The sequence below is a fragment of the Chelonia mydas genome, chromosome 9 (assembly GCF_015237465.2).
Source record: "Chelonia mydas isolate rCheMyd1 chromosome 9, rCheMyd1.pri.v2, whole genome shotgun sequence".
NCBI lineage: Eukaryota > Metazoa > Chordata > Testudines > Cheloniidae > Chelonia > Chelonia mydas.
The window spans coordinates 45,903,284-46,426,136 of NC_057855.1; the positions used below are offsets into that span (position 1 = coordinate 45,903,284).

General features: G+C 43.7%; 4 protein-coding genes and 2 long non-coding RNA genes across 29 annotated transcripts; 3 read left to right on the forward strand and 3 right to left on the reverse strand.

Annotated features, from left to right (window-relative positions):
* Positions 1-28,179: 28,179 nt before the first annotated feature.
* On the forward strand, positions 28,180-300,320 carry HS6ST1 (heparan sulfate 6-O-sulfotransferase 1). Of its 2 annotated transcripts, XM_027818393.3 has the most exons (3): positions 28,180-29,099; positions 70,616-70,693; positions 293,256-300,320. In XM_027818393.3, exons 1-3 carry the CDS (start codon positions 28,582-28,584, stop codon positions 293,962-293,964), a joined length of 1,305 nt encoding a protein of 434 aa, XP_027674194.2. In that variant the 5' UTR covers positions 28,180-28,581; the 3' UTR covers positions 293,965-300,320. The 2 variants fall into 2 exon arrangements, with proteins under 2 accessions (XP_027674194.2, XP_007052643.2); XM_007052581.4 differs by lacking the exon at positions 70,616-70,693 and having other exon boundaries at positions 28,184-29,099.
* LOC119567010 lies at positions 53,235-63,237 on the reverse strand. Of its 2 annotated transcripts, none has more exons than XR_005226644.1 (3): positions 63,189-63,237; positions 61,887-61,954; positions 53,235-55,450 (listed from the first exon to the last, which is right to left on the reverse strand). It is a non-coding gene; the product is annotated as an uncharacterized LOC119567010 (long non-coding RNA). The 2 variants fall into 2 exon arrangements; XR_006283635.1 differs by having other exon boundaries at positions 53,235-56,976; positions 63,189-63,225.
* A 57,678-nt stretch (positions 300,321-357,998) lies between the features above and the next one.
* UGGT1 (UDP-glucose glycoprotein glucosyltransferase 1) lies at positions 357,999-454,209 on the reverse strand. The gene is given in 42 exon segments (XM_027818659.3): positions 357,999-360,800; positions 361,843-362,011; positions 364,221-364,337; positions 366,988-367,102; positions 367,613-367,773; positions 368,933-369,115; positions 371,257-371,341; positions 372,252-372,356; positions 372,919-373,007; positions 374,836-374,920; positions 375,306-375,391; positions 380,226-380,384; positions 383,053-383,242; positions 384,102-384,181; positions 386,718-386,820; positions 389,747-389,842; positions 392,597-392,727; positions 393,861-393,992; positions 395,007-395,213; positions 397,061-397,155; positions 397,692-397,715; positions 401,077-401,175; positions 402,003-402,123; positions 402,363-402,527; positions 405,086-405,217; positions 406,163-406,298; positions 406,746-406,831; positions 407,697-407,816; positions 411,607-411,757; positions 412,792-412,883; positions 416,521-416,581; positions 417,623-417,722; positions 419,501-419,601; positions 419,869-419,947; positions 427,145-427,241; positions 428,810-428,984; positions 432,428-432,540; positions 435,996-436,126; positions 436,717-436,799; positions 448,367-448,505; positions 453,989-454,140; positions 454,142-454,209. Coding segments are annotated over 42 exon segments (4,839 nt in total). The 3' UTR covers positions 357,999-360,774.
* SAP130 (Sin3A associated protein 130) lies at positions 453,992-492,644 on the forward strand. Of its 21 annotated transcripts, XM_027818936.3 has the most exons (23): positions 453,992-454,244; positions 455,020-455,093; positions 456,410-456,643; positions 457,697-457,814; positions 459,333-459,571; positions 460,564-460,722; positions 465,653-465,764; positions 474,106-474,230; positions 475,108-475,232; positions 476,045-476,195; positions 476,626-476,716; positions 476,991-477,095; positions 477,732-477,873; positions 478,145-478,266; positions 479,852-480,154; positions 481,261-481,435; positions 484,236-484,340; positions 486,029-486,390; positions 487,201-487,449; positions 487,814-487,939; positions 490,503-490,606; positions 491,425-491,538; positions 491,741-492,644. In XM_027818936.3, the coding sequence occupies exons 2-23, from the start codon at positions 455,088-455,090 to the stop codon at positions 491,897-491,899; spliced, it is 3,426 nt and encodes a 1,141-aa protein (XP_027674737.3). In that variant the 5' UTR covers positions 453,992-454,244; positions 455,020-455,087; the 3' UTR covers positions 491,900-492,644. The 21 variants fall into 21 exon arrangements, with proteins under 21 accessions (XP_027674737.3, XP_043378064.1, XP_027674645.2 ...); XM_043522129.1 differs by lacking the exons at positions 453,992-454,244; positions 455,020-455,093 and having other exon boundaries at positions 456,488-456,643; positions 481,258-481,435; positions 490,473-490,606; XM_027818844.3 differs by lacking the exons at positions 453,992-454,244; positions 455,020-455,093 and having other exon boundaries at positions 456,491-456,643; positions 481,258-481,435.
* Positions 483,175-497,958, reverse strand: LOC119567028. The gene is made up of 3 exons (XR_005226694.2): positions 497,822-497,958; positions 496,987-497,033; positions 483,175-484,380 (listed from the first exon to the last, which is right to left on the reverse strand). It is a non-coding gene; the product is annotated as an uncharacterized LOC119567028 (long non-coding RNA).
* Positions 497,959-498,021: 63 nt separating this feature from the next.
* On the forward strand, positions 498,022-516,443 carry AMMECR1L (AMMECR1 like). Of its 2 annotated transcripts, XR_005226693.2 has the most exons (9): positions 498,164-498,418; positions 499,920-500,026; positions 503,033-503,477; positions 508,412-508,522; positions 509,118-509,232; positions 510,002-510,092; positions 510,612-510,655; positions 511,106-511,202; positions 512,921-512,935. XR_005226693.2 is itself a non-coding variant. In XM_037908436.2 (8 exons), the coding sequence occupies exons 3-8, from the start codon at positions 503,071-503,073 to the stop codon at positions 513,030-513,032; spliced, it is 933 nt and encodes a 310-aa protein (XP_037764364.1). In that variant the 5' UTR covers positions 498,022-498,418; positions 499,920-500,026; positions 503,033-503,070; the 3' UTR covers positions 513,033-516,443. The 2 variants fall into 2 exon arrangements, 1 of the variants encoding a protein (XP_037764364.1); XM_037908436.2 differs by lacking the exon at positions 510,612-510,655 and having other exon boundaries at positions 498,022-498,418; positions 512,921-516,443.
* Positions 516,444-522,853: the final 6,410 nt, after the last annotated feature.

The window sequence follows — 522,853 nt, forward strand, 5'->3', positions numbered from 1 at the left end:
CCTTACGGTGACCAGGTTGCCGAATCTCATAGGTTACCAGCCCTACCTGGCGGAGGACCTCATACGGACCCTGCCAGCGGGCAAAAAGCTTTGATTCCTCTGAGGGGAGCAGAGGGGAGCCTGAATGATTGAGCCTGGGCGCCCCGGTTGTAGTGTTGCTCCTGGTCTCTTCGAGCGGTGTTTAAGTTCTCCCTCGCGAGCTCGCCCGCCCGCGCCAGCCGCCCCTGCAGTTGTAAGACATATTGCAAGAGACCCTGTGTTGCGGACGGGTTGTGTTCCCAAGTCTCCCTCAAGAGGTCCAACACCCTGCGGGGTCGCCACCCATAGAGGAGCTCGAACGGGGAGAACTTCGTGGATGCCTGTGGGACTTCTCGAATCGCCAGCAGTAAAGGAGGGAGCAGCTGGTCCCACTGGTGGAGATCTGGGTGGGGAAACGCCGCAACATCCCCTTCAGGGTCCGGTTCAACCGCTCGACCAATCTGTCAGTCTGGGGATGGTAGACCGAGGTCTGCAATTTCTTAATCCCCAATAGGGCACATACCTGGCGGAACAGCTTAGATGTGAAGTTAGGTCCTTGATCAGTGAGGATCTCCCGTGGGAGGCCCACCCTTGCGAAGATCTTCACGAGCTCCGCAGCGATAGTGCGGGCGGTGATACTTCTTAAGGGGATGGCCTCCGTGAAGCGGGTGGCGTAGTCCATCAGGACGAGGATGTATTGATGGCCCGCCTTGCTTTTTCGGAAGGGCCCGACCAGGTCCATTGCTACCCACTCAAATGGCACACCTATGACTGGTAACAGGACCAGAGGGGCCTTCCGTACCCCGGCCGGGGCTGCATGTTGGCAGTCCGGGCACAACGCACAATACTCCCTTACCTCACGGTGGACGCCAGGCCAGAAGAACCTGGCCAGGACCCTGGCCACAGTTTTTTCCTGCCCTAAATGGCCGGCAGCCGGGATGTCATGTGCAAGCTTCAGGACAGCCCGACGATGGATGCGGGGGACCACGAGTTGGGTCCAGACCTCTTGGGTCTGGGGGTCGCGGTCAAGGCGGTAGAGCCGCTCGTGGTTGAGTTCAAACCTGGGCCACTGGGCGGTGCGCTGTGCCTCCACGACCTCACCATCCACCCGGGCCAACTGCTCGTAGGCAAACCGGAGTGTAGGATACTCCCTTTGATCTCGGCTAAAGTCCACCAGGTCGGGAGGGGGACCCGCCATTTCCAGGCCCTCCTGCCCAGGGGTGGGGCCTGGTTCCGCTCCAGGGTCGGAGCTCGAGTCAGGTCCTGTCCTCTTCTCAGGCGGGCCTCCCTCGAACGCCTCTTTGGTGGGTAGGGATTGGAGCACCTCGACGAAGTCTGGCCAGTCCCGGCCCAGGATCACTGGATAGGCGAGGGATGACGCCACCGCCACATTCATTAACTGCGTTACTCCATGCACCGTCATGGGGACCCGCACCGTGGGGTACGATATTACATCTCCGTGGATGCACTGAATCCGCACTTCCCCGACGGTCCGCTGGGGGTCCGAGAAGAGCGCCTGGTGGACAAGGGTCTGCCCACAGCCCGAATCGACTAGACCCACCACGGGGACCCCGGCGACTTCCATGGGGGCTGTCAGTTTGGCCACGGAGGGCAGATGGGCCCGTTGCTCGCCAGCGCACACCAGGCCAAAGTTGCAGTCCATTGCAGGACAGCCCCGTTGCAGATGCCCATACTCGCCACATCGAAAACAAGGTCCTACCTCTGGGTGCGCCGGCCGCTTGGGGGCACCAGTGGGGCCGCAGAGAGGGCTGGGGCCTGGTGGTTGGGTTAAGCGTCCAGGGCCGGAGTGTGGTGCTGACTTGGGCCGTCGGGAAAACTCGGTCCTGCCGCCTTCTGGTCGTTGGGTACGGTGGGGTGCGTTGGTTTGGGAGGTGGGCCCCCTCCGTTCAAGTTTCTGTGCATTGGGTCCAGGGTTTGAGGGGCGGGCGGCCGGTCCTATCGGGGCCTCAGCCTCGAGAAAGTCCTCCATAAGCGTGACGGCCGAGCTCAGACTTTGGGGCCGGTGCCTTAACACCCAAGCCCTCCCCTGGGGTGGGACGATGTGCACGAATTGCTCGAGGATGACCTGTTCGGTCACCTCAGCTGCGGTTCGGCGCTCGGGTTGGAGCCATCGGGTACCCGCGTCCTTCAGTTCCTGGGCCACCGCTCGGGGTCTCGCGCCCGGTGGGTAGACCTTTTCCTGAAACCGTCGCCGAAAGGTTTCCGGGGTAATGTCGAAGGCATACAAGATAGCCGCTTTCACTCGAGCATAAACGTGGGCCTCATCATCTGGGAGCCCACGATAAGCCTTCTGGGCTAGCCCTGTCAGATACGGGGCGAGGAGTGTTGCCCATTGGTCAGGCGCCCAACCAGCCACTGAGGCCACCCGCTCAAAAGTCACTAGGTAGGCTTCTGGGTCATCCTCAGGCCCCATCTTGGCCAGACGGATCGGTGGGGCGGGAGGGGTCGGGGTGGTTGCCCGCTCCAGTTGAGCGCCACCATGGCCCGACCACAGGGTTGCAAACTGCTGGAAGCACTGGGTTTGTTGTTCCTGGTGCTGAGCCCCCAGGGTTTGGAGCAACTGCTGCTGGTGGGCACCCAACTGTTGCACGAGTTGGTGCTGCTGCTGTTGCTGGCTCTCAGCCAGGAACTTGATAAGCCTTTCCATCTCCATCTTTCCAGTAGGGGAGCTTCAGAGGCGCCCTCGCACTCACCCCTTTCGGCAGGGGTTGGGATCGCCTGCCCACATTCTCCACCACTTGTGACGGGTGTCGGTTGGTCCTCCGAGCCCCTAGGGGCGATGGAGAGCAATGGTCTTTGTAGCAGGCCTCGGCCCCACCTCCCGGGCGTTGGGGAATTAGCAGGGAGGTGTGCCGGCAAGAGTCAATAGCGCGCCCCTCAGGCGGGGGGGGGCGCCGGCAAGAGTCAATAGCGTGCCCCTCAGGCAGGGGGGGGCGCCGGGGTAGGGGAACGCAGGCCCACCCAACGCCACTGCATTCCAGCCCAGGGCCCTGACAGTGGCGGGAGGCGAAGGTCCCGCCACTGGGTCAGCGGGCAGTCCGCACCCGCTGACCAAACACACCCACCTCACGGTGTAGTTGGGCCCCTGGGCTACCTCCTACCTGGTCTCTCTCAGGCGGGTTGCTCTGGTCCCTCCATCTCCTCCGGGTATTCTGCTGCGGGCAGCTCTTGAATCTCCATCTCCTCCGGGTAATCCACTGCAGGCAGCCCCGGTTCCTCCGGATAATCCGCTGCGGGCAGCCCCGGTTACCACAGTCCTTCCCCCCAGTAAGGCTCCTCCTTGCCCAGGGGTTCACCTGGGTCAGCAGCAGGCTTGCGAGGGAGCAGCCAGCCCCTGTGTCTGTGTCCGTGTCCGTGTCCGTGTCCCTCCCTGGTACTCTCCTCACTGGGCAGAGGGCCCCGCCCTTTGTACTTCCTGTCCCACCCTTCCCCTTCCGGGGATTGGCAGAAGCTTGGCCTGACCCCGCCCACTCAGGCCCAGAGGGTGGCTCATTACCCTCTGGTTCGGAGGTGAGCCACCCTGGCTCCCTATACCACCTCTCTGAGCAGCAGCAGCTAGGTCAACAGCAGGATTCTTCCATTGACCGAGCCATGTACCCAGAATGGGTTAGGTTAGTATAGCTACAGCTCTCAGAGGCGTGTAAAATTTGTGCTATAGCTACATCAACCTAACTTTTAAGTGTAGGCCAGGCCTCAGAGACCTTGGGCTCCATTCAACGCTCTGGAGGGGAGTATTCTCTAGTGATCATAAATTCTTCTGCCCATTCCCCCTCACCAACTTTGACCCCTTCTGCCTCATCCCCTCCAACCTGTCCTGTCTCTTCCCCACCCTCGGTTCCTTATCCCAGTCTCCTGGTTCACCCTGTCCCAGTCTCCACTCCTCAGGCTTACTCCAGCACCAGCCTCCTTGCCCAGCGAGTCCCTGTTCCCCAAACACACACCCCTCGCCCCCTGAACTCCTTGTCCCCAGTCTTTGCCCAGCCAGCCTCAATTCTGCCCCCAGCTCCTCATCTAATATGTCTCTGCCCTCTTTACCCACTGGTTTCCATTCCAATCTCCCACTTCCAAGCTCCTTGTTTCCAGTCTGTTTCTCCCCTGGCACACCAGCTCATTGCCAGCTCTGTCTTTCATTCCCCACAACTGGTTCCTAGTCCCAGGCTGCTTGTCCATCCAGTCCCAGTCAACCCCTTCCTTCCAGCTCATCTGATCTCAGTGCTCCCTTCCAGCTCTTAACATACAGGACAGTTTTTCTGGAGAAGCACTATCTAAGCAGGGGCCCTGTGATGGGGTGGATCGGCCCCGCACTGGTACAGAGGGGGTTAATCCTTCCCTCCTAGCAGAGGAAGCCCCACCCCTGAGGCTCTGCTGGGCATGCTCCACCTGGAAGTCAAGTATAAAAGCCTGCAGAGCTGCTCAGTCAGGGCTGACTGCTGAGGAGGAAGGACACTGGGCAGGGGTGCCAGCACAGGAGCTGTTACAACCCTTATCTATGAGAGCTGAAGAGCCAGAAACCTGGACCAGAGGCCTGCTGCTATTGGAACCCTAGGGAGTGTCTGGTGCTGAGGAGCCTGGAGATCTGGATACCCTATGGACCATTGCTGCAGAAGAGCTGGTAGGAAGTGACTCAGGGAGGGTAAGGGAGTGGTACCTCCCACCCTTATGAAGTCAGTGTCTTTTGGTAGGATTCCTTGCTGCTGCTATGGTGGACCCTGCTGCTGCTGGCAGGGCCCTGGGTTGGGGCCTGGTAAAGTTGGGTGGGCCTGGGCCCCCTTACTGGGGGTTGCCACCCCAGCCACTAGACCCCCTGTTTTTGCCTCCAAAGGTGGCACTATTGACTCTGGCTGCTAGGTTGTGCTACCCCACTAGGAGAGGGCGAATTAGGTGGACTCTGGTCATTGGGCTGCCCTGTCCTAGGGGCACACTGAATGGACTCTGGCTGCTAGGCTGCATTACCCCACTGGGGAAGAGGCAGTAGATGGACCCTGGCCATTGGGCCACACTGTGCTGACTACTGGCTTGGGGGGTTAAAAAATGGATCTAGGCTTAGAGAGGAAGGGTTACCTCCCACCCCCCTGACTTATGTGGTTGATGAGGTACAAAGCCCACCACAGGCCCCTAGTGGCAGTGGCATTATGCCTGTATAGGGGATGTGCACACAGGGGTGTTGGGGCAAACCCATTTGGGAGAGAAAGCAATGCTATCTGTCCCACAGGTGCAGCCTGTTTTTTCACCCCAGCTGTGAAGAGAATGAAACTTTATTGGCATTTGGGCCTCACTATAAGTCATCAAGAAAATGCTACTTTTTTAAAATCAGATGTTATGTAACTTTTCTCCATCTAGATTGATATTTCAGAAGTCAAGCTGCAAGAACACAGTTCTGAAGTAGAAAGGCCACTGTCATTCTTTGCGAAAAGAATAAAAACATTTCTTTGTGCTTAAAGTAAGAAGGGGAGTGTTTGATGGGTCTCAGAGTAACAGCCGTGTTAGTCTGTATTCGCAAAAAGAAAAGGAGTACTTGTGGCATCTTAGAGACTAACCAATTTATTTGAGCATGAGCTTTCGTGAGCTACAGCTCACTTCATCGGATGCATACTGTGGAAACTGCAGCAGACATTATATACACACAGAGACCATGAAACAATACTTCCTCCCACCCCACTCTCCTGCTGGTAATAGCTTATCTAAAGTGATCATCAAGTTGGGCCATTTCCAGCATAAATCCAGGTTCTCACCCCCCCCCCCCCACAAACTCCTGCTGGCAATAGCTCATCCAAACTGACTACTCTCCTTACAATGTGTATGATAATCAAGGTGGGCCATTTCCAGCATAAATCCAAGTTCTGGTTAAACTTGGATTTATGCTGGAAATGGCCCACCTTGATTATCATACACATTGTAAGGAGAGTGGTCAGTTTGGATGAGCTATTACCAGCAGGAGAGTGAGTTTGTGTGTGTGGTTTTTTGGGGGGAGGGGGGGTGAGAACCTGGATTTGTGCTGGAAATGGCTCAACTTGATGATCACTTTAGATAAGCTATTACCAGCAGGAGAGTGGGGTGGGAGGAGGTACTGTTTCATGGTCTCTGTGTGTATATAATGTCTTCTGCAGTTTCCACAGTATGCATCCGATGAAGTGAGCTGTAGCTCACGAAAGCTCATGCTCAAATAAATTGGTTAGTCTCTAAGGTGCCACAAGTACTCCTTTTCTTTTTGATGGGTCTAGTTGTTAGCTACCTTTTTTCTGCTTCTAGATGTCACATGGGAACTGACAGAACCATAGACACCCCTGTGCTACCTAACACATCCCTTTGGGGACCTGGAGAGTGCAGGGGAAGCCATAGTGCAGACATCCTGCTTAGACAAACTAAAGAAAAGGGGTTCCAGTTCCCTCTCTAGCATACCCCTGCACAGAAATCATCATTCAGCCTTCAGTAAATAGACATATGAAAGAGTAAACAACTACATAACAGCCATTATTAAATAGTCAGACAGGATAACTCTGTGGTACCATTAAATAAGGACATTTTACCCATGTTACACAGTCAGCACCATTAATCTGTAAGTATGGGTGCACTGTTTCAGGAATGACAGTTCATCCCCACCAGAAGATCTTCCTCTGGGTAATTCACATAGTAATATAATCCATTGTACAAATAAGGAGATTAAACTAGCTCATGAGCCATACCTCCCATTGCAAACAAATACCTTCATTTAAAGGCTCTCAAGGCTAACTTCCAATTCCTAATATAACTTAAGGAAGTTCAGTATATTAAAACTTTACTAGGAAAAACACTTCCCAAAATGGTTTCACCCAGGTCATCCTTATTCAAAGAGGGCCTTAAATAAGGATGGTGAAAAGTGGTGAGGCTTCTCCTGCCACACTGGCAGCAATTTATGCTTGTAAAGTGTTGTACATTGGTCGTCTTTCTTCTTCTAGCAACCTTCCAGCTGCAGCTTTTAGACTCTCCATTATTAGTACTTGATATAACTCCAAATCCCTAGTGCTAAAATGCAGTGTTACAAACCACTGTGCTGTGAGCTGGCCCAAATTATGCAAACTCAACAGCTGTTGCTGAACAGTTAGCTTGGCATTGGAGCCCAATTAAATACTTATGCCAATGTAAAACACCTCCCAAAACTGACTTATGTACAAAAAGGCTTTCATTTAAACCAGAAATAAGCTTGGAAGGGAAGGCTGATGAGGGGAAAAAACTTGCATGCAGATGCTGGCTTGAGCCCAAGGAAACCCTTGGCTCTTAAAATTGCCACTAAATTCAGAGCACTCTCACTGATGGGGACTTCATCACTTTTCTTGCAGTAACAGTATCTAATGTTAGGGAAGTGGCAGTGTGGAAGGGTTGACTCAGGGCTGATGCACCCTCCCATGACTTGGTGTGGCCACTCTTTCCTCATTGAGTGGCCCCTGCTGAGCATCTTTCCAGCCTTACAAACTGTCTTTTTCCCATGACTTTGCCCTCTGGCCAGATAACTTTAAAGTTTCTCCCCTTCCAGGGAATCAGTGTGTACCACAGACAGCTTCCTATGCACCCTGGTCATCAATGACATCTTCCACTCCACTCCTCTCTGAGTAGCAGCCCCAGCACTTCTCCCTGAAGCCTTTAAACCAAACCCAAAGCAGAACACAAATTACAGCAAATACAATTTCTTCCCCCTCCCCTGTGGCAGAAAATTTGAAGCAATCCTGAGGGTTCCCCACCAGCTTTCTTGTCTTCTGCAAAACACTGGCTCTCATGAGTTACCTCCTTGGAGTCTTGCCTCTACTCCACCTGCTCCATTCCAGTCTACCCCAGAGGCCACCTGCCTGTAGGTTGCTCTTCTCTCACCCCTGCTGCCTTTTCCCATCAAGCCTGAGAGCAAACTACCTGCTGAAGCACCTCTTTAGAACACTTCCATCGGCTTCCTCCCTGGAAGCCCAGGTCCTGCCCTTTTGTCATGGCTTATAGCCAGAGCGTGCTCAACCCCCATCGAGTAGTTCTCCAGGTTCACTACTGAGTGAGGGGCAGCTGAATTATTTTCCTCTCACCCTACAGCCATCTTCTACTTTGCTTCCCTTTTTTATAATCACCACCCAGCTTCTACCCCAGCTGGGATTCATCTTTATTTAGGCCTGGCCCACCCTCCAAGTGCCTTAATTAAGCTCTCTAGTTAGACACTGGCATGAAAAGGGTTAAAAGCCATTTACCAACAAGAAAATAGCTGGTGCTAGAAAGTTCCCTGCAAGTTGGGCATGATAACTAGGAGAGTGTCCCTGGAGAGAGAAGACAAAAGATGGAGTGATAGCAATGGGGCTTCCTTGAATGGAGAAAAACAGTGATCAATAGCATTGAAAGTCTCTGTGCCTTGGTCCCCTATTTGTAAAATTGGAATAGCACTCACTTTGTTTTCTGAGTGTGTAAAGGGCTTTGTGGCCTGGAACAATAGAGCCCTTAAGCTGCACTAAGGCCTCAAAATGATACTGTCATCCTACTATACATCAGGAAAAGTGAATATGATGGAAATATGCAAGAGTACAAGGGAAAGTGAGTTAGAGAAGGAGTAGACCACTCGAGAGGAACTGAGAGAAACTAAATGAAAAGTGTTACATCTGGAAGCAGGGGACTAATCTGAACCATTGCATCTTACCTTTGTGTAAACTACTTCTCCAGGATGGAGGCAGGGCAAGGGAACCCAGAGAAGTGGTGGGACAGTGTAACCAAAGATTGTAGCATCATGTAAATTGTTTTAAGTGACAAAATGCAATTAAAGAAAGGACACTGGATTTTCTGATTATTGTAGCGTTTAGGAATTTTGTAGTATACCTTACATTGGTATACTCTTTCCCATGTAGACAACCCTTAATATGTAAAATGGTAAGGGCACTAGAGGACTCAAGCTGTTTAAAGGGAAAGTGTGAATTTAAACTGATACTGTTATAACCCCCATGTGGATATTCTTATTGCAGTATAAGAACACTTTTTTCAATGTAGTTTATCACTTGATTTTAAACTAAACTGGAAAAAACTAATTTTACATGGGAGTAAGTATCCAGATGGGCAGTAGCATATTAACAACAAAGCTTAGACCTGGGGCGGCAAATTTATAATAGCAGCCAGAGGCGGCTGCTTCCCTCTAGTGCCGGTTCGCAGCCTCCGCCCTGGCCCCAAATCCCCAGCCCAGCCTCCTCTCCTGAGCACACCGCATTCCCACCTCTTTCCTCCCCCCCTTTGCAAACCTGTTTCACGGACAAGCACTGGCAGGGACTAGGGAGAAGCAGGACCTGGCAGCGCGCTCAGGGGAGGAAGCAGAGTGGAGGTGGGGGGGGGCAATTATTTCAGGGCCTAGGAGTGGCAAAATCATTAATCCGCCACTGCGGATGGGAGTTTATACCAGTATGACAATATCACTTTTTAATTATACGCATGATCTGGCCAAACTTCTTTGTGTAGGCAAGCCCTCAGGAGCTGCCAGAGCAGCAGTGTAGATGTAAAAAGGAGGCCTTGCATGTTGTATGTATTTAGTAAAACACTGTTTGGAGCCCACCATGCCTGTGTAAGTTCTTTGTGCTAATATTTTTATATAAAGGGCAAGACACAACATGTGTGTTCATTTAAGGAAGGAGTTATTATTGGCCAGCTCTTAAATACAAGTTTAATATAAACTTAACTACATGGTTTTAGTGAAGTGCTGATGAAGGTTGGTCTTATGGATAAGGTGCTGGACTTAGAATCTGAAAAGCTGCATTCAATTTATCATTCTGCCAACGACTCAATGCGTTCTCTGCACCATCTGTAAGATGGGGAATGCTCCCTTTCTTTTTTCTATTTAGATAGTGAGCTCTACAGGACAGGGACTCACTCACCAGGAGTTTGTACAACTGAGCCCCAATCTCAGGGCCTCTAGGTACTTCTAGAATACAAGTAACTAAGGCTTTTGAAAGTGAGGGGAATGATCAGTTTCTTCTATGTGAATAGATGAAGACAGCCAGTTTGTAAATCCTGTAGCTGTGACCCCTTTTCACTAATGGGGATGTACCTGGTTGATGCTCACAACCCAATTCACAGCACCAGAATTTACCTATCCAGAGAAGCTAAACTGAGGGTCATGTATATTCTGAGGTAATGGCCATTAGTGCCAACCACTGAAGGTCTCAATCTTGAGAGGAGGCAGTGAAAATAGCAGATGTCTCCAAATGCATACTGACCAGAGCAATGCATGCTGAGGAATGTCTAGTGAGAAGGGGGCCTCTCTACAGTATTTGAACGGTGTGAATGTTGAGGGAGAGGACTGGATTGGCTTTTTTCTCCAAAAAGGTTTTAACTAGGAATAACAGGATGTCATTCAGGGAAGAATTTGAGTATTTCAAACACTATACTTGGGCCACTGCCAATTGGCATCTTATTGCCATGTTAGCCAATATCCCAAACTGCTACCTCCTAAATTATCTCCACTGTGGAATTCAAGTCACATGCCACTGGCAACCTGGCCAATCCACCACTGAAACATAAGCTTAAAATTAGAGCTGGTCAGAAAAGTTCCAAAGAAACAAAGTTTCATCAGAACTTGCTGATTCAGTGAAATCAATGTTTTTTGGAGACTGTCCAATGTTCACTGAAATGCCAATGGAACCTAGGCAGGGTTTGGAACCCTGGCTGGTATTCTGCCAGCTCACCTGCTTGACTCCTCAGAAGCCCTTCTGGTCAGCTGCGGGGGGTCCCCAGGGCTTCTAGGGTCCATGGCAGCCAGGCTGCCCCAGGGCCAGGGTCCCCAGGGTTTCTAGGATCTGCCTAACCCACTAGGCAGGCTACCTTGGAGCTCTGTTTGATTTCACAGATAATTTCAGAACTTTTTGTTTTCATTCCTAATGTGAAAAGGCATTTTCCCCATCCAGCTCTCATGAAAATAATGAAGTTCTCCCTTGTGTGACAATTCCACAATAGTGCTAGTTCACTTTTTGTGGTGATCAACCTCAATTTTCTCTTGCTTAATTCCATCCTGTACACCTAGTTTAACCTTGGGTTACCCTGATACATTCATCACTCTGTTCACACCCTTCAGATACTTGTTAGATAGCTAACATATCCACCCAGCTCAGCAATTACATAGCTCTACGAACTTGACATTAAACTCTCTACCATCCATAGCAAAGAGCAGTGCAGAGGCAAACTACCCCAGCAGGCAATCCTTTCTCTAATTCCAGCAGGATTTGGTGCCATATGTAATAGTAGTTTTCTCAGTATATGAATGTGTATTATCATTTTTGACAGTCATGGGCTTTGTCAGGCCTTTTGAAAATGTTAATCAAAATATACTGGCATCTTGTTTATGCTAAAACGCTACTGAGTTGACAGGTGATATCTATTTTGGGAATGGTGATCTGACTTTCTCGACTCATTTCTCATGTAGCTCCTAACATCCTCAAAGTCTCTAGAAGAGAAACAAGCTCAAGAGAAAGCAAGAGTGACACCCACAAGCAACCAGGTTGTAACTAAACTTATTCATCTCACACCTAGGTTAACTAAACCTAGGGCTTGTCTACACTTAAAATGCTGCAGCAGCACAGTGGTGGTGCTTCAGTGAAGATGCTACCTATGCTGATACCTACTGAGAATTCTTCTGTCAACCTAGTGCTGTCTACACTGGGGATTAGGTCAACATAGCTACATCTTGCAGGGGTGTGGATTTATCTTCTCTCCCCCCCCCCCCTTAAGACCTAGCTATCCTCATGTAGAAGTCTAGTATAGACCACACCACCGCTAAATACAAGGCGGAACAGACTGTTTAGCATAAGTGAACACACATTCCAAGGGACCATTCATGGGGAAGTGGCCAGTTAACACCTCTCCACTATAACCCCCTCACAGTTCCCCTCCCCAAACCCTGATACTTGTGAGTAGAGACTACTGGCTGGGGTTGCAGGATCAGGCTGTAAGTGGCATAAATTCTTTGACTTAGTGGGGTGTGTGTACTAGAAACATTTTTTTTTTTTTCCCCCTTTCATTTCAGTGGCTGAAGGGCAGTCCCATAATGAACTCATTTGAGGCCCAGTTACTATCTTTCCCTATATATTAGTTAAATGGTCTGAATATCTAATTACAAAAAATGCTCCTTTTTAAAAAAGGGTTTCCTGATCATCTGGGTGGGTGGGGAAGAGGAGCCACATCTTCTGGTATAGTAATGCCCATCACAGGCTAGATTTTCAGCATTACATTGAACAGTATGTAATGGAAAGGAAGAGACACTTCTGTAGAATATTATTCAGCCAAATCACAAACTAGGAGCGTATTCCATTGAGAAACTAAGGGTCAAATGATGTCAATCTACCTATTCATTATTTTTTAAATAGCTGTTTCCACCCGTTGAGAATTTAGCTTTAAATCTTTATGTGGGAATGAAAACACTTTCACACATTCACTTCCAATATGAGAGTTTCATTCCTTACTGAGAATTTGTAGTAGTAAAAGTTTAACTTCAGATAAAACATGCATTTTAAAAAAAATGCATTCAAGGAGAAGTTGATCATAGGACCAGTGACTTTTGAGGTATCCTCAGACTCATCAGCCAAGTTGATAAAGACATTAGATGGAAAATTAACTGACTGTCATGAGCTGAATTTAATCTACAAACAGTATGTATCTTCAAAAGTGAATTATGATAAAAATCAAGATAACAAGAGAATCCTTTTTTATAAGGGGATACTGTTGAAAGATAAAACAGAACAATTTCAAAACATGAGATCTTAAACAGAATTTTTATACTTTAAAAGAGGTATAATACAAAATAAACTTGCTACCAATCCACTGGACAGAACTCCACTGGCCATCACATACAGTCCTCAGCTAAAACCTCTACAACCCATCCTGGACAACAATCCCTCACTTTCACAGGCCTTGGGAGGCAGGCCAGTCCTCACCCACAGACAACCTGAAGCGCATTCTCACCAGCAACTACACACAGCGCCATAGTAATTCTAACTCAGGAACCAATCCATGCAACAAACCTCAATGCCAACTCTGCCCACATATCTACACCAGCAACACCATCATGGGACCTAACCAGATCAGCCACACCATCCCCGATTCATTCACCTGCACAGCCACCAATGTAATGTACACCAGCATGAGCCAGCAATGCCCCGCTGCTATGTACATTAGCCAAACTGGACAGTCCCTATATAAAAGGATACATGGACACATCCTATATTAGGAATGGCAATATATAACCTGTAGGAGAACACTTCAACCTCCCTGGACACACAATAGCAGATTTAAAGGTAGCCATCCTGCAGCAAAAAAACATCAGGACCAGACTTCAACAAGAAACTTCTGAGCTTCAGTTCATTTGCAAATTTGACACCATCAGCTCAGGATTGAACACAGACTGTGAATGGCTAGCCAACTACAAAAGCAGTTTCTCCTTCCGTGGTGTTCACACCTCAACTGCTAGAAGAGGGCCTTCATCCTCCCTGATTGAACTAACCTCGTTATCCCTAGCCTGCTTGCATATTTATACCTGCCTCTGGGAATTTCCACTACATGCACCTGACGAAGTGGGTATTCCCCTACGAAAGCTTATGCTCCAATACATCTGCTAGTCTATAAGGTGCCACAGGACACTCTGCCGCTTTTACCAATCCATGTTACAGAAACACCCAAAAAATGTAACAGTCAAGCAATCTAGTACTGAAATGCATATTCTTTCCTTATTTCAGTGGCCATAATCACTAAAGATCTCTTAATCATAATTGCCATGGATCCCTTTTTGGAAAGGGGAAAACAATGATTAATGAGGCTTTACCAAAACACAATTGCCTCAGACCATTTCTGTTATATTACAAGAATTAAACAGAGGATACTAGAATGAATATCAGTTAGCCTGTTTACCAGGAGCTTCCCACAGTCAGTTATTTGGGCCCTAAATTTATTAATAGAGGGAAATACTGACCTTTGTAAACAGGCAGATGGAAGGAGCACATCTAGTGACAACCGACAAGTTAGTAGAGTTGTACCATCTTCAGGGGTAATGAAGCCTATAGGATGAGTGTAAAGATAACAATTTACCTTTATTTCTTAAAGTAACAATTCCCCCCCCTACCCCTCTCCTCCAAAATTTAAGGCTTAATCCATTTCAATTCCTCCATGCCACAAAGTTCAAAGCCCAGATTTGGTTTCAAACATGCAAGGTCTGGAGCTGTTTGGCTCCAAGGCTTTGGTTCAGCACACTACACATTAAAAACCATTTACAAAACTCTCATCTGGCCTGAGCATCCCAAATTTCAGGAATGTTTGGATCAAATTTGGCTCAGGCTCATCTCTAATTTTAATGGAGTTAAGAACTGTGGCCACATTTTTCTCCACAAATGCCCCTATGTATCATTTTCAAGTTAGCTGGCAAGTATGGACTGTCACCTTCAGGATATTTCAGTAGATTCTACACTGAAGTTAGGTTTCAGAGTAGCAGCCGTGTTAGTCTGTATCCGCAAAAAGAACAGGAGTAGTTGTGGCACCTTAGAAACTAACAAGCTTATTAGAGCATAAGCTTTCATGGGCTACAGCCCACTTCATCGGATGCATAGAATGGAACATATAGTAAGAAGATTTTACACACACACACACACACACACACACACACAAAAAGGTGGAAGTTGCCATACAAATTGTAAGGGGCTAATTAAGATTAGCTATTATCAGCAGAAGAAACTTTTGTAGTGATGATCAGGATGGCCCATTTAGACACTTGACAAGAAAGTGTGAAGATACTTAACTTAGGGAAATAGATTCGATATGTGTAATAACCCAGCCACTCCCAGTCTCTATTCAAACCCAAGTTAATGGTATCTAGTTAAATTAAGCCAACATACAGCCCCTGCAGTAATTAATTCAATTTTTAACGTTCACACTATGCTCCTTCTGTCAACAGTGTGCATCTACAACAGGAGTGCTTGCACTAATTTAACTGACAGTGTGGGGCACTGTGGGGGCTGACAGCCAGAGCCCCAATGCCTGGGTTTGGGCTCTCAATCCCTCACCATGAAGCATCCCGGGCTCTTTTCTCCCCCGCCAAATCTCTCACTCGGCAGGGCTCCAGTTGTCAGCCCCAGGCGGCGTCAGGTGATGTAGCAATGCAGTGTCTACACCAACACGGTGTCGACTTACTTAAGCACTACCCTTCTCACAGGGGGAAGGGGTGGAGTGGGGGTGGGCCCTGGGCAGAAGCAGTGGGGGCTGTCCCGGGCCCTACATCCTCCTAGGGATGGCCCTGCTGGGTGATAAGCACTTCTAGAATGCTTTGTTGAATTTTTCCTAAACAAATTGAGAATCATTATCTAAAACAATTTTTTGCTAATCCTTGATCATTTTGTCTGCAGAAGTTTGTGTGCTACTTTGGGCCACAAAGAATAAGCATCAACCACAACTTGCTCACTCTCTTCTGAAAAATCAATATGTAGTCTTTGCCAAGATTTAGTGGCTCATTTCCATCGATGATGTGGAGCATTTTATAGCATGTTTTGATGGCTGCATGGACATAGTTCACCTTTTCTAACTTCACTTTCTATATCATGGGCTGTCTGGCCCCTAAACCCAATTTGTCCAAAAATAACTTTCACTATGGCTTGGAATTCAACTAGCACCTTTGCATGTAAGTTTTAGTATTACTCCTCTTCTACACCATAGTAAGTAAGCCTGTACTGCTGGAAATTCCATTTTCAGTCCTTAGAGAACTAAGGACAAAGAGTTAGATCCTCTGCTGGTGTAAACTGGCACAGCTCCAGATCTGGCCCCACCTCTTTAATGTTTTAAAAAAAACTTTTACTCTCACAGTAACCAGTTTTCATGACACTTATTTAGCCCTGATGCCTCTGTCTCTACTTGAGAGGAACTTTTCATAATGATCTGCAAGAAATCAGTATGTTTTCACTTATCAGTCTTTACATACATGATAAATGATGACTCTTACCTCTAGCAATGAGGCATTACAAATCAACAGCAGGGGAAGAGAAAGCTATGGATTAAACTGTACCACCAACACACAGATTTCCAAGCTTTGCTTTTGCTTCCACAAAAGCCCTAATTTTGCCTGGTTTGACAAACATTGAAATTCAATCAGCTAAATGCTAGCATTATTAATCTGTTGGCATTTAACTTCTGTAATAGTTTGACATTAGCAAAAAGCCCTAACTTGGACACATGCTTGAAAACAAGCACTATCAAGGATGTGGTTCTCTCCCAAAAGTGGCTCCCCCTCTACATCTCTGCTATTCCCCAGATAAACTAAGGGCTTGTCTACACAGGGAAATTGACCTGAATAGCAAGAGGTATTTCTGAATAGTGCCCTGTATGGATATTCTGTCTGGGAATTAGCCTTGCATAGCTGTTTTCAGAATAAAACTGATTTTATTCCAGAATAACTACTCTGCTTTGGAAGTGCACTAATTATTCTGGAATAGCATCCATCTGGGGCTATTCTGACACAACCATTATGGATTAAGGGATTCCACAATAGCTATTCCACCATACCTAATTCTGCAATGGCTATTCCAATCAATACCCCATTTAAATGAGCCCTAATTCCACCTGGAAGGAAGAATGCTTCTGTTTAAAACCATATCCCATATTTCTGCAGCTTTTGTAGCCCTGAACACAAGTAGCTTCTGGGGTCACTTCAGCTATAAGAACAGCACTAACCAGTCTCTCAATTCAGGGATTCTTGTCCTAGACATCTCCAAAGTCTTCTTGAAACCAGTTACCAAAATAACAGATAACTGGAAAGTATTAGTCATCTGGGTAGAAAAATACCTCTGTTTCTATCTCCTCTCAGTTCCTTAGTGTACCTTTCAACTAAGTTTGTGTTTGGCGCATAATAGAATCTTAAGCACCTCTCACAAGTCCTAGCTTTCCCACTTGACTAGTTCCTATGGAAAACACAGGTCTGCAAATATCCATTTCAAGCAGGTAGGAAAACTGATCTCTTACCACTGGCTTCAATCGTATTTGTATGAAAATTCTGATCAAGTCTATGAACCTATGTTGAAATTTATCATATTTTCCATTCAAATGGGCACATGCCATAAGTGGCTATTTAACCTTTTCTCTTATTTTAAGCAGGAAATTTCTTTACTGCCTTTTCCACTTTTGTGTTTGTAAAAACATCCGTGTCACCAGAACTCCTGTAACACTTTCCCATATACAAGGGCAACCACATCCTTTTAGTTGAAAGCTGTTTAATTTTAGATGAAGGAAAACAACAAAACAGAATTATATCTGTGGTAGAGAGCACTGCATGTGCATCAGCTCCCCCTCACAAACTATTATGTCTCCACAGATGACAAATTTAAAAGTCTAGCGTACAGACCAGAACTACATACTCCATAACGGGAATGAGGAAAGATCCTGGAGCAGAGACTCAGTAAGCAATGGCACTACTAGCCCTTGTTTGTTCTGTTATTCAGTAATAGATCTGACTGATATGAAAATGAATGATGATTAATATCTTGTATTGCAGCAGGATCTAGAATGTCCCTTCTCCCCCAGTCATTGATCAGGACCCCACTGTGCTGGATACTGACCAAAGCAAGAACAAAGAGGCTGTCCTTTCCCTAAAGAGTTTACAAGCTAAGTAAGAAGAAAAGGAGGACTTGTGGCACCTTAGAGACTAACAAATTTATTTGAGCACAAGTTTTCGTGTGCTACAGCTCACTTCATTGGATGCATTCAGTGGAAAAACTGAAAGGGGATAGTGGAAACTGGATTACCTCAGTCGCAAAGTGAAAACTCTAGAGCTAGTTTATTTTTCCCTCACTGTCCATGTTAGAGGAAATAAACCTGGGCCCTTTTACTTCAGGGTACTATTCTTTTCCTTTTAAAAACAGGAGAAGTCAGCGCTATTTGCTGGTGATTTGTTGGGCTCCATTTTGCACCACACGACAGGCTGGGTTTTTGGACATTTGGGGGCTACTGTTTACATTTTTATGCAGCACCATCTAGTGCTAGGAATACAGTTATTCAGGAACAGTTGCACAGCAGTTTCCCAATGGGGAAGGAGTGGGAAATGACTCCATATTATGTGATCTATAATAGTAGCTTCTTAGTTTAATGTGCTAGCAGAGTAAGATGGGAAAGTGTCTTACTATAACAAACATCAAAGAAGGGGAAAAGTGAATGCAGTTGGCTGGATGAAGCCAAAAGGAGGGTGGAACCAAAGGGCTAAAGTGTGTCCCAGCCCATAGGAACTCAGTCCAGGTCAGGATTCAGTGCAGCTTTGACAGCGGCTTCGGTTTTCTAGGCAGATGCTTTCATGCATGTCAAACTAAGGCTTACAAGGGAGTGATTTTTCACTTGTTAGTGGAAGTTCATAGGTCAAATGAATGTATTTTATGGTGTTTTAAAGTAAAGCCCACTATTTCTCATGTTTACAGTGCACTCAAGACTTCTTTCTGACTCTCTCCTTTCCTCACTGTTCTCATGAGTCTTCAACCTCTGTCTCAGGCTATTTAGATAGTAGCTGCCTAACCAGATCAGTCCAATGGCCTATGTTGCAAAGTTAAAAAGCAAGACTGAAATAATAGCAAGGTTCAAACAACCCACAAAAGCAAACAAATTTGGAGTGCACTGTGAAAAGCAATCTAATGGTACAAACTTAACTCACTTCACCGGACTATCTCTTCCCCCATTCCCTTTTGAATTCCAATCAAAGTTAGCTAGTCAGCCTGCATTTCCTGCCTTCCCTCTTAATTTCTGTGCTCATGTGGCCTTAAACTAAACTCTTAATGCTCCTTTATGGTAGATTTCTTGGGTTAATTATAAATTATCAGGATTTTAATTTTGATCTTGCAATCCTCTTAAAATTCCTTTTCCCTTGTGTCACTTTCGTAATTCTCACACTTTGATTTTACATCTTTTATAAAGAACGTTGTGATAAGATGCTGACAATCACCATGAGAAAACAAAGTGTGGAAAATCCCATAATTTCGTAATGTCAACTGGGTTGTAAACGTATCTATGTTACTATTGACAGTGCTGCCCCCACACTCCCTAAACTAACATTACACGCGTTTTGAAGTTTGAGGAAGCCTCTGAGATTGATCTTCTGTTTCTCAGACAAGCAGTTTTTATTACAAAGAGGAAGCTGGCAAGCAGATTTTTTTCAGTCTTTTTCCATGAGGTACTTTTAGGGGTCATACTAAAAATACAAAACGCAGATTTTATTTGAGGCATCTATCATTTATAGGAACATCTATATTTTAAATCCAAGTTAGCAGGGTATATTCTTGAAATAACTCAAGTTTCTAAACTGCTCTTAAATATCAAGGCTGCAGCCTCTCTACTAAAATGCTTATAGAATGAGCATTGTTGAAAGGTTTCAGAGTAACAGCCGTGTTAGTCTGTATTCACAAAAAGAAAAGGAGTACTTGATCAGAACACAAAGGCAGAGATGTTACAGCAGGCTGCTGGTTTCCTAAATTGGGATGCACTAGCCAATTGTTACTGCAGCTAAACTCGATATTAGCACAGTTCAGGTGACTTACTGCATTTTCATGACTTATTGCATCTGAGCTGTACTGATATCCAGTTTAGCTGCACACCTAGTAATGTGCAATTGTTTATATAGTCAAAGCTTATTCTGCTTTCAGGTTAATTTCATTACATATTTTCCTATCTTTTGGTAAATAGAGAGACTACCTCCTGAGTAGCTCTTTAACCTGTGACTCCAGTGGTCCTCTGCTCACTCAGTTCACTTTTTTCAGCTTACTATTAAAAGCCACAAACAAGGGTGAGTGCTTTTCTAGTTACCTTTTATTTCAGAGAGTCAGATGTACAAGTCAAAATCCTGTGAATGCATCTACCTTAGTATGCAAGCCCTGAGCCAGTTCTTCTGTCAGGACCAAGGAGTTGATTGGGTAAAACACTAAGACCTACTGTACACAGCAATTAGCACCCCTGGTCCCAAATAGCCATTATAGCCTCACCACCTGCATGGGTCACCAGAATTTTGTAAACACAGCTGAAAGGGAAGGTAGTAGACTGGAGTCACCAGTGGAAAAAGACCCTTTCTGAATCTGACCAGCTGGCAAAAGGACTCTGTATGAACCTATGCTTCAGAAGTAAAGAGGACAATAATCCTTCTAAAAGATTATGGCATCTTCCAAACACAATTAAAGGAACTTCCTCAGTTGCAAGTCACCTACAAAACTTGGAATGATTCCTCTCTGCCACAGACGGCACTTGATATCAGCAACTTTGACTACCGCCCACCTCTAACCTCGCTTCCCAGGCAAGGTTACCAAGCAGTATGTAGTGAATTGTCACCGGCAACATTTCTTGACATTCTAGAACCTACTAAATGGCTGCAGACCAGATCGAGCCACGGAAATGATGCTAGCTGCAGTGATTCCCTCCAGAGGCTGGACAGAAGTGAAATTACTATACTGATGTTTTTAGAGTCTTCACCCACCTATGATCCCTCCTTTATGTCCTAACTAGATGTTCCAGAACTGAGGCAATGATAACACTCGTTCCTTTCTAATGGCTCTGTCATATTAGGCAGCTGCTTCTCTGTGCCTATGAAGACTTGGGGAGGAGTTCTGCACAGCACAATTCTCACTGCTCTTACTTAATCTCCATGTACAAATGGGTGATAATGCCAGCAATATGCTGATGACACACAGATCTGTCCTTTTTCATCAAGCCCAGACAGCATGGACTCACAGCTGTTGCAATGCATGAGCTTGGATGAAGAACAGCTGGCCCCCTGCCCTCTTTGTGGACTAACAAACCCCTCCTCTAGAAGGGGTACTGCCTCAGGATTGCCACATGTTTCAACCACAATCCCAAACCATGTTAAAACCTGTAGTCTTTTGCATGCTTCAAGAGCTCAGTTATCATACTACAAAATAAATCAGTGTTATAACTGGTTTGGGAGATAACCAAGTCAGGGAACAGATAAAATATGGGTATAACTGTAGTGTAGACTGGCCCTTATGGTAAGTAAGGACTGAGTCCTTTATTTCCCAGTTTTATAATCTTGGTTTTCCTGCTTTGCAGCCTGATGTCATTACACAGGAGTCCATAAATGCTGCTTTGGTGAGCTGAACTTTGTGCAAGTGTATAGATTTATGTGTATCTGCAGGATGCCCCAGGGGATTAACTAAGGTGGCTTTCCTCTGTTTGAATCCTGCCTAGACTTGCAGTGCTTAAAAGATACCAAGGACACACCCAGCACTTCCTAGTTGCCCTGTGAAACTTCTTCGGGGCAAGAACCTAAAAATATAGCTGCATCCTAACCATGGGGCTGGCCTAACCTTGTAGGCTTTAGCATGGTTCCAGGCATGGCTCAAGTGTTGTCTACACTAATGGAACCATGCTGTAACAAGGTCAGGGAACAACAGGGTTAATTGTGTCAACTGGGCCTTAGACATGGGCCATTCCAAAGCTAGCTGCTGAATGCCAGGCCTTGTGCCTCAGTACCGCTCCCTTGCCAGGTGTTAATACAGTTACATAGATAGTAGCAGCAATTAAAGGAGCCATAAGCCCATCCTCCTTGACTAGGTGAAGGGACTGAAACAAAATTCCAAATATGAATAAGCAGAAAGTCTCCTGCCAGCCTAGGTAGAAAATTCTGCTCTGAAGAACAGGTAAACAAACAGCTCCTTCCCAAAATGGGGGGCAGAAGAACTTTTAAAAAAGTGCTTTTCCTGATCCTGATATTTTAGGACTTGTCAAAATACAAAGTTGCATCAGTTTAACTAAAATTATTTAAAATCAATATTATTAACTGGTGCAAAAGGCTGTGGATGCTCTTAAACGGCTCTGGCTAAAGTCTGTTAGGAACAGAAACAAGCCAGTCTTAAACCAAAATATATGGTCACAGATGACTTTGCGCTGGCTCAGCTAAATAGTTAACTGATTTTGGTGCAACTTGTGTGGCAGACAAATCTTTAGAATACCCTGCTTAATAAAGCTAATATTTAAATGATCCCAATTAAGCTCTGAAATTAAGTCCTCACTGAGGAGTGTGCGTTTCAGGGGTGATGTGGTAGAGTTCACACATTTCCTGCTGCTATCTGACTGCTGTTTTCTCAAGGACAGATTAGTAGGATTGCAATGATGTACATTGTATTCTGCTAGGTTTCAGAGTAACAGCTGTGTTAGTCTGTATTCTCAAAAAGAAAAGGAGTATTTGTGGCACCTTAGAGACTAACCAATTTATCTGAGCATAAGCTTTCGTGAGCTACAGCTGGCACCTTTTGGCTTTTTCTTCACTGCAGAGTTCACTTGAGCTTCCATCACAAAAACCTCTCACTTGAGTATGGTGGGGCTTTACACCCAAGCTAGCTGGCCTGTCCTGGGCCATAGGCTAAAGTTTGAGTGCTATTTGCAGTCAGGCCAGTAACCCACCCATTTTGCAGTGAGGATGCAGGCTAACAGTCCTCCAATGCCTTCCCACAATACCCTCTGTGTACTCCGAAGGACTAAACTTTCCCACAATTCACTGGGAAAGAATCAGAGTGGCTCATCTTACTGCAGTGCTAAGAACCATGGGATATGGCCCCAGAAGTCCTAGCACTTCAGATGGATGAGTGTGCTACCAATCTGGCAGCACTTGAGTGTAACTCTGTAGTGTGGCCGCTCACACCCACGCTAGTCCAACCTGGATACTTGAGGTCACGGGCCGATCATCTGCGTTAACTCTGCAGCAAAGCCTTACCCTCTCTGGTGGGAAAAGCAAAACGTGCAATTGCTTTTTTAAAAATAACTAAGAATTTGCAGACAGCAGCAAGAAATGATGAAGTGCTTTCCTACTGCATTTGAGAACATTTTATTACTCCTTGCTGTCAGCTGCAAAAAGATCTCTCCTCTTCCTTGTTTGACCCTACTACTGTCTTTTATCCTGAATAACTCATGAGGCTTACCCTCCTTGGTGTATCCTGAGGAATTAAAATGGTTGAGTTTAAGTCAAAATTAGGTAACACTTGATCTAAACTCAACCATTCTTCCTCGTCAAGAGAAACCCCCGATCTCCTTACTGATGAAAACCAACAGCATATCACACTTAAGGGGAACTATCAATTTTAAGACCCTACATCTGTCTGAAAATCTTGCCCACTTTAGGATCACTGACCTCTTACTTATGTCGAATTTGATGGTATAATATAGCTCGTCATAAGAAGTAACACCTAAAATCTCAAACAAAGACACTGGAAGAAAACATTTTTCTCTTGCAGTTCACTTTGTGCATATGAAAGCACTTTGATTTTACAGTAAAACTACATGTCCAGTCAGCCACTTTTCCCCCAGTTTGCGTGTCTCGTTTGCAGCAATAGAGAGGAAACTTTTTTTAAATGGGAAAAATTTTACAAAACCACTAAACCCAGAAAAATGGGCAAAAAATGCATTTTGTAAAATTGACTAGATGTTCATATTGCCAACCTGCAGCATTCAAAAATCATGAAATTTGCATAAATACACCAAATGTAGCAAGATTCAGGATACAATATCCAATTTTGAGTTTTTCCTGTATTTGTCAGTTATTTTTATTTTTATTTTGATCACTTATGATTAAACAAGGAATAAATACATCTTGCCAGAAGAGTTTATCAGCATTTTCTTTGGCAGCAACATATACTAATAATACTTCTAGATTGCTGTCCCACATGCTCCGTTAAAGGCTCTGAAAAGGTCACCTCTGTGTCTCAGTTTCCCTTCTGTGAAATGGAATACCACTTGGATGTTGTGAGGCTTAATTTTGGTGAGGTGATGTGCCCAGGGGACAGAGCTGGAAATAACACTCAATAAAATTCTTAGTCCTTACTCATTCAAAGCACTGTGCAAGCTCCCCATGCATGTGATCCAGATCACCTAATTTCAGTCCTGTGCTTTATCAGCTTAGACCATGCTCTCTCGTGCTGTGCGCCTTGAGACCATGAAGTTTTGGTACCTGTTACAATTTGATTTATACTCCGTCACATACGTGCTGCTGGTTTAAATGTGTTTGTGGCAAATGATAACATTGTTTTGGTAATTGTAATTACAGATTAAGTACATCAGTTATCACAAATATGGGTTTATATGAGGAAAGCTACAAAAAAGGATAGACTTTCAACTGTGATTCAGGAACTCAATTCTCATTGAAAAATCAATGGAATTTTTGTTCCTAAATCAACTGGGTTCTTCTGAAAATCCCAGCCACAATCTCTGTGCTTGCATGGATTGGGCCAAATTCTTCTGTTACACTGGCATAAATCAGGAGTGACAAATTAAATATTCCAGATTTGCACTAACTGATAACAGTTTGCCCCACTGCTTAGCCTGTTCATGCTGTCCTAGTTATGAGGTTTTTGTATATTTTTTGTTTAAAAAAAAATACATTGGTCCCCTGTGCAAGATCTAACCTCCCAGAATCCAAGGATGTGGTGGGTTTTATGTGTTTTTCCCCTCCAGCCAATATATAATGCTGGCCAAATGTGCTGCAGATTTAACCCAGTATATGATCCTTGCTTGGGGAAACTCCCATTGATGTTGGGGGTTTTGGCCCAGGCCCTCAAAGATAATTAAGTGCCTAACTCACATTGATTTCAATGAAGTGTAGTTGAGTGTGGGTCCCAGGATATTAGAGGGACGAGGTGGGTGAGATAATATCTTTTAGACCAACTTCTGTTGGTGAGAGAGACAAGCTTTCGAGCCATGCAGAGCTGCTCTTCAGGTATTCTTCTTGCCAACAGAAGTTGGTCCAGTAAAAGATTTTTACCTCACCTACCTTGTCCCATTGATGGAAAACATAATCCCAATTATACATACAAAATGATGGGGTCTAAATTAGCTGTTACCTCTCAAGAAAGAGATCTTGAAGTCAGCGTGAATAGTTCTCTGAAAACATCCACTCAATGTGCAGCGGCACTGCGGCAGTCAAAAAAACGAACAGAATGTTAGGAACTATTAGGAAAGGAATAGATAATAAGACAGAAAATAGCATAATGCCACTATATAAATTCATGGTACACCCACACCTTGAATACTGCATGCAGTTCTGGTTGCCCTGTCTCAAAAAAGAGGTATTAGAATTGGAAAAAGTACAGAGAAGGGCAACAAAAATTATTAGGGGAATGGAACAGCTTCCATATGAGGAGAGATTTTAAAAAGTGTGAATGTTCAGCTTAGAAAAGAGACAACTCAGGGGGTTATGATAGAGGTCTATAAAATCATGAATGGAGTGGAGAAAGTGAATAAGGATGTGTTATTTATTGCTACACATAACACAAGCACCAGAGGTCACCCAATGAATAATAGGCAGCAGGTTTAGAACAAACATAAGGAAGTACTTCTTTATACAACATACAGTCAACCTCTGGAACTTGTTCATGAGGATGTTGTGAAGGCCAAAAGTATGATTGGGTTCAAACAAGAATCAGATAAGTTCATGGAAGATAGACCCATCAATGGCTTTTAGCCAAGATGGTCAGGGGCACAACCTCATGCTCTGGGAGTCCTTAAACCTCTGACTGCCAGAAGCTGGGACTGGATGACAGGAGTAAATCACTTGTTAATTGCCTTGTTCTATTCATTCCCTCTGAAGCATCTGGCCCAGACCACTGTCAGAAGGCAGGACACTGGGCTAGATAGACCATTGGTCTGACCCATCATGGCTAGTCTTATGTTCTGATGCATTTCAGAAGTGTACAATAATTCCTTATACTTCCAGTATGTTAACCATTCTGCAATCCTTCTGGACGAAAGGTGCTATAGTACAGAAAACACAAGATTTTCAACTATATCTCTGAATTTTCTTCTGTGGCTGGGTTTATGTTCTGTAAATTATATTTTAGTGTATTCTATCACAAAATAACATATGGTATGCTCACCACAAATAAAAACCAGTAATAGAATCTAATGGAACATCGCCACCTTTACAACTTTTCATGAATCTATCATAGCTAAACAAAAATTTTAAAATATTCTCTATCTTGGAGTTACCATCAAGTCATTAACAATAAATAACCATGTAACTGGAATTAACACAATGGGCTATTTCTACTGGTTATAGTCTTTTACAACCAGAGACAAACATCAATACCAAGAACTACTTTGTAGTTTTTATGATACAGCATATATTCCAACCACTTACATAAACCATCACATAAATGCCCATATTTCCAAATCAAAATATAAATTTCAGACCTTAAACTGAGTTTATGCTACATTTGCAGATGCTGCTAAGCACTGCATATAACAATGACATCATTGTTTCTGGAGTTTCTAACATACATGAAAAGGGAAAAATCAGAAGCAGACTTTTAAAAGGAATTTATCAAACAAAATAAATGGCATAAACACAATATATGAAGCATTGGGGTGCTATAAAGATTTTATTGTTACTTGTTTGGGAAGAGCTACATAACTCACTGTAGCTCTGCAACTAGTGAGTAATGCAGTCATCTCAAAATCCAGCAGATTTATTGGTAATACTGTTCAGGCTAAGCTCTTGTCTCTCATTTTCTCCTTACTCCTTATAAATAGGACCCAGCTCTTTGCAAGATGTGACCTACATTTTATTTATTTACACTTTATATAAACTTGGTGGCTATTTTTGGTGGAGGAAAAGAACTAGTGACTCTTTGAAATTTAGTCATAACATAGCTAAATTAAATGATCAGTGGAAATGCATGAAAACATAGAGCATAGAAATAATTACAGAAAATAAAATATAATGAGGCATTTTCTGGTATCCGGGACTCTGCATCGAGAATAACCTATTCCTAGGTTGGGTACTTACATGATTCCCATCACATTAGTATCTAAGTGTCTTACAATCTTCAATGTATTTATCCACACAACACCCCTGTGAGGTAAGGAAATGCTTTCATCCTCATTTTACAGATGGGAAACTGAGGCACAGATACTAACTGACCTGCCTGAGGTCATCCAGGAAGTCTGTGGCACAGGAGGTAATTAAACCTGGGTCTCCCAAGCGAACACCCTAACCACTAGACCCTCCTTCTTCTGGTATGGGAAGGAACTCCTCAAAGTTTTCAAGCAGTGTTTATTTTATTCACTTAGACCCTGTTTACGGTGTCTAAGCATTTGCCTAGCTATAAACACAATCCTACTTTAGTCACTGAAGATTATTTGCTTATTGAGGAGTTTCCTGCATCTTCCTCTTGAGCATGCAGTGCTGATCACTGTCATATACAGAATAATGCACTAGGTGGGCTGTGATTGATCCAGCATAGCAATTCCTATGTTCCCTGACCATCTTTTAACCATGCAGGGAACTATTATGTTGTAACTGGATTCCCTGCCAGGGTTAATTTTGAGCAGGAGTCTTTGCTGATAACTTTGCAAAAGCATTGTAATTATAAATGCTTTTCTGTCGATACCACATCCACTGACTTTGCTTTTAGGCCAACCACCTCTTCCCTTTTTTAAAAAATTACAGGGCTCACAAATGAAAACATCTCCCCTCCCCCCCGCAATAAAGTTTATCACACATGCTTGCTCTTTCTTTCCCACCCACAGACATCATAAGCCTCACTGAGACATCAGAATAAAGTCTGCGGCACCCAGTTGTGTGACATCAGAACAAGAGGCGTACAGCGTCCCCTGGGGAAGGAGCAGATCTATTCGGAGAGCACTACTCTGTTTTCATGCAAATGCCCTTCGGTGCTAATAATTTTGCAGAGGTGCTGGGAGCCATTGAATCGAACTGTAATCCCTGTATATGATGGATCCACTTTAAGCCAGGGCACCCCCGTTCCAGCAGCACCTGTGTAATTTTGTTTCAAAAAGGGAGGAGAAATATAGAAACTCAGCTGTGCCAAACCTCTCTCGTTGCAGGTGATATTCAAGGCTGCATGCAAAGGCTCTCCTTGGAGGGATGGTTGCATTGCAGAGTGTTTCCACGAGACCTTTACGGCCTCCCCCAAATTTCCCCTCCTGCCTTTGAAATCTCCCTTATTTCAATGGCCACAGCTTAGCAGCGCTACACCTTGGCAACCCGGTGGGGCGGGGGCAAAGGGGTCCGTCCTGCTGCTCCCTGAGGAGAACTGTAAAAGTCTGGGCGCCTTGAGAGCTCCACAAGCGGAGCCAGCGGCTGTGTGTGGGAAGTGGAAAGGGGGAGGGGGGAAAAAAGGCTGCGGGCGGGTGCTTGCAACCTGAGAGCTGAAAGGGCTGCGGGGCTTTGCTCTCGCTCTCTCTCTCTCTCTCTGCCTCGCGCTGCTGCTGTCGGCTCGAGCCTGCCGCGGAGAGCGGAGCGGAGCGAGCGGCGCCGGCGCTGTGCATGCTGGGCTCCGATCATGGTGGGCTCGCGCTAGAGGCAGGAAGGGCTCGAGCCAGTCCCCCCGTCCCCGGCAGCCGCGCGCCTCCCGGCCCGCGAGTCCTGGGGAGAGAACACACCGACCGGGGAGGGGGCTGCTACCCGCCGGGCGCTCGCTCTGCCCCGCACCGCAGCGCCCCGGACCGCTCGCCGGAGGAGGAGGAAGGGGGGGCTTGCCCCAGGTGCCAGCCGCTGTGGGGGGACGGGACCGGACCGTGCCCACCCCCGGGAGATGGTGACACATGAGGCGCGCTGGCAGGAGCATGGTTGAAAGGACCAGCAAGTTCTTGCTGATCGTGGCCGGCTCGGTGTGCTTCATGCTCATCCTGTACCAGTACGTGGGGCCGGGGCTGAGCCTGGGGGCGCCCAGCGGCCGCGCCCCGGCCGAGGAGCTGGACCTCTTCCCCACGCCGGACCCGCACTATGTCAAGAAGTACTACTTCCCCGTGCGGGCGCTGGAGCGGGCGCTCGCCTTCGACATGAAGGGCGAGGACGTGATCGTCTTCCTGCACATCCAGAAGACGGGCGGCACCACCTTCGGCCGCCACCTGGTGCAGAACGTGCGGCTCGAGGTGCCCTGCGACTGCCGGCCCGGGCAGAAGAAGTGCACCTGCTACCGGCCCAACCGCCGGGAGACCTGGCTCTTCTCGCGCTTCTCCACCGGCTGGAGCTGCGGGCTGCACGCCGACTGGACCGAGCTCACCAGTTGCGTGCCCGGCGTGCTGGACAAGAGGGAGAGCGCCGCGCTTAAAGCCCCCAGGTGAGCGGCACCCCTAGCCCAGCCCGAGGGCATGCTTTGCATCCCGACCACGGGAAACCGCCCCCCCCCCCACGGTGAGCACTGCACCCCCAGCCCGGGAACTCTCCTCTGCACACTCACGGTGAACACTGTACTCCCCTCTGCACTCCCAGCCCAGCCTGTGGGCATGCTTTGCACCCCCACCACGGGAACCCCTGCACCCTCATGGTGTGCACTGCACTCACCTGCACCCCCAGCCTGGGAACTCTCCTCTGCACACTCACGGTGAACACTGTACTCCCCTCTGCACTCCCAGCCCAGCCTGTGGGCATGCCTTGCACCCCCACCACGGGAACCCCTGCACCCTCATGGTGTGCACTGCACTCACCTGCACCCCCAGCCCGGACACTCTCCTCTACACACTCACGGTGAACACTGTACTCCCTTCTGCACTCCCAGCCCAGCCTGTGGGCATGCCTTGCACCCCCACCACGGGAACCCCTGCACCCTCATGGTGTGCACTGCACTCACCTGCACCCCCAGCCCGGGAACTCTCCTCTGCACACTCACGGTGAACACTGTACTCCCCTCTGCACTCCCAGCCCAGCCTGTGGGCATGCCTTGCACCCCCGCCACGGGAACCCCTGCACCCTCATGGTGTGCACTGCACTCACCTGCACCCCCAGCCCGGGAACTCTCCTCTGCACACTCACGGTGAACACTGTACTCCCTTCTGCACTCCCAGCCCAGCCTGTGGGCATGCCTTACATCCCCACCATGGGAACCCCTCGCTGTACTCTCTGCACCCCAGTCCTGCCTGTGGACATGCACTACACTCGCCTAGACCCCCAGCCCGGGAACTCCCCTCTGCACCTTCACAGCGTGCAGCTTATTTCCATCTGAATCCCTCGCTGCATGCTCAGCCTGCAGCATGCACTGCACCCCCAGCATGGGAATGCCCCCCCCCCCACACTCATGGCATGCACTGCATCCCCCTTGGTATCTCCCTCTACACCCCCAGCCTGGGAACCCCCTCAGCACACCCTTGGCTTGCACTGTACTCCTCTCTGCATCCCAGCCCACAGCATGCACTGCACTCCTTTGCACCCCCAGCACCCCCTCTTCACCTCCACAGCATGCACTGCACCCCCTTGGCACCTCTCTCTTCATTTCCACTGCACTTCTCTGCACCCTGAGCCTGGGCATCTTCTCTGCACCCCCACAGTATGCACTGCACCTCCTGCCCAGGTATTCACATGCATGCGCTGGACTCCTCTCTACCCCCAACCTGGGCACCCCTCACTGCACCCCCCTCTGCGTGCTTACTCAGGGGCACTGAACTCTGCACCACCAGCTACCTCCTTTGAACCTCCACAGTGTGCGTTTCACCCCCAGCCCAGGCTCCCCTTCTTCATGTGCCGCACCCCTCTCTCTACCCCCAGACCAGGCACCGTCTTTTGTACCCCCAGAGCATACACTTCATTTTTCTAGGCACCCCCAGCCCAGCCCATGGCATTCACTGCACTTTCCTATGCATATCTCCAGCCTACCCCACGGCATACGCTACTCTTGTCTGCATCCTCTGCTCACCCTACTGCGTACATGCCCCTGTCCTCTGCACCCCAGCCTGGCCACCCACCTCTGCACCCCACAGCATGCATGCACTCTCCTCTGTACCCTCAACCCAGACACCCCCTCTGCCACATCCATGGCATGCACTGCATCATCTCTCTGCACCCCCAGCTCAGACCACCTGCCCTCTGTACCCCCACAGCATGCATCCATCTGCACCCATAGCCCTCACCATGACACAAACTGCACCTGCCCTCTGCACCCCTAGCCCAGGCACCCCCTCTGCCCACATTATTACAGGTACTGCACCTCTTCTTTGCACTCTAGCTCACCCCATTGCATTCATTGAACCTCCTCTCTGCACCCCCACATCCCATCTTGTGCACCCTCCACTCCTCAGCCCAGCCTTATCCTTCCCTTGTAGCCTATATAGCTACCTTACTCTGTGCATCCCAAATCCTCCTATACCCCAGCTAAACCCGTACACCCTCCATCGCAGGCAAGAGAGACGCAAGACCACCAATCCCCTGCACACTTAACCCCCCTTCCTACACGTATGCGCACAATCACCCCCATATTCCAGTTTGCATACCCCTATACAGCCCTACACCCACTCTATATCCCCCCTTCAGTTCCTATCCTTTTCATTGCACAGTGAGTGGTGCTTCAAAAGCCTTAGCTGAAAACAGTACATTTCTCCTGCAAACCTCAACCTACATCCCCTTTATCTCTCTGTCTTCCACTTGGACAAGAGAGAGAGCATCACCCCAAAATCCCAGGCAAGACAACTCGCTCAAAATTTCATCCTTACACACGCCCGATCCGACCCCCAGCCCCTCTCACACGGACACCAAAGCCTATTGCATTCCTGTCTTCTTGTATCCTTCATTCCACTGCCCCAGTCTTAACTTGCTCTCAAGATAATAATTTATAATAATCTATGTAAATTTAAATTGGCTTGTTTAAAGGCATCTCCAATTGTTCTTATTCCTGCTTCCCTAATTTAACGTATTTTTATGTCTTTGAGTCTAAGAGGTCTGGTAGTTTTTTTAGCTGATCCCTATCATTGGAAATACCGTGCACAATCTCTTTAGTGAATGTAAATCACTGTTGTTGTTATTACTATCGCTTGTATAATTTGTTCCGTAAGTTTAATTCTCAGAGCTATGCAACATTTTATGCAATCATTTGTTAATGCCATGTGCTGTATATATGTCTTTAATAGCATACGTAATAATCCCTTTACTGAACGGCAGCCTTAGAGCAAGTCTATGTTTTAGCATCGCTGTTCTTCTTTCTTCTGCATTTTAAACCATTTTAGTCGGTCTTGTCCTCGGAGGAGTATGCAGTTATTAGTGTATTCTTTATTGCCTCTGTTATGATTACTGCTCCTTTCAACGGATCTCAGTCAGTTTCAGTGTTAGTCATCCTAATACTATACTTGAGTCACTGTCATGCTGGCTGACCTGGGAATGGCAAATCAGGGCATGTAGGCAGAGGGATCGAGTCCTCTCAGGTTTTCCTTGTGATCTTTTATTTTTAAGGCACTTGTAAACATTTATAAACAAAATACCCTTCACCTGTCCTGTTGCTGATGTGGTTTAGTGAAGTGCTGAAATGAAAACTGCTCAAAGTTCAAATCTGGTAAAAACCTGGTCTGTGAACCCTGGCACCCAGTTAGCAAACTGGTAACCTGCCATAAAGACAGATTTATGGATCTATCCAGACACCCATCTGCTCAGGAGCCTCTGTTGTACTTAAACCTACTCTACCTTCAGTATTTAATCCTACTCTCCTTGCTTTTTCATACAGTTAATACAGAACAGAATAATGCTGTTGTAATGAAGCTCCAGATTGTGAACATTATAGTAAGGGTCCTATTACATGGTTGCTCAGTTACCTTTAACCTTAAAGGCTTAATAATTAGTTCTTACTGAAGATGTTCCACTTTGGAGAATGGATTCTGTGGAAGAATCCTCAGTGTATTTTGTAGGCACTTCAGAAGCAGCTACTAAGTATTGCACCTTTTCAGTAGTTTTTGAATGAGGTTGTTTTCTCTCTAGTATTTGTTTTTTAAGATTTAGGGCATTTGACGCTTTTTAAACTATCCTTATTCAAAATATATCGAGAAAATGATCTCATCCCCCAGTGTATCCAGGAGTGGATTTATCATGAAACAAACCGTGTAGTGGCATGGGACCCCCAATGACAAGGGGCCTGCCAAAATGCAGGACAAATCTCACCTGACAACCTGCCCCTGAGTCCCCGGCCTGCGACAAAGCAGAGCTCAGGCAGGCAGGCTGCCTGCATGCTGTGGCTGGTGGCCCCATGCCGCTCCTGGAAGTGGCCGGGTGCTGGCATGTTTCTGTGCACCCCTGGCGGGGTGAGGGGAGGCGACTCTGTGCACTGCTCCTGCCCCGGGCAGTGCATGGAGACCTGATGTCCCTCTCCCCCCCAGGGGTGCACAGAGATGTGTCAGCAGCAGGGCTAAGGCGGCTCCTTGCCTGCTATGCCTCCCACCCTCCTTCCCTCCCTCCCTCCACGCCGTTCCGGCATGTCCCTGCGGCCCCTGGGGAGGGGGTGTTTCTCCATGAGCTGCCCTCGCCATGAGTGCCGACTACACAGCTCCCATTGGCTGGGAACTGTGGACAATGGGAGCTCTGGGGGCAGTGCCTGCAGTCAGCGGTGCATGGAGACCCCTTGCGCCCCCTGCGTAGGAGCCGCTGCCAGAGGGGGGGATGTGCTGTTCGCTTTGGGAGCCACGCCACCCAAGGTAAATGCTGCTTCCTTCTCACACACAGCCCCCTGCTCCAGCCCAGAGCCCCTACCCAGCACCCAAACTCCCTCTCAGAGCCCCGACCCCTGCACCCACTCCCACACCCCAACCCGCTGCCCCAATCAAGGTACCTTACTTTATTTTCATTTACTTCCCATTACTTATAGGAGGAGGATGAAGGAAAAAAAGAATGTTCTTTTTCTTGGCTGGGTCCTGAGGTCCTCCCCCCCCGAAAATGAAGCTGCGCACAGGGCCCCACTAACTCTAAATCCACCACTGAGTGTATCCTAATACTAGTTTTGCTCAGTGCTGTTGTCTCTTTGTTTCTGTTACCCCACAGATTAGGTTGGATTAGGACTTGATTTTCAGAAATGTTGGGGCTATGATGTGGAGGTTTAGGTAATCTGATTATAGTAATCTTGGTTTGTTTACACACACTGTGCTTGGTCTTTCATTAATTTTGAACCGGGGATGATTTTGGTACAATAAACAGCTACCAGTTGACTTTGTAATATTGTCCTAGCACAGTGCTCTATTGTAATGAAGTACAGTTCATTGTGTTCGTAAGGCATCTTCACAAAAAGATAACATTTCTCTGGCTTGTAATGAAATCAGGATTCATAAATGAGAGATGTTTGTTTAAAATCAGTGATGTAGTGAATTTCATTTGTTCAGATGAAATAGTATACCTTCTTGCATTATTTCCAGTACACTAGCAATCATATCACTTCATTTCTCTGCTCTGAATAATGTATCTTGGCCATCAAAACAGTAGCTTGTTTTTTATGCGACCTGTGCTTTCGAGAGAGGCTAGTGTTGAAATAGGATTTGACTACGAAATTTTCACTTGAACAAGCTCAAGACAGAACCATCTGGGTCTGCTTGAACGCAGTAAGACTTCAGAATTCTAAAGTTACTTTTATAGCTCTTCTGCAGTGCAGACATGAAATTCACCTTTCAGAACATTCAGTTCCTTCCTTTATATTCAGTATGTACAGTGACAGGGCTGGATTAATGTAGGGGCTTTAGGGGCTGCAGCCCAGGGCCTCAAGCTAAGAGGGGGCCCTGCAGGCTGGATGCGGCCCACTGCTTCTTTCCATCCGGCCCGCGGCAAATCTCCACACTGCGGGCCAGACACCGGTCCCCGAGCATCCCAACCCCCTGTCCCATCCCTGTCTCCACCCCAGAGCCCACCCCTCCAGCTGGAGCTGCACCCTCTCCTACACCCCAGTCCTAAGCCCACTCGAAACCCCCTGGGGACCCACAAAATCTAGGAGCCCCCAGGCCCACTGGAGAGTTAATCTGGGCCTGTACAGTGAAGTTTGACAACGTTGCTCTTTCCAGCTATTGCATCAGTGTTAGAAGACTGCAAAAGCGACGTTTGTTGCCCAAAACACAACAGCTATCATCTGATTAAAAATCTGTCTAACATTGTGCCTTCCAGTAGTCTTGGAAAGCTTGAAGGTCATTCAGAAATGCCCACATGTACAAATCATGAGCTAAAAGCTGTTAACTTTGAAAGGAATGCAGCTTTATCACTGCGTAGTGCCCTATTGCACTACATTCCATAACCTAGGCATGGTACATAAATTTACAATGCACTTGGCTCTTTTTATTGTTCTGCTGCTCTGAGCTGGCCTTAACGATGGGGAGTGCTAGAATGTCCAAAGACTGCAAATTCCTGGGTTTTTGTTTTGTTTCGTTTGGTTTTTTTTTTTTTTTTTTTTTGCATTGATATGGTAAATAAGAGACAGACATTTTTAGCTCCAGTGGGTCAGCGCACTTAAAGTTTATGCTGTTTTGTTGTCTTTGAGTGATTGTTTGCCATGCTTTGTATATAAAAGACACTTGTAAATGATTTTTGGGCAAGCATTTCTTGAAGTAAATGTTGTTTTGTTCACATGCAATAAAAGGAATAGATTGACGACTTCTGTGCTTGTAACATTTGGAACTAAAGTGAGCTCCATTGTGAACCAAAAGTGTACATTATCTACAATCTTCCATTTGTCTCAAGTTAAGCATCTAAAATTGAGATGCCCAAAACCTTGAGTTGCTTTTTAAAATCTTCACACCATTATATTTTGCATCAACTCAGTTCTTTAGCCTAATTGTCACTATTAATAGAATGTGCAAAGTAAGCCGGTCTTACTTTGGCTTTCTTCACTCAGGACTTGATCTAAATCAGTAGTTTTCAACCTGTGGTCTGTGGACTGCTGGGGGTCTACAGACTATGTGGAAGATTTCCAAAGAGGTTCGCACCTCCATTTGAAATTATTTTAGGGTCTGCAAATGGAAAAAAAAGGTTGAATACCACTGATCTAAAGCCCTTGAAATGAATGGAAAGATTCCTGGATGAGCCCCTAATGCAGTGGTGCCCAAACTTTTTCTGTCACACCCCCCTTACCAGTAATGGAATCTGTCTGTATCTTCCCCTCCCCCCCTCCATTACTGCACAGTTGGCTCAGCAGAGGAGCTGGCGGGCAAAGCTGGGTTATGGGGCAAAGGCGGAGCTGGCCTGGGGGTGGAGAGGGAATGATGGCAGAGCTGGGCTAGGGACAGAGCAAGGGGTGGAGCTGTGTTGGGGCAGAGTGGAGCTGGGTGACATTCTGTCCCCACTCCTTTTGGGGGCTGACCTGCCCCCATGTGCCCCACCAGATGTTCCTCTGTGCCCCCCTTGGGAGGCGTGTCCCACAGTTTTGGGGACCACTGCCCTAATGGCACTGTGGTGTTTCACTCTGCCTGCTGCACCTATCACTCTCTGTGCCAAGGACTGTGAAGAGTTAGAAGTTCTCAAGACCTTCTTGTAGGGCACTTCACATATGAGCCTGTTGCCTCCCCTTTTTAATTGTGTTCTGTGGGAACAATAAGGACATAAATAAATTTAAGCTAAGGGAGATCCATTCCCTTATTCTCCCCACATCTCCTCACGGAAAACAATCTTTATAGCTATCCCTACTGGTTCATTCTTCTTTGTTTCAAAACAAGAGCATGTAAACTGGTTATTTTCCTGAAGATTCATTGTTCACATGGAGATGGTTTATAAGGCATGTAACAGCTTTAAATATCCGTTCGGCTCAAGCTTCTAGTTGCTTTAGGATAGGCTGCATATTTGGCAGAACACTGGAATTGTGATGCTCTCCACTGCCATTTAATTTCTGTTTCAAGCACTGTGTAGATTGCTTCTTTTATTTTCTTTTTTTTAATGAGCCTCCTCAAGAGGCTAACTTAATCTTGGCTTTGTGTATGCGTTTATATGCGAGTCTGTCACAGAAGTTCACCTGCTGAGCTTTTAATCTACATTTCACACTATGCTCAAGAAATTGACAGGCACTTTTTTTTGTGATCACAAATACAAAAAAAGAAAACCCCTCCCCATCCTCATCTGGATTTGAATTCTTTACAAACAATAAAATACCATATATGAACATTAAAATGCAAAATCCCAGATGTCTGTTGTAGGTTTTCGGTAACACCCATAGTTAAGCAAATCCGTTTGCCTGGATTCTGGAGTCTCTCGGGCAAGCTGTTTACAGTGTTTGTTTTGTGCAGGTTTTTATTTTATTTTATTAAAAGAAACAATTCACAGAGCCCAGCCATATGGAGGGTTTTTGCCAGTTTGATTTTTCTGAAGTGTGAACTTTCGCAGTTTCATATTGGATGTGTGTGTGCAGAGAGCTAGGGGCATTGTTCACAAGTCAGCTACACCAGTGTGGCTCTGGAATAATTCTGCTGAAAGCAGTTGAATGGTAACAGGGCAAAACTATTGAAAGTGAGAGGAGAGAAAGGCCTTTGGAATGTGGGAAACTGAATTCCTTTGCCGCCCAGGTGTGTTACAGCCAGTTGGCCAGATATGGAACCCCCTACATGTTGCATCCAGTTGCCCTGATTTCTACAGCCAAGAGTAGGGTGACCACATGTCATGTTTTGGCAGGGACAGTCCCCTTTTTAAGCCCTGTCCCAGCCATCCTGACTTTTTGGCAAATGTCGGCATTTGTCCCGTTTGCTCTTGCCGACTTGATCAGTTGGCAAGAGCAAATGGGACAAATGCCCACTTTTGTCAGAAAAGTGGGGTGTGGAGGAATGTGCAGGGGGGGTGAGCGGAGATGGTAGCCCTGCACAGGGGGGGAAATAGGGTTGGTGGGGGAGGCAGCGTTCCAGCATGTGGGGGATGGCACAGGGTTCCAGCAACCGGGCAACAGTCTTGCGTGTGGTGGTAGGGCTTGGGCAAGTGACTGGGGATGTCCCATTTTCCCTTTGGGAAATATGGTCACCCTAGCCAAGACAGATGGATCTTAAATGGTCCGTTCTCCACAGCTGAGACTGTTTTAGCTTGGTGGATTGTAAATCATTGAATTAGGTTAGTCATTGAGGTCAAGGTTTTGGCTAATTAAAAAAACAAAAACAAAACTGCTGTCCGAGAATTAAGGTGTTCTGTTCACCTGAGTCACCTAGGGCCCTTCTAATGTCATATATCAGGTTTAATTACTATTGGAATGTCTGTCCTTTGCTGGCAAAGTGGGAAGGATGACTCCTTAGGTTTGTCCCTGCTTTAGTGTCCACTTGGGTTCATCTGATTTTGAAACACTACATTGCTTTAGTCATTTTAATTATACTTGTGTAAGAAAAATGATTTTTTCCCCCCCATTCCATGTCCACAGGTCGTCTTTGTTAGTTTATCCTCGCTTTGATTCTGCCCCTCACCCTTTCAGAGCCAGCAAGGGGTACAATCTGTAGACATGTGATATTAGAAATAAGACGCCAGGCAATCACAAATCTTTTAACATGAAAAAGAGGACATTTCAGAGCTAAAGGCTTTTGCTAAAAGATTTTAAAATTTGAATCTTGTTGACTGCTCAGTGGTGTGTATTACATGTTGAAAAGTAAAGCAAATGTAAAGAGACAGACTCCTTTAAAAATGTAATTGTTCCTGTATAGTGGACCCTATGTTACTTATAATTGTCACACCACAAGTGAATGCAAAATTTCCAAAACTAATCACTTTCATTCCACAGAGAGCCCTAGGTAGGACATCCTGGTCTACAGAGTGTAATGTCATGTTGGAATGTCCCTGACTGGGAGTGGGTAGACCTAAGGAAAGTGGAGTGACAAATCCTGCAATATATATTACCACTGAAAATGATGCACGCATACCTATTGCAAGCTAGCGCGGCCCTGATCAATACTAGCTTCGGATCTGTCTATGCACGCTTGTGGGGGGATCTGTGACTAAGAAGCTTTGCAGTGGCTTTATGTTAACCTTTAGTAAACAAAGTGCATGCGCCCAAAGTGACTAAGACCTGATAAAGCAGCTGCGCACTTACCTGGCATGACCGAGCAGGGCATGTTTGCTGTGTATCCCGAGGAGTCTCTCCCTGAAGGGGAGGAATGAAGGATTTTTGTTTCATTGGTAATTACCTTCGTTCTTCTCTTTAGGAAAGCACTGCGGGAGGAATCTCCCCTTGTAATCTAGAGGTTCCTGTGACTCTCTTTTTGAGCAATCCAATCACCCCCACCCCAAACTAAGGAGAGACTGGACACCTTTTCGTGTGAAACTTCCACTGACTTGCAGGAGTGGGCTCTTAATGAACTTGCAGGCTCTGTATAAGTGCACTGGAGACAGCTTAAAGCCTTTGCTGGCACACATACATCGTAATGCAGGATTTCTGCGATTCGCTCTGGAAGGATGTTTGTAGCCGAACAAAGCTGAGTGGAGACCCAGTCTTCTAAAAGAACATAGTTTTGTGTTGTGTCTGCGAGTGTGACTTATCGCTTTGATCACTTCGCTTTCTGTGATATCCCCATCTGCTGACCACTTGCCCTATCTGAACCTTGTTTATGGCTGCTGCTGCACATGGTCATGGATGATTGCTTGTTAATCTGTTTCTAATACATTTGTTCACAACTGTGACTAGGCTTGTGATATTAGAGAGACAAGGTGGGGGAGGTAATGTCTTTTATTGGACCAACTTCTGTTGGTGAGAGAGACAACCTTTTGAGCTTACACAGAGGTTTGAGATAGATGTTGGTCAATAGTTGTGTGGTTGTGGTATGACAGCTGTTTTGGCCTGGAAGCAGTTTGACTGTACAGCTGTGGTTTGATGAATAAACAAGAAATAGCTGGTTCAAGTTCGGGTAGGCTTATATGATTGGTTTAGTGCAGTGGTTTTCAAACTTTTTTTCTGGCGACCCAGTTGAAGAAAATTGTTGATGCCCATGACCCAACGGGAGCTGGGGATGAGGGGTTTGGTGTGTGGGAGGGGCTCAGGGCTGGGACAGAGGGTTGGGGTGGGGCCGGTGATGAGGGATTCGGGGTGCAGGAGGGGGCTCTGGGTTGGGGAGGGCTCAGTGCTGGGGCAGCGGGTCGGGTTGTGGGAGGCGGTCAGGGCTCTGGACTGGGGGTGCAGGCTCTGGGGTGGAGCTGGGGATGGGGTTCAGGAGCGGGTTTCTGGCCAGTGGGAGTGCGGAGCCGGTGCTCGGGGCGGGGGCAGTGTGCGGAGCCCCCTGGCTCCACGCCGAGGAGCTGGACCTGCTGCTGGCTGCTTCCAGGGCACAATGCCATGTCAGAGCAGGTAGGGACTAGTCTGCCTTAGCCAGGCATCACCGCCCAAAGGACTTTTAACAGCCCGGCTGGCAGTGCTGACCATAGCTGCCACGACCCAGTGCCTTACATTCTGCGACCTGGTACTGGGTTGCAACCTGCAGTTTGCAAACCACTGGTTTGCTGTGTCCTATCCATTGTGTTTGGTGTGTTTGCCTGCCTGCTACCCATTTTGCTATTGGATTACCTTTAATGGGGACTATGGTGCTTGTGGAGTGGCATCATAACGCCGTTGGCTTCAGTCACTTGCAGAATCAGGGCTGTTGTTTGTCTCTTCTTCTATTTTCCCATGGGCGGTTACTTGTTTCAGAGTACTAATAATATTATCATATGCATGGCAAAAATTGTAGTTGAATGTTCTAGGAGTAAACAGAACCTCTATAGGGTGTGTGTGGTTACTTCAAAAAGCCAAATGGCATATTCCTCTTGCCCCAAACTTTGCGTTTCCATAAAGTTGAGCCCTGGTTGCATTTAAGTTCCTTAGAAATATTAGGATTGGGGGAGGGGGACTTTCCTTGGTTAATTTAGAATTGTTCTTCATGGAGCAAGGCTACTTGTCATGTTCTCCACTGTTAATAGTTGCAGTGGGTATAGCTGTTGAGTCAGGATTCTTTAGTGGAATTTTGCTTGGGGTTGGGATGGAAGGAAATGATACTGATGTTTCTGATTCCATAGAAAAGTGGGGGAAGGGGGATACAGAAGTGAAGATCCTGTTGGCTCTGAGACCATGGCTGTCTGTATCGACTTTTTTGTTTTGTTTTCCTTCATTCCTAATGGACTTAGAACTATTGATTGATCAGTGGACTTTCTGATTAGTGCAGTTCTAGGGTGACACAGACCCTGTAATTGCATTTTCTTTGCTTTTTGTACATTTCTACCCTCCTGCTATCCCCTCAGTACAGAAATTGGATTCTATACAGAGTGCTCTCTATCCCTGTGCATAATCCTTAGGGAATTATTGCCATCAAGAGACCAGGACCTTAATCAGTCTATTCTGCAGCACTTCAGGTTTCAGGTGTGAATTGATGCTGCACTTGGTCTGGTTATGATATCGCCAAAGGAGGGAGCACTCAGCAGCTCCTAGTCCTTGTCGTTTGTCTCCTAACAATCTAGTCTCTGCTGAAAAATAAACAACCTATGTTAAGAAATGGTGGTGCACACTAAACATGGATTTTAAAAAATCCACCCTTAATGGGGTTTGGTTGTGATTATTTGTATTATATGCTGCACATAAGGGCATAATTTAAGGGGTAGGGCCTGAGGTTGTGTTCTGTATGCTGTCCTGCTGCTGGGAACTTCTGATTAGAGGTGTGAGACAGGCAGCCTTTCTAGCCCTTACCCTAAAAAGAGGTTAGAGGGCTTCTGTCTCACACCTCTAGCCCTAAGGTGAAGTCATTGATCATAGCAATTGTGTAGTGCTTTCACTATACACAAGGCACCACAAATGTTGGTGAGCATTATCCTACAGAGGGGTCAGACAGCTGCTGGTGTTAATCTGAAATAAGTCTTGAGTGGGAACTGTCTGGCACCTCTAACCTAAATCTCAAGATTATATTTTTCATATATATTCCCTACCTGCACACCCATTCTGTTGCCTCCAGAATCAGCTGATGTGCCTTAAGATGATTTCTTAAATGCATCTGAACATATTTTTCCTGCTGCTTTGTCCTCTACCCTTGGTTAATGATAAACCTGTCATAATACTCGTCTGCCTTTTTATAGAGGAAATGTTTGGCAATTTCCTGCCATTTTAAACAAGAACTTGGTGATTTGCAATTAACTTTTTTGTGGTCTGATGCTACATTTTGTTGCATAACTCTTCTCCAGCTTATTAACTGGAAAGTCTTTGATTACACTTCATCGCAGAGTACAGCATTAGCATTTCTTTTGCTGCACTGTGACTTATTAAAAAACCCTGTCATATTTTGGGTTAGATTTTACTAGAACTTTTTGGGCCTTGTTTGTGGTTTTGTTTTTATAGTCTTTTCAGGAAAATTAGTAATGCTAATCTTGAAGTATTAACTAAAACTTCTAAACTCTTCTGCCAATAAAATACAGTATGGTCTCCGTTTTCAAAAGTGACTAGTGATCTTTGGATGCCTAACTGGAGACCCCTTTTGAGGGCCTGACTTTCAGAAAGTGCTGAATACCCTCCCTTTTGGAAATTGACTTTATCTCAAGTTAGGCACTCAAAATCATTAATTACTCTTGTTAATTTAAGGCTTATAGCTCTAACATTATTAGGAGTAAACAGGTATAAGACAGGTGACTCCAGTAAAATCCTCAAAAAGATTTGTTGCAAGTTTCCTTGTAAAACCTGCAAGATTCTTTTTTTAAGTCTGTGTTCCATTGTGTCTGTTCTCGTTTTCTCTCTCTCTCTCATTCGTTCTCTCTCTCTCAAGAGTCATTTTTGTGTTTTTCTCCTCAGGCCTCTTGGGAGGTGGGGGTAGGTGGACCCAAACAAATACTATAAAAGTTGAATTGACTTTTTTTTATGTTTAAACTAGAAGCTCTTGCTGTGTGACCCTCTCACCTTCAGTAAAGATTTCAGTTAGGGTAACAACAACCCTGTACTGCAAGTATTCGAAAAAAAATCAATGCTCCCTAGGACAGACGACAGCAGTAGCTTGCTGACTCATCAGTTCACTGAGATCCTTTGCTTTACTTGTGGAGACGCTGGAAGAATTAGGAGCACAAGGATCATAAACTGTAATCATAACGGGTAAACCATCTCTCCTGTTAACATGCTTTAAACTGGAAAAGACGGGATTACTCTTGTGCTACTTTTTTTTCATCTCCCTTAACTAGGTCTCTCCAAAGCAAAGAGACAGATGTAATTCATGTTGTTGCACAAGAGGCAAAAATGAATAGATTTATGCTGTCTACTTTGGCTTAATCAAGTACAGTAGAGTCTACTTAAATGAAAATCTATGTAAAGGAAAATACTCCACACTCAAGGCCCCATACCAAAGCACATACACAAATGCAGAGAAGCCCTTTCAGAGCAGATGGCCTTTGTGTAGGTCTTTGAAACCTCTCCTTTCTCACTCCATCCAAACAGTAATGACTCTGCTACACTGAGCGCACATCACTGGGCATGTGGTTGACTTTAGGATATTCAGGGTGGTGTCAGCTAGTTCTTTGCAGTATCCCCAAAATGAGCTACCTCAGGCTTGTCTACACTGAAGATTTGCCCCAATTTCATCGGAGTTTGTACCGATTTCAGCCAGTTACGACCAGCTACTAGTATAGGTTTAAAAATATACTTTTTTTCCTGCTGTAGGCATGGCCTAAGGCAGTTTCTGCACTAAGCTTTTTTGCCACAAAATCCAAACTCTTGCTACCACCAGTTCAACCCCACCAGTGGCAGCAATGGTGGAGCACTAGTACAAGTGGTGTTGGCAACAGAGGTGGGGCGAGGAGCTGCTGGAGGTGAAACAGTCATGTTGTCTGACTGGCTCAGAGTTGATGTATCTGGTGGGGCAATTACAATGCCAGCAGCACCGTGGCTATAACAGGGCTCTTGCCGAACTAGTGTTGCTGAATCACTGGTAGGGATGGTAATACCCTCTCTGATCCAGATTTCACCCCTGGCACTCTGTGGAGACCGTTCTCACCAAAGCATCTAAAGATTCATTCCTGGCCATACCTCTGAATCAGTCCTCCATCCTCATCATCCTCCAAGCTGTCAGCTGCATTTGATACTGGGGACCATGCTTTCCTTCTTCTTACCTTGTCCATCCTTGGCTTTTGTGACTCAGCCCTCTTCTGGTTTTCTTCCTGCCTTTCCAACTGCTCCTTCAGCATGTTCACCCCCCCCCCATCTTTCTGGGGGGGTGGGGTTCCCCTCAGGGCTCTCTGTGGTTCCCTTTTCTTCTCCCTCTGCACTTTGTCTCTGGGTAATCATCTCTGTAAATACAAATTCAACAACCATACCTGTGCTGGCAAATCACAGATCTACCTCTCTTCTTCAGATCTGTCTCCTTCAGTCCAAACTAAAATCATAGCCTATCACTCTGACGTCTCCTCATGGTTGTCCAGTCATCAGTTGTAGCTCAACATGGCCAAAACAGAGCTCCTAATGTTTCCCCTCAGACCTCTTCCCCACCTCCTTCTCAATCACTGTGGACAACACCAGCATCCTGCCTGTCACTTGGGTCCATAACCTGGACATTACCTTCCTTCAATGGTGAGTTCTTTCTAGGGTCTTACATCCAGGCTGTGTCTAAGTCTTGCCAGTTCTTTCTGCATAACATCTCTATGAGCTTCCTGCAACCTTGTCTTTCCTTTCCATCCACAGAGCTAAAACTCTTGTCCAGGCTTTCGTTCTCTTGTGTCTCAGTTACTGCAATATCCTCTTCTGTGGCCCTGACAAATGCAGTCTTGCTCTCCTCATGTCCGTGCAGAATGCTGCTGCAAAGATAGTTTTTCTTAGCTTATTGTTTTGACCACATCACCTTCTCTTTGCATTCTTCCACTGGCTCCCATTCTCTGTTGCATTAAACAATAAGCAACTAGTCTTCAATTTCAAGGTCCTTCATGACCAAACCTAACCCTGCCTATCTCTCATAAATTATTAAGGTATCGACTTCCACCTCTGGTCTGCCAACAAGGCCAACTTCCATCACCCACTGATTTGAAAATTTAACAAGCACCAACATACTTTGTCCCAGGCTTCTACTTATGTATGGGAGAAGCTTCCCTTAAACATCTGCAAAGCTACTTCGTTGTCCTTCATCTCCCTCCTTAAAACTTGTCTTTGCTGTGATGCCTAAAAAACTATCTGACGACGGTTAGGCTGCTGGTGCACTGAGATCTCTGCCTATCATGTTGACCAGTAGTGTCTCGTTGTTTCCTTATCCTCTCACATCTGTATCCATCTGGGTCTCTTGTCCTGTACTTAGCTTGTAAGTGCCTTAGGGCAGGGATCCTCTTTTTATCCTGCTCCATGATTAGGGCTCTTATGTAATAAAAATGATTGATAGTAATGGTGGAAATGTATGGCAAAAAAGCTTAATATAGGTAAAATAAGTAACTTGACTCAGCCTTCAGAAAGAGTCAGTGTCAGAGCTGGGATTGGAATACAGAAATCCTACTCTCTGCCCAATGCTTAGTCCACTAGAGTAGGCTACCTCTTCTGTTTGCTGACCTGCCTGCCTCCAACTCCTCATTGCAATGGTCTGGGCCAGATTCAAACTAGTCACCTAGAGGTGAAAATTTCTACAGCTCATTACGGGTACTAAGCACCTGAACTGTTCAGCCCCCCTCTAGGGGCTTGTGCAACAAATGCGTGTTTGAGAGAGTTCTTGGGAAATATTGTACCACAAGATTCTGCAATGAGCCGTGTTGGACTGTAAATCCTTTATCCCTTCTCAAGGAAGTCAGGTGCCTTGTTAATTTGAGTTAATCTGGGCAACAAACAGCCAGAAGCAATTTGTGATTTGTCCTCTTAGCCAAGTGAGAGGCGAACCAGGTGATTACCTCTCTCTCTCCACCTCTTTTGTCCATTCAGCTTTCATGTGAATCGTTTCTAAAAACTGCCAGACAAGCAGCTGGGGGGGGTGGGGGAGGGGTTCTGACGTGCTATAGGTAACTAAACAAGGGGTATAATGGGAAGACACAGTGCCAACTTTCCCCACCCTGACTCCGTGTTGGGTTGGTCTTGGAAGGGGTCACCTTATCCCAGTATTGTCAACCCAAAGTGATCAAAAGTCATGAGGTCAGAACCCGTGGCAGTTAAAAAATAAAAACAACCCCAGATCTATTTAGTTGGCATCTGTGTTTTAAGCTTTTGGGGTGCCTGTTTTCAAGATTTGCTCCGTTATCCTGAGGGCTAGAATCTTTTTTCCCCTTTTAAATGAAAGCTGATTTTTCTCATGTAATCACCCAACCCAGGAGCTGGGGTTTTAAGAAGCCCACCAAACATGGTGAGACTCGTGATTTTAAAAAAAATAAAACCATGTGTTGTAATCCACTTGGTGCTGGCTGTGGGGATGGAGTTTTGTGTGTGGTAGGTAGCTCTTCACCTGAGACAGTCAAACTAATAACTGTTGGGCTTTTAAAAACAAAATCTACAATGGATTTCTAGTCATGGGCTAAACCTAGCTTGTGATCCTGTGTCATAACATGTGGTGTGGCCTTCATCATAAAGGGAAAGGCAGGAGGAATTTTGATATGAAGCCGGGACAGAGCTTAACTGCTGATTGTTATAAGTGGAGCTTTTGAAAATGGGGACAGGAAAGGAGTGATTTGATCCGTGTGTCGTTTGGAGGACAGCGCATATGTGCGCACGTACATGCATCTCGGATTGGGTTGTAAACACTATCGTTAGCTTTTTGCCAAGTTGCTGAAAGAGAATGTGAGTACCAACTTCCCAGGGAGCCTGCTTCTCTACCTATCTCCTTAACAATCACTTAAGCTAATAATGAAGGTTTGCATAAGTGTAAGTTTCTGTCATCTTCTTAGGGGAAAAAGAAGTATTTTGAATGTGTTAGCTAATACATGTTGTAATCCTGTTCATAAGGCAAGTTATGGCTTTAACACGTTAACCAGTTGAGATAAAAGTTAGCTCCCTTGACCCGTTAACCCGTGTTAAAACCATAAACTAGGCTTTTGACACCTGCTCACATGTATTTTAACATGTTAGTCTACACCTTTTTTCCTAATGTAGACATGGCCTGAGTTTCTTATCCTGAACATAGCAAGACTTGAGCTTTTCACAGTTTCCTTTCCTTGGGAGTTCTGTAGCTCAGGATTTGCCTTTGAGGCCTTGCCTATTTACTATTTAAAGGTTGGTATTACAGAAGGGGTGGGCAAACTTTTTGGGCCAAGGGCCACATCTGGGTATGGAAATTGTATGGCGGGCCATGAATGCTCACAAAATTGGGGTGGGGGTGAGGACTCTGTCTGGGGGTGTGGGCTCTGGGGTGGGGCTAGAAATTAGGAGTTCAGGGTGCAGTAGGGGGCTCCAGGCAGGGGCAGAGGGTTGGGGTGTGGGATGGCGGTGGTTTGAGGGCTCTAGCTGGAGATGCGGGCTCTGGGATTGAGGGATTTGGGGTGTAGGAGGGTGCTCCAGGCTGGGACCTAGGGGTTTGGAGGGCTGGGTCAGGGTGGTTGGGGCATGGCGGGGGGGGTGAGGGCTCTGGCTTGGGGTGCAGGCTCTGGGGTGGGGCCAATAATGAGGAGTTCAGGGTGCGGGAGCGTGCTCTGGGCTGGGATTGAGGGATTTGGAGGGTGGGAGTGGAATGAGGGCTGGGGCAGGGGGTTGGGGCTCAGGGGTGCTGGCTGCGGGCGGCGCTTACCTCAAGCAGCTCCTGGAAGCAGCAGCATGTCCCCCCTCCAGGTCCTATGTGGAGGCACGGCCTGGTGGCTCTCCGTGCTGCCCTGTCCACAGGTGCTGCCCCTACAGCTCCCATTGCCCACGGTTCCTAGCCAATGGGAGCTGTGAGGGCGGCACTTGGGGCGGGGGCAGCGTGCGGAGCCCCCTGGCTGCTCCTAAACGTAAGAGCCAGAGCGGGGACATGCTGCTGCTTCCAGGAGCTGTGTGGAGCAGCCGTCGATCCTGCTCCCCGACCGGAGCGCGGGAGGGGGCAGCAAGCCCCAGGCTCCACTCCCCAGCAGGAGCTCAAGGGCCGGATGGAGCTCACGGTCCATACTTTGCCCACCCCTGTGTTACAGAATAACACATTGGAACTAACATGTTTGAAAAGTCTTTAGTATGGACTAGGTAGTTTATTGTTTAGACTTTAACTTGACCAGCTTAACATGTGTCAAAGGCAGGGTGTCTTATCTGCATTTGACTTCTAAAATGTGTTAGCTAACATGCGAACAACATACTTCTGAATCTGAGTTTACGCAGAATGAGCCGAAGGTGTAAACCACAAATGCTTTAACGTTGCTAGTGAAGACATGCCCTATATCTACACTTGAAATGCTACAGCGGCACAGTTGCAACACTGTAATAGCGTAGACACTGCCCTTGCTGTAGTTAATATATATCCCTGAGAAGAGGTAGCTAAGTCGACTGAAGAATTCTTCTGGCAGCCTAGTGCCGTCTGCACTGGGGATGAGGTCAGTGTAGTTAAGCTGATGAAAATTTTCAGCACAGACCCGTCCTGATGATGCTGGCTTTGAGTATTGTGGCAGGGTCAGCTTCTACAGCTCCCTTCTGGACAGCTCTCTCATAGAGTGCTGACCCTCTGGACTTTGTCCATGGAAGCCCAGTTCCTACCCATGCCACTGACCTGGAGTCAGAGGGACTGTCAAACATGTGCTAAATAGCTGGATGTTAAATGGCAGCTGCTGGCAGGATAAGGGCCTCTGGGGATGAAGAGCAGCTGTCCTGCATGAGTCTCTGAGGTCTGGTGTGTAAAGCAACCCTGTCTATGCCTGGCAGGTCTCACAGCTCAGCATAAATATTCCACCTCTCTCTCTGACCAAGAGTACATGGTTCAGTGCACCTCTCCCTGTTTCTATCCCATGACCACCTATAGAGCCCAACCAGCAGGTGCGTAGAATATCTATGGATTTCTGGGGTTGCAGAAGTTCGATTGCTGCCCTCATTGGCTACATGAGAGAGGTGAACACAAAATCCTGTTAACCAGTAGTCTGTTCTGACTTGCTCATGCAGGTTCCTAGGGTGCTGTATTTGAGTGTGGTGAGGCAGGGTTCAGGTTATTTGCACAGCCAGCTCTTGTGTTCCTAAAACAATGCCAGGTAATATGTGAGTGGGTGCTTGTTTAGTGCAAATTTTATAAGCTGTCTGAACTGCCGTTCTGTGGAGTGCAGGGGCTGCTTCGGGCCTCGGGGGCACAGCACACCCCAAAGAGAGGGAGCAGGAGGAGCCTCAGTCTCCTATGTACCAGGCAGCATGGACTTTGAATGGCACAGCCCTTCTCTTTTGTGGCGGGAAGGTGTGGAGAGGAGCAGAGCTACAGCCCTGCTTCATTTCCCCCCCCCCCCTTTTCAGTGCACCAAGGGAAGGTGTCATGCACCCCAAGAGTGCAGGCAGTACAGATGTGACAGGCCTGTGCATCAGCTGTGCAAAGCCTCTTGTGTGCATCCCACCTGAGGGCTTCTTGCATTCTAACCTTAAATAATATGAGTAGAATTCTCTTTGATTGCATCATCTGTAAGATGTATTGTCTCAGAGCTCCTGCAGATGTGTTGCCTGCACAGTCGGGACAAAACTTTTCTGACTCTATTGACAGTGTGTGAGCCACAGATTTCAAAGCAGATACTCAGTGCACATGTGTGTGCGCTGTATGTCACGTGTGTATACAGTCTGCCATATATTTTTCATATAATAATCCTCATGCCACTGTGATGTAGGATAGGTTTCAGAGTAGCAGCCATGTTAGTCTGTATTCACAAACAGAAAAGGAGTACTTGTGGTACCTTAGAGACTAACCAATTTATTTGAGCATAAGCTTTTGTGAGCTACAGCTCCCAGTCCAGTGCTCCATCTGCTAGATTATGCTTTATCCCCAAACTAATTTGGGTGGTAAGGGGAGGGCAGGACTGTACCTTAGGGAGCAACAAGCTGTCCAGTATTGCCTCTGGCTCTGTCATGTGGGTGAGCGTTGAATGGGCCCCATAGTGAGGGGACTGGGAGAAGAATCAATCTGATACTATAAATACTTTTCCCAAATCAGTTTTCCAAGTATCCTCAAACAAATGTGGAATTAAATCCCTTGCTGCAAGCTGCTGTCCACTGTGACACCATTTCGTTTGGGAAATGATCTCCCCACACTCCCCCTGCCCCGGCTTTCCAGTGTGAGTGTTTCCTGATAGGAGTCATTCTCCCATGAAGTGACCTGTAGCTCACGAAAGCTTATGCTCAGATAAATTTGTTAGTCTCTAAGGAGTCACAGGTACTCCTGTTCTGTTGATGTAGGATAGTGAGTATTCTTTTTATAGATAAGGAAACCAAGGCAGAGGTTCAACAATTTGCATGAGGTCACAGAGGGGGCGATGTGTGATTAGAAATCAGGTTTGCTTGGCTCCTAGTCCAGTGCCCCATCTGCTAGATTATGCTTCATCCCCAAACTAATTTGGGTGGTAAGGGGGAGGGCAGGGCAGTACCTGAGGGAGCAACAAGGTGTCCTGTATTGCCTCTGGCTCTGTCATGTCGGTGAGCGTTGAATGGGCCCCATAGTGAGGGGACTGGGAGAAGAATCAATCTGATACTATAAATACTTTTCCCAAATCAGTTTTCCAAGTATTCTCTAACAAATGTGGAAGTAAATCCCTTGCTGCAAGCTGCTGTCCACTGTGACACCATTTCTATTTGGAAATGATCTCCCCACACTCCCCCCACCCTGGCTTTCCAGTATGAGTGTTTCCTGATAGGAGTCATTCTCCTTATTGTCCTCTTGCTGCTGGTACAGGAGGGGTTGACACTTGAGGTGTAGTTGGGCAGTAATGACATCATAAATCACAATAGAAAAGAATACAGCTGTAATTTATAAAACTCTAGCACCTTTCTGAATGATGAATAGTTCCTCCCTTCTACTGCAGAATGCTGTGTTTTGGATAGTAGTTGGCTGTGAAGAAAGAGTGTCTGTTGTCAGTGTAACGCTTCAATAGAAACCTTTATAGACTTTGAAGGATGGAATCCTTAAACATTACGGAGTTGTAAGTGAGACGCTTGCTCCTCCAAACATTTCAGGCAGCTTGGATCTCCTCACCCTCCTTGGGTGTTTCCTGGCTCTGTAGACTATTAGGGATTGTCGTGAGAGGTCTCTCTTTTGGCTGAGTGTCTGGGTAGTCCTAAATCTGCAAGTGAGTGCTGATGGAAGCAGGGAGAAAAGGGGCTACTGGGCTGTGCGTATTGATTTTGGGATTTGGTGGACTATTGCCTACCCAGTGCTGACAGTAACAGGACCAGAGAGAGCCTCTTTTCTGTGGAAATCAGTGGAGCTACTCAGGTACTGAGCTATTCAAGTATCTGAGGACATTTGACCTTTTCGCTGTATTTAAAATGTTGCTCACTGGGCTAGCCTCATAAGCATTGCCTCATTTTCATGAGGGTCCTGTAGGTGTTTTGTGCTAATATTTAAACTGTTTAAGGACACTGTTTGATGCATTACATCCAAACAGATTTCCATACCATTGTTAGTAATAGCACCTGGATTATTTTGAAATTGACTTTATGTGGTCCCTTTAAAGCACAAGTACCCTCACATAAAAGTTACATGTTTCATAACAACTAAGGGATTCCAAAGATATCTTCTGTTAAATCTTCATGAGCATCAGGATCTGTTGCATAGATTCTGCAGAGAAGCGTTTGTATAAACAAACACCTCTTCAATTCCTAGAGGAAAGGGAAACTTCTCTAAGTGATATGGTCTCTGTGATGCCACTGAGCAGGTGATATGGGTGGGAGGGGGAAGGACAGAGCATTAATCTCCCATGCGTTGGAGCGCAAACAACCCTACTTTGAAACAAACCCAGCTGCTGGGTTTCAGCAGTGTCTCCAAGTTCAAATCCCGGTGGATTTCTGCAGATAAAGATACAGACTTGCTGCTCAAGGAGATGCTCTGCATTTCAGCAAGTGTTTAAAAGAAGTCAGTTCAGAACAGGAGCTGGTTACGCTAGTTAACTCTGGTTATTGGCCTTCCCCCACCCCTTCCCATTTATAACCGTCTTAAATGTGTGACTAACAGCAAAAGCTGAAACTACAGTGCAAGGAAGTACAGTATTTTACACCCTGGCGGATGATGCAAGTCAAAACAAAGGCTTAGTTGTTTTGGCTCCACTTGAATGCCATAAAAGCTCACTTGCTTCGAAGCCATCCTTTTAAATCACACCTCTGAGCCTGGAGGGGTGTGTGTGGAAGTTATGGGCAAGTTTTGAAAAGTTTGTTCTCTAATTCTTCTCAGCATGGGGCTGGTGAGACTCAATGGAGCGGGGTGGGAACAAAGGAGTGGTAGTTGAACATGAGTGCTACACATAGGTAGGCGGTGGAGAAGCTAGGGTAGCTGAAGATGAGTGCTACACAAATCCAGGACTGGTGCCTCAGTGGATATGGAGCCTTTTACCCCCAGGTTACTGGATCAATGCAGACCAAGTTAGTAGTGACTGAAAGCTGTTAACCATCTGGTGGGTAATATCAGTCCCGTTCTCGGAGGACGGATGTCCACTCCACAAGTGTAACCATCCAATATGGCACTTCTGGCATCCCTATTTTTTTTTCTTTTTTTTTTTTCTTTTTAAATTCTCAGCAGAGTGCCCAAAGGTTGAATAGACCTGGAGAATGAGCCACCTGATGGCGTGCTGCTTTGTGATGTAATACAGATCCCTTGACTGAGTTCTGATTTGTTCAGCCAGCCACGGTATCTGTGTCCAACATACTCTCTTGCCTTTTATGGGTAAAGCAGTGGAGGTGGTGGGAGGACATGTACAGGATGCATAATCTCCATTGTGATGCTTCCTGTTTTAGATAGCAGTGTGGGAAAATAATGATCTGCAATTCTGGCTTCCACTAATCAAATCCCTCTGGCTCTATAACAGAAGAGATGTAAAATGCTGCTGTTCAGCTTCTTGTCACTTATAATTGGTGTCTCAGTCAGACAGAGTGGCAGTAGTGTGACCTGACTTTCAAAGTGAAAATTCAGGACACAGTTAGTAGGGGGACAGCTGTGTGTTACCTGGCCTTCCTGTCCGCTCCCAGAAGCAGCATAGCAGGGCTAGTAGCATCTCTGAAGAGAGTTTACAAAGACAGTTGTTTTTGTAAACCAGTCCAGGCAGCTAAAGCAGCCCTTGAAACCTGTGAAATTCTTGTATTTCTGGGTCATCTGGCTACCATCTTCCTATTCCTAGTGGGGAAGAGTTCAGAGGCTCTGGGAATCTTTCAAGTTAAAACCAGAACTCTACATCCGTGGCAGGAGATGTGCTGTCAGAGCAACAGAGTAAGAGCAGGTGCAAACTTTGTATGGAGCCTAAACCAATATTCATCAACTTGGTTTCCTTTCTCCTAGGGCAGAGAACTTTTCCCTTTTCCCCTCCCCAGTTCTTCATACCAATAATAATAAGAAGAATTGCTAACATAGATGCAATCTTGTAAACTTTGCCTGACTCTCAACCTGAGAGAGAGAGAATTGGTTTACTTGGCTTAAAGCCACGGACGCTAAGTGAACCTATCATAGGATTCTCAGCCACATAGGAGGAAGGTTTGGTTTAGTTTCAGTGTTTTATTGATGTAATCCAAGCATGGATAACAGTTGCAGCATGTGCTCTCAGGAGAGGCCAACTATAGGATTTCATTTTCTAGTCCTACCACTTCAAGAGCTGTGAAGAGAGAACTGCTCAGAGCCAAGGAAGTTCACTGTCTCTCTCTCAGCCAGCTGTTCAAGAGATCAGATGTCAAACTGAACATGGCTATTGTAACATTGATCTGATTCCGGGTGGCTAGAAGCACTCCCATCTCCGCAATGGAAAAGAGGGTTGGGTTGTTCATGGCAACCCACAATATGGAACAGCTGGCTCCATTGGTAAAGGATGGATGTTCCTGTGCAATATTTGTCTGACCTTGTGTGAGTATGTCAGGTTTATGTCATGCATCAGGTTGCATCCTAATAATAAAGAACCACTGAGAGGGCACCAGCCGTGCGGCACGTAGCTCAGTGCCTTGGTTGAGAGTCTCCATTGTCCTTGGACTTGCTGTGGATTAGTGTTGCATGTTTCCAATAAGGTTGCAGTGTTTTTCAATTACATTTTTGTGATGCAACCTCAGACATGTTGTTTCCTGGATTTTGCTGGTCTGTGTCCAACTTTCACGCTATTTATTTAAACAAAGAGGTGCCAGAAGTTTGGTATTTGTGAAACTCTGATGGATGCTGTTCACGTGCCAAAAGTTTGGGGAAAATAAAAATCTGAATTGTGAACATCATTTTGAGCAAAACCCTCTTGGTTGCAGCAGAGCTAGAATCTTTCTGTTCTGAGAGGCAGCTGGGAAAGACCTTACAAGGGACTGAGCTCCCATCACTTAGTATGGAGAGGGGCGGCTCAACGTCATGCAGAATCTAGCCCCCAAGGCCCTTGTGGTAGACAATTAACTATGTAATTGCTAGCAAGAAGCAGCAAAGGTACTCTCCAGGGTTTTAAGGGTCAGCGTCACTTTTGAATAGCAAATGAGGCAGGTACATGACAAGCAGGTAGTGATGACACTTTCATAAATAAGAGATTTTTGTTTTCTTTTTATGGAAATTGGGGAGGAGCAAAAGTTTGTGGGGTTTTTGCTTCAAAACATGTAAGCTGGAGTCATGTTTGTGATTCAAATAGCTAGATGCTTGATTTAAGCAATAGAATTATGCAAAAAAGGGCTGTATCCCATTTAAAAAAGTGTATTAATAATTACCGGAGAATGCTGACTTGAATTTCTAAACTTTTGTGGCAGATGAGGCATGAAATGTATTGTTATAAATGTGTTGTCCAAAGTATCTGTAATGGCAGCATTTAATTATGCTGGTAGAATGCTCCAAAAGGTTTCTGAAGGTTCGGTCAAACACAGACAGCAGATCTGTTGGATTGTCAAATGTGAACATAGTTGCTCTCCTGTGCAAACTGACATTTTGGGAAAATAGAGTGTGTGTGAGATGGGGGCGAGTGGGTGGAAATGAAATGAACAGCAGTTTATAGACACCATCAGAGTCTATTTCAGGATGTAGCATGCCACCTTTTCCATAGGGATTTGCTTATGGCATAATGTGAGAGGGTATCTCATAATTGACCGAAACTAAGCGGATACAGCAGTATTGTTAAAAAGTGTGTGTGCGTGCGCGTGTGTAATGACTGAGATGGGTTTAAATGTGGTCTGTGTTCTGCTGCCTACGAACAATTCAAATGGGCAATTGTCTACATAGAGCAGCTGTCCACGCAGGGTTAGAGGACACATTCTTCTGTTTAGTGACTCCTTGTATCATCTGCTCTTTTGAAAGCTTGATGGGATAAACTGCTTCAAAGAAACCTCAGCTGAGATTGGCATGGGCCTGGTAGATTCGGGGGCTCAGTGCTGACTGCTACCAGAATATAAAGACTTTTTTATTTCTATTGGTGTTAGATTTTAGTAAACCCAAATTTGGCGCCTAATTTCAACCAGCAGCCCTCTTTCTACACTGCATACAAGCCCTACGTATGAAGCCTACTGTGCCAGGATGTCCCCTGGGATAAGCAAAGGTCCGATGTATATTCCCCACACAGGTGTCACTCCACTTGTGCATGAATGCACCACATTCTCCTTTCTGTGGGGAGCTCATCCGTCTGGAATCTGGGCCTCTGCTCCCTGTTGCCTTGTTAAAGGTTTCTCCCCTCCTTGCCTGGTTTCTAGGATTTTGTCAGTCAGCATTGCCCTTCTGCCTGCAGTCATTTCTCTCGCTCTTGTTGTTTGTTACCTCATACTGTGACAGAAGCTCTGTTGAAGCACACCTGTGGTGACAGCAAAGGAAGTGGGGTTAGAGAGGAGCATATGTCACAAAAGATCAGGCCTGATTCATTCTGTGACTGTCCCCTCCTGCTTAGCTAATCCCATGGGACCTGAGAGGGAGAGGGGTCCCTCAAAGCAAACCCTTAGACACCTACACTGAAGGCAGGTAAGGAGATCAAGTATCCCTGCTTTTCTCCAAGCTATAGTGCCCTTGGTGGACCTTCTCAAATGCATGTTTAAGGAGTCTAGATGGGAGGTGACCCATGCTCTAGTTCACCAGTTGGCTTCACCACATCTGGCTAGGGCCCAGGTAGATAGACTGGCCAACATGGGAAGCATCCATCCAGGCCAAAACCTGAAGCAAGGCACTGTTGGGGGTAAAGGTCTGAAAGCCCCCTGTTTTGCTATGGCTTTAGCATTCCCTCATTACTCTTTGAAAGGGAGAGTGCCTCTTCCATCTCATGAATGAGCTAGAGAGTTCTAGAAAACGGAGGGAAAGTACTACCTTTAGCCAGAGAAGACACAAAAGAGGCATACGGGTCTGAGGTCTGAGATCATGCTTACTCTTACAGTCCAGCACTCCCTCCTCTGCAAGTCTATGGTGGTTGGGAGCTCGTTTGGTCTCCTAGGCTGATTCCCTGGTGGACTTGCACATCCAAGTGTGCAAGCGGTGGAAGGTGTCATGGTCCTCAAGCAGTGTTGGGTCATTCAGGCAATACAGTGGTGTCATAAACACACAAACAGGATGATGCCAGGAGCAAGAAGCTAGCATGAGAAGCCATGATGATGATGGACTGGCCAGAAGACTACTTACTATCCCTCGGGACTCCCCTGGCTGGCATGCTCAATCCTCAAACAGACAGCCTGAGTCAAAAGGCGCTCCCACAGGAGTGGGAGGTGAATGGAGAAGTTACATCAGGTCTACAAACCTTGGGGTAAGTTGTCAATGGGTCTGTTTGCGACAGCCAAGAATGCTAAGTTCTCTGGCTTTCTAGTCCATTGCAAAGAGGACCTGATGACCACTATGTTCCTTGTTCCTCTATTATGGTAGCTTGTAGAGCCTTCAGCTGAGATCAGGTTCCCATTGTACTGGGCACTTTACAAGCGCAGGGCAAGTCCCTGACAGACAAGAATGTATACCTGGGACCCAGAGAAGTTCAAGGCAAAGCTGATGTGCTAGGACACTCCAGAACTGGAACAAACCGTTAATGTTACCTCCTGCCTTTCTGTAGACTTGTAATGTCTGTTTGCAAACAATCGCCAGTACTTCGTATTCAAAAATAATTGTCCTCAGTCAGCACTGGCACATTTATACTCAATGTGCAAACTCTCTTGTCAGTGCTGTAATGACATACTGCATGGCACATCTGTGTAGATCAGGTGGCATTTGGCTTCAATCTGGTGCCTGGTTTGATTTCCTCAGGCCATCCTGGTTTTACTTGATGATAGGTTGATGGGTCTGATTCTCATCTAGCGTACAGCAGCACAAATGAGGCATGGGTCTATTGAAGCGAATGGAGTAACATCTCTGTAAGTGAGGAAAATCAAGCCCAGTGTAAGTGGAGTTCATCTTTCTCAGACATTTAATCATGCTAACCTTCTTTGCCCTATTTAAATTTCATGGCATTTAGTCCTGTTTCATTCCCTTTCTGCGCATGTAGTTTAAAAGGCAATAAGGAGCTTGACTGCCCATCTCGAAACAGAGTCAAACAGCTGCCACTCGTTTATTTATCATTTTTGGTCACTGTGTCCAGCAAAGTTATTTGATATTCAGTTATCAGTGCAAGTACATAGTAAAAGTGCACTAAATTTGTTTTTATTTCTGAGTGTACATTACAGGTGTTTTTTATATATATATAACACATATAAACACAGATGATATACCTATTTTTCTTTTTATGACTCCTGCTGTATGTCTTGTATTTAAATGGAACAGCAGCTGCTCCTTCCTTCCCCTCCTCCCCAGCATTATTTTATGATCAGTTTGCTCCTTGCTGGCAGAAAGATGACAGTCCTGTAATGGAAGGGGGTGGGAGGACACAGTCCAAGCTAACAGAAGCAGCAGCAGCTTTTGGTGCCTGCAGCCATGTCTTCTTCTTTTAAATTAAATCCATTTGTTGGAGCTGGAACAAAATTATTGTATCACCCTTGGTTCATATTCAAAAGGTTAGAATTTTCGTTCAGTATCCAAATGAGTGGAGATATGCAAACTATGTAATGGGTGGAAAAACATACTCTATCATGAGATATTGGAAACTAGAGACCTGATCCAAAGCCCATTAAAAAAACAGTGGTAATCTTTGGTTTGTTTTTGTTTGTTGTTAACAGAACTGTTGTTGATAATAGGGCCTATCTTGTTCCATTGAAGTCACTGGGAGTTGATGGCACCTCTCTGCTTAGTAACCGAAAAAGCTGCATACATTGGTGAACTTTTTTCTTCTTTGCTTTCATTTTCTTTTCTTCCCCATGAGAACTTGCAGTGTGAGGTTGTTGCTATTTCTGATTTCTTCGCCTCTTTCACTTATCAATTTCCCATCCAAAATAGGAGAGAAACTGACCCCCAGAGGCAGAAGAATCAGGAGCAGTAGGGTTAGCTGACAAATAACCTTCCTACCCCAAACAAAACTCTCTGTAGCTGGCATTGAATGCTCTACTGGATGCCTGCTAGGCTGAATGTATTAGTCAATGGTGTAATGTTGCACTCCATATGTTTTATGGAAATATGCTTATAAGTGTGAATATGATGTGACTGGAATATGCTTTATGCAAAAGGTCTTTTGTAAGGTATCATTTACAAAGCTTATAATCTACTGAATATATTCCTCCTATTTGTATGTATATATCATTCTTGTATCTGATGCTAGAAATATGAAGTATAACTCTGAGGTCCTATTGTAATTATGCAAATTGTGGGCCATTAATGGTGGTTTGGAAGCTTGATGGCTCCCATTCACTAGGATGTAAATGGCTCTGTTTACTTGCAAACCTTCCTGGGTGCATGTGGGCCAGCCCTGGAAGAATGGAGCCCGGGGACTCGCAGGATATGTGACCATGTCACCTGATACTGGAATCCATCTTAAACCTGGTCCTTTTCCATTTAGAAGGAGGGGTGAGGACTCGGAGACACAAAAGATTCCCGCCTTGTGCCAAAGCTATAAAAGGGGGTGGAACAGAACAAAGGGGGCTGCCAGTCATGAGAGAACCCCTAGTTACCACCTGAGCTGAAACTAACAAGGACTGTACCAGGGGAAAGGATTGGGCCCCGACTAGGAAGAAGTCTAGTCTGTGAAAAGAACAAGGAGTACTTGTGGCACCTTAGAGACTAACACATTTATTTGAGCATAAGCTTTCGTGGGCTACAGCCTACTTCATTGGATGCATAGAATGGAACATATAGTAAGAAGATATATAGATATATGTATACAGAGAACATGAAAAAGTGGAGTAACAGGCTAATTAATTAAGATGAGCTATTATCAGCAGGAGGGAAAAAAAAACTTTTGTAGTTGGCTCATTTAGACAGTTGACAAGAAGGTGTGAGGATACTTAACACGGGGAAATAGATTCAATATGTGTAATGACCCAGCCACTCCCAGTCTCTATTCAAACCCAAGTTAATGGTATCTAGTTTGCATATTAATTCAAGCTCAGCAGTTTCTCATTGGAGTCTGTTTTTGAAGCTTTTCTATTGCAAAATTGCCACCGTTAAATCTGTTACTGAGTGGCCAGAGAGGTTGAAGTGTTCTCCTACCGGTTTTTGAATGTTATGATTCCTGATGTCAGATTTGTGTCCATTTCTTCTTTTGCATAGAGACTGTCCAGTTTGGCCAATGTACATGGCAGAGGGGCATTGCTGGCACATGGTGGCATATATCACATTGGTAGATGTGCAGGTGAACGAGCCCCTGATGACGTGGCTGATGTGATTAGGTCCTATGATGGTGTCACTTGAATAAATATGTGGACAGAGTTGGCATCGGGCTTTGTTTCAAAGATAGGTTCCTGGGTTAGTGTTTTTGTTATGTGGTGTGTGGTTGCTGGCATGTATTTTGGAGCATCTCTGAGGGTGAGCTATTACCTGTATCAGTTTCTTAATGTATTTGGCTTAGACTTGCTTGTTTTTGCTTTGTTTTGCTTGGTGACTTACTTTGTTCTGTCTTTTATTACTTGAAACCACTTAAATCCTATTTTTTATAGTTATAGTTAATTAATAAACAAAAGTGATTTTATTAACCCAGAGTAAGTGATTAATATCTGGGGGAGCAAACAGCTGTGCATATCTCTCTATCAGTGTTATAGATGGTGGACAATATAAAGCTTACACAGGGTAAACTCATAAACAGAGTAAAATGGATTTATTTGGGGTCTGGATCCCATTGGGAGCTAGGTGTCTGGGTGCTGGAGATAGGTGACCTGCTGAGCAGTTTTTGGTTAAAGTCTGCAGCTTTGGGGGCGTGGACCAGACCTGGGTCTGTGTTACAGCAGGCTAGCGTGTCTGGCTCAACAAGGCAGGGTTCTGGAGTCCCAAGCTGGCAGGGAAAACGGGCTCAGAGGTAATTCAAGCACATCAGGTGAAAGTCCCAAGGGGTTCTTTGTGACTGAACCCATCACAAATGGTTAATACAAAAGGTTATTAAGGTGAAGGAGCAGTGCTAGAAACCTAGTACCATGCTCCCTGCTCTGACAGGCAGCTCATGCCTGATCCCTACTTGAGCACGATATCCTACCTATAGGCCTCTGTGTTAGTAGGAATCTGCTCACATTTATCCCTCAGTCTCTTGAAGAGGGAGTCTTTCTAGCCATACCTTTTACTTCTGCACCCCCTGGCTTCTGTGGTGGAGGTGGGGACAATCTTGTGCTCTTTCCCAAGCCTCTGTTTTTTGGTTTATCTTTTTTGTGCCCAAGTGCAATGCTTACCTGTGCTCCTACTCATAGTTTCCTCAAAGCAGCTGCATGAATCAGTAGTTCTTAGGCATTGTCTACATGATTAGGGGTGAGGAGAGGTTGATTGGCATAGCTATTCCAGTAATAATTTAGCTATTCTGTAATAACTCCATCACGTGGACACTCTATTCTGGAATAACAGTGATTTTATTCTGGAATAACTAGTCTGCTTTGTGAGTGGAGTAATTATTCTGTAATAAAGTCACTCTTCTTGGAATAGTATCAATAAGGGGAGCTATTCTAGAATAGCTATCATGGAATAGTTTTGTGTAGGATTGGGCATTTCACCAGTTCAAAAATAATTAGTCAATTGACCGGTTAAATATTGTCAAAAGTGGTCCAATAGTTCAAAGCAGTAACTTATTAGAAAAGTAAAGAGAAACAAAGAGTAAGTCTTTATGATTTCAGTAGGTTTAGTCTGAGATACTTATGCCTAATTAAAAAAAATAAGTTAATTAACTTGTGATTTTTGCATTTTTCTTACGTTCTAAAAAATGAAAGAATAGCACCATGATGCAATCAAAATGGTAGGCTGCTGCTTACATTAGGACATTCTTGCTGGAATATTTCACGTTTGACCATGGTCAAATAATAGGCTGTCATTTGAGTGGTCAGTTGACATTATTTGATTTGTCAATTGATTAGCTTACCAAGTCTAGCTTAGGCTTTGTCTACACTGGAATTTCGTCAGCAACGCTTTTGTCATTCAGGGGTGTTAAACTCTTCCCCCCGCCCCTCCCGAACGACACAGTTTTACTGACGAAAAGCACTGGTGTGAACAGCACTTTGTCGGCAGACACGCTCTCCTGCCGACAAACAGCAGCCTATACTGCGCACCTTTTAGCAGCATGGCTATAGCAGCACAGCCGTGTCACTAAAAGCTGCGTAGTATAGACAAAGCCTTAGTCTGCAGTAGTTATGCTGGTCAATTTCCTCATGTAGAGAAGCTCCTAGTAACTTGGCTCTGAACAGTAGGGATTAAAACTGGCCAGAATCTTGTTAATTTCATTCTGTATCTTTTTAGGAAATCTGCAAGCAGCGGCAAGGTCATTGGAGGAGCTGCAGACTCAGAAAGGCAACACTGCATTGATTTGCATTGGGTTCACATTTAGACAGTTACTCTGGGAATTATAAGGGCTAGAAACTGAAACTTTGTTTGTAAATTAAAGTTTCACTTCTGCAGAAACTCATGGCTTGAGTTCTTACGCTCACTGAAGAAAGCTTTCTACTTGCTCCTGGTAAATGTAGTATTCAAGCCCTGCTTTGAGGAAAGATGCTGAGAAATTGCCTCTGGTTATTTATGGGAGTCGTGTATAGAATGTTAATATTTCTGAATGTGTCCTTTTAAAATAAGATTAGAGTTGCAGTAAGGGAGTTTTGCCAGTGGGGTGGCAAGGGGTGGGAGGAGGGAAATGCATGGAGTTGAAAAGTAAAGCAAGAGGAGGGGGAGAAAGGACTGAATCATTAAATATGGGTGTCTGATATCTCACATACCAAATGTTCTCAGACCTTCATCCCGCATGGCAGCAACCTGTGTGTCTGTTACCAGGGAAGTCTGCATACTGAAAAGAAGTTCCAAGAACTTTTAATCACAACATTTTAAAGCAATGGATAAAGTTCATGTAAACACCATCAAAACACTGCATCTGTTGTAGTTATGTGCGAAAAAAGGAAGCACATTAGAGCAATTCTGTTGCAACTGACCTATAAAATATACATAAGTATGGATATACAGTTACACTACAAAAATAAATCCATGGTAATTCACGTTTGTTCTAATTAAAGACTTATAAGAGCAGTACGTTTATTACCAAATACATAATTACGTGATTCAGAATTCTGTACTAAATCCTTTACAGTTGTTGTGGATTCCACAGGCCAGACTGGTGAAGCTGCTTTCTAAACTGTGCCCACAAAATGTGTGTACGCATTGGCTTTGTGGACATGAGGACAGGCCCGGCTATGCTGGTGTCAGATTATATATTCCAAAATAGGGGCATGGGCCCATTTCACAGGCATTTTTTATGTTGCTTTGAAAATTTGATCTCTAAGCCCCTATTTTGAGTTAAAAGTTGCTTACTCTATGGGCCAGACTCTCAGCTGTGTCTGGTGTTAGCTGGGTGCAGCTGAGAAGGGAAAATACAAAGACACCGCTTGTGATTCCCTGATTCTGGGGGCAGTTCTCCTCCACTAGACTAGAGGCTAGTACACCAGCAGAGCACAAATGGAGTGCAGTAGTGCTCTGTCCACATCTCACTTTTCCTCAACACAACCCCTGTGCAGGGGTAATATGGGGAAAGTGCAACAGCTATGTTTGCATTTCCTAACTTTTACATGTTTCACTTTAACCTCATTGTTCTCATGATGTTGTAGTTTGCATATAGAATGTAACGTGCCATATAATCATCATTATTTATTTGTTTTGGTCTGTCTAGAACGTTTTCTAGCGTTAATCACAACTCCAGTGCTATGCCTGCGTGTATAAACGTGCATGCACTGGATTGCTCAAAGTATTTCTTAATATTTTAAAATATGTTTTAAGGAGACTTAAAATTGTTCCTTAAGTTCAGCTGCAACTATGAAGTCAAAACCATTGGTTGAATGGTCTTCGTTGGAGATTGGCACAAAGTTAGGGAAAGTAACATTCATTGGCGCTCAAGGTAGTTAATATATCTGCTCCGCACGCACAAAGCAGCTGGTTAGGGAATTGCAAAGGGATAGCATCAGACCCACATTCACTAAATTGGAGGAGGCGATTATTACAACAAAATAACCACAAGTATATAGCAAGTTTACCGTGTGCTTGCAACCTCTCAGGAAGTGTGGTTTATCTTCTATAACCGCATGACTGCGAATGATTAAAAAAATATAAACAAGAAAGGAAACACCCCTTTGGCTTAGTAGTTTTTTCTGCACGGTACATATTTTCAAAGTGTAACGAAAACTTTGAAAAGGTTCTGATGCACTGTAATCTGCACTATCCCATCTGCTCTTTTGCTCCAGTGCCGTGTGTCTCTCTGTTAGAGCAGCATGAAACAAGCTTCTCCATATTTTCCCAGTGTTTTCCAAAAAACAGTTTCATTAACAAGATGATGCTTTGTTTTCCAGCTTCTCTTATGGAATGCTTGATTTTTGGAGAGAGGAGAAGCAGGTTTGCTTGGTGAAAACTGGCTTTCACTTACGGTGCATGCATGCAAAACTACTGGCAAAAAATCATAGGGCCAAATTCTTGGCAGGTGTAAATTGGCATAGCTCCAAGTCAGCTGTGCTGACTTACACCAGGTGAGGATCTGGCACTGTGTGTGGGCTGTGAATGTTACTTAACACATATATATACACACACACAAGCTACGATTTGCAGAACTATGCATCAAATAGCATGGTAGAATCTATAGATTTGTTGGTAGCTGAGGCTTTGTTTACAGTGTGGTGAAAATTATATGTTTTCCAGCTAGGTGCCCTTTCCAGCCAAAAATACCCACAGCCTGCTAAGCTGTCCTACCCCCAAAAGGAACAGACGTTGACTAAGAAGTGTGCTAATCTATCTAGAGGAAAGGTCAGGGCACTGCACAGGGCCAAAAAAAGGTGAGGGGGAGGAATATTTACAGCAGAGAATTGAAGAGCGGAGCTCATGAAAACTAGCTTCCAGCTTCCCATGCTTTGCAACGCAACTAATCACAATATGCAGTATAGTTGTGGGGAGATGCATAGATCCTGGATCTAACTTCCATAAATCCATATTGATCACTTCTGGGGATGGGGATTCCCACTCTTCTCTGTGAGGGGAGCAGGTGGGGTGCCCCCTTTCCCAAATATAATGGGACCCCATTTCTGTGAGACTTCATTCTTTCCTCCTCCATCACTGTTGGTGTGCTGGTGAATCACTGGCCAGTGGGCTACTTCGCTTCTCTTGAGTTGAGCTCCAGGCTGGGAGTTCTTTGCCAACATGACTTTGCTCTTTGGAGTTCTACAGCCTCTTTAAAACTTGGTGGCTGTTTGTCTCTTAGACAAGGAGAACTCACTCCTGCTTTTAGCCATTGGGGTCACATTGAACAGGACTAAAGACAATGAAATTTCCTGATTTTAATTAACTTGTGTCCCTAGAGACGTGCGATTTATAAATTCAGGTAGCAAGGAAACTGAGAGTGGCTAAGGTGAAGCAATTGTTTGTGCTGTGACTCTTGTCCGCCAATTAAAATCTCTGGCTCTCGCCACTTTTGTTTGCAGTGCTGTGTGACTGCACTGCACTCCTGTTGTGAAATCTAAGAGTAGAAGAACAGGCGACCTCTCGTTGTAAGGCAGCTTCCTGTTTACAGCACACCACATTTTGATGAAATGATTAGTGGACACTTAAGCAGCCTCTTCATCTGTTGAGTTTATTTTCTGCCTTTCCTCCAACTTTATTCTAATCAACCTAAGTCTAAATGAAAACAAACCTTTATTTCTTTAATCACGGTGGCAGTGCAGGAGCCATAAATCAGGGAGATAGGTTACAGAGCGGCTATAGGAAACACAGATGAGTGGAAAAGGTTAGATTTTTCTTTAATGATATTTTAGCTGCTCAGTGACCCTGAATGTGCTAAACTTTCACACAGGAGGGATAAAAATTGAAAAGATTACCCAAGAAGGAAATCACTATCTTATAAAACCACACACACTGATTCTTCTAACTGTGTGCAGGACACTCCGTCTCAGCTGCTTCCTTCTTCTCCATGCGTGCCCTCCCCTTGCTACCTCTCAGGAATTGAAAACAGACTGTCTGAAGTGTTAATGGAGCAGAGTTCTTGTTCCATAGGAGATGTCAGTGGAGTTTGGAGAGAGACAGAGACAAGTGGCTTTTATGTTCATAGTAGATAGAGTGTAGGTACCTTTTCATTTCTTTCTTGGGCAAGCAGGAAGAAAGAAAAAAACAGAAACCTCATTGTTGCATTCCCAGATACTTTTCTTTAGACACAGATTTAAGCTCAGCAGCCGCATCCAAGAGATAACTGGTGGAAGAGGACTGAACCACAAAAATGTTTTTAAATGTAGGAAGGACAATCTCAATATTTTTTTATCACTTTTTTTTTTATTGTTAGAAGAGAGAGGAATGTGATCTGGGATTATTACAGTAGGCAGCTGGGAGTTGATGATTCCTAGGTTCTATTCTCTGCTCCGTCACATCTGTCTGTGCGTGATCTTGTATTTTCAAGAGTGTCCTCATTTTGGGCATGTCCATTTTTGACTGCTCTGCTTGGGACACCTAGGGCCTTGTTTGCAGAGATGTTAAGTACTCGGAGTTCTCCAAGATCACTGGGAGCAGTGTCTGCTCAGCGCTTTCAGACCCGAGGTGCGTCTCCTTTGAGCATCCGGAAAGGGAACATCCTAAATGTTGGCCTTAATTTCTGTCTGCCTCAGTTCCCCAGTCTGTAGAATGTGGACAATAATACTGTTGTTCCAGATTTCCAGAGTTAGATTCATAGATTTATAGATATTAAGGTCAGAAGAGACCATTATGATCATCTAGTCTGACCTCCTGTACAACGCAGGCCACAGAATCTCACCCACCCACTCCTGCGAAAAACCTCTCACCTATGTCTGAGCTATTGAAGTCCTCAAATCTTGGTTTAAAGATTTCAAGAAGCAGAGAATCCTCCAGCAAGTGACCCGTGCCCCATGCTACAGAGGAAGGCGAAAAACCTCCAGGGTCTCTTCCAATCTGCCCTGGAGGAAAATTCCTTCCCAACCCCAAATATGGCGATCAGCTAACCCTTGAGCATATGGGCAAGATTCACCAGCCAGATACCCAGGAAAGAATTCTCTGTAGTAACTCAGATCCCACCCCATCTAACATCCCATCACAGGCCATTGGGCCTATTTACCATGAGTATTTAAAGATTAATTAATTGCCAAAATCATGTTATCCCATCATACCATCTCCTCCATAAACTTATCGAGTTTAATCTTAAAGCCAGATAGGTCTTTTGCCCCCACTGCTTCCCTTGGAAGGCTATTCCAAAACTTCACTCCTCTGATGGTTAGAAACCTTCATCTAATTTCAAGTCTAAACTTCCCAATGGCCAGTTTATATCCATTTGTTCTTGTGTCCACATTGGTACTGAGTTGTTGATGAGAGACTTGTAACCTCTTTGGAGGGTAAGTGCTATAAAGGGGCAACGTATTAATTAATTTTTAAAAATTCAAATCTCTCGTTACCAAGTGGGTTGATTACCGGGCCCCCACTTCCCCCAAGCTTGACCATTACATGCATATAATTGTGGGTGAGCTGTGGGTGCTGGGCTGCTGTGTGTGTGTTTTGGCCCTTTCTTTTTGGAAAAGTGTTGAAGCATCAAGGGTGATGTGACAAGGCCTTAGAGAACGTGCTCTCTGTAAGTACGTTTACAATGCAGACAGACACCTGCGGCTGGCCCTTGCTAGCAGACTTGGCCTTGTGGGGATTGGGTGAAGGGGGCTGTTTAATTGCGGTGTAGACGTTCGGTATCAGGCTGGAGCCCAAGGTCTTGGACCCTTCCACTTCACAGGGTCTCTCAGCCCAAGCTCCAGCCCGAGACCAAACCTCTACACTGCAATTTTATAGTCCCACAGCCCTGCCCCGTGAGCCTGAGTTAGCTGACACGGGCCAGCTTCATGAGTTTTATTGCAGTGTAGACGTACCCTTAAGCTTTTATGAAATCTAGCTGTGGATCTCAGCAGATCTGATAATCCTTTTGGCTCTCATCTTCAAATCTCCTGAGTTCTATTGCTTCCCCAGGAGTAGGGAGGAATGCATTTTAGAGGTGCTCTGACCCCAAAGAAGTCCTGGAACGTGTGAAATTCTGAATAGAGCAGCAGGCCATCCTGGTAGGAGTGTGCCAAATCTAGGCAGTGCCTTCCTATTCCAGTGAAATCTCATCCTGTGCTGGGAGTGGGGAAGGAAATAGTCCAGTGTGTGCACGCGCATGTGCGTGGGAAAATTTCAATAAGTTCAAATAAACACTAAGGATCTGAACTTCCACAGAGACACAGGCATGAAATCAGTGTAACTTCACTGAAATCCATGGGAATTAGTTATACCAGGTGAAACTGATAGAGCAGAAATTCAGGCTTCAACCCTGCCAACACTTATGCATTTACTTATTTTTAAGCATACGAGTAGCCCCATTAAAGCCGATGCACTGGTTTTCAGAATTGGGGTCTAACTTTTGGGGGAGCCCAGAGTCCAGAACCAACCCTTTGTCCATCAGTAGCTCCAGCAAGAGGTTTGGAATCTGGTGAGTACGGGGTTGCAATCATGAGGTTTCTCCAGTCTTTTCTTCTCAGTACATTTCCTCTGTAAACATTATATAAGTTCTGCTTGAGTGAAGGTTGTATTTTTTCCTTTAAAGCCATTTGATTTCCTGTCTTCTGTTCAGAGATTCTGCCTTAATGCTGGCAGGTGACCTGACAATATTCTGAAAACTGGATTTAAAAAAAAAAAAAGGATTGATGCTTTCAACATTTTTAAAAAATTCCTTCACATTAGTCCATTTTAACAGCCAAGGCAATTTTCCACATGGTGGCTTTATGGAAATGGGCTGCAGCTCTTGCCAGCCATGACCAGAACATTATAGGAAATGTATTTTCATGGAAGATTTGCTGCAATTGCCAAATGGGAAAAGGGGGAGGGGGTTTGTTCTGTTAATGGACAACTGCGTGTCATGATGCGAATCCCTTCTATTAAATTAAATTGGCTGCATTTCCCATCATTGCCAACTCCTTGCTGAAGCAAATAGTCACTGACACACTGTTCCCCACTATAAAGGCCCTGTGGATTGACATGGCAAGACATCCTATGCTGGCATGGAGTGAGCAGCAAACACGTTTAGCTTGCTGGCTGAGATAAACTTATCAGGTACAAACAATTGGAATATTTCTGTGGGGTGCCTTGTTCAAACATGGAGCTAATGGAAATCAGCTTTTCAGATTGAAAACTCGTGAGCAGTGATATTTTATATAATACATAAATAAAGATACAAATTAAGGCCCCGATTCTGTAAACATATTTGCATGTGCCTAGCTTTAAGCCACGACTTAAAGTGAAGAATATGCTTAAGTCATGGCAGGTTCAGGTGCCTTTGATGCCTGAAGGGCTTACATCCTCCACTGCAGTATTACTACAAATCAAGGTCTAATATTCCTTTGCTATGAATAGCAGTGTTCAGTGCCTCACCTGTGAAAATGTGATCCATGTTGAGACTTGGTCTCCCTCCCAGAAAAATACCACTGCATGACTATTATTCTACACTGGCAGAATACCTCCTTGCCAATAGATAGATACACCAGATATGATATTTGGTGTTCAAATTCCACTGTTTAGCGGCGATGCGAATAGGGTAGTGAGCAGCATGAGGGTGCCAAGGTGAGAGAAGCAAACAAATTTTCCCACTTCCCCCTCAACAGACCCCAGACTCCTATCCTGCAAAAAAGATCGCTCAACATAGATTCTTAATTCCCATGAAGAAAAGGAGTACTTGTGGCACCTTAGAGACTAACCAATTTATTTGAGCATAAGCTTTCGTGAGCTACAGCTCACTGTAGCTCACGAAAGCTTATGCTCAAATAAATTGGTTAGTCTCTAAGGTGCCACAAGTACTCCTTTTCTTTTTGCGAATACAGACTAACACGGCTGGTGCTCTGAAACCTGTCTTAATTCCCATGCAGAGTCCCACTGACTTCAATGGACCTACAGCTGCTATAATTTAGTTTTCATGCAACTCGACTGCAAACCTCTGTCTTCAGGAATTTAAAGCTGGACCATACAGATTTATGTTGGCCTGACACTGGCCATGCGCAATTTTATTTTATTTATTTTTTTACTGTGTCAGCAAATTTGACTGAACTATTTAGGGGAAAAATTTAGCAGGTGGAATCTTCAGAAGCACTTAGCTTGGCCTGGCCCTGCTCTCATTGAAGTTGCTGAGTTTTGGTAATCCCACCCCAAATGTATAAATCGTTATTTATTATGTTTTTTAAATGATTTTTGGAGTTTAGCTTAGATAAGTGATAACTAAGGGGGGAAATGATAGCGGTCTGTAAAATGCTGAAAACGGTCACCCAATGACATTAGTAAGTAGAAAGTTTAATACAAACAAATGAAATTATTTTTTCTTACAACACACAAGTTACCTGTGGAACTCTTTTTGTCAGAGGATGTTGTGATGGCCAAAAGTATAACTGGGTTTAAAAAAAGAACAGGGTAAGTTAATGGAGGGTAGGTCCTGAATGGCTATTCGCCGAAATGGTCGGGTGTAATCCTATGCCCCAGAGTGACCCTAAACCTCTGACTTTCAGATGTCAGGAGGGGAAGATGGGTGGATCACACTGGAATTGCCCTGTTCTGTACACTTCCCCCTGAAGTGCTGGTATGGGCCACTGTTAGAGACAGGATGTTGGGCAAGGTGAACCAGTATGGCAGCTTTTGTGTTCTTATAGAGTTCTGTTTTTTGGTTTAATTTCATTCTAATAACCAGCCTGCTAGTTTTTAATGGGACCTAGGTAATGCTGATAACTAGCTGAGTATAGGAGAGAGGGGAACAGGAATGGCTAAGTAATACTAATTTAATATAATTAGCTCTGAGTGTACCATAGATGCAACACTTGACAAGTTGCCAAACTATTTCTCTCAGAAAAGTCTCTCATTATGAGTCCCTTAATTCCTCACGCTGTACAGGAAAAGATTGCTCTAGCCCTGTTTGCTTACCAAGCAGAAAAACTGAGATGATCAATTAAAGTTGCACACTTTTGAACAGATGGCTGCATCATTTTTGATTAAGTGTGTATATTGGACTAATAGAGTTGGTATCTCTGATCGGGTATTATGTTGTGTCTAAAATCTGTTTGCTTTTTAATCTTGCTCTTAGCATCATTCTGACAATCTCGCAATCTGGTACTGCGTGTTCTCCTAGCCATCTCCTATTTTAATGTGAGGGTCATCATGTTGGATAAATATTTACAATAAAATGGGAAAGTTAACGTGAAGGGCTCTCTGCCTCAGGGGATAGGGCACCTGACTGGCACTCAGAAGAGCAGGGTTCTATTTTGGGTGGCTTTGGGCAAATTGTTTCCCTCCTGTAACTCAGTTTTTAAAATGGTGGGGATGACGATGATGATACCTATTTCCTTTGTAAAGTAGTTGGTGATTTGAACTTGAGAAGTGCTATATGTGCAGGTGACATCATTATTTTATGTGGCACTCTTTTCAACAGCTGGCCTTCACCTGGGAATTTGGAGACTTGTGGTGAAATCCTGACCCTGTTGAAGACAGTGGCAAAATTTCAATTGAGGTCAGTGGAGCCACGATTTAGAAACCCCGGAACAACTTTCTGTCATGGCCTTTTATTGATCATTATCTTCTGTAGGGGTGTGGTGAGACTGTCTATTTGCAGTGGCATAGAAACAAGCAAACAGATAAACAAAAAACCCATGTGCCCTTTAAGGGTTGTGTATTTAGTAAATATTTGCAATGAATGACACCACCAAATATATGCTATGTGATTTCCCACCAGTGCTTTTGTTTTTTTTCTTATTGATGGGTAGCCACTCTCCTCAGTATAGATGTTTAGAGTCCAAACATCTTGCTTTAAAACCAGGAGCTCGATAAAGCAGTCATTTAAGACAGAGTGAAATTAAATTTTGCAGTCATTTTACAAATCACCTTTCCTATTGATGAGTGTGTCCATCTGACCGAAGAGACCAGTTTGCTAGATGACGGACCAGCTTGTAACCCAAAGACAGCCAGCTTGTAACCCAAACTTAGCACACCTGCTTTTTGTCCTGAGTTTTTAAGATGTTATTACCAGAGTCACTAGATATTGACTAGGACAGGAAAAAATACAGACATTTGTTAAAAGTTCTGCCTTCCTGTGCAGGGTGGCTATTAAACACCTGTTAAATGTCACCACCTTAAAATTATGATTCAGCACAATCACATCATAATGCTTATTGTGCACTGTCAAGCAACTACAGATCTCTCCTTTCTAAATCCTGTTCTGTTGGGGACTAGAGCTGCCAGTGAAAAAGAGAGACTATTCCATCCAACAAGATTAAAATGATGTATTCCTTTGTCCTGTGATAGACAGATAAGGCAATTTTCCTCTAAGCATCTTAATCACATGGTCAATGCCCTGCCTTAAGTAACTCTGTCAGAGGTAAGTGAGCAACATGCACCTGGTGTTTGAGACTGTGATCAAAATGACAGGACGGAAATCCTCCCAGCCAGCAGCTCATTCAGCTGATGACTGACTGTGTTTATACATGTCTTCATACTTTTTGTGAGCGACAGTCTTGCAACCCATGTTCTGGGAATACATACATTTTGAAACTTAAATCTCACACAATATAATAGAAATGACATCAAAAGCTTGATGTAAACTCACAAAAGCAGGAAATTCAGAGTTAAAGGTGGAGTCTCAGCTTATCCCTTTGCCTCAGATAGTACAGTATCTAAACTATATATAATATTCGCACTTTGTGAGAGAAAGAGATGCATACACATAACAAAAGCCATGAAAATCGCAGCTACGGAGTAAATCTCCATACTTGACTTGTGTGGATATTGCAGGTCTTCAAAGAGTGGGATACACTGATATTTTGCATGTGTGGACACACTCTAAGATTACCCCCACTGTAAAGAGACCAATGATACATGGTCAAAAGGGATGATCAGGAATGGAGCTATACCATGTATCCTGAAATGCCCTGGCTCTTATGGCTTATACTAGATATTTACTGTATAGTATTGTTGCCTTGTCTTAACTTCTAGTTTATTCACTCCATCTGCCATGTAGATGGGGCATCTAACCATAAAACAATGACCGAACATGCTTTATTGATGGGCTTGCTAATAGGACTTTACAATGAGGCTTTTTTCAGTGGGTTGGGATTTGTTACGTTTGGACCCACCCTCGAGGGAGGGGGGGCACATGGGTAAACAATAGTAAGCTGTAATAGAAAAGTTACTGAGTTGGGCTTCCTGTTTATTGGCATGTCACAAAGAATTTAAGGTATAAAAGAAACCTGCATTGATTCAAAAAAATCCCTGTTTGCCCCTTGCCTCTTAAATTAAATTATAAGAAATAATTCAACAAGTGCATTCTTTAGATATAAAGTAGCCAGCCCATGTGTTGGGTGATTATCTGGTGTGAACGGACCTCAAACACCCTTAAAGTGGCTCGCGAAGGATCAGTAATGGTTCTGACTTGTGCACAGTCAGTCTGTGATGAGTTATTAGTGGACAGGGCTGTATTTTATCCTGTGTGTCTGGTTGATTTTGTGTTTTGTGATTAACTCTGTTGATAAGGTATCTTGCTAAGGCCACTGAGAAGAGGCTGTCGTGTAGAGGAAATCTTTCATGCTGGTGGTCTTTGAAATCTTGACAGCTGTAAAATCCCATTGTTTATAGTGTTCCTGTTCAGTCTTTCTGCAAGCAATGGAGAAATCTGGAGATGAGTGTTTGCTGTTTATAAATTCTCATAAAATAAAACAAAACAAAAATCTCCAGTCAGAGGGACGGTGGCACTTTTAGCTGATGATGGGAAAATCCATGGAATGATCATGTGGTATTGGGAAGATACGCTTTCAGACCTGTCAGATACTAAATTGAATTGAGTGCACAGAAAAGCTGATTTCCTTTAGCCACATTTGGTCTGTTGCATGGTCACAGATGGTCTTGAGTCAGCTGTTGTGTCAGAGGGGAGAAGCATCACACTTCTCTGAAGTGGCTGAATGTCATTGGAAGCTAAGTTGAAGTAGGGCTATTTCAAAGGTCTATTGGTTTGCTCTTTGCTCATAGTCACCATGCTTTTTGAGCTGGGTACGTGTGATGGCAGCTGAATAGGAGCTGGTTCTGTTGCTTTGACTTCATAGGAAATCCAATGTGCAGCATCTCAGAGGGGAACGATGTTTGGCACAAGAGCTGGATACAATCTACTGAAACATAAAATTTAGCCTTCCTCTGCATGTGTCAGTAGAAGAGGTTTAAACTGATCAGCTGCAGATTAGTATTGTTGCTGAACAACCTGATCATCGGTAAAGGCAGGTAGAAGGATGCATGTGTTTTGCTTTGGCTGCTTCAGAGAGAAAGGGCTAGTTCCTCGTCCATTGTCAGTTGGAGAAGTTCCATTGCCATCAACAGCTATGCCAGTTTACACCTGCTCAGGATCAAGCCCGTACATTTTATAATCAAATTAGGTGCTACTCTTGGCAAGAGACAATGTTCCAAAAGCAACCCTCAGTACTGCAAAGGTTGACCATTCAGTGGCTACTTTGGGCGGCATATTGCATGAATGCAGACTAGCATGGGTCATTTGTATGGATGTGGTTATTAGCATGAGAGTAGTCCAGTAATTTTTGCTTTAGCACAAATTTATTGTTGCAACTCAAATAGGAATAGAAAGTGGCAGGTTCATATTAGAAGTACAGGGGGTTACAGTCTGTCCCCTGTAAATAATGCTTTCAACACTACTTAGCGGGATGCAATGCAGCCTTGACTTATTCTGCCTACTTATTCTAATGTAAATAAAATTGTGGGAAATAGCACTTGCGTGTCTTGCAATTTCAGTATCTGCTGCTGTTTTAAGGAAATGTCAATTATGGTTCAGTGAAGCTGCTTTGGTGCTAAGGTTGTAGTGACTTGAAGCTAAAGTCAGATTTCACAAAATCCCCACCTTCTTCTTCTGTTTCAATTACGGTGACCAGACAGCAAATGTGAAAAATCGGGACGGGGGTGGGGGGTAATAGGAGCTTATATAAGAAAGACCCCAAAATCAGGACTGTCCCTATAAAATCGGGACATCTAGTCACCCTAGTTTCAATAACTGTTACCCTTCAACAGCTGCAAAGGTATCAAACTAGTGTAAGCAACAGTTGCAGGGGATAATGATAAAGAGACAGGCTTGGTCAGGTTTATCATACTGAGCAATATCCTTTCTCTTTGAAACTGCTTACAGGCATTTGGTTGCTGACCAAGATACCTATTCTACCCAGAACCCTACTGGAGCAGTTGGAACCAAAATTCTCAGCGCGATGTCTGTATTTCATGGTTCTGAATCCACATGCCAAGTTGGGCAGGCTTCAGAGAAACAGGACTCTACCATTATTGCAGTGACCCCTCCGAATTGGGCACCTTCCCTTGGTAGGGCAGAGAAACATGGATAGACCAACTGCCACTGCTCATGGGAGAACCTTTTTATCTCTTCTCCAAATAATAAATGCAATAAAAAGCATCATTGGTTGCTTTTCTTCCTCTGGGCAGCAGTTGAACGGCAATTACTTTTACTTTTTTCATTGGGGGGAAGCATATCCCCCCATTTCGATGTTACTGATTTCATGCATGTAAATAAAGATGTTTGTTTACTTTTGTTATAAGGTCCTGTGCCTCATCCTGTTCCTGCTGAAGTCAGTGACAAAGCTCTCACTGTTTTCAGTGGGAACAGGGCTGTTAGCTAGTAGTGAACAGAAGCTCCTGTAATCAGACTGGTCTGTAACAGTGAAAAGAATGCACACAGCCAAGGAAGTAAAAACAACCCACAGAAGTATGGAAAAGCAGATTACAAAAGCACCCTAATATTAGAGCAGTGCTATCTGGAAGTAATTTTAGGGGGAAGTAACAATAGTAGTTGACTTTCAAAACATGTAGAAATCAGTGAAAAATACCAAAGGCCATGAAAATATCCCTCACTGTGGAAGGAACAGCTTCCTTTAAAATAATAACAACCCCGCTCCCCCACCCCCAAATTGGGCGAGCATTTTGAAACCTTCTAGTGTGATCTGAGAAATTATACAAGCACAGGTTCTGGCTTTCTCATTTCCCCGGGGGTGCTTAACCCCCGCTCCGCCCCCTCCCTGAGCACACCCTGCCCTTGCACCGCCCGCTCTGCTCCCTCCTTCCAGCGCCGGGTGGGAGGCGCTGGGAAGGAGGGGGAGGAGCTGATCAGTGGGGCTGCCAGTGTGCAGGAGGCGCTGGAGGGGAGAGGGAGGAGCTGATTGGCGGGGCCCGCCGGTGGGTGCTGAGCACCCATTGTTCGTTTTTGTTTTTTAACATAAGTGCTCCAGCCCTGGAGCACCCGCAGAGTCAGTGCCTATGGATACAAGTGCTGCAACATCAACATGATGTAAATGGGAGGAGGTGTGGTCTCTAGATCAGTTGCATTTTCCTGGAGGAGAACTTTCTTTTCCCTTCCCTTCCGCTCATTTGTGTGTCAAGCTCAGTAGCTGACCAGTTGGGAAAAGCTGGCTGTCTTTTGGTGGCTGCAGTCCTGCAGTGAGACCAATGTGGGTCTCTGAAGCCAAGGCAGCTCCGGGCAGGCACAGGAGGCCACGTGTGTGGCCCAGATTCTGCAAACACACACATGTACATGCTTAACTTTACTCCTGCAAATAGTCTTATTAATGTCAGTGGTACTGCTCACCTGAGTAAAGGTAAGATGTGTCCAAGTGTCTGCAGGATTTGGGCCTAAGTCCCTCCACACCCCTTCTCCCAAAATACCCCTGATACCAGGGAAGAGAGCAATTGGCATTCTTCCCAGTGGTGGAGACAAAGAACATCATTTCTGCACTGCACATAGTCATGTCCTTTCTCTTTCTTTCCTCCCCATCTCATGCGATAGTAGGACTCCCACACGTCACTCCGTTGACATGGGAGCACCATGGGTACATAGAACTTAGACCTCAAATTGCCAGTTAAATTTCTTTAGCGAAAAACACACCCATTGCAGTTGACAACCTAGATAGCTTTATCTTCACCTGACCATTCACAGTATCATGTTGAGGAGTGTCTCTGACTGCCCACCCAGCCTCTGGTCTTGTTCCACAAACCAGGTTCAGTTATGATCTGATCAGGGTCTGGTTGAAGGAATTCAGAAAGCAAAGTGGATTGCTTGGCAGGTTGTTTCCCTGAAATCTTTTTCTGCCTTACAGCTCTTTTGTCTTTCTGATGGTTGAAAGTGCTGGTGGAGGAGGGGAATAACCTGGAAGCTTTGTGCTTGGCTTGGACAAGTGAGGAATGGCACCAAATATTTGCCTTATTTTAATTTGCCTTTTACAGGAACATTTCTAAAAACAGAACGGATCTTCAGCTCTTAGATTTGTGCTTCTGCAATGTTCAAATGAAATCATCCAGCCCTGACATCTGTAATTGAATTTAGAGGGTGAGGGAATTTCTGACCCCCATGCCTTTCCCCTCTTCCCCCTTATTATAGTTGTAATTTTTAAAAGATGTGTATTGTCCAGTTATTGCATTAAACCTGTAACAACTAACCTGATCAGTGCTGAAATCTTTCCTTTACTTCCTTTCGGTCTAATTACATGTTGTTATACCCTTGGAGTGAGGGTGAGTTAATATCTGGGTGAGTTAGTACTTAGGACACCAAGGATAAGCCATTATGCATTGTGTGGAAGACAAGACAGTAAGGATCAGGGAGTTTTGCAAGCTCCAATCAATCCTCTTCTCCCCCCGTCCCCCCCCCCCCCGCCATCACCCAAATGATTTTTACTTAACAATGAGCTGGATGCTGTAAGCCTAGGATTAGAAATCATATGCACAGAGTGTGAGGGTTTTTTTGTCTTGGGGAGTTTTGATATATTTTTTTTTCTTTAAGGAGGAAATCCAGTCCTCCATTGAGGGGCCCCTCTGCTGTGCAACTGGTGTGCTTCCACACTGGGAGAGCATGTTGGGGTTGCATAAGCCATATGAAGGCTCTGTGCAGCTGGGGTTGGGAGCAGATTCAGAGAAGGGATGGGAGCAGGGCTGCTAGTAGCCTATTGGCTGTTTCCCTTTGCAGATGTAGGGGTGCGTGTTGTATGGGAGCTATTGCTGACTCGAGGCACCCATAGTAATTATAGTATCGGGGGTAGCCGTGTTAGTCTGTATCCACAAAAAAAACAAGGAGTCTGGTGACACCTTAAAGGCTGGTTTCAGAGTAACAGCCGTGTTAATCTGTATTCGCAAAAAGAAAAGGAGTACTTGTGGCACCTTAGAGACTAACCGATTTATTTGGGCATAAGCTTTCCTTGTTGGTTTTTATAGTACTTTATAGAGTGACACCTGAGCTACTCTGTTGGCTCGATGGGAAGGATTCCTCACTTCTGGTACCCTTTGGAGATCATGAGGGTCTAGCCCACTACTTGGATGATGGGTATTGATTCTCAGGGTTCAAGTCTGATCACCAGTGCTACACTGATAGCTCTGAAGATTTAAAGTCTCTTTTTTTTATCCAGAGCCAGGGCATCCGCAAAACAAGCTTCCTCAGCAATATTTTGGAGGAACCTCTTGTATAGGTGAGAGGATTTCCTTTTATGTGCCCATTCAGTCCCTGGAGCCTCTAGTCATTGGGGTGCTGTTGTAGACAAAGAACTAGACTGAGCCCACAAACTGAGTAATTGTTAAAGACTACTACAGTGCGGTAGAGTTGTATGCTATAGAAAAGTACAGTTCTGCAAGGCTGCACCTTACCGTGTCCCAGAAAAACTGAATTTGCACTGTGTGCTCTTGGATTTGCACTTTCCTGTTCTCAGTCCTCACTAGAAAATGGCAGAACCAGATCTGTGAGTTCAGTGATGCCTGGCAAGCTGTTGGTGCCCTAGATGGGTATTTTGTCTACCTTTCCAACCTCCGTATAATCTGCGTTTGAAATGGCAGGTAGTACCGTGATGGTGGCTGTCATTCCTGGAAATACTGCTTTTTCTTTTATCTGTCTCCCCGTGCAAAATGAAATTGATTCACACTGGCCAATGTGTTGTCCTCTCTCCCTCCCCCCGCCTGCAGTGTGTATCCATAACCTCCCAGGGTAGATCTGTCATTGCACACAATGTGATCATAGATACTAAGGTCAGAAGGGACCATTATGATCATCTAGTCTGACCTCCTGCACAACGCAGGCCACAGAATTTCACCCACCCACTCCTGCGAAAAACCTCTCACCTATGTCTGAGCTATTGAAGTCCTCAAATCGTGGTTTAAAGACTTCAAGGAGCAGAGAATCCTCCAGCAAGTGACCCGTGCCCCATGCTACAGAGGAAGGCGAATCTGAATCCTTCCAATCTGCCCTGGAGGAAAATTCCTTCCCAACCCCAAATATGGCGATCAGCTAAACCCTGAGCATAGAAACCATTAGCACAGCAGGTGAAATTAGATAGTGATTTTTCACAGTGTGGTAACCTAAAGGGGCTGATGAACAACATCCCAAAGTTGCCAGTGCACCAGAAGGAACATTGACTTCCAGAATTGTGTTAAATCTGCATGTTGTTATGTAGATGGCATATCTGCCTACCACAGTCAGGCTGTTCAAAGCAAAAAATGAGTAGGTTGGTTTCTATAGAGTCCTTTCTTTAGAAGGAGCTCCCGTGTAGCATTGCATGTATTCTTTCTTCCTTTGGAAGCAGAAAGAGTCATGAATATGAAGCACTGAAGTATGGAAGATCACTGTATTTCATGGCTTTGTATTCTGTAAATGAAAGATGTAAAATATTGGCTGAAGTCCTTTTCGAAACCGGATATTTTTCTTATTGACCCTGTAAATGCTTTCTAACCTTCCCTTGAGTAACCCTGAGATGTCCTGGCATTTGAGAGCTATTTATTTCAAATTTAATGTGTTAGGTTTTATCCATTTTGGCATGTTTTTAAAAAGTGCCTTTTCATCTTCAGTGTCCGTCTCTGTTGAGACTACCTTCAATGGTGTACGCGCTGCCCATTCCAGTGTTAAAGGAGACCTGGAATGATCGATGGTGCTGTAAAAGAATAATTAGTCATCTTTTCCCTGTTATCTTAAATTGAATTTTCATTCTGTGTAGTATTGACTTTTAACAGTTTATTGAGAGAGAGATTTGAGAGAGTCTGACTCTCGTCAGACAGGCTAATCAGTCAATCGCTAATAGACCTGTGTTGCTCCGCAGCCACTAGCTGATAGATTTTTCTATTGTTGTTTCATTGCGGTTGATCAGATAAGATCTTTCAGTGGCTGAGCTAAGGCATGGACAGAGGGGGGCTCACAGCTCATCAAGATCCTACTGTCTTCTCACAGGATGTGTTCACTTCATTCCTGTGTCCAACATACCTGCTGCCCACCTGCCTTAAAACTAGTGCTTAGGGAGCATAGTGATCATGGAAGGTGCTGATCTGGCTGCAGACTGAACTCCTCTCTTATTACCCATAAAACAGTTAGAGGTTGGGAAACAGTAGGGCATGTTTCCTCATCCCATCACACCAGTGTGCCTCAACCCTGACCTGAGAGGAACATTATGGGGCTGAGAGTCCACTTCTCTGCCAACCTCCACCCTAGATATGGCCGCATTTTCAGTGGCGGCTGAAAGGATTCATGCCTATTCCTTTCTCTTTAGGACCCAAAGATACAAAAAGATTTGCTCTTGTGGATGCTTGTTCCTGTTCAGGGTGCTGTTGACTTCAATAGGACTCTGAACAGGAGTAAGGGTCCATGTACGCAGATCTTTTTTGCAGTATTGGGCCTATAGTTTGTAAAGCATTTTGAGATCCTGTAATGTGGCAGGTACCATCTGACCATAACAACGGTGTGTCATCGATGGATGCCATTAACAAATAACATTAACAAATACTCCTCATTCTTATTGCTGATGCAGATTAACACGGCTACCACTCTGATACCATTAACAAATGAGTTACTGTTAGTAGGGCATGAAAGCAAAGCAAAAAGGGAGTGGTTGGTAATGCCTCCCAATAAATAGGCCTCTGAAAATAAGTGTGTGTGTTTAAGAAGGTAATAGTTTTAAGTATTTTTGGGGGGTTCTTTCTCCTAAAATATTGAGAGAAAAATTACTTTTCTTTCTTTCTTCTGAGTTACACACAATTTTCTATCAAAACCCACAATTTTCTCTTTGGGGAATGAAAGTTTTTAAAGCAGTTATTGAATGCTACATTCCCTTTCATCTTTTGGTGCTATTCACAAGTGTCTGTGAAAGCAGGTTTTGCATAGTAACTAACTGGTGCTTGCTTCACATACTCCTGAAATGTGGCAAAATGTGACTTTTTTTTAACCTTCATTTCCAGTGCATATATTATAAGAGAGAAAATATGCCACTTTTCCAAACAATGTTTTCAGTTACCTACATAAGGGGTATTTTTCATAATGTTCATAATTATAAAAATTTAAATAAATAATAATAAAGGACATTAAAAGAATGTGAAGATTGTCAAGTGAAGCATTAATGGCAGGAAATGGCAGTTAAGGTTACCTGCCCACTCTTAATTCTGCCCGCTGTGTGTATGAATTATGATACAGTCTTTAATTGCTAAACATGATCACATATAATACTCTTCCTCATCTGCTCTTTGGTAGATTTCTGCCACAATAACCCCCCTGTTTTCACCCAGCCTGAGGCTGACTACTCCAAACCTAACTGCTTATTCTATATGGACATGATCCAGCTCCCAATGAAGGCCACGGTTTTAACCATTGATTTATGGTGTGGGATCAGGGATATTGAGAAGGGTCATGGGCCCCTAAGGTGATTGTTCTCTTAGCTGACATGAGAGAGTTGGAGAAACACTGCTCTAGGTTAGGAACCTTCCCCTGCTGGAGTCTAGTCTCATTACAGTGAGGACTGCAGAGACAAAATGGGGACCAAACCCTCCTTAAGAAGATAGATATAACCTAGGTGCTCCCAATATATGAAGGGGAGGGAGGCAGCTTATATACCATATCAAGGTCTTTTTCAAACTGATATTACCCCACAACTTTGCACAGCGGTACTGTTGGGAATTGAGATTGTTCAAGTTTGGAGCATTCCTAACCCTGGAACATGGAAGGCTTTTATTACCATGTCACTCTCCTGAAGAATGAAGTTTGCAGGTAGTCTTTGTTAAGAAGCTAGCTCTTTGGAAAGTGGCATCTCCCACTAGCCCTGCAGCTGGGCTTTCTCTTTCTATTGTTATTTGAGTTAATGACTTGAAATGGATACATAAGAACATAATTCTCCCTCAATAAAGTATTTGGGGGTGAGGGTAAGGGGGAGGCGGGGACTTCTTCCAAAGGGCTGTTACTTTCAAAAGCAGGAAAATCACTGAAATCTGATGGAGACATTTGTGTGCAATGTTCAGTGCACATGATTGATCTTGTTAATTTGGGGATTGTGATATTGTCTAAACTTCTGTTCCGGGATTCTGTGGTGTTAATAGAAATCCATTATTCTTCTGTAGTTAAAAAGCGGAGGATTCCCATGCGCTCTTGTAGCACTGCTGATGGAATGCATTACCTGAGGGGGACATACCAAAAAAGACACTGGGAAAGGAACCTGATCTAAAGGAAAGGTGCTATGGTGCAGTGAGGGGAGTGCAGATAGTCACTCAGGATTAGAAACCTCTTAATGCTAAAATGAAGTTACTCCTAATCCTCTTCTTTGCTCACTTCCCTTTCATATTTTAAAATGTTCTTTTCTTAAAGGCATTCAGACTGTTTAGTTTTGCATATTAGAGGGCATGTGATATGGGGTCATCATGTGATATGGACTCTATGGACCCTTCATTAACCACATTTTATGAAGCCTTGTGTTAACCAAATGTTGAGGAAGACTAAACCTTTTGTAGCCAACTATCATCTTTCCTACTTATTTGGAATCCATTTTGTGTGTTTAAAGTCTTGTTGATACCTCATGAGAAAACGTTGAAAAACATTCCAGTCAGACATAATTGTGTGTTACTTTTATCATGTTTCTCTCCTCTCTCTGTGTGTCTGCACCTCCCCTTTAAGTTACTGGATAGCTTTTTTTTTTCTTTTTTAAAGTTGTCCTCTGTTGCTGACATCACAGCTGTGTATTGGTGATTATGATTATTGTCAAAAAGAGTATGATCTTACGTAGGGAGGAAAAAAATCTGCAAGGAGCAACCTTTTTTTGTGTGGAAATGTTCTTGATAACGAAAAAAGGGAGCTGGCAAAGGTGAAAACCAGAGAGATGTCAAAAGAGCAGTCTTTAAATAGGATGTTTTTCCAAGTGTTCTTTAAGATATCAACAGCCTTGTGAGGCCATAGGCATACAATGTACAGACTGTTCTGACCAGTTTGACCCTTGAAGAATCATCACAGCACACCTCAAGTGAGTGAAGAGAGGAGAATTTTAGTGTGAAACTGTGCGTATGCAATTCATGCTTCCTAATGCAATCTGCCCAAACATTTTTAATGTTTGAGTGTTGTTTTGAGTATTTGTACATGTTTCTACTTAAGAAGACTAGGATAGTTTTGTGCTTCACGCACAGGGCTGGTTGTGTAGATATCAGGATTCTGTTCCCAGCAGTGCCCACACTTAGCCCCAGATTTCCAAAACATGGATGCTTAAAAGATTTTGAAAACTTCTGAGCACTAGTATGTCTCGTTCTTGTCTGTGGTACTCAGCACCTTTGAAACTCCAGCCACTTATTTAGTTGCCTAAACATTGTTTTAGGTGCCTTTATTAGAAATAAAAAGGAAAAACAAAAAAAGCTCTGTTCCTCAGTTTAATCCATATTGTTCTAATCGGGAGTGTGAGGATTCCTTCATTCATGGTTTTAAATCACTTTGAGATCTCCAGGTGGAAAGCACTATGTTTAAGTGCAAAGTATTTTTTTATCTATCACTAAGCCAGGCTAAATTGTTGTAAACTATACTGATGGACTGTACCAAGCAAAATCCAGGTTGCACATCTGGGCCTCAGTCTTTTCCCTGTTTAGCTCAATGCAGGGGTGGGCAAACATTTTGGCCTGAGGGCCACAACTGGATATGGAAATTGTATGGTGGGCCATGAATGCTCCCAAAACTGGGGGTTGGCGTGAGGGAGGGGGTGAGGACTCCAGCTTGGGGCGTGGGCTCTGGGGTGGGGCTGGGGATGAGGGGTTGGGGTACAGGAGGGTGCTCCGGGCTGGGACTGAGGGGTTCAGAGGATTGGAGGGGAATCAGGGCTGGGGCAAGGAGTTGGGGTGTAGGAGCGGGTCAGGGTGGCAGGCTCCAGGTAGCGCTTACCTCAAGCAGCTCCCAGAAACAGTGTCATGTTTCCCTCTCCAGCTCCTACGCGGAGGTGCGGCCAGGCGGCTCTGCACGCTGCCCTGTCTGCAGGTGCTGCCCTATGCAGCTCCCATTGGCTATGGTTCCCAGCCAGTGGGAGCTGCAAGGGGGATGGATGGAGCAGGGACAGCTTGCGGAGCCCTGTGGCTGCCCCTATGCATAGGAGCTGGAGTGGGGACGTGCTGCTGCTTCTGGGAACCATGCAGAGTGGGGCAAGACATCAATCCCGCTCCCCAGCTGGAGTGTCTGAGCAGGGCAAGCCCCGGACCCCGCTTCCCAGCGGGAGCTCGAGGGCCAGATTAAAATGTCTGGGGGGCCAGATGTGTTCCCCGGGCCATAGTTTGCCCATCCCTGGTTCAATGGGACTACTGGTGTGTGTACATTTATCTAGGTATGTGAGTATTTGCTGGGTGTGCCCAAAGTCTGGGAACTCCGCTGTATTTAAACAAATCTCTTTGTTGTGGCATCATAGAGATGGGAGCTCAGAAGAATTTACATGTTCACTTCTGACCTGAGAGATAGCTGTTGTTCCAGAAACGTGCATTTGCAAACGCCCCCGCATGTGTGATTGGTGCTACCGGCTCCTGACATAGGCTCTTACTGTTGGCTGTGTAGATGCGGTAGTCTGAACTCTAAGGGCCTAATCCGAAGCCTGTTGAAGTCCAAAGAGAATCATTCCATTGACTTCAGTGGACTTTGGATCAGGTGCAAAGGGTATGGCTACACCACAATTGGAGGTGTGATTTCACTATCTGTAGACATAGCCAAGTTAGATTAAATCTAGTTAGTGCAAGTACCAATAGCAATGTAGCCACAGCAGCATGGGTTTAAGTGTGGGTTGTACACAAGCTCATATGAGCTGGGTTGTTGGGCAGCTAGCCCACAGTTGAAATCTGGGCTGCTACTGCTCTTGGTACATGCAGTAGCTAGATTAAAGCTAGCTCAGGTTTGTCTACACGTGCTAAAATCATACCTTCAGTTTCAGTGCAGACATACCCTAAGTGTGTGTGGGGAGGGTCTTTTCCTTTTCTTTCTTCCAACACATTACTTTTTTTTTTTAACTGCTTTTCTTTTCTCCTGTTTAACCCAGTGATAACGTGGCACTTTTAATACATGAAGAAGAAAGAAACATTGTGTTGATTAGTTAATACCCAGTCTCTCAATTGCCTGCAAATCAAATGTGATCGCTCATTTTCACTGCTCGTAGGCATTTGTTTGGTCATTTTTGTAGTGTAGTTTTGAAAAGAAAAGTTTATTTCAAGCTTAGCTTTATTGAAAAGAGAAAACACTTCAGAGACAAGTAGTCCCACAGCACCTGATGATAAATCAGCTTCAACCACAAGATGTTGACATAAGTTAGATAAAACCCACTCCATGGTCAGAGCCTGGAGTCAAAAGGAAGAGAAAATAAACGGATCCCAATAGGCCTGCTCGCAGAAGGATGACTGATAAGGGGAAAATAAGAAGCAGAAGCTTCTAGGGATCTTGGAGAGAAACAGTTTTATGGCTAAGAGATGTCTCAGAGAGGCTCTAAAAGTTCAGGAAGGAAAAATAGCTGTGTCCCTGGCTGTATATTCTCTGGATATGTTATAAGGCAAAGATCTGTAACAAGTAAACCAAGATGTTAGGTGGCAGTGCAGATATAGGAATAGAAAACAAGGGTCAAAAAGAGCCAAAGGATTGGCTCTGATTTTTTTTTTTTTTTTTTTTTTTTTTTTAATCATTTGTTTTCATGGGTCAGACTTGCAGAACAGCTTGGCACTTACCACCTCCCATTGTGACACTTTTATGAAAATCTAGCCACTTAACTTGGCACCACAATGCCACAGTGGGAGCTGAGTTCTCTTGAAAATCTGGCCGTATGTGCTCTGGATAGAAAATAAAGCCCTTTGACTTCTTCAGTTAGACTGCTCCGTGTTTAAGGTTAAGCACCAGCAAAAATAGTTTTGTGGGACTTAGTTGTTTCTTAGCTAAGTATTATTGCTTTCCTATCTGAGAATAAGGATTTAACCACTTCAATGAGTGGCTAGAAAAGTGATCCAGTTTCACTGTATCTTCTCACGTTTCTTCTGTACAGTGTGCTTCAGGGATCCTTATGGCTCTTACAGCCAGAGTAGGAGGTCAGTGCCTGCCCTGCTCAAGTGTTGAAAGTGAACTATGGATCCAAGTGGTGGGACAAAGCCTGGGTAGGTGCAGATGGAGTTCTGTGCTGAGCTGTGGGACTCTTTGGGGGCTCAGGAGTCTGTCTGTGTAGATCCAATTGCAGGATTGGAGCCCAAGTGACTAAGAGGCAGGAATACACAGAGGGAAAACCTGCATTGCCCCTTCAGGCTCAGTAGTAAGCTAGCTTGCTTTCTCAGCTTTTTCTTCAACCCCCTGAGGGAATGTCTGAGCTACAAACCTAATTTATGATTGGGCAAATGAAAAATATTAAGAAAATGGTTGATGTGTGTGGGGGAAACCAGTTAAAATATGTTACAAAATATACCTGCACCCAGGAAACAGCCAGTTGCATTTTATATGTCAGCCATAACCTTTTCCTGAAAGCTTTTTTTGAAGTCTGAGAATTTCCTTTGTAAACTTCACTTTTTGGTCCCAGTTGAACTCCTATTGAAATGAATGGAAAGGCTCCAGTAGCACAGAGATGGCTTTTGTATAAGAACTTAAATAGAGGGGAGTGGGATCGGGCCCTTTATATTATGACTGTTGTCACTAGGGGCAAGAACAGAAAAGGAAATACAAATATACAGATATAACATAACTAAGGCAGGTTTTGTGCCAAACAGACAAATGTGGCCAGATTAATGAAAGAGGAAGGGGCTCCCAGCCTAGGGCACAAAGCAGTTCATGAGGGCTCCAGCAACAGCTAATATTCAGATTGGTGCTGTCCCATCAAACACTGAATGTGGTCTTGAGGGCATCTAAACTTTTATGGCCCCAGCCTTCTTGCTCTGGCTTTGTATACAGCAGTTGGTTGGAGTGAGGGGTGGGAAGTGAAAACAGAGAGCTTATTGTTAAAATTCTGATCAGAGGATTCTTAGCCATGGTAGGAAAGATAAGAAAGTTAGCAGCATGGGAAAATCATTGAAACAGTGTTTTCAAGGTTACTGGCTTGCAAGGAAATGACTAATTTGAACCAAAGTATACATACACATATTTTTATTCTGAAAAGAGCATCTGGAGAAAGAATAGTATTGATCTGTGTACAGGTTTATTGTCTACCTCCAGATAATGTCAGCGTCATGAGCTGCACATTGGTAAATTACATTGGAATGTCCTTAAAGCTAAATTTTTAGAGATTTTGTTGCAGGGTATTTTTATGTATTTATTTATTTGCATGAGAAGCACAGAAATATTTTTAATAGTAGCTGATCTATGATGATATGTATCAGTTCTCGTAGGGTGTGTAGTTGTGTAGCATGTATATGTTTGCTTATGTAGTAATAATAGGCCAGATTTTCATAAGAATGGCCATACTGGGTCAGAAAAAGTGGTCCATCTACCCCAGTAGCTTGTCTTCTGACAGTGAATGGTGCCAGATGCTTCAGAGGGAATGAACAGAACAGGGTATTATTGAGTGATCCATCCCCTGTTGTCCATTCCCAGTTTATGGCAGAGGTTTAAGGACAGCTAGAGCATGGGTTTGCATCCCTGACCATCTTAGCTAATAGCCACTGATGACCTATCTTCCATAAATTTACCTAATTCTTTTTTGAATCCAGGTATACTTTTGGCCTTCACATCATCCCCTGGCAATGAGTTCCACAGGTTGACTGTGCATTGTGAGAAGAAATATTTCCTTATGTTTGTTTTAAACCTGCTGCATATTAATTTCATTGGGTGACCCTCTTGTTACAAGAAAGGGTTAAATAATACTTCCTTACTCCCTTTGTGCACGCCGTTCATGATTTGATTGACCGCTAGCGTATCCTCCCTTAGCCATCTCCTTTCCTAAGTTGAACATTCCCAGTCTTTTTAATCTGTCCTCATATGGAAACTGTTCCATACCCTTAATCATTTTTGTTGCCCTGCGTCATACCTTTTCTAATTTTATTACTTTTTTAGAGATGAGGTGACCAGAACTGCTCACAGTATTCAAGGTGTGGGCATACCATGGATTTAGATAGTGACATTATATTTTTTTGTTTTATTATCTATCCCTTTCCTAATGGTTCCTAATGTTCTGTTAGCTTTTTTTGACTGTCACTACACATTGAGAAGATGTTTTCAGAGACCTATCCACAATGACCCAAGATATAGTTGGGATTATTTTTCCAATGTGTATTACTTGTGTATTACTCCAATGTGTATTACAAAGCCCTGGCTGGGATGATTTAACTGGGACTTGGTCCTGCTTTGAGCAGGGGGTTGGACTAGATGACCTTCTGGGGTCCCTTCCAACCCTGATATTCTATGATTCTATGATTCTATACTTTGTATTTATCAACATTGAATTTCATCTGTCATTTTGTGACCCTGTCCCCCAGTTTTGTGAGACCCTTTGTAATTTTTCACAGTCAGCTTTGGTCTTAACTATTGTGAGTAATTTTGTATCGTCTGCAAACTTTACCCTCTTTTCCAGATCATTTATGAATATGTTGACTAGTGCTGGTCCCAGTACAGATCCTTGGGGGACCCTGCTGGATGTCACTTTCCTTTGTGAAAACTGACCATTTGTTCCTACCCTTTGCTTTCTATCTTTTAACCAGTTACTGATCCATGAGAGGACCTTCCCTCTTATCGTATGACTGCTTACTTTGCTTAAGAGCTTTTGGTGTGGGACATTATGAAAGGCTTTCTGAAAGTCCAGGTACACTGTATCAACTGAATTACCCTTATCTCCATGGTTGTTGACACTATCAAAGAATTCTAATAGATTGGTGAGGCGTGATTTCCCTTTACAAAAGCTGTGTTTACTCTTTCCCAACATATTGTGTTTGTGTGTCTGATACTTCTGTTCTGTTCTGTAGTTTCAACCAGTTTGCCTGGTACTACAGGTAGGGCTTATTGGCCTGTAATTGCCAGGATCACCTCTGGATTCTTTTTTAAAAATCAGCATTACGTTAGCTGTCCTCCAGTCATCTGGTACAGAGGCTGATTTAAGCAATAGGTTACATACCACAATTAATAGTTCTGTTTCATATTCGATTTCCTTCAGAACTCTTGGGTAAATACTATCTGGTCGTGATGAGGTATTACTGTTTGATTTATCCATTTGTTCCAAAATCTTCTCTATTGACACGGCCATCTGGTACAGCTCCTCAGATTTGTCACCTAAAAAGAATGGCCAAGGTGTGGGAATCTAACTCCTATCCTCCGCAGTGTTAAGACCAATGCAAAGAATTCATTTAACTTCTCCGCAACAGCCTTGTTCCATGAGTGCTCCTTTAGCACCTCAGTCGTCCAGTGGCATCACTGGTTGTTTGGCAGGCTTACTGCTTCTGATGTACTTAAATAAAAATATGCTGTTAGTTTTTGTGTGTGTTGCTACTTGCTTTTCAAATTCATTTTTTGGCCTGACTTTTTATACTTTTACACTTGACTTGCCATAGTTTATTCTGCTTTCTATTTTCTTCAGTAGGATTTGATTTCCAATTTTTAAAGGATGCCTTTTTGCTTTTAACTGCCTTTTTACTCTGCGGTTTAGCTGTGGTGGCCTTTTTTTTGGTCCTCTTACTGTTTTGTGTGTGTATACATTTAGTTTGAGACGATTACTCACAACGTGGGCTTAAGTGTCACAACGAAAGCTGTTGGGTACTGAGCCCTTTTTAAATATCTGGTCCATAATGTATAGAAGTGAGGTCTGCATCTATATTTGTAGATATAGTTCTGATCTTAGGAGAGGTAATGCAACAAAGAGATGTGAAAAATTCAAGGTAAAAAAAAGATAATTTTAAGTACAAATAGGGAGTGGTTTGTGTGAAGGGGGAATGGGGTGGGAAGTATACTTTGTCCACTAAGAGGCTTTAGGACACAGTACCTACCCCTTAAACAGAAATGCCACCCTCTTTCCATCATGTCTGGCCCAATTCAAAAGCATTAGTGATGGGAGCTAGTGTCCCTGCAGCACTGTTCATCTCCTCCCCGCCCACTCCACAACTTCTATAAATAATTTAGAATCCACAGGAAGGCGTCAGGACTGAACATCTCATTTCCTTTCTATCTTGGAAAAACTTCCCCCTCCACAATATCTGGAAATGCTGGCTTTATTTAAAAAAAAAAAAAAAAAAAGTGTTCTGGGTAGGTCTGGGTTTTGGCAATGTGAAAATGTGACGTTTAAGCCGGGGAATTCTTGTTTGTGTGAGTGCAGAATGCATGCTTGCTTTTGGGAAGATGAGCTGGAGTCTTAAAATTCATTAAGGAATAAGAAAAGTGAGGCTAAATAGACTCATAGTAGGCAAAATTTAGTGCAGGTTTTTTAAAATAAGAAAACACCAGAATTATTGCTACTTTCTTCTTCACAGCACGTTTGTATTAAATAATTATGCAACGGTGGCCTCAAACCCATTGATCTGAAATTTCACATGCCACGTTTTATCCCAGGGTACAGCTGTCTTAAGGTTTGGCCTAATCAGAGAAGGCATTTTGAAGATAAAGGTGTTCATCCGATGAAGTGAGCTGTAGCTCACAAAAGCTTATGCTCAAATAAATTTGTTAGTCTCTAAGGTGCCACAAGTACTCCTTTTTGAGGATACAGACTAACACGGCTGCTACTCTGAAACTTGTCATTTCTGAACTGTTTCCCTAGGGTTTTTTTGGTTCACTGTGGGCCTAATCCAAATCTTGTTAAGGTCAATGGAAAGGTTCCTGCTGACTTCAGTGAGCACCGGATCAGGCCCATTTCTCCAAAATTGCTTCAGTGACTCTCTTCAAAATGCACCACTCTTAAGTAGGGGCCTTTAAAAATGGAAGAGGAAAGAATTTCAGAAAGATGACAGAGTGGGAATAGAGCATCTACCTGGTTCCCTGTAATCCAACTGAAGAGATGATGACAAAACAGGGGGGAGCCAGGGCTCACTGGACACAGGGTTAGTTGTCTGAGTCGCAGGGCCTACCAGGACCCCTCCTTAGATACAGACAGGCATCCAGACTTCATGATGCTTCCTTGAAACAATAATAAACTCAGACCCAAGTTGGGAGATTTGACTGCTTCGCTTTGTTTTTTTGCAATGCTGCATTGTGATGACACCCCACCATGCATTGTTACAATGGTATGATGCAGAGATTACAGGTGTTTGTAGGGATTTGGTCTGGTAGGAGAGCAGACTTCTAAGAATAAACTGAAAACTTTCTGTTTTGAGATCCTGATTGTCATAAAAATATAAGCGGAAGCTCAGCAGATACACACAATCCTTCAGCAGCTTGTCTGTGATCATTACCCTCTTTAGACATCGGCGGAGTTGTCAGATGTTCATATGGAATGACGAGGGAGTACTTTCTGTGTGTCTGTGTTTGAGATCAACCACTTGCTTTATCCCAGTGCAAAGAGATGATGCGGTGTGGTGTAGTGGATGGAGTTCTGGACTAGGACCCAGTACGAATAAATTTGGCTAACTCTGGGTAAGTCACTTCCTGTCTCTGAACGTGACTTCCCTCCCACCATTTTGTGTCTCTGTCTCATTTATTTTAACTGTAAGCTCTTCAGGGGCTCTCTTTTACTGCATCTCTAGTTCAGTGGGGTCCTGATCTTGACTGAGGCCCCTATGTATTACTGTAATAAAAATTATTAATAATATTTAAGGTGTGATTTGGAGAAGGTGAGAAATGTTTAGCTCTGAATGCAAGTAGGAATCATTTTAGCATTCTGTAGCTATATAAAAATCTATTCCTCTCTGTTAGAACATAAAAGTAGTTTTTTATTAACTTTTTGTTAGTAACTTTGTTTTTTAAAACTGATCAGACAAGATATTTCACTGATGTTGGACTTTGAAAAATGAGTTGTAATTGTCTTTTGTAGAAGTCCAATGCTCTTGAAAGGTGTATCTCAAAAAGTTTGTCATAGAAACTTGAAACTTGTTTTATTACATTATCTAATGGATAGGGCTGTTTTTCAAAGGGGAAGTTGAAGACAATCGTATAGTTATGCCGACGGACTTTTGAATCTCAAAATGATCTGTTATGTCCTGGTTGGCTTTGTAAATTTCTGCAGATGTGGCATTCATAAGTAAGTTCCATCAGCCAAACCCTTAGAGTTGTAGAAGATACAAATTCTGCTGTGAGACTATTTGATTTTAATATTCCTGTGTCTTTTTTGTTCAATTAAACAGCATATATCTTTACTCCCCATAATTATAACAAAAATAGTACTATTGAAAAGACATTCATGAAACTTTGCCATAAGATGTAATGCACATGTGTTTCTAAATTGTTTCTAACAAAACGAAGAAAATTCCTCCTAAAAAACTCAAAACGTTAAGATACATTTCAACAGGTAGACTTAATTATTTATTTCCTTATTATATACTCTTCCATAATCAGTCTTGGTTTTTGATCCCTTTTTAATGCCCATCCACTAACAATCCCTTCTCTAGTGATCGCTATACTGCCAAATTCCTATCCCTCATCTGTAGTTCCAATGGAAGTCCCGAAGTGCTAAACTACCTTACTCTAATTACAATGAAGATGCAAAGAAACAGGGGGGAGGGCACTTTCAAAGGCACAATTGGGATTTAGATGCCCAATTCTTTAATTTCCCCCCCACCCCCCACAATTGGGGCCATAATTCAGGCAGTCTACACTAGCATTTTTGTCGGTATAACTTATGTTGCTCAGGGGTGTGAAAAACATCCCTTTGAGCGGCATAAGTTACACCGACTTAAGTGCCTATCAGAGCTACCGCTGCTTGTTTAGGTGACTTTATTATGTCGATGAGAGAGCTCTCTCCCGTCGGCATAGAGCAGCTCTATGAGCGATCTTACAGCAGCGCAGCTGCATCGATACAGTTGTGCTGTTGTAAGCTCACTAGTGTAAACACAGTCTCAGACGTATCCCCATCATGCTAGCGGACAGTAGGCTGTTGTAAAGACGGAATGCTGATGCTTTCTGAGGAACCTCAGCTGTGAACTTCCTGACTTTGAGTTTTCATGTTTTCAGATATTTAAAAGTTTAGGGTTAAATTTGAAAAAACACTTTTAAAGAAGACAATATCTTAGAAGGATTCAATTTTGTCCATAAGGCTCAGCCTGGCATGGGAGTATTGCACGTCTGTTCTGCCCTGGGGAAGCATTAGAGAGGCATTCTGCCTCGGTATGGAGAGTGCCTCCTGGAGCTCCCAGAGGTATGGGATAAGTGCACCTGGTGCAATACCCCTTTCAGAGATGTATCTTCTTTACCCCTCCCTCTGAGAGGCCAGCTAGCTCTGTTGCCCAATGCTGGGGCGAGCCATTACCCCACCTCCTCCATGTCCCTATGGAGGAACTGGGCATCCTCAAAATATAGAGAAGGAAACAGGAACTGAAATTGTGTCTGGATCTTAGGAGGTTGCAAGGAGCCTTTTCTCCCTGGCCTTGTGCAGTCCACATAAGGATCAGACACAATCAGTCTCATTATGTTTTAATAGACCTGATACCTGTTTCCAACTTTAACTGCAACTTAATGACATTATTTTTCTGGCATGAGAATAAAACAGTGCTGAAACCCAGTAAATAAATGCATAGGAAGCCCATGCATTGCAAGGCCTTGTTTGCAGCAGAGAGAAATGTTTATTTAAAGAAACTCTTTTGTGATATTTTTGTGGTGTTCACTGATCAGCCTAGCCCCTTAAGCTTAAAAATTTTTTTTTTTTCTTTACAGTTCCCTCCCTCCCCTTCTTTGCACATACATTGGTTTGTTACTGTAGGGTTGCTGATCTATCAATCTAAATCTAATCTATGGAGGCACTCATACCACACTCAGCACCATGGTATCTGAATGCCATTGAATACTGGAATGCGTTAGTTCTTATTTCATTTTGAAAAATTGAATTAAAGCCTTTGGTGTGTTTTTTTGTTTTGGTTTTGGTTTTGTTTGGTTTTTTGGGGTTTTTTTGCGTGAACAAAAGAACTATATGGACTCTGCAGGGAGATTAAAGCTAAAGTAGATCAACATTTGACTCCTCAAACCTTGGACAGTGCCCCTTTTTATTAACTATGAGTATTCAAACCACATAAGAGACACTTAGCCCTGGTTTACACTACGAGTTTAGGTCGAATTTAACAGCGTTAGATTGATTTAACTCTGCACCCATCCACATGACACAGCCATTTTTGTCGACTTAAAGGGCTCTTAAAATCGATTGCTGTACTCCTCCCTGACAAGGGGATTAGCACTGAAATCGACATTGCCGGGTCAAATTTGGGGTAGTGTGGATGCAATTTGACGGTATTGGCCTCAGGGAGCTATCCCAGAGTGCTCAGTTGTGACTGCTCTGGACAGCACTTTCAACTCAGATGCACTGGCCAGGTAGACAGGAGAAGCACCAGGAACTTTTGAATTTCATTTCCTGTTTGAACAGCGTGGCGAGGTCATCAGCACAGGTGACCATGCAGCCCCAAAATCGCAAAACAGCTCCAGGATGGACCGAACGGGAGGTACGGATCTGATCTCTGTATGGGGAGATGAATCCGTGCTATCAGAACTCCATTCCAAAAGATGAAATGCCAAAATATTTGAAAAAATCTCCAAGGGCATGAAGGACAGAGGCTATAACAGGGACCCGCAACAGTGCTGCGTGAAACTTAAGGAGCTCAGGCAAGCCTACCAAAAATCCAAAGAGGCAAATGGCTGCTCCTGTTCAGAGCCCCAGACATGATGAGCTGCATGCAATTCTAGGTGGTGTCCCTACCACTACCCCACCCCTGTACGTGGACTCCTGCAAGGGGGGAGTCCTCACGCAACAGGAATTAGGATTTTGGGGACGAGGAAGATGATGAGGAGGATGAAACCATTCTCCCTGACAGCCAGGAACTGTTTATCACCCCGGAGCCAATACCCTCCCAAGGCAGGCTCCCGGACCTTGAAGGCAGAGAAGGCACCTCTGGTGAGTGTACCTTTTGTAAATGGTTTAATATCAAGTGTGTTTAATGATTAATTTGCCCTGAAGACTTAGGATGCATTCACGGCCAGTACAGCTACTGGAAAAAGTCTGTTAACGGGTCTGGGGATGGAGCGGAAATCCTCCAGGGACATTTCCGTGAAGCTCTCCTGGAGGTACTCCCAAAGCCTTTGCAAAAGGTTTCTGGGGAGGGCAGCCTTACTCCGTCCTCCATGGTAAGACACTTTACATGCCAGGCCAGTAGCACGTAGTCTGGAATCATTGCATAACAAAGCATTGCAGTGTATGGTCCCGGTGTTTGCTGGCATTCAAGCAACATCCATTCTTTATCTTCCTGTGTTATCCTCAGGAGAGTGATATCATTCATGGTCACCTGGTTGAAACAGGGGAATTTTATTAAAGGGACATTCAGAGGTGCCCATTCCTGCTGGGCTGTTTGCCTGTGGCTGAAAAGAAATCATCCCTGTTGTTAGCCACGCGGTGTGGGGAGGGGTGAAGCGATCATCCCAGAGAATTGGGAGTGGGTGGGGGCGACCTTGTACCGAAAGCACATGTGCTATGTAATGTTAACAGCTTGGTTCACCGTGAAAGAGTCTACCCATTGTTCTAGAAAATGTCTTTTTAAATACTACTCTCCCTTTCTTTCCTCCTGCAGCTGCAAATGTTTCAACACTCCCCCTATCATCTCCATCCCAGAGGCTAGCGCAGATAGGAAGGCAAAAAAAATGCAGTTGCAATGAAATTTTCTCTGAGCTCAGGCAGTCCTCCCACACTGTAAGAGCTCAGCGGAATGCTTGGAGGCAAGCAATGTCAGACTCCAGGAAAGCACAAAATGAACACGAGTACAGGAGGGATGCACCAGAGGGGAGGTGGTGGAATCAAGATGATAGGTAGCGGCAGCGTGATGAGAGGAGGCTACTGGAGGATCAAACTGATATGCTCCAGCATACGGTTGAGCTGTAGGAAAGGCAGCAGGAACACAGACCACCGCTACAGCCCCTGTGTAACCAACCGCCCTCCTCCCCAAGTTCCATAGTCACCTCACCCAGAAGCCCAAGAACGCGGGGCAGGGGGGCGCTCCGGGCACCCAACCACTCCACCCCAGAGGACTGCCCAAGCAACAGAAGGCTGGCATTCAATAAGTTTTGAAGTGCAGTGTAGCCTTGTCCTCCCCTCCTCCCCTACCCCTCCCAGGCTGCCTTGGCAGTTATCCCCCTATTTGTATGACGAATAAATAAAGAATGCATGAATTTGAAACAACAATGATTTTTTGTGTCTGCAAGCATTGATCGAAGCGGGAAGGTCGGTTAGCTTACAGGGAAGTAGAGTGAACCAAGGGGCTGGGTTTTCATCAAGGAGAAACAAACAGAACTGTCACACTGTAGTCTGGCCAATCATGAAACTGGTTTTCAAAGCTTCTCTGATGCACACTGCGCCCTCCTGTACTCTTCTAACCGCCTGGGTGTCTGGTTGCGCGTAATCAGCGGCCAGGCGATTTGCCTCAACCTCCCACCCCGCCATAAACGTCTCCCCTTTACTCTCACAGATATTGTGGAGCGCACAGCAAGCAGTAATGACAATGGGAATATTGGTTTCGCTGAGGTCTAAGCGAGTCAGTAAACTGCACCAGCGCGCTTTTAAACATCCAAATGCACATTCTACCACCATTCTGCACTTGCTCAGCCTATAGTTGAATAGCTCCTGACTACTGTCCAGGCTGCCTGTGTATGGCTTCATGAGCCATGGCATTAAGGGGTTGGCTGGGTCCCCAAGCATAACTATAGGCATTTCAACATTCCCAATGGTTATTTTCTGGTCTGGAAAGTAAGTCCCTTCCTGCAGCTGTTCAAACAGACCAGAGTTCCTGAAGATGCAAGCATCATGTACCTTTCCCGGCCATCCCATGTTGATGTTGGTGAAACGTCCCTTGTGATTCACCAGTGCTTGCAGCACCATTGAAAAGTACCCCTTTCTTTTTATGTACTGCCTGCCAAGGTGGTCCGGTCCCAAGATAGGGATATGCTTTCCGTCTATCGCCCCACCACAGTTAGGGAATTCCATTGCAGCAAAGCCATTCATTATGCTTGATAGCAGCAGCTCAGTGATTGCGTTGGCTACTTGGATCACAGCAGCCCCCACCGTAGCTTTGCCCACTCCAAATTGATTCCCGACTAACCAGTAGCTGTCTGGCGTTGCAAGCTTCCACAGGGCTATCACCACTCGCTTCTCAACTGGGAGGGCTGCTCTCATCTTGGTATTCTTGTGCTTCAGGGCAGGGGAAAGCAAGTCACAAAGTTCCATGAAAGTGCCCTTACGCATGCGAAAGTTTTGCAGCCACTGGGAATCATCCCAGACCCGCAACACTATGCGGTCCCACCACTCTGTGCTTGTTTCCTGACCCCAGAATCGGCGTTCCATGGTATGAGCTTGCCCCATTGCCACCAGGATGTTCAAATTTCCGGGGCCCATACTTTGAGAGGAGTCTGTGTCCATGTCCTCATCACTCTCGTCACCGTGCTGCCGTCACCTCCTCTCCTGCTTTTGCAGGTTCTGGTTTTGAACATACTACAGGATAATGCGCAAGGTGTTTACAATGCTCCTAACTGCTGCAGTGATCTGAGCGGGCTCCATGCTTGCCATGGTATGGCGTCTGCAGGAGAGCAGAGTTGCAGCGGAAGCGGTGGCTGACGACGGATGCCACGAGAATAGATATTTATAGAGAACGACAAGAGGACTTGCGAGGTGGATTCATGAGAGCAGAGTTGCAGCGGAAGTGGGAGCCCATGACAGCCAACATGGAGAAATTCGCTATCGAGACGAGCAGGAGAGCAGAGTTGCAGCGGAAGTGGTGGTTTGATGACGACAGTTAGCAGTCCTACTGCACCATCTGCTGAAAGCAGTATGGCGTCCGCATGGAAAAAAGGCACGAAACGATTGTCTGCTGTTGCTTTCACAGAGGGAGGGGCGACTGACGATATGTACCTAAAATCACCCACGGCAATGTTTTTGCCCATCAGGTATTGAGTGCTTAACCCAGAATTCTAGTGGGTGGCGGAGACTGTGGGATAGCTATCCATAGTGCAACGCTCCGAAAGTTGGCTCTAGCCACGGTACTGTGGACACACTCCACCAACTTAATGCACTTAGTGGGGGGACGCACAATCGACTGTATAAAATCGCTTCCTAAAAAATCGACTTCTATAAATTCGACCTAATTTCATAGTGTAGACATACCCTTAGAAAGGGAACATAGTATATTTGAGCACTTATTTCATTTTAAACCGGTGGAACTGAAGAACTAGTTTTTGACAGCAGTCTTTACCCAGGTTGCATTACTCCATATCTATGCAGTCACGGTAACTGGTTTCCGCAGCTAACGTCACATGATCACATCCCAAAATGCAAAGCTGCCCATCTGCCTTTCATTTTCCCTGCCCCCTCTGTATATCATCAAACCACATCCATGAGGATGGCACCCTATGTAATAACCAAGTTGGTGATGGTAAATCTAAAATTTCTCACAGAAGACAGGCAGAATTTTAAGCCAGTTTGGAAGCTAGGCTTCAAGTTCCTTTGGTTCAGTGTTTAGAAAATGAAGATGGATTTCTAGAGAACTCTCATAGATAAATCTGTACAGGGAAAACTGCCACAGGAAATTGTTGGATAGGGTAAACTGGACACAGGGAAATGTTTTATGGCAGAAATTCCTTGGAGTTTTCCAGGTCAGCCCATTGGGGAAAAGTTAAGAAAGGTCCCTAGACCCATATGTCAGAAGCTTCTGGTGAAGTCATCGGTCTGCTAATACTTGTTTATGAGCAGGGGTCAATCAAAGAGGCTGCTGGCTGACACTCAGAATAGCACTGCTCTGAAGGCTAAGGAGTTCTTTATTTTTATCAGGGAAGGGTGGACTGCTCTCATATTCCAGTCCTCCTCCTTGTGGTAGTTGAGAAAGGTTGGCTCTTCTGGGAACCGCAGTTTTAGATTTCATCCCTTAGTCTGGGAAACAAGGAAGCTACTATTTCATTAATCATCTATCCAGATACTTCAGCACATTATATGGATGCTGTTGTTTATAAAAGGAAATTACCCATTAAATGGATAATAACAAAAAAGGGGATGGGAATCAACACTCCTGTGTCCATTAAAGTAGATTTCCTTTAATTTTAAAAAAAACAAACAAATAAAAAAAAACTTTCATTTTCCTTAATGAGTTTCTCTACAAAGAAAAATGAATACTGAGTGCTCCTGCTGTGCTTCTGTTGGGGGGTGTGTGTGTGGGGGGGGGTTGTTGGAAGGGGAGTTGTAGGCAGTGCAACTTTGAGATAGTTCATTAGTTCTTTCTCATCTGGAATGCAGGAAAAGTCTAGCATAGAAGACGTTTGTCACCTGAACCTTAGTTAATTTGGTCAGATTTGGTACAAGAGCCCCACGGAGTCCGACAATTCCCTTTATTTCTGGCCCTCTTATTCTTTAAACAAATTAGCTTCTCTAGCTTAATTATTTCTAATTGCTATGAACCCAGCTATGAGCACGCTGGCCCTTTAAAGTGCAAGATAACTAAATGTGAAAAAGCAAGACTTTCTATGTGAAGGGCCAGTCTGACTTTCTGAAAAGGCACTGTCACCACAAGACAATGTTTGTCTTTTCTTACTGTTGTAATCAGCAACACTAAATAGATACAGAAAGTAATGCTTGGATCCAGAATATGATGCATGCCTTCATATGCCGATTAATTGTTGAAAATCAGAGGGCTGTGTTTCTTAAAACAACAAGGTTTGTTTTGTCAAAGCAGGGGCTATGAGCCATTGTATTAATACAGCGGTTCTCAAACTGTGGATTGGAACCCCAAAATGGGTCACCACCCAATGTTACCTCTAATTTTTTACATCCATGTGCAGAATGAATTTTGTTATGTGCACCAATGTGGAGGTGATGTGTGGCGGGGGAGGGCCTAGGGGTTTGGAGTGTGGGAGGGAGATCAGGGCTGGGGCAGAGGGTTGGGATGTGGGGGGCAGGGGTGAGGGCTCTGGTTGGGGGTGCAGGCTGGGATGGGGATGTGGGGTGCGGGCGGGGGCTCAGAGCTAGGGCAGAGAGTTTGGGTGCGGGGGAAGAGGGGGCAGGACTCTGGCTGGGGATGTGGGCTCTGGGGCGGGGCCGGGGATGAGGGGTTTGGGATACAGGCTGCCCTGGGCCTGCGGTGGGGAGAGAGGACTCCCCCGACACAGTAGCCCAGGGCTGGGGGAGAGGCGCCTGGATGGCCCTTAATAGCCTGCTGCGCAGCTGCGTGGCCTCACAGCTTAGAGGGAATTTAGGTCATGATCCGGTTTTAATGGGGTTGCCAGGGCTGGCTTAGACTTGCTGGGGCCCAGGGCCAAAGCCCAAGGACTTCAGACCTGTGCTGCGCAGCACAGGTTGGGCTTTGACTTCGGTCCCCCCTGCCTGAAGCGGTGGGGCTCAGCCTTTGGCTCCCCCCCACCAGGGCAGCAGTGCTTGGATGGGCTCAGGCTTTGGTCCTCCCTCCTGGAGTTGTATAGTAATTTTTATTGTCAGAAGGGGGTCACAGTGCAATGATGTCTGAGAACCCCTACATTAATGGATCCCAGTGTATTTGTGGCTGGCTCTTGTACACCCTTTTGAAAAAGTAAGCCAACATGTCCAACTAACAGGGGTTCTCAAACTGGGGGTCGGTACCCCTCAGGGGGTCGTGAGGTTATTACATGGGGGGTCACGAGCTGTCAGCCTCTACCCCAAACCCCACTTTGTCTCCAGCATTTATAATGGTGTTAAATATATAAAAACATGTTTTTAATTTATAAGGGGGGTCTCACTCAGAGGCGTGCTATGTGAAAGGGGTCACCAGTACAAAAGTTTGAGAACCACTACACATCCTATTGTGGCTTGTAAGAAAAATATACCACTTGCACTGTCCAATTCTATTATGAATGTGCCTTATGGATCCCTTGAATAACTGTTATCCACATGATCCAGAATCTTTTCTAGAGAAGGAAGGGATTGAGGGATAAAGTGAGACAGAAAACAGAAAGATGGACTTGTAATCAACCAAAGTGACACAAACATATCAGACCTTGTATGCTTTTTGTACTTCTTCAGATGTATTTTCATTGCATTGCCTGACTGTAACATGCAAACCACTTTCCTCCCAAGCCGAGGTTCACAGAAGCCCTGTATTGGCAGAGAGCTGCCTTGAATTTTTGTATGGTCTCTTGAGACCAAGCCTTTTGTGGTTTCTACTTCCTGCACATTCACCTGTGGGTAATTAAGCTAGAGATCACTTAGGGGAATTTGCCTACTGAAGAAATGATGAAATGCAACCTGCTGGAAAAGTACTGTTTATGTTGGATAGTCTTAAAAACTCACCACTCGGTGGTCAGGGCCACAGCTGCATGGTGAGGAAAATCTGAGGCACCTCAGTGATTTGTGGAATATAATTTCAAGTGATTTAATTGGTTAATTTCTTATTTTAGCCCTTTTGACTCCACTGCAATTGTTAAGTATATCCTCCAATTGTAGATTACTTTAGAATCAAGTCTGTCATTTTAATTACAACCAGAAGCTCCAGTATCGACGTGGAGTTTGTTCTAAAACTTTGGAAGTAGCAAAGAAGAGAGGTTTTTTTAATAACTCCAGTTGGCTTAATTGGATTTGGACAGAAATTTAGCACTCATTGGGGTTTTTTCCCACACCAGCCCCCAACATATGTGGAGTTTTGTTATGTTCCAGCATTGGAGAATAGAAAGCATTGCTTGAAAGGAAGAGGAGGCACTTGGTCAATTAAATTTTTATAGAATTACCAAAAAGTACTGGTCCAAACTGAAGACCAAGTTTTAACAAACATTGTAAATTGACTGTATCTCCTGTTACATTCATTCTGTGTAATCTGTGCATTTATATTCCTGTATTTGGAGACCAGTAAAGTTACGTGCTGACATGATACTTTGTAATAGCCTTTTAATGAGCAAAAACAAGTGGCTACGCTTCAGAACTTCATATGTATTGCTCATTCTATGTGTACCAGCTCCAGGGTCATCTTGTTAGGATTTATCCGGTTCTGGCTAAGGACTGTTACGAAGCAAACTAAGTAAGCTCTATGAGGAAGGGAATGTCTTTTTGTTCTGTGTACTGCGCCTAGCTTCAAACTGAAGGTTTGAAATTGCATCAGGCGGTTGCTCTGTTGTACATCACATTTTATCCCAGCTTTTCTCTGATTTTTATCTCTGTCACTGACCTTGCTCTATGACCTTGGGTGAGTCTACTCCAACCCCAGGCCTCTTTTCCCCCTCCCCCACCCTTTGTCTTGTCTGTTTAGACTGTAAGATCTTTGGAGGCAGGGAAGTCTCTCACTATGTGTGTGTACGGGCCCCAGCCCAATGGGGTGCCAGTCTTGGGTTGGGGCCTCTAGGGGATACTGTAATACCAATAATAAATAATAATCCTGTAAGTGTTCCCTGGCTTTCCATGAGGTGGCTTTTGTTCTTAATGTAAAACCTTTTCTATAAATTGAAACATGTAAAACCACGATACAAATAAAAGAAATTAGCTCTCTGTAAGGAATGCTGAACATTTGAGTTACTGTAAAGAAAAAAGAGGCTAGAATTAGATTAGGCTCCCTGAAATCACTGTCTAGAAATAGAAAACATGTCAAATATGCACAAAAACCTCTCAGCCTAGGGGGTGCAGGGAGGTTGGGAATTGGAATGCATTTTTCTTTTTTCTTTTTATCAACTAGGAGAGACCATTTGCTTTCAGCCTCACCTCTAATCCTCATACAAGAGTTTATTGAACTCAGATGCTTTTCAAAGTGAATTGAAGGACATGCTCTAATTTTATTTCTCAGAGAAATTCGAAATGATGATGGTGTCTTCACAGTCTCAATTTCCTCCTTGGAGTTTCAAAAAAGCCCCCCCAAAACCAAGTGACAGAGTATTTTTATTAGCGGTGTTTGTACTTCCATACCCTCTAGTAAAGTAACAAGGAATTCCACACAAGTCTGTTATATGTCTACAGTTTCTCAAAAGCATAAGGGAAGGACATATTCTGCTCCCCGCTGGCATCTTATGCAGAAATTGGAGCCAAAGGGCCAGTGAAAGGTGTAAGTGTGAAAGGGAGTAACAGAGACTGAAAGCTCCATATTTATTTACTGGATTGAGAATAATGAAACTGATTTAAAACAAAAATACAGCTGTGTTTTAAAAGTCTAACATTTATCCTTTGTTTGTTTCTTCTTTTATAATCACAGGCTGCTAATAAGCAACAAATAACAGGACGAGGAGAAACAGTCAGAATTTTGGGACACTAAAAAAAACTCTTACATCCCATCACAGGGACAGAGTAGGGGTGTGGGCCTGCCTCGATAATGCAGTGCAGGGTAGAACCTTATCTCTTCGCTCCCACACACCCCTTTCAATGAATGCCTGCTGACTAGGTTCAGCAGTGGCCTAGAAGAACTGCATCACGCCACTGAAGATGCCATCTCTTGGCTAGTCAACTATGCACATGCTAAATAAATAAACCCCTTTCAGCACCCCATGAAAACCAAATAAGAGAGAAGGGCATTTGGGCATGGCTGTAGCTCTTAGTTTGCCGAATTTGTTTATTATCCAGCTGTGTAAGGTTAGTGGTGTGTGATTTGGGGGAGATAAATGGGGGCATTAGCACATCTTTTGCTGCTGCCTCTTCAGGCAAGAAAAGGGATACGTTCTGTCCCTCCTCTGGAATCTGCATGGAAAAGCTTTGCCATGAACATGATTTTCTTTTTTTCCTTTTAACATGCTGGGAATGCTTTTATTTATATTTGATCTCCCTTCCCATAACCATCCCCATAAAAACTCAGTGGAGGATTCAAGGAAGGATCACCATAAAAGTCAGAATTGTTGTCTTGGTCAAACCGAGGGGGTATGTTCTTTGTTGTATTAGCTTATTGTTTGAACAACACTGACGGAAATAGAATTACAAATAATCGCTGATCTTACGCCGCTGGCCCGCTCAGCCCACTGCCAGTCTGGGGTTCTGGCTGCTGGCCCCTGGCCAGCCAGGGTCCCGGCCGCAGGCCTCACTCAGCCCGCTGCCGGCCTAGGTGAACGGAACCCCAGGCGGGCGTAAGATCAGCATTTTAATTTAATTTTAAATGAAGCTTCTTAAACATTTTGAAAACCTTGTTTACTTTACAAATGACAATAGTTTAGTTATATAATATGTAGACTTATAGAGAGAGACCTTCTAAAAAACGTTAAAATGTATTACTGGCACGCGAAACCTTAAATTAAAGTGAATAAATGAAGACTTGGCACACCACTTCTGAAAGGTTGCCGACCCCTGACCTACACCAAGAGAGGGGTTCTCCTGTCTGCAAAGGCAATCCACCTCCCTGAGAGGGCGTAGCTACAGCCGCGCCGCCGTGCAGCACAGAGCACTGGGTTAGGCCGGGCTCTGCAGCTGTGCTGCCCCAGGAGCTCGCAGCCCCTCTGGCAGCACAGTGAGCTGAGGCTGCGGGGGAGGGGGAAGAGCAGGGGAGGGGCCCGGGGCTAGCCTCCTGGGCCAGGAGCTCAGGGTCCGGGCAGGAGGGTCCCACAGGCCAGATGTGGCCTGCGGGCTGTAGTTTGCCCACCTCTGAGCTAGGTTGATGGGAAAATTTTCCTGTTGACCTAGCACTGCCTACACCAGAGGGTAGGTTGGTTTAACTGCGTTGCTCAGAGGTGTGGATTTTTCACAGCCCTGAGAGACAGTTATACTGACCTAATTTCCTAGTGTAGACCAGGCCTTAGTATTAAACTTGTTCTGTGTAATGTTAAATATGGCTTTGTTCTTTTCATTGGCTGACTGAAGTAGCAAATGTAGAAATGACCTGTGTGTTGGAGGTTCTTTCTTTATTTTTTTGGGAGCATGGTGACTGGAGTATTAAATAATAGAAGCCTCATGTTTGTGTAATCTGGGTTTTGGGACCACTGATAATTTCTCACTTTATTTTAATTGATTATTTACTGAGGTAAAAAAAAATTGCCAGCAACCCTTTCCATTGTCAGACCATCTTTGTGCAATAAACTCTTCAACTGCCTTGGTAAAGACTATGGGCCTAATCCAAAACTCATTGAAATCTAATGGGAGTCTGTCCATTGACATGAGTAGGATGTGGATCAGGCCCCTGTATCATTTCAACCTCTCTGATAATATGGCATGAGCTATTGCTGGGTGGTCTTTTACTCTGAACAGTTACTGCTGGTCCATCTTTCTTTGTTCAGTGGCTAAAATTTAAGAATTGCTGCTTGCTCCTCCGTAGAGTAACTTCTGATTGTTATTTTTTGTTAGTTCCTGGAGGAGAGGATGGTGCAGTTCAAGTTTCTGCCAGTGAGAAAAGGGTAATTTAATTAATCAGCTAATAATTGGCAATAGGAAATGTCATTACCCCCACTTTAATGTACTTAGGTTACCTACCCTGACATTTGTTTCCCATCCGGTATTCGTGACTTGTGAATCATCCCTTTTCTCTTAATGGGTTTTCTGCCTCACAGTTCAGTTGGCCTGTGCAGTAAATTCCTCTTTTGCACTGCAAGTTCCCTTTTTGTATTATGCATGAATCTTCCTTCTTTTCAAGGCCTCAGGGTCTCCAGCTCCATAAATATTCCATGAATCGAAAGGCCTTGATTCTGTCCCCTTGGAATGGAAGTGATTGGGGAGGGGAGGTGGCAGAAAGAAAGAGATGGGCCAAGCACTCAACGAATGATCAATAAAATAGCAATCCGATCCTAGTATCCTTTCTAACTCCATCCTGCTTCGTTTACTGGCCAGAGCAGTTTTCAGACTAGGTTTTGGGGTGGAGTGGGAGTTATCTAGCTGCTTACGCTTCTGATTTCCTTGGAACAATTTTGGGGACAGTTGCCCTGGAATGGAACAAGGACATGGAGTGAAGTATAATCTTGTTTTTAATGTAACACTGTTGTTTGTGTAATTAGCCAATGAAAATTTGTTAATGAGATTAAAAAGGCTATGTCTACACTACGAAATTAGGTCGAACTTATAGAAGTCAGTTTTGTAGAAAGCATTTTCATACAGTCGATTATGTGTGTCCCCACACAAATGCTCTCAGTGCATTTAGTCGTCATTTAGTCGGCGGAGTGCGTCCACAGTACCGAGGCAACCATCGACTTCTGGAGCTTTGCACTGTGGGTAGCTATCCCACAGTTCCCGCAGTCTCCACTGCCCATTTGAATTCTGGGTATAAATCCCAATGCCTGATGGGGCAAAAATATTGTCGCGGGTGGTTCTGGGTACATATTGTCAGGCACCACCCCCTTCCCTCCCTCCCTCCCTCCCTCTGTGAAAGCAACGGCAGACAATTGTTTCGCGCCTTTTTTCCTGGGTTACCTGTGCAGACACCATACCACGGCAAGCATGGAACCTGCTCAGTTCACCATCACCGTATGTCTCCTGAGTGCTGGCAGACGCGGTACTGCATTGCTACACACTAGGAGCTCATTGCCTTTTGGCAGCAGACAGTGCAGTATGACTGGTAGCCATTGTCGCCGTACTTCAGGGTGCTCTTTTAGCCAACCTCGGTGAGGTCGGTCTGGACGCCTGGGCAAACGTGGGAGTGACTCAGCCAGGTCATTTCCCTTTTAAGTGTCGTCTCATGGCGATTCAGTCCTGCCAGCAGTCCTACTGCACCGTCTGCTAAGGAGCAGCCAAGAGACGATGATGGCCAGCAGTCATACTGCACCATCTTCTGCTGAGCACCCAGGGGATGACGATGGCCAGCAGTCATACTGCACCGTCTGCTGCCAGCTAGATGTATAAAGATAGATGAAGTGGATCAAGACAAGAAATAGACCAGGTTTGTTTTGTATTCATTTTCTCCTCCCATCCTCCCTCCTTCCCTCCGTGAAATCAATGGCCTGCTAAACCCAGGGTTTTGAGTTTTATCATTGAGGGGGCCATTCTGTTTCTCCTTGATGCAAAGCCATCCCCTTTGTTGATTTTAATTCCCTGTAAGCCAACCCTGCAAGCCATGGTGTCAGTCGCCCCTCCCTCCGTCAGAGCAATGGCAGACAATCGTTTTGCACCTTTTTTCAGCGCAGATGCCATAGCACTGGGAACATGGAGCCCACTCACATCACCACAGCAATTATGAGCACTATAAACACCGCACGCGTTATCCAACAGGATATGCAGAACCATAACCTGCAAGAAAAGCGAAACCAGGTGAGGAGGAGGCAATTGCAGCGCGGTGAAAAGAGTGATGAGGACGTGGAGATAGACTTCTCACAAAGTACGGGCACCTGCAATGTGCACACCATGGTGTCAGTTGGGCAGGTTCATGGCGTGGAACGCCGATTCTGGGCCCAGGAAACAAGCACAGAGTGGTGGGACCGCATAGTGTTGCAGGTCTGGGACGATTCCCAGTGGCTGCGAAACTTTCGCACGCGTAAAGGCACTTTCATGGAACTTTGTGACTTGCTTTCCCCTGCCCTGAAGCACAAGAATACCAAGATGAGAGCAGCCCTCACAGTTGAGAAGCGAGTGGTGATAGCCCTGTGGAAGCTTGCAACGCCAGACAGCTACCGGTCAGTCGGGAATCAATTTGGAGTGGGCAAAGCTACGGTGGGGGCTGCTGTGATCCAAGTAGCCAACTTTATCACTGAGCTGCTGATATCAAGAGTAGTGACTCTGGGAAATGTGCAAGTCATAGTGGATGGCTTTGCTGCAAGGGGATTCCCTAACTGTGGTGGGGCAATAGACGGAACCCATATCCCTACCTTGGCACAGGAGCACCAAGGCAGCGACTACCTAAACTGAAAGGGGTTCTTTTCAATGGTGCTGCAAGCACTGGTGAATCACAAGGGACATTTCACCAACATCAACGTGGGATGGCCGGGAAAGATACATGATGCCTGCATCTTCAGGAACTCTAGTCTGTTTGAACAGCTGCAGGAAGGGACTTACTTTCCAGACCAGAAAATAACCATTGGGAATGTTGAAATGCCTATAGTTATGCTTGGGGACCCAGCCAACCCCTTAATGCCATGGCTCATGAAGCCATACACAGGCAGCCTGGACAGTAGTCAGGAGCTATTCAGCTATAGGCTGAGCAAGTGCAGAATGGTGGTAGAATGTGCATTTGGACGTTTAAAAGCGCGCTGGTGCAGTTTACTGACTCGCTTAGACCTCAGCGAAACCAGTATTCCCATTGTCATTACTGCTTGCTGTGCGCTCCACAATATCTGTGAGAGTAAAGGGGAGACGTTTATGGCGGGGTGGGAGGTTGAGGCAAATCGCCTGGCCGCTGAGTATGCGCAGCCAGACACCGAGGCGGTTAGAAGAGTACAGGAGGGCGCAGTGCGCATCAGAGAAGCTTTGAAAACCAGTTTCAGGAATGGTCCGGCTATGGTGTGACAGTTCTGTTTGTTTCTCCTTGATGGGAGGTGCCCCCCTCGATTTCACTCTACTTTCCTGTAAGCTAAGCACCCTCCCTCCCCCCTCTATCACCGCTTGCAGAAACAGTAAAGTCATTGTTGCTCCACATTCATGCATTCTTTATTTATTCATCACACAAATAGGGGGATATCTGCCAAGGTAGCCCGGGTGGGGTGGGGGAGGAGGGAAGGACAAGGCCACACAGCACTTTAAAACTTATTGAATGCCAGCCTTCTGTTGCTTGGGCAATCCTCTGGGGTGGTGTGGCTGGGTGGCCGGAGGTCCCCCTGCCCCGCGTTCTTGGGCTTCTGGGTGAGGAGACTGTGGAACTTGGGGAGGAGGGCGGTTGGTTACACAGGGGCTGTAGCGGTGGTCTGCTGCCTTTCCTGCAGCTCAACCGTATGCTGGAGCATATGAGTTTGATCCTCTAGCAGCCTGAGCATTGACTCCTGCCTTCCTTCAGCAAGCTGACGCCACATACCAGCTTCAGCCCGCCACCTCTCCTCACGGTCACATTGTGTTTTCCTGGACTCTGAGATTGTCTACCTCCACGTATTTTGCTGTGCTCTGTCAGTGTGGGAGGACAGCATGCGGTCAGAGAACATTTCATCACGAGTGCGTTTTTTTCGCCTTCTAATCTTCGCTAGCCTCCGGGAAGGAGAAACATATGCAGCTGGTGGAGGAAAAGAAAAAAGGAAGAGTTAAAAAGACACATTTTCTAGAACAATGGGTATGCTCTTTCACGGTAAACCTTCCTATTAACATTACATAGCACATGTGCTTTCATTACAAGGTCTCATTTTGCCTCTTATTGAGGGTATGCCGGTTTGGTGTGAGAGATCACTCACGCAGGGCCGGGCAGCAGAATTCGGCTTGCAGGCAGCCATGGTAGACCACTGTCTTTTGGCTTCTTTAACATTCATAACATGTGGGATAGGTTTCAAACAGCAGCACCCTCATTTCCTATACGAAGTAGCTGTTGGGTTGGCCATTAAAAATGGGTTGGCAATTTAAAAGGAGGGGCTGTGGTTTCTGGGTTCACGTGCAGCAGAAACCCAATTAACCCCCTCCCCCCCCATACACACACAATTCTCTGGGATGATGACTTCACCCTTCCCCCCACCGTGTGGCTAACAGTGGGGAAGATTTCTGTTCGGCCACAGGCAAACAGCCCAGCAGGAATGGGCACCTCTGAATGTCCGCTTACTAAAACCACCCTATTTCAACCAGGTGGCCGTGAATGATATCACTCTCCTGAGGGTAACACAGAGGGAGAAAGAACGGATGTTGTTTGAATGCCAGCAAACACCGGGACCATACACTGCAATGCTTCGTTCTGCAATGATTCCCGACTACATGCTACTTGCCTGGCGTGGTAAAGTGTCCTACCATGGAGGACAGAATAAGGCTGCCCTCCCCAGAAACCTTTTGCAAAGGCTTTGGGAGTACATCCAGAAGAGCTTTATGGAGATGTCCCTGGAGGATTTCTGCTCCATCCCCAGATACGTTAACAGACTTTTCCGGTAGCTGTACTGGCTGCAAATGCCAGGGCAAATTAATCATTAAACATGCTTGTTTTTAAACCATGTATAATATTTACAAAGGTACACTCACCGGAGGTCCCTTCTCTGCCTTCAGGGTCCAGGAGCCTGCCTTTGGTGGGTTCGGGGGGTACTAGGTCCAGGGTGATAAACGGATCCTGCCTGTTGGGGAAACCGGTTTCTCTGCTTCCTTGCTGCGAGCTATCTACAACCTCCTCCTCATCATCATCTTCTTCGCCCCCAAAACCCGCTTCCATGTTGCCTCCCACTCCTTGGATGGAGTCAAAGCACAGGGTTGGCGTAGTGGTAGTGGTAGCTGCACCCCCCCTAGAATGGCATGCAGCTCATCATAGAAGCGGCGTGTCTGGGGCTCTGAACTGGAGCAGCCGTTTGTCTCTCTGGTTTTTTGGTAGGCTTGCCTGAGCTCCTTAATTTTCACACGGCACTGCTGCAGGTCCCTGTTATAGCCTCTGTCCTTCATGCCCTTGGAGATTTTTTTCAAATATTTTGGCATTTCGTCTTTTCGAACGGAGTTCTGATAGCACGGATTCATCTCCCCATACAGCGATCAGATCCTGTACCTGCTGTTCAGTCCATGCTGGAGCTCTTTTGCGATTCTGGGACTCCATGTCGGTCACCTCTGCTGATGAGCTCTGCATGGTCACCTCTGCTGATGAGCTCTGCACTCACCTGCAGCATGCCTCTCTGGCCAAACAGGAAATGAGATTCAAAAGTTCGCAGGCCTTTTCCTGTCTACCTGGCCAGTGCATCTGAGTTGAGAGTGCTGTCCAGAGCAGTCACAACTGAGCACTCTGGGATAGCTCCCAGAGGCCAATACCGTCAAATTGTGTACACAGTACCCCAAATTCAACCCGACAAGGCCGATTTCAGCACTAATCCCCTCGTTGGGGGTGGAGTAAAGAAATCGATTTTAAGAGCCCTTTAAGTAAAAAAAAAAAAAAAAAAAAAAAAGGGCTTCGTCGTGTGGACGGGTGCAGGGTTAAATCGAGATAACGCTGCTAAATTCGACCTAAACTTGTAGTGTAGACCAGGCCAAAGAAGGTGATCTCACAACGATAGAGTATCAACGATAGTAGGGGTGAAATGTTTATGCCGTATCCTTCCCTAATTGGTGGTTGTGGTTTAAAGTGTTCTTTTACATGTGCGCATGTTATTTGGTTGATCTGTTATTTTTAAGTGGCTCGGTTGTTTTCTCACAGCCTTTACAACTCATAATCTCTGTTCCTATCGCCAGAGCAGCACCTGCTGGCTAAAATTGATATAATTGGCTTCTTTAGCTGGCAGATGAATTCTGTATGGCTTGTTTTCTTTCAGTGAATCACTCTATCTTTTCTTTCTCTTCAGTTTAAGTTGATGTCAGTTGCCAAAGCAGATGCACATGACCATACCCTTCAGAGTGAACCTTACTTCCATATATCGGGTGTAAACCAGGCTACAGATATGGGGATACATCTTACATTGTTGTTTGCTCTGAATTACAAGTGTTCATTACTCGACCCTTAGGTTCAGATTCTGTCTTCGGTCTTAAGTGGAAAATGACTTTGGTGTCCATCCGTAGTCCTAAATGAAAACAAGCCCATGTCTCCAAACCAATGCACAGTTTGACACTGATGTTGGTGTCTGCTCAAGAGTTGCCACTGGATGGAAAAAAAGGGATGGGGCTGCTGGAAAGTTGTTCAGTGGGAAAGTGTGCAGGGAACTTGTGCAGCTGTTGGCTACGTCATTGTGCAATCAAGCTTCTAACAAGGGGCTCTCACTAAAATTTCGCTTCAGCATATTTGCTGGCAGAGAAGAGGAGTGAGGGACTTCAGACTCTATTCATTTTTCATATTTAAACAAAAAACAGGGAAGGAGGCAATACCACTTTTTCAAGCAAACTTCTATTGAGCTCCATTTGCTGGAAATATGAATACTTGACAAAAAGTGTAGAGTATATTGATAGGGCAGTGTCCAGCTGGAGTTTTAAATGGTGAGTGTGAGTGTGAACATTTGGTGGAGGGTAGGGTATAGACTCCCTACAGACACTTGAAATAAAGCAACAACAAAAAACCCCAAACCCAACCTGTCACTTGGTGCAATCCGACGCATTGCAAAAGGGACAAATGCTCTTCAGGAGTAGTTTTATAAGCCACATGGAAAAGTCTTTTATGGTAGGAATGATTTAACAGTTTCTACAGAGAGAGAATGAACTCCATTAGAGGCCAGAAATCACCCCAGCCCTCCCTTAACCTGGGCAGTGGAATTTTAACAAGAGGCTAAGATTAGCCTTCAAGGGACCCCTCCAGCACATCATTCCATTACCTCCACAGTGCCCTGTTCAACCCAGGACAATTGCTCACTAAATGGACTCAACAATTAAAGATTCATAAAACAATGATTTATGTGCTGGTACTTTAGTGAGCTTGGCACTTCAACTATTGAATCATCATTTGTACAGCCTAGAGATTGGGGCCCCATCATGCTGGGCACTATGCAGACGTAGCGAGAGACAGCCCTTACCCTGAAGGGCTTCCTGTTTAATTAGACCAGACAGGACAGGAAACTGAGGCATGCAGCAGTGTAGTGGCTTGCTCAAGGTCACACAGCAGGTCAGCAGCAGAGCTGAGACTAGAACCAGGGTCTCCTGACTGTCAGTCCAGTGTGCTATCCTGCAGACCACATTCGCTGCCTCTGTCAAATCACAAGTGGCTGCAATACAGCTGTTAAACACTGGCAGTATTTGAATGGATGGTTAATAGTTCTCAAATAAAAACTAGGTATTAGAAACAACTCTGATCACAGTCCCCATCCCAAGATTATTGTTGAGGGTGTACAGGAATCGAATCTTGTGCAGGGAGATGGGTCTTTACTTTCAGAGACTCCAAATCTTTGCCTTGCACTTCCTCTCACAAAAGTCGCCTTTGTTTTCAAGTGAGTTTAAGGTAACCACTTCCTGTTACTCCTGAGTCTAAAACATCAAATCCTCTACAACGTAGCTCTTCGCATTTTAGGGTTGTGTGCAGTGACTGAAAAGTGGCGCCCAAGATTCTAGAAATGAGTTTGTCGTTCCACATCTGGCAGATTTGTTGTTCAGCTGTTTAACAGCCTGGAATTAAAACAAACAAAGCAAAGTAATGTATTATTATTCATCGATATTGTATTTTGCGATATAGGTGCCTGTTCAAAAATGGGAAGGAAGAGTCTGACATTGGGTTTTTCCAGATCGTATCATTTTACTCTTTAATTTTAAATTATTTTGTCCATCTGCACACTGGGGACAGGGAGCTTTTTCAGAGGCGAGCTGTAGCGTGAGGGAGGGGGAGAGGAAGGAGAAAAGTATTCTTTGTTAGGAATGTGGGGTTAAAACCTCTTTCTTCCCAGCTTTGTCTGGCATGGCCCAGACCTCTGTAAATTGTAGTGGCGTTCAGGAATGTTGTGGAATTTACTCTCGTTTGAAAATTCAAATTTTGAGCTGGGAATAATTTGCTTGCGCACTCTCCATCTGCCAGCTGAGCAACATTCAGGAACTGTTTGTGACATTTAAAATAGAATTGTAAATAGAATTAAAGGGGAGATTTTAATACAGCTGTGAGCAGGCTCATTTACTTTGGAATTCGTACGTCCAGCAGCTATGTACACTTATATGGGGGCTGTTAGGACTCAAGAACAGGATACAACAGGCTGTCCTGGGTAACTAAATCATTCAATTAAGCTGTCTTAGCTGGAACGCTAGTGATAGCCATAGGTTGTGTGAATGTTTTCATTATAGCCCCCTGTTGTCAGTTCCTTGTAACTTTCTGAATGTTTTACCTGCTAGCGTGCAGTTTTCTAGAGCTGTTTCCTATCTGTAGCTAACATTTATTTGGAAAATCTGAGCAAAATACAGTTGTCCTTTTTGAGTGAGGAACGAACTTTTCCCTGTGGGGAGGGGAGAATTGCAACTTATTCTAATACCTTTTAAGCGTTCTGGTTCTAATTGGCTATGAGTTGGCTGAGTTATGAGGATTTGAAAGTTACATCCCCTGTCCACAGTATGATTTTTTTTTTTACATAATTTCTTTTCAGCCTTAACAGTGCAGGTGGGCTATTCTGTGCATGCCTATGTGGCTAATATAGCAGTACAGTCGCTCACTTTGTACAGTGAGGTACATAATTTCACATTAAAACAAAGTAAAGATTGCATGGAAATGGGGAAATACCAAAGTTTAGTTGTAATGTGCACATTCATTCTGCATACAATCCTGTTTGACGTTCTAACCTACTATTTCTCAATTGATAAGAGATATACGTTCTATGACACTGCAAAGAGCATGATGACGGAGGCAGGATGTTTTGAGATCCTCAGTGAATGAGGCAAACAAGGCCTCTGCTGAACAAAAGCTCTGTTAAAAAACAAAAAAACAAAAAACAAAAAAAACCCTATGGAGCATGCTCAGATGTAATTTTTTCCAGTATCTTTCTCTTTGCTCTTTCAAATGTGACCATAGGCATCTTCCACAAGGAGCACTTGATTTATACACCCAGTTTCAAATCTGAGTTGTTATGTATCCGGCCTTGCATAACTCAGAAAAGGCTGAACAGATTGTCCTCAAAATTTAACATGCCACCAAAAATCCTCCTTTCAGCTGAGACCAAGTATAGAAAATTTCAGCCCAAATGGAGAATTTTAAGAAATGAGAGAGAAGAAATAGGAATTTATAACTGGAACTAGTTTGCAACCTGATACATTTGCTCCTATGCAACTACAGTAATATTGTGCACAGTACAAAAATAAACAATAAAATAGTGACAACTGCTACTTTAAAAAAAAGTCTAAATGTTACTGGTCATAAATAGCACTGCTCTGAGCCAAGCACAGTGTACACATGTAGATTATAAAATCCCCTCTCCCACAGCTCTGGCAGAACACCTCCATCCTGACCTGCTGCACTCTTCCTGGTCCCTCCCTGAGCAGAGATTGTCAATTGTGCCAACTGGTGTGGTTTTGTAGGAGCTAGGAACGGGACTTGTCAAATTCTTTTATGCTTGTGACTGAAGCCAGAACTAATACTTCTAAAACACAGAAGCTGTGTCCTTGTTATGGAAAACATTGCTTTTGTAAACTTTTCTTCTTCCCTTTTTTTTTTTTTTTTTTTTTTTAAATTTCCCCATCCTAAACAGCAGCCTCTAGCTGTCCAGATACCTGCAGACTTTTTATGTTCTACAGTCTATAGTAGAAAGCAAGTTTTATTGATGCAGAAATCCAAACTTTTTTCTTTAATGGAAGGGGAAAGCCAGGTAAAAGATTTGTCAGTCTTAGGAATTTTATGCTCTCTGCCATTTCCTTTGGGGTATTAGCAAGGAGAACATTCAGCTTCTAAGGCTGCATAATTTCATTCCTGCTTTTGAGCTGTCCCCTTTAATTTTAAGCAGAGTGCGGAAAGAATTTGATTAAATTTGTGCAACATCAATCTCCATGTTTTCTTCGCGCTCTCGCTTTCCTTTCCTGGTTTTTTAGTTCTGGTTTTCCCTTGGATTCCTATTGTTTAATGTTTTCTTGCATAAAACCAATGCTGTGGCTGCAACCTGGGACCGAGCGCAATAATATATCACGCCCACTGCTGTGAACTGTGAAGAAGGCTGCTTTCAGTGAGCTTGGGGCTTATGATGCACATTAACAGTTTCAGGGTCTCTTGGGAATGCTGGAAAGAAAAGGGGGGAGGGAGGGAGAGCTGTCTCTCCATGCAGGAGCCCTCTAGATGTTTGTAACTCTCTTTTGTTAAGTCTCAGCGTGTTGATTAGGTCACACATTTGCACTTGTTCTGAATAATGTAGAAGCACCCTTGAGAAATTCCATTGCCAGAAAGGGGCAGGGGCAGCAGGGAAGGGGGGGTGGAGGAGAACTTGGGGGAAGAAGTGTTCTGGGTTTTAGGAAAGCAGAGAGCATAAAAACTATAGCTCAATGAGCATGGAAATTGAAGGTCAAAGGTCTCCTGTGACCTTGGTCTGCCTGATTGTTGACTGTGATGATTTTGCTGCCTGCTGCTGCCACCAATGGATCACTAGCATCGGAGAACATTCCAAGAGCAGTTAGGCACCTGGTCCTTTGCTACAGACATTTCATTAGACAGTTTGTAGACTGAGGCCAAACAGCATGGCTAGTGTACTAAATGGCTTCCTCCCACTTCCAGTCCTCCCCCTGATTGGTCCAGGGAGAAAGCAGTGAGGGGAAGTTGCAGACTGTCTCCTGGCTAGCCTCATCCACATACAGTGAAATAACACACTCTTCCTTCAGCCCCCTTGAAACAGGAACAAAACGCTGTTCTCTGCTTACTTTGCTGCTGGCAGCGTGGTGATCCACTGTAGGCTGTTGTTTAAAGTTTCCAGCCTCATTCTGCACACTGCTCAGCCACAGCCTCACCGTGCTGTTGCCAAGCGTGGTCCTGACCAGGGTCATACCCTGTGACCATCCAGCCTTCTAAACGTTTGTGCTTACACCTCCTACTGCCTTCTCTGATCCTTTCTGGCTCTAAGGAACAGGTTTTTTGGCGGATAATATGAAGTCAAGAAAAGGTCCCTTTTGATGAATTCACCATCTAGCTTGGTGCTGACTGTCAAAGAGCATTACTCTGTTCTACTGTCTCACGCTGTAGCAGATATAAAAGAGGGAAAGGATTGGTTCAAGGGAATGGCTGTGGCAGTCCAGGGTAGGAGAAGTGAAGGTTGACACTTATGCCGGGGACATGGCTGCCGTCATCCAGGAGACAAGGGTGCCATACTAGGTAGATTACTGCATTGATTTTTGTGGACTGGCAGTGCATAACAATCTCCTGTCTCCAAATTCCTCTAAAACCCAGTTAAATTCAAATGGGTAAATATCCCTCCGCTTTAGTGTTTTTTGTCTAGGGTTTGTATGTCTTTCACATTTTCTTACATAAGTGTTTGTGTCAGGGTGGCGGGGGGTGGGTTGGGGGGGAGAGGTCAGAAATGTAGTCTGCTTCAACCCCTTGTAAATTTCAGAATGCAATGAAAAAACAGGCTCACTTTACTTAAGAAGTTTGTACTGTCAAAAAAAAAAAAAAAAAAAAAAAAAAAAAAGTCTGTATAGGGCCAGATGACCATCATAGTATCTTATGATTCAGGTTTTCTGGGGATTCCTCCTTCATGTATAGGGGTTTCTACAGACTCTCAGATTCTGTAAGAAGCTGGAGTACCAAATCTAGATCTCACTGTATTCCCAAAAGAGCAAGTGGGATTATCCAAATGGCAGCTGAAGAGGAGTGATGGCCCTGGAGACACAGGAGCAGAGGAGCTCCTGGCCGCCTATATCTTGTCTTTAACTGATGAAAAGCACCTCTAGTTGGATGCCTTTGACAATCTCTTCCAAACCAAAAATCAAAATGTTACCAATTTAGAGTTTTGCTGGAAGATTATCTGCTGAGTTGCATTTTACGTTTAGAGAAGCGTGGTCTTTTTGTATATATAATGGCAGAGGAGTACACTGTGCTCTGCAGCCAATGAATAAATGACCAGTCTCTGCACTGAGGAGCTGAGTTCAAGACATTTCAAACATGCTTAGTGATTTTGAGTGGCCAGTTTGAGACACCTTAAAGGGGCCTGAACTTCAAAAGGTGCTGAGCTCCAGTCCTCTGAAAATCAAGCCACTTTTAGACCTCTGAAGTTGGGTTCTAAAATCACAAGTAACTTCTGAAAATGTTGGCTTTACAGTGTAAAAACCTGACTGAAAGGCCACTGAAATGAATAGGTCTCTTTCTATTAACTTCAATGGGTTTGGGATAAGGCCCTAAAAGACCTGCTTGTCACTGATAGAAAATGCAGAGCAAAGTCTGTGCTCCTTGACTCTGTGATGTTTGATTGTATCGGTGTAGCGTGTTCAAAAAGAGTTTAAAACAAAATGAAAAGGTCCTTGGCTGGAAAACTATTTCAGCCCTGGGGAAACAGTTGTAAGAACCTATTATTCCTTTCATCCCTGATACAAAGGGCAGTATTTATATATGAGCAGCATTTTCATTTCTAGCTGTGACTGGACCATAAATCACTTTGACATAAAAATGGTATTTGGACTGTTACCAGATTTGCCCGTTACTTTGGGGTACACTCATTTATTAGGGTTACTCTTGGGGGGGAGGTCTGTAATTCTTTCACTGTACTCCTTGTGTCACTTGTGTTTCCATACGGAGCTCTGCTTCTCCCTTCTGCAAGTTCCTTCCCAGTGGAGCTATCCTGCAGGACCTGGTCAATCAGCACTCCCAAGCTGACCCCTTATATTCCCTTGTACTCAGCAGGCTGGGTCGAGCAGCACTTCCAAACTGCCACCCTCCTATGCCAGAGGTTCAGCATGTCCCTGTACCCACTTTCACGTTACAATTGTTCTGGTAGTAACCCACTTGATGAGCAAACCCCACAGGATTTTTGCGTGCTACAGGAATCTTTAGCTTAGGTAAGAAGAGTGTTGCTGCAGAGTAAATGGGGAAGCCAAAATCACGAGAGAGGGAGGGAAGCAACTAGCTTAATGATAGAAGTTATTTATTGCCAGGTAATAACCGTACAAGGAGAGCCAAACAAAACAGTTACAGTATTAAATCCATCTTAAATTTGATTACAAAAGTCAAGTTTAGAAAACTATAACTGATCACACAAGTCAGGATTAGAAAGCTGTACCTAGAGTAAGGGGGAGGGGGAAAATGAGAGAGAGAGAGAAAGAGGGAAGGAGAGTTGGGTTCTCCGTGAAGCTTGGGCCGGTCGGGGTTCCCAGGTGGTGGTGGTAGCTGAGGGTCCGGAGTGATGGAGACAGGCAGAGCCCCCAGCATAATCAGTCAGGAGAAGATGAAGTCCCAATGGAACTGATTCAGATTTTGGATCCAGTCATCAGAACACTTACTTGAGCGTGGATAGGGGTTTTTTGTATGGAAGCAACAGTGGTTCAAGGGAGAACACTAGATTTGTTTATGAGTAAACTGATGGCTCAAGGGAGTAGTTTTGTTGGCTCAAAGTTGTTTTGTTCAGGCTAGACAATAGGAACTGATCATCCCTGGCTATGGGTGGTGTTCCTTCCAGGGAGCTCTCAATGCAATTAGGCAGCTTCAGTATTTTGGATACCAATAAAGGATTTATTACTAGAATTGGTCTGATAACTACAGAGCTGGGTGTGTGCAGCCGTGAGTTCATTAACATCTGGAGTAGAGATCCCCCATCATGCAGTGCTTCCCTGCTTTTCTGATCCCAGAGTTCAGTGCAGTTCTTGCTTTGGAATCTCTATTCTCCATTCTGTATGCTAATGGAGATGCCTCCCTATCCCATCTTTGATGCAAATGAGGCTAGGGGAGTTTCCTTAATTCTGTTACCCTTGTCCTGAGGGGTTTAGGTGTGTCTCCCACTTCCTTTTCATAAGTCTTTCTTCTGATCGGTTTTGGTTCAAGTAGAGGCTGGGGGGTGAGTGGATGTGTCCTTTGTGCGTTACAGGCTGGATACTGTGCCCTGGTTCCCCAAGAACACAGAGCTGACAGGTAACAAGTCCTTTAAAAATGCATATCTTATGTAATTACTGTTCCACCACGAAATCAGGAACGTGTTTGGCAGAAAGCCTGCAAACTGCTTAGACTGTTTAGTATACACAGCGATTGCAGTATATTCTTCCCCTCCCCCGCTTTTTTCAGCTCCTGTTTTACGTATATCCACAAGTCTGTTTTGTTATGAGTCTGTTTTTATTCCCTTTCCTTTAGGCTGTTGCTGGTTCTTGTGGGCTCTCCCTTGATTCAGCTGCCACCTCCACCGAAGGGGTGTGTGCGTGTGTTCCACCTTCCTCAGGAGGACATTGGTGGTGTCCAAGTATAAGCACTAGAGCTTTCACCTCTGTCCACCCTTTCATTATCTTTGTCTCTCTTTCCCTCCATAGAGCAGATGCGCACACTAAGGTCTTGTACACACTAACGCTTACTTCTGTATAACTTATGTCGCTCAGGGGTGTGAAAAAGCTCCCCCCCCCCACCCCACGAGCAACGTAAGTTACTTCGACCTAAGTGCCAGCTTCGTCAGTGCTATGTCGCTGGGAGAAGCTCTCCCGCTGACATAGCTGCTGCCACTCTGGGCGGTGGAGTAATTATGCCGATGGGAGAGATCTCTCCCTTGGGTATAGAGCATCAGCTCTACAGCGGCACAGCTACATTGGTACAGCTGCGCTGCTGAAGCGATTCTAGTGTAGATTAGCCCTTAGTTGCATTAACGTGCTGCTGGCCCTTTAGCCAAACAGGGAAAACTATAGCCTTAAAGGAAGCTGGTCCGTATTTTAAAGCCAGCCACCAGAGGCAGTTAGATAGTAACTTTGACAGAACTAGCCTCCCTCCTTCTCTGAGTTGATTATGATTATTGCCTATCCTCAGAGCTCCTGCTGTCTTGTGGTTCAAGCAGCAGGCAGGCTTACTGTGCTACTCGTGGTTCAAGTTTCCTTTTTTCTGAAGATACCCATTTCCCCCCTGTAAATATAGTGAGCCAAACTCATAATACTACGAAGATCTTTGATCGCGTTTGAGATGCAAGAAGAAGTGAACTGCTCTTCTGCCATAGGTCACCTTTGGGGATGACTTTCTGCTCATTACCATGAGAACATTCAGGGCTTGTATCCACCAAACTCTTTCCCACTGCATGATCAAATGACCAAGTCAAAAAAAATATCCTAGCAGACTAATACTGTTATATGATGACAGCGTGCATTGAACACAAGCTCCTCCTTCCCCAATAAATAGCCTTTGGAGCAGCTTACCCAGCATTGTGGTAGATTCTCCATTAACAGGGGATTTTTAAATTGAGGGTGCACATCTAAGATGGGTATTTGTTCATGGAGTCTCAATCTGATCATATCAAGTAGGTGTCGGGGTCACAACTACCTTGCTTTTCCCATATGGCTAAATAGGAATGGGTCCCAATGAGATTTGAGGAAGGGGTCCAGTGCTGAAATAATTGAGCCTCATTGCTCTAGTTCAAGTACAAGTTATGGAGCTGGGTGCAAAAATCACAGGGTGAAAGTGTGTGGTCAGGCTAGATTATTATAGCTGGTACCATCTGCCCTTAAAAACTGTCACGCTACTTTATTCTTGATATACTAGTAAATACGGGGGGGTTAGGTAATTGTTGTCTGTGTCTGACTGGCAATTAGTTGCATCACCGAAGTGTTTTCAGAAGTGAAGGCAGGAGGAGGAGAAGGAGAACCTGGGATAAAGCTTTTGAGGAAGTGTGGCAAGAGTTTGGTAACTTCATAATCCAGAGATTGAATTTGGAATTGTGTGTATGTATGTGTGTGTATGTGTATGTATATATATGTGTGTGTGTGTGTGTGTATATATATATATATAAAAATATTAGAGCTGAGGTAGCCTTTGTTAAAGGGATCTGGCAGAGTCTTCTTTCTTCATACTCTTAAAGTTAAAAATCTTTTTTTGGGGGGGGGAGAAGATGGTTAAGGTTGTTTCTGTGGGGAAATCCAGAGCGGGAATTGAGCTGCTCGGGTGAATGGGCGGTCTGTAAGAACAGTCAGAGTTATTCTGTGCTCAGCCCGTGAGTGGAGGGCTTATTTTAGTATGTGTTTTTTTTCCCCTGCCCTTGTGGTTCTAATGAATGCATCCATGTGTGTATTCTTTGTGCATTATTTTAAGAAAGATCTGTTTGATGTACAAGTTAGTGCTCCCAGGGGCTCTCTATGGCCCTTTTGTTGTGTTTTTTTGGTGGTTGCTGTTCCTTAAGGGGTTTTTATGTCTTGTTGCATGTTGGCAAGTCTGGCACCAAAGTTTGGATTCAGCACAGAGAACTGAGGGAAAGAAAAGGCAGCCTGCCAGCTTTGAACATTGACCGTGTTGACCTTGAATTTGTAACAGCAGACAGCAAGTCGCTCTAGTTGGACCACAGCAGAGAAGTTCTCCCACCGCCCCCCCCCCCCCCCGAAAGTTCACCTTCATCCTTTCTATCAACATCAATGGTCTTTTCAAGCCACAGAGGAGGATATGTAGGGCAGAAGCATTTACTTCCATTTGAAATAAGAGCTGCTATTGACAGCTTTTGTGGGGGACAGTGACTGATTCTCAGGAAAAGGCAGCTCTATGGGCATTAAGACAGTCTTACCTCATTTTAATTTTGCCAGTCCAAGGCCGTCACCTCAGTCATAGAGATTCCAGGAAGAAATATATGGTGATGATCCCATAAATTGTATTACAGTGGCATATATAGGCCCTAACCAAGATCAGGGTCCTTTTTGTGCTAAGCAGTGTACAAACATATATTGGGAGACAGTCCCTGCACTGAAAACCTTCCAATCAAGCAAAGGGCACAAGAGGACACAGAGGCATAGAGAGGTGTCTGGTGTCAAGGTGCCGACTTCCTCTCTGCCCAGGGGGTGCTTTACGCTCCCTCTCCCCCCCCCCCCACTGTCCCAGGTCCTGCCCCTACTCCACTCTTTTCCCACAAGCCCCCACCCCTGCTCGACTTCTTCCCATCCCCACTCCACTCCTTTCGCCCAGGCCCCACCCTTCTCTTCTCGCCCCACTTCTTTCCACCCGTTCCCCAGGTGTGCCCTGTCCCCACTCCTCCCCCTCCCTTCCAGTGCCTCCTTCATGCTGTGGAACAGCTGATCGCAGCAGGCAGGAGGCGCTGGGAGGGGGAGGAGTTGATCAGTGGGGCTGCTGGTGGGTGAGAAGCGCTGGGAGGAGGGGGGGAGCTTGACTGCCAGTGGGTGCTAAGCACCCACTAATTTTTTTTTCGTGGGTGCCTATGTCCGGTGTCACACAACAGGACAATGGCAGAACTGGCAACGGAACCATGGTCTCTTGATTCCCAGTCTAGTGTCCTATCCACTAAACACGTGTCACTTTGTTTTCATTCAAAACCATTGCATTGGCCACGGTTCCCATCACAGCCCTTAGTTTCAGAGACCTCATGAAATAGCTGGAATATCAGAGGGCTGAGTTTTTGGAGACCTGAGTTCTGGTGCCAGTTCTCAAGAACAAACTTTGTGTTCCACTATATAAATAAACTAACCAAAAAAAAAAACAAAACCCTAACAAAAATTCTTGAGTAGTGTAGAAGGTGCTATGCTAACTAGTTAAAGCCAAAAATATGTGCTGTGATTACAGATCAAAAAAGGGGCTTGGTAGTAGCACACCTATAGAGAATTACTCCATCCAGAAAACTCTGAACAAAGACAAAACAATATATCCTTAATTTATTGCCCTGAATATGACATTTTGGGGAAAAATCTGATTTTTTTTTGCAGCTTACTAAATATCCTAAAGTTTTGATACGTCTCAAAGCCTTACACCAAACGCCTTTTAAGTGTGTGGGAGAGAGGAAACTGTGATTTTCACAACAGCCTATAAAAAGAAAATGTGAACCTAATTAGCTTCGTACAATAAGGGAGAATGAATACTCTTTAGTGACGATTAGCATCAGTACTGTTTCATTCTGCGCAATCCTTTTTATGGGGTATACAGAAGAATGTAAGATCTACCATATGGATTAGTCTCACTGAAATGTTAGTTGCTTCTGGAAGTTGTGAAAGTCATCCATGCTTTTATAAAATGTCATTTTTAGGAACAAAAAGTAAGAATGTTACTACTTTCTTTGTTCCTATTCTGAATATAAGATGGATTGTTTGAAATAATGCTTCTGAGGTGTACTTCTGTGATCCATCGGTTTTTGGTTTCTATTCCTGGCTTTGCTTTTCGTGCTCTGCGGGGCTTTGGACAAATCACTTAATCGCATTCTGCACCAGTTTTTGCCATATATAAAATGGGAATAATACCTCTGCAAAGTGCTTTAAGTTGTGACAAAAAGCACTGCCTAAGTGCAAATTGGTGGTATTATTTCCCAAAACAATTTAAACTAAAATAATTATTCTAGTTGTCTTTCTGCATCACCAATGCCCCAAGGTGTCTAACTAAAAATATGTTGTTTAAAAGCCAAAACAGTGAACTGTCATCTTGCCACACGCAACTAATCCCTGAACACAGAAAATAGTAGGTTGCCCGTTGCTACATTCCAAAAGAACAGGTTTCAGAGTAACAGCCATGTTAGTCTGTATTCGCAAAAAGAAAAGGAGTACTTGTGGCACCTTAGAGACTAACCAATTTATTTGAGCATAAGCTTTCGTGAGCTACAGCTCACTGCATCCGATGAAGTGAGCTGTAGCTCACGAAAGCTTATGCTCAAATAAATTGGTTAGTCTCTAAGGTACCACAAGTACTCCTTTTCTTATTCCAAAAGAAGAACCTTGGACTATCACATTCATGCCTAGTGAGATGATTCACACTAATACTTAATGAATCAATCAGACTAAGAAGCTGGCCAGATGTCAAAAGACTTTTTGGAGATTCCAGGTTCAGCAAAAAGGAGTTTCCTACTCAGTTCAAATGCTATCACATCCCACATGGCCTTACATAGAACTTGAATAAGCCTTTCAGCTCTGCGGTCAAAACTGAGGTTACAGAGGAGTGGCAGGCTCCTAGCGTGGATTCAAACCTGATGGTTCTTTTTTCAGGGAAAGAGCTGGGCCAGGCCATAAAGCTTATGAAAACAGGGAAGGCTCCAGCCCAGGATTATACACGTATGAACTTCCTACTTCACCTAGGCTAAAAGGCAAAAAGTTGGGTGCTTTGGTTCCTCAATTGACTTTTGTAGGACAACTGTATCCCAAAAATCTGGTGCAGGGCAGAGATTGTGGCAATTGTGAAACCAGGAAAATACCTGGCAGATCCCAAGAGCTATCTGCCCATCTCTCTCCATTCTGTCACATACAAGCTTGCAGAGAGGCTGATTCTGATGGGTATCTACAAGGTTCTGAAGCCACAGTTCCCCTTTCTTCAGGCTGGCTTCCAATGAGGATAGTGTATCCAAGATGAAGTTAATCAATCAGGCTGAATGTGGGTAAATACTAGTGGAGCTAATGAGTGGCATAGTCTTACTTTCCTTAATTGGGGATGGAGTTAATGTCCATTGTACTAGGCTGGCGGTGGTTTCCTGAAACCCCAACATTTTTAGCAGGTGTTGAACCTATGCGGGGGTGTTAAGAGGGAGTGTTTGCTATGTACTAGAACAGTTAGCTTACAGTTGGCTCATCTGGATGTGAGGCATGGGTAGCCCTCCAGCAGAGGGAATGCAGAGTGTGGCATATAAGAGGAGGTGGTTTAGGCTAACATTTCAAGTAGTACTATTTGGGGGACTACGTTTTTGTTAATAAGCCAGGCCCTAGGAGGGATGATTTCTTTTTATTGGAGGTGTATGGTTTTCTTTGGCTCTGGGTGAGGATTCTACCCACTGACAGCCATCCAAATGAGCGACCCAACACAGGCCCCTTAGCTCCGCCAAGACACCCTAACCTTAACTAATGGTATCCCCTGCTATCCAGTGCTGAGATCCTACATAGTTTTGTCAAATGCTCCTCAATCCCAGCCATCAACAATCCCAGGCTGTTCCGTTCCTGAAACTCTTCACTGCACTGGTGCATGTTCCTGACTTAGGAAGATTGAGGTGCATCAACAGTCTTTATGGGGACCCACGTCCGGAATAGCTGCAGTGCCAGAGGTCAGTACTGAGGTATAGTAGCAAAGCTGTGTAGGGTGTCAGGACTGAAACAGCTAGGGATATTGCTGGTCAAAACTAAGGTGCCTTGGCAGAACCAAGTGAGGAGACATTTGTGAGTAACTTGCCTGCACTGCTGGGCTTTGGCCTGTGCTCAAGAGTCGCTCATTTTATCTAGTATTACATTATTTCAAAATTATGAAAAAGTAAAGAAAATAATATAGCTCTGTATGCAGCTTGAGGCAGAGATTGCTTTCCATGATCCCTCATAGCTTCCTGTCCCCCATGGTCACTTGTCCCTACATTTCCTCCTTCCCCTAATGTTCTCCTCTGCTATACCACATACCGCTGCCCCTCTCCTCAGTCTGCCTCCTGCTTCCCACCTATCCCTGTTGCAGCTCTTCAGCTACCTATAGTCCCCTGTCTTGCCCTCTAACCATGGAGTGGCAGCCATTTTCTCTGAGTGCAGCTTGACTTCAGTCACACTGAAAACAGTGAGAGTTGGGGGTCATTTTGAATAGGGAAATTTCACTGCATATTTCACTCCCACGAATAGGGAGATAATGTGATAGTATTATATATATTGTGAGACAGATGATAAAATCATGGTCTGATTTGGCATGCAGTGGAGGCATGGTGTAAACACAGCATGTCCATTTCCATTCACCACTGATTGCAATGGAAATGGTGGGATCTAAGTGATCATGGCCGGTGCTGCCAAGCACTAATTATTCACTTTAAAAGGCTTTGTTAAAGTTGCTGCTATGCAACAACATTAATGAATGGGGCTCCATTATGTTAAGAGAATCACTGCATGCTGCAGGAGCCTTGCTAGGAAGGAACCAGTGCAAAATAAACAAGGTATTTTGAAGATTTCCACTTTTTTAAAGGCCTAGGGTTTTTTTCCCCTTTGTGACTGTCTCCTCTTGAAATTTGCTTCTGCTTTAGCATATCCCAAAACCAAGGGGCCCAGCAGGGAATCAAGTTGTGAAAACTGCTCAGTTGAAATCAATGGGCATTGAGGGCACTTAGTATCTGGCATTGTCACGCCTTTAGCAGTCTCACCACAGATTTTATATTAAACTCCTCACTTTAGGCAAGCAACTCCACTGAACCCTGCAGGAATGATTATATTTTCCCCGCAGTGTGTTGATTTCTTGATGTGCCATTCTCCCTTCTTGTTGTCCCTCTCCACCTTCCTCCTCATCTATCCACCATGTTGCTAAAGGTAGAAAGCAACACCACCGACAAAGGCAGCACTGAATGGAATTGACATTAAATCCACAACACAGCTTTTAAGATCCCTGGGTCCTACATATGCCTCTCAGAACATGTAGTGTACGTCATTCAGTGTACTAAATGCTCTAATAACCACTATGTGGGTGAAACACAGACAATTACACTCTGGAATGAACTCTTACAGAAAAATAAGACAAAAAACCCCTACCATAAAACCTGTGGGTGAACACTTTTCAAAAAAAACCCATCACTCCATAGCTGACCTCTCAGTCTACATCCTCCAAGGAAACCTCAACATCTTCAACAGATGAGCCTGGGAGTATAAGTTCATAACTGCTAGATGCTAAAAATCATGGACTGAATAGAAAGATGCTAGATTTGTGGTTTATTAGAATAGTCTGTAATGAACTAATCCCCCTTCTTTGCCCCATAACTGCAGAGGTGCTGATTGGCCAACTTCACCTTGAATGGTCTCTTACAATATGTGTGTGTTGCTTATGCTAAACAATCTGTTCCCCCTTGGTTTTTAGCTGTGATGCTGAGTACCTTTCCCAGACCTGAAGAAGAGCTCTGTGTAGCTCGAAAGCTTGTCTCTCTCACCAACAGAGGTCGGTCCAGTAAAAGGTATCACCTCACCCACCTTATGTGAAACCCAGCTCATATGCATTATATAGTAAAGGTCGTGGCTGACCAGTTTGCCATACAAAAAGCAAGTAGTACAGCTATTTATCCAACAGTCCCTAAGGGAGCTTGGTTTTTTTTTTTTTTGGTTATTTTTTTTAAGCTAATTGGAATTACATACCTCTGAACTAATTTATTTCCTCTTTTCCTTTTCATGTTTTCTTGATGACTTCCCCCGAACCTGTCTTACCATTTGATGCATTTAGGTAAGCCCTCTATGCTCTGTTGTTGTCCCTATTTGTTTATCATGCAGTGTTTCCAAGATGTTTTCCCCGGTGGTTAGAAAGCAGTTGTTACAGTCTGCCACTGCAGTGGTCATGGGCTTTGATGCTGAGCCCTCTGGGTCCCTTCAGCTCCTGCTTGGAAACAGAGATGATCTCATACTCTTCTGCGACTATGTTATCAGCAGTTCTCCAGGCTCACTGGGGTTATCAGTTCCCCGCTAGGGGCTTTCTCAGTGCAACGTTCAGTATAGTTGCAAAGTGATATCCTGTGGGGCTGACAAATTTACAGTATATAAGAGAAACTCCGTTTGGGTTGTTACCAAAGTGACAGTCTTCAAGGTCCAGATTTTCTTAACTGAGCCTCAGTTTTTATTTTGCATCTATAAATCAGGGATCACAATCTATGGTGGGGTTTTCAGAAGTGCTCAGCATGGATGTCAATGGGAGCAAAATAAATGGGTGCTACATTTGTAAGAAATTACTTGTGATTTTAGTGCCACAATTTGGTGCCTAATTCAAGACATGTTAAAAAAAAAAATCCTTATTTTTGAGAGGCTGGATTCTCAGCGCTTTCTGAAAATCAGGCCCCTTTATAGTGACTCAATTTGGGCAACAAAATCCATTAATCACTTCTGAAAAGGCCTGTGTGATCTAAGCCAGTGTTTCTCAATGACCAGTCCGTGGACACCGCAGTGCCAGTCCCTGAGATCTCCCTGACTCAATTTCGGAAGGCAGCAAGCTAGTCCCTGCTATCAAGAAGGTTGAGTTACACTGATCTAAGCTGCTGGTAAAAACAATCACCCTATCTAAGAAACCGTCTATCAAACATTGTGTGTGTGTGTATATTAATCGCACTGTTAAACAATAATAGAATACCATTTATTTAAATATTTGTGGATGTTTTCTACATTTTCAAAGATATTGATTTCAGTTACAACACAGAATATGAAGTGTACAGTGCTCACTTTCTTTTTGATTACAAGTATTTACACTGTTAAAAAAAATTGTATTTTTCAGTTCACCTGATACAAGTACTCTAATGCAATCTCTTTATCTTGAAAGTTGATCTTACAAATGTAGAATTAAAAAAAAATACTGCATTCAAAAATAAAACAGTGTAAAATTTTAGAGCCTGCATGTCCACTCAGTCCTACTTCTTGTTCAGCCAATCACTCAGACAAACAAGTTTGTTTACATTTGTAGGAGATAATGCTGCCTGCTTCTTGTTTACAATGACACCTGAAAGTGAGAACAGATGTTCTCATGGCACTGTTGTAGCCAGCGTCACAAGATATTTACGTGCCAGATGTGGTAAAGAGTCACATGTCCCTTCGTGCTTCAGCCGCCATTCCAGGGGACATGCATCCATGCTGATGATGGGTTCTGATCGATAATGATCCAAAGCAATGCAGACCAACGCATGTTCATTTTTATCATCTGAGTAAGATGCCACCAGCAGAAGGTTGATTTTCTTTTTTGGTGGTTCGGGTTCTGTAGTTTCCTCATTGGAGTGTTGCTCTTTTAAGACTTCTGAAAGCATGCTCCCCACCTCGTCCTTCTCAGATTTTGGAAGGCACTTCAGATTCTTAAACCTTGGATTGAGTGCTGTAGCTATCTTTAGAAATCTCACATTGGTACCTTCTTTGCATTTTGTCAAATCTGCAGTGAAAGTGTTCTTAAAATGAACAACATGTGCTGGGTCATCATTCGAGACTGCTATAACATGAAATATATGGCAGAATGTGAGTAAAACAGAGCAGGGGACATACTATTCTCCCCCTAGGTGTTCAGTCACAAACTGAATTAACGCATTTTTTTTTTTAAACGAGAATCATCAGCATGGAAGCATGTCCTGTGGAATGGTGGCCAAAACATGAAGGGGCATACGAATACATACCTTGCAATGCCGGCTACAAAAGTGCCATGTAGATGCTTGTTCTCACTTTATAGTGAGATTATAAATAAGAAGAGGGCAGCATTATCTCCTTTAAATAATAAACAAATTTGTTTGTCTTAGCGATTGGCTGAACAAGAAGTAGGACTGAGTAGACTTGTAGGTGCTGAAGTTTTACATTGTTTTGTTTTTGAGTGCAGTTATGTAACAAACGACATTTGTAAGTTGCACTTTCAGACAGAGATTGCACTACAGTACTTGTATGAGGTGAATTGAAAAATACCATTTCTTTTATTATTTTTATAGTGGAAATATTTATAATAAAAAATAATATACACTTTGATTTCAATTACAACACAGAATACAATATATATGAAAATTAGAAAACCATCCAAAAATATTTAATTTAAATTGGTATTCTGTTGTTTAAGAGTGCAATTAATTGCGATTAATTTTTTTGTTAACTGCGATTAATTGACAGCCTGTATATATATTTGAATATTAAAACAAAATTCATTTTTTGTTTTTTTTAACCCGCTAGGATTTTTCTTTATGGATGCAAGTATATTTCTTGTTTATATATGCTTTGTGTGTAAATATGTTTGTGTATTTATGATGATTGGGGAACACTGGGCTCTTGGAAAGTATGGGGCTTGAATCCTTCAGAGACTCTAACCGTTTAGAACGTGGGAGTTTTTCACCAGCGAAATAACAGATGTGTGTTTTTTTTAACCTAGAAGAAAATAGGATATAGAAATATATCCATATAAAGGACAGCATTTTACTCCATTACACTGAGCTCCAAATTTTGCTTCAATTCCAGTGTAAATCCAAAGTAACCTCAGTGAATTCACTACTCTAGATTTTCACTAATGTATGTGAAACAGAATCTTCCTGCATATCTACATTGGAAAGATATCGCCTCACTTTATATAGCGTTTTAGAGACACTGCATGCGTATTACGGGATTTAAAGTACAATCCCACATGTTTGTCAAGAGGAATGTATAAAGTATGGTTCACTTGTTAAGTTTGCTGCTTAGGTAACAGACACAATTTGTGGATTTAAAGCTGGGACCTTCTGCAGACTCCAAAGATCAGTAATTATCCAGTTCGCTCCTGGTAGGCTGAGAGTGAAAAGCAAGTAGGAAAAGAAAGCATTCCCGTGTGGGCCAGCCCCCAGACAGTCAAATGCTTTCTTTGTGGGATAGACTAGTTTGGAATACACTCCTGAGAAATCCCAGCCTATCAACCGTTGTTAGTCTGTATTCGCAAAAAGAAAAGGAGTACTTGTGGCACCTTAGAGACTAACCAATTTATTTGAGCATAAGCTTTCGTGAGCTACAGCTACAGCTCACGAAAGTTTATGCTCAAATAAATTGGTTAGTCTCTAAGGTGCCACAAGTACTCCTTTTCTTTTTGCGAGTACAGACTAACACGGCTGTTACTCTGACAGTATGCATCCGATGAAGTGATCTGTAGCTCACGAAAGCTTATGCTCAAATAAATTGGTTAGTCTCTAAGGTGCCACAAGTACTTATTTTCTTTTAGCCTATCAACAGAGCCGCTGCTCACAAAAACAGATGGCAGAGCTGCCCCAAACCTTCAGCTCAAGGCATTTCCCACTCCAGTGCTGCAGTCTCATCAGTGCTGACCCCTGATGTGAGCATGTGGAGAAGTGTGTGTGTGTGTTCTGGCAAAGGCAACCAGCAATGCACAAAGGGTGAGGAGACGATGAACACAATCTTCCATTTAGCACCTTGGTCAGCGCCAAACCTCTGGGCTCCAGAAGAAGGATGTGTCAGTGCCAGTAACCATGCAGAAGAAAGGAAGTGGCGTAATCTGCTTCCCTGCACAGACTAAGCTAGGAAACCAAAAATGAACTAGCAGACCAGCTGCCTCTAAACAAACAGATAAATCTTTAATCAGCTGTGTGTTCATAGTATCTCAGGGAAGAACCAAGACTAATTCCAATGACATAGAACATTTTTGCACAGACTATGCCACTTAAACACTTAATTTATCTTGCATCTGTGCTCAAATTAAAACAAGGAAAGGAGAATGGCCTTGTCTTCACTAGAAAAATTTTGCATCCTAGCTCCCGTTTGGACTCTAGCATGTCTGATACATCACGCATCCATGCATAAAAGTTCCCCTAATTACACAGATGGGTCATAGCTCCTTGGGAGTTGCACTTGCTTTGAATAAGGCTAACCATTGTGACACACACCACCATGTCACACTCCACCAGTGCAGACACAGCTAGGGCTGGTATGCTAACCCTGATGATTCAGATAGTCCGCTCTCTCATTGGCTCACCAGTCACAGTGTAGATGGCCAGATTTGTCTAGATTCTGTACTCTACTGGTCCAGAAGTCCCTTGCCTGGAACCACGATATTGCGCACACAGAATATCTTGTTGCATGCTTTTCGTGCCCTCAGGCACTTTTTAGTCATCACTGCATGCTTTTTAGCAAGCCCATTTTGGGGAGTGTGTTTCTCAGAAGCCATCTTACAAGCATGCTGCCAGGTGCCCTGAGGTAGTTATGTTGAATGCTTGTGGATAACTTCTGAGGAGGAGGCAATTCAGTCACAGCTGAGCTCTGTAATTGGTGAAACTCTGGTCTACAACAGGAAGTCTGAACGCCGATCTAATTATCACCCGCCCCAGGAAGCAGCGCCAGCAGGAAATAAAAGGGCTGCAGCTCCATTACAACAGGGTTGGGAACAGAAGCCACTCTGGGGCATGGAGGAGAATCTCTTTATTGGTTAACTGGATCATATTCTTGGTACTTGGTGGTCTGTGGAGCCCAACGTACTCTTGAGCAGTACTGAGGTGCCCAGCACCCAGCTGGTGAGGGACCAGGAAGAAAACACTGCCCACACTGTCCAGTCCAAGACCCACTGTGCCAGGATCCCACATCGCCATTCGGGGATTCCAAGCTCTAGAGACAGAAGCGGGGGACTCTAGGCAGAGAATGCCTTTGGAGAAGTTTATTCTTACTATTTATTTTTGTGTGGTAACACCTAAAGAGCTCAGCCAGATTGGATCCCATTGTGCTAGGTGCCTAACAAACATATAATAAATAGCCGTGCCCGGTCCAGGGAGCTCACCGTCTAAAAGACAATATGTAACAGGTAGATGAGACAAACAAGCGTGAAGGGGTTTGATTGGGGGAGACAGAAGAACAAATACAATAAGATTCTTGGCAGTCAGTAGTAGTGATCCGCCTTCTGCCAAGTGACTGGCCCTCTACCTAAGGGATACAGCTTTTTGTTGGTGGTGCTCTGGTGGGATGGTTCTGCTTATATGTGGGAACAGCCTCTTCCCTGCACACCCTTTGCCAAATTCCACACCCGCCCCCTATCTCCAGCTCTGAAGCCACAGCAGAACCCTTCCCTGCCTGTCTAGGAAAGCCAACTCCACTGCGTTTGGCAGTCCCTGCTGAAAAGACAAGACCAATTAAGGAAGCAAAGAAACATTGTTTAACATAACGAATGTCATCTTAGGGGCAGGAGGAAGAGTTGAGCAGGACTATCTGAGAGAACATATGAAGGAGCAGACACCTAGCCCTCTTATACCATCAACAAACCCCCTGCACCTGTTCAGGGTGTACCACCTCTTCCATAGACTTCCACGGTACAGATCTATAGCTGTTCGATTGAACTTCCTCCTGGTCACCTGCTCCCTCCTGTGCATTTCCACGGCGCTCCACGCCCCCACCCCCACCCGTGAGCAGAGCCAGGGGAACTGGAACCCCAGGATGTGTATTTCACATCCCTGTAGTCTTCAAACCAAATTTGTTTCATGTTTTGCTGTTTTGCAGCTGGCCAGCATGTTTGTATGTTTAATAAAGTTGATTTGCAGCATTTATCTCTGGGTTTAAGAGCCCATTTGCCAGCTTTAATGTACTCTCAATACATCACCACTTCACTACTTCATAAACTCCTGCACCCCGCCAGACTCATATACATTGAAATAAATTATCATACAAAGAAAATCACGCCTGTTTATACCCTGCTGAAACCCAACACCAGCACGGGAAACAGCGACACTTAACAGAAGCAAATGCTAACGTTTAATACTCCCCATTTCAGACTGCGGTTTCTTCCATCCCCCAAGCACCCATGCACTGGCAGAATATGCACACTAAGTGTAGCCAGTTTTGCTCACACACCTAATGCAGGCTGCCTTCACATAGGTCTCAGCCTTAGGTGGCATTGCTTGTCATTCCAGCTCTACATTGCCTCTCTTGCTACAAGGCCCATGGTCACAGTCCAGAGTGTATTAAATACCTCACCCTTGCTTCTGTAAATGTTGCGCAGAAAACAGGCGGAGATTATGACACACACACCCCCCCCTGGCTGATAGTGGGTCATTAAGTACCTTCCCCTTGCTTTGAGCCTTCCAAATGTACACTTCGCTGCCATCCTGCACCTACCAGACCATCGCCAAGTCACCATCTGGCTGCTGTTGTGTGATCAGAGTATAGTTTTGTGACCCGGAAAAATAGTAGGTGTTCTGGTCGCTGAGAATCCTGAAGTGTGTGGAGGCCTATTGATCCCTCTGTCCACTGTGGAGTTCCCAGCTGCTCAGTAATTACCCTGAGTAATGAGCTTTTCTACAGGGTGACTCATGCTGTCTTTTTCCTGAGGGGCAGTCACCACTCTCTTTCCTAGTGTGAGCAGATTCTCATCCTGGATTGAGCAGTCGAGCAAGTGATGCTATATCTTCATAGCACAACATGGGGCTGGTTAGTCCGGGTATGGGGAGGCATTTCAATGCCTCTTGCAGACCTGAAGCATGAGCTCCAATACCTGTGTTACGCCTCAGTGCTCCTTCACGGGCACCCATGTAGCCATGTTTCTGGCTCCCAGTAGTCACCTCTCTTGGCAGAAACCTGCATCTGTCCACTCCTGACAGGGTTTTTTTTAAGGCTGCACAGCTCTCTGCCTTACACTTTGGTATCCCCAGCAAGCCAGACTACCTAAAGGCCAATGCCTGTACTTTGCTTTCTCTCCAAGGACCATGAACAGTATACTGCCAGAAGGCCCAAGTTACCACACAACTTTTTCTAAGCAAGCACATTTTTCTTAAAGGAAAAGCATTACAGAAAAAACATAATGCAAACAATAAACAGATTTAAACGTGTACTAAACACACCAGGAGTCACCACATCAGTCTTATGCGGCCCTGGTAGGCCAGCGTCTTTCCAACACTTTCACAAGGGTCGGGGTCCTCTTGGACAGATGGTCCTGTCTGTTGCATCAGAAGGAAACCACTGCATCAGTTTAAACTCAGCCTTTTTCAATCAAAAGTCCTTTGTTTGTTTGATCGTTGGAAACCCCAGTTTGAACCAGTATATGCAGGTCTCCCCCAGGGTGGTGTCTTTGTGGCAGTGTTTACTACCTGAGTGATTCACTTTAATCACCCTCCACTGTTTTTGGTTCCTGGAGGAGTTGTGGGAATACTCCCCACTGGCATTGCATTCCATTGCTGGCCCACAGTGGTACATAAACTTAATGTTATGTGGTCCCCAATGATATTGGACGGGATTACAGTATTGGCATTGGTTGTTTTCTGTCTGTGTGTACTGCCAGCATACCCTCAATCGGTTCTCCTAGGCTATCTGAGATCCTTGGTGATTACCCTTCAGAAGCTTCAGCAGAAAATGTGAGAGACCAGTGAAGGCCCTCTAGCTGCTCATCTTGGCCTCCGTTTTCAATGAAGAATGTCATACAAGTGGGTGTGTAGATACTAGGCATTTGTAGGAGTTTGACCCCTTCTTGCATGATCTCCTTGTGCTACTAGAAGGCCTTGCTAAATCTCCTTGTGCTACTAGAAGGCCTTCCACAAGGCACAGCTTCGAGGAGCAGTGCTGGGAACTGTTGGGTATATACCTAGAGGACAGTGTCGCTCTGATGGATGAGTTAAGAGCTGTATATGGAGGCAGGGCAGAACAGCATCAGAAACTGGTTGGCTAGTGAGGACAGACAGCATCATTGCTATTTACATTTCCGTTGTCCAGAGGGTGCAGTTCTTTAGTATAGACTCACCTTGAGAGAACTTACAAAGAGGTATCCACTGAAATGATGAATGTGCAAGAGCAGGTCCAAAACAGACTTTGAACCAATAATTTTTTGGAATAACTTTTCTATCTCCCGCTCTAATTTTTTGTTTTTAATACTTGTTATATTCTCCTGTCTCTCCGTGGAACAATTAAGAAAAACTTGTATTTGTAACAAGGAGGTGAAAGGGGCTGTTTATTCAGCTCATGCTGCTATAGTAATGCCGGATCTGCTCTCTCCAGCCTCCCAGATAATGTGTTCTTTCCTATTATAGTCTCTGCCGGAATGTTTGAGACAAGTACAGATACAAAACCAATAAAAGCTCATTGTGCACATGTAATCACGTTGAGATGCTGGTGGAAAAGGTCTCTGTAGTTTTATATCTAGGTACCCTCTTCAGTGATGTGATTTTGGGGCTCACACCCCAAGACACAATGAAAAGTAGCATTCTGTTAGCAGCCATGGAATTAAAATTGTTAAAAAATATATAGATGCTCCCTTTGAGTCATAATAGAATATTAATCTTACTGTTATATAGGCAGATCTGTCCTTTAAAAATCAAGCAAGCCAGGCTTTGGAAATCTCAGCATTAATGTTCCAGTTGACTGGTCATGCTGCAACCTAATGGCAATAAATGAGTGATCCCATCAAATGCACTGAATGTGTATAGTGTAAGGGGAAGACCATTTCCTCTGTCTTCTGTATCCTACCCTTTATCCTGCATATTGTCAAGTGGTTATGAGACACTGACAGTTCTTCAGGTACCCAGGACTGAGAGTCACCTTGTTACCCTCTAGCCTACCACCCTAACACCACCAGCCTGTTAGCCATTCAAGCACTTGCCTCTGGGCTATGCCATGTCTTTGCCTTTCAGGTTAACACTAGGTGTACCCCAGACCAATGTTCCCTCTAATTTTTTATATCCATGTATGGAATGAATTTTGTTACGGTGCACATAAAATTCATGTGGTGGGGGTGAGGCCGAGGAGTATGGAGTGTGGGAGGGGCTCAGGGCTGGGGCAGAGGGTTGGGGGGGTGCTCTGGGGTGGGACCCGGGATGAGGGGTTTGGGGTTCAGGCTGCCGTGGGGCTGCGGTGGGGAGAGAGGACTCCCCCCAGCCCTCTCTCGTTGCAGCAGCTCGGAGCTGGGGGAGAGGCCCCCCCTCCCCGGCTGCAGCAGCTCTCGTGGGGCTGGGCTGAGGGAAGGGTTCCTCTCCCCGTCCTCTGGCTGCAGCAAGCCTGGGGCAGGCCCATGCTGAGGCCGGCGGGGAGGGGTGCCTCTCCCCGCCGCAGCCCGGAGGCCCTGCACGGGGCTTAATAGGTGGCCACGCAGCTTAGAGGGACCTTAGCCCCAGACCCTGAATCCCTTTGATTTTTTCCCCTGTGATATCCAGCTGCTGACGCTGGCTACTCGGAGGAATCCCGGATCCTCTGACCCCAAAGGAGGGGTTTGCCTCAGTTTATTAGTTTTACCTCAAATCACCACTCCTGTAAACCACACAGCACTGGTAATAAAGCAAAAGTAGGTTTATTTAAGAAAGAACAGAAATTCTTCTAGAAATGAGAGCGATAGGAACAATTGCTTATAATACAAAAGAAAATCATAAAATGCAAACCTGAACTATGCTTATTAATAGTTGTCTTATCTTCCGTAGTAATCAAGAAGAATTGTTTGAATTGCTCATTTATGAGCGTAAATTCAATCTAGTTGGTATTACTGAAACCTGGTGGGATGATTCTCACAACTGGAATGTTAAAATCACTGTTATAACCTGTTTAGGAAGGATTGAGTGGGCAAAAGCGGAGGGGGAATGGCATGCTAATATCCGTTTCTAAGTCACTGATAACTTGGATGAAAATGAAATTGAAGGCTTGTGGATCAGTGTCCTAACAGATAAAGCACAAGATGGGGTATTAGTTGGTATCTGCTACAGACCACCAAATCACACTAGGGACCAGGATGACTGCCTCCTTATGCAGCTATCTACAGTCTGTAGGAAAAACGTTGCACGATCATGGGGGACTTTAGCTTGAGTGACATATGCTGGAGGTCTCATGCAGCCAATACTAAAACATCCTTGGAATTCCTAAACATACTACTTGACAATTTGCTAACTCAAAAGTGTTGCAGCCAACATGGGACAATTCTATATTAGGCCTTGTCCGAACAGATAAAGAGGAACTGATCACACAACTAAAATTAATGGTAGTTTAGGTACAAGTGATCTTGACTTGATCACATTTACAATGTGCAAGCAGAATAAAACCCATACCAGAATTATATATACTTGGTGCTTTTAATAGGCCTGTTTCACAAAGCTGAAAACAATTACGAGCCAGATCAGCTGGGAGGAAAAAATTAATCAAAAAAAGGGAATGATAATTAGGAATCGTTTGAAAACAACTTACTAGATGCCCCAAAAGCCACAGTCAAGAAAGAAAGCTGTGCTGGTTAAAAAATTGACCTTGTTTAGAGGGGAAGTGAAGGCAGCCATAAAAAATAAAAAAAATAAAAAAAAAACGTAAATAACTAATGGAAGAAAGGGGAATTTGACAGTGATGAATATAAATCAGAAGTTAGGAATTGTAGAAAATTGATAAGGGAGGAAGAGGGGGACAAGGAGAAATCTATGGCCAGCAGAGTTAAGGACAATAAGGAGCAGTTTTTAAAATATATTAGGGACAAACATAATCCTGACAGTGGTATTGGTCCATTGCTTGATGGTATTATGAATAATACAGAAAAGGCAGAAGTGTTTAATAAATATTTCTGTTGTGTGTGGGGGGGAAAACAGATGATATAGTTTGGATATAGGGATGGAGCAAGGCTAGACAACAGAGCATTGCATTGCATTGCATTGCTGCCTAACCTGGGGGGGTGACAACTCCTTCCTGTTTGAATGGGCCCTTACCCTGACACATTATCCCCTGGTGGTAGGAGACTGGGTTGTAGGTGGTCATGCCTAGCGGTTGGAGTCCAACTGCCAGAGTCAAGTCAAAGTCAGGAATTGGAGCCAAGCATCAGAACCCAGATTATGTGGAGTCAGGTAAGGCAGGAGATTATGTGGAGTCTGGTTCCACAACAGAAACAAGGCTGGGACAGGACTAAACGAGGCTGGGTATAGGGTAGGGTCTCGGCTGGAGCAGTGCAGAAGTAAGGCAGAAGCAGTGAGGTGAGCACAGGGAGGCAGAGAATCTGTGGCTGTGTGCGTTGAGCAGCCACTGATCCTCTGCAGCTGCTGGGCTTAAGAGCCAGCCACTGACTGCTGTAGCCAGTCAGGTGGCTCTGCTGTTGCCCAGCTGCACTCACTGGCTGCCTGTTGACATGTTATCCCTTAGAGATAAATACCCTGCAAGACTCATTTGGTGTAATGAGTTTGTCAGGTCTGAGATGAGTTGTTTGCAAAGAACAGGGGACCCTTTGCCAAGGGGCCTTTGTGTCATAGGCACAAGTCTTAAGTGATCAGGATTGAGGGCTCTGAACTCTTTTACAGGGGAACCCCCTTCCCCTTCCAGCAAAATCAAAACATTAAAAGGTGACTGAGTTTATCTGGGGACTGGGAGTCATTCTCTTTCCTTCAGTTCTTTCTGAAAAAAAGAGTAGACGATCTTGCTTTTTATTTATAAATTTTTTCCTATCTTTTACAGACATTTTAAAAGCTGAAAAAGGGGCCAGGAGTCGGCATTGTAGAATCAGTATTATATTTATTTTGCTTCTAATTTCACCCAAATGCATGTGGACTTTTTTATAGGGTCAGACTTAAACAGGGAAGATTTCCTCATTGGAAGGCTTAGTTTAGATGTTTTCCTGAAAGAAAGCCGCATACACCCATCTTTCAAACACACCCGTTGCAGGAAGCCTTTTCCGTGACCATCATTTCAGATGTCTAGTGCCCCAGACTGAGATCTGCGGGATTCTGTATTGCCCAGAAAATGGTAAATAAGGAAAGAATGCTGATTACACATCAGAAGTTGAATAACTAGGATAAGGAGGAGGAGGCGTTTTTGTGAGACCATCTGCTACTGTGAGCTGGAGTCGCAATATAAAATCGTGGCCCAAGCTCCAACGACGGTTTAACAAAAGGCTTTAAATAGGGTAACTAATGGGTCAAACGTATCCTTGCTTGTAAGGTTAAGACCCACAAGTCTTCATTTGTAAGAAGCTGGGGGGTGAATTGGTCTCTGGAAGGGAGAGACATTAAAATAAATGTGATGTAGCTGCCACATGGGACCCCTTAATAGAGCCTCAGTATTATTTTTTCTTAATGAAATGCAAGTTAATGCAGTCCCACCCCTTCCCCCAGCAAACCTTGACTGTGGCTTTTTGAAGGTCTGTCATGTCTCCACTGCCTTATAAATGATTCCCTGCATCTTCCGTTCTCTGCAGCTTTCTTGTCATTGAATGCCCATGATTTTTGACATAAACAAGGGAGCGTGTCAGTGGGAAACAGGGGCTGTCACGAGCTTCACTTCTGGTTCTCACTTCATTGCTTTTCTACGACCAAAAAATGGTGTATATGAGGTGGGGAGGGAGCCGGCAGTGCATTAATAATGGAGATGGCAGAAGTGGAAAAACCTGTGGAGTATAAAATATGAATGGGGATCTGGGCTTCTGGAGTTCACGCTCGGATGGGTAGGGTTGTACTTGGGGAACTTGATTGAGCTTTGCCCTGGGTTCATCTGCTGCTCAAGAACCACTTACTCTGAGAGAGAAGGCTGCTATTTTGAGAGCAATAAGAAGAAGTAGGTCAAATACAGGGTACCTTGGTTGCCTTACAATGCCATACTGGGGTGACTGGAACGGTTCGGAGTTTATTTAATTATGACTCTTTTGTAAGACTGAAAGCCCCAGACCATCCTAATAATCTTTGCAGGGATATATGTTTTAAGCATTGTGGAAGCAGTGAATGTCACAATTACCCATCTATGACTTCTGACAATGAAGCACTACTCACTTTCTGTGGTGTGAGTGGTTGATACCGTTCTCCTGACTGCTTAGTTTCAGACTTAGTCTCAGTTTATATTTAAACTGTCTCATTTATGTTTAATCAGACTTTTTTTAAAGCCCTCCCCACCTGATAGCTTCCCTCTCTTTCTCTCCTTCTGCTCTTTCTATCCTAGAGATCCTCCATTTCCCCCATTCTGACCTGTTGAGGGGGAAAGAGCTGTTCCCCTTCCCATCCCCTCCTGTTCATCAAAGCAAGAGATAAAAAGAAGCATAAAGAGAAGCCATGGACCAGTAAATAGCCTCTTCCCCAGATCTGCCCAACTTTAGGGAGGCATTTACATACGGCTTTTGATATTGCCAGAGCTGCTGCTCCTACTGGTTGGACAGATCCCGTGGCTATTGTCAGTTCTCTTCAGCTAGCTGACTCTATAATCTATTTATGGCCCCCCATCACTGTATTATCTAGGCCTCTAAGCCCTTCCCACCTCCACCATCATCCTCTCTTCACACAAGCCACACACGTTTTCTTTATGCTGCTGTTGGAGCTGCTTCTTGTGCAGTACTGTGAATGGTTCCGTCTCCTAGGTGGAGAAGCTTGTGCCTTAACTTTAAAAAGATTCAAGATAGAGAGAGAAAAATGAAACCCAAGAAACGGTGTGATTAACACAGCTAGTTTTTGTAGTTGGCAAAAGTGAAGCTAGGCTGGCACACCTTGTCGTAGCTGCAGCACCGAAGCAAAGTCTTACATTCCTAGAGAGAGTTTTCTTTTTTCCCCCATTACTTGTTCCGATCACCAGTCTGGCAGGCAGCATGTCAGACATAACCTCTAGTTTCTGGACTAAACAGCTTCTGCTTCTGCCTTTCTAAGTGTCATGTGTTCTCCCAATTATAATCTCAGATCCTTTTGATCTTAAAAGCGATAGCTTGCTGAATAAGATATCTGGAATCTCCCTCCCCCCTGAGGTGTTTGGGCAGATGGCCTCTCTGAGATTGTGTTTTATGAAACGTCATTATTATCTGCATTATAGTAGCAACTACAGGCACTAATCTAGATCAGGGCCCCATTGTGCTAGACGAAGTACGTGTACATAGGGAGAGCCTCAAAGGACTAAGGGCAGAAGAAAAGAAGTAGTATCATCCCCATTTTACTGGAAGGAAACTGAGGCACAGAGATTGAGTGACATGCCCAGGATCACATGTGAAGTCTGTGGCATAATAGCACCTGTTTTGAACACCATTTATTGTTTCATTTTCTTTCTCTATTTTTATTCTCTTTAATTAGACCATGTGAATGTTAGATTGTTTTGAGGCAAAGGGCCTTTAGTTTGAATGTCCCATTATAAAGAGATCTACAGTGCTATTTGTACTGCTGTCTTGCTGGACTACTTTGCTTCTCTGCTGATCACATGCACTCATTTTGCATGCACATAAAATGTTTAATTAGGTGAGCAGCTGACAGACCATAAATTGGGGAAACTATCATCATAGTAGTGGAGAGTCCTGCAGAAGATATGGAAAAGGTGTGAGACTTTAAATAGGTCTTGGATTCTTTCACATATCTCACATGCTGTGTATGTTTAAGTCTTAAGAAAACAGCTGAACGTTTCCCCCCTCTTCACTGAGACTTTAAAGTAACAAGTAGCTTCTGAGGACTAATAATTTAATTTATATGTCCATATCCAACACTGGAACTGATTTTTTTACCCTAGCTGGTACCTTAGTAGATTGAATGGAGATGAAGATCTTCTTAGCCCTTCTAGTGGTTGTGGTAGGGTTTTGCTTATATTTCCACCTGCAAGGGTACTTGGAACAGCTGCAGAACATGAATTTCCATGTTTCACCAGCAGCCTCAGCGGTGTCCTTTAAAGATCCATCTCCATAGCCCTCCTTAGGGGAAGTTGTTTTTAGGCTCCATGTGGGGTCCCACTAAATGGAGGCTCCTGTTTATGGCAGTTAATAATAAATTGATTTCTCTAGAGAGACCCCTGAGGCTGGGGACCCTCTGGTCGGTCCTATATTGGCTTAAAGGTGAAGAGGCAGTGAATTAATCCATTTAAGCATCCTCTCTCAGGAAACAGAATGTGTCATATGTGATTAAATAACAGTCCCATTCAAGGTTTCCAAGGATAACGAGCAGCAGTTAAAAGAGGAAGCTTCAATAAAGATTAATAATCCACCGTGCTTCACTCATAATGTAACATGTTACAGAAAGGCAAAAGTCCTCAAGGTTATGGTGAAGGAGTTATAACTCCCAACATCTCTTTGCTGAAAGGTGGCCGTTAGTCTAGGTGGCAGTGGTAGGTCCTGAGTGCAATAGCCGTGGAGTACAGATAGAAAACATATTGCAACCTTATACATGAACTTGTTTTAAAGCTAATCCATTTGTGCATAATCTACAAGCAGCTTAAAGGGGGATTTTCAAACTGGGGTAAACAAGAAGATAATTTATACAAAAAGTAAACTAATTTGCAACAAATTCTCTGCACTATCTGTTTGCATTAGATCTTAACTTCCTCAACCCAAAACTAATCCTTGTTGAACTTGTAGTGAAGTCATGATCCGGTGTTTGATGTCACCATCTGTTGCCATGGAAGCATCTGTGATGTTGCAAATTAGAGATTATGACTTCAGTGCTAGATAAAAACATGTATCTCTGACCACTTGCAAAGGTAGTAAGGAAAATTCCACACACAGGGCATAACAGGTTTATATTTTGTCTAAGACTAATATTAGAAATGTTTTCTTCAGAGTAAATGTGCCTCCTTCATGGATGGAAAGGAGAGTTTAGTAAAAAGAGTGGTGCTGCCTCAGCCGACTGTATGAAAGGTAAAAGAATCAAAAGGTGGATACCAAATATGAACTGAAACTAGAACAGAAGCTTAGCAGTGACGTTTTTATTTGGCAGGAACTTTTTATTAAAAGGTTAGTATGGTTATGGACAAGATTCAGGTACAATGGAAATTTAAAAGTCAACCACTGGCCAGCTATTACTATTCTATTAGCACAGATATCTCCTATTCTGAGAGTAGGAAAAGCTGTTGTAATCTCAGCAATCTGTGATAATGATTGATAATGACTGTTAATAGCAGCAGTTGTTTCAATTGCAGTAGCACTGAAGGATTGCAGTCAGGAATTAGAGACACTCATACTGGGCCTTTTGCGTAAATTTGTTCTAAAGCATGTAAGTCACTTAAGAGCCTAAGTCTAACAGATGATTGATGGAATGAAGGCTTCTAAGTGACTCAGCTGCTTTTCAGAAATCTTCCCCTTCCCAGACAGGTAGAATGCTCCCTGCCCCAGTGAGCTTGCAATCTGGATTTTGGCTCCATAACAGGAGAATAAACACACAAATGTGGGGGCGTGGGAGGGAAGGTAATGCAAAAACAGGTGCATTTGCATAAGCTAGCCGCCCTGGTCTCAGGACTTACAATAGCTTCTAATGCAATAGTGGTGACTGCAGTGGCACACCAGCAGACAGAGGTTTTATGGAACGCTAGTCAGGAAGCGGTTTATTTTCCTCTGATAGTGCAGGGCAAATAGGTAGATTTAGGTACATTAATTTCCATGTGCACCAGTGGGGAAAATAGCTGCACAGAGTCTTAAACTAGGAAAATAATTTTTTTAATTGGTCCCATTGGCCCCAATAGGTTTTCTGTCCCACTGCCAATCATTTCTTTAAGATATGCTCTTCTAGTAGTTCGTTGTTTGTTTGCTGTTTGTTCCGCCCCCCCCCCCCCCTTTAAAAATACATTGAATTTCAATGCAGTGTTCTGTCCCCTCCAACTCTGAGTGCCCTAGACCCCTCATTTCACCTTCACGGGGAACTTTTGGCTGTTGCAAGCAAATCTTTTTACCAGATCAGTCCTGAGTGACCTAGCGATGCTAAAGAGGACTCTGAAAAGTACTGATAATCTGATCCAATAAAGCCCTCCTCATAGGGAAAGTAAAGGTTCCAAGCTGAGTTTCAGATATCAAAAAATTCAAGCTTCTTGAAGCTTTTCATTCCTAAAGCCACCCTAATCTGGTTCCCTTCCTCTTTGATGTGAGGTGTCTTCTACATCTCTGTTGGAGCCTTGACAATCCTTTCCCTTCCATATTTAATAGACAGGTGCAGGCCAGAGTGACTACAGGTCCCAGCCTGCAGTGCTCCCTGAGCTGAATAGGGACTGTCGCAATGGAGAACACTGACATGTATTATGCAAGGCATCCCCCCCAACTTCAACGCAGAGTACACAACTGTGGCCTACGGGCCAAATGCATCCCTGTTGTGATGGTTGGTCCCTTAGTGTGACATATTGCAAACCCATGCAATAACTTCAGGAATCATATTGTATTAAGTTTGTGTGTCACTGTGGACCAGGCATTGTGTGCAACTTCAGTGGACATGGTTACCGCAGCTCCAGGAACCAAAACCTGTGAGAAGTGACTATCCCCAGAGAGGTAGTAACTACTCTCAGAGAGGTGCCATCTGTAGGAAGGTTTGCATACACTGATTCAGAGACCGACAGACAAAGGAAGGGCTTTTGGTATAAAGAGGCTGGGTTTAAATTGACTCAGGGCCTTCTTACTGATCCAGAAAACAGACAGGACCTTCTGTCGGGCCGGACCCCAACCCTTGTGGAAGGGTTGGAAAGGCGTTGGCCTACTAGGGCCCCAGGAGACTGATGGGTGACTCCTGGTGTGTTTAGTGTGTGTTTTGTGTTTTGTATGTTTTCTCTGTAGTGTTTTTCCCTTAAGGATAAATGTGCTTAGAAAGACCTGGGTGGTTATGACTGCTGGTACAATAGGTGCCAACTTTTTGCAGTGTTGGTGGGTGCTCAACCCCCTGCCCCCATTCAACCCCTTTCCCAAAGTCCCTGCCCCAACTCTGCCCCCTCCCTGCTCCAATTGGTCACCTTCCCCAAATCCCTGCCCTGTCCCCGCCTCTTCCCCGAGCACGCTGCGTTCCCTCTACTCTCCCCTCCCTCGCAGCGCTTGCCGTTGCGAAACAGCTGTTTCGCGGCAGGAAGCACTGGGAGCCTAGGGGGAGAAGCGGAGCCGCGGCGTGCTCAGAGGAGGAGGCGGAGGCAGAGGTGAGCTGGGGAGGGGAGCTGCCGGTGGGTGCAGAGTACCCACCAATTTTTCCCGGTGGGTGCTCCAGCCCCAGAGCACCCACGGAGTCAGCGCCTATGGCTGGCGCTACACTGTGCCTAGCCCTCGGGAAGAAAGCAAAGCACAGGCTGGCTTGCTGGGGATATCACAGTGTAAGGGCTTGTCCGTGCTGGCACTTTACAGAGATGCAACTTTCTCGCTCAGAGGTGTGGAAAAAAAAAAAAGCAACCCCTGAGAGCTGCAATTTTCAGCACTGAAAGTTTCAGCGCTGTAACATGGCAGTGTAGATAGTGCACCAGTGCTGGGAGTGCTGGTAGCTACGCCCCTCTTGGAGATGGTTGTTTTTAGAGGGCTGGGGGAGCTCTCTCCCAGCACTGTGCCGCAACTAGACAGCCACGTTAAAATGTTGCCGTGGCAGCACTTTAACATTGCCAGTGAAGATGTGCCCTAAGGCAGGGAGATGTACAGCCTTAGCCCCCATTCAGAGGGAGTGGCACAGGATCCTTACCCAGAGACAGGTGATGGATGCAGTCCTACTGGGAACTCCTGGAGCAGACCATGGAGCAGGAGGATACAGGTGCAGTTAGCCTGAAACTGTGACATGCCGTGTAGAGCAATATTCTAGAGTTAGTGTAACTGTTAGGCATACTGGTGATGGCAGCTTTCATAGCAGTGTTTGTGTTTGAATGAGTGCATGGCACCATTCTGCACCCCAGCTAGCCTGAATATGTCAGGGAAACAGGCATGGTGTGTGTGTGTGTGTGTGTGTGTGTGTACATACACACCCAAAGATTATTAGGATATCAGTGGATCATAGCTGGCTTTTCCCAAATACGTTATTTTCAAAGTTTTGTAAGCAGTATGAGCAGACATTGTGGTGTTTAGGGTGAAAACAGCAAAGTCTATTGCAGTTTTTTCAATGGAGCCATCTCAAAGAAGTCCCAGAATCATGGGAAAGAATAAACTATCTATTTCAGTGGTTCTCATCCGGGGTACATGTACCCCTGGGGTACGTAGTGGTCTTCTAGCTCATCTGGATATTTGCCTAGTTTTACAACAGGCTACATAAAAAGCACTATCAAAGTCAGTACAAACTAAAATTTCATAGACGATGACTTGTGTACACTGCTCTGTATACTATACACTGAAATGTAAATACGATGTTTATATTCCAGTCAATTTATTTTATAATTATATTATACAAATGAGAAAGTAAGCAATTTTTCAGTAATAGTGTGCTGTGAATTTTTTGTATTTTTACGTCTAATTTTGTAAGCAAGTAGTTTTGAAGTAAGGTGAAACTTAGGGGTACACAAGACAAATCAGGCTCCTGAAAGGGGTACAATAGTCTGGAAAGGTTGAGAGCCACTGATCTAGTTCACCTCACTCACACTGGGGGGAACAATCCTGCACTGGCTATTTGTCACGAAGGTATTTAGAGAACACATTTCTGGGTTATAAATGTTGTGCTCGGATAAATGAGCATATAGGCAACCGGACTTATTTTAACATAAGAATGGGGTGATCTTTTCATTAAGGCACTAATTTTGGATTCCCCTGCCACCTCCTCTCTCACCTCCACCTCTGAATATCTCTGTAGGTGCTTAAAGTCAAAAATGTCATCCCCGGCTCCCAAGTGGAATTAGATTCACTCTAAATCTGACACATGCTGTATTTCCCTGGAGCAGGTCCCTAATTTTGCAGCTTTTTCAGACTTTTATGACATGGTGATTGATTTGGTGGAGGTGGAGCTGCTTCAGTCATTATTTAAAAGGCCTGATAAAGCTGCACAAACATATTAAGCTGATATCAATCATCCGTGTCTTTCTCCCCTGGGCCCCATGTGAAAAAAGAAGGCTGCATCTCGCCTGCAGTCTGTCAGTGTTTTAGGGCCCCACTCCTCTGTCAGGGCTGCTGTCGGTACCCGAATTCTGACAGATGATTAATGGGGAGAAGCGTCCCATCTGGCTGAAACGTCCATCCTATGCTTTGACTCTCAAGTCTCAACCAAAATCACCGTAGCCCTTATGGAGGCACGGTTGGGTCAAAACGTAGCTCCTTTGCTTTTCCTTACTAGCAGCACAGTGCGTTGTCCCTTCTTACTCTCCCTTGTCTATTTTTAGTGGCTGTCTCCACAGATCCATCATGTCACACTGTTCACCTTGATGGCAGAGTTTCAGGGTGTCAGTTTCCCCTCCTCCTTCAACCTGTTCTTCTCCTTTCCCTCTGGTAGGACTTAATTGGTTTTTGGAAATCTCTTTGGTGTATGAATGGCAGTTCAAATCCCTGAGTCATTCAGTGAGTCTGCCGGAAGCAGGCACAAATGTCTCTTGCCTTGATTGCTTCAGGTTCTCCCAATATTTTTTATTTTATTAAAAAAAAAAAATTAACACAGGTCCTTTTCCAGCTTTGTAGTGCTCGCTTTCCTGCATGGCTTCCATGGGCAGTGTACTGCATACTGATCTGGTGCTCTGGGCTCATTTTTTATCCTTATCATTCACAGCTAAAGAATGGGCTCTGAAATACTCTCACTAAAAAACTGTAGACATACCAGTAGATTGGCCGTATGGTATCGAGTTCTGAAGCCTCTTTCAGCCAAACTCTGAAACCTTGGAGGGCATTCTAACACCACTGTAATTAAAGGGGTACTGCAAAGCATTTATGACTCATATCTCCATGTAGGTGATCACAAATTGGAGTTCTATATTATATCTACCCTATATACATATCACAACATAAGAAGATTGTTGCGCAACAGTCTTCTTCTTAACTGGCAGGTTCGTCATGGGGTGCTCGTGCTCCAACTTTGCGGATGTCAGCTCTTGCCACCTCGTATTCGGTGGCAGAGTACTGTGCACCAGTTTAGAGTCGATCGTCACACACCAAGCTGGTGGATACGCAGTTACAGGCTGCTATGCGTATCGTCTCCGGAACCCTGCGTCCGACTCCACTCCCATGGCTCCCAGTTCTGAGCGATATTGCTCCTCCTCGTATCAGACGAGAGGTTGCCAGTGGCAAGTTACTGGAGAAAGTACACGCCAGCTCAAGCCTGCCGCGCTGCACAATGATCTTTTTGAACAACCAGCTGCACGTTTGCTGTCACGTCACCCATTATAGTCTCATCCGCCATGCCAGGATGTTAGGGCGGAAACCCTCTGGCGAGAGGAATGGATATCTGTTATAATCCCCAAACCTGTCCCTGTTGAACAGGTTCCAGACTGGGCATGGTCTTTCTGCAGCCAACCGGTATCGCTGGGGCCTTTGTGACAGCCCTTTGTGCAGCTGCGGTGCAACACAGATGATGACGCACGTTGTCGATGAATGCATCCTGACTAGATTCAGCAGTGGCCTAGCAGAACTGCATCATGCCTCTGAAGATGCCGTCGCTTCGCTAGATGACTGTGCACATGCTAAATAAATAAATCACAACATGATTGTTCTCCAATTTGGCTGTCACTAAGCTGCTATTCACAGTACTGTGCTGATGTGTACTAGACCCATTGGTATGGGGTGGCCCTTGTCTTAATTAAGCTTTCCTGGTTTTCCGAGGTTTCAGTTTTGCCTTTTGTAGTCTATAGGCATAGGATAGTACCCCATTAAATAATCTGAGCCCTCTAGGGGTGCTCACTGTGTTCTATATTTTACAAACTATTTTACAAGCCAGTATGTATGGAGCCAGGCCTGGCATATTTGGCCCATGTGGTTTCTTCTCCTCCTCCTTTGCAAAAAATGAAAAAACCACACCTTTGCTGCCCCAAAGCAGGGGTAATTGAAGGGCATGGCGGGGTGGTTGAAAGCTCTACCTTAGCTGTGCATTTGCTGGTTTTTAGAGATTTTGGTTTCAGGCTGTCCACGTTCACATTCTGGAGGGGGATGGTGAGACGAGGCACCCACAAGCAACCAGAACTCCTGGTTGACAAAGTTTTTGGTTTGAATACTGTTCTTATGTCTGTCTTGGGGTTAGACTCTCCCCTATATCCATAGCCTATACTTGGGAAGGTGGTGAGTGACATGGGGCTGAAAGCACAAAGGGTCTAAGAATTCAGATGTGCAGGCAGAGTAAGGGTTAATTTTGTTCCTAACACAAGACCTAGATGTTAAAGGAATCTCAGTTTTCAAATAGCCTGCTGTTTAGTTTTATTCTGTTCAGGTTATTAAGGGTTCAAACAAACTGACGTGTTAGGATAAGATACCTGTGTGCATCTCCTACTCTTTTTTGTCCTGTTGGTTTTTTTGTACCCCATTCACTGTTTCACAGTCATGTACCATTTAGGTGGATTGGTGAACAGCCTATGTCAAGGTGCTGTGCTAAATTTAATTTAAAAATTCCCTTGAATTGGTTACTGTTGTTCGTTAAACTGCTACAGAACAGCAAACATTTCCAGGGATGACATTGTCAAGTTGTTTTTTTTTCCCCAAAATTTCTCAATCTATTTTATAATCTTCTTGCAGTTTGAAACTAAAATTAGAATGCTTTTTTCACAAGATTCACATGCACACTGGCTAGTTTATTGTAGGGTTGCTCAGGAGTAGGCCTGGCCCAGCTACTTGTTGCTAATAATATGAATTCTCATTGTAAATTTCACCCTTTTTAGAGTTTATCCATCAGTCATTAACTGATCCTGACTTCTGCAAACATACTCCTTATTCACAAGGTAGTTTGGACAGTTTTCATCCTATGGGTTTTATGTGAATTGTTCATTTTGATTCTTTTCTACTCAGTATTCATCATGGGTGATTGGTCTCTCAAAATCATATGGTATTGTTTAAATCATCCAGTCAGGTAGAAGGATCTTTTAAAGAGGAGAATGAGCAATAGAGAACAATGAATAACTAACCAATAATGAATAGTCCTGTTTGTGCATGTATACCCTATCAACTCTGGGAAAAGCAGCCATTCCCTAAACATTTATGCAAACAAAAAAAAACCTGTTCACTTAAAAGTTAATGAATAATAAGAGGCCGTGAACATTGTTGTATCGAAGAGCTGTTTGGTGTGAGCAACTGTTCGCAGACGCTATTCTGCAATGTTTGCCCAAGAGAAAGGAACATTGAAACACTTCTGACTGGGAATATACAATCCATTAAAAAATTACAAAGGCTTTGGGCTCAGAGATAAGGTGGGAAATGTAGGCTGTTTTTGGAGCTAAGTATTTAAACATTCGTATTTAATTGCTTATATTCTAACACACATGCACAACGTAGTGCTTTATTCAGTAGAGCACAGACCTCTTAACAATTCCTGTTTGGTGAAGTTCTTAAAACAAAAAGGGGAGGCTTCATAAAATGTCAGTGTAGTTAAAGCAATTCATGGTAGGCTAGTGAGATAATCCTTAGGACATGACTGTCAGGTGCTTGCAAAACAGGCCAAAGACTGTGTAGATGAGTGAGACAAAGTAACAGCTGGTTGAGACATTAGAAATAGTACTCACAAATGTCCCTTGGTTTAAGAAAATCTTTAGGCAGCCCACATGGGATGTGGTAACAGATGTTGGAGCAAATATTTGCAAATCTTTACATTAAGCAGCTGTGGAGCATATTACTGGATCTTTGGTGGAATTTTGATTATTGGAATTGGATGTGGTTTCTTGGGGTAACAAATGAGAGCCACCTGAAATGAGTAATGAGCAAGTGGAGTATTGGGAAAACATGGCTGAGTGAGTGTTAGAAATGCCAGTGGACGGTACTTTAAATGTTGACATTTATGTGTGTGTAACAGATCTGACCATTTCAATGACCCATTACTTATTCCTCAAAATACCTATTCCCAGGATGGCCGAAGTGTGACCCAGATGGTTCTGCAGTGATCACCCTCATCTTGAACACAGAGGTGTGAACCACAGAAACTTCAGGTCCCACCATGCAGTACTCCATCTTGACCTGAATGATTCTTCAGATCAAGGTCAAGCTTTGCATCCTGGGATCTGTAGTCTCCTCGCCTCCCTATTAAAGTTGAGGGAAGAAGCTGTCTGCTTCAGTTTATGCAAATTGCCCCTCTGTGTCCTGGCACGTTGCCAGTGCAGTGTTTGGTTTGGCAAAGTAAGACTGTCCCTGGCCTAGTGTACTAATAGTAGTGTATCTGCATATAGGTAGCTTCTCTTGGAAAGGTTAATTCAGAAGGTTCATCACTGGTCAATAACTTGGAACTCCTTCCCTATTCATTACTCTGTGCAGTTCAAGTTTGTTACCTCACCATGTAATCTGCTCATTTTGCCTTGTCGGGAGGTGCTCGCAAGGCTGTGTTTACAGCAAGGGGATTAGGTTGGCAGCTCTCCAGTGATGCTGAAAACCACCACAGTGAGACTTGTTTCAGCTGAGGTTGTCAGTGCTGATTGATTTTCATGGTCGACAGAATTCTAAATGCTTTCAGATTGCGATTTCTCATAGGGGCTGATTGGGAGGGGTGAGAGATTTTTATTATCATTGTTAATAGCAGAAGTAGTATTTTCTGGTTACTAATGCAGATCTAGATTATAGGTGCAGAGTGCTATGAGAAGTGGGCGTCAATCTCAATGCCTGGCGGGGAATAATCCCATCAGAAGTTGCTTTGCAAAATGTAACCTGTCCGTGGCCCTTCTGTAGGCTGGATGAAAATTCTGCAGAGGGGATTTTTTTGGTAGACCTTGAGTCTTTTTATTTAAATTAAAAAAGCAGCAGCAGCACTCAGAAGTAGGCACTCTTTTCACGGGGGCGGGGACGGACTGACTCACTGCCTTTTGTTTTATACCTGCCTCTGGAAATTTCCACTACATGCATCTGACGAAGTGTGTATTCACCCATGAAAGCTTATTCTCCAATACGTCTGTTAGTCTATAAGGTGCCACAGGACTCTTTGCCACTTTTACAGATCCAGACTAACACGGCTACCCCGCTGATACTTGCCTTTTGTAAATGTATTTATAAAATTGATACATCCTGGTTCTGATGGGGCAGGTGCAGTGCCATTAGGAGATGGGTGTTTTGTTGCAGTGTTTGCAGGGAGGGGTGTTGGTTTGGTGTTTGAGCTCAATAGCTTGTGTTGCCCAAGTTGGGTAGCTGGAGTCTGAGGGACAGGGTCACTCTTGGCAGGTGTAGCACCTTTGCCTGTTTTCTTCTGCAGGTGAAGGGAGTGGATGGAAAGTTCAAATGTTCTCTCTGCAGGGCAGACGCTGCTGCTTGAGTCTGTGTGTTCATTATAGGGCTTCTTTTAAAAGTGTGTATTTTTGCTGAGAGCAGTCCCCCCGGAGCACCACTGGGTGGGTTTGACCCTGCTTTATTCACTTATCTGGAGGTGAACTGTGAATCTGGATAGATGGCCTTTCTCCCACTGTTCTCTGTGCTTGAGGGTAGGATGTACTGTCATGCCTGCCAACCACCAAATGAGACAAGTATGGCAGATGCCAGGTCAGCCTTCATCTTTCCAGTACACATTCATTTAGCCCTTCATGCACAAGAGAAGCCTCCTGAGTCCAACTCCATTGACACAACTGAGGTCATGTGCATCTATTGTTGGGGTAGAGGAGGAGATGTCCTACATCTAGGACTAGATTCTGGGAGGGATTCTCTCTGACTCAGCCAACTGTCTTTCACTGAGCTCCCAAGAAGTCCACACTGCCATACTTGCCGTAAGCCTTTTGGAAAAAGTACAGCGTACTCCGTCTTGTGCCCGCAGCCAGATTGCTGATGGCAAAGTGGAATGGGCAGAAGCCATGACCCTGCCCTTAGCCTAACCCTTTACAGGCACCTAGCACCACTGGGACCACTAAGAGGGAGCAAAGACTATGCTCCCTGCTGGGTTTTTGGCCAGAGACTACAGGGAAGCAAGGAAGAATCTTGCACTTTCCCTGTCCCCTTCCACACCAGTGCAGGGACTGGCCAGAATTTAACCCATAGATAGCAGCATTCCAGCCTCCGCCTTGCCAGACCTAACTGAGTGATTGTCTTCAATAAAACACTCTGAAAGGGCCTTATTAGTACCTATATTCTTAAGTTAGACCATCTTGAGCCCCAGCAGTATGTTGATAGGTTGTTGTATGTGGCATGTCTTTCAGTTCTTTCAAAGGTGGCACTCCCAGGTGGGAGACGTTTTTGTAACAGCAAAGATAGAAGCTCTTGACTCATGTTGTCTGCAGCATTGTGTTGTATGATATCCTGCTGCCCCGCCAGATATCACAAGGGGTAAAACAGCATATTATCTGCCACTTTGAGCCTACTGCATTACTTGTCGCCTCTTTCCGAACACATAGGCAAGCTTTCTGTACACGCTGATGTACTCACTCTTGAGAACAGGCGACTCTTTTACTATCATTGTTCACTTTCACATTTGAATTTCTGAGATTTCAATTCACTTGACAGACGTTTGTCTAGCTCCCTCTTCAGTGAGTCACTAATGCATTACTCCTCAAGCATTCCTAGCTCAAAAGCATATCCAGACACGATTTATATAGAGTATGAAAAGAAGTGATGACAACTCCTCCAACTGCTGAGTGTGCTGAAGCTGCACAATGACCCAGCTTTGTTCCTGGCCACATGAAAAACCCTACTTATCCTAGTTTATTTCTTCCATAAATACTGTAACCTCAATTAAATAGAAAAAAATCCACCACACGCTCTAGTGTGATACGAAAGCATAGAGTTAAGGTTTATATTTAAAACGTGAACATCTGTTGTCTTTGTGCTATAAAAGACAGCATATACTAATGCTTTGGAATGAGCTTGGTTACTGTTAGGAATAACAATAAAAAAAAACAAAGGATGTCTGATAATAACACTGATCTCAAAAACACACTGTTGTCTGTGGGAAATAGATAACTAATGGAAGCAGGAAATCACAACTGCTAATGAGAGGAAATCTTATAGTTGAAGGTGGCTGGGCTGATCCACTTAAACAGATCACTTCCTTTATCTGTAGGAAGGTCCTTTTGAGTTCAAGGCTGAACTAGGCTACCATTCATACTACTGGGATGTTTTTCTGCTGTACAAGCAGTAAGGAAAAATAATTGCTTATGGACCTTTTAATTTAGGGCTGCAGCCTTGCAAACACACACACAAAGTATGCACTATATTCCCCTTGAGGTCAACTGGTGACGCCTGTGAATTTACTACACTCACAGATGTAGCCAGATGAGTATTAAAATCCAAGGCAAGATTTTACCTGTGATGGTCACGAGTGACTAGTGTTTGCTAACTAAGTCTGTACTAATGTCAGACAGCTTTGTCAGCCCCTTAGGGTATGTCTACACTGCATTGTAAACCAGGTCTGTGGGTCCATGCCATGATCAGGCTCTGACCCACCCCACTCACAGGGTTCTAGGACCAGGATCCTGAGCGCTTGCTGACCCGAGTCAAACTGATTTGTGTGTGGATGGAAAGAGGGCTTGGGCTGAAACCTGAGTGAGAGTCTGGGCTTAGTGTGCAGCATAGAGAGTGTGGGTACATCTGTGCTAAAAGAAAACCACCTGCAGCAGTGAGTCTTAGTCGACTGACTCGGGCTCGCACTACGGGGCTAAAAATAGCAGTGTAGATGTTCCCACTTGGGCTGGAGCCTGGTCTCTGAGATCCTGGCCCCGTGCACTGGGTTTCAGAGTGCAGCCTCCAGCCTGAGCGAGAACATCTGCACTACTATTTTAGTCCCATAACGTGTGCCCAAGTCAGCTAACCCAAGCTCGGCGACTCTTTGCTCTGTTGGTGGTGGTGGTTGTTTTTTTCCAGTGTAGACATACCCACATTGTACACAACATATGAAGCCCAGGCTCTGACTTAGGTGTGAGCCCAAGTCCCCCTTCCATCCACACACAAATCACTCTGACTCTGGTCAGCAAGTACTCCTAAGACCCTGCTAGGAGCCCAAGTCCCACTGTAACTCAAGTCCAGTCCCCGTCATTTTGCAGTATAGATGCAGATCAAGCCACAGACCTGAGTCAGAAGGTCTACAGTGCAGTATGGACACACTAGAATGGCGGTGAGACCCGAGTACAGCAATTGTAAGCCCAGATTTACAGTGCAGTGTGGCTGCTCAAGTGCAGGCTAGGAAACAGTGCCTGCAAGCAAACACCCAGGTTTAAAATGCAGTGTAGACCTACCTTTAGCCTATTTGAAATAAAAAGGAGATGATCCATGACTTGGATTTCTGTTCTGTGCCTCCATGAAACTGTCTTTGTCTAATGACCCTTGGCTATATTTTTTTTCACTTTAACATTGTTGTTGATACCATATCACGCTGGGTTTACAGAGGACTTTGTTAAAATATCCATCAGCCACTCTTTGGCTGCAAGTGGAATGCTGACCTATAGTAATAGCAGTTAATGATGGAGAGTATTTCATTGGTTATCTATAAGGCTATGTTTTTGTCATGGATATTTTTAGTAAAAGTCATGGACAGGTCAAGGGCAATAAACAAAAATTCACGGCCCGTGACTTGTCCTTGACTTGTACTATATACCCCTGACTAAATCTTAGCTGAAAGGTTGGGGAAGAGGGTGCTGCTCTAGGGGTGTGTGGGGGACCAGCAACACGGGTGGCTGCGGGCCACTGAGGCCAGCGGCACCAGCTGCCAGGGGCCACCGAGACCAGCAGCTGCTCCAGCCGCCCAAGGGCTGCCCGCCCACCCACCGCTGTCCGGGCCAAGCACCTGGCTGTGCAGCCACTGCCTGAGCGGCTGGCCCCAGGGCTAGGTACTTGGATGGCCCTGGTGTCAGCCACACCCGCTGCTGCAGAAGTCACGGAGGTCACAGAAAGTCACGGACTCCGTGACTTCTGCCACCTCAGACACGGAGCCCTAGTTATCTATTCCAGCTCCCTGAAACCGACCTAGTCATCAGACAATCCAGAAGTAGAAAAAGGTGTTTGTATGATCACTGCTTGATTATCAAGGAATAGTGGTGACTCTAATATCCCAAGGCTATACAGTCTGTACTCTTTTGACAAACAGCAATAAATGCCTTCAGTGCAGCTTCAGGCTCTTAGTTAACTTCTTGAAATGTTTCCTGCTTCCTGCCAGAACAACTTCTGTGTTCCCTGGGTTGAACTGCAGCCAACTTTTTCATACTAGTACCCATCTTTCACAGGCAATGGGTGTAGTTGCATCATCATGGTGTAGATGCAGAGATGAATGCTGTAACCATGATGGAATCAGAGATGGGGTGTTCGTTTCTTGAAATCTTCAGACTTTTGCAGGCTTTAAAGATATAGGTAGGTTGTCTTCTTCAAAGGAAATATTTATGGATTCTGGTCTGTTTGTTTTTCACCAAGCATATTTGGCAGAACTCTGAATTGTAGATCTTGGCCAAGATGGCCGTCAGACCTTCTGCTTTTGTAGTTGGTCTAAACTCTGTCAGGGAAGGCAAGTTTGTTTTTGATCTTTCCTCTAGCTTAGAATTCTTTCTCCTTGGGAGACTTGCTTGTAGTGGGCTAATGTGTTTGGCAAAGTAATCAGATCTTTGCAATGAATGGTGGTTGTCTCTGAGATTTGGATAATACAGTCTGGGTTTGTTAATCAGCTGACTATTCAGGATAGTACAACTAGTCATGACTTAGTAGAGTTCTTAATGGAGGAGCAGAGGGCTCTCTTGGCTTCCTTCACTGCTCTAGCCTATTTCTGTATTCTCTTTTGTGCTGCTGCTGTAGGGGATGAGGCCCTCACTGTTCTGCCACCTTTACAGTTCATTGGATGTAATTCAGTGAGCAAGTGTGATTGGTGCAGAAGCTGCAGGGGGTCTTGATTGCAAGTGATTGTTTTGTTCCATTAGGTCATGGGGCTCTGGTCTTTTTAGTTATATTGTCTGTGGACTTCTAAGGGAGATACAGTTCCATAAGTACTTGGGAGGTGATTGAATCTGTATCTGGGACAGGCTGCCCACAATGTGTGACCATGTCTTATTGCATCATGACTGACTGGAAACTCACAAATCAGAGGGACTGGGGAACAGAAGCCCCTTCTGTCAGGGGGACAACATTATTTTTTCTAGAAATAAATATCAAAATGTACTTTTGACAGAGCAGGGCATACGGTAAATGTTTTAACAATAAAAGGTGGTCACATCATATGTAGGAGAGCCTCTTTCATCTCTGAGGCTAGCAATTGCCTTTTATACTGGCATTAGAAAAGATTCAGAGAAGGGCAACTAAAATGATGAGGGGTTTGGAACGGGTCCCATATGAGGAGAGATTAAAGAGGCTAGGACTTTTCAGCTTGGAAAAGAGGAGACTAAGGGGGGATATGATACAGGTATATAAAGTCATGAGTGGTGTAGAGAAAGTGAATAAAGAAAAGTTATTTACTTGTTCCCATAATATAAGAACTAGGGGCCACCAAATGAAATTAATGGACAGCAGGTTTAAAACAAATAAAAGGAAGTTCTTCTTCACACAGTGCACAGTCAACCTGTGGAACTCCTTGCCTGAGGAGGTTGTGAAGGCTAGGACTATAACAGGGTTTAAAAGAGAACTGGATAAATTCATGGAGGTTAAGTCCATTAATGGCTATTAGCCAGGATGGGTAAGGAATGGTGTCCCTAGCCTCTGTCTGTCAGAGGGTGGAGCTGGATGGCAGGAGAGAGATCACTAGATCATTACCTGTTAGGTTCACTCCCTCTGGGGCACCTGGCATTGGCCACTGTCAGCAGGCAGGATACTGGGCTGGATGGACCTTTGGTCTGACCCAGTATGGCCATTCTTATTGTGAAAAAGTTCCTGCTCTACCTTGGTGGGTCTTGCGCTTATTGGCGGGTTTGCTCGCCTTGGAGCTTCACGGCAGCCCTCAGCTTGGCCGTTTTTCTGAATTCACAGTCCAGGTCGACGACTCCTGTGTCTGATAATGCTTGTACACCTCAGTCCTCCAACAGTCCGCGTTCTCACTCTCAGCTCATAGTGCCTCTTGCTTCCAGCTCTTCACATGCACACCACAAACTGAAGTGAGCTCCTTTTTAAAACCCAGGTGCCCTGATTAGCCTGCCTTAATTGATTCTAGTAGCTTCTTGATTGGCTGCAGGTGTTCTAATCAGCCTGTCTTAATTGTCTCCAGAAGGTTCCTGATTGTTCTGGAACCTTCCCTGTTACCTTACCCAGGGAAAAGGGACCTACTTAGCCTGGGGCTAATATATCTGGCTTCTGTTACTTTCCTGTAGCCATCTGGCCTGACCCTGTCACATTATGTTCTTTCATGGAGCAGTTTCTATGAATATAGGTATTGCCATGTAGGCACAGACCAGTGCTCCTTTACTCATGTATCCTATCTCAAACTGTGGAAAATGCTGAATGTTTCAGATGAAGGATTAAACCCACATTATGCACTTACTTGTGCAGTGCTTTGGAGTGGGATTTATTTATGACCCACAAGAGTCATGAGTTCATGCTCTGAACCAGAGGCGATGCGTGGGGAGGGGGGCCATGTGGGGTCACGTCCCTCCCCCCAATTTGCTTCTTGGCTTGTACTGAGCATGCGCACTAACATCTGCTGAAACCACTGCCCTCACTTTGCCCTGCCCCCGTGGGCAGGTACGGGTCATCTCTGCTCTGAACCAAGTGATTGATAGCCTCTATAATTGGATTCTTGCTAGAACAGCACCAAATATTAATTCATCTAAGAGAAGTCCCTCAATAATATCCCTATGGCAATGAGTTCCACAAGTTAATTACAAAAAGGGTAAATATTTTCTTATGCAATATATAAACTTGTTGCCTTTTAATTTAATCAGATGCCCTCTTTGTCCTTTTCTTTTGAGATGGTAAAGTGTCCAGTTAGTCTTTTCTACACCATTCATTAATTTATGTAACTATCGAGTCTCCTTTTACTCTTCTCTTCCAAATTAATTAGTCTTTTTATTAATCTCTCCTCATATGGAAGCCCCTCTCTAGTGTCCCTTGCACTAGAGAAGAGACAGGAGTCAGGGGTGGTAAACTATATTCATTCTTGAAACATGTGGCACTCTCAGACTTCATAGCTCTCCCTGGATCTCTGGCTTGCCTATTAAGAAGCACAGCCTTTTTGCACACTTGTCACCACAGGGCCTGCCTAAATCCTGGGATGGATCCAGTAACCATGGAATGGATTGTTGACTACATTTACTCACATGCCTCTAATAATTTTTTTTTTTTTTTTTTTTGCTTTTCTCCTGGACCTTTTGTGCTATGCTTTTTTAGATGAGGAGACCAAACTAGATGGCAGTATTCATGTAGCAGAAATATCGATTTACTCAATAAAAATATAATACATTCTATATTATTCTTTATCCACTTCTTAGTACAAGCGGATACTTTAATTGCATTTTGCCTGTCTCTGCACGCTGGCCAGCAAGCTGCCCATAATGATGCCTGGATCTTTTTTCTGAGAGATTACAAGAAAGAACCAATCAGATCATAAGAGAATCTCAATTCCTTCCCATTTGTATTACCTTGTACTTGTCTATGCTGAATTTCATCTACTAGCGTGTTGTCTAATGACCTATTTTTGTTAGGTTCTTCTGGAGTTCCTCAGAAGTTTGGGAGACCACCTAAATAACTTGAGCATCAGCAAACTATCTCACTATTCACTCTTCCTTTCAAATCGTTAAAGGCCTGATGCTATATCATAAATGGCAAAGCTCCCAATGACTTCTACTTCAAAGAAAGCACTACTACAATAAATATATTCAACAGTACTAGTCCTATTCAACAGTACTGATCTCTCAGACATCACATTATTAACCTCTTCTGACACTGGGAAATTAACATGTAATGCTTGGCTTCCAGTTTATTAACCATTCTTTAATCCTTGACAAAACGTTACCTCTTACTCTTGGTTCCCTTTATAGCCTTTTGTGATGGTACTTTATGAAGACACTTCTGAAAGTGCAAATAAAATTATAGTCTCTGGTGGCTCTTCATCTATTGTTGGGTATACAAAAATACTGTAGTATAAATATACACAGAGAATACTCACATATCGCATCTGAAAATACAAGCAGAGTATTACACAGAGACAGTTCATAACAAATTATTATCCAAGAACTCTCACTTGCTATTAGTGATTTATAGAGGTACCAATTTGGTGCTCTGATACCATCAGTGAATAGAGAGGAAAGCAGAGGAAGAGTTTTGTCTCTGGACACTATTGCAATTCCATCACAAGTACGGAAGTGACAAGGTCAGTAGAATAAAACCCACTTCTAACCTCCATATTAGATTAAATCTGTCAATTTTGTCCTAATGTACAAAGGGAACTTCCGCACATTGTGCAATGTCCGGTAAAGCGTATATCCACATTTCCTCACATGGGATAGATTTACGTTTCTAGTTCCTCAGGATTATTGTTTTGGCAGCAGTTGTAACCATCAAGAATCAATTATTTTTACTACTGGCTCAGAGAATATAGAGATAAGAATGGAGATAAGTTGGTGGTCTCCAGTGGCAAAGCAATTTATCTTACCTTTGCACTCCAAAAGGCTAGTCTTAAATCTTATGCAGGATTATTGCATATCTACTGTACATCTCCAATATCTATGCAGATAATGCATAAAGGTGGCATACCAATGCACCTTCAGCTTGTACTGAATTACCCTGATCAAAGCGTGATTCATGGCGCAACACTAGCTATTATGACTGTCTTTACACAAACCTCCTGGGTACTTGCATTATAAGGGAAAATTCTTGGGGTATCTTTAAACCAACATTTGGATTCTGTTGTCTTGTCGACAATTTATAAATCTGAGGCTAAATACAGAAGTTTTGAAAATCCGTGGAACATTCATTTCCCTCAAGAACACTACGTAGCAACTCTGCAGTTGCAAAACATAATGTAAAACAATATCATGATGGAGAATTTAAATGCATTAAAGGCAGGATATTTAAAGAGGTGGTTTCTATATTACCCTTACTATTACCAGGCTTCCTTGAGCATGTTGTGTGTTGTGTTGCTGCATGTGGTGTTAACTTAGTTAGATTGCACATACGTTGAAGTAGGGATAACCAAAAGAAATGTCTACTGTTTTGGAGAAAAATACCTTTTGAACTATACGGTTTTTTTTGTACAATTAAATTTCCCAATTTTCAAGAATGACTCAAAACTTTTTCAAAAAAAGAAAAGGAGTAGTTGTGGCACCTTAGAGACTAACCAATTTATTTGAGCATAAGCTTTCGTGAGCTACAGCTCACTTCATCGGATGCATACTGTGGAAAGTATAGAAGATCTTTTTATACACACAAAGCATGAAAAAATGGGTGTTTACCACTACAAAAGGTTTTCTTTCCCCCCACCCCACTCTCCTGCTGGTAATAGCTTATCTAAAGTGATCACTCTCCTTACAATGTGTATGATAATCAAGTTGGGCCATTTCCAGCACAAATCCAGGTTTTCTCCCCGCCCCCCCCACCCCGCACAGACCCACTCTCCTGTTGGTCCTATTGGGATCCAGGACACTCTCCTGTTGGTAATAGCTTATCTAAAGTGATCACTCTCCTTACAAAGTGTATGATAATCAAGGTGGGCCATTTTCAGCACAAATCCAGGGTTTAACAAGAACGTCGGGGTGGGGGGGGGTAGGAAAAAACAAGGGGAAATAGGTTACCTTGCATAATGACTTAGCCACTCCCAGTCTCTATTCAAGCCTAAGTTAATTGTATCCAATTTGCAAATGAATTCCAATTCAACAGTCTCTCGCTGGAGTCTGGATTTGAAGTTTTTTTGTTGTAATATCGCAACTTTCATGTCTGTAATCGCGTGACCAGAGAGATTGAAGTGTTCTCCGACTGGCTTATGAATGTTATAATTCTTGACATCTGATTTGTCCATTTATTCTTTTACGTAGAGACTGTCCAGTTTGACCAATGTACATGGCAGAGGGGCATTGCTGGCACATGATGGCATATATCACCCTGGTGGATGTGCAGGTGAACGAGCCTCTGATAGTGTGGCTGATGTTATTAGGCCCTGTGATGGTGTCCCCTGAATAGATATGTGGGCACAGTTGGCAACGGGCTTTGTTGCAAGGATAGGTTCCTGAGTTAGTGGTTCTGTTGTTTGGGGGGGGAGAAAACCTGGATTTGTGCTGGAAATGGCCCAGCTTGATTATCATACACATTGTAAGGAGAGTGATCACTTTAGATAAGGTATTACCAGCAGGAGAGTGGGGTGGGGGGAGAGAAAACCTTTTGTAGTGGCAAACACCCATTTTTTCATGCTTTGTGTGTATAAAAAGATCTTCTATACTTTCCACAGTATGCATCCGATGAAGTGAGCTGTAGCTCACGAAAACTTATGCTCAAATAAATTGGTTAGTCTCTAAGGTGCCACAAGTACTCCTTTTCTTTTTGCGAATACAGACTAACACGGCTGTTACTCTGAAACCTGTCAAAACTTTTTGTTTGGGTTCTGTCAAAAAATCTGAATGTCAGGAAAATTTTTGATACAAAAACTTAGTTTCTTTCTAAATTTTTCACAGACTGTTCTAGAGAGAGATTTTTGAAATGCTGCTTTCTTCCTAACATTGTCAGTGCAGTCTTGCCAGAGTGCAGCTTCAGCCAACTGCTCTTCATCCAGATTCTGATTTTGGCTAGATATTGAGAAAGCTGTGAAATGGTGCTGGATGTTGTCTGGGTACTGCTAGCACATCAGCCCATGTTGTCTCACAAGCTCTCCCAGTGGTTTCATATGGATGTTGGATAGAATCATAGAATATCAGAGTTGGAAGGGACCTCTGGAGGTCATCTAGTCCAACCCCCTGCCCAGAGCAGGACCAATCCCAACTAAATCATCCCAGCCAGGGCTTTGTCAAGCCTGACCTTAAAAACTTCTAAGGAAGGGGATTCCACCACCTCCCTAGGTAATGCATTCCAGTGTTTCACTACCCTCCTAGTGAAAAAGTTTTTCCTAATATCCAACCTAAACCTCCCCCACTGCAACTTGAGACCATTACTCCTTGTCCTGTCATCTACTATCGCTGAGAATAGTCCAGATCCATCCTCTTTGGATCCACCTTTCAGGTAGTTAAAAGCAGCTATCAAATCCCCCCTCATTCTTCTCTTCCGTAAATTAAACAATCCCAGTTCCCTCAGCCTCTCCTCATAAGTCATGTGTTCCAGACCCCTAATCATTTTTGTTGCCCTTCGCTGGACTCTCTCCAATTTGTCCACATCCTTCTTGTAGTGTGGGGCCCAAAACTGGACACAGTACTCCAGATGAGGCCTCACCAATGTCGAATAGAGGGGAATGATCACGTCCCTCAATCTGCTGGCAATGCCCCTACTTATACACCCCAAAATGCCATTGGCCTTCTTGGCAACAATGGCACACTGTTGACCCATATCCAGCTTCTCGTCCACTGTCACCCCGAGGTCCTTCTCTGCAGAACTGCTGCCTAGCCATTCGGTCCCTAGTCTGTAGCAGTTCATTGGATTCTTCTGTCCTAAGTGCAGGACTCTGCACTTGTCCTTGTTGAACCTCATCAGATTTCTTTTGGCCCAATCCTCCAATTTGTCTAGGTCCCTCTGTATCCTATCCCTACCCTCCAGCGTATCCACCACTCCTCCCAGTTTAGTGTCATCCGCAAACTTGCTGAGGGTGCAATCCACACCATCCTCCAGATCATTAATGAAGATATTGAACAAAACCGGCCCCAGGACCAACCCTTGGGGCACTCCGCTAGATACCGGCTGCCAACTAGACATGGAGCCATTTATCACTGTTGTTGAGCCCGACAATCTAGCCAACTTTCTGCCCACCTTGTAGTGCATCCATCCAGCCCATACTTCTTTAACTTGCTGGCAAGAATACTGTGGGAGATCGTGTCAAAAGCTTTGCTAAAGTCAAGGAATAACACGTCCACTGCTTTCCCTTCATCCACAGAACCAGTTATCTCGTCATAGAAGGCAATTAGATTAGTCAGGCATGACTTTCCCTTGGTGAATCCACGCTGACTGTTCCTGATCAATTTCCTCTCGTCTAAGTGCTTCAGAATTGATTCCTTGAGGACGTGCTCCATGATTTTTCCAGGGACTGAGGTGAGGCTGACTGGCCTGTAGTTCCCAGGATCCTCCTTCTTCCCTTTTTTAAAGATGGGCACTACATTAGCCTTTTTCTAGTCTTCCGGGACTTCCCCCAATCGCCATGAGTTTTCAAAGATAATGGCCAATGGCTCTGCAATCACATCCGCCAATTTCTTTAGCACTCTCGGATGCAGCGCATCCGGCCCCATGGACTTGTGCACGTCCAGTTTTTCTAAATAGTCCCGAATCACTTCTTCCTTCACAGAGGGCTGGCCACCTCCTCCCCATGCTGTGCTGCCCAGTGCAGTAGTCTGGGAGCTGACCTTGTTCGTGAAGACAGAGGCAAAAAAAGCATTGAGTACATTAGCTTTTTCCACATCCTCTGTCACTAGGTTGCCTCCCTCATTTAGTAAGGGGCCCACACTTTCCTTGGCTTTCTTCTTATTGCCAACATACCTGAAGAAACCCTTCTTGTTACTCTTAACATCCCTCGCTAGCTGAAACTGCAGTGATTTAGCCTTCCTGATTTCATTCCTACATGCCCGAGCAATATTTATATACTCCTCCCTGGTCATTTGTCCAATCTTCCACTTCTTATAAGCCTCTTTTTTGTGTTTAAGATCAGCAACAATTTCACTGTTAAGCCAAGCTGGCCGCCTGCCATATTTACTATTCTTTCTACACATCAGGATGGTTTGTCCCTGTAACCTCAATAAGGATTCTTTAAAATACAGCCAGCTCTCCTGGACTCCTTTCCCCCTCATGTTATTCTCCCAGGGGATCTTGCCCATCAGTTCCCTGAGGGAGTCAAAGTCTGCTTTTCTGAAGTCCAGGGTCCGTATTCTGCTGCTTTCCTTTCTTCCTTGTATCAGGATCCTGAACTCGACGATCTCATGGTCACTGCCTCCCAGGTTCCCATCCACTTTTGCTTCCCCTACTAATTCTTCCCGGTTTGTGAGCAGCAGGTCAAGAAGAGCTCCGCCCCTAGTTGGTTCCTCCAGCACTTGCACCAGGAAATTGTCCTCTACACTTTCCAAAAACTTCCTGGATTGTCTGTGCACCGCTGTATTGCTCTCCCAGCAGATATCAGGATGATTGAAGTCGCCCATGAGAACCAGGGCGTGTGATCTAGTAGCTTCTGCGACTTGCCGGAAGAAAGCCTCATCCACCTCATCCCCCTGGTCCGGTGGTCTATAGCAGACTCCCACCACGACATCACCCTTGTTGCTCAGGCTTCTAAACTTAATCCCGAGACTTTCAGGTTTTTATGCAGTTTCATACTTGAGCTCTGAGCAGTCATACTGCTCCCTTACATACAGTGCAACTCCCCCACCTTTTCTGGCCTCCCTGTCCTTCCTGAACAGTTTATACCCATCCATGACAGTACTCCAGTCATGCGAGTTATCCCACCAAGTCTCCGTTATTCCAATCACATCATGATTCCCTGACTTTGCCAGTTCTCCCTGCTTGTTTCCCAGGCTTTGTGCATTTGTATATAGACACTTGAGATAACCCGCTGATCACCCTTTGTTCTCAGTATGAGGCAGGAGCCCTCCCCTCTCACACGCTCCTGCTCGTGCTTCCTCCCGGTATCTCGCTTCCCCACTTACCTCAGGGCTTTGGTCTCCTTCCCCCGGTGAACCTAGTTTAAAGCCCTCCTCACTAGGTTAGCCAGCCTGCTCGCGAAGATGCTCTTCCCTCTCTTTGTTAAATGGAGCCCGTCTCTGCTTAGCACTCCTCCTTCTTGGAACACCATCCCATGGTCGAAGAATCCAAAGCCTTCTCTCCGACACCACCTGCGTAGCCATTCATTGACTTCCACGATTCGACGATCCCTACCCCGGCCTTTTCCTTCCACGGGGAGGATGGACGAGAACACCACTTGCACCTCATACTCCTTTATCCTCCTTCCCAGAGCCACATAGTCTGCAGTGATCCGCTCAAGGTCATTCTTGGCAGTGTCATTGGTGCCCACGTGGAAAAGCAGGAAGGGGTAGTGATCCGAGGGCTTGATGAGTCTCGGCAGACTCTCCGTCACATCGCGAATCTTAGCCCCTGGCAAGCAGCAGACTTCTCTGTTTTCCCGGTCAGGGCGGCAGATAGATGACTTAGTCCCCCTGAGGAGAGAGTCCCCGACCACCACCACCCGCCTCCTTCTCTTGGGAGTGGTGGTCATGGAACCCCCACCCTTAGGACAGTGCATCTCATGCCTTTCAACTGGTGGAGTCTCCTTCTGCTACCTTCCCCCAGACCGCCAATTCCTTTAGCACTCTCGGATGCAACGCATCCGGCCCCATGGACTTGTGCACTTGTGCTAATTTTCCAAACACATTTGCAGGCCATCTTTTAAGGCTGCGAGAGTCCAGTTATGGACTTAACGAATGTTATCTACTTTTCCTTCTGATTATCATGACTCGTAGCTTTCATCTTGCCAAATCAAGCATCTGTAACTTGAAGGGGTAAGATTGATGTTCACACAGATACCTCTCTAGAATTATTGCATTCCTGTGTTGCTGGATTAGCTGAGTGTGTATGTCTTAGTACTGTCCACTTTTAAAAGCAGTGTAAAATGGGGGGTGGGGGGAGTGTTATGTTTTTAATCCAAGGTGGTATTGCTATCATAAACAGAGCACACCAGCAGTCTTGCAAAATGCTGAGAGGAAACCAATATAAAGTTCACATGAGGAAACGCAGATTGACAGCTGCCTGGTCTGGCTTAGAACCTAGCAAGTTCAAACCTTGTAATCTCCCAAACTGCAGCCAGAGGCATTACTAATATACCTCAGGTGTGCATCATCCTGTTACAGCAGGGGTGGCCAACCTGTGGATGGAGCTGCATGCGGCTCTTCAGAGGTTAATATGCGGCTCCTTGCCTAAGCATTGATTCCGGGGCTGGAGCTATAGATGCTAATTTTCCAATGTGCTGGGGGGTGCTCACTGCTCAACCCACTGCTCTGCCCCACGCCCTGCCCCCACTCCATCCTTTGCCCCAAGGCCCCTGCCCCTTCCCCTGAGCCTTGCATGCCCTCACTGCTCCGCCCTCCCCATGTAGCCTCCTGCACATGTGAAATAGCTGATTGTGGGGAAAGGGGGGAGTAGGCGCTGATTGGTGGGGGCTGCCGGCAGGCGGGGGGGGGGGGGGGGGGGCTGGGGGCTGGGGAGCAGATGGGAGGCTGCTGACTTATTACTGTGGCTCTTTGGCAATGTACAGTGGTAATTTCTGGCTCCTTTTCAGGCTCAGGTTGGCCACCCCTGTGTTACAGCATAAATGTGTGACTGTAAGGGCTATGATAAGTATGAGTCCATATTTCATTATTCCCCTAGTGCACGGTTAGAGGGATACATCTGTATTATTAATTGGGCAGTATGATTTTTTTTTTACGAGTAGTTTGAGCGATATTTAAGTGTGTGAATGTATGATCCTTAAAGACATACACACCTCTGAAGGAGTAATATTTTTAAACCTGGGTCAGATTTTCAAAAGCTCTTGGTACCGAAGAGCTCCCATAGTTTTGTCTTTGTAAATTTGGTCCTCTCTAAATTAATTCATATGATGATATGTCAGATTTACTGTATTTTTTATCATGTAGGGGCACATGCATTTCTCTTTTGGATGGTAGTTGTTGTTTTTGTACTACATAGGGACATACATTAAGAGCAGATTTATAATTTCTCTGAAGTTCATTAGCCTCGGATGCTTATTTCCTACATGATGACATAATCCGTTTGACATCACAGTTGGTTGACACAGAAAAGTATTCTGATATCATGGAGAATTCTGACTGCAGCGGAGTAATAAGCAGATGAGCTTTTCAGTTATTGTGGGTTCATGCTGATGTCATTCATTGTACAACAGGAAGACAATACATTGAAGCACATTCTCTTTAGAACTTACTTCATCTATACAGTGTATAGATCATATCTTTCCATGTTTTCTGTGAGGCGTCAGGAGCTCTTAAATACCTCTGTTAGAATGTTTTTAAAGTGGCAAATGAGAGTGATGATTCATCAGTGCTCTTGCCACAAGAAAAGTTGGTGAGCATTATCCTAGACTTGTTCATTGCATCTGGGAGATGGATTTGAAAGGCTGCTCCTGTGATCACTCACCATTATGCTCATTGTTGTCTGAGTATTGGGTTCAGAACCTCTTTGGAATTTTCCGATCCTCCTGGAGCCTGGATCTGGACATCTGAATCCTGGCTGTGGACATTTGAAATTAATGGATAGACCCACCAGGAACATGGTATTTTATATATAGGCAAGCAATTGCCCTCCCCAGCCATAGATCCCCACAACGCCCTCCTATGTTTGGCCTGTCCCTTACTATCATGCAGTATGTTGCATGAGTCAGCTGCCAAATGCATTTCCCGAATGTGATGACAGGATGCATAATGTGCTCCTGGCTAGGGAATTTACTTGGCTGTATTTCTGGGTTATTACAAGGTCTCCTGCTGTGGAGTCTGTGGCAAGAGAGAGGCAAAGTCTCTCAGGGAAGAATGTTTAGCATCTGACAAACAATGGCATGACTAGTAACAACTTAGAATATACAGGTAGTGCTTTTTCCTCTCCTCAAATGTAGTTAGTCCTAAATAGAAAATTTGAGATACCTTGTTTTTTGTGGGTTTTTTCCCCTAAATAAACAGCCCAGTATCATGAGAGGATGTTTCACTGAATACAAGGGCCTTGTTTTACATTTCCACATTTGTGCAACATATAAGTATTCAATCCCAGAAGGTCCTTTAACTTGGAAATTGTGTTGACCTGTTGTCATTAAGATTAGAATGACAATAGGGAAAGTGATTTTTATTAACTTGAAGTGGGCCATTTTGAGCTCATCGAAATCCCTAAGCTTCTCACTCTTCACCTTAAAATCTTAAAGGGACACCACCAATGCAGAATTTAGTCAGTTTCAAAAACTGTGTTTTAAAAACAGGTTTCAAATACTACCTTTCTCTCTCTGCCAGTGTTTGCAGTCCATTTCCTATTTTAAACCAAGTTTTTCCTCTTACCTGTTGTTGTGTGAAAGACCTGCACAAACAAAGGAAACTGACTATGTACTGTGCAAACAATAAAACTGACCGTGCACAAAGAGCTGCCCAGGGGAGACAGGTTGAAAATCAGTCCTGTGCAGACTTTCAGCAAAAGGTCTGTGCACCCCTTAACTTCCACTTACGTTCTCGCAGTACTATGCAGTGTAGGTGTAGCCTTGTTGGTCCCAGGGTATGAGCGAGACAAGATGGGTGAGGTGATATCTTTTATTGGACCAACTTCTGCTGGTGAGAGACACAAGTTTTCAAGCCAGACAGAGCTATTTTTCAGGTCTGGGAAAGGTACTCATAGCGTCACAGCTGGATCACCATCATAGGTCCAGTAACCACCCCCCAAAACACCAAGCAGTCTGGGAAATACACCGTAACACGTTCAAAACCACCTTCACCAAACAAGGTCACTCCACCAGAGGAATAGATGGCATCATGGAGCGAGCCATCCAAATACCCAGAGAGAACTTGCTTCAGTACAGAAATAAAGCCTCCTCCGGCTGCATACCACTATTTGTCACCAACCACCCCACACTGGAGCCCATAACAGAGTATCATCAAACAACTACAACCCATACTCAATGGGGACCCTGTCCTGAAAGAAATTTCATCAGAAGTAAGTTCCCCACAGACCAGGACGCACCAACACAAAGCAGCACCAGGCCCTGCCAGAACAACAGATGCAAAACCTGCAGACATATCTCTGCTGCTACAATGATCAACCCACCCCACAATACACCTTTCAAGATCCATGTGTTCTCCACATGCCCATCACAACATGTGGTGTACCTCATCCAGTGCACTGAATGCTCCAGTAACAGCTATGTGGGTGAAACTAGACAACCATTGCACTTTCGAATGAACTCACACAGGAAAATAAGACAAAAACATCACATCACTCTGTGTCTAACCTATCAGTCCTCATCCTCAATAGAAACCTGCATAACACTTTCAAAAGACGAGCCTGGGAGCTTAAATTCATAACTTTGCTAGACAGTAAAAATCATGGTCTTAATAAAGACCCTGGATTTATGGTTTATTATGATAATCTGTAACCCATTGATCCCCCCTTTTGTCCTACGACCGCAGAATTGTTAACGGCCACTTCACCTTGAAAGTTCTGTTAAAATGTGCACTAACTACTTATACTAAACTCTCTGTTCAGTCTTGTACTTAGCTGTGACACTCTGAGGGCAGGTCTATACTTAAAGCACTGCATCTGCGCAGCTGCAGTGCTTAAGTGAAGACACTCCCATACTGACGGGAGAGCTGCTTCTGTCGGCGTAGTTAATCCACCTCCTCAAGAGATGGTAGCTCTGATGACAGGAGATGCTCTCCCGCTGACACAGTGCTGCCTACACCAGGGGTTAGGTCGGTATAACTAAGTTGTTCGGGGTGTGAGAAATCCACAGCCTGAGCAACTGTAATTATACTAATATGTCTGTAGCGTAGACCTGGGCTGAGTGCCTTTTCCAGACCTGAAGAAGAGCTCTGTGTAGCTTGAAAGCTTGTCTCTCTCACCAAGTTGGCCCAATAAAAAAAATATTACCTCACACACCTTGTTTGTCTAACCCTCTCATTAGGGTGTAAGTGGGATTTCATTAATGGATTGGCCTTGTGCTGCTGGGCCTCAGCACACTGGTGAATTTCACCCAAAATAAACAAACCAGAGAAAATACAGGAAAAAATCTTTGTTTCCCTCTGCTCTTTCACTTACAGCAATTCTAAGCAATTTGTTGAAACAGTAGGTTATAAGAAAAGAAGTTGTGGTATTTTTAGCTGATGTCCTTTTTAAATCTGCATGCAATTTGCCATGGAGTTGCTTTGTTGCTATGATATCCATTACCCCCTAGAGGATAAACCAAAAACTACCAGCACTGCTATTTCATCCTGAAAAATAAATTAACTTCTTGTATTTGCGTGATCCATGTGATCTGTGGATGGTGGGATAGAGAAAAGGGAGGGAAGGGGTCCCCTTCTCATCTCACTGGATTTTAGCCAATATGACTGGCAGGGAAAGGATTGCTCACCAACCGGAGAGCCCAAAAGGCCCAACCTCTGTGAAAAATGGTGGTTGGACAAAATTTCCAGCATTTCCCCAATCTGTGGTGCTAATGAGGGTGCAAAACAACAGCTTTCCCCTATAGTTTTCATGATTTCTCGATCTCATAAAGCAAAAGTAATGCTCTATAAGCCAATGAGAATTTGTCTGTAATCTCAGCAGATGCCTACTTAGAATGCACTGGGGTCTCTTTGGCCCTTTCCGCACTATTGCTTGTAATCATGTTTGAAACACTTTTCAAATACAGTTACTACCACGTACAGTTGTAACATGGTTTGTGTTCCACACTTAACATAATTGCAGAGTTACAGCCATGTTCTGAAACTTGTAGACATGCTAGGAGGGGAATTTAGAGTATGCTAACTTTGTTGTTTCAAAAATAATAATTTCCCTGCCCACAATAGGCAGCAGAACCAAGTTATCTTGCAGAACTGCCCTAGGAAGTTGCTTTTGAATCCAATTATAATGTGGTTCTGTTCTCATGGCTTCTGGTTCTGTCACTTTCTTGTCTCACTCTGCACAGAGAGGTGATTTTCTCTCCCTAGCTAGTTGTTGCATCCCGCCATGTACTTTTCTTTATGTACTTTAATACAGTTGAACAGGCAAAGGGCTTAGTTCTGATACTAACATTACCTTCCGAGCTTAACTGTCCCAGTTTCCCTTTATTTTCCAAAGGCTAGATCTTGATGTTAGGAATTCATCTCTCTCTAAAACGAGGGATGAATCTTGCCAGTTGTCTCACTGTTCATCTCCTCCCCACCCCTCACTCCCATTCTTGGTTTACTGTTGTCAGCTAGCTCTTTATATGACTCTTTCAGATTCACAGTTTCCATGAAAGATTATATTGAATTGGAACAACTTTTAGTTATAGGCACAGTAGAGGGATTTTCCCTTGGGCTATTTATGTTTTTCTAAATTAAATTGAATTATATCAGATTAATTAAGGACAGTCTCTCCTAAGCCTGAACTGATACAGCTGCTTAATGGAAAGGCAAGTTACTATAGTTATACCAAAAAGCGAAAAAGCAATGAGTGCAGAGGTTAATGATTTGGGTGGTGCTGGTATGAGGGGGCAGTTCAAGTCCCTCTGTAGTACAGTGTTCAGAAATGAAGTCCATAAGGTAAAAATTGTAGAGGGGAGTTGAACAGAGAGGACCAGCCAGATGGCAATGTAAGGTTGCCAACTTTCTAATCACACAAAACCGAACACCCTGCCCCACCCCTTCCCCGAGCCCCCCCCCCCATGCTCACTCCATTTCCCATCCCCCATCGCTCACTCTCCCCCACCCTCATTCACTCATTTTCACCGGGCTGGGGCAGGGGGGGTGAGGTTGCGGGCTCCAGGGTGCAGCCAGAAATGAGGGATTCAGGGTGTAGGAGGGCGCTCTGGGTTGGGGTAGGGGTTGAGGTGCCGACTCTGGGGTGGGGCCGGGGATGAAGAGTTTGGGGTGCAGGCGAGGGCTCTGGGCTGGGACCGAGGGTTTCGGAGTGTGGGAGGGGGCTCCAGGCTGAGGCAGGGGGTTGGGGTGTGGGAAGGGGTATGGGCTCTGGGCTGGGGTTGCAGGTTCTGGGGTGGGGCCAGAAATGAGGGGTTCAGTGTATGGGAGGGGGCTCCGGGCTGGGGCAGGGGGTTGGGGTATGTGAGGGGGGTGGATTCTGGGAGGGAGTTTGGGTGCAGGATGGGTCTCCAGGCTGGGGCAGGGGGTTGGAGTACGGGAGGGGGTGCAGGGAGCAGGCTTTGGGCAGCACTTACCTCGGGGGGGCTCCCTGGAAGCAGCGACATGTTCCTGGCCAGTGAGAGCTGTGGAGCTGGCACATGGGGTGGGGGCAGCACACGGAGCCCCTCTGGCCACCCCTGTGCCTAAGATCCAGAGGGACATGTCATTGCTTCCGGGAGCTGCACGGAGCCAGGTAGGGAGCCTGCCAGCCCCGCCAACCAGACTTTTAATTGCGGAGCCACCAGGGTCCCTTTTTGACCAGACATTCCAGTTGAAAACCGGACCCCTGGCAACCCTATGATAATGAGTAGTAGGCTATGGGGCCATTCTCGTCCCTGTCACAAGTTAAAGCTGACTGGAGTTGGAAATAACTGAGAGTCATCATCTGACAGCTGTTTCGTAGCATGACTGAAATTTGGTGAGTGATTTCAAGCCAGTTCATAGGAGACAGGTGTCCACATCCTAAAGTCCACCACCATATTTGGGATTAATGACCTCCTCAGGCCTCAGTTGCATTGCGAAAAATGGGGAAGTTTAAACACAGTTTTGAAATGTGATGGTGAGTGGGTTTTTTTAGGGCACTGCATTTTTACCCATGGTTCTTTAATATGGTTATAACATATTTTCTTCCTGCCCACACGTGGGCAAGGGAAAAAAAACCTGATTAGTCCGACCGTCAGTCTGTCCATATTGTAAAAACAGCCTTTGACTTCATGACTCTCAAGTCACTGTTGTCCTCTAGGAGGGCTAAAATGCAGTTACATCTCACAGTCTAGAATTGGATCCCTAACTGGGGTTTAATCATGTCTCTGAAATATGCTTCAGCTCTGGTCTGTCCAAGGCTGCAGCATGGTTCTGGGGCAGGTCTGAAGAGTGGTAATAGTTCCAATCTATACTTCATAAGACACAGCGCTGCTTTAACCATGTTGGGGAAAGGTGTGCGGTAACCAGCTCCCCCAACACAGGTTTTTTTAAGGTGTAGTTAAGTCCCCCACTTCACAAACTGTGTTTAAATGCAGTTATGGAGACTTGAAGCTCTGTGGGGCAGCAGCAGTCTTTTGTTACGTCTGTGCAGTGCTTAACAATGAGGGGCTGTCATAAATATAAAGGGAAGGGTAAACACCTTTAAATCCCTCCTGGCCAGAGGAAAAACCCTTTCACCTGTAAAGGGTTAAGAAGCTAAGATAACCTCGCTGGCACCTGACCAAAATGACCAATGAGGAGACAAGATACTTTCAAAGCTGGAGTGGGGGGGGATGGATGGACAAAGGGTTCTCTCTGTCTGTGTGATGCTTTAGCCGGGACCAGAGCAGGAATGCAGGTCAGAACTCCTGTAAAGAATTAGTAAGCAATCTAGCTAGATATGCGTTAGATTCTGTTCTGTTTAAATGGCTGATAAAATAAGCTGTGCTGGATGGAATGTATATTCCTGTTTTTGTGTCTTTTTGTAACTTAAAGTTTTGCCTAGAGGGAGTCTCTATGTTTTGAATCTGATTACCCTGTAAGGTATTTACCATCCTGATTTTACAGAGGTGATTCTTTTACTTCTTCTTTAATTAAAATTCTTCTTTTAAGAACCTGATTGCTTTTTCATTGTTCTTAAAATCCAAGGGTTTGGGTCTGTGTTCACCTATGCAAACTGGTGAGGATTTTTATCAAGCCTTCCCCAGGAAAGGGCAGGAAAGGGGGTGTAGTGCTTGGGAGGATATTTTGGGGGGGAGGGAAGACGTTTCCAAGTGGGCACTTCCCCTGTTCTTTGTGTAACACTTTGGTGGTGGCAGCGTTTAACCTAAGCTGGTAAGAATAAGCTTAGGGGGGTCTTTCATGCAGGTCCCCACATCTGTACCCTAGAGTTCAGAGTGGGGAAGGAACCTTGACAGGGGCTCTGAGGCGTTTAGGTGCTACCCCTGTAGCAGGGCTTTAATCTCTGTAAAGAGGCTAACAACTGAGCCTCAACTGAACATGGTGACTGTGGTAATCCCATTTGAATGGTGGCCCCTGGTAGATGGCATCAAAGCACTTTGAGGCATTTTGAAGACGTCTGCTGCTGCTGTAGTCTTTACTGAATCTGTCCTGTGGATGAACAGGGGACTTCAGTCTACAGAGCTATCATTCGAGTACCTTTCATAACCACCCCACTTGAATTTAAGGTTTAAAAGTGACTTCCTATAAAAATTTTAAGGTTGTTAAAAGAAAATCATAAATAAAATTATACTTTTGGTGCTGCAAGAGTAGCTTATTCTCCCATGTAAGAATTATTGCATTTATCAGACCAGTTGATCCACGTACATCAGTATGTCTCAGTATTATTGAAATCTCTTTGAAGCTTGGTGGCTTTGGAAGCTCTCCCGAGGCTGTCGGGGTGCCAGTGCTGTGGAGACAATCTGCCATGATTGTGGGAGACAGGGCGTGGTGTGACATAGAGACAGAATCCCTTTAAAATTCATTGGGCATACCAGGGATCCGCTAAGGGGCAGCGGGAGGAGTCTTTTATAAATGGTCTCCTAGCTGTGTATTAGGAAAATATTACTCAGCTAGATGTTTTACAGATGAATATGTAGACAGGATAAATATAAAGGGAAGGGTAACCACCTTTCTATATACAGTGCTATAAAATCCCTCCTGGCCAGAGGCAACATCCTTTCACCTGTAAAGGATTAAGAAGCTAAGGTAACCTCGCTGGCACCTGACCCAAAATGGCTAATGAGGGGACAAGATCCTTTCAAATCTGGAGCGGGGGGGAAGGCTTTTGTCTGTCTGTGTGATACCTTTTCCGGGAACAGATCAAGGATGCAAGCCGTCCAACTCCTGTAAAGTTAGTAAGTAATCTAGCTAGAAAATGCATTAGGTTTTCTTTGTTTTGGCTTGTAAATTTGCTGTGCTGGAGGAAATGTGTATTCCTGTTTGTGTGTCTTTTTGTAACTTAAGGTTTTGCCTAGAGGGATTCTCTATGTCTTGAATCTGACTGCGTGTAAGATTATCTTCCATTCTGATCTTACAGAGTTGTTCTCTTATCTTTTTTTGTTGTTCTAATAAAGTTCTGATTTTTAAGAGTCTGATTGGGGTTTTTGGGTCTTAAAAATCCAAGGGGTTTGTGCTCATCTTGTTTATTCTCAAGCCTCCCCAGGAAAGGGGGCGTAAGGGCTTGGGGGGGATATTTTGGGGGAAGATGTCTCCAAGTGGTCTCTTCCCTGATTCTTTGTTAAATCGCTTGGTGATGGCAGCGTACCAGGTTTTAACCTAAGCAAGAAAGAAATCTGTGCCTTGGGGAAGTTTTAACCTAAGCTGGTAAGAATAAGCTTTGGGGGTCTTTCATGCGGGTCCCCACATCTGTACCCTAGAGTTCAGAGTTGGGAGAGAACCCTGACAGCGTCCTTACTTCTGCGCTGCTGCCTTCAGAGCTGGGTGGTTGGAGAGTGGTGGGTGCACCCCCTTCTGAAGGCAGTGCCCCACCAGCAGCAGTGCAGAAGTAAGGGTGGCAATAGCATACTACCCTTACTTCTGTGCTGCTGCCTTCAGAATTGGGTCAGGAGCCCTACAGTTACCAACACCATGAAATTTCCAATTTAAATATCTGAAATCATGAAAGAGAACCCAGGGAACTACAGACTGGTCAGCCTCACTTCAGTCCCCGGCAAAATCATAGAGCAGGTCCTCAAGGAATCCATTTTGAAGCAGTTGGAGGAGAGGAAGGTGATCAGGAACAGTCAACATGGATTCACCAAGGGCAAGTCATGCCTGACCAATCTGATTGCCTTCTATGATGAGATAACTGGCTCTGTGGATATGGGGAAAGCAGTGGATGTGATATATCTTGACTTTAGCACAGCTTTTGATATGGTCTCCCACAGTATTGTTGCCAGCAAGTTAAAGAAGTATGGGCAGGATGAATGGACTATAAGGTGCATAGAAAGCTGGCTAGATTGTCAGGCTCAATGGGTAGTGATCAATGGCTCTATATCTAGTTGGCAGCCGGTATCAAGTGGAGTGCCCCCAGGGTCGGTTTCGTTCAATATCTTCATTAATGATCTGGAGGATGGCGTGGATTGCACCCTCAGCAAGTTCGCAGATGACACTAAGCTGTGGGGAGAGGTAGATATGCTGGAGGGTCCAGAGTGACCTAGACAAATTGGAGGATTGGGCCAAAATAAATCTGATGATGTTCAACAAGGAGAAGTGCAGATTCGTGCACTTAGGAAGAAAGAATCCCATGCACTGCTACAGGCTGGAGACCGACTGGCTAAGCAGCAGTTCAGCAGAAAAGGACCTGGGGATTACAGTGGACAAGAAGCTGGATATGAGTCAGCAATGTGCCTTCGTTGCCAAGAAGGCCAATGGCATATTGGGCTGTATTAGTAGGAGCATTGCCAGCAGATCGAGGGAAGTGATTATTCCCCTCTACTTGACGCTGGCGAGGCCACACCTGGAGTATTGCGTCCAGTTTTGGGCCCCCCCACTACAGAAGGGATGTGGACAAATCGGAGAGAGACCAAAAGAGGGCAATGAAAATGATTAGGGGGCTGGGGCACATGACTTACCAGGAGAGGCTGAGAGAACTGGGGTTATTTAATCTGCAGAAGAGAAGAGTGAGGGGGGATTTGATAGCAGCCTTCGACTACCTGAAGGGGGATTCCAAGGAGGATGGAGCTCAGCTGTTCTCAGTGGTGGCAGATGACAGAACAGAAGCAATGGTCTCAAGTTGCAGTGGGGGAGGTCTAGGTTGGATATTAGGAAACACTATTTACTAGCAGGGTGGTGAAGCACTGGAATGGGTTACCTAGGGAAGTGGTGGAATCTCCATCCTTAGAGGTTTTTAAGGCCCAGCTTGACAAAGCCCTGGCTGGGATGATTTAGTGGGTGTTGGTCCTTCTTTGAGCAGGGGATTGGACTAGATGACCTCCTGAGGTCTCTTCCAACCCTAATCTATGATTCCATGAAATTTACTATTTTTAAAAGCCTATGACTGTGAAATTGACCAAAATGGACTATGAATTTGGTAGGGCCCTAGTCATTCTATATAGGCAATGTTCAGATTCCATTGCAATGGGCAAGTATATGAAAACAGATTATGAAGCAAAGGGACCAGAGCGGGAAGGGGGTAGGATGCAGCCATAAGCAAGGATTTGACTAGTGGAAATTAGTACACGATGTTTCCTCCCAGCTGCCCCCTCTTATTTTTCTCGTCTTCTGTTTTTAACACTTCTTTGAAGTCAGGAATCTGTCTGTATAGGTCTCCTGGCGAGAGCAAGTGTTCTAAGTAGGGAGTGAAGGTAAGCTGTGTGAGGACTGAAAGGTAGAAGAGGAAGCATCCCTGTTGGTAAAGTAGTCAGAACGAAGGATTAAACTTCAACAAATCAAACTGTTCTCATTCCCCCTCACACCGACTGCTTGCTCAACCTAATAGAATAGGGTATTTCATGCAAGGTTGTTTTCATCTGCCAGTACCATGTAAGGGTTAGGACTGAGTGCTACTTTATGGGGCAAAATAAGTGTCAGTCTCTTGTTTTTAAGCTTCAGCAGTTAACACCTCTGCATTAAGCCTGGAAGCCATGTCGCACTTCACAGTTGCTAAACAAGGGAGGCTTTCACTTCTCAGTGGCAGTGGGATGCCTGAAGGCAAGAGGATGGGAAGCTGCTGCAAAGAGAAGAGAGCTCCTGGAAGGAATAGAGCACTCTGGGTAGCCTGCACTGAAGAATGGAGAAGACTCTTGCGTCAGTGAGCAGGGTATCATGGAGGCTTTGCAATGTAGAAGGGGCTGAGGCTGTCTGACTGGGAATGCTTGAACTAGCAGTAGGAGACAGCTGTAAAGGGGAGAGGGAATCCAAAGGCAGCAGTCTGACAAAATTCTGCTGATGGAACAGTACAACTGTGGGTGATCTACGTGTTTTGCCAGCTGACCAGGAGGCATGCATCCAACCCCCCTCTCCCCAACAATCCTTGTTAGAAGTCCCCACACATACAGCGTCCAGGGTCATCTGAAATCAGGGACCTGGGGGGACAGCACCTTGGATTCGTGGAATGAATGTAGGAAGGTCTGAAATATGATGCATGATTTTTCATTAAGAAAAGTAACTAGCAGCCCTTTCTTTTTTCCCCCTATTTCTCCCCACCCTTTCCTCTTGCATTTCAAGGCAAGATTAAAATAGAGATACCAGCCCATGCTTCTTCAAACTGTTATTTCATTCACTTTTCATCCTGCCCTAGCTCACGAAAGCTTATGCTCAAATAAATTTGTTAGTCTCTAAGGTGCCACAAGTCCTCCTTTTCTTTTTAGAGAGAGGACAGAAATTTTCTGTGGGTTCTGTCTGCATTGCAACACAGATTCTTAAAGGGCAGTTTTGTTTACCGTTCTAACAACAGCTACTGAAAGTGCTCTCTTGTCAAAGGTTTTGAAGGTGGTGATAGGATGCTCAGGAGAATGAGGAGAGGAGAAAAGAAGACACTGGCATCTGTTGTCTGGTAAGCCAATTAATTGAAAACAGAATACTGCTGGTGCCAGAATGAACAACCCTGCTCCTAATTAAACTTAGGGAAGCAATGGGCTGGTTTTAATTGAGAACAGCATCTCTCTTAATGGTGCTAGCAGCTAAAAAACGCAAATAGATTCAAAGCATGAAGTACATGCAAGACAGTGGTGACTCTTCATTATGGGGTTAGAGTCATCACGCCACATCTCAAAATCCCAACATATAGTTTTGAGGAATAATTGGATCCCCATTACGGGCAGAGTCTGTATGTCCCCGGTTTAGGGAGCTGCCTATTGAGACAGATTAACAGCCATGCCTTCCAGGAATGGTCATGGGCAGGGCGGGGGAGAAGGGGTTCCCGGTGCCTTTGGGGGCAAGAGGAAGAGCTGGAGTGCTTTGCCTATGGCAGTATGGGTCCAATTAGTCTGGCTTTCATATTTGAAATGCTTTCTGTCCAGGTTGCACAGAAGTTCAGATTTCTGGTGTGGGCAGGTTATTTCAATCCCAGTTCCATTAATTATCCATACTTCTCAAAATAATAATAATAATAAAAATCTTTGCATTGAAATGCTCAGAAAAACAAGGCTTTGGGCAAAAAAAACCCCAACAAACCCTACACCACAGGTTTTCTGCATCAAATTTTGCCTTGTTCATGCTGAAAAAAAATCATTGAATTTCCCCATACCTGTAGTCACGAGGTTTGTCATCGGCCCAGCCTTCTAGTTCTGCACCCAGTGAGAAGCCATGGCAACTGTACTCACCCTCTGTTCTCTTTTAGCCCATCCATCTTTCAGCGCAACTGCCAGCGTCACCCCCTGCGCAGTGTGTGCTGTTCATCCCATCCTGTGTCTGATCCACAGGAGATAGGAGTCTTTTACAACCCCTACCTCCGGAGCCTAGCTCTTTATCTCAAGCTGGAGACAGATTCCTGCTTTCTGCTCTGGAGGTCCCTGGTTTAATCCCTGGTGTTGGTCAGAAAAGTAGTTGTCACAGTTCCAGGTTTAACTGCACTTCTTTGCCCTCCATGGTCTGCTCAAGGATGCTTCTTTAGGTCGCAGGCCTCTAGCTGTTAATGTCCCTCTCCCTGCAGAGGCTGAATCTAGGTTTTCAGTCCCCCTGCAATTTGCAGCACAAGGCAGTGCTCACCTAGTACTGCTTTCCAGCAGTGGTGTGTAGGGGGCAGCCCTATGTACCTGAGGTGAGCCTACACTGATCTGCTACTGATAAAGAGCCAGCTGGTAACTGGGCGACCCCATACTCTGCTGACTGAATCATTCTTGTAAGTTTGTAATGCATAGCAAGGCCTTGTTTGGCATTGCATTTGATTCTGTCTGTGATATTTTTGTTGGAGTGAAGCACTCTGGGATGCTCACAGGGAAGGGAGCTGGAAAGAGTGGAAATGATTGATTAAATAATGAAATGAATTAAAATGAAATTAGCGCCTCTGGTAACATTGACTTTTAATTTTCAGCATTATCTAAATTACCTCCCTAAACACACAACTATTGACAGGCTTTAAAGGGAGGGAAAAAGTAAGCATGGGCATTGACTGATGGAGAATTTGCCCTTCTTTATGTGTATACATATTCTTTATAGTCCTACTTTATCTGTAAAATAAAGATAAATTCAGGGGAGGTGGTGTGATCTGTGGATAGGGCGAAGGACTGGCACTCAAGAGATAGGAGTCCTATTCCTTGCTCTGCCACTGACCTGCTGGGTGACCTTGGGGAAGTCACTTCACCGCTCTGTGCCTCAGTTTCCCCTCCCACCCTTTGTCTGTCTTGTCTAATTAGAATGAAAGCTCTATGGGAGAGGGACTGTCTCTTACTCTGCACAGTGGCTAGCACAGTGGGGCCCTGATTTCAGTTGGAGCTTCTAGGTTCTACTGAAATCACAATAATTGTAAAACATAATATAAAAAATTGGGCATGCTTTCAAGCCTATGATTGGCGTTGTAGCGAGCAACATTGCAAGGTGTAACCGTTCTGTATGTGAGAAGCTAGATTGCACAACATCGTCCCTTTCGTCACATTCTGTTTATTTCTAGATGACCTAGAGCAACTCTCTCTTTTAAGACAGGCCGTGATGCTGAATTGAAAATCTGCTAGCCCATAATCATTTGGTATGTTGCAACAAGAGCAGGGTAGCCCCTTCGTTGTCCGTTCTCATTTTTCTTCTCTTCCCCAGGGCAAAACCACACCTCTCTGTTCCTCGACCTTTCTCTCCTCCCTTCCCCAGCTAATACAGCTAAGCTGTTTGTTCAGACTCACTGTATGAAATGACTATAACCCCATCACCACCACTGCCAAATCCCCTAACCCTCCAGTGTGCTTTTTAATGGAGTTCTCAGAAAGTGAATTCTTTCTATTTGGGGCTCAGATGGACAATAGGCTTTCTGCACTCTCCTCAAGGGGACAAGCTTGTCAGTCGCATTGTCACAGACAATAATTACCCCCTGCTTTATTCGCTCTGTCTGTCTTCAGAGCAGTCAATTAGGGCTATTGATACAGACAAGCTATTCTTACCAAGTTAGTTTTCAACCTAATTAAAAGGACCCTGTCACTGCTTTTCCCCTACCCCTCAGGCCTCTAATGGCTTCTTTTTGTTTACAGGATGTGGGGGACTAAAACTCAGCCTCAGCCTTGGAGAGACAGTGCTCCATTAAGGAGGATGCTTTCATCATGTAGACATTTTTCCGGAGTTATGTTGAAGCGGAGTGGGGGAAGTGGGGCTTCTAGTACAGATATTCCCTACAGTGATTTTATCCAGTGTTTAAAATGAGTGCCATTTGGGGAAATGCAGCAGGTGTTACACATGGTTCTTTCCTTTGGACGATGGATGCTCTAGCGACACTGAAAGTTATTTTCATCCCAGTGCCACACAGCATTCACAACGGCTTAAGCATCCATTTTGTTCTCCCACCACTGGGGTGGTGCTCCAAAGGCAGTCTCACTGCTGGCCTTCGTTATCGCTGCTCTCGGTACCACTGTTTCTATTAGTCACAATTACTTAAAAGGTGAATTCTGTCTCCCTTTATCTTGTTTGAGTTAAAATATCTGGTTAACAAAATGCTGTAAAACCGAACAGTAGCCCGAACATTGAAAAATTCTGATTTTAACAGCTCTTTAGCCACTTAAGTGAGGAGCTGTGCAAAGGTTAAATAGACGTGTAAAATGCATTTATGTAAACTCTCGTTACATTGTGCATGTTACCGTTTTTAAAAGCGCAAAGGTTAACAAAATACAGTCAATGCATCATAGAAAGCATGTTACAGGTCCAACTATCCCAGCTATAACCCTGAAGTATTCCTGTACGCTGTGTTGGGATCCTATAATGGCAGGATTTGTATTGCTCCATGGGGGGGAGGCGCGTAGTCTCTAAAAACTACATTAAATTGGTGTTGCTGTTGAGTACATATCAGCAGCATAAAGGTACAGGGATGTTGTAACTCTCCCAGAAAAAAGCATTATACAGGCTAAGGTTAAACTTAAAAGAAATGTAGATCTGAAGATGCAGAGCTAAGGCACTTACGTAACCATAGCTCTGCCTTCTACTGATCACCTCTAATTGCTTCATTCCCCTGCTGCTTCATCCAGCCATGTGGTTCATAAAGGCTCCCTTTCTGCACATTTCCTAGCCTCTTTGCAGCAGTACTCCTGGGCTAGAGTGCAAATAAACATTCATTGGTTATATAGGTTCACTTTATGGAGTACATTTAGAATTATTTCCATGACACCAAAGGTTATCAGAATAATTTGTAATCATTGCTGCATAATTCAGAGCAGCTCTGCCCCCATCAAACTTAGAAGCCTTCTCCTCATTTAGGTTGAGTTGTGCCTCATAGAGCTATCCGAGGGCTCTTGCTGTAAGGTCACTGCTTCCCCTTTCTGTTGGTTGTCAAATGTGATATTTCTAACCTACCTCTTGCAGTACCTTTTGAAGGTCAATGAGATCTGTATCCTTTTTTCCCCAGTGTTATATGGAACAGTTAATTTTCTATCTATATCAAAGTCTTGGTGGCAACAAATTACTTATGTGACATCAAAAGTGAATCTCATTGGAATGTCCCCCGGGGGTCCTTTCCCATGCAGCAGGGGTGTTGTAAGCCCTAGTTTGGTCATACCATGCCAGTAGTTAGCAAACACATAGCCCATGTAAACAGCTGTCTTTAGCTGCTATGCCAACCATGCCATTGCTTTTTCTTATTAAAAGAAAAGACAGTAATAATTCTGAAATAACTAATTTCAGACTGACCCTATTGCCCTGACACTTTATATACCACATCCCCTCTTGTTACAAATCGTAGCATTGCAAAACATGGTTAAAGGCAGATGTTCAGTAAGTCTCAAAGGTAGCATGGAAATTCTAGTATAAGGACTTCAGAGAGAGTGGAAGAATCGGGCAAGTAAAGTCAGAAATCTATCTCACCCTCTCCTCCTCTATAGGAGTCTTATCTCACATGAAGAAAAGGCGTACTTGTGGCACCTTAGAGACTAACCAATTTATTTGAGCATCAGCTTTCGTGAGCTACAGCTCACTGAGCTGTAGCTCACGAAAGCTGATGCTCAAATAAATTGGTTAGTCTCTAAGGTGCCACAAGTACTCCTTTTCTTTTTGCGAATACAGACTAACACGGCTGTTACTCTGAAACTTATCTCACATGGGCTTTGTCTTCCCTCTGACAGGTCACAGTGGAGATTGCTGATTTACATAGCACTTCCTGAAAAGCAGATATTTTTTCTTTCAATTTAATTCTGCTTGAAAATGAAAAGGACTGTTTCAGATGGAGTCGTTTAGAGAGTTACTCTCGTACAGGCAGGGTTCACTTAATTATGAGTTTGGGAAGGCTCCCTCCGGGAAGAAGAAGAAGAGAAACTCAAATGAATTCTTTGGGTGTGGGAGAAGTGAGGTAATGTTGATGGTACCATACTTCCCCTTTCAAAAAACATGCACACATTGAAACCCGGGGAGGTAATCCTTTAGAAAGGAAAAGCTAAATTCTAGTTGACATTTTAATTCAAATTTATTATGTCAAATTCTATAATGAGATATGAACTCTTTATTGTCCAGCCTGGCCTAATATACCGCTCACAGGGCTTCCAGAATTCTGTGCGACATTTTTGGCAAACTGTGCCTTTGGGATCTTAGTATTCACCCCCTGTCATATACAATAATTGTCCTTTTTGGAATGGAAAGTCCACATTTTTAGCAAAAAATGTTCAGTTTTCCCCGTTCTGCCTCACCAAAAATCCATTTGCTTCTCCATATTTTTAAGGTGTCTCCCCTCTCTGTCTTCTCCTTCATTTGTCCCTCTTCAGTAGCTAGCACCCAATGCACATGAAGCCAAATTTAACTGAAGCAAACTTTCCTGTGCCTCTGTAAGGTAGTACCCTATGCAATAGAGGGTCTGTGGTCCTTCAGATGTGTAAAAGCCACAGATGCTGACACACACTGGGGTGGGATGGGGTGGGGAAGGTGGGTGGTAGGGAGGAATTAAGTCAGATTTAGCAAGATGAGCTGAGCAGGGCCTTTCTGAATCCTGTGGTTCTGAGTTAAATTTAGCATAAAAGACAGGGATAAAATAGATCAAAGATGTTTACTCCCTGCTTTATTTATTTAACTTTTCATTTTTCTTCTTTTGTTCTAAACAATTCTAGTCTCCCCCCTCTAGCATCTTACTTTATTGAGATTTAGAGTGCATTTGCTACAGTAATACAGGAGCACAGTATCATCTGTCTTGGTTTCAAGGCATATCAAAAGGTACTGACATCTCTTTGAAGTGAAATACTTGACTTGCCAGCTCAGATGCTAAACTATGTGTGTCTGTGTGTGTTAAGTACCTCAAAAAAATTAGTTTATAACTTTTCACATGAAAATTTATTAAGAGTTACAGTTTTCTTTATATTCCCTTGTATATGTCTGATGTTAAACCTGGTTGATGATAAACTTGAAAGATAAACTGAATATTCTGTGGGTTGTCAAGTTATTTTAGCATAACTGGTTTAAGTTTTGGGTAGATGTAACGTAGTAAGGGGAAAAAGTATGACAATTAAAGAGAAACATCAGATTCTCTTCAATTCCTGGTTTCTTTTTTTTTGCTTCCCCCCTCCCCCTCCCCTTTACTCAAAAGCTATATATAAAGTTCCGCATACAACATTCCATACTGATTTGCGGGGTGACCAGTCATGCTATCTTTACGCTTTCTAACTTATTTTTTTCACTGTGATTGGAATTACAGTTTCCGTGTTCAGTAATCAAGGCTGAGCTTTTCAAAAATGCCAAAGGGTTTTAAACACACAGTTCCCATTAAATTAATGCAAACTGAGCACCCAGACTCTTTGAGTCTTTGAAAATCTCTGCATACAACCATTTGGAATTTTAATTTTGCTTCACTAGAAACCACATGTCGCTGTATCAGAGGAGTTTACTATAAGTGGGTTCAACTATACTCTGTCTCAGTGCCTCAGGATTTGTGTCTAATTCCTTATAAGTTTGAGATGAATATATATCATTTAATAATAGGTTTTCTTCTGAGCTTAGTCCAGTGTCCTTATCTACTGATTATATATACTAAATTCAGAGTGCTGAAATGTATGTGGTGAGTGGTCTGCAGGAGAGAAATATGTTTCTAGAATGGTTACGTTCTAAGTTTCAGTGCAGCAGAATATTGCTTTGTGCACCAGCTAACTGATCTGGCATATTTTTACTTGTAGATGTCAGTCATCTCCATGTCAGAAGTAATGGGCTTCTTCCTGATGTCTTGGTTCTATATAGCATTCTTGTGACAAGCAACTGAAGGGTTCTGCTTTAGTCACTTGAATGAAAATAAAATTGCCAGTATTTGGCTCCTTATAAAACAAACTTATGTAGAAGTAAACTTTCTTCCTCTTTTTGTTTTTAAAGAAGATGAATGGGTCATAAGCCTCATGCCTGCTTAAGACTGAAAGACACGTTTGGGTCAGCGTCATCTGGGAGGTTATCTAACCATAAATAAAGGAAACCCTTTAAATTAATGGTTCCTATTATTTTCAGGCAACTTGCACCCATTGGAACAATCAGGAAATAAAAAGAGGAGGAAAAAAAAGAACAGTAAAATGATGATCTATATACAGTACTTGCTGGAAAGCTGAGGCAGGATATCTTTAGTTTCTCTGCAGCTGTTCCATGAATTCAAATGATAAAGGAATTGGAGGACTGGTGTCTATTTCTCTTTCACATTATCCCCTTCCCCGCCCCCTTCCCCATAGGGAAATCTCGGAGTCTTTCCATTGATTTCCTTGTGCTTTGGATCAGGCCCCAAATGACTGTGGGTGAGACACTTCCTCCTAGTTTAGTTTTTTTTTATCCATGGTAAATAAATTGTAGCCCTTTTTGAAATAAAATGTAACACTGGGGAAAATGTGTGAGGGATGCTGGGGCCGTAGAATGGAGAATGGCTGTTCTGCATTAGAGAGACGGGGAACTTACTCTCCCCATTTCTTACTCCTTTCTTCCAGTGCTTGCTGTGGCTACAAGCTGCAGAGATAACACACACAGGAGCAAACAGCCTCACAGTTTGTGTTGCTTGCGAAGTGGGGGGAGAGGGAGATGATTAAATCTGTTGAACAGATGCTTAAATAAACAGAATAAGCTTTCTTTATAAGCCTATTTCCCTTAGGAGCTGAGTGGCTCAATATGGCTCCAGAGACATAGGGCAAATCACCCCTCCAATTTTGCCAGCAGACAAGGTGTTTAGCTGGAGGACTTTGGTCCTTTCATCCTCATAATGTAGTAGTGGGAGGGAAGTAGGAAGTGTTGCATCCCCCCTCTGAACGTTTTGGCATATGTTTGAAATATACCGTGTAAAAACAGCATGGTGTTTTTTGCTTTGTAATTACATAACACAAATGCTTTATTAGGTCAAATGAAAATTGTGACACTGCAAAGTAGTGTCCTGCTAGTGTAGTAGTTACTGCTAGACAACTCTAGCTTCTGGTTTTTTTTTTCCTGGCTGCCCTAATTTTAAATTCAGTGCTTGTAACCCTTGCATAGAGTAGCACTTTATGTCCCTCTTGCTGGAGACCAGTGCATGCCCACACAGTAGTATAAAAGGGGAGAACCATGTGCTCTGTGTCCTGGGATATCTTTTTGCTTCTCCAAAATGAGGCTGTTCTGTTTCCACAAACCTCATTTTGGAAAGTTTTAAAACCAGAGAGAGTGCAAGCTGAGTAAAGCTGCCTAGTTATAGATCAATGATGTGGTTCTGCATTTCCTCCCCTAGCACTTCTTGGTAAAGATAATGTCATGCCAAGCCTGGAAAGTTCAACCCCTGCAGGGTTTCATACTGTCTCAGAAGGCCCAGTTTAAAAATAAAGCACTGGCCCATCAGCCAAAACCCCAGGATATCCCAGTGCTAAGGTAACTTTGTCTTTGGAAATATTTATTTTGTGAACCAAAAGTGCTGCCCACAAGCCAGGTTAAGCCTCAGTGGATGCAGGATTGGACAACACACAGCACTGTGTTTACCATGCTGTGTTATTTTTCAGTACTTAAAGACATTGCCCTGGGTAAAGAAGAAGGCAGAGGATGTAGTTCATCCTGTTTTCTTCCTCCTCATTTCTCCTCCGATCCCAGACTCAACAAAAGGAGGCTTGAGGCTCACCTTAGGTCAGAGAAATTAAATGTATCCATGGTCAAAAATACAAAATGGAAACGCTTCAGACTTCCATCAGTGAATTTGCTAGTCGTTAACGACAGATGAAAGAGCAATGGGCCGAAATGACTCTGGCTTACATTTACTTCCCAGAGAGAAACTTGCAGAACCAGAATCTCGTTTCCAATTTAAATTGGCATCGTCCCTATTCTATGTTTTTGTGGTCCTGAAGGTGGTGACTGAGATCAGGAAGCTCCTGGCGGCGAAGTGGCTAGAAGAGAAAATCCGCATCTGGTCATATTTAAACTGTTCCTGTTACTTCTGGAATTTTTTTTGCACAAATCGATGTTCCAAGCCTAAATTAGGGCAATCAAATGGGTGTATTTTCATGCAACAGATTCAGTACTTCGTTCAGCTGTTTATAGCATTTTTCTAACACGCTAATGACTGGCAAGCATCCTCTTCAGATTTAGGATTCTACAGTCTCACCAAGAGCACAAGCAAAATTATTACACACGGATGTGCAGTCTCCCAAAATTGCAAATGTTTGATCCCACGGCGCAGCCAAGTAGTGGCCAATCTTTCCTCTGTCACTTTCTCTTGCTCAAAAAACATATAACACAGAGTCTGGAGTTTCTGCCCAGACTTATTGGCAACTCAAAAAATGTCCAGAACAGGGGAGGGATAGCTCAGTGGTTTGAGCATTGGCCTGCTAAACCCAGGGTTGTGAGTTCAATCCTTGAGGGGGCCATTTAGGGATCTGGGCCAAAAATTGGGGTTTGGTCCTGCTTTGAGCAGGGGGTTGGACTAGATGACCTCCTGCGGTCCCTTCCAACCCTAATATTCTATGATTCTATGATCAATATAAACCATCCACATTAAAATCAATGGGCCTGATTCTCTGCTCATTACACCAGTTTAACTCCATTGAGTTCAACTGAGTTACACTGGTGTAAAGCTGTTGTAACGCAGTGGAGAATCACACCCGTTACTTTTAATTCGGGAAGGCTTATATTGGTCTTATATTTTATGTTTCTAGCACATGCATTCTCCCTCTGGGGATCGTGACTCCTAGGGGATTCCAAGCGGATGTCAGGAGGTCACTCACCCTACCCTTTCCATACTGCTAAATGAAAGGAGATGCCTAGCTGTTTAGGAAATGTTGAGCGCCTCTGCTCTGAGCACCAATGCATTATTACAGTTCTCACATTGATCAGATTCTAACAACATACGCTTTTTCAATGATGTGATCCTCTAGTCTCTTGTAAAGCCTGCTTTTCTCTTCCTATTGCGGCCATCATAATCAGGCAAATAAAACCAAGCCATGTTTCTGCAATTTTCATAGCCCCATATGGCAAGAAGATCGTAATTAGACCTGGTTCTCCTTGCTCCAGAGACCCAGGATCACCTCCTCTCTTCTCTCCATCCTCTTTCCTGAAGTGTTTTCTGGCTTGTCTTCTAGGGCTAATGTGAATTAATGAAAAGAGGAGTGTTATAACTTACCAACTCTGACCAGGGTCCTTAAAAGCAAACATGGCTGACACGACAGTGAGTCTTTATGGTTCTATTTAGCTGTATTCTGCAGTGGTTAGGTCTATCAGTAAAGACTGAAAGTTTGAAAATGAGTAAAACCATCCAGTGAGTTACTCTGTTGTATTTTACTGTGTGTGTTGCAGTTCCATGGAGGCTGGTAATTATAAGCTTCCCTGGGTGAAACGGGCAGGGATAAAGATAATCTGGAAGATACAGAAGTCCATTCAGTGCAGAGGGAGTTTTACTATGTGGCCTGAAATTGTTCTGGTAGCCGTTACCACCCTTCATAGACTAGTACAATTGACTGATATTAAAATAAATTGTGGGCTTTGTTGTTGTTGTTGTGTTTTAAAGGAAGGAAAACCTGATTAGCTAAAACTACAAAGACCTTTCTACATGTTTGGCAGAAGTAGAGTTTGGCAGTGTTGCCGTCAGTTCCTGTTTTGCAGCGAATTTCTATTTAATGACTTAGTTAAGACACTATTGAATCTGGGTGCAAACTGCATTGCCTGCAGCACTTATGTCTGCAATTTTTATATCCTTCTATTGAACCTTGACTTTTTTTATGATAAGGTCAAATAGTGTCTTGCATCTAATCTGTTCTGTTCTCCTCGGCAACTCCTAATTTAAGCATATTTCATAGATGATCTAACCAGGTATAAGCCAATTTCAGCACTTATTTACTAGAAGGCAATAACAGAGTCAGCTCACAGCATATTTGGCAGGGGTCTGGCTCGAGAGTTTAAATCACGCTACATTTACAATGAGTCTAAAGCCGAGCTGTATTTTGTTCAGGTCACTATTTTGGCCTTAAGAGAATAGCTGCATGCCCACTGAAAGCATGAGCATTTCCTCTTTAAAAATTACAAATCAGTGAGGACCAAATCTTATCTGACAAAAAGAGAGAGAATTATGAAACTGAATTCCTATGGCTGATTGGGTGAAAGATTCTCCACTTTGTACTGAAATTGCTTTCTGTTCTCTGAGTTGCAAAACTGTTGCACTGGTACTTTCTATAGCAAAACCAGTATAACTCCAATCAGAGTTTGCCTCACCTCTTTTCAAAATCACAAATGTTGGTTGCTCTACAGCATTACTGTGAGACTTGGGTTGTCACGATTAGGTGACAGAAGCTTACAGTCGGGTCAGTGCTTCCTTCAGGATTCCAAATCAAGTCTCTGCCCACAGTTTTAGCCAGTAAGGGCTGAGAAGTGACATGGGAAGGAATAAAGGCCTCATCTGGAGTACTGTGTCCAGTTTTGGGCCCCACACTACAAGAAGGATGTGGAGAAATTGGAGAGAGTCCAGCGAAGGGCAACAAAAATGATTAGGGGACTGGAACACATGCGTTATGAGGAGAGGCTGAGGGAACTGGGATTGTTTAGTCTACGGAAGAGAAGAATGAGGGGGGATTTGATAGCTGCTTTTAACTACCTGAAAGGTGGATCCAAAGAGGATGGATCTAGACTATTCTCAGTGATAGCAGATGACAGGACAAGGAGTAATGGTCTCAAGTTGCAGTGGGGGAGCTTTAGGTTGGATATTAGGAAAAACTTTTTCACTAGGAGGGTGGTGAAACACTGGAATGCATTACCTAGGGAGGTGGTGGAATCCCCTTCCTTAGAAGTTTTTAAGGTCAGGCTTGACAAAGCCCTGGCTGGGATGATTTAGTTGGGATCGGTCCTGCTTTGGGCAGGGGGTTGGACTAGATGGCCTCCAGAGGTCCCTTCCAACTCTGTTATTCTATGATTCTAAAGGGAATGAAAACCTGAAATAGACAAAACTTAAGTTTGGGAGGATCCCCGTTTTAAAAATCAAGTCACCGTGCATTTTTATTTCCTAAACAAACTTAATCAACTTTACAGATGAAACTTAGAAGGTAACAAATAAGAAAAAATATTTCTTCCTGAAAGTCTCTTGAATTGGTATTTAAAGAATAGCACGTTTTCTCTTTTAATTGCTAGGTGATTGGACTAAGTTGGGGGAATGGTGGAGGATAAAGGTGAAAGACACAGTTTCAACTGGCTCTTCCTATTAGATTCAACTGCCAGTGAAATAAAGTACAATTATCATGGAAATCACAATGTCTACTTGAGAGAGAGAGAGAGAGAATCTCACTCATGGGGTTTTGGGCCATTCTGTTCAGCATAGGGTAACATTTACAAGGGACACACATTTTCTGTAATTTCCTTACCGTTGTTAGAAATAGAGTCTGAGATATTGTCAGACTCTGTATTTTTTTTGCATCTGGTTCTGAAAAGCCACCAGAGAAAATGTTCTGAATGGAGCAAGGACAGAGGTCAATGATTAAAATAAACTCTGAGGAAAATCTGTTTTATTTAAAAGAACATACAGCATTTTTTCTTTCAAAAGTACTGTTTTTCCACCTGATGGGTACTGGACTTAGTATTTTGTTGGAACTACAGAACACTATATCCCTGGTGTAACTCTACTGTCATTATCCCAGTGGTGAATTGGGCTGTGCATTGTGAGAGAATTTGCCATGAAATTTTCTTTCCGGAACGCTGTGTAAGTTAGCTACATCTGGTCATTCAATACTCAGGTAGAAACTGCGGTGTTCTGACAGGCTTTGCTTGTTAGCTATTCCAATTTAGTTTTAATCAGGCATACTAAAGAAGGTTTAGGTTCCACAGGTGCTGTGGTGGAGGGAAGGAAAAGCGAACACACACATTGCTAAGAGACTATGTTAGAACTAGCAATAGACCCAAAATATGCCGTAGACCTTTTAGTTACAGGATTCATTAATGGAAGAAATTCTGTGGCATCAGCACTGTTCCCATATTCAGAATCTGAAAAGATTTTGAGGAGCATGAGAACAGCTGCTGAGTAAAGTTTTTGGTAAGACTGCAAACTGAGGGGAAAGGTGGAAGAACTTTTTTTTACCTCAGTTACTAGAGTAATTACTAACTCTTGGGATTCTAGGCAGCATATGTATGGTCATGTATGGTCAGTTGGAGCTACTTTCCTTTCCTCCAAAGTGCACTGCTGCTTTTATCCAGCAGAAAAGCCTATCCCCCTGCCAGCCTGATCACACCCCAAATCTGCTGCTTTGTACAAAGGTGCGGAATTTGTCTGCAGCAAAGAATTTCAGGTTGCACTTCAAACCAGGTATTTCATCCTGGGATTGCTTCAGGCTCAGTTTTCAAGAGAACAGCTAATCCCTGCTGGGTGAGTTCTTGTTGCTAGAAGTGGAGAGAAACTGGGTCACCCTCTGTGAGGATTTCAAATGACTTCTTAAAAACCAAATAAACTGTGTTTTTAAAACAACCAGGGGTTAGGAGATCCTAAAATGTCAAGTTTGTAGCAAGAAGAAGCAATAATCTAAGGCTGCAAGATGGTGTCCATTAATGTTACTTTTGGAATCTTCCAAATAAGCCACTGTGTTCTGCTGATGAACAAACTCCTTTTACAAGTGGGCATAGGAAGAGTTCACTGCATGGCTTAAAACTAGACCTTCACCAGCTTTGTGCTAGATACACAAAGAAGAAAGAAGACACATTTTGGGGCACACAATGGGGTTTCACTCTGTGAGAGCTGAAAGCCTGAAGGGTTGGTACATTGTGTAAATTGGAATACTGATGAGTTGGACGCCATATGGGCTAATGCTTAGAGCAGGGGTATTCAAACTTTGTTCAATCCTGCTGGTAGCTTTCCAAGAGCCTGACAGCTGTGCCGGACTTCAGTCAAATGGAGTAGAAATTGCAGCCCCACACCAATGTTTAACGTTTGGGTGTGGCCCTAAGAGACTACAAATTGGGTACTTTAACTTGTTAATTTAGGCAAGTCCCTTCATCTTGTGTAGGCAGAGGCTAGCACCAGATCTACAAATGGGTTATTTGCCCTTTCCTTTTCTCAGTGGATTTTTTTTCCTGTTTGGTGGTGGTTTTGATTATTTGTTAACACAATATGGCTTAGTTCAGATGCAGTATCTGTTTCTAAATGAGGCATGCCAACTTTTTACCCACTATTTGCCTCAGTTGATAATTTGTACTGGACTTGTAGTAACAGATAATCAGGTGATTTTCATCCAGCAGACTCTAATGCTGTTTCCTGTCTGACCTATAACAAAGGCAACCAGATAGGTACATCACAGAGAATGGAACTGTACTCTAGTGGGAGGGGAAAATTTGTATTGATCTGCCTGTAAACTGTGCACTGGAGCAAGATCAAGGTAGTAATAATGCTAACAATAGCAGACAGGAACAGCTGTTTTGAGGGCAGCAAAACATGCAGTATGGAGGGTCCCTTAACAGTATCACAGTTTTAGGTGTATTTTTACGTACGCATTTCTAAATCCTTTACAAATATTGCTTTAGGATGTTTTGTTTTAAAAAAAAATTACTTTTTACATATCTGTTTAGTAGTTACACAGTTATCTAATAGGCCACTATTTCATTTGCCGTGGATTTCTGTGTATAACAACATTAAAAACTGGTGCATGTAATTGCTTATATTATGGTAGTGCCTAGAAGTCCAAACCAATTTCCAGTGTAAATAGAGAGACGACAGATAAGTTGGAAGGGAAACAAAGAGGTGAAGTGATTTCCACAAGGTCATACAGTAAGTCAGGAGCAGAGTTGGGAATAGAGCCCAGGTCTCCTGACTCCCCGTCAGTCGTCAAACCACTAGACCATTCTGCCTGTTCTCAATGTTTCATGTGCTTATTCTCAGTGTTCAGCTAAAGTTCTTACAGCACTGAAAATGTATGTAATTGCTGGCCTATACAATTGTTTGCTTACAGTGGAATGTAATAGAAGAAAGACCATGGTATTTGAAAGTTGGCAAACATAAAACAAACGTCTATGAAACTGAAGCACTCTGCTCACAGGTAGCGAGGCTGGGTAAAACTGGAGATATGTCTGTGCTGCAGGGTTGGGGTGTGATTCTCATTTCAAGGAAACATATCTGCACTAACTTTGATCTAGCTAGCCTGCTGTAGAGAGAGCCTCTCCTGTGCTATACGCTGTGTGCCTCAAGTATGTTCCTGTAGCCTCAGACAGGTGTGTAATTGGAGCAGCTATCCCCTCCCACTGCTGAAGCTGCCTCAGCTACGCTGTTTTTAGTGTACTAGCTCAATCGGAGCTAGCAGGGGGATGTCTCCTTGAGTTGGGAATCATACCCCCAGCTCAGAGAGTGAGCACTGAGCTGCTGTCTGACCTCCATTGAATTTGCCTGTTCATTGATTACTGCTTGTGTTGCATCCTAGAGTCGGGGGTGGGAGAGAATCTGTGTTAGTGGGCTTCAGTAGACCTAGATACCCTTTAGAAAATGTTTTCACTCATGCTCTATCATGAGGCTAGATTGAGGCTCACACCCAAATTTCAAAGGCCCAGCAGCTGAAACACATTATTCAGAGTTCCTGTAATTGTATTTACAAGAGGATTGGGGTCCAAATGGAAAAGTATTAAATTTCAGCAAAGGTTTTAATTTATTCCCTGGCTTTAAAAACAATAAGGTAGTTGCTGGGGGGCGGGGGCAACGGGGGGAAGAAGACAGAAACATGACTGTAATTAGCTGTGGACAAGAGGTCTGCTGATTGGGTTCGATGCCTACCCAAATCTCTCTGATCGGCAAATTGAGCTGGTAATCTTGACAGCAGCCTTTCTTTTGTGATATCCAATGCATGTTGAGTGGTTTCCTGCCTCATTCATGGAATCTTGGTATTTCCACATCCAACAGGAAGTGCAAGGAAGTTTATATTTTGGATTTAAGTTGCTTTCATCTGCAGTTTCTCACCTGTAGAATGGTGGGGCAATAAAACATCACACAGCAGTAGAGGATTAATTAGTCAATATTTGTAAAGCATTTCAAAGATTTAAAATGCAACTCAAATGGGAAATGTTTGTTTTGTTTTTGTTTAACAAACTTAGTCAAACCTTAAAGAAAAATTCTAGCTCTGAATGTTGGGTGACAGTGTTGGGATCAGTTATTTTATCTATGCTTGTTTACTCATCCCTCTCTGTTAGCTCTTGTGCTGGTGAGTACAGTGCAGAACTGGTCACGGAAAGCCCAAGCTCTGTGTCACCCTGTCTATTAATCCTTTTTAAACCAATTAAACTCTCCCTTTTAATACACTTTCCACCTTGTTTTGTGTTGCATGATGTTAGAGCCAAAGCAGGAGTTGAGCTCAGCCGGCAAAATTTTCAAAAGTCCCTAAGTCACTTTGGAACCTAACTCACTTGGGCGCTTTTGAAAATTGAACCCATTGTAACTACTAGTGGTTGTTTTGAAATTCTACAGTCTAGTACTTTTACCTGTAGAACTGAGCAATAAGTATGTAGTGATAAGGAATCCTCATTGCTTTCCTTGAAAATACTGTAGGACGGCTCCTCACCTGATGAAAATCAGCATAGCCCCATTGACTTCAGTGGAGGTAGCTGAGGATTTGACGCTGTAGGAGTGGAATGATGAATAAGGAAATTTGGGGTGGGGGAGAGTTCCAGTTTATGTATATATGCCCCTGTATATCAAGAAGGACCCTGTTTAGAAGGTCTGTGCCTGTGGGGTTATGTCCCATTTTATGTATAGCACAGACAGCCCCAGGAGGCTTCCTTCATTCTGCACAAGTTTCTTTATATATGTAACAAATATGTATTACAAACAACACCATGGTGCACACATATATATATATACAGATGTGTGCCATGGTGCTGTTTGTAATTCAGATGCATACATGAAGATATAGCTGCATTTGAATTACAAACAGCAGAAAGTGGGGACTGACTTGCGTACTTTTCAATCACCCACAGGAATAGATGTCTCTTCTACTTTGAGAGGGAAGATGCAGACTCTAGCCTTGAAATATCCTCCTCCCATCTCAATAGCAGCACAAGATTAATTTGCCCGACTCACTCGAACCAGTTATGTAGTTTTTTCCCACTTTTTTCAGCCTCCTATGGGCACAGAATCTTAGAAGGGACTTTCGTTTAAAAATAGCATCTTTGTGCTGACATCTGTTCTGAATGCAAAGAGGGTATTCCACCTTGTCTTAGACTTTAGCATCAGGTCGACCAATATAATCAGAGCATTTCCAGCAGGACCTCTTCCGTGCATAGCAAAGGCTTTGTCACACTGTCTGCAGAAAGCTGTACTATTCCATGCCAGCGCTGAGTCCTTGTCTCTGATGTGTGTATTACATTTTTAGACTAGGTGGAGGAATATGCTCTGCTGAGGTCTCTGCAAATGTCACATCTTGCTATTGTCATGGGAAACTTGTCAAAATCATAATCTTAAGAAAGTAGAGAAATCCAGCCTGGGATTTATCTGGGATTTGTCGGAGACAATGATACTTTGCATAAATGTCAGACAGGTGCTGGGGCTGGGTGGATGACTAAGGCCTTGTCTACATTGCCACTTTACAGTGCTGCAACTTTCTCGCTCAGGGGTGTAAAAAACACCCTCCTCAGTGCTGTAAAGTGACAGTGTAGACCGTGCACCAGCGCTGGGAGCAGCTACTCCCCTCGTGGGAGTGGTTTTTTCACAGCGCTGGGAGACCTCTCTCCCAGCGCTGGTGCCGCGACTACGGCAGCGCTTTAACGTTGCTAGTGAAGACATACCCTAAGTCTCTTCCACTTGGACTAACGTATTAGCGAACATTTGAACTCAGCAGTAAAACCCAAGATGATTTTTTTTTGTCCTGGTCCCACTTTCTCCACCATTTCCCTTCCACCCCCAACCCACCTCCAGAATGGACTCTGCCACCTCCTGTGAACAGAGTCAGAAAAACTCAGCTACTGCTGTTAAAATTCTGAGTCAGATTCAGTGATGGGGGGGTCGCTGTCTTGCTTGCCTGAGCATGAAAGGGAAGGACTCATTTTATTTGAGGGAGGGAGTTAAGAAGTGGTTAGTGGTCCCCAGCTTCCAGAATAAGTACTCTGCCTTCCTTACAGTGATAAAAAGATTTTCAGAGCACCAAAGAATGTCCTTTCCTTGCACAGTCTTACGTAGTCTTACAGTGCTTGAAGAAATGAGGCACTTTCACATGCCGCTGTGCTACTGCCCTTTGAGGAGGCAATGCCTTTGGACACAAGCGCTACCATTCATACTCTATAACAAGTTCCGGTGACATTAACAGGATCGCTGTAGATAGACGCAGTGTGATCCAGGAATAGGGGTGCAAGGCTGAGACTCAGAGACCCGGCCACCCAGCTTCTGTTTGCAGCTCTGCCATTGACTTGCTTGCTGTGACCCTTGGGTAGATCATTCCACATCCCTGTGCTGATGTTTCCCCTCCCATTCTCTGTCTGTCTTAGAGACTAACCAATTTATTTGAGCATAAGCTTTCGTGAGCTACAGCTCACTTCATCGGATGCATACTGTGGAAAGTGTAGAAGATCTTTTTCTCACGAAAGCTTACGCTCAAATAAATTGGTTAGTCTCTAAGGTGCCACAAGTACTCCTTTTCTTTTTGCGAATACAGACTAACACGGCTGTTACTCTGAAATCTGTCTGTCTTGTCTCTTTAGACTGGAAGTTCTTCAGGGCAGGGACTGTCTTTTACTCTGTCTGTACGGTGCCCATAACATTGTGGCCTCGATCTTGTGTGGGACTTGGAGGTGCTGCTGTACTACAAATAAGTAATAATAATAAATGAATGCCCAGCATGAACTTAGTAGTCAGGGGCTCCGAGTTCTACCAGCCGCTCCCAGTGATTTCATTTGGAGTTGCAGCTGCTCAGGACTCCTGAAAATCAGGTCTAAGGTGTCTCCAGTTGGGCGCCAAAAAATTGGGTCCTCAAAATTAGTGGGCTCTTTATAAAAAGGGCCCTGCTTTCTTATCCTCTTCCTTCAGCACAGCTCAAGGGGAGGGCACATGGTCAAGAGAGTTGAAAACCCTAAACATGATCAAGTACATTGAGAATTGTAACAAGACAGGCTAGCGGGCATCAAGATATACCTGTCAGGCAGAATGACAGATTGAACGCACTCTGTGAAATGCAGGGGAGAGTTTTAAATATGTAAAAAAGGTTTTTTTCAACCCAGTTTTTATGCAGCAGGAGCAGAGCAAAAAGGGCCCGTTTCAGCCTGAAATGGTCATGAAAATACATGCATTCAAATGTGAAGAATTTTTAATTGTGGGGGGAGGGACTTGAACAGCTCGCCTTTCAGAAAACACCAGAGTGAAGCAGCCCAGAGAGTGAGGAGGTGTGAGAGAAAGGGAGTGAGAACACAAGTGAGGTTATGACAGCCCTTAAAGATGCATTAAACTGCAGGGATTCTAAAGTAGGCTTAAAGATGAGCCTAAGTAACTGGGACAAAGTCTGCTCAGCAGCCACAGATGGGCCATGGCTTTCACTATTATCTGCTTGGAATCACAAAGAGGGGAGTTTAAGGTGCTTTTCCGCCCCCTCCCCATTTGCAGTGGGAGAAAACTATTGTTCATTTCCACTTCCACAGGAGAGGTAAGTGGTGGGGGAAAGGGGGGAAATAAGAGAACAGCCGGGACCAGTAGCTGTGGGGATCAGCCTGTACTGCATTCTTCTATTCTGCCTTTGCCAGGCAGGCTGTTAATGTGGCGTGAAAGCCGTTTAAAGCCCCAGGCCTCTCTCTGAGCCAGCAGGGTGTCCCTTGCAGGCCAAAGTCCCCAGTGGGTGGCTGTCAGTGGAAGTTCGGTCAGTTAGGCAAAAATTTATTAGTATTATATTTTCCCCCTTTTTGTTCGAGCAACAGACAGAGTGCAAGTGACAGCTGTATTAGGAACTGAAATGACTCTGAATGGGATCAGAAGACATCAGCAGAGGGGTTTCTGACAAACCCTTTCTGATGTGCTTTAGTAGCTTCTAAAGATATCATGGGGGGGAATAAAAGAAGGGAGGCCTTACTGTTTCTGTGGGGTTTAGTCTCCTACATCTTTTTATTTGTCTGTTTGTTTATACAGCTCTCATTCTTTTCTCTCCTGCAAACAATTCAGGGAGCCCTTTTAGTTGGAGCCACAACCCAAGTGAGCGGAGTGACCCCTCTCCTCCCTTTTGTGGCTGCGCTCCCATCCCCACCCCTTTTGTCTAATTTCCAAACAGCATGGAGTGGAGGCTTGGAGGGGGAAAGAGTCTGAGTCATGTCTCAAGGCAAATCTCCCACATGGCATTACTTAGCTCTGCTGCCACCAATGCTATCAGGCCAGCCAGAGATACTTTAAGAAGCCAAAATGTCTTTGTATTTTTTAATCTCTCCCTCCTCTGACCATCCGTCCCCCAGATCCCATCGTGTTCAGCTGCATGGCTTGGGAGAAAAATAATGCAATAGCTTTTATCATTAACCTGCTCAGCTGCAAATCCTCCCCACCCCCCAGCAAATTCGCACATATATTTGCATATGCAATAGACTGTATTCTTTATTTCTATAGTACCTTTCTTATTAGCTTCCCTCAAAGGGGCTTTCCAGGAAATAAAATCAATAGAGATTAAACATGAAAGGTCTGCCTTCCATGTTAGAATATTACATTTTTGGGAGGGCTGGGGAGCCAAGTTAGCATTTTGTCTCAGTCACTAAAGCTGCTAGTTTTCACATCTGCTACCCCTTTGAGATGGGGCATTTGAACACAACTCATCGGGTTCTGTGTCCGTAGCTGCAGGCAGCCACGGTGTATTCCTGATCCTAATCCTTCATTATCTTAAAGGGTTTTACTATCTCAGACTTCGGATTTTTTCTTTCAGGCTTTGAAGTAATGTAAAGGCCGAAATATATCCATATATTTTTAATAAATGTTTCAGCGGGCTTCACCCCCCTCCCTCCAGTTCTGTTTATTTCATTTCATATAGGAACCAGCACACAGAGCCCTGCGGTACCTGACATTGTAAGAGAGATGCCTGCTGGTAGGTTACTCATCTACATATATGTTTCTTGTTGCCAAATTTGGCAGCTGTTCCATCACTTGCACAGTCAGCCTGGGATGGATGATGTGTGTATCTGTAATGTATACTACTTTGACTTAAAACACAGACTTTCTGAGAATTTGGATAAAAAAGGAAAGGTCTGGAATGAATGATAGGGCTAAAATCAGCTCCTATTTTCACCTGTCCTGTCCCAGCAGAAATTGGTCCATTTGGCTAGAAACATTTTTCATGCTCATTAGTCCCTGTGTTCCATTGTCCTGGATACACACCTTCATTTGCTGAGATTCTGTTTTCAAATCTGTGCTGATTAAATTTGGAGCTTTAAGTGAAATCTTATAACAGAAAAATTCTGAGCTATAAAGGCTTTTGTATCCGTTACAAGTGAATTTATACCAAGTTTTAGTGAAATGGAGAAGCAAGAAATACCTTTCCACAGGAGCAGAGGTAGGTGGAACCAGTTGTATCTTATATTCCGTAATCTGCATCCAGTATACTGAACATAATGTATGCCAAATGTTTACAAAGTGGGCAAGTGGAATTCAACATTGTGATTGGCCTTTAAGAAGAGTCAGTGATCTCAAAGTGCATATACAAGGAACTGGCCAGAAAGATCGCTGCTCTCAAATAATTTCTCATTTAAATTCAAAACTTCGGTGTTCAACTGCAAAATCATGATTTTTGTGCCTAATCAATACTGGGCTACAATCATGTACGATGGTAAAAGCTCACTGTGATACCAACAAGAAACTCAGCACTAATCTTTAGTCACTTTCTCTGTAAACCAAAATAAACTGTGTGCATAAACACATCCAGTGATCTGCTGAGGCAAACTCCTCAGACCCTAGAAGGCATTAGGAATTGTTTTGAATTGCCATGTGTGTATTTTGAAGATTTAAATTGCAGTAAAAATCATAAGACCTCAAAATGTTTTGGAAAGTTTATGGAATTAAGGGTTAAGAAAAGCTAAAGATGAATGAAAAGGGGTATTGTGAAGAAGTCATTTCTTTCTCTTGGGCTGTTTTTGTAACTTAGTATGTACTGTGCCTACCAGTTTATTTCTCTGTAATCTGCATCTAAGAATAAACTAATACTCATTAGTCAGTCCCAGTGAGAGTTAATACTGAATCAGTGAGAGAGTGAATACCAGGTTCTTAGTAGTGATGAGATGAAAGTTAAATAGTTCACTATTTTAAATTAGTCAATTTAAATTAAAACATGAAAAGATTAATACTTGAGAGTGTATATTTAAATAAAAACTGTTCTGCGCTATCATCAGACACAACTGAGCAAGTTACAATCTTCTGTTTACTTTGGGTCCATCTGGTCTCTTACTTATTGCAACATGTTTTATTTATTTATTTTGGTAAACGGAGGTATTTACATTTTAATTTTATGGCAAAAGTGATAAAGAAATAAGCTAAATTGATTGAAATAAAATAGCTGAAATGGGATTAGCAGAAGTCAGCAACCCCTGTAGCTACTCAGGTATCCTCTCCTTCACTGGTCATTTAGGTACCTTGACATCCCTTGCTACCTACTCTTCCAAAGGCAAAGGCCTTTTTGAATGCACTTTGTCTTGCCAGATGTATTGCTCCTGCACTGAGAGAGTTGGTTTTGGTGACTAGTCTCTGACAGCCTTTCAACACACAGGCTCTTTAATGACAGGTTTCGGAGTAGCAGCCGTGTTAGTCTGTATTCGCAAAAAGAAAAGGAGTACTTGTGGCACCTTATAGACTAACCAATTTATTTGAGCATAAGCTTTCGTGAGCTACAGCTCACTTCATTGAATGCATCAGTCTGGGATTTTTTACAAGCACTAAACTGAATTTTAAAAAAACAAGATGTGGTTTCCCCTCTCTCATGCTCTCCCTGGAGTTTGATAAGCAGCCCTATGTCTGGATCTTCTCCAGAAAGGTTAGTGAGAGAGAGAGTGAGTGTGTGTGGTTTACAAAAAAAAAAAAAAAGTCTCACTACTGAAAGTTAAGCATCATTATTTTGATAACTTTTTTTAAGCTCTTCTAAATTTTAACTTGTACACACTATGTCTTATAATTTACAGACTCAGGCTATGTCTGAAGTACAGCTTATAAATGTCACTCCGGGCTGTGAATAAACCATCCCGCTGAGCAACATAAGTTACACCGACATAAGTGCCGATGTGGGCAGCGCTGTCTTGGCAGAAGAGGTTCTCCTGCTTACATAGCTACCGCCTCGCACAGAGGTGGTTTTATTATGCCAACAGGAGAAAGTTCTCTCCCATCAGCACAGAGCGTCTTCACTAGATGCGCTGCAATGGCGCCGCTGCATGGGTACAGCTGCAGCGCTGTATGTGTAGACAAGCCCTGAAGCAGCACTGTTATGCTATCCAAGGGAGCTAATCAGATTGATTGGTCGAAAAGGGGGCGAGGTAGGGGAGTTATTATGAAAGTAGCTACAAGTAGGGCTTAGCTGTCGCAATGCTTTTAGTAGAGAGTGTTTGAGAAGAGTCCCCTAACAAAGAGGTAATAGATTTATTTTTCAAGACTGTCGGCCTTTCTCTGAAAGACGAGTTGATGCTGTGCCAGTATGTTCAGTTTAATTCTGTCATGCTTCTGCAAGTCCTTTTTGCCTAAGACTTCCTATATTCATAAATCATCCTTTGCGTTTCAATACAGAGAGTGCCGGGTATTCTCTAGCCGCGCAGGCGTTCTCAGGACAAATTTTTTGGTGGCTTCAGAGTGTGGGCACCAACTCTTGCTGGTGGCCGCTCTCACGCTTTTCCCTAAAATACTTAATTAGCTTTAGGAAAAAATAAATATGCACATATACACATCCAAATCATTGTAATTTATTTATTTCTAGCTAATAAGCCTGTTGTGAAAAGTGATATTAACAAACATAAAAGTATCACTTCACAGCAGACTTACTCAGACCCAGGCAAGCCTGGGGACAAATTAAGACCTGGATTGGGGGCAGGGGGCGGAGAAGGGCTGAAGGAGGCGGCAGGGGGCTTCAGCTTGAAGCCCCATGGACGGAGGATGGAGTCCGAAGCTCCACAGCTAGAGCCCAAAGCCCTGTGGCCAGAGCCTGCCACTCCACCACCCTAGGGCTGAAGTCCAAAGCCTGAGCCCCACCGCCCCTGGGAAGGTGGGGAATTCGCCGGCTGCCTGCTCCTCCACTGTCATGCCCCAGGTGTCTCTCGGGCGGGGGGGGCAGGGCAGGGCCGGGCCCAACCTCCTATTGGTGGCCCCAGCAACCAACACCAAGGCAGTGTATCCTGAAGCACCAGGGTGGGAAAAGGGCTGCTGCTTTGCTCCCCCTCCTTGCTCCCATAACAGCCCAGGAGGATGTGGCCATGGTGGCCGCATTTGAGAAATGCTTAGCGGAGCTCAGCAACTTGATTGGGGAAATGGTGCACCTGACTTGTGAGTCAACTTATTTCTTGATCATAAACTCTGTGTGAACCCAAAGCCTAGTCTGTATGTGTCCGTCTCCCCTGCCCCACTGCCCATCAGATGGTCTTGTGGGAATGGAGGTAAAAAGAAACGAACATGGTACAGGTTGAACGGGATAAAGTTACACAAGGAAAAGATCTTACTTCCATCATTTGAGAAATCAGGTTTGATCTAATTGTTTCTGGGTTAGCTGTTGCAAATAGTAACAAATCACTGAATTATAGAGCCTGGAATGTCATACTGTACAATCTGTCTGATCATCCTCTCTTCCCCATCTCCCTCTCTCTCTTTCTCTCCCCCAATTTCTCCGGGGCGGTCATTTGGGGTCTGATCAAGTGCTCACTCTAGTTAGTAGAAAGGCTCCCATTAACTTCAGTGGGTTTTGGATTAGGCCCTGGAAGGATAAGTAGCACACGTACAGTAACAGACATACATAAATGAGCAGAGGTAGGTCTTTTTTATTTGTTTTTTCTTGCTTCAGGTGCATTTTCACCAAAACCTAACTCTCTCTCTCTCTCTGGATTTATGAAGCCCCTTTCTCACGTTCCTTTTGTCAGAAAGGAGCCAGGGTTTGATTACTAATGCTCCTTTTTGTTTTCCCCTGCAGCAGAAGGAAGAGCCTGAAGGTCAGCATTGAACAACACTAATAGGGCAGAATCCCAAAGGTCCCACTCTAAATCTCCCATTAGCCTCACCCCTGAAGGTCAGAGTGAAGAGTACTAAAAAGGCAAAGTCTTGAAAGAGCCATTGTTAACATCCCTTCCTCCTCAGCATCCCATGCCCCGAGTACACAAACCACAACCCCAAAGACAGTTTGAGACCCTCACACATCCGTTTTTAAGAGTAAAATTACGCACAACAGTGTCAGAAATGTTACTGGCAGATGCCGCAGCTATTCGCACTCAAAGTAGATTCATGTCACAGGCTGTTTCTAACCATGAGGCATATAAAAGTGATTACATTTAAAAATTAGGATGGATGGCAGCAGTTCAAATATCCCTTGAGTAAATGTTATTGTGCAGAGCAGCCGTAAATCTCATCAACACGCTGGTCCTGAAAGGCCCTACTTACATAGAGAGAAACCAGTTGCGCTTCTTGTTTTGAATGTAAAAGACAAACAGTTCAAATATGTTTTTTGGGAGAAAACAACAATAATGCAACAGCAGGAATGTGAGGAGGCGGGGGATGGGGTTGTTGGCATTCCCTCTGTGTGAAATGCTGTTAAGGGGTGCTCAGTGGAAAGCAGAAATATGCCTGCTACTGCGAGGGTCCAGCCATATCTGACAAATGACACTGCGGGCACCAAAGCCAGGGGTGCCAGAAAATAAGAAGAGGGAGAACCCTAATGAATTACAGATATTGGAAGGTATGCTCCATTTCTTTTAACTGGTGTGAGGAGGGAGAAGAGAATTTTATTACCTTTGTTTATTTTTAGGGCTATCAAGCGATTAAAAAGATCAATCGCAATTAATTGCACTGTTAAACAATAATAGAATGCTGTTTATTTAAATATTTTTGGATGTTTTCTACATTTTCGAATATATTGATTTCAATTACAAAACAGAATACAAAGTGTACAGTGCTCACTTTATATTTATTTTTATTACAAATATTTGCACTGTAAAAAACAAAAGAAATAGTATTTTTCAGTTAACCTAATACAAGTACTGTAGTGCAATCTCTTTATCATGAAAGTTGAACTTACAAATGTAGAATTATGTACACTGAATAACTTCATTCAAAAATAAAACAATGTAAAACTTTAAAGCCTACAAGTCCACTCAGTCCTACTTCAGCCAGTTACTCAGGCAAACAAGTTTGTTTACATTTGCAGGAGATATTGCTGCCTGCTTCTTGTTTACAATGTCACCTGAAAGTAAGAATAGGTGTTCACATGGCACGGTTGTAGCCGGCGTCGCAAGATATTTACGTGCCAGATGCTCTAAAGATTCATATATCCCTTCATGCTTCAGCCACCATTCCAGAAAGCATGCGTCCATGCTGATGATGGGTTCTGCTCTATAATGATCCAAAGCAGAGCGAACCAACGCATGTTCATTTTCATTATCTGAATCAGATACCACCAGCAGAAGGTTGATTTTCTTTTTTGGTAGCGTGGGTTATGTGGTTTCCGTATCTGAGTGTTGCTCTTTTAAGACTTCTGAAAGCATGCTCCACACCTCAGCCCTCTCAGATTTTGGATGGCACTTCAGATTCTTAAACCTTGGACCAAGTGCTGTAGCTATCTTTAGAAATCTCACATTGGTACCTTATTTGTTTTTTGACAAATTTGCAGTGAAAGTGTTCTTAAATGAACATGTGCTAGGTCATCATCCAAGACTGCTGTAACATGAGATATATGGCAGAATTCGGGTAAAACAGAACAGGAGATATACTGTTCTCCCCCAAGGAGTTCAGTCACAAATTTAATTAACACATTATTTTTTTAATGCACATCATCAGCATGGAAGCATGTCCTTTAGAACGGTGGCTGAAGCATGAAGAGGCATATGAATGTTTAGCATATCTGGCATATAAATACTTTGCAATGCCGGCTACAAAAGTGCCATGTAAACTCCTGTTCTCAATTTCAGGTGACACTGTAAATAAGAAGCAGGCAACATTATCTCCTGTGAATGTAAACAAACTTGTTTGTCTTAGCGATTGGCTGAACAAGAAGTAGGTCAGAGTGGACTTGTAAGCTCTAAAGTTTTACATTGTTTTATTTTTGAGTGCAGTTATGTAACAAAAAAATCTACATTTGTAAGTTACACTTTCACGATAAAGAGATTGTACTACAGTACTTGTATGAGGTGAATTGAAAAATACTATTTCCTTTATCATTTTTACAGTGCAAATATTTGTAATAAAAAATATTATAAAGTGAGCACTGTACACTTTGTATTCTGTGTTGTAATAGAAATCAATATATTTGAAAAGGTAGAAAAACATCCAAAAATATTTAATAAATTTCAATTGGTATTCTGTTGTTTAACACTGAGATTAATCGTGATTAATTTTTTTATCACAATTACTTTTTTTGAGTTAATCACATGCGTTAACTGCAATTAATCGACAGCTCTATTTATTTTTCTTTTTAGTGTATTTCCCAACAGCAGCATCCAGGAAAGATGCAAATGCTTCTCTTTGGCTTGCTGCATTAGGCTAATTGGGAGGGGTTGACATCTGTGTATTACTCCAGTAGATATGGGGAAAAAATCAGAAGTTCATCCTAGAGCAGACACTGCCGTCAATCATAACGCATCAGTGAGCAAGATGAAACCCCCCTCCTCCTGCTGGCAAACATCGTAGTGGGGTTCATTGTTACAAAACCTGTTATCAGAACAGACATGCTGCAAAGACGTACTTAATCCACAGGAAGCTTTAACAACACTGTATGTATTGATCATACCAGCTTAATAGAGGAATAATTATGAATGAATGTGCTGGTAACAGTAAAGAGAGACTGCCTAAGAAGACCTAGAAATATTTTGTTTTATTTAGATTTCTAGAATGTTTGCCAATCCTATTTGCTGGATGCATTTACAAAATATTACAAATATAATTGAATATAGTTGACCTATCATGTAAAGAAAAGAGCTCTCCCTTCTTCCTAATATTGACTTGCCTTGACTGTCCAGTGGGTCATTTTGGGTTGTAATCTCATCACATTTTACAAGTTTAAGCAAAGTCAACCCATATCAGATCTGCCAAGAAACCAGACTGCTCCAAGAAAGTGGTGCTGATGATTCTGTAGGGGGGCAGTCTTTCTGAGTAAGTATTAAATCAATACATCAGCACAGTGCAATGTGGTACTGAGCTATTCGAGGTGTTGTTTTTTCAGATCCAGTCTTGAGATAGAATTCCTGACCACTTGTGGTCATTAATGTTTCTGTGGCACTTTTTTGCAAGAGTGTCCTGGCGAAATTCTAGGAAGATGCGATAACTGGTCTAGACCCTGCAAGCTTTGCCTGCAATGGGACTCCCACTGTTTTAACTGAATGGTGGTTATATTCATGAGAATTTTTTTAATAAACAGTTTTCCTGTCTACATGGACAGGGGATGGAGGTCCCTTAGCTCTGAGTTTATAGTCTAACTTTTTTTTAATTCAATCTCTATAATAATTGAAGCCACCAAAATTCTCTTGTACCAGTGGCATGGAGGGGCTGCAGGGGACAGCCTCACAGTTGTCATGTAAGCTGCAGCAGGTTGATTACCACAGCTATATTTCCCCCTCCCCCCTCCTTTTCTAGGAATACCATCTGTTTAGTCATTAGCCCCATCAGCTCTCATTAACTGAGTCATGTCTCATTTAGGCTGCTGTATTAGCTTCTCATTGTTCCCCAGATAGGGAGTCACAGGCTTTTTGCAGATGTCTTGCTTCCTGTTGAGCTCTGTCCAAAGTCAGGTGTCAGCTGGAGAGCACACATTGGATCCAGATCCAGATTCAGTTTCTATTTCAAATCCTCATGCCAAAATGCCAGCCTATTCCTTCAGGGCCCCAAGTGCCAACTTGTCTATGCTGGCCCAGCTTTGCAGAGTCATGTGGAATATACAATTGCCTTGACTAAAGAGAGGAAGCCTTCTGTCTCTGCTACTCCCTTCTCTTTTATTTCTTCACTTTTCATCATCTCTGTTCCAGCTAATCTTTTCTCCCCCACCCCTCCAATGGGTACATCTAAGTACCAAAACCCTGATTCAGAACTGAAATTAAGAAGAAATCACCTGGAAGGGAATGACCAGCTTACATTTCAGTTAGTGCACTTTGGTTACACACAATTTGTTCTGTGACAAAACTGTATCAAGAAAGTCTCTAGAAAAAGGGGGATGGCACATGAGGGAGAAAAGGAGCCCTCCAGTGATGTTAAATTTGAACATGGGACGGTTTAGTGTTTGTTTTAAAATCTTCTGTTTCACAGTTTCCAGACGTACAGTTACTACTGTTAATTTTGTGACACTTGCTGAGATTTTTTAAGGGTGAATGGACACATTATAGTGCAACCCTTTAATTTTTTTTAAAGCCATATTTGAGTGGGAGGATGTGTTGGAGATTAGCTGGTTCTCTGTGAGATGAATGATTGTTCAGACAACCAAATGTGGGTGTGAGTTTGCGAAAGCTGCCTTCCAGCGGTATTAGGAAGGTGCTGAAATAATGAAGGCTATTTGGAGTGTTTTATAGAGAAATGAATTAATTAGAGCAAGTGGTGAGCTCACACTTCCCCCCCGTGACCTGCTTGAGTTATGCACTTCAGGGTCTTTACATAGTATTCCATCCTTAACCATTTTTAAATCCTTCTGCCCTACAGAGTAAGGGGAGGAAGGAGAACCACAGGAGGAGGAGCTTTACACAAACTTCTGATTGCATCTGTTTATTTTACAGAAATATTTTGATGAATTACCTCTGAGCATTTTTCCCACCTAACTTAGCTCCAAATAATTAAAAACCAACAACAAATTCTGCTTCCACCCCTTAACATCTCTTCTTTCTCCCACCTTCTTTCATTTCATTTTCAGTTTGCTGCAGTGATATGCATGCAGTCCCTAGGACTTCCCCTACATCCCATCAGGGGCTCATGTCTGCCTCCAACTCCCCAGCTAAATAAATGTAAATACATGCATTAGAAAACCTTTGGGAAATTTTAGCTTCTGCCTATGTATTATTGACCTCCAGTGGTGGATAAATAGGGATTTGATTTGTTAATTCTGGAATGACTTAGGCCAGGGCTGAATTTGGCCCAAGGCTGGGAAGACCAAATGAATTTCACTGGAGACCTAAACCAGCTTTGGACCCGTTGGCTGCCACATCCCCTATTCCCTGCACCCTAGCTAAGTACAGTGTTTGCTTTGTCCTGACATCTTATGCATTCATAGCCAAATTTAGAGGAGGGTTTACTAAGCAATAGGAAGTTTTAAGCCTAGACAGTGTGACATAAGCGATATAGCCCTTCAGTTTACTTGTTACTCCTTGCTTTCTGACCCGCATGCTATAGCTGGGCTAGACAAGCTATGCCTTTTCCATCCTGGTTGCTTCTCCCTGTTTTCTGCTTCCACCTCTTTATATTGTTGCCCTAGTTAACCTGCCTACCCTAATGTGGAACAGTCACAATTTATTACAAGCTGTTCGTATTCTGTGTCTTTGTATCCCCTCCCTTCTGACATTAGGAGGAAAAACACACAGAAAGGCACTCTTCCTCAGCAATGACAAAATATGATTGACATTTTGTATAGTGGCTAAGGGTCCCATTGTGGTAAGCATTGTATACATACATAACAAGAAGATAGTCTCTGCCCCAAAGAGTTCACAGCCTAAATAAAGAAAATGAATACAAAAATGAAGTTTGTAAGCCAAGACTGAGTTGGAGAGATGAGCCACTAAAAAATGGTGGGGGTGTAGGGGAATTTAAAAGTCTTCATTGATGACATTCAACCGGTGTAATGAGGAAGCTAGCTTCAGACTTAACGGTGGAGAGGGTACTGGCTCCCGGTAATACAAGGCACCCAGAGCATAGGATGGCCAACTATGTGCAGCTTTACAAATAAAATAAAGAAATTAATAATTGACATACTGAAGTGGTGTTGGACAGCACATGTGATTCCCCAGGGAGGGAAAGGAGCTGAGGGCCAGACCCTCAAAGGTATTTAGGTTCCTAACTCCCAAGCATCAAAATACCTTTAAGGATCTAGGCCTGAGTGAGCATGTAAGGTCCTTATATGGCTGGCTCAGGGGCCCCTCATGAAGTCTGCAGGTGCCAGTGGAGCCCGAATATTGTGTGGGAGGTGCTCAGGGTTTGCTCCTTTGAGCCGTGTGTGTTAGCCCCTCTGTGTAGGCCCTGCCGTGTTTTTTTTCCCTTAGTGATGACATTTGAAAGCAGTGGGGCTGGCAGCAGTTATCCATGGAGCCAGCAAAGCTTGTGCTCCATCCGAGGTTTAAAATCAGCTTGTCAGAGTGAGCCAGATACAGGCATTTTTGCAAGTATCGTTTGAGTAGGAGAATGACTGAGGATGGGCGTTTGCTTCTGAGTATCATTTCTGGAAGCTGAGCGGATTAGTAGATTAATCTTCCTTCTGGGACTGTGGATCAAGGTGAAGTGCAGGGCAGGATGGTTATTAAGACTGAAATTCTCTGTCAGTTTGTTGGCAGAGATGGTTCATCTGCATCGAAGTGGTGGCAGTCCGAGTGTCTGTGGCAGCGCCTGGCCTCAGAGGGAGTGGGATTGACTGTGGTGGAAGCAGGTTTGCAAACGTGTGTGGTACGCTACATTCTCAAGGCATCTGTAGTGTGCCATCGTATCCAGTCTTCCCTATTATGTTTTCACTTTGTTCTTCTTCATAAGACCTCTGAGCAAATCCCTTGCCAGATACCCCTTGTAACAAGGAGTTGTGTTGGATGGATCATGTCTGACATGTTTGGAGGCCTGAATCTTTTGTTTTTGTGTTTGTTTTTCCTGAAGCCTGGGAGAGGGAGGAGAGTCCTCTGTATTCCTGTTGGGAGCCCTGAGATTCCTTCTCTATTAAGTCTCCCATATCAGAATGGTACTAGCAATCAGCTATTGAGCAATTCAAGATACCTTCCCTTCTTCCTCAGGGACATGAGCACAGCCTGACTAGCATTCTGATTCCCGGCCCCTCTTCAGCAGGGAGACCGAGGAATCAGGCCTGAGAGTTGAATGTGGGTCTCCCGCATAGCAAGTGCAGAGGATATAAAGTGGCCCAGGACTTGAATCTTTGATTTTATGTTTGCCATAGTTAGTTTTCATACCAACTGAGGCCCTGAGTCAGGGGGTCACTTGAGTATGTGCTTAAGTCCATTCCTATTTAGCAACATTTACTTAAGTGCTTTGCTGAATAAGGATGTTTTCCTTATTTATTATTTGTACTATCACAGTGTCTAGGAACCCCAGTCATGTACCAGGACCCCATTGGGCTAGGTGCTGTACAAACACAACAGAAAGATGCTCCCTGCCCTAAAGAGCTTACAGTGTAAATATAAGACAAAAGGTTGCTACCAGCAAACAGGGGAGCCCAAAGAGACAATATTGGTTATTATGATAGCCACAAATTGCATTAACTCCTGATTTGGGGCCTGAGCTGCGAACAGAATGAAATTAAAACAGACCTTCCTGCTTCTGTGGTACTCTAAAAATGCCCTTTTAGACTTGCATTGTGATTGCAATGGGCCACATTCATTTTTTTATTACTTTTATTTTTGAAACAAGTGGCCTGCTGAATTCTTGGCTGCTGTGGGATATTTTAAAAAGAATCTTTTCAAATATGAATTCACGATGGGTCAAACAGGCTGAAGGTGTGATCCTCTTGACAGGCCAGGGAGATCTGCATAGCAGCTTGTCCGTAGGTGTGTTTTGTGTCTTCAGGCAAAAAAAAATTATTTGTGTGAGAGGTTTTTTAAGTTTTAAAGATAAATATTTTTTTTAAAAATGAAGCCACAGGCATTTATTTTCAGAAATGTCTTCGCCAAGCAGGACCTGTTTCTACTTGTTTGTCTTCTTTTAATAAGGGTAAATTAAGCTTCTCGATGGTCCTGGTCTTTCTTTTCATGTTTGAAGCACATGATCAGCAGATTGCCAATGCTCCAGGGGTACATCTGTTTTGCATGCATTTTTAATGCAAGTTTTGTTTTGAGGGATTTCTTTTATTGATTAATCAGTTCTATCTGCTGCTTCTGTTCACCCTCAGCTAGGTTTTATAGAATCATAGAATACCAGGGTTGGAAAGGACCTCAGGAGGTCTTCTCCGTTGGGCATTGTGGGGAAGAGAGATGTGTGTCTGAGTGACCTTGGATGAGCCCTACTACAAAGCTTTTTCAGTCGGGGACATAATCCTTTTCATGCCTCACCTCTGTGCAATCAGGGCCAGCCTTTTTGAAGGGGGGGTACAAGTAATTATTTACAGGCAAAAAAAGGGGCCTCTGTTTAAATTGACATGTTCTGGGGTTGCCTGGGTTCCCCGCATCCATAGGCTCCTTAATATAATTTGAGCAGTCCCTTGAAATTTTTCTGGGGATGATAGTTGGGGGTGCCGCCTATGGATGGACACGACACAGAAGTCTGCAGATATTCAGTGCCAGTTTTTTAAAAAACTGTGGTTGAAAACACTGATGCTGACTGTGGCTCCAGACCATACATTTAAATGGCCATGTGGCATTGAAAATGTGAAATTGGGGACCTTTTCTGCAGTTTCCTTGTGTTCCCCATTTAAGCTGTTTGTATTTTTGATTTTCCCAATAGTTTTTTTTTTTCAATCTAGTAACCAGTTTTGAAAACGTAAGTAACTAACACACACATGCAGATTCACCTCAGAATCCTTTGTGCCAGTTCCTCTGGCACTTCAAAGAAGACACCAATCTCCTCCACCCCCCCCACCCCCAGCACTTCATAAGAGGACCCAAGGAAATGGACACAAAGGTTTATGGGGTGTTTATATCATCTAAGGAAGACTGGTTGCAAGCAGATTAGCAAATTCACTTCAGTAAGGAGGCACAGGGAATGAGAAAAGCAGGTTCGCAACCCTCCAGTCAGCTTCTCCCTTTCTACCTTAATAGATTTATCTGCCAAGTCTTTGTTTTTCCTGGTGACATGAGTCAGGTATTTTAACTCTTTCGGTGCTGAAGGAGCTAGCCAAAATAAGGGAGAATTGGCTGAAATCCAGGTTGTTATTGTTCAGAGTGCACCAAGTCTTTGGGCCGTGGAGTGCCCTGCTAGGCATTTTGGTGAGGCCTCTCTTGGGCGAAGGGTTGCTGAAGATCCCAGCACTTAGCAGTGAACTGTAACCTGGCAAACCCTGGGGCGAAAGCCCTCGCATATAAAGCAGAAAATGATTAAAATTTTAGGCTGAGGCGTGGGTCACTTCTCTAATGTTTTCAGCCACAGCCATTAAACCCTTAACATTGGGCTTTGGAATGTGGCCACAAGTCATAAAATGTCTGAACAGGCAAGAGTGTTAGTAATGTCATAAATAATAATGACACTGCTCTGAGAACATGCATGAGCAGAGAGAGAGAGAGAGAGAAATAAGGAGCAGAAGAGACACAGTGAGATTTATTAACCTTAGCAGATGTAAGACTGGAAATTTCCTGACAAAAGCAAAGCAAATACGGTAGGGTCTCCTGAAAGTGGAAAAGAAAAGGGAAGGCTCTGGTAAAGATATTTGGTGTTGCAGGTATTAAAAAGAACAACAGTGATGCAGAAAGAATTATGCTGTGTGTCAAAACAAAATATTGCGGTATGTTGTTATAGTTTAAAGTTTATATTTTTAAAGTGCAGTGTTAGGCAGAGCAGTTGCAACATTTTTGTGAAGTTCAGCTCCAAGGAGTAGATACTGCAGCAAAGGTCCATTCATTTAATTTTCTTTCTTTGTCACAAAGGTGCACTGAAACATTGTTCTATTCAGAAGAATCCCTGGGTATCATCATTAGAAGATGTTGTGTTGTATATAAAAAAAGGTCCATTCCCAACCACTATATGCTTTTGTCATAAATTAAAAATAAAGCAGCAAAAAAGTTAAGATTAGTGTCCCAAACAACAAAATCGTGATGAAATCAGACCTGAGCAATACTACAGCCAAGTTAATAATCACCAGTCCTTATGCTCCTTCCTCCACAAGTAAATAGGTATGCTGCAAGGCATATCCTGTAGGCAAAAATCTGGATTATTTCAGATGCAGGTGGGGAGTAAACTCCAAAGTTGAGGGCCATTCATGGAAGCTGACCTACTGGCAGCCCTTTTTCTGTTATGCTGAGGGAGCGTTAGCTTGAATGCCTGTGCTGGCCACTGCTGTGGAAAGTTCCAAGTCTTTGGGGGTTTTATCGAACAAAACCAGTGCCTTCAATTCCACTTGAAAACCAATAGGCAGCCAGCGCTGACTATGCTGCACTAGTGTTATGTGCTGCTAGTGAGATCTACAGTTTAGTAAGTGAGGCTCTGCAATCTGTGTCCATTTCATTATAAAAACAACAAAGGCATGGCTGGATTTAATGGTAGTGAGGATCTGCATCCAAAGAAGGAGGTCACACTCTCCAGACAAGACGAAGATGGAAAAAAAAAAGTCTTCCAGGTCACTTCTACTATTACCTATTATCCAATAGCATCTGAGGATGCCAGATTGAAAGTTCTAGTAAGCAATGATGGGCACACACCCTCAGGAAGAGGAGGAGGTGGTATTTTGGCTATATCTTCCATTTGCTTTCCCAAAACTACTACTAATACCTCAGTCCTACCCAGGATTAGGATTAAGCTTCAGCCAGCTAGTTCTCATTCATGCCCCAATTTCACCCAGCCACTGGATAAAGCATTCAACAGCACTGGCTGGATTAGATGAGAGAGAAAGCTGTGTCATCAACATATTGCAGGCCATACCTCTTCATTAACCCTCCTTATAGCACCATCCAAAACCAACCTCTGGGAAGACTCAGCAAGGAAGGAACAGAGCCACCCAGGAATGACCCTCTCATGTCCCACTACAGCCCTCCAGAAGCTTCACCAACACCTCAGGATCACTGGTAATGAAGGCAGCTGATAGATCTATCAGTATCTGTATGGACATCTGATCTTCACCTATAGCTAGGAGATTGTCCTTTAACATCACCAGGACATTCTCTGCGCTATATCTAGGTCTGTACCTGGATTAGGGTGGACCAAGGATTGCTTTTTGGATTGCTACGTCACTTTGGGATGTCCCATCTCTCCAGGCTTAGTTATTAAGACCAAGAGAGGGTTTAGTGAGATGCCTGTATCACTGTGACCGGGGTTCCAACGGGGAGCCAACTGTAGTCACTCAACTGCAAAGAATGGGGCAGACAATCCCCATAAAGCTTTGTAGTTGAAAGAGTTCCTTTAGACTTCAGTTCATAAGTCATAGTCCAATGTCCAAATCTCATATTCAGGGCATACCAGCATAACTGGGACCTCAGTCTTGTGACTCAAACTTCCCCTGATGAAGTCTAAGCAAATCTGAGATAACAGAATCAGGACCCACTGATCTTTTATACAATATCATGTCCTCTTTGACAAGTTGGGATTTCCTTGGGGAACAAAAGGTAATTAGGATGACTTTGAAGGAGGTCCATCACCGGTACTTAGCTATACAAATTAACATAAGGCCATTTGCTTGTTTCTCCACCATTCACAGTACATTTCAAAGAGAGATGAAAACCAAGATATCCTGTGTTTACAGTTCATTTAAATGATCTTTTGACCTCTGAATTATCAGAATACAGCGTAGACAGGGACTGTTGATTACATTGTCTACCCTACTCATACCTATGTAAATACACAAAAACACAAACATAATCTCCCCAGGTGTTTTTTGAGGGTTATTTATTTTGCAGGATGTTTAACCCTTTCTAGCCATGCATCACAATCACTCAGCAACATTGAACTATCTGGACACTACTGTGCTAATAAGCGATGGTCACATAAACACCACCCTATACCGGAAACCTGCTGACTGCTATACTTACCTATATACCTCCAGCTTCCATCCAGGACACACCACACGATCCATTGTCTACAACCAAACTCTAAGATACAACTGCATTTGCTTCAATCCCTCAGACAGAGACAAACACCTACAAGATCCCTATCAAGCTTTCTTACAACTACAGTACCCACTTGCTGAAGTGAAAAAACAGATTAACAGAGCCAGAAGAGTACCCAGAAGTCACTTACTACAGGACAGGCCCAACAAAGAAAATAACAGAACGCCACTAGCTGTCACCTTCAGGCCCCCACTAAAACCTCCCCAGCACATCATCAGAGATCTACAACCTATCCTGAAAAATGATCCCTCACTCTCACAGATCTTGGGAGATAGACCAGTCCTCTCTTACAGACAAGCTGAAGCAAATACTCTCCAGCAACCACACACCACACAACAAAAACACTAACTCAGGAACCTATCCTTGCAACAAAGCCCGATGCCAACTCTGTCCACATATTTATTCAAGTGACACCATCATAGGACCTAATTACATTAGCCATGCCATCAGGGGCTCGTTCACCTGCACATCTACCAAAGTGATATATGCCATCATGTGCCAGCAATGCCCCTCTGCCATGTACATTGGCCAAACCGGACAGTCTCTACACAAAAGAATAAATGGACACAAATCTGACATGAGGAATCATAACATTCAAAAGCTGGTAGGAGAACACTTCAGCCTCTCTGGCCACTGAGTAAAAGACTTAAGGGTGGCAATTTTGCAACAGAAAAGCTTCAAAAACAGACTCCAATGAGAAACTGCTGAGCTTTAATTAACATGCAAACTAGATACCATTATCTTGGGTTTGAATAGAGACTGGGAGTGGCTGGGTCATTACACATATTGAATCTATTTCCCCATGTTAAGTATCCTCACAGCTTCTTGTCAACTGTCTAAATGGGCCATCTTGATTATTACTACAAAAGTTTTTTTCTCCTGCTGATAATAGCTCATCTTAATGAATTAGCCTCTTACGGTTTGTATGGCAACTTCCACCTTCTCTGTATGTGTATATATATATATATCTTCTTACTATATGTTCCATTCTATGCATCCAATGAAGTGGGTTGTAGCCCACGAAAGCTTATGCTCTAATAAATTTGTTAGGCTCTAGGGTGCCACAAGTACTTCTGTTCTTTTTATTGAACTCTCTGAATCTTACGGTGCTCTCTGTTAAGGCTTTAACTTGTCTTTCAGGCTGAGATGACCACATACCACATTAATGGCGTGTGTGTGTGTGGTGATAGTGCACAGCAAGCTGAGGTGTACATCTACAGTGCTTCAGGGTGCTGCGCACAGCAATAGGACAAAGAGCTCTAGGGAACTTTTAGTGCACAGCAGCAGGGTCCACATGGCCAGTTAGTGTGCAGCACCTTAGACCAGAGGTGGGCAAACTACAGCCAATGGGCCACATCCTGCCCGCGGGACCATCCTGCCCGGCCCCTGAGGTCCCGGCCGGGGAGGCTAGTCCCCGGCCCCTCCCCTGCTGCCCCCTCTCCCCTGGAGCACAGCTTGCACCTGCCCACCTCTCAGGCTTTCCAGTAAGCCTGTCCTGCCGCTCTGAGCGGCATGGTAATGGGGCGGGGGGGAGGGGAGTTGGATAAGGGTCAGGAGGGCCCAGGGGGCAGTTGGATGGGGCGGAGGTTGGGGGGGTTCAGGATACACGGAGCAGAGGGCGTTGGATGGGGGTGGGTTAGGGGGCGGGGGTCCCGGGAGGGGGTGGTCAGGGAACAAGGAGCGGGGGGGGTCAATAGGGGGTGAGGTTTGGGGCGGGGGTCCCGGGAGGGGGCGGTCATGGGACAAGGAGCGGGGGGGGTTGGATGGGTTGGAGGTTCAGAGGGGGGCAGTCAGGGGGCGGGAAGTGGGAGGGGGCAGGGGCCAGGCTGTTTGAGGAGGTACAGCCTTCCCTACCCAGCCCTCCATACCGTTTCGCAACCCCGATGTGGCCCTCGGGCCAAAAAGTTTGCCCACCCCTGCCTTAGAGCATTGTAGATTTACACTACGCTTGCTGCGCGCTATCTCACCTCTAAGAAAGGTCGGACTTGCAGAATGCTGATGTTTTGTTTAACTTGTTTATGTCAAACAACATGCCAGATGTACCCATGAATCCATTGCTCCAGTCGTGCTGTCTGACATATTTGATAATGTTCTGGCTGTTCACTGGAATGAATGATCAGTGGAAAACTGAGCTGTACATGTGAGCAGGCAGCAGCAGAGAACCAGTCTCTTTGTTAATCCAAGGAGTAAGGTCCCAAGTGGGTCGCTGCGCAATACATTGCAATGCCTGTTATACCGAACATTGGGAACTGTTTTGAAAGATGCATACTTCCACAGGAGTGGGCGTGGGGGGGAATGTAGCACTGAACTTAAATTGGAGAGAGCTTGGACTTCTTTGCATTACGGTATTGATAAAAGCCAGCCACTTCCCTTCCCAGAGCTGTAGCAAACAAAGTGGAGCTTCTTGGCTCGTCTCTGGAATAGAAATGGACAGCAGAAGCAGCATGTAGAATAACCAAACCAATATACAATTGCAAACTCAGATAATCTCTTTAGCCTGGTTTCCTCCAGTAAGCGTTAGCTCTTTGAATCACTATTGAGAGATTTAGAAAGCACCCCCCGGAGCTGTGCTGCAGGAAGCTCGCTTTTTCTGACTTCCAGGCTGCCTAGGCTGCCTTTCTTTTTTTGGTTTTTATTCTTCTCTCCCCCCCACATCTCCCTCCCCTGTCTTCGCCTCTTCCACTATTTTTGTCCATGCAAACATTATAAAAGGCCTAAAAGTGGATACGTGTCGTCTTCTAGTGTAGTTAAGTGGGAATACCATGCAGAGAATCCCCCAAGACAGCTGCTTTGGTTACAGGCCAAGCCTGCATCAGTACTAGAGGGAATTAATTATAATATATTAATATATATAATTAATTATATGTATTGATTTATTCCCATTCATTGATGTTATGTTTAGTAATTATAATGCTTTGCACTTAAAACACTTTCATCTGAGGAGCTCAAAGCACTTTGGCTACCTTAGTTCATTTATATACAAAATACCCTGTGAGGAAGGGAAGCTTTATGGTGCCAATTTTTAAACACCCACTGCAATAGTACTTACTTGGGAACCTACTATACAGTGTATCCTGATCAGACTGCGAGTACAGAACATTCAGAAAGACTGTTTAGTGCTTGTAGGCTTCAGGAATTACTTCTTGGTAAGCATTTCATTCTGGCGTGCTGATGAGAAAATAGGAAAGTGAAGTGGCAGAAACTTTATCCTGTAACATCAGAATACAGGATAGAACAGATACCTTACTGGGAAAATATGGAAATGGTTTAGGAAGTCTCTTAATCCTTCACGTAATAAAAAGGAGAGGAAATTTAGACCAACCCCTTTTATTCTCTTTTTCTGTTACCTAATGATGGAAATTAATTTTAATACAACAGATCGACTAAGAGACTAACAAACAGTGTACCTTCCTCTTCAATTTAATCTACTAATTAAGGGCTTTAAACTGCTTTGGGTCTTTCCGCCTCATCCTCTTAAGTTATCTGCTCTGATAGTTTATAGAGGCAAACCCCAAAATGCAAATAGTTTACGTGAAGAAAAACTACCTCCCCCAAACCCCCGATATCACAAATTGGATTTCTCCCTCGCCGTCACCCTTTTAATAATAAACCTGGAGCAGAGAAGTAAATAGCAGCTCTTGAACTAGTGTCATTTTATTAATATATTGAGTTAAACAACATGGGGACTGCTGGCGATCCATGGGGGGATCCTGGAGGTGGTTCTCAGGTTACCCTGCAGTGCCGGAGGCAGCAGCGATTGTCCCTGCATGGGCCCCGTGGCCGGGCTGCGGCGGTGGTGAGATCAGAGGCAGGAGGCGGCACGGAGGCGGGCGGGAGCTGAGTGCAGGAGGGAGCACAGCCGGGCGGGGGCGACCCATGGGCTGGGACCTCCCAGCCACATCTTGCGGCGGTCAGTGCTGTCCTCCCGGCATCCCCGGCCCAGCCGGCTGGCAGTAGAGTCGCGGGAAGGCCCTAGCTCTGGGAGCCTGTGAGAGGCCTCTTCTGTGCTTGGCAGAGGACTGGGCTGGCGTGCCGGGCCCTGGCCCTGGCCCATGAGCTCCCCATAAGGGTGCAGAGCAGCTCGGACACTGGCCCCCAGCTAGAGGGTCCATGCACAGCTCAGTTCTGGGATGGAACTGCCTCACGGTGAGGTTTTTTTTAGTTATATGAACTTCATTATAATTATACATAAGAACTACAACATAATATAACTACATTATAATTATAAAACTGGACGCTGTCGATATTTAGCCTGCAGCTGCCCTTGAAGTTCACTGCAACCAGATTTCACCTGTATAAAAAATGTTAAGGGGGGCCCATACAGGCTTATTTGTCCAGGACCCTGCACCGCCCTGGAGACAGCCTTGCTCAGATTACTAAGTCCGAAGCCACACAGGGCTTTTAAAAATCACTACCGATGCCTTGAATTGCATTCACACGCAAATGAGACAGTGAAGGGAATCACAGGTATTGTTTTTTAAAAATCACGTAAATAATGCCCTAATGTATGTAAATACTTTATAAAATGCCCCCATCTTGCAAACACTTAGAATATCATAGAATATTAGGGTTGAAAGGGACCTCAGATGGTCATCTAGTCCAAGCCCCTGCTAAAAGCAGGTCCAATTTCCAAATAAATAATCCCAGCCAGGGCTTTGTCAAGCCTGACCTTAAAAACCTCAAAGGAAGGAGATTCCACCACCTCCCTAGGTAACGCATTTCACTGCTTCACCACTCTCCTAGTGAAAAAGTTTTTCCTAATATCCAACCTAAACCTCCCCCACTGCAACTTGAGACCTTACTCCTTGTTCCATCATCTGCTACAACTGAGAACAGTCCAGATCCATCCTCTTTGGAACCCCCTTTCAGGTAGTTGAAAGCAGCTATCAAATCCCCCCTCATTCTTCTCTTCCGCAGACTAAACAATCCCAGTTCCCTCAGCCTCTCCTCATAAGTCATGTGTTCCAGTCCCCTAATCATTTGTGTTGCCCTCCACTGGACACTTTCCAATTTTTCCACATCCTTCTTGTAGTGTGGGGCCCAAAACTGGACACAGTACTCCAGATGAGGCCTCACCAATGTCAAATAGAGGGGAACGATCACATCCCTCAATCTGCTGGCAATGCCCCTACTTATACGTCCCAAAATGCCATTGGCCTTCTTGGCAACAATGGCACACTGTTGACTCATATCCAGCTTCTCGTCCACTGTCACCCCTAGGTCCTTTTCTGCGGAACTGCTGCTTAGCCATTCGGTCCCTAGTCTGTAGCGGTGCATGGGATTCTTCCGTCCTAAGTGCAGGACTCTGCACTTGTCCTTGTTGAACCTTTTTGTCTAGGTCCCTCTGTATCCTATCCCTACCCTCCAGCGTATCTACCTCTCCTCCCAGTTTAGTGTCATCCGCAAACTTGCTGAGGGTGCAATCCACACCATCCTCCAGATCATTAATGAGATATTGAACAAACCCGGCCCCAGGGCCAACTCTTGGGGCACTCCGCTTGATACCGACTGCCAACTAGACATGGAGCCATTGATCACTACCCATTGAGCCTGACGATCTAGCCAGCTTTCTATCTACCTTATAGTCCATTCATCCAGCCCATACTTCTTTAACTTGCTGGCAAGAATACTGTGGGAGACCGTGTCAAAAGCTTTGCTAAAGTCAAGGAACAACACATCCACTGCTTTCCCCTCATCCACAGAACCAGTTATCTCGTCATAGAAGGCAATTAGATTAGTCAGGCATGACTTGCCTTTGGTGAATCCATGCTGACTGTTCCTGATCACTTTCCTGTCCTCTACATGCTTCAGAATTGATTCCTTGAGGACCTGCTCCATGATTTTTCCAGGGACTGAGGTGAGGCTGACTGGCCTGTAGTTCCCAGGATCCTCCTCCTTCCCTTTTTAAAAGATGGGCACTACATTAGCTTTTTTCCAGTCGTCCGGAACCTCCCCCGATCGCCATGAGTTTTCAAAAATAATGGCCAAATGGCTCTGCAATCACATCTGCCAACTCCTTTAGCACTCTCAGATGCAGCGCATCCAGCCCCATGGACTTGTGCTCGTCCAGCTTTTCTAAATAGTCCCGAACCACTTCTTTCTCCACAGAGGGCTGGTCACCTCCTCCCCATGCTGTGCTGCCCAGTGCAGTAGTCTGGGAGCTGACCTTGTTCGTGAAGACAGAGGTAAAAAAAGCATTGAGTACATTAGCTTTTTCCACATCCTCTGTCACTAGGTTGCCTCCCTCATTCAGTAAGGGTCCCACACTTTCCTTGACTTTCTTCTTGTTGCTAACATACCTGAAGAAATCCTTCTTGTTACTCTTAACATCTCTTGCTAGCTGCAACTCCAAGTGTGATTTGGCTTTACTGATTTCACTCCTGCGTGCCCGAGCAATATTTTTATACTCCTCCCTGGTCATTTGTCCAATCTTCCACTTCTTGTAAGCTTCTTTTTTGTGTTTAAGATGAGCAAGGATTTCACTGTTAAGCCAGGCTGGTCGCCTGCCATATTTACTATTCTTTCTGCACATCAGGATGGTTTGTCCTTGTAACCTCAATAAGGATTCTTTAAAATACAGCCAGCTCTCCTCGACTCCTTTCCCCCTCATGTTATTCTCCCAGGGGATCCTGTCCGTCAGTTCCCTGAGGGAGTCAAAGTCTGCTTTTCTGAAGTCTGTATTCTGCTGCTCTCCTTTCTTCCTTGTGTCAGGATCCTGAACTCGACGATCTCATGGTCACTGCCTCCCAGGTTCGCATCCACTTTTGCTTCCCCTACTAATTCTTCCCGGTTTGTGAGCAGCAGGTCAAGAAGAGCTCTGCCCCTAGTTGGTTCCTCCAGCACTTGCACCAGGAAATTGTCCCCTACACTTTCCAAAAACTTCCTGGATTGTCTGTGCACCTCTGTATTGCTCTCCCAGCGGATATCAGGGTGATTGAAGTCTCCCATGAGAACCAGGGCCTGCAATCTAGTAACTTCCGTTAGTTGCCGGAAGAAAGCCTCGTCCACTTCATCCCCCTGGTCCGGTGGTCTATAGCAGACTCCCACTACGACATCACCCTTGTTGCTCACACTTCGAAACTTAATCCAGAGATTCTCAGGTTTTTCTGCAGTTTCATACTGGAGCTCTGAGCAGTCATACTGCTCTCTTACATACAATGCAACTCCCCCACCTTTTCTGCCCTGCCTGTCCTTCCTGAACAGTTCATATCCATCCATGACAGTACTCCAGTCATGTGAGTTATCCCACCAAGTCTCTGTTATTCCAATCACATCATAATTCCTTGACTGTGCCAGGATTTCCAGTTCTCCCTGCTTGTTTCCCAGGCTTCTTGCATTTGTGTATAGGCACTTAAGATAACTCGCTGATCGTCCCTCTTTCTCAGTATGAGGCAGGAGCCCTCCCCTCTCGCGCTCTCCTGCTCGTGCTTCCTCCCGGTATCCCACTTCCCCATTAACTCAGGACTTTGCTCTCCTTCCCCCGGTGAACCTAGTTTAAAGCCCTCCTCACTAGGTTAGCCAGCCTGCTTGCGAAGATGCTCTTTCCTCTCTTCGTTAGGTGGAGCCCTTCTCTGCCTAGCACTCCTCCTCCTTTGAACACCATCCCATGGTCAAAAAATCCAAAGCCTTCTCTCCGACACCACCTGCGTAGCCATTCATTGACTTCCATGATTCGACAGTCTCAACCCAGCCCTTTTCCTTCCACAGGGAGGATGGATGAGAACACCACTTGCGCCTCAAATCCTTTATCCTTCTTCCCAGAGCCACGTAGTCTGCAGCGATCCACTCGAGGTCATTCTTGGCAGTATTATTGGTGCCCATGTGGAGAAGCAGAAAGGGGTAGTGATCCGAGGGCTTGATGAGTCTCGGCAGTCTCTCCGTCACATCATGAATCCTAGCTCCTGGCAGGCAGCAGAGTTCTTGGTTTTCCCGGTCAGGGCAGCAGATAGATGACTCAGTCCCGCTGAGGAGGGAGTCCCCGACCACCACCACCCGCCTCCTTCTCTTGGGAGCAGTGGTCGTGGAACCCCCATCCCTAGGACAGTGCATCTCATGCCTTCCAATCGGCGGAGTCTCCTTCTGTTCCCTTCCGTTAGATGTATCATCTAGTCCACTCTTCACATTAGTACCTGTGGAGAGAACATGAAAACGGTTGCTTACCTGTATCTGCATTGCTGGTAAATGGACACTCCCCTTTCTTCTTCTGGAGGTCACATGCTGCCAAATTTCTTCACCATCCTTCTGTCCCCACTGCACAGCCTGCTCTGAATCTTCAGAATGTTGTGTCCATAGAAGCATATCTTGACGTCTGTCCAGGAAATCTTCAGTTTCTCTTATGCAAAGCAGGGTCGATACTTGTTTCTCCAGACCTTGAACCTTCTCTTCCAATATGGAGACCAGCTTTCACTTTGAATTCAATGAGGTTAGTTGAATACATAAAGTTACTTACATGGGTAAGTGTCTGCAGGATTGGGGTCCTTTGTGCCCAAAAGCACATAGAACAGGAGTTGTGACATGCTGGGCACTGGGGGAAGATGAACAGTTGCTGTACATTACCCTCTCTGATGTCTGTTGGAAGTGACCAGTTGGGTTTGTGCCCATTTTTGTTTCTTTATGAGAAATAAAGAAAAGATTATTTTTAAAAAATTGGTTTTACTTTACCTTAAACATGTCAGGTATTTTATATTCTGGTCTTCCCAGGTTTCATTGAAGGACCTCCAAGGTGTCTCAGCAATGAGTATTGTGAGCTCCCATGCATTCATTGAAAGAGTGGGGCTGCTGAATCTTCAACAAAGACGTCCTTTCTCAAAAATGCTCATTAAGCATTGAAGTTAAAGGAAAGTACCAAAGAGTTTTAATTAGTTTGATTTACAGGTGTCTTCTCCTCTCAGTTGCTCAGCATTCATTCTCTTGGTTCTTTTGATGTCATAATTTCACTCGTTTTCCAATCACCATAGTCTTCCAGGCTAGCCAAGGGCTGGATTTCTAGTGTAAAAAAGAAGGAAAGAAAACCTTACACAAACAAACAAACAAAACCCCTCCCATACACACACCCTTTCAGGCTTTATTTATAACATTTAAAGTGTCTAAAGAGAGCACAAGCCTAATGTTTTCTCTTTACAAATCACCTGTAAAACAAAGAACACAACTTCTGACAGGGTGAGCCAGCCCACCAGCCCTGTAAATTCCTTACTGACACAAGCATAAAATAAGTAGGATTGAGTCCCTCAATTCCAATTATTTTCCAAAGTTACATTGTCATGAGGCAGAGGACAAAGCAATACTGAAGAGAGATTAAAGAAACTACTAAAACATTGTAACCAGAAAACAGGCCTAGCTAAACTTAGTCTTAGAAATTAATTATCAATAATATTTTGAAATTATTTTACATTGATTGTGTACGTGGGGTATCTCTGTGTGCTCTAGCAGTGTCTTATGGACACCTCTCATTCTTGTCTGTCAGACGGCAAAGTTACAGCAAGCAATTCTGTCCCAGAGAAATAGGGTATCAGTTAAAAGTGAAAGCATATTTAGGAATGGCTGGTTAAACACCATGAGGAACAGTGCAGAATTATAGGGTGACGAAAGTTCAGCCGATTGAGCATCTTGATCTGCCGATAGATGGTGTGGTGTAATGAACTGGGGTACTAGTAGGGTGACCAGATGTCCCGATTTTGTAGGCACAGTCCCGATTTCAGGGCTTTTTCTTATATGGGCTCCTATTATCCCCCATTCCCATCCCGATTTTTCACACTTGCTGTCTGGTCACCCTAGGTACTAGTCTCTTCCCCACTAAAAACCGGAGCTAAAATCCTTAGCTCACAAGTCAGATTGACCGGATAGATCTTGGTTCCCATTGGATAGTTATCCACCTGGCACAACCTGCCAGTCATTTTGGCATAATTAGGCATCCTCAACTCAATGAAGGCCCAGAGTTAGAATAGCAGAGGGTCTTGCAGGTTGAGACTGAGGTATGTTGGCAGGTGTTGCGTGAGGAAAGTTTGCTCAGAACCAGTTGTCTGTGTGATGTTTTCAAGCCAGTGATCTTAGTCCTTACCTCATGTAAACTCAAGGCTAGTCTACGCTAGAAGCGCTACATTGGCACAGCTACATTGGCTGTAGCCCATCTGGTGAAGAGAGCTCTACCATCAGCATAATAAATCCACCTCCGCGAGAGGTGGGAGAAGCTCTCCCGCCAACATAGCGCTGCTCACACCGGCACTTAGGTTGGTGTAACTTGCATCAATTGGGGGGGGTGGCTTATTCACACCCCTGAGTGATGTATGTTATACGGAAGTAAGTGATAGTGTAGACCTAGCCTCAGTCCAATTACGATACTTGCAGAGGAGAAGGCGCTTGCGTAGTGTTACGTAATTGCTGTTTTCCCACCAGTAACTAGATGTGGACTGTTCATGTGGCAGGACAAACACGACTGTCTATGAAATGAGACCTTCAGCATGTATGTTAGTGTAATTAAAAGGAACACCAATAAATTGGAGGGGTGCAGCTTGAGAGCAAATTTAGTAAAAGTGAAAATGGCCTGAAATCATTCTAGGGACTTGTTAGGCAATCTGTAGTCTATTTGTGCTTTCAAAAGTATATTTTTGTAAAATACAGGAGTTAAGAGAAAATGATCCTAATGACTTAAATTTGCCACTTTTCCCTTCATATTCCTTTCACGAGAAGCCATCAAACACCAATAATTCTAATCTCTTACAAGTGCCTAATGGCTCCCAGCCAAGAAGGGTTTCAAGAAATAAATAGGAGCTCTTAATACAATGAATTTCAGTTTTGCCTAATCTGTGCAAATTGATGACTTAAATCCCTTTGCATCTCAAACCCACTTTGGTGATTTGCATGGCAATTACTTCAGTTTTCATAATTCCCCCTCCCCCCCCCCCATAATTTCCTATCATTTCTGAGGAACAAAAGCCTAATCTCTCCAGCTGCTGTCCAAAGTTTGTATGTGTGATAGGTGTTGCAGTTTTAAAAACGTATGTCGTTACATATTTAGATATTTCACAGTCACAGATAATTTATGTAGATGAACACAGGAGACCAAACTTTTCAACTGGCCTTGATGAGTGTCCTCTTGTATTTGTGGATACATCCGTTTCCAGGAGCAAAAATCCACAAGCCTGATTCAACAAGCAAATGTGAGATTTGCTCCCTTGAATTTTGCAGACGTCTTAATTGAGGCTGGTTGAAAATTTAAGCCATACTGTATTTATTTTTATATATTCATATGTAAATTTCATGTTTCTAAAAATAGATTTTAGCTATAAGATACACAGGAAGTGTATATACTATTATATATTACAGGTTGAGACTGTGTGTGTGTGTGTGTGTGTAATATAGTTATGTATTAATGTGGTGCATGCTGTAATGAAACCTGAATGGAGAAACAGTGTCAGTAAGCATCTTTCTGTCTTAAACCAACTACTTCAGAGTGCGTCCAAGGCTTCCAGTACAAAACTGTTCAGTCTTTATGTTAAAGACCATCTTCTAAGAGGCAACCTTTTTTCTCCTCGGTCTCTTATGTGGCTGGGTAATTGAGGTTTTGGTGTATAGATCTCTCTCTCAAACACGCTCATGATATGGCAAGATATATGTAGTAATCATTTATTTTTGAGTTTACATGGACCACATTAGTTATGAGAGGGACCTGTGAACAGTTAAGCACTTAGAATGTACATTAATAACCTAAAATGGCCAGGAAAGAGCATACTATTTTGGAATGCTACACTGTACCACACTCTCTCGTGATGTGGTTTTGGTTTCATGAGGTGTAATCACTCATTTGTGTTGTGCATAGGAAAGATTTTGACTAGTGTAATATGCAGCACTGTCCCTGCTTTGCGATGGCTAGCAACTGTGGAGCTGCTATCATTACTGTATCTTAAGCATAATGACAGGTTTCAGAGTAACAGCCGTGTTAGTCTGTATTCGCAAAAAAAATTGTATCTTAAGCCTTAATGCAGTTTTTAAATTTTTATTTTCATCTACTTTTTCATCATAGCTTTGTACCACGCTAGTAGATAGACATATGTACTATGAGTACCTATGTACATAATATGAATAATTTGTTATTTATATAGGCTCTTTACAAATAGTTATGAATTAGGTAAATACCTTAATCACCATGCTACAGAAAGAAAAGCTGTCTGAAAGACTAAACAAATTGCTCGGGGACAAATAACAAGTCATTGTCAGAGCCAGGATTAGAACCCTCCTGTGATATGTTTACTCATAGTGTATTGTTCGGTCACTACATGTCTCTTCTGTGTATAGAATTCCATACAAGGTCCCTAGGAGCCAATAGACAAAGCGGGAACTCAAGCTCTATGGAAATCTGTTGTTTGTACCCATGTTTGTGGCTGTTTTCTTTAATAAACTTCTCCTAAGAGGAACTGTGATACCATATATTGTGACACTTCCACTTGTGTATCTTGTCTGCTTGACCAGAATGCTTCCTGGGCAGCCACTTAACATTTCTGAGCCTCAGTATATGAATCTGGAAAAGGGGCATAATACTGTGACAAGCTGGTAGCGTTTGCATGAAACATCCCACTCTCTTAGCAGATGTTTATCTTGCTGAACAAGTGTTGTTAAGAGGGGTTACTGGCTGACTTGTGCAGCTGAGTTATTGGGTCACCCAGGTATAAGAGAGGTGGGAATAGCCATTTGAAAGAGAGGGCTGGGATTTGGGACACACAGTTTCTGGGGGCAGGAACCCTAGGAGCAGCCCAGCCTAGGGAGAAGTCTTAAACTGGGCTTTCATGTGGTATTCTTTTGGAAGACCTTGTGGTTAATAAATCAGACCCCAGGAAAGATTTTTTTTTTCCACTTGCAAAATATAGTTTGGTGGAGCTAGCTGTGGATTCCACCCATTCACACACACCTACCTACTGCAGGGGATGTCTTTAAATACTGTAGGTGGGATTCTCCAGTCTTCTGAGGCCACTTGCTTCCATTTAAACAACACATAGTGGGCTTAAAGAGCCCAGTGGAGAGTTCTCCTGTGCAGAAGAATGCTCTGCTGGCAGAAAGCTGACAGAGGCAGCTCCTGTACCAACTGTCCCACGCCAGGCAGAAAAGGAAGGAGAGCGCATCTCAAGGGCATTGTGGAGTGGCCGATATGGGCAGTATGGAGAGGGGGCACAGTGGAGCAGAGCTGTGCTATGCCCAATTGGCCGCTGATAAGCCAGCGGTGTAAATCAGAATTGCCCAGCAGCTTTAATTTACGCTGGGATCAGGTGTCTGAAGTCAAACTCCCTTGCGCCCCCCCTCTGTTTCACCCATGCTCCAGAATGTGGAATTTGCCCCTGTCTATTTGGAGATTGCACGAATGTGAAATATAATTGATCCAGTTTGCCTGGTTTCCTACCTGTACAAGAGAGGGCATGTGACTTTCTTGCAAGGCATTGTATCCTAGCAGCTCAGGCATGCAGCTAGAATTCAGGAGGGCTGAGTTCTAATCCTGTCTCTGACACAGAATTGCTTAGAGCCTTTGACACTTCAGTTATCTTCTCAGTTTCTGCTGTGTAAATAAATACCAGAGCAGGTCTGTTGGGGGTGGGGGAGAAGTAAATTTCATATAGCGCTGTTGGGAGGTCCTGGATTGAGAACACTTGAGGTTAAACATCTCTGTTTAGCTAAAGAATAGGTACAGCACTGTGAGTGGAAGAGTAATGTTTATACACGCATGCGCGCACGCACACATACAATCCTGCCATTGTGCCTTTGTTCTTGAACTGTATGCACCCGAAGTGGTAGCTGAGCGAATGCCCTAAAAAGGGGCCTCTCCAGGCTAAGAGAGTAATTCAGTCACATGCCTCTTCAGTTCTTAGCCTCTCTGCTGGCTCTGCCAATTACTGTATACGGTTGTGTTTTTTTTAACGTGGGCACCTGTTAACTAGGACCTGGATTAAGGTGGCCTCATTTTATATAGGGCACTGAACAGCTGTTAGATGGAAAGATCTTTCAGGGTTTGATGTAAGGCCATGACCTTGGGGTGAAAGACGTTGTATCTCATTACCTAGACCCTGAGCTGCATAGCCTTCCCCGTGTGTGTAATGCTAGAGTTCCCGTTTTTTCCATAGAAGAGATTCCAGTCAGCCTTTGAAGTTACTTCACAAATATTTACATAGCACATGACTCAGTTCTTTTATACTGTAGACATTACATGCACTCGAAGTCATGTATAATTGTATCTCTAAATGTGTGTGTACAGTATTTTATGTTTGAGCTTGCCTTAAAATACTTTGCCATTATGCAGTTCATTACCAACATTATTTAATTACTGAAGTCGGTAAATGTCATTTTATAGTTAGACTTTTAAAACCTACATACTAGGAGCCCCTATCCACTACTCATGGTGTCCCCTCCAGAATTTAAAATAACACAATATCAACAATGACATGGAACCAGTGGAGTCCAACCATACAGTCATCATCCATTCCCAGACCATACCTTTTGTTATACCACAATTAACAAATTAACCTGTAGAGACTCATATTCTCAATGACACAAGGGAGGAGGAAATATGAATACAGACATTTTTAAACTGACTTCTCCCATTTGCCCGAATAACGTACAAGTTATTGAGTTACCTGACTGATTGGTCTTAAATTGTAACTGTAAATGGAGAATCATCCTCAAGTAGGTGTATTTACAGTTGAGCCCTGCAGGGATTGGTTCTTGGCCCTGCACTATTTAACATTTTTATCAATTACCTAGAAGAAAACAAAATCATCACTGATAAAGTTTTCAGATTACACAAAAATTGGGGGAGTGGTAAATAATGAAGGGGACAAGGACAAGTCACTGATTCAGAATGAACTGGGTCGCTTGGTAAACTGGGTGCACCTAACCTTCCCCTGGTAAATTGAAGAAATATGTTAAAGTTATCATTTTTTACACATTTTTTATTTCTCATTCTTAGACTGAGGTAAGAAGTTAAGAAAAACTGATTTCCATAGTCAGGGAAGTAAAAGTGGCATATACACATATGATATCTCCATGGTGCTATATAACTCCTTTCAGACAACATTATAAAATGGGTAGCCTAATTGTTATGCATGTTATATATTGCTAAGGCAATCCATTTAATTATAGCTTCTAAACCACATGTGTTTCTCGACAGCGCTGAAGCAGGAGAGTTTCTTTATGGAATAAATGTGTTTCACAGCTTGTAAGGAGCAAAGTCTCTCTCTCTCTCTCTCTCTCATATGATTATTATCCCAGGTTAATAATTAGTGTAGTGCAGCTTTTAACTTGACAGTGGGGAGGATTTTCTCCCAGTTGAAACACTGCTCTGTCTGTCAGTGTATCTGGTGGAAAGCTACTACTTAGTTTCATTTGAGCGATTTCCCCAGTTTATCTGCTTAAAAGCATTACTTTGCAAGGATGGAAGATTTCATAAAGCCATTTGTCTGGCATTTTTCAAGCAGCTTGCTTCCTGTTGATAGTAAATTGATGTAAAATGCTGGGGTTGTAATAAACTGTATCTGCTCGTCCACAGCAGATGGGCACAGTTGTGGCTGGTTACTGGAACTGCATACCAAGCAAGTTACTTTATATTATTTATTTATTATTGTTTTATTATTTTAAACAACAAAGGGCAAAGCTAGACAAGCGGTCAGTTTATTCCTTCCCAGAAAAAAGTGGTCTCTCACTTTTATGCTTGCCAATGTTTCGTTAAGGGGTAAACATGCGAAGGAGTCAGCATGACATGGAAGTTTATGCAACTGCCCTGCAGGCATTGTGACCCTCAAAACTGCTTGGCTAGAAATAGTTAAGCACAGATTATATATATATATATATATATATATATATCACTTATACTTGTCAACATTTAGTTAGGGGCTAAATGTATAAAGGGGTAAACTTGAACTTGCCCTAGAGGTCTACACATAACTTGCCTAACTTAAATGCTGGGAAGTACAAAAGTGATTAAGTATTTACATCAGTGTAGCTTACATCTGTGTTTGACTACTTCTTGTCAAATAGTTTTGCAGAACAGCTGCTTTAAAAGATTGCCTGGGAGGAAAGGACAGTATGGCGCTCTGTGACTCTACACTGCCTTATTGGTGATCCAAACTTCATTCCTGGAGTTGCTCCCTAAGGCCTGCAAGGGCCAAGAGAAACATTTGACTGCAAAAGAAAGTCTCTAACTCCACCTTTAGAATGGTGCAATAGTGTTCACCTTCTTGAGTGGTGCATGGAGGTGAAGGGGAGTGGAGGAAGAGATTAAAACAAAGCCCTGTCAGGCATGTACAGTAGCTCTCCCATCCTATCTGACCTAGTAGAAATGAATTGGGTACAACAGCAGCTATATATATGCAACTGCACAACTGGACACCAGTGATAACTACTTAGCAGTTTCAGGAAAGGTTTGGTTTGACTGTACTTAGGACAGGGCACATGAATTAGAGGCTACCTATAAAATGAGAAATGAAGTAAACCGCATTAGCTGCTGGGGGCTTTCAGAGACCTTGTCTATGAGTATGTCTACACTACCATGATATGAGGAGGTGAATAGTGGGAGCAAAAACCAACAAAATATTTTTTATAAACTTCAGTTTACTAAAAACCCTCTTACTGTGTACAGAACTAGTCCATCTAACCAAGTGTTTCTTATTACTGACACTCTGTCATCCTTCCTCCCTCATTCCTGCCAATTGTTTATTTACCTCAATTTATTATGACCTGTCTTGTGTTAGTTGGTAAGCTGTTTGGGCTAGGGAATGTCTTAATTATATGTTTGTACAGGGCTTAAGTGCTGCTGTAATATAAATAAAAAGAATGCACTATTGCATAGGAAGCAAAAGATTCATATGCTGAAAAAAGTATTAATACCATCATCTTCGATCCCTGTGGTAACAGTCTAATACATTGTGCTAGGAGGGGTTAATGGTGGCCATCAATCACAGACCTGGTAAAACTCAGTGGATGTACTAAGCACCTTTTATTCAGGCTAAATGAGAAAGCAGTTAAATTTCTTTTTGTTTCGTGATCGCTGAAACAATATAAGCTGTCACCCAAGGTGATTACTAGGCCTGAGTAGAAGCTAAGCCATGTGGTTTCCTTGGAGACTGATTGCAAATGTAGGAGATGAGATATTGTTTGGTTGAAGCTGTTTGTGCCTGTGTGTGAGAGAAAACAACCAGAAAGCAAGAAAGACAGCAGGAGAAGCAGTGCAATATGGCCCTGGGAGGAAGGCAAGAGACATAGCTTCTTGTGGACAGAGTACTTGCTGAAAAGACAGACTTGATTTCTGAATGAAGAAACTGCCTCCTAGTGTGTGTTTCCACTACGCTCAGGGAAACAGGACTTTGAGTACATTTTTTTGTAAATAAACAGGATTATACTGAAGAATTGCCTGATTCATATAATCAATTTCTTCTCCTAACGGAAACAATCTAGCAAGGCCCTGAATACTGGCTAACTGTTCAGGCTAAAAGAGGCAACAATATGATTCATTTTAATGAGTTTGAATTTCTCTGTATGAATAAAACTGAGGAAGCAACTTAAAAGAGCGTTAGGGTTACCCCTGAAGCTTTCAAAAGAGATAAAAAAGCAAAGAATTTAAAATATCTCATTAAAAATCATTCCAAAAGTTGTTTGAAGCTCAACCTTTTGTCCTGCAAGCTCAGCAATATTCATTAACTTCCCCCTGAAGATTGTTGAACAGCTGGATCCAATTTCTAAGGAGATCATCATGAAGAAATTAGATTAATAGTCTTCAAGTGGAACAATTGAAGATCAGTTGTGGCAAGCTCTTTTATATGTAGGAGGATGTTAGCTATTTTCCATGTGAAGATAGTTGCTGCAGTCCTGAGAGGAGTGGAGCCTGTTTCTCAGTGATACAGTTATCATTTCTCTTGGACTGTGAACACAGTAAGTCATAGATAAGCGAGATTGCTGCGGCTCCCCATCTTTCTTATCTGCCGGGTCTGAACACATCACCTCTTTGACATATACGCATATTTCCTGGGAAGAATCACTGCCATTTAGGTTTCAAATACAATGTGCTTGTGACAGGCCAGTCAGAGCAGGAAAGAATTTCGCTGGCCTAGGTGAAGATTGAGTGCCTTTGTGATGCACTTTTTAATGTAATATGGAGAAGTAAGTGTAAAGAATGACCTGTCCCCGTGGCACAATCACAAATACGAGCAGTATGGTTTTCAGAAGCACTCAGCGTTGGCCTGAATCTCTCTTTTTTCCATTGAATTCCGCGGTAAAACTTCCATTCTCTTCAGTAACAGCTGAATTACGCCGATGCTGAACGCTTCTGAAAATCCCACTCAAGGATTTCCCTCTGCCAAAGTCTCCAGTTTGGTTTACTTAGACCAGGTTCTTCCACAGTGAAGAGAGGCAGACCTTCCTTTGTCCTCTCACCTCTAGCTCTCTGTCTACAGATCCTGACTCTCGCTGTTAGTCCTCAGTTCCCCACAGCATGTCCTTGTCATGGTCTGTTGGAGGTAATTTCTCACAGCTGGTACACCCTGCTATCTTGCACATCCCTCTTCTGTGAGCAGCCCTCTATAGTCCACACTCTAGCTAGAAGGGCAGTTTAACCTCTTCCCTGGCAATCTCTGAACATAGTCTATACACCATGTTGCTTAGTAAAATGGGTTAGAATCACCACATATTTTAGCTCTGTAATGTGTGTCTAGCAAATGAATACGTTTCAGAAAGTAGATGTAAAATCTGCATGTCTGATTTCTGTGCACTGTACATGTCCTGGCAAGAGTCCCTTGTACACAGAACAGACTAACAAAATTCTAAACTTAAAGCAGAATTGAAATTACAAATGCACATTTATTGGCACAGAAGCAATCATTCTTATGTGTTCGGGGTGTGTTGGTACATCCTCGGTAGCCTGAATGCGCTCAACTTTGCTCCGTGGCTTTCTCATTGTAAGGAAACATGAGAGTCATTCTCAGACCCAGAAGTGTGTTCCTATTCATGCATACATGTGTAGAATAAGCAAGTAAACCTTTGAACTTCATTTTTTTGGGGTTATATGACCAGAAGTAGTTTGTGCCATTGTTCCCAAATCAGTTCATAGTCAGTTTACCAGCAGTCTAAAAGTAAATCCTCAGAACCACCTTCCTTCCCTCATCCTTTTCCATTCTACAGTCAACAAAATAGCAGACTGGTTCTTACTAACTTCATCTTCATTATTCCCAAGCAAGTGTCTCCTTTATACTGGACAGTACTTTCTCATTCTATCTGTAGCAGCTGTTCACCGGTGCCATGGCTTAAACCTGTGCCTAAATTTAAGCATATGCTTACATGCTGGAAAGGGATGAGCTTCAGCACATCCTTAAATGCTTTGCTGAACTGGGGTCCAGGAGAATTCCGTTAGAGTGCATCCTTCACTGATTGGAAGTCCACTCAGTTTGGGGTAAGTATTGTAGCAGAATGGAATGGGCCTAGCGCGACTTTTGACAATGATGGAGGACAACCTGATACCTGGAAGCATTGCTCTTTTTCCTTTCCAGTCCTATGGGGGTTATTTGAATATATTGACATAGAAATCTGGGCCCCTTTTTTTTTTTTCCTTTTCTTTTATGAAATAAAGTTTAAGTACATGTTTAAAAATGTGGAACGAGTGTCTGGATTTTTTAAAGGGAAACATAATTGCCTCCGGGATTGAAGGATTGACTTCCAAAGGGAGATAATGCTGTAGCCTAGGGAGCTTCTGGCACAATGTATTTGGATATGATTTCACCCAGAGACCAGCCCCACTGTATATTATCCATGTGCATGCATGTATTTATCATTAATTTTATTATAACTTTAAAAAAATCCAATTTCCACATACATAAATCCTCTTCACACATTTTCTGCAATATAATTATTAATTAACCCCTGAATCCTCCCCAAAAGAAAAAAACAACAGAGTGCCACATTCTCCCTCCATCTCTCCATGACTATCTGTTGCAGAGGGGAGAAGAATGGGGCCTAAATGTGCAGAAGTGGAGAGCTGCACCTCCTCTGTATGGAACAGCTTTTAATGCCCTAATCCTGCTAGTATATCTTCTCCTCGCTGAAAAAACAGCTCCTACCCTCTCTCTATGGGAAACAAAAGCTAAGAATCAAAAGCATTCAGATCCCAGAAGAGGACTCAGATACCACAGTGGTGGGCATGGTGCGAGAACCTAGCTAGATATTGGCTTGCTCATGCCCTCCCCCTCTTTGTTACAGTTTAGCATCCAATCAGGGAGGAGAAATAATATCATGTGACTAAGGTGACTAATCCTACATCAGCAATTACAAACATGCACAGTAAACAGTATGTGAGCAATCTATTTTGAAATTTCTTTGCATGAAGCACCTGTTGAATAATTTCAAATAATGAACAAGTTAATAAAAATCCAATTCTGTTCATGTATAATTTGCAAACAGAAAAAGAGGTGAAATTCATTAGTTAAATTGTTCACCACAGATAGCCCATTTTCAAGGGGTAGTGTTTGTATTTTGTATGTTGGAGTTTTGTACACACAGTAATTTTTATGGTGCTGGATTTCAGTAAACATTAAGCCAGAGTAGTTGAAACATAGAAAAAGCAAGAACTACAGAGTGCATTGCTTATTCTTGTAATTTGATCATGAGTGTTGCAATATTTGCTGTTTTGTTTCTTATAGCCCCAGCTGCCGGCATCATTTTATTACCTATAAATCTCAGTTTTCATGTAATAAAATAAAAGCACGTTTCTAACCGTCGTGGTTACAAAGAAAAGCTTGAAAATGTGACCCCTAGAGACGGCTCCCACAAAGGAAGGCATATAACAAGAACCCAACACTTATCATTGTTAAAACCTTGTGATTTGAGGAAGGGGTGTGACTCGTTTAGTTTTAAACACTTGTGGTTGGTAATACTGTTGGTGTGTGAGAGATAGGGGTCTAATCAGCCTAAATTCTCACTGAAGTCATTGGGAATGTATGATATAACTGAAGGCAACATTTGACCCAGTGCTTATAATGCCACCGTACCAGATCATGTACAGTGGCACAAAACCAGCCTATCGTATTTGTATCTTGTCCCCTGCTTTGTAAAATTAAGAGGTTTGGAGGGTTAAAGTGACAAAGCTCCTTAACACACAATGTATTAGTGCAGCATTATTGTTAGCACTATTATCTACTGCAAACTCAGCCTTACAGGCTTCTGAGAGGAGATCAACAGCAGTGAAAGGAACAGTGAAACAACAAACTCAGCAGGAGGTGGAATCCTAACCTACAAAACATCCACCAGTACCCTCCTGGTCTTCCTTTGGCAATGGACCACTTTCTTGTTTCTGGGGGACTTGCCACGTCTGACTGGGATTCCAGAAGCAAGTCTGTTGTATAAGTGAAGGTTGGAAGGCAACCAGAGAGAAGGCGCCAAATGTAGGCACAAGGACTTTGAACATAGTAGGATATAAACATTCTCTGTTTTTCTCCTTTCCACGTTCTCTCCCTCACCCTCCCAAGGGAGGACCAAGTCATGTGAGACATGGTTATTTTTATTTAGATAGCACCCAAGATGGGCTAAGTACTTAACAGAGCATGTGGAAGACACAGTCCCTGCCTCAGAAAGCCTGCCATCTAAAGAGAGGCATGAGCCAGGACAATGCTTCTGTCCCAGCACGCAGCATAGGGTGTCCAGGTGGGGAAGGATGTGTGGCTGGAATACTGCTGCACACTAGTGATTTCTGGCTGCCAGAAACTGCCCTTTATGGTGGGGGTTGTTAGAGGAGCCCAATTGCTCTAACATGCACCGGGGCCAAACTAGCCCTAGGATTGGAGGGTCATAAAAGTGGGTCACAGCCACTTTTGCCTCCCCACTCTAAGGTCTTGGGCTGAAGGCAGCTTGACCTGACTCCGGGATTTAGCCCATTGCTTTCTGTGTGGTTTGCCTAGGGTTGCCAACACTCCAAGATTGGCCTGGAGTCTCCCGGAATCGGCATCCATCTCTTGGTGACCATTGAAAGCAATCCAGGACATTTTAATAGGATATTTTAAGAAAATGACGTGGTCATGTTGGGGGGAAAAGAAAAATCTCCCGGAATAATTTCCATCAGACTTGACAACTCTAGTTATGCCTAACATATGATTGAGCTGAATATGTCCCTTAATCTTTATTTTTCTTTTTTTTAAATGATATCCTCTTGCCTCTAACTCCCGTCTATGTGGACAAAGCCAAATGAAATCACATAGCACTGAGTCCAGCTTCAGATTCCTGTTGGTGCCTTTTTGTTTATTCTTTTTTTTTATTTAGCTTTTCTTGGCACTCCTCAGCAAGGCAAAGGTTACTACAATGGCAGCTCTTGTCAGAGCCATCACGGTTAAAAGTCTGTCATTGTTGGGCTTTTTTTCCCCCATCATCCATCTGGGGTTGAAATCTGGTTTACAGCAAAAAGTGTCCAGTTCTTTGTTTTGTTTTAAGTTAGCAGCCACAATGAAAGGTGTGTGTGTGTGTTTGTTTAGCGGGGGTGATTTTTATATGGGCTGTTCTTTTTCTTTCCCTTTTATTTATTTATTTTTTAATTTTATGAGTGATTTTTTCCCCACTGCTTCTAAAAGTGGGGGATCTATAACCCTAGCCTGATCCAGATGTTGAACATGACAAATGATCCAAAATTCCTCCTCTCCTTCCTCTCCTCTGTCAGAACGTCTCCATTCTCATCTTTATGCCGCTTGCTGTTCCCACCTTTGGCCCCAACATGTCAGTCTCAGTGCACAATTGAGGTGCACCATTCCTGTTGTTCCAGTTCTTGGGCCCCCCATCATACCAGTGGTTGGGTCATTCTTACTTGGGGAACTCTCAATAAAGTCAACAAGAACTTCAGAATCTAAGCTTCTGTGAATTGTGTGGCAGGCAGATATCCCCACTAGATGAGACTGAAATGGCAAAAACTCGTTGTCAGCCATGACATAAATTAGGGCTTTAAGAGAAGAGACTAATGTGATATTTTGTCTCCTGCTCTCTAGCTGGAAAAGGCTTGAATGTTAAAGAGGAAAGGCTTCAGACCAGAATGGGTTCCATGCTAGAGCTGGGTACTTATAGGGGGAGGAATGCATATCAGTTGTAAAAAGTAATTCTTTTGTACAGCAAAGTCTGTATCAAGCAATTTTACTGGGTCGAGCACATTTGTTTGCATCACAGATGTGTTATCAGTGAGTCAAGCCAGTCACATTTCAGATCTACAGAAAAGTTTGGGGGATGTGCTATTGTGAGTTGTATTAAAGTAGCTCCAGAAGACCCTGATCAAGGTCCTGTTGTGCTGTGCCCCGTCCAAACGGGAAGATGTGGCCATTGTCCCCAAAATATCCCATATAGACCAGAAGTTCTCAAACTTTTCTTTTTTTTTAACTAGGCCCTCGCCCCCACCCCGATAGCAAGAAGGATACTGCCTGGCACACAGGGTAGCAAAGCTACTCAAATTTGGCTCGGCCACCCCTCCGCCATGATGGGCAGGTGTATGTAGAGAGAAGTGCCCTCGAGGCAGAAGTGTGGTGAGGTTGCAGGCAGGAAGCCTTCGGGACAGAAGTGTGGGGGCCCCTCTTGGCATGGAGGGCAGGTGTGCGTGGGGAGGCTGAGGGTGGGTATAAACTCAACTCTTGTTTTTTAACTGACTAGACATCAAGATGGCAGCAGGGTCCTTTATCCTCCAACAGGGGCTGGATATGGCGCCCCCACTACATTCCTTCAGTTCCCGGGGCGGGGTGGGGCCTGATCCCCTGTATACTAGAGCCAGCCTCAGCTCAGCGATCCCTTGAGGCTCTGTGAGGGCTGGCACTGCCAGGGTTCCCCATCTCAGCCCCATGCCCTGCAGGGGAGACAAGCCCCAGCAACCCCTGTCTCCCTGGCCTCAGTCACTGGGGCGTCCCCAAACCCGGTCCTCAGCGCAACCAGGCAGCTCATAGAATCATAGAATATCAGGGTTGGAAGGGACCCCAGAAGGTCATCTAGTCCAACCCCCTGCTCGAAGCAGGACCAATTCCCAGTTAAATCATCCCAGCCAGGGCTTTGTCAAGCCTGACCTTAAAAACCTCTAAGGAAGGAGATTCTACCACCTCCCTAGGTAACGCATTCCAGTGTTTCACCACCCTCTTAGTGAAAAAGTTTTTCCTAATATCCAATCTAAACCTCCCCCATTGCAACTTGAGACCATTACTCCTCGTTCTGTCATCTGCTACCATTGAGAACAGTCTAGAGCCATCCTCTTTGGAACCCCCTTTCAGGTAGTTGAAAGCAGCTATCAAATCCCCCCTCATTCTTCTCTTCTGCAGACTAAACAATCCCAGCTCCCTCAGCCTCTCCTCATAAGTCATGTGCTCTAGACCCCTAATCATTTTTGTTGCCCTTCGCTGGACTCTCTCCAATTTATCCACATCCTTCTTGTAGTGTGGGGCCCAAAACTGGACACAGTACTCCAGATGAGGCCTCACCAGTGTCGAATAGAGGGGAACGATCACGTCCCTCGATCTGCTCGCTATGCCCCTACTTATACATCCCAAAATGCCATTGGCCTTCTTGGCAACAAGGGCACACTGCTGACTCATATCCAGCTTCTCGTCCACTGTCACCCCTAGGTCCTTTTCCGCAGAACTGCTGCCTAGCCATTCGGTCCCTAGTCTGTAGCGGTGCATTGGATTCTTCCGTCCTAAGTGCAGGACCCTGCACTTATCCTTATTGAACCTCATCAGATTTCTTTTGGCCCAATCCTCCAATTTGTCTAGGTCCTTCTGTATCCTATCCCTCCCCTCCAGCGTATCTACCACTCCTCCCAGTTTAGTATCATCCGCAAATTTGCTGAGAGTGCAATCCACACCATCCTCCAGATCATTTATGAAGATATTGAACAAAACCGGCCCCAGGACCGACCCCTGGGGCACTCCACTTGACACCGGCTGCCAACTAGACATGGAGCCATTGATCACTACCTGTTGAGCCCGACAATCTAGCCAGCTTTCTACCCACCTTATAGTGCATTCATCTAGCCCATACTTCCTTAACTTGCTGACAAGAATACTGTGGGAGACCGTGTCAAAAGCTTTGCTAAAGTCAAGAAACAATACATCCACTGCTTTCCCTTCATCCACAGAACCAGTAATCTCATCATAAAAGGCGATTAGATTAGTCAGGCATGACCTTCCCTTGGTGAATCCATGCTGACTGTTCCTGATCACTTTCCTCTCATGTAAGTGCTTCAGGATTGATTCTTTGAGGACCTGCTCCATGATTTTTCCAGGGACTGAGGTAAGGCTGACTGGCCTGTAGTTCCCAGGATCCTCCTTCTTCCCTTTTTTAAAGATTGGCACTACATTAGCCTTTTTCCAGTCATCCGGGACTTCCCCCGTTCGCCACGAGTTTTCAAAGATAATGGCCAAGGGCTCTGCAATCACAGCCGCCAATTCCTTCAGCACTCTCGGATGCAACTCGTCCGACTCCATGGACTTGTGCACGTCCAGCTTTTCTAAATAGTCCCTAACCACCTCTATCTCCACAGAGGGCTGGCCATCTCTTCCCCATTTTGTGATGCCCAGCGCAGCAGTCTGGGAGCTGACCTTGTTAGTGAAAACAGAGGCAAAAAAAGCATTGAGTACATTAGCTTTTTCCACATCCTCTGTCACTAGGTTGCCTCCCTCATTCAGTAAGGGGCCCACACTTTCCTTGGCTTTCTTCTTGTTGCCAACATACCTGAAGAAACCCTTCTTGTTACTCTTGACATCTCTTGCTAGCTGCAGCTCCAGGTGCGATTTGGCCCTCCTGATATCTTTCCTACATGCCCGAGCAATATTTTTATACTCTTCCCTGTAGAAAGTAAAGTGCTGGGGCTATGCAGAAATCACTGTTGCTCAGCGGGCCCAGCCCGGATCACTGAGGGGAGGTGAAACTGCATCGGCGTGAAGGCGAGCACTAGCAAGGCCGAATGCAGGTAGCAGCATGGAGCCAGGGCAGTGAGTGGGACGAGACCCCAAAGGAGCCCAGACCCATCGTCCTCCTTGTCCGCCTCCACCCACTCTAGGTCATGATGGAGGGACAGCTGGGTCAAATATGAACAGTGTTGCAACCCTGCGTGCCATATGACAACGCCACTCACTCATAAGAAAATGTTAGATTTCATTATGGGCTGTTTGCAGTCTTGTGAGCACAAGTAATTGCAGTAATTTTAGCCTGTCATCATCATCTACACTACAGTTTAGGGCCCCATGCCTACAAACACTTGTGCAACTAAGTAATTTTACTCATAATCATAGTCCCACTGAATACATTTGTGTGAATAAAGTTACTCACCTGCATAACTGCAAGACCAGACTCCTTGTCATGTGTACATTTGAGTCTCTGACAGTGCCTGCAAATCTGGGATTTAGACACCTGAGTGATCTAAATTGCCCGCTCAGTTGAGTCTGTGACCACATTTTAGAAACTGAAGACCAGTGTTTGGAAAAACTGGCGCATAGTGCATAATATATGACACCTCACACTGTGGTACCCTAAGGATTGAAGGATGAGTTGCAAATGTCTTGATATCATTTTCCTGCTTTAAGTCAAAACTTCAGCACCAAATTCTGTCCCATTGGACTCAATGGAAGCAACACAGGTCTATCATAGAGCAGAATTGTCCCCTTAAAGAAGTTTGGAGATATATATTTTAATGGCATCCTTTCTCTCCTTCCTCTTAACCTGGGGACTCTGTGTGTCTCTGATGTCTCCCTGGAGCAGTGGTTCTCAACCTTTCCAGACTACTGTACACCTTTCAGGAGTCTGAAGCCCGAGCCCTGCCATCTAGGACTGAGGCATGTAACTTAGCTTCATGGGGGGCCCCCTGTGGCATGGGGCCCCAGTCAGTTGCCCTGCTTGCCACCCCCTAACACCAGCCCTGCACTTGTGACCCCCCTAAACCCAGGTTGAGAAACACTGATCTAGATGAGTTGACATATCCTCTAGAAGACCTCTGCGTAACCGCAGAAGTACGTGTACTTCTGGTTGAGAACCACTGCCCTAGAGATACCTCTAAACTTAAAGGCACATCACTGTTTTTGGCTCAGAAGGACTGAATGAAGACTCTCTTCAGAGCCACATAGCTTTCTCCTCATTGAATGCAAACAAACAAAACATCAGTGTACTAATGGTGAAGGGATGTATTGGAAGTGGGGAGGTGGAGTAATGGGCAACCTCTCTTGCTTTTCACCTCCTTCTCAGGTACAAAAATCAATGTGCCATTGTTAGGATTCCAAAAATTGCTGTGTTTAAGAAAGACAAACCCCTCACTTGTTCATCTTGCATTCTGGGGCATATCTAGGCATGTTTCCCACAGGCACATGCATCTAGCGTTCTCCTCCTCTCTGTGCCCAAGGCTGGAATCTAGAATGCTATCCTAGTGATAAAACATCCCTGACCATCCTTTCACCATCCCCCACCACCACCCCAATATGGCCTGTTGTGTGGGTCAGTCTGCCCTTTGCACACTAGCGTGAAAGACAGGGACGAATGGGAATAGCCTAATGTTGCACATGTACAACTCCTCCTGATTAGAATATGCAAAAGGAGTTGTGGACCAGAACTCTGTATTAACAGCCAGATGTAGGAATTTTAAAGCAATGCAGCCCATAGATTGATCACAGCACTGTTACCATCAGTGGTGTATTAAGTATTAACTGCAGCTGTGTTGAATTATTCATTATTACATAAACACAGTGAGGTTTCAGAGGGCAGCTGTAAGATGCATTTGAAAACTGAAATGAAAGCCCTTGCAATTAAAAATAATTAGTAAACTTCATTTATTTTACTTAGTTTCAATTTCTCCCAGTGCAATTATTATTAAAAGTTATTATTTTTATTGATTTTCCCCTCCCTCCCTCTTCTCCTGCCAGCTAATGAGAAATAAGTGGTTTTGAATTAACAAGGAATCCTGTTCTCCTTAGACAATTGGACCGTAGTCTCATCCTGACCCACTGGAAGAGGATTTGCTGGAGTAGCTCATATTAGTGCTGGCAGGAGTTCAGCACACACATATGTACACACTAAAAGGAAATAAGCTAAAAGGAAATCTGGTTTTTGATACATTTGTATCTCAGACAAACTCCTCAAATCTGCACCTGGTTTTGGAATCTGGCACATGCTCAGCAGGTTAGTCACTGGAGATATGCTTTGATACTGAAGGACAAAATCTCAGATCAAACAGGTGAAGTTTAATTCCATACAACCAACATTGTTTGTAAGCATTCCAGGTAACAGTACTCATTTTTATCCATTGTGTTGGGCTTTATTTGCCAGTTGATTGTATACAACAGCGTTAGTATTGGGTCTCAATCAGAGCATCTTGGAAACTCACATGGTACAGGTTTCCTTATTTTTGTACATGGTGTAGTGTGTGCTGACCGCCATTAACAGCAATGAGATGCATGCTTTGTAGTTCCTATCAGCCCTCAGTTTGAAATGCAACTCCAAATGTCTACTTAGGAGACAATAACATGGGAAATCTTGCAGCAGCTCTTGCAAAACCTTATGGTTTCCAATGGCCCAACCCCCTTTCCTCTGTCCCAAAGAAAATTGGTTTTCCAGGATTTGACTTCAGACAGAATTGAGGAAATTAACCCTGTGCACAAATCCCCATATCCTCTTGGGTTCTCCCACCTTACAAAGCTGTTATTTCCATTTACAACAGTTGTTGTTTTCTCTTTCAGTTTCACCCTCTTTCCCTCTCAGTGGGCAAATCATGAGTTACCCCGTACTAGTGAATCTGATATGTCAGACAAAGACAAGAGGTTAGCAGGCACCCTATTAACAGGTTCATGTGTTATCTGGGGAGAGTCATGGGGTAATTTATGGTCCTTTTTACTCTGGTGACCCTGAGAACCCAACAAAATGTGTATTTCATTACAGCCCCTTTTTCTCATATCTCACTCATCAGTTTTTCTAAATAGTTCTGCTAGAATGAGATCGTAACTGGAGTTTATTTAATGACTGTGTGCGCTCCACTCTTTTGGCTACTTTCAGAGACCAACTTTATCCAAGATTTTCTCTCCCTCCCCTGTTTCAGCACGTGCCGTAGTATTAGCAGAAAGAGTGGATGGAGGAACCTCAGTCTGAGGTTTGCGTTCACAAATGCATCACTGGAAAGGTCTAGGTCTTGTTTCTTCACTGCCTCACACCAAACAAGAAGCAAGGCATGCTTCATCTGTGATGTTGAGGGTCTGCAAACTTTTTATGTCTTAAATATGAGTATCTCAGCACTAGAGCCACACTAGATTAGGACAGGAGAAGAGTTTCACACTGTCATTCACTGTTAGGATTCTCAGCCACCTTGTAGTTGCTCCCTCCATTTGTTGTTTCCATCTGTCATCTTTTGTTTAGATTGTAAATTCTCTGGGGTAAATAGCATTTCTCTCCGTGTGTGGTGGGGTTGGGTAGTGCTAGCACAATAGGGCCTACTGGCGCTATAGCAATACAAATATGTATAAACAATAAAGAATCATATAATATTCTTGTTATGATTGCTTACTAATTTATTGCAGTGGTTCAGACAATGCCAGACAGATGAGTTAGGATTCTTGTTAAAAAGACTAGGGGAAGGGAGAGGAGATATTTTTGTGATTTTTTTTTTTTCTGTTTATCATCAACAAAAAGGGAAATTATTGTGAAACACTGGTAAAATTCACAGAACAATTTTAACTTTCTTCCAACAATAGCAAATCCCTGAAAGCTATTTGTGTGTGTGTGTATGTAAGTTTCCAGTTTATTTAGTTTTTTCTTATTTATAATAATTTCTTTAGCAGTCTTCACCACAGTATGATGACACCTGTGAAAAGAACCCTAAAGGACTCAAATTCACTGCCCAACCTTCAGTAGCAATAGAAATCTTTCAGTTCCTCTAATGGGTTCCCTGGGCAGATCTTAGAGTTTTCCGAATCAAGTCTGGCTTTCTTTTCTCTTAAGTAATCATTAAATCCTCACCCATTCATTTCAATGATGCTTTTGGTGTTAACAGATGTTTGTTTTAGTTTTAACAGGCTTTGTCTTTGGTTTGAGGGTAAGAAGTAATGGTAATGGTAAAGAATAGTTACTGAATATTAAAACGACACTTTGGATTCTGAGAAAACATGCCAACTTCATCAATGGCCTGGGCTTGCACCATTGAAGTTTTGCCAAAGGGAAATATTGTTTAAGTGTGTGTAGAGAAATATATTGATACATGGCATTCCTGTTGTGTGTATCTGCACTCATTTCTTCCCATTTCTTTCTGTTTTTCCTTTGATGACAGCAGGCAAATGTCGCAAAAGAATGTTAATGAAAAATTCCTAGAGAAATTTTTTGAAATTTTTATCTACTCACAAAAGCTCTTTACATAACTCTCTTTCATTTGTGCTATTGTTTCACTGTTTTATTTGATTGAAGAAAGCAAAATAAATCTGATTTATACTTCTTTGTTTCCTGTTTAGTTGGCATGCTCATAATGAAATATAAAACTAATTATATTTTTTTTCTTTTTCCTCCCTTCATCTGACCTGCTTTTGTCTTTCCAATGACTTTGATCTCCTTGTGTGTGCCTTTATTCTCCTCTGGATTAAAGGTAAGATCGTTATTTTCCTAGTCAATATGATACGGATGTCTCAGGTCTTTCTTGTGATGTGGAAATATCACCTGAAAGCCACGTTGAAGAAGAGGTCTGTAGGGAGGCAAAATGATTAGTGGCCAGTTGACATGTAAGCATTCAGATGAGGTAGCCAGTTTTATATTAGTTATATTCTGTGACTTCACTAACCACTGACTGTGTGAGGGGATGCACCCAAAAGAGAAGAATCTTACACCCTTTGGAAAGTGTTTTCTTTGGCAGCCCCCTTTGAATCCATTCTCAGTTTTGCCAGGTTGTGCCAAGTCTCTCTCCTGCCGCTCCACGTCGCCTGTCCATCTCTGTATACAGCAGAGTGGCAAGCAAGAATTGAGATGGGGCAATCCAGCAGCCAGTTCAGGACCAGTAAGCAAAACAAGCTCTAGAAGGTTTGAAGGTGCCCAAATAACTTGGTAACCACCCACCTCAGATTGTGGTAGGGCTCTGGGAGTACATTGTCTCTGCTTACACAGGATTCAATGAATTAAGCTGCTATAATTATTTATAGATTTAAATTACGTTAGTGCCCAGAGATTCCAGTCAAGATCAGGACCCCATTCTGCTAGGCACTGAACAAACAAAGACATTATCGCTACCCTAAAGAGCTCACCGCATTTTCACTCTAACACACAGCTACAAATAGACTGCACTTCTTTGCCTCTCTCCGGGCACTCCCAAGTCCGAGGCAGAATTGTTCCAGATGCTCTTTACCGGAGCGCATGCTTTCTAGGATCTTTTAAATGCTTTTTTGCCGCTGATTTCTTATTCAGAAGTCAAGGCGTTTTCATAGAGGAGCCAGTTCTGTCCCATCTTTCCCAGCCAGAATTCAGAAGCACTGGTGGGTGGAGATGTTCTTAGGTAGGATCTAAGCCCTCATGTATTTCAGACCATTTCCAGGGTTACTTTAGAGTCTGAAATGTACAAAGCTTTGCTGAAAATAATTATAAAAAAAAAATAAAATGGGACTTTATTAAAATAAACACCTATTATGTGAACAAATAAGGGATACATGTGGTGTAGTTCTGTCTCTTGCTGCCCTTCCCTGAGATCCTTTGGGTCCCTGCCAGAGCCCTGAAGATCCTGTTATTTTCCTGCACTTTGTCTCCCAACCTTGGGTTGCAACACTATTTATGATAGGACACGGGCCCCCTTGTCAGTCCTGTTAAAGTTTGGCTGTATTCCAGAGGGTGACTGAATGGATTGGTACTATAGCCTTGTGCTTCTGTCAACAACAGAAGGCTGTTTCATGCATTTACATAGTGACAGTGGAGTCACAGAAGACGTGATGAATATAATTAGTAGGAACGAAAAATGTGTGTACTCATTATGTAAAACATGTAAATTTAACCCTTGAAATGGAATAGTCAGGGACGCACTGACATGCAGGATGCCAGTGTTATAGGCAGAATTACAGCAACTGTAAGTGCGTTACAAGAAATTCATCCAAATATGCTACATTTATTGGGTTTTTTCACACCACATTATAGAGTAGAGCCCTGTTACAAACATTGATTTTCCCATAGAAAACTGCCCTTTTAAGCAAGATGTGTACAGTACATATAAGAAAGTTAATTCATAGAAGCCTAAGGAAACATGCAGGAGGCAGATTGGAGTTGTACCAAAGTGCATGTACAGAGTAAAAGGTTATAATAAACATTGCACAGTGTGTGGCAACCACTGGAATTTGCCACCTTCTGATGTGCTTTACAGTGCCAAAAATGGCTGTGGGGAAAGTTTACCTACCCAGTTACTGAAAATGTTAATCTACAAACCCTCAGGCAAATTACATGATGGTAGATTATCGCTGTGGGATGCCCTGGGGTCTCATTCAGCCTCATTGTGCAGAGTGTGTGACAAAGAGTCTCACAATGAGCTTTAGACTATTATTTTCAATAGGAAGGGAAGGGACTTAACCCTTCTGGACCCCATTCAGAAATGGATGTGTAGCAGTACGCACAAAGAATTTTTAAGAGTCTTTTTTAATTGTTGCCTCTGTTGAGGAGCAAGAGAAGCGTCTCTAACAGCTCTGAATATTACATCTGTGATGTGGTAAGTGAACCTGAAAGACTTGTATCCCTGTGGTCAGCATGGCACTTGAATGTAATCAGCAATAGTGCCTCCAGCTCAAGATGAATGGCATGCCAGTTCAGGGGGGCTGGGACATACCTGCACAGCGTTTCTTTCTGTTTGCATGGATAAAACTGTTGTCCATAAATATGTTCATGATAGCAGTGAAGAGGTTAACAAGGTCTGGCAGCACAGAGGACTGATAGGGAATGTCAAATGGGCTAATCAGCTGAAATAGAATTTAAAAGAGAAATGTTCCAGCAGTGAAGGAAATAGGAAGACGGGACAGGCTGCCTTGATTTAAAGGAAACACATTCCGCTGTCATTTATTTTTTCCAACTTTGTCTATGGCTTTAGTTTGTTTACTGATGGATTCCAGATTTATTATTTTTTATTATTATTCATTCAAGAGCTGCTTCTATTAAGCCAGGACTTCCTTGTGTTCTCTGGGGATTGCTTTTGCGTGTAACACAGTTAGTTCTTCTTGGTGACTCACACTTGTGCTGTGATTCTGTACTAGAACATGCCTCAACAGCCTGCTTCCAAACAGGGCAATATGGTCTGGGGCCTGCAGAAACTGTCTTTCCTCAGCCCTGTTTGAACATGACTGTGCAGGGTCCACCCACTGTGAGAAGGTGGCGTGCCCCACGAGAGCCTGAGCCATGATTGCCTGGGGTGAATCAGGTGCTCCCAGGCTAAAAAGATCAGAAAGTTGCAGTGAAGGGAGGAAAAGCCCAGGAAACTGCAGCTCGGTCTGTAGACAGTGAAGGGAGCAAGAAGGCTCCTGCAGGGCCCTGAGTCAGAGGAGGGGGAGAAGCAAGAGAGAGTGTAAGAAAGCTCTCCAGGGAGGGAGTCCTGGAAGAGCGCGCGCTCACACACGCCCCAGCATACAAGGAGGAGAGAGACTGTAAAGGCCAGCTCGGGCAAAGACTGTCTGAGTTTGTGTTTTGTGGGGTTTTTTGGGTTAAGCGGGAGAGAGCCCCTGAACTGCTTGGGGCCTAGAAGGCCAATATGTATCAGAGGAGTAAATAAATGGGATTTGTGGGGATTGTGTGAGCCATCTTTGAAAAGGCCCTGAAGAGAGGGGAAACAGAGGCAGGATGTGGCACAGTGACCTCTGGCCATGAGGGAGTGCTCGGGAGGCAGCTGCACAATATTACACCCACACATTCCCCAGAAAGTCCTCCTGGAAGAGGCAGGGCCAGAGAAAAGTCTGAAATTCCCCTGTTCGGTGGCTGACAGTTGGCTTTTCTAAGGTGACACTGTACGCTGTGAAGCTAGGGCCAGATTAGACATTAGGCGCAGTCCTAAGTATTCTTTGCTGACTGGAGTATCCAACCCTAGGTTGTTAAGAAGGTGGTGAGGGAATATGTCCTCTTTTGCTCTTTAATTTGGGGATAGAACTTGTCAAAATGTCAAGAAACATTTCTACTGCATTCCCCCAGTCTCATGAGGTAAAATTGAGCAAGGAGTCAGGAAGGCAGCGTGTACAAAGGAAACCAAGAAATGAAAGCTGTGTGACTGAAAGCCCATTTCTTAAATCTGTTACCAATGTCCCCTTCCTGTCTGTGGCTATGTCTACACTTTAAGCAGTGCACTTTAACAGTGGCACAGCTGCAGTACTTCACACCCACTACAGTGATGGGAGGGGTTCCGCCTTCCGAAGAGGCAATAGCTAGGTCAAGGGAAGAATTCTTCCATTGACCTAGCACTGTCTACACCGGGGGTTAAGTTGGCTAACGTGTATCCTCAGAGGTGTAGATTTTTTATCCCTGAGTGTGACGTAGCAGGGTTGACCTAACTTTTCAGTGTAGACAGACCCTAAATTGCCTCTTCTCTTTTGGTATCATCCAGTCTACCCCTTCCCTCAGGAACCATGAGATTGGCACAAAAATTACATGATTTTTAAATAAAAAAATCATAAATTTGAGTTTCTTTTTATTGGCCTTCTGGTTGCCAAAACTTTAGTATACATTCCGGTCGTGTTCTCATCTCTCTTCTCTGCAACCATGAGGTCTAAAAACTTGTCAAAATTGAAAGCTGAGATTTTCATGCAATGTCTTGATTCCAGCAATTAGGGGACCTGAGAAAAACACCAAGTATCGCAAGACCCATGATAAAATCACGAGAATTGGCAACACTGATTTCACTTCTCCTCCTCAGCGTTCCCTCCTATCTCCCTTCAGCTCCTGCCAAGAAAAGTACACTTTTCCATGGAAGTACACTGAAGTGCTGTGACTGAAATAAACCCTCCTCCCACTCCCACCCCCCAAAAAATGCATTTGACAGGGCATACACAATTGGGTAAATAAAAGCATTGAGAGAGAGAGTGAGTTGGCAGAGACCAACTGGCTCCTGACAATAGGAGATCAGCTTCAGTCTAAAGCAGGGGTGGGCCACATGGACCACATCTTGGTATGAAAATTGTATGGCTGGGGCAGGGGATTGGGGTGCACAGGGGGGATGAGGGCTCTGGGGATGAGGGGTTTGGGATGCAGGAGGGTGCTCTGGGATGGAGGGGTTCAGCGGATAGGAGGAGGCTCTTGGCTGGGTCAGGGGATTGGGGCGCATAGGGGGTGAGGCTCCGGCTGAGGGTGCAGACTCTGGGTTGGGGCTGGGGATGAGAGGTTTGGGGTGCAAAAGGGTGCTCCAGGCTGGAATCATAGGGTTTGGAGGGCGATCAGGGCTGGGGCAGGGGTTTGAGGCATGGGGGGAGGCTCAGGGGTGCAGGATCTGGGCAGTGCTTACCTGAAGCAGCTCCTGGAAACAGGGGCCCATCCCCGCTCCAGCCCATGCAGCGGCAGGGCCACACTGCTCTGCGCGTCCACAGGCACCGCCCCCGCAGCTCCCATTGGTCGCGGTTCCCAGCCAGTGGGAGCTGCAGAGCTGGTGCTTGGGGCAGGGGCAGCGTGTGGAGCCCCCTGCCTACCCCTGCTTCCGGGAGCTGTCCGGAGCTGCTGCATGTGCAGAGTGGAGCAAGGCAAGCCCCTGACCCCGCTCTCCACCTGGAGCACCGGAGCGGGGAAAGCTCCGAACCCCGCTCCCCTCTGGGAGCTCAAGGACCGGATTAAAAGGTCCGTCGGCCCAGATGTGACCCGCGGGCCATAGTTTGCCCACCCCTGGTCTAAAGTAAACGATAGTCTGAATGGTTTATCCATTCATTACGTCTCTCCCTACCCATCTATATGTCCCATCATCTCCATGCTGGAGAGGATTCCGACACAGAAATGTCACACGTATATGATTTTTTTTTTTTTTGGTTGGAATATTGCTTTATTTTCACAGTTTTTGTTGTCTGTGTGAAAGCTGAGGCAGTTACAGGTCAGAGATATTTAACTAGATCGAGGTCAGGATTATTCCAGTCTCAGGTCACCATGTCAAGTGCTGCTGTTCGCAACAATAGTTTGAAGGATTTAGCTTCTTAAAGTCTTCAGTTACTCAGGGAATGAGCATGGCTTGCAGCAAGACAGCCTGGCTCATTCAGAGCTGCATGGAATCATACTGCAATGTAACTTGCATTATAACTCAGGAGGAGTGAAGAATCAGTGAAAGTTAAACCAAGTAGGACTGCTCCCTGCAAGTTGTAAGTTCTGCCAGGATGGGGGCAATAGAGGGTGCATACGCTGCCTACTTATTGCCATGTGACAGCCTGCTTCTTCTTCAGTTAATTCCTGTGCCCCACCAGAATTATGCAGACTGTGGCACTTTTCTGTTCCCTGGCTTCAGTTTCCATTGCATGCATCCTGTCACAGTGCTTTCCTGTCCACAAACAAATCTCACCCACACGCTTCCTTCCTGGGGCTTTTCTGCCTGAGAATTGTCCTGACCCCACTCTCCTGGTTTACCACTGCTGCCAACAAGCAGCTGTGGAATGTGCAATCCCTTCCATCATTAATCATATGCCAGAGCTTGTAATATGGGGGAGTGACTTGCCCTTCTTCCCACAAACCAAGTACGGTATTTCTTCCAGAACACATCTGGTCTGTGGCATGTGGATTTCAAGGTCACCAAGTGTACTTCAGAGGCCAAAGATTGGGGGGAAGGGGCTGGCTGAGCCAAGATACATATTTTCGAAATGAGTCTTGAGTTTGTGAAAAGTATTAGATCTGACAGCACTAGAGACTAGGGATGAGCAAGGTCATTTTATCAAAATTTTAGCCAGCTTGGACATTGTGTGTTTGAGAGTTGTCTTGTACTTGAACGTTATTGGGCTTGTGCTCTACTTAGGAGAGGAATAAGGAGAAAAGTGGGAAAATGCCAGTGAAAAGTAGGGTGAAAACCTAGCTGGCAAACAGATACTGCAGTGGGGAGAGCAAACACACTGGGTGAAAAAACTGAATAGAGAGGGAGAGTACACACTCTCTTACACCTTATGTAGGGCAGTACCACATGCAAGCCAAGCTTTTGAGGGGATTCAGTCTCATTCCTACCTCAGACTTCCCTTTGGTTTGAAAAATGTTTTTAATTTATTAAATTATATCTCCCTTTAAAAAAAATCGCACAGAGGGATTATCCCCTCAAGAGTAGTACAGGGAGGGGACTCCACATGTCGTGTTCCCCACTCCCATGCAAAAACAAGAGTCAGCCCCTCTTCCCCCCACCCCCAACCAAAAAAAGTTGACATTTGCAAAACCCTGAATTCCAGGAGCAGGGCCATCCTTAGGATTTATGAGGCCCTACACAGTATTATTAAACTGGTGCCCCTATGCCCAACTTGCTCTTAGCAACACAAACATAAGCTTACAGTATTGGAAAACTTGCCACATGCACTTTATTAAAAACAGTTTAATTGTGCCACCTTCACCCCTAACCTCTTCACCCCTAGCCCCTGCACTTCCCTCCCACCTGTGCCCCCAGCTCCAGCCCTGCACTGCCAGCATGCCCCAACACACCGCCGCCTTATGCCCAGCAACCCCCATGCCTGGTGACCCCTCACCTAGAGATCTCCACCACAGATCCCTATGCCCAGTGATCTCCCACCCACAGGACCCCCCACCCCGTGCCCCTCTCAAACCCCCCCTCCTCCCCCAACTGCCCAGCACTGTGATGAGGGCTGGCCCCAGGCCTCTACCGGGGGGCAGGGGAGAACCGCCCCCGCAGCACTCACCAGCGGCGCAGCTGCGGCCAGGTCGCTGCACTTCCCGCTGCCGAGGAGTTCAGGCCTGGCCCTGCTGCAGTCCTCAGGGAAGTGGGGGCTGGGGTGGAGCAGGGGCTGGAGCAGCACGAAGCTGCACAGTGCAGTACGCAGCTGTGTACTTTGCGTATGGGTAGGGGCGGCCCTGACTGGGTATAACTTGGCACGTAGTTTCAACAGTGCTTCAGCAGTGGGGCTGGAGCCATAACCAGCCAAGTCTCATTTGAACAGTGACTCTTGTTTTGGATTATTTAAGGCAGTTTTTAAAGGTCTTTCCCATGTGTGAGGAAGAAGGTGCTGCGTTTTTGAAGGGACCTTTAAAATCCCACTCAACTCTGCATTGTTTAGAACTCTCCCTCGTTCAACATGCTACTAGCTTGAGAGACAGCCTTGGAGATACTTGGATCCACACAAAAAAAAATCCTGTCCCTTTTCCTTAAATAAATGTTTTCAGCTACTCCAGCCTTGTTAAGTGTGAGTCCATCTTCCTCCCCAGCTAAGAGGTCACTCCCACTCTTGCATCTGTAGAGCTGTTTGCTGCTTTTCTGCTCCAGGTACATCCCCCTCCTCCTTTTGTTTTAGTGTCAGTTTCCTCCTGTTGACACTGGAATATTGTGAATGGCCAGGAAAAGCAAAGGCCACCTTCTTTTATTTTCCTTCAACTTTCCCTCCTCCCCAGCTAGGTTGTGTGGGCGCCTCTCCCTCCTCCCAGCCGTTGTCTGCTGCTGATCCCTGCTGGGGAAGGGAGGAGAGGAAAGGTGATGGTCCAAAGGGGACCATCAGGGCTTAAATTTCAGAGAAGAGGGAGGCGGAGTGAAAAGGAGACTAGGAGAGAGATCGCAGGGAGTTGCTGGTGGGGCAGGGATTGTGGGCAGAAGAGGGGAGAGGTGCAGGCACAGTGTGAGGCTGCTTGGAACAGCTCCTCTCCCCTGGGGCCACCAGCCTGCGCCTCAGGAGGCCCTAGCTTGTTCGCTGCTCACTCACTGAGCAAGACAAAGAACCCCCCTGCTCTTTTCCCTTCCCAGCCCAGCTCCCCCAAGCCATCCCCAGCCCCGTTCCTCCTCCACGCCCCCCCCCGCCGCTCCCTGAAGTCCTGTGCCTGTCTCTACCCCCCGAGCTCAGCTCCCCCCTCTCCTCCCAGCCTCTGGGTATGCCCCCCCCCCCCCCGCTCTGTTCCCAGCCTGGCCTACCCCCCACCTCCCAGCCTAGCCCGGCTCTCCCTGCTCACTCACATGCAAATTTTTGCTCCTGGCGCCATGGGGCCCCACCCAAGCCAGAGCCCTCAGCCAGCCAGCTGAGGAGTGAGTGGGCGGAGGGGAGGGACCATGGGGGCGGGTCGGAGGGGCCGGAGAGGAGTCCATGTCACAGCCAGCAAGGGTGGTGCCCCAAATTTTCAGATGCCCTAGGCAGCTGCATGTGCCTAAGTACGGCCCTGTCCAGGGACTCACTAAGTCCAAAGGGAGTCTGAACTCTGTCCACACAGCAGATACAGCATTGGCAGTTGCCATGTAAGCTTCCCTAACCTGGACTGAGGCAATGACCTACTTCTGCAGAGCCTGCTAAACAGTCAGTAACTGCTTTCAGTCACGACTCATCCAGTACAAACTTAAACACTTGACCTAACTGTGAAAGTCGCTGTCTCTCATTGCCTGTCCTCTAAGCCATTCTGTTCCCCAGGGTTATCTGATTTTAAAGTTTTGACTTGATGTTCCAGAGCTTCTTTCAAAGATGGCCTTCTTGCTGAAGTGACAGTTTTAACGCTAATAATGTGGGGTCCCAGTGTCAGAGAGCAGAAACCAGTATCGGTGTTCCCAACTCTCATGATTTTGTCATGAGTTTGATAATTATTGTTTTCCTTAAAGCCCCAGCTCCTGGAGTCAAGTGGATATGTGATGATTTCAGCCTTTATTTGTAAAGAAAAAGTAAGTTTCTAGCCCTTATGGCTGTGGAGAAAGCTTCAAAATGTGACCTCAGTGCACCCTAAAGGCTCCAGAAGCAGATGGCAAATAAAAATAATATCAAATCTATTATTTTTACAAAATCTCATTATTTTAAAGCCAATCTCATGATTTTTGGTGAGCCGGACTCATGATTAAGGCTATGATTCAGTCACGGGTATTTTTAGTAAAAGTCATGTACAGGTCACAGGCAATAAACAAAAAGTCATGGCCCATTACCTGTCCATGACTTGTACTATATAAATACCCCTGACTAAAACTTGGGCGCTCTGGTGGACGCTGCTGCTGCTCTGGGGAGGGGGCCCTCTGGCAGACACCGCTGCTGCTCTGGGGAAAAGGGGGCGGATTGGCCCGGGGCCCCACCGTTGCTGCTCCATGGCGGTGCCTAGGACCAGCTGCCTGGGGCCGCCTGAGCAGCGGCCAGTGCGGCTGGCCCCGGGGCCACCCCAGCGGGGTGTTCCCATATGTTTCAGTTAATGCAAAACATAATTGGCTCTTGGGATAGAGACATATTTCTTATATGATTTATCCATTAATTGGGTGTGGGGGAGAGCCCATTTCACTAGAAATCATTTCCTTTCCACTTTAGCCAAGAACCCGCAATTCAGAAGCTCCTCCCTCTTAAACCTTTCTCCCAACTTTGTTCTTTCTGTAATAAGATAACCCAGCTGAACCATTTCAAACATGAGGTAAAAATAATCTGTCCTAAACTAGAAATCAGTTTGTGCACACTGGCTTGATTTGGTGAACTAATCATGCTGCCTATGAAGCTGCCAAATCAGAAACATTTTTTTTTTCCTGCCTCAGAGTCAGAATTTCTGATTTTCATTTTAGGACCTTAGAGTAACAGTGACAGACTGTGCTTGACATTAATTACGTCTTTCTGCTTTTATTAGTGTTATCCCTCAGTATTACATTGTGGGGATGTCTTTTTTCTTCACAACATACAAGATTTTTAAGCAAAAAAAGAAGTGAAAGCGACTGTCTTAAAATTTATCCCCATGAATCACCAATAAATCCTGACCATGATCCGAATATTCTTTTTCTTATTATTTAGTAAACAAACAACTTGGTGGAAAGAAAAGTCCATGGACTGTTCTGGGTATTTTCCTTTTGCTAAGCTTCCACTAATATGCTTGTTTGCTTTTGGAAAGCTACTGTTGGGAGTGCTGGTACTACAGATTAGTGAGCTGAGAGAGAGATTTCGGTAAGGAGATGCAAAAAACAGGGAAATTCGGTTTTTGTCGTGTGTGTGTGTAAAAAAGGGCAATATCCGAAAGCAAAACAGTAGAGCATGCAGTAAACATGAAGCTCAGGGATGTTAAGTGTTATCATGAGAATGATAGATATTGCATGGTATTTCAGCACCAGCTGGGCAGTGCATTCTGTTCCAACCTTCTACCTTGTTTGCACACAGACGTAGATCCTCTTGTGTGGTGCAATCACTTTGCACTGCACCAATGGCAGATTGTGGACTTAAAGCTGGAATAATTGGCCACAAGACTGTTTTCGTAGTGTAGGGGGAATCTTCTGGCATCACAGAATCTACATAGTGGCTCCTGCGCCATTCCCCTTCCTGGGTGTGGAGTGCGGTTGGGTTTCCTCATATCCCACAGATCGCTGACTGTTGTACCGACTCCTTGGGGCTACTGACAGGGAATGTAACTTTCAGCTTTCATACTGCCCAGGCAACCGGACTGGTTTAGAGCAGGCTCGGGATAGGTGGAGCTCAAGGGCCATCTTTGTCCCCACCTCAGCCCACCCTGAACTCTGCTGTGCACTCTTCGGCCATAGCAGCAGATATTATTATTGCACATTTATCTTACTATGGTTCCTAGAGGTGAATGAAGCTGGTGCCCCATTGTGCCAGGCACTGTCCAAATGTACAGTAAATAGCAGACCTGTGGGCAATTGCCTTCCTGGACTTTGTGAACCAGAAGTTTATAAATGGGTCAAGATTGGTGCCAGCTGCAAGACGTAAACCCTGTAAACTGTCTGAGAGAGGTTTAGTTGTACTTCATTAGTGCTTATATTGAGCTTTGGATGCCAGTAAGAGTCTCTATTGTCCCCATCAGACACACACACAACAGTCTATTTTTTGGAGTATGAGCTGTTCATGTGCGGGCGGTCAGTGGCATTGGTTGACATTATAAGCCATGTGATAATAGTCCATTGGTTCCGAAATGTTTTTACTTCCTAAAATAGAGGTCCCCCCGTGGACACCTCCCTTTCCAAGTACCCATTCTCAGTTCCACACTTAGGGCTTGTCTACATTACCCGCAGGATTGACGGGCAGCGATTAATCTAGTGGTGGTTGATTTATTGCGTCTAGTCTAGATGTAATAAATCGACCGCCGACTCTCCCATCGACTCCGGTACTCCACCGGAGCGAGAGGCGCCGGCGGAGTCGACGGGGGAGCGTCATCCGTCAACTCACCACAGTGAAGACACCGTGGTGAGTAGATCTAAGTACGTCGACTTCAGCTACGTTATTCATGTAGCTGAAGTTGCGTAACTTAGATCGATTTTCCCCCCTCCTCCCAGTGTAGACCAGGTCTTACATTAGAAAATAACGTTAGGTTAGTAGTAAAGTGTGGTTCTACTCAGATTACAGGTAAAACCTTTTGTGTGTCCTGCAAATACAGCCTGGGGTCTGAAAATCAAGCCAGGTTCCTTCCGGCTTGTGTATCATTGCCAGTCATAAAGATTCTGCAGGCCAAATTATGCCCCAGTTCACCTGTTCAAACCCATTGTCTTTAAATAAGGCCCTCACTTAGACCTGTGCAACCTTACTGTGGCCACACAGATGCAATTAGGGACAAAATTTGGCTCTTAATTTGGAACTTAATTAACAATTCTGTTGATGATACACAAGTCAGGGTAGAATCCAGCTCACATTCTCATAGTAGTGGTGGCTCTCCAGTGCTAAAACAGGAGTAAAAGTACTTAAATAGCTTATGTTAAAGTCAGCAGACGTGACGCTAAATGCATTCAGAGAGCAAATCTGTTGAGTAATAAATTGCTGCTTTTACAGAAAAGAACTGCAGTCTAAGGAGTCTAGATCACACTAAGCTTGTTTTAATGCTATGAGTGCTGCTGCATGGTTGTCCCCTCATTTTAAGGTCTCTGTTGTTTGTTTCCTCTCCCTAAGCCTAGAACTCTGTTTTAGTAGCAAACCTCCTTCTTTATAGGAGTCCCAATTACTTGAATCCCTCCAAGTTATTTAGTAGTTTAGTTCTATCACCCTGTGTGTTTGCAGACCCTCTGGGTCATCCAAAAATTGGTCACATCAAAGAAACAGTCAGACAGGAGAGAGACGGTGCAACTGTGCACGGAGCTGAGAGATTGGGATTCTCGGGTGGAGTAGGGGGTTGGAATTACTTCTAAAATACCTCTAGAAACCCTCCAGTAGTCCTGGACTGGGCTCCAACCAACAGGACACATGATTGCTTGGTAATGGACACACGTTTCACCACTGTGACAGAAGCAGCCTCCAGTTTGAAATGCAGTAGGCAAGTGGTTAGAAAAAGTGACTTGGAGCCAGGAGGACCCCAAGTTCTAAGGCCTGTATGCTCAGAGAGAATTGAGTGGCCTAAGATCCATTTCATGGGATGTGATTTTTTTAGCTGTGCTCATGATTTTCAAGGGGCTGACTCATGGTTTTTGAATGCTCAGGGTTGGTTTTGAATGCTACAGAGCTATTTGGCTTTCATAAACTTCAGCCACAAAGATATGAAACCAACACCAGGGTGTGTGGAATTGAGGGAAATTAAGGTCAAAAGGTAACACATATTGGAGGGCAGACTAAGAGGCTCTGGTGCCGTCATGAGAGGGAAGAGACTGAAATAAGAAAGCTCAGCTGCATACTAAGACTTTTATTTTCTACGTTTTGTTTTTTGGTAAATAACCAGCGAGAATTATTTAACTCGCTTGCCTGGCTGCTGAGTCACTGGGAGCCCCCAACTGCATTTATATACTGTTTGGGATGAGATCATCTGTCTGAGTCCCAGTTGGCAAACTGGTTACAGAAGGTTGACATAGGCACATAAGACATTACTACAGAGAGGGCACAGTATTTTGTTCCCTAACCAGATTTTGAGGGTGTTTTTTTCCGAAAAGTTGTCCTTTCAAAGGATTTGGGTCACTCAGAGAATTGGTGGCACCATAAAAGCATTTTGTCACTAGATTACTGTTCGAATCCAGCTCAGATAGGTAATTTTCAAAAGTCCCTATCATAGGCTTAGAGGGTGAGATGAAGCTGTGAGTTCTCAGCAAACACACCTGCACTTCGCAAAAAAGCACCATCACAATTGGGCTTTTCAGTGTTGGCAGAAATGCATGGCATTGAAACATCATGGAGACTAAAATACTCTTCCCCCGTAAAGATGGTCTAAATCCAGGGGAGGAGGGATAGTTCAGTGGTTTGAGCATTGGCCTGCTAAACCCAGGGTTATGAGTTCAATCCTTGAGGGGGCCATTTAGGGATCTGGGGCAAAAATTGGGGATTGGTCCTGCTTTGAGCAGGGGGTTGGACTAGATGACTTCCTGAGGTCCCTTCCAACCCTGAGATTCTATGATTCTATGGTCCCTCCGGGTTAGGGTTGAGGCACACTAGCGGGCAGGTCTGGATAATCTTGCTGACTGAGTCATACCTTTGAGCATAATCCCTGTTTAAAAATGAGTCAAACACAAGTCCCTCAACACCAGTTACGACTTGATTCCACCTAATCTGGTGTATAGATTTGGAAAGTAATTTGGATCACTCTTTGGTCTGGTCCACGCCAGCCTACGGACACTTTCTGAAAGAGAGATAGGAACAAGAGATAGTAAATTCCCGGTGTGTTGCATGGATGTACGCTTTTTCCATTTCTTATGGCAAACTGTGATCTGAGATGGCAATAGCCAACTGTGGAAAAAATGATATTGCAACGTGTGATGCATAAGCATCTTGAAAGTCTAGATGTGGCATTTGCTTTGGCTTCAGGGAAAGCAGTTGGTAGATGGGGAGACAGGGCCTGATCCAAAGCCCGTTGATGTCAGTGGGAGTCTTTTTTGTTGACTTCATTGAGCTTTGGATAATGCCCAGAAAGAGAAAAAAAATTGGCAAAACAATGTGATATAGTGGGTGTGACTTGGGAATCAGACAGGCTTATAGCAGAAAAACAGAAAGGGCTGGAAAATGCACGTGTGTCGTGTGATCAGTTCTAAGATCAGTGCAAGAGGCTGAGCAATGAAGACTGGAAAAGAGTGGGGGGGAGGTCAATATCGCTTCTAGGAAAAATATTCACGATTATTGCATTGCCACGTATGGTGTACGTTTGTGCAGTGTATTAGAGGTGATGATGACTAGTGACGTGTTCAGCCTTTAGATCAGAATAAAGTGGAGTGTTTAAAATTCAGCCATATGAATCGTGGTAATTTGAAAAGTCTTGGTTTTTCATGTCAAAAGAAGCACAGACCTTGGAGCTATAACTACCTTTTTCCCAAACTGATGTGTCTAGTCTTCAGAAAGTATGTGTGTGTTTAACTCACCAGTCCCTCCCCCAGATGGAGGAGACCAGGCTGATTACCAAGCAGGGGACATCTGCTTGGTAAAGGTACCAGTGGATAGCTAGTTTTTTGAGACTGATGGTACAGTACAGTATTTGCAGTGAGAAGAGGTTGCACTGGACCTTCTGTCCCCAGCCAGAGTGTGTGCGCATGTGTACATAGTGATGGCTGCTGCAGTAGCAATGAGGAAGGAAGATCCTGCCATCTATTTACATTCATTCTGCACCTTTGGACAGTCCTTTTGTACCAGTGCATAATGATCTCACATCACTGTGTCTTGATGCCACCACCACCACTTACTGATGCAGCACAGTGACTGGAAAATACAGTGTCATTGCAAGAGGAATGCACAATATCATCACAGTGTGACATTCCATCATGACCCATCACTTTCAGTGTTGCATTAAATATATTTGGGATAGTGTAAATCAGTCTGGAACAGACCCAGTTCAGGTCCCTGTCAAGAAAGCATCCCTATGCAGAAAAACATTTAAACATACTTAAGTCCTTTCCCATATGAGGGCAAGATTCTTCTTTGAGTGCTTGTTCACGTCCATTCCACATTAGCTGTGCACACGCCGCATGCACAAGTGTCGGAAACGTTTTCCCTTAGCAGCTCCCGAGTGGCAGCACTGTGCCGTGCATATATACCCCTGCCAGCCCGACCCACTCCACTTCCTTCTTACCGTCCGTGGTGGCGTTGGAACAACCTCTCTCTCTCGTAGAAGAGCAGTGCCTTAGCCTTTAGAGTAGCTTTTATCAGTTCGTTAACATACCTATTCTGGACACTTAAGTCATTAGGTTCTTGGAGGCTTCCAGCACCCGCCACGGAACGTGCCGCAGGCCCACGGCTTCAAGGCTTGCGCCATGTGCCGCAAACCTATGCCAGTTAGTGACCCCCACGTATCTACGTTGCCTGGGGGATGGACATCAAACTGAACGGTGTAGGATTTGCAAGGCGTTTAAGCCACGAACAAGGAAAGAAAGAGACTTATATCTAAAGCAGCTGTTGGTGGAGGCTGCATTACAGCCGCCGGGCCTGGAGTGCCCGACACCAGCTCAGGCTTCCTCAGTGTGTAGTGCCCCGGAGCTATCGAGAGACCCGTCACTGGCTAAGCACCGTAAACTGTTGGCCCCAGAGCGCCAGACTTGGCCCCGGCACTGCTCGTCCTCCCTGGTGCAGCCCCCGGTGCAGCCAAAAGGAAGGCGCGGTCGTTCCCCGCACAGGAGACCGGCACCTCCCAAGGCACCGAGTGCCAATAACAGCGGGAAGGCCGCGCTACCAGTGCTGACACTGGCGGTCCCAGCAGCACAAGCCCTATCGAGTCCAGACCTAAGTGGGCTCAGTGTGGACAATGGGCTCGAGGGCATAACGGATCAGTCCTCTATGCCTGGCACCTTTGAGGCTGCAAAGGACCTCAACGACCTGTCGGCAGCGAGCCCCCTCCCGTATGGGGAGAACCCTCCGATACCCATGCCTCAGGTGCTGTCGAGGGGTAAGCCGGCAGTGTTGTGCTGCTCGAGGACACTGTCCCGGCACCGCTCCCAGAGTTGGTCCCGGTCGAGCTCCGACTCCGCAGACTCACAGTTGCCAGCGGCCCAGAAGGAGGTTGCGGCACTGGCAGTGGGTCAGTGCAAGGAAGCACCGGAAAGGGCACGCCACTCTCCGGCACCACCCAGAGACTGGCACCGGAAGGAGTTGAGATGGCCCTCACCAGAGGGCTCCCGCAGACAGCCCCGGTCCAGGGAATGCCGGCACTGGTCCCGGTCCAGATCCCAGTCCCAGGGATACCGCTCCTGCTCAGCCAGGAGCCGCTTGTTCTTCCGCCGGGGCAGATTATTGGCACCGCCATGGCCTTCGCAATCAGCATTGCTGCAGTCCAGCACTGATTCCAGCCGCTATAGCTACCCGCACCAGGCCCCGGACAGCAGGGACCCTCAGGTGGGCTGGCAACCCCAATGGGGGGCCGCCAGGCCATTGGCCCTTCTGGACCCCCTGGGCCTATCAGGAGCACCACGGGGCCCCGTCCAGGGCAAGTTACTCGGTGCAGCGGTCCTGGTCCCCACGCTGACTTCGGACGGTGCCGGAGGCTACAGTATCCAGGCCTCCAGCATCCCCCCAAGGATAAAAGGGATGGCACTGGACTCAGTGCTGGTGTCTCCCCTGGACTCCTGCCCCGGCCTGAGCCGGAGGCCCCTCCCACGGGAGAAGGGGAGCAGGAGGACCAACTGGAGGGGGTCGAGCAGCAGCTAACCTCCTCGTCTTCCCCAGATGAGGTGGTGGTGGGTACAGAGGTGTCCGGCCCTCCACCGATAGGCCATGGAGCCCACCAGAAATTGCTGCACAGGGTCGCCCAGAACTTGGGGTTGCAGGCCAAGGAGACAGTTGAGCAGGAGGACCCCATGGTGGACATTTTGAGCCCCGAAGGTCCATCCAGAATAGCGCTCATACTCATTAAGACCATTCAGTCCACCTATAAGACTATATGGCAGACCCCCTCCTTCAGCGCTCCAATGGCCAAGGGAGTGGAGCGTAAATACTTTGCCCCTTCTAAGGGCTATGAGTTCCTGTTCTGCCACCCAAGTCCATGCTCCCTAGTAGTCTCAGCGATAAACGAAAGGGAGCGCCATGGACAGCAGGCCCCGGCCCCTGAGGCCAGGGAGGCGAAACGCCTGGACCTTTTTGGCAGAAAGGTGTACTCATCTGCGGGCCTTCAGTTGAGGATTGCGAACCAGCAGGCCATCCTCAACAGGCACAATTTCAACTCCTGGGCGGCAGTGGGGAAGTTTAAGGACAACCTTCCGCAAGGTTCCCAACAGGAGTTCATGACCCTTGTGGACGAGGGCAAGGCAGTAGCCAAGACCTCTCTCCAGGCCTCCCTGGATTCGGCAGACCTGGTGGCTAGAACAATTGCATCAGGGGTGGTCATGAGGCGCTCGGCGTGGCTCCAGGAGTCAGGCCTGCCGCCCGAAGTCCAAAATACACTCCAGGACCTCCCCTTCAAAGGGTCCGGGCTCTTCTCGGACCAGACAGACACGAGGCTGCACAGCCTCAAGGACTCGCGAGCTACGCTTAAGTCGCTGGGTATGCACACCCTGGTGACCCAGAGGAAGCCCTTTAAGCCACAGCCTCCCCCTCAGCACCAGTACCAGCCTCGCCATAGGCATGAGCCTTACCGTAGGCGAGGCAGGGATAACAGGCGACGGTGCAACAACAATACTAACAATAACGCGCCGGGCCAGAACCAAGCCCAGCATAAACCCCAGCTGGGCACTAAACCAGACTTTTGAGGACACCGTACCAGACCAGTCACTGGCTCCGTCCCTTTGTTTCCTGAACCGCCTGTCCCGTTTCTCCCGTGCGTGGTCTGCCATTACGTCAGACCGATGGGTCTTACGCACAGTGCGGAACAGGTACTCGCTGCAATTCGCCTCCCTCCCCCCCCACCTCCCTTCCCTGTCCCTCTTCAGGGACCCCTCTCACGAGCATCTCCTAGAGGAGGAAGTCCGCTCGCTGCTAGAGGCGGGGGCGGTAGGGGCGGTGCCTCACGGCCTAAGGGGAAAAGGGTTCTACTCCCGGTACTTCCTCATCCCCAAGGCCAAAGGGGGCCTTCGCCCCATCCTAGACCTGCGTGGGCTTGTCAAGGCCCGGTTCCGCATGGTCTCTCTGGGCACCATCATCTCTTCCCTGGATCCGGGGGACTGGTACGCTGCCCTCGACATGAAGGACGCATACTTTCATATCGCCATCCACCCAGCACATCGGCGGTTCCTACGCTTCACCATGGGCCAAGAACATTACCAGTTTGCGGTTCTCCCGTTGGGTCTAGCCTCAGCCCCAAGGATTTTCACAAAGTGCATGGCAGTGGTGGAGGCCTTCTTGCGGAGGCAGAGATTCCGGGTGTACCCGTACCTCGATGACTGGCTTCTGGTGGGCCAATCCGAGGCGGAAGTGCAGGGCCATGTGGAGGTGGCCCGGAGATTGTTCCGCAAGCTAGGGCTCCTGGTCAACATCCCTAAGTCCACGCTCGTACCCACGCAGAGAGTGGAATTCATAGGGGCGGTCGTGGACGCGGTGCAGGCCAGGGCAAGCCTTCCAGTATCCCAATTCCGAGCTATCCAGCAAGCGGTGGCCTCCCTGTGCCAGTTTCCAACTACAATGGCCAGGTGCTGCCTGCGGCTGCTGGGCCACATGGCAGCATGCACGCACGTGGTCAGGCATGCCAGACTGAGGCTCAGGACTCTGCAGGCGTGGCTCACTCGGGTGTACCGCCCAGGCAGGGACCCCCTGGATTTGGTAGTGACAGCCCCAAGGGATGTGCTGGACTCCCTGCTGTGGTGGCAGTCCCAGCCTGTGGTTTGCAAAGGCATCCCCTTTGCCGCCCCACAACCAGACCTGACGCTGGTGATGGACGCATCAGACCACGGATGGGGGGCTCACCTGGGGGACCTCATGACGCAGGGGTTGTGGTCTGGAGCAGAGTGGTTGCTCCATATCAAAGTGAAGGAGCTCAGGGCGGTTCGTCTCACCTGGCAGACCTTTCATGCCACTCTGAGTGGTCACAGCGTGACAGTTGACAGACAACACTACTGCCATGTTTTATATAAACAAGCAGAGCGGGGCTCGTTCCTCGCCACTCTGTCGCGAGGCTCTCCTCCTGTGGGACCTTTGCATAGCCCATGCAATTCACCTCGAGGCGTCCCATCTCCCAGGGGTATGGAATGAGTTGGCAGACTCCCTCAGCAGGTCGTACAGCATGCACGAGTGGACGCTCAGGGCGGACGTCGTTCTTTCGCTCTTCCGCAGGTGGGGGTTTCCCCAGGTAGACCTGTTTGCCATCAGGGCCAATGCCCAGTGCCCGCAGTTCTGCTCGTTCCAGGGCCGCAGCCCAGGCTCGCTCGCGGACACGTTTGTGATCCCGTGGAGAGGGGGCTTGATGTATGCCTTCCCCCGCTCCCCTTGGTGTACAAGGTCCTGCTCAAGGTGTGCAGGGACAGGGCGGTGGTGATCCTCATCGCCCCAGCCTGGGCCCGCCAGCACTGGTACACATCGCTCCTAGAGCTGTCAGTGGAGGCCCCAGTAGTCCTGCCCCTACACCAGGACCTCATTACACAGGACAGCGGGTGGCTTCTCCACCCCGACCTACAGTCACTGCACCTGACGGCTTGGAGGCTCTGTGGCTAAATGCCCTAGAGAGCCATTGCTCCCTTCCCGTGCAGCAGATTCTGCTTGGCAGTAGAATGCCCTTTACCAGGGCGGCCTATATGGCCAAGTGAAAAAGGTTCTCGTGTTGGTGTGAACCCCGACAGGTGCAGCCGTGCCAGGCCCCAATGCAGGCCATCCTGAAGTACCTCCTGCACCTCAAGCAGCAAGGGCTAGTCCCGTCCTCACTTAGAGTGCACCTGGCGGCCATCTCCGCCTTCCATCCAGGGTTCCCACCCAATGGTGGGATGGTTCCTTAAAGGGTTGGAGAGGGTGTTCCCATACTCCCGCCCCCCAGTCCCTCCATGGAACCTTAACCTGGTCCTCTCTAAACTCATGGGACCCCCTTTCAAGCCCCTCGCTACCTGTTGTCTCCTCCACCTTTCCTGGAAGGTGGCATTTCTGGTTGCCATTACCCCAGCCAAAAGGGTGTCCGAACTGAGGGCCCTTATCTCTGAGCCACCGTATACAGTATTTCACAAGGACAAGGTGCAGCTCCGGCTGCACCCCAAGTTCCTCCCTAATGTGGTCTTCCAATTCCATTTGGGCCAGGACATTTGTCTGCCAGTGTTCTTCCTGAAACCCCATACGGACCTGAGTCACCGCAGCTTGCACACCCTGGATGTGCGTCGAGCGCTGGCGTTCTATTTGGAGCACACCAAGCCCTTTCGCAAATCCGCGCAGCTGTCCGTGGCCGTAGCCAAGAGGATGAAAGGCCTCCCAGTGTGGGCGCAGCGGATTTCGTCTTGGATTACAAGCTGCATCTGGGCATGCTATGAGCTCACAGGTGTTCTGGCCCTGGCGGTCACGGCCCGCTCGACCAGGGCACAAGCAACTTCCACAGCGTTCCTGGCACAGGTCCCAATCCAGGAGATCTGCAGAGCAGCCACCTGGTCCTCGGTGCACACCTTCACGACCCACTACGCAGTCAACCAGCAGGCCAGAGAGGATGCGGCAGTTGGCAGAGCTGTCCTCCGAGCAGTTGTTCCGTGACTCCTACCCTCCTCCAGAGGGAAGCTTGTGATTCACCTAATGTGGAATGGACGTGAACAAGCACTCGAAGAAGAAAAAATGGTTACTTACTTTCTCATAACTGTTGTTCTTCAAGATGTGTTGTTCACGTCCATTCCACCACCCACCCTCCTACCCCTCTGTCGGAGTCACCAGCAAGAAGGAACTGGAGGGGGTCGGGCGGCAGGGGTATATATGCACGGCGCAGTGGCGCCACTTGGGGGGCCCCCACTGGCCCGACGGGAGGCGCTAAGGAAAAAAGTTTCCAATTCTCGTGCACACAGCGCGCGCCTAATGTGGAATGGACGTGAACACACACAGAATCACACATCTCGAAGAACAGCAGTTACGAGAAAGTAAGTAACCATTTTTTTGTCTGTCCCACAGATTTGGGGATAAGAGGGAACTTTCCCTGCTGCAGCTGCGGAACAGTGGTGTTAGTAGCTGCCAGGATGGGAAGCCGAGGTTTCCCTTTATTCTGATCACAGAGAAAACTTTTTTTAAGTCAGGTAGATGACTAGAAAATCTTTATTTTCATAGTGTGTTTGGGGTTAGGGTTTCATAACCAATGTGACCTCAAAGATTCCCCATTCTCCCCCCCCAGACTTTTCCCGTCCTAATTTCTTCCTGCCAAGTGTTGCAATCACCTTTCTAACTAAGTTTGTCAACATGTCCTTATTCGCCAGAGGGATTGCTGAGGAGTCTCATAACAGTTCTGTCCTCCAGTCTCAGCAGGAGCCATCGCCACAGTACTCCCAGCTGTGGGGACTGAGTGGGTAGGACTCAAATGTGGAGAACACTCTGAAGCAATAATTTTGATATGTGAATTGTTCTTGGCTTTTGGTTTTTTGAAAGGGAGCCAGCTGCCTTATGTTGCTTTTAACATAAAATAAAATATATTAAATCATTCCAGTATTTCAGTTACTAAGGAAAATCAGAGTTTAAAGGGTCTCCTCCACCGCAGATGGATCCAAATCTCCATTGACTTCATTTGGATGAAGGCCTGAGTACGAGACATAGGCATCAAGGGGTCTCTTCTTGATGTTTGCACAGAATCTAGTAATACAAGCAGGAGTTGCATATTTATATGGGAGGGAACGGACACGTAGGAAATAGCAGTGAAGCGGCGTTACTTTGTTTGGGGCTAGATAGTGGGAAGCTGAAGTTGCCATTTTTAGACACTTTAATGCAGAATAAATAAAACCTTTATGTCACTGCAATGCAGTGTCCGTTTGACACAGGCCAGACAGCATGCAGATCCGAAGGAATGGTTCGTTTATTATTCTAGCCAAGTTAACGTCCTGCATAATGGTGTTATAGGATACCAAATGGATGCTGGGAGATTGGGGTGGTTCCACACCTAGGGAAAAAAAATTCTGACATGTCTCTTGTAAACCTCTCAGTCTGTCTGTTCTGGAACCCGGGGGCATTTGGAACCATCACTCTACAAGGGCTGTGGTCCTTCAACTCTCCATGCTTTTGAACAGGAGAATCACAGGAGAGAAACAGGGAATGTTTAAGGAGTTTTTAGATCTACTCTTTCCCTGAAGAAAAGAGAACATTAAAGTAAGTCTTCAGAATGAGAGGCTTAATGTGCAGTCGGCTAAATTTCTGATACAGTCCCTAATGGGAGCATACCCAATGGACTTCCTGGGAAGCTTTGGAACTTGAAAGATGTCTCCATATCTGAGCAGCATTTACAACTGCAGAGATGGGTTCCCCCAGGCCATCATCAAACACACACACACAGCTACCAAAATATTTTAATGATCTACTTGAGGTAGAGGTGTCTACCTAGGGGAGGTGGGCTTTGAAAATCTGCCCTGTGAAACACAGGGGAGACCGGCAGACATAGCATATATGTCCAGAGAGAGATACATATATGCTAGGCTGACAGGCCTAGCATATATGTCCAGAGGGATCTGCGTCAGACCCAGCAAAAAAACAGTTATTCTCTATCGTTAATTAACCCTTTTCCTGCCCTGACAAAGGAAAATAGGACCCATGATCTCATGCAAAGGAAGTGAACGCAGGGAGTCCCAGCTTCTGCTGCACTGTTCCTGTGTATCCACCATGTGAGACGGTGTTGAGCCTGCTGGGAGATTCTGGGTTCTGCTGATTCACCGTTGCAGGTGCCTCGTTAACTCCACCTAGATATAAGAAAAAGAAGGAATCTGGCAAGTGAGAGGACCTGAGTGGTCCTGAGATAAAGCTAAGAGAAGCCATGCCAAGTGAAGAGTGCAGGAGGGGTGTATGTTTGGACTCTGCTCAGGAGTGGGGTGTTGGAGGGGAAGGGGGATGGGAAAGGCACCAGGTCATTGTCTAACCCTTGGTGCTCTAATTCCACAAATCAGCTACTGTACATTGCTGAAAGCCAAGTAGGCATCAGTTTCCAGAGAAGAATCATACTAATGAGCAGCAGTATGAGCTGGATTGAATCTTCCAGATGAGATGTGTATTGCAGGAGGTTATCCTAGTGAGGAAAATCCAAGATGAATCGTTTACACACAGATGGGCCTCAGCTAATTTCTGAAATGCACAGGCAAGATGTGTTTCTGTTTGAAAACAGCCATGCTTACTCCTCTGTCTTTCACATAATATGGAAATAACAAACTGTTTCCAAAGCAAAAGGCTCCACTGTTTTTTTCCACTGAGCATTTTCTCTCCCAAACAATGTTTGCTGCCCCTAGAGTCTAATTATCACCTAAAAGACGTTAACAGCCCGATCATTGAAACTTCCAAAAGGTTTTGATCAAATACGAGTAAGATATAGTTTGTATTTTGCTGCCCCATATTCCAGAAGCAGCTGGTCTCCCAAGGTAGCAAGTGTGGACCAAATTAATGAATTTAAATATGCTTCTGTTAGATCTTTTAATCATGAATGTAATTTCAACTGGTAGTCTTTTTAATTTTTAAATATAGAGTCTGTGATTGGATTTTTTTTGTAATGTGGTGATGCCGCTTCTTCCTGCAGGGAGTCCTCTAGCATGAGGACCTTGTTCTCATGAATTGTGCATTGTGAATCTCTGCTGTACTGATTCTGTTAATACTAATTTCTATATTAACTGCCCCATTTCCATCTCTCCCAATCTCTGCTTGTACTTCTCTCTTTGTTACCTCTGGGCTGAGAATATACATGCAGTGACCAGCACGCCCAGCTCCAAGCACTGATTGGGAGATATTTACCTTTGTATTCATCTCCGGCTCAGACACATGCATTTCATGCCAGCACTGGTGCTTGTCTGTAGGCTAACTGGAATAGCAGGAGGCATCCAATCCAGCTTTTCACTGACAGAAGGAAGCACTAGTAAGGGGAATTCCATCACTCCCAAATCCTGCAATTGACTAGTCAGATGGCACTTCTCTCTGCTTGAGTTAATTGCTGCAAAGGGGAAACATCATCAGACTAAATTAAGCAAACCAAGGGAATGTCGCCTACATATTCTGTGATGGTGAACATTTTCCAGGTTCCCTCCTTTAATACATATTCCTTGTTTGAGATTAAAAAATTTGAGATGTGGGGGTCTAAAAGCCTATACAAATATTCAGAGAAATGGATCTTAATGATCCTGCTATCCCTCAGCTTCCATTGGTCTAAAACTCAAAGACAAATTCCTATACAGAACAGACAATTAGGGGATTGGATGACTCGGGGAATTAGTGACATGGCGCCTGTAGAGCTGCTTATAACAAGATCATCAGCTCATAGCCAGCCCAGGCTGGTAGGGACTGAAATCCTTTACAGTCTCAGCGATTTGGTGATATCTGTGAAAGGACTGATGATCTTAGCCCACTAGGACCCAGTGGGCATGTATTCACATCACAGAAAGGGCTATGGATGTAAACCATTATATTATGACAAAAACCACCAATTCAGGGAGGAATAGTTGTTGCCTTTGTTAATGGTTTCAGCAGAGAAACTAAGAATGGAGCCCATACTCTGTCACTTCTGGAGGTGATCTTTCCAGGTCAAGGTTGAGCCAGAAGACTAAGGTACAAGACACTGTAGAAATAGAACCTAGCTCTCTGAACTCTCAGATCAGCATGTTCTAATTATTATATACTATATTTACTCCAGGACAATAGGCATTTTGCATGTCATGTGTCAGCAAGCACCGACTGTGTCCTATTAAATCGGAAATGTTAACATAATTTGAATCACAGTGGCATGTACTAGTAGTTATACTGGAAAGGAGACTCTGTGCAGAGAATCACCCTAGGAGGATGCTCTTGTCTTGATTGCAGTGCCTAGCCTTGTCAGCAAAGCGTGCTGTTGGTACCCAGCTGTGCTGTGACTCGGATGAGCCTGCATGCTGATCTCTGTCGGATGGCACTCTGGCATTGCTATCCTGCAGCTGAGACCAAGAGAGGAAACGGAGACATTCAAAATTGTTTTTTTTTCCTTGCATGCAATTAAATTAAATCCCACTTGTGACCTTAATATGTAAGACACATAGCAAATCCCATGAGAAGTGAAATAAATGTATTGTAATAAGGAGAGATTCTACTCTCTCTTGCTCTGTATTGAGTGCTACAGTGTTGTCAGCTTCAAGAATTCAAAGAAACAAAGTGCCCTCTAGTGGATGTCTGGTGAAATAATATCGTTGCTGACCAATGCTTGAATTTTAGATCTGTACTTTACATGCGCTGTTCATTGTATCTGTGTGGGAGAGCTAGGTTTTCAATTTACGCTGTAACACTGGTGTGCTTCTACCATTGTAGAAGCAGGAAAAATAGTTCCTTGTGCACTTTTTCCGGAGGAGGCAGAGCGCTGTCTGCGGTGAATCACTGAGTGGAATTGCTTTGTGGAATTGGAAAATTAACTTTTAAGCACAGGATTCAGAGGCACTTAATGGAGATCCAGGGGAGCTAGATGATCTTTCAGTCAAAGTATCAAAGCAGTTCCCATTTGAACAGCAGGTTAAACTGTAATGTGTGTTTTTGTTTTGTTAAATCTGTTTCCAGGACATTTATTGATTACAAAGTTATTTTTTTAAATCATGCAGACCCCATCAGGCATGTAGCTGCTTTCTGTGGTAATCACGGTGAAACAGTCACAGCAATACTGAATCTTGAACTCCATCAAGCTGAGTCTGACTTCCAGGACCCATGTTTGTTCTGAACCTGGAGAGAGGTGTTCGTTCACGCAGCAGGGAAATTCTATTGGAATATCTCCTCCCTGCTGTCCAACTAGCCAGTCTGCTCTCCCTGCCCAATTGCTGACCACCAGCCGGTTCTGGGCTCCTTGCTGACTGGTGCCTCTTTTCCTCTCATCAGTGGTTGTCCAGCACTTCCCCACTCTTCCCCACTCTTGCAGCCTCCTACAGTGTGTTGCCAGTTCCCATGATTTTATCACAAGTCTCAAGTTTTATGGTGTTTTTCTTAAAGCCTCAGCTCCTGGAGGCAAGTGAGAACATGAGAATCTTAGCTGTCTTTTTTTTTTTTTTAAGTGAGTTTCTAGCCCACGAGGCTGGAGAGAGAAGTTTGGGAAATGGCTCCGAAACCAGAAGGCAAAGAAAAAACACCCACCACGTATAATTTTTCAATAATCTCATGACACTTGAACACATGAGGATGGCAACGTTGCTCCTGAGCCCTGGCACTCTTGAGGCCCAAAGGAGGGAGGCTATTTGGTCCCTTCCTGAGTCTTTAGCTCCCAGTCCCAAGAATTAATACAGTACCAGAAAGCAGAATGACCTGCCCACCAAAGGGCAGTGGTAGTGGCCCTCCTCTCCTACAACAGTTCTGAGTAATCTATACAGGATCAGGGAACTCCCCAGAAATCTTAGACAGGGAGCTAAGATACCTCACAGCTTCCATGCCACCTGTATGCAAGGCATTGTGGGGCTTCACTTCCTAGCACATAGTTCATAGGGAGCCTCTAAAACATCTAGTAAGGTCGAGGCCTAATGATGTGCTGGCCTGCCCCTGCAACTCTTGCAGCAGGTAGTGGGGAGTATGCTGCCTCCTAGTTCCCACCTGTCAGGAAACTGGCATTGGGTAGGGTGCAGTGGCCCTGTTTGGCAGCTACCTAATGATTATGATAAATCAGATGAGCCACTAGCCAGCATCATTCCAATAGGACAGAGATGAGGAGGCCACTAGGACACTGGAGAAAGCGAGAGGGCTTCCTGAAGATGGTAATAGTGCATAGGTAGGTTTGTGGAAATGCTACCTGGGTGTCAGCAAGGTGAACATTGAGCATGGAGGAGAGACAGGCTACAGAGAGACAGAAGAAATCATGGTCAGTCCCAGCTGCTGAGGTCTGGAGCATGTTCCATGCAGGTGGAGTCTCTGAAGAATTTAGCTGCTAAAGTCTCTATTCAGCGTGTAAAAACGGAGATATTTCAAAGGTTTACAACTTGGCCAAATTTGGGCAGTTTGTCACAGAAACAGCAAAAAGCACATCACTGGCACCAGGGGAATACCCTGCCAAATTTCAAGTCTCTTCTCCAAAGCTTGGAGCTTCTCAATGAAACAATTGGAAGATTTTTTTTAACCGGGGCAAAGCAATGTTTCAGCCAATCTCAGAAATGGCTGAACCATTTTTGCTGAAACTTGCCCAAAAAAAATCCAGCCGTTAGACTTCGTTCAGTTAAAGTGCAAATTGCACAAAATTACTAACACAACATAGGTCCTTTACCCAGGTGGCTACGAAGGGCATTGGCAACACATATATAAAGAAATTAAAACCTTACTTAAAATTAAAAGAAACATACAGATAAATGCAATTGCACAATATATTTGTGCTGGCTAATTTACGGAGATTATCAGAAGTGAAGATAGAAAGAAAGTAAGTGGAGAGCATCTTAAGAGGGATGTGACAATACAGGCTTCTGCCTTCTTGTCACCCTAATGTCCCAACTAAAGGTGAGATAACCACATCTTTTATATACCTTTTCTTATTCCACCCACCCTTGTCTGTGACCATATCTTACTAAGTTTGAGCCCTTTGCCCATGTGTGGTATTTTGGTTTACCATAATTAGATTTCCCACCGTTGACACAAGCAAATCCTTTGCATCAATCATTTTCCTAGTAGTTTTGATATATCAATAAGGTTAGCTCCATGGTACCTTGCTGCAAAACATACCTAAAATCTGTTATTTTCAACTTACTTATGCAATTCTGCAATGTACTTATTCTTTTGTGGTTTATTTGTTTATTCCAAAGCACATATTGCTACATTTCATGAATTTAGGCCAAGCGCTTATGCCAACTTAAGCTAACAGCCAGGCCTCGCTCGGCCTTATGCTAATTCTTAAACCTTAATACCTATAGCAAAGCCTAATATACTTAGTCTTTTGTTTCTTCTACTTGTATTAGAGCTTCTATAAGCATTCTTAAGCATTTGTAGCATAGAGATGATAGGTTAGTCAGAAATGTACCCTTTGGGTGTGACACTTATACACTTATTAGAGATATGCCCCTTCCAAGATCAGGTCAGGGGTTAGAGGTTGATGAGCCTGAAGCAAAAACCCAGCATGGAAAATTGCAACCTGAAAGAGTTAAGTTTTGGCAAAGTTATACACAACTGAAAACAGGGTCTTATAATGGAAAGTGTTGGGCAACCCTGAAAATAAGCAGCACTACTCACACACGTATAATATATCCCTGCTATGGAATCCTGTAAGGTGGTTCTAAACTGCAGCAGAAAAGAGATGATCATCTATTAAATTTTATTGGGCCTGAGTTTTATTTATATTCAGGTCCCTTTGCACCACTCTGGCAGTGCAAAAGGACCTTAATATGGATTTAAATGTGACATACTCCCATTTTAACCTTTATGCTGGCAGAGTTGTGTAAAGGGGCCTTCGCCTTAACACAAGGCCTTAGAATAAATTTGAAAGGTTGTTAGACCTGATTCTGGGTGATTTTCTGTAGAACTCTATTGTGGAGTAATATTAAACAGCAGTCAGTATTTCCTGGTCTTGTACATTTCTTCATGCAGCTGAAATGGGTGAGATCTGGGCAAAGCCTATAGTCTTAATATGAAAGATTGTAAGGTTTCAGATGTGGAGCAGGAGAGTTCAGTTTGGCCAGCCTGGGAATCAAATGTAAATTCACAAAGAAGCAAACAAATTATTTTCCACCCACCCCTTCAGAAATGTGCGTTCTAGCATTTAGTGCTTCATATTGTTTTCTGGGAGACTCATATTCAGGTAAAAGATCCCGTCTCCCAGATACCTTTTGGGCATGTGTGGGGGAAGGGGAAACTGGGCTTGTGTTACTCTACAGCAATCCCTGTGACTGATTTAGGGCTGGATTGTGACTAACACTAATGTGTCTGCACAGGGGAGTCAGTTTGTCCACCACACACACACACGCAGCCTCTCCTCACATCGTGTCACAGGTGCAGGAGGAAGAGTAGTGGTGAGGAGTGGGCAGAGCCAAGGCTCCACCTCTCCAAAATGTGCTGGCCAGCGGAGCTGAGACAAAATGAGGGGGCAATAGTCTACATATGATGAAAAACCTGTAGCAAAGTATTTTCCCCTTCAACTCCAGGAGCAATGGGGAACAGGGGAAGAATTGTGACTCCTTCATTCACAGTCCATCCCTGGGTTTCCTCACAGAGCACCACAAGTACACTTCACCCCACACTCAAGGCTTTAAGCCTCAATCTAGTCCTCCTGGAGCAGTATTAACAATCTTGGAAGACAATCCCATGCAATCTTCACATGGAAAAATGGTGGCAGAAATGCAGGGTGTTCACAGATGGGCGAGTGATATAGGGATCCTGCATGGGTGCAGAGAATTCTTCAACAATGAAACAAGATCAGAATCCAACCCAGCACAGCTTCTTCAAGAAGTCCTGTGGAGGAATACAAATCCAGTGCGAATTTGATTGTTGATTGTCTCAGGTGAGATGAGGAAGAAACTTCCTAAGGGCTGGTATCCTGTAAGTGCTTACTGCAGGGTTTCTTTCACCTTCTTTTGAAGCATTGAGTTCTGGCCCCTGTCAGGTGCTGGGATAGATGGATCACTTGTCTGATTTAGGATGGTTATTCTGATCTTCCTAGAATTGTGTAGCTAATGAATTTAGCAGTCATGTTAGACAGTTTCCTCAATGTGGTGATTCACTCACTGGAATGATTGTTTTTGTTACCTAGTTAGTTACTGTGATAGTTTCTGCTGGCCTGCTTGAAATGGACTGTGGCTACCCAAGTTGGCAGACAGAAATAATGCTATTTGCTGTAAAGTAATTATACCTCGTGCTCCTTCTTCTTCTTTTTTTTTTTTAAATAATTAAAACCTTAATTTCCAGCTCAAATCATGCTTTGGTGTTTTCAGGCTAAAGCAAAAGAAGTTGAAACCACAAATTGACCTACTGTTTCCAGATCAGCAATTTGTGAAAAATAAGTAACGATGCCCATAAAGTCTCCAGTCGGGTTTTCAGAAAGCAATGGGTATTCATTTCTCTAATAGAATAATGAATAGCATGGCCACAATCAATCTGCAGTCCTTCCTGTGGGCCTAGCAATCCCATTTACAGTTTTAAGAACAAATTGTTAACCACACTTTCACCATCTCTGTAAATGTTGTGCCTCATACAGAGTACTGTCCTGATGTAGGATCAGATGTTGTACAGTACATGTCCACTGGTGGATCGTTTATGTAAGGCCTGGGGGTGGAGAAGAGGGGAGTGTTCCTTCATCCTAGGAAATAGTACCTTTTAGACAGAAGCTGTCCATTTTCTTACTCCTGCCACTGCAAGGAAAATTATTTTCTTACTATTAAAGACTTGGACAGGGGCACACTATAGCTGGTAGCATGTCTTTCAGTCTCGAAGACAGGGTATTCTTACGGCAACATAGGGATATTTTATTGTGCTGGAGACAGATTTTTTTCCCCAACTAATCCTGGTGCCTACAGCTGCTGTCTAGCTATCACTCCCTAAAAAGCAGGGAAGGAACTTCTGAACATCTGTAACAGCTACATTAAGTGGTGTGGTTTATTGTAGAATTACGGATGATGACGACTGGATTACTAAATTGTAAATCAATCAACTGCACGCTGACAATATCCTAAACCATGAGAGGTGAAACAGAAACAGACAGTGATTGGCTGAACCAACTGGTGACCTCTCTATCCCCAGTCATTTTGCTTTATTGTTATTTTGAAAAGATTTCAACCCTACATAAAAATAAATTTAAAAAAAATTGATGTAAAGATCATTTTTTGTTGCTGTGAATAGCGACACTGATGTTCTGGGGTGCAATTCAGACCAGTGAGTGGTTATGTCACTGCCTGCCTCGTAACCTAGGGTGCTTCACAAAGCTTTGGTGTTGTAGCTCACAACCTGGGCCTACCAGCATGCAGGTCACACCCTGAATGTGCTGGACAACCTTGGGTCAGCAGCTCTGACCCCAACAGCCTGCCCACAGCCCCACTCTGTCTTCCACTTGCCGGGTGCCTCCCACACACCCCCATTCCCGAATTTCCCCCAAACGGTGTGCTCTGCGCTGTCCTGCCCTCTCCTGGACAGCTCAGAGAAATAATATGGTAAGTTTGTTCCTCTGAAGACACAGAACACATCACAGCTTATTAACTTAACTGGGAATAAACAGACCTTCCCTTTAAACTTAGCACTGTGTTGGTTTGTGGTAAAAATTAAATAAATGTAGTAACAACAGGACATAGGTTAAGTGATGCTAAGGAAAAGGAACAAAGTTAAAAAGGGTTACACTCAAAAGTCTAAAACTTAATCTCGCAAGATCCAGGTTGTTCAAGATATTATCTCTCACCAGTCATTTTTCTTCCCAGCCATGGCTGACTTTCCCTCAGTCAGGACCTTTCACAAAAGCACCAGGTGCTGGCTTCCCTTGTCTTCATAGGTGAAAGGTCTTTGCGTAAACAGGTTTTTTACCTATATTCCGTTCCAGAGACTTCAGCAACCCACTCCATTGAAAGGACCACACAGTACCACCACTGATATCCAGGATTTTGCACACCTAACAAGCAATCCAGTTCAAAGGTTTTAGCTGCACAGACAGGATTTAGTTCAAGCTGTATAGTTGATTATTTTGATCTGGTGTTTAAGTGCTTTCCTGTGTAATTAATTAGAGGAACAGTATTAGACAGTGGCAGCTCAAAGTGATCTTAAAGGTAAAAGTGATTGATTAGTGGCTCTGCTTCCTTTGGGATTATCTGGTGGCTGTTTGTCGGCATCAGCTGCTCCCGAGCTGGAAAGCATTAATGAATTGAGAAGAAGGTGCTCTGATCCTCTCCCTAGGCCACACCATCATTTTGCACAAGAAAAGTGAACAACATTGCAGGCACCTCTCACTGCGCTGAGTTAGACAAGGGATCTTTGTGAGGGAAGGAAGGGCCAGGCGTCTTGCTTGTTGTTAATAAGTGCCTTTAATTTGCACCATTTGGGATGTTAGTTCAACTGTAAATTGTATTGCCGATCTGGGGTTGTTCTGTCTCACTAGCAGCCCAATGCTGCTAGCAGGTGTCGTGCAGCTGAGCTCTTTGGGTTTGGGTTCTCCTAGTAGATTGCACTGTATGTGGTCTCTGAATGGATTGCACTGCTCATTGTGATCTCTGTATTGAGAATACATTGGTTTTGTGTTACTCTGGCTGGCTGGGAGTTGGAATCCATTGAGGGCGGTGGATGCTTGGGGCTTTTCATTCTTATTTTTCAAAGCTGTGTCAGCATTTTGAGTCTGTTTCTTGAGTCTTCTCCAGCACTGTCACCTGGGAGAATGGGGTTTGGATTTAAAGCACTTTGCATTTTTCTTCCTACTTAGAGCTCTTTCTTATATGGTAGTAACTTCCTTGATTGTCCCTTTCCCTCTGAGATTAAGAGCTTGATTCAGCTTTCGCTGAAATCAGTAGTCGGTCTCCCATTTACTTTGAGGGGAATTGAAACAGTCCCCAAACAACTCTAAGAAAATGCAAAAATTTGAGGCATTGGCACTGAAGCCTCCTGATACAAAAACTGAATCCCTTCAGGTTCTGACAGGCAGACTGCTGTACGATTATCCTATCTAAGTGGTAGCTTTACATTGCCTAGTCTTCCAGCCTATCTTACTACCCCCTTTCCTTTTTCTCCCTCCCTCCCAAATATTTCATCATGGTTTATCCATAACACTTCATGCAGAAACTTTTCTTACCCATTGCACTGTTGCTCTAGAAACGTTCCTTGAGTGTCTCTGCCTGTGATCCATGAGTCACTCAGAGAGAAGGCTAACTTGCAATTCAAAGGAGAATGGAATTTCCAGTGTAGCAGCTTTGTTTGTCATTGATCTAGACAAGGTACCTTTGCATATTGCATGACTTCTGCTTCCTCTTCATTTTTGCATTATTTCAGCTTGCTGCTAATGTGCCTTCTCTGTGGCAGACTCTAGAATGTGCATCCCTCTCATAGATTCATAGGCCAGAAGGGACCATTGTGATCGTCTTTCATCTAGTCTGACCTGCTGTGTAACACAGGCCATAGAACTTGCCCAAAATAATTCCTAGAGCAGATTTTTTACATAAACATCCAATCTTTATTTTAAAATTGCCAGTGATGGAAAATCAACCACAACCCTTGGTAAATTGTTCCAATGGTTAATTACTCTCACTGTTAAAAATGTACATCTCATATCCAGTCTGAATTTATCTAGCTTCAGGTTCCAGCCATTGGATTGTATTAATCTTTCTCTGCTATAATGAATAGCCTATTATTAAATATTTGTTCCCCAAATAGATGGTTACAGACTGTGATCAATCCTCACCCTTAACGTTATTTTTGTTAAACTAAATAGACTGAGCTCCTTGAATCTGTCACTATAAGATGAGTTTTCTAACCCTTTAATCATTCTCATGGTTCTTCTCTGAACCCTCTCCAATTTTTCAAAATCCTTTTTGAATTGTGGACACCAGAATTGGATGCAGTATTCCAGAAATGGTCGCACCAGTGCCAAATACAGAGACAAAATAAACTCTCTACTCCTAATTGAGATTCCCCTGTGTCACACAGGGAGTTATGTTCAGCCAGCAGTCATCCATGACCCACAAATCTTTTTCAGTCACTCCTTCCCAGGATAGATTCCCCCATTGTATAAGTATGGCTTATGTTCCTTGTTCCTAGATGTGTGCATTTACATTTAGCCATATTAAAACACATATTGTTTGCTTGCACACCAAGCAAACTACTTTGCTTGGTATCAGTGACCTGTCCTCTTCGTTATTTGCCACTCCCCCAATTTCTGTGTAATCTGCAAACTTTATCTGTGATGATTTCGTTTTATTCCAGGTCATAAAAATAATGTTAAATAGTGTGGGGCCAAGAACAGATCCATGTGGCAGTCCACGTGAAACATATCTGTTCAGTGATGATTCCCCGTCTACAATTACATTTTGAGACCTACCATTTAGCCAGCTTTTAATCCATTTAAAGTTTCCTATGCTCATTTTATGTCTTTCTAGATTTTTAATCAAAATGTTGTGTGGTACCAAATCAAAAGCCATACAGAAGTCTTAAGTATATTAAGTCTTAAGTGATATTACTTTTATCACCCAAACTTGTAATCTCATCAAAAATATTTCAAGTTAATTCGAGGACTTTATTAATTTTATTTTCAATAAACCCATATTGATTGACACTAATTGCATTACTCTCTTTTAATTCGTTATTAAAGAGTCCTGTATCAGCTGTGCCATTTTCTTGCCAGTAATCAATGTCAAACTGATAGGCCTATAATTATCCGGGTCATCCTGTTTGCACTCTTTAAATATCAGCACATTAGCTTTCGTCAGTCTTTCGAATATCCCAGTGTTCCAAGATTTCTTGAAAATCAATATGCCCAGATCCTCAGCCAACTCTTTTAAAACTCTTAGATGTAAGTTATCTGGACCTGCTGATTTAAAGGTTTTTAACTCTAGTAGCTGCTGATTATTATCCTTCTGTGATACTAGTGGAATGGAAAGAGTGTTGTTATCCTATGATGAGACTACATCATCTGTGAGATACGCCACAATGCAGTGCTGATACTTAGGATCACCTATGGATCCCTGCCCACTGACTTCAGAAGCCTATCCAATCTTGTGTCTTGGATCCAGAAAGACAGCAGACCATCCTGTTGTCCACTTGTTCCTTGCAGAATGTTCTTTCTAGTCTTCTGAGTATTGAATCCCCAGTAAGGATCATCTGTCCTCCTTGGACAGTAGGAACACTCTTGTGGGCAAGCTTGCTTTTCTTACAAGTTTGGCCAAGCTGCCATCCATGCCTATACATCTCTCCGTTCCCTTGAAGCAGCTGGATCTTGAGAGGTATATTCCACAGTTTCCACATTGAGGACCTGGTGTCATTTGGAAACTTATAGCTGTCTAGAATTCATCCTGTTCCTCTTCTCTTTGATGGTCACAGCCTGCCCGTCCTCATGTATCTTCAGCTGTGAAGAATGCCACTGTGATGTCTTCTTTCTGGTAGTTTCAAGCTGCCAGGCCTCCATTCTGATCTCTCTCTCTCTCTCTCTGACTCCTTGGTGGCCAGCTCTTTTCTTTCTTGAGTCAGGGGTATTGGTGTTTCCTGAATCCGGCAGTCTGGGAGCTTCTCTGATTCTCAGTAATGTCTCTACTTAGCCCTCCAATCCAAGAATCTTTTCCTCCAGCACAGCCACCAACTTGCTCTTTGTGCACAGAAAATCCCACCTGGTCTCAGGCAGGAAAGGAAACATGGCACATCTTTGTAGGCACTTTTCCATCTCAGGCCATCTTAAAATCACATGTAGAGCTGAACTTGGAAGGAAAGCCTCTCACACGTCCTCCAAAACTCTCTTGTTTCTGTTCTTCTGTTTGCAGCTCTTCTTTCTGAAATGTGCCAGTATTAAATGCAAAACACTGTTTCAGCACACAGAGGGTTAATTTTATTTGTCTAATGTGTATTTATCGGTTTAAATGTATCTAGATCTGGCTTGACAGCCCAGAAAGCTGGAGCCCTAAAGTTGTTGTGCTTTAAAACTGCTATAGCATGGTTGACAGTGCAGATTTCCCTGCAGTACCCTCCCAGTGTGGCTCTGTCCTGATGGAGAGGAGGAGAGAGTAATTCAGCCTTTCTGCAGAGACTACAGCTTGTGATGGCATGTTCTGTGATGTGGACACTTGCCTCCCGAGGCGCTAGAAATGAGATCCTCAACTCATTCCATATACAGGAGGTCACTGTACAGACGGTAACTACTTTCATCCACTGCCAATCTAGTGTGAATTCAAATCACTGTCACAGAGGTTGAAAAGCTGTGGCTCATTACCAGTCATCCAAGCCATACAGTGTTCTTCGGGGGTTAATTTATTTTTTAAATAAGTCTAATATAGAAAAAATATGTATACAAAAGCCTGGTAAACCGCTGGTCACACTGGTTTAGAACTAGCAGGGCTGTAATTGGTTTGTAAAAATGTTAATACCGTCACTTTGTGTAGTGCTAAAATTAACAGAAATGAAAGCCTCTGTTATACAGCCACTTAAGTGAAGGCAGTGAAAATATTTTTACAGCAAATGTAAACATTTTTCTGCCTGAAATTTCCCATCATATGATAGGGAAGGTATAATAAAAGCTGAAAAATGCGAAGAGTGGAAAAAGAATTCCCACATTCCCACAATCTGTCCTGTGCCAAAATAGATGAGACTCTTCTGGTGGTGAAACTTTCTCTTGCAATCTGTCAGCATTCAGATGTGCTATTGATCAGCCAGTTTACGAAAGTCATTCAGAGATCACATCAAACTTCTTGAGACCTCAGAAATGTAATAAAGAGAATGCAGTTGGGTATTTGGTTTGTAACTTGCCATCATCTTTGGTACCTGGCTTGAGTAGAAGACACCATTTCCGAAGTGTGTGAGCTGTGAGGGGTTATGATAATAAAGGAGGGGTTATGATAATAAAGCACTTGCTCAGAAACATTACAGGTAACATTAGCTTTTAGTGGGTTCTGAAGCTCCGGAGGATTTTGAAATGCTCTCCCCCTCCCTCTTTTGTGTGTGTGCGTTTGCACGTGCGCACGCACTTGTATTTTGCCAATTCTGATCACATCTGTCACTTTGACAAATGAACTTGCAATTCACTCGTAAGGTTCATAACAACTCGTGTTTTTGAAATGAACTCCTTTTAGAAAGATCATGCAAACGGAACTCCTGTGCTTTCATAGCAACTGAATTCACATTTTCAAAATATCCTTGTTTTGTTTTTAACCACCTATCCATGTCCATTTGGTGTAGATAAATTAATTGAATTGTACTAACTGAGTTATAAAATAGTCATACAATGCTAGGATAGTGAGAACATCAAATACCTAGATAGATAGATAGATATAGATAATAGTATACTCTTAGCAAATCTAAACTAGAGATGTATGTAGGACAGTATATTACCTACAAGAGCTCATTAATACTCCATGGCATTGAGATCCTAGGTAAAGCTGTATCCTTACTTCATATATGGTGGAAATTACTTTTCAAGCTTCCATTCCTGATAGCTTAGGAGGAATTAATATCCAGCCATTCCTGTATTCAGGATGCCCCAACTAGAGTAACATTCTGCCAGTGTCGCCAGATGTTCTGCCTTTTGAAGGAGTCTCACTTTTGCCCCACAACCCTGAAGGGTGCAATGCCTCCTGAATGTCAAGACTGGCTAGATATTTTCTCCCTCCCCTCCAGTAGAAGCCCATGTTCCAGTCACCTGTTTCCGGGCTCACTCCAGCTCCTGCACTCCAATTCTTCAGCCCTTAAGAGTTCTGCTGAACAGGAAGGGGGAAGTGTTGTAGAATTGGGCACTCGCAGTTTAATCGGAGAGAGGAGTAGAGACTGTTGGCCTGCAGCACTGTCAGCCTCCCCATCTCTCTCTCTCTCTCTCTCTCTCTCTCTCTCTCTCTCTCTCTCTCTCTCTCTCACACACACACACACACACACACACACACACACACACACACACACACACACACACACACAATACTGCAGAGGGTGAGGTAGGGACCGGGGCGTGCGTGGGAATTTAAATTTGACTGGTTTTGGGGTGGGGGCACATTAGAGCAGCTGCCAAGGGCTGGAGCAGCCGCTGGGGCTGGGGCTGGACCACAAATACATATTTTTAGATTAATACTGGGGGGCACAGTGCCCCTGCTTGTCCCCCCTTGTGCACGCCCCTGGGTAGGGACCTATCGGGGGAGAGCATGTGAAAGACGGGAGTGAGGAGGAGGAAGAGAGAACGAAGTGGGGACAGACGCAAGAGCAAAGGCAAAATTCCAGGCTTTCTTTATTATACATGTTAGACGAGCAAAAAGAGGCACAACCCAACGTTTTTTCCTTTGCAGATCAGCTTGCAATAGGGATCACTCACTCTGAGCAGTTGTTATCATGTAACAACTGTGTATGCAGATACAAGGAATGTATCATGCACAGATGCATGTTTTTCCTACTGCCAGATTCAAAATTCAACATTTGAGTATTCCAAGTTACTGCGACCCTCTCCCTCACTTTGGTTGGAACAGAATACTTATGGCAGTTGGCCCTCTCTAGATCTGTACAAAGTCACATGGAGGTTTCTGTTGGTTTGGTTTGTGTAGAGTTCTCGCCATAGCCATTACAGTCTTCTTTGAACCAGCCTGACCTATTTTAAACTGTGGCGAGGTGCCTATGTATCCTTTCTCATGCGGACATCACAGGGGGAGTCAATTTGGAGCAATTTGTGTAGGTTCATGGGTGGCTGAGACGGATGAAAAAAATGCTTTTAAAAAAATAATTTATTCTTTCCTTTTTCCTTCTTCCCTTCCTTTTTTTTTTTTTAACACTAAATTGTGGCTGCTTTTTTGCCTCCTTCCTCGTGCTCTCAGCATCTGCTATCCTTTCTGCAATGTTTGCGAGGAGGAAGCCTTGTGTTCAACACACACACACACACACACACACACACACACACATATCTTTCTGGCATTCCAAAGTGACTTCTCATGTTACAATGAAGGCCTGTGTCAGTAAGGCCCACAATGCATTGATCAGACCTCAGATTTTGTGAAATAAACAGGAAAAAACAGCTGAAGGTGTATGCCCTTCCTTTTGTGGTTTCTGTGGTTAGCCAGAGATAAATTCTCATTCAGCCCCATGTTAGATATTTCTGGTTATTATAGTGTCATAGGTAACTGAAACATCTGTGGTATTTAGATAACAGATTTTAATTGGTTGTAAAATAGGAAATACAAACCATGGATACTCACTGTAACAAGCAACTACAGCTGTTGAGTCAGCTCTTCCATTTTTAACTCTGTTCCTTCGTTCAGTTTTTACATGTCCATAGCAATTAAAATGTGCTCTGAGTGGTGGCATCTATGCAAGGTCACAGCCCCAGCATCCAGATATATGTATACTCTGCCAACTGTACAGCCGATCCATTTTGAGGAACTACATTGCTCAGCCTGTTGCCTTCTAGATTAATACAAATCCAGACAAGGGACCTGATGCAGCTGTCTATGCTAAATCTCTTCTGTGGCTAAATAGAACCTCTGTCTCCAGGGCTGGCAGATCTGGGCCATTCACAGACTCTAAAATTCACTTTTTAAAACATTTTTTAAAAAATCAGTTTGTTTTTAAATTCTTTTTAGCCATTATACGGGGAAAAAAGTCACTGTGACAGAACCCCTATTGTCCCTCTCTGTTAGCAGGTTAATTACTGCTGACTCATTGGGGCAGGTCTGGCTCATTAGACGGCTCTGAATGGACCAGAGGTAAGAGAAGTTTTATGGAAGGAGCAGCTATGATCTGGGATTGACAGGTCCTAAGGAAAGGAGTTTTTGGAGCAGCCAAGCCAAGGTTGGAGTTTGTGATTCTTTTTGAGTCACCCCTTTTGATGGTAAAACCCAGCTCCAGAAGGAGGTGATTTTTCGACTCTTTACGAGTGGGAAGTTAGTTTGAAACTAGGGGGATGGATTCTACCTGCTTTATGTCACCATTTTGTATTTATAAAACTATGAAATGTCTCTAATTTTGAAAAGCATACCTGTAAACCTGATTTTACTCAGGTGATTATTCCATAATAGTCCAATTTCTTGTTATTTTGTCAGGAATTTTTTTTTAATTACTATATTATGAGAGCATTATTTTCCCCATTCCAGCTTCCCCAAAACTGAAATGTTCCTAAGAGCATTAGATCTGGTGCACCTATAAGCACCAAATCAATGGACCAGTGTATCTGCTGGATTAGTGTCCAGTATGTAATGGGATGCTTGCAAGCATCATTGAGTCAGTGACCTGTGAGCTCAGAAGAGTGTATGTGACGGTACTGAGTAGGTCACATCATAAAGAATTCTACCTTTTTAAAAAATAAAGGTCTCAAGAGCACAGGCCATCAGGCAAAAGAAATCCAGCTATGCAAAATAAATGCAGGTATCAAAGCATGCATTGGTTTGATATGTAGATGTGGCGGTCTACTGAAAAAATAATAAAGCTCTAAGTATGTATTTACATGAGTTGAGGACAGAGTATTGACCTTAATACTGAATTTCCTGGCTTTGGTTGATGTGTCACAATTTTTATTTAAACATAGGAGGGGTTGTTTGTTTGTTTTTCTTTTTGTCTATGACTTTAAAAGGGCTCCAGGAGGTTATTGTGTGTGAAATGCAGGAAGTTTAAATGAACACCATATGGGAGGAAATAGACTGAGGAAAATTAGACCTATTTGCTACCAAAGGAAGTGATCATTATATATGTATTAAATTACAATTTCTACCAGAGAGAGCATGTTGTTATGGAAGAGGTCTGATTGTAGAAGAAAAATAGAAATTGAACAATATGGAGCTGGAGAGAACCCTAAAATAGATGGGTAGAGATTCCATTTCTTGATATTAAATAAATTGTAAAGCACTTAGGAACTTTCATTGAATCAAGTGCTTTAATTGGCTAAACGGAGAGCGTTCTCCAGTGAAATGCTTTCCACAACAAGAGACAGTTCCGTTATGGCTCTAGGGGTAGGAGCAGAATACAGCTTAAATCATTATTTTTTAAGTTACCTCTGGTATCACTTCATAATAAATGTATAAAGCACTTAGATATTCAACTTCATTTAAAATGCTTGCTACCTCATTTACGGCTCAGGGATCACCAGGGAACCACCATTCAGTCCAGTAACCTCATTGCCTGAACTGCTCATTAGGAGCCATTCTGTTTTCAAGGGAGGCAACCTTGGCAAACGAAAAGTAATACTTACACAGTAATTCCCGTAATTGCCTCCGTGAGGTGAGAGTTTAAACGGTTGCTGTATGGAACAAGAGTTTTTCTTACTTTTTTATAAACAAACACTTACTTCTTTTTGCAGGCTAAACAGCAGTACAAACAAATTTGTTCTGTACACTCCAAGCCCAGTCTCCTTTTCGTTTGACAGATGGGAGGCAGGCTCACGTAGGCCGTTTACAGCAAGAACTGACACACATTATGGATTGAGGAACCACCATAAACGTCTTTTAACTAGAGTGAGGATACACATGGGCTTCGCTTACGTAGAAGCCTTCTCCCCCACCACATGTCCCACACTGTACTAGCATTTCGTTTAAACCAACCAGAGCATTCTCAGTCTTCTAAGCCAGCAGCCTCCCTGTTCAGTTCAGTTAGTTCATCAAGAACACAGGGGGGCTGGAGCCTGTTTTGTTTTGCTTTAAGGGAGAAATTGTAGCCCTAAGGCATGTTGGCCTGACAGATTGAGGTTATACAGCTGAAGTAGACCCCTGCAGCTTCCTTTTCCTCCCCCTTCTCTGGCAGGCAAGATGAAGCACTTATGAGTGGAAGCAGCTAGGCCTGGTGTTTATCTGGCTGAGAGCCACCAAAGGAAACAAGAAGGGCTGGCAGTAGTTTTGTGGGTTTAGCACAAGACCATTTTCCTGTGAGGACTCTTGAATGTTAAGTGAGAACCAGCAGAAAAAATAATAATGTGCCTTTTTCAGCTAGATGGGGGAAATGATTAATCTTAACAGCAAAGAGGGGATTGTACTGAAGAAGGTCAACATAAATGCTTCACTGAAATAAAATTAGAAACTTCCAGCACATTTTAATGACCAGCAGTGAGAAGCAAGAGGTCTGTATCAAAGTGGGTGGGGAATAAATGTAAATAAAATGGAGAGAACAAGTGTCATACATAGAAGCTATTGCTCAGTTGCTAAGTCATGTTGGCTGCTAGATAGCAAGAGCGAGGCAGGAAAGTGTCGTTTATAAGATGAAGGTTTTCACTTCCCATTAATGGCACAAAGGGTTTCTTGACAAGATTGGCCCAAGGAATTATTTAACTATTATTTGTGCTATAGTAGCACGTAGAGGCCCCATCCAAGATCAGGGCCCCTTTGTGCTAGGAGGCTGCACGTACCCGTGGTCAGAGACAAAACTAGCCCACAAGATAAATAGACAAGATGGACAAAGGAAGCATTGTTCCCCCTTTCCAGATGGCAAACTGAGGCACAGAGAGACTGACTTTTCTGAGGGCAGTTCGGAAGCCTGCAGCAGAGCCAAGAATTGAACTCAGGTTTTCTGAGCTCAGTACAGTGAGTTTACCACAGGACCATCCTTCCTCTGGTGTAATGATGGTTCTTTTTCTCAAATTGCAGTTATAAAACTTGATTGTTTTACCAAAACCATGAAAATTCAGATTGTTTTCATTTTTTTCAAATCTCTTTCCCAAGGAGGTGCATAGAAGAGGAGCCCCCAAGAATAGGGACTGTGGTTTTGCCTTGTCTGCCTGTGACATGGGCAAAAAAAACTCAAAGTACCTTACCAAATACGGCTTCCATTTTTTTGCTGGAGCTGTTAACTCCAAGAAGGTCAGCGAGGCCTGGCATGGCATCACCAAAATGAGATGGGTTTTTTTATGAGGCAGTGTTGAATAGGACTATCTGAGTTAGAAGACCACAGTTCTGAAGTGAGCAGTGCAGTCTTTAGGCATATTTGAATTAAGTCGCTGCATAGGGCACCCTGCTGAAAGGAAGGGGCACTCTCAGGTGCATGTATGGTATGGGTTTATTTTATCTCTGATGACAAAAGAGAAGTTCACTAATCAAGTGTTTCTTCATAAATTTCAAACTGCTGCTGACAAGTGGCAATGCCTGTGTTTTTAACCACACGGAAGAAAAATTCTAGGCTTCAGACTTTCTTATACATTGTTGCTATGGTAATAATAATACCTCTGCCAACTGTTGCTAAAAGATGGGGCGTGCTGTATGGCTAACTTTTCTTTGAAGTTAAGTGTAACTCTAAAACGTCTGTTTGGAGAATTCGAAAATCTTGGGTTAAAATGTTCATACTTGGGTGCCTAAAGTTAGGCTCCTAAATCCATCATTATTCACCTAGATCAGGGGTTCCCAAACTTGGTTCGTGGCTTGTTCAGGGTAAGCCCCTAGCGGGCCACGAGATGCTTTGTTTACCTGAGCGTTCACAAGTATAGCCGCACACAGCTCCCAGTGGCCGCGGTTCACCGTTCACGGCCAATGGGAGCTGCGGGAAGCGGTGGCCCGCTTTATAATTCTCTTTGTCTCTCTGTACCCTTTGTGTGGCTTTTTTTCGAGCTCCCTTTGGTGGCGTTGCTGCTTCTAGGACTTTTTCCTCAGCTCAGCATAGTTTCTGAATGCATCACCAAATACCTAGTCCTGCTGCTGGTATTCCAGTCCCCAAAGGCGCAGCCTCCTTCCTCACCAGCAGATCAGCTTCCATCTTTTGAGGAGAAGTGGTTGCTACTTCAATCTTCTGTTGTGCTGGAAAGTGAGCCCTCCAAATCTTCCAGTATCATCGGTCTCCTGTGCCCACCATACCCATGATGCCACCCATTGCTGGAATCTTAGCGAGAGACCACACATTGTAAAATATTTGCTAGTACTCCCCCTCCATTAAAATAGCTTTTGCGGTAACACTGGGGAGAAGGGGATATTGCTTTTTAATCCTTTCACTGCTGTGTCCGACTGCAGCTTTTGCACGGTACCAGGATGTAGCATAGTAATGCTGAAGTGCTACTTTTCTCAGTTTTAGTGGAATGTTGGCATTTCAAGGCATTATATGGGGCAGCATCTGGAATGTTAGTTTTTCTTCATATACTAGGTACATTTTATCTCTGCAGTTAAGAAGTCGACCAGTAGATGGTCTTGTGGTAAAGGCACTGCACTGTGGCTCAGGATATCCAGATTGAGTTCCTAGCTCTGCCATAGACTTCCTGTGTGACATTGCCCAAGTCACTTAATCTCTCTGGGCCTCACTTCTCCATATGTAAAATGGCCATACTAATGCTTTCTTTTTCCCCACCCTTGCTTACTTAGATTATAAGCTCTTCAGGGCAGAGACTATCTCTTCCCATGACTTTGTATGGTACCTAGCACAATGAGACCAGAACTTGATTGAAGCTTCCAAGTGCTACCGTTATCCGCATAAGATACAGTTTTATAACTACTTCATGAAAAATGCCCTTTGGATTCCATGGCAGTAAATTAAAAAAATAAATAAAAAGTCCACTATAGTTCACAAGTCAAAAAATGTGAGCTGTGTTTAGTGTCAGAGTCTGTTACTTGAACATCTGGCATCCATTGCGGCTTTCCTGGTCTTTCCACTGTCATATTTTATCCCCCTCTGTTAGAGGTTTCTTAGCACTGCTTATATAAACCAGAGCTGCATCCCAGTCAGGGGAGATGAATCACTATTATGGGTTGCAATGTAAAAGGAAGAGAAAGAAACTTAAGGGAGGTTCCTTCCCTCCCCACCCCAATTCTACAAATGTTTCTGGCACGGGGTGAGGTTGAAAACCTCCGGTGAATAGCCAACATTCTTACCAGCTGTGGTCACAAAAACAGAAAGTGAAAGAGTAATTGGGGTGTGATCCAACACCCACTGAAGTTGATAGACTCTGACTCACTGTTGTGGGCTTTAGAGAACTAATAGGAAAGTGGGAAAGAAAACATTCTTTACAATTAGATTTCCTGGGCAAGGTCTTTGATGCATTTTCTTTAAATTAACTTGCTCCATCTCATACAGCAACGTGCGTGACCACTAGGAAGCATAATACTGAAAGTGTTGGGAACGTATGAGCATGCACTAACTTTAGCCAAGACAGAATTTTTACTTTGCATTTTTATTTTCCCTAAAAACAGTGCAGTGCCCCATATAACCTGCGCTAATGTCTGTCACGTTTATATCTATCTAGCTGTCCCAGTAATGCAGCAAGCCGTAGCAGCATTCCACAGACACTTGTTTAGCAAGAAAAGAATTCTGCTCCTCTCCTCACACTACATCCTTCTGGAAGGGCAAGATACAGAGTATCCCATGTCTCCTGTTACTCCAGTGAAGCCCCTTGTGCTCCTACCTGGAGATGACATCACACAGCCAGATAAGCCTGGGGCACCTCAGTGGATCTAATACCCTGCCTTCTTTAGCAGCGAGAAGCCTTTCACACCAAGGATCTGATCGAGTGCCCACTGAATTCAGTGAAAGAACTCTAGTGGGCCTTGCAGTCAGGCTCCAGTTAGAACTGGTAATTGGCTACCCTTATTATGAGAGACGCAGAACATTTGGGTAGCCACACTCACCATGAACTGAGGCTGCAGTGACTCTTTGCACACCACAGGGTATCAGACATACAGTTTAAGGTGCCATTTGCATTTTAATACACTCCACTATACTCGGAGCTATGAAAATATATTCTATCACTATGTATGTTGTTCTTGACTGCCTTGCCTTTGTACCCATCCCGCTTGGATATCAGAATTTTTCTCCTGTTTCATTTGCATTTGTGTGGGTCAACTGAAATGGGAGCTAGCAGGTGCTGGGGGTAGACTCGCCCCCCCCCCCCCCCCCCCCCGCTTATCCTTTTCTACAAAGAGTGTGTTTTCTTCCTGATTTCCCATTTTAAAAAAATATATCCTGCTGCTGCTGCTCCGTTCCTCAGTGCAGACTTCTGAGTTCAGTGCGGCAGCGAGATAACCGAAGTGCTAGGTGGCCCATTCAATAGGCCGGTGCGGTGATCGGGATTGGGTCAGTTCATAAATAAATCAGTTATTGGCCAGTGCTACCGCGTGAGTCTTGGCTGACTCCGGAGAGGCATGTTCATGTGAAAGGCCAGTCAGACCCTAAAGCCAAAGTTGGTCTATGAGGCTGGTAGATCAGTTGAATCCTGATGATTTGTTCTGACATTGCTGTCTGTTGCTGGAAAGCGATATCCCAGAGAGAGAGTTCTGAGTTGGTGTGACTAAAATGGAAAAGATGAGTTATGAGGAGAACATAGTCCTGGTGTCACTCAGTTTGCTTAGCAGTACAGATTCTAGGAAGAAAAGAATCTGTGAGAGGTAAATTTAAATGAATATTGAGACACTGACTGTTGCTGTTCTGTGCCATAGATCCCAGCTTGCCACATTACAGTTTGTTACATGCTGAATATTTTTTTTTCTTCTTCTTGTAGAAAATTTTACTACATCACGCTGCTGAGAGACCCTGTGTCCCGTTACCTCAGTGAATGGAGGCACGTCCAACGAGGAGCTACCTGGAAAACTTCCTTACATATGTGTGATGGTCGGACACCAACCCCTGAAGAGCTGCCATCATGCTATGAAGGCACAGACTGGTCAGGATGCACGCTGCAAGAGTTCATGGATTGCCCGTATAACTTGGCAAACAACCGCCAAGTGAGGATGTTGGCTGACTTGAGCTTGGTGGGCTGCTACAACATGTCTTTTATCCCCGAGAACAAGCGAGCACAGATCCTGTTAGAGAGTGCAAAGAAGAACCTTAGAGACATGGCCTTTTTTGGCTTGACAGAGTTCCAGAGGAAGACTCAATACCTGTTTGAGAGAACTTTTAATCTGAAATTCATCAGGCCCTTCATGCAGTACAATAGTACAAGGGCAGGCGGAGTGGAGGTGGATAACAACACCATACGGAGGATTGAGGAGCTCAATGACTTGGACATGCAACTCTATGACTATGCAAAGGACCTTTTCCAACAGCGCTACCAGTACAAGCGGCAGCTGGAGAGGATGGAGCAAAGGATAAAGAATCGGGAAGAGAGGCTTCTTCACCGGTCCAACGAGGCACTTCCCAAGGAAGAGACAGAAGAGCAAGGACGCTTGCCCACTGAGGACTACATGAGCCATATTATAGAGAAGTGGTAGCCTAGGCAGACTTTTATACTGAATGGGATTCTAGGGTTTCCTATTAAAAGATCGTGGAAATAAAAATACAAAACCACCAACAACAAATCTTTTATTTAAAAGCAAGTCTGTAAAACAGAAGGTAGAATTCTTCTTTAAACAATGGGTCTTTTTACTGTTTCTTACAAGACCAATGAGATTCTTAAAAAAATAAATAAATACCTAAAAAACAAAAAAGGGTCAACATTATAACTCAGATTTAAAAATGCACAAATTCAGCCACCCACTTATGAGGCCAAATACAATGTAATGTTTCTTATCCTCCCAAATTCAGAAACAGATGGCAGAGTAGGATCTTTTATTAATCTTTTTTTCCCCGAGTATAAAGACAGATATACAAACACACACATGTATATAGATAATTTTTTAAAATCAAGGTTTCCCTTTGTTTCCCTTCTTTTTTGTGGGGGAAGGGTAATGAGGGGTTATTTTTGTTTTGCTAAAGTAAGGATAGTAGTGGCAAGGTTGATTGCATGCTCAGCTATTAGGGTATGATCTAGCCACAGGGGCAGCTGCTCAGACTCAAATGGCAACCACTGTCGAGAAAATGGAGCAGAATAAAAATAAAAGAAGAAAGACATCAGAGGATGAGAAACATTAAAGCAAATTGACTGTGGCCTAGAACATATACTTAGCACAATGGTTTTGATACATTACACTGGTGTCACACACGTACGCCACTTTACCATAGTAACAATAGTTAGTGAATTCATGCACAAACATCCTCAGCTTCTGCTTCACAAAGAAGTTCCAAAAGCCAAATAAACGCCAACCAAATTCCATGTAGAATCACTCACGTACACACAGATGGAATCTTGTCACCCCTTCCTGTGTGCAGTACATTCTTTAATCAATGTCACCTGTAAACAGCACATGAAAATCCTTTTCTGTACATGAGACAAGCCAAGCAGAGAGAGAGAATAGCATCACTCCCGCATGCATCAGGTAGAGTTCCAGTAATACCCCATGAGTACTCAGTTATCAATGAAGACGTGTTTATTTTGCTGGGGGGGGTGGGGGGTGAAATGAGATCTTAATTACAGAGAACACGTACTTACACATACCTAAATTTCCAAATGCTGTTTTTTTTAAGATAAATTATGTTCCCAATCCTGCTCCCACCAAAGTCAATAGCAAAATTTCCACTGATTCCAAATGGAGCAGTCTGGGACCTTGCTCCAGGGCAATAAGATTTCCTGCTATTGGTCTGAATTAATCTGGTGACAGTGCATGCTGTATTTTGGCAGAATGGCCCTTTCTGTAGATCATATTTTAAACAAGGTGCCCTCATAAACCTGGAAAGGGAAATCAGTGGTTATGGTTTTTAGTCTGAGGCCCTGATCAGACCAGCACCTTTCTCATTTTTAGAGAGTCTGGTAACTTTCATTCCCCAGTCTGGTGGCAGTCTAACCAGCATCTGCCTACTCACATTGATTCAGAGAACAGCAGTGGATTGTCACATTTCCCCTACACTCTGTTTAAATCAGTCTATTTTTTGTCATTGCTGTTGCTATTCTAAGCACTTCTGCGTTGGTCTGAAACATGGAGAAGAAGCAGGTTTTGTCTGCTCCATGCATCACCCATTGTTACTTGGCCCCTAGGATCTGAACTGGCTACTGTTTTGAGTGAGGTATGAATAAAATAGGAGACACCTTGATTTTCAGAGGCTGTGTTAACTGCAGATCAAATATGACAGTGAAATCACAGGAGGAGAGGCAGAGAGATGATATATTCAGTTCCAGCATGTCCTTTCTACAGAGTTGTCTTTCCCTTTACAGGGATTCACTGAAGTGTTGCTCGCTTTGTATTTTAATTCTCTCTCTGCCTTTGCACACTGCTACCAACACTGTAGAATTCAAATTGAGTTTTGCAGGGGAGGTGGGTGCCCGCTGCAGGAGCTGCCTGATTTCCATGACATAAACTCCGAGCAACACAGCTTGCTTTTGTAGGTGCTCTTCCCTAAAAGAGAGGAAAGATGACAGAGTATCTGAACAGAAAACCCGAGCAACACTTGGGGTTAAAACATAACCCTATTATGGCTCTGATCCAAAGCCCATTGAAGTCAGTGAGAGTCTTTCGTTTGATTTCAGTGGGCTTTGGATTAGGCCCTCACAGCCTGGGCCAGCACATCTTAACTTTAACCATATTGAGACATGCTAAAGTGCTATGTTAGATCAGGCTTATCAATCAACACCTGCTAGTGTTGTTCTCTTTCAGGGTCTGTCAGTATTTCCATTAAGAGCCACTCCCGGTTTTCAGAGATGTATAACGTGGCCATAAATATTTGCTCCAGGCTGAAATGTGGAAGAAAAACTTCCCCCTCAAAGCAGTTTGGTTAGGGGGCAGAGGGTGTTACAACCCATTCCTTCACCTCTAAATTCCAGGATTAGGAATAACAATGTTTGCTAGTTCCCAGCGCTCGTGTATTTTGCTGTAACTAAAGAAAACATTGATTTTTACAAATGCAATTTTACAGGCTGTTTATCCACAAAACTATACATGAGCTATAAAAAGCAACTGTTTTATGTGCACACTATCAAACTTTACCCAAAGGCTTCTCACTGCATTCAGTATTATGGATCCATAATGCACAAATGGTTACTAAACTAATCCATATTCAAAGTACGCATCCAAACAGCTCCACAAGAAAGCATACTGTGCTTGCTCATAAAGTACTATAAAAACTGGTACAGTACTGAGTTCTGAGAACAATTATTATACTGAGGGCCAAATTCTGCCTTCATTTACACAAAGGTTGACAATGAATGAAGCTGCCCGAGCAAGGTTGACAGTAGAATTTGGCCCAGTCCGTCTAGGTTATTTCTGCATTATGTGCTCTAAATAACTGGCTGAATTTTAGTGGATCTGTCTACATGGTTCAAAATTAGAAGGAACCTCTGACCTCAAGAGCGTGTCAGTAGTAGACTTTTTTTCAACATTTGCTTTGTAATATATTACAGTAACCAACAAATGAAATTAAACTACAGAGTATTGTTACCAGTTCACTTAAACCCACAAAAGGAAGAAGAGAGAGGTATGATGATTTCTAGTGGTCTAAGCTCAGTCCAGAGCGTCAGAAATTTCCATATTCAAATCCTGGCTCAGCCACGTCCCTTCAGCTCTGCTTCAGTTTCCCCATCTGCTCTTTGTTAATAATACTTACCACAAAGAGGTGTTGTGGGAGTTAACTAGTGCAAAGTGGTGCAAAGATAAATTCTAAGTGTGATTAAAGGAAACAAAGGATACCCAGCCCGCTATGCGCAGCTGTTTGGCCAAACCTTACACTAATTTACTCTTAAGGGCTGGGTGCCAGGCAGTAAGCTGTAGGATACATCACTTGTCTGACACAGAATTTTCTTGCTTTAGTGGGCTTAAAGGAGCTTCTTTGACATAATGTGAATGTAGTTTATTGTGATTTATATGTACTACAATTTGGAGTGGTACCAGTTTTTAGGAGCAGATTATTTGATGCTACAATAACATGAAAAATGTATGTGTAGTTTTAAATTAATAGACACCATCTGCTTTACGAAACTCCAGTGGAATTATTGGCCAGATATTTTGTTGTTGTTAAATATGTGCCCCTCTCCTCCAATACATCTCCCCTCCTGCTCCCTGAATTTTCTATACATTTAGAGCTTCTTATGTACAATCCTTCTTCATTAAGCGAGGAAATATTTCATAATGGCAGTAGGTGTAGTGAAGACAATTGCGAGATTCTGACAAAGACTCCCATTGAATTCAATGGGAGTTGAATCAGGTCCCAAGTCAATATAACACTAGCTGTTACATTGTTTTCCTGCTGTGATTGCAGGGAGCTTCCAGGGAAAGTCTTCACTCTGTTGGGATCTTTATGAAGTGTTTATGAGAATTTATCCAAGCAGTAATGCGTAGTGTGAGTGGTTACATTGGAGAGCTGCATTGCTGGCACTAGTGAAAGACCATGGCCTGACTCTCCACTTTCTTAGAGTTTGTGTCGTCATTACACCTGTGCAAAAAGAGGTGTGACGTGCTCCCACCAGTGTGCAGAGAATTCTGATCCAGTAGCACGTCGCGTGCCCTTTGCACAGCTATAAGTGCAAGAACCAGGCCCCCGTGTGCTTTTAGACTCCTGAAAAGAGAAACGTCACTGCTTGAAATGTGTTGTTGCTGATGAGCCTGAATCTGAATGGTTATACTGAATGAGATACCTGCCCACACAAACACTAGCTAGCCAATTAGATGCCACCTTTTGTCATGCCCATTGAACAATGTGCAGTATTGACTGGAAAGGATGCTGTGTCCTGTAACTTTTTGCCCAGTCAGTCATATCTTACATTGCGGCAGAGGCAGGCAAAACATCTCATGACAGAGGATTCTTTGTGAACGAAATACCATTAAGCACAGGTCATTTTTCTGGTCTTTATTTCCTTTCTTCTCAGGCTGGTCTCTCTTCCATAGCATCCCTGCCTGAGTTTTTGTTAGAACACTTGGAAAGCAAATTTTGGAGTGAATTTAGTGTGATTCAGACTGTGTCACTCTTGCAAGCTGCAGTCCCATGCAGGGGTGCTGGAACAATTTGTGTAGTGCGGGTGCTGAGAGTCCCTGAACCAAACTGTAAACCCTGTATATGATGGAAACCGCTTCAAGCTAGGGGGTGCGGCAGCACCTCCGGTACCCCTAGTTCCAGCACCTATGGTCCCGTGTCTAGCCACACAAGGACGGCATAGGTAGTAGCATCTAAAGCCTCCAGTGTGCTTTTTGAACCTTTCTTACAGTTCCGACTCCATGGTCATTCGCTTCTTAGCTTTGTTCCTCTGCTGGCATCACAAGCAAGAAAGAAGTACGGCTGTCGACAGTGATGCAGACACTTGCCCATAAGAAACTAAATTGAGGCATAGCGACCTCCTGCTCACTTGACCACTGAACAGCTATCGGATGGTATTGACGGTGTTCTTACTGAGCAAGGTATGACTTTTAGTTGTGACAGAGTTAAAAGGCTCCGTTGCCCTTTATTAGCAATTCTTTGAGCCAGCCTCCCCCGCCAGAATTTTTTGAAGGTAACAAATAGGTAGCAATACAGTAATCTGCACACAGGTTTACTAAATGTAGTCTTTCAAAGGATATGTTTCGGCATGCAGTCCACATAATTTGCTTCATTCAAATCACAGTGCTACTGGGTTAGCTTTTGTTCTCGTTTTGTTAATATTAGCATATCATGTTCCAGTAGCAGAAATGAACATGAGATTTGCTGGCTGAATGCTAGGAGAGCCAGGCCTTTAAAGCACAGCTCAGTTAGCAGTAGTTCCTGTTAAAGCAATGATCAGCGTGTCCCTCACACACAATCAGAGTTATCTGTGGCTGCCTGTTTGTCCTATCTACCGGAACTCTGGCAAGGGGAATGTGGTCTTTATAAGCACGTGGGTATCAAAGCTTGTTTTGCCCACCCTAAGGGTGGTGGTTTTCAGTACAATTCTTAGCCATCCAAGATGAAAAGCATGATTTGCAATCAAGCCTTTTTCTTCCCCCAAGTTCCCACTTCCTCAGCCCTCCCAGGTGACCCTTCTACATACTGGAGTGAGAGAGCTGTACTATAATGAATAATTTTATATTAAAATGGTTTCTGAGCATGATTTGTTTTGTACATATTGGAATATGTTTTTAACTTATTTTTATTGCCCCTTTTCATTCATTTTAATTGCTTAAAAAAAAAAAACACCTCAAATGTGAAGTTTCTATGTATGTGTAGTCTGCCAGGCAAATGAACAGCAGCCACAGGATTTACCACCAGTTTTATTGGTAACTGATCTGATTTTGTGTTGATGTCATTTGCTTTTGTCTGAGGTTTCACTTGTGTTCTCTTTAATTTCCACTCTGCTGTACAAGGAGTACAGCAGAGGTAATAGACAATGCAGGCAGAGCATTCATTTCCTTCCCCTTTCTTGTGTGTTTTATCTACCAAGGAACTCCGTTCTTATCTCTAGGAGTTGTGTGACTGAGGGTAAAAACTAGAATTAGAATAAAACCCTTCACTCCTGTTCCCCCCCCCCCCCCCCATTTGTAGATCAAATAGATTCAGCGTCTTTTAAAAAAGTGTTTCCATTGGGCTGAATCTGTATGGTTTTCACTTTCATTTCAGGAACTAAAAAAACTGTTTAACTTAAGCCAAGTACCACTTAAAGCTTTATATATTTATTTATAGCATCCTACAAAAAGAAGTGTTAAGGTTTGTTTTCTTTTCTTTCCACAACAACAAAAATTGATTCAAAATAATAATCTAATTGTTTTTGTCTAGATCAAGAATGAATGTTAGCAGATGAAATAAACCCTAAAACCGAGCCTCTGTTGTGTGTGGTGTTCTTGCCATTGGCCTTTTGGAACCTGTATTCTCCAGTGATTTGGCTACTGTTTTGACTGTGTGATATGTCTCACCAGGGCTGCCCCTACCCATATGCAAAGTATGCAGCTGCGTAGCGCACCAGGAAATTTGGGGCACCCAAATTTGTGTGCTTGGGGGCAGTTTCCCCATGCCCCCCTAGCCAGCCCCTCCTTCCCTCTCGGAGGCCTGGAGTCAGCCTCCCCTCCCCGCCCCGAGGCCCCACACTCTCCCCCCCCATGGGGGGGGCTGCATAGGGCCCCAGAATAGCTAGGGACGGCCCTGTGTCTCACTCTGCTGAATTACATGGTGATAAAGCTGCCAGTGGGCCTGATAGAGGGGCCTTGGTTTCAGATTTTCAGCACAGAAAACTTACACTCCAACCAAGGAAACAGAAGCAATACAGCCCATTTATTCTTAGTGTGACACAAAATGTAGCAAGAAAATCCTACCACTGGTCATTCAACTTACTAAATGAGTTTACTTTAACTCTGAAAATTCATGCCCCCCTCCTACCCTCCTGTTTGCTTTTCACACATATTTTGGAGTACAAATTTATAGGCAGGAATGTTCAGCAAAACAGTGAATGTTATGCAAGTATTGAACATTCACAGGAAATTGTCTTATATTAAAAAACATTCCCAACAAACTGTATTCTGAGAGTTACTTTTCCAAGCAGGAAATAAAACTATACTGTGTTAATAACTCAGCAACCATTTAAAAAATATTTTATTTATTTATTGGGAAACCAGTTATAAGGTTTAGGAGTAAGGGGGGAAATGATATTCTGCACAAGCTCCTTCCACAATCCCAAACTCCGATTACAATCAGAGAGTGGTCAGATGTTTCTGCTCAAATTGCCACTGGTGCAATAATTAATAATCCTGGCATTTATACAAGCATCACTAGACTTAAGAGTTAACATCACATACAAAGCACTGTAGCTTTGTACCTTAAGAACTATAATGTCTGATTTTCCTCTCACACCATAGGTAAATCAAGACTTCAAAACTGATAGGAGTGAGTGGAAAATCAGTCCTTAATTTATTTTTGTAGAGTCAGGACGACAGTATTGCACCAGTTCCCGTTCAGAAGGATTTACCCCTCCCCCAAAAAAGCTAGATTTCAAGTTATGTTCTGCAGACACTGATGGAGTTACCAGATAAGTGGTAATACAGAAGTACCATCCTCAGTCTGCTGTCTGGGGAAGCTGAAGTAAACCGAGAATTAATAATTTACTCACAGTCATGCAGAGAATCTACTGCACATCTAGGGTTAGAGCCCAGCACTCCCGACTCTGTCCCATGCTCTAACCACAGACCCATACTGCTCCCTGACTGGAGATGATTAGGTTTAATCCTTCACCTCTTTTTTTCCCATTGCGTTAATAAATGGTTGAAAAAATCAGCAACGTCCACACCATTCCTGCAGATTAAAGCCAATATTACAAGTGGGAATGATGCGAGTCTTATAAGTGTTACAGGTGCCATCTGTAGCCAAAAGATGTTAAGCAATAAAGTCCATTTATCTGTTCATGTCAGTAAGAAAACGATCCATTGATGTATCATCTAAGCAAATTTTTATGGTACAGAGAAAAAGTTAAATAAGCACTGTCCTTAGTGTTTTGACCATCAAATCGTTTTGAAAGGCAGTAACTACAATATTTCAGAGTTTGCAATCTAGTCTCCCATAGGATTCAAACCTCATCAGTATGAAAGTACCAATGGCTTCTGTCCGCACCCCCCCCTCCCCCGCACACATACACACACACACTCCCAATGTATGGTCATAGCTCATTGCACAGAAGTTTGCCTGAAGCTCCTTCATTGATATTGGGATGGAAGTAGCATAACGAGTAACAGGAGGAATGGGCTATACATACATACTGCAAGTCGCTGCAGAACTATCCCTGGTATCTGAGATCATTATTCTGTTTCTACTGAGCCAAATGGAAAAGTACAATCCAGCTGATACAATGCTCACTCAACCTGAGGAATAGCTCTGCTGCTTTATATAGATGGGAAGATTTTGCTGGCTGCTATCATGTTGGTTAACTGGCCAAGCAAACTTGAAGTAGGTAGAGTAGAACCTCAGAGTTGCAGACACCTTGGGAATAGAGGTGGTCCATAACTCTGAAATGTTCGTAACTCTGAACAAAACTTTATGGTTGTTCTTTCAAAAGTTTACAACTGAAAATTGACGTACTACAGCTTTGAAACTTTACTGCAGAAGAAAAATGCTATTTTTAACCCTCTTAATTTAAATGAAACAAGCACAGAAACCTTTTCCTTACCTTGTCAAGTCTTTTTTTAACATTCCCTTTATTTTGAGTGGTTTGTTTAACACAGTACTGTACAGTTTTGGGGTTTTTGTTTTGTTTTTCTGTTGTGTCTGTTGCCTGACGGTGTACTTCCAGTTCCAAATGAGGAGTGTGATTGACTGGTCAGTTTGTAACTCTGGGGTTCTACATATAGGGAACTGGTCATGTATTGATGTGGCTGGGCTTTCAACCTTAACAGTGAATAGTTGCGTCCATGCACCAAGTGTTCTGGATATGTTGGTATTGTCTTCCACTCAACCAGGCTGAAGAGAAGCCCAAGAGATTGGATTGCTCTCGCTCCACAGCTTTTGTTTGAAAAGGGAGGAATGACGAGAGAGAGCTCCATTGGGGCACAAGTACAAATCTGTGTTAATTGTATGTGGCATATCAGTGCCTCCCTTAGAAATGCTGGAAAGAGACAACCGGGGGGGAGGACAAGTGGTCTGTCATGCTGCAGTTTAGTATGGGTCATGGATTCACAAATACAGTGAGGAGAGGGAAGGCAGGTGTAATCAGGAGTAGAGTGTAAGGATATAAAAAAAGACGATTTGAAATCCCATAAAATTACACTTTGACTTAGAGTTCCAACAGTAGCTTTCAAATGAAATAAAATCTACCTTTGGGGGCAAAAAGGCATGTGGCAAAACCCCCTAAAAAGTTGACTCTAACCAACATTGAATTCCCATCTCTGCTGGGCCCCTGACCTGGAGTGAACCCCTTAGCTTTATAAAAAGAAAAGGAGGACTTGTGGCACCTTAGAGACTAACAAATTTATTTGAGCATAAGCTTTCGTGAGCTACAGCTCACTTCATCAGATGCATTCAGTGGAAAATACAGTGGGGAGATTTATATACATAGAGAACATGAAACAATGGGTATTACCATACACACTGTTATGAGAGTGATCAGGTAAGGTGAGCTATTACCAGCAGGAGAGCCAGGGGGGACCTTTTGTAGTGATAATCAAGGTGGGCTGTCTTCCAAGATCTGTGAGAGTGATGGGTCATCCTTCAGGATAGGTTGTAGATCCTTGATGATGCGTTGGAGAGGTTTTAGTTGGGGGCTGAAGGTGATGGCTATTGGCGTTCTGTTATTTTCTTTGTTGGGCCTGTCCTGTAGTAGGTAACTTCTGGGTACTCTTCTGGCTCTGTCAATCTGTTTCTTCACTTCAGCAGGTGGGTATTATAGTTGTTAGAACGCTTGATAGAGATCTTGTAGGTGTTTGTCTCTGTCTGAGGGGTTGGAGCAAATGTGGTTGTATCGTAGAGCTTGGCTGTAGACAATGGATCGTGTGGTGTGGTCTGGATGAAAGCTGGAGGCATGTAGGTAGGCATGGCGGTCAGTAGGTTTCCGGGACAGGGTGGTGTTTATGTGACCATCGCTTATTAGCATCGTAGGGTCCAGGAAGTGGATCTCTTGTGTGGACTGGTCCAGGTTGAGGTTGATGGTGGGATGGAAATTGTTGAAACCATGGTGGAATTCCTCAAGGGCTTCTTTTCCATGGGTCCAGATGATGATGATGTCATCAATATAGCGCAAGTAGAGTAGGGGCATTAGGGGACGAATGCTGAGGAAGCATTGTTCTAAGTCAGCCATAAAAATATTGGCATACTGTGGGGCCATGCGGGTACCTATAGCAGTGTCACTGATCCATAAACCTGGAAATTCTGGACACCCCATCATCTCAGGCATTGGCACCCTGACAGCAGGATTGTCTGGCTATGTAGACTCCCTCCTCAGGCCCTACGCTACCAGCACTCCCAGCTATCTTCGAGACACCACTGACTGCCTGAGGAAACTACAACCCATCGGTGATCTTTCTGAAAACACTATCCTGGCCACTATGGATGTAGAAGCCCTCTACACCAACATTCCACACAAAGATGGACTACAAGCCATCAGGAACAGTATCCCCGATAATGTCACGGCAAACCTGGTGGCTGAACTTTGTGACTTTGTCCTCACCCATAACTATTACACATTTGGGGACAATGTATACCTTCAAATCAGCCTTTTTTACTTCCTTCTGGGCAGAAAAGGGATACCAGCAACAAACCACGACTATAAACAAACCAAGCAAAACCGATAAAGCTCTTCTTTATAGTGGTGTCAACCCCAAGCCATCATAAATCCTGCATTAGGCCCAGCACAGTCATGAGATTGGCTTAAAAATCATGAGATTTTAGAAACAATCAATTTGCCTTTCTTTTTATTTGCCTTCTGGCTTTTGCACCTGGAGGGGTTAGGGGAGGGTGTCTCATATTGAAGCATTTCTCCACACCCATGATAGCTAGAAAGCTGAGATACTATTGTATTCACCTGCCTCCAGGGTCTAGGGCTTCAAGAATACAATAAAAAAAAGGGACTCTCAATAAAATTATGAGACTTGCCAAACCTATGGCTTAGGCCAGGCCAGCTGTATGTGGCTCTTCAGAAGTTACTATGCGGCTCCTTGTATAGGTACCGACTCTGGGACTGGAGCCACAGATGCCAACTTTCCAATGTGCCGGGGGGCTCACTGCTCAACCCCTGGCTCTGCCACAGGCCTTGCCCCCCCTCCACCCCTTCCTGCACCCTCCCCTGAGCCTGCCATGCCCTCGCTCTTGGCCCCCCCCCACCTCCTGCATGCCACGGAACAGCTGATCAAGAGGAGGGAGAGGGAGGCGCTGATCGGTGGGGCTGCCAGTGGGTGGGAGGCGCTGGGAGCAGGGGTGGGGGAGCTGATGGGGGGCTGCTGACATATTACTGTGGCTCTTTGGCAATGTACAGTGGTAAATTCTGGCTCCTCAAGCTCAGGTTGGTCACCCCTGGCTCAGGCTTTCCACTCACTGGGAAGCAGCTGTCTCCCTTCAGTACTGCATTCCTAACAGCAGGTGGTGCTGTGTGAGGGTATAAATAGCAGCCTGCACACAGCTGCTAGCCCATTCTCACTCACTTTGGTTTGATCCAAAATGGAGTCCAGCTCTCAGCAGCAAACATTGTGGATTCCCTGGTTCCAGAGAAAATGGTGGCAATAGAGCTGCCTCCAGGTAAGAATGGCCATGTGGCTACTCTCCCCGCTGGAAGAAGCCAGTTTACAATGTGTACCCTGGTGGCTGCCCTCCTTGGAAACTGTGTAATTCAGTAGAGGGCAATTAGTGCAAGTAATTCCTTGTTAGATGGACTCCCCAAAGCTGCCCTGTGGCTATCTGCATTGCCTGTGGCCAATTGCTCCATCTCAGGTTCACCCCACTCTTTCCTGCAACTTTTTTTAGCTACTCCAGAGTAGGGTGCAAGGGCAGGAGGGGAAAGAAACCTGCCTTTCCTCTAGGAAGCAATGGTGCAAAGGAAGCAAATGGGAGGAGGCCAGTTGCTTTCACTGGCATAAATCCAGGTGCAGGCCCCTAAGAAATGAGTTTGGCTGGGCTTCGGTTTACAGGGTGCCACAGAACCCAAAGGGCAAAATAGGAACTGTGCTATTTCACAGGCTCTGATCAGGAGGGACCCAGGAATGCTGTCTGGGGCAGGGGCTGCTTTTGTTCTGGGTTTGTGCAGAATGGTATCCTGGTCTGTGAATGAAGCTCCTGGGCACTATAGTAATAGACATAATAATAGTTACTATAGAGACTGTTACCTATTAGCTCTGTGTTCTTGGGGAACCAGGACGCAGTACCCAGACTGTCTGACTCACAAAAGACCTCTCCCACGCCTCTGCTTGAACCAAAACCAATCAGAAGAAAGACTTACAAAAAGCAATGAAAAGGCAGGGAGAGACCCACCTAAACCCCTCTGGACCAGGGTGACAGGATTCAGGAAACTCCCCTAGCCTCATTTGCATTGGAGATGGGACAAGGAGGCATCCCCATTAGCATACAGAATGGAAAACAGAGATTCCAACCAAGAACCGCACGGAACTCTGGGACCAGAAAAACAGGGAAGCACTGCATGATGGGGAATCTCTACTCCAGATATTAATGAACCCATGCCTGCACATACCCAGCTCAGTTGTTTTCAGACCAATTCTAGTAATAAATCCTTTATTGGTATCCAAAATACTGAAGCTGCCTAATTGCATTGTGAGCTCTCTGAAAGGAACACTGCTCATAGCTAGGAATGATCAGTTCCTATTGTCTAGCCTGAACAAAACAACTTTGGTGTACTCCCTTGGGCCATCAGTTTACCCATAAACAAATCTAGTGTTCTCCCTGGAATCATTGTTCTTTCCCTACAAAAACCCCTACCCATGCTCAAGTAAGTGTTCTTCTTCGAGTGATTGCTCCTGTATTCCACAATAGGCGTGCATGATCGCCACATGCACTGGTGCCGGACATTTTCCCCCTAGCAGTACCTGTAGGGGAGCGCCCCTAGCAACCCCTGGAGTGGCGCCTCCATGGAGCGGTATAAGGCTGCGCTGCCCCCTGCCCCCAGTTCCTTCTTGCCACCAGTGAAGGTGCGTCGGAACTGCTCTGCTCCAGCTTTGCTGTAGCTCGTCCCCAGAACTGCTTGTTCGTTCAGTGTTGGTATCTGTAGTTAGTTAGTTGTTTAGTTTAGTTTAGCTAGAACGCCTGGGCCGGGACATGCCCCGTGCAACATTTGTAGGCGATCTATGCCAGTGAGTGATCTGCACATGGACTGTTTACGCTGTTTGGGGGAATCCCATCTCAGCGATTGCTGCAAGATTTGCAAGTCGTTTAAGCCTCGGACCAAGAGAGAAAGGGACATTAGGCTCCGGGGTATTCTGATGGAGTCGGTGCTGACCCTGACTCCGGCACGTCATTCCAAGTTGGCACCGGGCACCACAGTGTCAGTGCGTGGCGACCCTTCAGTGCCTTCAGCTAGTTGGCACCACTCCCCGTCCGCGGGACGCGCCAAGAAGACTAGGAAGAGGCCTTCTTTGCTGCGGCACCGGAGTAAACCTGGGACAGAGGCTAGACCCATGTCGGGCAGTCCTCGATCCCCACTGGCCCCTAGGCCTCCGACTCAAGTCGAGCGGAGTAGTCCAACCCATTTGGAGCAGGCCTCCCCAGATTTCCAGATGCCCTCCACACTGGAGGCCCTGCAGGCGGCCTGGGATGTCATGTCCATGCCGGTACCAGGAGCACTGCCGATGTCGGCCCCGCGCTCCAGAGGCAAGCCGCTGCTGAGGTCTCCGCAGTCACCCCCGGCTCGGTACCGGTCTCGGTCGAGGGAACGTTCCCGACGCTGTTCACCACCCAGCAACCGTTCAGGACAAAGTCCACGCAGATCGCCCTTGACGCCCACCAGGCTGTCTGGCTGGGTTCTGTCCGATCAGGACTCTCAGCACTGCTCCGCCTTAAGGAGCGAATGCCGGTGGGACCGAGGCAGACGACGCCAAAGGTCCTCACCTAGGAGGGGCTATCACAGCCGGTCACGGCACGGACGTCAACGTCATTCCCATTTGTCGTCCCGCTCCAGGACCCTGCCTCGGCACCACCTCCGCAGCACCAGGTGTCGATCGCTGGCATATCGCCGGCGTGGGTCCGCCCGTCGGAGCCGATCGCAGAGCAGCTGTTACCTACAGTACCAGTACTCCACATCGGGTTCGCAGTCCCGTAGTCGGCACCGCTTTCGGCACCACTGCTCCTCCCGTTCAGGGACAGTGGTGGGTCGTGTGTCAACCTGGCCTCCCTTCGTAGTCGTCCATCGATGGGCCAGGCCGAACAGCCGGTTCCCCCGGTGCCGCAGCGGGTGCAGTGGCACTGGGCCCCGTGGCTGGCCCAATGGTACTATTGGGCACCGTGGCCCCCAGCACAGCCCCTAGTGGGGGCTCGCTCAGTGGCCGGAGCCTCAGAAGGACCATCGGCCTCCCTCTCCAGACCCCTGAGGAAGGAGTCGGTGGGACATACATCCTCGGCACCAAGCCCGGAGACCGACCAGGTGGTGGACTCTCCGGTGCCAGTGGACATGCAAAGTACCGCGCCGGCCTCCTCACCCTCCCCGGATGAAGCGATTATGGCCCCTCCTCCCTCCATCCCACAGGAGGACTTTAGGGCCCACCAAGAACTCTTAAAAAGGGTGACATCGAGCCTCCACCTCCAAGCAGAGGAGATGGAGGAGCCCTCGGACTCCCTGTTTAATGTGCTGTCATCCTCAGCACCGGGCAGAGTGGTCTTGCCTCTCCACGAAGGGGTGGCAAAAATTTCAAATGCCCTGTGGCAAACCCCGGCCTCATTGGCCCCTGTCAGGGTTCCCTCCCGACTCTGAACTGTAGGGTACGGATGTGGGGACCCGCATGAAAGACCCCCTAAGCTTATTTTTACCAGCTTAGGTTAAAAACTTACCCAAGGCACAAATTTTTATTTGTCCTTGGACTGAGGAATGCTGTCACCACCAAGTGATTTAGACAAAGAATTAGGGAAAGGACCACTTGGAGTTTCTATTCCCACAAAATATGCTCCCAAACCTACACCCCCTTTACTGGGGAGGCTTGAAAAATAAACAAGGTGAGCACAAACCAGACCCTTGGGTTTGTAGGACACTAAAAACCCAATTAGATTCTTAAAAAACAGAACTTTATTATAAAGAGGAAAAAAAAGTAAAAGAAGCACCTTTGTAAAATCAGGATGAACGGTAATTTTACAGGACAATCAGATTTAAAACACAGAGGATTTTCCTTTAGGCAAAACTTAAAAGTTACAAAAAACCCGGGATAAACCTCCCTCTAGCACAGGGAAAATTCACAAGCTAAAACAAAAGATAAACTAATGCATTTCCTTGCTTTACTTACAATTTTTGTAATTTAGATGCTTAGTTCAAGTAGGGCTTTGGGAGATGTATTTTCGCTGTCCTGATTCCTCGCTGACCCGGAGAGAACCAACAAAGAGAACAAAGCAAAAACCTTCCCCCACAGATTTGAAAGTATCTTCTCCCCTTATTGGTCCTTTTGGTCAGATGCCAACCAGGTTACCTGAGCTTCTTAACCCTTTATAGGTAAGGAGGGATTTTATGATACCTTTAGCTGTATGTTTATGACAGCCCCCATCTCTAAGAGAGTGGAATGCAAGTATTTTGTACCCTCCAAGAGGCATGAATACTTATACACCCACTCTGCTCCTAACTCCCTGGTGGTCGAGTCGGTCAACAACAGGAAACGGCAGGGTCAACCAGCCCCTACCCTGAAAAATAAAGATTCAAGGAGGCTGGAAGGAAGGAAGGAAAATGTATTCATCCTTGAGCTTCCAGTTACGGGTGGCAAACCACCAGGCTCTCCTGGGCCGGTATGAGTTCAATCTGTGGGGCTCCCTGCCCAAGTTTGAGGACTCCCTCCAGGAGCGCAACAGGAAGGAGTTCAAAGCGCTGGTGGAGGAGGGCATAGTGGCTGCCAGGGCAACCCTGCAGGCAGCTTCGGATGCAGCAGATATGGCCTCTGCGGTATCCATGAGACAGGCGTCATGGCTCCTGCTCTCTGGGCTGTCCAGCGAGGCACAGACCTTCCTGTTTGACAACAAAGCTCTGTTTGCGGACAAACGGATACAAAGCTGCGTGGCCTGAAAGACTCCCGCATGACCCTCCAAACTCTGGGTCTCTATGTTCCAGCTCTGGCCAAACCTAAGTTCAAGCCGCAGCAGACTCCGCTCCAGCCACACATTCCAAATACAAGACTGCTTATAAGAAGTCGCAGGACTATAAGAGGCACCTGCAGAGACAGTCTCAGCCTGCCCCTCAACCTGGGTCCTCCAAGGGCAAACAGGCGGGGAAAAGGCGGTTTTGATGGGACGCTCGGGGCACCCTGCCAATTCTCATCAGGGATCCACCCTCAATAAAGCTTTTCTTTTCCAATCGGTTGTGTGCTTTCCTCCCAGCGTGGTCGTGGCTGACCTCAGACCAATGGGTCCTCAACACCATCTCCCGGGGCTGCCTACACCCTCCAGTTTACTTCCTCCCCACCTCACCCCCGTCCCTCCTGTGGGACCCCTCGCATGAAGCTCTGCTTGAGTAGGAGGTGGGGTGGCTCCTGGGCCGTGGGGCGGCTCCTGGGCCTAGGAGCGGTGGAAGCGGTACTGGGGGAGTTCAAAGGCAAGGGGTACTACTCCCACTATTTCCTTATCCCTAAGGCCAAAGGGGAGCTCAGACCCATCTTGGACCTGTGAGGCCTGAACCAATACATGGTGAAGCTCAAGTTCCGCATGGTCTCCCTAGCTCCATCATCCCCTCCCTAGATCCCAGGGACTGATACACTGCCCTCGATCTGCGGGACGCGTACTTCCATATTCGTATATTTGAGGGGCACAGATGCTTCCTCCGTTTCATGGTGGGGTAGGAACACTACCAATTTACAGTCCTCCCAATTGGCCTGTCCACTGCCCCCAGGGTATTCTCGAAATGTATGTTGGTGGTGGCGGCCTACCTCAGACGCTAGGGGGGTCCAGATCTTCCCATATCTGGACAACTGGTTGGTCAAGGGCAGCTCCCGGTTACAAGTGCGGGATCATGTGGTGCTCCTTCTGTCCACATGCACCACTTTAGGCCTGTTGGTAAACACCACCAAGTCCACCTTAGTCCCGGTACCACTCATAGAGTTTATCAGGGCGGTCCTGGACGCCTCATCGGCCAGAGCCTCCCTCCCACCGGACAGGTTCGAGACCCTGAAGGGGCTCATCGACACGGTCACAAGGTTTCCAGTGACAATGGCCAGAGCCTGCCTCCAGCTCTTGGGTCACATGTCGGCATGCACGTATGTGGTCCGCCACGCCAGACTCAGGATGAGGCCTCACCAGCTCTGGTTGGCCTCGGCGTTCTCCCAGGCCAGGGACAGGATGGACAAAGTCCTCACGATGCCCGAGCCAGTGATCGCCTCCCTAAGGTGGTGGTCCTCCCCGAGAAATATGCTCCGGGGGTCAGGGGGTCTACATCTGGGAGCTTCAGACAAAGCCCACAAAGGCTGGTGTCTGCCATCTTTGTTTCACTGATTTCTCGAGCAACTAAAATAAAATCTTAGTAAACTTACAACTCTGCCCACTTTGCTCTAAAATATGGCTTAGGGAATTTGCTGCAGGAAAATCACACTTCTTTAACAACTGCATTCCCCTCCTTATTAGGAGACTCTTATCAGAGTACTTCTAAGGCCCGTAGCTAGGGTGACCAGATATCCCGTTTTGGCAGGGACAGTCCCTTTTTTAAGCCCTGTCCCAACTTTTTTTTTTTTTTTTTTTTTTTTTTTTTTGCAAAAGTGGGCATTTGTCCCATTTGCCCTGGCAAGTTGGCAAGAGCAAACAGGACAAATGCCCAGTTTTGTCAAAAAAGTGGGGTGCAGTGCAGAAGAACATGCAGGGAGGCGAGCAGAGATGCCAGATGGCAGGGTTCCCGCAACCAGCAACAGCCTCATGGTGGGGCAGCAGTGTTCCAGCAACAGCCTTGCAGGGGGCGGCTCAGGTGTGTGGCTGAGGTGTCCCGTTTTCCCTTAGGGAACTAACTAGTGGAAGAGAGGGGCTGAGGGGTATTTGAAACCTAATGGGTGTATTCTGGCTGCCCACCCATGCAGGAGCTGTGCTGCCTGTATACAAGCAGGAATGGCTAGCATGGTACTTCACAATGCTAAGGTGGCATAACTGACTAGGTTGGGGTTACGGCCACAGCCCTGTCTGCTGTACAACCACCAGCTCTTGGATGCAGTAAGGTGCACATGCTTCACTTTTTTAATGTCATAACTAAGGCTACGTTTATGTCATGGAGGTCATGGAAGTCACAGAATAGACCTCTGTGACATTCTCTGCTTCAGTCCCAGGGGCTGTGGGTCTCTGGAGCTGGCAGCCAGCCGGGCCCTGGCAGGGTTCCAGGGACGGGGGTCCCCTGCAAGGTTCCAGCGAGAGGTGACAGACTCCTGAGGGGGCCCTTCTCAGGGTTCCAGCGATGGGCGACAGCCTCACACCGGAGGGGTGGGGGGGGAATGCCTCAGGTGAGCGGCTGGGGGTGTCCCGTTTTCTGTTCAGGAAATATGGTTACCCTGCAGCTCCCAGTCACCCTGGGCGGAGAGGGAACCCCACAGCTCCCAGCCACCACAGTGGTGGGGGAAACCCTGAAGCCGCAGCAGCAAAAGTCACAGACAGTTCTTGGCTTCCATGAATTTTTGTTTATTGCCAGTGACCTGTCCGTGACTTTTACTAAAAACATCCATGACAAAATCTTAGCCTTAGTCATAACATCTGCCACCTGTGGACATGCTCCACTTTGCACCCCTGAGGCACTATCCCTCCCATTCCTCTCTGCAGGCTGCTGTTACTTACACACTGTGCTTCTGCACCACAGAATCATAGAATATCAGGGTTGGAAGGGACCTCAGGAGGTCATCTAGTCCAACCCCCTGCTCAAAGCAGTACCAATCCCCAAATGAATCATCCCAGCCAGGGCTTTGTCAAGCCTGACTTTAAAAACCTCTAAGGAAGGAGATTCCACCACCTCCCTAGGTAACCCGCTCCAGAGCTTCACCACCCTCCTAGTGAAAAAGGTTTTCCTAATATCCAAACTAAACCTCACCCACTGCAAGTTGAGACCATTACTCCTTGTTCTGTCATCTGCTACCACTGAGAACAGTCTAGATCCATCCTCTTGGGAACCCCCTTTCAGGTAGTTGAAAGCAGCTATCAAATCCCCCCTCATTCTTCTCTTCCGCAGATTAAACAATCCCAGTTCCCTCAGCCTCTCCTCATAAGTCATGTGTTCTAGTCCCCTAATCATTTTTGTTGCCCTCCACTGGACGTTTTCCAAATTTTCCACATCCTTCTTGTAGTGTGGGGCCCAAAACTGGACACAGTACTCCAGATGAGGCCTCACCAATGTTGAATAGAGGGGAACGATCACGTCCCTCGATCTGCTGGCAATGCCCCTACTTACACATCCCAAAATGTCATTGGCCTTCTTGGCAACAACGGCACACTGTTGACTCATATCCAGCTTCTTGTCCACTGTAACCCCTAGGTCCTTTTCTGCGGAACTACTGCCTAGCCATTCGGTCCTTAGTCTGTAGCGGTGCATGGGATTCTTCCGTCCCAAGTGCAGGACTCTGCACTTGTCCTTGTTGAACCTCATCAGATTTCTTTTGGCCCAATCCTCTAATTTGTCTAGGTCCCTCTGTATCCTATCCCTACCTTCCAGCGTATTTACCTCTCCTCTCAGTTTAGTGTCATCTGTAAACTTGCTGAGGGTACAATCCACGTCATCCTCCAGATCATTAATGAAGACATTGAACAAAACTGGCCTGAGGACCGACCCTTGGGGCACTCCACATGATACCGGCTGCCAGCTAGACATGGAGCCATTGATGGCTACCCGTTGAGCCTGACAATCTAGCCAGCTTTCTATCTACCTTATAGTCCATTCATCCAGCCCATACTACTTTAACTTGCTGGCAAGAATACTGTGGGAGACTGTGTCAAAAGCTTTCCTAAAGTCGAGGAACAACACGTCCACTGCTTTCCCCTCATCCACAGAGCCAGTTATCTCATCATAGAAGTCAATTAGATTAGTCAGGCATGACTTGCCCTTGGTGAATCCATGCTTACTGTTCCTGATCACTTTTCTCTCCTCTAAGTGCTTCAGAATTAATTCCTTGAGGACCTGCTCCATGATTTTTCCAGGGACTGAGGTGAGGCTGACTGGCCTGTAGTTCCCAGGATCGTCTTCTTCCCTTTTTTAAAGATGGGCACTATATTAGCCTTTTTCCAGTCATCCGGGACCTCCCCCGATTGACACGAGTTTTCAAAGATAATGGCCAATGGCTCTGCAATCGCATCCGCCAATTCCTTTAGCACTCTCGGATGCAGCGCATCCGGCCCCATGGACTTGTGCTCATCCAGCTTTTCTAAATAGTCCCGAACCACTTCTTTCTCCACAGAGGGCTGGTCACCTCCTCCCCATGCTGTGCTGCCCAATGCAGTAGTCTGGGAGCTGACCTTGTTCGTGAAGACAGAGGTAAAAAAAGCATTGAGTACGTTAGCTTTTTCCACATCCTCTGTCACTAGGTTGCCTCCCTCATTCAGTAAGGGGCCCACACTTTCCTTGACTTTCTTCTTGTTGCTAACATACCTGAAGAAACCCTTCTTGTTACTCTTAACATCTCTTGCTAGCTGCAACTCCAAGTGTGATTTGGCCTTCCTGATTTCACTCCTGCATGCCTAAGCAATATTTTTATACTCCTCCCTGGTCATTTGTCCAATCTCACTTCTTGTAACCATCTCCAGTGTGGTTCTGGCTCACATGCAGAATGCAGGCTTTAATGCATGGAGCTGGGAAGGGAAAGTCCTCTCTGAAGGAGAAAGCAAGACAGGTATAAAAATCAAGCAGAGCTAAGGAAGAAAGGAGTTGGGGAAGGGAACAGAAAGGTGGCTCAGAGAATAAGATCAGGATAAAAGAAGTAGGGAAAGTAGTCACCAAGGTAAGAGAAGGATGGGCTTCCTGAGGGGTTTTTCTGTTTTGGGACCCTTGGTTCCACTGAAGATTATTCAATACCCATATGTGTCCTTATCCTTCTGGCCAGAATGTTAGCAGATATCCTGGTCCTATAATACTTTGTTTGATTACGCTATCCACTGCTCTGGGGAATTTGCTGCCTCAGGTTAATTGGAAAGTGCCCTTCCCCTGCCCCCCCCCACCCCAGCTTTCCACATCCTGCCATTATTCTAACAATAAACAATCCCTGACTGTGGTGCCCCAGGTGACAGACTGCTCTTCCTGTGTGGAAAAGCTGACCCTGACAATACCATCTCAGAAGAGGTGCTGATGAGCTGCTGTCAAGGGTTTCGTAAAAAGAAAAGGAGTACTTGTGGCACCTTAGAGACTAACCAGTTTATTTGAGCATGAGCTTTCGTGAGCTAAAGCTCACTTCATCGGATGCTCAAATAAATTGGTTAGTCTCTAAGGTGCCACAAGTACTCCTTTTCTTTTTGCGAATACAGACTAACACGGCTGTTACTCTGAAACCTGTCTCTACGAACAGTGCAGTCCCCCCTTCCCCTGAGATACAAGTGAGGCAAGTACCCATTCAGGGAGTTAGATATGGACCTAAATCACACCTTGCTCTGTTAATAGACCCACTGACTCCAATGAGGCTACAGGTGTAGTTAGATACTTACCAGTGTGAGTCAGGGTGACAGAATTATCCCTATGGAATTTGTAAAAGGAACAAGAGGCATCTGGAGGAGAGAGCTTGGCATTCTGTTTCATTGTACCACACCACCCTTTACTTCAGTGGCTTAGTTAGAGATGCGCCCACATCAGAATCTTGGATCTGAGCCTTGGGGATATTCACATCGGATCCAGACACAACAGCTCGGGCCCATCTCTAGCTACAACAGAGGAAAACTCAAACACATTAATGCATACACTGAAGTGAGAAATACATTGCAACCCCTAATCACAGAGTCATTTGGGGTTGTGGTAATTAATATTTCATGAAATTTCATATACAGGCGAGCGCACACACAGTGAGATAACAATCATGAATTGCATCAAATAGAATATTATTTGAATGGGTTAAAGCAGCCAAAGGCTCTGCAAAGTTGGCCGGTGACTGGGGTAAACAAGAGTTTCAGGCAGCACTTTCCACTCAGTGACAGATCTTGGAAAGAATGAGTTTTGGGATTAATCAATAAATGCTAAATGGGTTTCTAGTGTACATGTATTATCTACACACAAAATGGGGGAAATAAACTGTCCCTAATAATATTTAGACCATTCTCTATGTGAAGATTTGAGTGTTTAGTTCTGTAGTATTGTTGCTTAGGTCTGTGATTTTTCTGCATGTGCTTTTGATAATGTCTGTTTTTGAGAGTGCTGTTTTTGAAAGCCTTCATACCATGGCACTCTTGCCATGAGTTCAGGGGACTGGACTAGATGACCTCTCAAGGTCCCTTCCAGTCCTATGATTCTATACTCGTCGAGAATGACTTCTGATATCCCCACGCCTGAATCTAGCTCATGTTACTGGTCATGTTATTCAGAGGCACAGTACCAATCATTGAGAGGGACTATCATGTTGCCAAAAGTGACCTCACTGTATTCTTTCGATGGCCCACAAAGTTATCTTGGCACTGTACCAAAAACTGCTAAAGCAATAACCCAACTGGCTACTATAGAGAAAAGATGAGTATCTATCGTCCTGCGGCCAAGAAGAGATGAGTGATAGCAAATGCTTCCAAAATGTTTAACAAGCAAAATTTTTCCTCTTCGTTCTTCTCACCAACAGCATTCTTCCCTCAGCCTGTGGTTATGGAATCCAGATGTTTGGTTAGCAACTGAATATTAATGTTAAAAAATTGACATGCAACTCATGCTGCTTTAAATGTCCTAGTTATTACTGGATCCCAATTAAAATATCCCTCTTTCTAGCAACCTAATCCAAATAGTATACTCAGTGGTGCCATAAACAGTAAAGAAATTCCATGTGGCCTACCCTAGTTAATTCATGCTACCTGATACCTGAAATGAGTAAGTGGTAACCAGTCATAAATTTTCTGGCATGTGTAAATCTTATGCCCTTTGCAAGAGCATGAATGACTTCCCCTGGAGTTCTCAAGGTTGGGGGCATGTAATTACCACCAGCCATTGTTTTCAGAAACAACAACTTGCAGCCAAATTAATAAATGGTCAGACATATTGCATAACAGAACAGTCCCCATTAATACATGTTACCACCGAACATATGTTCTTGTGATTTCTTAATCTGAAATATTTTGACACTAAATAGGAGTTGTTTATAAACTGATTCCAATTGGCATGTCTTCTTGTAGGCTATTAAATATTTCAAGATAGTCCTCTATCATCCAACCTTCAGTTAAAATTACAGAATTTGGCCCTCTGTGATTGCAGAAAAGAATGTTTTTTGGAGAGAAACAAGTTTCTGTATAGTAAATTCTGCCACTGGTGGGGGAGTGAGTTTTAATTGAGAATGACTAGGAAATAGCCACCAGAGGGAAATAAACCACAGAAATCAAAGCTGTCTGCCTAGTAGGCTCCTTGAGGCATATCTAAACTTTGAGAAACTGCCTCTGACTATGGGAGTCATGTGAAAATTAAGGAGTCAGCAAGTTTGTCAGTGCCTAAAAACCTGATATTTCAATGAAGAAATTGCGTAGTCTTAATAGGAGCCTAGAGTCGTTCCCAGGCCAGCGTTATCACGCTTGCTGAAGTCTGTCTGTCTTAGGTACTTGTATGGCCGCTGTCACCATAGTATTTGATTCTCTCACAATCTTTAGTGTATTTCTCATCAAAACACTGCAGTGAGGTAGGGCAGTGGTATTATCCCCATTGTATAAATGGGAAACTGAGGCACAGAGAGTTTAAATGACTTGCCGAAGTCTGTGGTGGAACCCAGGTCTCCTAAGTCCCAGGCTAGTGCCCTAAACACTGAACCATCCTGCCTCTTTGCAAGAGGCGAGGCTGGAACCTGTTGTTCTCGTGTGTGGCAGTCAGTTTTTGGCAAATGTTATGGCTTGTCTATCTACTTTGGTAGCTAAAAAAGATCACTTCATCGTCCTCTGTGAAGGACAGGGAGGGCTCATGCTGTTTGATTGTAAATTCATGCTAGGATGTTCCACGTGCTGAGGGATGTATAGCAGCAAAATGCACATCTGTGTCATGTCATCAGAGAGGACTCTCGAGTGGTTGTATCTGCAGTGGGGTGGCGAAACAGTCTGCAGGGTTGTTTTCATCATCTTTGTGGGCCATATGGAACTTGGATGGGTGGAGTGGAAGTGCCCGCCATTTCATGTGTGCTGGCAGCTTACACTGGGGGTTGTTGAGTGGATGTCCAAGAAGTTTGTGGTCTATGATTATGGTGAGTGATGCTCGGTATAGTTATAAAAGGCAGTGTTCACAGCTTCGGACAACGAAAGAGCTACTTTCTCTGTCTGACGCTTTTCCTCTCTGTTTGGGTTTAATGGTGGCAATGTTCGATTTAAGGGGCTATAGCCCTTTAAGGCCAACTCCACACTCAGCATGGCTGCTGGAGGAGTCCTGCCTTGTTTGCAGTGCTCTGACAGTTTCAAGATGGCCGACAGCTGACTTCCTGTGCTGGGGTAGAGGTCCCTGCCACTTACCCAAGGGTGGCTTGGGTGGGAGAATGGCCTTGCCTTTCGTTGCAAAAGGGTTCATGACATGACCTTTTTCCTGTTGTGAGGCTCAAGGCTCCATCTGTGGAGAGCAAGCAAACACAGAAGATGTGGTTAGCCTGGGAAAAGCAAACACCCCGCCTGTGCAGGACAAGTGAAGCACTGGGAATGCCACCGGGCTGAGCTGGTTTGTACGCATGTTTTTCACCAGCATTTCTGCTTTGAACTCAAACGACTGCGACAGGAAGATTTTAAATCCCCATCCCCTCTCAGCTAGGCCTGTTATAGCATGTGTTTACGTACAGCTGCTTGGGTCTCAGTATTCTGGTTTACCATTTTTATTTTCCTCTGACAACTGTTGTGCTGGCTGTGAGGTTGTTTTCTGCGTTTGTTGCTGCTGCATCTATGCGGCCTTGTTGCTAGTGTAGTGTCGCTTGTGGTAGAGAACAGGGGATTTGGGTACAATAAACAAAAAGACAGGTTCCATGCTTTTCATGCTTTGTGTGTATAAAAAAATCTTCTACACTTTCCACAGTATGCATCCAATGAAGTGAGCTGTAGCTCACGAAAGCTTATGCTCAGATAAATTGGTTAGTCTCTAAGATGCCACAAGTACTCCTTTTCTTTTTCCGAATAAACAAAAAGAGGATTGTGCCAGTACCCGCGATGCGGGACTCTCAGAGACCTTGTAGCTTCTTGGCTCCTTACTTTGCAGATTAACACAGTTTGTACTGACGCATTGCCACATAGGCTCTGCCTAAAGGCTTGCCCATGTTAGAGACTGCTGTACCAGTGCAAACCCCTGACGTAGATGCACTGCATTATGGTAAAAACAGGACCTGCACAACATGGCTAAACAGCGATAGATCATGTTGGTGCAGTGTATCTGCCCAGGGGGGTTGTGCCAGTGCAGTGCAGCTAGACTGGGGACTTGTACCAATGGGCAAAAATCCCTAACAGACAAGTACTAAATCCTGGCATAGATTAAGCATTCCTGGAATGGATTGCTGACTACACCACAGATCGCCCCCAGCAAAGGTCTCAGCTGATTGGCACAGTGATCAGTCAGTTTTGCAGATGTCACGCATGTGATCCCATAGTAAGTCCAAAGAGGATTCCCGTGTCTGAGACTTGTAGTATGAAGGTGGCTATGTATTTCATATTCCATCCATCCTCATGGGTGGAATAGAAAATAATGCTTTAGAGTTAATCTTGCAGCCTTGGTGTACGTACTAGACGCATGCAAAGATTTTTTACTCTTTTATGGTTTACACAGAGCATAGACTTTAACTTTTTATTTGCACATTTAAGGGCTTCTGCAAGAAAATCAGAAGCCATAAATCTTCCGGGACAGTTTATTGGGAAAAACAATTATTTTGATAAATAAAGCTCTCTGCATGCATGCCAACTAGCGGCCCTTACCATCGCCTCATCAAATGTTATTTCACTAGTTAACAGTTGCTTGTTAGAGTCTGTCTCCTTTGGGCTCCTACTTGTTTTTATGTATGCAGATATTTTAGTCTCTCTCAGCGTGGGAGAAGAACTATATTCAATATAAGCACTTTAATTCATAATGTCAGTAACATCTGTTGGAGGATCAGAACTAGAAGCGAAATCAACATATTTTACTTATTATTTTTTCCCTTCCCCCAGCCCCCATGTGGGAATCTCCTTAGCTGAGGTATGTTGTTTTCAGTGGCTTCTTTATAAAGGTTAATTGGTGGCTATGTGTTTCTCTACTAGTTCCATGTGATTCTTCCTCCTTCTCTATATAGGGAATCTAAGAGTATGTCTACACTATAATGTAAGCCCAGGTTTCAAACTCAGGCTCAAGCCTAACTCTCTTCCGTTTACACTCAAATCACACTAACCCAGGGCTCAGATGCAGGGTCCCTGGACCCCATGGGAGTGGAGGGTCTGAACCTGAATCAAGTTGGGACCCAGGGTTCAAGCCCTATTTCTTTGCGCTATAGGCACAGCCCCACTGGACTTGTGCTCTGGGAGTCTGCCAAAAGTATCCCATAATCCTATGGGTTGACTTTCCTTGTCCTCTGGACAGTCAGCTTTGGTGGCCCGTCAGGTTCTCCCATACTGCACCATGAACAAAGGATTAGAGCAACCACGTTTTGGGAGGGTGCTTTGAAGTCTGAGATATGAGTGGTTGGCTCAGGCCCACATAATGCAGTGTAGACACTGGAGCCCCAGGGTTTAACAATTTCTAACCTGGAATCGCAAATGGGTGTAGATGCTCAAGCCCTTGATTAACAAACCCAGGGTCTGCAAAGTTCTATCAGCCCTGGGCTTACAATGCACTGTAGACATACTCAGTTAGCTGAACATTAGTTACTGCAACATGAGTCCAAAGAGATGGTTTGCAGTGTTCTCACTGCAGGTTGGGGAGTGGGTAGGAAATGCATCTTCCCCCATCCGCTATAGCATCTCTTGTCTGGAATTAGTCGCTTGACAAGGGAGTCCAGTGTTGCCTTTTGTGAATTACAGTCTTCTCTGTGCCAGAAACAATATTTTAACAGGCTTTCTTTCTTCAAATGCCAGTAGTATTCCTGAGGCAGGGTGGGTGAGGTAATATCTTTTATTGGACCAACTTCTGTTGCTGAGAGAGGCAAACTTTCATACTTAAACAAAGCTTCTCTTCTTCAGAGCTCTGTGTAAACTCGGAAGCTTGTCTCTCTCTCTAACAGAAGTTGGTCCAATAAAAGACATTACCTCACTCACCTTGTCTCTCTAATATTCTGGGACCAACACGGCTACAACAACACTGCATACAATAGTATTCCTATTTATTAAAAACGTAGACATATTATAGGAGGAGCTGCTAGCACTGCCTATGCTTAAGGTTGCCTGAAACTTCTCAGTGTAAGACCCTGTTTTTACATTGCTCATAGTTTTGCCAAACTCTAACTGCTCAGAATAAAATTTCCCATTCTGTGTCTGCCTCGTGCTGATTTTTTTTTTGAAAGTTTCGGCTGAAATGGTTCAGGGACTTCTGAGAATGAGGTTGGGGGGAAAGCATTGCTTTGTCCATGTAAAAAAAAATTCTTAGAACCATTTAATTGAAAAGCTCTAGAACCCCCATGCTCTGGAACATAGCACTGAAATTTGGCGGGGGGAGGGGGAAGGATAACCTTTGTATCAGAGATGCCCCTTTTGCCACCCCTGTGAAAATTAGCCCTAATTTAGCCAAGTTATAAAACTTTTAAACAAAATCTGTTTGCATATTATCAGTAGATGCTTGTAAGGATTTGGCAGCTAAATTCTCTGAAGATTCTCTCTGTATGGAGAAAGCTCCAACCCAGGACTACAGGGAAAAGAGACTGGGACACACTGGAGCAGATGGGCAAAATGGGGGAGGGAGCAAGAGCAGAAGATTCTGTGCTCCCTAGAGCAGTTGTTTTCAATCTGTGGTCCTTGGACCCCTGGAGGTCCGCAGACTGTGTCTTAAGATTTCCAAAGGGGTCCGCACCTCCATTTGACATTTTTAAGGGGTCCGTAAATGAAAAAAGGTTGAAAACCGGTGCCCTAGAGCAGTGCTACTCAAAGTGGTGGTCCGCGGAAATACTATCAAGATTGCTAAGGCTGCAAAGTCAATCACTCAAACTTTAGGAAATGCCACTATGCTCAATGTGTGGCCCCCATGCCTTATTTACTGTACACTGTTCAAACCCTAATCTGAGTACAGAATGATTGCTTTCTCATGCGCTGTTCTATGCTGCTCATCAGTATAGTATGAGTGCTTCACAAACAATAATGAATTTATTTTTACAACGCCTCTGTGAGATGAAAGGGTGTTACCACAAGGAGGGATAGCATGTAGCAATAAATAAATTGCCAGATGTCTCAATTTATAGATAACTGCCAGGTATGAGGTAAGAAAACAATTAAAAAATGTTTCCCAGGAAATCAGTGATTTTGTTTTTAAATTTCTCTTGAGTTTCAACAAATAGGATTCACTGATGTATTTTAAAATTTGGAGAATAGAAAAATATCTACTATTGCTTCTAATAGTCTGTATCCTGGCCGAATGAAGTTTACTGGGAATAAGGGGAGCTGGGCCAAGATTTTAAAAAACGACTCGTGCTTCAATTTTTGTGTCCAATTTCAGACTCCTTAGGAGCCTGATTGACAGAGGGTGGGTGCTCAGCACTGAAAATTGATCCCCTGAACAGTTCTCAAGTTGGGTGTCCAAAACTGAGGCACCTGAAAGAACTAGTCACTTAAAAAAATCTTGACATTTTAAATTTTATTCCTTGTTCTGCGTTAACTTGTGTGACTTCACTTCACTTCTCTGGGCCTTGGTTTCCCCCTCTGTAAAATGCGGAAGCTGGTTCTTAACCGAATTCTCCAAAAGTATTTGAGATTTGTGGATGAAAAGTGCTGGGTGACCCCTAAGAACTGTTACGAATCTAAGCCTTATGCTCAGGAAAATTCATGAGAGGTACATTAGGCAATCACCTAATGTTCTGTCTATTTGAGGATGATCCCATGCTCGTGATCGTGGTAAATTGTAGTATAACTGCCTTTTATATTTCAAAGTAGTGGGCACTCCTCCTTTTATCCGTCTCTGGGCCTAATCCTGTGAGCTTGCCTTGACAAATTGAACAATTGATCTGAAGTTAATAAGATGACATTCAGTAAAGACAAGTGCAAAATACTACACCTAAGAAGGAAAAATCCAGTGCACAACTACAAAATAGCTGTCTAGGTGGCTGTATTGCTGAAAAGGATCTGGGGCGTTGTGACATTATTGACATAATCTGGGACCATATAGATCATTGTTGCAACCAAGGTCCTGTAGTGGCACCAAATCTTCTATAAAGGGGGTCAAATAAGGTGTCGAAGACAAGGTTATGGTTTGCTGGTTATGATTATGCTGTCTATATGTGTGTAGCATTTTTGTAGTTAAAGTTATGAATATTGGCTCTATACTGTCTGTATTTCAAACTTGTGCTATGCTTCTGGGTGACACCCCAGACCAGTTGGTGTCAGCTCTGCCTAGCCTGCTTGATGGCCCATTAAGGACCATCAGCTATACAATTAACCCATTGAGAGAAGGCAGACACTCCTTGTGACTCAGCAAAGTATGCAGGGACTTGCCCACATGACTCCAAACTCCATTTTGCTGTAATTTTCCACAGTAAGAACAAAGAGGTGTTCTTACACCTGGAAAAGACTATAAAAGGCTGATGGCTCATCTCCATCTTGTCTTCAATCCTGCTTCATACCTCTGGAGGAACTTTGCTACAAATGGAAGCTCTACACAGAGGACTGATGACCCATCCCAGCTGTGGATGTACTCCAGAGACTTGATTTGAACCTGCAGTTTATTCTATCACTGCTACAAGCCTGAACCAAGAACGTTGCCATTACTGTATGTAATTGATTCCATTTAACCAATTCTAGCTCTAATCTATATCTTTTCCTTTTATGAATAAACCTTTAGATTTTAGATTCTAAAGGACTGGCAACAGTGTGATTTGTGGGTAAGATCTGATTTGTATATTGACCTGGGTCTGGGGTTTGGTCCTTAGGGATCGAGAGAACCTTTTTTCTTTTACTGGGGTATTGGTTTTCATAACCATTTGTCCCCACAACGAGTGGCACTGGTGGTGATACTGGGAAACTGGAGTGTCTAATGGAATTACTTGTGTGACTTGTGGTAAGCCAGTGGGGTGAGACCAAAGTCCTCGCCATCTGGCTGGTTTGGTTTGCCTTGGTGTGTATAGAAATCCCAGCCTTGGGCTGTAACTGCCCTGCTTTAAGCAATTTGTCCTAAATTGGCACTCTCAGTTGGGTCCCACCAGAACCAGCATCGTTACAGGCTTATAGTGGATCACAAATTGAATATGAGTTAATAATGTGATGCATTTGCATAAAAGGCTAATATCCTGAGGTTTCTGATGTACATAGGAGTGTTGTATGCAAGAGTTAATTGTCCATCTCTACTTGGCACTAAAGTATTGTGTCCAGTTCTGAGCCCCACACTGGCCATCCCTACGCTGCCTGGCCGTGTTGCCGCTTCCGGGGAGCCCACCAAGGTAAGCGCCGCCCAGAGCCTGCTCCCCGCACCCCCTCCCACATCCCAACCCCCTGCCTCAGCCCTGAGCCCCCTTCCGCACCCAAACTCCCTCCCAGAGCCTGCATCCTGCACCCTGTCCTGCATGCCTGCCCCAGAACTGATCCCGCTCCTGCACCCAAACTCCCTCCTGGACCCCGCACTCCCTCCCACATCCCAACCCCTGCCCCAGTCCTGAGCCCCCTCCCACACCCAAACTCCCTCCTGGAGCCTGCCCCCTGCCCCCCCCCCCCCCCCCCGTCCCACACCCCTGCCCCAGCCCGGAGCCCCCTCGTGAACCCTGAACCCCTCATTTTTGGCCCCATCCTGGAACCCGCAACCCCAGCCCAGAGCCTGTACCCCCTCCCACACCCTGAACCCCTCATTTCTGGCCCCACCCAGGAGCCCGCACCCCCAGCTGGAGCCTCACCTCCTCCCACACCTGTATCCCAGCCCAGTGAAAATGAGTGAGTGAGTGGGAGGGAGGGAGGGGGAGTGGAATGAGTGGGGGTGGGGCCTCAGAGGCGGGGCAGAGGCAGGGCAAGGGTGCTCAGTTTTGTGCAGTTAGAAAGTTGGCAACCCTACCCATGGACCATCAGTGACACTTTCTGGGGATATCCAAAGATGTGAGGCACTTCATACCCTCTACCTGTAGCATGAGGAAGCCTTGTCTGTGTCTGGCAGAGGTCAGCTCCGCAACTCCACCAGCCACACGAGCACTCCCTGCTAGGCCTCACTGTAGCTTTGCAGGTTAGTGATAGGCACCCTCCAGCCCCTGAACCCTCCGAGCATCTCCCTGGAGCATCCAGCCCCTGGCCCACTGGACACACACGGTATTCACAGCTGTGGCTGTTTCCAAAGAAACAGCAAAGCCCAGTTTACCAGTTCCACCTCGGATCATGGCTCCGCTTAACTCACAGCACTTAGATGTGTTCATAGTGAAATCAAGTGTAACTTTATTTAACAAAGCAGAGCAATTTGAGTAACAGCAGGTAGAAATATTGGAAACAAGTAGTTAAGTATGTACTAAAGTCAACATTCATTTTAGAGCCTCGACTTAATTAACAAGATAGTCTCATGTCTAACCAAGTATTGTTCCCCCAACATCTTGTAGCAATTTACAGCCAGGTTGGCTGGGACCCCCCTTTCATGAGACAGATACATTCTGTCATCTTGCTTCCCAGGTGAGGGATTCTGTGTGTTTCTTTGCCTTCCAAATTCTATCAATCCCATCCTTTGTCTTTATTCATAAGCAGGATGAATATGCTGTTTGTTTCATCGTCTGTATTTCCTCTAGTGTAGATTTTGCAATCTTTTCTTTTTCCTATGGCTCAGTACACAAATAGTAGGCCTACACTGTGAGGCATACAATACACAGATGACCAGACAGGCTGATAGGTGTCTGCTACCGCCTTCCTGAAAGGAAGATTTCTGATGTATGTCACCTCCTGGTGACCCACCTTAATTCCAAGCCAATACATTTTAGTATAGATACATAAGTCCTTAAATAGTATCTGTACATACATTTTGCAATGATTATGACAACCAGCAGGCTACTGGCTCTCAGTAGAGACCTCCCGTGTCCCCCTTTGGTGAACTGTTATCTATATACCTGACCCCTGTGTAAAACCCTATGCACCTCCTGTGCCCTCTGTTATTTGGCACCAAGAGGTCCCTTGGTCGCACCATCCTAGCTCATATTTTTGATGTCTGTGAACTGGAATATGCATTGTAGGAACCTTAATATTTTGCTCATAGAAGTATTTGTGGGGACTTACATTCTCCAAGGAGTGTGTATTCAGTGAACTTATAGTTAATGAATGTAAGATCAGAGCCAACTTAGAAGCATACCAAATCCACTTCACTTATTGTGATTGATGATAGTGAGTGACATGAAATCATAACTAGTAAGAGACTGATACATCCTAATGGCAGAAAAAACTGCCTCTGAAAAGGGCATCTGTGGCCTGAATGACACATTGAATACTAAGTATGAGAAGTTCCAGTTTCTCTTCTAGTACACTGCAAACTGCCTGCTCTTGCCCAGACACATGGCTGGTGGCCAAGACTTCTCATACTACCTATGAGTAAGACTCTCTTAAACTATGGTGTACCAATGAGTTCTGGCTATGGTGCCCTATACCAAACTGTGGCTTCCTGTCTGCTATCCCTGTCTCCTAAATACTTTGACCTTACCCATCCTTCATCTAAATACTGTCTCCAGGAACCATCGTATCCTTCAAGCTACTCCACCTGAAGTCAATGGGACTGATATGGAGCAGTTAGCAGGACAGGCGCTCTAGTCTTTAACCTCCTCTTTCCATATGCCCATGCAGGGAAGTACACTAATACCTCCGAATCTTGTACCTGCATCAGAGGCTGCACTAGTATCTTGTGAAGAGAAAGTTCAGGATAAAAGAATACCATCACAAGTGCCCACTTATGCCTTTCAATGGACTTTTCCTTACTCCTTCTAAGTGAAAGGGAAAGTTATATTTGCGTTATATACTCCCGTTACGATCCTAATACTGAGTACAACAAGAATGTGAGAAAAATAGCATGTTATCCAGTTATAGTTATATAAGAAGATCTGTCATACACCTTAATCAATCCTTGAGGGGGCCATTTAGGGATCTGGGGCAAAAACTGGGGATTGGTCCTGCTTTGAGCAGGGGGTTGGACTAGATGACCTCCTGAGGTCCCTTCCAACCCTGAGATTCTATGGTCTATGATCTTAATCCTCTACTTCTTTTCCTATGATTTTCTTCTGCAGATTCCTTAGTGTATGATTATGCTGTGTGAACATGCTGACATCTGTATATAACCCAATATGGATTATGAACGCACACTGCTGGGGAGAGGACTGATATTCATAGTTGCTATGATCCAAACCATGCTGCCTATAAAACTAGTCGTATAAAGTGCCATAAAGGAGGGTAGTTGGACACATCTGTTGCTAATTTGGAGATATTAAGAAGCAGACTCTTATATGTATCACATGTGGAGGTGATATCCCTATGATGAATTGGAGAGCTTTTTAATTAATTGTACTTTACGCACTTTTCACCATCTCACCTGCACTTTAACCATTGATCTCTCTGTCCCCCGGGACTATTTCTAACATTCCAAATTTCTGAGACACTTCAAACAACTGACATTTTAAAAAGCATGTGGGAGAAAGAGTGAGTGTAAGCCAAACCTTTGTTCCTGTTTACTTCTCTCTTATGGTCCTTTAAACCTGCTCAGGTGTTGTCCAGTGGTAGCGGTAAAGAGTCACAAAAAGATGCTTTCTTCTAACACTGAACAAGGAACTTGCTTCAAATAAGGAAAACAGTGTTATCCTTAGAACTACTTTGTCCCTTGTGGTTTTGCGCTGTAGAGCTTCTGCCTAGGACCTCTCAAGAGCCATGCTGCCTGGCAACTTGATACATATTTAAAGAAACAGTACACATATCCTCACATGTAGCAATGGGAGTTGATTCTGCCCCACCGCAAGGCTACATTATAGACCATTATCATTAAGGGTAAAGCTAAGAGTTTCTGGCTTATAACATTTCAAAGGCTGGCAAATTTTCCTCTTTACAAATGAAGTTGAATGTAAATCCAGGCTAAAGGAAGCAGATCCCCAAAAAGCTAGTGTTAATTACCTCAAAAGAGTTTTCTTAGGCACTTTTTAAAAACTGGTTACATTTGTGAATGTCAAATGTAGACTTCATTAAAATTATCTTCAGTCTGCTTAAATACCTAATTAATCTATCATGCTCTCCTAAACTACAAAGCAGAGAATGAGTTATAATTTGTGAGGGACAATGATTTCATGACACTGATGAAGAAGACTGAACTCTCAAACTCCATTAGGGTGAATGAATCACAAGGTTTTCCTCATGAGTTAATTAGAAAGTCATTTTTCCTAATGTAATGAAGTTCTGTCTTTGATTCTGAGATTGCTGCCGGTTTTCAGATTTATTATATCTCCAGATGGTCTGTTTTTTCTCCAGAGTTTTCTTATCATGTTATAAGGTGGGTTTTATAAGTATATAAACTATTAGCTGCTTTACTTTGATTAGCAAATTTCCCAGGATTACATTTCACTTATTTTTAAAAAAGAAAAAAAGGTGAAATTCTCTAATTTGAAAATGATGGGCTGTGATTTATAGTCTGACAAGAAGCTATTAATTAATACGGCCAGAGGATATTACAGAGATAACCCCGACTAAATATTAGAATTACTGACTTAAAAATGACAAATTCTTTGTAGGCAGCTGATCAGTGTTCAGACCGTTCTCTGTATGTCTGTTGCCTATGTATGTAGTATGGCCGCTGCATGGTATTTGGGGCTCAATTCTGCTGTCTGGAATGTATTTGTAGGGTGTCCAATGGCCATCATTGGATGTCAGTTTCAGAGTCTGGGTCATGCTCTCTGCTATTATGCATGGAAAGCTGGGGAAATGGCCCTGATTATGTCAGAGTTTTGTGGAGAGAGTTGAGCCAAAGCCAAAATCCCACCCCCTTCCTTCCCTCAGATCCAATGGAAGTCCTTATTCAGGACCTTTGTGTGTTTCGCACTCTGTAGATTTTAATGAGGTGTAGCTGGGGAGGAGGGTGGCTTTTCACAGCATAATCCCCCTCCAAGTGCATAGGGATTCCCCCCAATAGATAATACTGACCCTCTCAACATTATCTTTGGCAGCCTCCCATCGTGCACTCTTAAAATCTCTTTTCCAGGAGGTCTAGACCTGGGACTTGTTGGGAGCCTGATCATGGTAGGCAGTTTTATAACAGTGTAATGACTGGGTGGGGTGGTGGTGGTGTCTGTTTGCAGTGTTGCCAACTCCTGTGATTTTATCAAAAGTCCTGCAATATTTGGTGTTTTTTCTTAAAGCCCCAATACCTGGAGTTGGGTGATTCCACGAGAGTCTTTTTTTTTTTTTTTTTTTTTTTTAAGTTCAATTTTTAGCTCTCAAGTTTGCAGAGAAAATCTGAACCCTAAAGGCTTGAAGACTAGAAGGCAAATAAAAAGAGCCCCAAATTTATCATTTAAAAAAAATCTGAATGATGTTTGAACACTTGGGGGGTTGTAAATACTGCTTGAGTGCATGGTAGTTAGATTCTTCGCCACAATCCATAAGATCCTCCCTTGTAGACATCTTGGTGATAGTAGTAGGTCTTTAGGAGACATTTGAATATGGACCAGCTCAGGAAGAAGCATGCCGTGGATAATTTTAGCATTGTGGACAATGGCACTGAGAAGCTTATGAAAGGAGCAGATCGTTAGCAGAGCAGAGGATACGGTGTGACATGAAAAGAGGCAAAGGTCGATAAGCAAGGAGTCAGAATTATGTTTGGCCTTAAAGGCAAGAACAAGAAGTAGCCTGAATTTGGTACATTGGAGAAGGGAGAGAGAGAGCTGGGAGATTGAAGGGGGTTGATTGATTGAGAAAGTTGATCTTTGCAGCAGCCTTGGAGAGGAGGAAGAGGTGATTTTGCTAATCAAGCTGGGAGGTGACTTGGGCCTGAACATCAAGTGTTTTAGCTGAGGGGCTAGAGAGGAGTGGATGGATCTTGGAAAGGAGGTAGAAGGAGAAGATATGTTAAGTCACCCTCTATTTCTTTTGTAAACACAGACTAATTGGCATTCAATACATGACTGTTCACTAGTGACAACTGCTAAAGGCTCAGGATAGCTCTGCTTTTAGGTTTGGTTTGCAAAGGATGACACCTAACAGGGAGAATATAGGTGTGGTGTATGTGCACCTTTTTAACTTGACTCTGAGAGCTCTGTGAGCCTTTCAAAGGTAGCCAGTCCTATAGCTTGTTGATGTACCATGGTGACATCATTAATTTTCAATTCCTTCTCATCAAATAGCATGTGAGGGGGTATCTCTAATGCTCATTTCTTTACACCTTCAGAATCCTGGGTTTGGTTGTCTACTGCCCTAGATTCTATGCATGTCTCAGAATTATCCCACCATTTATCATGGCTGGCAGGCTCCTCCAGACTCCCAAAGGTGCTGCTGGTCAGGTTTGAGGTTCATAAACACAGCTCTGTGGGGTCAGGAGAAGTTTGAGCAATACCTGCATGTGACTAGCTCAAGGTGATGCTATTAGAATCTCACTTTAATGAACAATAAACTCCCTAAAGGCCAGACCTCCCCTGCCCCCTGAGCAGCGGGGGAAGAGGGAGGAAAGGCTGTGTAAGGATCAGGCACAGTTGCAGTCCTTGCATTCAGTGGAGTGCACGGACCACGCAGTCTGTATACCCTGGGGGTGCACAGCACCCCCTAAACTAGCAGAGACATGGCCTTGTCCCTCCACTCCTCCTCACTGCATTGGCCCATGGAGCATGCCTGGTGTGCAGGGGTGTTATGCAAATAAATGGTATAGCAGCAAGGATGTACCGGGGGAGCGCTGGGAAGCATTTCTGACACCTGTGCTATTTACTTCAGCAGGAACAGGATCTTAGGTCAAGATTTTCAAAAGTAACTAGTAATTTTGGTTGTCTAGTTGAAGACCTTAGAGGAACCTGATTTTCAACAAGTGCTGAGCACCTGCCTGTCTGAGAACCAGGCCCCTTTCAGGCGACTCAAGACGCAAAAATTGGGGCACCTAAAATCACTTCTAATCATTTTGGCCCTACTGGCATAACTGGGACATAAATAACTAAATTTAAAAAAGGAAACTAGAGCTTGCAAACTGATCATGCCTGACTGGATTCAACCTGTGGGGCGGGAAGGAAGGGAGACTCTTCATTCGGAGCTCCAGGAAAAAGCTACTTTGATGTTTTTGCTAGAAACACCTCTATCAAGTGGCAGTGAATTTGTTGACTGCTGATGAGGTGATGCTGGAGAGGGCTCACTGTTAAGCAGTGACCTCCCTTAGGTAAGTCACCGATGACGGGCTTTGATCCAGACTGTCTCCTCAAAAGTCTGATGGAGAATCTACATATGATCTCTGGGAAAATGAACTGGCTTTCATCTTGGCCTGTTATCAGAAAACAGCAGGAGCAAGGGGTAAAAAATCAAGAAGGGGTTTCAATTGGTGATGAATATTCCTTGTTTTTCTATTTCAAAGGGACTCAGTATAGGTATCCAGATCTTCCCAGGCGTGACATCTCATACATAAAAATGGTCAATCCTTGACAGAGCTGCCACATAATGATGCAGTTAGTTGCTAGATGTTTGCATGCATGAATTCCCCTTGCCCTTCAGTCTGAAAGGGAAAAAAGCAGGTTTGTTGAAGGGGGTGGGAGGAAAGGCAACCTCAATACCTTAATAGCTTACTACTTTATGGCTGTCTGTGTACTCACAGACTGCTGTATAACTGTGGTATGATTCCCTTCTCACCCTAACTTAGACAACCTTATAACCTGGCCCAAGAACAAGGGAAAAGAGTAGTGGAGTCAAATACAGGAATTAAGAACCTCAACCTGCCTATAAAGCTGACTCTAAGTAAGTGCCTAAGTAGGCCCAGGATTGCATATGCCACGTAATCAGGTGCCACTCAGCAAGGCAGAATAGAGCCTTAAATGCATAGTGTGTGCCAGGTTAGGGTTGTTGTATCTTTTCACTTTCTCTGTCACCCATTTGGAAATGTTCTCGATATATTGTGTAAGTTCTTAGACTGAGCTAGAGCATTGGGAAAGTTTAGATCCCTCGTCTGGTTCCCCTTTTAACTGGGTGCCATTTTATTGAAGAGGCGGCATCAGCTGCGTGTATACATTTGGTCTGGACACTAAGGCCATGTCTACACTACCGAGCTTACAGCAGCACAGCTGTACCGATGCAGATGCACCACTCTAAGATCGCTCATGTAGCTGCTCTGTGCCGACGGGAGAGAGCTCTCCCGTTGACATAATAAAATCATCTAAACAAGCAGCGGTAGCTATGCTGGCGGGCGAAACTCTCCTGCCGATATAGCGCTGTGCACACAAGTGCTTATGCCGGTGAAATTTATGTTGCTCAGGGACAGGGGTGCTGGAACAGAGGGGTCAGGGGGCCATGGCCCTTCCACTTTTTGCCATGGACCCCTCCTCTCCCCCCCCAAGGCTCCACCCCTGGCCAGGCCAGCTGGTAAAGCCCAACTGGGGAGCCGGGGCAGCTGTGGGGAGCTGCAGACCCTCCACATGCCCTGGGCAGGAGGCCCATGAGGCAGTGCATGGGCTGGGGGCTGCTCTTGGGGGGCCCCAGGAGGTCTCCCCAGTCCTGCTCCGGCTTCCAGCATGGCCAGGGTTGGGGCCTCAGGGGGAAGAGGAGGGGCCTTGGGGCAGGTTCAGGGGGCCTTGGCCCCCCCACTTTTGGGAAGGTTCCACTGCCCCTTTCAGGGGGGTATGTTTTTCACACCCCTGAGCAACAAATTTTGCCAACAGAAGTGGTAGTGTAGACATGGCCTAAGGGTCCGATCCAGAGGCCATCTAAGTTAATGGGAGTCATTTCATTGATTTCAAAAGAGCTGTGGATTGGGGCCTAAAAAATGTCCATCCATAACTGCTTGAGGCAATAAAACAGATACAAATGTAATCCATCAGACTTTGTAGAATTCCAAGAGGCAGCTGGCACAACTTCAGCCCAACAGTGGGTGTAATTCCCATCACTGGTTCTCAAGCTTTTTAATAATGTTGACAACTTTCTGAAGTTAGGATTCTCTTGTAAGCACCTCCCTTTACCCACCTCTCAAGCCAAATCCCACACCTTGCTATGGTGATCGTAGCACTTGTGTGAGATGTCTTTAGTGGCTGGTTCATGCAGAGAACAAGATTCCACAGCAGCAATGGGAGCTGCTCCTTTACCTGCAGTGCCGGGGGATTCTGCTTTTGGTGCCAAAGATCTTGACTTCCATCCCCACCAATAAAGTTGGTATCTGGGGGTTTGAGCCAGTTTGATCTCAGTGGGAGCTGGCTCAAGCTATGTGTGTATATGGCCTCTGATTTATTACATATGGTTCAGTTAAATAGTAATACCTGGACAGTATTAAGGTGACAAGCTGGAGGTACACCTATTGCATTCAGGGGAGTTTACCTGAGGTGTTTGTTTCCGCTCCCTGTGTATTGATTAGTAAATAAATGTCCATTCTTTCAGACTGTAAGCGCTTCAAGGTGAGCTCTCGTCTCTTCTTGTGTTGGGGAAGTGTCTAGAACATGTAGGTACTAATAGCACCACAACATCAATGAATTTAAAGTAAGATAAGTAAGAGGGGGAGGAGCATATGACATCATTGGGATTATTCATGTGCTTACAGGCTTTGCTGAGTTGGGGCCAGAGTACTCAGCACCTGGCAGGACTGGGCCCTATATTATTATACCTCTTTCTCATGACCCCATAAACCCAGTGTCTGTTGTCACCACTTGTTCTGTTATGGCTAATTTAGATTGTATGCTCCTTGTTGCATGAATCTGTCATTTTTATTCATCTGTGAAGTGCCATGCACACCTATGGCACTGCGAGTATATATTATTTATTTTGCTATATTATGGTAATATAGTCTCGGTATCAGATGACATTTTTAGAACATAATCCACGATTAATGAAAATGAAACTTCTTAAGGACTCGTCGTCTTCAGTGTTGTTTAGTTTTATGGTGAAATTCCTCTGTGCAGCGAGACCACATAAGACCTGTACACCAGTCAAGCCCTCAAAATAGGACTGAAAAGTAGTGTATGGGCCTGTGCTAGCATCCTACACAGTGGAGGAGAAACTCACCCTCAGGGAAGAAATCATGTTTTCATTCTTTATCTGATTAACTCATAGACTTTTTAAATTGAGAAGGATCATCTACCACTGTGATCATCTAGTCTGACCTCCTGCACATTGCAGGCCACAGAGCCACACCCACTTACTCCTGCAATAGACCCATAATCTCTGGCTGAGTTAGTGAAGTCCTCAAATCATGATTTAAAGACTTCAAGTTACAGAGAATCCACCATCTACTCTAGTTTAAACCTGCAAGTGACCTGTGCCCCATGCTGCAGAGGAAGGCAAAAAAACAACAACACAATCCCTGAGTTTCTGCCAATCTGACCCGGGGGAAATTCCTTCCCAACCCCAATTATGGCGATCGGTTAGACCCTGAGCATGTGGGCAAGACTCCCCAGCCAGACACCTGAGAGAGAATTATCTGTAGTAACTCAGAGGCCTCCCCATCTAATGTCCCATCACCGGCCATTGGAGATGTTTGCTGCTAGCAGTTGCAGATTGGCTACATACTACTGTAGCTGGTCTCATCATACCATCCCCTGCATAAACTTATCAAGAGCTGCTTCAGTTGGTTGATTTGGATCGTCACTTTGCAGTTCTTGGTGAGACTACACTCCATCCTTTGTGACAGCCTTTTTGCTAATGAAGAAAACCATGCAAACCAAGATCTTTTTTTGGATCAGTTCCTCGATAATGCCTGAAAACGGATGCCTGTTAATGCCAGTAGCAATGTCTGTCCATGTAGTTCCTCTGTGTTCTCGTGTAAAACATTTAGCTCAACCACAAATTGCTCCTTTGTTGACCTTTGACAGATGGCAGGACCCTGAAGTCCTCTTTAGGATTCTCCTTTGCACCTGAATTCTTAACTGTAGATATTGAAAGTTGGACTCAGCTCAAACAGTGGCCATGTGCGCATGCAACGGTTTGTCGTAATCCTTTGTCGTTCAAAATTTGCTGACAACACTGTGCTTAATCTTGCCATTTGCTGTGCTCTTCATTAATTAGCTCACAATTCAACAAGTACCTTAGGAGCCTTCCAGTCTTTGCATTACGTTGCAAAAGGATGATGCGGTTATGGAATATCCGTACATTTCGCTGTAGTGTATTTAAAGGTGCTTAGATAATAGACAGTGAATGCTCAGTAAATACTCAGGTTAAGAATATATTTTAATGAGCGCTAGGAATGTGCAGGGAACTGTTTTAAATGACTTATTCCTGACTTTAATGGAACTAATGACTTAAAGTGTGGTTCAGCTCCGATCCATGATTCGGCTTCGGCATCTTGGGATTGTATGGTTATTTTCCCAATAACAACCACATGGTCATTTTACAAATAAAATTATGGCTTTAACTAATTGCCCAGGCTGGTAGACTCTAATTGAGATGGGACAACCAGCAGGGGTTATTCTTTACTTCTCACACTTCCCTAAATAAAATCTATTCCGCAGACTAAAATAAGCCCTCGGCTGTGCAAATCCCTATGCACCCTGAGCTGTAAATCCACACCATGGAATGCCATTTCCAAAAATGTAACAATAAGATTCACAGATAGAAATGTGCTATATTACTTCAGATTGCACAATATAAAAGCCTAGTGCTGCAAACTCTTCATGACAGGAGTAGTCCATATGCGAATATCCTCATGTCAATCAGTAGCGTCTATTCACCGGAACAAGGCTTGCATGGTCAGACCTTTAAGTTACTTCTTGGAGAGGTATTGATAAGAGGTAGGGAAAATTGTTTGACTTTTTTTTTTTTTTTTAAACCCTTTAGGTAAGTGTTCTTCAGTTGAACTTACTTGGTCGTCCAGTGACTGGTTGTTATAGTTACAGATAATGTATTCTTTATGGAATTTCCAGCAGAGAGATTCTATGTCCTTTGTTCCACATTAAATGGGAGTAGTCAGAATTTAAATTGGCTATTGACTACTTTTCTTGTTTGGTACTTCTCCAGAAATGCTGAGCTGCAACATTGTATTAATTTCCAAATATATTATTAGATGTTGTATAGGTTGCTCTGTTGTATACCATTCACAAATGCCTTACTCATAATAATTACCCACCACAGCATGCAGACAGATGGACACAGATATAGAATTTCATTGGGCTGACTGTGGATACATTATTCATTTCCATGAGTTATTAATGACCTCGTAATTCACCAGTGACACAGCAAATCAGAGCCACAAGTGAATTATGAAAGGACATAAAGAGTCAAAATGAATGTATCCCCCCATCAGGCCATGCTTATTTTGTTTAAACTATAGCGTTTTTCTTTGCTTCCCCCTTCCTATTTCAGGGATTCCCACCCTTAATTGGTCACTCTGCATCCTGCCACTTGATTAGTTGCAGCAGGTTCTGAAATATGTTCTGTAATTAGATGGTGCATTAATTCTTTCCTTTCCTTTCCATTCTGCTATAGATATATATTATCAGATAGGAACAGCTACTGATTTTAACAAGGCTTTGTTTATTTGATTATTGTTTTCATGTCATGTATAGACTGAGAATATACAACAGATTAGTTTTGGAGATTGGATTCATATTTATGACTTTAGACACAAACTTTTACTGGAGAGAAAAGGTGGTGGAGTGGGATTGTTTCAGTTTGTAAAACCACCTTCTGTAAATTGGTCCGGATCCAGACTATATTTCCCCAAGTCCCCAGAATATGTGTTGAAGGAAAGATTTGGAAGCTTGGATCTGTTTCTGGACCCTCTGTGATTGATGCATAATGGGGTTTTGTTTTGCAAAACCATGAACCCAAGCGAGTGGGGTTGGGATGCAGATCTCATCTGCCTGATATCCATATCCCTAATGTCCAGGTTGGGATTCTATAAAAGGTTCCAGTTTGGGTTTTTTCGGTATCATGCTATTAAAAAAGGGAAGGAAAGAATCGAGAAGTGTTTTCAGGACTTGGCTTTGGTTCTCTCCAGCTTCCACATGTACAGTGACTTTTGCTGTCTGTGCTCTGACTTTTGCCAGAAAAGTGAGTGCCTGGAGTCCTGTTCTTTTGTGAGCAAAATTGGTGCTTGTAATTACTATCGAAATCAACAACCCCCTGCCTGACTCTTACAATCCTGCCACACTGCAGATGGGACCACGAGTCTGTAACTACTTAGGGGCTCAGTCGGTTAAACCAGCTAGAAGTTCCATGATTTTGTTTGTGTCCCTGCATTTCTGCCACCACAGACATGTTTTATGTGCTCACTTAGTATCCAGTCTAACTGTGTCTTTAGGAGCGTATTATGGGATATGCTGGGCAACTCCCATAGAGTCCCAGCAGCAACTGTTTGCACTAAGGACTGTAATTTTGCAGGGTCCTCCCTTCCATCTTCCACATAGGATTATGAGATTTCTGACACAAAACCCATAATCCTCTGCATTGGGAGTCACAGTGGTCATTTCATTTTATGGAAGCTGCATCCTCTAGATTTTAATGCTTCCAGGGAGAAGTGGAGAAGGTGTTACATATTTTGTTAAACAAGAGTAGGGGGGGGAAATGGGCGAGGTGGTGCCCCAAAAGCCACCTACAGAGGAGGATATCTGCTGAGAGATCTCGCTCCACACGCAGCACCACACCCTTCTTCCTGTGACCCCCAGAAGGCATCTCCAGGGAGATAGGATGTGAGTGAGGGTGGGCACGGGGCAGCACTGGATTGGGTGTGAGCAGGGCCAGATCAACTTTTTGTGGGCCTGGCGCCAAACATGTTTGTGGGCCCCCATGGGGCAAGGTGCAGGGGGGTGGGATGGTCAGTCTTCAGAGTGAAGGGCAGGCTGCGGGCAATGAGGCACAGCGCGGCAGGAGCAGCCCCGCTCCACGCAGCTGGCAGGAGGGCACTGTTTACAAACTGCAGCTGCCAGACGCACACTGGCCTGCCCACCTTTGTGCTGCCAGCATGCCCCTTCCCCTGGAGGGCAAGCCTGCACCACACCGTCCCCCTGCCCAGTGCCCCACCCTTATGCCCAGTGCCCCCTCGGCCAGAGACCTCCACCACAGATCTCTATGCCCAGCCCCCACCCCTCCCAGAGACTGCCCCCGCTGACTTCCCACCACAACTGCACAGCACCCTGCACACCACACAGCTCGCCCAGAGCCCACCGCCTTCCTCACAGTCTCACCATCACAGCTGCACAGCACCCCATATTCCTGAGGGGATTCTGCACCGAAAAATTAAAAATTCTGCACACAATATTTTAAAATTCTGCAAATTTTATTTGTCAATAAATAATGTGGAGGATCCAACATGGCAGTGGGGAGCACAGGCCACTAGTTGCATGGAGATGGGAGATTACCCTGCAGCCTCCCCGCACCCTACCCTAGGACAGGGACTTGGCAATGAGGCTGCACCCAGCCCTTACATGGTGCAAGGGCCAGGCCTGCCCCAGAAACACCCTGGAGCCCTGCCCCCCTGTGCCAGGCGCACCAGGTGTGAGTAAGCAGGCTCAGCCAGGCAGCAGGATCCAAGTACAGAGGGACTTAGTGTGGAGGGATCCAGGTGGGGGTAAGAGAGTTCTCTGTGGGGCAATCTGGGTGCGGGTGGCTCAGTGAGAGATCTGGATGCACAGAAGCTCATTGGGGGGTTCTGGGTGCAGATGGAATGGGACTCTGCAGGGGATCCAGGTGAAGGTGTTTGGGGCTCAGCAGGAGGGTCTAGATGCAGGGCAGTGGGGTTCATTTAGGTGGGGGTCCAGGTGCAGGTGGGTGGGGCTCAGTGGGGAGGGTGTCTGGGGGCGGGGCTCATCTGGGTGTTTCAGATGCAGGGGAGGTGGGGTTTGTCAGGGTGAGGGTTTGATGGGCCTGCTTAACAGGGGAGCCCCAGCTTCTGCCAAGGGGATGCAGCATGCTGGGCTCCAGTGTCCCCCCTGCTCCCGCTTCCCCCATCCCCTTCCCCACCCCCTTCTCTTCCCCCCCATCCCCCTTCCCCACCATTCCATCTCCTCCCCAGGCTTGGGGGGGCACGGAGGAAACCGTCCCCCAGCACGAGCCGGCAGAGTGGAACGGGTTGGGGCCAGGTTGCTCCACTTCCTGCCACCCCGTGATTGCAGGGCAGGCCCGGCCGGGCACTCACGGGACGGCGGGAAGTGGAGTGACCCAGCCCCAGCCTGCTCCGCTCTGCTCCGCTCCCCTGGCTCCCAGCCTTGGGACTTGGGTGGCAGGGGGGAACCGCCCGCCAGCATTCACTGGCAGCACAGCTGGGAGCTGGAGGAGCAGAGCGGGCTGGGGCCGGGTCGCTCCACTTCCCACCGCCCAATGAGTACAGGGCATGCCCGACCACCACTGCAGTCCCCCAGGATGCATAACTCAGGGGAAGGGGCGGAGTGGGGGTGGGGGTGGGGCGGAGCAGGGGTGGGAAGAGGCAGGGCAGGGGCAGATTTCCTAGCAGGCTCAGCCGGCCAGGGGATCGGGTTGGACAGGGCCCCTTCTGACTGGCGCCATGGTAAACCCGGTACTGGGTATGAGTGGGTTGTGAAAAAGGCCGGGTGCTGTATTGGCTGCTTCTCACAAGGGGTGCCAGAGGTGACTGCAACCAGAGGGAGACACTGGCCTCCAAGTTCCATTGGAGACAAGCTGCCAGGGGCACAATGCTGGTGCGTGTACATAGGACCTCTGTGCAGCCGATGGATATCTGCTTGGATCTATCTCAGCTTCTTCTGTGACCCTCATTACCACTGGTGGAACTCCTGGGCTCGCTGCATTTCATGGTGTGAGACCTGTCACAATTCAAACATTTGGCACAAGACCATTTGGCTTGTCTACATGTAGAGTTGCAATGGTTAAACTTAAGATTTGGTGTTTAAGCCAGTGTAGTGAAACTGGTGTGAAAAATTATGTGGATATTCCTATTTCTGGTATAGCTTTCAGTCAGTTAGGAACAGGTAGGTTTTGTTAACTGAAATAAGCTACTTAGACTGAAATAAGCGTATTTACATTGGTGTAACTGAACCAGTTTAACTAAACAGATGTAAGTTTGTGTATAGATAAGGCCTCACACATCAGCCTATCTATCTTGGGTACTTACATGGCTGCCATTATTGTACTGTCCAAGTGCCTCACAATCTTTGATGTGGTTACTCTGACACAACACCCCTGTGAGGCAAGGCAGTGCTGTTATCCCCATTGTACAGATGGGGAACTTAGGCACAGAGAGGCAAAGTGACTTGTCCAAGATTGCACAGGATGTCTGTGGCAGAGCAGGGAGCTGAACCCAGGTCTCCCAATTTCCAGATTAGTGCCCTAACCACTGGACCATCCTTCCTCATGGTGAAAAACCCTGAGGATGTCCTGGGTTTGGGATGGGCCACATGGCTCATTGTTTTGTGGGACAGTAGAACAATCTAGAAGAAACTTTCCAAGGGGTGCATCCTCTCAAAGTCCTCGTCCTTCTTGGCTCCCTTCTGTGAATTTTATCTCCGGTCCAGTCCACAGGCTTTAAAAACTAGGAACATTTCTATAGATGCTTCCTTTTAACTCCAGTGGCATGTGGTTTGGTTACACAGGTAGGCCTTGTTCCCTTAATCTAGGCTGGGCCTGAGTGACAGACTCCCTTCCACCCTGCCTTGCCTGGTTCTCTCATTCTCCAGTTTAGCACCTCACTTGTCTATTGCTCCTGGCAGCTTCCAGCATGCTCATTACCACACCAGCTCTGATGGTAACACCAGAAGCTGAAGGAGCCTTGTCTCTGCCAGGTGCTGAGCACCGGTGGGGGGATTTTTTGCTAAATTTCTCCCGTGTAGGCAAGGCTGAGATGCTTAGAAAGGAAAAAAGAGACTTTTACATTGAGTTTAGCTGAATATGGTGGTAGCTGTCTCAGGACATCATGATGAAAAGCCATCACCCCTTTTCTCCCCTCCCCTCCCTCCCCCCAAGCAGATCTGACACCCACCAGAACTGACTGTTTTAAAACGTGGGCCACTGTTACAGTCATGCCTCTGAGCCACATGGGAACACGTCTGCAGGGCCACTATTTTGGTTAATGTGCCATGCAACCGTTCTGATTTGAAACGTCTGCAAGAGAGCCGCCCTGTCTAGTTTTTTGCTGCATGGGCATTAAACTTTACAACCTTAAAATAAATGAACGAGTGAATGAACACATTGGACAGCTTTTAAGTTGTTGCAAGGTCAGGCCCTTCTGCAATGAGACTTTGAAAAAGTGAAGTGAAGCTGTCTAATATCTCCTTCCCCATCCCCTGCTTCCCAAAATACATATGGTTTGCTGAGACAGCTTTAAAAAACCCCCAAAGATTACAATATTCGGCTCGTGCTTGATGGGGCTGAAGCTGTTTTGAAATCACTTTTCCGCTTTTAGAACGCAGTTCTTGCTTTGATCAGCAACACAAAGTGATCAGGGGCATTTATTATTCCACAGATATGAGCTGGCAAAGGGCTCCTCATGCATCAGTTCTCCAGCAAATACAGAGTGAAAGCAGGCAAGGCAAGAACTTCAGAGATCAGGGGGAGGGAAAGATAGCATCTTAGGTTTGCTTAATGTTTTTCCCTTTCCAAATTCCCTTCTCTCTGAGGCTTTTTTGTCCCCAGTGTATCCAACCATGGAACTAAGCAGAAAGAGACTTAAAGACACACTGTAAGAGAGCCTCTGAAGCAAACAGGGAGCATAGTTTTAGCTCAAGAAAGCTCCGCAGACATGCTGCAGCAATATAAATTAGGTCTAGATTTATAAAAAAAAAAAAAAAATTAAACCAAAATCAATCTGTGCTGGGGGTGGGGACTTCATGAAACTTTTGGTGTTAGCCAAACAAAAAAGAAAGCAAAAGCTTCCTCCAAATCAGTGAATGGAATTAGTCTTTAAAATAAATGTGAGTGGTTCAAAGAAACACTTTTTAGGAGCCTGTTTCTGTTAATATTAGCCAGACAATTGTGCTTCACCAAGTGGAAGGTAATGAGAAATGCTGCTTTAGATGGCAGCTTTATCCTGTAAACGGAAGGGATGTAAAACTCATGCTTAAGGGCATAATTCAGTCTCAGTGGCAGAGGTCAGGAAGAAATATCCTCTTTGGGCTGGTTCTTATTGTCCTCTAAATTGTCCTCTACTTTGTTTCTTGCATCTTTCTCCAAAAGAGCTTGTCGTACTTACCATCAGAGACAGGGTAGTAAAGGGGGCCTCTGGTATAGCAATTCCTGAGTTCATGGGTGGCACATGAGCCCCCCTTCAGGGAGGCTAGCCACGCAGCTCTGCCTCTTCTGCCCAAGGCCCCACCCCTACCCCCATCTGCGGGAGCCCTGAGCGCCCTACCTGCACCTGCGGCCAGAGGAGCCCTGGCTGGGCCACCACACAGCCTCAGCACTGGGCCCCAGTGCCGGGCTGCTGCTAGGGTTCCCAACTCTGACTGAAGCTATTCTGGGAGATTTTTTTCCCCCCAACATGACGTAATGTCATTTTCTTAAAATATCCTATTAAAATCTCCCAGATTGCTTTCAATAGTCACCAGAAGATCGATGCCGAATCCGGGAGACTCCAGGCCAATCCTGGAGGGTTGGCACCCCTAGCCGCCACCCGGCCCCAACGCCAGGCAGCTGCCCAGCCTCAGCACTGGCCCTCTGACCTCCATCCTGCGGCGGAGCTGAGCTCCTGCCGGCTTGGGGTAGAGGGCAGAGCATGGGTGGGCTCAGGGCTTGGTTTAGGGGAGGCTTAGCCTCCCCTAACCTATTGTACCCACCGCCCATGCCTCAGTTCTTGTCCAATAGTTAAGTACGTTGCACAAAATCAGTCAATTTTGGTAAAAAAGGGCCAAATTCTGCTGTTACACTACGATGTATTCAGTTCCCCCACTGAAGGCAATGACGTAACTCTGGAGAGTCAAGAGTAAGAGTAGAATGGGGGTCCAAGACCACTGATTAAAAAAATGCTGCACTGGTTTTACATGGGTCTGATATTTGCCCCCTCTCTTTCCCAGAGAGCAGAAATAAGAACTCTCTGGGCAGTTGCTTTTAAACCTAATTGGCTGGCCTTTAATCTTCCTTTAATATTTAACTGCAGATCTATAGGGTGCAGTGAACTTTGATGGAGGTGATACTTCGCTGCATGTTTTCCGCGGGCATGCAATGGGAGTGGTACAGCGACAGGGCTGAGAACATGTGCTTCCAGTTCTAGGTTGATTTGGAAAAGGATTGCTACGTTCCAATTGCTTTTTTGTTTGTTTGTTTTTTAATGGGGGTTTTTAGCTGAATATCACATCAGACCACATGGAACAAATACGTTTCCCCGTTTAAACATTGCTAGGAATTACAGTGCAAAAGGAAGCTTAGGAATAAGCGCACAGTGACTTTCAACAGTGCAACTGCTCCATCTACAGGTCAGAAAACCTAGTAAGACAATGCCCACGGATAACCAAGTCAGTGTGCACTGTAGGGTTGCCAATTTTGGTTGGATGTATTCCTGGAGATTTCATCCCATTACATAATCTTTAATTCCTGGAGACTCCAGGCCAATCCTGGAGGATTGGCAACCGTATGCACTAAATACGCCCTAGCAACGGTTATGCTGATAGGAGATGCTGTGGTTCTAAGTAGCAGCTGTGTTAGTCTGTATTCGCAAAAAGAAAAGGAGTACTTGTGGCACCTTAGAGACTAACCAATTTATTTGAGCATAAGCTTTCGTGAGCTACAGCTCTTCTCTAAGGTGCCACAAGTACTCCTTTTCTTTTTGTGGTTCTAAGCTAGCTCAAATATTCAGCCGATCTAAATGTAAGTAAGTTGTTTCAGATAGAAAACCACGGCCTTTGCCTTTGTGGGTTAGATTTTAATTTTTGCACATTCAATCATGTTTAATTTGGTTTCATGGCTTCCAAAAGCCCCACGCAACTTTGAAAGCTGGCAGAGCTCAGGATCAGGACCTGTGCTAGATGGCGAATAGGCAACTTCTCAGATAACTGTTGATGCAAGCTCTTGCCCTGTCTCGTATCCTAAAGCTTAAAAGGACAAAGGTGTACAGTCTTATTTTGGTTTTGAAGCGAATATAGTGCTCGTGAAAGGAGCCAGATTGACAGGCCCTTAAACAGAATATTTTTGTTTTCATCCACAGATAAAAAAAATAGTCAACAACAGTGCAAATTCTTCCCATGCAACCCCACCAACGTGCCTCAGCACAGAGCTGGAAAGACACCTTTGGGATGAGGAAGAAGTTCAGTCTCTGTCCATCCATTAAAAGGCCTCTGTCAAGGTTGGAGCCAATAAGGCCTTGATTACCTTGGGGAAAAAATGAAATGTTTGAACTGGTTTTAAATGCAATTCTGGGCTAAGAACAATAAGGAGCTAGAGTTGATAAAATTGTTAATGCTGATGCAGAACAGGCAGAAGTGTTCTCTAAATATGTAGTTGGAAAGAAGCAGGATGATGTGCTTGTATCCCATGGGGATGACTAAGCACCTTCCAGTCCATTAGTAACTAAGGAGGATGTTAAACAACATCTGCTAGGGACAGTCATGTTTAAATTAGGAGGCCTGGATAAGTTGCTCCCAAGAATCCTAAAAGAGTTAGTAGGGGAGATCTCTGGCCTGCTGATGTTAATATTTAGTCTTGTAATACCAGGGAAATCTCAGAAGACTAGAAGAGTTTGTTGTTCTTATTCTTATTGTTTGTTTGTATTAGCATAGTGCCTCCGATACCCAGTCTCAGACCAGGACCCCATTGTGCTAGGCATTGTACAAACACAGAACAAAAAACGGTCCGTGGCTCAGGGAGCTTACAGTCTAAGGCAAGAGACAACAGATGGATACACACAGATGTGGGAGTACAGGCCAATGATCAAACCACTGAACTATCCCTCCCCCAGGGGCACAATATCCTTTTACCTGTAAAGGGTTAAGAAGTTCAGGTAACCTGGCTGGCTCCTGACCAAAAGGACCAATAAGGGGACAAGATACTTTCAAATCTTGTGAGGGGGAAGGCTTTGGTCTGTCTGTTCTGTGTGCTTGCCGGAGAGAGATCAAGAAAGCAAGCAATCCAACTCCATTAGAATTAGTAAGTACTAGCAAGGAAATGTGTTAGTTTACTTTTGTTTTGGCTTGTGATTTTCTCTGTGCTGAGAGCAAGGTGTATTCCTGGTTTTCTTTTTGTAACTTTAAAGTTTTTGCCCAGAGGGAAATCCTCTGTGTTTTAAATCTGATTGCCCTGTGAGATTAGCTTCCCTTCTAATTTTACAGAAGTGCTTCTTTTACCTTTTTTTCTTTCTAATAAAGTTCTGTTTCTTTTAAGAGCCTGACTGGTTTCTCTATTGTCCTAAGACCCAGAGGTTTGGGTCTGTGTTCACTTTGTAACCAATTGGTTAGGATATTATTCTCAAGCCTCCCCAGGAAAGGGGACGTAAGGGCTTGGGGGGATATTTTGCAGGAATAGGAACTCCAAGTGGCCCTTTCCCTGATTCTTTGTTAAATCACTTGGTGGTGGCAGCGTACCCTCCAAGGGCAAAGAGTTTGTGCCTTGGGGAAGTTTTACCCTAAGCTGGTAGAAATAAGCTTAGGGGGGTCTTTCATGAGGGTCCCCACATCTGTACCCTAGAGTTCAGAGTGGGGAGGGAATCCTGACAGCATCCTTGCTGACTAAACGGGATTAATGAGTAAGAGCAGGGAGGTAAAGTTGTGATATCCACATTTTATAAAACGATGTTGAAAAATTGAAAAGACAGCAGAAAAAAAGCCACAAAAATGATTAGAGGGCTGGACAAAATGCCTTACAGTAAGAGCCCTGGGGCGGTGGGGCTCGGGAAGGCTCAGGCTTCAGTCCTCCCTCCTGCGGTCATATAGTAATTTTTGTTGTCACAAGGGGGTTTCAATGCAGTGATGTTTGAGAACCCCTGGAACTAGCTTATGCAAAAGATTAAGAAGTCACTTGATACCTTGAGGGGGAGAAAATACCAGGAAATAAAAGGCTCTTTAGTCGAACAGAGAAAGGCAGAAGCAGACCCAGTGATTGGAAGCTAAAGCCAGACAAATTCAAATTGGAAATAAGGCATAATTTTTTTTAACAATGAGACAGATTGATTGGAACAAACTACTAAGGGAAGTGGTGGATTCTCCATCTGTTGATGTTTTCAAATCAAGACTGGATGCCTTTCTGGAAGATATGCTTTAGTAGATAAACAAGTTACTGGGCTCAATACAGGGGTAACTGGGTGAAATTTAATGGCCTGTGACATATAGAAGGTCAGACTAGATCAGTGGTTCTCAGCCCGGGGCCACTTGCAGCCCAATCAGCACACAGGGAGGGCCATAACTAGGGCAGGGCAGAGTAGGAGTGGCACATGCCCCAGGTGCAGAGCTGGCAGGAGGAGTGTGTGCAAAAATGGGGCGGAACAAGATCAGGTTCATCATCAGCCCACCCCCAGTAGGATTGGGCCGAGAAGCATTGGCAGGAGGCCAGGGTACTCTGTGCCCCCCCACTCCCCAGGATCACGGGTCCAGTGACCCTGGCTTGAGCAGACTCCCTGGCACTAGGACTGCAGCAGCAGGTGGGCAGGGCGGGCTGCACGGCTGAGCTACCTGCAGCTGAGGTAGGAAACCAGTGGGCATGGGGAGAGGGATGCAGGAGGCTAGGGCCATGGGGAGGGGATGCAGCTGGTACATGGGGGACATACTGTAGATGGAGGGACTGGTGGTTGGGGGCAATCCCTGGATGGGGGTCTAGATACTGGGGCACAGTCCCAGGATGAGGGGGGTTGAGTGCTGGGAGCAGTTCTTGGGGGGTGGGGGGGGAGGAGGGCTGGATGCTGGAGGGGACAGTCCCTGGGGCAGCCATTCTGCCCTGGACAAGGCACCCTGTCTCTGCCAGCCCAGTGTTGTGGGGGAGGGTCTAGATGCTGGGGGAGACAGTCCCAGGGGGGTTGGGTAATGGGGGGCAGTCCCTGGATGGGAGCGCTGTGGGAAGTCCCTGGCTGGGGAGGTGCCCTGCACCGGGAGGGCTCCCCATCTTTACAGGCAGGCTCCGCAGCTGCGCTCTCCGGATTCTCAGTCAAGCCGTGTTGCTAGCAGCAGCGTGGAAGTGGGGGTGGCGATACATCCTGCCATGTCACTCCTACAATAAATTAATTAGTCTGAACAGTTTTGCTAATTTAAAACGCTCTTGTAGACATTTGCCAGTGTTGAAATGAAACGTACTCCATCAATTTTAAGTGTATTGCTGCCATATAACAAATACTAAACCTTATTTTTTTGGTAGCTGTACAGATAGTATATAATCTTGGGTGGATGCGGCCCACATAACAGATACAGATCTGCATGTGCAGCCCACACTGGTAAATAGGTTGAGAACCATTGCACTAGATGATCTAATGGTTCCGTCTGGCCTTAAACTTTATGAATCTTCGAAAACCTGGAACATAATATTTCAAAACCTGGGTTTAAATAGATAGATGGGGGTTTAGACAAAACAGTTTAAAGCTAGTTATGCCCAGATCACAATGGCCAGGCAAATCATATGTGCCTGAATACGTTTTAAAAAAAAAGTCTGTTTTCCTCCCAAATGATGTAGGTAGGGTCCTATTGCCAGTAGTAACTAATGGTAGCTTCCTAGATGGTGTACACTTGTTGACTGAGCACAGAGTATTGCACTGAACTGGTCACTATTTTCAGTCAAAAGTTGTTTGGTTTTTAAAAGAGTTGTAATGAGAGCACTGGATAATGAAATGGGAAGACCATGCACTAGTTTCAAAAGATACCAGACATCTCTGTGCTTGTGCTTATTTTTTGGAAGCCTGTTTGGTTACCATCTGCCTTTGGGGCTGCCCCCAGGTGAGATGGCTGGCTGGCCCTAACTGCAGTTTATAAAATATATTTGAGATTATTTATTACTAGCCCTTACACAGAGGAAATATTTTTCATTTCCCCACGCCCCCAAAGTTAGGTTAATAGGGAACAACTTCACTGTGTTCAAAGCACAGAGCAATATGCCTGAGCAATGATCCTAATAAAGTCCAGTCAACAATAAATCCCAGTAGTCAGAAACAATTTTGCTTGAGTTTCCTGATTGGAATCTGGATAATTCAAAGGAATTTGTCAATGAGCAGCTGGCACACACGTAGCAGACAGAAGTGGGGAGAGAGGGGAACTTCTTTAATTATCTTCAAAGATCAAAACAGATGGAGTGCATACAGGGCCGGATTATGACCTTTAGAGGCTCTAAACACTGAAAACATTATGGTACCCCCCATATGTAATTCAAAATAAAAACAATATTATACCATAAAATAAAATTTTATTTTTCGAAATTACACAAAACATACATGTATGCTGAAATTAAAATAACTTCTTTCTAGATTTTCTGATTGCAAAATTCTGGATAAGTTCTTCGAAGCTGACTCGATGAAGCATGTCCACTTCCGTACCCAATAGGGAAAGTGAATCAAGTCTGTCTTGACACGTTGTTGTTCTTTTTATTCTTTTCAGCTGAGAAAAAGAGCGTTCTGCGGAGCAGTTCGTATTTTTCTAACATTGATGATTACTTAGTGTGATCTCTACATTTGGAAATACACATTGTATTCTGTCTTTCAGTGTTGTGTCATGAAGATCAATATGTCTGAATTTCATTTTTCTTGTTTCATTAAACTTTGCGCGCATATAACAGTGGAACTGCCGTACTTCTCTACAGAGATTCATGTTCAAGTCAACAGGGTATGAGTCAACTAGCTTTTGGGAACCTTGTGAATATTGTTTGTCAGATAAGTCCCTATCATTTAGAAAACAAAATCTACTTGATACTTCTTTGTACACTTCACCTCTCCTCTTCATATGAGCTTCAAGTGTATCAATTATAGCGTAGTAAGTAGATACGTGAAATTTGTCTCTTGGATTCAATGCTGTTTCTATTGCACTGCTCTCATTTGCTTGTTTTTTCCTGATTCACTTGCGGGACTGGGCTTCTTTGTAGTTAGTATCAGGCAAGATATTTTTTGATATGTCTTCAAATCTTTCAAAATCATTCCTCAAAGTCTGTAAGTGGTCTGCTAATGACTGACAGAGGTCTGCACATGTTTTCAAATCCAGTTTTTTTCTTGGAGAGCTTGACTTGTGTGGTAAAAGTGTTGTAAAATTTCATTCCACATGGTCAACATGAATACAAACTCTAGTTCTTGCATCTTGTTTGCAATGTTTTCTGCCTCTCGTATAGTTTCTCCCTTTTGTGATTGGTCTTCAGCTATACTTTCTACGTTGAATAGGACTCCAGAATTGCACTTGTTGCCACTGCATGTACCTCCCAGCGAGTATTAGAAAGAGATTTCGATACACAATCATTGCTCAAATATGTTTTAAGAACTGCCCATCGATGTGTTGAGGCAGAGAAAAATGTATAAAGTAACTGGACTGTTGAGAAAAAACTTACTGCCACCGGACAACAATCAATAGCACTGCGGCCAACAAGATTGAGAGAGTGTGCAGCACAGGTATGAATATGGCATATTTGTTCTGTTCTAAAAGCTGCTTTTTGTGGATAATATCTTCTTTGTTTGCCATTGATAAAAGTCCAACGTGATTTCTCAAATGGCCCAGTATGGTGTTGACAGTCATTTGGTCCACGATCTATCCAGTAAGCTACCTCACCGGTACTGAAATCAACCCACATACCAGAATCTTTTCTCCTATTATTTACAGCATGAGCAGATTCAGTCTCTGACACATCCACACCTTCTAGAACAATATCTGTTTTACCACCAGGAGTAGGATGATCAGTTACAGTCTCTGACACATCCACATGTTCTGGAATGGTGTTTGTTTCACCAATAGAAGAAGGGTCAGTCTCTGAAACACCTACAGGTTTTGGAACAATGTCTGTGCTACTGAGAGAAAATGCTGCTTGTGATGGATTCACTTTGAAAAATGTCAGCTTTGGAAGATTTAGGAAAATTTCGCTAGTGTTTTGTTTCTTTTCTTCTGTCAGTTTACGTTTCTGTGCTCCATTCCGTTGGTTACGTTTCATCCTGCCCCTTATTTCAGTTATTTGAACTTAAAAAAAAACACAACAAATTACACAACGTACACTATTTTTATGTATGTGGGTGTGTGTATATATGTATGTGTGTATATATATATATATATATATATGTTTTTTTCCTTTCATTCATATATATGTGTGTGTGTGTGTGTGTGAAAGGAAAAAAAACAAATCAAGTACGTATAACTCAGAAGAATATATCAATAATAAAACATACATTTATTGCAATACATGACAGGATCTGATTTCCTCGCATTATTTCGATCTATGTTAGTAGGCGCCCCCCTGGTTTAGGTGAGGATAAGTAATAAAAAGAGAACAGAAAAACGGGGAAGAGTGTGGAGTGGAGTGTAAGGAAGTCTAACAAAGTTCTGATTTTTCCCATGATGACTACTTCGATGCTTTTTTTGAAATATCAAATATCAAATTTTTTCCAAAAAAAATCTCTTTTTTTGGTGCCCCCTGCTTTGCTGGTGCCCTAAGCACGTGCTTAGTCTGCCTATTGGGTAATCCAGCCCTGAGTGCATAATCTGCCAGTAATACTTGTGATTGGATAAATACAGCTATGTGGCTGAGAAAACGAGGGCAAAACAAATGCTAATAGAAGAGGGAATTTTCCTATGGGCTGGCCATGTAGACACTGGAATAGTTATACTGTAGCTGCTAGCTAAAATGGAAATGGGAAAATTAAATGTAGAGTAAGCGATCAGTCACCCTTTGTCTCTTAACTGTCAGACTACCATAGCAGCTAGATGTTGAGGGGCTAGTTCTTGTGTAACGCTGCCTTATTTACAGTGTTGCTCTCTATCCACCTCTAGTGGCTGGATCACAAAGACGATAGCCTTCTAGCTCTAATTCAGATTTAGAGGTCCTGGGTTTGATTCCCTCTACCCATCCTAGGGCATTGTATTACACTTGGAACCCCACTACCATAAATCCAAATCACTCTAGAGAGGTTAGGCAATGCCACAAAGGAAGGAAATCCGAGCAGGAATTCAGGCCAGAATGAACAAGTTGAGTAATGGATAGGTTTTGGTTTTGAGATGTTAAAAGAAATAAGAACTTAGAAAGGGTGAAGAGTGGAATCAGCTGTGAAGTCGGCTATGATCTGGTCATGTAGCTCTGATTTACCTGTTCAGGCCTACAGCCCCAATCTTGCAAACTGATCGGTGGGGATGAATCGGTATGCACACATGAAGTCCCATTGAAATAATGGGGCTTCACATAAGCACAGGTCTGCTCCCAGTAGATCAGGGTGCAAGACTAGAGCCTTAAATGCTGTGGTAATGGATGTTATAGCGTATGCAATAGGTAAATAACGCACTCAGATGAGTTCTAATGCTCTTAACCAGCAAAGAGGATTTCTGCTTCTGCAGCTCATTTCAGTTGCTGTGTCTATTCGATATACTTATATATTCTGCATAGGTTCTTCTACTGGCTCCTAATAGTGTATCAAGCAACAAGACTAACATCTGTTATGTGTGGGTTGTTCTTTCACCCTCATCCTCTTCCCACAGAGGGTTGTGTGTGAAGTGTAATTTTTTATTTTGGTAAGATTTTGCTTTTGGGGTTTTTTTAAATTATGTACACTCTGCTCCGTGGCAGGAGGCAAGTTGAAAAAGTGCACCTTGTGCTTGGAGCAAAAAGTGATGAGGTTTGTGATGGTACATAGGCTTGGTCTACACCTAAAACTAAGGTCGACCTAGCTATGTTGCTCAGGAGTGTGAAAAATTAACGGAAAGATGTAGTTAAACTTACCTAAGCCCAGGTGTAGACAGCGCTAGGTTGACAGAAGCATTATTCCATTGACCTAGCTACCGCTCTTGAGTGTGTGGATTTACTGTAGTGATAGAAAAACCCCTTCTGGCGCTGTATCAAGTGTCTAGACTGCAGCTTTAGCACTTGTAATGTAGATGAGTGACTCTCAACCTTTCCTGACTACTGTACTCCTTTCAGGAATCTGATTTGTCTTACGTACCCCCAAGTTTCATTTAAAAACTACTTGCTTACAAAATCAGACAAAAATACAGACGTGTCAGCCACGCTATTACTGAGAAATTTCTGACTTTCTCGTTTTTACCATATAATTATAAAATAAATCAATTGGAATATAAATATTGTGCTTACATTTCAGTGTATAGTATATAGAGCAGTATAAACAAGTCATTGTCTAAGGAATTTTAGTTTGTACTGACTTTGCTAGTTTTTTTAATGTAGTCTGTTGTAAAACTAAGCAAATATCTAGATGAGTTGATGTACCCCCTGGAAGACCTCTGTGTACCCCCAGGGGTACACGTACCTCTGAGAACCATTGGTGTAGATGTACCTTTAGTTCCTGGGGGAGTTAATTCCACAGCCTCAAACCAACTTCTGAGAGCTCCGTTTCCTGCACAGATGAGATTTATCCTTATTGTAAAGAGTTCCATTGTGCCAACGGAGCAGAGTTGTTGACCACTAACTTTTAGAGCGCCTGAGCCCAGGCCACTGAGAACCTTGGCTTCATATTCTGTGGAAAGCCAGTGTAAAAAGTGGAGGACAGGCATGATGTGCTTGCAGTAGCCTGTGTTGCTGAGGAGAGATACTGTGGTGTTGTGTATTAATTGTGGGAGGTGACAAATGTATGGGTAACTGCAAGGTTCTTTTGGATGATAGGGTTGGGGAGAAAATAGTGTTACTGCTTCTTCTAGATCTTCGTTTCTGTTCCATCACAAAGGCATACAGGCATGGCTCTTCTGCAGCTGCTGTCAATGGCATCAATCCTTGTTCACCTTACTGTGGAGTGAGAAAAAACTCAGCCAAATGACACTAGCAATTTTTACCTGAGATGACATTTTTATTACTGTGCACTTACATAACAACTTTCGCCCTAATATCTGAAAGTCTCTTACAAGCACAACTTCTCACAATACCCTCCCCTGAGGCAGCTGTTACTGCACCCATTTTTGCAGCTGGTTAACTTGAGGTGTACAGGTTAAAAGACTTGCCTAAGGATGTGAATGAGCCAGTGGCAGAACTATCTCTGGAACCCAGAAGGTGCAATTCTGAGACCTGCTTCTTTCCCATGTGTAATTCCAAATTCAGTAAACATACTTTTCTACAGTGTGGGGCAGGAGGGGAGAGGTACAAACTTGCTATGGGGAAACTGGGCTAGCCGGTTTGGGGAATCAAATGGAACATGCTGTACCTAGGATGGGAGTTTGAAAATGTGAGGTGTTCACAGTCACACTGTTTTAAAGGCTAGTGCATAGCAGTCGCAATGGGCTTTAATTCAGAGGATGGGGAAGTAATGTGCCCTAACCCTATGCTGCAGCGACAACCTCTGGGGTGAGAGCATAGCTGGATCTGCTCTCCCATTCTACCCTTCATCTAACTGATGACACTAAAGCTAAGGTGCCAGCTGTGGGGGGTCTCATGCTGAAGACCTAGGACTGGGAGTCAGGCGTGCTGAGTCCTTTTTGACTGTTGCCAAGTCCCCCATTCTCTCTCTCTGCTTCCCTGCCTGAAAAACAGGGAAAATAGTTACCTACCTCTCAGAGGTGTGATGAGGAATGAATCAGTCCTCATTTTGCAAAGCCCAGTGAAGCTCTCCCATGGGAAGTGCTATGGATTATTATTCGTGCCAATGGTTGACACTACCTGTGGGCTAGGAACAGGACTGAAAGCACTAACTCCTGCAACATAAGACACCAAACAGCCATCAGATGGTATCAATGTGGCCTGGCAGCTGGCAGCATTCCATCATGGTAGATTTAGGACAGGTCATCCTGGCTAGCTGTATGCTAACACGACAGGAAACTTGCACCATCCAGAAATCACAGTGAGGATTTATACATATTCTGTTTTGTTTCCAGATTCTTAAATGCCGGTATGGACTCACAGCAGTGTCTATCCCTGCTGGAGACTCAGTCCAAGATGATGACTGTCATGAAATTTCTTAAAATTTGTCTGCAAAGATTGACTCACAAGGGATCTCTCCATCTCCAGTTCGGTGAGTCCTGCTTTCAAGGGCACCCTGAGTATTGTCATTTGTTTATATTTGGGATTAGTTCATTTTAACCCTTCAGTGATTCTCATAATATGGTTAATTAGTTGACTGATTATTCATTCTGTCTTGTTAATGATGCATTAATGGTAAATACGATAAAGGCACATTCTAGGGAGACTTGATAGGATCAAGAAACAAAGGCAACATCTACATAAAGGGGTTTAACAAAAACAATCGCCACTCTTGTGCCTCCTAGAACAAAGGGTTCTCTAGTTCCATCAGCTTTTTCAGCACTGTTAGCAATGGTGGGAATTTTTTTTAACATTGAATTTGCCCTGTTCTCCACTTGTAAAGTAACTCCCTTCTCTTCATGTGTCAGTATATTTATGCCTGTATCTGTAATTTTCACTCTCTGCATCTGAAGAAGTGGGTTTTTTACCCACAAAAGCTTATGCCCAAACAAATCTGTTAGTCTTTAAGATGCCACCTCATTGTTTTTGTTTTAATGTTACTTTCATATTGCACATAACTATCAAGGAAGTCATAATCATGGAGATAGATGGAACTTCTCTCATATCAAAGGCCTAATGCTATGGAGGGCCTGGAATATCCGAAGAGAGTGCTTAACCTGGGCTAATTATGAGGAGCAGAGAAATGATATGTTCATGGCAACCTGTGTTATGAATAACTAGTCAGATTTTGGTACCAGTTGTAGCTTTTTCAGAATGTGTGGCTTTGTTCCTAAATATAACTGTGTTTATAAATTCCAAAAGTTACAAGTTGTGAATACTGTGGCTAGCAAAGGATGCAATGTTATAGGCAGGTGTGGATGGAAGGTGATCTATTTTTCCATCTAATAGCATTGCAGAGTTCAAAAGAACCCACAGGGGCTGCTGCACCCCTTGGCTGGAATTGGATTCCATTACATAACAGGGTTTACAGTTTGGTTCAATGGCTCTCAGCATCCCAACTATACAAATTGTTCCAGCACCCCAGAAAGATCCCCAGGACTGTAGGCTGAATTCAGGGCTACTGACCTCAAGAGTGAGAGATGTTACAGAGAAATGTGAGTAATCCAAATCCTCTGGTGTTACTCCAAGCTTACAGCAGTGTAACTGAGCAGAATTTCAGCCAAGAGGTATCAAGATGTAGTATGAGCTGCATTGTCAAACTGACCTTTTGAGTCTATGACAGGCTTGTGCTGCAGTTGTATTTATTTCATGCCATGAGACATCAAAACATGACTCCAGGTGATGGTCCATTACACCTTTCACTGTTTCCCTGCCCATGATTAATGTGGACACTCCCATATTAATAGGAAGTAGACAGAGAAACCCTCTAATGGAAGGGTTGGCTCTGATTATTGATGGGAGCTGGAGGCCTTGCTGGAAATTCCTTTTGCGATTGTGCACTTTCTGGCACTGAATGCATTCAGTTACTCATACCCATGTAGGTGCCGCACTCACTGTTCTATTAAACAGCTGTCTGCTGGTTTAAATCACACATATATGACCTTTAAAATAAATATAAATATAAATATATATATATATAGAGAGAGAGATATCACTTGTAATCAAGATCTGCCTGCCAGTTACCTTAGACAATAAAATAAATTCTGAATGTTTGGTGTGTTAATATAAAGTAGTGCACAGAGCTCTGTTGTGCATACTCAGTCAATCATGGTGTATATAATATATGGCCAAAATCTTCAAACTGAGGTGCCTAAAGTTAGTCTTCCAAATCTGTATGTAGGCATCTAAATAAATGGTCTAATTTTTCAAAGATGAGCACCAAGCAATCCTTTGGAAGTTAATGACAGTTGTGGATGCTCAGCATCTTCTGGGGGAATAAAGTCAGACTACTTATATAGGTGTCTAACTTTAAGCAACTAAATAGATATAAAAATGTGTAAAGCCAGGCTCCTTGACTTCAACTGCTTAGGCTTGGATGCGCCGGAAGTTATAGCCATTACAGTTTAGAAGCCTCTAAAAATTACCAAATATTTTCCACAACACAAATATGAAAACCAAAATAAAAAGTGACTTAAACAAGCAGTACATATATGTACTTCAGTAGCCCTATTAATGAACTCAAGAAACAGGGAGATCTGACATAGTAGACCACTTATTACAGAAGAGAGGAAAAACATTTATTGTGTTGAACAGATTTTTTTTTAATCACAGTACTGGGAAAGTCATTGTAATTTCAGTTCAGGTGACATTTAAAACTCCCACACTCACATCAATAAGTATCAGCATCTTTACTCTGCATGGTGTTGAACAGGATTACAGGGAATTGAATATGGGAAAAGGTATCTAGGTTTCTTAAAATCTTTGATGGATTCTTTCCTTTGTCAATGTCCTTTCTCACGCTTCTCCCAAGTCCCAGTAGCTGAGTACAAAGCTCGTCAAGAATTTATTTTACACTTCTCCACCATTTCTATTTTTTTATTTTGGAACAGAAGGGTAGTCGAAGCTTCCTTCAAAAGAAAACTGTAACCCATTTCTCACTGATGTCCGTAGGGCAATGGTCATAGAAATAAACATCACAATTGTGTTTTAGAGGCTTGCTTTACTTAAAGTATTTGGAACTGCATAGTGGCTTTTTTTGTGCCCTTTGCAGCACGGGGACCCAGAATTTGATACCAGCTTCAATCACATTTTAGCAACATGTCATAATTATCCCTGGAGTACAGTCCCAGCCAATTGGCTCAGAAACAGCTCTACTTAAGTAAAATTAAGATTCTGTTGCAGGAGTTCAGAGGGTAAGACTTGTTCCCTGGATGCAACTTTTTGCAAAAAAGCAGTCCCAGCAGAGGATACTGTTACTTGTAGTTCTGAGAGAAGGTGAATACTTTGCTCTACTTTGTCTCACCTGCAACAACTATAGTTACAGAGAGAGGCAGGGTTGTATTCTAAATATAGCTGGAGAATTTCATATTCAGACTGTGGCTGGCACACATACTTCATGTATTGTGACTATCAGAATAGGTACAGAACTTTTGAAATGTACTGCAAAAGAATTGCAGACTCTCTCATATTAAGAGTAATTTCTCAGTCAGCTCATTCCTGATTATGACTTGCTTCCAGGTGATTGACAAAGTTTTTCCTCTAAATCAGACCCAGATTTAGTTGCATGGAAGAGAATAATCTTTATCAAGCAGAAGGAATGTAAAACTATCTTAATAGCTTTGGCCAATTTAATAGCTTTCCAAGTTACTAAATTCAAGTTGATTTATATAGCAATTTTATACTTCACACCTCATTAACTATAAGTATTTCAAGAATTTACTGTTTTTGTCTTCAAATCATGCTCCTCCTAGGGCACTCACTTCAAAAAACAATGGACAGCCCAAGTCTGTAACTGAAGAGTGAGTGGTTCAAAAATAAATATCCAGCTTGACTGTGAACAAGACTTCATTACCTCTACCTGCACACAAACAGACCCACATACTGGACTACATTTCTTTTATCATTTACCCTCAAGCCTCTGATTACATTCACAGAATTTGTGCAGCATGGACAACAGTCATTTACAGAATGTGTGCTCTCCTATTTCCCTCCTTGGAAGCTTGGATGGAGATTAGATATATTTTTAAAACAGTGGACTAAATCCCTCTTCTTCTGAGATATTCTTCTTCACTGTGTATATTTAGTGTCATGAAGTGTCAGTAGCTGAAACTGGGTAATCCTTGTAAGAGTCAGGCTATTAGATTTTGTATTAAATGTTAAGGCTTTCACAAGCAAAAATTTGAAGTTAGCATACATGGTTGCATTCTGTTCAGAATCCTGTGAAAGAATGTTAGTTTTAAGTTGCTGGAGGGTCCTATTAGCACCTGTGGTACTTGGGCTTCTGATCTTTTTATTGGAAGAAAGAAAGTCATAATGTATAAAACTAGATTAAATTTACGCTGGAATGAGTTTAAAAACCATCTCATTTTCCAGCCTTGATTACTATAGCTCTGACAATGATAATTTAAGTATCTGAGTAGTGCATTAAGAGCTGCTGGATAGACAATATGAACATATGCTGTGTTACGTAGACATGATGGAATTTGAACTGAATCTCTGGTTGATGAAACCGTCTCCCACTCACCTGCAGAGCATGGCTTTGATCACGAGAGAGGGGTTGCCTCTATTTTACTAGTGCTAAGCTGCCACTTTGGGGATTGAGATCTCCTAAAAGGGCCTGTGCAATATAACTGTCTGCCATGTAAGCAACACACATTGTATCAATTAGTAGTAGGCTGAGGCACTCTGGCTATGTGTAAGTACTGGGATACAAAGGGCTCAAGGGAGTTACACACACTAATTTTTACATCCTTAAATGTAAAGATCCATAAAACTCAATCCCACTTGTACAATGCAACAGCCCTTAGGGCTGAATCCTGCTGTGTGCAGATGGAAAGGGGACATAGGGAGCCATTTTCCCTTCTGTCCAGCACTCAGGAGAATGCTATGAACAACTTCCCTGGTTCTAAAGCTGGATAGGATGCAGGACGTGGTGTTCAAAATGAATCAGTGGTGGGGAAAAATGGATACTTTTTTTTAAAAAGTAAGCAAAACTAAAAACCTCTTCCCTCCAAAAATAAATCTGTCCCTTCAGTCACAAGATACTACATTGAGTTCTATACACAAATTTAGGGTTATTTGAGCCACTTTCTACTTCAAAGCGGATTTCAGAGAATTACCTACCTCAAATATTGACATTTGGAGCAGGCTTATATCATATACACCTTTAAAAAGAAAACACTGAAAGCTAAACTAAGACTAACACAGAAACCCATCATCTTGGCCAGAATGCTAGAGGCCTGTTTCTTAAAAAAATAAAACAAAACCATAGACAATTGCTGTATCTATAGGCGCTCACAAAAGGCATATTTTTGAAAAGGGAGACCTAGCTCTTTCAATGCTGTTGAAATATAAAATATGGAGACTTTTCTTCATCTTGGATGAAGGGCTTGGATTTCCATCTCCACGGTGTTCCGGACAAAGGTATAGAGTGCTATCTCATTACAAACCAAATTGCTCAACTTATCTTACCAACATTCTCTTAAGGAACTTCTGTTTTGATAATATATTTCACAGTTACCTGCAGTGGTAAAATGTACACACACTGTACCTGAGTAGACAGTAATTGACTTTATAAGTGTGCTCTTGCGGCAGAACTACTGCCATGGCTTGTTTTAAAATTAATACCTGAAAGAGATATTAGAAAATTTACAGCTGAAGAAACTAAGGACACTAATCCTCAAAAGATGCAGTTACTTGGAGAAAAGTGTTTTCTGTTCTGCGCACTTAAATTAAACTTATTGCATCAAAGCAACTAAAAAATGTGTGCAAACAAGGAAACCATTATTGTGTTCCAGAGTAAGGAGGACCAAGAAGATCAAAGGAAAGAGAGGGTTGAATGTGAGGACTAACACAAAGCCCTAAGAACTCTAAGGTTTTATTGATGTGACATCTTGTGTTGGAAGAAAAATGAAATTTACATGATCAAAAACTTCCACAGATTTTCATAAACAGCAAAAACATTTATAAAACAATGAACCACAGCAGTATTAATGCCCTACAGATTTGTTTAAAAACTTTGAAGAGTGCAGAAGGAGAAACAGGGCACTTTTAAATAAATTTAGGAGGAAAGGGCAAGTCAGAAAAAAAATCCTGATTTTTTATCAGTTGCAAAGTATTGTTAACCTTGTTAGCATATACAGCTGCAAGTGAATATTTGCTTTTAAGTGGTGTGGGCAGCTTTGCACTGAACGAACTCTTCAAAAGTGAGGAAACAGATGCTGTCTCAATTTAAATAATGAAACTGCTGTTCTGTAACAGAATCAGTGGCATAATGAACAGAGCCTTGTAGAAGATGGACCATCTGAAAATTGCAGTTCCAACATTAGACCAGTTCAAGGCATGGTTCCAAGCACAGCATAGCCTGGAAAAACTAGCTCCATCTCAAAACGCTCATTTGAGGTAAGGACTCATGCTATTGCTGTCCCACCGCTCACTGAGTATGCATTTTCCATGTGCTCTTGAGTAGGATATCTGTGGCTAATAGAATCATGGCCAGCATTGGTTGTATGTGGCAACAGCTAGATGAACAGACCTGCTGCTTTTCAATGTACTTTGCACTTCTGTTACTGAAATTCTACACTCTGAGTGAGCACTTTCATCTCCCCACACAGGTGCAAAAACAGTAACCTTGATCCTATTTCATATGCAGAAATCAACCCAAAGGCAAGTAAAACACGCATACATCATCATCCCATTCAATTATTCAGCAGTTTTGCAGACATACTGGAAAAAAAACTAGCATTTGATATAAAAATGGTCTATGGAATCAGTCTAACTTCATTTTCCCCCAAGGATCATAATTCCACGTGTGCACCTAGATCTGTAGAAAAGAAAAAAAAAAATAGGATGAAAATCACATTTCCAGGTTGGGTTTGAACTGTGTGTGTTCGTGTGAAACTGGCTTTACAAGCCCCCGGATTGTTTTCTCAGAATAGAATTACAGACATGAATCCCTTGTGAATTGAAAGGACAGTCTGTACACAGTAATCCTCTTGACCTTTGTTTGAATTACATTTTTCTTCAATTGTTGAAAAATTAAGAGGCAGGCCCAAATTTATGAACCTTCACCCAGCCTTAAGATCTGTGCTTCTGTTCATGAATCCCCCCCAAACCATTCTCTTCATATATGTTCTTGTTTTTGTGGTCAAAACGATGCCCAAATTTTAAATCTGCTCTCAAGTACATTTCTTAACTAATATTTGCAAAGTGCTAATGATGACTTGAAATGTACTGTATAAACTATATATTACCACTATTCAAAATACATTCCAAAGCATGTACAGACATGTATTGCAGATAGGCTTCACAAATAATTTAGTTAAAATGGAGAGTGATGAAGGCCTTCTTGACAGTGTTGAAAACGGTTTAGTTCTGCCTACATGAGCGCTTAAGCCATTGTCTAGACTGGTGCAAGTGCACCAACTGCTGAAAACTGAGACTATGCAATGTTACACTGAAGTCTGTGTTCAGCCAAACATTTCCCCGTAGTAAGGATGATATTCAACTTCTGAAAAATTCCCATTCTGTTCAATTCACAGAACTGAGAGGCACTTTGTTTAGCCTGGATTCTGTTAAGGCATTTGTCGAGGAATGGGCCAATAAACTTCTCTTCTCATCTACAGTGGACTCTTCCACTAAACCCAAATAAAAAGATAGTCACGCCAGCATACAGTGACATAGTTATCTTCTGCATGGTATGAGGTAATACACTTGCATTAAAATGGTCAAGCGTGAACTATTTTCCAACAGCTGGAAAGAAATTCACCAGAATACCATTACACACTATGTATATGCACTGTGAGGGCAGCAAACTTTTAGTTTCAATAAAGCCATTTTTCTAAATGGGAGACTGTACAATTTACCTTTTCTGTTTTGCTGTTTCATCCCATCTGTTGTAGTAAGGGTTCCTGATTCTTTCTCTTTCTGGAAACGACTGTGTAGCTGTTTAATTTCTTTATCATAGTCCTGCCATTCTGGGACAATGCGCACAGCTGCTTGAAGCTTGGGCTCTTTGGTCATTGGATTATTACACTGCAAATGAAACCAATTCATTTTTGAGACAGATGACCTTTGCATACATGCAGAAAAGATAAGTCTGTGTTCACGTAAGTATTTTCAAGCTTCAAATTTGCCTGAGCTTAAAAGAAAACTGAATATGGGGAACACTTTCTACTGAATTAGAGTAGTTTTAATTCCATTATCATCAATGACCAACTGAAAGGAAAGCCCTTCTTGCTGCAGCATCTCTCATAGTTGCTGGAGGGAGTACAGGTTAAAGTCTATTCCCAACTCATGCTAAAATTGCTGCTGTGGTTAGCCAATGCAGGAGGAAGAAGCAAATGAATGCTTGCAAAATGCAAAAAGACAAAACTGCTGGTTCGGAAGACATGGAGAATCTATGTAAGGTACATATATGGCCCTCATCGCCATAGTATTTGCCAGCCTCACACAACACTCCTGGGAGGTTGGGAAGTGCTATTATTATCTCCATCTTCTGGGGTCAGTTCGTCATGCAAGCTCTCTGTTCATCTTCATCTGTTCAAGACAGCACTATAATCCACCAATTTGCCCTCTATGATGCAATCCATCACTTCCTTGGTTTTCCTTGGGGTCTCTTTCTTACTGGCTTCTCCCACCATAGCTTCATTAATCTTCTGCCTGTGTCTGAAGTAGCGCTTCTTGGATTTTGTCAGTCACATCACAGACTGACTTCCATCCTAATGGTTTCATTTCAAAATCTGTTCTTTTGTGTAGCTCTTTTTAGTGCTCAGATACCCATAGGACCTCCCTAAAAGGCTGTTATGGCCAGGGATGAGCTCCCAACATCTATAAAATGTCTAGAAATGGCCACTATCTGATAGCCTCTGGCAGTCAAACTTGCCATCACTTGCCTTCATGTGGCAGAGGTGTTTTAACCAAAAGGTGGTGTGATAAATGAAGGCGGGGGGGTGCGGGGGGAGATAGCGCCCTTTTATGGACACCCAGCCAGCTATAAAGTCCCTCTTGGTGGCTGTTCTCTACTTGCTTTACCTGTAAAGGGTTAACAAGCCCACAGGTAAAAGGAAAGGAGTAGGCACCTGACCAAAAGAACCAATTTGGAGGGCTAGAACTTTTTAAAATTGGGAAAAAACTTCCCTTTGTCTCTATGTTGTGGCTCTCCGGGAAAGAGGGGAACAGAGAGCAATCATGCTATGAGAAGCTTTAAGCCAGGTATGATCATAGATCATCAGATCATACCTAGAACTACTTATTTGGAACCCCCAAATGTGTAAGTAGATCAGGAATGTTTAGAAAGACGCAATTAGGTTTATTTCTGTTTATTTCTTATGGCTAGTGGACTCCTCTGTGCTAACACCAGATGCTTTTGTTTGCTTGTAATCTTTAATCCGAACTCCCAAGAAAGCTATTTTGGGTGCTTAATTTTTGGAATTCCTCTTTAAAAATCTAGCAAAAGCCTAAGTTCCAGATGTATTTTCTCTCTTTCTTTTTTGTTTTAAGAACAGGATTGGATTTTTGGTGTCCTAAGAGGTTTGTGCATATGTTGTTAAATTAGCTGGTGGCAACAGCAGATTTCCTTTGAGTTTTTTTCTCAGCTCTTCCCCAGATGGGGGTTGAAAGGGCTTGTGGGTACCCTACAGGAAGGAATTCCCAAGTGCGCCTTTCTGGTTTCAAAAAGGGATTTTGCATTTGGGTGGTGGCAGCGTTTACCAAGCCAAGGTCAGAAAAAAGCTGTAACCTTGGGAGTTTAATACAAGCCTGGAATGGCAAGTATTAATTTTTAAAAATCCTTGCGGGCCCCCACGTTCTGCACTTGAAGTGCCAGAGTGGGGAATCAGCCTTGACAAGTGGGTATCTGGCACCCTTTAAAAATAACCAGACAGCTCAGGGGAGATGGGACTCTTCAGTCTGGGAGGGAAGCCTACCTAGGAGAAGGAAAACTTTGATTCACCGCCTCCGCCCACAATCCTCAGGTTAAATTTAGCCTGGCCCAACAGGTCTATGGAAAGAAGGTGGGAAGAGAGAGGGCACGTACTCAGTTCAACTGGGGAAAGGCCCCTCTCCCTTCTGTGTGTGACTCACGGATGTAACCAATACATTTTTGTGAAAGGTGAATACGTCAGCCCAAGCGATTTCTACTTTTTGGTCAGTTACCAAAGGGTAATGCTAATAGCTCTATTTCACAACAATACGCTAATGTGTAAACCAATTTAAATCTACTTATGAGCTATAATGACCTTACCAGATCAATAGTTTTTGCTCTCTTCTTTGAAGAATCATCACACCATGTTTCACACCAAAGCCACTCCTGCGGTAGTGATTTAATGGGTACCTGATGGATCATGTTGTTGGGCAAATCCTGTTTGAAGGACAAAATGTATTAGTCGTATCTACAACAGTGAGAGGAAAAAATCATTTACCTTTAGAATTACCAAGGGATGCCCTCTGAGAAATCCTAACCTGTAGAGCAGAATGTACTTTACACCCAAGAAAAAAAAACAAGGGTTTTCTAGTGAGTGAAAGATGACTGATAACGTTGCCTAAACAAAATCTATAAAAGTTAGATTCTCTGGAGAACACCAGAACCCCAGACTGTTTCAACAAACAGTTACCAATTTTAGAGTTCAGTATTCAAAATTAAATTTCAGTTCACTTATCGTTTTGTGAAGTCAGCATATGTGAGGTTTTAACTCCATCTGATAACGGGATATGAATCCAGCTATCAAATGCTCATTGTTGCACTAGACTAGCTCAAATGGCTATTTTCTTAAGAGATATTAACAATAGATGCCTCTTGGTGCTTGTACAGTTGTTTAGAAGACAGAGCAATCGTCCCATGGCACTATAACAGCACAAATACTCTGTCCAACAGTCCCACTGACTAGTAACACTAATGGAAACATTGGTAACCTATACACAAGATTATTCTAATACAGTAACTCCTCACCTAACATTGTAGTTATGTTCCTGAAAAATGCTACTTTGGATTCACTTAACATTGTTTCGCTTAATTTCCCCATAAGAATTAATGTAAATAGGGAGGGATTAGGTGCTAGGGGAAAACTTTTTGCCAGATAAAAGACTATATTTTATATATAATAATACTATACACAACAATGATAATTGTGAAGCTTGGTTGAGGTGGTGATGTCAGAAGGTGAGATTTCCCAGAGAATGCTTTACTGCTAAATGATGAACTAGCACTGAGCTGAGCCCTCAAGAGTTAACACGTTGTTAATGTAGCCTCGCACTCTACAAGGCAGCAGTAATGGAGGAAGGGGAGACAGCATGGAAGAGAGAGACAGAGACACACCATGTGTGAGAGAGAGAGAGAGAGAGAGAGAGAGACAGACAGACAAGCATTACCCTTTTAAGTATGCTGACCGCACTTGAATTACATTGCCCTTTTAAGTAGATCGGCAAGTTGAGACAGCAGCTGCTGCCAGCAAGCTCCCTCCATCATGAGCCCTTTCATGTCCACCCCCTGCTCTGTGGAAATGGGGTAAAGTAGCGGGGGACAGGAGTGGGGGGAAGGGGGCACCCTGACATTAGCACCCTTATTCTCCCTCCCCACCCACACAGGAAGCAGAAGGCTCCCCGGAGCAGCTCCAAGGCGGGGGGGAGGGACAGCTGAACTGCCTGGCAATTGATAGCCCACACAGGGAACTTAGGAGAGCGGGGAGCTGATGGGGGGCTGCCAGTCCACCCTGGTTTCAAGCTCCCACCAGCTAGCTCCAACGGGCTGCTCTTTCTGCAGGCAGTGGATAAAGCAGGCAGCTGCCAAACAATCTTAAGGGAGCATTGCACAACTTTAAACGAGCATGTTCCCTAACTGACCAGCAATGTAATAACGCAACAACTTTAACCAGGACGACTAAGTGAGGAGTTACTGTACTGTATAAAGTTCAGATACATAAAGTCAATGCACTAACATACATGCAGTTTAGCACATGGCACATTATAAATAAAGATGAGTATTTGAATATACATGAAGCTTTCTTTGGTCTATAACTAGGAAAACCCAGGGCAGACTGGACAGCTCAAGAAATTGGAAATGGGTTAGAGAGACTTTCACCTCCACAACACTAATTCCAATCTGGTCAATGCTAGTAGTAACCAAACATTACGATCTAAAAACTTCTCATTGTCTTATAAAATGAATTGAATGGTGGTCTCAGGACACTTTCTAAGAGAAAGATGTCCATACCAAAGAAGCCTCCATAACACTTTGGTATTGTTTTGTTGACTGTATCGACTGAGAGGCCAAGGAGTGAACAGACACTGAGATAACTGTCACACCCAGAGATGTGTCTTAAACTTGTACTGAGAGCCACCTGCAAGGCAGTAAGGAAACTTGAATTTCATGATTGCGTGATTGTTTGGTTTTTTTTTTGTAATGTAGGACTTCAGTGGGAAACTAAAGTTTTAAGAATCAACGCAGTCTCTGAAGAACTAAAACACTCAATACAGAAGGACTACAGTGTTCCTATTGGGGAACCTTCCACAATGCCATTTCATGAGGCTTGGTTTCATTTTTTTGAAACCTTACTAAAATCTCTACCAAATACTGAAAAGCTAATAGTCAATGAAAATAATGTTAAAGATTAAACACAACGGACCAGAAGAAAAATGCATGTAAAGCTAAAATAGTATTCTGCCTTGAATTCACCTCACATCTAACTTCTATAGAACTCAGAATCCAATGTACTGTATATGCTGCAACATTAATGGTAACACTCATTATTGCTGTTGAAAGTTGTCACTGTGTCTGATGAAGCCAAGTAGAGGCGTGGGACTGGTTCAAGGCTTCAGAACAACATTGCCTAACACATGGTAGTTTTAAGCCAATGAAGAAATCTCTGAATTAAGCATCAGATTAAAGTGCAATCTTTAAACAGAGCTGTTTTAAGAAGAAAAGGTATATGACCTTGATAGGAATTAAAGACAGAGTCTTAAGTATCTGAAAGCTAGCATCTAACTGCAAAAACTAAAAACCGAAGTATACACACCTGATCAAGGTTGGAAAGACTGTTAGGATCTTGACTCAGCCCTTGATATTGTCCTCTGAGCCGGTCTCCAGCAGCTATCTTCCTAAACTTTTTCAGATCCACAACATATAGAGCACTAAACACAAATAACAGGTTGTTAATAACATGAAGCCTGACTGATGTATTCATTTACAAAATTCAAAAAGAATGTAATCTTGGACCCTCCCAGACAAACTAGGTTGTGATGTATAAATTCAAGGATTCTTCAAAAACAATATCCTTGTATTGCTGTCTCATTATCCATTTTTTCCCATTACCTTCAAAATTTAACCCAGATATATCTCCTGGCAACTAACATCCGTTCAGTTAATCTGTAAAAGCTACAGCAAATGCTCTAGCCTAATATGTCAAGTGGAAATTCAGAGGCTGCCCAAGCTTACATGATGGAGCCCAGAAAAAGAAAGCATTGAGCAAACCCTCCAAACACATAGCAGACATGGATTTCATTGCATACACATGAACTTCAACCAAAGTTTGCTAGCAACAATGGCAAATATTGTTTCAAGTTTTCCACAAGTTGCTTTTTTTTTTAAAAAACACCAAACGAGCCCTACAGTCTATCTGGTAAAACTGAATTCTTCAATACCTGATGTGATATTTTCTTCCAGCCAAGTGACTTGCCCAGTATCCTGACTTCCAGAACCTGTAGCCATCCATCTCTTTACGGCTTTCACAGAATGGAGTATAGCCATATGGTGCACCATCCAAATTGAAGTCTCTTAACTCTTTGAGGTCTGTGCGCACAATCTAGCAAAGGGAAATGGAAATGTATTTTGTTTAGCATGGACACAGACTTCGGAAAGCTGGTGTGGGGGGTTATTTTTGAGGTGTGGGTGAGGACTCTATAGTTAAAGCTGAATAAGCATTTAGAGAAAGGTTACTTATTATCGGTGCATTCTACATTGTATTAGTGGACGAAGATAAAGTCCCTGCCCCACACAAATCAGAATAGGATAATGCACATCATCATTCAAGTAACAAAGATATAAAGAATCCAAAATAGACTCGGTTATTAGAATTAAAGCTATAAAAGGAGAATCTGGTATCTAGGTCATGGTACCTACAAATAACTTGACTTAGGGTATGTCTACACTGCAGTTAAAAACCTGTGTCTGACCCATGGCAGCTGACTCAGGCTCAGGCTGGAGCCTAGGCTGTTAGACCCTGACAGATAGGACGGTGCTAGCGCGCGAGCGCCAGCCTGAGCCCAAATATCTACACCACGATTAAACAGCCTCTTAAGTCCAAGCCCATGTCAGCTGGCACAGGCCAGCCGCAGGTGTCTAATTGCAGTGTACACATACCCAGAGCCATCACTCTATATCTGACCTCTCAGTCCTCATCCTCAAAGGAAACCTGTACAACATTTTCAACAGATGAGTCTGGGAATTTAAAATCATAAGTTTGCTAAAAACCATTGACTTAACAAAGACACTGGGTTTGTGGCTCATTACAACAATTTGTACCACACCCTGCCGCCTATTAACTCTTAATTGCCTACTTCATTTTAAGTGATGCGAACCCCTTATGCTTAACCTGTCCCACCTTGTATCTAGTTTGGGCACTCCGGTTACCTTCTCCAGACATGAGGAAGCGCTCTGTGAAGCTTGAAAGCTTGTCCCTTCCACCAACAGAAGTTGGTCCAATAAAAGATATTATTTCGCCCACTTTGTCTCTTGACAAAAGTAGGCCCCTGGGGTGCTGTGATGGCTGCTTATCTTGCTGATAGGATTTGTGCTATCCTCTTCTATTTGTTATAGCCACATTTTCTAACTTTTGAGTGCTTTGCTTTGCAACCTTCATAATGTTCTTTTAACATAGGTGTTTTTGTATTTCACTCCATTTACTACATGTACGCTGACCTTGTAATTCCTGCCAGTGACCCCAAAGCCATCAGATAGCTTACCTGATCAGCATCCACAAAAAGGAATTTATCAACCACCAATGGGAACAGCACATCCAGAAAAAGGATCTTGTAACCCCAGATAATGCGCTGTTTCTCTGTTTGCTGGTGAAGCCATCGGGGCCATTTGTATTGGACAAGCTCATACTGGAAATTATATTTCTCTGCCATGTATGGAATGAACTCCTGGGGAGGGAAAAATTAATTGTCTCAACTGCATTTCTGGGTTTGTCCCATTATAGCAAAACCAGGTAGAAGAAAAGACAATTTTTAAAAAGAAGAAAAGGCCCAAGAGACTTTGCAGCCTTTGGGTAAAGCACAATTTTTTTTTTCTAAATAGGTTTTTTGTTTTAAGCAAATGTAAATGTAATCGCAAACAATAATAAAAAAAATAAAATATAAAGGGGTCCCAACTTCGTGTGACAGTCACACATCAGAAGTGTAACTGTCAGAATGTAGTCTTTGAAATCCATCTAAACATCTTAGGATCCCTTCAATCCCCAAAGTTATGACACTGATCTATTTTATAACAGATCCAGGGGTGAAGGGTTTGATTTACAAGAAGAGATTACTTGAGTTTAATATGAAATACTGGAATAAACCTAAAAGGGAAAAAGGTAAGATAAACATTAGGAAAAGATTCCCAACAAAGATCCACTTGGCTGTGCAAGTTTCCCCAAGTGAAGTGGCAGAAGCCACAACTCTTGAACAATGAATATAAGCCCTGAAAAAATTCTAATAAGTGTACATTAGAGAATAATCCTGGATCAGCAGAGAATTGGGACTAGAGAACCTAAGAAATCTTCTCCTGCTATCCCCCTCTAACTCATTTGATAATTGCAATTGAATACTTCGGCGACTGCCGTATTTTAACATAAACCTAGTACTCAAACAATATAACGGCATATATTCATGCCTAGTTTTTAATACCATTAAAGGCTAATAAATGATTTCGCTGACTGACTTTGTATTGCTCCCAAGATGTCACAATGCACCCTCTGAAAATGTGTATTATAAAAGAAAAAGTAACCAGACGTCTTAATGATACTAAAACAATCCTAATTTTGGAAAAAGATGCTGGTTAAGCCAAGATTGTTACTTGTCCAACAAATCCATGATGTGGAGTCTGCACTGAGCGGGAAATAATGTACTGCTGGCCAAAGGTAGCACATTACTTCCCCACTGGAACAAGGAGGGCTGAGAGGCAGCACAGACTGTAAAGTCACAGAATCTAGCCCTTAGTTGATTTCTTTCTGTATAAACAGACTCTTCATTTAGAATGAACTGCCAAACAAGATCAGACCCATGGCCCACCAAGGCCAGTGTTATGTCTCTGACAGTAGCTAATGCCAGATGAATCAGAGGAAGGCGTAAAATCACTTTAATAGACAGTCATGCATTAACATGCCCATGGAGAATGTTTTTTCCTAGGCATTTAAGGTTGTCTCATCTCCTGAAGCATCAGGGTTGATGTGTCATATATGTGTATACCCCATCTTATTCATATACATGTGTAATCCTTTTTTGAATCCTGTTAAGCACTCTGCCTCTATAAATGGTTGCCACAGGTTAATTGTGTTACATAAAAAAAGTATTTCCATACGTTAGTTTTTTATTTTCTGCCTTCTGATTCCCCTTGTTCTTGGTTTAGTATGTGTGCACAACTGGCCTCCTCTATAGCCCTGTTGATTTTATAAATATCTTTCATACCACCTATTATTCTCCTCTCAAAAATTAAAAGGTCCTAATATTTTTAGTGTTTCTTCATATGGAACTTTTTCCATGCCTCTAATTGTTGGCATTGCCTATCTCTGGGCTTTGTCTCTTTCTGCTCAGTCATTAACACTCTCCCTCCCCCCACCTCACAGGTCAGGCACACCTTCCTCATGCAATTTAAAAAGAAGCCTCTATTTAACAGCCACACCTTTATCATGAACATTGCCATGCAAACCACAAGGAAAAGCAGTTCAAACAATAGAAGCAAAAGAATCTAAACAAAGATATGAAGAATTCTCTTACTCCAATTTGCTACTGTGTGCAACTCCCTCCTTATATACCCCCTTACAAAGTTAACCCACTGTAAAACTGATCTTCACTAACAAAAACTTCTTAATCAGAAAAATAAGACTGCAACTACGCTTCTTGTTTGTCAAAATAAAGAGATATCAGTAGATTATACATAGCTTTTCATGTTGATTAGTATGGGACTCATCTACCTGTTCAAAGAACAGATATTTAAAAAAATGAGGTAAGATGACAAATGAAATAACCCTTAGAAAAGACTTTTACTTTTACTTGTGCCCCTAGTAAAAGATTTAGTAACAAACCTTGAACATAGGTGACAAATAGTTCTTCAAGAACCAGAATTTCACTGGAGTCTCAGTGTGTTTCAGCACAGATAACATCATTATACTATCAAAAGCAAAAAAGAACAACGTTTTTGTACATTTAATCAACAGGAAAAACTCCCCCAATCGTAAAGACCACTAGCGTTATTGCTAAGACAAAGTTCGTAGAGCCCAGCTCTGCAGAAAGCTCTCTCAGTGTAATGGTTAGATTATAGATGGCTATTTTCCTACATTATTCTAGTGAATGCAATTTGTGCCAGATTACTGACCATTATGCACCAAAAAGAAAACAAACAGCTGCAGCCTATTAAAATCAGCTTAAATACCTAAGTACAAAATATTTTTTTTTAAAATACTGAATAATTTATGCATGGATATAAAAAGTGAGTCGTTCTCTAATCCAATATACAGTAAATCAAATAATAGGACAGTGATCAACTGCCCTATTATCTATTAGATAAACAGCTTAAATCTATTTTAGCTACTTGTAAAGAGCAAAATAGCATAAGAATACAAATAAAAGTCATAGAATAAATATCTTGTGCTTTTAAAATCAACTTTTTCATCTTTGCCTTAAGGTTTGTTCTATGAATATTGATGTGTAGCAGAGCGAAACCTACAATGATATTGCAGCTCAGTGAGAACTACTAAACAAAGCTTGCCTTAACAGTTCACTTCCTGTAAACTGCATAAACAGAAACATTTATAAAATACACTAAAGCTTCCAATTGCTTTGAATCTAATGGGAGTTTTATCACTGGATTTCATTTTTTTCAATATTACCCTTATTAAGTAAGAAGACATATGCCAAGTGAAATAGCCAGTGTTTAACAACTCTGCACCAAACTATTCATATGTAACAGAAATGGTCAGATTATTATTTAAAAGGAGATTTGAAGCTTCCAACTACTTTTTTAAGTAGATAGCAATACATCTACCGACTGAGAAACAAAAATTACAGTCTCTAGACTAACCGGAGGAATCTTTCATACAGGTGTCCTGAAGCCACAGAGAATATATTAATCACGTCATCTTTATCTTGTTTCACTTCATCATTCTTCTGCCCACCTGTAAATCCCCTAAAATCAGGAAAAAATATAGTCCTCGTTAGAATACTTATACCTGTCTACAATGTCATGTAGAAAACTGGGCTTTTCCCCCATGCCAAATCTCTCACTTCCCAGTCTGGCAGGGGTCGAGTGTGCTGCAGACACAATGTGCTCAGACCTGGGAGGGAAGGCATGCTTGGTGTTGCCAGTTGATTTATATTATTGATGGGCCCTGAAAAGAGTCCTGTTAATGAGACCTCTTCAGCCCTAAAGGGGCTGCCTGTGATGTGGGGCCTTTAGAAGATGTACAATGATCCAGGGCACGAAGAAAGGCACACCGTAACCTTTTACAGAAGGGAGAAGGAAAACACAGTTACAAAGCAATGCCCATCTTGTTCTGCATAGCTGAATAAAGTGGACTCTCAGGAATTACTGATAGTGTAGTTTTAAAAATTACACCCTCAAACCCAGTACCATTTATAAACAGAATTGCTATAGATTATTGGTTCTTTAGGTCCATCATTAAAATACCAGACAATCTTTCAGTCTCTAGAGACTTGCATGATGTCAGTGAACAGACAACTATTTTTACCACTTAAGAGACTCCCAAAATCCAGACTCATTCTCACTGGTTCCATCACTTAGTAAATCTTCATTCATCATGTCTAGTTTCTTCTGAACCTGCAAATGTAAACACTGCATTAGCCAACAAATTTTATTAATAGCTGAGAAAATAGCTACAAAATACTAAGCAGTCATCACCACACCATGTTTTTATTTGAATAATGTCCATCTGCACACAACTTAGGCCACATTAAGATACTTATCAGAAGGGACAATAACTCACTAGTGTTTTTCACTAGTAAATTTTAACACAAAATTCAAACTAGTTCCAGAGGCTTTAAGACCTTTGACTTTAGAAGGCTAAAACTTATCAAAATGCATTTGTGTCATCATCTTCAATGATGGAAACTGGAGAAAAATTTAACACTACTCTCCATATTGGCCAAAAAGAGTCCACTAAGACATTAGGAGTGCAGCACCAGAGCGAAGCAACTTAATCACGGTAGATTTAATAGGTGAGAAGGCCACATCCAAAAACCAGAGCCAAACAGAAATGCAAAACAGAAATTTTGGGAGGAAGAGAGGAGAAGGCTATGCTGCAACCATCACCATCAATGGATTAATCTGGTTTCATTTTGTAGCTACACTTCCATCTGCTGTGTGCTCTCTGAGGGAGAGACAGCATCAGATAACCACAGAGCTGATGATAGAAGGTAGATAAGCACAGGTCTTTAATAATGTATATGATAACCAGTTGTTAAAAACATATCCATAATGGTAGTTACACTACTGGCTGGCTATTAATTTGTTATATAATCATTACTAGGAGTGGAGGAGGAAGCATATTGAACATGATTAAGGGATATATTTTTAAGATTTTGCACTCAGTTGAGCCTGTAAAAAGTGAGCACAATTGTGTTGCTAATTTGCATGCAAATTAGAGCAACCATATGTCAAATCCCTCATTCTGCACATACAATCACTAATTATATGCATGACAATAAAAAAGGGCTTAAATGTATTTAGTGTAAGTGCTACTATAATACTGCTGGCACCACACAGATACTGTTCCAAACTTAGCACCTCATTGATAAAATTCTCTTCCAATTTACATTCACACGATTGCTTCCTTTTCAATTTTATAATTCAGCTCACTTTTCTTATATAATTGATATGGTGCTCTTGTATATTAATATTATTCTACTGTGTGCTGGAAGTGAACAGTGTTTTATAAATAATTAAACCATTTATTATTACTATTTATAACCCAGGAGCCAGGATAAATGGACCCCACGAATGAGGTTCCACACCCTCCCCCAACCCTCCACTAAATGTACTGTTGACATAGGACTTGAGATGGACCTTCATACCAACAATGCAAATATCAGATAGGTAATATGTTCCAAGAGACAGACTATAGACTGGGTGTCTGGAGTCCTGGATTTTAATCTAAACTCTGCCATTGACCTGCCCTTCAATTTACACAATCACTTCACCGCTCTGTGCTTCTGTTTCCCCTCTGTAAAACTGGGATAATGATATTTATATTTCTTTGTAAAGTGCTTTAAGGTCTATGGATGAAATGCATTGTTAGGGACCTGATCCACAGCCCAGTGAAATCAATGGGGGGAGTCCTATTTACTTCAGTGAGTTTTTCCCACTGATTTCAATAGGCTTTGGATCAGGCCATATAAGACCGAACTGTTGTTATAAACAGCTTAGTAACAGTATAGTGCCATCCCTTTCCCCAAAAAGTGCATGCATAATCTAAGTATCTTGAGGCTTCTGCTTTATTTTGCACACACTGCCTCTGGTGTAAGTTTATAGGAGGGATGATTAGTTCTTAAAAAAAAAAAAAAAAAAAACCTTGTTCCCACTGCCATTGTCCAAGACCTCAAACTAACCATCCTACTTCAAGAGGAGCTTGTACAGTTTTCAAACTCACCTTCACTTTAATAATTTTGCTCTTGAAGTTGTTGAGAACAACAGTAACTTCACTGGCATCAGGTGGAGAATCTGTACCATCATGGCTAGAAATAAAAAAAAATATTTAGCTTTGTAACCATCATCACAGAACTGGGGCCATTTTGTTTCCTATTTCTTCTTCATGAGCACTTGTCAGAAAGATCTTTTTCCTAACAGCCTAGTTCCCTCCCTGACTAAACCTTAACACCATAAAACATACAAACCTATCCAATAAATACAAAAGTGAACATGCTCATACACGATCACAAAGGGAATTTATTTGATTTAATCTTATGGAACAAATAGTGTGTCTGGCAAGGCATGCAATTTTCATTTAACAATGAGTTGCAATTTGTAAAGGAACTGTTAGATCCATAGATACCAATATTATGTGTGTCCAGTTCAAAATGTTCACAAGAAGAAAAACAAAAAGATACCATATAGCCTCACCTGTAGATTCTATAGATGTCCTCAGACCTCCCCTTTCTGAGTCTCAAAACCCAAGCCCCAGGATTGGCTTTTAATTGGAAGTAGCCCTGTAAAGGAAAAAAGCAACATGCTGTTTTAGCTGAAAATCAAGACTACTTTTGCTGTGGTTTCCTAGCAGTATACAGTTTGACCATTTTTCCTTATCAGCCATTTTAGATTTGTATGTATTTGCTCATAAATCAGCTGATTAAAACATCTTTAAACTTCAAAACCCAGATAAGAACAGGAAAGGTTCTACCAGTTCCAGTGAAATTTCCCATTTCAAAGTAAGGAATACTCATGGAACGGGTAGAATCTTTCAAACAGATGGAGTTTTTTCAAGTAGTTACTGTCGGAGCAGAAACCAAACACAGACTTTCAGCCTGTTTTTCTGCAAAGATGACCCAGAATGTCTAACTTGTGGGCTTCCCTCAATGGCAGAAAAAAAAATATATTTCAAGCCACCACCAGATAACCACTGTAATGATCCATAAAAGATACAGCTTCAGTACACAATGTTTGGTTCATTCTGACTGGGACTTCAACTTGATTTAACATCCTACACTTAGTGCACCACACCACACTGGTACAACTTTTAAAAAATTACTATGCAGAACACATACACAAAAGTATGTTATTGCAACATCAATTTTTAGATTTTAATTGCAGAAGAATCAGAAAATTCATTTTTAAGGTGACAAAATCTGATGAGGATCTAAATATTTGTGCTGATGCATCCTATAGGCTCATGTTCTTTCATTCTGCCACCAAATGTGTAATTATGATTGCACAATCAGAGATGCATGTGCAAAGATTTGGAGAAAAAGCACAACAGTCCAAGTTTCTGAACTTCAGGAAAATGATGCCGTGTGCATGCTTAGTAGGCTATTTCCAAATTTCTTCAGATTCAGTTGTTCAGAGACCAAACTTATAAGAAGGAAAAGTTAGACAGAGAAGTATATACCCATTAAAAAACAAACAAATGCAGCATGTAGTTTTCCCCACAAAGTGGCTAATTAAAAACAGTTTTACAAAAATCTGAGCCCCTCCCCACCTGTGGATGTGCAGAGTCACAATACCCACCGCTCATCTTACAGCAAAATTATGGAAGTTGTCAGCTAAAGAGGTGGGAACTGTGCAATATAGAAAAATCGACTGTGAAAATCTGGCTCCTTTTTTGTTCTTCCATCAGGCCTATATTCACCTTAGTAGACATTGAAGCTATTTCTACACTACCATGTAGGTCGATATAATTTATGTTGCTCAGGGGTATGAATAAGCCACCCCTGTGAGCGACATAAATTACACCAACCTAAGTGCTGGTGTGGACAGCGCTATGTCAGAGGGAGAGCTTCTCCTGACAACACAGCAACGACCGCTGGTTGGGGATGGATTAATTAAGCCAACAGGAGAACTTTCCCCCTGTCCCTTTAGAGTGGCTACACTACAGAGCTTGCAGCTGCACCACTGTAAGCTCTCGAGTGTAGCCATAGCCTCAGGTAATTACAGAAAAGACTTACAGTCTGGGAGCATGTGTAATGATGGGAAGTTAATGATGGGAAGCAAAGGGAGCAGGGCCATCCAGGGGATTCAGGACGCCTGGGGTCTTTGGGGCACTCCGAATTGCTGCCGAAGACCCGGAGTGGAAGAAGCAGCAGCGGGTCCTTCACTCTGGGTGTGTTTGGTGGCACTGAAGGACCCCCCCCGCCAAAAACTCTCGTGGGGGTCCATGAAAACTCTCGTGGGGGCCCCTCTGAGGCCTGGGGCAAATTGCACCACTTGCCCCCCCCATTCCTCCCCAGGGCCCTGAAAGGGAATGTCAGCTGATTTGTTTAAAATTAAATAAATAAATCCTAATTTCAATGGTGTCACCCTCTGCGGCATGGTAGCGGGGGAAACTTACTCCCCCTCAGCTCCCAGCTCCAGGTCCTCCAGGTGGTGAATATTTTGGTAATACAATGTCATCGGAAATGGGTCAAGTTGGGTATCATTTGGGTATTCTATCAAGCTGGGTTTATTTCTCCCACAAACACAGTGGTACCAAACATGACAAATCTAAAACAATTATGTAGATATGTATTTGAGAAAATGTTTTTTTTTAATCAATTTCTTTAAATTATATTTTAACACAGCAGTGTCAAACATTCAGCTCTCACAAATTTAAATTGTGTCAGAACATGCTACCCAATTAATTGGAAGGAGTGTGGCAAAAAAGCAGTTCAGTGGTATTGAGTATCAGCTTTGTTATGCCAAAAAAATTGTGATGAGACACCGGTTAGGATTTCAGCATCCAGCCAGAAGGTACTGGAATCCACGTCCAAACGGGATGCACATAGCTACATAACATAATTAAGTACAATCCCGCAGTAATTAATTACAAAATCCTTGTGTTTCCCCACTAAAAATGATCAAGACAAAAGTAAACAAAGATTAGTGACTAGTAGCTGAATTTTAGGAGAGTGTCACTATGGAAGACCTGGTTAAACACAATGGTGGGTGGCACCTTACATACTAGAGGAAGTGCACCCATAAACTGTATTTGGCAAGGTTGGAAAGGAAGTACTTCAAGCATCAGGAAAAAAAGTTGAAGAAGCTGGAACAAGTGACAACTGTGGGCAAGGCTCACCTTACACAAGGTCCCATGGTGTGCGTTTCAGAAAGAACACCTGCTCCTTCTGCAGTAAGCCCGAAGGTGTCCATCAAACAGTTTCAACATGTGAGACTTCATAATGAAGCTGCTGCCTTGCACTGTTCAATGGAATTTCTTTGTAGTTCCCAAGAGGAGGCGGACACTAAAATTATCTTGCATACTATCTGTACCCCAGAGACAAGTGCTAGTAAAGTCTGGGTTTTTATACAGGACACTAATGTTCTAGGGCTCCCTGAGATGCTATTCCAGACTTTTTTGCAAGATTCTGTTTTTGTGCCTGCTGCTGGGGAACAGAATTGCTGTATATCCTTCAGAGATGTGTTCCTACCTCTAGGATCATTAAAAGCCACCACACTTCCAGGTTTCCATGCCCTCTCAGGGTCTGACACTACTGGAAAATTGGCTGGAAAGACCAAATTGTCTTTCTGGAAGGCATTGGATTTAGTCTCTGACGACCACTCTCCTTGCTCTAAAGGTGCTTGGAACAGCTGAGATAGTCACTGGTGAGGTCATAAACGCACTGGAAACATTCATATGTTGAGTTTACCACTTGAAGACCAACATTATGACACTTACAGAGCTATGTTCATGGATGTTTTCCAAGAAGCAGACAAATGGAGAAAAACTGCAACCGACAAGGGGTACATTTATACGTGCTATCAAGAGAGGAAATCATCAAGCAATGGAATGGCTCCGGGATGATCAAGCACATCCAAAACTACCCTCCCCTACTGGGCATGGATGGGTCTTGGGAGATGGACTTATCACACCAGTGATATATGAAATACCACACACTTCCAAATCAATCCTTCAGTTAATCAAATGCTTGTGTGCAAAGATCAGATGCTCACCAGCCTGCAAATGTTTGGCCAGCAGCCTGCCTTGTACGGAGAAGTGCGAGTGCGGCACAGATGAGAATCAGTGTGATAACATGTCTAGCAGTGTTGCCCTAGACAGAGATGACACTGATGATGACTTTGATGAATAAGTTTTCAGTCCTACATGTCAAGGGTAACATCCATAGAATGTCTTTTTTAATGCAAGCAATGCATCCTGTGTTAAAGTATAATTTTTAACATTTTCTTGCATATATAGCTACATAATTGTTCTAGGTTTGTCCTCTTTGATACATTGTGTTCATGGGTATCAGGCAAGAGTTCTTTCTCCCAACTTGACCCATTTCCAGTGATATTGTATTACCAAAATTTCCACCAGCCAGAGGACCTGGAAATGGTGTGGCACAGAGAGAGAGAGAGAGACCCACACACACACCCAGTCTGCAGAGGGTGACACCATTGAAATTATGATTCTACAGATTTTTACAGAACAAATGACATCTCCTCCCTTTCCATCACTCACTTGCCTGCAGAATAAGATTTTACTACCTTGAACTCCCAGACTATAAAGGAGTGTACTATATTTCTTGTTTTTAAAATGGGAGAATAAACTGAGACAAGTGTCAAGAAGGAATGACTTCCACTCCTAGGACCCACTTTAGCAAAGCTATGGAGGTCTGCTGACCTAAGACATTATGAGGGAATCCTGAAAAATGGGTGGTTTCAAAGACCTCTTTGGACAAGGCTCAAGCTGGTGTTGAACACAGCCAGGGCAGCATGATTAACTATCAACAAGGTCAATTTCAGATCAGCTCACACTCCCCAGGTAGCCAATGGAAATAATAAAACCAGTGAGCAATTGTGCTACTGTACTCTGAACAAGATGTGAAGAAGCCATGCTAGGAAAGAATTAAAATGACAGCCTCATGGGTGTGAGGACACAAGTTGCTATTACAAGGTTATTTTGGAGACAAGGGCCAGCCTACACAAATTACACAACTGATTGGTTTTCCATGGGAAGAGCTTGTTCAATGTGATGCCAATATTCTTAAGAGGGCACACTACTACCTGCAAGAGTCCTCTCAGTAAGCTGGGATATGGAGGGACCAAGAGTGTCTTGGTAACAACAACTGACAGCCCGCTCCAAAAGCAAGACTTCTGCCTGGACAGTGTTTGGAATAAAGTGCTCTGACATATCTCACCAGGAACCTAATCCAACCATTCTTCCACAACTGAAACAAACTGGCAAGATCCATTGGGGTGCAAGCAATAGTCACATGGGTATTTTCAACATATTAAAAGGCAACCCGTACTTCTTAATGTTCTTGCCAATAGACTTTGCATATATCATGAGCAACATAGAGGATAGAACCTTGAGGAATGTAGTTTGTTGCCTGTATAAAACCAGTCACTTACTAAGTTGGCCATCACAATGGTATCAACAATGACAGGATTGGCTGAAGTTCCCAGTGTGAACTGGAGTCCTCGAGGTGGCTGTCCTGTACTGATGTCATAGCAGTGTCCTTCCAGAAGCAGATACTCCAATTCATATTCTGCAGCTACTCTATTATCCACCTGCCACCAAAAAAAAAAAAAAAAAAAAAAAAAAAGCCATTGCTGCATTTAGAAATAACTCAAACCAGTTATTCTGACTACATTGCCTAGTGGCTGGATTATGCTCTAAAATTCAATTTTAGTTTTTAAATAAAAGCACTTGTGTATTTTGGTTCAGGTGGATTATTATTCATTGGTATTAAAGTAGTCCCTAGAGGCTGCAAAGGAGATCAGGACCCCACTGAGCTGGGCACTGTATTTATACATAGTATGAGACAGTCCCTGCCCTGAAGAGTTTACAGACAAGAGAAAGAGTGGGAGAAGAGAAGCATATAGAAATGTAGAATTTAGGCAGAGTTCTAGTGACTTGCCTGATGTCACACAGAGTCTGTAACAGAGCTGGAAACTGAACCCAGATTTGTTGAGTTCTGTCCAGTCCAAGACCATCCTTCATTCCCAATTAATTTAAAAACAAACATTAATAATTTAATCTTTATATACACAGACAGATTTTCACAATGCCCACAGCATGCTAAATGATGTAATTGTCTGCAAATAATTCAGGACAAATCTGCAGAGCAAAATTACCCACCCAGAGTTCTCAATGCACCTCAATCCTAATCCTCTGCTATTTTGGGCTTGGACCTTCTCCTGAGGAAACTATCAATTGTGAAGAATGTTATGATATTTTGTGAGATGGTCCAACCTCCCTACTGCTCCAGAATGCTCAGTTTAATTGTTAGCTTCAGTGATCTGCATCTCAGAGATCTCACATACAAAAACACTGCCAGTATTGTTTAGTGATTTGGGATGGTGATTAGATTAGAAAAGTCTCCGATACATTCAGAATCTTTCCATGTGTTCAGGCACAGAAAAGGAAAATACAATTGGTAAAATAAATTTAGAGGTCTAAAATTATTAGTATTGTCCCTTTAGTTGCCCATTTATAATTTAATTGTTTAAGACAATAAATTAACAGTGATACAAATACAATTTGCTTTACAATTAGTACAGGATCATTGATGATAGAGCCAACCATTGGTCTATCTAATGCATTGTATTGCATCTGGCACTGGATGTTACCAGATACATTAGAGGGAGGCAAAAATAAAGATGAATTGGTAATAGGTTATAAAGATTTTCAGTCTAAATGTAATCCAGGTTGGCAGTGGCCAAAAGTTATTACCAACTGTTAGCTTTTGATGTCCCTATCTGAAGTGATTTTGGCAGTCTTGCTCCACTTTGCAGTGGACAGAAGTCCATATCACAAAAGCCACCCTCTAAGTTGGCACTACTGTTGACAACCTCAGCAGACTCAAGGACTCAATGGTTCTGGAGACTGAACTACCCTCTCACCTCTAGAGGTGGTTCCTCCAGGTCAGGGTTGAGGCACATTGGTGGGGAAGCTTGCACTGCCATTGCCCATGCCAAACCTGTTCTGTGGATAAATAGAGGACTTCAGCCTCCAGGGCATTCAATCTGGCATCTTGCACGTACACTAGATACACAAACAATTTTTTTTAAAAAAATAAAATCTAATTGTTTCTCGTCAACAGTGCAATGGCTTAATCCAAGGGGGGGAAAATGATATTTTCACACCTACTTAGGGTTACTAGCTTGCACTCTGAAGCAAGAAAGAGTTGTTCACTTTACATCACTTCACAATTTTCTAAGTTTAGTGTAGGTGAATGTGATATACCTTATAATGCAGGTAATGAGACCCCAGCACTAGTATCTAGGACCTAATTAGCTAATGTCAGTTATTAGACTAGCAAGCCGGAAAGTCGTGTCTGCCAACAGTAATTGGTTTATTCACTCCATGCCATAAAGCTTTTCTAAATGCCAACCAGTGACCGTACAGACAGATATACTTCCTTTATTTTACTATCAGTGTTCTTGGATTAAATGTGGAGTCCTCTTTTGATTTCACTTCTTTCCTCGTTTCTTTTTATAACGCCCCCCCTTCCAGATTTCTCTGATAGCATATAAAGTTTTAAAGGATCACCATCAAATTGAAAAATCTCATTTCCATCTGAAAATGGTGGACCTATTATTATGACAACTCACTCCTAAGGTTACTATAAAGGAAAGATAAGAGAACATTTATTTTCCAGTTTCTTTTGTATGTTGTCTGTTTATCTATTTGGTGGTGGTGCATGCTCTACCCCAGCCCCTGAAAGTGGGTATCTACCAGTAACAGCAGCAGCAGAACTGAAAATGAACAGGGAGCAGACCGCAGACAAGTGTGTGTTCAGAGAGAAAGGGGAGGAGGTGGTGGGTGGGCCTGAACATTTGAGGTGATATTCTCAGGCCTACACAAAAAATCCCTTGAACGAACCGGAGTTGAAAAACCCTTAAATTTTGAACAAATGATTTTTTTAAAAATTCAAGACACTATATGGAGCATCAGAAAAACTCATTTATTTAAAAAGAATTAAAAAATAAAAAGTTTGGAGCCCCATAATAATTTTTCTTCTTTTCTAGTTCAGGACCATTTCTATGAAATGCTGTATAAATGTGATGCAGTTTTTTCTGTGGAACCTGCAGGAAGCCTAGAATGTGTAAATGTGGCATTCCCCTCATCTGTCTAGAGCACTGCATTGTTTTGAGCTTCCAAATTCCAAAGATGAGCCCCAGAAAAATCATATACAAGCACACTAAACAAATAGGAAATGCTGAAGTCTCTTACCTCCTCTAAATAAATGTTATCAAGGTCATATGGAGTTCTGACAGACTCCACCATCCAGCTCTCAGGGGTGTTTAGGTTCAGAGTGAACAGTGGAGTCTGAGGCATATCCAAGAATTTGGCAATTGGACCAGGAGCAAAGTTGTCGTCTGCTGTGAAAGAAATCTCAGGCTCCAAAACGTAGCGATAAAAGCTGAAATTGCAAAAGGAAATAGAATATCTGGCTGCCATGTTTCATGCCTTTTAACTCTCACTGACAGTCATCTTTCCAAAGGATAGTCTCAGAGCCTCTGAAAGCCCATTACTGGACTTGTGTTCCCTTCTATGTATAGGCTCTTTGCTTAAGAAATCACACTTAACATAGATCAAATTTCATCTTGACTAATTAAATATTTTACTTTACCAGAAGATCTAGACTCAAATTAAATTCTGAAGTGTCTCTATGGAGTAGCTACAATATCTTAATATTGCATTTGAATCGCTGTAGTTAAAGTCACAACAGAGATGACAGAGACTGAAGTGGGCAAATATGCCTAGACATACTGATTTTGATAAAGGTTTCATGGGGGAGGGGAGGGGAGGGGATGAGACAGGAGAGATACTCTGATTCTATAGGCTAGTGGTTAGGACAGTGGGATGCGAGAAATCCATGTTCAGGTCCCTGCTCTGCCCAGTTCAGAATGGTCAAAACTCTGCTCTGAATCAGGGAGAGCAGGAAACTGAAGCTGGATCTCCCAAATCCCATGCCAGTGCCGTACCCACCAGTTTCTAGACACAGACAGACAGATACACACACACACACCCTTCGATCCCAAAGAGAACATTTCAGCACAACTCTGGTTCTGCGAAAACATTCAAAAGAGTTAGTTTTTATTCCATTGTGGAACGAAAAGGAATTCTGAAACCTCCAAAGTTGCCATGAACAGAACTGTTGCCCTCAGGGGCCTTTTCTTACTTCAGAATTGCATGTTTATCTCCTGTAAATGATCCTCAAATGTTTTTAACACTGCTGCTTACATTAAGGTGTTTTCCCCCAACATAGTATTCCTTACCTTTTCAGAGGCATGTCAGAAAGTTTGGACTGGCAGTTCATAAAAATTCTTAGATTCATGTTTATCAGTTGGTTCAAAACCTAAAAATATGAGAGACACATATACCCTAAAATTCCTACTAGAGAGACGAGTACTGTTTTTGCAGATTAGGCCTTAATGAGCATTAAGGATCTGCCTACCACACATTTTATTTGATTGAATTGGTGAAGTGAATTAGTTACTTGCTGTACCATGATTTTAAATAGGACTTTGGGGATATTCTAAGTAGTAGACAAGATGCGGACAGATTCTCCCTCAAAAATATTTTCTGTGGAACTGAACTTGTATAAAATGATCCAATGAAAAATCATTTGAGAGTGGCCTTACTCAGGGCCGAATTAACTCTCCTGTGGGCCTGGGGCTATTAGATTTTGTGTGGCCCCTGTATACAAGTCTTTTTCCTAATTTAAAACAAAATGATCACAATTATGGCATTGAGGCTATTAACACTATACTAAACTTGCCTTTTAATTAACAAAGTCATTCTGTGGTTATATTTCAGTCTTAAAACATGTAGAATATAGTTAAGTTAATTCAAAATAGCCTATTTCTTACCTTAGAACAGCTGTTATATTAGTTTCTTTCTGGGAGGGAGTTTGGGTGCAGGAGGGGGCTCCAGGCTGGGACAGAGTGTTGGGGTGCAGATGAGGGGTGTGGACTCTGGGACGGAGTTTGGTGCAAGAGGGGATTCTGACCTGGGGGAGGGGGTTGGGGGTGCAGGAGAGGGTGTGAGGTGTAGGCTCCGGCTGGGAGGTGCTTATCACAGGTGGCTCCTGGCCGGCGGTGCAGCAGGGGTCAGGGCAGGCTGCCTGCCTGCATGCCGTGGCCCCACACTGCTCCCGGAAGTGGCCAGCTGCTGGCAAGTCTCTGCATGCCCCTGTGGGGAGGGGAACAGTGTGTCTCCATGCGCTACCCATGCCCGCAAGTGTCACCCCGGCAACTCACATTGGCCAGCTGTGGGGACAGTGCTGGGGGTGGGAGCAGCGTGCGGAGCTGCCTCCTGCCCCGCCAGGTGCCACAGAGATGTGCCAGCAGCTGGCAGCTTCCGGGAGCCGTGTGGGGCCATGGCATGCAGGCAGCCTGCATGAGCCATGCTGCGCCACTGGACTTTTAGCGGCCCGGAGATCACAATCGACTGGCAGAGGATCGACCAGTCGATCGCAATCAACGGGTTGGAGAATTCTATATAATTATGGATTTATTTTTGCAGGGCCCCCCTTAGCCCCAGACCCTGGGCTGCAGCCCCTAAAGCCCGTGTTAATCTGGCCCTGTTCTTACCATGCCTTTTTAATTATTTATTACATAGTATACTATAATTAGCATTTCACTGACATGCTGAAGTTCGTTATCTGATATATTCTATCCAAATGAATCTCTCAGAAATATGTGAGATGTGAGTCTAATTTTATCCATGTCAATACGGAAAAACACTGTAAAATATGGAGTAATCTAGGACAACGTCTACACTAGTCTTCCGCTGGCATAGCTATGTTAGTCAGGGGCGTAAAGATGGGTAATCCCTGAGTGACATAGCCGTGCCAGCAGAAGACTGTAGTGTAGACAGCTATTCAGGCAAAGCTGCACTTTAACTAGTATAGTTTGTTTTGCTCATGGGGATAGTTTTACTGTACCAATACAAAGCTCAGCTTTGCCAGTCCACACTAGGAGCGCTTTGTATACCAGTATTACTATATTAGTAGTGTACACATAGCCTAAGGCCTGGTCTACACTACAAGTTTTGCCAGTATTGCTATGTTGGCTAGGCGTGTGAGTCACAGCCTCTAGCTGACACAGCTATACTGACAAAAACCTCAGTGTAGATGAAACTGTGACAATAGAAGAGTGCCTCTATCAGCTTAGCTAATGTTGTTTGGGCAAGTGGTTTACTCTGCTAGAAGAACTCCTATGCTACATGGCCACTAGGGGGCTATGCCAGCATAGGCTCTGTAATATGGACATGCTCTAAATTTTTGATGTTAGACTTTAATGTTTTAAAACCAGTCTTCACATGAAAGAAATAGCCTCGTGATCTAATTATTAGAGATGAAGTATTTTATTTTAACAATTCAATGCTTTGTATTTCTAGAGAGCCTTCCAATCCATGAATTCAAAGCACTTTAATTTTGCAAAGCCCACAGCCCTTCTGAGAAATTGATCATTACTTTATCTCCAGTTTAATTAATAATCCCACTACTATGATTTTCAACTCTGTTCATTCTATTTTTTCAAACGCAAGATGAGATTTCAAATAAGTAATAATTTTACTAACAAGAGATGTCAAGGAGCATCAAACATTACATGCCAACATGACTAACAAACGCTCTGCACTTCACATAATTGAAGCTTTTCTCATACCAACAACCTAATCTTGTCTCTCTCTCATGATACCCGTAAATTTCTCAAATGCTTTTTTACTGTGCTGTAGGCTTCAACAGGCCATTACACGATTCCTATCCACCATCCATTTAAGGGAAAAGAGAAACAATCCATAGCTACAGAACAAACTATATTATAAGTTTTAAACTATTTTACTGTCTTTTAACTGCTGATTAATGCATTACAATGCTTTATATATACCATAAGTAATGGAGCAAGTCTTTGAGCATCTCTGGTAGCCGGATCAACAATAGCCACCACATCAAAGTAGGTCTCTCCCTCCTTTGGTCTCAGTTTAACTGCACTAAACAAAAAGAAAAGAGAAGAGGACAAAAAAATCAAGAATTAAAAAAGCCATTTTAAACAAACAGATTTATGGATAAACAACCCCCTCTGCTCTTAGAATCCCAAATAATGTGGGTGAAAACCCCAGCAAATTCCTAATTCAGGAAGGTGCTTAATGGGACTACTCACACATACTTAAGTATAGTTATGCATGTATTTAAGTACATTCCTGAACTGGGGCCAAACAGCCTAAGGATCTATAGGTTGGGTGCTGATGTATTAATTTTGATGGAATAAATTGGCCCAAAGAATCAAAGGTGTTAACATGACTGTCATGGTCCAACACTAAACAATTTTAAATAAGGTTTGGTATACAGAGACCTGACCCTGCTTAGTCCCATGGCAAATACACCATTAAAAGTTTTACCTTTTATTAAAGATACAGAAGAGAAGGAAAAAACAGTTAATAGTCTACATTTCAAATGCTTTTAAGTGAGCCTTTTGTCTTAACAATATCCCTTCTTCCCTTTCCCTCTAGTTGTAGAGGGTCTTCAGAAGGAAAAGCCTTTGTTTGACCATTTCCTAGATCAGGAGTCTCCAAACTATGGCCCGCAGCCGGATCCGGCCCGGGGCTTCCATTTTTCTGGCCCTCCAACCAACAGGGGAGAAGCGAACAGCTGAATAGGCAAGCGAGCAGGCAGGGGGAAGGGCCGCTGGCAGCAGCTCACATGGGGTGGCAGCACAGCTGAGCTGTGCAGAGGGGTGAGTAACTCTGGGAGCCAGTGTCCCCCCCAAAAGGGGAGCCAACTTAGGGGAGAGTCGTTGCTGCAGCCGAGCAGGTACCGGGAGAAGCAGGCTCCAGCTGAGTAGGCACACAGAGCAGGCAGGGGGATGGGCTGCCAGAAGCAGGTCGCATGGGTTGTGGGGGGGAAGGGAATAGCTCAGCTGAGCAGTGTGGAGGGGTGAGTGCCCCCGGGAGCCAGTGTCCCCCCAAAAGGGGAGCCAACTTAGGGGAGAGTTGCTGCTGCAGCCGAGCAGGCACGGACCCCTGCCTTAGAGTAAAAATACAAGCCAGATGCTTAATTACATCACCAATAAATGAGGTACAGAAGATGGAAATTAACAATTTCATAATGGTTATAATTTAACTTCAGCACTAATAGAACCAAACGGTCCCAACCAACAATGGGAACCTGGAGCTTCTCTTACCCAAGTACAGCCAAACTTTCAATCCTTTGTCATTTTCTGCAGCAGAGCAGGCATGTCTAGCAGGCACAAGGAGAAGGGAGCAGGCACAGGGCAGAGCAGACCCAAAAAGGGGAGCCTGATTTAGAATTTAATGCAATACTGACACAGTAGCGTTGTTTTTTTAACCATTTTGCATATTATAATTTCTTTCACAGTCGCTTCGGCCCGCAAAGCCCCTTCAAAAATCTAATATGGCCCTCGTCTCATAAAGTTTGGAGACCCCTGTCTTAGATGATAGTAAGTGTCCCTTTTGGGGGGACACGGAAAAAGTTAGCTAAAATAGGGTGGAGCTGTTGTTTTTGCTATTGCTATTGAAGTCCTGGAACAATCTACCAAGGGTTGTGGTGGATTCTCCATCACTGACAATTTTCAAATAAAAACTGAATGTTTTTCTAAAAAGATCTGCTCTAAGAATAATTTTGGGGATGCTCTCTAGCCTGTGTTATACAGAAGGTCAGATTAGCTTATCACCATAGATTCTAAGGCCAGAAAGAAGCATTAAGAAGTCTGATCCCTTTTCCTACATGACAAAACAAACATACATGAGAGGGAACGACAGAAAATGCAGACTTTATTGCTGGTGTTGACTTTCACTTGCAACTGCACTGCTGGAAAAGCATATGGTCTTATTAGCCACTCTGAGACTGGGCAAACTTGTACCTGCATTGGGCTGTTCAGGGCATTGCTTTAAAACTGCCTTTTTGGCCACACAGGTTTACGGCAGTGTTATAAAATATATGGTCTTGTGAGGAAGAAAAGGACATGAGGATGGGTTTGTGGTTTTTTTTTTGGAGGGGTGGGGGATGAAGGGGAGAAAGCAGAAACCAATGTCTCAGAGCTGGTGGAGGTGACAATGTCATCTGGATACCTTTCTTTGGCCTGGTCTGGTCAGGACATCTCTCAGGATCAGGATGACAAAGGCCCAATGGTGTTATAGTAGACCCCAGATCCAATGACACAATGGGGAGGCAGCCATGTTGGTAATGCTTGCTCCTCCCAGTCCACCCATCTCCCAGCCAGCAGTTGTCAGAGAAGCTTCTCTTTTTTTTTTTTTTTAAATCTTCTCTTTTAAGGGCCCCAGAAGGGAGTGATGAGCAGAATGGCCCAAACACTCATTTTTCCACCAATTAGGCCTAGTTTCTGACACAACAGGTTAGGTCCATTGATTTCTGGTTCCACTCTTTTCTTGTTTACGAAGCATGATCTTAATACAGTCCTTGAGTTACATCCACAAGTCCTTTTGTTTGTACTAATTCAGTCTGTCACCCACATGCACCTTTTCTCGTCAATATTTGTTACAGATTGTGACATTTTATGAACTTCTATTCACTTTGTATAACTGAGCTTACAATTAGGGCAAATTTGTAAGCCCAATTATTACAATAGTGACAAAGTAGATAAGCGCACTAGCCATTTGTTCTTGCACTCAAACAATTTCTCATTAAATGTTTTATTTTATTAAGTTTTGTGAGACACAAAACTTCTCTGAAACATTACTGGGTCCTGAGACTATTCTATTGCTACATCTGTGTAGCAACAGAAAAATAAACCTGCAAGGAGGCTACGTGTGATTTGCCATGATGTTGATAATGACAATTCAAAGTTTAACAAGATATAGAGCTAATATACATCAACAACAAGGAAGAAGAAATACATAGGTCAACAAATGTACTCTGAATTTAACATTAGCCCGATACCTGTATCGGTCTTCAAAAAATTGATATTCAATCCTTGCCTCTCCTTTTGGCTGAGCAGACAGAAGAGCATCCACCTTCATTACCAAGTCACTTGCACTGGAAGAGAGAAGGGTTTCAAGTACTCTGAAATATTTATGTATTTCCCCCAGTATTACTGAAGATTATATACAAAATAAGAGGCCCAGATTCTAATCTCAGATGCATGGACTATATGTTTTACTCCTCGCAAGAACAGCCCCTTTATTGTTAATGTATATGTGCAGTAGTGCAATTTTTGAGACAACAGCGTGAAAATGGTGCAAACTTCTGAAATTAAAATCTAACCCAGATTATAGGAGCTATTATCCTCCTTTTCCCCCATCACCCTGAGGTCCCACAATTTCTCTGAGGTAACTCTGAAGATTTTTCTGAAGATCTAAGGCATGATCACCAGTGGACTCTCTCTGGAAAAAAAATCACTCCATTATGTATGAGAGGGGTTAATTGCTGAGCAATGCAAATCAGATTGCATTTGTAGTGACTGAACATGCTGCCTCCAGAGCTCTTCCTGCCTCTGCCAGACCAGTAAGAGATTAATTGAACCCAGCTCTCATAACTTTGCAGAGCACTCTTCTGGGCAGTTCCAGAAGGTTTTTTTTTTTTTTTTTTTTTTTTTTGTTTTTTTTTAACTACAGTTCTCTTTAGAGCACTGGAAAGCAATCCTGTGCATCGAGCAAATTTGAATGCAACATGGTGCCATAATTAACAAATAAATTCACTGTTGACAATTACTTCCCTTTTATTATTCCCTGAATATTTAATCTAGTATTTTAAATATCATTTACATTTTCCAGATTAAAGAAAAACACCTTTTGTACGATCCAATTCTCTGACAACATAACAAAATATCAAGAAACGAAACACTAAACAATAAAAATTGGGTTGCATGGTATAGCAGTGCTAGCTACTGATGCCATAGTTAAGGATCTGTCAGCTTTTCCCATAATTAACTACTAGTCTCATGGGTTTATAGCAAATTGTGCAAGCCATTCGTAGCAAAACTATATACCTTATCATATCTGCTAAATCCTGGCATGTTTTCTAATCCAGAGCTCAGTCCAAAGCTGGGCCTGCATCTGCTAGGACCTTGGCTCTGCTGTGCCCAAAATTCAGCACAAGTTCAAACCATATCCTCCTTCCCTTCCCCCAGCCCCTTTCCTGGAGCAGACCTTAAGCCTTCTCCCTTTCCTTCTACTGGCTATGGGTATAAAGGGATCTATGGCACTGTTAATACTCACTCTGATAGAATTGTGGTGTGCAAGGTCTCACCATAATAGTGAATGTCTTTACACTTAAAAATCTGTTTGACTATGTTAAAAAAATGCATGCTGCTGGCTTTTAAAAGGTAGCAGGTCATCACAGGAAAGCGGGGTGGAGTTTTACAGGCTGTATAAGCTAAATGGACAGGATACTCAAGAGATTCTACAAACAAACTGTAAATAGATGGCAGTGTACAGGAATCAGTGTCTTTTGGAAACTTGTATCGGTTACTTTGAACTTGAACATGACTAGATTTTTAAAATACATTTTGTTAAACCCATAATAAGGATCTCTGTGTCTCTCCACCCCTTTTTTTCCTCCTCCATTCATTTTTTCCTCCTGTGTCTCACCATGAAATGCTGATAAATTAAGAATGAAGTTTTAAAAGAAGCTTATGTGCTTAGTCACTGTTATTGATACGGAAATGGATTTTGGATCTGTAATACTCAAATAAATATTAAAGGCTAATCAGCAAACATAAGCTGAACCCCAGTATGTCCACAAAAGGTATTTTTTGTGGCATCCTGATAGCATGTTCTCTTTCCCATTTTCTTCCTCCTTCTCTGTTTGTAAGTAAATATTGTAGTGATCCAACATCTGCATATACTGTTAAACCCAAGCACCCAGGAGCAGGTGGGTTAAAACACTTTCAAATCTAATCTTATATGCCCTGTCCCCTCCCCAGAAAAAAAAAGTGTTGCCAGGCCCTTAGCAATATGTTGAGTTGCGTGTAGAAATGTAAGAGATTTCATTCTAATCATAGGCCACAGTAGGAAGTAGCAACCATATTTTCTTCCAATTTAAAAAGTTTTCTCCACTTAGCACATGGAGCTGTTCTGTAGTCAGAGTGAGCTAAAGCTGGGTTTTAACTGTACCTGGCTTGAAAGAAGAGTGAGTGCAGAGAGCACCTCAGTCTTTTCTTTTTTGGGGTGCCACCCTTATTCCTCTTCATATTTCTTCCCATTCTGCATGACAGTTACCATACTAGCCCCTTTCCTCCAGCCAAGAGACCACAACCTGAACCCCATGACTAACAGACCAATGTTCGGCATCCATGCCATTAAGCTTGCTGTACAGAGGCTTATTTTAATGATACAGACCAGTGGTTTTCAACCCTTTTCATTTGCAGAGCTTATAAAAAAAAAGTTTTAAATGAAGGTATGTACCACTTTGAAAATCTTAGACCTAGTCCGCAGACCCCCAGGTTCCCCGGACCACAAGTTGAAAACCACAGATACAGACAGCGTGTTTCTTGGTTTTCCAGTCACTTCAATAATTTATTTCTGAAGGAGAGCGTGTGGGCTGCAGAAGGCCATCAAAGCGGATTCAACTCAATACAGCAACTTAAAATGTCTTTTTCCCCTTATCCCCTCTAAATATTTTATTATTGGCAAGATGAATACATGACTATTTATTTATAGTCTAGTGTGCACTTTCTACAAACCGAGGCAAGTCTACTTGCTCTCCCCTCTTCCCATTGCAGAAGGCCATGTTACTGACATGAGCCCTGCTTTCAACGAGTCCACTTAGTTCCTGTTCATATGTACTTACAGATCTTCCTCTACTCCCAACTGCTGAATATGGGATTTGATTTTCTGTCCGGATGTCTTTAGTATAATATTCTCTAGGAGGTGGAAATCATCCTGATTGAACAGCTCATTGTTTTCTAATGGGCCAATAATCTATAAAGAAAATGGAGTCAGACTTATTAGGCAAACAAAATTCAAAGATACATACTCTGGGCCCAGTCCTGCAGGTGCCAAGTGCCCGAGTCATATTAATATAATGGGAGTTGAGGGTACTTATCACCTCTCAAAGGGTGCTCAGCAATGTGGAAGATCACACCTGTCGTTATGTAAAATATATACTTTCACAGCATCCACTGAGTACTTGGAGACTGAGACGCATTATGTTATGTAGATCAAACTCAAGGGTGCAATGGAATTCCAGACCAGAATCCCGCTGTTCAGCGAACACTATCAAATCACATTTCTCAAGCATCAGCTCTATTAGAGAAAAGAAAAGGTGTAGTTGTGGCCCCTTAGAGACTAACAAATTTATTTGAGCATAAGCTTTCGTGAGCTACAGCTCACTTCATCGGATGCATCTGATGAAGTGAGCTGTAGCTCACAAAAGCTTATGCTCTAATAAATTGGTTAGTGTCTAAGGTGCCACAAGTACTCCTTTTCTTTTTGCGGATACAGACAAACACAGCGGCTACTCTGAGATCTATTAGAGTTGCCCAGTGAATTCTCAATGACAGGAATAAAACACTTACAATGTATGACCACATGACAGGAAATGTAGTTAGCACTGAAAAGAAACAATGCTCAGTGGCACCTGTTTTGGTTTGTTGTTACAGTTGTTTGAAGTCAGGAGAAAAAAAAAATTAATTGCTTTGGACAAAAGGGTTTCATTGTTTGGAGTGGAATTTTACAGTGAAATGATTTATTTAAAAAGTTGAATAGTGGAAGGTGCTGGATGCGGAGCTCTGGGCACTGACAGTAGCAACACAACTTTGTCACACTGCCCAATGCATCTGCCTCAGCCTTGAACTGGAGTTAGCCTCTCTGGGGTAAGAGGCCTTTGTGCTTCAAGTTGTGCTAGTCAAAACTGACATTTTTGTTACTTGGACATTTGTCCAGTTGAAACTGTATTGAGAGCAGCCACTAATTTCACACGCAAAGAGCCATCAGATGGTAACAACCTTTGGCTACAGTCAACGTCGCATTCCTAGATCCCCATTGTCACTTAAGTCTTCCTTATTTGCTACATATTGAATATGTCTGTCTCCCAGTCTGGGAAGTGAGCTCACCCTTCCATTGCTGATCACTGCCCTCTGTCCTTTCTGCAACTTAAGAACATCCCTGCAGTACATGGCATGAGACAGTATGAAATCCACTTTGGGGGATTCAAAGGCCTCTTTAAAAGTATTGACATCCATGCCCTGAAAGAAAAAAAGAAAACATATTCTCACTGAAATGGGAACCGTAATAGAGACTCTGCATAAATGCCCTGTGATAGATGGACACTACTTGTTAAACTGTCTTATCAGGTTTTTACAAACCTCTTCATAGTTTGCTACAACATAGCCCACAAACCCTTTTTCTCTTTATTCCCTTTCTCCTGTTCTCTGTTTGAGCCCTGGCTTCTTTATGTCCTTTTCAAACAATCAGTCTCACCACTTTTGATGTGAAAGCCTTGTTGTCTGCCAGTCCTGCTACTTGGAATAGTCATAATGAATTTCTTTATCCTTAATGACTTGGTATCACTTTTTCAAGTTTAATTTGAAAACATTTTCTCCTTTTCCTGTACTTATTAAAGTGACACCATCAAACTGAAATGTAGCTAATTTCAAAAAGCAATAGTTTCAGGTACTACCCTGCCTGGAAGCCCCATTGCTAATTTTTGCAGTTCTAAAAATCATATTTTCTTATTCTTCTAATATTTTCTCTTCCCTTTTGTTGTCTGAAGAATTCATATGCACTGAAAATGGAAACTGAATATGCAAAATAGGTTAACAAATGCACAAAGTAATTAAATTGAAAAACAGTGGGACTGTCATTCCTCAGTCCTTTCTGACCTTATAATAGGAGGGTTTAATTTTAACTCTTGCTTTCTGTCTTGTATGTAATGATCTAAACCATTTTTGGGATGCAATTTTTAAAAAAGAAAATCTAAACAATGTTTTACTAGACTTGCATAGAAAAATACTTGCACAGTATTTTTTTAAAAATCAAGACCCCACTGGTTTCAAAGCCATAAAAATAAAGTAAATAATCCTCTCTCTCAATTGTGAAACCATGCTGAGTTTGGTGAAATTAACCCATTAAGGACAAGAATTTGAATTTTTGTGTGAGCATACTGCATCAAAAGTTACAACCTGCACTTACACTAAGAAGTTCATCAGAAGAGCTAGCAAAGCATCCCACCACCGGTAAAAGCCATCACAAGTACTTACACCAACCGCAAATTCTGTGATGTCAGCTCCTGCTTCCAGTGCCTTTGCTGTCTCTTCTTTAGCCATTTTAGTGATGAAGTTCTTGGCACTGTTTGACGTTTGTGTCTGTAAAGCTGCCCATATGGCCCTGGTGATGACTGTGTTCTTGTTGGTTGGATCTTCACTAGGGTTATTAATCATGCTAATTCGGACATGATTACTGGATTTCTGTGTTTTAATAAAGTGCTAGTTAGAACGCATTTAGAATTCTAGTCTGTTTTTAGATAAGTGGGATAAATCCATTATAATAAAAAGCAAAAGAAAACTGTTCTGTATTGCCTAATGGGAAATATTGAATCCAAATCAGGTAGTCAGCAGCTCAAAGCTAACAGGACTAATGATAATGAATGACTTTAAGCTAACTTATTTATTATTTGCATAGCACCAGCATGCTTAGAATATTAGAGAAGTATGAAGCCAAGGTTCCTGCCACAAAGAGCTTACAATCCAAATACTAAATAGATCCCAAAGCACAGTGCAAACCAATTGCCACACATTTGTACTATTGCCTTGCTTTATACTGAAGTATAGCCAGTGCAGGAATGAAACCTGGCAATACTACATGACTATTTTGGACAAAAACATGAAAAATACATTTTCCACTCTTAAAGGATAATTTAGGTAGGTAGAATGTAGTTACTAAAGCTGAAATTTAGCCAGGATAAACAGGAGTTAACACTCTACTTTTACAACAAGCACTGTAGGGTATTAATGAGCCCAAGGGGTCAAGACCTTAAAGCTGGCATATCAGGTGGCACCACGCCTGCCCACCTGACACCCTTGTATGGCACTGGTTCAAATACTGAGAGGGAACAGCACCCCCTATGCAACAACATCATCAACATCATTTCCCACAGCATCTGTTTTCTTTTAGAGAGTAATGATCCAGCCTGAGCATGACAAGACCTGACAAAATCCCAGCTTTAGGTGGCGTGGCTGCAGAAATTCAAAGTACTTGCCAGATACTTGCAACTTATTTAGAAGCCAGAAAAATTAAAATGGCTAAAGAAAGAAAATTGGCCATGCTGTTTTATTAAGTGACCCACAACTATGTAGTATTAAATACAAAATCTAAGTTAATACAGAAACAGTATTGAGAGAGTAAGAGAACAGTAGTCAAGAAATTCAAAGGCACGATTCCCACCACAACTATAACAAACCTCCCCACCCTGATTCCCATGTATTGAATTACTATGTAGTCATAACTAGAACCCTTACTGAGTATTGGCAACATGTCTGAGTTAGTTAAAATGGTAGGTTTCTTAATATTTATGTTAAAGCGCTCAATTGTGACAATGCAGGAACTGATTTTTTTTCTCACTCTTGAAAAAGAAAATTCAGGACTTGCAGAGCAAGGTGTAAGGCTTATCTGTTTACTCAGGCTTTTGCCTGAGGAGGGAATTGGAGAGAGACAAAGTAGCACTCTGAGCAAAATTCATATTTCTCAAGTGTGTTTTTTTGTGGAGTGTACAGGTTAATGTCCAGAGATTGAAAGGGACAAAGAAAAAAAAGAGAAAAAAAAAGGAAGCAATTACACAATTCTGATATTTATTTGAATGTGTAATTAATTTTGTGAGCAGGTACTGCATTGAAATACATAAGAATTATTTTGTCCCAAACACTGGAAGAGAAAAATTCCTCTGTTACAATCGGTGCAGATGAGAGACAAAAAGCAGAGGTTATGGTACAATGCTCACATGCATGCTCAAGTCAAAACACAGCAGTGTCACTCTAATATTAGGTCTGTCAGCCTGAACTCTGTCCATTATTATTTGTATTAGGGTAAGTGCCTACAGGCCTCAACTGCGATTGGATGTCCCATTGTGCTAGGCCCCATACAAAACGTATGGTAAGAGAGAGTCCCTACCACCAAAAAGCTCAAAATATAGACAGAAAAGACAGACAGACGGTAGAAGGGGAAATGTTGGAACAGAGAGGAGAAGGGAGTCCCAGTCCAGTGCTCTAGCCACTGAAGCACACTGCCTCACCTTTTAAGTTGAAATGTTACCACCTACCTGATGTTTGATAGCATCATATAACAATTGTCTCCCAGAAGGTTTATCAAAATCTCCAACAATCCAAAAAGTAACTGGTCTAACAAAAGAATCATCTGTAGAAGAATAAAAATGCAACACTTGGGGAAAAAAGGCAGCTTCTGAATATTATCACATTGGCATTATACTGCGAAACGCACACGTGCAGAGGTTTGACAAAAGTAAAGGGCCATAAAGAAAGATGCAGATAAGTTAAGCAGTGATAATTATATGTATCACGAAAAGTGGTATTATTATTGATTTTCTTACTTAACAGATTGGAGGGACATGCATCATTATGCTTCTAAACTGAATTATTATTTGACTACTTGGTAAATTTAAAAATTATAAAGGAACCTAAGAACCTGCAAGTAACCTATACTTTCTCACTAGGGTACAAACATGCTTTTTTTCACCCTTCTTTAAGTGGTAGCTTACAGAATCAGTTTTGTACAAAGAGATATTATAAAAAAATAAAACACATGCATCAGACAGTTTTTCGATTACCTGCAGGTTCTAGGCCAGCATTATACAAATATCAGAAAGTCCCCAAAGAACCTAAACATATTAAAGTAATAACCCAAGAAAGAGAAAGTGCTAAAGTTTGAGTTACCATAGATCTCCTTGGAGGACATTCCTGGACACAAATAAAAAGGAAAGAATGGAATAAAAGGTAAATGTCATTACTAATTTCTATAACAAATGCCATGAGTATCAAGGAGCTAGCTGTATAGCATAGTATACGCAGGGATCATGTTACTCAGCTGCTAAAATTGAGAGTAAATGAGCAAGCATTGTTTGCCAGCAACACTACATAAAGACTTGGGTTTTGTTTTGTTTAAATGAGTGCAAAATATTATATCCAATAGTGACCTTACTACAGAATTTGAGGAAGGCACTGGAGCCAAAACTCCTATTTTTGCAAGCAGCAGCATATTATGATCTAGATGTGGCCAGCTATTGCTTTTATGTCTCACTTAGGGAACGTCTACACAGCAGATGTGAGGGTAATTCCCAGCTCAGCTGGACATACACATGCTAGCTCTGCTCAAGTTAGAGTGCTAAAAACAGCAGTATGAAAATGAGAGGCAGCTCAGTCTAACCGCCTGAGCATGCATCCAGGAGGTCAGGTGGGATTGTACTCAAGTGACTAGCCTGAGCTGCCACCCATGCCCCCACTGCTATGCTGATGTTTTTAACATGCTAACTCAAGCAGAGCTAGCACTTTCATGTCTACCTGAGTTGGGAATCACCCTCGTAGCTGCTGTGTAGATACCCTTAGTATGAGTTCAGTACCATTGCAGAGGGAAAAATACTAACTGGTGATTCAGCAAAACCTAGGCTTTTCCACTATTTAGAAAAAGAAACATGCCACATTATTCTGTGTAATCAGATACAGCAAGCCAAAAGCTGTAAATTAAACAGAGGCAGCTCAAAAACAACATGCCTCCATAAGAAGGAGTCGTCCAGTTAGGGGCTGAGATCAGCAGACAACAGGAAGTGGATACTAGGTGAAGCTAAACGTATCTAAAGAAATTCTAGCTGTGAAGGGGCAACTGGTCCTCCAGCTCGTTAGTAAATATTCATGCTGTCATCCACTTTCCACAGAAATGTCCGTTTCTGTGCTGATCTACAATAGAAAAGGTACTTTCAAATGAGAGTTTGGAGATGTATTGTCTATTTTAAATGCTACAAAGAAAAATAAGGAACAGCTCTAATTGGCTGTACATGAACAAAGGGCTAATCAGAGGACAGGGAGTGATGGAAACATTTACAGCACTACAGGAAGGAGGCAATGCCTGGGGACAATGTCAGGAGAAACTAGAAACAGTCACTTAAAGAACAACATGAGTAGTCCCAAAGATAGGAAGGGGGGGAAAAAATAAAATAAAAAAAAATCAAGTATTGGTGAGTCAGGAAGTTTAAATAGCTAAGATGGGAACATATGAAGGGCTGATTATGAACTTTTCATGTCAGGGACCATATCTGTTTGTGTGTGTTTGTACATCATGTGGCACAATGAGGTCCTAATCTTGACAGGGGTTTTTGACTACAACTGTAATATAAGTAATACAATATTTGATGACGCAGTTCATGCACGAAGCGCAAGAACTGCAAGATCAGACCAGATAAATGGTCAGTCTGATTACTGGACAATTACGCAAACTTCTGAAGCTCAGGCAACTATCCTTTAGTTTAGGTCACAAAGCAGAGGCTCCTGATCCCTTGTTCATTTTTCTTTTAGGCAATGTAACTGCAGATTATATATTTTCATAAGGACAGCTAATCCTTTTCTATATTCATCTAGGCTGTTTGACTCAAGAATCTCACATGGCAGTTAGATCCATTGGTTAATTGCCCTTCTAATGAGTGGCACGTTTTCACTTGGAATACTGTGTTCAGTTCTGGTCAGCACACCTTCAAAATCTGACTTTAGTAGAGATGAGAGTACTCAGCACTTCGCAGGATTGGGCCTATGTTAGCATAAGTACACCAGAAATACAGTGCTGCTGTAAGAATAGTTTGGTGGTAGGAGACAAAAATCAATCATAGATAAGGCTACATTTTAGTCATGAGTATTTTTAGTAAAACACATGGACAGGTCATGGGCAGTGAACAAAAATTCACGGCCTGTGACCTGTCCATGACCTGTATTATATACCCCTGACTAAATCTTGGGTGGGGGCAGCCTGGGAGTGCTATGGGCGCTGGGGGAGGGGTGGCCCAGGTGCTGGCTCGGGGGCACCGCGGGTGCTGGGGGGCAGCCCGGGACCCCTGCTGGTGCTGGAGAGGGGGCGGGAGGCAGCACACAGCCTGGGACCCCTGCAGGTGTGGGGGGGAGGAGGGGGGGGGAGGAGGAGAGGGGGTGTTGGTGGGACTGGCAGACTCCCTACCTGGCTCCACATCTCCCTGGAAGCAGCAACATCCCCCTCCCTCAGCTCCTAGGTGAAGGCGTGGCCAGGCAGCTCTGCGCGCTGCCTCTGCCTGCAGGCACCACCCCCGTAGCTCCCATTGGCCATGGTTCCCAGCCAATGGGAGCTACGGAGCTGGCACTCAAGGCAGAGGCAGCATGCAGAGCTGCCTGGCCACACCTCCACCTAAGAGCTGAGGGAGTGAGCCACTTCTGGGGAGTCCCCTCGAGGTAAGCGCTGTCCAGAACCCTCCCCGCGTCCCGTTCCCCAACCTTCTCCCCCCCCCCCCCACCCAAACTCCTGCTGCTGCAGGGGGGTGGGAAGGGGGAGGAGGTGCGGTGGCCCAAGACTGCCCCAGCAGCAGCTGGTGCGACTGGCCCAGGGGCTGCTCGAGCTGCTCAGGTGGCCCCCAGGCCAGGCGCACCAGCCACTACAGAAGTCATGGAGGTCACAGAAAGGCAGTCTTCCGTGACAAACTTGCAGCCTTAATCATAGAAGGTTACAGGTGGTTCAGGAGAGGAAGACCCAGGGAAAAAGGAGAGCAAGTAATTCTATATATCTGAGAAGGATGTTAGTGACTGATTCTCTTTACCAAAGAGCTCCGTTAGTACGGTGGCAAGGCCATACAGGAACCTCGAGAAACTGATGGCCTCTAACAGAATCCACCAACTCACTGCCTAGTCTCTGAATCTGCTCTCTGCCTTACTACTCTCACTTCATCTTTTACAGTCTCTTCGCTTGCACCTACTATGCTGTTACCCATGCCTGACAGTCCCATTTCCTGCCAAGCCTCAACCTCTTCCTGCCTTCAAAGCAGTTCTGACAAAAGGCCTTCCTTTGATGTCCTCCTCACCAGTGTTTCCTTATTCTTCCTTCCCTGAAAAGATCCTCTCTTCCAATAAGATTGCTTTTCTGCCCTTAAGTGTTTGCAGTCTGTTTGTAAAGCTCTGGCTAAGTAGATTGTGTTATTAAAATTTACATCGCTGAACTGCCGCAGAGGTACCAATCAGGATCAAGACTTAGTTGTATTAGGAGCTTCACAAACACAGAAGTAGATTTCAGTTTATATTTTATCATGATTATTACCTTTCTTTGTTAAGTAGGTCATACTATTGGCTACAGCAGCTGTTTTATCTTTGGAATTCAAGACAGTAAATCTAGCATAATCGTCCACAAAAAAGTTATCTGCAGGAAAAAGATAAAATATTAGGTGCAGAAACTGACGATACCATTAGAATAAATAAATCTATAACATTCACTGATATTTAAGCCACACATTACCCTAATATCTTGACGCTCTTTTTGCATTTGGTTTTTGCTGTTTATGGCTAATATATCAATGAATGTTACTGTTACAAGACACACCAAAACCAACATATCATTCTCACGATGCAAAGTTCAACTGAAATCAGTAGTGCAAGGTCCCAATCAATTCAACTGCATCTCTGTGTAAAGAAATATGTATTTAAAATCCACTACTCTCCAAACCATTCAAGATAGATCACACATGTGCATCTGTAACTGTATTATTAGTCTACATAATCTTTCTGCATGGAGTATAACTGTTTAATATTTTAACCATGCGAAGTTTCACCGAAATCTGTACTATAGCAAATCCTAAGTATTTCAAGGAGACTTCATCAGTTTCTGTTCAAGTGGGGTTTAGGATAGAGCGGAACTGACTGATTTGTCTCACATAGTACAGGACTATCAGTCTTGGCTTTTGCTAGTGCTGTTAATGTCTCAATTTTATGAGTCACTAAATTCCCCTAAAAAAGGTAGAAGGAAAAAAATAGAAAATGCATAACTACTATGAAAAATCTGACACAGGTATAAATGTTTATGCTGTTACTGGGCACAGCCTGACTCCCTTAGCACCAAGTGGGCTGGAATCTCTCCTCTTATACTATTGATAATACACTTTGAAACTGTGCATTCCACTGGGAAATTCCAATTCTTGTAAATAAATGTTTATACAGATGGGGTTTATTGCAGTTGAAAGTGTCCCTTACTCATGGCAGTTAGATCTAGGTACTCTCTGTCAGACATCAAGATCCTTGAGTTGATTCTTGGAACAACATTAGGCTGGTTCATGGTATATTCAACCACATCTTGATCACTGGACAATTCACCCTGAAGGAAAGAAGGAAGAAAAGCTGCTGCATAAGCTACTGTTTTTACAGACACATTTTTATTAAAAAGCTTGAAAACAAAGTAATCATGTGACTTAAGATGGCTGGTGATCTTGCTTTAAGATTGATTTTTTATTATTATTATTATTATTATTTTTTTTTTTAAAAGGCGCTTGCTTGACTTCAGCTTTCAGAAAGCTAGGTCTCCCCTTGAAATCCCAGTTTAGAATCATCACATACCAAGTACACAGCTCTCTGGAAGAGGCTGGTGGTTTCCAGGATTTTTTGCATTGTTACAGTTTCTAGATCATCAGGATCCAGCTGCTCTTTTTGAAAAGGCATTCCATTAAACAGCACAATAGGTAGAGGGCCCACACCTGTCTGCTCATAGTACCCTCTGCCTTCCTGATATAAAAGGAAAGAACAAACATAAGTACATTATCTCATTACTGCATAGAAGAATTATGGCCTTCACTGTAACATACTCTAACTCCGCTGAAATCTTTACTTCTTTATATCATCAAATAATAAAACAACTTGCCAACCACTTGTTCCTTAAACCAGTACCAGGAATTTATTATTTATTGTGCATGAGGGTAGAAAAGGCAGAATTTTAAAAGCTATATATAAATGGTTACATATGTGCATTTGAGCCAAAATCTCATGTAGAATTAATGACAAGAAGAGCACACACACTATGAAGTCCATGTATAAATCAGTTCAACAGTGATGACACATGTGACAGAGCAAAGCCTTTTAAAAACACAGTTCTTCGCAATTCTATGAAAACAAATTAGCAGGTATTTATTGTTAAGACAACAAGTCTCTCCATTGCATGTAACCATCTTATGGTTCATTTTTATTATATTTAGTAATCTAAAAGCTAATTCAGTACTGTGACCTTAGAACCCCTCAATACCAACTGGCAAGGGGGTTCCAAGAATATCCTGATCCTGATATGTACATTCTGGTTCACAACTGAATATCACATGTGGTCTTAAATGAAAGCCAGGGTCATGCTGGGCATTAATATTATTGTGAAATGTAAGTACAGATACTATGTAAGGAGCTGTGTGTATACACTGAAAATGTGTGCCTAAAGTCTGTATCAAGGCAGAGATGACAAACAGGTTTTTTGCCAGAAATATGAGGGCAGTATATTCATGTCTCTATCAACATGTAAACTAAGGATTGTAAGACAACACAATAGAAGCCCAATTTACATACAAAGTCAAGGGGGGGGGGGGGCGGCGGCGGAAGAATGTGAAATCAACAGGGAGGCAGCACAGTGGACAATAAGCTAGAAGGGGTTACCGTGACACTGGGTTACAGATAAACTTTGGAGGATATAAGGTGAAGGCAAGGAAGATACACCTTTATCCTGCACCTAAGTAGTAATCAGAAGTGTGATTACATTAATTAAAGCAGGATCACAAGCTGTCCTGGCTGAAACTTGGGGTGAGATAAACTTCTTTGGACAGAAGGTTAACCTGTTAGTCTCTAGAAATCATGTTACGGTTTTATTTTATATGTAACCCTTTAGTTTCCATTATCCTTTCTCTGGTATCCTGAACCTTTGTTAATAAATGTATGTGATTTTCACTATAAATATCTCAGTGCTGAGCTGAATCATTCAAGTTGGTGTGTACACTGTTCCCTTAAGGACAGCAGACCCAATATTACTGTGAGTGTCCTGTGAAGAAGACGCTAAACACTTCAGGGGAATAGTTCTAAGGGGCATGGGATGTACCTATTTTGTTAGCCTGTAAGGCAAAGTAAGGCTCAAAGGAGATTGTTTGGGTGGCTAACAGGATGGTGGTGTTAGGGAGCTGACACCCAGTTAGGCATAAGCAAGCGTCCCTCTCACTGGAGCAAAGTGAGTAACAAGGTGACACTCAGGCCTGGGTACGCTGAGAACGGTCACGAAATGTCACTGTCACTCCCCAAAATAGGATCTTCTCTATGCAATACCCTCAGCATTGCCAGATAGAGCAGATATTTACCAAAACCATCTTAGTGTTTCATCCCTTTATAACAGGCTGATTAAGGTTAAAAGTTGGACATCGTATCCTTTGAGCAGAGGCTCTCACAACTTTTAACATTTGGCCACAATCTCTATTATCAGGTAAAACCACTCGTAATGATCCCTTCAGCATTTTTTCTCTCTGTCTCTCCAAACCTTTCAGGGATTAACCCTTTTGTACATAAAAGGGCTTTGTTTGAACATCCAAGTCAAGTAATTAAGTATTTTATGGGAGGGGGGGAAAAGTTCAATAGGTCAGGAGCACACAGTCCAATAGGGATACAAGAGCAGCCCAGTTTCATGCCCTAGCCTGATTTATCATCATCTCTGCACTCAAGTTTCAGATAGGAACTGGGTAGGGGCTTCCTTTCCTTTATCACCTTCCTCCCCAATGCTTCTACTTTAAGCCTAAGAACTTTCAAAGCACCATTCCAACCTGCCCAAAGAGGCATCCCAAATATGGAGATTAGCTGATACCATGTACTAGTTTTAGGGCAATCTTCCCAGCATGCAGCATGAATTACTTGAGATAAGCCATCAGAGCACATTACAGGATAGGATAGGGGAAGAAATCTACCCAGATTCCAGAATATGGGTTGAAGCAGCCTCCATGGTCCTAGTGTTCCCTGTTCGGGTAGAGGAAGAAAGCCTAGAGGATCTACATATCAGCAGAGCCTCTCAGTCTTACCCCAATTTCTAGAGTTACTGCACACAGGGAGGCCCCACCAGACCTGGGTTCCTCAGCATGCCAGGTTTCTCCTCAAATCTTGCCCCTCTACAGTGAAATAGCACCAGTTTGATTGCCGAAGGGCTCTCTGCCTCAGCACAAGGAGGGGTGGGATTTGCCCTCTCAATATACTGGCTGAAATCATATTCGGTAAATGGTGTATTAAACAGTGAACTACCAGGATAACAATGCTTTATCTCACAAAATTCTTACCTTCCTGTTTTGATCATAAACAGAATCAATCCCCAGAATGCTGTTCACTTCTACATAAGGATACTGCTTCTCGAGAACACTAACCACATGTTCAACCTGCAGCTGATCGCCAGTTTTTACTTTGTTATATATCTGTGGAGGGGGATACAAATGCAGATTTATAGCCATGACTGATTTTTCCCTCTCCTTCCCAAACATAACGTATCTGCTATATTCCAGCTTCTAATATAGAACATTTATGGCAACTTAGTTATTGTGTGTGATAACAGACTATATACAAATACAAGCCAAATGATAAACATTGCTAGTCTTGAAAATTAGCCTATGCCATGCCTCAATATAAAAGAGTTCTTATGCTGAGAAGACTATAGCTGTATTCCCTAACCTCGATATTTCCCAAATCAAAAGGGCCGCATGTTTTTCTGCAGAATAGTCCCAGGATTTTTGCTTACAACCATGATCTAGGAGGTTGACATTCCTCTTGTAAATTAGAAAACACCTTTGTTTCACTTTTTTTAGCATGCTAGATATTACTTCTTTGATTTGCAGCTAATCATTAGTATATCAAAACAAATCGGAGGAAGAACAAAGCAAAGTTTTCAAGCCACTAGCAATTTAACTGAATTAAAAAATTGTGCATCTTGTAACCATTTTAAGATAACATGACTGAACACTGTAAGCTGCAAGTGAAAATGAGTTTGCTTTTCTCATCCTAGTACCCATCACAAAATTATCTGGCAGGATTGGCAGTCTCTACTAAAGACAAGCCAAGAACTACAATAGTAAGTGACATAGCAGGCTAGAACTGAGATGCGTGGGCAGAACTAGGGAATGGGAGGTAGGGTGACACAGAAAACTTGCACAGTGCTGTCAATTCTATTTGATCCTTGTTTTCATTATCAAAAATTTTACCCACAACATTTTAAAAGAGAAAAAGCGTTTGAAGTGCACTTCATCAGATACTAGAGATTCAGAGTTGCAGAAATAACACAGATTTCTCTTATTACCTATTATCCCATGAACATAGACAGTCTCTCTCATACATCAGATATTAAACATGTATTTATGAACACTTACAGATATAACAGTCTGGAAAGCATAATTATTATCCACTTCTTGCGCAACATAATTAAATGCTCTAAGAAGGGCAACCCCAGCATCTTGTAGCCCATCAACGTCTTCTAAGTCATTAACCACAAAGACCAGACCAATCCTGTAAAGAAAACAAGCCCAAAGAACATGAGCCTGTAATGCAAATAAAATCTTAGTGAAGATTTTAGTTGCATAACAAATAATGCAGAATAGCCAATGATTATAAAGATCTTAAGCAAGGGTTCTTGCTAGGTATGTTAATAAGCAGACTTGAATAACTCTGGTTCAGGGACTCTACAGAACATTCCCCAGGGTTCACCCACTCAAATCCCTTCATGTCTTCAAGGCTTTGAGTCAATCATGTTTTGATCATTTTGCCCTCCTTTTTCCTGCTGTTTCTTGCTTTCTCTGTTTTCTTTTGTTTTGTTGGAGGGATTGGCTTTCCTGAGCCACTTTTAACTGTTGAAAGTTTGTACAACATCTCAGGTGGCTAATGATGAACACTTTGTAATAATCATGAAAACCACAAAAGCTAAACTAATGCCCTCCCATAAAAATGTAGCATTACCTCAATGGGATGTGGTTGCTGAAGAACATCTCTGCCACATTAAGCAATTCTGCTGTACTCTCATGGGAAGGATCCACTATAAGAACCTTTGGGTAATTACAAAATAAAAGTATTTACATGAGTTTGTTACATTAGAAGGCCAAAACAGTGGGTCATGGTTAAGAGGACAGGTTTATTCATGTTTCACTGCAGAGGTATTATTATCAACATTTTACCCACTGTGGCACAAACAGACAGTGATTTCATAGAATCATAGAATTTCAGGGTTGGAAGGGATCTCAGGAGGTCATCTAGTCCAACCCCCTGCTCAAAGCAGGGCCAATCCCCAATTTTTTTTTCCCCCCCAGATCCCTAAATGGCCCCCTCAAGGATTGAACTCACAACCCTGGGTTTAGCAGGCTAATGCTCAAACCACTGAGCTATCCCTCTCCATTTCCCTAGGGTCTCAAATGAAGTTTATGATAGAGCAGGGAACTGAACATGATTTTCCTGAGTGTCAGCCCAGTGTCATCCTGCAAGGTGTTCCAGGTGAGTTTAACTTTTTACATGTGGCAAAGTGATATTCCAATGATAAGTTCAAGAAACCTCATTAGCCCAACCTCAAATATTAGCAGGTCATGAAACGGGCATGCACACAACTTCATACTCACCCCATCCATAGAAAAGCATTGTTACAATAATTAATAGATTTTCAGATCCGAAGGGATCATTATGATCATCTAGTCTAACCTCATGCATAATTTACGCACAGGAAATTCACCCAGTGATTCGTGCATCTAACCCATAATTTTTGGTTGAGTTTGAGCTTTTCTCTTAGAAAAACACCCAGCCTCAGTTTAAAATGTTCAAGTGATGGAGAATTCGCCACACTTGTATGAAAGTAGTTCCAATGCTTAAATTTCCCTCACTATTAAAAATGTGTACTTTATTTCTAATCAGGTTATTACTTACAAAGTTGTGGAAGTTTTTTCTGATTTGTCGGATTACTCCAGGAAAGGTGGGGCGCAGCAATTCCTGCACACTGGAAGGCCAGGAATTGTACCTGCTGTCAATTTCAAGGTTGTTGATCCACTAAGAAAAATAAATAATTGCTCGGTAAACTAATAAAACCTGCAATTAGTTAATGTGAGACATTTGAAATAACGTAAAACAAACATTGCATTTAAGCATTCTAGTTTAATAAAATCTGATTAGGCCTGAAAAACACCAATTGAATTTGATCTGTTAGAAGTAAAATTATGAATCTGTTTTCCCCACTGTTGCCATGTCTTCTACCATGCACAATTTCAGATTTTCACTCCTCTTAGCATTTCCATTTTTTTCCTATACAATGCTGCAAGGCCTCATCCAAAAAACATGACAATGGGAGGAACACAAATGTGAAAGAAAAAGCAATAAAGGTCCAGCCTGAAGGAAAGTAACAGCAGAGAAGTATTTGATGTTTTTGATCTTTTAAAACAAAAAGTTAAATATAATTAATATTGCTCCATAGTGCTGCACAAAGCTGTGAATAGTATATTAATGATTTCTGATTCTAGAGACTACCTAACCAAAGGCCGGAAACTCTTTACTACATGATGGCGTATAACTCATTTCTCAGGTATTAAAATGAGGCTCTATCAACCCTGTGATTTTTGGACGATCCATTTTTCATCACATCACTTTGTGATGCACAATCTGTCTTTTTGCTAGTTTTCGTAGCTTGGGTTAGTCTCCCATTTAAGTTCCTGCAACAAAAATCTTACTAAATATACAGTGCCTCTAATATTTCCCTTCACTTGTTTCTTATGCCTCTGTACAGTAACAGGAGCACCATCTTAGGAGTTATAGAGCATTTCTTAGCTGGCCAGTCTCCGTCCACCAAATTTATATTTTCTTAGACAATCCAGTAATGTGAAGAAGCTAAGCACAGTACTCTCAAAGGAATTCCAAACATTTTTTGTTTCCAGGAAGTTTGCTCTTTTATTGCTGAACATGTTCAAGATGTTACAGATCAGAGTAATTACATGCAGTTTAGAACACTTAATTTATTGAGGGGCTTGAAGGGGTTACAGATCTTTACAGCAGTAAACTGAAATTTATGTTAAATCACAATGAATCCAACCAGCAATGACACTATCTACCCTGAAGGAGAGGGAAGCTGTCTAAAAACATTCTCATCTAAATTTCTTACAACCTGAGGTAATTCTCAGAAATGAAAAAAAATATTAACATCAGAAAGTTGTCAATAGGAAGAAGAGCCAGGCTCACTATTTCATCATCTCATTTCTGCCCAAGAGTATTTTTTTAAACAATGCAGAGAGCCTGCTTCAGGCTAATCCACATATTCAGCAAAAAAAATTAAAATTACATATTTATACAGGGACAACCCTGAGGTAGAGGTCAGGAAACCCCAAAGTTCTGAGCTAGGAGGTAAGAGTTAAGGGTAGCGATAAGAGGCATCTGGAATTATAAGACTCCCAGGAAAACATCCTAGAACGTAAGAGGAGAGGAAATCAGGAACTGGCTGCTTGGAACCAGAGCCGTCCCTTGGGTAGGGCGAATCGGGGCAACCACTCCGGTTGGAGGGCCTCCCTGGCTGGTGCAACTGGCCGGTGTGGTCGGTCCTGGAAGAGACGAATCTGTCACTTCCACCCCAGGCCCTGCACCCCCGAAGGATGGCCCTGTTTGGAGCAGCTGGAGAACTGCACAGCCATGCTGAAAGAAGCCAGCTTCCAATCAAGGGGATTCCTCTAGAAGCCATACATATAGTCTGTACTAACCCTGAAGACAGTGGGAAATCAGTCTGGTTGTTTATAGCAGAAAGAAAACTCTGCTCCTCCATGACCCTTCTGTTCTTTGTCACTGTGGATTCTAACTTGGTGAGCAAGAGAAGTACCATCTCACTGTCATGTTTCTCAAAATATTGTCTTTAAAGATACTAAAGTTCACCTTTTAGATTGAAGAGGTAAGCCTGGGACTCTAACTTTGTCCTTATACTTTAATTTAATTGTATTACTGTATCTTGCTGGCAATCTAGATACTTTTTCCAAAGTAGAGGATTCTCTTCTATATTGCTTTGCAATGTAACAGGTAAACATTTTTTCCAAAAAGAGTCATAACATTTTCTTCTGCTCCTTTGTCTTGAAGGCCAAGTACACACAGTGTTCCTAATTTGAACATCTAATTAGAAAGCAAATTATTTTAAGTTAAAAGTCGTAGATGGTTCCATGGTGGATCCAATCTCTATTTTGCTTTTTCAACTTTGCACAAGTCTGACTGGTCCAATCTTCTCATGCGCTTGTTTGTTTTTTTGTCCAGATTCATGAATTAGAGTTTTATTCAGTTGAATTTACTGTCCAGAGAAACAACAAAGTCGGAGAACTGCACATAAAAAGGGGTATTGTATAATCTCTATTTATATCCTCCAACAAAGATGTCAAAGACAGTTCTGCTTTCAGTTGTGCTGCTGTAAGCAAGTCTGGTCAGAAACTGGCTGTTTTTCAGGCATGAAAGTACTGCACTGGATTATTTGGGTTTATTTTCCCCCACTTGCTATGCTCCACTGGATACCTTATATTTTGTAGTTATAATTTCTTTCACAAGGCACAATCATGAAGCCTCTGTCTACGGCTAATCCTGCACCATTTCATCATCTCGTCCTGCCCTATCCCCAGTACAGTAACTCCTCGCTTAACATTGTAGTTATGTTCCTGAAAAATGCGACTAAGTGAAACGATGTTAAGCTAATCCAATTTCCCCATAAGAATTAATGTAAATAGGGGGGTTATGTTCTAGTGAAATTTTTTTCATCAGACAAGACTGACATATATATTATATATCTATATATACACACACACTCACTCATCATTGCTGTATACAGTATTAAATTGTTTGTTTAAACTTATACTGTGTGTGTGTGTGTGTGTGTGTGTGTGTGTGTGTGTGTGTGTGTGTGTGTGTGTGTTTAATACCGTATACAGCAATGATGATTGTGAAGCTTGGTTGAGGTGGTGAAGTCAGAGGGTGAAAGAGGGTGGGATATTTCCCAGGGAATGCCTTACTGCTAAATGATGAACTAGCACTGGGGCTAAGCCCTCAAGTGTTAACACCTGGTTGTTAATGTAGCCTCACACTCTACAAGGCTGCACAAATGGAGGGAGGGGAGACAGCATGGCAGACAGAGACACACACCGTGTGTGTGTGAGAGAGAGAGATGCACATTGCCCCTTTAAGTACGCTGACACCACTTGAAGTACATTGCCTTTTTAAGTAGATCTGCAAGTTGAGACAGCAGCTGTTGCCAGCGAACTCCCTACGTCCTGAGTCCTGTTGTGTCATCATCGTCGTCCCCCGCTCTATGGAGATGGGGTAAGCGGGGGGCAGGAGCAGGGGGACACCCTGCCATTAGCCCCCTCTTTCCGCCTCCGTCCCCCCCATTACTTCCTCTCTAATCTCCTTCCTCTCTTTATTGTTCCCTTAATCTCATTTTCCCCTCTCCCCACTACATATTTTCCTTCATTTTGGGCTCTACAAGAAAGAACCACATACCACTTGTCTGCCCACATTCTCTCTTCCTTTAAACCCAATTCTTGAACACATGAATCCTTCCCGTATTAACTTTCTTACAATTATACTTTCTCACCTATATCCACTCCATTACAAGGCAGCACCTGCTGCATATCTACAGTCTGTATCCCGAAGAGTTCTTTGCAGTGCAGACTCTTATTCTGCATTCTATGAAGTTCTAGCTATTCATATAAATAAGACACACTGCACTTGTATGATATGCTGAAAAGGTCTATTTAAGTGCAACTAAAAGCCCCAGGCACAAGTAAGATTTTTGCTGGACAGCCTGGCTCTTATAAGAAAATGTACTCACTGAAATAGCAGGGCTTCTGATATCCACCGCGTAGTCTGAATCTGATGGCTGGATGTTTAGCTTTAGAACATTATGCAAAGAAAGGCCCTCAATTCCTAAACTGTGAAGTCCCTCCATAACACGAGCTTCATTGCGCAACACATCAAACAAGCTAGAAGGAATACAAATCATTCAATATCACACACATATTAAGATACAACTACTGATTTGCTCTAGCCTAAACATTACCAGACTATATTAAGGTGCAAACATTATAAGAGTCTACAAATATTTACATTATACAGTCTCATTTTCTTTGTTCAGCATCTCAGTAATTTCAAATTGCCTCAAGAGGATTTTCTTCCAGAAAAATTATTTAAATTCAGTGTTAAATAGCACTAGGAACACACACAAACCCAGACTGCCCCAATATGGCAGTTTTCAGATGGACATTTTTTCAGGGGGTTAACCTTTAAGAACTAATATTTTGCTCTTCTCTTAAAATGAGAGCGTGTGTGTGTGTTTGACAGATGCCTGATTAACAGCACTGTAGCTCAAAATTGTTTCACAGAACAGGCTAAAGCAATGGGTAGCAGCAAAGAAGGGTTGCCTTTGCATTGGTTAAAATAAATTTTGTCTCCATAGCTTAGCCTTTCTGCTGAAACTACCAACAAGGATGTCAATTATAATGTGGATTTTAGGAAATGAACTATGACCATAATTGACTAACAACCAGCCATCAGAAAGGAATATTTTGTCACCACTGACCTGCACCAGCTTTAAAATACTAGCTAATGGCTAATAAAAGAAATAATAAATTAACTAGAAAACTCGTGACTAGGTCTCAACTAGATACAAAAGGAATTGTGCTTAGAGAATAATTTGTCTTTTGCTCAACCCCTTGTGTCAAGTATTGCAATATACATGGGATTCAGCTAGAAATCTTGGGAAAATGGAAAAATCTCGGAAAACTTCAGCATATTTTCAGCAGGGTGCACCAGTGATGCCACAACAACTTTAACTCCATATTTCACTTGTTGAGGGGATAAGTATGACTTAATTTACATTTAGTCTTTCACTTTGCTGAATTTACAAAAAATACACACTTCTCCATAAACAAGCTTAATATCTATATACACATGCAGTAACGCTTTCAAGATTGTAAGCCAGAACAGTTTTTTTTGAAGAAAGTATACAAGTTCATACCTAAATATGTCCTGTGTGTCTAGATCAATGTGCAGTCCATTGATGAACAAGGCAGAATCACCAGATTGTAATCCTAATGTTCCTTTGAAGTACTAAAGGAAAGTGTAACAAAGTCATTAGATAAATGCTACAAACTAAGTAAAAATCAATGTTAAACGTAAAAAAACTTCCGTAGCATTTATTCTGTAGTGTTTCAAATCTATTAATGTCCCTGCATTTATATATTAACTCCACTAAATGCACCATATTAGTTCTCGACAGCAGCCTTTGGGTGACTTTGAATATAGCACACATGGTTTAAATTAAAACAATCAACTACATATAGCTTGGAGGAGAAACAGTTATGGGAGGACATGGCAGCCACCTACAAGTATTTTTGACAGGTGAGAATGTGTTATGTAAAGGGGCAAACAACACTTCCTCATTCACTTCATCATATCCCCACTTAGCTGGCTCTTCTAAAATGAAAGATGTTAATCTCTCCTCATATGGAAGCTGTTCCATACCCCTAATCATTTTTGCTGCTCTTCTCTGCCCTTTTTTCAATTCTAATAGATTTTTTTTTGAGATGGGGCAACCAGAACTGCATATAGTATTCAAGGTGTTGGCGTACCAGGGATTTATATAGTAGCATTATGATATTTTCTGTCTTTTTATCTATCCCTTTCCTAAGTGACTCCAAACATTCTTTGCTTTTTTGACTGGTGCTGCACATTGAGCTGATGTTTTCAGAGAGCTATCCACAATAACGCCAAGATCTTTCTTGAGTGGTAACAGCTAGTTTAGACCCCATCACTTTGTAAATATAGTTGGGATTATGTATTCCAATGTGCATTACTTTGCATTTATCAACACTGAATTTCACCTGCCATTGTTGCCGCCCAGTCACTCAGTTTTGTGAGATCCCTTTGTAACTCTTTGCAGCCAGTTGTGGACTTTACTATCTTGAGTAAAAAGAAAAGGAGTACTTGTGGCACCTCAGAAACTAACAAATTTATTTGAGCATAAGCATCCGATGAAGTGAACTGTAGCTCACGAAAGCTTATGCTCAAATAAATTTGTTGGTCTCTAAGGTGCCACAAGTACTCCTTTTCTTGTTGGGGAAACAGACTAACACGGCTGCTACTCTGAAACCTATCTTGAATAAGTTTGTATCATCTGCAAACTTTGCCACCTCCTTTTCCAGTTCATTTATGAATATGTTGAAAAACACTGGTCCCAGTACAGATCCTTGGGGAACCCTGCTATTTACCTCTTTCCACTGTGAAAACTGACCATTTATTCCTCCCTTTGTTTCCTATTTTTTTAGCCAGTTACTGATCTATGAGAGGACTTTCCCTCTTATCCCAGGACTGCTTACTTTGCTTAAAAGCCTTTGGTGAGGATCCTTGTGAAAGGCCTTCTGAAAGTTCACATACACTATTCACTGGTTCATACTTGTCCACATGCTAGTTGACCCCTTAAAAAATTCTAATGGATTGGTGAGGCATGATTTCCCTTTACAAAAGCTGTGTTGACTCTTCCCCAACATATCACATCATATATGTATCTGATAATTCTGTTCTTTACTAAAGTTTCCACTAATTTGCCTGGTACTGAAGTTCGGCTTACCAGCCTGTAATTGTCAGAATCACCTCTGGAGACTTTTTTTAAAATTGGCATCTCATTAGCTATCCTCCAGTCATCTGGTACAAAGGCTGATTTAAGTGATGTTACATACCATAATGGGAATCTGCAGGAGGCTTAAATAAGCTTCCTGGCTGCTCTGTACTGCCGGAGTGGCTCAAAGCAGCTGGAATGTACTGAGTATATGGGTCTATAAATCTGAGCAGTTGCTGCTCATATTTTAATGCTAGAAATAGCCATGTACAAGCCTGTATTCTTCCTATAAACATGGAGCTAGTGTGAAATTCAGATCTTACACAGAAAGATACTATTGCTTTGTTTTTATTTGATTACTGTTTCAAACCTGTATTTTCTACTCTGCTATCTGAACAGTCATAATGGGTACATTTTCAGTGTATTGTACTACTCCTGCCACTATTAATTGGCGTGGTTTGCCTAATTCCCAATGCACTACATCAGAGCCACTTAACTATTATTTTCTTACATCGAACACTGGCACACTGGAGCCTATTTAGAAGTACAGATGACAAAACACATACACAAGAGCACATATTTGATAAATAGCTATTAAACAACTGGCAAAGGAACAAAAACTGCAAACTTCTTCTGTTCACTCTCCAAATAATTATATCAATAATCAAGCAATCATTTACTGCACTGAGGCCCACGATCTCCTTCTCCACTCAGTAACAAAAGTGGAAGTCAAGAGTTTCACAGGCATAGAAATGCTGTGTAAAAGAAGAGTCAGGCCCTATGTTTAAAGTGCAGTTTTACTGATAATTTTTTTTTAAATAAATAAATAAATAAATGTGCTTCTGCATAAATGAGATCAAGAGGTATTTCCCTATCCAGAAATGATGTTCCTAATTGCCAGTTCAACCTGGGGATTTGATAATCAGGCAGAGTTCTTGCTGCCTTTTATATCATTTCCTGACAAAGCTCTGTTACAGGCTCCCTATTTTCTACTCCCCAAACCCTATCTTTCCTAAAGGCCACACTTCCCTGGCACCACAAACATCTTTTGAATATAATCCAGAAATATGCCTAAGCAATTTTTGTGTCTAAACTTCTGAGGGCTTGTCTCCAACTGTTCTTTACATCTTGGGAGAAACTCAGATGGTTACCAAAACATACAAAGCCATAAACTCAGCCTCAACTTCCATTCAAATGAGGCCTGTTTCCTTAAAAAAAAAAAAAAAAAAAAAATCTAACAATTAACCAGGATGACTTGTTGACTATGGGTACTGACAAGGGGATACAGAGCTTTCCCCCACTGTCACTTTGGTCAAATCCACTTCAGGTCAATGGTGACAGAAAGTAGTATATGTGTTCAAGGGTCTACATCAGTTAATTAGTTAATTGTTTCAGTCCAGTCCCTGGTGGACAAACAATCACCTCAAAAGTCACCACCAAATTTGATACTTGTTGGTAGTCTTAGTAGAGAAGTTAAGGACTGAACTGGCATGGAGACCAAGCTATCACTACCCCCATGGATGTAATCCCTACTTTATAGAATAACATTGAGACACTTCACCAGGGAAGTGTAGGAAACTTTGAGCTGCTGCTTGTGCTATATCCAGGAAAGAATAGAGCATTTCTTTCTCCCGAGCTGTCAATTCAGCATCTCCATCAAATTTAAATTAATTTTATAAAGACAAATGAGTACGGTTAGAAGATCTCCTGAGTTCATATTATTGTATTCTTAAATCACACATTTAATATCCTTCATGTACGTGAGGATTAAATGACAAGTAGACACTCTTGACCATTGGGAACACCTGTTATGGATCTGTGAAGAAGAGAGCCTGATACCATCATTCCACAATGACATCCCACATTCTCGCTCTCTCTCTATTTTAAGGCATCCTGGCCAATATTTTCATATGTGAGTGAGCAAAGTTAGGCTCCTTCATTCATATTTGAAATGCCAGACACTTTTATTCTGTACCCTAATAGATTTAGGAGCCTATGTACTCAAGTGCAAAAATTGGCATCTACTTTCCAGCCCCCCAAAAAAGTGTTGACATTTTTTAAAGGTTATTTTCAAAGCTTAAAGCTATGTGAAGTGTACGAATGTACTGAATAATTTTCTGTAAGCATTACCTTTTGGTTCTCTTCAATTTCTGACCTGAGTTCCGAGGAAACAACTGTTTTCGTTATTGCTCTAAGGAAGCAAAACATCAGATGTGATGGACGCTGCCAGTTCTCTTTCCCACATCCCCCTACATCTGCTGTCCTGTGACCCCACCTTGCATTCTTAGTCTGAAATATATCTGTAAGCTCCTCAGAGCAGGAATCTGGTATTATCTGCAACAGGAAGCACTTAACACATATTTGGGCACCATTAAAATAGTAATAAGAGGATACGCCGTAACGGATTTCAAAACTTACTCTTCTGTACAATGCTATCCTGACACCTCTACCCCAGGCAGCAACTACCACTTAAAAGACTAAACTTCAACTCTGGAATGTACCAAGCCTTAAATTCAACATAAGAAGTCATAGTAAAGTGAATGCTACCACCATTTCTCTACTCCAGCATTTTAAATTTTAATTGGTGAATAGGGACCTTCTCTAGTATAAACTCTCTTGTACACAAGAACAACTTGTAAGGGGCAATTAAGGACTATTTTAGTGTAACAACTTTAAGCTTCATAGTGTGGTAATTAAGAGTCAGAACACTGCACACCTGATCCTTGCCAGAACCATATTTTAAGCATTCTAAGCCACTACACATCCAATTTCAGTGCTTTCAGCCATAGGTGCTGGAACGGGGAGGGGACTGGGGCGTGCTGCAGCACCCCCTGGCTTGAAATAGTTTCCATCACTCACATGATTTACAGTTTGGTTCAATGGCTCTCAGCACCCCCACTATAAAAACTGTTCCAGCTCCCCTGCTTTCAGCAGAACAGCAATGATTTCATTAACAGACTCCAAGAACCTGTGAAATCATGCAGGTAACAGTGTTAGCGTTCCAGTGGTCAACTCCAGCTTCCACTGAAGGACAACTTCATACACTCATCTAACCTCATGCTAAAGAGATGCTCTCACATGCAAGACTTGTACTTGTTTACTTTCAGCTACATGATACTCAAGAAATATTTAACAAGCCTACTTCAGCTTTTAATTATGCTGAAGAGAGGAGAAAATATGGTTAGGAAAGTTATTAAATGGCAACACTCCCTGATGTTCTGCACTGAATTACCTGGCTTTTGTAGGAAAGTTCTGACTGAGGTCTTTCATGACCGTCAAAGCATCCACAGTGGGAGCAGCCAGGATCCGAGCAGCAGTTTGAAAACTTAGATCTAAAAATGAGAACAGTTAAGTCAAGGATTGTAAACTAAACATAGCAATGCATTTTGTGTAAATCCAACTTAATTCATACAATTGCCATTTTCACATCACACAAAGGCTTTGGACACAAACAAACATTTCAGAGGATGATCTGTTGCATTTGGAAATCCTGAAAGCTTAATTTTCTGTCTGTCCCTATTAGGTGCTCACTTTAGTCTTCTTTCTGATTTATAGCCTTTAGTAGCCAACCTTGTGTAAATGGCTTCCTGAAACGGAAACCCCCTATGGTCTCTGCAGACAGAGCCAAGAATTCTAGTTCACCACAGAAATGAGGAGCCTTGGCTGGCTCTGGCTGAATAAATCTACTTTGGGGTGGGGTCTGGATGCTTGCTTCATGGATCTAGGAACCCTACAAAAGGGGCCTTACAATGACATGATTTAAGTAGATATTTCATTGCATATTTATTATCATCATTTTGCTGTAACTTTCTGAAACAGTTAATGATTTCAGTTCTTCTCCAGGAGCATTGGTATAGCAGGTTCTGTGCAACTAGAATATTGTACATGCAATAGCCTTAGCTATTTCTTTTTCAGGGTCCCTCAGCATCCCTCTCACAGGCCTGTTTAACAAACTACAACTATTCTTGGGACTGAAGCACAGAGCAGAATATGGAAAAGCTTTTGAAATATGGATCAAACAGGGGAGGGAAAATGAAAAGTTCACTTGATGTCTTTTGCAGGAACTCTAAATTAGTTTACATTTTGCGGCAGCAGAAGGAAGGGAAAATGGTGAATATAAAAAAAAGAGTTGAGTTGAAAAGCCCAGGAAACATTTATGCTACAATAACAAGGTGTTTGCATTTGGTGGCTGCATTGGTGGTATTTTTATTTATTTTTCTCTTTTTTAAACTTAAAACTATTGACATGGTATCTTGTACAATATGACAGCACCATAAATATACAGGGATTTTTCTGCTGACCACAATGAAAACTGAGAGCAGTGCTAAGAAACTTGCAGGATTGGAGTCCTACATTCCTTCCTTCCTATGAGTTATCTATATTCCTCCCTAGAAAAGAGACTATAATGGGAATTGAGGGTACTTCATTCACATCACATAGGAATGAGCCCAAATGTAAGTGAATGCCTAAGCAGTGGCAGCATCAGGGCATTAAAGAGTAAAGTAGTCCAAGGTGAGGGCAAGAAAACTCCGACCTCAGAACATAGGTGTTGGAACTAGAAGTGCTGCCACGCCCTCTGGCTTGAAGGGTTTACAGTTTGGATCTCAGCACCCCTACTATAAAAATTGTTCCAGCACCCCTGCCTCAGGATCATCATCATCTTGAGTTTAGTCCTTTACTGCCTTGGAGAAAACAGAACCTTCTGAGGTAGGGTGGGGCCATGACAAAAGATGTTATTCAGTTTTCCTCACTCTCTTTTCTATACTTTGCAGATACTATAAGCTTGCACCCTACACTTCCAGAAGATATGCCAGGGTGCTGAACATCAAGAGTGTTTGAGTACCAACAATGTAGTCATTGTGTAGAAGGAAAAAACTTTATGGATCCCTCAGTTGGTATGGAAACTTACTAAAACTACTTCTATTACTACTTCCCAAGAAGGTTTAGATTGAAAGCTGCTGGACATTCTAAGAATTTCATTAAGGTCTCCCTCGAGAATACCCTCCTATAAGCAAATATCACTTGCATGGAGAGGCCATGCAAGAGACATATTTTTACATAAATTAAATTTCAGTACAACTAGGAAGAAGCTTTTCCACATATAAATTACCTTGTAACTGCCATACTTTTAAAGGTGCCATTTCATTGGTGCTTTCAATAAGATGCTTTCTAAGCTCCTTCAGTTCTTCCTTCAAGTCAGGATACAACTGCCTGAAAGGGAAAAAAAACAACAGACCTTCCTTAGGGCCAGATCAGTGAAACTGTAGCTAATCCAAAGAAATTAGCACACCAAAAATGACTGCATCTGCCATTACACATAGTTTCTCCTCTCTTATGACCTTTAGGCTATTTGAGTGCATTGCTAAAACTCTTCAACTCTAACTGCCTGCCTACATTGTTTTGGGGTTTGTTTAGTTATTTTTGCAAAAAGTAGGTTTTACCATGCTAAAATAGATTTTTACCAAAAGAATGTCTTACCTTAGCTTTCCAAAGAGAAATCCTTGCACTTCATCAATAGGATCATTTTCACCTATCATTGTAGCATTCACCTCTGTACCTATAAATACAAGGCAACACTATTATTACAGCACTATTCAGAAGGTAGTTTCTTACATATACTCTTTGGTTAGTTTTACATAATAGCAGTAAGCAGTAATGATGAATACTTACTTTGAGATCTACAAATGAGTGATGTGTACTTTATAAAAAATGGGTAAGCAGCGTTGTCTCCATATTCTACAGATGGGGCAAACGAGGACAAAAGATGGTTACTCACCTTTGTAACTGTTCTTCGAGATGTGTTGCTCATATCCATTCCAATTAGGTGTGTGCGTGCTGCGTGCACGACCGTCGGAAGATTTTTACCCCAGCAACACTCGGTGAGTCGGCTGAGGCACCCCTTGGGAGTGGTGCCTTCATGGCACCGGATATATGCCCCAGCCAACCCAGCGCCCCCTTAGTTCCTTCTTGTCGGCTACTCCGACAGAGGGGAAGGAGGGCGGGTTTCTCATGGATACCTTGAAGGTGTGTTGGCGGGTTTGGCATGGATATGAGCAACACACCTTCAACGTATCCATGCCAAACCCGCCCTCCTTCCCCTTTGTCGGAGTAGCCGGCAAGAAGGAACTAAGGGGGCGCTGGGTCGGCTGGGGCATATATCCGGTGCCATGAAGGCACCACTCCAAAGGGTGCCTCAGCCGACCCACGGAGTGTTGCTGGGGTAAAAATCTTCCGACGGTCGTGCACGCGGCACGCACACACCTAATTGGAATGGATATGAACAACACATCTCAAAGAACAACAGTTACAAAGGTGAGTAACCGTCTTTTCTTTGAGTGCTTGCTCATATCGATTCCAATTAGGTGACTCCCAAGCCTTACCTAGGCGGTGGGGTTGGAGTGAGATGTCGCGGAGTGAAGGACCGCTGAACCAAATGCAGCATCACCACTGGACTGCTGAATTATCGCATAGTGGGTGACGACGGTATGTACCCATGACCAAATCACTGCCCTACATATCTCCTGTATGGGTACGTGTGCCAGGAAAGCAGAAGATGAAGCCTGAGCCCGTGTGGAGTGGGCGGTAAGGTGCGTAGTTGGGACACCAGCCAAATCATAGCACGCAAGGATGCATGATGTGATCCAGGACGAGATGCGCTGGGAGGAGACCGGAAGGCCTTTCATCCGGTCTGCCACAGCAACAAACAGCTGCAACGTTTTCCTGAAAGGTTTCATTCGCTTGATGTAGAAAAGCGAGGGCCCTGCGAACGTCCAGGGAGTGCAGCTGTTGTTCACGTCGAGAGGTGTGTGGCTTCAGGTAGAAGACGGGGAGGAAGATGTCCTGGTTGAGATGGAAGGCAGACACCACCTTAGGGAGGAAGGCCGGGTGGGGTCGCAGCTGTACCTTGTCCTTATGGAACACCGTATACGGCGGTTCCGATGTGAGTGCCCTGAGCTCAGACACACTCCTCGCAGAAGTGATAGCTATGAGGAAGGCTATACCTATACCTTCCAGTAAAGGTACAGGAGCGAGCAGGTGGCCATCGGCTCAAACGGGGCAGCCATGAGTTTGGGGAGGACCAGGTTAAGATCCCACGTAGGGACCAGTTGTTGAATTCGTGGGAACAGGTGCTCCAACCCCTTGAGAAATCTGCTGACCATGGGATTGGAGAAGACTGAACGCCTGTTTTTGCCTGGGTGGAAAGCCGAAATAACTGCCAGGTGCACTCTGATGAATGATATTGCCAAGCCCTGCTGTTTTAAGGACAGGAGGTAGTCCAAGATGATAGGTACTGACACCTGTAGCGGGGCCATATGACTCTGAACGCAGCAGCAGGAAAAACGCTTCCACTTGGCTAAGTACATGGACCTGATAGAGGGCTTCCTGCTACTCAAAAGGACCTGCTGTACCAAGCGAGAGCAGCACAGCTCAGATGGAGTTAGCCATGCAGCATCCACACTGTGAGATGGAGAGATTGCAGGTTGGGATGACAGAGTCGTCTGTGGTCCTGAGTGATCAGGTCTGGCCACAGTGGGAGTGGAATTGGACATGGACAGCTCTAGGAGAGTGGTATACCAGTGCTGCCTGGGCCATGCTGGGGTGACCAAAATCAGACGGGCTCTGTCCCTGCGCAGCTTGGAGCAGGACCCTGTGGACTAGCGGGAATGGAGGGAAGGCGTAGCACAGGTGATCCTTCCACTGTACGCGGAAGGCGTTTGACAGGGAACCCGGAGAGCGTCCTTGTAGAGAGCAGAACACTTGGCATTTCCGATTCTTGCGAGAGACAAATAGGTCTATCAAGGGAAAGCCCCACTTCAGGAAGACAGGGTGGATGACGTCCAGGCAAACCAACCACTCGTGAGTCTGAAATCATCTGCTGAGGTGGTTGGCTAAGGTATTCTGGACTCCTGGGAGAAATGACGCCACCAGATGGATCAAGTGGGCTATACAGAATTCCCACAGACGAGTTGCCTCCTGGCAGAGGGGGGACGACTGGGCTCCCCCTTGCTTGTTGATGTAAAATATGGCCGTTGTGTTGTCTGTGAGGACTGCAACACAATGGCCTTGAATGCGCTCTCGGAATGCCTGACATGCCAGGCGCACAGCTCTGAGTTCCCGTACGTTGATGTGCAGGGATAACTCTCCTGCCGACCATAGCTCCTGTGTACGGAGAACCCTGAGGTGGGCTCCCCATCCCAGGGATGACGCATCAGTAACTAGGGACACGGAGGGCTGCGGGGCGTGAAATGGCACCCCTTCGCACACTGATTTGGGGTCCAGCCACCAGTCTAGAGAGGCTAATATCCCTGGCAGGACGGTAACCACCATGCTCAAGCTGTCCCAACCTGGGCGGTATACTGTTGATAGCCAGGCTTGGAGTGGATATAGCCGCAGCCTGGCGTGCGTGGTCACATATGTGCAAGAGGCCATATGTCCCAGGAGGCATGGGCATGTTTTCACGGTCGAGGTTGGGAAGTTTTGCAGGCTGTGGACGATGTTCACCAGGGATTGGAAGCGTGCTTCTGGCAGAAGTGCTCGGGCTAGGCCTGAGTCTAAGACTGCTCCTATGAATTCTACCTTCTGGGTTGATACCAGAGTAGATTTTGCGACATTGAGCAGGAGGCCCAGTCGACTGAACATGATCATGGTGAGCTGGACACGAGACTGCACCTGATCCCTGGAGCAGCCCCGAATAAGCCAGTCGTCGAGGTATGGGAACATTTGGATCTGTTGTCGATGAAGGGAGGCAGCCACAACAGCCATGCACTTGGTAGACACCCTGGGGGCCGTAGATAGGCCAAAAGGAAGGACGGTGAATTGAAAGTGCTGTTGATTGACCACAAAGCGAAGGAAGTGTCTGTGCACTGGGTAGATCGCAATGTGGAAGTACGTGTCCTTCATATCAAGGGCGGCATACCAGTCTCCAGGATCTAAGGAAGGAATAATGGTCCCTAGAGAGACCATGCGGAACTTCAACTTTACCATGAATTTGTTGAATCTGCGTAGGTCCAGGATGGGCTGAAGCCCGCTCTTGGGGGATTAGGAAGTAGCGGGAGTAAAAACCCCTGCCCCGTGACTCTCTTGGAACCTCCTCTTATCGCCCCCACAGCTAGGAGTGATTGGACCTCCTTGTAGAAGGAGGTGATCATGAGAAGGGTCCCTGAAGAGGGACAGGGTAGGAGGGTGGGGAAAAAAGCAAATTGAAGGGAGTAACCCCTCTCCACCGTGTGAAGAACCCAACGGTCTGATGTTATGTCAGACCACGCACGGAGGAAATGGGAGAGACGATCTTGGAAAGGCAGGGAAGGATCCTGAATGGAGACTGGTGCTCCGTCCTCGGGCGCACCTTCAGATGTTCTGCTTAGGCCCAGTCAATGGCTTGGGAGGGCACTGGCCTTGGCTGGCTTGGTGGCCAGTTTGTCGTCTTCTACCACCTCGGCCGCATCTTCTAAAGAAGTCCTGTCTTGGCCAAGGGGGAGGGTAGGACCTCGGAGGCTGCAGTCTAAAGGGCCTTCTCTGCGTTACTGGGGTATGCATTCCCAGAGAGCGCATAATAGTTCGAGTCCTTCAGACTCTGCAGCCTTGAGTCTGTTTTGTCTGAGAATAGGTCCTGGCCATCAAAGGGTAGGTCCTGGAGGGTCTGCTGCAACTCTGGTGGTAAGCCAGAGACCTGTAGCCACGAGATGTGGCGCATGGCTATGCCTGAGGCCAGGGTCCTAGCCACCGAGTCCAGAGAGGCTTGCAGGGGGGTTCTGGCCACCTTCTTGCCCTCCTCCACTAGAGCCCCAAATTCCTCTCTGGACTCCTGTGGAAGCAACTCTTTGAATTTCTCCATAGAGCGCCACGAATTATCGTATCTGCTCAGGAGTGCCTGCTGGTTGGCCACCCTGAGCTGCAAGCATCCGGCCAAGTACACCTTGCGCCCAAAAAAGTCTTGGCATCTAGTGTCCTTTGATTTGGGCGCCAGGGCCTGCTGACCATGCCGTTCCTTCTTGTTGACCGAAGCCACGACAAGGGAACACAGTTGGGGGTGCTTGTAGAGGTACTCGTACTCCTCTGAGGGGACAAAGTACTTCCTTTCCACCCCCTTGGCCGTAGGTGGACTAGAGGCTGGCAATTGTCAGATTGTCTTGGCATTGGCCTGTATAGTCCATATGACTGGGAGAGTCACCCTGGACGGTGCCTCCGCACACACAATGTCGACCACAGGGTCCTCTACCTCCACCACCTCCTCTACCTGGAGATTTATATTGCGCACCACCCTGCGGAGCAGCTCCTGGTGGGTGCGGAGGTCCATAGGGCCCGAAACCGTAGTCCCTGCCACTGCCTCATCAGGCGAGGACGAGGAAGATACCCCCGGGACTAAGGCATCCTGTGTGGTGTCCTCATGTGGAGGAACTTGTTGCCCAAGGTCCACCACGGTAGGGGCATGGGCCTGTGTTGGCACTGGAGCAGTCCCCTCAGAACCCCCCAGGGGGTGGGGGTGGGGGGCGAGACACAGTGACCTCCGGTACTCGGGGCTCTGAAGGGGCAGAACGGGAAGCCCCCGAAGGAACCCCTTGGGCCTGATGGTATGCCCAGGGGGTCCACCGTCACGGGTGATAAGAAGGAACTGAGGGGATGCTGGGTCGGCTGGGGCATATATCCAGTGCCATGAAGGCACCACTCCAGGGGGCGCCTCAGCCGACCCATCGAGTGTTGCTGGGGTAAAAATCTTCCGACGATTGTGCACTTGGCGCGCACACACCTAATTGGAATCGATATGAGCAAGCACTCGAAGAAGAACTGAGGAGTGACAGTCCATGGTCATATGGCAAGTCATTGTGAAAACTGGAAATAGAAGCCAGTTCTTGTGACACCCAGCCCTGTGATCAGTTCACTAGACCACAGCTGCTATGAGTATCTAGCAAAAAGTTCATTAAAAAAGTAAACCAGCTAAAAACAGGATGCTGTATTAGCCGCCAAATACAAGAAACAGAGGGTCAGAAGTGAATCTGGAAATTACGCTCCTCTGCCCAAGGGATGTTAAGAGCTCCGAAGGAGAGCACAGCCTGTGTGTTAACTGTAGAGATGACTCTGCAATAGTAGGAAGAAAAGGGGGTTGGATCAGAAAAAGAAAAATAGAGGAGCAGTGGGATTCACTAGGGTAGCAGGATTTTTCAGTGTTACAAAATACTCTATTATTTATTATTAATGAAAATAATGTATATATTGACTAACACAAAAGCATCTTCCCACAGATTCAGTTTTATCCAGAATGAGCGTGTTTTCTGTCAAAAAAAGAAAGGGGCGGGGGGGTTCCCTCCCTTGGGGTTGTGAAAACAGCTTCTGTTCCATAAACCAATACACAAAGGTCTTGCTGAAGTTGTAATGATACATTAGTGAAATTGCTCTCACACTAATGCAACAAGAATAAAAGCTTCCTAAATTGAAATTAATCAGATCCTCCAGTGTGCCAGTTATTCTCAAAATGATAATTAACTAATAATTTAGGCTAAAAAGAGGCATTTGAATTAAATCTGCTCAATCTAGAATAATTTGAGGGATAATTTTTTACACTGCAAAGCATTTTATTTTAAGAATTTCAGAGAGAATATTGACAAAGTACACAATCAGGCAGCAGCAGAGACCCACCCCCTAAAAAGGGCAAATATAGTAAAGTACTGTGTTAAATGTAAACTACTAAAAAAGTAAAGGGAAAGCTTAAAAGAAGATTTGACAAGGTAGGGAAACTGTTTCTGTGCTTGTTTCATTTAAATTAAGATGGTTAAAAGTAGCATTTTTCTTCTGCATGGTGAAGTTTCAAACTTGTATTATGTTAATGTTCAGTTCTAAACGTTTGAAAGAACAACCATAATGTTTCGTTCATGGTTACGATTATTTCAGAGTTAAGAACAACCTCCATTCCTGAGGTGTTTAAGTTTAGGGTTCTACTGTATTTAGAAAAAGGTCACACTGCAAACCCTAAAACATCTTGCATGAAGTGTAAGTTTTGTTCTGCTCAACAATTATCTAGATTTACTCTGGATGAAAGAAAATTTATTTAAATACAGTATGACTACTGCTATCTTTCTACTGAGTTTACCGCCATATAGGCTGAAACAGTAACAAAATTAATTTCAAAGTATATATGTGATCGAGACAATGCTAATATTTTAAAACAGATTAGGAGAGCAGGACTTGCTTTTGATAGTAGCTATTTCTTTTTAAAAATCCAGAAGTATCGGATGTCTGCTAAATGGACACAAAAATAAAATTATTAAATGCAATGCTATAAAATACATATATACATATGAACTTAACTAATATGCAGTTTAGCCCATCTGTGTCAGATTTCCAGAAATGGGGATTGCCCCTATTCTTGCTCCAGAGATGGTAGGAGGGGCAAAACTAATTTCAAATATTTTAGTCTCCATCTCCCTGGATGGCTTGGAAAGCTGAAGGAGGAACCATACTATGCTCGGGACAGGGGTAAGTAAGAAGTAATGTCTTGGTGGTGCACAACAGTAATCTGTCTAATCGAAGAATGGCTCTGAAGAGAGTAAACCTGCTCCCAAAATTAGAGGAGGACGACAACGACAACACGGAGAGTAGGAAGGAAGAGACTGTGGCTCTTCAGAGCTCAGACAGGTAAGAAGAGCACCATCTCCTGCCCTCTGGGAGAAAACTATTCGTGTGAAAAAAAAATATGAAACCATTTTATTATAACTCAAATTATTTGTATATAAAATTCTTATTTTAGGTAGGAATTCACCTTTCACCTGGGTATCATCCTTGGCCTTATATTCTGTGCTTTTAATAGCCAGTTCCACACCATAGCCAGACAGGTAAACTTTTTCTTTACTTGGATTCTGGAAGAAAAGGTAAAAAAAAACAGTAGCACATAGCATGTCTTTGTATGGATGTATAACACACTAAGCTAGTGTTTCCCATAGCAAAATAGCTCGTATTGCCATGTATTTAAAGGGATTGAACTGCCAGAGCATGAAGGTCTGTCATTTTAGGATTCAGACACAACTTGTACAGTATAAAATATATAAGTAGCAGCCCCAGAATGAGTTATTTTGCAGGAGTACAACATAATCGTTTAATGTCTTATATTCCTACTAGGCTCTTTGCAGAAGAGGATGACAAAGAATCATAGGAAAGAGCAGATCACACTAGGGCTGGTGAATGGTCCTGTGATGGAATCCCTTGCTGCATCCAAAATAAAGCTTGTGAATACCGAATAGAACCAAACAAAAAAATGATACTGCATAAACCAATATTTGAGCCAACTTTAGATGGATACATTTATTTAATCAAAATGAACAGCAGGGAAGAAAAAAAGTGGTTCTTTTTTGCTGAGAAGCAAGGGAATGAAAATACTCTAGCCTCCAGCATTCACTGAATGGTATATAAGGAATACCACAGAAATGATCAAACCAATTAACACTTCAGGACAGGAGATCATATATTTATGTTTCATGATTTTAAGATGACACCTCTGAGCACTTCATAAGAAGTCTTAACACCATATTATAATCAAATGGCTTTATAACCAAGGCCCAGAATTAAGCATTTTATGCAAAGAATGGGAATTCTGTCACATGGAATCATGTGTTATATTTAAAAAGAAAAGGGTGGTATACAGCCTTATTCTTTTTGCTATGTCTCACCGAAAGTACAAATATCACTAAAGCTGAGCCAATTGATGCCTGTTCACATATAGCATATTTGGTTGTCAGTCCAACTACTACATTTATGGCTTTTATCAACACTATCACACCATCAGGAAGAGAAACTAAACAGATCAAAACTCTTGTAAGCCACTAAAAATGTACAATTAAACATCCATTCTACAATTATTCCTTTTGAGATCCAGTATAGAAAGTAAATTTGGGGTCGTCCCCCCTCCGGATTGATGGGATGGCGGGAGAAACAAGACCAGATCACAGTAGGACTGGTGAATGGTTCAGCAATGGAATTCAATCCTATTCCAAATAAAAGGAATGGCCTCCGTTTGGAAAATACTTCTCACGCTTTACCCACCCAGCTTATGCTACAAATGTTTTGTGCTTCACCACACCCATGCAAATATTGGATAATAAAAGGAACTCTTTCTTAGACATTTAAATGATAAAGTAATTTTCATAATTTGATTGAATAGATATGTCAGAATCCAGAAATGCAGTCTGAATATTCAGTTTAATGCAAATAAAATATTCCTGTAACAGGAAATATGGGCCTAGATTTTCAAAACGGGTGCCTAAAATCAGCATCCTATGTCCAGATTCACACCTCTCAAAAGTTAGGCCACTTATTTAAGTATCTGAGCGTGAATGTCAGAGCCTCACTTTAGGCACTCATTTTTTAAAGTCTTAGCAAGAGGTTCTTTCTAATTCCAAAGAAATTGGTTCAAAATAGTATCAGTACTTACAGCAACATAGTGTCTGAGGATGTAAGTGATTTCTCCTGCACTGGCTTTCGAAACAAGCAGGTTGTGGAATTTGGAAAACTCCTCAGTGCCAATCTCAGCATAGAGTATGACAACAGGACTTTCTGGGTTTGAGAGGGGGAATCTGTGATCTCCTTTGAACAAAAAAGGCTTCAGCCTAAGAACAAACATCAAGAATTAAAATGTGGTGGTTTTAACATGCACTTGAAAGAGGAAACTAAGCAAGATGCATCAAAATCTCTTTTCCCTCCTTGTGTAACCATCAGGTGTCTTTTCACAAAGGACAAGGTCTCAGACTATTCTCAATTCATTATTAAGCGTGTCAGTCATTCGTGTGCAAAGGCAAAACTTGGATAAAATGAAAAAAAAAAAACAGGGCTCCAAAGGTTCAACCGTAAAACTGGATGGCGGGGGTTGGAAAGCACCCAACCATGATCCTTATATAAATGAGCAACAATGTTTTCAATAAACTATTTATTGGGGCATGAGTCCTATCTCAAAAATAAAATAAGCTAAAACACAACAGACATTAAAGAGACATTTCCAACCTCCTATAGGTTTAGTTTTCCTGTTCTGTATTCTTGTGTATGTATTTTCTTCTCTTCTTTTCAAATCTTGCCCCTAATATAAAGTTCAAAATATTCCCAAATGGGATTTACCAACAGAATGCATCGGCAGTGCAGTGAATGAGCAAGATGATGCTATGCACCTACACATGAACCAGAAGTAAAATATGCCAACCTTTATGTTTACAAAAAATCAAGCTGCAAAACAGAGAAAGAGGAACCCAAAGACAGATTGTAGTTTAAGTTTCTAAGATGTTAATAATTACTTTTTGTAAAGTCCCTCACTTTTTAGTTTTGTTACCAAGATTTACTGCTAATTTCAACTCAATTATTTCCTCGCATAATCCTGTTAGTTATGATGGAAAATAAATTTAAGATTACTATCGTGTGTCATTTTAAAATAGTATCTGAATGAAAATAAAATAAAGCTGAGACTCATGTATGTGTCAGCATAAGCTCTGAGTTTTTGTTGTCCTAGTCTTAAAAATGTGGAACACTTACAGCAGAACCACTCTCAGAAATAGTTTGTAAGCATTCTGCTGTCCAGAATTTTACTGTTCACGGAAAATGACAATATGGTACCACTGACTTTAAATTTAGATATCTGTACTATAAGTACTAAAGTATTTTACATGTTCAAAGGATTAGTGTCTTACTATACCAGGGGTCTCAAACACATGGCCCGCGGGGTTATTTTCTGCAGCCCGCCAGCTCCCCGCAGCCCTCCTAGCATTTTCCTAGAGCTGCTCTGGCCCAGCGCGCACCGGGGGCGGGGCAGGCTCCCTCCCTGCTTGCCTGCCCCCACGCCGCTCCGGGAAGCGGCCAGGACCTGCAGGGGGAGGGGCGGGGGGCACAGGGGTCTGTGTGTTGCCCTGGCTGCGCCTCCTGGTACCTCCCCCGAAGCTCCCATTGGCTGGGAACAGGGAACTGTGGCCAATTGGAGCTTTGGGGGAGGGACCTAGAGGATCAGCCCGGGCAACACCAGACCCCATTGTCCCCCCCATCCCCCCCAGGTCCCAGCCGCTTCCCGGAGCGGCAAGGGGACAGAGAAGGCAGGTACAGAGCCTGCCCTGCCCCCGGTGCATGCCGGGCTGGACCCACCCCCCGAACCCTTCCTGCAGCCAAACCCCCTGCCCTGAGCTCCCTGCTGCAGCCTGCACCCCGACCCCCTGCGCTAAGCCCCCTGATGCACCCCGCACCGCTCTTGTACCCCCTGGGGCAGGGAAGGGGTGGAGTGGGGGCAGCACGGGGCTGGGGCAGTGGGTGGGGGGGCTGGTCAGTGGTGCAGACCTCGGGCCAATGTATTAGTCCTCATGTGGCCCTCGTGGTCATTTGAGTTTGAGACCTCTGTACTGTACGAGCACATCAATGTCCTAGGAACACAGGAACCACATCCAGATTTTGGAGTGGTCAGAGAGTTCATAGTCCTCCACAGTTAGACACAGGTTGCAGCGGAGGGCTTAATAAACGTGAGAACTTTGTTAAGGGAGTTCTCTAGTTTCTGCTTAAAGCATGGCTCTGTGTTTGTCCTCATACTACACAGATGCGACCATTGGTGTACATATACTCCACTATCCTTCCTCCAACAGGGGTCAGCACCATAGTGCAGAGGAAGATATAAACCCTCATAATGGACAGTTATGCAGTCGGGATTACCTGGGGGAAGTTTCTGCCTAACCTCAGGCAGTTTTTGTCCAAAACATTATCTCATACATTTTTGTACTGTCAACAATCTACTCCACAACTGATTAATTTTGAGCAACATTCAGGCAGACCCTGTGTAGTAACATTGTGCAGTCCAACCATGTTCCTCTTAAGACAACTTCTGTCCAGCAATCCAAATAAAGAATCCTCTCTGTTTATTACACCCAAATTCTGTTCCTTCTCTCATGAGGGACACTACAACTTTTATTCTCATTAATTTAACTGTGGCTCTTCTGATTATTCATATTAAATGACTAATTACTGTTTTTAATCCTAAAATGTTTGCCGTCAATAATATCCAGCAGCAGCAAATTCCAAAGATTAATTATGTTGTGAAACAGTGAACTGTCACATGGGGGTGAGCAAGCAGCTGACTCCAATTAAGCAGTCCTCTCAGAGGACTGCCCTATATAAACCAGGCCCAGCTCATTCCAAGGAGAAAGATGAATGAAGCAGCTCTCCAGAAGATGCAGGGAAGGAGAAAGGAAGAATACCTAATGGGGGAAACAGCTCCAGAAAGGGGGCAAACACCTTGGGATAACAATTCTATGTTTAGGGAGAACGAGGCACCAACTGCGGCCTACCTCCCTAGAAAACTTTGGACTTGCTGTAAAGGTAAGAGAACTATGGGGAGAAAGCACTAAAAGCTTTCAGTGTAAATGAGGATAAACTAATACTTATAAAACAGTGCATTACTAGTACACTTTCTCTGGCTCTATATTCCCCCCCCCGTTACATACCTCCTCCCGCCACTCACCCTTTTCATGTGATGGTCACATCATCCTAGCCCACCAGAAACAGCTTGGTGACAAATGCATTTTGGAGGAGTGGGGAGAGGAACTACCAGTTTTAGAAGTGTGGCCTTTTATTTTTGATGGGTTTCCCTTTGCTCTCTTATTTCAAGAAAAGAGACACAGGAGCATCTGACTAACCTCTTCTTAACCTTTCATTAACTTTTATATCGTTATTATGTCAGCTCTTCCTCATCTCTTTAAGTTGCCCTGATCTTTTTTAAACTCTTTACATGGACATTTTTCCACATTTCTAAGAATTACTGCTGCCCTTCTACAGACCTTTTCCACTTCTGCCATTTCCTTTTAGAATATCATTACTTTATGGTACAATTTTTGAGAATGAGAAGGATGAGAGACAATTATTCCTGACTGGTTTAACAACAAAGAATAAATTGCAAATGTGTTTACTACTCTGCCTAAGAAAGGTCAAATATAATCTGGAAACAGAGTATGTAGAAAGTAGGAATTCAATGAAATTTCCCCACTTAAGTCTAACAAAGTTACAGTTTGGGCTAGATCTTATATAAAAAGACTACCTTTCTGAAGTTGTTTGTAAAAGGATTTCAAGGGTGTCAAATTCACAAGTCTTCTTCCCATGCACAGCAAAAAATGAGCTACAACCCACTGGTGGAGGTTCGTCGGCTGCTATCTGTATTAAAATATCTGTGTTACAATATAGTTTATAAAATTTTCTTCGAACAAAGATAACAAATCACATTACAAAATGAAACTGAAAATAGGACTTTTAGGCGATAATAATATTGGGCTCCTAATCAAGGAGCGCAAGGTGATGTACAACTCCCAGTACTAATGTAATTAAAAGCTACCTGCTAAACAAACAAACAAAAAATAAAGCAAGAACATTGAACACTTAAATTTCACGAATGATTTGGTTTGCAGAGGGTATTTACAATGATAGGGCTTTTCACCCCCCAACTTCAAAATTGTTTTATTTTACTTATGTAACTACACAGAACACTCTATGTATAACATAAAATTCCTTATAATTAAGCACCAAAAAGTCACTCTCTCTAAACATGAACATATCAGATCATTCAAGATGAAAAGGAAAACCTCCTCAGAAAGGAACACAAGTCTGCCTTTACTAAAATAAAGTACTTTACAGAATGGTGCATATTATTTAACAAACTATAAAATGTACTAGATCTGTAAATAAAAGTCAAAGAATACAATTTCCATTTAAGGATTCTGTTGACTCCAGTTCCACGTGCATGGGATATCATCTTTAGAATCCCACAACAGAACTACTGAAGAACTAGTAAGTTTATGATGTCACAGTTGCCATGGAAATGAAACCAAATTAAATACACAAATAGAACAACTCTTTGATTAAGGTTGCTAAGGCCTGGTCTACACTATGGGATTAGGTCGAATTTAGCCGCATTAGATTGATTTAAAAATGACTGCGTCCACACAACCAACCCCGTTCCGTCAGCCTAAAGGACTCTTAAAATCGACTTCTGTACTCCTCCCCGACGAGGGGAGTAGTGCTAAAAATTGACCTTGCTGAGTGGAATTTGGCGTAGTGCAGATGCAAATAGACCATATTGGCCTCCAGGAGCTATCCCAGAATGCTCCATTGTGACCGCTCTGGACAGCGCTTTGAACTCCGATGCACGAGCCAGGTACACAGGAAAAGTCCCGGGAACTTTTGAATTTCATTCCATTTGGTCAGCATGGCGAGCTCAGCAGCACAGGTGACCATGCAGTCCCCCAATAATCGTAGAGCGTAGAATGTGTCTACGCTCCTCCTATCATCTCCGTCCCTGAGGTTATCGCAGATTAGAAGGCGAAAAAAAACCGCACTCGCGATGACATTTTCCGAGCTCAGGCAGTCCTCCCACACTGATAGGGCACAGCTTAATGCATGGAAGCATTCAGTGGCAGAGGCCAGAAAAGAATTAAGTGAGCTCAAAGAGCGGAGGCAGGACACGATGCTGAGGCTAATGCGGGAGCAAACTGATGTGATGAACCGTCTGTTGGAGCTACAGGAAAGCCAACAAGAGCACAGACCCCCACTGCATCCACTGTATAACCGCCTCCCCTCCTCCCAATGTTCCATAGCCTCCTCACCCAGGCGCCCAAGAACGCGGTGGGGGAGGCTCCAGGCAACCAACCACTCCAGAGGATGGCCCAAGCAACAGAAGGCTGTCATTCAAACAGTTTGATTTTTAGTGTAGCTACAATACGCAATGTGGCCTTGTCCTTCCCTCCTCCCCCACCCCACCCGGGCAAACTTGTCCGTTTTTTGGTTTTTTTTTTAATTAATAAAGAAAGAATGGTTTCAAAACAAATAGTTACTTTATTTCGAAGGGAGGAGGGTGGCTGGCTTACAGGGAATTAATATCAATGAAGGGGGTGGGTTTGCATCAAGGAGAAACACAGAACTGTCACGCCGAAGCCTGGCCAGTCATGAAACTGGTTTTCAAAGCCTCTCTGATGCGCAGGGTGCCTTGCTGTGCTCTTCTAATTGCCCTGGTGTCTGGCTGATCAAAATCGGACGCCAGGCAATTTGCCTCAACCTCCCACCCCGCCATAAACATCTCCCCCTTACTCTCACAGATATTATGGAGCACGCAGCAAGCAGCAATAACAATAGGAATGTTGATTGCGCTGAGGTCTGACCTAGTCCGCAAACAGCGCCAGCAAGCTTTTAAAAGTCCAAAGGCACATTCTACCACCATTCTGCACTTGCTCAGCCTATAGTTGAACTGCTCCTTACTACTGTCCAGGCTTTGAGCCATGGAAGCAAGGGGTAGGCTGGGGTAGGTGCGACTGCACGGTGCAGCCGACTGGGAGAGCAGCCAGAGGCAGAAGCCTCCAGCTCACATGGTATTCCAGGCAGGACTAAATCTCCATGAGACGAAACTTAAAGAAGAGAATGACCTGGAGTCTCTGGCTCCCATTCGGTGCTCTAAGAGGAGAATAGCCACGTCTGTCCAGGCGCCCCTGATTGACCTCACCAAGGTCTGCCAGGAGCACCCAGGAGATGTAAGACGGCCATCAGTCCTACTGCACCGTCTGCTGCCAAGGCAAGGAGCTACTGCTGTGTAGCAATCTGCTGTGTACCGCATCTGCCAGCAGCACCCAGGAGACGTACGGTGATTGTGAGCTGAGTGGGCTTCATGCTTGCCGTGGCATGGCGTCTGCACGGGTAACCCAGGAAAAAAAGGCAGAAAACAATCGTCTGCTGTTGCTTTCACGGAGGGAGAGAGGCCTGATGACATGTACTCAAAACCACCTGCGACAGTGTTTTTGCCCCATCGGGCATTGGGAGCTTAACCCAGAAGTCCAACGGGCAGCAGAGACTGCGGGAACTGTGGGATAGCTACCCACAGTGCACTGCTCTAAGTCGATGCTAGCCACGGTAGTGAGGATGCACTCCACCAACTTAATGTGCTTAGTGTGGACATACGCAATTGACTGTATAAAATCGGTTTCTAAAAATTGACTTCTATAAAATTGACCTAATTTCATAGTGTAGCCATACCTTTAGAGGCAACTATACACTTATCTACCCCATTACTTACAAAGCCCAAATATTTAAAAAGGAATTAGATGCCAAAATCAAAAGGAAAAAAACCCTGGGTCACAGTTAAGTTTGTGCTGTGATAAAAATACTTCTATATACACATGAGAATATTAATGATATGAGTATTTGTAAAATGTATCTTTGAGGCCTTGCAGGGAGACTTCTGGCAAAACAGTGAAGATTTACATTAATATTTCTAAAGTAAAAGTAAGCAGCAAATTTTAAAAATGTTAAGCCATCTGAAAGAAGCTAAACAAGGTACAAACCCCTTTTCCCCTCTTCAGATCTCCATTCATTTCACATCAAAATATTTAAAGTGGTTTAATTACTTTTGAAGTATAAAAGTACTTTTTGTTTTTGCAAAACAAGCTAGGGTTTGACTATGACATGGAATGGAGGCCTTTACTAGTTTGAAAACAAGTATCAAACTACTTCATCATTTTTATTATCTGAGCCACAAACTTAATGTCTGTAGGTAGCTGAAGTAGCTACTTCCTTCCTGGATCCTATGAAACACAGTCATTGGATGGCTTCCATTGCTTTGTACTAACCTGCTGAAAGGCTTGAATCGTAGCAGAGTAGGAACGTAAAGACAGGGAAAACTTCAACAAGTTCTGCTGCAGTGGTGACAGATTCTGGCAAGCTGCTTTCAGCATTGCATGGTAAGAGGAATAATTACTACCTGCAAAGCCAGAGCACAAGCAATTAACCTCCATGTGAGACTACTGCAGAAGAGGGCCATTTAACTGTAAATCATGGGTTTTCACAATAACCTATACTATGAAAAGTACATAGGATCATTATGTAGTTAAAACCTGAAATAATAAGGGCCAATCTCACTAAACAATATGAAGCATTACTCCTGTCTTTTTTAGAGCCCAGTTCTAGAGCTGGATCTGCATTGAGTTCATGTAACTTTAGATGCAACTGCAGGATCAGGGCCTAAACTTGAGGAGTATGGGAATATAGTTAAGTTGCCAGCTACTTACTAATTACAAAATTACTTTTCCCAAACACAAAAGGAAAGAAAATATTTACAATATTTTCTTGTCATGGCACAACCTGACAAATCAGTTTTAGCACATATAGATTGGCTTTAATCAACTGGCTGTTTGACTGCCCTGTTCAGGTCACAGTTCCCATCACAATCTAAGTCATATAGATAGTTTATGTTCCATTTTTCTGTGATTGCATACATTGTAAAACATTTTTGCTTACTTTTCATCTATGCTGATTAATATCAAGCAAGGAAAAGGGTTTACAGAATCTTACCACCATGATCTGATGATCTAATTTCTTGACTGGCCTCGACAAAAGTCCAGAATTTCTCTTGACCTTCTTCTGCTAAAAATTCACTGCACAGAGAGGGGGAAAATCTTCAGTAGAATTTGTTTTATGAAGTTTACCTTAAATTACAGTGCTTTATGAAATTGTTAGCTTTTACAGCACGTTTAATCCCTAGCATATGTCTGCCCATATAAGAAAAACAAACATCATTACTAGGAAGGAAGCTAGAAATAGAAGGATTGCTGCAAGTAAGGCTGATTGATAGAATTGTGTAGAGCAGTGGTTCTCAACTAGGGGTATGTATACCCCTGAGGATATGCAGAGGTCTTCCAGGGGGTAGGTACTCAACTCATCTAGATCAGTGTTTCTCAACCTCGGGGCTGCAGCCCCTGGGGGTGGGAGAGTTAGGGGGACTGCAAGTGCAGAGTCGGCATTAGGAGGTGGCAAGCAGGGCAAATGCCCAGGGCCCCCGTGAAGCTAAGTTACTCTTCAGCCCGCTGGCTTGGGCTTCAGACAAGGCTCACAAGTGAAAAACAGGCTCAAGTATCACACTGAAATGTAAATACAATATTTATATTCCAATTGATTTTTTATAATTATGATAAAAGTGAGAGTCAGCAATTTTTCAGAAATACTGTCCTGTGACACTTCGTATTTTTATGTCTGATTTTCTAAGCAAGTAGTTTTTAAGTGAGGTGAAACTTGGGGTATGCAAGACAAATCAGATTTTTGAAAGGGGAACAGTAGTCTGAAAAAGTTGAGAACCACTGGTGGAGAGGATGCTTGTAAAGCACTTATAATTCCCTCACAATCACAAGTACTAAAATGCCCAAGTGTACATAACTTGAGGTTTCAATCTATCCCTTTTATGTCTGAGCTAGCAATATTTGTGGGAAAAACCATTTATACAGTGAATTACAGGACATATTTATGTGAATGTTTCGTGGGTTGTTTTTTTTTAAATCTCCCCTATTTCAATAGCCCTGTAACCATTCCTAACAGTCATGATCAATAAAGTAGCTAGATTTTTTTCTAATATGAAAAGTTTTATGTGCTCCAAACACCAGGGGTTTATTTATTTTGACTATGAAATCAAGTAGCGACAGGATAAGATAAAGAGCAAGTTAACCAGGATAGCCATTTGTGTCCAAGTTTCCATCTATTTTGAGCTAATCCTGATTTGAACTTCTTGAGAACAATTGTGCAGCAAATTACTATACCAGTTTCAGTAAATCAAACTGGAGGGAGGATTCAGCACTATAGTTTCACCCACATTAACATCACTCCATAGCTCAGTGCAGAAGCCTGCTCATCAAACACTTAAGATATAATGATCACTTATCCTGAAGGTGTTCATTAGTGTTTGAAATATTTATTTTTGGTTCGGTCTGTTTCCCACTTAATCTCCTATCTCAAGGAGGGCTTCTCCTGTCAGCTGAGGTACTCCGTTTCTGCCTCTTGCAGAGATGGAGTACCTGTGTCAACGGGAGAAATCCTCCCGTCTACATAGCACTGTCTACACCCAGGGGTAGGTCAGTTTAACTGCGTCACTCAGGGGTGTGGATTTTTCCAACCTAGTTATACTGACCTAATTTCCTACTGTAGATGTGGTGTAAATGTGGTCTTTTGTATAAGCGTTGTTATGCAGACACATCACATGGTTCAGGCTCATCGGTACCTTTCGAGATATCTCTCTCTCTCCATGGACATGCTTTCTAAGGCTTTGTCTACACTGGAACCTGAATGATGAAACTCTTCTTCAGGGGTGTGGAGAAAAAAACAAAACAAAAAAACCACACCCACCCACCCCTACTTGTGAACGACAAAACTTTTGCCAATGAAAAGCGCCAATGTGAACAGAGCTCTCTCCTGCAGACAAAGCTACCGACACTTGTTGGGGATGGAAGTTTTGTCAAGCAGAAGAGTTCTCTCACCTGTCGCCAAACAGCGGCTACGCTGCACGCCTTTTAGTGGCACGACTGTAGCGGTACAGCTGTGTCGCTAAAAGGTGCGTAGTATAGACATAGCCCTAGTGACAGGCCCAGCACCTGCTCTTAGAGTGGATCTCAATTCACCTTTCTCCCCTCCCCCCTACTTTAGATGGGCTCCTGGTTATGGCATCCTGTTTACCAACCAGGCCAAACTGGTTTTGATGTCAGCCGAAGACTTTCCTTCAGGAGCTATGATCAGTATAAAAATGCATGGACACCAGACCGCTTCTTCAAAACATACTAAATCAGTGCCAGCAGGGATCATTTTCCATCCTATTTTTAGCAACCCGAAGAGCAAACTGTGTCTAAAACAAACTCTTAAATACTTATTTAGGAATCTAACTTCAGGTACCTTTTTTAAAAAAAAAATCTTGGCCAGAAAATCAGGAACAGCTTCCTGACAAGAGACCTATTAAGCTGTAGAATAATCTATCAAGGTTCCAATTCTGATGATTCCATTAAATCTTAAAGTGAGGTAATGAAGATCCTAACTTTACTATCTCCCACCCATAGAACACAGATTTTTTAGTATCCAGAATATTTAATACCTACTTTACCATTGGGACTTTCTCAATAACCTCATTTTGTTTAGACTTTGAAGGGCTTAGTCTCAGCTTTATATGCACTGAGGTAGGAACATACTGTACCATCCTTTGTGTCAACTACACTTAATCTTGTTTCTTAAAATGCCTTTGTCACGGTATTTCTCTTAATTTCAAGGCCCTCTCCACCCCCAGTGTTTTTAACAGCTCTTTAAAAGCTTTAAATTAATAACTTGTTTCCTTGCTTAAAAAGTTTTCCTGTTTTGATGGGCCAATTGATTTTTTTATTGGAGAATTTCTCAGGAGCACTATACTCCTGGCATATTTCTTTTTAAACAGTTAGGCATTCCTAAATGTTATAAGGACTTTCATGTCCATAGACTCTGGTGATAAATGTGTATTAAAAACCGACATTACATAAGAGAAAGGTGGTTAGATTTTGGGCCTATAGACCTGTATCATTTTCCTGTAAATGTTTCATTAAAGTTCCTATTCAAAATATTCTTTAAATAAAACTTAATAAGTGAATAGGTTTTTTAAAACATATTGCTCCACTCTTTTTTTTAAACACAAATCTATTTTTTTGTTCTTGGTGACTTATTTAAAAGTCTTTGATAGCGTAAGATACAACAATCTTTTCTCCAGGCCAGGTTACTAATACCCAAACCTGCAAACACTTAGGCACTTAACTTTATGCAGACAACAACTGGGCTACTCCTATTAGTAAAGTTAAACATCTATTAAGTGCTTGAAGGACCTGAGCCTATGCAAACATCATTACACATACAGGATACAATCCTGCTTCTGTCCAAGGGAATTTTAACATAGAATCCTCTGGGGGGCATGACAGCCTCCCCCCTCTCCCCCCCAACATGAGGTTTATAAATAAAACCCTTGGGGGTGGGGGGAGGAAATACATTAACACAAGTGTGTCATACTCTGACCAAGTGTTGATTCATGACACAGAACTTATCCAAAGGAATGTCTATCAAGTGTGTGGGAGTATTTCCCCCCTCCCCCCACCTACAAAAAGCGCAGTGATCATGTTTAGTTTGCAAAGTTAGGAAAGAGACTGAAATCCAGGACCTCTATGGTGGCATTCTCAGAAATGCTTCCAATTCCATGCACAGGTCCAGGTAGGCAGGCAGAGCTTCAGAGTCTCAATGTGTGGATGAGACGATGGTGTAGAGAGGAGGGGTTTACATTTATTACGAACTGGGGAAACTTTTGGGGTAGGGGGAGCCGATACAAGAAAGATGAGCTCCACCTAAACCAAAGTGGATCCAGACTGCTGGCACTTAACATTAAAAAGGTTGCAGAGCAGTTTTTAAACTAAGAGATGGGGAAAGCCGACTGCTGCAGAGGTGCACGTGGAACGGACAGAGACTTCTCTTAAGAGGAGAGTCTATTGATAGAGATTCTCTAGGTGTTAGTCAGGAGGAGAGGATGGAAGAGGATAAAGTATGGGCTAGATCAGACGAGAAATATTCACATAAAGAATCCGACACAGAAAAGGGCAGACAAATAAACAGTGACAAGTTTTTTTAAAGTGCTTGTACACAAATGCTAGAAGTCTAAATAATAAGATGGGTGAACTAGAGCGCCTCATGTTAAAGGAGGCTATTGATATAATAAGCATCACAGAAACCTGGTGAAGTGAGGACAATCAATAGGACACAATCATTCCGGGGTACAAAATATATCAGAAGGACAGAAAAGGTTGTGCGGGAGGGTGGGGGTAATGGCACTATAAGTAGAATCAAATGAAATAGAAATCTTAAAAGAATCCACATGTTCCACAGAATCTCTGTTGTGACAAAAGCTCTGTCCTTGCCTCCGTGGGTCCCGCGATTCCTGGTGGATTTCGCAAGCCTCAGAGGCTCACTGTGACCCTCCACGTAACCAGTCTCTTTCTAGAGACAAGGGTCACAGTCTACTGAGCCATTATCATATGCCAGCGAGGGAGGTGAGGAGAAGCTATCCTCCCTTGCACAGTTTCTGTTGTCTCCCAGTCTCCGTGATTAATCGGGGGGGGGGGGGGGGGGTAAAGGGGGGAGCCCGGGCCCGCCCTCTACTCCGGGCTCCAGCCCAGGGACCATAATAGTATCAGCTATGGTAGCTGACCTTTTAGAAACATGACATGTACAATTCCCTGGGCTACTTCCCCACAGCAGCCCCCACTTCCTCAGGCTCCACTTCCCCCTTGCCTCAGGGCCTCCTTCCTTGTGCCTGATATGCTGTGTACTGCTCAGTCTCTCCAACAGCGCAACTTCCTCCCACAGCTCCTGACATCTGCACCCACCTGACCAACTGGGAGGCTTTTAACTCATTTCAGCCTGTCCCTGATTGGCTTCAGGTGTCCCTATCAACCTAGCATTCTCCCTGCCTTCTGGAAAGTTCTTAATTGGCCCCAAGTGTCTTAAATGGCAGCTGCTCCAGGTCAATTAACTTATCCTGGCACCAGGGATTTGTTTAGCCTGGAGCTAACATATCTATCTCCCACTACTTTTCTATAAAAAAGAAAAGGAGTACTTCTGGCACCTTAGAGACTAACCAGTTTATTTGAGCATGAGCTTTCGTGAGCTACAGCTCACTTCATCGGATGCATAGCATATCGTGGAAACTGCAGAAGACATTATATACACACAGAGACCATGAAACAAAACTTCCTCCCACCCCACTCTCCTGCTGGTAACAGCTTATCTAAAGTGATCATCAAGTAGAGCCATTTCCAGCACAAATCCAGGTTTTCTCACCCTTCCCCCCCCCCCCACACACACATACAAACTCACTCTCCTGCTGGTAATAGCCCATCCCTCTTTGAAACCTCTCTTTATAATGCGCATGATAATCAAGGTGGGTCATTTCCAGCACTAATCCAAGTTTTCTCACCCCCCCCCAACACACCCCCCTCCAAAAACCACACACACAAACTCACTCTCCTGCTGGCAATAGCTCATCTTACAATGTGCACAGCAATAATCCAAGTTTAACCAGAACGTCTTGGGGGGGGTTTGTAGGAAAAAAACAAGGGGAGATAGCCACTCCCAGTCTCTATTCAAGCCCAAATTAATAGTATCCAATTTGCAAATGAATTCCAATTCAGCAGTTTCTCGCTGGAGTCTGGATTTGAAGTTTTTTTGCTTTAAGATAGCGACCCTCATGTCTGTGATTGCGTGACCAGAGAGATTGAAGTGTTCTCCGACTGGTTTATGAATGTTATAATTCTTGACATCTGATTTGTGTCCATTTATTCTTTTACGTAGAGACTGTCCAGTTTGACCAATGTACATGGCAGAGGGGCATTGCTGGCACATGATGGCATATATCACATTGGTGGATGTGCAGGTGAACGAGCCTCTGATAGTGTGGCTGATGTTGTTAGGCCCTGTGATGGTGTCCCCTGAATAGATATGTGGGCACAGTTGGCAACGGGCTTTGTTGCAAGGACAGGTTCCTGGGTTAGTGGTTCTGTTGTGTGGTATGTGGTTGTTGGTGAGTATTCGCTTCAGGTTGGGGGGCTGTCTGTAGGCAAGGACTGGCCTTTCTCCCAAGATTTGTGAGAGTGTTGGGTCATCCTTCAGGATAGGTTGTAGATCCTTAATAATGCGTTGGAGGGGTTTTAGTTGGGGGCTGAAGGTGACGGCTAGTGGCGTTCTGTTATTTTCTTTGTTAGGCCTGTCCTGTAGTAGGTGACTTCTGGAAACTCTTCTGGCTCTATCAATCTGTTTCTTCACTTCCGCAGGTGGGTATTGTAGTTGTAAGAATGCTTGATAGAGATCTTGTAGGTGTTTGTCTCTGTCTGAGGGGTTGGAGCAAATGCGGTTGTATCGCAGAGCTTGGCTGTAGACGATGGATCGTGTGGTGTGGTCAGGGTGAAAGCTGGAGGCATGTAGGTAGGAATAGCGGTCAGTAGGTTTCCGGTATAGGGTGGTGTTGATGTGACCATCGTTTATTAGCACTGTAGTGTCCAGGAAGTGGATCTCTTGTGTGGACTGGACCAGGCTGAGGTTGATGATGGGATGGAAATTGTTGAAATCATGGTGGAATTCCTCAAGGGCTTCTTTTCCATGGGTCCAGATGATGAAGATGTCATCAATATAGCGCAAGTAAAGTAGGGGCGTCAGGGGACGAGAGCTGAGGAAGCGTTGTTCTAAATCAGCCATAAAAATGTTGGCATACTGTGGGGCCATGCGGGTACCCATAGCAGTGCCGCTGATCTGAAGGTATACATTGTCCCCAAATGTAAAATAGTTATGGGTAAGGACAAAGTCACAAAGTTCAGCCACCAGGTTAGCCGTGACATTATCGGGGATAGTGTTCTTGATGGCTTGTAGTCCATCTTTGTGTGGAATGTTGGTGTAGAGGGCTTCTACATCCATAGTGGCCAGGATGGTGTTATCAGGAAGATCACCAATGGATTGTAGTTTCCTCAGGAAGTCAGTGGTGTCTCGAAGGTAGCTGGGAGTGCTGGTAGCGTAGGGCCTGAGGAGGGAGTCTACATAGCCGGACAATCCTGCTGTCAGGGTGCCAATGCCTGAGATGATGGGGCGCCCAGGATTTCCAGGTTTATGGATCTTGGGTAGTAGATAGAATATCCCAGGTCGGGGTTCCAGGGGTGTGTCTGTGCGGATTTGACTTGTGCTTTTTCAGGAAGTTTCTTGAGCAAATGCTGTAGATGCTTTTGGTAACTCTCAGTGGGATCAGAGGGTAATGGCTTGTAGAAAGTGGTGTTGGAGAGCTGCCGAGCAGCCTCTTGTTCATATTCCAACCTATTCATGATGACAACAGCACCTCCTTTGTCAGCCTTTTTCATTATGATGTCAGAGTTGTTTCTGAGGCTGTGGATGGCATTGTGTTCTGCACGGCTGAGGTTATGGGGCAAGTGATGCTGCTTTTCCACAATTTCAGCCCGTGCACGTCGGCGGAAACAGTCGAAACAGCAGACTGGACTTCTACACTACTGGGAGTGGCTAAGTCATTATGCAAGGTAGCCTATCTCCCCTTGTTTTTTTCCTACAAATCCCCCCCAAGACGTTCTGGTTAAACTTGGATTATTGCTGTGCACATTGTAAGATGAGCTATTGCCAGCAGGAGAGTGAGTTTGTGTGTGTGGTTTTTGGAGGGGGGTGTGGGGGGGGGGGGTGAGAAAACCTGGATTAGTGCTGGAAATGACCCACCTTGATTATCATGCGCATTATAAAGAGAGGTTTCAAGGAGGGATGGGCTATTACCAGCAGGAGAGTGAGTTTGTATGTGTGTGTGGGGGGGGGGGGGGGGGGGGGGGGGAAGGGTGAGAAAACCTGGATTTGTGCTGGAAATGGCTCTACTTGATGATCACTTTAGATAAGCTGTTACCAGCAGGAGAGTGGGGTGGGAGGAAGTTTTGTTTCATGGTCTCTGTGTGTATATAATGTCTTCTGCAGTTTCCACGATATGCTATGCATCCGATGAAGTGAGCTGTAGCTCACGAAAGCTCATGCTCAAATAAACTGGTTAGTCTCTAAGGTGCCACAAGTACTCCTTTTCTTTTTACGAATACAGACTAACACGGCTGTTACTCTGAAACCTACTTTTCTATAGCCATCTGGCCTTGCCCTGTCACACTATGGATAGTAATTCCATGCTCCTAATAAGAATATAACAGCAGGGATCTATTATCAACCACCTGACCAAGACAGTGATAGTGACGATGCAATGCTAAGGGAGATTAGAGAGGCTATCAAAATAAAGAACACAATAATAGTGTGGGATTTCAATTATCTCCATATTGATTGGATACGTCACCTCAGGATAAAATGCAAACACAAAATTTCTCCATACTTTAAATGACTGCTTCTTGGAGCAGCTGGTACAGGAACCCCACAACGGGAGAGGCAATTCTCGATCTAGTCCTGAGTGCAGCACAGGATCTGGTCCAAGAGGTAATTATAACAGGACCGCTTGGAAACAGTGACCATAATATAACAACTTTAACATTCCTGTGGTGGGAAGAACACCTCAACAGCCCAACACTGTGGCATTTAATTTCAGAAAAATGAGGTGGTTAGTTAAACAGAAATTAAAAGCTACAGTGACTAGAGTGAAATCCCTGCAAGCTGCATGGACACTTTGCAAAGACACCATAACAGAGGCTCAACTTAAATGTATACCCCAAATTAAAAAACACAGTAAAAGAACTAAAAAAGAGCAACCGTGCCTTGACAACCATGTAAAAGAAGCAGTGAGAGATAAAAAGGCATCTTTTAACAAGGGGAAGTCAAATCCTAGTGAGGTAAATAGAAAGGAGCATAAATACTGCCAAATTAAATGTAAAAATGTAATAAGGAAAGCCAAAAAGGAGTTTGAAGAACAGCTAGCCAAAAACTCAAAAGGTAATAACAAAATGTTTTTTAAGTACATCACAAGCAGGAAACCTGCTAAACAACCAGTGGGGCCCCTGGACGATCGAGATACAAAAGGAGCGCTTAAAGATGATCAAGTCATCACAGAGAAACTAAATGAATTCTTTGCTTCAGTCTTCACGGCTGAGGATGTCAGGGAGATTCCCAAACCTGAGCCGTCTTTTGTAGGTGACAAATCTGAGGAATTGTCACAGATTGAAGTGTCACTAGAGGAGGTTTTGGAATTAACTGAGCAACTTAACAGTAACAAGTCACCGGGACCAGATGTCATTCACCCAAGAGTTCTGAAAGAACTCAAATGTGAAATTGTGGAACTATTAACTATGGTCTGTAACCTGTCCTTTAAATCAGCTTCTGTACCCAATCACTGGAAGACAGCTAATGTAACGCCAATGTTTAAGAAGGGTTCTAGAGGTGATCCTGGCAATTACAGACCGGTGAGTCAGTACTGGGAAAATTAGTTAAAACAATAGTAAAGAACATAAATTGTTGTGCAAAAGTCAACATGGTTTCTGTGAAGGGAGATCATGTCTTACTAATCTATTAGAGTTCTTTGAGGGGGTCAACAAACATGTGGACAAGGGGAATCCAGTGGACATAGTGTACTTAGATTTCCAGAAAGCCTTTGACAAGGTCCCTCACCAAAGGCTCTTATGTAAATTAAGTTGTCATGGGATAAGAGGGAAGATCCTGTCGTGGATTGAGAACTGGTTAAAAGACAGGGAACAAAGGGTAGGAATAAATGGTAAATTTTCAGAATGGAGAGGGGTAACTAGTGGTGTTCCCCAAGGGTCAGTCCTAGGACCAATCCTGTTCAACTTATTCATAAATGATCTGGAGAAAGGGGTAAACAGCGAGGTGGCAAAGTTTGCAGACGATACTAAACTGCTCAAGATAGTTAAGACCAAAGCAGACTGTGAAGAACTTCAAAAAGATCTCTCAAAACTAAGTGATTGGACAACAAAATGGCAAATGAAATTTAACATGGATGAATGTAAAGTAATGCACATAGGAAAAAATAACCGCAACTATACATACAATATGATGGGGACTAATTTAGCTACAACTAATCAGGAGAAAGATCTTGGCGTCATCGTGGATAGTTCTGTGAAGACGTCCAGGCAGTGGGCAGCGGCAGTCAAAAAAGCAAATGGGATGTTAGGAATTGTTAAAAAAGGGATAGAGAATAAGACAAGAGAATATCTTATTGTCCTTATATAAATCCATGGTACGCTCACATCTTGAATACTGCGTACAGATGTGATCCCCTCATCTCAAAAAGGATATACTGGCATTAGAAAACGTTCAGAAAAGGGCAACTAAAACGATGAGGGGTTTGGAATGGGTCCCATATGAGAAGATTCTAGGACTTTTCAGCTTGGAAAAGAGGAGACTAAGGGGGGATATGATAGAGGTATATTAAGTCATGAGTGGTGTGGAGAAAGTGAATAAGGGAAAGTTATTTACTTGTTCCCATAATACAAGAACTAGGGGCCACCAAATGAAATTAATGGGCAGCAGGTTTAAAACAAATAAAAGGAAGTTCTTCTTCACTCAGCGCACAGTCAACCTGTGGAACTCCTTGCCTGAGGAGGTTGTGAAGGCTAGGATTTATAAAAGGGTTTAAAAGAGAACTGGATAAATTCATGGAGGTTAAGTCCATTAATGGCTATTAGCCAGGATGGGTAAGGAATTGTGTCCCTAGCCTCTGTTTGTCAGAGGGTGGAGATGGATGGCAGGAAAGAGATCAATTTGATCACTACCTCTTAGGTTCACTCCCTCTTGGGCACCTGGCATTGGCCACTGTCGGTAGACAGGATACTGGGCTGGATGGACCTTTGGTCTGACCCAATATGGCCATTCTTATGTTCAAGTTTGGTTATAAGGACCTTAAACAGCACTGATAGCTTGACCCACGATCGTGCTAGTTGTTTGTGGTGCTTATGGTCAGTGAATGGGTGGGTGTCTCTCTTCCCTTCACAAATTCTTCTAAATTAACATCCCTGCACTGTTCCCTTCATCTTTTTGATATCAAAATGCATTTGAATTAAACCCAATCTGTTGTCAATCATTCAGCACATAATGTATGACACCTTTAATTTATTTTCAGCAAAGACTGTATGGGTATACCAGCATATTTTCAAATCAGAACTACATGAGAATACATGGCATAGCTTCACTGCTCAGATGGGGAAGCAGGTGCTCTCTGGACACATTTATGAGGCTGAATGCTACAGCTGGCAAGAGCCCAGAAGTCAGAGGTGCTGACAAGCAGGCTGCCTCAACTGGCTGGAGCTCTCTAATGATGAAGCGGGAAACAGTGCACTGATAATCTAGCTAGAAAAACAGCAGTGGGAGTGATGGGGTCGGTGTACTAATGTTGCTCCCCTCTACCGTATACCAGTCTGTTAACACAGGCACAGGAAAAATGGGACATGAGAGCAGAACTGTTCATCAAGTCCACAATACTGGGGGGGGGGGTGGGAGGGGAGAGAACTGAGTAAACAGATTTAGACACAGCACATTAGTGCTTACATCTAGTTGCTAAGGTATGCTGACAAATACCATTTAATACTCTTCTAGGATTTACTATACTGTGTGTGTGTGTGTGTGTGTGTGAGATTTAGACCACAAGCTAGCATTTTTATTCTTCTAAATTTCAGATTTGTGAATGAAAACTAACAGCCCGTATGCTTACCTTGCTTCCAGTAACAAAGGGGTTGACAACCACTTTGCAGTCAGGGACGTTGTCACTGCTTTAGAATCTGCCTTTGCTAGAGAAGAGCTGAACCAGATTCCAAGAAGTGCAATAAAAATTCCCATTTTATAGAAAATGCCTAGAGGGGAAATAAAGAAATAAAGTTTGTCTCTGAAACATTCCATTTATAATGTTTAGGGGGCGTTGTACAGAGTCCTAGTCCACCTAAAATGTAAGTCCAGGTTCTATTGGAAATTGAATGGCCTGTGTTATGCAGGAAGTCAGACTAGATGATCATAATAGTCCTTCCTGGGCTTAAAATCCAAGAACCTAAGAATACAGGAGACAAGGATTGTAAGATTAGACGCCTCAGCTACAGCCAAGACTAAAACCATGGGAACACAAGGGCATGATAACCAGCTTTTTTGCACATTTATTCCTAGATTTGAAGGTCAGAAGAGACCACTGTGATCATCTAGTCTGACCTCCTGCATAATATAGGCCACTGAACTTCCCCAAAATAATTGCTGTTTGAACTACAGCAGGGGTTCTCAACCTTTTTCTTTCTGAGGCCCCCCGAACATGCTATAAAAACTCCATGGCCCACATGTGACACAACAACGGTTTATCTTCATGTAAAGTCAGGCTGACATTAGGTGGTAGCAAGCAGGGCAACTACCCAGGGCCCCACACCATAGGGGGGCCCTCGAAGCTAAGCTGCTCAGGCTTCAGCTTGAGGCCCGGTTGGCAGAGCTCAGGGCAGTGGGGCTTTGGCTTTCTGCCCTGGGCCCCAGTGAGTCTATTGCTGGCCCTGCTTAGTGGACCCCCTGAAACCTGCTCACAGCCCCCCAGGAGGCCTCAGACCCCTGGTTGAGAACTGCTGAACTACTGCATATGTTTTAGAAAAAACTTCCAATCTTGATTTAAAAATTGTCAGTGATGGCAAATCTACCACAACTCTTGGTAAATTGATCCAATGGCTAATTATCCTCACTGTTAGAAACTTATGCTTTATTTCCAATGTAAATTTTGTCTAACTCCAACTTCAAGCCATTGGATTTTGTTAGACTACTGTCTGCTAGATTGAAGAGCCAATTATCAAAATTTCTTTCCCCATGTAGATACTTATACACTGATCAGTTCACCCTTTAACCTTCTTTGTTAAGAAGCTCAGTCTGTTTAGCTTGAGACTGTCACCATAAGGTATGTTTTCCAATCCTTTAATCTTTCTTGTGGCTCTTCTTTGAGCCCTCTCCAATTTAAAATCCTTCTTTAACTGTGGACAGCACAACTAGACACAGTATTACAGTAGATGTCACACCAGTGCCAAATACAAACTCAAGTTACCCTCCCCACCCTACTCAAGATTCCCGTTTATGCATCCAAGTACCGCATTAGCCCTTCTGGCCATAGTGTCTCACTGGGTTATCATGGTGGATATTCATCTGGACATGGACTCCAAGTCTTTTTCAGAGTCTCTACTTCCCAGGATAGAGTCTCCCATCCCGTAAGTAAGAGCTACACTCTTTGTTCCTAGCTGTATACATTTATATTTGGCCATATTAAAAGACATTGATTGTTTGCATCCAGAATACCAGGAGATCCAGAATGCTTTCAGACCTGTCCTCTTCATTATTTGCTATTCCCACATTTGTGTAATCTACAAACTTCATCAGTGATATGTTTGCTCTCCATGAGCTGGAAGAAATGTCAAATAGCATAGGGCTAAGTAACTATCCCTGCAGGCCCCCACTAGAAACACACCTGCTTCATGATGATTCCCATTTACAATTACATTTGGAGACCTATCAGCCAGTTTTTAAGCCATTTACTGTGTACCATATTGTTTTGTATGCCAAGTAAAATGCCCTGTGGGAGTCTAGGTATATTACAAACAGATTACCTTTATCAACCAGTTGAAATCTCATCAAAAGCACAAAAAATAGTTTGACAGGATCTACCTCCCATAAACCCATGCTGATTGGCATTAATTATATTACTCATCCTCTAATTCTGTGCGTCCTGTATCAATTCTACATTTTTACTGCCAGAGACCCCTCCTCACATACAGTGTGCCCTAAAAAAGGCATTCTACAAACTGGTCAAATTTAAATCAGGTGTAAGACTAAGTTTCTGACTCTTTATGGTTATTAAAAATCCTACACCCATTTCATAACTGTAGAGATTTATTGTTAGTGTCCTGACCAAAGTCAGACTCTAGGGTGATGGGAGCCAGATAAGATTACATAGAAGGCCCAGTTAGATTCAGTGGGTCCCTTCCCTCAGGGATACTTGGGAAGTAGCCAAGTTGGCAGCATGTGAGATTGCTGCAGCACTTCACTTTGGGCTTTCTCCTCCCACACTGTAAACAGTCAACATTGTTGTCTAACCCCCTACTTCCATGGACTTTAACAGAAGCTCACATGATGGGCCCTTCCTATCCCAAACTATTGCATATCGTTGCAGTGTACGGTTAAACAAATCTCATTCCAGTGATGACTCTGTGGAAACAACACTTATAATCTCACTCAGGTCAACTCCTCCTTGCAAAGTCAATTTTAGTTCTGTGGAGTTTATTGTGGAGGAATCTTTTGAGTAGAACCTTGTCTTTTAAGGTTTCATAGACTGCACATGTACAATTAAAGATCTCATGCCATTTGTTTTTTGGTCAGGTAAAGGCATGCCCTCATGTTCTTGAAATAAACCTTCCTATGCCTCATAAAGATGGGGCAGATCTCTTATTATAGTTTTGATACGTAACAGAAAAATGAACTGTGTCCTGTCTAGTGAGTATGCTGGCACAGCAGCAGACAATCTGTCATGGACAAAACCACCCCTGCTGTGGAGATGCCGTACATGGTTGTTAATAATAAGACAATGCATGAACTATTCTGGTCAATGGTGGACAGCAGAACTCCTAGGAAACCAACCAACCTGATCAGAAACATGGCGGGGTGGCCTGAGAATGATGAAGGGGTTGAGCTCCCTGAATATGGTAATAGCATGAATGACTGAGACACACAGAACTTGCCATGGTCTCTGTGAGACAACTGAAAGGAGAATAGGCTGACCTCAGACACTATAAAGTAGGTGTTTGTTTTTAATAAGCTGCTGAACTATACTGGAAATGCAGTTTCCTCCTTAGAGAAAGAAGCAAGCAGATACCCCATACCCAAGGGTCCTGTCAAGTTACAGAGGTCTGTGAACCTATACACTATACTCTGGAATCTGTCTAGAAATCAGAGACTCACAGGATTACACTCCAGGGAAAGGCCCCTCCCTTGGGCAGCAACTCAAAGACCAAAAGAAGGGACACAGGTATTTATTTAGAATTAATAACTAAAAAGAGACCTATTCAAGGCTCTGGGAACCCTAAAACATTGACAATACAAATTAAGTCCCAGCAGCATTTAAATCAATTCAGCAAGAGCTCAACCTGCCCCTTCGAAAAATCTCCTTTCTACATGTTCACGTAGGAAGCACAACCTCAATCTTCTCCAAAAACACATCAAACAGCTGTCCTGTGCAGCATGGCCCGAAGGTCTCCAAATTCCAACTATTTTAGACCAAGGATCATTGATGTTATACATCTATATAGGACCCAGTTTGGGAAACATTTACTAATGTGAATAAGCACATTGGTAAAATGGGCTGTTATTTGTAGTCTGTTTTAGAATCTGTGGGAATGAAAAGCAATATATACAGGTCAAATATGAACTGTGTCTGAAGCAGAACCTGGCACAAGAGAGTTTGCCTCTGTGAAGTCCATGTTCTTAAGCATGGATCTGGCAGGATGTCAGTAGGTGAACAGATTCCTCTCAAACCCCTCATTCTGGAGCTCAGATAGAACACATTGGGGTGATAACAGATATGCCATACGTGTTATGACCTACTCCTAAACACTCTGCAAGAATAGCAAAGGCTGGGAGATAGCTCCAAGAGGCATCCTATAAAAAGGAACCAGGAGAAATTGACAGACACTGACACATAACAAAAGTTGCAAAATAAGGGTATCCACATACAGGTGTGTCACAATCACTAATAAATACTGTTTAATTAGATATCATGTATTTGGTACTGTATACTTTCTCTATAACTTGTAGCTAAATTCCATGTATCCTGAGGCACAGCTGATGGGAATAACAGGCTAGGAACCATCAGACTCCCTCATAACTGCTACTAAGCCTTCACAGTTAAGTCAGGACAAACCCAGGTTTCTTTTCTGCATTGGACATCCACCATCACAGCCCCTCATTAAGTCCAGTAGAAATGGAGATCTGGATATTCACTTCAGTGACTGTATTTGTGTATGTTCCAAAGGCACTGGTGAGACCACAAACCTAATAAATAAGGTGTCTGACTAGAACCACTACTTTGAACACAAATTATTTGCTTTAACAGGATGGAGATCCCTTCTAACAAACAACCTAGCTCTTCTGAGTTCTAGACCCTAAAGAACTCTACAAAAATAAGTATATCATCTCCATTTTATAGATATTGAAACCAAGATTAAGTACTTGTGCAAAGTCACACTATGAGCCACAGACAGTGTTGGAATTTGGGCCCAGATGTTCTGACTCCTAGTCTAGTACCCAAATTTGTTTCCACACAGTGCATTTTAAAATCAAATATAAATGAACCTGTAAATCATATTTCTTCATTAATAATAAAGGGGGAGATTTTCAGACAGAAAGAGGAGGGAGATGCCTAACTCCAATTGACTTTCAGTTGGAGTTAGATTGCTCAACTCCCCAGTGTGCCTTTGAAAATCTCCCCCAAATTGTTTCAGATGTGTGAATAAAAAACAGGATAGCATTAGCACGGTTTGGAAACTAATATATTTCCACTGAAGCTAAAAGTCTGTCACCACATTAACACAATGTACAAGACTGTACAAGACTCTCATTACAGGAAAGCATGCTCTCTAGTCCATGTATTGTAACAGGAGTGCCAAGGACTGTTGTGGTGCAGAGTTGCTCCATCCCATAACGTGTTTTCTACACTATTGGTAACTTGTTCAAACAGAAATGAACTGCGATGCAATGCATGACTCACTGCAACCCCCTGAGCTCCAAGCCACGCTAATATCAGGTAGCACTTCACATCCTGAATGTGCAAACAGACACGGCTTGCACAGGTAACGCTCTCCCATTACAGCACAGTCCTTGTCCCAGACTCTGTGCTGGCCAGCCCCACGGATGCCAAGCTGAACAACGACAAGCACAGCAGATGGCAAGTGACACAGAAGATGGTCAGCGGGAACCCGCGAGGTGTGAACCAGGGCGAAGCCCGGCCCCAAAACTCCGTCCATGCAGAACACGACACACGAGCTGTGACCTGCCAAACATCACGCTGCGCCAGAGACCTGCCCGGCCACAGACACTGCCTGGGGTCTGCCTCCCCGCGACAAAGCTGGATCCCCTCTCCACCCCGCACGGAAACGGCAGGCTCCCCCTGTTCCTCACCCCAGCCCCCACAGAGAAGGAGCTGCCCCATACGGACAGCCCAGCCCAGCCCCCGCGTGAGGGACACGGACCGGCCGGCTCTGTTGGCGCTGAGGGGCCGCTCGACCCAGCACGTGACCCACACTCCAAAGGAGGGGGCACGCGCTGCCTAAGGCACCTGCTGTGCGAACGTCCCGAGGCCACGAGCTCCTGCGGTTATTGCACCTGTGAGCGGCCGCCACGCTCCCTTCCGGCTCCAGCCGCCTCCGCTCCTCCGGGTAGGTTCCTTCCGGGCAACCTGCTTCCGCTTCCGCCCGGAGGCCGGACACAGAGGACCGACTGCCATAGAGAAGAAGCAAGCAGCGACAGGAAGTGGCTAGAGCGTCGCCCCACACCCATCTTGACTGTGGCGAAGGGGAGGCGGTTGTTTTATGGTGGGTGTTTTACCGCTGGTTCTGCCAGCCTGACAGCCAGCGACGGCACGGGAGTCCAGACCACGAGGGAGGGAAGGAGCCTAGGAATCTTCAGGAAAACTGCTCCCTTGGGGAGAGACACGTTACACTCTGCCTGGAAATGCCTCCACCTCCCCCCCATATAAGTCAGCTCAGCGTGTGGCCAGCAGCAGCCCCTCAGTTCTGCTGCCCTCTGATCTGCACTGTTGGACCTGTCTAGTTTGGGTGCCCAGTTTTAGACCCCTACAGTACAGCACAGCCTGCTTTGCTGAGGTGTGCCCCCCACAACTGCATGAAGTATGGGAGCCCCGGTTGCTCAGCATTTCTGTATATCAGGCAATAGGTGTCTAAAGATAGGCACTGAAGTTAATACTTTCTGAAAGTTTGCTCCTAGGTGGGAATTGACACCCACATAACTGTGAAGCCTCAGAGCTCGGGGGGCAGGCTAACGGCAGCAGGCTGTTTGTGTAACAGCAGAGCTAGGTGTGGGATTATAGAGCTCTTAAGATCTGTGTTACTATATATTCCTATACCTGTTGCAGGTAATGGAAAAATTTAGCTTATTGGTATCTGGAGTGGAGGATGTTTTGCACCAAGCCAAGGAAATCAGAACTGCACCTTTAAAAATCAAATACAAATGAACTGTGCAACTCCTGTATATCCTATCTATTCATTAATAATAAATGGGGAGATTTTCAGACAAAGAGGAAGGAGATGCTAGATCCCAGAAATTGAAAAGCCTTTTAGTGTTTTTCAGATGCATTAGCAGAAACATGAGGCCAGAGGGGATATTATCCAGGCCCAGATGGAAGTGAGCAGGACTGTATGCAGGTAAAAGCCAATACCAGCAAGGCTAAACAGCCACCCAAGCAGACTTTGTAACAGAACAGACTAAAGCCGAACTTGCCCACACTAAGATCAAATACATCAGAGTAACAGAAGAACTGAATAGCAACCGCACAGGATATATTGGGTCCCGCTGCGGATGTTACTGCCCAGGCTGCTATTGCTGAGGACTCAGTAGCTGTCCAGCAAATAGTGGTCAAGGACACAAAATCCACCCAGCCTGATAGAGGCTCAGCAGCTTAGGGAAAAAACCCAAACCCAACAATCAACATCCTCAGTGGCACCACAGAATTGGTGGTAGAAGTGCCTATGTTATCACTAAAATATATTCTAAGTAACCGCCACACTGCAGGGCCCCAGAGACAGTGCTGCCAACCTTCCCACCACTGGAGCAGCCACCTCTGCCCCTCAGAGCCCCAGCCTGGTTCCCATCCCAATCTCTGAGAAAAACAAACCATTTAAGCCCCTTCAAAGTGCCCCCCAACCTTCCAGACACTCCTGACCACTACTCCCAACGCTCCCATATTACTGGGCTGAGACCTAGGAGACCTTGGTTCTATTTCTAGCTCTACCACTAGCCTGAGTGACCTTGGGCAAGTCACTTCATCTCTGTGCCTCAATTTCCTCATCTTTAAAATGGGCATAAGGACACTGATCACTTTGAAGTCTACTGATGAAAAGAGCTAAGGTCCTATTATTATCGACATTCCTCTCTCCTCCAAACCCAACCTAACAAGCTCCCATTCCCACGGCCTTCCCCTATACATGCTATACTCCTTTTCTTATTGCAAAGTAGTTCACATTTCTCTGTTGAGTCCTAAAGGGTTTGTATGGTAAAATTAGGGATTATGCAGAGGTGACTGTTTTACTGAAATGCTATTTTGTTTATATGAACTTTTACAAACGTTAATAAGATTATGAAAAATAACTGTTTGAGCAGCTGCTTACAGCTTGGTATCTGCTGGGCAAAATAAGAGCTTGCTTCAGGTATGAAGCTATATCCGCTGTGCCTGCCAAGGCAGTCTCGTGCAGCTATGGGAACCCGGGTGAACCACTGCCCAGGCTCGAACTGAAGCTGAAGCCAAAGCCCCAGCGCCGGGCACAGGGCTGCAACCCGCAAGAAGGCTCAGCGACACAGGGAACCTGGCTCTAGGCTCTCTACACCTCCACGCAAAGCACATCTCGCGAGATTACCTCATTACTACCCTGGATGCAAATTATATGTCCGTCAGGGCCCAGCGTCGCCACTGTCCTGGCCAATCATTGCGCAAGATCAGGCTCCGCCTTCTTCCGTATTCTAGCAGGATTGTCTCTGTGGCCTCCCCGGTTTGAACTACGTTTCCCAGAAACCCCTTCGCGAAGCCGTCTTAGCCTATCCCTGCGCAGACTGGGCGGGACAACGCCGCTGTGGGCGGGACCAACCGGAGCCAATCAGGCGGAGGGTGGTTGCGGCGGTGGAAAGAGAGCATCGGTGTCAGCGGGTGAAACGAGTCCGCAAGCGGCTGCGCGAGGCCGCATTGCGCGCGGGGCAGCAGGTAGGCCAGCTCAGGGACACCTCCGCGAGCGGTGCGGCCGAAAAGGGGTTTCGGAGCCGGACTCCGGGCGACCGGAGCGGACCCGGTGGGAGAGGATCGCGGGAGGCTGAAAGGGGACCCGGCTGCGGTTTCTCGGGGACCAAGAGCTGCTTCCCCGGGGGGCGTTAGCGGGGAGCTACCCGCGTTTGATTCAAGCTGCCCTGCGGGTACAAATGGCTTGTTGCTGGCCGCTGCGCTTTATTGCTTGTGAACATCCGGGCTCTGCGCGTCCCTCACAGCAATAGGGGGCGGAATCTGCCGTGGAAAATTGCTCCCTATTGGCCCGTAGGTTCTTATCCCATTGGCTAGCTCTCTCGTGATGTCATCAATAGGCTGGGCTCCCGATTGGTTGAGAGTACTAGCCTTGATCTGCATTTAATTGGCTCATGGCCCAGCGTGACCCTGGATTGGCGCAGAACTAGTGATGCCGTCTGCGCTACTCCATCCAATCAGCGGAGGCGCGAGAAGCCGGTTTATGGGGGTCCCTGCTGTGACAGCCCTCCTGGCCCGTCGCGCAGGGCTGCTCCCCACTGCAGGCCGGGGGGTGCCCGGGGCTCTCTCTCTCGGAGCTGGGGGCTGGGTAAAGCAGATGTTCCGAGCTGCTGCCGCGCAGCCCCGGGGTCACGCTTGCTGTGCTGTGTATAGAGCGCTGCCCACGTTTCCCGGGTAGTGCCTCTCTGAGAAACATCCCCTCGCCCTCCCAAATCTGGTCTCTCTCATCCACAGCCCAGCTGAACTCCGCGCTGCGGGGGATCAGACTGTGGAAACGTCGGGCACCGGTGTGTACCGCTCTCCGGCTTCCATTCCCAAGCGAGAACGTGTCTGCTTTCAAACCAGATTTTTTTTCCCCATTAAAATTCATGGTCATTCTCCAATTGTCCCGTGTTACAAATTGTCATCTCAGACCCTGGATGACATGGGAGGGATCAAATCTCATCTGGGTCAGCTCTAGCATAGTTAGTTGAAGATATTGCTAGGATTATGTTGCTTTAAAATATTCCTTATCTTGTGCAGGTGGGAATGAGTTCTCAGCAGTTTCCCCGTTCTGGAGCCCCTCCTGCGGGACTAGGACAAGCTCCACCCCCAATTTCCACCAGTGGATCTACAGGGCTGATAAACCCAACAACCACAGGTAAGACAGCTGTTGGAGTTTCATTCTTCCTGCCAAGCAGCTTCATTCTGAGGAATTTTGAGAGAATTTTATTGAGATGATTGTGGATATTTAAACACATCAAGGACAGACATGACTCAAACTCTGATATAATTAGGTATATCAATTTGAAGAATTGTAAGAAGCTCTTCTTCCACTCCCCACATGTCGTACTGGATCAGTGTGGACTGGGAATGTGCAAGTTGCCTTAGGAAAACAATGTTAGCAAAAACATTTTGACCACAAGCCCCTGTTTAGAAATTATCTAAAAAGTAAATTATAGTTGGTGTAGGACATGCTAGTTGGGCCCTCCGTTGGGGAGGGGAGAATGCAAAGAAATCACAGGTAGGTGGGAACTATAGGGAGCGGCTTCAGAGCAAACCACACAGAAGTAAACATGGACCATGATCACCTATAAATAGAACTGTATGATTAGCTGATGTATTAAAGGGACACTGTCAGAAAGTGGATTTTAAAAAAACAATTGATTTGTCAATGTTCCTTTAATTATTTGCTAAATAAGGCTATATGTCCGATAGTTTTCAAACCCACTTTAGAAATACCTGTTACTGTTTCATTATCTCCATAACTCTTGACTGGTGTTTGATGTCTTAGGTCCCAATTCTGCAATGAGGTCTGTGCTACCAGATGCCTGCCCCGACCTGGAGCTCATTGCAGGATCAGGGCCTGAGTAGTGAGAATTGCCACATTACTGATGCCTCCAGCAGTAAGTCAATCTGATCTTATAGAGTAAGATGGAAGGAAGTATGTTTTCAGTAATCAAATGCATAATTATGGTAGGAGATTCTGAGAGTTGTACAGTAAGTATAAAACAAATTCTACATAGGTTTTGATTGCCTAATAATAACTAGTGTTTAAATACAGTTTACAGCTGAGCTTCTTGTGCTCATATGAATTTATGAGATGGAAATAAAACAGAAATTCCAATTTTAGTCTAATTATCATTGTCATTGTGGCAACTTTGTGTTTTGATTGTTATACTTTTTTGCTTTGATGCTTTATTCTTATTTTTAATTAGATGAAGTGGTTGGACAATCTTGCATTTAGTGAAGTCTTTAATAAAAAATTAAATTGAATCCATGTCATGAGGCCTTAGTCATTTGCATGATGGTCTTGATCAGCTTATTTTGTTCATTTAAATTTAATTATTCACTTTAAAGAGAGGTTACAATTAGAGGTTTATTTTAAGAAAGACGATTGTGACTTGGGTTAGACCATGATGTGTGGGGATAATCCCTTAGGGCTCTAAGAGGAATGCAGAGCACACTTTGCAAGAGGATTGATGACATTCTGGAGACTTTTGTTTTTCGAGCAGGTTTTTCATACCAGGAATAGTGAATGTCTCTTGTTCAGGAGGTTTTAAACAAACTGGCTTTGTATGTATGCATTTGGCACTCCATTTCTGGGCTTGTGAGCAAGAGTGCATACTTCTTACCCATTTTTATCCTTTTCTTTATAGTTTCTTTTTTCTTTCCTCAGCAGTGAGTGATGAATCTAATCGAGAGTCAGAAGTTGCTCCCAGAGAGCACATGGGCCCTGGTGGCTCTCTACAGTCTCGTGAAGAGAAACAGGAACCAGTGGTTGTTCGGCCATACCCACAGGTTCAGATGTTGGCACAGCACCATACGGTCCAATCTGGTGCTGCAGTTACAGTGACCGCTCCGCCAGCACATCTGACTCCAGCAGTGCCACTTTCCTTTTCAGAGGGACTTATGAAGGTAAAGAGGTGGCTCATGACTGAGTTGATAGTGAAAATAAAGCACTAGAGGAGTTAATACTTTCCCAGTGTAGTCAAACAGCTCTAGGCTAATTTCAGTTGTGTTTCATTTACCTTCTCTTGACTTAAAATGTTCTTTTCTATAAATTACTTAATTTATTTATTCAGCTCTTTTCTGTGCTCTTCTTCTGTGAATATGGGCCTCTTCGGTGTGGTGCCCCTACTCCAGATGGCAGATTGGGAACCTTGCAGCCCCTAGGCAGCATTTTGTGGCCTTGCCACTTACTTTATTTCTTAGATTAAGGATGATCTAAATCAATTTTACAACCCCCCATTCCTTCCTGGAAGAGGGAGGAAAGAATGTCAGTGAGATACTCACTTGTACATATAAATAGAACATTAAAACGAAGTTACGGAGAATCATGCACAAACTAGGCAATTCCTACAGCTGGGCAGAATCCTTTTTGTGAGGATGGGGTTAAGAAGACACAAGAAGGGGACCTTTGTAAGGGATGGTTGTAACTTGAGCAAAGGGTTGATTACAGCCATTTTCTCTTTTTCCATCTAAGCCTTAACTAAACATGATCTAAGATCTAATTGGCAGAAGAAATATCGTGCAGAAAATCTAAAGGTTAAGAAGGGAAGAGAAAAGGGAGATGAAAGGTTTTTTTAAAAAGTAAATCAGGATACTGATGTCTTTCTTGTTTGGCTTTTCGGCTGTATTTGCGATGTTTGTTTGTTCTGTGGTATCTCCCAGAGTGTCTAGATGTGATTGGGGTTCTGCTGTGCTAAGTAATGTCCACAAGGAGACATTCTAAAGAGTTACTTCCTTCCAGTTTCTCTCACCTGAAAGGGACCCATCCTTCTTCCCTTCCCCTCAAAACACACACATCCTGCTAGCGCTATTGATGCAAACTTCACCAGGCTGTGATTTTTTTAGGAGAGATCTCTACTTCCTTGGATTGAATTGTCACTTTTTTTTGTTTCTTGCAGCCTCCTGTGAAGCCCACCATGCCCAGCCGGCCCATTGCTCCTGCTCCACCCTCTACAATGTCAGCTCCCACCAAGGTTCCTGGGCAGGTTACTGTAACCATGGAAAACAGTATCCCACAAGCCTCAGCTATTCCTGTGGCAACAATCAGTGGACAACAGGTTTCCTTTTTCCCTCCCTTGTTATTTACTAAAGTGGGATGTTGGCTGGAAGTTCCTCTGTCCAGAAACCATCAGTAGAGCAGGGAAACCTTGAGATGGGGATGAACTATTCCATCATTGCTCCCCAAAGTATTAGTAACCACCAAGAGTGTGTGGAGATGAGAGCAGACATCCCCAGCAATGTATAAGAAAAATGTAGCTGAGTAGGGAGATGAAGCAAGGGCCGTAGGGCCCCACCCCATTAAAACCCGAGGCCAGTGGTGGGCAACCTGTGGCCCATCAGGGTAATCCGCTGGCGGGCTGCCAGTTTGTTTACATTTGCACGGCCACACGCAGCTCCCTGTGGCCGCGGTTCGCTGTTTCTGGCCAATGGGAGCTGTGAGAAGCAGCGGCCAGCACATCCCTGTGGCCCTTGCCACTTCCCACAGCTCCCATTGACTGGGAATGGTGAACTGTGGCCACTGGGAGCTGCGGGCAGCCATGCAAATGTAAACAAATTGTCTGGCGGCCTACCAGCAGATTACCTGATGGGTGCAGATTGCCCACCACTGCCCTAGGCAGATGACAGTTGCATCTCCATTGGTCCATCTGATAAGCTGGCGCCAAATAAATCTGTAGAAATCTGCTGATTTAGGCTCATTCTTCAGAACAAAGCACAATCCCTTCTGCAAAGGTGAAGCTATCATTTTACTCTTTTAGAAAGCTACTAGTTTTAGTTTTGAGACTCCATTTGACAGAACATACAAGGTGGTAGCATACTGACCCGCAAGCAGACTGAAATAATGAGCATTTTCTTAAACTCTCCCACTGTTGCTGCTCAACCAACGGACATGCTAGTATAAATGGATGCTGTTTGTTTGATTTTTTTTTTTAAATCACCTTGTCGTCTAACTCTACTCAAAGCAAGTCCAGTTGTGGTATTGGTAAGCAACTGGTTTACACTAGTTCTGCTTTTTGTAACCCCACCAGTGCTGTCCCACACCAGACCAATAGAGGAGAACTTCTGAAAGCTCTGAGCGTAGGCAAGGCTTTGGTGTGAATGCCTGTCAAAGAGTTGATGTGGCACCTTAGAGACTAACAAATGTATTTGAGCATAAGCTTTCATGAGCTACAGCTCACTTCATCGGATGCATACAGTGGGGAGATTTTATATACACAGAGAACTTGAAACAATGGGTGTTACCATACAGACTGTAACAAGAGTGGTCAGGAAAGGTGAGCTATTACCAGCAGGAGAGTGTGGGGTGGGGGAACCTTTTGTAGTGATAATCAAGGTGGGCCATTTCCAGCAGTTGACAAGAACAGTAGGAGGGGAATAAACAAGGGGAAATAGTTTTGCTTTGTGTAATGAAACATCCACTCCCAGTCTTTATTCAAGCCTAAGTTAATTGTATCCAGTTTGCAAATTAATTCCAATTCGGCAGTCTCTCGTTGGAGTCTGGTTTTGAAGTTTTTTTGTTGAAGAATTGCCACTTTTAGGTCTGTAATCGAGTGACCAAAGAGATTGAAGTGTTCTCCGACTGGTTTTTGAATGTTATAATTCTTGACGTCTGATTTGTGTCCATTTATTCTTTTATGTAGAGACTTTTTCTCTTTCTTTTTCTCTACAAAAGAAAAAGGACACTAAACTATCTAAACTACTACATGCCACAAGGGGCCACAACAGTGGTTCCCTTAACCCACCCAGCAATATTCTTAATCTATCCAACTATGCTCTTAGCCCAGCAGAAGAATCTGTCCTATCTTGGGGCCTCTCCTTCTGCCCCTCCATCCCCACGAGCATGATACAGTTCTGTGGTGACCTAGAATCCTATTTTCGACGTCTCCAACTCAAGGAATATTTCCAACACACCTCTGAACAACATACTAACCCACAGAGACATTCCTACCAACACTACGAAAAAGAAGGATTCTGGGTGGACTCCTCCTGAAGGTCGAAACAACAGACTGGACTTCTACATAGAGTGCTTCCGCCGATGTGCACGGGCTGAAATTGTGGAAAAGCAACATCACTGCGCCCATAACCTCAGCTGTGCAGAACACAATGCCATCCACAGCCTCAGAAACAACTCTGACTTCATAATCAAAAAGGCTGACAAAGGAGGTGCTGTCGTCATCTTGAATAGGTTGGAATATGAACAAGAGGCTGTTAGGCAGCTCTCCAACACCACTTTCTACAAGCCGTTACCCTCTGATTCCACTGAGGGTTACCAAAAGAAACTACACCATCTGCTCAAGAAACTCCCTGAAAAAGCACAAGAACAAATCCGCACAGACACACCCCTAGAACCCCGACCAGGGGTATTCTATCTGCTATCCAAGATCCATAAACCTGGAAATCCTGGACATCCCATCATCTCAGGCATTGGCACCCTGACAGCAGGATTGTCTGGCTATGTAGACTCCCTCCTCAGGCCGTACACTACCAGCACTCCCAGCTATCTTCGAGACACCATTGACTTCCTGAGGAAACTACAATCCATCGGTGATCTTCCTGAAAACACCATCCTGGCCACTATAGATGTAGAAGCCCTCTACACCAACATTCCACACAAAGATGGACTACAAGCCATCAAGAACAGTATCCCCGATAATGTCATGGAAAACCTGGTGGCTGAACCCTGTGACTTTGTCCTCACCCATAACTATTTCACATTTGGGGACAATGTATACCTTCAAATCAGCGGCACTGCTATGGGTACCTGCATTGCCCCACAGTATGCCATCCTTTTTTGGCTGACTTAGAACAACGCTTCCTCAGCTCTCGTCCCCTAATGCCCCTACTCTACTTGCACTACATTGATGGCATCTTCATCATCTGGACCCATGAAAAAGAAGCCCTTGAGGAATTCTACCATGATTTCAACAATTTCCATGCCACCATCAACCTCAGCCTGGACCAGTCCACACAAGAGCTCCATTTCCTGGACCCTACGATGCTAATAAGCAGTAGTCACATAAACACCACCCGATACCAGAAACCTAGTGACCGCTTTACTTACCTACATGCCTCCAGCTTTCATCCAGACCACACCACACGATCCATTGTCTACAGCCAAGGGCTGTGGTACAACCGCATTTGCTCCAACCCCTCAGACAGAGACAAACACCTACAAGATCTCTATCAAGCGTTCTTACAACTACAATACCCACCTGCTGAAGTGAAGAAACAGATTGACAGAGCCAGAAGAGTACGCAGAAGTTACCTACTACAGGACAGGCCCAACAAAGAAAATAACAGAACGCCACTAGCCATCATCTTCAGCCCCCAACTAAAACCTCTCCAACGCATCATCAAGGATCTACAACCTATCCTGAAGGACCACCCATCACTCTCACAGATCTTGGGAGACAGGCCAGTCCTTGCTTACAGACAGCCCCCCAACCTGAAGCAAATACTCACCAGCAACCACACACCACATGACAAAAACACTAACCCAGGAACCTGTCCTTGCAACAAAGCCCATTGCCAACTGTGTCCACATATCTTTTCAGGGGACACCATCATAGGGCCTAATCACATCAGCCACACTATCAGAGGCTCGTTCACCTGCGCATCTACCGATGTGATATATGCCATCATGTGCCAGCAATGCCCCTCTGCCATGTACATTGGCCAGACTGGACAGTCTCTACGTAAAAGAATAAATGGACACAAATCAGACGTCAAGAATTATAACATTCAAAAACCAGTCGGAGAACACTTCAGTCTCTTTGGTCACTCGATTACAGACCTAAAAGTGGCAATTCTTCAACAAAAAAACTTCAAAAACAGACTCAAACGAGAGACTGCTGAATTGGAATTAATTTGCAAACTGGATACAATTAACTTAGGCTTGAATAAAGACTGGGAGTGGATGGGTCATTACACAAAGTAAAACTATTTCCCCTTGTTTATTCCCCTCCTACTGTTCTTGTCAACTGCTGGAAATGGCCCACCTTGATTATCACTACAAAAGGTTCCCCCACCCCACACTCTCCTGCTGGTAATAGCTCACCTTTCCTGACCATTCTTGTTACAGTCTGTATGGTAACACCCATTGTTTCATGTTCTCTTTGTATATAAAATCTCCCCACTGTATTTTCCACTGTATGCATCTGATGAAGTGAGCTGTAGCTCGCAAAAGCTTATGCTCAAATAAATTTGTTAGTCTCTAAGGTGCCACAAGTACTCCTTTTCTTTTTGTGGATACAGACTAATATGGCTGCTACTCTGAAACCTGTCAAGGAGTTAACACAAAAGCATGCTCCTGAAACTTGTGTTTCAAAGCTCATTTGCCAAAACCAATTTTCAGCTCTAGCAAGTGAAATACCATTAGGTTAACATAAAGTGTTTAATGAAACATAATGTAACATAAGTGTGATACCTACTAAACTTTATTTGTAAGTGGTTAGCAAGTACTGTTCACGAATTTTTAGGGTAGGTGTTTCTACCTACTAGGGATTCACACCAATTATTGCCTTTTAAGTGACGTTCCTAAATATACCTGGAAAGGCAGTTATAAGTGAAATATGGGGAGTTAATTTAATATGTTGCAGTTCTTCCCAGTCTCCCATCTTTCTATTAATTCTGCTGAATGGAGTGATATGAACTGTCTAAAGAGATCAATAGATGCAGAAATGCCACCTGCCCAATTGAAATGGGACAGTGACTTGGAGAGAAAGAGAAATTGGTAACTGACACATACTTGCCTGAGTAGATGTGTGTTGGAGAGTTTCCATTGAAAATGGAAGGAGGCTGCAGCTTCATCCTGCAGAAATGTTTGTACCCCCCTCTCATTTGTAATGTCTCTGCATACTGGTGTTTTTCCACAAAACTGTTAAATGTGGTTTGTTGCTACCTTTAACCTTTTAACATGGGCAATTACCTGCAAATGTGATCTTTTTCTCTGGGCAGCATTTCTCATGGAATCCTCTTTTTTCCCTGCAGGGACATTCCAGTAACGTGCAGCATATCATGGCAACAAATCTTCAGATGTCTATCATCCGAAGTAGTGCTCCTGGTCCCCCTTTACACATTGGAGCTTCTCACTTACCCCGAGGTGAAGTCAACATGAGCTGTAAAAATGACTCATTTTTCACACCTGCTCAGGAAGGCTGCATCTACACTAGTTCCTTTTTTCCCTTAAAATTTCCCACTATTGTTAATGCGGGTATCACTCCAGCGGTAAGAATGCTAATGTAAATAGGACTCCAGATAGCTGCTGGCATTTTAAGTGTTATATTTTCTAAAACTGCCTAGTGCAGGTGTACATGATGGTGCTTAATATGCTGGCAGCCACCAGCACCTCTTCTGTTTGAACACTGCTGGAAAAAGAGTGGGGTACTTTAGAAAACATGGCCTAGTTTAGGTAGGTCTATTGTGCAAAATGTCATGGCTTATTCACTGCTTGCTCCTGGTTGCTTTACTATGCCTTGCAGTCTGTCTCCTACCCATCCGCCACAATATCATTCCTATTCTGCAGTAAGGTGTATTACTGTATTGAGTGGTGCACATTCAGACTTGTGTCTGAGATAACTGTTTGTTCTAGCTGTGCAGGCTTTTGTCTCTTCTCCCCTGATTTTGGCTGTTGTGGTTTCAGACTCTCTTTTTGTAGCTTGTAAAGCAGAACATCAGTCACTTTAAGAGGAGAGACCAGGTCAGCCAGCATGATTGCTGTTTGAGGGATAATTTAAGTCTGTCAGGCTTCTGATAGCAGGCTTATCCTTAAGGTCTATGAATTGGGCTTCCAGTCTTAGGTAAAATTAGATTGATACAAAAAAACACCTACCAAAGTTTTTTTCCATCTCCTTGTCCTTTGTACTTGCATGGAGCATCGGTATGTTTAGATCACAATATTATGCAGTTGCTCAAGAAAGAAATCTAAAACTTACTTTAAGCTCATTTTTAAAAAATACTGCTCTATACTCTTAATAGTGATTTTCATTCAGAAACAGGTATACAGCTCTAAAGAACATGCACTCTGGGCATGCTGCACTTTCAGTGATCCTATAGTTGTGCATGCAATATGTTGCATGAGAAAAACTGTACTTCACCAAAGTATTTGGGAAAGAGTGTGTAGCTGTATTTGCAGTCTTTTACAGCCCATATGGAAGAAATTGCATGTACCCATTTTTGTCATCGTTTTTTGAGCGTTTAATTTGTGTCTATTTGAGCCTTGTGGGGAACCCGCTTTAACATCAATTGCTCTTTGTATTTTCATTTAATACTTATTTTATTTTTAGTCTGTTTGTTTGCAACGACTTGTTCATATTTTCTTCCTGTTAAATTACTCATTCTAGATAATATTGAGCAAAATCTGCAGAAATGGTCTGTTTTCCATCAAATTATTTGACTGCATATTATTTGGAGTGAATCATTATGTTTGTGATCCTCTTGCAAACACAAACAGTTGATTTTTCGATGAGCTAAAATTGCTGTTGAAATGCTTGATGTTTTGGGTGATAACTAGATTCAGAAAAGCAATTTTTTCACACTGTAGATGTCTGATCATTTTGGCACAGCAAACAGTAGACAGATTACTGAACTGATACCAGGCATTTTGCTGTGGTGTTTTAAAAAATAGCTTCCATTTATTGTGCATCCATCTTTCCTCTGTACTTCAGCAGATGCAGATAGATTACTACAATTGCTAGACCACTTTTTACACATTCATCTAATATGCAGGCTATATCAGTTACTCCTACTCACTTATTTCAATAGTTTGGAATTGAAAAAGATCAGATTTATGAAATAACATTATTAAATGTAAGAAATTGGAACATAAGAATAGTCATACTGGGTCAGACCAAAGGTCCATCCAGCCCAGTATCCTGTCTACCGACAGTGGCCAATGCCAGGTGCCCCAGAGGGAGTGAACCTAACAGGTAATGATCGAGTGATCTCTCTCCTGCCATCCTTCTCCACCCTCTGACAAACAGAAGCAAGGGACACCATTCCTTACCCATTCTGGCTAATAGCCATTAATGAGCTTTTAATCCCCATGAATTTATCCAGTTCTCTTTTAAACCCTGTTATAGTCCTAGCCTTCACAACCTCCTCAGGCAAGGAGTTCCACAGGTTGACTGTGCTCTGTGTGAAGAAGAACTTCCTGTTATTTGTTTTAAACCTGCTACTCATTGATTTCATTTGGTGGCCTTTAGTTCCTATATTATGGGAACAAGTAAATAACTTTTCCTTATTCACTTTTTCCACACCACTAATGATTTTATATACCTCTATCATATCCCCCCTTAGTCTCCTCTTTTCCAAGTTGAAAAGTCCTAGCCTCTTTAATCTCTCCTCATATGGGACCCATTCCACACCCCTCATCATTTTAGTTGCCCTTTTCTGAACCTTTTCTAATGCCAGTATATCTTTTTTGAGATGAGGGGATCACATCTGTACGCAGTATTCAAGATGTGGGCGTACCCTGGATTTATATAAGGGCAATAAGATATTCTCTTGTCTTATTCTCTATCCCTTTTTTTAACAATTCCTAACATCCCGTTTGCTTTTTTGACTGCCGCTGCACACTGCCTGGACATCTTCACAGAACTATCCACGATGACTCCAAGATCTTTCTCCTGATCAGTTGTAACTAAATTAGTCCCCGTCATATTGTATGTATAGTTGCGGTTATTTTTTCCAATGTGCATTACTTTACATTTATCCACATTAAATTTAGTTTGCCATTTTGTTGCCCAATCACTTAGTTTTGAGAGATCTTTTTGAAGTTCTTCACAGTCTGCTTTGGTCTTAACTATCTTGAGCAGTTTAGTATTATCTGCAAACTTTGTCACCTCACTGTTTACTTTCTCCAGATCATTTATGAATAAGTTGAACAGGATTGGTCCTAGGACTGACCCTTGGGGAACACCACTAGTTACCCCTCTCCATTCTGAAAGTTTACCATTTATTCCTACCCTTTGTTCTCTGTCTTTTAACGAGTTCTCAATCCATGACAGGATCTTCCCTCTTATCCCATGACAACTTAATTTACGTAAGAGCCTTTGGTGAGGGACCTTGTCAAAGGCTTTCTGGAAATCTAAGTACACGATGTCCACTGGATCCCCCTTGTCCACGTTTGTTGACCCCCTCAAAGAACTCTAATAGATTACTAAGACACGATCTCCCTTTACAGAAACCATGTTGACTTTTGCACAACAATTTATGTTCTTTACTATTGTTTTAACTAATTTTCCCAGTACTGACTTACCGGTCTGTAATTGCCAGGATCACCTCTAGAACCCTTCTTAAATATTGGTGTTACATTAGCTGTCTTCCAGTCATTGGGTACAGTAGCTGATTTAAAGGACAGGTTACAAACCATAGTTAATAGTTCCGCAGTTTCACATTTGAGTTCTTTCAGAACTCTTGGGTGAATGCCATCTGGTCCCGGTGACTTGTTACTGTTAAGTTGCTCAAATAATTCCAAAACCACCTCTAAAGTGACACTTCAATCTGTGACAATTCCTCAGATTTGTCACCTACAAAAGACGGCTCAGGTTTGGGAATCTCCCTGACATCCTCAGCCGTGAAGACTGAAGCAAAGAATTCATTTAGTTTCTCTGTGATGACTTGATCGTCTTTAAGTGCTCCTTCTGTATCTCGATCGTCCAGGGGCCCCACTGGTTGTTTAGCAGGCTTCCTGCTTCTAATGTACTTAAAAAACATTTTGTTATTACCTTTTTTGGCTAGCTGTTCTTCAAACTCCTTTTTGGCTTTCCTTATTACATTTTTACATTTAATTTGGCAGCGTTTATGCTCCTTTCTATTTACCTCACTAGGATTTGACTTCCACTTGTTAAAAGATGCCTTTTTATCTCTCACTGCTTATTTTACATGGTTGTTAAGCCACGGTTGCTCTTTTTTAGTTCTTTTACTGTGTTTTTTAATTTGGGGTATACATTTAAGTTGAGCCTCTGTTATGGTGTCTTTGAAAAGTGTCCATGCAGCTTGCAGGGATTTCACTCTAGTCACTGTACCTTTTTAATTTCTGTTTAACTATCTTTCTCATTTTTGCATAGTTCCCCTTTCTGAAATTAAATGCCACAGTGTTGGGCTGTTGAGGTGTTCTTCCCACCACAGGAATGTTAAATGTTATTATATTATGGTCACTATTTCCAAGCGGTCCTGTTATAGTTACCTCTTGGACCAGATCCTGTGCTCCACTCAGGACTAAATCGAGAGTTGCCTCTCCCGTTGTGGGGTGTTCCTGTACCAGCTGCTCCAAGAAGCGGTCATTTAAAGTATGGAGAAATTTTGTGTTTGCATTTCATCCTGAGGTGACGAATCCAGTCAATATGGGGAGAATTGAAATCCCACGTTATTATTGTGTTAGCCTCTCTAATCTTCCTTAGCATTTCATCGTCACTATCACTGTCTTGGTCGATAATAGATCCCTACTGTTATATTCTTATTAGAGCATGGAATTACTATCCATAGAGATTCTATGGAACATGTGGATTCATTTAAGATTTTTATTTCATTTGATTCTACATTTTCTTTCACATGTAGTGCCACTCCCCCCGGCATGACCTGTTCTGTCCTTCCAATATATTTTGTACCCCGGAATGGTTGTGTCCCACTGATTGTTCTCACTCCGCTAGGTTTCTGTGATGCCTATTATATCAATATCCTCCTTTAACACGAGACACTCTAGTTCACCCATCTTACTATTTAGACTTCTAGCATTTGTGTACAAGCACTTTAAAAACTTGTCAGTGTTTATTTGTCCGCGCTTTTCTGATGTGTCGGATTCTTTATGTGAATGTTTCTCATCTGATCTGGCCCATACTTTATTCTCTTCCATCCTCTCCTCCTGACTAGAACCTAGAGAATCTCTAGCAATAGACTCTCCTCTAAAAGAATTCTCTGTCTGATCCACGTGCGCCTCTGCAGCAGTCGGCTTTCCCCCATCTCTTAGTTTAAAAACTGCTTTGCAACCTTTTTAATGTTAAGTGCCAGCAGTCTGGATCCACTTTGATTTAGGTGGAGCCCATCCTTCCTGTATCGGCTCTCCCTATCCCAAAAGTTTCCCCAGTTCGTAATAAATCTAAACCCCTTCTTTCTACACCATCGTCTCATCCACACATTGAGACTCTGAAGCTCTGCCTGCCTACCTGGCCCTGCGTGTGGCACCGGAAGCATTTCTGAGAATGCCACCATAGAGGTCCTGGATTTCAGTCTCTTTCCTAGCAGCCTAAATTTGGCCTCCAGGACGTCTTTCCTACCCTTCCCTATGTCATTGATACCTACATGTACCACGACCACTGGCTCCTCCCCAGCACTACACATAAGTCTATCTAGATGCCTCGAGAGATCCGTAACCTTCGCACCAGGCAGGCAAGTCACCATACGGTTCTCCTGGTCATCACAAACCCAGCTATCTATGTTTCTAATGATCAAATCTCCCATTACTAACACCTGCCTTTTCCTAATGACTGGAGTTCCCTCCCCCGGAGAGGTAACCCCAGTGTGAGGGGATACCCCAACATCATCTGGAAGGAGAGTCCCAAATATGGGAAGGTTTCCTTCTGTTCCCGTTGACTGCTCTCCTTCTCTGGGCCTTTCATCCTCCTTAACAGCGCAGAAAAAGATCCAACAAAGCAGATTGGTTTTTTTGGAATTAGCAATAAAGGCCAAAAAATCCTTTCTGTATCTCTTGAGTATCATCATTTTTAGCCCTAATTTTGAAGTTGCATCACTAGAATGAAAACTAGAAATATAAGAACATCATAATGGCCATAGTGGCTCAGACCAGTGGTCTGTCTAGCCCAGTATCCTGTTTTCCGACAGTGGCTGGTGCCAGATGCTCCAGAACAGGGCAGTTATCAAGTGATCCACTCCCTGTCATCTAGACCCAGTTTCTGGAAGTCAGAGGCTTGGGCACACCCAGAGCATGGAGTTGCATCCCTGACCATCTTGGCTAATTGCCATTGATGGACTTATTCTCCATGAATTTACCTAATTCTTTTTTTAAATCAGTTTTCGTTTGGGCCTTCACAGCATCCCCAGCAATGAGTTGCACAGATTGACTGTGCATTATGTGAAGAAGTACTTCCTTATGTTTGTTTAAACATGCTGCCTATTAATTTAATTGTGTCACCCTTGGTTCTCATGTTATATGAAGAAGTAAAAACACTTTCTTTTTTACTTTCTCCACACAATTCATGATTTTATTGACCTCTATCATATCCTTCCTTAGTCGTCTCTTTTCTAACTGAACAGTCCTAGAGTTTTTAATCTCTCCTCATATGCAAGCTATTCCATGCCTCTGATCATTTTTGTTGCCCTTCTCTGTACTTTTTCCAATTCTAATATATCTTTTTTGAGATCGGGCAACCAGAACTGCACACAGTATTCAAGGTGTGAGCGTACTATGGGTTTATATACTGGTATTATGATATTTTCTGTCTCAGCATCTCTGTTTCCTAATGTTCCTAACATTGTTAGCTTTTTTGACTGCTGCTGTATATTGAGCAAATGTTTTCACAGAATTATCCACAATGAGTCCACGATCTCTTTCTTGAGTTGTAACAGCTAATTTAGACCCCATCATTTTGTGTGTATAGTTGGGATTATGTTTTCCAGTGTGCGTTATTGTGCATTTATCTGTAGTGAATTTCATCTGACATTTTGTTGCCCAGTCATCCAGTTTTGTGAGATCCCTTTGTAACTCTTAGAAATCAGCTGTGGACTTTTACTATCTTGAGTAATTTTATATCGTCTGCAAACTTTGCCACCTCCCTGTTTACCCCTTTTTCCAGATCATTTATGAATATGTTGAACAGCACAGGTCCCAATACAAATCCTTGGGGAATTCTGCTGTTTACCTCTCTCCACTGTGAAAACTGACCATTTATTCCTATCTGCAGTGAAAACCAATGCAAGGAATTCATTTAGCTTCTCCTCAATGGCCTTGTCTTCCTTGTGTCCTTTTTTAGTGCTTCAATTGTCCAGTGGCCCCCACTGATTGGCAGGTTTCCTGCTCCTGGTGTACTTGAAATAAAATTTTTGCTGTTAGTTTTTGTGTCTTCTAGTCTGCTAGTTGCTCTTCAAATTCCTTTTCAGCCTGCCTAACTAGACGTTTTAATTTTACTTGCCAGGGTTTATGCTGCTTTCTATTTTCTTCAGTAGGATTTGACATCAGATTTTTAAAGGGAGTCTTTTTGTCTCTAACCGCCTCTTTTACTCTGTTTAGCCATGGTGACTTTTTTCCCTCTTCTCTTACTGTTTTTTTTATTTGGGGTATACACATAGTTTGAGCCTCTGTGGTGTGTGGTGTTTTTTAAGTTTCCATGCAGCTTACAGGCATGACTGTTTGTTTGGGACTGTTCCTTTTATTTCTGTTTAACTAGTTTTCTCATTTTTGTGTAGTTCCCCTTTTTGAAATTAAATGCTACTGAGGTAGGGTTCTTTGGTGTGTGTGCCCCCTCCCCCCCACGATTTTAAATTAAATTTATATTATGGTCGCTGTTACAGAGCGGTTCAGTTATAATCACCTCTTGCCACTTAGGACAAAATCAAGAATTGCCTCTCCCCTTGTGGGTTCCAGAACTAGCTGTTCCAAGAAGCAGTCATTAATTGTGTCTAGAAATTGTATCTCTGTATCTTGTCATGAGGAGACATGTACCCAGTCAGTTTGGAGATAGTTGAAATCCCCCATTATTTTTGAGTTTTCTGTTTTTGTAGCCTCTCTTATCTCCCTGAGCATTTCACAATCACTGTCGTCATCTTGTTCAAGTGGTCGGTAGTGTATTCTTAGTGCTATGCTCTTAACTATTCAAGCATGCAATTTCTGTCCATAGAGATTTCTACAGTGTGATTCGTTTAACATTTTTACTGTATTTGACTGTATGCTTTCTTTCACATGTAATGCCCTCCCCCAGCAGCACAACCTACTCTGTCTTTCCTGTATATTTTGTACCCTGGGTATTACTGTGTCCTATTGATTATCATTATTTCACCAAGTTTCTGTGATGCCTGTTATATCAATAGCCTCATTTAATACCAGTCACTCAAGTTCACGCATCTTAGTATTTAGACTTCTAGTATCTGTATACAGGCACTTACAAAATTTGTCAGTATTTAGTCGTCTGCCTTCAAGTGATGTAAATCAATGGGACTCTTTTTCATTTGACTGTTTCTCTTCAATTCCTATTTGTAGTTTATCCACTTCTGTCCTCTCCTCTTTACTAGGATATAGAGAATCCCCTTTAATAAATCCACTAAGGGATGTGTCTGTTCGAACCACGTGCTCCTCTGCACCCGTCGGCTTTCTCCCAGCCCTTAGTTTAAAAACTCCTCTATGACCTTTTTAATTTTACATGCCTCTCTGTATATTGGTAATTCAATCATTTTGATACGTTTTGCAATAACACACGTGATTTGTTCCTCAGGTGCGGCAGCGGCTGCTGTGATGTCCAGCTCTAAAGTAACCACAGTTCTGAGGCCAGCTTCACAGTTGCCAAATGCAGCAACGGCTCAGCCAGCTGTTCAGCACATCATTCATCAACCAATCCAGGCAAGCTGCAGTCATGCTGTATTGCAGACACTCTACTACTGTTCATTCAGAGATCTTTCTGACTTGTAGGGGGAATCCACCCAGAACGTAAGATTAGCAGCCTTTATTTACTGGGCTGTTGCCATTGGCAACCATCCCTTCTGTTTTTGTTACTTAGACGCCCCAGCCTTATGAAGCTGGCATTAGCAGCATCATTCAGAAAGCTTTACAGGCTTTTTTTGTAGGCTAACTATGAGCTGGAGATTAGACCTTTAAACTGTCTACAAACTGATCAAATTCTGGAGGAGTCCTCATTTTGACTGTGCGTGAAAACTTTATTTAAGTCCAAAAAGGCCTGGCTTGAATTTGTGCTGTTACTTTATGCTCAGACTTTTAAATCAGTTTGATCAGGGTGATATAAGCTAAATACTGGACCAGGAAATATATATATTTAAAATGAGATGGTGAAGGGATGCGTGCTCATGTGGATGTCTGATTCCATATAATGTTGTGCATATTTTTATAGTTATGTTCAAATGTAACCACATTTGTATAACTGTGTATAGTATAGATAACGTTTGGTAGTCATGAATGGAAAGCATCAAAATAAAAAACATATTTTCTAATAGCATATGGAAGCGCTGAATCATTGGAACAGTTTCCATAATATCTGGTCTTTTAACTGCTTTTGATCATCAACTACCTCTGATGCTTCTGCTCTGAAAACCAGGCCAGAGCTTCTTAGGAGTTCACAAAAGAGTTTTATAGACTGGGAACATCTCCAAGTGCCAGTATTTTATACTGAGATCTAGGAAATTTGGCTTTATCAAAATATTTCCCAGATACTTTCTCAATTGCACCACTGTGACTTACTTTTATTATTCTGTTGTCTTTACAGTCTCGTCCTCCGGCGACGACATCGAGCACTATCCCTCCTGCTGTAATAGCACCAGGTTCCACCACAAGAGCTCAGTCTCCAGTTATTACTACAACAGCAGCACATGCTACGGAATCAATCCTGAGGTAAACACATAAGGAAAGTGTCTTGGGGAACCCCAAGATTCCTGACATTCATATAGACAGTATGAAGGGGAGTAGAGGAGGCTGATACCCCTGTGAATGTCAGAAATACTGTATAGGAGTTAGAGATTTCTCTGCTGAGGTCCAATTGATACAGCACATGAGTGAGTCAGGAGACATGGGTTCTTTCCTCTGCTCTGCCAGTGACTTGCTGTGTGACTTTAGGCACATCACTTAACCTTTGTCTGAGTGGGTTCATCTGTAAGACAAGGAAAATAATGCTTACCCATCTTTGTGAAATGCTTGCAGCTCTGTGAAGGAAAAACACTGTAAATGCTAAATATTGTTTTCTGTTCCAAGAGAGAGAAACAGCTAAACAGGAGCTCATTGACCAATTTGTTTCCCAAGGAATTGGGTTTACTGGTCTGCCAGGGCAGCACCTGGCTAATTCAGTCCCATCCTCTTCTAACAGAAGTTGCTGTAGAAAATAGCATATTAGTGTTGGACTATTCAAAATATCTCGGGGGGAGGAGGGTTAGAAATTGAAATTAGCTCGTTTTGCTCATGTTGGTATCTCTAGATACTGAGGAATCTGTGTGTTCCCACCTGTGGAAGATGCAGAATAAGAATTATACAGCAGTCACTTCTGCAAATTGTGTTAACGTGGATTCGATAGTAGTGTAGCCCTCAAAGAAAAGACAAGTGGAGTCTGATGTCCCTACTTGCCAGTATGGGGGGAGCCAGTATGCCTTGTTTAACTGTCTGGATACTAAATAAAGGTTACTTCTCTGAACGTCCTTTCTTTCTTTTCCCAGTCGGCACACTCTGTCTCTCCAGCAGCACCCACCTTCTGCAGCTATTAGTATTCCGCGTCCTGCGCAGCCACGGGACACAGCAACTCGGATCACACTGCCATCTCACCCAGCCATAGGTACACCAAAACAGCAGCTCCACACCATGACTCAGGTAAATCCCATGAGATGAGATCAGTGTAGTTTCTTCCACAGTTCAGGGTGTGAGAAAGTTGTGATTTTTTTTTTTTTTGGTTCAAAGTTATGGACACAGTTGTTCACCTTTTGGTTTTGGTCTGATCAGTGCAAGTGGTGTATGGGCAAGGGGCAGGTGTGTGTGTGTGGGCAGTCAGCTGTGGGGGGAAAGGGTGTGTGTCGGGAGAAAATCGTGGCCCACAATTGGTTTTTACAGCCTTATCCCATATTATTTTTCTTTCTTTGAACCACATCTTGATGACCCAGAGTAAGTGATGAACAGGGTTCAAAGTTAGGCTAGAAACGTGGTGTCCTGTTCTCTTAGGAATAGCTACAATATGATTTTAAAACAAATAAAATGTAAAATGTATCTGTACATTTCTCTTGCTGTGAAACTTTCTTTTCTCTAGAAAACCATTTTTAGTACTGGTACTCCGGTGGCGGCAGCAACAGTGGCACCCATTTTGGCAACCAATACTATTGCCTCAGCAACCACAGCTGGTGAGTATTCACAGCTCATCATCGTGGAGAAGGGATGCTCCCACTACTGAGAGGTACAAAGGGTGGCAGAACATCTTCGATCTGCAAACAGTCATCAGAGATCCTGTCCCTAGTTAGGATGTGAACCGTTTTTGTTGGCAAGTCCGTGGGGGAGGAAATGCTTAGATAGAAAGTTCCTGGTGCTTGTTCTCTAGTTCTCTCTATGTGTTTAGGATATGGATATTAGGGTGATGCAGCTGTATAGAAATCTCTAGTGTCACTCTCTGTCTTTCAGGTTCTGTGTCTCATACCCAAGCTCCTACAAGTACAATTGTCACCGTGACAATGCCCTCTCACTCTTCCCATGCCACTGCTGTGACCACCTCAAACATCCCAGTTGGTGAGTGATTTCAGCTTCTGATGAAATGGGTGTAATTCAGCTGACATCTCTTTACTCATGCATCCAGGATGGTCTGGGGCATCTATATATTACTAGCACATTAAACAAGAGAAATAACAAAAAAATCAATCCAAGTTGGGAGAAACAAACAAGTAGATTTAATGAGCCCTAATACATTTTTAAATGATGCAGGGAGAGTTCTGGAAGCACTTGGTTAGTCTAGTTAACTATTGGCCTCCTCACATGAGTCTTTATTCCAAACAAACTTGAGCCTCCTGGAACTTCATACCATGTAGTATGATGTATTGAGGATATACCTACTAAGGGATATAAATGTGCCTTCCTCAATGAAGGAGTAAATTGATCATGGAGAGTTAAGATTATTCAGGGATTGAGGTCACTTAATTTGATATTGTGTATTTTATATGTCCGTTTAGAGCCCAAGGGGCACACATTACAAATGAATAAGAGTTTCCATTCCTTCTCTGATTCTGCCCTGTTAGTGAAATAAAAAGACTTGTTCATTTTCACTGAGGAAAAGAAAGTTTAATCATCTGGATTTCAAACTCTCCTTTTCTGCATCTGCTCTCTTCTTCGTTTTGGCTGTTAATTGGCTACTTGTTTTTCATTATGCAGCTAAAGTGGTTCCTCAGCAAATCACGCATACTTCTCCTCGAATCCAGTCTGATTATACATCAGAGAGGAGTAATCTCATTCCCATACCTGGACACCGAGCATCTCCAAACCCAGTTGCCATGGAAACAAGAAGTGAGAACAGGTAGGTGGGAAAGAATTCTTTAAGTAGAGCTCCTGGCTGCTTCTCTGCTAGAGGCTTATCATATGCATGAATTGACATGATAGCTAACACTTAAGGGGGTTTGAGGTTTCTGAATTTAGCTAGCTGAAAAGGATCTCTAGAATAGTCGGGGCTAGTTGATGCTCTTGCTGAGGGAGGTTGCAAAGATTAGAGGGTGGTCTGAGCACTAGGGTTGAAGAGGTGGATGCAAGTTGTAATGATTTGTCTGACACTTGCTGTATCTTATCTGTAGGCAGTCGATGCCAGTCCAATTCCAGTACTTCTTACCAACGTACCCGCCTTCTGCCTACCCTTTGGCTGCACACACTTATACCCCCATCACCAGCTCTGTGTCCACCATCCGCCAATACCCTGGTAAGGAGTTGCCATGCAAGTGACTTTTAGAGCAGTCTTGGAGTAGAAATAAGAGTATGCTAGGCTTGACTGGTACAAGTGTTCAGTGCAGTTCAGGATACTGGTTCACAGAGATTCTGCTAAACAAGTTTGGGTGTTTATCCAGACCCAAATCTCTTTGATGGGTCTCCCATCCTCCATGTTCTGATAAGCCAATTTAATTTTGTAATATTCCCACTGCTTTTACCTTACAAACATACACAGTTTTGCTGATGAAGTTGTGGGTCCCCATAACTGGGAGTTGTTCTGGCCTAAGATGTCACTAAACTCAGTACAGTAGCCCCTGGGTTATTTATTGTGATATTACTTCAATATGCTGTTCACTGTCCCCCACTTCCAGTTTTCAGTGTGCTGTTACATTTATGTATTGTTAACAATACATAAATGTATCATGGAAGGTGAGATGCAAAGTGAGAATCTGGAGGCCTTTTGCAGCAGGGGTGTTTGACACCTTGAGGAGGCATTTTAGAATGGTGAGATAAGTACATTAGTGGGCTCTTTTTCATGAAATGATCAGTAGTGAAAGTTAACTGTATAAATTAGGGTTTAGGCTTCAGAGTTAACATTTCATTCAGGAGAATGGGGCAGTTCACATCTGTCTGACTATTGATTCAAGCAGCTGCAGACTCAAAAATACAACATTATGTCAGTTCTTGTCATCATGGTTAACATCGCAATCATGAGGGCTACAAATATATCTCTCTTTAAAAAGAAAGCTTATATTTTGGAGCACCATTCTGCATAATGGTTAAATTCCACTGCATTGTGGGTGTTGGATAATGCGTTCGGCTTAAGAACAAACCGGTTCACCCAGTTGTAGTGTAAAGGATTTAGGATTAGAGAAAATTTAAATTAGGCCATATTTTAAAAGCTTTCCAAAGTTGGATTCTACTCCTCTCTCTTCTTTTGTAAACTATCACAGATATTTTTCTTTTTTAATTTATATTAGTAGGCTCAAAACTTGATCTACTGTTACCAGTTTGCAAGCCTGTCTTTTTAAAATAAATGCTTCAGTGCTGTTCTTTTCTTTTTTCAAAAAATGAAAACATTTTGTGTCTTGACACTCAAAGGACTCTTCAATGACATGTCAGTGGCAAAAGTAGAGACCAAACTGTCAGGGGCAGTATACAGACTTCAGTTGCAGGATTCCAACGGCTAATTTTTAAACTTGTGAGTTAAAGAACAACTTGACAGTATTCTTTCAAAAACACAGGCTTTGCTCCCTTCTTCCTGTTGTATCCCACCTTCTAATTGGTGTTGCAATTAAGTTATAGTATCTTGTAGCAACAGACAGACATTGTAAATGCAAAATTAAGGCATCTGAATTTATGGCTCTCAGCAGTCTGGAGAGTTAGTTTGTGACAGGAAAAATCTTATTCAAATTCTGTTATCTTCAGCAGTAGCAAGGGGATTGCAGACTGTTAAGCAAATTGCTTCATCTTAAATAAAAATCCAAATAGTGTGTAGAACCCCTCTTTATGCACCATAGGAAAATGAAGTAGTCTATTGGGGTGGAAATAATCAATGTTCATGTTACTGTTCTCAGTTTCAGCTCAGGCCCCCAACTCTGCCATCACAGCTCAGACTGGCGTAGGAGTGGCCTCCACTGTGCACCTCAATCCCATGCAGCTGATGACTGTAGATGCATCTCATGCCCGTCACATCCAGGGGATCCAGCCAGCACCTATCGGTGCACAGGGGATCCAGCCAGCACCTATCGGTGCACAGGGGATCCAGCCAGCACCTATCGGTGCACAGGGGATCCACCCAGCTGCACCAATGGGCACACAGGGACTCCAGCCTGCACCAATCAATGCTCAGCAGCCACAAACAGAAACAAAGACTTCAGGTAACTTCAGCCAACTAGGTCCGTGCTATGTATGGGCTCAGTTCAAGGGAGCAACTGAGCCTTGAATTCACCTCCAGCTTCTTGATCAACTGAAGTATTTTAGCTAGTCTAACTCTCTGGGAAGCCACACCCTGATGAGAAATAGTATTTATATAGTACAAACCTTTATAAAGCTACAGTGGTAATACAATAGCAGACATTATATACACTAATATGCACTCTCTCAGTAGATTTGTTTTTGTTCCATTATTTACGAGCCAAAGCTACATGATCAGGTTGCAAGTAGATTTTAGTGATTTGGTTTTTTAAGTTAGTATTGGTCTGACGATGTTATGACTAAAGCTGGAAGTGCCACTGCAGCTGAAGAACTTAACAAACCTTCTCTGCACGTGGATGACTCTTCTCAGGAATGGCTAGCTGTTCTCACAGGTAGGATACGTTGCCTATAAATTGCCCAAGACATGAAACCCATTACAGTCACACTTTGAAAAGTGACTGCAAAATACTTTCACCACCTGGACTACCACAGGAAAATCCCTTATGTGAGGAAAAACATCAGTCCAGCTATCCTGAAGACTTTCTGAGGAAAAGGCATCTAGCATCTCAGAGATCACTGTAGCCTCTCCCAGAGCTGGCTGGCAAGCAAATGTTGTCCAGTATCTACTTCTCACCTGTCTAAATGTCATGAATCAATGGTGAGCTGAGATGGCCAAACACACCTAGCAGAAAATTAGGACACAGCACTATGAGACAGTGCCTTATTTACAAATAATAGGCATTGCCACAGACATGCAATTCTTATGCATATAGTGATACATTCTTCCCTGGCAAGCTCTGCCCCTTCTATTTCTCTTGGAATGCTAGTCTTACCTATCAACAGTTGTTAGGCAGGTGATGCCTTCCATCTCCCCTAGAGAAGGTTGTTATTAAATTGCTTTGTACAGCACTACACTTCAAAACTAGGAGAGAGCTTGGGGAGCAAGTATATGAATACCTACTTTCCCATCAAGTGTTTCTTTTAATAACTGCTGCTTTTCCCATCTTCTCTTTGTTCTGTTCTGTCTCTTTCTCCTTTACTTTCATGTCCCTTTTGTCCTTCCCAGCAGTGGTCTTGGCAGATGGAGCCACCATTGTGGCCAATCCTATTAGCAACACATTCAATGCAGCTCCAGCAGCAACCACAGTGGTACAAACTCACAGCCAGAGTGCCAGCGCCAGTGCACCAGCCCAGGGCTCATCCCCACGCCCAAGCATCCTCCGGAAGAAACCAGCCACAGATGGGTGAGTAGGACTTGACTTGGCATGTAATTGCTCTTCTGGTTAGGCTAGTCCAGGGGTGCCCAACCTGCAGGCTGTAGACGGCCCACCAGAGCATTTCATAAGGCCTGCAGCCTGCTTCCATGCAATATACTAATGACCGATTCATTAGCGTTTTGTCATCATGTTCACATCATTTTAGTTTACACAGCATGTAAATAGACAATACTGTACATAGAAACAACCTATCTAAATACATACAAAACAAGCCGAACTTAAAATATAAATCAATACCGGTGACTTTAAATCCTATTAAAATATGTAGAATCTGTTTGGCCCACACACAATTGTGCTTAGGTTGATGGGGCCCTCCTGTGTAATAGTGTTAGGCACCAGTCATCTAGCCCAAATAGAAGAAACATCTGTGCTTCAGTGAGGGTGGAAAATTTAACCAGTGCAGGATGCAAGTAAGATGCCCATCTCTTTGAAATACACACTTCATCCAGGCTACATTTCTGTCTATCCTGTTTTAGAGCAGATGACTGAGTCATATCCTGTTGTCACTAATGGGATGGATAGGACAATTTGAGTCCAGCTTTAAATGTGACCTGCAAGGGGAAACTAAATATTTGAGCACTTTCTTTCTGCTTCATGTTTTAAAAAAAAAAGTTTTTTAAAATTCAGGTTTTGTCTGCCCTGTTCTTACTGGAACACTTTATGGACGAATGGAGAAGGAGTAAGATTGTAACACACAAATAACATGAAAGTGAAACCTGATTAGCAAAGAGAGGAACATAGCTTTAACTTAGACTGTTTAAAACTCCTGCTTAATTCAAATGCTTGAATAAATAGGTAAGGGAAGAACTCTTAGATTCAATAACTCATTCCTGCCAATTAAGGGCTGAACATTTTGCCTTCAACTTTTGAGACTTCCAATGAGTCCTCCAAGACTAGACTTGACATACTTGATATTTAAGGTCAAATGCAAAGTAATGCACATTGGAAAACTTAGTCCTAACTATACATATAAAGTGATGGGGTTTAGATTAGCTGTTACCGTTCAAGAAAGAGATCTTGGAGTCATTGTGGATAGTTCTCTGAAAACATCCACTCAATGTGCAGCGGCAGTCAAAAAAACCAGAATGTTGAGAATCATTAGGAAAGGGATAGATAATAAGACAGAAAAATATCATATTATCTCTATATAAATCCATGGTACACCCACATCTTGAATACTGCGTGTGGATCTAGTCGCCCCATCTCAAAAAAGATATATTGGAATTGGAATAGGTACAAAAAAGGACAACAAAATTTATTAGGGGTATGGAACAGCTTCCACATGAGGAGAGATTATTAATATTGGGACTTTTCAGCTTGGAATGAGATGACTAAAGGGGGATATGATAGCGGTCTATAAAATCATACTAGTGTGGAGAAAGTAAATAAGGAAGTGTTATTTACTTCTCATAACACAAAAACTAAGGGTCACCAAATGAAAATAATAGACAGCAGGTTTAAAACAAACCAAAGGAAGTACAGTAGAACCTCAAAGTTGTAAACAGCTTGGGAATGGAGGTTGTTCGTAACTCTGGACAAAACATTATGGTTGTTCTTTCCAAAATTTACAACTGAACATTGACTTAATACAGCTTTGAAACTTTACTATGAAGAAAAATGCTGCTCTCCCTTTATTTTGTTGTAGTTTATGTTTAACATAGTACTGTCCTGTATTTGCCTTTTTTTTTTTTTTTTTTTTTCCTTTTGGGGGTGGGAGGTTGCATACTTCTGGTTCCAAATGAGGTGTGTGATTCACTCGTCAGTTTGTAACTCTTAGCATAAGTCCATCAATGGTTATCAGCCAGGATGGGCAGGGATGAAAAACCATGCTCTTGAAGTGTCCCTAGCCTTCAACTTTTGCCAGAAGCTGGGAATGGGCGACTTGATGATTACCTGTTCTGTTCATTCCCTCTGGCCTTGGCCACGGTTGGAAGACAGGATACAGGGCTAGGTGGACCATTGGTCTGACCCAATATGGCCATTCTTAATGTTTTTATAAAACAGAGAAATGTCACGCTTTTTTAAAATATAAATCAAACAAAAAAGGGGCCAGTAGCCCAATTTTCTCTTTCTATGTAGGTCACATTTAAAGATCTGTTGTTTCCTAGAATGGTCTGTGGGTTTTTTTTGTGTGGGGATTGGATAGTCTCAGAATTAAGCCTATGGGAATATTCAAGTATTTTATAGTGATAGACTCTTGTGTTTGCCAGACTCCTTAGTTGACCAATATAGCATTATGCTGCCCTGTGATAAATGCACATTCAGCCTGCAGAATTATGCTTCGTAAGCTCATAGCTGAGAGCCCTCTCAGGTCAGGATGGTTTGCTGAGCCTTGGGACAGTAATGGAAGAATGGCTGGCACCACCTAGTGCTGATAGATAGCCCATTCTACATAGTTGGAGGCTGGTGGTCTCAACACAGTCATGGTGGGCAAGCTGAAAGTAAAATTGGTAAGGATCCTTGGCGCTCTGTGGAGAAGTCCTCAAATTGGGTGAGAGCAGACTGATAGCTTGGACTTACCCTTTCGGGGAAATAAAATATGAAGCCTTGTTTGAAGAAATACTAGAAGCGAATCCTGTTTATCTGCTCACAAGTTTATTAATCCATCACCACCTTAGGAGTGCAATGCAACTAGCACAGGAAGACAAAACCTATTCCACTTGTGGCAGCAAGAGATACAGTCTTTCTTCTGCCTTCATTGGCGTTCAGGTTTCTAAGGGCAATGTACCTGAGCGGCAGCAGTTCCAAGCTTATCTGTGTCTTCCAGACTGGCAGTCCGGAAAAGTCTGATCCCCCCTCAGCCTTCTGAAGTAGCTAGCACCCGTGTGGAGAGCTCTATGCGGAGCACATCTGGATCACCCAGACCCGCTGGGTAAGGATTTCAGACAGCAAATTCTGCATGACAGCACCTCCTGTATAATGGATCAAAGCCAACTGAATTTAGTTTAAGGAGAGAAGGGTGTGTAAAAGATGTCATGTAAACATGACACAAATTCAATGTGAAGTAAAACAGAAACGTAAAGGAATGATTGTATTACACCAGAGTTGTATTTTTAACTACTGTAATTGTTCTGTAATTGGCACAAGATCCTAATCCCTTAAAACAGGGGTGGCCAACCTGTGGCTCCGGAGCCACATGCAGCTCTTCAGCAGTTAATATGCGGCTCCTTGTGTAGGCAGCGACTCTGGGACTGGAGCTACAGGCGCCAGCTTTCCAATATGCCAGGGGGTGCTCACTGCTCAACCCCTGGCTCTGTCACAGGCCCTGCCCCCACTCCACCCCTTCCCGCCCCCTCCCCTGAGCCTGCCATGCCCTCGCTCCTCCCCCTCCCGCCCCCAGAGCCTCATGCACCTGAAACAGCTGATCAAGAGGTGCGGGGAAGGAGGGGGAGGTGCTGATTGGCAGGGCTGCTGACATATTACTGTGGCTCTTTGGCAGTGTACATTGGTAAATTCTGGCTCCTTCTCAGGCTCAGGTTGGCCACCCCTGCCTTAAAAGATCTCATTATCAGATCAGTATCTTACTGCATTTACCCTTTTAGAGCACTGCGAGTTAATTGTTTTAAGATGGATTGTTTCATCAAATGTTTATTTAAAAGGAAGGGCTTCATAATATTTCTGTTTGGGTTTGATGAATAGAAAATTCATTCTTCACAGATACTAAAGTGTTTTCCATTTGGCTAGCCAGTTAAGTATCTGTTAGCTCCCTGCTGAAGGGAGCTGACTAGTGTTGGTATCATTATGCTTATAGAAGACAGGCTCAGCAATCACCATTGATAATGCACAACGAAAAAAATTCCTGGCATTCTGTCTAAAAGTAAAGCAAAGGTCCGAGAGCTCATAGTTCACAATGCCTGGAAATGAATGCTGCAGAGGGTTCAGAGAGAACCGCCTTGCCAATTTCATGATCCAGATCAGAGAAGAACGTGTATCACCTCTTTCCATCACCTCCCCTGCCATAGATTGATTTTTTTTTTTTTTAATTTGGATCTAGTCATGAGTTTGCTAAATATATATCAATGGCTATTAGCAGGGATAGTGTCCCTAGCCTCTGTTTGTCAGAAGCTGGGAATGGGTGACAGGGGATGGATCACTTCATGATTACCTCTTCTGTTCATTCCCTCCAGGGCACCTGGCATTGGCCACTGTCAGAAGACAGGATACTGAGCTATATGGACCTTTGGTCTGACCCAGTATAGCCATTCTTATGTTCTTATATTATGGGAAGGAGAATGATACCAAAACCTATCTTATTTCTAAGAAAGAGCTCTTGGTGAAATAGCACAAGAAATCAATCTCCTGATCAGTTGTGAGATCAGTGTAAACTATCTGGCTGTCACTGAGTTAGGGATGAACATTGTGAGGTAAACATTCCACAAAGTATTCCACATTACTGAGGTAAACATCATGTACTGGGGCAGGAAAAAAATGGGTTTTCTGAAGGAGCTAGCTCCAAAGCCCAGTTCATTAACTTTACAGGCCTTGTCTGCGGTAGAAAGTCATGGCAGCAGCACTTAAGATGTTGAGTGGATTAAACTAATACTAGTTTTTATGTTTTAGTGCCAAGCCTAAACCAGAAATCCATGTCTCTATGGCTACTCCAGTCACTGTGTCTGTGGAGGCAGTGTCCAATCAAACCAGCGAGCAGCCCACCATTGCAGTCCCACCTACCTCTCAGCAGCCTCCATCTGCCATTCCAACAATTATTGCAGCAGCTAGTCCACCTTCTCAGCCGACAGCACCTCTGTCAACCATTCCAGGAGCAGTTTCAGCTGCTCCAGCCACTTCTAACACAATTATAGCTGCTCCTCCACCTCCATCCACTATGAGTGGGGCCCTCTCCACAGTATTGGGACCCCCAGCACCAGAGATAAAAATCAAAGAGGAAGTGGAACCTATGGACATAATGCGACCTGTCTCAGGTAGGCTTCTGATTAAAGTAACTGCAGTCATTCCTTTTTTGGGGAGTGATGGTAAGGGCTTCACCAAAGCCAACCTGAAACTCCCTTGGACAGTGGTACAGCATGCCAATCATAGGGTTGCTGTCAGAGTAATTTTAAATAATTCCTAAAGATTATCTTGTTCCTGTTTTTATTTCAGTGTAAGTCCAGAGTCTACAAACTTGTTTGAATCTTGTTTTCAGTGACATGAATGGGTATGAAGTTCTGATGTCCCAGTGACAACTGGAATGGAAAATGAGTCCTGTTGATCCCTAAGCAAGGAATTTTTCTAGATAAATGGGTTTGAGATCAGTTTTAGTCATAGCAGGGGAGGGCACTGTAATGCCAGTGACTATGAACTGTCCATCTTAAATGTAAGAGTTTGCAGAGTGGCCACTGAACCCCTTCCATTTAAAAGTTGAGCCTAGTTCCTTGGATTTTCTTGTACAATTGTTTGGCTACCCCATATATCTGGGGAGGATGTGAGACTGAGGTAGCAGCAGAGCAGTAAAATCCGACTTCAATCATACAAAACTGATATAAAAACCCTTAAACATAGATTTCTTCCTTCACCATGCAAACAACATTAAAGTTCCTTTTCCTTGGACATCTAGTACTTTCTGTTCTATTACCTCTTCTTTCCCCCAGTGACATGAAATTGTTTTCAGGATAGGTATCACCGTGACGGCACTTAGATAGTATTAGCTTGTCACTTTCACACTAGCTGACAAAGTTGCTCTCTCTTTGTGGCTGTCAGGCTCTTAAACATTTCTCTTCCTGTTTCTATCTTAGCAGTTCCTCCGTTGACTACAAATACCATGTCTCCATCTCTTGCATTGCTGGCCAACAACCTTTCCATGCCCCCGAACGACTTGCCACCTGGTGCCTCCCCAAGGAAAAAACCCCGGAAACAGCAGCATGTAATCTCAACAGAGGAAGGCGACATGATGGAGACTAATAGCACTGATGATGAGAAATCCACTGCCAAAAGTCTGCTGGTGAAAGCAGAGAAGCGCAAGTCTCCTCCAAAAGAATATATAGGTAATGGCGTCTCTGATGGTAACTGCTTTCTCTGCTCAAATATCTGCTCTTCTCTTTTCCACCAAATTAGAGTCCTTTGTTCCCTGCCTCTACAATAATGAGACTTCCGTTAAACAAGAAACCTGAGCTATGAATTAATAGTGAGCCCTTCCATTGTGGTTTTCAAAATGTCTGTTTCTCACAGGCTCCATCTCAGTTTCACCACCTGTAAAATGTTAAGTGACTCATTCAGTCCCAGAGGGAATTGGCACCTGAGCTGCTTCCTGGACTTCTGCTTAAATCACTGGATTATGCCAGTCTCTTCTAGTTGAAACTGCAGACATTCTTTAACAGGTCACAATTGTTTCTCTTGGCTCTTTCTTAGATGAAGAAGGTGTCAGGTACGTCCCTGTGCGTCCAAGACCCCCTATCACACTGCTCCGTCACTATCGCAACCCCTGGAAAGCTGCCTATCACCACTTTCAGAGATACAGTGATGTCAGGGTGAAAGGTCAGTTTACTTTTTATGGAATTTCCTGTTGCCCATGCATAATGCTGGGAACAATTGTTTTTTGAGTGGTTGTAGTCATATAGACAAAGGAGTTAAGTAACTGTAGTGTGGCAAATAGAACTTGTTTCCTGTTCAGATATGTTCATCTTGTGAGCTAAAGGAAAACTTCTACTAGCTAGCAATGATGCTATCTCTTGTCAGACCTCCTGGCAGTAGAGGGAGACAGTCACACTTAAACAGGCCTGACCTTCCACCCACCAGAGGGAAGTAATACACACCAAGAGTAACCAGCATATTATACTTCTGGGGAAATTCTGCGCCACTGCGCATGCGCAGAATTTATGTCCCCACAAATTTCTTTGCTTCCCTGCAGAGCAATGGCTTTCTGACGGGGAAGCAAAGGGAATCCACAAGAGCAGTCATACGATCCTACCCAGCTAGCAGAGAGGTAAATCACTGTGGGGCAGGGGGAGGGACTGGGGAAGACCCAGCTGGTGGCTCCTACCCTGCACCTGGCTCAGCTCCTAGTCCCAGCTGGGCTGGGGAGGATGGGACTTCCTCTTTCCCTGCATGGCATCTAGGGCCATGTCAGACCCACTCCAGAGTTCTCCCCTGGCTGTAGGAAGCTTTGCAAACTCTCCTCCCCCCGCTTCCTGCACCCATTGCACCTCAGCTGAAGGGGGAGGGATCACTGTACAGGGAGCTGCTCCCCCATCTGCCCAATCCCCATGCATCCAGACCCTCACCACACCCCTGCACCCAGAACCTCCCTGACAAACCTCACTCCCCCTGCACCTGGACCACCCCAACGAGCCACCCGCACCAAGATCCCCACCCTTCCGATCCCCAACCTGCTGCACCTGGATCCCCACCCCATTGAGCCCCCCACATCCACACCCCCTGTTGCTGAGCCCCAACCACCTTCACCTGGTTTCCCCTGCAGAGTCCCATTACCGTTGCACCCAGAACCCCCCAACAAGCCCCTGTTCATTTAGATCCCCCTGTGCCTGGATTGCCCATTGAGCCACCTGCACTCAGACTGCCCCACACAGAACCCTTTCAACCCACACCTGGATCTCCCCACACTAAGCCCTTCCACACTTGGATCTTGCCTTGCTGAGCCTGCCTGCCCACAGCTGGTGCACCTGGCACAGAGGGGCAGGGCCCTAGGGTGTTTCTGGGGCAGACCTGGTCCTTGTGCTGTGTCAGGGTTGGATGCAGCCTCACCACTGAGTCCGTGTCCTGGGGGGAGCTACACAGTGATCTCCCACCTCTGTGCAGCCAGTGGCCTGTGCTCCCCAATGCCATGCTGGAGCCTCCACATTTATTTGACAAATAAAATTTGCAGAATTTTAAAATATTTTTTGGCGCAGAATGCCCTTAGGAGTAATATTACAAATGATAAAAAACTGTTTTGGCATGTATCTGTTGAACAATATGTTCTGTCAGCAACAGGAGAAACCTACTACTGAAAATCTGCTAAAAGTAGATGTACACTGCAGCATTCTGACATGCACGCTTTGCTGATCAGCAAATAAACATGCAGAGTTAAAGCAAAACTACCGTACTCCTGGTTTCAGAATAACTAGACTTGTCAACTGACCAATGTTTCCGTTTTTAGCATCTATCTCTAACCTTAGGGAACTAGAGACTGACTATCCAAGGGATTTTGAGGCCAGTGTATATCTGATTATGTTTGTAGCTGCTGTATAAGCACATCCATAAGAGGAGCAGACTTGTACCTGTGGATAGGTGTGAGACAAATCTTCAGTCTCCACACAGGTCTTTGAGGTCTGCAGTTTCAAGACAGGAAAAATCAACACTGAATTTTTTCCTCTCTCTCTGTATGTCTGTCCAGACGTACAGCCCCTCCACAGGGAGGCAGGAGAAGTTTGCATTGAATGGGTGGACTGAGGTTTGGGCCTCGGGGTGTGTGCTGAGGAGCCTGGGGCATAGAGGGACTCAGACAGCGGTGGGAGTGAGGAAAGGTGGTGGGGTAGGCACTCATCTTGGCCTGGAAGATGGCAGGCTGAGGAAGCAGCACAGTCTGGGCAGGTACCCAGAGCAGTTGTCTGTCCAGCTCCCTCCCCTGGCTGCTGCTTTTACACAACTGGCTCCTGCCCTGAAGAGAAAACAGTCTTCCCCCAGCCCCAGAATTATGATTCTGCCCCTTCCCCACTCCAGCTGCCTCCTCTCCCAAGCGCTGAGGGAGTTGGACCAGAGGAGGAGCAGGGCTGGGCTGCCCTGTCTTCTCCTCTGCAGGTACAGAGGAAATGTTGTAGAGGCAGAAACATAGACCAGCCTCCACACTATGTCCATAGTGGGAGCACTAACCCTTACTATTGTCCCATCACCCCCCCACCCCAACCTGGTTCTGCTGCCCCTACCTCTACATATGTGTGAGATCTTCAGATATCTGGTACATGAGTGAATATTGCTGTCCTGACCAACTGACCTGTGTTCAGTTCTTACTGGAGCATGTGAGGGGAAAAAAATCTTACAGTATCATAACTGTCCTTTGTTTCTACATTAGACACATCAAGTTTGTGTTCTTTGGTTTTAGAAGAGAAGAAGGCTATGCTGCAGGAGATTGCCAATCAGAAAGGAGTATCCTGTCGTGCGCAAGGTTGGAAAGTCCATCTCTGCGCAGCACAGTTACTGCAGTTGGTAAGTGAATGGGGCTTACCAGTTGAGCTTCCTACAACATGGGGAAAGTAGGAGTACTCCTAGATGAACATTAGCTCTTTTGTAAGCATCACGAATTAGAAAAACACATCAGACACTGGAGTATCTCACTGTTTGGTCTGTAGGGAGCTGGCCATATGCTCTCCAGTTATCAGGAATGTGTTGCGTGTGGTTCTGAACTTCAAAGAAGTGGAGGTTTGGATTCAGACATAAGAGCTGATGCATTCTGTTCAGATGCTCAAAACTGGCAACTCCCTCTCTCTGATGCACAGGTCTGAAGACGTGTCTGTTTAGGATGGTGCTGCTGATACGAGGCAGCACTGCTCTGCATTCTTGGATGTTTCTCTTTTGGGTTGGGGGTGAGGTAGGTGCTCTGCATTCTAGCATCAAACTCCCCCAAACCTCTGCATTCCCAGAATAGTATTGAGGGAAATAAGGGAAGCAGCTCTGCATTTCAGAAGGATCAGGGCTGCTCTGGATTCAGATGTGGGGATGCAATTTGTACTTCTCTGAATTCTTCAAAGTATCTGTTTCAGGGGCAAGGGTCAGAGTGCATCTCTGCATTCCGATAGCACTGGTTAGGATCCATGCTCATTCAGAAGTGGAGCAATTCTTTTATAGGATGTTAGTACGAAGAATAACACCACTCTACATCAAAGGCTCCATCTCATGAATAAGCAACATGCGTAGCTGAGGGAGGAACAGAATAGCCTCACTTGTTTGTGTATAATTTTCTTAATATGGAGGAATGTTGTGCATTCTAGTTATGGGCATTCTCACTATGGTCTCATGTTTTCTAGACTAACCTGGAGCATGACGTGTATGAGCGCCTCACCTCTCTGCAGGAAGGGATAATCCCCAAGAAAAAGGCAGCAACTGATGATGACTTACATCGAATAAATGAACTGATACAGGTAAAAGTTGATGGCTCAGTATATCTACTTTACCCTTAATTACACACTCACTCTATTGCTGCCTATGGTGCAGTTAGTAAGAACTACCAAGGGGGAAAAAATGTTAGTGTATTTCAAGAGTGATTATTCCAAGGTGACTTACAGACAGACTTGGAAATGACAGACAGTTCTGCTCTTAATGACAGTGGTGTGTGTATTTCAGGGGAATATGCAGAGGTGTAAACTTGTGATGGATCAGATCAGTGAGGCCCGAGACTCCATGCTGAAGGTCTTGGATCACAAGGAACGTGTTCTGAAGCTCTTAAACAAGAATGGAACTGTCAAGAAAGTGTCCAAATTAAAGCGAAAGGAGAAGGTCTAGAGCCAGAAGAATAAGGACTCTGGAAATGGAGAATGTGTACAGAATGGAGTTGTTCAGTCTTTTTTATTTTGGGTTTATTTTTAAGTAGAGCATCTGACTAAAAAGGATGAGTTCTACAGAACACAGATGGATGTGTGGAGCCCAGTGACCTGGAGGGATTGGCCTGGATCTGTCATAATGAACAAATATTTTTCTGTCAGGCTCATCCCTTTTAAACTCTTTGAAGTCACATTTGTTTAACCCTCCTGACATGTCAGTGCCCACAATTGGTACTCGTAATGCAGAGTGTCATGAACAGTCTCCTTTTCATTTTAGAGTTTAGAGGTAACTTACAGGTTTCTCCATGGATTCCTGCAGGAGACCTCAAGAATTTGATCTGAAAGTATTGGCTCAGACTGCCAGGACCTTTTCAAACCATTAAAAATGACACCACTTCCAGTTTTTTGCTGACTTTCCATTGTCTGTAGTAGCCTTCTTAAACCAGTGCCATTGCACTAGATCTGCCCCATTTAGAATCTCCTGGTTCTGAAGTCCTAGCTGTCAATTTTTTTTTTTTAAAGAACCATTTCAAAGTGATTTTGTAGTATCTGTTGTGTGTGTGTTCATGTTGGTGCTCTCAGATACTTGTTTTGAAGTACTTCTCTTCCAACACAGTACTTCTTGTAGCTGGTGTGATGCTGTTAATTGTATGTACCACATACATCCTGAAAACCTGAATAAAGGACTTGGAGACTTTTGTACCTGAGCTGTTTGTATATTTTTATGCTATAGAAAATACACAACCCATAAGCCCTAAAAGAAACTCATCTTCTGAAAGACATTGCAGGAAGGAGAACCTGGATTTTGGAAAAAGAAATCTACCTCTTCTGCTGCTGTCAGAAAAGATAGTTCATTGGGGTTTCAGCCTATATAGGTGCAAGTGTGGTTTTCTGTTTTATTCTAAGTTTCCATAAGGGTTGCCAAACTAGTCCACTAATGAAGAGTTATTAATTCTGAGTAACTATGAACAATACACACAAACTTTCATGACACCAGCTTGCTTTAGGAAGTAATTTAGTTTTCATTTGGAGTTCTAATCTTCAGGTGGCTAATGGTCACTGGAAACTCAATGTACTTTTTTGACCTTCTGAAATTAATCCAAAAAAGCTGATATTTCATTCCGTAGCATAAAGAGGTTGGAAGCACTGAATATGAATAAAATTCATTATAACAAGGTGAGCATGCTGCTTCTTTCATATGCACCATATTTCAGACCCATCTGCCAAGACAACAATCTCAGTCCGCTCTGACTCTAGTTTTATTTAAAAATAAATATACATCTCCATAATGTATTTCCAATAATGTTACAGTAATTTTGGCTAATATGGAACAACTTAAATTGTGGTGTGAGAACTTAACTTTCGGGGGGCTGCCGGGGGGAGAGTGGAAATGTCAGTAAAATGCCATGGAAAAACTTTTAAAATATGTACTTAAAGGCTTGTAAAAATTTAATTCTGCAAAGAAATAAAAGGAACTAATTTTTCATACTACAAAATATGGAAGGCAAGCTGTGGGATCAAATCACTTTCACTTATCCGTTTTGTTGCTTGTGGTTCAGGAAAGGGCTATCTTGAATGCTGGGAAATGCACATAATGTTGTCAAAACACTGTTTGGCATAAAGTAATATAGACTCCATGTAGAATGAATCTGCTCAGCTGAGCACAGGTTTTACAGAAGGTTAGAAATACTCAATTTTATCTCCCACAGGAGCAAGCTTAAATTCCCCTTTCAGGCTGATAACTGCCAGCCTTCAGCAGTAAATGGTTTTCTGACCAAATCATTTGTCATGATCAGAAATGGTTTTTACATGAACATTATGTATGGCTTTATAGGTCTTGCTCTTACATGCTTTGCTGTTTTATTCCAAAAAGCTATTCTTCATGTAATCCTTTCAACTAGGACATCATCTAAGCCTAAATGGTTTCTGTAATAATTGGGATTGATATACAATACCCTCACTTTTGGATGGAAGCCTGAAATTCCTTAAACACTGAAATGAAATACAGGCAACTTCAGAGTCCATTTAGTGCTGAGGAAACACAGAGCAGATAAGGGTCATTTGTGCTCAATGATTTTTAAAAAGAGTTTCTGAAATTTTATTTGCCTGTAACTTGACAAATGTATCTCTAACTTTTCTCTGCATCAATCTTGGACCCGTCCTTCAGCTACTGCAAAATGGTGGCACTCCATTGTCTTCAACAGAGCTATGCCAATTTGTACCAGCCACTGATTTGCACACTTGGAGGATGCATCTGGACTCAGCTCTTTGAATTTGGGCATGTAGGATGCTGTACTGGGGATAAAGCCTGGGCTCAGACCATTTTGTTGTTGTTGCTTGAAACAGCAGCATTCCTCCTCACAGCATTTTGCCTCCCCTTTGGATACATTACCCCTTCTGGTAACCTGAAGAAATGTAAGTAGATTTTTAACATTTTGGGCAAGGTTTGGAGTGCTGGAAAGTGTAATACAATGCTGGCAGAGCCAGTAATTCTTGTGCAAGATTTCCCTACACAGCTTTGTCAATTCATCTCGCCTGACTTGCAGCTCCTGTAGCTTGAGGCAGCTAACAAATTACTGTGAAACCAACAGCCCCATTTCTCCTTCAAATGCTTGGGAGTTCCTAAATTAAATTTGGTTTTGGGTGTGTTTCAGTGTTACTATTTTTTAATTCCAAAATGCTTCTGGATTGCATATTGTCAAACTCTCTCGGTGAAAGGGCAAGGCCAATGCATTCTTTATTTCTACCATACTGTTCTAAATCTTCTACACCCGATACTCATTCTTCATAACACTGCTGTGAGGTGAAAGAATGCAGAAATTAACAGATTTTTCCTAACATCACCAACTGGAACAAGGATTTAGTTTTTGACTTGTCATTTTATGCTCCCATCTCTCCTGTAGCAATACCTAGTGTTTGCCACCATTATACATCATAGGAAGTCCTTTATATTCAAAGTACTCTAGCTTTCATGCCCTACAGCCTCTACCTGTAAGTGTGATGCACCCCACTTATCAACATCTAACCACACACCTCCCACATTAACCAGTCTTCAGAGGTGAGAGGGTCAGTCAGTGTATTAGTGTATCTGTGCTATTAAGCTCCTATTTTTATTCAGTTTCCTAAATAAATTGATATTTTGAGTAGAGCAGTCAAGCGATTAAAAAACTATTAATCATGCTGTTAAACAATAGAATACCATTTATTTAAATATTTTTGGATGTTTTCTACATTTTCAAGTACATTGATTTCAATTACAACACAGAATACAAAGTGTACAGTGCTCACTTTATTTTTATTATAAATATTTGCATTGTAAAAAACAAAAAACAGTATTTTTCAATTCACCTAATACATGTAGTGCAATTTCTTTATCATGAAAGTTGAACTTACAAATGTAGAATTATGTACAAAAAAACCTGCATTCAAAAATAAGTGTAAAACTTCAGAGCTTACAAGTCCAATCAGTCCTACTTCTTGTTCAGCCAATTGCTCAGACAAACAAGTTTGTTTACATTTGCAGAAAATAATGCTTCCTGGTTCTTGTTTACAATGTCACCTGAAAGTGAGAACAGGTGTTCGCATGGCACTGTTGTAGCTGGTGTTGCAAGATATTTAGATGCTAGATGTGCTAAAGATTCATATGTCCCTTAATGCTTCAACCACCATTCCAGAGGATATGTGTCCATGCTGATGATGGGTTCTGCTCAATAACTATCCAAAGCAGAGCAGACAGACGAATGTTCATTTTCATCACCTGAGTCAGATACCACCAGCAGAAGGCTGATTTTCTTTTTTAGTAGCTTGGATTCTGTAGTTTCTGCATCAGTGTTTGTTCTTTTAAGACTTCTGAAAGCATGCTCCACACCCCATCCTTAACAGATTTTGGAAGGCACTTCAGATTCTTAAACCTTGGGTCGAGTGCTCTAGCTGTCAATGGAAATCTCACATTGCTACCATTTTTGTCCAATTTGCAGTTAAAGTGTTCTTAAAACGAACACCATGTGCTGGGTCATCATCCAAGACTGCTATAACATGAAATATATGGCAGAATGTGGGTAAAACAGAACAGGAGAAATACAGTTCTCCCCTAAGGAGTTCAGTCACAAATTTAATTAACGCATTATTTTTTTTAATTAGCATCATCAGCATGGAAGCATGTCCTCTGGAACGATGGCAAAAGTATGAAGAGACATATGAATCTTTAACACATCTGGCATGTAAATATCTTGTGATGCCAGCTACAACAGGGCCATACAAATGCCTGGTCTCACTTTCTGGTGACATTGTAAACAAGAAGCAGGCAGCATTATCTCCTGTAAATGTAAACAAACTTGTTTCTCTTATCGATTGCCTGAACAAGAAGTAGGACTGAGTGGAGGTGTAGGCTCTAATGTTTTACATTGTTTTGTTTTTGAGTGCAGTTATGTAACAAAAAACCCCTAATTTGTAAGTTGCACTTTCATAATAGAGATTGCACTACAGTACTTGTATGAGATGAAAAATGCTATAATTTTTACAGTGCAAATATTTGTAACAATATAAAGTGAGCACTGTACACTTTGTATTGTGTTGTAATTGAAATTGATATATTTGAAAATGCAGAAAAACATCCAAAAATATTTAATAAATGTCAGTTGGTAATCTATTAACAGTACGATTAATCGTGATTGATTTTTTTAATCACAATTTTTTAGGAGTTAATCATATGAGTTAGCTGTTTCATTAAAAAAAACTCAAAACTAGGGTTGTCGATTAATTGCACTTAAGTGGAATTGGAAAAGGTTCAGAAAAGGGCAACAAAAATAATAAGAGGTATGGCACAGCTTCCATATGAGTGGTTAGTAAGAGTAGGACTTTTTAGCTTGGAAAAGAAATGACTAATGGGGATATGATAAAGGTCTATAAAATCGTGACCAGGGTGGAGAAAGGAAATAAGGAAGTGTTATTTACTCCTTTTCATAACACAAGAACTCGAGGTCACCAAATGAAATTAATAGGCAGCAGGTTTACAACAAACAAAAGGAAGTATTTTTTAACACAACATACCGTCAACCAGTGGAACTCCTTGCCTGAGGATGTTGTCAAGGTCAAGACTATAACAGGGTTAAAAAAAGAACTAGATAAATTCATGGAGGATAGGTCCATCAATGGCTATTAGCCAGGATGGGGAAGGCTGGTGTCCCTAGCCCCTGTTTGCCAGAAGCTAGGAATGGGCAACAGGCTAGATCACTTGATGATTAGGTGTTCTGTTCATTCCCTCTGGGGGACCTGGCATTCGCCACTGTCGGAAGACAGGATACTGGGCTCGATGGACCTTTGGTCTGACCCAGTAGGGCCATTCTTAAGAACACAGGGTGCAGGCACAAAAGCGAGGCGAACATAATTATGTAGTGTGGCCAATGGCCACGCCCAAGCGGTAAGACCAGCAGGAATAAGGGAGTCCCAAGACGGCTGCACAGTCACCAGTCGCTGCTGTGCCTCTGCCAGCCGCCGTTCAGAAGGCACCGGCACCACCACTCCCCAAGACGCGCGGGCACAGCTCGCTCCGAGATGCCCGCTCTGGGGTACCGGCCCCACCGATATGGCTGGCGCTGGCTTCAGCCAGTCAGAAGCGGTTCGTGTAGAGGAGCCCGGGCACGAGCCGGCTCCCGACCCCCCCCCCGAGACACGAGCCACGAGCCACTTAGCTGAGGGCGCCGCTTTGCGGAATAGCCTCGTCTACACTAGAATCGGGACTGTGGCGTTGAGCCTGGCCCAGCCCCCTCCCACACAGCGGACTCTGAGCCGCCCGCCTATACATCACGAAGCAGACACCTCCGCCCACCCCACACTTCTGGTGCGCATGCCCTTCTCCGCCCCCAGCCGCGCGCGCTCCTCTGACCGTGTCCATTATCCAATGAGAGAGCAGAATTTACACCGCGTGAGTCAGGCCCTTCCATCAGCCAATGGCCCAAGCCAACGGTTCGCACGCAATCGGGAGGGGACGGGGAGAGGAAGAGCCATTTTAACCCATTCGTGTTGAAAGAGTCACGTGCGATTTCTCACATGATAAGAAAGGCGCGACCTCTGGTTGGGGGTCACATGATGCGAAGCGGAAGTATTCAACATCTATGGTTTCTTTGTGGAAGACTATCCCTTCTTCTCTATGGTTGGGCCGCGGGGCCGATGGGAGGCTGGCGGACTGTGCACATTCTTCCCCTATTACCTCACTGTCAGGGAGGAGGCTTCTGGGATAGGGGAGGACCTGGGTGCTGCCTTGCTCCCTTCCAGTCCTCCAGTCCCTCTGCACGGCGGCTTGGGGGATTCCTCGTCCCGGCTTCGCTGTGCGGCCCCCCCCGCCCCGCCGGGCCCGCTTCTCCGGGGAGCCCCTGCCCAGCCCATGGCTCCATGAAGCGGGAGGAGGCGGCGGAGGGGAGGCAGCGGCGGCGGCGGCTGGGCTGAGACGGCAGAGAAGCAGCCTCCGGCGCCGGAGCAGAAGGTGGGAAAGTCCCCGGCCAGGCCCCCATCCACCCACAGTGGCCTCTGCGCTCGGGGGAGCCGGGCCCCCTCCCTACGCGCGGGGCGGTGGAGGTTAAATCCCCGCCCTGAGCCGGGGGGGCGGAGACGGGGGGGGCGGTGACTGTGCAGCCCCGCTCGCCCCCGTCCCGGAAAGTTTAGCGGCCTCGGGTGCCGCCTGTTGGCAAGAAGCAGCCTCGCTGCCCCCGCCCCGCTCACCTCCTGCCTCATCAGCTCCCCAGTCACCTTCTCCCCCAACCCCCGCTGGTCTCCTACTGCTGCCCCACCAGCCCCTGCCTTGTCTCCTCCGCCTTCCCCCCACGTCACTTGCTGCCCTATCACCTCCTTCCACCATCCTCCTAGTCACTTGCTGCCCTATCCTCTCCTTTCCCCCTGCCCTTACATCTCCTGCCCCTGCCTGGTCACCTCTTGCTCTGGCTCCTCCTTTTCCCCCTCCTGGTCACCTCCTGCCCTGTCATCTTCTTTTCCCCTGTCCTTACATCTCCTGCCCCTGCCCACTCACCTCTTGCTTTCTTCCCCTATCTGGTCATCTCTTGCCCCATCATCTGCCCAATCACCTTCCTCCCCTTATAGGGTGACCAGATAGCAAGTGTGAAAAATCGGGACAGGGTGTGTGGGTTAATGGGACCCTATATTAAAAAAAAAGCCTCAAATATCGGAATTGTCCCTATAAAATTGGGACAACTGGTCATCCTATCCCCTTAGGCCCCAGTGGCCACTTCTTGCCCTCCTAATTGATCACCTGCTGCCCCATCATCCCCCACCTGGTCACCTCCCTCCCCGCTTGCCTGGTCATCTCTAGCCACCTAAATCCCCCACACCACCTGCTTCCTCCCCACTTGCCCAGTCGTCTCTTTCCCTCTCCCACATGTGCTATATTGCCTCTCAGGCCAGCTTCTCCCCTGCCAGTTCCTCCTGCCCTCCCCTGCCTGTCTCGCTGCACGTGCACCCAGTCACCTGCCCCATCTCCACCCCACCCCTGCCAGTCCTTGCAGATACCCCAAGACATAAAATGTGGAGATTTAGAGTAATTGGAGTTTATTGAAAGCACCTGGTTGCTCTGTGGCTGTCTTGCCCTTTCCTGAAGGGTGGGAAGGCAGTTCCTCGTCCAGGGCAGAGTTTAATTAAGGTGAAGCGCTGTCTGATATTGTATCAAAAACAGTGCCTCCACTAAAGTATCTGGTCATTGTATGCTGACTTCTGAATGAGTTTATATTATACCCAGAGAGCAGCATATGTAAGAGGTCCAGGGAATGTAATGATTGATAGATACCCAGCCTTTGTTAGCTGCTTCACTTGATCCACCTCTTCCCGTATGTCACCTAGGCCTGGTGGTTAGGAGTGGTCTGCTCTCCAGTCTCTAGCTTCCATGAATCTTTTTGTACAATTTTTGTCTTTATGTAATGACCATTTTATAACTTCAGCCTCATCTATAACACAATCCCTGAAATCCTCCCTTTCAGATTTGGGGAATAGGAATGGGACCTGAGAAAAGAGAATTCATTCCTGATATAAAGTAGCTTCCCCCACACGCTGCTGCTCTCTTGGCAATACAAGCTTTCTGTTTTCGGTAAGTATGACCTCATGCTAATACAACAACATAGTAAGCTCCTATTTCTTTGCACTTTACTATAATGGTAGCCCAGAGAGAAACAATCTGCCAACCCCCCAGGGTGCTAAAGTTACCTTCCTGGATAAACTGAAAGGGCTTTCATGTTTTGTCAACTCTGCATCATAAATTAACATTGTGGCAGGATGACCAAGTGTTGTGCTTTTAAGGGATATGTTGTTTAAATGGCTGGAAACCTCAAGATTCTCGTGCCCAATCTCTGAAACAAGTGTTTCTTGAGCATGCACTGTTAGTCTTTCTGCTCCTCTCAAAAGATGTAGTCTAATATGTGAATGGGTATGTATGTGGAGAATTTAAGAGTGATAAAGTGAGAGCTGTGTGGTGTGACTTGGTTCATTTGTGTTACACTAGTGTCCAGTTTGAGGCTCCCGTGTGCCTTACAAACACATTACAAGGCGGCTCTTGCTTTGAAGAAAGCTAGTGCCTTTATCTCTACTCAGTCAAATCCTAGATTAGGTCACAAGTGAAAATAATCTTGGTGTCACTCTAGTCTTCATTTGTTCGCAAAGCAATTGGGGAGGATGAGTGGTCACTGCTGAAAACCAAACTTGGACTGCAATATTGGGCTGTTGCAAGTCAGGATGGAGGTGTATTGGCATAGTTGTATGGGAAAGATGGCACATCACATACCCGTGCAATTTAGTCCCTTAGTTTCATGAGCATTAAACTCATTCACTTGACTTTGTTTAAAGCATCTAGAACCATATCTCTTGCCCTATCCATATCAAAATGGAAAATAAATCACAGCACCTTGTTCATAAGACCCAAGAATGTTACTACAAAAATGACCATCTTTACTGTTTGGAGCCGTTATTTCTGTTGCCATATAATGAATTATAGTCCTATGGTAACAAAAATGAAGAGCTGACATTTGATCTTTGTGGTAGTAACACCTTGATTGAACTGAAGGTTGGCTGTTGTGAAGGTTGGGGTATAGGATGAGTGGAAGGAGTCATTAGTAGCTCATAAGTGATGCACTTTGGATGATGCAGGAGTCAGTCATTTGATGTGTGCAGCTCTCTGTTGCTAGCAGGATGGTTCTACCTAATACAGAGCCTCTGAAGAGATGAGAACATGGAAGACCTCCTTTCCATGCCATTTCTCTCTCTGTGTAATGATACATGCTCAGAGCTTAAATTTTTATTTAAAAAAAAAAAAATTGTTTGCAAAAACAGTGAACAAATGCACTGTTTTCATGAAGGCAATACAGCAATATTGCAGAGGGGTTCATCTCAACAGCTGTTAACACTGAAGTCTAAGTATATGCAACTTAAACACTTAATTGTTTCAGAGATCATTTTGTCAAATTTCCATCTAATATTTTTCATTTGTATTTGGGCATGAAGGAAGAGAGAGGAAAGAATTAAGTCATCTATCTATCCCCTGAAGCCACTGAAGAATTGTTCCTTATGCTGTAGTTTCCTGTTCTATGTCCCTTCTGTTTTAAATGTCCTGATATTCCTAAACACTTTAAATGGAAGTAGTCCAGAGCGAGAGAGAGCAACTCACGAACATCCCGAACCAATCATGGTCCATTTTGGGATTGTACAACAGTCCTGTGGCAGCTAAAGTAACTTCTTAGAGCTCAAATTGCTCTTGGTTGTAGGAAAGGGAATTTCCCTGCAAAAACAGTCTAACCAGCTATGTACAAAATTGGTTCTTTTCCTCCCAGCCTGTGTGTGCACTCATTTCACTGACCACTTGAATATTTGGAATTTGGAAGAATGGTCCAGTGGTCAAAACTTTGGCCTGCCAAACAGAGACCTGGGTTTGATTCTGGCTCTGCTACGCTTCCTTTGTGACCTTGGGTAAATCATTTAGACTCTCCATGCCTTAGTTCCCCATTATGAAAACTGGGGCTGATATTGCCCTACCTCACAGGGTTGTTGTGAGGACAAACACATTCAAATTTGATATGCTTGGATATTATGGTGTTGGGACCATGTACTTATCTACATAGATTCTTACCCCTTGTGCATGCTGACCCTCAATCATTTCCTGACCCTCTTACACAGGTGCCCAAATCTCTGTGCCTACATTCAATCTGCCCCTTCCCAGGGTGCATGAGCCTGCACTCTGTTTTTCCTCCCTACATCTTGTGACCATGGTAAATTCTACCCCCTCCCCCATGGCTGGTAGTCAGTTTCCTTCTCTTATGCTGGGTATACGCTGTGCTTAAAGCTACTCCCTACCCTGGTACATATCCACCTACAGTCCTTCCTGTCCATGAGCTCTGGTTTGAGTCTGTATTGCTGGCACTTGATGTGTGCAAACACTATCAGCTTCCTTCAGCTGGTGGTTCTAGTCCTGGTGTGCTGGAGTCTGCAGTAGTGGCTTCTTTTTATAAAACAGCAGTTTATGGTGGCAGCTTCCTTTTCTTCTTGACATATATTGACCAGGCCTGAGCTGAATCAAGGGGAGGAAAGCCAACAGCCTTGCTCTCAAGAAACTTGCAAGAAAAGATCTGTGGACCACATCCTTTAGGAGAGTGCGGGAGGGGGAACCCACCACATGAAGGGCTAACAGCCATTAAGGGAGAGTCAGTAGCCAGTAGGTGAAAGAATGAGCCCTAAGGGAGTGAAGATTGCCAAGTGGGATGTGACTAGAGTCCCAGCACTTTTTTTTTCTATTTCACTTCCTGCTTGAAAGCCAAATGATTTTTCTTGTATTGATTTTCCTACTTTTATTTTTAAAATATACAGTAAGCCCCACCAATCACGTTATTAGTGTGATCAGGTGAAGATAGTGGCTTATATACATTTTCACTCTGCAATGAAACAATCGCTTTCCGTACAATGCATTGGGTGTTGTTTTGTATCTGTAAGTGTGTTGCTCTGCCATTTCTCCTCCCAAAATGAACCTGTCTGATATCTTAATAGGGGAGAGGAAGACTCTCTTGCTTTTTTTACCAAGTGTAACAATCTTTTATATTGCTTTTTTTGCCAGGGTTCTGCAGTGCTCCAGGCAGCAAGTGCTGAATCAGGATGGGAAAAAGACGCTGTGTTCCTCCACTTGAGCCCAAGTTGGCAGCAGGCTGTTGTGGGGTAAAGAAACCCAAATTGTCTGGGAGTGGAACACACAGTCACGGGAATCAGGCTACAACTGTGCCAGGCTCAAGTTCAGGTCATCTTCAGAACCACCAGCATGCAGATGGGAGTAATGGACGGGAGAACATATCTGACTTAACTTTGGGCCCTGCAAATTCCCCAATTACTCGAATGAATCCCACTTCAGGAGCTCTGAGCCCACTTTCTCGGCCTAATGGAACTGCCAACAGTACCAAGAACCTTGTAGTGACAGCGGAGATGTGCTGCTACTGCTTTGACGTACTCTACTGTCATCTCTATGGTTTCCCTCAGCCACGACTTCCTCGATTTACCAATGATCCCTAGTGAGTAAACCCATATGTGCAGAAAGAAACCTGACAGTCCAGCACCCAGGGCTCTGACTTGTTGGGGAGGGAGAAGGGATCTTTGGAAAACAGGCAAACTAGTGTTCAGGAACACAAGGGGGGTATTGTATGGCTTGTAGGATGATCTAAAATCAAAAACAAAAAGACTGACCATAAGCAGGGAGTAAAACTCTCATCTGATTTGTTGTTGGACATGAGTAGGCATTTAGAGAATGACATTTCTATTTGTCATATTAATAGAGGGCAAATGTTAAGCTTGGAAACTCTCTGTGGGAAGAGCAATAGGCTTACCCAGAAGCTTCAGCTCCCTATCTAATGGGCTAGGTAATGCAATATATCCCTTACCAAGATGTACAATCCCAGTTTATGATAAAGCATCCCCAACTTCCCTCTACTGTGATTTGATTCCTTGCTGAAAGAACTTAATTATATAATAATCACCCTCATTATAACAAAATGCAGCTTTAACTTGTATAATGCCTTTCATGCAAAAGGGTTAAAGTAGAATAAGAGAAACAGAAGTGATATGGAGCTTTTCAGAAGACATTTAAAATAAGATGGTAAATTTGAGGATGGGGTAGGGAGCCAACATCATGTGGCAGGTACTGCAGTGAAACCAACCTTCATGCCTATCGCGCTGATTTTATGAAGGGATGAGGCTACTGTTTGGTGAGTGGTAGGACGGTCAATTATGTCAGCGGTAGGTTGAAGCAAATCAGTGTGAGGTTATTGAAAACAAAGGATCCATCCTGAAATAAAGGATGAGCCAGTTGAAGTTGGTTGAGGATGTGGGTGAGACAAATGCTGATTCTTTTGCCAATCCTCTCACACATGCAGAGAGTTGCAGTAGTCAAAGTGAGATAATGAAGATTTGGAGGAATGAAAGCAATGGTGTAAATGGGCAGTGTTGTGGAGATGGTGTTAGGCAGATATGCAGCTATAGAAGAGATGGAGAGTCCTGGTTCAAGGATGACGCCAAGGCTATGAACAAAGAAGGTGTCTAGGAGAAAAAGGAGATGGATTAGTTCTGTGAGGATACTCCTCAAGCATTTCCTCACAGAGTTTAACTAAGGTGAAGCGCTGTCTGATATTGTATCAAAAACAGTGAGGTTTAGCTGAGGGAGTTGAGAGGAACCCTCAAGTTTACTTAGTCAAGACAAGCAGAGAGCATGGATGACAAGACATTACAGGTGTTAAAGATGACAAAAAAGCAGATAGAAAAGAACAGTGGGCTGAGAATTGAACCCTGTGGGACTCCTTAAAGAGGGGTTGTGGCACAGATGAGCCACCACCAAAAGTGGATAAAAATAAATCACTTTAATTTTTAATTTAATTTACATTAATGTAAAATTTAGGTAAAAGTACATCCACCTTTGTCAATAGCTAAGCTTGTTATAGACTTATTAAATAGACTGGATGCTTCCACCCCCATTTAGTTATCAATATGTGGCATCCACATGACATAGGTTGTGTATGTGTACAGTTGTCATCACATGAGGATTCTGGCTGCATGCTGTACGCTACTGTAGGCTGTGTTATCTAGTATTATAAATACATCTGAGCAGAGAAATGGTCTAGGCTAGACTATAAAATAGTTGCCGGTAAAATCCAAATCTAAATATTTCCAGCTGAATGGGTCCTTGTCATTCCCTGGGATCACAGGGTTTCTTTTAGAAAAGGATATATTCATCTGCTCACTGTTTGTTGCTTGCTGCTTGGAACAGGAAGATGAGCTGTATTGTTTTGTCTATTCCCAAGTCAATAATGCAACTTTATTTTGTATAACCTCTTTCACACACACTATCACAGAACACTTTTAAATAATTCAAGATTTTGATAGTACATCTCGAGTTTTTAAAATTGCTCTTTTTCAATAAGGGTTTTTCTGTTCCTAAGGTGATACTTATAAAGGTCCTAAAGAGAGCAGAACATCACGTCTGTGGGCCTATCTCTTCCTTCCCCTTACTCGGTGCAAGTGCTTGCTGTTCCTTCTTTAGCTTTGCTGCTACTAGCAAACTCTCTCTCTCAGGCCCTTAGGAAGAGCATGGGCATATGATGTTGTCATGCTGGGGCATGAGACAGAAGTGTAATAGACTATATAAAACCAAGTGGTGTCAAGTGCTCAAAGCAATTAGACTAAAATACAGAAGTAATTTGCAATGGTGTCCTTTTCTCTCCGTTAACTTATAATTAAGACGTATAGACAAGGGAGACAAAGTTATGCACTAATGGTGACCAGGTCAGGTGGACAGAGGTATGCTAGACAAATGGTAAAGTAGATGCACTTGTTATAAAATGAAAAAGCTTATAATCCTAGAAGTAGGAAAACAACAAAAATACCATAATCAAGTTCCTAGTTTGCTAATTAGTGAAACCTAGCTATATTTTGTCTGTCGTCTGGTACCAGGATACTTTTACAGATTATATCCTTTTTCAACATCAACATTATTTTAAGAAGTTTTGAACAAAGCAATGTGGATGTGCTAAAAACCAGCACAATGGATGCTGGCTGTACAGCCTCAGGTATGCTGGTCTTCTGAAAATTGACACCATTCTGAATTCAACTGTCCTGCTCTCTGTGATTATATTTCCATCATATTGATGCAAAAAAGTGGCAATGCAGTTCATTGACAACATAGATTTTGGGTAGAAATATGCATCTTCAATTTCAATCCTAGAAAAGAAGGAACTAACTCAGGATTATGTTCCATCAGCCATGTTTCAGGCTCTCCCTCTTTTTCAGGGCTCAGCCTGTGACCTTTCTATTTGGGATCAGTGTCATGTTAGCTAAGTAAAGGAAGGGTTCCAGAGCGTTTCTGATTTATTTTTTTTAATTTGTCCTTGTGTGGTTCCAGTATTTACTAGATCAAGCCAAATTTCCACCGACTCTATGGTAGTAAGGTTCCTCAGGAGTCCAAGTTCCTCGAAAACCTCTTTTTGTGAGTTTTGTTATGTCTGTTATGTGAAATGTGTATTATGTTTTTCCACATGCCCATTGCCAGTTTCAGTATGCAGGAGCTGGATGAAAATGTAGAGATGCACTCTCCTGAGAGTTCCACCAAGCATTGCTCAAACCATTAATCCTGTGTTTCTTTGCATTCAAACAACCATCATATTGCTAATGGTTGTGGAAGAATTTTTCAACTTCCTATTTGGGCAGATAATTCCATAATTGCCACTTGAGTCTTTCTTGCCCCTTCCTCTGGGACTGTGTCTGGTACTGGCCACTGTCAGTGGTAGGAAACTGAACTAATGGTGACTTCTCTGATCCAATATGGCAATTCTATTTTTGCTCAGGGATGTTATTGGGTGTCGCTTTCCTCACTGGATTTTAAGTAGTGTTCTAAACACCCATACATCAGAAGTTTACATGACTGCACTTGAGAAGTGCTCACATTTTCATTTATTTTTGTGCCCCAAGCAAAATATCGTAGTGGTTTTGGTAATTGAAAATGTTTCACTTAGAGGTTCAATAAATTCATCAGGATTCTGCTCTTCCACTTCAGTAGACAAAGTTTCTTCCAATGGCACCTTTTGAAAATTTAAAAAAAGCCAATTTTCTGCATTTTTTTTGAGATGAGAATGAATCCTTTTTAACTTTATTCATTCACAACTCTTGACAGTGTTTAGATTTTTCTTTAGAAAAATTGCTTTCATTACTTCCATCCATACTCTTGCTTCTCTTCTACCACTTTTCATCTTTAGACATACTCAATCTGAGAAATTCGTACACTGATGTTTGGTATTAACTAATCACTTGTTTTGAAGCATTAATTTAACACCTTTCTCATTTATTCTGGTTAGAATTAAAAGTGACCAACAATTGAATTCAGTACTGTGAAGCCTGGAAAAATAAGGTTAGCTACCTAGCTTTATGTGTAGCTCCACATTATCAGATGCCCTGCCCAACTTTCTAGAAGTTCATAGATTTTAGCAAACCCCCTAACAGTTCACAACATTATACCTCCTCTCAGCCCTTCACAAACTCTTTCCCTTCTCCAACAGCTAATGAGACTATTCCACCCACTGATCACAACCTCCTCTCCAGCCACCAATGACTCCACCCATTCCTGTTCCACTCCCCCCCTCCAGGCGTCCCATCTGGGCCTAATGAAAACCTTGACAATCTCATCACTTTCCTGCCCTAAAAAAGTTAGGAGTTAATTTAATTCACAGATTGAAATTAGAGCCTACGGTTTCTCATACCAACCCACTCCCACCCCAAAAAAACCCCAAAACCCAAAAACCCTGCAAATATGTTCATGTAAATCCTTGGGAGAGAAGGGTGTGAAAAATTGCAATAAAACTGTGTAAGAGGGTGGGATGATGTAGTATTTTGTTTTTGCTCAGTCAAGAATGTCTGTTCAGCAGGAGACATACATATAAATCAAATTAAACATAGGCAAAAGGAATAAGGAACAAAAACTTTCCTAGCCCTGGAGAATTGACCCAGATGTCAGAACATGGACATAACCCAGAAAAATCTAGGTTTGTTTTTTTCCTGAAGAAAAGCTTTTTTTCACAACCCTAAATGTGTGCTTTTTGTACAGCGCTTCGGCATCCTTCAGTTTTAAAGGCATGCTATAAATATATAGGTGTTTGTTTCACCTATGTTAATTTCTTGTGGATTTGTGTATAAACTAGTGGACAATACCAAGAATTCAGAGACTTGCACAGAGAGACAACCTATGGGATTAAGCAACTCTGCTGCTCATGGGAAAAGGTAATAGATACTGAGCTGTAGTGTGAAAAGTGGGGGTGGGAGGGGAATGCCTTTAACAAAAAATTACTGGGTAACAGATGGCACACTGGTGCTTATCAGAATTAGCACACACTTGCTTTTTCACATTTTGCTGGTCTCCCCCAAGGCCGGGATTCTTTGAGGCTAGTGAGTGTGTGTTTTGCCTTTTCAGTCCCCTTTTTGTGACGTGGAAGACGGGGCGAGACAAGCGGCTTCGTGGCTGCATTGGAACCTTCTCAGCCATGAATCTTCATTCAGGACTCAGGGAATACACATTAACCAGGTAATAACACTGAAAATGAAGTTATTCTGAGACCAACCTAACTTGCTAAAGACCTCTGTTTTTAAAGAGGATTCAACGCATCAGAGAAACTTTATTAGATTTATAAATCTGTATAATTTTATACATTTCATAATAAAAGAAACATTCAGAACTGCACGATAGTTGAAAAACGTGACATACCAGGGACCTTATGGACCATCTCTGCAACAGCTGAGTCTTCTGTTATCTGTGACATCTGGATTTTGCTTGACCTCTTAATTTTTTTAAAGGTAATTTCAAACTTATTTACATGCTGAATGTGCCCGCAGCCTGCACGTTTTGGTGGTTAATTCAGTTTCAATTCTCTTGCCAAAGCGATTATTTCTTTACAAATCCAGAGAAGCTCTGTTGTATCTTCTAGTGAACCATGTTGAGGTCTCTGGATACATAATATGAAGATAACAGGGTAGGATTACTTACAATGTCCTCTGCCTCTTGTGACTGGAGAAATTGTTTTCTGTAATCTCAGGCAGGTTTTAAATGTAATGAATCTGTGTGTGTCTGAAATGTTGATGCAGTGTCTGGTTTTAGGCCATGTGTTTCTGTCCCTCTGTAGTGCACTTAAGGACAGCCGATTTCCCCCCCTGACCCGTGAGGAGCTACCTAAACTTTTCTGCTCTGTCTCCCTCCTCACTAACTTTGAGGATGCCAGTGACTACCTGGACTGGGAGGTGAGAACAGGTGCATTTGGAACTCTGCATCACTCTCTCGTTCCATTCGGGTTCGGGTTAGTACATGGTAATGTGTCTCCTTCATTACAAGGGTGTATGGATGTTATAACTGGGCTCAGAGGAACTGGGGATGGAAAACAAGAGGAGACAGGAAAGAGACCAGTTAAGTGATGGACGAATAGTCCTGTTGTGGTTGGGAAGGGATCTGATTGGAGGGTTAAAGGAGGTGAGGATGTGGCTGGTTTTATGGGAATCTAGAGACAATTTGGTGGAATATGAGGACATTGGGGATTAGAGGAGGATATAGTTTAGGTCCTAAGGAGCCAATTGGTGCCAGAACGCTAGGGATACAGTACATGGAAATGCATTCATTTTATAAGGATAAATAAAGAAGGGGAACTTGCCAGAGTTTTTGGCTTGTGGGTGTAGTCTGCTGGTGTGACTCTTCCTCTACAGGAACTCATGGCCTGGCTGGCCCAGGAGAGGAGATGGGAAGCTCTTTGCCCTGTTAGAAGTCTGTGGCCTAGTTTGGCCCAGGAGAGGAGGCAGGAAGACTGGTTGTGCTGGCCTGGAAGAAAAGGCAGGGGGCCATTTGCCCATCTGGGGAAGCCTTTGGTTAGGCTGGCCTGGGAGAGAGAGACGGTCCTTTACCGTGGCAGGAATGTGGCCAGACTGGCGCAATGATGCATTGTGCTTTGATGAAGATAAGTCAGTCAGGGATTCAATCCCAGCAAATACTTCTCACTTGGCTTTTCATTTCCATTTGTAGGTTGGGATCCATGGGATCAGAATAGAGTTCATCAATGAGAAAGGTGTCAAACGTACAGCCACGTACTTACCTGAGGTTGCTAAGGAACAAGGTGGGTTTCAGATGGCTGCCATATATGGCAGTTTATCTTGTCACAGAACTGGCATATTTAAAGTTAAGGATTGTGGGTCTAGATTGCAATAGGTGTGAAAGGCCTTCCACTAGAGCCACAAACACACCACACATCATGTGACTAATAGACACTCCACACCACTGCTGTCTAGCTTTCATCTGGCCCTTCTTCCCCCTCCCATGTACACACACAATTGAGTCCTTTAGGGTGGAAAGGATCCCAGACTTAAACGGTGGAGGATCTTGAAGTTTGGACCTTTCAGCTTTATTCAGTGTTGCATGTTTCCTCTTTGGTGTTTCTCCCACCACCAAGGATATCTGCAGGCCACACAGCACCAGCATTCCAACAGGAGAGACCCTTTCCTCCTCATTCTTGCTACTGTAGCTTCCTCTAGATGAGGGCAGGAGCCAGGCACCATTTGAGCACAATTCCCACTCAACTAGCAATGGCCACCATTGTAACTGCACAAAATATTGCCTCCTTTCCTCCACATTGCAGAGTTGAGTTGTCACATCCTGCTGGCCCTGGGGCAAAAGACCAAGGTAGGAATTTTAATTCTGATCTCTCACACACTAGTGCACTGTGCTGTCACTAGACCATCAGGCTGGTCCAAATTCGACTCTGTAAGAGCTAGGTATTATTTTAAGATTTAGACAACTAACTTGAGTGGTACATGGAGAAATGGGTCAGCGGTCCATGCAGCAGTAGCAGGGCGGAGACCTTCCCAGAAGAACACTAAGCTGCTATATTTCAGGAGTTACAGTTCCCCTAGGATTTTAGAAGGGTTGGAGTGTGTGTAGATAAGTGTGCAAGTATGAGACCATGCATGTCCAACTCACTCAGTGTGTTTATAAGGCTCAGTCCTGTATGTTCTGTTTTTTTTGTCAGCACTGGTTTTTCTGGTTTTCTACAGCCCTGTTTGTCTCTCGCTTTTCTTTGCAATGTGGCTGTATACTAAAATAATAATCCCCCTTGCTGTTACTTCTCAACAGACTGGGATCAGATCCAGACCATAGACTCCTTGCTCAGGAAAGGTGGATTTAAGGCCCCGATTACCAATGACTTTAGGAAAACAATTAAACTCACCAGGTAAGCTGACAGCTTTGTAGTTTTAACTTAATCGGATAGTATATTATTGGTTTCAAAAACAATTACTCCATCTTCTGCTTGCCTTTGATACCAGTATTGATATGCCATATTCAGATGAGAGGTGTAGGGTGAAGGCCAGCATCGCAAATGTTATCCATGAGGTAGAGAGCTTATATTGCAACACAGTGTAATATGTTCACTTCATCCAGAAGTTATGGAGCTGGGCACCTCCAAGTAAGCAAATTCCAAACGAAACTTTACCGCCTCTAAATTTACTTGACATTCGTCAAGGTGAAAGATTAAAAGAAGTAGATCTCACTAAGCTAACATAAGGTAGATGCTTCTTCTCAATGGATCCCTCCTAGTCCATATATTACTCAGTTAGATGGCATATCTGTGAGGGAAGGTAAAGCTCTTTTAAAGTGGAACCAGCCTTAAAGTTGGCTGGTTTTCAGAATTGCCCACCTATCCATGCTCCCAACTGCACTGTTGGTTCTATTCCCTTTGTGTCTGCTAGGAGGAAGCAGTGTCTGCAGGATATGGGTGTGTAGGGTAAAAATGGGGACTTCTGCTTCTTGTCTTGTAACAGCATCATTTATCATGTCAGCTCTCATCCCAAGCAAGGAAGTGGAAATGTGGTATAGTAACAGAGGAAGGGATGGGGTGAAGATTCATTAAAACCAGGGATAATATGGACTTGCCTTCAGCTGTTGTGTACATATGTAAAATGCTATGCATGGAAGCAAACCCTGATCTGTTGCAGAAATTCACAAGTTTCCAAAAAATGGACCCTCAGATTCTTTGGATTCTGATGGTGGAACACAGAGTAGCTATGTACACTCTTCAGGAAACCCTCCTTTACTTTGGAGCTTCATTAGTCATTTCATAAATGTTTCAAGTATATTAAAAATTAAATTCACATCGGGGATTAATAACACTTGAAAATAACATTCTACTGTTTCCCTAAAAGTTTAACTCCTCTGCTTATGGCAAACAACTCACACCTTTTCTCAAAGTGGACATGCGTAACGAATGTAAACTGGCAGCTTGTTGCCAGTGTTCCAGATTACCACTTCCTGAAACACTGTAACTATGATTGTCTCAAGTCAGGCTCCGATGTTGAAATATGTGATGCTAAAACACACCTAATGTGTGTGGAAAAGTGAGCTATGTAGAAGGACTTGCATGATCTGACATAAACAGTATTCTGTTTATAGGCAACAAATACCTTTGTCAGTCTTCCGTGCTGAGCTAGCGCAGGTCACTTGTGTCCTCTCTTGAATCATGGGCCAAACCTTACAAGCTTGGATGCCTTAAGTTAGGTACCTAAATTCATATTTAGGCAACTGCATCAAAGTGGCCTGATTCTCAAAGGTGCTGAATACTCATTGACATCTGAGAGGTCTCACTGTTGGAAATCTGGTCATGTTGATCAAGTGTCTAAATATTTGTTTAGGTACCTGCTTTTAGGCACCCAACTTTGAAAAATGTTGGGCATTGCTTATAGGATGGATGGATAGAGACACAAAGCCCTTCTTCAGCCTTTCACTCCAATCTCACAATTGACATTTTTTCAGGCACGGAGCCCATCTTGCTCTGTGTGAGGTTGCTCAACCGTTGTGATGCTATATAAATTAAGATAATAAGTACACACTTGATATTTTTGCTGATGAATATTGTGTTGTAGTTACAACCTGTTATTTCCTGTTTCCTCCCAGGTACCGCAGTGAGAAGGTGACAATCAGTTATGCAGAATATATGGCTTCCCGTCAGCATTGTTTCCAGAATGGCACTCTTCATGCCCCGCCCCTCTACAATCATTACTCCTGACACAAGGCTGCATGACCAGTCTCGCCCCCCAGTTGCCACCAACGGCTATGACATCATTGGGGCAGATGCCTCCTCTTCTTGGTCCAGTTACTTCTATTACTGCACCATTTTATGATGCTAGCTTCCGTTGCCAAGTCTGCCTTCCAGCTGACCTGGGGGGAATGATGTGAGTGTGACAGAACTTCAGGGGCCCAAGCCTTATCTCAGCCTTCCCTCAAAATGGGGGTTTAGTTGGATTGGGGCTCCATAACTAGGAATTGCAGTGAGGTGCAGAAGACCTCTGGGAGTGCAAGTGCCACTTCATATTGCTGTATCCTTGTATGTCCTACACTCTGGAAACTTGAATTGTTAATTTTGAAAGCCCCCCAGATCAAGTAGAAGCGTTCCTCTGGCAGTCTGGGCAACGGAGTCCAACAAAACATTTTTAGGTTATTTTAAATTCTTTTTTTAATCTGGTATTTGTTGTGTATCAAGATCTGATTACAGTCCCCAAACATCACAGGTGGACATCATGTTAAGGGGAGGGTTGAACATCTGGATAGCACCCCCTCCTGCTGGATGGAAACCTTTTAAAGATGTGAACACCCTTTGGATGGTATTACAAATGAAACCATTGCTTAAACAAACCCCAGAAGGCTTTAATTCTCAGATTCTACTCTCAGTTGAATTCTCCAGCCCTCCTCTTCTGGTTCATATTCAGTTTGCTGGTTTAAACAGTCTTTTATGATGTAGCCTGCTATTGAACAGAAATGGTGAGGTACTTGAGTCTGCCTGGAAGATCTCCTCTCAATTACAACTAGGCTTCCTTACTGCTTTAGACACTGGTGGTAGAGCCTACGACGGATTGGGGAGTGGGAGGGGGCTCTTGCAGGGCATTGATTGCAGTCATACAAATGAATCTAGTGCCTGAAAGTTGTTTAAGTCAAGCAAGCACTCTCCGAGACATTCCTTTCAACAGGACAGCCACTTTCTCTAGGGTGACTGTTGATCTGATATGAGAGTTGTTGATGTTCCAGTTCAAGGCAGGTCCACAGAGTAAAGCTATGTAGGTTACCTTGTAAGTCATTGTCTAACACAATTTAGTCATTGCCACACCAAGCAATTTTTTTTTAAATATCAGTTTTACCCAAACCCTATTAAACTCCTGTGCATTTTGTATTTCCTCACCCATAATTGCTGATTACACAAGATATTTGCTACTAAATGGAAGCATCTTCTTATCCAGTCTGCATACTCCTCCTACCCAAGTCCCTGAATGATGTCCTGAATACTGGATTATGGCACCTCTAAATTAATCAGCAGGGGCTGTAAAATGATTATACAAGCTTCTTACAAATATCTTGGTAATAGGCAAGGATGGTCAAAGAAAACACAGATTAACAGCATAATGGTCTAATGGATATTTGATTGCATATATCCTCTAAAATATGTGTGGTAATGCTGGCTTTTTAAATAGTCTGATATTCCCAGCCAGAAATTTACACAAGTTCTCTCCTTGTGTGGGAAGTGGGTCTGTAAGAAACCTCAAAACTGAGCATGCTGTTCCTTCTAATTCTTCTGAAGAAGTGAACAAAACCTTGCAGTTTTGCTTGTCAGTGTCATGTTGTGCTGCTCTTGGGGGAATGTAGATGTGAGGAAAAGGAGGGGGTCCTATTTTGGATATCTGTGCAATATTGTCCCAGCCTTGCTTCTGTACTGGGTCATTCTTATGAATTACCACATTTCCCTTGTGATGTAGATGAAACAAGTTTGAAGATTAAGGGATTGTTTCACGATTTCCTGCTGCTGAGAATAAATCAGTCTTGTTACAAACTAGAGTGATTTGTAATTACTCTCCTAGGTGCCGTGAACTGATGTGGGAGGGGGCAGGGTCCGGTCTGGACATACCATTCACCTCCGCCGTCAATCAGTACTGATACATAGGGCTACACTCGTTACTGTTCAAGTGTTCTATGTTAGAATTTGATTTTTAAAGATTTAAAAAAGCAAAACAATTGGTGCTAAAACTTCACCCCTGAGCATGCTCAGTGAGACTGATCATGCAGGTATATAGTGCCAGGCTGTTCACCCCTGGGCACACTAGCGAGACAGGTCATGCAGGCATATAGTGCCAGGCTACACGACTCTATAGTTTATTTTTCAAATGTTTGCTCTGATCTGTGTCTTTGAAAGTGTATTGTGTTCTCTGGATTGGATTGAATTTTAATAGAGGAGGGGGTGGGTTAGCTGCCATTTTAAGAACAGAACTTTAGGACTGAGTGACTTGGTTGTATTAGATGGAAGTGGGCTGAATGGCTCTGGAGTGGGGAAGCCTTACCCCTCCCACTTCCATCCTCCCCTCCCCCCCACCCAGTCTATAAATAAAAATGTCTCTGTTAAAGATGGACTGTGTTCTTGTCTTGGTGCTGTGAGTGGAAGAGCAAGCAGACCCAAGAAACACCAGTCTGCTGTCTGAGAACTGGGCACTCTCAGAATCAGTCCCAAGTGGGGTCCAGTTAGAAATCAATTGAAAAGCATGCCAGTAGTCACATCATCTCAGAAAAATCTCTGGCAGGGGCAGTGGTTCTCAGGAAATAATCCTATTTCTGAATCATTAGATGGCAGGCATGCATAAGGATGAGACAAGTCTGAAATGAAACATATGGCTTTTCAGTTGCCTAACAAGAAGTGGGCAACCAAAATAAATGGTGACCACTAGGATTAAAGATCGTCTCTACAGGGTTCCCTTCAGTTGCTGTAGCCCTCAGCTGGATAGCAGGTAAAATCTGCTCTTTGGAGGGTACCAGTAATAGTCAGCTGGTTTGGATTTGGCTCATCCTTAGCTGAGTGCCTTTTGGTCCAGAAGGGTTTATTCTCATGATAACCATTCCTGGGAAGTTACCTTGCTGCAGTTATGCATTGTCTTGTTTTACAGTAACCACCGGAGAATGTCTTTGATCACTGGAGTTGTCAGTGTTGGAATGTTTTCACTGTGAGGTTCTTAAACTTTTATTTTTCATAATGTTAAACATCCAATCTCTATAGAGGCCATTTCAGTCTGAAAAGTTTTATGGTCAAAATATCACATATAGCTACAGTTTATAAGAACAAAGATGTCTAAGAAATCCTGAAAGTTCATTTTAACTTTGGCACAGGATTACCTGTTTTTCATAATACGTTAACATCTGCAGTCTTCACAGACTTAGTGCTGTTTTCTGTTTGTATTCTGGAACCTACATGTTTCATTTTTTGGTTAATTTTATTTTATTTCCTTAAAGCAAGGAGACTTCTTTTGACATTCAGTGCAGAGATGTCAGACCAATTATTTGTATTACACTTGGTTGCCTCCTAGCTATATAACTTCTGAGTGTAAATCATTGAACTCTATCCTCTAATGAAGTATTGTAGAGAATAAATCATAATGGATCAAGATGCTTTTGTTCTGTCTCATCTTTTCTCTCTCTCTCTCTCTCTCTCTCTCTCTCTCTTTCTCTCTCTGAATCTTGAGGTAGAATAACATGCTATCTCAACTTGAAAGATAAACATGTTGTATGAATACAAGGTCTGCTAATGAACTTGAATTTCCAGTCTGGTTTTTGGAGGAGGGTAATAGATTATCAAACAGCCAGCTGTGAAGGAAGAAAGCAACTTGAGATGTGTGAGGAAGTTTAAAAAAAAGTCACATGAATGTTTATCACATTAAGAATGACATACAACTACATTACAGAGAAAAGGCCACATTCCTGTAGTTGGCAGCAGAACTAATTTATGGAATTATAGTTAAGTAGATATCTCTGAGAGTACAAAGGCTTATTTTTAAATTCCTGTGTATTCTGTGCAAAGGCCTCATGACTTCACCAGTACACAAATGCTGAATTTTTTGGCATCTTGGAAATTCTGAATTTGTGTATGCAACTCAAGCTGCTGCAAGTGTTTTAAAAATGGAATACTCTAAGGTGCCACAAGTACTCCTTTTCTTTTTGCAAATACAGACTAACACGGCTGCTACTCTGAAACCTACTTCTATTCAACATCCCGTCTTCAGATGACCCTAAAAAAATCCCCATTGAGACTGAAAATAATCATTCTCCACCTTTATTAGAGCTTTTCTGTTGAACAGTCACTCAAGTGGTTGCTCAAGACAGGATCCAGTGACTACATAATAGTATTAATTATATATTTCCATTTTCTATGTTCTAGGGGGCAGCAGTGAGGAGAAGTGTAAGAAGAGTGAGAGTAGGTGGGAATGGTTATTGAATGGTTAGTGATTTATTTCTTTGAGGGAAGGAGAAGGACCTCCAAGCTGTTTTATCCTAATCAAAGAAAACTGCCCGAGAAGCTCCTGCTCTTCAAGATTCAGGGTTGGCACTTGCCAGGAGCATGTACACTGAAAACTGGACTCCTCCTTGTGGAGGAGGAAAATGCAACCAGGGAAAATATTGTTTTTAGCAAAATGTTCCGACTGGGTGCTAAAGACAGAAAAGCTAGCGGGTGAATTTTCAGGGGGTGAAATTTCTGTGGCCAAAATTTCCAGCTGCCTCTAAGGGTAAATTCTGCAGCCATAAAATTATGCCATTCATGAGGCCTTTGTTATATTATTATGTGTGTTTGTGTAAAGTCACCTTCTGAGGCCAACTTAAATAGTATAAAGAAAAAATAAGCTAAGAATACATTAAGATGAGCTCAATATCCTTCCTGTTTACAAAGGAGTTGGAATAGGTTGACTTATTCATCATGTATTTTATATGCTCTGCATCCTTATTGGATCCTTTGTACCATGTCAAGTATCAAGTTGATGTAAAAATCACTTTGTCCATCTTTTCACCTAAGGCTCTTCCCAGTGTGATAAGTGGCATGCATGCAGCATTTCTCTCCATTTTCCTTCATAGCTGCTGGATATTGTGAAATAAACCTCTCATCTCCAGATGCGATCTTTTCTTTGGTGATAAGAGAGCACGTTTTCTTAAGGCTGCTTTTACATTATACAGCATGTATCATTTACATACGATACATGATATTATTAGACCACACTGACTTAATGCTATACACTACCTTTAAAAAGCAATTACAACTATGTATATTATATACCGTTAAAGTTCTATTAATTTTGTTTTGGTTTTACTTATTTAATGGATGCTGTATTTTTGCTATTTTTTTACTGAAATGCTTGGGTATGTTTCAAGAGCATTTTTATGTCAGCTTGGTTTTAGAGTAACATACTGATTTTAAACTGTTGCATTTTTTATGCTAATTCTATACACTTTTTTCAATTTAGTTGCCCCTTATCTTAGCAGTTTTGTGCATTTTAAAGTAGCATTTTTGTCTAGAAAGTTTCTTTAAAACAGTTTATAACTTTACCAAATTTTAGTGGACACAATTTTTTAGGTAACTGCAGACTGGTAAAATTTCATAACACTGGCACAATCAATTGAACATTTGTTTACAATGTTTTTAATACATTTTTAATCCAAACCTTTTTCGACTTGTTTTTAGTTTAGGACATTTTAATCTTTTTTTAATGTATTTACAAAATTTTACTCTCTAGTTTTTGTTTTCTTAGTAACATTTATTTTACACCTACAATTAAACTGAACTTTTGGATAGGATTTTAATGACTGACAGTTTTGTCAGGTTTTTTTAATGGCCATTGGACCATTTAAATTAGCTTTATTGTTCACAATTAATAACTTATTAAAACAGAGTTTGGATGGCACTTTTTAATAGGATTTTTAATAGGATTAATAGCTTTACTTCTAATATTTACTGATATATTTATTTGTGCTGGGTTGGCATTTGCTTTTAAAGCACACAGCTATTTGAAAAAGAAAACCACTTATTGTGGCTTTTCTTTGGAGTCCTAATAGAATTTTAATTAAGTAGCATGTTTTATTTACATTTGTGTTACATTTTTAAACTGTACACACAGCACGATCCATAGGAATACACACTTCTTTTACAACTTAACTTTTACTTTTAATTCGTTATATTAGCTATTGGAATTGTGTGTTTTGTACTTAATTTCTATATATCCCCATCAAAGTGACTGTATGATTACCTGGAGCCATCGTAAAGCTTAGTGTTTATAACATTGCTTTTTTTGTGGCCATATTTTTGGTGTAGCTCTGGAGGTGCGCTGTTGTTGAGGGTTTTAGTTTTGTGGGGGTTTTTGGGGGGGGGGGTTCAGCTTTTTCAGCTGAATAAAGTTAAGAGTATCAGGAGGTGTTGGCTGCTGCCCAAAGTGTCTGTCAGCTTTGCAGCTTTGAATGAAAGATTCAGATTTTTAGTGGAATTTTTTAAAAGCTAATTGATTTTGCACCTCCTTTTAAACATTTCTTTTAAAATAAGTGTGTTTTTTACATTCTGCAGTCCCTTGCTATGTTGTAAACGGTTTATTAAGAGTAGGGTGACCAGCTAGCAACTGTGGAAAAACAGGATGGGGTGGGGGATAATAGGTGCCTATATAAGAAAAAGTCCCAAAAAGGGACTGCCCCTATAAAAATGGGACATCTGGTCATCCTAATTAAGAGACCAAATAAATATTTTAAACTTGTTTGGCTTAGCCTTGCCAGCTGAGCCTGTTAATCTTTCTTTCCTAAAATGATTTTACATTTCTGAAATTTTCCTTCTGTAAATTGTAAGTTATGAGCAGATGATACTTAAGTTGTTTACATTTTAAACTCAAATTTTTATTTGTATATTTAAGCTTTGAATAAGTTTTTTTTTTTTTTTTTTTTACAGGCGAGAATTTTTTTTGGCTTGGGCTATAATAAGCGATGTGTTCTAACGACGTCTTGTTTTACTGCTGTTTTCACTGCCTTGCTTTCCTTTTGTGTTTCAGCTATTTCAGGCTTTAGGAAGCTGATTGTTTACACTTATTTTTTTCTGTTTTGGACAGGCAGTATTTCCTTTGTAACTTACTAGGCGTGTTTTCCTTTTTTTACAATTTGTTGTTTGAGCTGATCAATGCCCATTGTGTTGTTTTTAATTATTTTTTTATACAAGTGTACCCAGGTTATGTTTTTACTAGTATACTCGGAAGCAATTAAGTCATATAGAAATCCCTATGTAATTTTTAGTGATTTTGATTAAATTGTTTATAGTCCAGTAATTTAAATTAGATTGTCATTTTGCCTGCAGCAGCCAGCACAATTGATTATTTACAGACACATTTCTCGGGAAAGGCCATTTTTCTCAAAAGGTCTTTAATGGCTTCTCTGGAGATGAAGCACATAATGGTGGAAGTTGTCACCACCAGACCTTCCCTTTGCATCATTTGTTTTATTATTAAGGGTTTTATTATTATACTGCCATAAGTGAGTTCCATTATTAAACTGAGCATTCCTCTTCTTGAATGCCTTAATTTTAACATTTCCGCAACCCCCCCAACTGTTTACCTCCAAACGCTGCAGTGTTCATTTGTGCAAATGCTTTTTTTAACTTTTTGTTTTAAAGTGACATGTTTGTCAGGCAAATCCTTTTGGTGGCATTAAGCTTATTTATGGTTTTTGCACTTATTTTTTAACTCCGTACACTTTACCTGCAAAGCTGTCCTACGTTAAATACAGTCCATGAAGGATGGTTGCTTTTGACATGTTTTCTTTAGCTTTTTTTCTACAACTTTTATTTGCTTTTTATGCTTTTTACATTTATTTCTTAAGGAGGCACATTTTTGTTTGTAAAGTTTTAGCCACCTGAAATAATCATTGTGACTCTAGTGCCTTGATTTGAGCTTTCTTTGCGTAGGGTAAAAAAACGTAGATACTATTTTTTTCATGGCTGCCAATGGGTCCTACATTTTTTTAAATGTCAAAGGCATTCAACAGCCCTCTGCTGTGCTCTGCCAAGCATTCTTTTTTGCCTGTCTAGTTCCACGCTCTGGAGTTCCTTTTTCATCCAATACCAGTCTCCCCCTAATACTTCTCTGGGGAGTCCACAGAGTCTACTCTTAGATTTAACCTTCTCCAGCATGGTGTTAATTTCTTCATATTTAAACCCATAATCCCATCCAATGCCATTTCCCTCAATCGCTGCAGTGTTCACACTAAGGGATGTGCCCTTTATCTGCTCCAGATGAGCAGCAAGTCACAGCACCAGTATGTTGGGTGGCTTTTGAAACCTTATCCACTCGGTAGCCTCAGACTTTATTCACTTGGTTCCCAAAAATTCAGCTCAGCTTCAAACTTGTCCCTGAGGTTTATTTGTTGGAATACAATTAACCTACATTTAAGTTGATTAGGCTCAAGTGTAGAGGGTGGTATAAGGCAAACCACATATCCAAAGTTACATAGCAAGCTTCCTTTTATATCCATTCACATATTACATTGCATTTACTATACATTGTGTTTTGGGATTAGCTTGTTTACTTTGTAAGAATCAATCCCTGTACAGCACACTCTGTCCATACACTGTCCATGTATGACTTATTCTTTATCTTTACGTTCTGGACTTGTTATATACATTATCCTGCCCATTTTAAATGGCTCCCTAGGTGTTCCCCCTAATTTTAGCTAGTACAGACATTCTGTTTCCAGCCTGCTAATCCAGTTACCTCTCCCATCGTGTCTTCTAAGAAATAAGGCCTCACCCATGTCTAATTACTCATGTCAGCCAGGCCTACAATCTGATCCTTTGTTCCACATCCAGTATCAAGTTGACATAAGAATCACTTTTTCCAGCTTTTCCCCCAAGGTGTGAAGTTAGTGGCATACATGGAACATTTCTCTCCACTTTCCTTCAGTGCTGCTGGATATTGTGAAATAAGCCTCTGATCCCCAGATGCAACCCGAGCAAGCCCTTACAGTCCAATCTATTTTCCTGCTCTCTCCCAGCTCTGATCTTAGTACCAGGCACAGGCTCCAGTGGAACAGCCAGGCAGGGCTTGGACAGACTAGATTGTGAAGCTACCCAACTATGCAACTAGCTGAGAAACTGGGGCAAGTGTAAGGAACCCTCAACCTAGTAGCATTAATTTACCAGCAGGTTAAGGGCTCACCCATCCTAATGGTGGAGATCAGTCAAGTGAGAGCGTAGTGGTAGTTGTGGTTAACTCTTATAAAATGCTGTGAAAAATGAAAATGAAAATGAGCTAGGTGTTAGTATCCAGAAAAACTGTTTGTGTTTATATATATATATGAGCTGTTACCCAAAATGTGGGGCCCTGTGGGTTGTTTCTGTTAAAAGGAGAAATTTATCACTCAAGTATTTCTTTGAGGCAATCCTTATTTACAAAGAATGTACACAGTCCTGTTTCCTTGAACACAGGAGGAATCAAACAGTTTTTGCTTGCAGCTCCAAGTCGTCTTTCAAGTCAATAAGTGAACTCAAAGCTATTAGCTTTTTCTTAGGGCTATGCTATAAGTGGTTCTGTGGCTATCTGGTGCTTCCTTGCTCCCTTTTTCTCTCTTATTTTCTGGTCTTTCTGGAGAAAAAGTGATCACCATTCTCTTTAAAATAATTCTTACCATATTTGAAGCCTGTTATTAGTTATTGAAGCCCCCTCAGTCTCCTTTTCCCAAGACTAAACATGCCAGTTTTTTTAGTTTCAGGTTTTCTAAACCTTTTATCATTTTCGTTGCTTTCCTCTGAACTCTCCAAATGGTCTATATCTTTCCTACAGTGTGGTGTCCAGCACTGGAGATAGTACTCTAGCTGAGGCCTCATCTGTACTGAGTAGAGTGGGACAATTACTTCCTGTGTCTTTCATACAACACTTCTGTTAATACACCCCAGAATGATATTAGCCTTTTCAGCAACTGCATCACGTTTGACTCGTAATCAACATTCACTATAACCTCCAGATCCTTTTCAGTAATACTACCATCTAGCCAGTAATTCCCTGATTT

What these genes read in the sequence shown, in the direction of transcription:
- AMMECR1L (XM_037908436.2), top strand. Translation starts at nt 503,071, where the DNA reads ATGGGAAAAAGACGCTGTGTTCCTCCACTTGAGCCCAAGTTGGCAGCA. An exon ending in AGGGAATACACATTAACCAG is followed by an intron (nt 508,523 to 509,117) that starts GTAATAACACTG and finishes GTCCCTCTGTAG; the next exon opens with TGCACTTAAGGACAGCCGAT. An exon ending in AAAACAATTAAACTCACCAG is followed by an intron (nt 511,203 to 512,920) that starts GTAAGCTGACAG and finishes GTTTCCTCCCAG; the next exon opens with GTACCGCAGTGAGAAGGTGA.
- HS6ST1 (XM_027818393.3), top strand. Translation starts at nt 28,582, where the DNA reads ATGAGGCGCGCTGGCAGGAGCATGGTTGAAAGGACCAGCAAGTTCTTG. An exon ending in GCCGCGCTTAAAGCCCCCAG is followed by an intron (nt 29,100 to 70,615) that starts GTGAGCGGCACC and finishes TCTTTTCAACAG; the next exon opens with CTGGCCTTCACCTGGGAATT. An exon ending in GTGGCAAAATTTCAATTGAG is followed by an intron (nt 70,694 to 293,255) that starts GTCAGTGGAGCC and finishes TTCTTCTTGTAG; the next exon opens with AAAATTTTACTACATCACGC.
- SAP130 (XM_027818936.3), top strand. An exon ending in CAACAATCAGTGGACAACAG is followed by an intron (nt 460,723 to 465,652) that starts GTTTCCTTTTTC and finishes TTTTCCCTGCAG; the next exon opens with GGACATTCCAGTAACGTGCA. An exon ending in GCTACGGAATCAATCCTGAG is followed by an intron (nt 475,233 to 476,044) that starts GTAAACACATAA and finishes TTCTTTTCCCAG; the next exon opens with TCGGCACACTCTGTCTCTCC.